This window comes from Cygnus olor, chromosome 1 (genome assembly GCF_009769625.2).
Source record: "Cygnus olor isolate bCygOlo1 chromosome 1, bCygOlo1.pri.v2, whole genome shotgun sequence".
Lineage (NCBI taxonomy): Eukaryota > Metazoa > Chordata > Aves > Anseriformes > Anatidae > Cygnus > Cygnus olor.
The window spans coordinates 205342656-205843669 of NC_049169.1; the positions used below are offsets into that span (position 1 = coordinate 205342656).

Sequence of the window (501014 nt, forward strand, 5' to 3'; positions counted from 1 at the left end):
AGTAGTGCCAAGCGGGTGGCAGGAGAGATGTTAAGAGGTGTCTGGGGACATCGTGGAGGAGCCCAGAGCTGCTGGGAGTGGGGTGGAGGGTTGTTTAAAGGAAGGAGCAGCCTTTACCAAGCACTGGAGGACCATTTGTGAGGGTGCTGTGGGCCAGATGTCCAGGAATAAATAAGAGTTAAGGATCTGCATGTCTGCTGCTGCTAAACTGAGCATCCACAGGCTTTGTGAGGGCTTTTTTTTGAGCTGTAAGTAGGGCTTGCATGGAAGACAGGTTTTCTGCTATCAGCATGGTGCTGAGTGTCATTCAGTTTGGATAAATCCTATGACTCAGGGGACATTGACTCAGCACTTCAATGAAATAGTAGCCACGTGGCCATCACTCTCTCACCCCATCCTGGCTCTTACTGTTCTTCTTTCCTTAATCCGTGGACCTGCTTCCTTTCAGACTCACACCTGTGTTACACCAGAGTCACCCCACAGACTTCAGCACAACTAGATTCGTGCCGTTATTTTTAGGAGGTGAAACAGGCTCACTTCCAGCAGCTGATTCTTAAAAACTATAAACATAGCAGGATCCTTTCCCTACAGTTACACCAAGTCAGAGGTGCTAAATTCAGATCCCATCTTCCTTAAATTTCAGAGCATTTGGGATCTGAGACTACCCTTACTGTTTTATATATGGGTCTATTGGTGTCACGGTGGAAAAAATTGGGGGTTTTACATAACACACCTTTAGCAATAACAATGCTCTCTCTGCTCAAGGGGGAGACTAAATCATGTCCCTCGTGGCCTGTCTCAGCAGATGGGATAAAGATATCTCTCTTGATGCGTTTAATTGAAGATTTCATGCTGTTTTAGGAGGAGATGTGTGGCTGCATCCCGTCTCAGAGCAAACAGGACAACAGCAAAAAAGGAGCAAGGCCCCTGGTACTGAGAGCTTTAGTTCTGGCTCTTGCAAGGAGATGCAGTTTAGATCCAAACCATGCTCTCCTAGCCACTTGGAAAAGCTTTAGCTGGTCTCTGCCAGCCTCCTGCAACGCAGTCCTGAATTTATCCCTTTCCCTTGTTATTTTTCCCCTTCTTTTCCACTTCACAAGTAGCTGATTGATTGCCAAGGTCTTGGAGGGAAAAGGCAAGGCTGCTCCTTCCCCCATGCGTGGATAATCCCAAGAAGGATAGGCTGACACTGGATGGCCAGATGCTTTCTTCCACCATCCTGGGCAAGAAAAGCTTCATGTGGCGACGTCTCCAAAGCCAAGGGCTGGAGAGACTCGGCAATGAGCTCACCTATTTAGGCACTTTACTAAATATTAAACTGTGACAAAAAATCCCCTTTTCAGCCAGCCCTTCCTCACATCAAGTCACTGCCATCACTGTCAGAAGTGAAGTACCAGGACTGAGGACAAAACTGGACAAAGGAGAATGGAAGAGAAGAGGCAAACTTGTTTTTCTGCACAGTGCAGAGCCAGTGGCAGGTTTGGGGTCTTTCCTAAGTTGCAATTCATGAATAGTTTTATGCTATTAGATGGGGTCTGTTGTGCTGTTCCCCAGCTCAGAGTAATCCTGAAGAGGATCGAGAGCTTCTCAACCACCTGCTCCCTCCAATATCTGATCAACCACATCCAGACCCTCTCTGACACTTTTCTCTCACCTGTTCTTAAAAACGTTGGTCAGTGGGGTGTCCAGAGCTCCATCTGTTCCTCTGCTTGGGGCAACCATGGACCTGGAAAATGTTCTCCAGTTTCTGACCTGAATGTCTCCTGTACCCTTTGTCACACCCTCAGTAGACAAGACAAATTAAAAACCTCTTCAGAACAACCATTTTCAGGCTGGCATGTCCCCACTTCTTTGTTTCCTCTCATTTAAAGCAGCTCGTTTCTTTTGGCTTTCCCTCTTAGGTCGTCTTTTCTAACCATGTTTTCCTTAACATATCTTTTATGTTACTTCATCGTTCTGAGGAGTAGTGCCCCGAGCTGTGCTCCATCAGAGGTTCACCGCTGCGTGTTGCAGGAGAATGAGTTCTCCCTGCTCAACCACCATTTGCTTTGCATCCCCAAACGATGTGCTTTCTTGCCCTTCTCTCCTGGGCAGGACATGAAAAAGTCAAATGTTTAGCAGTGATGGCTTTTGCTGATTTTTTTCCTACTGTTTCTCCCTGCCTATTTACATATCCCTTGCCTGGAGGTCCATAGATCTACCTGCTGCTCTCCGTGTCACTCTGCAGTAGTCTCCATCCAAAAGTCCCTTGCCAGTTACCCAAAAGGGTAACTCTTTTGAAATGCCATGAATGGGAGGAACATTTTCTGTTCAGAAGGCCTCCAGGCACTGCTGTCTGCTTCTTCGTTTTATTGAAAAATAAAAAAATAACCCCCCCGGCTAGCTACCTGCTGTGGGACCAGCGTGTGTGTAGTTCATTTCATCTGGGTCCTGGTAGACAGGTGTCCACATCACAGAAACCTTCCCAGATGGTGCTCATGTTGGGTCTTCATTGGAAAAGCCAAGGGCTTGGTAGGGGTGAAAAATGACCTGCTTTTTTTGTGCTTCTAAATCGGTCCTTCCAGATGGTCCTAGGAACAGCAAAAGGTAGAGACGGGGGTCTCAGCTGTGTGCTCAGGGCCCTACATCATGTTCACAAAGGACAGTTTTCTACCTGGTGTGGTCAATCTGGCAAGTCCTTGCTTCTACCTTAACATTAGCTTTTAAAATAGGATAGAAAAAAATGCAGAAGAGCTCGGGACACAACCGTACAAAAAGCTGGTGGTCTTCAGAAACTTCTAGTTCTGCTAGACGGGATGCACAGAGCAGTGCTTTTCCACAGGTCACAGCACAGTGAATGGGAAATAAAAGTTTTTCTGACATAAACAAGAAGCACAGTGCAGGTGATAAGTATCAGAAAGATATTGTTAAAAAACAGGCTAATGCCTATTTAGTCATTTTCTGTTCTTTGCTTCATTTCCGTCCACTAAAAGCCGTAATTTTCTTTTCATAAAGCCAAAAAAAAGTTCAGGTAGTCCTGACAGATAGCGGGGTTTTGTCTGGGAAAAATCTGGTTGAAGACACCAAGACTTGGTCTCTGCTTTGCAGGATGATGAGTGTGTCCCACGCTTCTGTTCGTGCTGTTGATTTCCCTCCATCCTCCTTTCAGGTACGACAGCTTTGGCCGCCTGACCAACGTCACCTTCCCCACTGGCCAAGTGAGCAGCTTCCGCAGCGACACCGACAGCTCCGTGCACGTCCAGGTGGAAACCTCCAGCAAGGACGACGTGACAATAACGACCAATTTGTCGGCGTCGGGAGCCTTCTACACCCTGCTCCAAGGTGAGTCAGGCCCCTCTCCCTCTCCCAAGCTGCACGCATGGGATTATCCATCAGGAAACAGGCACCGTCCTGATAATCCCTGCCACCTGCACCCCCAGCACCCCAGAGCTCCCCATGTGCCGGGGCAGACACACACTCGCACCTACTCAGCCACATTCCCTAGCTCTGGAGTTGCTCTGCAGCTGTTTTCTGCTTCATTCTCAGCCAGTCCCCTTGCCGTGCAGCGTAGTCCTCCGTCATCATTACCATTTTTGTTATAACGAAAAGGGGCGCGTAAATCTCGCCGTGCTTCCATCCGACCCCCTTTGCTTCGTTCTCTTTATGGCTTCCAACTTAGCAGTTCCTCTCCCCCTGGAAAAGGCTTCCAGATGGTTACCAGAGGTTTCTCTAACTCTTTGTTCACTGGCTCTTCAAATAGTTAGAGGGCAGCATCCGAAAAAATGACCGTCCCAGTCCCAAAATGTCTGCATTTGAGCTGAAAGGCTGGGGTGGAGAGGCACGACGGAGGAAGGAGATGTGGGCAGCAAGGGTGGGACTGATTTGCAGCTGTTGGAAATGAGCACGGCTCTGCTGGTGATGGCAAGGTGGGGAAGCGGAGGATTGATGAGGTGGAGGAAAAGGTGATGAAGTGGGAAAGGAAAGAGGAATAAGGAGTGGTGTAGCACAGTGCTGACGTACCGGTAAGGTCAGAAGTTGTAGTGCACAAACCATGCCAACCTGGATCTCCAGGTTCTGAAGGCAGAAGCCTCCCGAGGGTCCCTCGCTCCTGTTCCCTGGGGCCAGGAGCAAGAGAAAGGATTGGCAAACCATTAGCTTTCTTCACTCCCCATTTCTCATTTTTTCTTAGCCTATGCCTAATGGCACCAGGCTGCCAAACATCATTTCCCCTGGTGAAGAACAGTGCTCCAAGTGAGACCAACGTGTTCCAGAGTCCCACTTGTTCCCATGTCTCTAGGACGTGCATTTCCGTCCCCCTCCCTATAATAAAAGCAAGTTTTCGTAATAGAAAGTGCCTACTATGCCTTCACACTGCCTTTCCTGCCTTTGGAGAAGGCAGCTGAGAGGGTGCCAGCCCCTTCAAGCTGTGCTCAGTATCCCTGTAGGGGAGCACAATGACTTTCTTTTTCTTCCACTCAGTCTGCAGAGCAAGATCCAACCTACTCCGCCCCATCCCATCCACTTGCATTAAGATGTCTGGCAACTGCACAGACACGAGGTTGGCTTCACCTCAAGAGCCTAATTAAGCAATAGAGCCCACTGTTGGGGGCCCTTTAGTGAGATAATTGACTGCAATGTGATTTATACATCCAGAGCTGAAGGCACAGTTACATAATGGTGCCACGGTCAATTATCTCATTGTACTGCCCTCCAGCACAGGGCCACTGTTGCCGTTGGGATACACAGTATTACAAACAGCTTAACCATCTTGAGAAGTATAAAATTACAAAATTCATTGGGTCTGAAGAAACGCACTTACCTAAAACTGAAGATCTGGATAATGTCGCAGCAGAGGTGGCCTGTGACCTGCTGAGGGTGGCTTTCCCACGAGCATTATTCCCCAACCAAGGCAGTTGTTTGTTCATGGCATCACTGTAGAAACTAAATCAAGGGCCACTGGAGTTACCCAGGGATGTATTGAGCACAGCTGAAATGTAATTTACCTTCCAAGTGTCTCTCCAGTGGAAGGAGCTGGAGCCATTCGAGGTCTCTGAGCGTCTTGCCCGCTTGGTTGTTCTCAAGGGAAAACACACGTTGCAGATTCCCTTTGCATGAGAGGTGCTTGTGCATTTTCCTTCAGGGCTCACAGCTCTGGCCAGCTTTCTCAAATCCTTTGCAAACCTTTCAGGAAACCTGGATCACACTGAGCAAGCTCTGGCTACAGTCAGTGTGTGATGGAGACATTTTATGGCTCCACGCAGAGACCAGAAACAGACCTCACTAAGGTATTTAAATGCCTAAATTCTGTTGTTCTTGGTCGGAGTTACAGTTCAGGCACTCAGAAATCCTTAGTTATAGGACTCACAACTCTAGACTCTCATCCATAGACCCCCTGTCACCTACTGGGACCCTCTGTCCCAAGGTAAGCAATCCCCCATATCAAGGATGAGATCTGCAACGAGCTGGGGTGTTGCCCAGCCCTCAAACCCCCAGGTCAGAATTAAGCACCATGAAAAGCTTCGAACATCCACCTGCCTTAGCCAAGGTGGATGTCAGGGCTGTCAGAAAAGACCAACATGCACCCAGGTGGATCCATACGGTAGACACCAAAAAGGAACATTGATGAGATCTGAGAAGGCATTTCCAGAAGATTATGTGTTCCTTTAGGATGGGTTTAAGAGCCTGTATAGCCAACAGAAATTCTGTGGGATTTTGCCCTGTACACTGCTGACAAAGGGGGTAGTTTTTCAAGGCCAAAATAGAGTACAAAAATAGAGCCGAATCGCAGAATCACAGAATCATTTAGGTTGGAAGAGACCTCCAAGATCACCAAGTCCAACCTCTGACCTAACACTAACAAGTCCTCCACTAAACCATATCACTAAGCTAAATCACTGTAAAATACATCATCCAATGGCACCTGGATTTCATGCAGCCCTTGAGAAATGCCTTCCAAACCCAAGAAGAGTCTCTTCTTGGGAAAATCCTGAAAGCAGTGGATTTATAGTTCTCACACTGCTGGTGGCAATCCACCATAACCCCTCTGTGGTGGCAGTGTGACACAAAGGGAACACCACACGCCCAGTGAATTCCAGAGAGCGTTTCCCCTGCTTCATGGTGAAGGATGAAGGAAGGAGGGATTTATTGTAGTGCAGAGATATTTCACTTATTTGATTTAAAGTGGATCTCTACTACTTTTTTTCAGAAGACCAAGTATCTAAGAGCAAAAGAGTGAAAGCCAGCAGACTGTCTTCTTTCTCTCTATTTGGAGAATCAAGCTTGGAGTGTTCACAAGTTTAATCCTTCTGGAGTCTGGGTCAAAAGACCATCAAATTAAATAGACAATGGTGTAGCCAAAATGCTTGAATCTGTGCTGTGGATCACTGCTGTACATTTATAGTGGCAAAATCCAGTGCCACAGCAATTTCACACCATCATTAGGTTAACTGTGTACAGTAAGTTGAGTTGTGGTCCTGCTGAGATCAGTGTGGCAAGACTCCAGCTGGCTCCAGCAGCACCAGGATCAGCCTCACAATAAAAGCAACCAGCTGGTGTCAGGTTTCCTTCCCTAATTATACCAAACTCTGTTGTGTTTTTTTTTTTGCTGATCTATTTCAGCTAGACGAGAGATGGTAATTTTGCTGTGACCTCGTTTCCTGCCGAGCTATGACAGAACAACTAGTGAACAAAACCCTACTTGCCTCGGAACGGAAAAACAATTGACATGAATTTTTAATGGGTATTTTTATTCACAATTAGGTATTTATGGCAGCCTGGGAAATAGAAATGGTAATATTTTCCAGCTTTTGAAGAGCTTCAAATAAGTCACTCTGTGTATAACGCACTTTTAAAGCTATTCTGCATTGAGCAAGTCTCATGTTTTCTTACCCTTCATGAGCTCCTCTCTGCAGAGAGAAGTGCCAGCTGGAGTTTCAAAGGACAGGGTTTCAGCCTGCCTAGTTCCTGAAGGATGTGCAAGGGATATTGTTCTTCTCTTCTGCTCCTGAAATCCCAAATCCTGGCCTCCAAATCTGCTGATCTGTCAGGAGCTAGCGGAGAACAGATGTATGGAGATGTGTGGGAGCTTAGTGCCTCTGCTTTCTCTCCAAACATGAGGTCTTCGGTTGCCTCCTGAAAGCTTTCCCAAGCGAGAGTGTTTGGCTGTTGTTTGGGGAACTGGTTAGCGTTAACTTGCCGTGCAATTTCCTGTCCCTTGAGAGATAGGGAGTAAGCTGAGAAAAGGAGGTGGCCCCACTTTTTCATATTTTGTAGTGAAGCTGGGATCTTTGGGATATAAAAATGTGGAAAGTTTTCGGCAGGACTGTGGTTTAAAACAAATATCTCACCACCCAGTGCTTTAGCAAAGGTCTTTATCCTAGCCTAAAGGAAGAAGTTTGAACCTTTGTCCTTGGATAAGGTATTACAGGGCTGTTCCACTGGTGGCTTTTAAACCTGCGTAAGATTTTTCTGCAAGACTTTGAGACCTTGCAGAATCTCATCAGAATGAAAAAATGACTGCTCACCTCAGTTTTCACTGATTTGCTCACTGTGAGCAGGACAGGTGAGCCATAGAGTTGCAACCATCAGAAATAGTGGTGAGGCCTGGATGAGGGAGCAAATGAAATGATCTGCTGTATCACCAAGAAGCCATTTTAAAAGATCTCTTTTCTGTCTTCAGACCAAGTCCGAAACAGCTACTACATCGGTTCCGATGGCTCTCTCAGGCTGATGCTTGCTAATGGCATGGAGGTGGCCCTGCAGACCGAGCCGCATCTGCTGGCTGGCACCGTCAACCCCACGGTGGGCAAGAGGAACGTCACCCTGCCCATCGACAACGGCCTCAACCTCGTGGAGTGGAGGCAGAGGAAGGAGCAAGCGAGAGGGCAGGTCACCGTCTTTGGACGTCGGCTGAGGGTAAGTGAGAGACGTGAGCAGTTTTGGATTCTGCTTCCCATCTCGTCAGTCCCCAGCCTCGTGACAGAAAGGGACAGGGCTGATTTCTACTCTCTGCAACCAGGATGAGGCTGCAGGACAGAGAAAGAGCTGTTCATCCCCCGTGACACAATCTTTATGGCTTGGATGTGTCCTTATGTCTTCTTGTGTGCTGTCATTGTCTCAGCTGTCACAGACAGGACTGCTGATTTCCCTGAGCCCCCTGCATCACTGGGAATGCATCACCTCCTACCAGACACTGCAGCTTTAACCACCAGGCAGTTCAAGCAAGCAAGAGACGATCATAACCACTAAATATTACACCAATTAATAGAAATTAATAGGTATTTTCTACCTGTACTGCTAGTAGACCTGAGCACTGACAGCTTTGTAAGCCTTGTTGTTCACTGTGCAGCCTCAGGAAATTCTCTAGGTTCCTGAAACTTGCTAATCTGTTGAACCTGCTGAAGAGCTGGGCTCGCAGGGCATCGCATGGCAATTGCCTTTGTTCCCTGATGTGAAGAGTTATCAACAGCTTCAGCCTGATGGTGCTCTCTCCCCACTGAGTGCTTAGCTCTTTCTGTGCTTGAGTCTGATGTGGTTTGAAAACATTGTTCCACACCATGCGCCACAGACTCGTCAGGGCTTTTTCAAGTTCTTGCCCAGTAAGCCTATAATTCCTCTGCTAACTGCAGGCAAGGTGGGGAACTTGTAATAACAGTGAGTCCTGCACACTCACCCTACACCTTGCTGCTCTTGGAGTCCTGGGTTTATGGGAAGCTGCCCAGCGCCTGGCAAATTCAGGCTCTCGGAGAAAAAGGCAGTGCTACCACGGCCAAGGGACTGCAGCTATTTATTCACACTCAGGCTTCGCAGTAAATATTAATGCTGTGGTTTCAGAATATGTATTTCCCAGTCCTTGCTCTCCACCTCTCCCTATTCCCCGCTGCGTGACCTCTGCCACCGTGGTGTGATTTTTCACGGCTCTCTTCGCTCACACTTGTGAAGCTTTGCTTCTCACCTTCCCCAGCCCCGCCGCTGCTCTTTTCCCCTTGCATTGATAGCCTCACACGCTCACTCTTTTTCATCATCAGGAGAATAGCTGGGCAAACAGTAGTGAAAGCCGATGCTTCTCCTTCATTGGAAACTGCTGGATGTCTGTAGATCAGTTGGCATCAATCTTCTTGTTTGGTTTGGGTTGTTGTTTTTTTATTATTTTTTTTTTAATAACCAATGAAATGACCAGACAAGTGTGTCTCTGAAAGGAGACAGCCTTCTCAAATCTGCAGCTGTGGCACAGCTATTTGGTGTTCAAAGCAGTTTCCACTCATTTAGCCGCAGCTCAGCTGCCCGTGTCAGTTTTATCTTCCAAAATCTTCACAGCGGATTCAAACACAGAATGTGTCTTTGTTTTATATTGTACTGCATTTGGAAAAGCACTTGCAAAATGAGTTTTCAGGCTGGTAACTCGTGTCCCTATAAATCTGCCAGCATTTATTCACATTTGGAGCCTACTGGGGCCTGTCCCTGCTTCTAGTGAAGCAGAAGAGCATCTTACATCATTGAAGGACTCGGTTACAGCTCTGTTCAGGGGTTCAAAGGAGCTGAGGGTGAACAAGAAGTTTTAAGTTGCCTGTCTGCACCTGCAAGGCAGCATCTGCACCCCTAAGACATAAACCTGCAAGGTGCTAATTGCCTCCCTAGGGACTGCTCGGCATTTAACATATTCTCCGTGTCATGTTCTCCTCTTCCCTCACACCAGTAATTGCTGCTTTCTCTGGCAAGGGAGAAGCTTAGGGAAGTTCAGTTCAACATGTTTTTGTTCGTTTGGGGAAACTTTATCATTTTCTGCCTTGGGTGAGTAAATCACCGCTTTCCCTCTCCCCTCACCCTGCTGCTCCCAGGAGACAGCAGCAAAGGCATGGGGGAAAGGATGCTCTGTAGGGAAAGAGCACACCCAGCAAGGCTGCAGCTCTGCATCTCTCCCTGAGGTCTGTGAGATGGGGAGAACAGCATCTGGCCGCTGTGAAAGAGGGAGTTCCCCTAAAACCAGCATCCTTTCAGCTGCCATCACATGGATTTATATTTTATGAGTCGTGACCCATGTTTGCGGGGTGTTCTTGGGGACTGACGACACATTGCCATGAGCTCAACCAGCTCCGGGCACGATAATGCCAGTTGCTCAGCTGCCTCCTCAACCTTCCCCAGGAAATAAAACAGTGCCTGTGTTTATCGCAGGGATAAGGCACAGGGCAGGGACTTCTTTGTGGATGAAGGCAGAAGGGGCCAGCCCCGATGCCTTTTCCACAGTCCCAGCAATGCTGACCTGATGCTGAGCTTGAGCAGGCAGCACTGAAGCAGCACAAATATGCTAAAGCAGCCTGTTTCCCTTCTCATGTTGCTCACACCCTACGGAAAGAAAGTTGCAATCCTCTGATCCACCCGCCCAGCAGCGAGGTATCTCTGCTAATTGGCTGCAAAATCAACCCCTGACAAGCCAACAGCAACACAGACCCCATCTGCAGTGAGAGCGTTGGCTAAGCTCTGCTCCAAGGAGCAGAGCTCCTTCTTTCCTTTCCTTTTTTTTTTCTTTTTTAAACAAATATGATTTTTTCAATAAAGAAGGATGTAATCTCTGGCAATGGAGCAAATAGGACAGTTGACAGAGCTGCTGGCTCAGCTGCTTTATTTATTTAACCATGAAAACTCGTATTGTAGTTTGGTTCCTTTTCCCCAAGACCAGGTTAACATTGGCACCACGACCAAGCGTCCCAAAGACCCACCAGAGCCAACATGACCAGAGAGGTCCTTTGGGATACGCCAATAATGTTCCTGGTGTGTTTGCTAGTGAGAACAGTCCAGCATCATCTCCAGAACTTCTACAAGGAGCTGAGGCTTGGATAAGGCCACCTCAATAATTTCAACAATTTGCAGGCGAAACTGCTTTGTGGGTACCATTTATCACATGGATGTTGTTGGCTCCTGGAGCCCTCGCTGCAGAAGTATTGTTTGTGCTCTTCTGCTGAAGGTTGCCACAGCCTTTTTATGAGAAATCTACCCTTTTCATGCTCTTACGCTCCCAGGGTGACCAATGCATGCTGGTTAATTATCATTTAAGCTAAAGGAGCTCCACGTGAAGCTTTGGGGAGATCTGAGATGGTAGCATGTTTGTGCTCATGCTTTTCCAGAGCAAACCAAGGGGTTAAATGGAAGTACTGTAGAAGGATGTGAGTTTGGGGGTAAGTTTAGTCTCTTACACACTGTAAAGGGAGGTCAAATATACTGTGAACTGTGCATTGATGTTTACCCTGGCTCAGCCCCGTGCTGATCACAGGCCTTGCCAAACGCCCTGAAGGGCAAAAGCTTTCTGCAGGAGCTTCTCAGAGCCTTTTCCAGGATGAGGACTCTGGGATGGAGGATGGCACCTTGTTTAGCTGCTCACCATAAAACACGCTTGTTGGACTGAAGCCTGCAGCCCTGTCAGTGCTCCTGCAGAAAATTCCCTTCTATTCAAGGCATGTCAATTTCAATCCTTTTCATATTCAAGGATGAAAAGATTTAGCCCCTGTTCAGAGGCTACCCGGCAGTGTCGGGTTGGCTTTGCCTGTCACCTTGCGGGGTGGCTGTTGGCACTGCAGCGCTTCGCGGAGAGGAGAGCAGGAGAAAAGAAATCATAAAAAAAATCATGAAAAGGGAGACTGGTTCCAGCTAGTCCTGCAGAATTCTCTTGCCACAGTGGTGGAATGAGTTAGGGCACCAGTAATGGGATACAGAGGTTTGGAGTGAGCCTAAGAGCTGCCCTGGGACCTGTTATTTGGTCCTTCCAGCACGGTGCATGGCACATGGAGCAGGGAGGCCACTTCCAGCCCAGATCACTGTCCCAGCGCTGGAAGAGCTCTTTCCAGCTCTCTTGGCAGAGACCAGTAGCAGAAAAAGCTGCAGCTGCCGGGCTGAAGCTGCTCTGTGAATAGATGGAAGGCAGAGATATTATTCCTTCCTGCTTTGCTTTTCTTTCCTTTTTTTTCTTTTTGCAAGCAATTGCCACTTCTGTTTCTCTATTTATAGCAGCAAGCACCTATGAGATATCAAATTGCTCCGTTAGTTACATATGTGCATCTGTACTTAGAGTTTTGATACCTTTTTAATTATTTCCCAGCTTGCCTGTTACAATGGGCTTTTGGCTGATTTCCTCTTTTTCCCATTGCCCATTTGCATTCTATTTTAAACTCAGCTACACATTTAATTGGAGCATTATCTACCTTTCCACACTGTTGTGTTTTTTTTTTTTCTCCCCAAGTCATACTTGCCTTTTACACTGTTATTCATAAACTGGAAATCAGTTCTGCGGTTGCCTCCTTTTACATCATTTTTACACTTACATCACAGCACCGATTCCTTCTGCCTGGGCTGGCCACGCACCCCCTCAGCTCAGTTCCACGTTTTCTCAGCCCTGTTTTTGCCTCTTCCGACCTCCTTCTGAGACTCCTTCTTTTGGCTTTGTAATGCCCCCATTCCCCAGGTTCCAGCACTGATGTCTGAAAGCACAGCAGTGGTCCTGCCTTTCCCTCTTCCCCTCCTTCAGGAATCCAGCACACCATTTCTCCATTGCCTCTGCCACGTCCTTTCTATACCTGGTTAGCTCTCAGATACTCCCACATCCCCAAAATACAGTGGGAATTCAATAAACACCCTAAAGAAATGGCCAAGATCAAAGCTGGACCAGGGCTGAGAGCAGTGCTCCCAGAGCAGGATACGGCAGCATTTTTAACTTGCGTTCTCAAAGACCCTGCAGCAGCCTGCAAACCCTTGGTTTATTGACTGCAGCTGAAGGGCTGCAGAGGGAACCGAAAAAGCTCTTTGGAGTTTGAATTTCATCTGAGAAGAATCTGCACCTTCCCAGAAAAGAGGGGTTCACCAGCTGAAAAAGGTTCGAAAGTGGTGGGATGGAGAAGCAGCTGTCTTCCCTGGCAAGCTTTTCCTGGCAATGTGGGGTTTTCATCTTTGCACTGTATTTTACTACTGTGCTGATATGGCTTTATAAATCTTCTTGCACATGCAGCTAAACATGAGTTGTATTAGCCGGCCCTTTTTGTAATGCTGTGTGCTACAATCCCTGAATGAAAATGTATTCCCGCTCCTACCTTTGAAGTAGATACCTTTGATCTTTGGAGATGCGGAGGCAGTGGAGGTAACAGGAGTGTAATTATGCAACACAGAATAACCCCAGGACAATGAAGCTAAAACTCCAGCTCTCACAGGAAAGTCCCTGGTCTATGTAACATCTACAGTGGTCAAAGCCTCCGTATTTCATCCCAGGTGGAAGGCTTCACCTCCAGTGCATGCAGTAAAAACTCAGAGAAAAACTCAACTTTCAACTATGTTGACACAACATTCATCTTCTTTCTCAAAGTATTATTTTTTAATATCCATGAAAGCAACAGGCTTTTATATCCCAGATTTAATAAGCAGAATATCTTGCAAATATTCCTTGCAACAATTTTCCATTACATCTTCTGTAGGGCCATACCACATGTGCTGTAGCAGTCCTAAGTTTGGGATATGGGCAATATTAATTCACCATGGTGATGTTTCAGAAGTAGCCAGTGGTTTTCTGCCTCTGTCCTCACTGAAGCCAAGAAGTAGGGTTAGGCCAACACTTGGTTTTGACAGTCTTACCTAGAGGCAATGAATATCTGGATAGTCTCTGGTTGATGTAAAGAGGTGTTTGGTGAAACAAGGCTAGGCTTTGTCACTAAAACAGTTTCCAGCTTCCTAATTCTCTGTCTCCCTCTTGTAGGTCCACAACAGAAACCTGCTGTCCCTCGACTTCGATCGTGTGACAAGAACAGAGAAGATCTATGACGACCACCGCAAGTTCACGCTCCGCATCCTCTACGACCAGGCGGGGAGGCCCAGCCTCTGGTCGCCCAGCAGCAGACTGAACGGGGTCAACGTCACCTATTCCCCAGGAGGACACATCGCGGGGATCCAGCGGGGCACAATGTCAGAGAGGATGGAGTATGATCAGTCTGGCAGAATTACATCCAGGATCTTTGCTGATGGCAAATCATGGAGCTACACTTACCTGGAGAAGGTGGGAGTCCTCCTACTGACCTCTGACTCATGGTGCGTTTGGAGTCAAAGGGATTTACTCCTTCGACTTCAGTACAGCTGCATTACTTCAGAGCAGCTGATTACTGGTCCTTATACTGCTCTTCTGTGTATTCTGCTTGCACTAAGATTCATATAGGAACTTCGGTGCCACACCACCCAAAAGCAGTTGAAAATAGTATGGAAGGTTCCCCTGAGGGCATTATTCTTTCCCAGTCTCACTGAGAGCATGTCTTTTAATGCTGTAGAGCTCTGGCATTTGAATTTTAAGCACAACATTCCTTTGCTGAGCTAGCTGTAATATAAAATATCTGCAGGTAAAGTCAAGGAGTGAACAGTAGGGACTTCCAGTAGGATTTTCCATGTGAAAACAACCCATACAGTATGACATCCTCCTTTCTTTGAGTAGCCCATTCCTGGTTCATAGGAAATACATGTAATAAAAAGCCAGACTGTTGTAAACACTTTGCACTGTAGTTTTCACTGTGTAGGTTGGCATGGGACTTAACTTCTATTACCATTTGTTGTTACACTAACTCAGTGTCCCAGAGATCCACTTCTTGCATCCCTGGGGCTGATATTTTTATTTATAAGTTTTGTATAGAGCCTATCCCTACAATAGCTTAAGGGAACTGCAGTAAATGGCTTTTAAAAAGCAAAAAGTATTGACTTGCACCTTGCATTAAACAATCTGTGTGGATTGTCAGTTATATGCAAAAAAACACCGACAACGAATACACACGTGGGCAGAAGTTTCTAAGGCAGAAACAGGTGACACATAGACACACCAAGTTAATTGGGCATTGGACAGCTTCAGGAGGCTATTTTTCCAAGAATTGCTTTGGTCTTTCTATCAGCTTTATTTAGTTAGTTTGTAGAAGCTATTGACAAGGAGAATTTGGGTAGAGACAGCTACACGGTATCGATCCGAACAACTGAGCATTCTAAACTTAGACCTTCACTGCGCTAACTGCTTCTTCCTCTGACTTGCTCCTACTTGGGGATGCTTGATGGGCCATGCAGCTGCATGCTGCCATTATTTCATCCTGTGGGTGCAGACTTATGCTCACTTGCTGTATTATTATTTTTTTTTATTGGAGAATTTTGCAGGTTTTTTTTAGAGTTAAGAATGATTTTGCCTGAAAACCAGGATTAAAATGTATTCTTTTCTCCTCCCCACCTAGTCCATGGTGCTGCTCCTTCACAGCCAGAGGCAGTACATCTTTGAGTTTGATAAGAATGACCGGTTGTCGTCTGTGACCATGCCCAACGTTGCCCGGCAGACTTTAGAAACCATCCGTTCCATCGGCTACTACAGGAACATCTACCGGCCCCCAGAAGGCAACGCCTCAGTAATTCAGGATTTCACAGAGGATGAGCAGCTGCTCCACACTTTGTACTTGGGGACAGGGAGACGTGTCATCTACAAGTATGGAAAGTTGTCCAAGTTGGCAGAGATGCTCTATGACACCACAAAGATCAGTTTCACCTATGATGAAACTGCTGGCATGCTGAAGACGATAAACTTGCAGAATGAAGGGTTCACATGTACAATCAGGTACAGACAGATAGGGCCCCTCATTGATCGACAGATTTTCCGCTTCACCGAGGAAGGCATGGTGAATGCACGCTTTGACTATAATTATGACAACAGTTTTCGGGTGACCAGCATGCAAGCAGTCATCAACGAGACACCTTTACCCATCGATCTCTACAGGTACGATGACGTGTCAGGCAAAACTGAGCAATTTGGTAAATTCGGAGTCATTTACTACGACATCAACCAGATTATCACCACCGCTGTCATGACTCACACTAAACATTTCGATGCCTATGGCAGGATGAAGGAGGTCCAGTACGAGATATTTCGGTCGCTCATGTACTGGATGACCGTACAGTATGACAACATGGGGAGAGTTGTTAAGAAAGAGTTGAAGGTTGGCCCTTATGCAAACACAACCAGGTACTCCTATGAGTATGATGCTGACGGTCAGCTGCAGACAGTGTCTATCAATGACAAACCACTCTGGCGTTACAGCTATGACCTAAATGGAAACCTCCATTTGTTGAGTCCGGGGAATAGCGCCCGCCTTACCCCACTCAGGTACGACCTCAGGGATAGAATTACTAGACTGGGGGATGTGCAGTACAAAATGGATGAAGATGGCTTCCTGAAGCAAAGAGGCAATGATATTTTTGAATACAATTCAGCTGGCCTGCTCATCAAAGCCTACAACAAAGCTAGTGGGTGGACTGTGAAATACCGCTACGATGGCCTAGGAAGGAGGGTTTCTAGCAAAACCAGCCATGGCCATCACTTGCAGTTCTTCTACGCAGACCTGACCAACCCAACCAAGGTCACCCATCTGTACAACCACTCGAGCTCAGAGATCACTTCCCTCTATTATGACCTCCAAGGCCACCTCTTTGCAATGGAGCTCAGCAGCGGCGATGAATTCTACATAGCCTGCGATAACATCGGCACTCCTCTGGCTGTCTTCAGTGGGACCGGCTTAATGATTAAGCAGATACTATACACAGCATATGGGGAGATCTATATGGACACCAATCCCAACTTCCAGATCATCATCGGCTACCACGGAGGACTGTACGACCCCCTCACAAAGCTTATCCACATGGGACGGAGAGACTACGATGTGCTAGCAGGTCGATGGACGAGTCCGGACCATGATATGTGGAAACACCTGAGTAGCAATAACATAATGCCTTTCAACCTGTATATGTTCAAAAACAACAACCCCATTAGCAACTCTCAGGATATCAAATGTTATATGACAGGTAAGGCATTTAAATTGGTTATTATGTTCACAGACTGGTGTCTAGCTTGCCATCAGTGAATAGGATCCTCTCAGTACCTTTGTCACCACGGGGGTTTCCAGTGTTCAGTACAATGGACACAAGCTTTTCTTTGCCAGTTGACCCCTATGTCAGAGAGTGGTCGAGGGCATGTTTAATTCATTAGCATAGACTGAGATTCTAATTCCCAAGCTTGTTTCCTTTTCACTTTCTTGGTATTTAAACTCTTTACGTTGCTTCCAGTTGTTTGTTTCCTCTGATATCCCAAGTTTAGCTACCAGTTAATGTCCTGATAACCTTTCTCTTTGTGGTGGGGCAGCTCTGTTTACACAGTTTTGCCCAGAGATTTATTTGCAACTAAACAAATGACATGCAGATTTGTTTTAGCACAATGGCAGCAGCAACTTAAACCTTTTATCATCGTCAGCCATTTCAGAGCACACAACAGTAACGATGTAGTTCAGAGTTAATCTGCCCAACAGAATTAACAGTTTCTATTAAATGTCAATAAAAAGCCAGTGCTTTAGACTTAAAGGCCAGGTTTTAAGGCATACGTCCCCCACATCTTGACATAACCTCTGAACTGCTTCCCCAAAGACTTCATAAAATGGCATTTACATGGTCTCTGTGTATGTTTTTTATACAGAAAATCATTCTGGAGGTTAAATGTCCATCCTATACTCATACTTTGTGCAACACTGGTAGTAACATTTTAGAGTACTGTTCTGTTGGGACTTTTTTCATATAATTATCATTGCAAAACCAGGTGACAGTCACAAATCAAATGTGCATACTTCTTAAAGAGATACAAATAATTTTTAAATCTACTGCATCTATCACAACTTTCCCATATGCAACAACAATATTTGCATTCCCCTAAATCGCAAGAGTGGCTTAATAGCAAAAAAAAAAAAAAAGTTATGAAATAAAAATCCTGTATTGTTTCATTCAGGTTGTTTTTCCAGCCATTAGGGTTCATGCTTTCAGATTCTTCTGCAATAATCATAAGGATTAGGTTGTATTTTTTCAGATGAAAAGCTGTTTTGTCCAGAGCTGGGAAGATGATGCCATGAGGAAAGTAAACTATGCCAAAAGATGCAGACTAAGACTCTGTGTGTTGGCCTGACTCTGATAATTAAAGCTGGCAGGGAATATTTTGAGACAACTTTTCCTATCACAAAATGCTCATTTGTCAAAATGGAATTTGTTTGTGGGAGAGAGAGTGTTGAGCTTGAGAGATTTCTCAGCAGAAATGTTGCAGACAGCTCTCAAAATCATCTAAATGACAAATTCCAAAATAATCTGAAAGAAAAAAACCCTTTTTCAGTTTCAACCTTTTCAAATTAATTATAAACTAGTTATAGAAGACTGGAAAAGAAAAATTAACAAGTCAAAGTCAAAATGAAAGATCTTAATATGAAATTGTTGTCTCGAAGTGGTTTAGTGTTTGAACAGTCACTTCGTGACATATTAACAGATTTTTATTTTTCTGCTCAAGTTCAGACAGGAGAGAATTTCAAATGCTGTCTTGGATCAAGCAAACACTTTCCCACCCAGCTTTGATGATAACATCAAGACGCCCGAATCCGATACTTTTATATTTTATATGCACCAAATAACTTTTTCCATCATCTTAAAAATTCAATTTTTAGTCTTAAAAGAATGCAGAACCCAAGTTCGTGTTTTAAGTTTCTGCTTTCCCACTTCCACCCTGTGCGTGGAAGAAACAAGTCACGATATGGGATAAGTGTCATGATACTTGGCTGTTGCTCTGCCATTCCTTTATGCTGAAGCTTTCAGGCTCTTCATAGACATGGTGGGTGATGAGAGTGTCCTTGTCATCACGACCACATCTGCCCAGATTTTGGCACAGGGAACCACTCTGTCCCTCCCTCCCCACCCCAGCACCCACTGTCCTTAGGGGAGCTCAGCTCCCGAGACACAGGTGAGCAACATTTTGGTCTCCAAATATCAGGTTTCTGAGCTCATGGGTACAAATTGGAGGCACGCAGAGCAGAGATCAGGAGGAGCAGGTATTTATGTTTTGAGAAGCCCATTGTTAAACATGAGTGTTTTTGCGGTTGTACACTTCATGGCACAGAGCTCTGCTGCCAGCTTCAGCAATCCTGATGGATTGAACTGACATTTCCATTACATGTGTCTGCATTAAGCACTCTTTTTCTTTGCCCTCAAATGAATTTACTGTGAAATGTGTTGGCAGGGTTACTGTAGCTGAAAAAAAACTCTGTGATGTGGAATGTACTTTTCTGTCAAAAAAGTTGTCACTGCCTCTTGGCAAATTAATATTTTCCCCTCTGTTTTCTCAGCTCCACACCTTCCTCCTATGGTGGGTTTTGGGGTGTGGGTTTTCTGTTGTTGTTGTGCTGGGTATTCCAACACCTCTTCCCAAAAAGAACAAACTCCTGTTTGCAAATGTTTTGAAAGTCAGTTTTCTGAGAAATACCAAAAAGAAAAACCTGTCTTGAATCTCTCCAGACGTGTTACATATTTTTCTGCTGTTCAGAATCCCTGCTCTGTATCCTTTTTAACATTCGTGAAGTGCTCGGAAAATGATTCCTGCACCAATGCCGACCTTCACAGTTTTACTTTGTTCTCCTGACCACCTGGTCCACAATATGGACATCAAAGGTCCTCGTTTCACATGAGAGGGGTTTGGAAGCAGGCTGGCTTAGCGCTAAGCAAAGAGATAATCAAACAAGAATGAGAAACGATTAATTTCCTTCCCTCCCCCCCCAACCCCTCTGTTTCAAAGACACTCCAAAAACAATCTGTACATTGAGTGAACAGAAGTGTTTTAGTACAGAAACCCTCCTCCTTCCACATGGATTGTTGCAAGGGCTTTTTGGACATCTGCCCAATCTCAACATTTTGGCCTGCAAGAAAACAAGCATCAGATAGTGTGTTTGTTTGGCTCCCGGTCCTCCAGTCATCTGGAAGTGCCTTTCTTGCCATTTGCATCTGTAATTTCTCTTCTGACCAGCTCTTCAGAATGTTCATTCAGGCCCATAGGGGACAAAGAAAAAAATATTCAAAGATGCACATTTGATTCTTTAAATTGATCCTATTTTCGGACTGTTTCAGCAGGGTTTGTTCAGCTTAGCAAAATGAAAAACGAGCCCTTTGCACATCCAGCTTGAAACAGAGCAATCACCAACACCATCCCAGTTATGCACAAAACACATAAGACCCCTGGGAGCTGATATTAGTTAAACTTTACCTTCATATCTTCCTTTTTCTTGCAATTGCTGTTTGTGTGCCAAATGCACACCATATTGCTTGGGGACTGGAGCAGGTGTGTCCTTCTCTAGAGTCCAGCGAAGGCAAACAAGGTGAGATCATCAAATGTTCTGAAGTTAAAGGGGGGAAGCGATGCTGATCCCAAGCAGATCTAGGAGTTAGCCAGCCACATCATTATTTCCTCCAGCAGGAGAACATCTAGCTACTATTCCTAATAGCTCTGCAACTTGCAAATTAGGGAAGATTTTGTAGTCTTATGTCAAAGGAATACAAGAACATTCCCCCAGTTTAATCCTCAACATCCCAAATGCCTTGGTTTTCCATCATGTCCCCTTTAGTGCCAATGATCCCTCTTTTACATAAGACAATGGTTTATGGCTTGTAGCCAGCAGTTTTCTCACGTTCCAAGGATTTCTTCTAAGGGGTTTATGAAAAGTGCCTGAGCAAAGTGGTATTGTATCCCTGTAGGTAGGCTGGCTGGCTGGCTGTTGTGTTATGGGATGGAAAAGAATCCAGCAGTGTGGATGTGGTGTCACAATCTGAGAACAGTTTGTGGCCCCTTTTATTAAGCCCTTTCAAATAACCTGGTCAGGTAGTGGTGTGGTAGCTGATTTCAGGTGTCACTGTACAAGATGCCATGACTTTACACTGGTGTAATACTCAAACTACATGTTCTTAAAAACGACAAGGAAGTGAGGTGGAAATGCCATGGAAAAAGCAAAGGATGCATCCAGAGCCTCTTCCTTGAGCATCTGCACCAGAACTGTGCTGTTCATCCTGGATGTCCTGGTATTCTGGCTCACTGCAAAGCTTTGAGAGGCCTCAGGAAGAGAAGTATTGTGGCTGAGATATTCAGAGCTGACTGCAGGGTTGGAAAACACTTCCAGTTAAGCTGCAGCATCTCAATCTCTCTTAGCATATCTTTGTTCCTGTGCTTTTCGTCTGTCACTTTAGAGCAGTGTCTCGTGGCTGCTGATGTAGAACAGCCATGGAGTTGGCTTTAATTTGAGCCATTTGGTCACTGCCAAAGTTTCAGAGCTGGGAAAATGCAGAATTGGACTGTGCTTGGAGGTGGAAAGTCATTGACTTGCCCAGCCTTGGCACGCAGTTCTTTCAAGGGCCATTAAGATTTGTTCTCTTCACATAGAGTAGAGAGCAATCGTTGTGGCCAGACTGCTAAAGTGCCAGGCACTGTAGGGTCCTCATCTATGCCATTCACCTAGGCAACCCTGCTTGAGAGATCAGATAATCTGATTTATGCTTCTCTTCCTTTCCAGATGTCAACAGTTGGCTGCTCACCTTTGGGTTCCAGCTACACAACGTCATCCCCGGATACCCCAAGCCAGACATGGACGCCATGGAGCCATCCTATGAGCTTATCCACACACAGATGAAAACCCAGGAATGGGACAATAGCAAGGTGATCCATGCAACTACATACCGTATTTCATACCCTTATCAGCAAAGTATTCAGTTGGGATCTTCGTAAAAAACCCTCTATCAGCCTGTTCTTCCAGATGTGCTGGGAGGTTAAGAGCGAGTCGACCCGAGGCAGCTTGTCTCTCCCCATTACAGTAATGAAATCTCACCGAATAATCACATCGTAAATTCTTTACTGCCACTGTGTTTATTCCTGTGATACTTTCTGGTAGTCGCTCAGTGAGATGGAGCATTACTGTTTTTTTGTCAAACAGAAGAGAACTACCACATACTGCAGACAAAGGTCCTGGCCTTTGCACCAAGGATTCTTGGAGGCAAAAGAAAGTAAACCTTGATACAGAATCATTTTCTACAAATTTTTTATTTTTATTTTTTAATTTATTCAGTCTGGTTTAAAATACTTTTTTAAAAAAAATCCCAGCACTTCTTCTGCATTACCATGGGTTTCCCCAGAAAGACGTTTTAGCTGGTAGTTAACTTTCATTTTACCTGAGGGGTTTTAATCCCAAACCACTGTGTCCTGCTTTTAAAAACAGGCCTGCATCAGAAGCCATTTTGACAGATGCTAGCACAAAATTCAATGATAAAATTGGCAAGAAAAAGCTTTTACAGTCCAATCATTTCTCCGTCTCTTCCTGTTGGGAATTATTCAGCTGAAAGGTGGAGGCAGCACTGTTAAAGGTTAGCACACTGGGTCAGGGTCTGAGAGCCCTGGGTTACTCCCAGCCCTACTGCTTATCAGTTGTATGACCTTGAAAACAGACATTTCCCTCTCAGGATACTCTTTCCTCTCCTAGGCTGATTTTATTCTGGGTTTGTTTTATCTCTTCAGTCTGAATCCTCTTTAGGATATAGATTCCTGCTTGCTATTGCTGTGTATTCAAATACTGCGGAGCTGTGAGGCACCAATTTGTTTGGGGAGATCAGGATGTGCTTTTAACACTTCTGCTAATAAAATGATAATGGTAGCAAGTGGAAATGATCCCAGCTGCCTTCCTAGGCCCTTTATCTAAGCCTTTACTGAAATCTCACTGTCCTGCAGTGGATTCTTGAGGTCCTGTACACAAATTATTAAACTAGGAGGTAAAATACAGTGTCACATTTCCCCAGCCCCAAGGTATCACTCAGAGGTATGAACAAGATACTGTGAATTAATTACATAGTCATGTGTCAGCCCTGCCTCGGTACTGAGCCTCGTAGTTGCAGGGAAGACAAGCTAAAATGTACCAGCTTCAACTTCAACAAGAGAGATTTAAATTAAGACATATCACTTTACAATAGAAGCAGATGGAAAGAACGATGCCTTTTGCTACCATGGCTGCGTTGATGCTTGAAAACCATTACGCCACAGTAACTCAGCTGTGTTTTGGAGCTCAGACACTTCTCTTTTGTTTCTCTCTTCCTCAAATTAAACAATAAAATGCTACCAGAGATGATTTCTGTAATGAGAAATAATAGCCTCAGGATTCTTCACCCGCTTTGATGTGACACAGTCTCCCCAGGCAAAGCTGTACAGGAGAAGGCAAACAGGGAAGGCTCATTCAGAGACCGCACAAAGATTGTCTCTAAATTATTATGTACAGTAAATGATAACACTCCGAGAACTGCAACAGAGATTAGTGTTAATAATAATAATAATAATAATAATAATAATAATGTTATTATTACATCATTTCAGTGTTTTTATAAAGCTTATTGAATAGCCAAATAATTTAATTGGCGGCTTGAGATGAAGTCTGACACTTTTTTATACGGGAGCTGGAAATAAAACCAAGGAGCCCTCCCTTCCAGCCACCCATTTTAGGTGAATCTGCCTGAATGAGCAAAGTCTCCTTGTCCCCTTCAGGTTTGTAAACCAAGAAGCTGCAGTGAGGTCTGTGCAGGGACCTGCTTGGTAAATAAGGGCTTTATGCAGCTATCGTGCTTCCAGATGAGTCACTTTACAATCACAATGTTGAAAGTGGAATTTAACCATTGCAGGTTGTTTCATTTTCTTCCCCTGTGTTATGACAGCAACAAAACAGGAGCATTTTTATTTTAGTCTACAGTTGCAGGATCATGCTGTGATAGCAAGTAGCTCTCAAATGCTGTAGAGCAGGGTTCCCTTCCTTTCTGTCACACCCAGAATAATGTAGACATGTATTTGCATAAACTAAATTCATTCGCATTTTATGCCTGAACATACGATCCATTTTCTCCTAAACCTATCCATGCACTGTACACTGATTTTTCACATGCAGTTCTGTTTGTTCCCAGCCCTTCCAGCCACACACACACACTCCCAGCCAGGATTCAGCCCTCTGTCTTACCAGTTCTCCCCATATCTGTTGATGAAGCATGTGGAATAAAACACAAAGTTTTGAAAACCTCCCAAAACAAATGACAAAATTAAACAAAGTTAAATGGAAGATCGGGAAATATTTTTGTTTAATGAGATTGATCAAACTGTGGAGTGCCCTTCCAGAGCATTTGGAAGAAACTGCAGATCTTTTATCATTTAAAAGTAGCCTGGACAAGGCACCAGACAATGCCCATTCTGTTTGAAATCCGGGGATATTCACTGCATGATGTACCACAGCTTTCTCATCTCTGCCTCTTCCGATCCCTGGTTTCTCTGGGTCACATAGCCCCTTGTAATAGACCAAAGGAAATTTGAGTTACTCCACTAGCTCCACTGATCAAAGCCGTGGCCCAGCAGATTGAGTCAGTTCTTTTATCAGAGAGGAATGAATAACAGGAGCACAACGGCAAAGCAACTAACTCCTCGGAAATGGCTGCATCATATCTTTTCGGAGTGCATAACCAGAGGGGCCTGGCATCTCCTTCCAAAACATTGTCGGTACTTGCCTTGCAGGGCTGGAAGACGGGAGAGATAATTCTGGCTGTGGGCATCCACCAGCTCAGAAACAGCCAGCATGTCATAAACTTTGCGCTAACCCCCTGCAGCTCCGGAGTGACATTTAAAATCCAATACTCTGTTGTGTGGCACTTCTCCCCCCCCCTCCCCTGCATCCACGAGGCTGTCACTAAATTGTTTGTTGAACAAGTTCAGTGTTATTGGCCACCAGGGGACTCCGGGTGACCTCTGGCATATTGTGGAGCTGCTGCACCTGAATCCAATTTCTCCTTTTTTTTTTTTTTTATTTTTCCCTTTTTCCCCCTTTCCCCTTTGTCTTACTGAACTGTCAGGTAATTGCCAGAGCCAGAACAACTCTATTTGCAGGAAGGGATGTTTTGGAATCAGTGCTTCTATCGTTAGCTACATCATGTCATTAACTACGTGTCTCTCCGTCCCATGAGAAAATGTCCCAAGGACATCTCTTGCCAATGCTCATCACTCAGGGAGAGCATCCTCACTTTGGGGGTGCTTCATCCCAAGCGTGGGCCATCACGCTGTCCGTGTGCCTGTCCATCAGCCACCAGCTATGTTTTGTGAACCTTTTGGCCAGTTTTCACTTGATCTGATGTGGGAAAGAGCTGAAGTCTCCAAGACACTAAGCTCCTGAAGCATTATGAAAACGGAAGAGCAGGAAAAGGAGGCAAATCCTTTTATTTCCCCACAGATGGAAATCTGCATGATGAGCTCAACCTAGCTATCCCCCCGGAGCTGTGTGCACAGGTGGGATGGAGGAGAGACCTGTCCTCCAAACCCAAGAGTTAGCAAGGTGGGGTGTCCCACCAACCACCCTCCACCGGGTGACCTAGGTCTTGGATAGACCTTGGGAGCTACATCCTGAGGGGTTCACCATGAGAGAGTTAGGGCATCCATAGGAGAGAGTTAACAGTGGAGGATTTTGAAGGCAGGGAAGTCGTAGCTCAGGCCAAGCATTTTGGAAGAAGTGGTTTTCCATGTTGTAACCCATATGGTAGTCGGAGAAACACCTATCTGTGTGTAACGGCAGGGGATGTAGAGAAACTTGGAAACGTACTCACGTATTTCACATCTTGGATCCTTGATGGGAAATTAAAGCTTTCAGTCTCACACTGGAAGGCGGTATTTAAAAACAACAGATGATAGTATCTGGCGATGGTATTTCAAATCCTCGAGAGGTGCAGGCAAAATGCAAGAGGCTATTCAGAGAGCTCTGTAATGTGCCGTTCTCTTGAGCTCTGTGCAGCAGGAAAGAAATGATGAAGGTCGTTCTCTTCTCTCCAATGGGTTGTTACTAGATAAAGTGAAATGTCACCTAAGGACATCTGATTAAAAGAGCCTGTGAGGAAAAACAAACCCAGCCTATTTGTCACTCGCATCTAAGAACAAATATTGAAATAAAATAACTATGAATTCCCTTCTTTCTTCCTTAATACTGGTTTTATAGATACCTTCCTTTACAGTTGCTAAAAGCAGTGGCATTTTTTAGAGAATACTATACACCACTGCAGCCTTGGACGGAAATTTTCTGTTTCTCTTCCTTGCCAGTTCATTAAAATGAGTTCTAAGATGAAACAGAAATGGTCATTGCAAAGTCAGGGATACACTGCCTCTTTGAACTGTGTGTAATGCTTGCCTCCCCCCTGTATATTCACAGCAGAGCATACAAAGCTAGCTGTGCCCCAGTTTGCCTGAATTTGGTGTGTTTTTTTCCTACTGTTGGATGGGTTTGTTTTTCTTTTTTTAAAAAATGCTGTTCCCAAATATCATTTTGTTTTATCAAAGAAATGCACTCAAAAAGTCATTTCAAAGTGATTGCGGGCTCATTTTCAAGATAACAGAGTTATTTGCAGATAACAGAGTTTAGTTATTATAATAGTTAAGAGTTGTTCGGTATTACAGCATTGCATGTCTTCTCCTACTACAAAACAAAAGATGGGGAGATGTTATGATAAAAAAAGGCCTTTATCTAGAAGGCCTGTAACCAGTCCCCAGTGAAAGACCCTTTGGGTGTGATTTTGTTCTAGATGGAGACACCTAAATTTAGGCCTCTGCCTGTGAACTTGGTGTCCAGCAGGGCACAAATCATCCAGAGCTTTTGTTACTCACTGCTCCATGACGAAGCTGCAGGCACTCTGGGGCATCTCAGATCACACTAGACATCAATGTACGGGTTTATGGGCAACTGAATCAGTCCTGAAGCCAACACTGAAGTGTGAGAAGCAGGTGCACAGAAGGCTGGGACATCCATAGATTGACTGGTACTGCCCAATTACTTCACCAGCAAAGGATCAAGCCCCCAGCCTCACAAACCTTCCACCTACAGTGGGCATACAGCTAGAGGTCAAGAAGGTCTATTTCTGTGGCTTTGGTCAGTCATTCCACCTCTGTCATAGCCACCAGGAGTAGTGCCAGTAACAGCCCTACTGTTGTCCATGCAACAAGAGAAATGCTTTCCCTGTACAGAGGAGGAGATGTGTCCTGGATGGAGGCTGAGAGGACCAACAAACCAGTTGGCCTCACGTCCTGTCTGAGTGTCCTTAGGCAGAAAGTGACAGTGCCATTGCTGTTAGCTCATGTGTAATCCATTAAACCTCCAAGTCGTGCCAGTAGAGGGGTGGGTGCTGCTTATTTTCCTTCTAAATGAAATCCAGATGACAGTGGAGCTGTGGAAATTGTATGACTTCATATAATGTCGTGAAGGCAGTATGTTATTAGATAAAGGAAAGGTCATGCATTCTATTATTGGGTAATAAATTGTAAAAAAGACTTTAAATTTTTGGTTTACCTTTTGTAGTGGACAGTTGCTGATCTAAATCCAAATTTATTGGGAATTTGACCATAAAGCTGAAAATCAAAAAAATTGACCTCAGGCCAGAGGGTCCCACCTTGACAGAGCTTGTGGAGCTTGATGAAGGTAGATCATGTCAGAGCTGTTGCCTGTTGTACCTATCACAGCATGTGCCGAACAGGTTACAGTCCTTCCTGAACTAATGGCAAACTCAAGGACATCATCCATTAAACGTCACTTACAGCTGTTGTCAGCAGTAGACTCCCAACCAACATTTTAGAGTAACAACGTAGAATCATAGAATAGAAGCGTAGAATCATTAGGGTTGGAAAAGACGTCCAAGATCATCTGGTCCAACCGTCCCACTACCACCACTGTCACCCACCAAACCATGTCCCTAAGCACCACGTCCAACCTTTCCTTGAACACCCCCAGGGACGGGGACTCCACCACCTCCCTGGGCAACCCGTCCCAATGCCTGACCGCTCTTTCTGAGAAGAAATGTCTCCTCATTTCCAACCTGAACCTCCCCTGGTGCTACTTGAGGCCATTCGGAGAGAGCAGTTGGAGGGGTCTGAAGCCAAACCAGGAGCTGAAAATAAATTTATTTAATTTTAATTTATTAAAATTAACCAGTGTGGATGATAAGAGGTCCAGTGCAAGACCTCACTGCCCAGGCTTCTCTCATTTAGCAGCATAAACACAGTATTATGGACTATGTCCTTCTGGCCCAAACCATGCCTAGCGCTGTCCGACTTATCCAAGGTGATATTGAGTAGCTGCTGCGATTAATTAATTCTAGGGATCCCTGACCACTTAACTTCTGGTAAATATAGCGATGTATATATAGAGATGGTGACAGATAAATGACCACAGGACACAGAAATGTGGTGCAGAAGACCTGATTTACATTCCTGAGTGAAGGATCTTGCACTAAATGGTGATTCAGTGTGTGTAATGAGAAAGAACTTTTCCTGTTGCTTATAAAAGTTACTGAGCAAGATGGAAGAGCAATGTGGCATGCTTGGGTAGTGGGGAAGGACCACCTGGAGTCAGCCTATAGGAGATGCACCTGAGAGGAATGCATCCCCATTTAAACACCTCTTAAGATGAAATACCTAACGAAGAGTGTGTGATACGCACTTATGCAGAACTGTAAGAGTTTCATGGAGTCTAGAAACCTAATTGCTCCCTGTCCATCATCGGTGACATCTTCATTAATTACGTCCATCTTTTCCATAATTAAAGCCCTTGTTCAGCTGGTGGGGGAGCTATCAGACTGTTAATTAGATCGCTCTCTGGGCTGTATGTGAGATCCCCCACAGGCAGCATGGGGAGAACCAGAAAGAGCTCCTATGGCTGCTCCAGCTACTATGCTAGCAACCAAAAGGGGGAGGGAAGGGGGCTTATGCAGCTTTCTTGGCACTTTGAATAAAAGTAAGTCTTGGGTCTTAGGTATTTCAACGTTGATTAAACCCAAAACTTGCCCTTAAACTTGTGTACCTCCATTCTTTTATAGTTTTCTCCTTTATAGAGCAAAACTGCTCATAACCACTGAGCAAGTCACAGTGTAGAATCCTTTATTTTGTTTCTCTAATGGTTTGAAACCCTTCCTTGGAAATGGCTACCAGGGAAGCGAGGGTTCGTTTCCCTTCCCTCACCGTAAGTCGTAGTAAAGAGGTCAATGCTGAAATGTCTGCATTGTCTGAAATGTCTTCTTACAGCCAGGGAAGGATGTGAGCCTTTAGCTTGTGGACTGTTTAAGGCAATCTCCTTCATGGATGTTAAATTTCCTCAAAATAATTGGAGTGCAGCAAACTTTTCTTTGTAGCCTATTTTTAATCCTGGATGTCATTACTTTATTGAACTCAGCCGTTGGCAGTGCCAGGAGAGTTTTGTCATAGCATCCTCTTGCTTTTGTGAAATTTGAGCAAATAATTGTTCGTGAGCAGGGGTTTGTAAGAAGATTGCGCTGCCATGAATTGATGAGAGCATTTCCAAAGACATTTTGCAGTAATGATGAGCTGCTGACTCGCTGCGTGCTTGCTCCATTATACGCTAACAGCAAAAGTGACTTTGTATTATACCTGACTACAAATGATCTAGGCTGTTGTCTCTCTGCAGTTTTTCTTCAATATAAGCTAAAACTCGAACATCAGGTATGGCTGGCCCTAGCTCAGGGAGCCTGGCATGTTGTAGAGGGTCTGCAGGGAATAGGATTTGGATTTAGGGCCCTCCTTTAGTTTTGAACAGCCTGCTTTGGCCAGGCTGAAATGGGATTTAGAGGAGCTGTAGCTACTTCGAGGGTCGTACCTGCGATGCAGGCCTTTTGAAGGTGGCCCAAAGAGTTACAAGGTGAAGTTAAAATAGAGGGAACTGTTACAAATACTTTCATACTTTGTCACAGAAACCTCAAAGCATTTTATAAAGCATAACAGCCACCAGATTCTCTATGAATGATTTCTTATTTTTAGAGAAAAAATACTGAAACACAAAATAACAGCTTGGACAGGTGAGAGAGCCCAAACGAGACCCCCACACTACTAAAGCAAAAACTCCTTTTCTCCCTCTACCTGTTTCTATCTGTAAGTGTAAATACAGTTCTATTTATTGAAACGATGAGTATGAGGGAGAATAACCTGGCATGTGTCTCTTCTACTAAAAAGAATTAAAAATCTGAAGAAACTTGATGAGGGAAAAAAAAAAAAAAAAAAAAACAAACATGGAGCTCCTCATTAGATTGACACTGGTCTCCAGCATGCAAAATAATGCCTTTGGGTCATCAGGCTTCTCTTTCTAACACATCTTCTTCTTCTTTCTCTCCATCCTCAGTCAATTTTGGGGGTCCAATGTGAAGTGCAGAAGCAGCTGAAGGCCTTTGTCACCCTTGAGCGCTTCGAACGGATCTACAGCTCCAGCATCGCCGGGTGCCGGCACGTCAAGAAGAACAAGAACTTTGCCTCCGGAGGCTCCATCTTCGGCAAAGGCGTCAAGTTCGCCATGAAGGACGGGCGCGTGGCCACCGACATTATCAGTGTGGCCAATGAGGATGGGCGGAGGATCGCAGCCATCCTGAACAACGCCCATTACCTGGAGAACTTGCACTTCACCATCGATGGGGTGGACACGCACTATTTCATCAAGCAAGGGCCGTCGGAGGGCGACCTGTCCATCTTGGGCCTCAGCGGCGGGCGGAGGACCCTGGAGAACGGCGTGAACGTCACGGTGTCCCAGATCAACACAGTGCTGAGTGGAAGGACTAGACGTTACACGGACATCCAGCTCCAGTACGGCGCGCTGTGCCTGAACACTCGCTATGGGACCACCTTGGACGAGGAGAAGGCCCGCGTCCTGGAGCTGGCCCGCCAGCGCGCCGTCGCCCAAGCTTGGGCCCGAGAACAGCAGAGACTGCGGGATGGGGAGGAGGGTATTCGCTCGTGGACAGAAGGGGAGAAGCAACAAGTGCTAAACACAGGCCGGGTACAGGGCTACGACGGCTATTTTGTGATCTCAGTGGAGCAGTACCCAGAACTCTCAGACAGCGCCAACAACATCCACTTCATGAGACAGAGCGAGATGGGCAGAAGGTGACAGAGAGGGTCCATACGGTGACTTCTTGCCAAAGACAGCTACTCTTTTGTGGCCACTTACCTGACTGTGTTGTACTCAATCCTTTTTCTAAACTGAACAAGGTGGGGGGGAGGAAAATAGAAAGAGAAGGAATAATACGGTTGCACTGTAACTCATGCAACATACTTTTTTTCCCCTTTAATTTGGCCTTCACACGTTTTTTGCAATGAACAGAAGGTATATTTTGCCGTAGTGTGATCACAGTGACATTTACTGTCTCTTGTCCTTTTTTTTTCCCCCTTTGTGAGGAATTTGAAGTGGGGAGTTGTCAACGTACATCCGTAGGTGTGAAGTGCGAAATGGGTGTCTGTGCTAACTTGTGTCATCCTAACCCTTTCTGGTTTGGGGCAGGGACAGATAGCCTTCCACCCAAAAAATGGGGAGCCCACGGCGTGCCGGAGAGCTCTTCCTGGGAAGAAAGGAAAAGGAAGACGACACTGATTCCTTAACGCCGAAAGCGACCGACCGTCCAAATCATGTGCCTCAAAAGAGACCTTACAAGTAGTTTTCACGTTTCACTTGGGACTTAAAGTGTTTTTTGGGGGCTCCTGCTGAGCAGAAGTAGATTATAGAGGCAAAGGAGCTGATTATATTAACTTGCAAGATGATTCTCTTCCTTCCTGAACTGGAATAAAAAAAGAAAAAAAATCAGTCTTTTTTCATTATGAGAGTAGATACTTTTTGTTTGTTTTTGTGTGTGTGCGCAAATCCTGGTTTTAGTTAAAACCTAGCAAAAGCCAAGAAAGGGACTCCTGCTCTATTGAGAAAAGCTAAATAAATTCTCTCATACGTAGAGCTGTTCTATAGGTGGATTTAATGCACCCATGTTGTACATTTGCTAATGGCATAACTTCATTAAATGTATAGTGTTTCAGTACACGAGGCTACGTGTTTAACAGTCCACTGTGCTGTATCTGATAAAACCAGTTAATTTTTAGGAAGCTGATTTGAATTTAAAAGTAGTTATAGTATCCCAGTGACATACCACTGAAAATTAGAGCAAGCCAAACCCTGCTTTTCCTGATTCTGGAGCTTGTATTTATTGGCTGGGAAACGCAGTTTTGAGTAGCATGCTGGCAAGTCATTTATGACTATGGCAGATAAATGTCTCTAGGGGACTTCGGCAGCAGGGATTTTAAAATGTTTAATAAGTAGCAACAGCTTGTGCGTGGTGGGACAAGAAGGAGAATATTGGAATCAACCCTCTCACTGTTTCTTACACGAGCTTGAATTTAACGGAGAGTCCAGTTGACTGTTAGCAGTGAAGAAAGGGAAGCTTGGCTAGAAATGCCCACTACAGAGGGGACCAAGTGCTTTAATAAGAAACTGCTGACAGAGTTACATGGCATGCTAATGTAATTTGTATTCACATAACCTCTGTGCTCTGGAAGAGTCCTTGAAATTCAAGGGAACAAGGAGATGAGATGAGCATCCTCTTCCCTGCCTGAAGCAGCCCCGTGGTAGCAAGGGGCCGTTCCTGCAGGCAGAGGCATCAACCCGCTGGGGCTCCAGCTGGAGGTGGCCAGCCCTGGTCCCAAACAGACATCTCGATCACACTGACACATGCACGTATCCTGACTCTAAGAGCTCTCATCGTGTCTCTCTGAGAACATCTCAGTCCTGATTTATTTTTTCCCCCCATCCACTTCACTTTATGCTGCCTGGTTCTGCAGAGAGATAACCCGAGACGTGCAAGTCCATGCCAAGGCTGTTTCTTCACTCGGCGCCCTACAACGCACCCATGTCCCCCGAGCCAGCCCACCACCACTGTCATCCTCCAACACATCCCAATATTCCTCTGCGGGCTCCAGCCCCCAAGATAAGGCATGTTGGGCACACGCTCCTCGAGCAGCAAAATTTTGGCAGCCCCGGTGCTATCGCGGTTTCCCCATAGATGCCGGCTGCCAGCTCCGCCTGCCTTGCCTCTCTGTTCCCGGGCGCTTGCCTGGAGGAAGGTATGGGATGGAAATTCCCCCAGCAGACTGCTCCTCCTCCAGTTCCCAATCCTTCGGGCTGCAGGGCCATAATTTCAGCGGCTGCAGAGCCCCAGGGCTGACGACCTTGGGGCCACCCACCGGTACAGCCCTGAATTCCTGGTGGTCCCTCCTGCTTGAGGCAAGGGTGACGTTGCTGCTGCTGTAACCAGCACTGTGCTCCCCACCACCCCTTGCAGCACGCAACCTTTAGTGCTTTGGCAGGCGTGAATCGCAGGCAGCTGGGCTGGAAAGGGCATCGGGCTCCAGCAGAGCCAGCTGAGAGGAGCTGCAGCGCCTGGGCCAGCTCGAGTCCTTGGCAAGGGAGCCTGCCAGGGATGGTGAAAAGGCCGTGGCATCACCGCCTGTGTCGCTGGTATCAAACTCTTGGCAAGCCTTGGTTGTCCTGAGGATGTGCTGGTGGGGACTGGGGGAGCGTTAGCCAAGCCAGCAGCTGCCACCTACTCGGAGGAGGCAGTGTCACCTTTCCAGGGCTACCCAGCTCCCCTCTTCCCCCTCCCTGGGGTACACCAAGAACAGATCCCCCCCTTCCAGTTCCTCGACTTGGCTGAAACAGCACAGGTGGACCAAAAAATAAAAATAAAATACGGGAAGCTGGGAGGAAAGGCGTAAACACTTGTTGAAGACTTGTGGCATAGAGAGAGCTCGGCGTGCATCCCGTCCCGCTGCTCCCGTCCAGGTGGCTCCGGCAAGAAGCAGCACTTCCATCCCCATCCCCATCCGAGTGTCGCACCGCAAGGAGGAGCAGAGCAAGAGCAAACCACGCAGCCACAGAAAGAGATTCAAGCGTGAAACATTCCTGCTGGAACCCTGCCAGCCTGAGATGGCACCTCTACAGCCTTACAGACCCTTCAGGTTATTACACGAGCTGATGACTTGGAGGAGTTCTCCCATTTTTCAAGAGTCTCACGGTCCCTAGAGCTGGGAGCCATCCTGCTCCGCACCACGGTGAAAGCACCACGGGTTGCACCTCTCTGCATCCTCAAGCACCGGCAGGGTGCGATTGCCCACCAGCAACATGAAGGTCTTCTCCTGGACCTGCGCCCTGTGCAGAAACTGTGGACAGTATGTCAAAAATAAAAGGAAAAAAATATATATGTAAGAGTATATACATATATATCTGTAATGCTCTTTTCCTTATCAAAGCCTTTAACCAAAAAAAGGGACGGCCATCCAGCGATGGATACAAACCTGTCTGAAGATGTCTGCTACGTTTTCCAGACGTGGTCCTGTGCACCCTGCTCTGGGTGGCCCTGTTTGAGCAGGGAGGTTGGACCAGATGACCTCCAGAGGTCCCTGCCAACCTCAACCCTTCTGCGATTCTGTGATTCTGTTCCTGAAACTTCAGCCTCTGTGAAACCTTCACCCCTTCCACTTGACTTGGGTGGTGAAACTGGAAGCAAACATTCTCAGCCTTGAACCCCTGCATTTCCCTATCCGTTAATGGAAAGTCCTTTTTCTACGGACCCTGGGTGCTTTCCCATGGAATTTAAGGGAGGAGGCTGAAGGCACAAAGAGCTCTGAGCCATGCCCTGCCAAGCAAGGGGCTGCTCTCAGCTGTCCCCAAGCATTCCCCACGCAACTCCCAGCCCCGTAGCCCTTTCCCAGCCCTTGTGCAACCCTGATTGCCTCCCTGCAGGACCACATCGTGGCTTCCCGAGCCTTCTTGCTTTGCCTGTGGGCAGCGGGACAGCAGATCCTCACTTCTGGAAGGCTGGGAGGTCCTGGGCACCAATCCCACCACGCTAACCCCATTTATCCCATCTCTGGATGTGCTTCTGGAAGCCACTCAAGTGCGCGACCATCGCTACAGAGAGTGCCACCGTGGCCTCGGGCACATTCATGGCTCAACTTCGAGATCTTCTGGATTCCCCAAAGCGGCATCCCTTCAAAATGCAAAGGATCAGATTAAATTGCCTTGAACTCCCGGGCTTGTCTCCAGCTGGAAGAGTTGTGTGAAGGGTTAGGACCAAGACTCATAGCTTAGAGGAGAAACTCCAACATCCCTGACCGCTGGATCTCAGTGTGAGCAGTGGGTGAGGAGACAGCTCCAGCCCTCTGCAGCTGCTGCTGGGACCAAAACTTGCTTCATTTGAAGACACACCAGTGATGGTCTTCATCTGAAGACACCCGGACACAAGCTGGTGCCATGGGGGCTACACATCTCAGGATCATCCTGCGCGCTCAGCCCGAGCGGAGAGGACCAAAACTAATTTGGCACCAAGAGAAATGCCCCAATGTTTGTTTCTTCCGAGCTCTTTGTTATATTTTTTATCCCTTTCTGCTGAAGATTGGAGCTTGGAAAAATCATTGAGCGGCAGTGACCGGAGGGAACCACGCAGCTCATCATATCTGTGTCAGCACGGCTGTTGATCAGAGCCACGACGAATCTGAACGATACCGGGCAAGAGCTGCCGAGACAAAGGTTGTTAAGAGCCCGGTGCCTGGTTCGGGTCTAAAAGCCACAGATGACTGGGAGCCAGCTCCGAGACCCCATCTGGCTGCAAGTTAGAAGCAGTGAGGGATTTCTGTAATATATCTGTAGTTGCTTTATTGAGCGTAGGGAACCGGGTGAGATTCTGCTCAGTCTATTATACAGGGAGTGTAACCAGAATAAATCAAAATTGTTTAAAAAAATAATAAAAAAAAAAATCTAATAAAGTACTTTTTCAGCTGTGACTTGTAAGTGTCACCATGATAGATGGCAGTGCAATCCATTATGCAAAGACAAGGCTCTTAACATGAAATTTTAGAATTCAATTTTATGATTTACAGAGAGGGCCCCCCTCATATTTACAGCGCAGCAGTCTGTTTCGATTCAATCTCTGCGTAATTGAAACCAGGGCCACGGATCTCGGTTACTCACTCAGCCGCTTTTTGAACGGGGAGGAGAAATAAGTGCCCGTGATGTTAATAACGGAGCTAAAAAGATTGTTTTGCTTGTTAAATTCTATTTGCTCTACCTACCCGTGCCGGCGGCGAAGGGCTGTGTGTCACCGCTGCCGGGGCCGGGATTTGCTGGGCTGAACCTGGTGTCCTTCATCCTGCAGCGTCCCCATCCTGTGCTGGATGCTTTTGAGCATCTCTTTTTCTTACAATCCCTCTTTTTATTACAATTACTAAATATGTAGATATGTGAATCCCCCGGTTACACCGAAGAATTTCCCTGAGTTTTGTAACAAGTAAAAGATTTTTTTTTTTAATTTTTTGCCTCATATCTGCAGTACAGTTAAATAAAATTTCTTGCTACTGTTGAGCAAATTTCCAGCAGCCCCCACAAGGACAGGAACCCCCGAGTTGCTCCTGGGCATCGCGTGTCCTGGGGGCTGCTTCCCGCAGTGCTTTTCCACGCCGTGCTACCCAAAATGACCCACCAAAGGGAAACCTTCTGTGTCTCTTGCCTGCTTTCCTTTAATTAACGTAAAACTTCGTGTTCCTGACAGAGTATTACATGGCTCAACTGTTAACTCCCATGCTGAGGGTCAATGCTTTCTGGGCAGGGGAGCATTGAAAACCGCAAGTGAAAATTAACTAAAATATATATATACACACACATATATATTTTTTTTTCTTTCCTCAGAGCTGAAAATGGTTCAAGCAAACAATAGAACTTTCCAAAAAAATGACAACTTTTGGGCAGTTCATGGATGTTGTTGAAATAACCAGTCAAAGAATCACACTTTTCTATTTTAAAAAAATGTTTATTTTGTGTGAGGACTTCTAATGCAGCTGCACCTGAGCAGAGGACTTTGTATTAAAGCTGCATCTACAAGCCTGGCACTGGAGACTCTTGTCATTACCCTGTGTAATAATTTTCCTGAAGTCTGGAACTAATTTTTTGAGAAATTTTTTTTTCTCAACACTTTGTGTTTCTAATACTGTATTCTTGACTGTGTAAATACAACCAGGCTGTAAATAAGTGCAGATGTAGATAACTTCTAGAAAAAAAAAAAAAAAAAAAAAAAAAAAAAGAGCAGACAGAAGTGACCGTGTGTAGCCTTCGGTGACAAATAAAAGAATATTTTGTGTTTAAATAGCTTTTTATTATTATTAATGAAAATGTTGGATTTCTTTGTCTCACCTGCTTGCTCCTGACATGGGGTTGGAGCTGGAAAACCAGCCCCAAGGAGATGGACCTGGCACCAGAGCAGCCCAAATTGTTCCCCAGCTCCTCACCCACCTGGAGCCCTGGCACAGGCTGCCCAGAGAGGGGCTGGGGGCTCCTCCTTGGGGATCTCCAGCAGCCGCCTGGACGTGGGGCTGGGCCCCCTGCTCGGGGTGGCCCTGCTGGAGCAGGGCTGGCACCACAGGGACCCGCAGCTGCCCGACACCACCAGCCACACAGGGGTCCTGTGAATTTACACCCTCGGGAGCATCCCCACCTGTACATGGGTGCAGGGCCGCTGCTGCCCCCAGGGCTTTGCAGATCCATGGGTTAAATCCTGGGATTTTGGGGCATCCGTGTGGCACCAGGAGACGCCCCCATCCTAGCAGAATGCTCTGCTCGCCATTTCAGAAACCAAACCCATAAACACCTCTAAAATGTTTTGCTGTGAATAATTTTCTTCCCGTGGTAGAGATTATTTCTTCTCCCTGTCGATCAGGCATTGCAGGTACCAGCATCAGCCATTTCCCCAGCAGGACCAGGGAGGGTTACAGGTGATCTTCTGTCTCACACGCTATTAATTCACAACATTTGCTGGGTCAAACTTGCAGGAAACCATTGCACAGCTCACAGAGTCTCTACTTCCCATCACCTCTAGACTGTGTGCAAGCATTTTGCATCTGATAACAGAGTGTTTCAGTCTGGGGGAAGCTACATTGTGCACAAGAAAAATCAAATTATCACACCTTCCCCCCTAAAAAAAATCAAGTTATCACTTTCGACATACTAAGAAAATGTCCAGCAGAGACATGCTTATCCAAAGGGAGAAGAAAAGCTACCACAGCACTCACCACATTGACCCATGGAAACCCTCATGCGATGCTGTAAGGTGGCAATACTCGAAACTGCCTGGTCCAGCCCCACCGGTGGCTTCTTCTGATGCTTCAGAGAAAGCTGGGGAATAACCCCAGAAAATATGGCTAAATGCATATGGAGGAAAATATTCTTGCCTTGGGGACAGCCTAATGGGAAGGGGAAGTAGAGCACTGGGTAGCAGTCAGTGGTGCAGGGTGTTCCTCCGTGGTCATCCTGATTCACTGCCTGCTTTTTATGGGAAAACTAACCAGGTTTTTAGGGAAAAAAAAAAAAGAGTCAAACATTGCTGGTAGGCACCAGAAACAGGGAATTAAGTTTCTCCTTTCTCCTTTTGCTCTAAACAGAGCCTGTGGGACCAGTTTAGACTTCTCTGTGCACATTTCTGAAGTTAGGTGAGATGTGTCCAAGTGCTGGCAGATATTGCCTCATAAAAGGTTTCCCAAAGGTTTCTACCCATCTGTGACCATTCCTGCTGGGATGTTATCTTCTCCACCAGAAAAATGTGTTTTGTTTGTTTCTCAGCCTTCATCTTCCAGTGCCAGACCTGGTAAAATTACTCCTGACACTCTACAGAGCAAATGTTCCCCAAAACCAACCCCTTCACTATTCCAAGCATGGTAAACTCCTTCATCACAAGGACTACTTTCCAGCTGTGGGATAATTTATCCACCCTCTGAAGTTTTTGGACACCTTTTCTTAAGCATAAGCACAGGTTTCCCTTACCTTGTGAAGAAAGGCAAGGTCTTGTTCCTCTGCTCATGGGCGTTTTTTATCTCCAAGGCAGGCATTGTCCCTTTCTGTCTTGCCACCGAAAGTGCATGTTGAACCAATTACACAGTGACCTTGAAGCCTTCCTCGAAGCCACAGGTTTCCAAGTGAAGCTGACTATCCCGTGGATCTGATTTGCAGCCTTTGTTCTGAGACAGATGCATTAGTTTGCGTCAGGCTATTATTCACGAGGCTTTTCTAGGGCTGTGCTTAGCCAGGGGGCTCAGCTCACCCTGTGCCATTGACCTGCCCTCACCGGTACCCGCCGTCCATCACTTGGTGCGCCACCTGTGGTTTACCATCAAAAAATACCCTGCTTTAAATCATTGATAACTATATCGAAATGCATGGGAGCATTTAATCCCTGAGGGTATCCAAGGAAACGGCAACATTTTAAGTTGCCGGTGGACCAGGTTTGGCTCTGCTCCGCGTGGTCACACCAGATAAGAACAATGTTTTAATCAAAATATTATGGGTAGTAAATCAAGTGCTTTCATGAGAGCCGCCCTGCCATGCCAGTTCAATAGGCCAGCGTAGACTTATCACGTCATGTTTTAATAGGGGCCGTAGCCAGAGGCCTCTGGCTTATCTTTCAAGAGGCTGCTGGGAAATTCTCCTTGCTTTTGAGCAGGGCCCAAAGAAAAATTTGTCCTCTTCTGCACCCCTCATAGAAAGCAATTAGCCTGGGCGACATCTCACATACAGCCAGAAAGTGCTGAAAATAAAGAATGGTGATTAGGTTCACATGGGAGAAGGAGACACGTGGAGAACACAGGTGAGGTACCTTCAGGTGGGTCGTCCCTACAGGTGTCTGGTCCTGGTGAGCCTGGTGGCCCTTCCTAGGGCCAAAGAGATGACCACTGCCTGGCATAGCACACCACAGAGACCAGCTGAAATGTTGGCCCCCCCCCAGGACTTCTCCAGGCGGCTGCTGGAGATCCCCAAGGAGGAGCCCCCAGCCCCTCTCTGGGCAGCCTGTGCCAGGGCTCCGGCACCCGCCCAGCCCAGCAGTGCTTCCTGAGGGGCAGAGGGCACCTCCTGGGCTCCAGGCTGGGCCCGGGGCCTCTGGGCCTGGCCCTGGGCACCCCTGAGCAGAGCCTGGCTCCGGCCTCTCGGCACCTCCCGGCAGTGCTGGTGGCCATGGCTGGCAGCCCCCGGAGCCTCCTCTGCTCCAGGCCCAGCAGCCCCAGCTCTCGCAGCCTCTCCTCACGGCAGAGGTGCTCCAGGCCCTTCGGCACCTCGGGGGCCCTGCGCTGGGCTCTCGCCAGGGTGCCCAGCTCTGGCTGGTGCTGGGGGGCCCAGCACTCCAGGGGCAGCCTCATCAGTGAGCAGGACATCCAACCCTACAGATTCGCTCCCAATTCCCTCAGCTCTCTCAGAAAGACACAGGTCCAAGACACAGAAAAGCAGGGCTGCAAATGGAGCTGCAGCTGAGAACAGGGATAGAGACTCTTTCACAAAGAGCAACATGCTTAAAAACAATATCTCATTATTAATATGTCCCCTTGAAGCAACTGAGGTTGGTCTTTGCCAAAATATGACAATTTCAGTTTGGAGCAGTCATTTGCAGAGAAATTTCCAGCACCAGGGGAGCTCCCTTGAATGCAGCATGCTAAAACACCAGGGGAATCACATGAATTATTGTGATTTTGGATGTTTTTAAAACTCTGTTTCTCAGGTTCTGACTGGAACACTGCTCCACACACCAGCCCACTACATAAACCACAAGCCCTAGCACCTCCTTCTCCTCCAGCATGCCGGCTGGAAAAACACGAGCTTTGCTAAGCCCTTCCAACACATCCTTGTCAGGATTTACTCCATGAAGGATATCTGGAGCCTGTGCAAAGGGCAGCACGTCCTTTGGGACAGCAGCTCTGTAGCTCCAATTCAGAGACAGGCCAAATGTTCAGACTTACAGATCTGCTTGGTATGCCTGGTTGGATATTTCCAGAAAAGAAAAAAAAAAAAAAGAAAACAAAAACATTTCAGCACATGCAGTTTTTGGCTCCACTTGGTGAGGGAGCTCAGGTGCTCTGCTCATGGTGGAGAACAAGAAAATGGCCATATCAGGTCAGAGGAGACCTTTCCAGCTCTGTGTCCTACCTCCAGATAAATGTAATGGGGAGGAATATATGAGCAGGACAAGAGCTGCATCCTTGCAGTTAACATCACAGCATCCTCAGGCTTCAAGCCAGCTCATCTCCCACTCTTTGAATCGAATGATACAGAACCATGGCCAAAATACAGCTCTGGGTTTGAATGTTGCTCAGCCTGTTCAAATGCCTCCACGTCCACCTCTTGAAGTCACAGTACAGTTTTTAAACTTCAAGTTCAAATGATGTTTTGTTACCTGTGGGGCTTCCTAAATAGGGGAAGTCAGTGACCAGATCATTAGAGCGAGCTTCTTCAGCAGTCAGTCCCGCAGGTGAGGTGCTACAAGCAAGCAGGACCGCACAACACCTTTGATTGCTGCTCAAGGATGAGATAACAGGGCTCTGTTGGCTCATCATTATGCTGCTCTTCTACATCTGAGAGATACTTGCATCCTCCAGGAGTTTTACATAACCAAACCCATCATCCACCATCAGTCCGAGCCCCAAAACCCTCAAGCCCTAAATTTGATGCCGGAGTGTGTGATGCCTGGCAGAAAAGCATCCCTAACAAGCAGGACTGCTCATCAGTAGGATGGAGAAAATCAAGCAGCGGGTTAATAAGCCATGGCAGGTCACTGGTAGGCAGAAGACTATGAAAATACACCCTGAGATCACTTCTAAAATTCTACCTTTGTGTAATCCATGGTACCAGATTTTGATTTAAAAAAAATATATATACTAAAATGTACTTTTGCTTTGGCAGGGGGGTTAGACCCAATGATCTCTTGAGGTCCCTTCCAACCCCTACAATTCTGTGATTCTGTGTGATAAAAGTGGTTGGCAAATGAAACATATAAAGAAAGAAGGGTGTTGCATTCATTTACAATAGCTACACATCATACCTGTGCAGTGTTTCCTATTAGAAATCTCCTTCGAGCTACAGAAAATATTACCTCAATTTTACAAGTGGGACAAGTGAGGCACTGAGGTTAAATGTTTGGCCTGAGATCAGTCAGTCAGGGGATAAATAATGAAAAAGCCGTGACTCAATGGCCCTGTGCCACTTGCTCATTGGCATGACTTCTACTGAGCAGAGTTTCCTGTTCATTGCTCCATTGCATTGTTCATCCTCCTAACTTTGCTATCTGAGTCATGGCATTTTTAATTAGATCTGCTCCCACACCCTCATAATAAAGTAATATTTAAACAGGGATGATTTCAGGCTGCAAAGATCAAAGAGCATTTGGGAACGGTACCAATGGCTATGCACCGTTGTGCTGGCCAGGTCTCTCGTCACCAGAGGTGAGCAAGCTCCTCTCCATGCTGGAACTGGAAGAAAACGCACAAAACCTGGCCAAGGAGCATGGCCCAAGGGTGGCCCATGGGTGCCCCTACCTCAAGAATCTTGACAGCTTGTTGCTGAGATCTTCAGAGCCCAGCGGGTGGGTACAGGATACAGGAGGGTTTTTTCAGCCCTGAGGTTTGATGTTAGCAGTAATGCTTCAGTTTTGTCTAGGGACCTAAAATGGCAGCTGTATGAGGTTGGCACCCTTGGGAGTGCCTTTGTGATCATTCTGGATATGTTCTGCACTAGGGTCCTCTTTTTTTCATAGCCTACGTCCTTCCTTGTGCCTGCTCTGCTTACGGACAAACAGTCAGGGCAAGAGGATAACATACCAGCATCACTCTGCCTCTCCTCCACACCCTCATGCTTTCCCCTAGTGCCTCTGGAAGTCCCACCAGAAAAAGCCACCTCCTGCATTTGGTGGGACAGCACCAAGGAAGGTCACCTGCAGGCCCACAGCTTCGAGAAGCTCAGGGCTTCACACCTGCAAGACACAGAAAGAAATAATATATATATGTGTGTATGTGGGTTTTAGAGGAGCAGCTACAGGATAGATTTTGAGGTATTTATAAGCATTTAGGAAACTCTTCCATTCCTTCGGGCTCTCCACACACATGCAAAGACACACTCACACACCCTGCTCTCCTCCTTGCAGGTGCACTTTGAGCAAACAAAGCACCGTGTGATTGTTTGGTGCCCTACATCCTCAGGTCTCATCATCTGGCAGCTTTTCTAAACACGGCTTTCTTCCTCTCAGCAATTCTGTAGGGACCTTGAGAAACGACAGCAGCAAACATGCCCTGGCACTTCAAAGTTGGAGGGCTGACAACTCTTGAAATGCACTTTTCTTCTCTTTTTTTCCCCTCCCATGTCTAACAATGCCATCTGTGCTGTCTTAAGTTCTTGCTCTGGCCATGAACCTGCATGTAAGAGTGATGCAGGTCCAAGGATGTCCTTAACATTTTCTGTAATGAGGTAGTGGAAAGCAGACTCCTCTATGAAGCCCTTTGGGAAGACATCAAATTCATCCTTGTTTTTACATTTTATAACATAAAATTACTTGGAGGTGGCGAAATTTGTCCTCACTAAATTTAGACTTCTAGCTGAAACATGCAGAGGAAGAGCCCATTCCCACAAACAACCTCTACAACCAAGGGCCAACAAATGATTGAAGACTCAGGGGGCTGCTGGCCACCTCTCTGTCCATGGGACTGTCCTTGGGCAGACACCTCAGGTAAGTGCAGCAACTGACTCTACAATAAAATGAAGTCAACTTGATGGAGAAGACCCAACCCAACCTTTTGAACTTTGCCGTTTCTTTATTTCCCCTCCTGGAATAAGAAATGAAATGCTCACCTGCGTCATAGTGAGAAATGCTCAATGAGGATCTCAGCTCCTAAGCTGGCCAACAGTAAAGATGAATTTGCAAAGCTGAAAACATCTTTTGGGATGTCCTTCATTCAGGAACAGGCTGAAGTATCTGCTTCAGCTGGGACTGCAGCAAGCGTCAGAGCTCCAGTAGTTGCTCAGACACTTTTATCTCACCTCTCTGGGTCTTGTATCTGGTTCTGGCTGCTGTTCCAGTGTTCACGATCTTCCAATGCCCCATTAACATTCATTTTACACCAGCCTGAGGACTTCTTAAAGGCAGGAGCATGTGAGATAGGTCCTAGTCTGTTATACTGGTACCAATGCTGAGCATTGCTGCTCTGCCAGTGCAAAGAGCCCCAGGATACCCCTCTGCCTCTATCCAAACACAAGTTTTGTCCTTGTAAAGGCAGAATTTGATTTATTTGCCCTTGCCCCATCTGGCACTAGATGATTATTAGGAGTTCAGGCAACTGCATTTTGGCCATCTCTCTTCTCCCCAGACTTTGCACTGTAGCACTTGCAGACATGTGGTCACACATTTAAACCTCCTTGATCCCAAAATCAGAGGGATTGAAAAAGCCACCCTATCCACCCCTGTGCTAGGGCAGGATGGACTGCGTCAGCTCTGACAAATGCTGGCTTGGCTTCCTCCTAAACACCTGCCCTAGCAGGGGACCCACGGCCTCTCCATGCAGCATTTTCCTTACAAGACCTTCTTCCTTGTGCTTTCAGACCTCATTCTTGCTTGTTTTGCTGCTTTTCACAGTCTCCAGTGGACTTACATCTTTCTGGGGATGCAGTGTGCTGGAGCCCAGCTGTGACAACAGTGGGCTGCTCAAGCCACGTGGCCTTAAAACCGCCACCAGCACATGAATTAACCACAGCAGCTGCACTCGAAATACCCCAGGAAAGGCTGACTTGCAGTGCAGTCAGCAAAGCTTTTCGACAGCTACTGTGCGAACTGCCATCCAACTCCCTGAACTGATGAAATGTTAATGTTTGGTAATTTCTGAGGCTTAGGGTAGAAGAAAGAGGCTGGCGGAGGTGGCCGTCTGTGTCCACGCTGATGAGCTGAATTTTAGTCCCCCGGTAGCAGACCTTTCCTGGCGTAGTTGTTGAAAAAAGTGGAGGAGAAATGAGGTCAGGTAGGACATGGGGATTTGGACTGCTTTTTGGCCGAATGACAGCAAAAGGCTCCCTCCAAACCTTTAGTCAGGTACAGAACGATGGGTGCCAAATTCCTATTTTAAGTTTTCGCCTTTGACCGTAAGTCAATCTTTGCAACCAACAGGCTGCTGTTGAAGGAGTATTTGTTTAAATATCACTTTATAAAATGCAAAATACTCACCTTCAGCAGTTCATAAAGGAAAAACCTTCGTGTTTTGACATTTCCAAAGGTTTCACTGCGTCTTTTACTGAATCCGCTCAAATGGAACTCAAGTTCACAAATCATTTCCGTTGCCATGAATGCCACTTTGACAACCGTATTCTTCCTCCAAACACTGCATTTTGTTAGCTGTCTGCTAACCTCACCTGCAAAACAAGGCTGGCAGAGTTCACTGCCCGTCCCTGCTCCTGGCCATGGCTTACCATCAAGTGCTCTGAAGCTGGGGCATCTGCGGGGCTATTTCTGATTCCTGTGTCCAGCTCAATGTCTACGCTGTCTTTACGCAGTGACACGTGCATTGAGAGTGCAGAACAAATATTAAACAGCATTGGGCTTCATTGAGCCCAGATCTGAGGGTTTACCTTGATTTTTTTTTTTCTAATATCACTTCTTTGGTTCTCTGTGGCCATGCCCATAGACTCAACAAAAAAAAAAGATGCTAAAAGTGCTAAAAGATGGACAACCACCCATGCCAGGTTGTGCTCCGTGGCAAGATCCACCAGAGGAACCACACTCTCCTGTGCAGCATTCAGCCCTGCAAAACCACCACCAGAGCCTTCAGGTAACACTGAAGACAACAGGAATCGCTCCACCTCAACGGGGAATCTCTCCCCGTCAGCAAATTCCATACAAATCATTTGTGGGAGCATGAAAACTTCCCCCCAATATTTATTTCCAGCATTTGGAAGGGGCATAAAATGTTATCTCTTAAGCAATGATCGCCCCTTTTGTAGCTTCTTCTCTAAAAGAAAATCTGTAAGTATTTGTAAGTCTAACTTTTGATATTTGCTATGCCAGTGGATCAAAGTGCCTTGATAATAAAAAAAGAAATAAAATCAGAATATATGAAGCCTCTGGATAAATCTCCTTTTTGAAAATAATTTAAATGCAAACAATAACATAGCTGAAGCCCATAGAAAACGTCCACTACCTCCAATTATTGGAGATGGATTCTACATAGCCTGTACATTTTTTTTGAATATGAGTCTGTTTTGACATGATCTCTGCATTTTCAGCTGCTGGGAAGGAGAAAAAAAAAAATCCTTCCCAGGGCCATTCAAGATAAGCCACGCTTTCCTATCTCTTTTGACTGAAAATACCAATGAAACCTCTTCCAGTACTATTCCCCATCTTCCTTCAGTCTCTTCCTATTAGCCTTATCATGTTAGCGCCTCCTTTGATATATAATCCCTTTATGTTGTGCAATGATAAATCAAAATAACCACAAAATAATCACCACTGAGTGATTTTATTGTTATTAAAAGGTCAGCTCTAAGGGGGTCGCATCCCACCACGTATCCTGGAGAATTCATGGGAGATGCATAAAAAAAGGAGGCACCGTGCTCCTTGAACGTATTTAAATGCTATGGCAGTCCTTCAGCTGAGCTCTGGGATGGATATTCCAACACAAATCCATGGCATGGTGCAGGTGGGGATGCAAAAGCTGCCAGAAACACATCCCTGTCCTTTGGAGGGGGCTGGCTGCATAGGTAATTCCTTGTTAATGGGAACGCTGAATTAATAACGAGGTCTGCTCACCAGGAAGGTGTTGTCTATCCCAGTCCTTCACAGCACTCAGGGTCCATCCCACAGAAGAGTTTCCATTATCCCCACGAAGCTCCCTGCTGCCCTTTCCCCCTGCTTTGACAGTAAAGGAGCATTGGGGACTGCTCAGCAGGGGTTAATAAAAGCTGCCAGTTGGCTTAGGGGAGGGTGAGGGACAATAAAACCTCTGCAGAAGCCTCCTCGCCATCTCCCTCACATGGCACTGATGTCTGAAATGTGCTCATTTATTAACTACCTGTCAATAAGCTCTTCCTGAAAGCGTTTTTAAGATCCATCACCGTGCCTTTTCCCATCACTTGCATGAGCACAGCAGCCTGATCCTGCAACAGTTTGCTTCATTAGCATGATGCCCATGAGTAGATCCCCCCAGAGATTCAAGATTTTATTCTTCTCTGTGTTACTGTGGTACTACTAATTCAAAGTACTTCCAGGTCAGGGCATTAGGTGGCTAATGAAGACAAAAAAAATAAAAATAAACATAAAATAAAAAGAGAGAGAGAAGATAAGAAAATATAAATCATTGTACATAGCTTCTCATTTTTTCCTCACCCTCTTGCTCGTTTTCAGCAAACTCACCTAAACTGGGAACCTCACAAGAGACAATAGAAGGAATTTGGAAATGTTTCTTAAATACTGAAAGGAATGGGCAAAAAGGGTTGGATTTCTCCCCTTGCATTTGGAACTTGCTCATTTAAAAAAAAATAATAATAATAATCGCAAATAAAAATGAAGATGCCATGAATGCAAATGTTTATTAATTTTTTTTAACCTAGCTCAACTAATTCACCAGGACAGTTTGGGTTGGTTTGGTTTGGTTTGGTTTTGCTTTAAAATAAAAGGAATTATTTCTCTCTGTCTGGATGGAAGAAAGAGCATATCAGAAATAATAGATGACCAGACACAAACACACAGACAGAATTAACCACCACTGCTAACCACCTCTCCAGGTGATGCTCTACCCAATTTTTGGATGCCTAACTAACCAGGTATGTGCAAATCTAGATCTCTTGCCAACCCTACCAGCTCTGCAAAGCCTGGTTGAAGTCTTTCATAATCACAGTTTGGGGGGGGGGGGGGGGGGGAATTCATCCAGGAGGGCATTTATACACATCTCAGCCCTGGTCAGGGCTTGGATCTGCCTCCAGAAATTCCTGATTTTGGACGGTTCTGCCTCATTCTCCCGCCCTCTGCCACCCAAAGTTGTGTGCAGAGCTTCAGGACTTCAGCTTGGTGTGGAGAAGTCCACGCCAGCCCCCAGAGGGCCAGGACAAACTGTGCAAGCAAAGTAAGCATCAGAAGAAGAAATTAGCAGTAAGGTGGCATATGCTGTGTCCCCACCGGTCATGTATCAGCACAGCACATGGGTTGCTTGCACAAAACAAGCACGTCACATGGTGTTTGCTCAAAAATGGCTTGGGCGAGCTATTAACACTTCATTAATACATGATGAAAGGCAAATTTAGAGAGCTCCCCAAAGTGATTGAGAGCTCCGAGGGGCCCATAAATGAAATGATAATGCAGAGTAAATAAGGCTGTGTAATAGAAAGATTGGGAATTAGCCTATGGTCTAATAAAGGCAGCTAGACATTACCAGAAATGCATTCGCCACCTTCCCAAAAGCTTACACAGTTTTGTTCTGTGGCAATATTGCAAGATTAGAAATGGCAAGAATGAAATTTTGCACCTCCAGAAAAAAAAAAAAAAAAGTGTGCATGCATGTATGATGGAACAAATGCACTATTTATAAAAATCCATCAAATACTCCTGCTTTTGACTTTGGTGTTTTTTTCCTTTTTTTTTTTTTTTTTTTTCCATCATTACTTCTGTAAAGAAGAGAAGCTAGTAAATATACTGTTATGCAGGGGACATAGTTCTGGCATTTCAAAAATTGGTTTTGATGTGTTGTTCAGGACTGTTTTGAAACAGTATCAGTCCTTATCACACTAAATATTTTACATCTCTGCCATCTGAAATCCCCAGAGAAGCGCCCATGTTGGCCATTAACTCATTCAGACAGAATTAGCCTAAGCAATATTGCCTGAAATTGTCCAATGACACCAAGCAAATTTTAGGCAGAGAGTGGACTTTGAGGATAGAAGTCCATTAACGATAATATCGTTCCACAGCCACTGAAGAGGCCATTAGTGTTTGTGCTTATTTTTAGTATATTTGAAAACAGACTGAATTAATCCACTATCAGCCCCAGAAGTCGCTCTCTGTCCATTTTCAGGTCTTTACTTTGCATCCGGATTTTGTTGCAGCCTTGAGGTCAGAGTGCCACCAGCCACCCAGGAGCACAGATAATGTTTCACACCTGGTTGAACCCTAAGCTCTCACCCATCCTTTTCAGACCTGTCAGATGTAGGAGGCGTAGGTCCTTATCCAGCCGAGGTGATCAAAGGAAGCATCCATCCTGTCCAGCGTGAGGCTCCTGAAGTATCCCCATCCATTCCACTAATTGCTTTACTGTCCCATTAAGGCCGATCAAGAGAAACTGGGCTGTGATTCGTCTCATCCATAGACAGGGCAGATGCCTCACCCTCTACAAGTGACAAATTTCTCTTCTTTGGCTATAGAGAGAGCCATGAGTGTCACCCTATTCAGTGTCTCCTGGAGATGAACCTTGGCCACGTGCACTTTTCCCACCCAAGCGAACAGACCGGCGCTGTGGCCCTGCGGAAGATATCTGCATGGGAGAAAAAAAAATGGAATTACTCGTCGGTAGTGGATCTATTTCCTAAAAATAGCTTTTAGCAAGTAGCTGGGAGAGATTTTCTTGGGGGCTCTGTGAAGAGTCAAGGAAGCATGGAAACTAATGTCTCTTTGGGGGAAAAAGAAATTCCTGGCTTTCTGAAGGAATATTAATGACTAGCAGATGGTTAAGAGGCCAGGAAAAATAGTTCAAGGATGCCATAAAATGGCAGGGCTCCTACATCAGGCTACTCTTTGAATTAAAATATTAGGTGTTCCTTGCTTGCCCATGGGACTCACCAGCAGTGACCAGTTCAGGCCAAGACTTGCAGGTTTACATCCCTGCCCCTCTCAAACCCCAGGCTATTACTCATGGGAGTCTTTACTGGTCAGGTCAGGGGGCCCATTTCTCCCACCACCACACTCCTGTAGGTGGTTTTTCACAGAAATGCAGTGTGAAGCATATTTTTCATCACTTCTGGCCATTTAAACTCTCACTCCACAGCCCTCTGCATGTTGGCTCACATGAGAACTGGAGAGACTGCATGTATCCAAGCCTGAGATGAAAATCTGGAGATTTTTCCATCTTTCCATGAGGCTGTTTGGTTAGCCCTAAGGTCACTGTTGTTTCATATATCAATGGTTATCACTAACCAAATACATAGCCTTTGCCACGGCTTCTCTGGGCGGGAAGTCCTAGCAACAACAGCCTGCTATTTATTAAGTCAAATGCACTCAGTTTTATTTCAATTGACAGATGTCTGCATATTTGGCACGAAAACACGAATTGTATTCCCATGGATGCACTATTGAGCTGAAATATATGTTAGCTCAAAATCTAGTTGCTTCCACATAGATGCAAATATCTCCTTCTTTCGTGAAGAACAAACAGCAGCTCTTCACATCCTCATCTAAAATAAGCCCATTCATTTCTTAGTCTCTAGGGGGGGGGAAAATGGAATAAAAAAGGTCCAAAATCATGTCCAAAACTTATCAAGGCCAATTGCTGACTAACAAACATCTGTCCCATACTCATGCAAACCCCACCAGGGAAGTGCAGCCTTCCGAAGTTTTGGAAAGGAGGAAGGCAGCTCTGCTGGATCCCCGGCTGGAAGCAGTCCATGCTGTACACATGGCTTGGAAGCAGAGAGCTGCAGGAATGCCACTGCAGTTTAACACCAACTAGCTGCTCGTGTTTTCATCCATTTTCTGCGCACACACTGCAGGGTTTATAAATCTCCCCTTTACATCCAGAATATTCCTGGGAAACAGATTGCTTCTGACAAGGGTTTCTTTTTTATTATTTTATTTTTGAAATATAGATTTTTTTAATGCAACATGCTTCCATTGTATTATATATTGCAGATGACAAACTTCCCAGCTGGTAATTTCCAATCATTTATAACACTGTCGTGAGAGTCCATATTTTTATATCAAACCATATATCTGAAATATGTTGGAAAATATAAAATTATATGAAACCGATAATAAATACATCTCTACAGACAGACACACACATGAGAAAACTTTCAGATTTTCTTCTCTGCCATATTATGCCTTTTATCTATTCTCCACATATCACTCTCTGAGGCTCTTGCTGGGAGTTTGCCACTGGGAAGCCAGGAAAAGTGAGCAGCCTGTGCTGAACAGCCAACGTTAGGTTACAGAAGCTATTCTGCCTTCAGCTCAGAAAACCTCAGGCTTTCATAAAGCAAGTCATAAAAAAAAAACTCTGATCTTCAATTGACATTGTCGAGGAAAGAGCAATATACCGAACGTGCCCTGGTTAGAGGGGCAGCAAGCAAAAGAATCAGAGCAAAAGACGACGCTGGAGCACTCCTAATAGCTGGGGTAAATCTTGTTCTGTAAAAGTGGCATCATTAGATGGCCATATTTACCATCTCTCAAAAAAACATTGCACCCAGGACTGGCTGAACAGCAAGCTGCACCAGTGAGGTGCGTGCTTGCAGACAAGAAAGGGAAGAGCAGCTTGCTTAGAGCTGTTTGTAGCACATATCAGTGCCACGTCATATAGCACCCATCTTTCCTGTGGTCCCCAAGCCCCTCTCAGACACCAAGGACACATCCTCAAGGAAGATGAAGCCTTGTTATTCCCACAGGAAACTGAAATGCTGAAAGATTAAGTGGTTGGACCAAGGTCATATAGAAAATCTGTGTCTGATCATGGCAAGTTCTTGCAGTGCAATCTTACTGCAACTACAGAGCCATCCACCCCTCAAAATAAAGGTAGGGCCAGGTGGGAGACACAGCCCCTCCTGAGCTCCATGCCAGAAGCAGCACAGGCTCCGGAGCTCACTTGCTCTCCAGTCTTGTAAAGGTCACTTTCCCGTGGTTTAATTATAGAAGGGGATGAGTTCACCTACCAGACACACCAAAGTTGCCCTAGATGTCATTTCAGCAGGGTCTTGTCCACTTGTGAATTGGCCGTGGCCAGCTATCTGCAAATGAGCATCACAAAAATGACAGCAAAGCAAATGGACTCAAGCAGCAACTAAAAATCTGAGGTTCCCTCCAGAGCCAGGCAGGATACCTACCACCCAGATGGGAATCATCCCCCACCACAGGTTTAACAGACCAAGCTTAGCCTTTACCCAGGTTGTTCACATTGCAAGAGGCACAGAGACAGCTGGAAACAAAATCTCTGTGAGCCACCGCAGACTTGAGAGGATGCTCCGGGTCAGCGGCATTGCATTCGCAGCAGGGTAAAGCATCATCATCACAGGACACCCACTGCTCCCCAACATCCAGCCCTCATTTCCACCACCTGCTGCCACCCCAGCCATGAAAACATCCTAGATGAGTTTTTTTTTCCCCATGTTTTTCACTTTTTTTTTTTTTTTGGATGCCGCAGAACATTCACAGCAGGAGTCACAAATCTTGGGGTGGAAAATATTTCTAGATGCTCTTGGAAGCACCTTTTATTCACAGCATGCTCCTTGTTACAGTTAAGCAAGGGGAAGAGAAAAGCACCTCCCTTCTACAGGTGTTTTCGTGAAATGGAAAAGCTATTCAGACTCCGGGGTAGGGATAAAGCCTATCAAAGCATCGCAGTTTTCCTGGATTTTACCTCATTCCAGCTGCTCATAGTCCTCTGCCATTAGTTGTTGCTGCCTCTTCCTCTCCTTCTGTGATGGAAAAACAATAGCGTTTAACTCTGGAGTCCCAAAAACTGATCGTTGTGTGCGACTTCTTTTAATTCCCCCAAAAAAGACACAAAAAAGAAAGTGGGCTTTTATATACATTTATTATGCATTTGATGACAAACTTTATTTACAAAGAGAAGCAGGCAGGAAGACCTTCCAGAGTCACTGGACAATTTTAGAGGTCTTCCTATGAGCAACTTGACACGTGCCAATGGAGCAAAGCATAGGCTTTTTGCACCATGAGGACATCGCAAGTTAGGTACCCAAACCAAGAAATACCCAAAATGACTTTGGAAAATCTCAGTTATAGTCATTTCTGGCCCTTTATTTGACTTGACTCAAAAGATGCTTTCAAATCACATAAGTAATCATTTATTGTTAAAGACGTGAGATATTAGGGAAGCAGAAGCCACGTTTGGTGGCTTCTATAACGTAGCCAAATCTTGTTCCCATTGTGTGGAGCTGGCTAAAGGGTTTTCAGTAGCCACCAATATCAGGTAGCAGCAGGAGCGGGAGGTGCCATCGGGTACTGCAGCCCACCCAGGACACCGCACCCCGTTAGCAGGGTGGCTGCTTTAAGCAATAAAAGGCTAAATTTTTCTCCCCAGCAGCCTGGGACTGGAGAGACACTGAGGTTCATAGGTGACAGCATGGTTGCTTATCCTTATTCCCACACCTCAGATGTGTGGAGATTCTCCGCCAGTTCTTGCCTCTGGTGTCACACTGTCAAGTGGGCATTGACACTTGGCAATGTTGGGCGGGGGGAGAAGACTTTCCTAACCTTGAAGAAATAAACACACTCTAAGGGTGTGGGGAAAAGGTTTTACACCCACATGCACACGCAAACCAATAACGCCTGTGATTTCCGAGTCAGCCTGGATGAGTGGAGTTGGCAGGGTCACAGCTGCGTCCATGAAAACCCCGTGCCACAGCTGCTCCTTCCCTAGAAAAAAGGCCTCCTCCTACCCTTCCTCCTTAATGCTTTAACCTCTGAAGCCCAACTACAGTCTTTCCCTGAATAGACGTGTCATGAGCACCCATGGGAATACAGAGGCTGGCTCGTAGCTCCTTTCCGTAAGGCTTAAACCCAGACCACTGGGGCTTTTCCAACGAAATGCCTTCATGAACCATGTGTTTTCTACTGTGATGCGGTTTAGGATGAAAGTCTCTTCCTGTAAGAGCTTATTGCTTGTAAGTAAAGCAGACGTTAGGGTTGCAAGAGTATGTTAATACAAAATAAAGCATATAATATTACTATTGTTTTGTAATGGGAGCATAGAGAGGTCTGGTTGAGGACGAGTGCAGGTGATCACAGCAATGCCAAGACAGATGCAGCCGCTGAGCCATATCCCAGCCTCTGTTGGTAGCCAGCCCAGGAAACTTAATGAATTTTATTAAATTCCTTTATGTAACAGAAAAAAAAATGGCCCACTGAATCTTTTTAAAGTGTATTTGTGTGCATGTGCACATGTACGTCTTAGATGGCTTGATAAATTCACAGCTATCTGGAATTTGGATCTAATCTTACCCTGTGTGTTATCCAACATGCTGGAAAAATTACTTTATGGGCAGCAAGAATAATTCTTATTAGTCATAAATCAGAACTCCTTAGGAGAAAAAGATGCATCATGGATTTTTTTTTAAATTCTTCTTACCAGAAAGTCTTACACGCATGGCCACATTAAAAGAGGTTTTCAAACGAAAACTGAAAATAGTTTGAGAAAATAAAGCAGCACAAAGCACATGGGGCTTGGTTTGATACCAAGGAAATATAGGCTGAAGGAGAATATTACCAGCTGTGATTCATCTGATGCAAGAGACTTTCAAAAATAAGCTCGGTATGGCAGAAGGGTCAAAATTGTACCTGGGATTTAGGATTATGTTATCTGCTGTTCTGCAACATGGTGGCAGAGAGAAAAGTCTCGCTGATGGTGCTGATAGCGGGAATTGGAGACTGAGGATTAAGCAACAGCACAGATAGCAACCAGCTTTCTTCTGTTAGCCTTTCACAGATTGCAAAAAAAAAACAGGGTGCCGGCCCATGTGAAGCAGAAATAAGCTCTCTGCCCTGCTGATGAGGCGCTGGGTAGGAGGCAGATAACTACCAAACAGGTTGCATTATTATTTAAATGGGGGCCAAAGGAATGGCTGAGGGCTTCTAAGAGGGGTGTGGGTTGGAGGAAAGTTTCCAAAGCCCAGGAAACAAAAGCAGGTCTGAAGAAAAGGGTGAGGACGTGGCCGACCCTGTCAGCCTGGGCTGTCCAAGAGGCCTCTCACACCAAAGGGCTTCTTCACCAGGGCTCCTCACAAGATGAGGCCTGCAGTCGTGTTGGAGACCTGATTATGGTGGACATGCCAGAGCTGTTGGTGTTACCTCCTTCATCTGCTCACCTCAGCCTTTCTGCTGGCACAGCAGAGCCATTTGGGGTCCCTCTGCCCGACCAAGGCCTGTTGATGGCCCTGGGTTTCATGGCAAAGCCAGCTGGTGGCAACTGTCCCAGCTCAGAAGGCTTTCAGTCATCTCCGTGCATGCTGTGCCATCTCCCCACACCGATCAGAGCCCTCAGATATAATCCTTGTCCTGCTGAGGATCCACAAGCTTGAAATCTGCTCTGAATCAAACTGTTTTCCAGGCACTTTTCCACGGAGCAGGGGGGTGCGGAGGAAAGGCCCCACTCTGCACTTTGGCACAATTCAGCCCAATCAGCTACTTGAAACTCGGAAGATACACAGACCAGACAGGCAATAGAAGGCATTTTGCAGGGAAACAATACCATAAAAATTCAAAAGCATTTAACCATGCATGCCCAGTAAAGAAACACTGCAAGTTTGCAGCACAGGCAAGCTCTACCCTGCTTTAGGACTACAAGGGAGTGGACAAATGACCTACGAAGGTCGCTTCCAACCTCAGTTACTCTGTGAATTAAGGTTATAATAGTGCATTGGCTGTCCTAAGGTTCCTTTTAGTGATAAACCAGCCTTACACTGCTTTCTAAATGCTAAGCTGTACCACACCTCACAGGATCCAGCACCACCATTTTGGGCATTTTATCAACCACAGAAAGAGCTTAAGGATCCGACGAAGCAACAGATCCAAATCGCACAAGTTAGGGACAATGACTTATCAAAAGAGATTAGCACTTGCAACACCCAGTGCCATGCCAAGACCTCGAACATTATATGCTGCTGCCTCCCCATTTGCAAAGCCAGGCATGACCGTGCACCGAGGACCCATGTGCTCCTTGCTCCCTAAGCCCACTCTCCTTGCAGTCGGTCGAAAACCCCCCGCCAGACCCCTGGAACCATCCGTGATGCGAGACAGATGCAGAGCCACTCCCAACATCCTGCTCTGCCTCACGCGCCGTCTACCCCATCACCACCTAAATTGATTCCAGCATCATCCTCGCTGCTGATGAGGTGCAAAGCAGACGCAAGGCAGCCAAACCTCCCCGTGCCAGCTGGAAGAGGTGAGCTTTGGTAAAGCAACACGCTCAATTCAAGCGGGCTCCATCACTCAAATCGAAAGCCAGAAGTTCAAAATGCCTCTTTACAGCACAGGAATCACTGGGGCCTTGGATTTATCCTCGGTGCTGCATAACATTACCCATTACCTTTACAGCAATAGATAGGAATTTCCAGGTTGAGTGAAAAATTGCTTGAATGAATGCCAACAGACCCCAGAGCAAGTTGGTTAGAAAACCGACCTCTGTCCATCCCACGTGCCACATCTACATTCGTCTGCAGCCTGCCATGCCATGCTGGGGCCAACAGGGAGGTGTGTGCTAGCCATGCAGTGATCCTGGGAAGGTCAACCAGAGATAAAAAATGAATTTGGGGCATGTGTTCAAAAAGCCAAGTGGAGGAAAGAAAGTCATGGGCCCTTCTTCTGAGGCAAGGCAACAGGAGGTGCTTTGGAACCAATATGAGTTGGAGCATGGGGCTGGCACCAGCTCCTGCATCAGCATTGGGATCACAGGGAGGCAACCCATGAAGGACTGCTCCAAGTGAGGATAAGCACGTGCAGGGAGTAGATGGGAAACAGGCACAGGAGACAGCAGGGAACACGGGGGGTGGGTTTTGGCTGCTGGCAATGGGGCTACAATGTAGAGGAGTGGCCGAGACTCTGTGAGCTTTGGTCCCCAAAGGAAATGTTGTTGACAGCCTCCAAAACTAAGCTGCGTGACAGGGTTGAAGGCCTGTTGGGAAGTCACGGGGTTTTCTGATTCTTCTGGCGCTGAGCTGCAGCAGGGGGGAAGCTGAGCTGTAAGAAGACACCGTGGCCCAGTGCCGTGCTCAGCCCCGATGGGAGTCAGAGGGGGTGCGTGCGTTGACGTGACAGCACCCTGCACGTCTAGCCACCAGGCATGGCCCTGTATGGAAGAGCATCTCCTACTCTGAGGTCGGCCAACAGGAATTTGTGTGCCTGGAGAGCAGTCTGCAGAAGGTGCAGTGGCTGCGCTGGGACAGATGTCTGGATGAAGTTGGATGAAGTTCTCCAAGTGGAGGTTGTAGAGCAGTGTAGAGCACACACGATGTGATCTCAGTGCTCTTCATAAGGACTTGGCCTCTGCTGGGGGGCTGAATTTCTGTTCCTGTCCAGGCCCATGTGTCATCTGTCTTCTCCAAACTATTCACCCACACATTATCTGCTCAAGCATCAGCTACAGCTGCTGCACCACTGGATACAGCTGTGCTTGGTGAGAGCTCATATACCTTCCAAAATGGGGCTTGGCTGACCAGGACCACAAAGAGACAGAAAGGGATTTACAATTAGTTAAGCATGCGTCAGTTCTGGGGTGCTCAGGAACACAATGATGGCATCGGTGGCTTTTGGAGCACTGCTGTGACAGCCAGCCCATACCTCTGTACTGATTTTCCTGTGCTGTCTTCATAGCCAGTCATACAGTGCTGCACAGAAAACCATAAAGTGGTACCTCTGGCTTAGCTGGATGTCAACGCAGAACAAAACAAATGCCCACATGCCTACTTATTTATTGTGTTATCTGAATTTCTGCACACACACACACCCCACAAGCAATAATACAAGGTTCAGATTATCTATAATCCACTGACAGCTATTGATCCATGAGGCTATCAACAAACCAGAATGATACATGTGTCTTATTCAATGTGCAAACACATGCCCATGATAGCACTGGCAGCAAGAAGACCCAGATAAATTTTGTGAATAACACAGTACTCTAAATAAGACATCAAGACTGCTCCTATACATCCTTAAACTGAATTACCAAGGAACAAGGTATTTTCTCTGTAAATTATTCGCTGTTATAATTCATGGATAAAGAAAAAAAAAAAAAAAAAAAGAAGAAAGGAAAGAAAAAAAGGTTATTTGAGAGCAATAATGGCCCAATACTTTCCTCTGAGATGTCCCTAGATGGAGTTCTCCAGAGCATCAGGAGAGCTGTTCTGCTGCTAAGCAACTGGCAGACTCCCAGACAGCTGATGATTTTACCAAATATATGAGTGCCAAATGTAAAACATGGCAAAGACAGCAGTAGATTTCTCCCCCCCCCAACTCCCTTTTCTTTTCCCCCAGCAAGTTCATTCAGATTTAATAGTCAGCAGGTGTTTCAAATTTTCATTTACATCCGCATGCAAATGGAAACAGAAATCTAGTGTATTCGTTCCCAGGCCACTAACACCTAGACCTAGGGGAGCTTCTTCACTTGCCAGGTATGAAATGGCTCTTTGTATGCTGAGGTCCAAAATTAGAAGCCAGCCTTGCCATTTTGCTTGGAGCTCCAAGAAAGCTTTTAAATCTTAATGCTGGGCTAGATTTTCCTTCCCCTGCCAGCTCACTTTTCTACACACAGACACCGCCTTGTGCATGAAGGCAGAATGAACTAGAGTGAAACAGCAACAAAACAGTGGCTGCGAGTGTTCGTTCACACATGCCTCTGTGTTTTTCCTCTGCAGTCCTTTCACATGCTGAGGAAGGAGTTAATCCAGGAGGTACAGCATGGCCATAGTCTATATAAATCCCCGTGCACATGGGTTGCATAGCTGGAGTTGCTTGTAGCAACTTTAACCTGGGACTTTTCCCCTCCCAAGTACAGGAGAAATGCAACTTTCCAGAGAGAGCTATAAAATCAGTATTCTTCTAGTGCCGTATCACAGAAAACTCACACTCCATGGATATAGAGTGTCCATAAGTAGTATAAAATGCTCCTTGAGCATAAAACCAGGTACAGGGCTGAGCATCCAGAGCTTCCATCAGTATCGTAGGAAAACGGGATCTTTCCAGCCTCCTTTGGGAAGGGAAGGCTTTGTTTCCTTCCATGCAAGCTTAGGAGACATCTGTTTGTGTAATTGAGAGAAGGGCCAACTCTTTGGGAAATCATTTCCAGTAAATAGGTAATCCGGGGTCTTAAGCTGAAGCTGGTGGTTGTGCTGGGGTTCCTCCACGATGGCACAAGCCACATCTCCCCGCTTCCTCTGCTGCTTGGCTTACAAAGTCACTGCAAATACAGAGCTCCATTTTCTTGAAGTCAGCACATATTTTTTGATCAGCAAGTCCTTTCCTAGTGCAAACTACAGGCCAGAGCTCACAGCCTTGCTCCGTTATACCTGTTGTCCAAGTAGACACTCCAAAAATCAATGTGATTACTGCTATGAGAAATGAGTGCAAAATTCAGCTCGGCTATGAAAACTTTCTGGTCTCTTTCTTTTCTGGTCTCCTTCTAGACACTTTTTTCAAGTTAGACAAATCTCCTTCTGCATGATGGCTTAGACAAATGCTCAAGAGTACCAGTGTGAAATAAATACCAGCAGGATTCTTCACTATCTTGTTGCTCCATGAGTTTGGCTCTACCCTAACTTTGTCTTAACCATGGAAGTGGTACAGATATGTCATTGTTGGACTGTGTGGACACGAGAGGAAAGGTCTAAGGTGCTAAACAAGAATTGGTGTTGAAATAAGAAACCCGTCGGTCCTAGTGCACACTATTTTTTTAGTCCTGTGCTATACACAAGACAGGGTTGAATCACTGACTGCCATCACCTGAGGAGATGGAAATCCCATGTATTTTTGGGAATGTGGCCTCTCTTTGCATATGGCAAAAGCTCATTATCATTCATAAAAGGAAGCATTTTATCGTGAAGTAGAAAGCAGTTTGTCCTGATCTCAGAGCTCCCACATTCAACAAAGAAGCAGAAAATTGTACATTTACTATCCACTTGGAAAGAATTAGAGAGAATAATGCAACCCCCAAACATCTTCTGAACCAGGACAACAGCTATCCCCTAACCCTAACCATAATCCCCTAACCCTGTGAACCATAGGGTTCATCATGCTCCCAACTTTGCATCCCCTTCTTTTGTTAAAAGAGGAAGAGGTGTCAGCTCTCCAGAATGAAGATGCTGTGATAATGCTCCCATCTCAGACTGCAATAATTCATGTTAAAAGCCTAAAGAAACACTTAATGAAATTTTGGCATTCTTGAAGTCAAATCCAGAAGCAACAAGATTTGAATTCTGCCATTTAGAGAGTCTGAGAGGAAGTCCACTAGGTCTTCTGTATTACTCAAGTTTCAGATCCCAAACATCTCAAATCTGTATTGAGCTTCCTGCCTGATAGCATAGGTCTGGAAGAAGTGCCACTTGCTGGTGAAATTTCTGTTGAATTCCGTTTGTTCAAAGCTGTTAGCATGAATGAACAGCAATCCATAGGGTAACTCGGACAGACTGTTGATATCTCTGCTTTCAGCAGCAGTTTTTTCTGCCTCTGAAGGAAATACTGTACCTGATCCCTTCTGCTCAAGACTTCTGGCTAAAAGTAGTTCCTCCACATTTTGTGGGATATTTTCTTCTCATTTAGTCTCTGTTTCACCTACCCCAAAATATTACTGGGCTTTACTAACTAAGAGTTGCAAAACTTCTTCATAAACAGGTTATTTGGATTCTCTCCTCCTGTTCTTTATTTGCTCTAGCTCCTACAGTCTTTATATTTTTATTTTCTTGGAGGTAAGATGGATGTGATCTCTGCTGAGCTTTCGTAGCTTTCCAGAATGTGGCACTGAGTGTCCTGAGACACCCAGAAACACCCTTTTAAGCTCATCATTGCAGAGCTGATTCCTTATAAACAAGTGGGACACAGCAAAACTTCAGCCTGTAAAACCTTGCTGTCCTGAGATGGGATTTTCCCTGAAAGATGAACTCGGTGTTGTTCAATAATGGCTCTCACTGACAACAAATTCATTCTGGAAAATGCCCCTCCATTTCTCTATCTGTAATTGCACGTCCGTAAGAAACCCACAACCTCCCTGCTGCATGAGCATTGCACAGAAAACCAGACGGTGCTGAGCATTTGTCTCCTTAACCACGAGGAATGAGAAGGACAACAGAGCAAGAAGAAGGAAAAGGACCCCCACACCTCCATTCCTCCTGCTGTATCTAAAACAGTCCATTTTTCAGGGCAGAAAACCTCCCCTATCTGTAGTGCTACAGTAAAGAAAGCAACCAAGGTGGTGGCGTGCTGGAACAGAATAGTGTGTAAATATGGGGGGGGAAGAAAAAAAAATGAGAGAGAGGTTTTGCTTTGTAAAGAAATGGTTCCATCTGACCTAGAGAACTGTACATTTGATTCATGACCTTGTCTCAGATGCTCTGTAATTACCCTGGAGGGACAGGGCTTTAGAGAATGACACAAAGCATTCAGAAATTCCTGGCTATCGGTATGATGGAGAGCAAAGGAAATGGGAGTTTATTTTCACTGCAAGAGGCAGTTTAGAGGCAGTGATCTAATTGCCACCTTTGCAAATTATGAAAAGGCTTGAAATTCCTCCTTGCAAACCGCTGCACGCTGGGAAAACACTGCAAGGTAGGAGCGTGTGGTGTGAAGGCTGGTGTTGCTTTCACTTGAAGGGTAATAAACATATGGACCATATTAACGAGGAGATCTAAGTACAGGAAAAAAAAATAAAGGCAGGAATGAGATCAAGAGGCAACAGGTGAAAAAAACCAACCACGTTTGGGACACCAGCGGTTCTCCTTTCTCCAGGGACAGGCCGCACAGTCTTACAAAAACGTTTTGCTCAGCTTTTCAAAGGCATTTCAGAGCTTTCCTGCCAGCTTGAATTTTAAGCACGATTTGCAACAGCGCTTCCCCCACTCACATGTAAGGAGCGGAAAGCTCTTGCCAGTGGATTTTGCATCTAGTGCCAGATGAAAAGAGTGGCTCTTCGCAGTCCGAGGTTGGAGCTACCTTGAAGAAGGTGTGAAGTCCAGGTTGGACCCCGCTGACTCCAACTTAGCATTGAAAATTCAGCTCAAGAGATGAAACGGTAGCCAACTCTTCAGATGTTTGCTTCACGCAGGAAAGCAATATCCAGCACAACAAGACAGATTACAGACGGCTCTCCGGGGAATCGAGCAGCCAAGAATTTGGGAATTTGGACACCTGGGAATTTGGAGAGCAGAGGGTAGCCAGGGAGAAAAGAAGCTGGTGGAGAAACGTCACCCCAGGAGCCTGGATCAACAGTGGAGCCTGGCCAGGAGCTCCCAGGACTCTCTGCTGCACAAACCTAACGTGAGCAGGTTCCTCTGGGAGAAGAAGGTGAGCAGAGCTGGAACCAGCATCAAGGGATATGTACAAAATGCCTCTCTTGAACGGCACCAACACCGGCTGCAGGAGACCAAGCCCCGAGCGCGGCTGTCAGCTGGCTCGTCTCCAGAAGCCGGTTTGCCAATTCAGAGCCTGCTAACAGCCTGCTGACACGGGAGTAAGAAACTAATGAGGCCTTAACTCCTGGCTAACTGCACGCCAGGGCTTGGCTCCCAGCGTAGCTTGGAGCCTGGCCAGGCTACGAGGGAAATCACCGCCCGTGGTTGAAGGGGGATGCTTGTGGCCACGGCACAGCGAGGCTGGTCCATGGAACATCAAAGTCCTCACAGACAGCCTGGGGCATTGGGGTACCAACATCACCCCCTCGAGCATCCCTTTACTGGTGCCTGATTTAAAACCGCAAGCCCAGCAGTGGCATTTCATGTGTTTTCTCTGCATTTCTCTCCATTTCTGTCAATTTGCAGCCTAATTTGCTACTGGCAAGGAATTAACAGGACTCTTTATTTTAAAAGAAGGAAAGGAAGAGCAGTTACTACAGAGAGGCCAGCAAGCCTCCTGCCAAAGTCCCTCTTTTGCACAGAAAGCAAAGCAAAAGGCCTGACTTTGCCCATGAAGCAGCATCGGGCTAGTTCTGCTGAGTGCAAGGAAAGAGACGGTGCGGTGTGACCGTAATCGGCTGTATCTTTACCATCAATCACATTTTAATGAGAGTAAATTGAAATTCCAGGCACACATTAATAATGAATGCATGAATTAACTCTGAGGAACCATCTGATGATGCTTTCACTGGGCTGTGATGGCTACAGGCTAACATCACTTTAAGCTACTTTCTGGACATGTATAGAGAAAACTTTGAACTGAAACCTAGGCTTCAAGACCCAAATTTGCAAAGGAATTTAGGTGTCTACATTTCAGCAGAACTGGAATTTAGGAAGCCACAAAATACAGCAACTCACAAAAACCCCACCTACCTGCCCAGACATCTCAGCATTCACAGGCACTGGCGTCATTGCCATAAATGTTCCTTCAGTTCCTAAATTTTCACCAGGAAGTTTCACCAAAAACATGTTGCCCCTTAGGTCAACACGCTGCTCAGATCCCATCTATTAGAGTTTGCTATTATATCCCAAAACTGGGACTTCTTTTGCCTAGATTTTTGGAAAGTTCCTTTATGGCCAACATGGGAAGACAAGTCCCAATTCAGCAGAAGACTTCCCGAAACAGATCACCCTAGTGCCCACTCAGGTAGCAAGAGAGCTTTATTTTTGAAGGAAGCAGTAATGTAAGGGAGGTAAATGTCTCCTTTATGTCGGTGATGATGCCAGGCTCCAGGCAGTCAGAGCAGACATCAAGAGCTTGGTGTCAGTACAAGCACCAAAAACCACCTCAAAACCATCAGCTGCATTCATTGTAAGTGCAACTCACCACTAATGTGGCTTAAAATCCCAGTTTAACAAACTTTGGCTTCTCACTCTGGAGATTCCCAGCTCATTTCCCACCATGGAAGCCAAAATGGAGATTGCTATAGCTGATAAAACCCATTTGGTTGGCTCTGTGAGTATCACGGTATAGGATGTTTTCTCCATTTGGCCAAGGGGATGCTCATCCATGTGAGGATTTTAGAAACATCCTCCCTTGCAAAGCTCAGGACTTGTTACCTGTTTGATTTAAGCACTGGGATTTTTTGAAGCAGAGAGAGTAGAGAAGGCTGCCATGCAGGAGAAAAAAAAAAAAAAAAAGAAAAAAAAAAAAGACTTTAAATGACTTTAAATCTTGGAAACTGGTGGCTTGGCTTTGGTGGAGTTTGGTCACACTTTATTTCCTGAAGATCTGGTTTGCCAAGGTAATCCCCCAAAACATCTACTACGTACAAATGGTTTACTTGAATCCACCTCTCCCTTCTCCCAAAGCCTGTTGACCACATATCCTTGTAAACAGATAAATTAGTCTTTTGGGGGGCTGGGACAGGAATCATTTCTGATCTTTCTCATACCCGTGTCTCACCTCCACATCTTCACCATCCTGCAGGCACCACCACAATGCAGCCCCTCTCTGCCCGTTTGGCTCACACCCAGCATCACTCCATCAAGCTATGACTTCTCCTCACTTCATTGCAGCAGGGGATTTGTGGAGGTGGTGGAGGACACACTGCACTTTGCCACCACTTCCCAGAACCGTGGACCTTCCCCCTGTACCCTCATGCCTCTCATCCGAAAGACTTCACCACCTTTCAAACATATTTCCAAGTATACAAGCCTCCAAAACTGCACTTCCTCCCCTCGGAGCTGCTCCAAAAAACAAATCTTGTAACACTCCATTTCTTACACCACAGGGCTGATTCTCTTCAACACCTTCCAATTTTAGGGACAAAACCTGCCATATACTGCACTGGCTGATCACTGCTGATTCAGACACGTCGGTCAGAAACAGCTCTTTCTTCTGACTCACAGCCCAGCTGGAACAAGAAGAGGCCAGACTGCTTCTCCCTCTCATTCTCCCTTTATCATAAGCTTGCCTTTTGGGTCCCTCCACCCCCATCCTCATATCCTCATCCCCTTCCTCCCCACCAGCTTTTTTTTATATTTTCCCAGCAGCCTGTCGACATGCCTCTTGAACTTATTTATAGCCTTATTTATAGCGCGGCTTCAGCCACCTCACTTGTTAACCTATTCCATATGTTTACTCCCCTTTGTGCGAAACAGGGCTGTGCCAGCTCTCCTTTATCCCTGGGGGCCTTTTAATTTCAGACGATGGCCCCCACTGCCCTGCCCCTCGTATGAGATCAGCAAGGAAAAAAGCAGCTCAGAAATGGTCCAGGGTGATGAGAGAGATGTGCCAGCACTGTGCCAGCCCCAACAAAGATGAATAGCCAGCAGAAAGCTGGGTCATCCAACCCCCAAGCCATGTAGCAGGTTTTGCTCATAAGAGCATCCTGATAGGATAAAAGTGGACCAAGTTCACCTGTATCCAGAGGGCTATAGAGGAGGAAGGTCTCACTTTATCCTCTGTTTTTTCTTCAGAGTCCTCAGCACTGTTTGCAAACTCTGTTCTTAACTTTTCCTGTTGCCCAAGTCTGTTGGCTAATTCCAGGGATTGCTGCGATCCAACCTCCTAACCCACTCGGAAGCCACCAGTATTTCTGGTATCCCACAACTGACCCATTTTCCCAGCACACCTTCTCCTATCCCAGATCAGATCCCAGAGACCAGCCAAGTCAGATTTGGGTGGCATTTCCTACAGCTGCAGCTGCAAATGCCTGAACCTTCAGGTCCAGGTTGCTCAGGAGCAACCTCCAGACACTGCCACCTGAAGGACCAGCAGCAATTCATGCAACAAGTGGGGACATTATTTCCCAGCTCCCCATTTCACTTGCGAACAGGGGTGGTCGCTAAACCTCTCGTATTTAGAACTGTAGTATATCCAAAGCTGGAAAGGACCCACAAGGAACATTGAGTCTAACTCCTAGATCCACTTAGGACTACCCAAAAATCAGACCCTGTGTCTGAGAGCATTGTCCAAACACTTCTTGAACTCCGACAGGCTCAGTGCTGTGACCTGGGGAGCCTGTCCCAGTGCCCGACCACCCTCTGGGTGCAGAACCTTTCCCTAACACCCAGCCTGACCCTCCCCTGTCCCAGCTCCATGCCGTTCCCTCGGGTCCTGTCGCTGTCCCCAGAGAGCAGAGCTCAGCGCCTGCCCCTCCGCTCCCCTCGTGAGGGAGCTGCAGGCCGCCATGAGGCCTCCCCTCGGCCTGCTCTGCTCTGGGCTGAACAAGCCAAGGGACCTCAGCCGCTCCTCATACATCTTCCCCTCTAGACCCTTCACCATCTTTGTAACCCTCCTTTGGACACTCTCTAATAGTTTTATGTCCTTTTTATACTGTGGCACCCAAAACTGCACCCAGTACATAAGGTGAGGCCGCACCAGCGCAGAGCGGAACAATCCCTTCCCTCGACCAGCTAGCCATGCTGTGCCTGATGCACCCCGGGATGAAGCTGGCCCTTTTGGCTGCCAGGGCACACGACTAACTCATATTCATCTTGCTGTCGACCAGAACCCCACTTCTTCATGGCTGGTGGCTGTGTGGCAGTGTTCATTGGTACACGGTGCCTCATTAAAAGGTCCATACGCAGGCACAGCCACCCTTCCCACCTTGTCCACATGCCCAGGTGCAGCCAGCCAGAGCTCTGGCTCTGTTCAGTATGGGGACAGCTTTAGAGGCAAACAAGCTAACACAGCATTGGATCTGTCTTTATTGACTCCTGCTCAGTCCTCTCCCTGACCAGCAGCAAAAATGCACCGTGGAAAACCCCAGCACGCACTCTGCTTCTTAGCAGCTTTTCCCAGCCCTCTGCATAGGGCCCTTTGTTTTTCCTCCTCCTGATTTGCAAGAAATAGGGCAGTGTGGCTTTTCCTAACATCTCTTTGGCGTTAGCATTCCTCCTGTTCCAAAGCCACCTTTGATGCTGCTATAAAACCCAGTGTCTCACAACATTTCCTTGCTGTTCCAGCAGCTGCTCTCTCTTTTTACCGGGCCAACTTTCATTCCCTTCAATGAGCAACTGCAAACACCCCGCATTTTTCCAGCCTCATGCCTGAGCACCACTTCCCCATTGATCTCAGATGCCTTCAGAGCAGGCTGTGAGCAATCCTCCATTTCTCTTCTCATTTTCTAAAGGTTTTTGCTACTGAAGTCCATAGTTCTGGTGTTTCTTACACAAAACAAACACACAAACAACACCCCCTTGCCTCCCCAAAGAGAATAGCTGACATTAAAGATCTTTTTTGCCCACCAGAAAGCATCGAAAATGTCACGGATTCCTTGTGCTTTCTTCTTCACCTCCCTTTCAGGTCTGCTTTGGACAGGAAAACTTCAGTCTGGGAGTAAAGTGTCTAATGCAATTCAAGAGTCTCCTCTGGGAAGTAGCAGGACACTCATTATTTTATATTCTCCCAGACAGAATACTAAATCTGGGGAAAAGCCAGCCCTGGCCTTAGCAGTAAGAAAGGAAACTTCCCAAATTTCTCTCTGGTGCCCTCGGATTCCTATTTCATTACCTCAATGCAAGCAGTCCCGGGCATCTTTTTTCAATCTCTGTTGATCAACAGGGGCAAGGCCCAGTGTGTCTGTGGCCAAAAGGTTGGTTCAATATTATGAGCAAGCCATAATATGAGCACGGGGAAGGGAGAATACATACTCTGCAAATTCACTTCACCTCTTCTGTTGTAAAACACACTGGATTTTAATGATTTCTATTTACCAGGAACCTTGGATCAGCTTTAAAGCATTTACCAGTAATTTATTTTCTATTTTTCCGCTGTGGGAGAAGGAAAAAAAAAAAAAGGAAAAAAAAGAAAAGAAAAAAAAAAGGAAAAAAAAAAGCACAACCCTGCAGGCTTTAAGTCAGAAAGAAGACAAGAATGCAAGGTCTCATTTTTCTGGAAAACCGCTGTGCAGGCAAGGCTAGAAAGAGATCGTTCAGATACAAAGAGGAAAAAAAAAAATCAGATCCAAATATATCTGCAGATAAATATTTTACTCTCTTTCTGAATTGCTGGGTGGGATCAGGCCAGTCCCTGAGAGCCCTGCGCTGTGCGAGGCTGCCACCTCCTGGGGTGGGCTGCCCCAGCACTAGGCCATAAAGGGAGATTGGGTTAGATTTGATGTTTTTAACCCCAGAAATGATCACCTTTTGGGGAAAGGAAATGGACATCTCCATCTCAAGCTGTTGCAGAGAATAGAGAGGGTTTTTAGGAAGTGAGTTCAGAGTTTAAACATAGGTTTTCCTATTTATTGCAGCTGCTGTTCTTTAATGGAGACGGTGTTTCCCTGTTATGGCTCCACCAGCCCGTTTTCAGCGGTCTGCTCTGTCCCTTCCACCAGAGCCACCACAGAGGCTGACATCAAGGCTACGGCAGATTTTGCTGGATGAGCAGAAGTTTATGTGAGGGAAGAGATGAGAGGTGATGGACCCATTGGAGCGGGCCCGGAGGAGGCTGCGAGGATGCTCAGGGGCTGGAGCAGCTCTGCTGTGGGGCCAGGCTGAGAGAGCTGGGGGTGGTGGGCCTGGGGAAGAGAAGGCCCCGGGGAGAGCTGCCAGCGGCCTGCCAGGGCCTGCAGCAGGGGCAGGAAAGCTGGGGAGGGACTCTTTGTCAGGGCTGGGGGAACAGGATGATTCATTTTAGTGCAGGAGCAGACTCACCCTGCTCTGCACACATAAATATTAAAGGATGAAGATCCTCCCTTGACCTTGAGAGTGGAGGATACCCAAGCCCAAAAACAGGAGAAGAACTGTTTGGTCAAATAGACTCCCCTTCCCTACATCACAGGTGCATCACTTCCCTACACTTTACCTATATTAAGTTGAATGACTTTTATTAAAGTAAGCATTTATTCCTACAGATGGAGGACAGGGTAGATGAAAGTGCTGAAAGCCTGTGTTATAAGGTCAAAACCAACCTGATCCCTTGTCACCAAGGACAGAAAAGCTCATCAGCCCCAAATGTCCTAATAAACTGGGGAAATGTGTGACTTGCTCATGTATAGGGTGTTGGCTGCCACCATTCATTCTTGCACAGCCAAGGAGACAGCCTGGACACAGTGACATGAAATAGCCCCCACGTCCCACTGATAGGTTTCTGCCTCCTTCCAAGGAGCTTTGTTTACTGGGAGCAGACCCTGTAATCACTCAGAGACTGCTAGCAGCTCTCTGGGTTTCAGAGAAAAGAATTAAAAACAAATTAGAGGTAATGAGCTCTTAAATTGCTTCTGAATCCACTATGTGGCTGAGAGTTTTGGTGGATTTGGATAATCAAATCAAGCAGGGCCCATGGCTTATAGAAGAGTTTAAGAACACTTTCAAGCTTCCCATTGAATATTAGCTGCAACACAACTGCCCTTTCTAATTGGAAATAGTAGTAAGAAACTCAAAGCTAAAGAGAAGAACCAGGCTCAGCCTGAAGAAATGTGGTTTCTTCCCATCCAAACTGTGCCAGCACAGCTTTAGTTGACTTCTGTTATTCATTATTTCTTCTATTCTTGCAGAATAGCTATGAATAGTTATTCTTCTATTATTAGTTACTCTGGACCAAAACAGTTGCAAAGGATCTCCAGATCCAGGCAATTGGAACTAAGGGTTAGTTCTCTCCATCCTTCTGTGCATAGTAGTCATATGTTGGTTGTCAAGTGAAAGGACTCTGGGTGAGCCTAGCAAACACATGTTCAGATGTGCCTTTCAGGAGCTCTGCTGTATGGCTTGGACATAAGCTCGCATAGGAGGAAGGTGTTTTGCCCTCCCTGTTGGTTTTGAGCAAATTTCCCTGTGCAATAAGGAATCCTGGAGGATCAGAGGTGCCTTCCCTAGTCATGAAGTTTCTGAAGCCCATTTTGCAAGAGCAGCTGTGTTAATTTGGGGGTTAGCTCATAGTCAGTGGTCTGGGGAACAACAGAAGCAGCAAAGATGCTCCAACGGTGGGATCTTAAGAAAAGTGGTAGGAAAATGTGGAGTCCAAGAGGAGCCACAAAGCTCCTGGAGAAAAGAAGCTGCCTCCTGCCCCTGAGGTCTCCAGGTACATGGCAGAGCTCTGCCTCCTTCCTATTTTTTTTCTTCTGCTTCCGTCACACTAAGGACATGAGACACAGCCACTCCCTGCAAAACAGAGGTCATGAATTCAGGGATCCTGCCCTCTCTGTTCCTGCCGTTAATGACTTTAAAGGCAGTTGGTCTGGAAATTGCTCAGCCACACAGCTAGGTGCCACTACACACCCCCAAGCACCAGAAGGTCTTCTGCAACATAGGTGGGGACCCATCTGCTAGTGGTTTATGAGACTGAGTTACAGGACTCGGGACAGGTTTTCAGAGGGGGGACAAGTGCTACACATGCTCGTACCAGGGATGGGACTCCCAGGGATGGAGCTCTGTTCGATGGTTTGCATTCACGTCAGCATGGACATGCTGTGATTCCCACCCCTGCACCAAAACCACACAAGTTCAGTTCTGAATGTCAAAGGACGAGGTGGTGGGGCACATCTTGCTGTTAGCAGATGGCTAAAGCTTATCTGGATAAATTAACTTACTAATCAAAATCAACAGTTTATGTGTTTTGGAAGGTGAAAACAGCAGAAATCAGTATTTAAAAGCAGGACAGGATGAACCCTAAGCCACTTAGCCCAAACTTGTTTGCAATGCATTACTAATCCCCTCCTATCCTGCCTTCATTAACCTTGTGTACACTGTACCTGTGCAACTGATAACACAGCGGTGTTTGGAAAGCAGATTTTAGATTGCCCCACTTCCCCACCAAGGGAGCCTATCCAACAAGGTTTTAAAGCAGGTTTTGTATCTCATTGGGAGGGTTTTTTTTGCCCAGAACTTTCAGGGCAATAAAGGAAGTCACCCCGCTGGGAAATGCTGCATTTCCCAACGTCCCCATCTGCACATCCTGCTCTCGGTCCTCATGCATGGTGGTCACCCTCATCAGCTTTCCTGATGGCAGCTCTGGATGGACACTTCCACAAGCAGTTTTACCGTGATGAAAAACTAGCAGAAAATGACCCACTTGCTCCATGTGGGGTCAGTTCCCTGCTGTTTTAATTAGTTTGAGCAACCCATGATGCAGTCTCAGGAGCAGAAGACTGAGCACAGGGCTGGGACCAGGCAGGAGATGCCTCACACCAACTTGCAGCACCCAGGGGTGCATGGGGAGTTCAACAATGACCAGACTCCAAGGCTGTACCTTTTTGAAGCCCGAGACAACTTTGAACCGAGATTTGTCATACGCTTATTCATGTCAGACCTATTGTATGTGCAGAATCAGACCTGTGGGTGAACTGTGGGGCAAGCAAAAGGGAATGGTGGCTCCACACTGCTCCTTGCTCATCCAGCTGGGGTGGGACGAGGCAGGTCCTTATCAGTTTGGCCTTGCCGAAAGGAGGGTTGCAGCGTCCTTATCCATTCTTACCAGTCTCCCTCTCTCATTAACAAAATGAATCTCAGTTTTCAGGTTTTCTTTTAAAAGAGAATCGGCCACAGCCATAAAATCATCTCTCTCCCTTTGCAGGCTGAGGAATGGGAAACAACTTGCTGTCCCCCACGCTGCCGTGACTCAAGCCCCTCCAAGCATTCAGAACTGAATCAAAATACCTTATTATAACACAAAAGCAATGTGATTTGGTTACCGCACTCTTTGTCTCCTAGGGTGAAGCCCTGTTGGGCCAAATACTGAGTCAGACCTTGCTCCAGACACAGTTCCTGCAGCCCATGAGCTTTGCATCTCCATCCCAAGGGAATGCTTGCCAGGCTGTCCCAGCAGTGCTGGAAAAGGCGATTACCTTCTGGAATTCACCTTCCTATTTCCCCCTTTCAAACTAATCTTCCCATTCATTGAAACCAGGGCACTGGTGCCTTATGCTCCCTGCAGTCTGGGCAAGGATTTTGTGGACCCAGCCCTTTGGCAGAAGTCCGGCACTTTCCCTGTGTGGGCCAGGATTAATATAAAGCAGTTAACTTAACTAGCAACATATGTCTGCATCTTTTTTCCCACTGCCATTTAATCTCTCTTATCCACTGACCATGCAAGTCTCCTGTAATCACTGCAGAGTAATTATGTGATTATTCCAGCCCTCTAAATTACAGCTGCAGCTTGGACCCTAGCAATTGCAGGTGACACAGCAAGGCTGACTTTCTCAACTGTTAGTTAATTACAATTAGACAGTAGGAAAAAAAAATGCACACACACACACAATAATAATAATAAAATAAAGTGCCAGAAAATGCAACTTCTGTGGAGAATTTTCACCCCAATCTTTCTCATCACAAGGAAGATCAGAGTGGGAGCCATTAATAAGATGGCAATTTACGTTAATTTATCAGCACCTAAGACTGAGAGCCTTAATAAAACTAGCGAAAAGGAAATTAATGATAAACAAAGGCAATTATGGTGTTGCTGTTATTACACTGGCCTTTCAGATCCTGTTGAGCTTGGTATTTTTGTCAAACCAGCTCGGGCAGGGAGGAGGACAGGGCAATGGGAGGTCTTGCAGAAGGTGGAGGGGCAGCCTCAGATGCAGCCTATGGGTCCTCTTCTGACCCTCTCCTGCACACCCAGCAGACCACAAGCCTTAAAAAAGAATGAGATGAGTAGTAATAACGCATTGTCAAGGAAGGGAACAGAGACAGGGGGACTATAACAAGACCAGCTTGCAGCCTTTATAATCTTTTTCCTGAGTATGGCATTCCTCCAGTGTTGGGGTCTTTCTGGTGTCATTTTGCTGGGGCTGAAATCTCCCCTCAGAGGAGGGAGAGGAACAAAGATCTTAAGGCAAAAACCCCAAAACAGTCACAGACACTTTTTTTTTCTCACTTTCCAATGCAAATTAAAAAAAAAAAAAAAAAAAAAAAAAAAAAAAAAAAAAACACTGGTGGAACAAAATGGAAAAAAAGTTAGAAATCTCCAGCCTTTTTTTTTTTTTCTTCTTCTTTCTAATTTCAATGACTGTTCACCAGGTGAGAAATGTATATGAATGTTCTTCCTGAAATATCTCTGGAGATATTCAAGGCCCGTCTGGATGCCTACCTGGGCAGCCTGCTCTAAGGAACCTGCTTTGGCAGGGGGTTTGGACCTGGTGATCTCTCGAGGTCCCTTCCAACCCCTACAATTCTGTGATTCTGTGAAACATAATCTGGACATTTTCAGCCAAATCTGTGGCAGGCTGAAGTGCCCCAGGCTCCCTTCCCCTGCACGTCCCCAGCCTGAGGAAGAGGAGCAGGGCAGAAAGCTGGGAACAACATGCATGAAAAATAAAAGAAGGGAAGATTCCTTTACCAAGGACCACATTAGGAGACTGTAGGTGAGCTCCATCAGAAGCAAGGAGGATGCAGATTTAGTCCCACAATTATCTAAAATCCACTGAAATCAATGAAGAGAGCCCCCAGGACTCCAGGTAACATCTGGACCCTGCAGCAGAAGCGCACGCTCCTCCATACATGTAAATCCTCATCACCTGCAGGATTTGATCCAGTATTTATTTGGTCTCCTCTTTCTTCCTTTCCATTCAAGCTCACCACCCTGTGCAGCAGTATTACGGAGCACAGGTCCTCCATCACACTTAAATTTAGCTACCAGGCACATCGCACCGTCCGGTCGCTCCCGGGTTCCTTAAGGGCTCACAAAGGGGCAATGAACTGGACGCGTGGACCAATCTGTAGGTGTAATGGATGGCATCAGCAAATTCAGCGCCACGTTTGGGACTGAAATACTGTAAGAGGCCATTTTAAGGAAGAAACGGCGTTGAGTCAAATGCTTTATGGTGGTAACGAGCAGAGCCCCGCGAAATAGCAAATACATCTGTATGTACAAATACCTGTGGGTTGCTTAGATTTTCCCCACAGTGGCTCGGAGAGACAACGTTATGGTTTTGCAACGTGACATCACAGGGTGATAAAAATAAAAGGAAAAGCAGAAAATCCGGTGATGAACTGCAAAATAAACTGGCTTTCCAGCAACCCAATAAAGGGAGAAGAATATCCTCCATTTCCAGGGGGAAGATGGAGAGTGGCAAAGATGCGCTTTACAACCCATTCTGCTGGTAGAGACCAGGGGTCTGCTGATGATAATTTTACGCATTCCCTTCTCTTCCCTCAAAAGAAAATCGAGCAAACCACTATGATTTAAGAAATGATAGTTCGATAGTCTTTCACTGCAGGCAACCTTCATCAAACATTAGCCTCTTGGCTGCACTGCCGAGCAGCCAGTTTTCAGTCTGATTTAGAAGATCCTTATTTCATCCCTTGCTGTTTATGATCAGAATATTTCATCTATTTTCACAAAAGCCTTCTGCCAAACTCCCTGTTCAAGTGGAAATAGCAGGAGCCTCCCCGTAATATTTGGGAAATATGCACGAAAGTTCAGAAGAACTTTGCTAGTGGCATCATGTTTTTAAAAGAGATTAGAATCAATTTTGCTAAAACCACATTTCAAAAAAATAAGAGAGGAAAAGCTTCAGCTGCTTCTTTAATCTGGCTTTGTTTGCTCTGTACTAATTTGCAAAGTGTTTCTGTCTGAATTCATGCTAAGGACAAGCAGTTAATAATTTTGTGTATATGGCATGTTTGGGCTATAGAGTTCAAGGACCTGAGGAAACGGAGGAACATCAAAGTGCTCCAGCCAGCCAAATACAACACGACCCACTGGTGCAAACGGGAATGAAAGGCAGGTTTTCTACTTTGCCAAGACTCCTGTGAGCTATTGGCAGCATCTCCACTGGTGATTACAGCCAAAGGAGAGCGCTATGTATTCACAAGGTGACCAAGTATCTCAGAAGTACCCGTGGCTTTGCAATAGAATAAAAAGAGAGCAAGGAAACACCGGAAACCTCCAAGGTTTTACCTACCCCCTGGATACAAACCTTCCCAGGCCAGCTGCCAAGCCCTGCTTGTATTTACAGCCCAGCTGTGCACCTGCAGCCCTTACGCACAGCACAGGATTGCTGGGCAGGATGGCGTGTCCCTCTTAGAGCATAACACAGAGGTGGGACCGTTCGGCCAAGCTGTGGGTAACCCAGCTTCTGCTCTGCCTCAGTCCATATTTAAGTGCCTGGGTGGCTTTTCTAAACACCTGTTTGTAGCTGGAGCTAATCTCATTTTGCCTGACTTCTCCTGGCAAAGAATGACTGAAGAAGATGAAACACAGAAAGCCAGGAGGTAGCAAGAATCCAGAATCACCCTCGAGATGGACGACCAGCTTATGGTCCTCACTGTAAAGACAACAGTACAGGAAAGAGAAATGTTTGTTGAAGCAGAGACCGACTCCTTCCCCCCAGGGAGCTCCTTCAGTGCAGGGCTGCAGACTGCAGACTGATCCACGTTCTTGCTCCACCAGGTGATGTGGTGTCACCAAATGCCATGGGACAACCTCAGGGAGAGGTGCTGAGACCCCAGACACAGGAAACAGCACTGAGTCTAAACACAAAACCCTCTGGAACAAGAACTGAACAGAAGTCTCTCTCTTTCCAGAGGGGTGCCCAAACCTCTGCAGGGTGGAGATGGAGACCCTCTGCTCCTCCAGCCCTGCTTGGTGCAGAGTGAAACAGCACGAGCTGGGCAGACAAGCCCCACATCATCACCCAGCCTCAACTCACAACCACTACCACTAATAATGGGGTACTTAAGAGACAGACTTTGGGTGTTGGAAAGCTTAGGCAGCAAAAAAAAAAAGATGGGCTTGTGAAGAACACAGCCACCTGCAGAGAGAGAAGCAACCAAGTGGGAAAAGAGGAGGATCTCCACTTTGCATCCAGTTGCCTGCAGGGCAATTGTGCCCTTCGGTGAGCATAGCCTGCGGTATTTTAAGCACCTGCAGAAAATGATGCCTCCACCTCAGTGATTCGTTTAATCAGGCCCGAGCACTGCCAGCCCTTGTCCTAAGGGCATGACTGAGGGTGCTGCTGGGGCCTCCATTATCCCTCCCTGCTCAGCTCACACTGTTCTGTTTAAAAGATTAATGAGACATATATTCTCAATCAAGAAGCTATTTCAGAAGCTCTTACTTCCAACCAGTTGTACAGTTCAGTTACTAGCATCATCCGCCCCTATTTTGGTTGGGAGTTTTAGCAAAATGATTTATGGATATTTATTTCCCCAAGTAGCATTTGAACGTTGATGGACTGAATATCGATAGCGCTAAAGCCATATAATCAATGCACGTCTAATGGCGTGTGGAGTGTGTACAACAGTAACCTGGGGAGGGAAGGTGAGGATACCTGGGCTCCTTCCTTGAGCGACGTGTGTGTTTTTGCTGTTGAAGAGCATGTGCATGTTTCCAAGGCACGAAGAGGTGAACAACAGAATCACAGAATCACAGAATTGAAGGGATTGGAAGGGACCTCAAGAGATCATCGGGTCCAACCCCCCTGCCAAAGCAGGTTCCTTAGAGCAGGCTGCCCAGGTAGGCATCCAGACGGGCCTTGAATATCTCCAGAGAAGGACACTGCACAACCTCCCTGGGCAGCCTGTTCCAGTGCTCCGTCACCTTCACCGTGAAGAAGTTCTTTCGCATGTTGGTGCGGAACTTCCTGTGCTCCATCTTGTGGCCATTGCCCCTTGTCCTGTCCCCGCAGACCACTGAAAAGAGGTTGGCCAAATCCCTCTATCTCCCACACTTCAGGTATTTGTAAACATTGATACGATCCCCTCTCAGTCTTCTTTTCTCCAGGCTGAACAGACCCAGGTCTCGCAGCCTTTCCTCATAGGGAAGATGCTCCAGGCCCCCTATCATCTTTGTGGCCCTCCGCTGGACTCTTTCCAGGAGATCCCTGTCTTTTCGGTACCGGGGAGCCCAGAACTGGACACAGTACTCCAGGTGAGGCCTGACCAGGGCAGAGTAGGGGGGGATCACCTCCCTTGACCTGCTGGCCACGCTCCTTTTAATGAACACAACATCTGAGCCTCCCGCTACCTACAGCTGCAGATAAGGGAAGATCCACAGATGGTGGATCTCTGGCTGAGCAAACCCGTCTGGATTGAAGAGGACTTTTTCCACTTGAAAAGGTATTTACGTTATTTCAAGAACTCATAATTTGTCTCTTGTCCATCCTAGTGCTTAGTCCCCCACATTATATCTGGCTCCAGCACAAATCTTCCTGCCCCCAAGCAGCTCAGCATCAAGCCGTGGCACCAAGTTGTGCATGGGGACACCAACGGGGCAGCATATTTTTCCCTGACTGTACAAGGAAGCCAAAACAGCTGGCTCAAATGTAAACACTTCCACTCCAGACACCAAAATTTGGGTTACATGAATTGCAGCCAGAAGAAGGGAAGGCACACACCATGCCCTGCTCTGTCACAGGCCTGGGATGCTCAAAATGAAAGTTTTGGGCAGCAGTTTCTATGGGGGAGGAACCAAAGCACCAAGTAATGGTCCCAATCAGAAAGGCAACACAATGACAGGCTGTCTGTAGAAAAGACAAGCTATGGGTAAAGCATTTACCTGACTCCAGAAACCTCACAGCTGCTTTTTGGCCAGTATCACCTTGTTCCTTGTTCTGGGAACAGTCAATATCCTCATAACACAGCTCTGTTTTTCAACAGCAAATTAGCTCACATTGCAATTTGTATTACAGCACTTAGAAAAAAACACATTCAACTCCACTTTAACTGTTTTAACAGCACTCAGTAAGTCTCCCAGGAGCTCCCAGAAGCACCGTGTGTGCTGGCTGTTCTTCTAAGAGGCCCATCCATCTCAGTCCCTCTGCTCATTCCTTTACTGCTCAGCAACGTTCTCATTTTTTTCCTTTACTTTTAGGGCTATTTCGGCAGGTTTCATAACCCTATTCCTCTTACTCAGAATAGCTTGCAAGTGCACTCTGATTCTTCCACAAATCTTCCTCGGGAGTTTGTATCTCCCTAATCCTCTGCAGTCATCTGAGCCGCTGCAGTACCAACTTGTACTTGAACCCCTAGGTTCCTCTCACCTGATTTTGGGGTCCAAAGTGCCAATCTGCCTTTACAGATGTCCTCCACCAGGCTTTCTGCATGCTTTTGGACAGAGAGGAGCGCTCTGAAGATGCAATACATCGAGGTACCTAAGAAACCGCAGAGGAATCTTTTCTCTTATGGCCTCTGTTGCTCTGCTGGCTGCCACTGAAGCCCGAAGTGGCAACTTGAGATGCCGACATCTCCACCTACATTTCTAAAGTTAGACAAAGGGACACCCAGATAGGCTTCAGAGTATTAGCTGCTCACGTTGGTACAGCAGGTGAGAACAACTTTCGTGCTAGTTTCATCCAAAGTAGCCAGCCGGGTCTTAAACTTTGCCCTAATCAACATTGCTGCTGGTGACAAACTCGATTTTTCCAGAGTTACAGCTTTGGTGTCCACCAGAGCTGGGCATAGTTTCATGTCAGGCTCCTTAGCTCCTTCAGCTGACTTCTCAGCTCATCTTTTCTCTGCCTGCACCACATGACAGTGGGGATATGTGGGACTGCATGTGATGCTCCCAAATCCATGAGATTTCATACATTTTGATGTCCATTTTGCATTTTTTGGCCTGAAAGATCACTTCAGGCTCTTCTTTAGGATCTTCTAAGTACATCCACTTAGCCTTCTTGTATTTTTCTAAGACATTTCAATCACACAAAGATATTGCAATCACACAAAGCTTAGGCTGGAACTGCAAGATGGGCTAGGTGTGTAATTCCTTGACCAGTGCACAATCACAAACTTCATGGCCTTCAGGGATGTCTCATCCCTTGCTGCAGCCTGTGCAAATTTATTCCACATTGTTTTCGAAACTGGATAATTCTTTTTGATCAAATATGCATGTATTGCATGTATCAGTTTCACGTACAGCCTCATCTAATGCTCTCAAGAGCATATCTACTGTCAATAGCTCTTTTCTTGGTTGATTCCCTACTTCAAATCCTACAACTGAAACTGGAAAAGCAATATCTGTATTATGGGATAGATATCAGTCAGTCCTTTTGGTGCTATGGATATAAGGTACTTAGATTTGGGGTTTTGCTACAGCCTGTCACATGTGAATTAATATGTAAAATTTCTTACCTGAAGCCCCAACGCCAGACCCTATTTCTTGCACGGTGGCATTGCCATCCAGTAAGTCCAAATAAATAAGAGGTTTTCACTAAATTCCAATATTCACATTAAAAAAATGCCTTATCAAGGCAGACCTAAGGTCTAGCTGGACAATCTTCTTTTTGTCTCCAAGCTTTTTGGGCCAGAGCTTTGTAGCAAGCACTCAGGAAATTCACCTCCTTGATGTGGAAAGAAACAAAGCCTCGTACACATTTGGAACCTGGCTCCTTCTCATTGCATTTTAAATGGGGAATTTCCATTATTCTGATGTAACAATTCTTGTACTGAAAACCACAATTAGATATTCCCTATTTAGCTTCTCCTTGTCGCTCATGACTTTACAGACTCCCGTCTCCTTCTTAGTTATTCAGTCGTTCGTACAGAAACCATGCCACATCTTTCATTATCCTTGTTGCTCTTCACCTTTTCCACTTCTATTAAATCTCTTTTGGGACGAAGGAAGCACAACAGCACATGGTATTTCTGAGGGTTTTGTTCAACGGCACGATGATATCTCCTGGTTTGATCTGTATTGTTTTGCTAACAATTCCTAAGATTCAATATGCTCTTTTTGGAAAGCTCTTGTGCATTGAGGTGATGCTTTTTCGGGGACTTTTTATTGCCATCTCAGCCCTGAGAGGTGACAGCCAGCTCAGAGCCTATCAGTGCATGTGCACAATTAGGGCTGCTTTTTCTGAGTACATCATGTTACAATTTTCTGCTTCACATTTCTGCAACAGCACTGCTCCATGCAAGCCTGAGAGACCTCCTCGAGACGTGTACAAGACACGGAACAAGAGGGGCCACAAAAGCTCTGCTCTCCAGCCAGCGGGCGGACTTCAGAAGGAGGCTGTGCTGGAGAGCTTTCAGTAGGAAATACCTTTTCTGGGAACACTGGTGTTCAGCTGGATCTGCCAACACTGGGCTAGCGCTCCTGAGCAGTCCCTTGGTTTTACTTTGAAAAACTTTTACTCCTGCAGCATGAAATTAAACTCTTAAAGGTACGTCCTCTGCAGCTGCAGAAGGAGATCTACCCATGGAAGTGTCTCCTGCTGTTTGTGTCTTGTGAAGCAAGTGTCTGCAGAAATGGGAACCAAGCCCTTTCTATCCTCCCACCCCCTCGTCACTGCTCTTCATACTTTAGTCCCTTCTGTAATGCCTCTTTTTCTCTTTGCTGTAACCTATGCTTAATTGCTGATGTTTTCCATCACCCAGCGGCAAATATCTGTTCTTTTTTTTTTTCAACCCATCGTTGCAGTAGGAAAATTGAGCAAAAAAAATAAATAAATAAATTCCAAACATCCATTCATTTATTTTTGAAACAGTCCCCCCGGGATTTCAAATAAATAAACCTGCAACAATACTTACCTTATTGAAACTGATCCCTATCAATTTCTTGTAGTATAAACACTATGCTACTTATCATTATATATCACATAAAAATTTTGATTGAACTATTTGATTCAATTTTTTACTTCCTAATAATGCTAACTACACCCCACACAAATACAATAGTGCTGCATACTAAATTGTATGTCTATATGTTTTCTCATTGTAAATGCTGCTGAAATAGGTAAGGAAATTACAAACTTGAAAATAAAAAGCATCAATATTGCTGACTTCCAAAATACAAAAAAAGGTTACATCCTCTAATGTTGTCATGCAAATGGAGAAGAAAATTATCATCATTCAGGAGGAAAGCTTGGGAAAAAATGACACCATAGATGTTCAGTATAATGTAATTAACAAAGCACTGAAGAATCAGTAGAGAAGTCTAAAACCTGTGGAATCTTTATTATTAATATTGTACATTTTGATATCCACTGACATCATTGGAAATATTTATTAGTAAAAGGTAGAAGTGCGGTAGCAGTAATATCATAATAGTTACTCTAAAAAATTTCAGGTTTCATTCTGAAGGTTATATTTCACATAAAGTGTTTTGTCTCTATTTCCCTAAATTTTCAAGTTTTCTGCATTAGACTCCAGAAGAAAAGGAGTGCAAGAGGAGAAACTACAGAAGTCTGACTTTTTCCAGGCTTTTCCATCTCTCCTGACAATGCAGTACAATGCTGGGAGATCCATCAATTCTCCTTGGCTAATTCAGTCCTGGACAACCTCACTCATAGAGGACTTGTTGCTTTTATGACAGGAACACCCATGCAGCGTTGGACATGCTGAGTTTGTCTTGGTTTTAGCCCTAGATAGACTATCTGTGCTATGGTGCACCCATCGGGCATATCTGTCTAGGCAATGTCAGCCATAAGGAGTATGATTTCACTTATGCAACTTTAACCACCCAAAAATCAGACAGATGGTCATAATTAGCTGCTTGGACATCTCCCATAATGAGCAGAGAAGCATTAGAGGGAGGGATTTGTCCAGTCTTAAATACCGAGAAAGCTCTCTTCTGCCAATGTAGACCATGAGCATCATGGTGAGCCAGTTGAAGACATCTCATATAGCTTCTACCAGAGCAGCAGAGATATCCTTTGAGCACAGAAGCAAACCCAGAAGAGACAAAGTGTGCAGCATTTCAAGACAAGGGAGGAAATGCTATGCAATAACGTCATCTGTGGTCTCACATGGGTTTCACAATGCCCAGAGGTGGTCTACTGAAGACAGAAGCATGCATGGTGAGGAGGTCTAAGGTTGTCTTCATAAAAACTGCCCCATCACTGACAGAGAAAAAGGACTTGCTGACCCAGGATGGTGCCCACCAGCTGAAGCTCTCCCTAATGCTGTGCTGCTCGTGTCTCTGTGCAGCTCCCTTAGTGCAAGGAAAATATATTCAAAGCAGTTTCACTTGTACAGCGCAGTTAATTTATCATCTCGAGCCAGCTACACAAGGTTTCATGGCACAGCCAGTGAATTCAAACTCATTTGAAGTAATTCTTCAGAATAATTTACCAAGTCAGCCATTTTTGACTGGATATCCTTTAGACCTCCGCTATTTTTTTATTAACACCTACAAAATTTCTGAATTTTTGGGTAGACCTGTGTGGTGCCAGGAGTTGGACTCGATGATCCTTATGGGTCCCTTCCAACTCGGGATATTCTATGATTCTATGAAAATTAAATATATAATTAATTACAGATAAAACCATGACTCATTGCAAATGCTTATTGCAAATCAAATTTAAATGTCATACGTTTTAATATGTTTTTTAAAAAAGGACTTGAAAAGCTTTAAATGATATTTATGCTTTCTTAAAGCTCATTAAATAAGCATTCCCTCAGCTCTCCAAGGTGTAACGTCATTACTTGATCTTCTCCTACCAAGATTAAGTCTCTTTCAGGAAAATATGCTTTAGTCAACACCAAGTTTGGGGTTTAAAATGGAATAACTGGGTGGAATTCACTACTCTGTTATACATCCAGCCACATCTAAGGGTCCTTCTGGCCTTGAAATCTACAAATGCATAACTTCCCCTTCTCTTTCCCCTCCCATCTTCAAATCGGTAGCTAAAAGATGGCAATCCACATGACCTAAATCTTGTACATTAATTACTTTTCTTATGTTTACACAGGAACCAAGTAGTTCAATGCCGAATGTGCAGCACTGGAAGTATTTCCAGATGTGTTCAGTGATCCCGCTCTGTTTTTACAGCCTGCAGTTATCATGAGTTTTCTTTTGGCGGCTACATTAGACACGAAAGGTAACAATTTTACTTCAAGTTTTGTTTTTTTGAATAAGAAATATTCCCGGATGTCAGAGCTTTTGTGACCAGTACCTTGATAATGAAGGCTCTGATCCAGCAAAGCACTTCAAGCTGATCTTAGCTTTCAATATCTGAATCCCTCCCTATTGACCGAAATTTCTAAAAAACCATCAAACAGAACAGAGAATTCCGCGGATAATGTGAACCACATTTCCACTAAACTCCGGTAAAGAAAAAGTTCTAATTTTCCTTTTAAAATGTACCGTTTTCCCCTTTTTTCCCTAGCAGACCATATATTAAGATTATTTATCGTGCTTGTGCTTCACACCATGAAGTGAATATTGAGGACTGTTGATTTCCAAACTCGCTTTGCAGATGAAACAGCAATGATGGCATTTTCAGCACGTGAGCAAAATGTTCTTAGCACCAGAAAAAGTGCAAAGTGAAAATCCAATCTCCACCCTGGCAACGCCTGAGTGCTCCTGCCCACCCCAGCAGGAAAATTACCAATTGAGCAAGCGGCAAAGATGATAGAAGAGGTCTCTCATGCAGAGAGATGTGTTGTAAGCAAGGGAGCCTGGCCATAAAATTGTTAGGATGAATAAATTTGTGCATAACGCAAAAAAAAAAAAAAAAAAAACCTACAAACTCCAGAAAGCTTGGCAGCAGCTAACAACTTAACAAACCTTTTCCTATCCCTGATTGGTTTTGATAGGCCCTAATTAAAGCCCTGTCTGGCGACTTTCTGTGAAATCAGAAGAGCTTAAGAGAGCCATCGCTCATGTTTTCAGGCTTCCGAGCCATTCTCCCCCATGCACACCTACCTCCACCCACTCGTGAGATTAAATATAACAGTCCAGACAAGACGAAATGCAGTGCTCCTACAGTTTTATTTGATTTATTAAAAGGAGAGAAGTAACCAAGCGGGAGGAAAATAGGTCAAACATTCTAGATTTTTATGGAAAGCTAAAAGCGCTGCTCCTGATTTTCGATATTCCTTTCAAAATTGGTGCCGTGTGTTTGTTTTCAAGACATTAAGATGCGGAAGGGGGCTGGATCCAAGGGAGGAGCACTTAGGGATGCTGATGAGCAGAGGAGAAAGCAAAAAGATGATTTTTTACTGCAAACTGAATGTCCCACAGGCCAGACACACAGCAAAGGCATGACATGAACATGTCAAGGCATTTCTGACTTTTTCTCCTGGGCGTCAGATGGCACATAGGGAAGTGTTGAAGAAGAAAAGGCTATTTCCTCCTCCCCTTCCTCTCTGGTTTCACCAAGAAACCACTCAGCCCCACCTCTCTGATTTGTCACCACGCCCCTGAATTCCATTTTTCTCCATAAAAACCTCCGGCTGTCTCATAAAGCTCTTTTAGCTCTTGGCTTCCGTGGCCTTATTGGCTCTATTGCTCCACTTATAACCATGTGCTGGTCCCCTAAGGAGTACGTCCTCTTTCTTCCAGGTGTAGACCTTGCTGTAATGAGTCCTGGGATGTCCTGTAGGTAATATTGTCCTCTAATTGATAACCGCTGGAAAATAGCTGGGGACCACGAACAGCTACCGAGTGTGTACTTTGCGATTAGCGTTAGCAGAGTGCCTCTGTTTGACTATTTGTTCAGTTCAGCTTTCGTGCCTGGGAGAAAAGAGCAATGACATCTGGTGGTTAGACGGTGGAGCCATGATAGAAAGAAATTTCAGATGGAAATACAGAGTGATTTCCTAGGGCTTTCCTGGGAAATGACCTACCTACGAATACAGTAGGTTCTCTGCAACTTGGAGTTGATTTGGAGTGTGCTGGTGATGCCGAGAAGGTCACTGAAGGGAAATGCAAGAATGAAATCTTGCAAGTATGATCATAAGTCCCTTCATAGAACCTTTGTTTGGATTAGAGCTGCTCCTCCTGGCTCTGGGTCCTGGGGGCAGATGCTCAGGCACAGCTCTGACATCTCAGCCTTTCCTCCAGGCGTAGCACTCTGCTCTCCAACCCCTCTGAGCCTAATCTGCTCCTAGTTTCACTCCTGAGAGAATACAATTAAAAATAAGCAATATATATATATAAATATAAATTTAAAAAGTAAAAAATCACAAATGAAAATTTTTACCATATTTCTTCACTTTTGGAAAGCGTTACAGGTCTATCATCTTCACAAAATAACTGAAGGCTTAAGATTTGGGCCAGACTTTCATGGCATTTCAGAGGTCAGCCCGCATCTGTGTATTCAGATGAGCCTTCTTGGATGTATTAAAGGATAAACTTCTTTCAGAGCCCTACATCCTCTGCAACCTACTCATGGTAGGTCAACCTACATCCCTTCATCCCATGTAGGCTAGGCATGTCCTCAAATTCATGGCAGCGATTTTCACATTGGGCAAAGTAAGAAAAATAACGTTAGGCCAAATTAGCTCTTTCTGGTGTAAATACAAGCAAAACCCTGTGATGGAAGACAACATAGTATTGCATATCATGTCACCAAAGTACAAATCTGAACTTCCTTTGAGGCATGCAGACTAAACTGATTTCTCAAAATAGTGAGGTTTTCCTCCACATGCAAACAATTTCAATTCAAGAGAGAGCTATTTCACCAAGTCTGTTAAACTGGACTCACAGCTGTGTGGACATGCATCGCCTATAAATTTGATTTTCTTCCATCCATGTACATCCCTACAAAGAGATACCACTCGGTATTGTGCTCATTCATGAGGTCGTTATGGAAATATTATCTTCTCTTCCTTGGGAACAACACAAAGTAAAACTTTTTTCCTTCAAAATTTGGTGCACGAACATAAAGCAAATGATGACTCAGGCTGGCTAAGCCTATAGAATTTTGCCTAAAATCAACAGAAAACACAAATTGCATATTTTACTCCAAAGCTGAGTTTGTAGATGGAAATTACAAAACCGTGTGTAAGTCAACACAGAAAATGGTGTTTGTAATTTGACGCACATCCATGCAGGTTTGTCACATGAATTTCTTTCTAAGAGATGTGCTATAAACCCAAGGAAAAATTGTAAACTTGACACAGACATTAATGGCTGATGATCTTTGCTCTTTTTTTATGCAGAAGGTGGGACTATATAAACGTAGTGGTGTCTTTAAAATCTCTATATAAAGAGCTCCCCTTATGATTAAAGCATCACACACCTCCAGGAGGAAAGGTAGTTATTGTCTTCCCTTTACAGAGTGGGAAATTAGGCACAGCTTTGCACCAGTCATAATTATCTTCTCCACCTATGGGTTCGTAATGGCTCGCTGCGTGGAAAAACTCCGCTGTGCGAGCAATTCGCCAAAATGACCGTGACTCATTTTTTAACCTAACCCCACGACAAAATAGCCCTGAACAGGGCAGTCGCAGATGTGCCCTTTCAGACATCAGCAGGAAGGCTCCAGAGATGGGAATGGAAGGACAGACAGAGCCCCGGGGTGTTTCCAGGGGCTGGGGGCAAGGAGGTAAGTGGTTCTGCTTTGGGTTTTCATCCACATTTGGGATTTAGGAGGTGGAGGAGGCAGGAAGACCCCAAGATGGTTGGGGAGCTCCTGGACCACAACGTTTGCAGGCCTTCAGCCCAAGGCCTGCCAAGAGGAGTGGTTTTAGCATGGGGAGCTGCCTCTCGTCACCGGAGGGAACTGCAGAGGGATTTTGTGCTTCACGCAGCTACTTCTAAAGAGGGGAATGCGAGCTATATAATTTGAATTTTGTATGCCAGGCCTCTGCAGAGACTTTGGATTCTCATCAGAAATGCCTCATAGAAAGAAAGCCTGCAGGGAAGGGCTATTTTGTTTGCTTTTGAATTCTAATAGCAGACTATTTTGTACTGTTACCAAGCGCCTGGAAAGCATCTGGATCCTCTAGGGAAAAAGATCCCTGGGAGATGCATTGCAATTGCTGCCTCTGTAATGCTCTCTGTGGGGATGGCGGTCCATAAATGTCAACGTGTTCTGGTCTAGGAATGAGCAAAAGTTACTGTAGCTGTGTTTGACTTTACCTACAGTAAATTACATTGGTGATTTTAATCCGTTTGTTGTGGGACCGACATCCATAACATTGTTTTCTCATGGCAAAAAGAAGAGTAGGGTTGGTACGGGACAAGAGATCTTGGAAATATCTGGAGTAGAGGCTTGAGTTTCTGAGTTAGGTTTAGGATGGAGAGGACTTGGGTAGGAAGAACAGAAATCTAGGGAGGTACAGTATAAAGTGCTCTGGGCAGGAGGGATTTCTGACCTGGAAATTTCCAAATGGGGGCAAGAACATGTTCCCAGTGAACCCTGCTCTTGCCTCCTTTTGCTATGGGAAATGTGGTGCTCCCCCAGAGTAGATCATTCTTTACTTCCTGGACTGCATCTTCTCCATCGTGGCCATCACAGTGCCATCTCCTCCATGGCCCATGGTGGCTTCTACCCAACCTCCCGGCAGTCTGTCCATACGTGTCACCCATCAGACCCAAATGCACAACCAAGGACTCCTGTCTCCGTGTGTGCCAACAAGTGACAGCTCTCCTGCTGGAACCTGGTCCCAAGGAGCGAGGTGGGCTCCTGAAGTACCATTCCCCTTCCCTACCAACACCCACAAAGCAGCAAAAGGCTGAAAAATAAATACTAAATAGTAGCAGTAGCATTGCGGTCACATTCTGCCCTGCATGACTGACTCCTAGGAACCCAGGCAAGCCTAGCAAAGGGTGAACCTGAGTCTTTAACACTTGCAAAGCTTTTCTGTCTCCAAGGAACATCCTTATCTAATTTATCCTTATCTCCCCAATGGAAGATGGCAAAAACATTATGGACCAGGAAGTGGGGACACAAAAAAATAAGTATAATGCTTGAAGCCACCTGAAAAATTGTGGTCTGCCTCTGGGACGCTTGACTCCAGGCCAGTCCCTAATCCAACCTTGCAGCTGCAAGGCCGTTTGCCTGGTGGCGGAGGAAAAACCACACTGCTTCTGGGCTTATGTGAGTTCTGCTACTAGCTATAGGGCCACAACCTCCAGGGTTGCCTAAGCACCTTTTGCCAAAACTGAATTGTAATGTGGCTTATGCAGTTTTGCTTGATTTACTTTGTTCCTTTGATGTGCAAGGATTTAGTGACATGCTTAGCAATACAGTAGCATGAGAGACATTGCATAAAATCAAATCACTGCTGGGGCAGATGCTTCCAGATTTAAAAGCTCGATTGGTACCACAGACACGTAGCAGCCTAACTGCAGGCTGTTTTGCCTGAGACTCAGGTTGTAAGGGCTTCTCAGGACCTATTTTAGTCCCCAAACTGCAGTAACAAGGCTTAGGAGTCATCCTTTGAACTTCAAGGTGACTGTTTAGATCAGCAGTAGCTGATCTGTGACATTCCGGCTGTGCCGGTGTCTCTAAAGGTCTGCTTTCAGCCCTCATTCATCAGCCAGTGTCACCCTTCTCCCCTCCCTTCACTGCTCTGCCAGCTGTGGACATGGCCAGGGTGACCTAGATGCTTGTCACCGCCAGGCTGGATTTTACCTTCATTCACAGTTTCTAAAATAGGATGTGAAGCAGATGGACAGATCCTAGCTGGTTCTCATACTTCATGGTCTTGGACATGTCCAGGGACGTTGCAGGTCCTCTGCTGGTGATGGGTCAGCTCCCAGACACAACTTCTCCCTATGATCCATCAGCCACCACCTGAGCCACATCTCCTAGGTACAGGGCAGCTCCCAGATTTGAGGATGAAGATTGTGGCATCAGGGAAAAAAGCATAATCAGTGACTTCAGTAGGGATGAGATACCTGTGTGGGTGTTCATGAATATTCCACCTAACTATAGCTTGCTCAATCCGCCAGTCCCACCCGATTCTACCCTAACCTCTCCGTGGGATTCAAAGGGACACACCATGGGCTGCTCAGGGCACACAGCAAAAGGTCTCTGAGCTCTTCCTTCCCAGGGATAGGATTCATCTCATGGGAGTGTCAGGATTTAGTTGAAGTTACACCTCTGTCACTTCACAGGCAGCTGAAACACAAGCTTGGCTTGACTCCCTCTGATTCCTATTTCAGATATTGACCTTGGGATGGACAAAGCCATTCTGGAGAGTCACCTACCCGACTGTTTTGTCATATATGGTTCCTATGCTGCCAGCTTAGCTTGACTGCCTAATATTTAGATGGCAACAATGAACGGAGAGGCATGACTCCCTAGAAACCTCCATCTCCACCAGCAGGGACAGCTAAAGTGTGGCACCAAGAAGCAACGTCATCTTTTCTCCTTCACCCAGCTGTGGGCCGGAGATGGAGTGATCCAAAATGAAAATGCTGGCTGTTTTAGTTTTCCTTCCCAACACACTACAGCTGCTCTTTGGGCCTGTGATCCTGCACGATCCAAGTCGATAGGAGCACAAGGTTGAGGACTGACAGCCTGCACGGGACTGACACGAAGCGCTGCCGGTGTCTGTAGGTTATCACTGCCTTTGAGAGCAAAAAATATACTGCAGGGAAAACAAAGGCAGCAAGCACAATCTCTGTACGAGAAAGAATGTGGAAGCTTCTTCTAGTCACTGACAAGGGGCTTGAAATACGCTTTCTAGTTCTGCAATATCTGAAAGATTCAAACAGTCTCCGTATCTCCTCTGCTCTGGTTTTGACAAGGACAAAATCCTGGACCCTGCCCAAGAGCTGCAGGCACTGAGATTGCTATTGAGGATTTAGGTTGGAGAATTTTGTAATGAAAATCCTCCTTGTGAAATATGGCCCCAGAATCTCCTATGAAACTACGAATAAATCACACCCAATGTTTCCTAAAGTGTCCTGGCCTCTCCTAAGAGCATAGATCATATCCTCCCTGCAGAATACCTTTGTACAGATTGGAGACTCGATCCAGTTAATCATCAGACAAGGTCCATGTGCTCCCACAGAGCTCTTTGCGAGACCGCAGCCTGATTCGGCCCCCTTTATAGCATCCCAGGTACAGAAATCAACCATTTGACTCATGTTCCAGAAACCCTCGCCTTTTCTTCCTTGTTACCTGCACCTGGTAAAGGCATTCCTGATAACAGAAGTATTTATAATTAAATAATCCCTTTTTTAAAATCCCCTGCTCTGCCCCTTATTTATTATCTGGCCTATCAAGAAGAATTACTGTACGCACAAAAATCCATCCATCCACTCTGTCTAAAGTGTTTGTGCCCAATTTTAGGTATCAATTCCCAATTATCACAGAAATCCTCCCAACCCAGGAGCCACCTGTCCCTTGGGAGCTTGGCTGGTATCCCATTGCAGTTTCTGCAGGAGATGGACCAGGCAGGAGGGTGTTCCAGCTTCCAGCTCTGGTTGTCCATACCTGTGAGCGCTCCCATTGAATTAAATGAGAGGGATAGTGTCTATCTTTGGAGGGCACAAGCCTAGTCTAGAGCAAATACATTGAGTAAATATAAGAGAAATTCTTAAAAATATGACGTGGAGAGTGGAAGTGATGAGGCAGGCAAACCAGATTCAGGTAGTGCCGCAAAAAAGTGGTGTTTTTTTTACTTACTTCATATATTTGTATTTAATTTTCCAGACAAACAATGAAAGAAAGAGGTAGAAGTAATCGGGATGAGCCGGGCTGTCCCAGTTGGTAGAGAAGCAGAACCAGCCCCTGGTTCAGAGCAGTCCTCGCTGTGATGTTGTGAGACCTCTGCTGTCACCTAGTGACAAAAGGGAAGAAGTACCCGAAAAAAAATTTTAACAATCTTGCCAAAGAAATGCCAGATGAGACGTTTTTTAGTACATCCACCCCTGCCGTGCAGGATCACTCCGGTTCTTCAAGCATTGCCTATGGCTGGTGTATCTCAGATGGGTGCCTCCCCCCCTGGCCGTGGAGGCTTCTCCATCCAACATCGCCATCGCAGGCATCAGTGAGCGTGCACTTGGGCTATTTTAGCTGCCTGCTTCGGGATGGGATGTCTTGCTCCATAGGGGAACCTATTTGTACCCATCAGCTCTAAAGGCAGTGTGAACATCTCCGATGCAGACACCTGGAGAAGAGGCCAGAATTTCTCCAGACACCTTGTTATAGAATCACAGAATGGCTTGGGTTGGAAGGGACCTCAAAGCCCACCCAGTTCCAACCCCCTGCTATAGGCAGGGATGCCACCCACTAGATCAGGTTGCCCAGGTCTTCATTCAGCCTGGTCCTGGACACCGCCAGGGATGGGGCATCCAAAACCTCACTGGGCAACCTGTTCCGGTGCCTCAGCGCTCTCTGAGTGAAGAACTTCCTCATAAAAATTTAGATTAGAGAAGCTAAACCTCCCCTCTCTTACTTTAAAACCACTGTTTTTGCCGCTGTTTTGTGGGGTGACACATCCCCCTTGGTGACACACTGGGTAAAACAAAAAGTGTTGTTGGCAGCAGCAAGAGGTTGAGGGTGGCAGAAACTATGCGGGCAGGAGGTGGAGGGAAATGAAGCACAAGAAAAACAAGAGCTGATGGTGCGTGCACAGAACGAGCCATCAGGAGGTCGGAGTTCAAATCCCATGCGTGCCCTTGTCCTTTAGGACAAGCTGTTTCACCAGCATAGCCCAGTAGCACGGCAAGATGCTGGTTTCCCATGGGAGGTCTCCAAAGACGTTAAGGTTTGGTAGCATAAAACCCCACCGTGACGCTGGGCACAGTAGAAAATGCTGGGCAGATAATCCAATTTCAAAGAAAATTCGGGTTTGGTTTCAGCCCCACAGTTACTAGCCGGGTCCCTCTCCCTACTCTTTAAGTAGTATGAGTACAGAGTGGTTAGAAAGGGTTGGTTTTCCTCTTCTTAGCAGGGCTGAAGCAACCAAATCTGAATTTTGCCTTTGTTTGCCTGTCCCCCCCAGTGTTCTTGAGCCATGCTGCAGAAGGGGGTATGGAAACGTACCAGCACTGTCCTGTTCTGCTGGTAACAGGCCCTCGGTTCCCTCTGTATCTCTGTGAATCACTTCATTAGGTTCACAGACCTGCCAAAGGATATTTCAGAGACTTTCTTTTAAGGCTTGCAAATAAAATATTAAGTGCAATCAATCATTTCTTGTGACAGCTTCTTTGTCCATAAACAGTTTCTATCCATGAGAAACCGCTTCTTAATCCTCACGCCAAAGCATTTTCTTACCAGTGCCACATATTTGAGGCACGGCCATGCCTTGAATAAAGTAGGAGCATTTTGGATGCTCAACAAGTCCACACCTGGGAGCTTAACCTCCAGGGGTGTGAAGAGCACGAAGCTCCTCAAGACCAGCCAACGCTGGAGGCCAGGTTGGACACCATCAGTGATACAGCTTCATGCTTCCAAGCAAATTCCTCCTGCTACCCTGAAAAGTAGCAGAAAATCAGCTTCCACCTCTGTATCTTCAGGATGAGTAGGATATATCTGAGCAGGATGGAGGGCTCTCATGTCCTGCCAGTAAAAGCAAGCTGAGGTTGAGGGCAGGGCCAGGGTCTAAGCTTGCTTTAGTTGGGCTTCTATGCTCCTCTACAGCAAGAAGCCACAGCATGTCTTGGCCAAGAAGGGTTTTCCTACAGACAAAGGGATGACAAACGCCGAAATCCCTCTGTGAGAGTCCACCGCACGCACATCACCTTGGAAGAGGCTGCAGCACAAAATAGTTGTGCTGCAATCCAAGCAAGACTGAAATTTGGGCGGCTCTTCTACAGGTTGCCCATGCAACCTGGGACATACCACAGTCTTTCAATGCCTTCCCCGCAAACCAGGGGGATTTTCCACCTCCTGTGGGTGGTTAAACCTGTGAACTTCCCTATGTGCTGGCACAGGAGTTGTATTTAGGCTACCACGGGGAACCTCTGTAACCAGAAAGGTTTGGTGTGGACACCCACCATGAGGTTTGGCAGCAGAGCCTGGTGCTGAGGGATGTGGTTTAGTGGGTGACATTGGTGGTAGGGGGACGGTTGGACCAGATGATCTTGGAGGGCTTTTCCAACCTTCATGATTCTATGAAAAGCAGTGGAAGGGCTCTGCGTGTACCACCTTCCCTCTGAAATATGGTCTGGAAGGTCACGGGTGGTCCTGAACATTCTCTATCCCAACATCCTGCTGTGCTGAAGGCTCAGAGCAGCTATGTGCTGCCCATTTAATCTGAATTAACATCAACCTTTCCCAAAACTAACCCCATCTTTTGCAAACTTGGTTTCATTAGGTTTGGAGAGATCACCACCCAGGATGCTGGCTTTGCTCCACCAGCTCACCGGCGTGCAAGCACCTTCCTCCTGGCATTTCTGTCAGGGATTTATGTCTTAATTGGCATCCCCCAAACCACTCCAGAATGAGGGCAGACGACGTGATAAATGCAAGAACCTGCCCTCCCTTCGGTGCTTTCCCATCGTGCTTCCCCTTGCAGGCAGCCTGAGCGGTTTTATCACTTTCTCCAAAGGAACGCGCAGCCGAGTCCCCAAACCTCACAGCAGCAGGGCGCTGGAGATAAGGCAGGGAAAATAATTCACTCGCAAGGCAACTGCGCTCATCTCGCGCTAACATCCCCATCCTCTGGAATCCAAGGCAATAATTACAGCAATTTGTAGATAATTATTTGTTAATTAAAAACAGGCTTGCTGGGTACAGTTACCAATTTCCTCTGCTGGCTGCATAGGGCTGCGCAAGGAGACACTGGGGGATTGATGATTTCGTAAAAGCATTCGCCTGTTCAGTTCGGAAAAAAGGCCCCAGTGGGTCGTCTCCCCCCTCTCCCCACATCCTGGCAGGTCTGATTCATTCTCCTAAGACATCCCGGAGAGATCCATGCCTGGCTTCCCCTTGGAGATTTCCAATCAAGGTGACTGCCACATCTCCCCATAGCAGCCTGCTTTCCCGGTTAATTTAATGACCCAGGCTCACACAGATGTGTTTCCATCCACGTTGGAATTAGTAGCTCCTAAAGGAGTTGTAACCCCAAGCTGAGGTCATGAGCATGCAAGAAGCTCACTTCCATCCCGTATTTATACTAGTAGTAAAAAATGAACAGTGTGTAGATGGAGTCAAAGCTGGGAGGAAACTGAAACCACTGGCTTCAAAAGTGCTGGCGGGGGAATTCTTCTGCCCCAGGCTGGGCAGTCTGTGGGTTTTGGAAGCTGCCCGAGCATAGTTTCCGTGCCAGCTGTGAGCAGAAGCAATGACGGGATTTCAGATGTCCTCCACTAAATTCTGCACGTATATCTTGGGATGGTTCCTCTGGCCACGTGCCAGGATTTGGGATCTTGTGAGTGCCGTCTCTCTTCCTCATGTGGAGCACTCCTTCTCCTGAGCCCACCAACAACAAACTGCTCCAGAGTCCCCCACAGCTCCAGAGCCAGGAGGAATTACTCAGCCCTGGAAGCGAGAAGGTCGCATTGCTCCGGATCTCCTGCTGGCTCTAGGCACCCACGTTGGATGTTCCTTCTTGGGTGGCACTACGGAGACAGCTCCCGTAGATCTGAGGGTTGATTATGTGGGTTGTGCACCAAAATCGTACCAGTAGCACCAGTATAAACCCTCCTGGAACAGCAAGCCCATGGGGAAGAGTGGTAAGAAAGCGAGCAGTGTCCATCTCCTGGTTGTAGCAGAGCTGCTCAGAGCCATGGTGACAAGGACGGGACCAAGGAGTGACACAGCCATTTTGTCACTGTGTCTAGAAAAAGATGCTTCCCATTCCCCTCAGCAAAACAGTGGTAGTGAGAACAAACCAGTGATAAGGGGGCGGGGAGCAAATCAGCTGTCAGTGTCCTCTTCGTGGAAATAATCTCATGGGTTGTTAGTCACACGGAGGTGGCTTCGCCTCTCCAATTTCCTCCTGTACGTGGGCTTTTGTGTTCCTTTCATCACCTGAGCAGCTGAGTGCCTGCACGATGTGCCGAGGAATCACAATTAAGCAAAGCGTCTGGATGTCATGATATACGGGACTACGTCTGTGCTCCAGCAGCACAGAAATCTAGGGAAGAGCTGAGATTAAACACTGGGTTAATTAGTACATCTAATTAGCTCTCGGTTATTAAATCCTTTCAGACCCTTAGATAAATCGCTCAAAGTACAACACATTTCTTAGAAATGCTATTAGTTATTCCCCTCTTCTCTCTCCAGGTGTGTGCAGGGCTGGGAAGCTCAAGCAGGAGCAGAGTCCATCCTCCCAGCCTCACTGGTCTCCCCATGATAATCTCCCTGAGGTTATCCTCGAATTTGCAGATCTGCAAACTCACAGTTCTTCTGAGATGGGAAGAGGCAGCACCCTCCTGTTGTGGGCAACACCAGCAAGAAAGGGAATGGTGTTGGGGAAGAGCAGGGAGCAAGGGTTCCTCTGAATTCTGAGAGAGAAAAACAGACTCACAGAGGTTTGCCGTGGATTTAGGCACCACGCAGTGTGTCTTCTTCCATGTTGTTTCTCTGAGGCTGCAGCAGACAGGCACAGGAGCCCCCTGTGAGTAAAAAAAAAAAAGCAGAAAGAAATGGGTGGAGGAACCTCTCATGAAGGTTTCAGAGAATTGCCTGTTAGTGTGCCAGCCAAATTCAGGGATAGGAAAAGCTCCTGCTAGCGGAGTTTCCAGCATTCACCCCTATGAATGATTTTCCTATGGTTTTCACATTCATCCTCACCATCTGTGGATGTAACTCTGCTCTGATGTCCTGGGGCAGCTGCCAGCCTGCTGCTTCTTCCCATCATCTCCAAGAGCACGGTGGTCCTGTGCTAATCCACCGCAGAGCTGCTGAGAGCCTCGGGGTCACCTGAGCTTCAGAGATCACCACCGCAGCTCCGTCAGAGGGGGTTTATTCCTGGCAGGAGAATCCAGTTTCTGAAATGACCTGCAGGGCCCCAAACAACACAGGTGTAACAGGCTCTGGGCAGGCTGCAAAATGTATTCCCACAGAGACAAATCTGTACACCGTGCTCATTGTAGTTCACTGGGAAACAGATGTTTGGGTCTAAGGAAGGGTGTTTCAGCATTGTCAGCACCAAGTTTTCTCTCCCCTACTTGTTAACAGCTGTGATGATGGGCAGAGAATTCATGTCCTCCTGATGCTGGTGACCTAAACCCGTGGGATGACAATTAATGGGAGCAAAGGGCTTCCTTGGACATGGCTTGCTTAAGGAAATTTGCTTAGGAAAAAAGAACTACATGATTAAGCTGAAGGATACTCCCCATAGCACCACGAAAGACAGCACACAAGGATTCACCCAGCACTTGTTTGTGATTCTAATAATTCTAGATGATTAGAAAGGAGAAAGCAAGGGCTGCGAGAAGATGCTGCCACACAGCAAACCAACAATTTGGGGGCAAGAATGCAGCTTTCTGGAAGATAATGTTCTTTCTTCTTTTTTTTTTCTTCCCTGCAAAGTTTCAGAAAAGAGGTATTCAATCCTTTTATAAATAAGTATGAATGTATTTGTTTCCAGAGTCTACAAAACATGTCTGCAACAAAGCAATGCGGAGACATTTGGGAATGAGGCAGCTAATTTGATAGTCATAAGAAACCATAACCATAGCCTAGGACTGTATCTCAGAGGACAGGGCTGACCTTTCAGCAACTGATGATAGTTCTGAAATGGCTTCTCATCACTGAAAGCCCAATCTAACATCAGTTAAAATAAATTAAAAGCTATCACTGGCTTCTGTGGATATTGGATTAGACCACATAAAACCCACTTGAATGCTGGGAACCCAAGGAAATTATCATGGTAAATCTAACTTTTAGTGAAGTCTTACAGGCTTTAAAACATTTCTCTGCAGCCCCATTAAGAACAGGTTTCTACTTAGCTGATGAATAATTCACCTTTCTTTTCCTTTTGATAGATAATGAGCCCCAACCATGAAGTTCAGCACAAAGCCCAGCAGTCCAGGCACCTTCTTACCCTCAGCAGATCCAGAGTGTATTTCTGTTGGAAGAGTAGTCCAGAGGGTTAAGGCCCAGACTATACATTCACTGTTTTCTCCCCAAATTTTTTCCAGTTTCCTCTTGTCCCAACAGAGCTAGGAGTGACCTTCCCCAAGCTTTTCTGCTCTCTCCATTTTCAGTCTCTTACTCCTGGCCATGGTGACAGGCAGCTTTGCCCATCTCCTTCTGTCCATTTTTAAACCACTTGATCTTGATTTGAGAAGGATAAAACCTTGCTGCAGAACAAACCATCTTGCTGAATTCAGACCTCTCTCCCACCATCCACTGAGCTCCTCTGGTGTCCAGCAGCTGCCAAACAGAGAGGTGGCACAGGGAGTCAAACGTCATCCCAGGCTGGGGAAGCCAAGGTTCCCCGTGCCACTGTCATCTTCTCCTCCCTTCCAAAGGCTTGCCTCTCCTGTACATCACACTCTGAAACCTCCTCTGGTTACAGCTGCAGTATTTCCCCCTTGAAGCCCACAAGTAGCTGAGCCACTGCAGCCTGATCCAATATTCAGCGAGTGCGTGTCCCAGCTCCATGCGGGACACATAGAAACCCACCTCGGTGTTGTAGGAACAGATCTCCCGCTGGTCCCAGATGAACCTGTCCAGGCACCTCACATTCATGTAATGATTCTTCTGTTTTGGCTGCAGCAGGAGATACTCTGGGGGAAGACAGAACAAGGTCAGGATGGATATTTTGCTGCAGCTTTCCCCTACTCCCCAATAAGAATCTCTGCTCACCTGGGGGACCTGTGCAAAGAGCCACACTTCTCCTCAGCACTATCATCACTGCCAGAGCCACAACCCAGGAATCCCCAGGGAGGTCATCATTGCTCAGGTGGGGAAAATAAAACAGTTTTAAGAGAGAGACAGGCTGGTAGCAATTATGTCTCCTGTCAAAGTTCTCAGCAAAGCTGTGAGTGGAAGAACCTGAGGAAGGTGAATGCTGAGGGGATTGGGCAGCCCCATGATTCTATGGTTTCTCAACCAAGAAATCAGAGAGTCCATTAAAGAAATGAAGCATTCCCAAGTTGGAAAGGTCTGGGGAAACTAATACTGCTTATGTACCAGGTGCCATCCAGATCTGGCCAGGGAATGGGACTAATAAGAAAAGCAAGGTATCCACTCAATACCAAAAGTAGGCAGCAACACTGGTAACCAGGCAGGAAAGGGTTTAACTTCTTCCTTTCACTAGAATCTCTTCTGGAGAAAGGCAGAATAAGTGTTTGATCTGCAGACACTAGGAACAAGCACTATCAGAGCAGAACAGTCGAACAAAGCTGCTCAGATAGTGCTGTGCAACTCCCTCGCTCCATCTTTGGGCTGGCTCTAGTCTGGCTCCTTCCTGGGATGCAGCGGTGTTCTCAGAGGACTGTGAATACACCCTGAACCCTGCCCAGGGAACTTAAAGCATCTCTGAGCTTTGCATTTACTCACCCATCAACCTGGGTGGAGGGTGGCACCATGAAGCTGGTCCTGTCTTGAAGCCCAAAGTCAGCCAGGCCAAGTCATGTGTTACCCTTTGACAGAAGAACAGATTCTTCCCTTTTCTTCATCTGCTGAGAAGTGTAAAGAAAGAAATGAAGGACGATGTAAGAGGCAGTTTTTGTGTCTGCTTGTGTTTCTTTTCAATGAAGGGTACAGAAAAAAGAAAATGGGAGCTGAGATTGAAAGAATGAAATGTCTAAACCAGTCATTTGTTTAAGGAAAATCATCTTTTTTTATTGGAAGAAATGTTTTCCATATTGTATCTCATTTCATTTGAAAATTACTGCTGTGAAACAAAGAAATACAAAATCTTTACTTTGCAGTAAAGACAAATGTGCTTCATTTTGGGTTACCAAGATACCACTGAAAAAAAAAAAAGAAAAGAAAAAAAAAAAGAACAGCACTTCCTAATCAGTGTCCCCATTGCTGTATCTGAGACATTGCAGGATGTGGACTATCTTGTGCATCTATGTTTCATGCTAGGACCTTTAGGGGCACCAGAGGGCATCTGCTGATACAGTGAAAAGACCTCATAAAGTGGGGAGTCCGCCAGATTGAAGAACTGCATATTACCCGTGGGTTAACAAGGATATTTATCTGCCTTACTCTTCTTCCTTTTGGGAGGACATGCATATGCCCTGCACGCACAGTCCTTTATCTACTCAGAAGGCCCTATAGCAGGCCTCAGCTGGAAGGGACAAGTTGTCAAAGTGATCCCATGCTTCCTAGGGCTCAGGATCAGAGGTCCACAAACAGTGGACACTGCTGATGATAAAAACCCTCGTTGAAAGAGCCTTCCAAATCAGAAAGAGCTGCTGAGATGCCATCTTCAGGAGTAGAGATGGAAAAGATTTCCACATGGCCAACCCTGAGGGCAGAGTTTTCCTATAACAGTATCTCCAGTTTCTGACTATGTAGAGAAAACAGGTTCATGTTAACAGCTACCAGAGAGGTGAGGGCCTTCTTGTAGGAGGCAGGATTTGATTTCTTGCTTTGTACCACTTCCATCTTCTTCCTTGCTTTTCTCATTAGTCCCATTCCCTGGCCAGATCTGAGTGGCACCTGCTACATGAGCAGTATTAGCTTCCCCAGACCCTTCCTGCTTGGGAATGCTCCATTTCTTTAATGGGCTCTCTGATGTCTTCATTGAGAAATCATAGAATCACAGAATGGTTTGGGTTGGAAGGGACCTTAAAGATCACCTCATTCCACCCCCCCACATCCACATTCCACACGTCCCCCCAGGGCAGGCTGCCCCCAGCCCCACCCAGCCCGGCCTTGGGCACTGCCAGGGCTGGGGCACCCCCAGCTCCTCTGGGCAGCCTGGGCCAGGGCCTCAGCGCCCTCAGAGGGAAGAATTTCTCCCCAACGCCTCCCCTAAGCCTTCCCCCTGCCAGGCTCCAGCCGGTGCCCCTCGCCCTTTCTCATCAGGGCTGCTCTCAATAGATCCTCTTTCCCAGCCACACTTCTTGAGGACTGAAGGAAGACACAAGTCCAGATAATCATTATGTGAATGTGCTAACTACTAGAGAGCCAAAAGCCTCAGAATCAAAGAGAAACAAGGACAGATTCACTTCAAAAGCAGAACTGCGTGGAGCTCTTCCCCCTCGACCCACTAGAAAGGATGAAGTGAAGGAACAGAAAGCTGCACACGGCATGGGTGAGGAGGCTGCATGTGGAGACAGAGTCTGGAGCGAAAGCACCAGGCTGAAACATCCGCAGAGGAGGTCTTTCAGAGCATCTCTCCTGCCAGGTGAAGGCTGAGCATTGCTACGTGGATGGTGCCAAGGAGGCGATGACCTACAAGCACATCACTAAATGCCCACTCCCATCCCAAAACCGTCACTCCGTGTTTGGAAGTTCTTCCCTACCACTTCTCCAAGCTTTCTCTGCAGACCCCATGCCCAGCTGAAAGTATAAGAGGATCATTATTTCTCACCATTCTTTATACTCCTCTCCCTGCAGACACCCTGACAAGTGGCTTTCTGCCTTCCAGCCCAGACTTACATTATTAATCCGATCCACAAATAGCACCAGTGCCCTCTGGAGAGCTTTTAGAAGAGCTCTGTTCTGCAGGGAAAGAAGCAGAACACACATTCAGGCACTGCCGTGTCCTTTTCAGACACCCAGACTGGCTCTAAAACACCCAGTTCAGATATGAGAGGGGAAACAGACACATGAGCTAGCTCTAGCACTGTCTAGACCCAGGCGGATCTTCTGAAACAGCCCGCAGCCTGGGCTCATCACTGGGGCTGTGATTCATGTTATTGACATGGCAAAACTGCTGTCCAGTGAGGAGAGCACCCAGCAGTGACAAGAGGAAGGTCAGCTTTGTTGGGAACAAATTGTTCTTTGTTGGAGAGCCCTGGGAATACATTAACACTTGTCTGTCCCTCTGCCCTTTTTAAAAAACTTGCTGGAAACTGTGCCTGTCAGCACACAAATGCTATCTGCAGTCCAGGAGCCTCGAACAGCTCACAGCAGCATGACCAGGTCCCAGCAGCATTGATTCTGGGTGAGGAACTCAGCAGAAGGAAATATGAAGCATATCGGGGTGTGTGGAGCTGTGGTCAGTGTACAGGGGCAGAAAATCCACGTGGAAAACTGTCAGCCTTGTACTTTGCTGCTAATGCTTCATCCTCGTTTTCTTTCAGGGGCTGATGAATCAGTTTTGCTCTTTCTAGTGATACCCTTTTGTCTTTGGAAGGAAAGTTGTTCAGCTAGATGGCACAAGTTTATGTGTAGCCCTAGAAATTTGAGACCATGTTATCCCCTTCTCAGAAAAGACCCACAGGTGGCCCTGGGGCATAGGGATCTGAAGGAAAGGACCTTACCTCTTATTTGGTCAATTCACCACGAATGATTCTGTCATTGGCATTAGTTCCTAATTATTCCCTAAATTTATTGTTAATCTGGCCTGGTGATCATTTTATGAGTCAAGAAACCCTGAAAAAAAATATTCTAGGACACTACGGGCCAAACATGAGAGGCAAAACCTACAGCTCAGAGCACTAATAAATGCACCATCTGTGACCCAGCAGAGAGAAGACACAACATACACAGAACAGTCGTTACATACTTATTTAATTTGCACATAAAGCCAGCACTTCCCTGAGCGGTAGAGCACTAATTTCCTACCAGTTCACATCCTGGATCTCTGTTTCACACCGCAGCTGTACCAGCTCCTTCCTCCACTGCGATTCTGCAGGAAACCGCATCACAGCGCCGTACCGACAGACAGCAAAGCTCAACGCTGGCCCTTACAGGAGGGGATGGGGATTGGCATTAAAACAAAACTAATTCTGCTCAGTCAGAAGCACCGAGACAGGCATGTCCATGCGTTTCCGAAGCACCGATCCATGCATATCCAGGAGGTCTGCCCCATCCCTTGCAGTGACACCAAGGACGGGTGATACCACCTACCAAGTTCTCCTTGTTGGTTGATGCACATCCAGTCCTTTTCCCACTTACCCTCTCTGCACTCTTTCCTGTGGTCTCCTGTCCTTTCTGTGAATTTCTTTGTTATCCACCCAGTAATGCCTGTGCCCCTGCTCTGCACCTCTAATTCCTCGGGATGGCCTTCCAAAGGGAGCTCAGAGCTCAGGTCTGGGCTGAGAGCCACAGGTGGGGGCATCAGGAAACTGCGAGAAAAGGGAGAGGTGAAGGAAGGCCCCAGCAAGACTTTGAGGGCAAGAAGCTTTTCATTCATAGATAAAAAGCACCACAGGGGAAAGTCAAAACTAAGCATCTACAAAGCTTTCCTCTTCTCTTTCCCATGAGCTCAGCTTGTTTCTTTTAAATGAGATCTCTGGCCAGCAGATTTCTTCTTACCTGAGCCTTTGTAGTGAGACAGGGATTTGTCTTCCTGCAAGCAGTGCTGCTACCAAAGCTGCCTCCCAGAACCTCGTGGCCTGGGGGCAGATGTCGCTGCCACTTGGGAGGAGAAGGAAATTTGGAAAGTAAGGCTGAATGGCAGTGTTTCGCCCACCGTGCTCTGAGGATTGATGCAGGGGGCTGGGACAATGTCTAACCATCCGCATAGGAGACACATTCAGCCGCTGCCTTCCTGCAGAGTGATCGCACAGGAGAGGGATGCTCATGGACCAAGCAAGAGAGCAGAGCGCTGCTGCCTTTTTGACACTCGTCTCCTTGATGGCTGCTTTTCAAACATCACTCAGGGGAGTTACAAGAGGTCAAGAGGGAGAAAAAAAGGAAAAGGAGAAGGAGCTTGACCCCAAACTGTGCTTGCAGGGCTGAACTGAGTCCTGTTTCCAGCTCCTTATCAATTCTGTTAGCATGGCATGTAGGAAGGCAAGGCAGGAACAAAGAGGACACGGGAATGGGTGCCCCAAACCCACTGTAGACACCTGGCTGTGGTGTGCCCTACACCGTCCCCATACTGTACTGCTGCCAAGGGGAGCAGCCTCTCCCTTCAGCCCCTTCCTATCAGAGTCCCCAGGGCCACATGAGGGCCTGCAGCCTGCCCCAAAACTCTTCCAGAGCTGTTTCTTCCCTCAGAGGCCTTAGCCAGCTCCATCCAATCTCATGCAATGGAGGCAGTGGGAGCCTGGCTGGAGCAGTGGAGACAGCAACTGCAGTACCAAGGCCTCGGAAAGCTGCAGGACCCCAAAGGGACTGAGCTGAGCCAGTGGCAATTACATGAAAAGTCACAAGTAGTGAGTGATGTTGGCTGTGCCTCTGTGATGGGTCCTGCTGATAGATGGACGCCGTGGTCCGGACCCATGTTGGGGCAGTTCTTCAAGAGCTGCAGCCTGTGGGCAGCCCCCACAGGCTCAGTTTGGGAAGGACGGCATCCTGTGGGAGGGACCCCACATGGAGCAGGGGCAGAGAGTGACCGTGAAGGAGCGGCGGAGACGAGGCGTCAGGGACTGACTGCAGCCCCCATTCCCCGTTCCCCTACCTCAGGGGTAGGAGGTGGAAGAGGGTGAATGGGGGAAATATGTTTTTAGTTTGTTTTTTAGTTTCACATTGCTCTAGATTGTTAATAACAGGTAATAAATTTTATTAATCTCCCTATACTGAGTCAGTTCCGCCCGTGGTGGTAATCTGTGGATCCTTATCTCAACCCACGAGCTTTTTTCAATATACTGCCTCCCCTGCTCCCTCACGGCCCATAAGCCACAATCGTAAACTACATTTCCCAGCGGCCTTTGCGCCCGCTCGGCGGACCGGGCTGCCGCTCTCCCTTCTGATTGGCGCCCTGCCGCGGCCCTCCGGCGGCCATTGGCTGAGGCGGTCACGTGAGGCGGAGGTCGCTCTGAGGGGACGAGGCCCGCCGGGGGCGGCCATGTTGGGGGCCCGGGGCGGGTGGCGGGCCCTGCGCCGCTGCCCTTCCTCCATCTTCTCCTCTTCCTCCTCCTCCTCGTCCTCCTCCTTGCCCAGGGAGCAGCGGGCACCGGCGGCGCGGCTGCGGGTCCGCCAGGCGCTGGGGGCCCGGGAAGCTGCGGGCGAGGTGCAGGTGCAGGTGTGTGGCGGTACGGAAAGGAGGCGAGCTGGTTTGTTGCTATTTTGTGTGGTGTTTTTTTCTCAAAAAGCGGCTGATTTCCCGTGTGGTCTCTCGCCAGCTCTGCCTGCCCCTGCTCGCTCGGCCGCTGGGATATCAGGTGCTTGAAGTACTCGGGGCAAGGTGCTGAGAGAGGCTCGTCCCATGAGGGGCTGCATCAAAACGTTCTCCAGTCAGTTTGGGTCCGCTCAGGTTGGGACAGGGAACCACAATCTCTGTCCTGCCTTTTTCTTAAGTCTTTTCTTTAGGGCTTGTTCCACGTCTGGGCTTTTAGCAGCATCAGGTAGAGCTGATGATAAATGGATCCCTGACGTTCATGCCCAGCTCCGGCTGTGAACCAAGGTAGACTGAGATAAAGTTTCAGTGTTGAGCTTTTTTAGACCTTGTTCTATCTCCTCAGCAAACAGTTGTCTTCGTTTTCAGGTGTTCCTGACAGAGCCGTGGTTGTAGATGGATGGTTCCCCTTGTAAAGCAATTTAGGTGTTTGAGGATCAGGCTGTAAAGGGCTGGGTGCCGACACAAAAACCTGCACACACCTAGATGTAGCCTAACGGAGTAGGACAAAGCTCAGCCAGCATAGGTACTTTTCTTTTTAAGTTTGGTGAGTAATGCAAGCTGAAATAAACTGGTGCCGAAATTGGCCATATTGCCTTTTTATTTTTTACTTTCTTATTTTTCCCATGTGCTGGCACAAATGTCTTTAGCGTTAAGCTGCGTTGGGGAACTGCCATAGCTTGAAATGAACCTTATTATGGCCAGGTTTTAGTTACTGGAAACTGCAGCCTGGACTGAATTGGGATTGTCACCCCACCCCACGGTGCTTCTGATGGGGTACGAAGTGGTCAGAACACGGCTGCCACAGCCTCTGCGGCTCTGTTACAAGCCTGAGGGTATGCTCATATTTTCCTGTTGCAGGATGCAGGACTCGTTGCTGTGTTTAACAAATCCCAGAGCTGCCTGATGAGGTGGGAAGAAGCTATTAACAATGTTTCTTTGTTCGGGGATTTTGTTTGTTTTCTTACGGAGCACTTGCAAGAGAAGAAACTAAGAAAAATATTTGCCATTATACGGTAAACATGATGCATCGAGTATAATGTTTGGGGATTTACAGAAATACTGAGGATAAGCACAACAGTTTGAGGCATGTTACTGTCTGAAATACCTTTTAAACACCTGTTGCTTTAGCCCTAGGAATATGAGGATGCTGTGCCAGATAGGAGTCCTGAGGTAAAGCCTGGTTGTTTCTCGAATTACTTACTGCTCCGGGTGGAACACCTGCAGCAGACATCCAGGTAAACGCCTGCTGAAATCGTAAGGCTGGAAGAAAGGCTGAAGTTTTGGTGATCATAAGGTTTATGGCCTTAAAGTCTTCGTGGTTCTTGCATGCTGTTGCCTTCCCGGCCCTCCCCAATTAAGTAGGCATTTACTGTGCACGAAGTCGTAAGGTTCTGTGGAAATGCCTAAGGCAGATTTTAAATGTCCTTTGTGTGTCTTTGCTGCTGTGATCTGGATTTGAACGTCTCCAGTGTTTATCTCTCAATGTGGCCCTGCCTTATCTGGGTCAGTAGTCACTCCGTAATTTGAAGAACGCTTTCCTTCTGATGCTGTTTAGTTCTTGCAGTTTGTTCAGTCTAGGCAGTCCACGTGGACGGATTCAAATTGTTTTGTCTATATAAAATCCCCGAAGCACATGCTTAGCCTGAAGTCTTTGAAACTTCTTGGGCCCTTACAGTTAAGGAAAAGACAAAACCGATGGGACAAGTGGGCCCCGTTTGGTTGCTTAAGCGGCCCTGTTCTCGGGTGTTCTCTGTAGCCTTGTCATAAGATGAGCTGGAACCTCCCCGTGGATAGTTTTTCAGCTTTGTCTCAGCTCTCGTGAGCTGGGGAGCTGCTGAGGGGGTTGTATTTGCTGTGACTTCTGCCTGGTGGCTTGGTATTGACTCTAAATTTTAGATTCTTTTTAAAGGAGATGTTATTTCTTAGGATCACAGAGTGGTTTGGGTTGGGAGGGACCTTAAAGCACACCTAATTCCACCCCCTGCCATGCTCAGGGCCCCCTGCCCCCAGCCCAGGCTGCCCCCAGCCCCACCCAGCCTGGCCTTGGGCACTGCTGGGCCTGGGGCACCCCCAGCTCCTCTGGGCAGCCTGGGCCAGGGCCTCAGTGCCCTCGTGGTGAAAAATTTCTTCCTTATCTCTTTGGGCTGGGGGCAGGGGGCCCTGACCATGCGGGGGATTGGAATTAGATGGGCTTTGAGGTCCCTTCCAACCCAAACCATTCCATGATTGCATGTATACAAAAACAGCTTTCAGTTGGAACCTTCCGTGCAACCCATTGGTACTAAAATTGTCAGAATAGCCTCGAGTGTTTTAAGATAAAACTCTGCATTCCTGCACCGTTGCAATAAAAGAGTTCTGAAAGGAGATAACTAATGTACATTGATATGTACATTGCTAAAATGCTTTCCGTCTTCAACGGAAACTTTGTCGGTTTTGGTATTCTCGGCTCCACTGAGATGCGGGTCGATCTTATAAAAAGAAATAAAAAAATATAAATTTCTTTATAAAAAGAAATAAAAAAATATAAATTTCTTTATAAAAAGAAATAACCAACTTCTTTTTCACCTGTAGGGCTGGGTCCGCTCCGTCCGCTCCCAGAAGGAGGTTTTGTTCCTGCATATCAACGATGGGAGCTCTCTGGAAAGCCTCCAGGTGGTTGCTGACCCCAGCATGGAAAGCAGGTTGGTGGGTTTGGGATACCTGGAGAAATATCCGTGGTAGTCGGCGCTCGGAGAGGTCTGCTCAGGCCTCGCGGTGCCAGGGACTCACCAGACTGCTGGAGGAGCAGCTCCCACCTGCCCACAGGAGAGGCACTGCTGCAGTTTGGGGTCTCCGGGGATGTTTTTAGGATGGAGAGGGTCCGGTTACTCCGTCTCTGCTTACCTGAGGCCTTGTAGTTCAGCTGCTTGTCCTGTGAGATTAATTTGGATTAATTTTAATAGCTGTAGTAGCGTGGGCATTCTGAAAAGCTGTTGGACCCTCTTGGGAATCACACAGTGTAGCCAGGGATGGCTGTCCCTCAGCTTTCTGGAGAGTGCCCTTGCTCTTACCATGGTAATCTGAGGGGTGGCTGGGTCAACGTACCTCCTAGGTAGGTGTGCCTATTCTGTTAGCACGAGGTAATATTATTATTATGTAATAGATATTATCACAATATATATTATCACAAGATAATAGAAGAACGCACTTGTTTTCCAGCTTCGTTTTGTTCGTTACTCTCAATTCTTCTTTGGGAGAGGGTTCAGGGTTCCAGGTGATCCAGGAACCTTCTGTTTATCACTTGATTTTTTTTTTTTTTCCTACAAGCCTGACTTGTCCCCCCCAATAACCCCTTCTTATAAAAGCCTTTCTTCCCCTCACTTTTCCAACACTCACGTTTGACTTCATTTGATAACTTTTCATCGGTTACAAGAGGTACCGTAGCCATAGTGCTAAACCTCAGGTGGGCCACCTAATTTAACAGCAGTCTCTGCTGATTGTAGTTGACTTTGTACCAACACCTAGTTCGTTGCTGTTGTTCTTGGTTTCTTAGAGACCTCACTTTTGGAAGCGCGGTGGAAGTACGAGGGAAACTGGTCAAAAGCCCTCACAAGATGCAAAACGTGGAGCTGAAAGCTGAAAGCATTCGTGTGGTGGGACCTTGTGACGCTTTGGTATGTCACCGCAGCAGGCAATCCAGCTGGTAGGGTCGCTTGGGGAATAAACATGAAAAGGCCCCGGTATCCAGCAGAGCGTGCTTCAGACTGGATTTCCTTTAAGTCTGAATGCTCCTGCAGGCTTTGATTTGTCAGCGCTGGACATAAGGTGTATCAAAAGAGAAAAAAAAACCGATAGGAACACTGCAAATGCTCTATTTTGGGGCAGTTCCCACACGGAAACAGGTGCAGATGTTGGAGCTGAGTGCGTGCGCTGCTTCCAGCCTGCAGCAGTTACCTGTGCTAGGTGGTTTGCCTGGTAGGTCTGGCCTGGCCATAAATCTGGGAAGCAGAGGGACTGGTTAAACCCTCCAGATTGTGCGGGCAGGGGAATTTGCCCCAAGCACGTTTGGAAACAGCCCGCTGTTGGAGTAGTGAGATGAACAGCTGGCTTTGAAGGGGGCCCAACATCCAAAAGATGGAGCGTTTCAGAGTGCTACTCTCTTCTCTTCTGTTCAAAAATTGTAAGAATAGAACCTCACAAAATAACTAGAAAAGCCAGAGAGAAGCGTTTATTTCTTTCTGCTTTGTAATGACAACTGAGTTTTACTACTCAGAGAGAGGCACAGCAATAAAACCACATTGATTCCAAGCTCTCATCCTCTTGTTTTTCTTTCCTTGCTGCTTTTAGTCGTTCCCCCTGAAGGCAAAGGAGAGGCACCCGCTGGAGTACCTCCGCCAGTTCCCTCACTTACGATGCAGGAGTAACGCGCTCAGCGCCCTCTTGAGAATCCGCAGCGAAGCCACCGCAGCGATCCACTCCTTCTTCCAGGTAGGTCCCTTCTCTGCTGAGCTTTTTGTGTAAAAACACTCCTGCTTGGGCTTCACAGAGGCACGTTAAGAGGAAGGGAGCGTGATGGGTTGACTGCAGGGAATGGATTTTGGGCGTAGTGGTTTTCTCTTCAGGCCTGGGCCTGGCTGAGACCTTGGCCGGGCTGTTCCTTATGGTGAAGTTAGCACATCTGTGGCCTTGTTACTGTCTTTCCACCCACTTCCTGATATATTTTTTTTATCCCTTTCACTAAGCTGCAATATAATTGTCTGTGAGCGTGTGTGGTCTGCAGAACACACCATAACGCAGAGTCCTTGCACTGGCCCTCAGCGGTGACCTTGGACAGAAGCCGCCTCCCACGTGGAAGTCTGTGTGATGCAGGAAGCCTTCAGACAAACTGACTCAGATCTTCGTGTTACCCCTCTCAGCTCTTACCTTTTCATTACTGTCCTACAAGTCTGCTTGGGTGTTGTTAGCTGAGATTAAGAGGCTCCTGTTTTTTAATGCATTTCAGGCTGGTGGATGGGATGCAGCTGTGTTTATGGACGTGCTGACACCCTGAAGCTGCAGGCAGGCTTTGTACAGGCAGTGGCAGCAGGGGGCAGTGAGTTACTTCTGACTCTAGATGCTGGACAGAGACCATGGGATTCTCTGCATGAGTAGAGAAAATAAGGCAGAAAGTTTTCCAGTACGCCCAAGCCCTTTCTTTTTAAAGCTGTTCATTGAAATAAATATGTTTTACTTGAACTGAACTGGGTTTAGTTGTAGTAGAATCATACGCAGAGCATTCCTGCTACAAAATTAATACGTAGTAATTAATACAGCCCAAAGAACGGGTTGGAATTGTTGAGATTGAATTTCTGATCCTGAATACAGTCATTTTTTGCTTGTAGTAGCAAAGAAAGCTCGCTTGCTCCGAGACTTGTCTGTATAAAATTGTGTGGTATTTAAAAGATTGTGTTCTAAGGGCCTAACAGAAATGCAGCATCAGGTGAAGCCGCTGTTAGTTCCAGCGTTGTGCCAGCTGAAAATACAGAACCTGGCTGCTGGGAGTCTGCTGGTGTCGAGCCACTAGATGGCGATACCTCCAAAAGTTTGTAACTTCAAACTGGGACGAGGAAGCCAGCTGAGATTCGAGAAAACATTGTATTCTGACAGAGGCATTACTTCTCCACGTTGATTCCATCTCAGACTGACATCTTCCTGTTTAAAATGCTCAGGAGAGGAGAACTACTGCAAAATATAAAGCAGCATCATTTTAGCAGCAACAGCAGCAGCTATGGTGAAGTTCTTTTTCAAGAGATAAGGAAGGTTTGGTCCCAGACCTGCTATTCGCTAAATGCTTATGTCACGACTGTTCTAGCACCAGGAATGTCTGGGGCTTGTTTGCTTTCCTTCCATCAGAAATGAGTCTTTTTTCTAAATTGCCACCTACATCATCCCAAAAGTGCTGCAATCTCAAACTTGACGTTGTCAGCGCGTGTGATATCTTAAAAAATATAACCAGAGTTTTCACTGTGCAGAGCTGTAAAGAGCTTAATGGTGAAAGAAAATAAATGTTTTTCTTTTCTTTTTAATTCAAAACTAATCTAAACTGTCTGTAACTTTAAAAGGTTTTTTTTTTTTTAGCCTAATAGTTTACAGCCAGCAGTGAATGACTAATGCTAAATGCCTTTGGTTTGGATGTGGAAGCCTAAAATATCATCTTTAAATCTTCCCCCGAGTCTTGTGGTCCTTGTGGGGTAGGAACATTGTTCATGGGCAGCGTGAAACGGTTCCAGTGTGAATGATAATCTCTGCTTTGCATGTTAACTAATTTCCAGGTTTCTTAGGGCAAATGATGTGATCTGAAGTATTCTAGGAGCTTTAATAAGGGGAATGGTGCAGGAGCTTTTTTTGTGAACTCCCCATCTTAGACAGCAGTTGTCTGACCTGTGCAGCTCACGCAGAAGAACCCTTACCTGCTTTGGAAGGGAATGTGAATCGTGCGTCTTGTGTGCAGTGGTAATGGTTGCTGTAAAAAAATGTGGGCAGTATCCTGGAATCTCGTGTCGGGGTGGTAGGACCTGTGCCCAGCAGGTTTTGGAGCTTGTGTGGGCTGATAGCAGAGAACCTGCGCTTTGCGTTGGGAGGCTAAAGCTACCCTCCCTGAATTTGTATTATTCTGATAAAATCAGAACGTAAGCTTCTAGAAACATTGATTTTTATCTTTCTTTTTGGGTGTTTTTTGTGAGCAGACAATGGGTTATGCTACATAGTTGCCTGTGTCATGGTAATGCTGTCACACCCTGATTTTTAAAGGGGTTCCCTCGTGCTAGACATTAAAGCGATACGAGAGAAACCAAGTTTGTCTGTTCTCAGCCAGAAGCTGTTAGTTCAAGGGTCTTGTCTGCCTTGACATGCACAGGTATGATCTCTGCTTCACTAGAGATCTCATCAGTGAGACTAGTTCTGCTCCCATTTTTGCCTCTTAACTCGCAATATGTGAACGTCTGAGGTCTGCTTGATGTACCCATCCACTGAAAACTGCGTTGCAGCAGTTTTAAAACCCTGTTGCTGCTCTGCAGAGAATCTCAGAGAAGGAGGGGTTCGCTCCTCCTACAGCCTGCCTGCCTTCAGGAGCCTCTGTTGGATCTATAAACCACTTCCTGAATGGGTTATTAGAATCCTAGAATCATTAAGGTTAGAAAAGCCCTCCAGGATCATCTGGTCCAACCGTCCCCCTACCACCAATGTCACCCACCAAGCCATGTCCCCAAGCACCACGTCCAGCCTTTCCTTGAACACCCCCCGGGACGGGGACCCCACCACCTCCCTGGGCAACCCGTCCCAATGCCTGACCGCTCTTGCTGAGAAGAAATGTCTCCTCATTTCCAACCTGACCCTCCCCTGGCGCAACTTGAGGCCATTCCCTCTTGTCTTAAAGAATGTCCTGTTCTCTGGGTACCTAGACGATGATCAAGCCAGGGTATACCTTAAAACCTGTTTAACTTTAGTATCTAAGATAATGTGAGGTATGACTGACATTTTCACAGTGGTTGGGTGTTTGTAGGGTGTCTCTGCCATGCAATATGTGATCTCTGTTACCTAACACACCCAAACATTTCTCTTAGTGGAGAACACAGTGTCTTCTGCTCAACCACCAACTTCCAAAAAGCTGGGAGAAACTGAAGCGTTGAGGCCACGGGGATCAAATTTGATTGAAACCGCTCACACAATAAAATAATACTGGAGGAGGTGAAAAGAAAGGGGAGTGGTGTGGAGATGAACAGCTGCGAAAACACATAATCAGGCACACTTGGATTTGCAAATCCTGCTAGTATTTAGCTAGTCCTCTGTCTTTGTCCATGTAAGGCAGAAGTTGCCTAAAAGGCTGCTTAGGATGTCCTGGTTGGGGGTTAATAGCTGTGTCGTGATGTGTGCTGGTTGATGTCATCCTTGCAGTCGATACTGGATATTTTCAGCTGGTTAACTTTTCGTGTTCTGTCTCTTCCAGGATAATGGCTACGTGCATATCCATACCCCCATAATCACATCGAATGACTGCGAAGGTGCTGGGGAACTCTTTCAGATTGAGGTAGGCTGGGTTGGGTAGAGTTCGTTGTGATTTTTGCTTGCAGAGCAGTTCTGGAGTCATTGAAGGTTGGAGGAAATGTTTGTCTTTATAAAAGCTTCCCTTTATGTACAGCTGTGATTTAGTTTTTTAATATAGCAGTCGTTTGCCTTAACTAATAATTGAGGCGGAGTTAAACAGATGCGTTCCTTTAAGTCCTGTTCAGTGCATTAATCAGCACCTTTTGTACTGACGAGGTTTTTCTCTCCCTGGTGCTGTGGAAAGGCTTACAAAGGGTAGCAGAGGAAGGTGGAACATCTTAGTAAACAAAAGGACGCGATCACAAGAGCCCAAGAGATGGGATGAGACGTTCAGGACAGCCTACTGCAAACAAATACTTCTTAGCTCTGAAATTAAGAATATATTCACCTGAGTTCTTCTTTGTAACCATGAGAACCCCTTAAAAGAAAGTCAGCGGTATCTAAAACTGCTTTTCACACGTGTATATATTCTTCCCCGCAAGCTACTCCTGTTGCATGTTGGAATTCTTCCCCCTGAAATTGCCATGTCTGCCAGTTCTGCCAAGTCTCCCCGTCTGTCCACCGAGCTACCGCCACAGTCTGTCATTTTCTTAAGTACTTGACACCGTGGGTCAAAACGGCCTGTGAAACTTAATTATGACTGTAACCACGAAGCTCTTCCCTGCAGATTTCTCGTGATTCCAAACCCCCACATCCATGAATCATAGGAAATTCCATCTGCTTTCCCCACTTCTATATTTGAAACGTACTCTTCTGTCTCGAACAATTACATCCATTGCCACTTACGCTCGTCGGCTCCAGCCTTGCTGGTGAATCATCTGTAAGCAAAAAGAAAAACTGTTGAGGTAGCAGTTGCTTGCTGCAGGGTCATGTCTTGCACTTTCTCTGCAGCCTCGTGACAAAAAACCTCCGCGTGCTCGTTCTTCAGGATCTCGCTGCCTAACCTGTGCTAGTAGAGGTTCCCTTCCGGACCAGTCCAGAGCAGTACATGTGGCTCAGCTTTCTGCTCGCCGTGACAATAGAGTTGATTAGCTAAACTAAATTGTTCCTGTTTAATTGAGATCCCTTAATGCTACCAGAGGTTCACTCCGGGCTGTTGCATGCAAATTAAGACGTGAAAACAAGCGACACTTGATGATGAGAACATTATCCAGTTTGCAGCTGTACGGTGTATTACGTCTTTGGTACAAATTGTATCCACTTGAAAGCTGTAAAGGATGCAGGACTGCAGCGTAGGTGGCTGCTAGTAACAGAAGCACTGATGCAAATGGAGATTGAGGTGGTAAAGTGCGGGTCTGAAACTTGTATAAAGTGGATCTTAACACAGAGTTCAAGGCAAATCTCCTAGTCTCGCTCCAGTGTGATTGCTTAGGTGGAAGACAATACCTGTCTTGGGGAGACACGGTGACAGCTGGGCTTGGAAGGCGTGGAGTGAGTGCTGTATCCCATTGCAAGTCAGTGAAAGTATTCCATTGGAAGGTCTGTGCCACAGACAAGGGGCTTCAGGGGAGTTCTCCCTGATTTCTCCTTTCTTCTCTGAGCACTGCTTCATCAGCCGCCCTAATTTAGCGAGGGCATGGTTTTCTTTCCTCAAAGCTCTGCTCAGAAATGGTCTTGGCTAGCAGAGATCCAAGACCGCCTCACGCAGTGAGAGTGCTTCTTGGCCATGGAAATCTGGGGGAGATGAATCCTTCCGTGGATGTGGATCCTTGAGACGGACAAAAATGAGGGTGACAGCATTCCTGTGGTACTCACGTCAAAGCTCAGAACCTCTCTGTGCTTCTGATCAAACCAAACGTCGACATGTTCTGTGTCTGCTGTATTCAGTCACTGTAGCCCTTAACGCACTGCTGGCAAATGGTAAGGGAGAGAATAAATTCCTCTTGCTCCTGCAGTTAAGCAGTAACCAAGAACTGTGGGGATGGGAATCAGTGAAAGCAACCTGCAAATGAAATCCAGCATTTTAAAAAAAAAAAAGTGGGTGAATTCTGAACGTAAGGTTTTAACACAGATCCTCAACTGATGTCCTATGGCTCCTGAATTTGTAGTAGTTAAAACGTACCTGCTGCTTACAGCCCGCAAGCAGACAGGGCTGGTTTTTCTGCATTTTTTGTTTTAAATTCCATTGGGTAGCGTATAAAATGGATAGTCTCACCAGCTTAGCTGTGCTCGGGTGGGTGGAATAAGTTGCAAGGTTTGGTTGAGTAGCCTTTAAGGCCGTAGAATACTTCTGCATCCGCTGTAAATAAGTACGTTTAATAGCCATCTTCTGCCGGCCAGCTTTAATCCTCTAACTGACGTCTGGTGGCTGTAATTCTAAAGAATTACACATTCTTTAGAGATGGTGGAAAGTGAAGAGAGGAAGGATCTGTTTTCACATGAGACTTGAAGAGATGGGAAAGCGGTATCCTGAGTTAGAAGGGAAAGGCTTTTTGAAGGCGTGTGATCTTTAATTCCTAGACCTCCTAATCCTGTAGGATTTGTGTTTGTTTATAGATTTGGCTTCCTCATTATCTTTGTTTGGTTTTGAGTGCACTGATTAGTCTGTGCATAGTTCTGGTTGTGATGTTCTCATAGTAGGGCTTGGGATGGGGGGGAATTGCTTTTCCTGTCTGGTGGGCAAATCAATTTAAGAAAATATTTGAAAAATGAAGCACTGGAACAATGAGAAGAGGGTAGTACGCAGACCAGATAAAGTATCAGATAAATAAATCACAAGATGGTGCAGACTTCAGAGAAATCCTTTGTATTGGAGGTTTTTCTACAGCTTTTAAAAAAGAAAGCGTGCGGAGAAACTGCCAGAAGTGTGAAAACAGCCAGGCAAACCCTAACCTGCTTGAGAACATCAGCGACACCAACGTGGAGATTTCTGCGCCTTTTAATAGTATCTTCTGTTGGTGGAACCCTGGACGGGGGAAGCCTCTCGCTTGTGCTGCCTTCTTTAAAACAAACTGACTGAAAAGGCCGGAAGAGCTTTGAATAGTGAAAGCTGGGTTTTAGCAGAACGCAAAGGAGGGCAAGGTAACCCCTGAAACTGGGAGAACTCAGAGCAGCAGGGTGAAATAGGCCTCCTTATGTTATGTTTAATCCGAGAGTAATTCCTCTGTACCAGCTCTCTGAGGACCTCAGGGCAGATCCTTTCCTCAGGTTTTTCTTCTATTTAAGTCTAAAATCCATAGAAGATTTTGTGTATTGAACGAATCTTTATTGAGTCTTCTTTTGGGGCTGCTCCCTACGAAATCTGCCCGCTTTTTGTCTTTGCGACCCGGCTGCGTGTCTGTTCCTGGCTATTTTCGGCAGCCTCCCACTCTGTCTGCAACATCGAAGACTCCCTGCGTTCTGGGTCTCTTTCTCTTGTCTTTTCCACTTGGCTCCCTGGAAAGCTGCCTTGTTTGTTCCCCTCAGCTGCTGCGGGGAAGGTGTAGGTATTACTCTTCTCTAAAATGCATCCAGAGATGATATAAGGCGGTTGGTTTTTCGCTGTTTTGCCACCTGCTTAGAGGAAGGAACGTAAAAGTTTCTAGATCCCTGAGGAGCTCCAAGTTCACGGCTGCACCTCCCGTGGAACCGGAAATGCGTGCCTGCTGCTGAAGGTGCAGAAACTTACCCCTACCATTCGTTCAGTCCTCCTGAAAAATAATCTTGTCAGCACCAAGGAAGGCTGGTATCCGCTGGGGAGAATCCCGGTTAAATGCACCCAGGATTAGTGTCTGTCAGGTGTTTCCCCTTTGGAGATGTGTCACAGGCTGGGAGGCAGCCAGTACCTGGGAGAGCGGGACTTCAAGGGTGCTGCTCAGCAGGGTCGGAGGAAGCTGGAACCGAGCCGAGGGAGGGCTTGCTCTCATCTTTCCTGGCTCTCCCAGCTTCTGCTTTTTTTTTTTTTTTTTCTACCTGGTTCATCTCTGTAGTTCTGTAGCTCCTGTCCACATTAACAAGATGTTTCTCTCAGCAGAACCAGCTGCCGTTGCCCAGCGGGAGTCCAGCTGATCAGAGTCAGGGCTGAAATTGCAAGGAAATTTCTGGGAAGACTGAAAATCCTACAGGTTGTCTAAAAAAAAAGGAAACCCGCTTGTTTATAATGGGACATCGCAGTGGGTAGGTCTGGATTAAAGCTGTGCTACTGTAAAGCTTCAGCAGCGTGGCATTGCGGGCCTGGTCTGGAGCTAAAGCAGCGATTTCCGTGAGCCTTCCAAGTCTTCCCCGAGCCCTTCGTGCATTTGGCTTGCAGCGAGTGAAAGACAGAATCAAACGGTTTATGCTTTCCTGAAGCTAATTGCCTCGAGTGGAAGTTAATACAAAACTGACATCAAAGTGAATGGCTTTAAATTAAATCATTAGACATTGGGAAAGGAAAACAAAACAGGTACTAAATCCAGTTGTTCTCGTATGTAGAATGAGAATAAAAAGCCTTTGATGTCGGTGTCGAATCCCAGTACATTTATAGGGCATTTGCTCTGAAACACCGAGGTGTTGTTTCATCCGGATTGCCCCTCCCTCTCTCCCCACTGTAAGTAGAGGAGATTTCAACGAGGAAGTGGAGAGAACTTGAAAGCAAACACGTTATTTCCCCCCCCCCCCCCCGTCTTTTATCAAGGAGGTTTTCTTTGGTTGGGAAGTGGCAGGCAAGGCCATCTAATTGAAACAAAAGCACCGCGACGCTGGAGCTTCGTCTTGCTCGTCGCGAACGTGAAAAGCGATCGCAGGCTGCGCCGGTGACGGGAGAGCGTCGGTTATTTAGAATAAAGAAGTAGGCTGGAGCTAAAAGGCTGAGCATAAATCTGGGACACGGATACTTGGGAACGTTGTCTGGTCCTTGAACGTGTAGATTAGAGGAACCGCTTCTAGCAAGTTAGTCAGTGTGAAATGGGAAGCTGCTAATTATGGGATGCCTCCTTGCCAAAGATGTCTCTTCTGGAGGAAAAGAGAGGCATCTTCCCAGCGTGGCGAGTGGATTGATTCTCGTTTTCTTTTTCCGGCTCCTAATACCCACCCATCAAGCTTTGTGCCTCAGAGTGAGGGAAAGCGGGCAGCTGTGAAGAGGCAGCAAAAAGGTGAAGGGGAGTAAAACTTGGTTTAAGTTGCTACGTTTGCTCTTCAACTTGTGTAGGAAGCAGTCCAGGAGCTGCTTGAAGCACATACTCGCATCCCAGGACCTGGGTGGCCTCGCAAACTGCCTAGAGGTTTTTCTAAGCCCGGCTGAGCTGTGGTCTCTCTGTTTTCCTACTTAATGTTGTGTCTATTTTCCCCGTGCCTCGCCGAGATTACATCTGATACGGAGAATGAAAAATGACACGAAGTCATCGTAAATAAACCGGGCCCCAGCTCGTGGAGGCAGCTGTATCCTGTTTGTGGCTTCGGGGGAAGCACTGAGATTTCGTGGCTGTCGTCTTCTGTTCTCTTCCTGCTTCCAGCCCGTCTCTTTCTCATTGTTTAGAAGTCGCATCCTACAGGATTAGGTGGGATTTTTCGCTGGTGGGATGAGGAATGTAGCTGAACTAAACTTCCAGGAGGAGAAGCTGGGGTGGTGCGTGGCTCTGCTCTCTAGCGCTCTGGCCGTGGCTCTGGGACTGTGGTATGTGGATGTTTGGATGTTTATTAATATCCTGATTGTTTTTGAACAAATACCTTGGCTTTGTTTGAAGAAAACAATAGGGGCCTGCTTCTGCATCCTCATTTTCTTTTTTAGAACTGCAAAATCTTCTGAAACAAAGGAAGCCGTCCTGGGGTTCCAGCCGCAAATTGTCCTCTTCCCATTGATCTCTGCGAGCAAGGCAGGCTCGCTCTTTTCTTCAGGGTGATGCTGTGAAGAGATAAAACTGCCTTGTGATCTGAGCTCTTCGACAGTCTCTGTTTCATCCCTGTGATGAGCAGCGAAGCTTTTTAAGAACAAAAAGCAACACCTTCCAGCTCGTTGAGTAAAATGGCAGGTTGCAGAATATCAAAGGCTGGCAAACAAGCCCGGGCCTCGCAACCTCCCCATGACAAAGCAAGCGGAGGCGCAGGGTGGCTAGAGGCAGTGGCATGCCTAGCTGAGCTGGCTACGCTTAGCGTAACTCCTAGGAACTGCGCTTTGGAAAGTGGGTATTGCAAATTTATCTCAGAAGGAAGAACTCATTTTGAAGTGAATGTGGATCAGCAAAACCTCAGATTAGCTTCAGAGTTTCTTTCCTCTGAACCTTTGACTCCTCTAAAGCTTGGGGATGATATTGGGATATAGAAGATGCTGAAACAAATTCTCATTTATCTTCGCTTTGTAAAAAACAAATACAATTTGTTTACAGAGTTTAGAGATTATCTAATACAACTCCTGCCACTCAAGCAGGGTCAGCTAGAGCAAGTTGCCCAGGACTGTGTCTGGTTGAGTTTTGAGCATCTCCACAGATGAAGACTCTGGGCAGCCTATTCCACTGTTTGATCACCTTCATTGTGTTGGTGTTTTTTTTTTTAAAGTTTATTTTTGTCTTCAGGTGGAATTTCCCTGGGTGGTCTTTTTCTTTGTTTTAATCTGTGCCCATTGCCTTGTCTTTTGGGCGCCACTGAAAACAACATGGCTTCGTCTTCTTTGCACCTTCCCTTCAGGTATTTATCGATGTGGATGAGATCCCCCTGAGCCTCCTCTCCAGGCTGAACAGTCCCACATCTCTCTCTCTCCTCCTTTGAAAGATGCTCCAGCTTCTTCATCTTTGTGGCCCTTTGCCATGTCCGTGCATTTCTTGTATCAAGCACAGCACCCAGCACTCCAGGTTTGTCACCAGTGGTGAGCAGAGAGGAGAAGTCACCTTCCTGAACTTGCTCGCAGTGCTCTGCCAGTTGCAGCGCAGGCGGCTGGTGGCTTGCTTTGCCACAAGGGCTCAGTGCTGTCTTTTGGTCAGCTCAGTGTCCACCAGGGAAATAGTGAAGCACAGGGCTTAAATGACTTCTAAAAGGCTCATCACAGAGGTCTTTTAATTCCTCTTTCATGCCTGTAAATGAAAACCCCCAAATACACCATCACTTTAATGGGATTTTTTTCAGAGCTCTTTCATAGCCAAATACTGAACTTGCTACATCTTCCGTTACAGGTATTTTTTTATGCTTAAAATATGTGGTGACCTGAAATGTTATGCAGAAGCTGAAACTAAACATTGTTTTTCAGTGCGTACGTAATGTGTAAGTTGTGATATTTCCATCTCCATATTGTGTAAGTTCTACCTTTTTGAAGACGGAAAAACAAGTCTTAAGAGGATATTCCACTGCTTTTTTCTCCCAATTACTGTTGTTCTTTGGTGTTTTGCTTTGTTTGTTTTTCCCAGTGGAAACAAATTCACTTGCTTATGAAGAGGAAAGCCGAGCCAGCCCCGAAAGCCAAGCGTGCCCTGGGCTGCAGCAGCAGTGTGGCAGCAGGGCGAGGGAGGGGATTGTCCCCCGCTTTCTCATTTCTCGGTTGAATTTTGAAGGCGGTGTCGCGTAAAGCTTTGAACTTCCAAATGGTAGAGATCCTTCCCTTCTCAGTCTCCAGTAATCTTGGTAGGGAAGAGTGAAAAATCCATACTTAGATTTGGGGACCGGGTTGATACACAGCCACCTTTCTTTTGTATGTTGCTGGGCAAACTGTTCTTCGGCAGATTTTCCAGTAGGATTTTCATTTTGTGTGCTTTTATTTCCTAGAAACAAGGGATATGATTTGTCCACCTGCTTGCAGATTTCTAGGTGGACAGGGCCTTCAGCTGTATGTTTTATTCTGCGTGGGAGCCAGAACTCAGCGGCTACTCTAGAAAATCTGGGCTTCCACCACCTTTGTTCTCAGACCAGCTTCTTAAATGATGAACATGTCCTTCTTGACATTTTATTTTACATTTTACTATCTCCTTCCTTTCTACAATGCCACTTCTGTTTCAGCTCACCCATGTTTAAACACACAAATTGTTATTTTTATTATTTTTTTTTTTTTACTTTGAGCAAAATTCAGGGCTCCTGACAAAATTCCACATACAAAGGCCAGAGGTGAGTAGGGAAGAGCCATTCTTTTAGCTCTGCGTGAACTCACTGCCCTTCAAAACTTTGGGGCAGATGGTCGAACCCTGTGAAGCTTTGTCATCATAATAGTTCAGCTGCTGGGGAAGTGACTTGTTAAAACTAATTGTTGGACATCTGATTTACAATCCCTGTTAGTTTGAGAGATGTCTGAAAGAACTGTGCGCTCTTCCTCTGTGCCGACACGTCCAAGTTTTCTTGGTGACACCGGCGGTGTGTGCTGCAGCTCACATACTTGTTCTGGAAGTTGTCGTGATGCCTGCAGCCCATGTCCTCCTCATAAATCACTGAAGGTAGAGGTTGGAACTGTGGTGTTACGCCTTAGGGTATGGCTTTTCACTACACAGCCACATTAAGCGATTGAAACCCCGAAAAAGAGAAGTCCTCAGGAGTTTTATCTTGTAGGTTATTTTCATTTTAGTGTGCTCTGCCTGAATTGGTTTTCAAGGCTGTTAGTTGTCTGAGCAGAAATGGGAAACGTTGTGTTACGATGACGTAGCACAGTGTTGGATTCCATCTCAGGAGTGTTCAGGTTGACTCTGATACCATTTCTTAGGAGAAAAAAAGGAATCAGCTGGGAGCTGGGATCTTTACTCAAGCACCTGTAGTCTAATTTGTGCGTTTTTGACTTGCAGACATCAAATGAGACACAGGAATCTGCGGAAAAGAACCATTTCTTCAACGTGCCTGCCTTCCTGACGGTTTCTGGCCAGCTCCATTTGGAAGTGATGGCAGGGTGAGCAAAACGCCAAGTTTCTGGTTTGATCTGTGAGTTTTCAGTTGGCAATTTTGCCCCCGTTGGTACCCAGAAGGTATCTGCCGCGTGTGCCAGAAACCAAGTGAGCAACAGCGGCTGAATGATGGTGCGAGAGGCCAGCCTAGGAGGGTAGAAGCTGGGCTCCTGTTGAATTCTGGTCCGTGAATTAGCTTTAAATGGTAGGGATTTCCCTCTCTCTCCCATGGACTGGGAGTATTGGATGGAGACGTGATCTTCATGGGTGTGAGTATAGGAGTGTTACCAATGACAAAAAGACATTTAAGATATTCCAGTTGTTCTTCACATCTGGTATGTCTCAGCAAAGAAATCTTACAATTTTAATAATCCAATCCTTTCCTCTTTTTCTCCTTTAATCCCAAACTTCCTTCCTCTGTCTCCTTCAGTCTTCCAGTTGTGTTTCTTCCCTCTGCCAATTCTCATTTCTTCTATTTCATGGCTTTCACACTTGATGCTTTGTTCGGTCTAGCCACCAAAGTGATCATAGTTGAACAGTTAATACTGATTTTAATAAAAAAAAAAAAAATTGTCCTCAAGCTTTTAATGTAAATGTTTCACCGAGATTGTTAGGGGTGAAAGTGTCACAGTCTGTCAGAGCCACATTTCCCTTTGATTAGTGGGTCTGATCCTCACCTACACTGAATGTTCCCAATGAATTAACTAAGTTAGCACATCAAACAGATGTAGTTGCATCAGAACAACCCGTTATTTGAAGGCACAGTGTTCTGGGCCCTTAGGATGTGGGTTATCCTCAGATGTGGTACTTCGACCAAGTCACTGTCTGCCTGCTGAATTGCTGGTAAAGCCTAGCAGAGATCAGTCAGGTGGGACTGTGACAGTTTCTGGTTGCCGGGAGGATTCATTGTGCACTGACAGAGAGTACAGACCTCCTTCCAGAGTTATCAGTTACTGTTCAGTGTGAATCTCCTGAAAACGAGAGGAATAAAGCTTTAGAAAAGGTGGTTAGAAGTTGGAAGGCCCCCCCGCGCTTTTGATGTGGACTTTAATGAATATTTCTAGGAGTCGTAGGTTGCTGTCTGTGCCTTGCATCCAGTGCTGAAAACCAAATAATAAATGTTTAGCTGTTTTCTGTTCAGTCGCTGTTGCAGAGTTTAGCTGGCTGCTGGTAAGTAGCTGCAGGGCAGTTGTTCAAGGGGCAAGTTTTGCACGCAGATTTAAAAAAAAAGTATATAGGAATTTCTTCAGAAAGCTGTTTTCTGCCTGGCTTATTCTGTCTGTGAGAAAGCGTCTCTTCTCAGGCTACCTAGACAGATGGGGTCTGCTGAAGCCTCTCAGGCTGGAGGTTCTCAATGGACAGGATGTTTTTGACTTGCTCGCGTGTGGTGCCCTGGCAGCTGCGAGAGAAGCGCAGGTCACTTGGCAGCCAAAGGCTGGTGCGTCATCTCGGCCATTATCTGAGGCAAGATAATGAGGAAGAGGTTTGTTTAACTGCAGGGGTGGTAGGGTTTTTGCATCCCTGAACGAAGACGGGATGACATACGTCTGCGCGCGGGAGACGTAATTGACTTTCATGCCTCGTGACCTTTATTGAAAGACGTAATTCAACAAATCAAATAAGCGCGGAGAAAAAGTATGGATCGTAATGATTAGCTTGAAATACAGCCCCGCTCTCTTACATCACTCTGTTCCCTTTAAGTAGTGCACAGCCTGCTCGGGGACGGAGCCGAAGGCTGACCTGGGCAGACGCAGGGCCTGCCTGCTATGTATTTTTTCCATCGTTGTCACTCGGGTGCACCGTGCTCTGTAAGGATGGGTCAAAAAATCAATGCTCCTCTGAATGCAGGGCGTTGCGTTGCAGCTTCGTGTTCCTGTTTTACAGTAGCACGTTGTTCTTGCAGGCGTTTTAAGTGGATCCAGCGCTGTCTAAATTTAGATAAGCTGTGTTTATTGGTAATGGGGCGTAACTGTTCTGCGAACCTGCTCCTCTTATTTTTATTGGAGCACGGTGAGGTTTTGAGGCCTGGAACTCAAGCGCTATTGAATCCCTTCGGCCGTCAGAAATAGCTCGAGCTCTTCTCGGTGCAGGAGCACGTGTGAGGCATCGCAGCGGAGGGGGGGCATTAACCACCTAGGTGCCGTGATACCCTTCAGATAAAAACAAGTTCTTATTTCTGGTGCAAGTTTTTTACTTCTGGCTTATTTCTAGCAAGTTGGGTGTTAGTCTCTGAGTAGGACTCCCAGGTGAAGAAATAATTGAAGTGCATCGTAGGGATGAAACCTTCTTGACAAATGAACGTGTTCTGGTCATGCGTTCAAAGCAGTAAAAAGCAGGAGTCCTTTTCCCAAAAGATGAAATATTCTGGCCTTCCCAAGAAACAAAGCAGTTAAAACAGTAAAGAATTGTGGGTTTGGGGTTTAATCCAGTGAAATTGACCCTTTCTCTCACTTCTTTAGCCAAGCAGAATTTTTCATACGCAGCAAAGGAACTATTCTTCCAAAATTCCCTTTTGGGAAGTTCTGGCTTGCTGCAGTCCTGCAGCTTTCAGGAACATCTGGTCCCTGGGAGCCTGCGGGAGGAGTCCGAGGTAGGAAGGTCTGGGAGCCCCTTCCCCATCCAGCCCTGGCCCGCGTCCCGCCGTGACTTGCTGCGGGAGGCTTACGAATTTTGAACGAATTTAAGACTTAGGAATTTTGAACCGTTTTCTCCGAAAATAAATGAGAAAAGGGGAGTTCCTGCGTTGACTTATCTGCTCTGCTTGTTATTGAAGGCAAGGTCAGAGCAGTTTGTCTCGTCTCTCGGCGTGACACGAGCGGCCCAGTTGGCACAACTTCTCGTTTCATTCGCGCTGACGGCATCCAGGTCGACCGCTCGGCGTCTGAATCAGCCAGCTGCTGTAAATCTGCGCGCTGCTGGAGGTCTCCAGAAAAGTCTTTATTCAGTAACACAGCTCTCCGCTTCGGTCTTCTGAATCTTAGATGAGTCAGTAAGCGCTCTGTGGGGCAGAGGTTTGTAGGACTGTGTGTGCGTGTGTCCCGATAACCGGTTTCAAATGTCACGGGCTTGCTGCGAAGCCGCTGGTCCTCGTGGTATTTTCTTGACCTGTGATCCTGCCGGAAGGATAAAGGCTCCTTTGGGGACCCGAACCAGACTGGAGGGTCTGTGGCAGCTGATGATTCAGAGGCACCAAAACCAGTCGCTGCCAAGAAGTACAGCTCACTGGTTCTATTTACTCATTCACTTCTCCTTTCACCCGCCTGAACTTCCCACGAGATCTACCTGCTCCTCTCCTTTCTGCCCGTGTTCCTTTAGCTGACATTTTGCACTGATTTTCCTGGCCCTTCGTCCCAGGCACTGTTTGGTCGGCCTGATGTATCGTGAATTGAACTGAAACTGCTTCCTAAAAGCTCTGGGGGCTCTCCCCTGCCGAAATCTCAGAATAAGTTCTCCCTTCTCCTTCCTCATCCTCCCTAGCTCTGTTTCTACTCCCATCAGTCCCTCGGTAGGTTTCTCATCTCTTCTTCACCTCACATTCTTTTCAAATACCCTGCAAATGGATGAAAGGCTCAGGGGGAGCCCAATAGCAGCCTGCCAGGAGGTTATCAGGGAGACAATCCCAGGCTCCTTGCAACGGTGAATGACAGGGCAAGAGAATGGGCATAAATTGAAGCGAGAAAAGTTCCGAGTGGTTATAGAGGGGCGGGAAAAACTCGTTAAGAGGTCAGTCGAGCATTGAAAGATTGCTGAGAGAGGTTGTGCACTTCTCATCCTCAGACGTTTGGAAAACTGAGCTGGGTAAAGCCCTGAGAGGAGCCTGATCTCCTGCTCAGAGCAGGGTCAGCAAGGAAGTTGGACTGGCGAGCTCCCGACGTCCCCGCCAGCTTGAATTACTCTGTCACTAAGTTTATTATCGATTTAATTCCCATTTTGTCCCAAGACCATCTTAGTGAACCGTCCCTTCTAGTTCAGCACCTCTCCCCAGGACCTGCGTTTTTCTGCCCGAACTGAAAACGTCAGCCTTTCCCCTTGACATCAGCCTGTTAATTTCTAATTATCAAACTTGGTTTAGCTGAAAAAAAAATGCTCCTTCCCTCTCCTTAAACACATCTCCGTGGTTTCTAAGCCATCGTGGACTTCGCTGCTACCCTGCCTATTCCAGATATTCTCTGCAGTCCTGCAACTGGCTTCTCTGGTTGCAGAGAGGCTCAGAAAAACCCCGGTCATCCAAACCGTTCTGGCTGTGGCTGCCTGGGCTTGCAGAGAGCTAAAAGCAGTGAGTTTCCTGTTCATTTCAGAAGGGACTAAAATCGCACAGCTTTCCTTTCTAAAGTGCCAGCGTTTCACTGATTTTTTCAAAGCACGGAAGAGAGAGAGAGCTGTCATTTGGGGCTGCTGTTCCGGCAAATGCTGTCGGGCTGCAAAAAGATGCATCTGAGGCCTTCTGCAAGAGGCTTTTCTTTCAGCAGCCTGCCAAATGCAGCCTTCAAATTTGATTCCGAAATGACTTGCTAAGGATGGAAGAGATTGCATTGTCTTCGAGCAAATATTTGCTCTGCATTGTAAGATTTGAAATGCTTTCAAATGCAGCTGCAAGAACGATGTCCAGTTGCACGGCGTCCCTGCTGCAGAGAATTCACAAATGTAGGTGTAATTATTTACATGGGATCCCTGAAAAAATCTGACGTTTCTTGCACAACAGTTGCTCGAGCCTGACTCACGGCACAGACTCTTATAATTAGCACGCTAACTTCCATTAATTAGACTGCCGCTTCATTGGAGCTATAAAAAGCAGCCGTGCCAGGTCTGGTTTTAATCAATTGCCGCATGCTTCGGTCCCTGCCTGCTGCAGGGACTGCTGACGAGTTTGTGTTAGTGGGAAGGCAAACGCAGACCTGGAGGTAGGGCAGCGAGCCGAGGGTCGCTTGGCTGGCGGGGGCTTTACAGCCCGCGTGGACGTGCTGTTGGCTCCTTCTCCTCTCCCCCTTTTTGGGAGGGGAAGCAGTTAATCCTCTTTCCAGAAGCACCGTGAACGTGCTGATGGTAGCCGAGTTTCTGGGATCCACGCACGATCTCTAGCGTCATGGAATCATAGAAACAAAGGGACCTCGCTACAGCCTCCTTTCAGGTAGTGTAGGAAGCGGTATCTTCCTTCAGCCTCCTTTTCTCGGGATTAAACCACCCCGCTTCCCTCAGCCGTTTCTCGTCTGTCTTGTTTTCTGGTCGCTTCGTTTCTCTTCTCTGAACGCACCCCAGCACCTCGGTATCGTTCTTGTAGTGAGGGGCCCCAAACTGAACGCAGTACTTGAGGCGTAGTCACACGGCGCCAAGCACAGAGGGACAGTCACTTCCCTGTCATGCTGGCCACACTGTTTCTGACGTAAGCCAGCATGTTAGCAGCCTTCTTGGCTACCTGGGCACACGGCTGGCTCACGTTCAGCCGGCTGTTGAGCAGCACTCAGGTTCTTTTCTGCTGGGCAGCTTTCCAGCCGCTCTTCCCCAAACCTATACCGCCACGTAGGGTTGTTGAGCCCCAAGTGTGGCACCTGGCACTTCCCCTTGCTGAATGCCGTACGGCCGGGCGCGGACCCTTGATCCAGCCTATCCAGATCCCTCTGCAAAACCTTCCTACCCCAAAGCAGCTCAGGGCTCCTGCCCAACTGGGTATCATCTCTAAATGATGAGGGTGCGCTTTGATCCCCTCATCAAGAGCACTGATAAAAACGTTGAACAAAACTGGCCCCAACGCTGTGCTCTGGGGAGCACCGCGGGTGAGTTACAAGAGGGCTGGTACAACCCTCGGCCGCGTGTGCCGTGGTGTCCCCGCTCCTGGAGGCTTCGCAGACTTGTTCTTGGTGAGCGAGGCAAGCAAGAAGCCTGCAGCTGCTCTCCTTGTAGCCCAGCTGATCATCAGTTGCTGATGACTCCGCGGCAAACGTGATTGCTGATGAGAAGACGAGCAGGCCTCGTGCTCAAGCAGCTCCTGCTTTGCAGGAGGCTCCAGCTCCGGCCCCGTTTGCTCCGCAGCTTTCCTTAAAAGAGACTCACAAATCCAACAAGAGCGTGCACCGAATTTCTTCAAAGCCTTGCCGTCCCCTCACTGAAGGAGGATATGGATCTGTGTAGGTGCGTGTTGCAGTCAGCTGGAGCTTGTTGCATTCAGTATAGCTTTTAATAGTGGCTTTTAGTACAGTTATTTACTTTATTTGCTTACTGTAGACCTCAGAAATTTTTAAATAGCCTCACACAGACTTGGAAGTGGGGCCCAAACCGTGGCACTTCGTGGTCATGCACCCACCGATGCAGTTTCTGGCTGCAGTTCGTATTTGCAGAGCCGGTGTCCATCTGAATAAAAAATGACATTTAATAAAAAAAAATCCTCTTTCAAGCTGTTACAATGCAGTTCGTGGAGACCATGTGTTTTTTCCACTCGGAAAGGAAAAAGATTCAGCACGGTCGCTTTCTTTTTTCTTTTTTTTCCGTGTCGGTAATGTATTTTTATGGCTTAGGCTTGGAGTCCCTGGGATGATGAAGTTCTGGAACAGCCCTTTGCACCCTGTTTCATTTAAATGTTTGAAACATTTTGTAGCGCTTCCTTGCGGAAGATCTTTTTTTTTTTTCTTTAGCCTGGGCATGGGAAACGGTGATTTGAAGAAATGCTTAACTGCTTTGGTGGCTTTCATCAGCCCAGCGTGACTTATTGTTACGAATGGGTTGTTCTGTTGACTTCAATTAAACGTCATAATGTCAAAACTTGGACAAAACAAGCCTCCGCTGAGAAGAAAGCCCTGCAGAGTCTCATAAAAGGGTGGAGGGCCTGAGCTGATGAGATCTCTGCGCCTGGAGCAGGAGAGGCTGCGTGGCTCTGAGTAACTCTGTTTGCTTTGTGTCTCGATTTTTCCCCCGCTCTCCCATCTGTAACCTACCACGATAACGCCTGGGTGTGCTGTGAGACATAACAAACAGAGCGCGGGGTGCTCTGCCAGACAATTAGGGAACGTGGATCACCTCGCTGTTAATTCAAGCGTGCCTGGACCTTGGTCGAGCAGAGGTGGGTGGCCCGGAGGGGACCCGTGTCCCCTCTTCTCCTTTTCTTGCTGCTGGAGCCGGAGCAGGAGGCGGCTGCTGCTGCACGCCCTGGACTCTGCCCTTTGGAAGGCACGGCGAGGGAAACTGCTGCATTGCTTCAGTCTGGCTGGCTGGGGTGGAAGTTTGGCACTTCCCAGTCGCTGTCTGGGAACTTAGCTTTTTTTGTTGTTGTTGTTTTTAATTTCTGTATTTATTTTTGGCTGCCTGCAGAAGGAAGTACGGTCCCATCTTGTCGCAGCATGAATCGAAACCTCAGCACTCAGCACCTCAGCTCTGCTGCCCAGGCCTGAAGCTCACAGACCGCTGTAAGAGCCCGTGTCAGGATGCAGCCCTCCACGTCTGCCCTTCCTCGGAGGGCAGACGGAACTGGCATATTCTGAGGAATCCTTTAAACCTCCTTTTTCTGGATAAAATCCATGCCGGTGTCCTCCCCTCCCCTCCTTGCGTTGCCTTTTCAGCATAAACACGAACAATTCCATTGTGCAAAATCCAAACCACCCAACAACGGTAATGGGACCGTTCCTTTTACACTGAGGTTTATAAAAAAAAAGGGTGTTTCTGTCCGGTAGTGGGGTTTCCTCTTAACGTTTTCTGCCCAGCTCAAGGATGCAAACCCCTGTCCCCCTTCTTTGAACACCTGTACATAGCAGCATCGTAGGAGCCCTGGGCTTCCTCCAAAAACTGGACCCTGGAGGCATCGGGTGGGCTTGTTTGAGTGGCTCTCTGCGTGCGTGTGGTTTCGTGCGTCGGGCCAGAAGATCTTTCAGGCTAGAAATTTCTGCATCCCTGAGCAATCCCGCTTGTGCTCGGGTCAAGTGCTGCAGCCAACTGGCGTCCCCTGGCAGCGGAGCCAAGTCATCCGCTCGTTTCGGGGGAGCAGGCGGGTCTTCCACCACCAAAACGAATCTGGTGGGGCTGGAACAGAGCGGAATTAAATTGACGAGCTTGCTTTATTGACGTCTTCCCTTTCTAAAGGAAAGGACAGGGTGGCTGACGGAGCTAAGCTCCCGACCTTTAGGGTCACCTTGCTTTCCTTTCCTCCTCTGCTGAGGCCACGCTGTTTTGTTCTTGGGTGAGGAGCGGTTGTTTTTAGATTGTCTCGCCGTCCAGATTTTAACGTCTTGGGGGCGGGGATTTGGTGGAAGCCCGAGTGGGAATTGTGTTGAAGGTTCACGTGCTGCATCCGCTTACTGGGGCCAAAGATAAGAACTGCCCCAAGTCGCCCCCCACCCAACCCCTGAGCGCAGACCCTGGTGAGGACGAGGGCGCCGTACCAACAAAAAGCTGCGTGCGCCGGGGTGGTTTGGCGCTCAGCCCCGGGTCACCACAACCGCCTTCTGTCACCGGCGTGACCTTGGCTGCACGGGAATTGCACCTCCTTGATTAACAGCCTCGCTCGGAGTTACGTCCCCTCGCTTCGACAGCACAAATAAGTCTTGATTACCCCGGCAGCAGCGTGGAGTCCTGGCTCAGAAGAGGAGCAGGATCCGTTCCCGGCTCGGGAGCCAGCAGCACCATTAATTACGTCGGGATTGCGGGGTTAAAAAGTGCCGGTAAGGCAGGGACGCCCGGCCCCGCGATCATCGTGGGAGTTTAATTAAAAGGTTCTTTTTAAGCAGCTTTGGGCACGGATACTTTGTGCTCCTCTCGTGGTTTCTATCACTGTCTTGATAATGAATTGGCAGCCGGCTGGAGTAAAACGAGCCCTCGGTCTGCGTGCCGCAAAGCTCTCAGAGCAGAAGGTTGTAGTTCTGGGTAAACTTGGGGTGAAAAGGGGGAAATTTCTCCCCCCTGGACGTTCTTAGGGCCAGGTGACCTCCGGGTGCTCCAGCAGCACATCCCTGTCTGCTTTCCGGGGGGGTGCTCTGCCAGCCTGGATTGGCAGCAGCTGAGCCTTTTGGGTTGGGGCACACGAGCTCAGCGTCGTGCAGGACGGGCCCTGCCTTTTGCTGGGGAATGCTGCGGATGTTCTCTTGGCTTCCACGTCAGCTTCGCAAGATTTCCCAGAGAACCAGGGGCTCGGCACGTCGTCGTGGTTCTCTTCTCGTGCGCCCTCTCGTTGGAGACGAGGAATCGGCACCGCCGAGTTTGGAAAGACTCAGTGCCAAACAGCCCCTCCTGACCTAGGAACGTTTTGGAGACTCAGCCAGAAGCTTCAGGTTATTTTTAAATGCTGGAAGAAGACGCACAGAGGGCACACGGAGGAACGTGAAGGATTCGTCAGCAGCACCATAAAGCACAGGAGTCACAGCCCCAGATGCTGAACGCACACACAACAAAATGACTGCTTTTGCCCTTGGTACCATCAAATCGAAGCGGAGTCAGCCCCAGTCCTTGTTTTCTGATGTATTTATGCATGCTCAGCATGATGCAGCAGCATGTCCAATCCCAGATACGTTTCTTAGTAGCAGCTGAAGCACAAATAAAGGTCAGATCTGCGTAGCGTGCATTTGCTTGATGTCTTGAGTGGCAGGGGACAGTCAGCAGTACGTGAAAGCCTGGCTGAAAAATAATTGTTCGTGCTCGGAGCTGATAACGCGGCCTGCGAGTGTCTTAGCTGTGCTTCTCTGTTACTCCCAGGCTTCTGGTCAGCGCTGCATTCCTGTTGCCAGATGAGAAAGCGTTTATTGTGCTCCTCTGATAGCTCTGCCAGCGTGATGTCTGCCTGGTTTCCCTTTGCCAGCATCCCAGGGTCATGGTGAAGTCCTCGCACCTACTTGGATCCATCCTTTCCCAAAAAGCAGCCTGAGGAATGCACGATTCCTCTCCCCCTCGCAGGTTTGGAGGATGCCTGGAGCTGAGAAAAGCCTGAAACGGGTGCCTGGGGGAGTTCTGCACTCGTCCTCCCCAAATACCTGGCACAGAGAGGCTTCATTCTTGCAGCACAAAATCGATCTGTGGCTGTGAAGGATCTGGCCACAGCTGACACCTTGGAGCAGTAAGTGTTCTCTGTTTCCTTTCAGAAGTTCTGCAGCCGGCGAGCCCCCTGGAAGGTAAATGACTAGAGGTGGTGTTCGGGCTGCTGTTCGGGGGGAAACGAGCCCAGTTCGGAGCGCTCGTGGTCGCTGCGTTGCTGGAGGCTGTAATTTGCTACCTTAGGGGTCTGCTTGTGCCTGGACAGGCGCTGAGAAACCTGTGAGGAAAGGGAGGATGCTTATGCAAAGCTGCTGGCAGGCTTTGAAGCATCGCTTTTTGAGATCTCCATGTCAGGGAGGAGCTGGAGAGCTGCACGCCAAACCGAGCAGTCCTGGGTGCCTCCTTCAGCAGGCGCAAGCTTTTCGAACTGTTTTTGTCTTGCGTCCGTTCCAAACTGGATTTGTGACTAAACTGATGCATTTAGGCAAAACCTTTTAACTGAAGAACCCCAAATTGAAATATTTTAGCAAATGTGGGCACAGGTAGCACACTGCAGGCCGATGTCTGTGTCCCCCACAGCAAGCCAAAGTTTGTGACCGGTTCTGCCTTAACCAGTTTTGTCCGAGTGACTCACTGCTGCGTGTTTGTTGTTCGTATTGCTATAGCAGTTGAGGCTCTTAAGCTTTGGATCCAAGACCTTGTTGTGCCAGGTGCTGTAGGAACATGGAAGGGAAATTAAAAAAAAGCAAGGCGTTGAGGAAGAAACACGCATATCTCTGGAACAGGAGGCAACAGATGGCTCCGGATGGGGGAGCACGAGGAACTGGTGAGGTAATACTGACCTGGGCAGGGAGCAACAGGCTCGTTATAGCACTTAGCTAAACATCACCGAGGTTTTTGTTGAGGCTGCAGCAAAGGGCAGTTCGGAGGAGGATGATCAAGCCAGGGCAGAAGTTTACGGTAACATCCCATCGGGTTGAATATTCCACGGGGAATGGAAAAGGATCCTTCACAAAAGATGTGTGCTGCAAAACGTTGGTACCATAGGTGCTGTGGGCACGCATGAGGGAGCCCAGGACCGGGGCCTCAGGGCTCTGAAAGCGGCGAAGGCATCTTTGTCTGAACAGGGAGAGCAGAGCCAGTGGGGAAGGAAAACCTCCAGGCAGGCCACGTACTTAAAATCTGGACCAGCAGCTGTCTTCTCGCGTGTTTACTACCAACAACCCAAGGAAAACAAAAGTGCTGTTCCTTTTGATCGCAGCCTTTAACCACCACGCGACACGAGGGAACAGATGAGTGCACCAAAACGTGTCCGTGCCTTTGTTTGCCCTGCAGATGCCTCCCTAGAGGGTAAGGGGAAAACGTCGCTCTTCGTAGCCGTGTTTGCTTAAACTCCAGTTCAACAAAATCAGCGTGTGCAGAAACTTCAGCAAACGTCCTCTTTGAGGCAGAAAGCTGAGCAAGACGCAAGCCAAACGCCAACCCCAGCAGCCAGCACACGTCCTTTCACCAGTGGTAAACTCTGCCTCATCTCTGCCGGTCAGGTGCTTTTTCTCCCACGCGCTGTTTACTGCCAAAAATAACGCCAAGTGAGAGGTGTCCGTGCTTGTTGGAAACACCTCTCCCTCTTCCCCAGTCACGGTTTGCCTCCCTTGCATTTTGGGAAGAAAACACAGCCATCACAGCACCCACTCGGGAAGCTCTCCCTGGCTTGAGGATGTCCAGGAGCCCGCGTGCTCGTAGGTGTTGCTTGGGGAGCAGCTTCCCCGCAGTTAAAATTGGACCGGATGATCTTGAAGGTCTTTTCCAACCTTAATGATTCTGTGATTAAACTTGAAAGTTGAACTTGATAATAGGAAATCCATTGGTTACTTCAGCACCAGGTGCTATCCCAGATGTGGTTTCTGCATTAGGGGGTCCCTAATTAGGGGATCCCTTTTAGCTGAACCGTTTTCAGCTGTGGAAGGAGCCCGGTCCCGTATTCCTTTCAGAAATAAACTTTGGTCTTGCCACTAGAGGGGGACTGCAAGCCGTGCAGCATGTATCCAGCCTGCTGGATATACGTAATGTGACAGCACCATACACAGCAGTGCCATTGAACTGGTCAAAGACACAATGGAAGCATGAAAACTTGGAGATCCTGGGAGAAAAGTGAGCTCGTGGATGGGATTTTCAATATAATGCTTGTGCGCCGGGCCTGACCTACCTCGTTCTTGTCCCCTTGCAGGGCCTTTACCCACGTGTTCACCTTTGGGCCGACGTTTCGAGCTGAAAACTCGCAGAGTCGCCGGCACCTGGCAGAGTTCTACATGGTGGAGGCTGAGCTGTCCTTCACTGAGAGCCTCCAGGACATCATGCAGGTGGGCACCTCCAAACGTTTGGGCAGAACCAGCGTCAGAATTTCCTCCTCCTCCCTTAGCTGCGCTCCCTGCTCTCAAGTGATTTTCCAGGACTGAGCACAGGTAGCCACGTGATGGATGCTTACGCATCTTCCTGCTTTCAGCACGAGCCAGCTTACACCCAGTAGGACTTGGGAGTCAATACCCGCACAGGTTGTTGTATGTCAGATGAGCTCCTTGGAAGGCCGTTGGAGAAATATCCTGTAAACAAACAAGTAAATAAAATTAAAAAAAAAATTACTTGGGGCACTGGCCGCACACGTGTGAAGCAACATCCAGGTGGTGATTCCTTCAGTCTGGATCATTTGCAGTCTGCAGAGTCTTGGCTTAGCAGCAAAGCTGTCTCCTGTCTCTTATGTGCTGCTGCTGCTGCGCTTTGGGTGTCTGGCTGGCACTGGGCTCTGCAGACCCACTGGGAATCTCTGTGCTCCATTAATAATAACCCACTCTTCTTTCTTCTTTCCTCCAAAACACCTTTGCATAGTCTAAAGAGCATAACATGCACGTATGCTTCCACCTTGCATCCTGAGCACCTGGTTTCTCTAGGTAATAAGGAGCTGATTGAAATTGTCACTGCTTTTATCAAGTATGAAGCGAGTAATATAACGAGTCTTCTGCTCGGTGGTGTTGAAGCCCCTGAACACAGCATGAACCTGTACTCTTGCACTGAGAACCCTCGTTTCTTGGCTTCTGAAGTATATCAGGTTCTGAAGTATATCCAGTTGAGAGGATTCAGAGAATTAGGTTTGGGAAGCGCTCTGGAACATGTAGGGCCTTCACTCTAGTTGTAGGGAAAGGAGGAAACTCCCCCTTGGCTTGTTTTTTTTTTTTTGTTGGTGCTAAAATCTTGTAAAGTCTCAGCTTGTGCTTTCATTTTCCCCTTCTTTCTCCTGCCCCAGAGTCTCTGACAAGAATCCGTTCTCGTTACAGAAATTCTCCTAGCAGTAATGGTTTTGCATTCCCCGTAGCAAGTCCGCATTGCAAAACGCTTACTTTTGTGATGTTCTCTCTTGCAGAAGTGGAGTTCCTGTTTTGTTTATTTTTAAATTGTTGGGCAATCTCTTTTGGAAAAATAAAAAAAAGAATAAAAAAAAAAAACACACAAAAACACTGACAGCTACTCTAAAGCCTAAGTTAAGTTTCATTTTTCCCCCCATAACTGACGTAAATTCAGTGTTCTCTCTCATATCTGGCCACTGGGCAGCTTGTTGTGTTCTTTGTTTGATGCCAAACGCCCAGCTGAAAGCCTCGGGGGCTATTGGCTAGAGTTAGCATCTGAACTTTGTCCTCAGATAAATAGCTGGATTGTTGCAAAATTATGTTTAAAAGTGGTGTTCAAGATGTGGAATGAATACCTCCAACTTCAGCAAGTTAGTGGGCTGGGAGTGCTCAGCTTCTTCGGGGACATCTTGGAAGTATTTGTTTTTAGATTGTTAAAGGGTACAGAAGAGCCTTGCTACAAAGATATGTGTGTTTACTGTTCTCTAGCGAGATGTTTCTTTAGCCAAAGCTCCAAAAGAAAAGCAGCTTTCTTTACAAAATAAAAGGAAGAGCAAGATTCGAGAGCAAAGGTGCATGCACTCGGGAGCAGAGGTCTGTTTTTCCCCAGTGTAACTGCACGGGGTAATGCTCAGTTATTCCTAAATTAGCAGCCCAGTTCTTGGGAAGTCTTGCGTGTCTCGATCACGCAGTGCAAATTTCTGCTTTGTGCCAGAACGTGTCTTAGTGCTCCGAAGAACCTTAAACTCTCGCAACGCAGGTTTCACAATCCTTTCTGCGGAAAGTCTCGGTGCGTTCGGTGCCGCGCTCCGCGCCGAGTGCCTGCCTGATACTCTTACTGCTTCAGCCTACAGGGAGTACGTGAGTGCTTCTCAGGCCTTTGTGGCCTCTTTCCAAAGGAGTCTAGGCTAGAAGTTCCGTCAGGTTCCCCCAAGGCACTCTTCCTCCAAGGTGAGCGAGAAAGAGTTAGGAGAAAGTCAGGTTAGAAGAGATCCATCTTGTATGGAAGTGTCTGGTCTCATCAGAGTGCTGATTTTCAAGATCTCCATTCCGACCTGTCCTGTGAGATGCCTGCTCCCACCCTTTCCCCCTTTCTCCAGTGCTGTGTTAAGCAGTCGTGTCCGTAGATCATTATTTTCTATTTTAATTTTTGGCTGTCCTGACAGTGAAAAGGATTTTAAAGGGTCCCACTTCACTCGTGACACTAATGGGGCCTCAGAGAGGTAACGTGGTGCCATCATTATCGAATTTCATTAAAGGCGCATACCAAACCATGTTAAAAGAACATTATTTAGGCGGCAAAGTTAGGAAATGCCTAAAGGAAGCTTTTCTGGGAGCAGTTGTTGCATAGCGTTAGTCTTCCGTAATAAAGTCAAATCTTGGCAACACGAACTGCATAAAATGGAGAACAAAATTTAACCCACAGTATTTGAGCTCTGGTCTGAGGGCAGAAATATCATCTGCCTGTGGTTATGTACTTCACCAAAACGAGCTTGCTGTCATTGCAGCCAGGTGACACGGAGTATTGTTACCTCTCTTGTACAGAAGGGAATTCAGGCACAAAGTGAGGTCAATAAATAGCAGCACTGGCACTGGGGTGCCAGTTTTAAGGACCTTAGATCTGATTCCAGAATCTATTGTGCTCTGGGTGCTTTCTGTCTTTAGGCTAAGACAGGTTGGCAAATCTGGCTGCAGTCTCAAGGAACAAACACTGGAAATGACATGGGAAGGTTTTGTTCCAGATGTCTCGTGCAGTGCTCTTTTAGAGACACTGGGGTATCTGCAGGGCTAGTTTCCTTCTCTGAAGTGACATCCAGCTGTCAGAGCTGAACCTCTTTCTGTTCCCTAGCCTCCATCAGCAGTTACTGTTCAGCTTCTGTGGCCAGGGAAGCAGTAGTCTGACAGACAAGAGTCTCTCTCCTTCCTTTCCTAACAACAGCATCTCCCCAGAGGGGGTCCAGTGTAAGAAAAACAGTGGCCACGTAATGAAAACTGTCCCTTGAGCTGGATGCGCAAGAAGGCTCACCTGGGGCCGCGTGTGAGATCTTAAGTGGTGAAATTCCTAACTGAAGTGAGCGATTTTGCATCTCTAATACAATCTTTTTTGGAGAACCCATAGGATTATCAGTGTACCATAGCAGATAAGAAGATGTGAAGAGGAATGTCCCTTGCAAGCATATTGCTCCTGCGGTCCTGGTAACTGCTTCCTTTGCTGTAGAAGTGTTGTGCTCCGCTCTTGTGCAGCCGCTCGCTCACTGTCCCCTGGTGGCCTGGGAGAGAGAATCGGAAAGGTAAAAGTGTGAGAACTCGTGGGTTGAGACAAAGACAGCTTGCTAGGTAAAGCAAAAGCCACACATGCAAGCAAACCAAAGCCAGGAACTCATTTGCTACTTCCCATCGGCAGGCAGGTGTTCAGCCGTTTCCAAGAAAGCGGGGCTCACTCATCACACCTAACAGTTTATTGGGAAGACAAACTCCAAACCTCTCTGCTTTCCTCCTTCTTTACCCCAGCTGTTACTGCTGTATGGTGTGGGACATCCCTCTGGCCAGCCTGGGTCAGCTCCTGGCTGTGTCCCCTCCCAGCTCCTTGTGTACCCCCAGCCTCCTCACCAGCAGGGCAGCACCAGAAGTGGAAATTTCTTGGCTCTCTGTGAGCGCTGCTCTGCAGCATCTGAGACCATCGGTGTGTTATCACCAGTGCTTTCATCAAAAACCCAAAGCACAGCATCGTACCAGCCTCCTCGAAGAAAATTAACTCCATGCCAGCCGAAACCACGACAGTAAGTCGTCCACTGGGTTCCTAAACTTGCTTTCCAAAGGGACGATTTTGCAAGAGCGGGGAAGGCAACAACGCTGCAGTCATGTCCTCCCTTTGCAACAAGGGTACATCACGCACAGGCAGAGCTTTTTTGCTGTGTAGCAGGGAGAGTGGCCTGTAGAAATTCAGCTCTTGAGCTGTTGGTATATAACTGAGAGAGGGGACTTACAACCAAAATCAGGTGTGAGCCTGCCCTGTGTGTGTATGTGCACAGGGTGTGTGTGACACCAAGCATGAAGGCAACAAATAACAGCCCAGTTGGTGGATATTCGGTGTGTACGTTCCCTGCAGCCTGCGCTGTATCAGTATAGGTGGTCTTAGGGAAACGCGTAAGGAAAAATCCTACTGGCGGTTCTTGTGATTTCCTCAAAGTATGCCTGGGTGATATTTTTATGGACAGGTGATGATTGGAACCCCTCTTGTACACAGCAACTTCAGTTGCTGCTGCTGACGTCTGCCACTGGTTTGTTGATGATTTCCTCTGTTTCACCCCCGGTCATAACGTGACTTGGGAAGAGAATAAGTTGCAGTATCAAAAGCTCCAAGTCAAAATTAAACAACACAGTTGAGATCTGCTCCTACTCAAAATCAGAGGTAATTAAATTCCACGGGGACATCAGGGAAGGCCAGAACCGATGCTGCTGAACTTCTTTGGAAGGTGAGAGAATCAAGAGATGAAAGTGGGGAGACGTAGGGGAGAAGGGAAAATGTTGACCTCTGTCCTCCTCACCTGCCTTTCCGCCAGCACAATTCCTGTATTTTCATTACGAAGCAACCAAACTTTCGGACACCGAGAGTCCCACCTCCAAGACAAGCTACCAGCCGTGTTCCGGTGGTGGTTTCCCTAAGTCTCCCACCAAACGTGCCTCTTCCAGGATTCATTCACAGCCAGTCCCTTGGTCCGTCCCTACAGCTCACGTGCTCAGCAAGCCAGTGCCTGTGGTTCTCCACTTACATCTCATCCAGCCTGCTTTCCAGTCCTTCATTACATTAATCTGCTTAAAGCCAGAGCTTCTGAGTCGGAGAGCTTTATTTTTCCTTTATTTTTCGCCCTGCTGTTCGTGCCTGGTACACATTTGGCATAAATAAGAATAAGAGCAGTGAGGAGGCCGACGCATGACCCACGTGTCTTTTTTTTTTTTTTTTTTTTTTTGCCAGGATTAAACCTCAATCTCAACCCTGGAAATATTTCTCAGATTGTTTTTCCCATGCCACCCACATCTTTTTTCCACAAGAGGAAGCTGCTTGTGTTGAATGCTGTGGGAACCTAATTGTTACTTTATCGCACAGCAAGGGGAAAAAAAGTGCTAATTAAACAACGTGCTTTTCTAAAACCAGATGATACTTTCATTTTCTAGAAGGAGGAAGCTTAATGTAAAATCCCTCCGTCTCTGCCTCGCTGAAACCAGATGAATTGCCAAGTTTTCTAATTTCATTTGCATAAGCCTTTTTCTAGCTACTTTGAAGAAGGTTCAAAGCTGACTGTTTGCTTGTTTGCCGCTCAGCAGCAGGAATGCTAGCTTTTCGTTTCCTCTGTGCTTGAGTACCAGCAGGGGTAAAACTGTTCATCTGCATATGATAATGCTGGGCCTCGTTTGGATCTTCCCTTTTTAAACAGAGGGCCCAGATCGATGCAGGACTCTGAAGGCTCCAACGGGATGAAGACAGGGGCTGACTTACCAGCTTCTCCTGGCTGGTGGGATGCGGAGACTGTTCATCAGCACAGAGCAGCAGTTCAGGACAGGTGATGAAGAATGGCCTTCTAAACATGAGAGTTTGAACAAAATGCCTGAAATCTCATCTTAGTTATGTCAGGAGCCCAGCTTCTTCTTTCCCCTGCGTTTTGTTCCTCTTGCCCTGTAAGGTCTGGTTCCTTACTTGCTTCTTCCTCAGATCTGCAGACCAGAAGTCAGGTTCATCTTTTGCTTCTCTCAGCTCTTCGGTTCATGAACCAAGTTGTTAGTTTCACAGAAAACGTGCCAGGACTTTCAGAGGTGCTTTTTGTTGTGAAAAACCTGGTCTCGTCCTAGGCTAAGGTGAAATGCGGTCCAGCTGCTTTGCTCTGCTGCTTACAGAGGAGATGAGAGTAAGGAGAGTGATTTTGCAGAAGAGTTGGAAGCATCAGTACTCAACAGGTATCAAATCCCTGCTTTGTGCAGGCGTGGGATTACGAGGAGATTTGGGAACTCTTACCTGCCAGCATGCCAGCAAGGGTTTGGGATAGTCTGCTTTGCGTAAGCAAACACAAAAACTACTCTTACAACAGGCTGATCGAAATGCACTGGAGTACAATGTGGGGCTTTTTTTGGTTTTGTTTATTTTGTTTTGGTTTTTGTTTGGTTTTGTTTGGAATCCAAAAGGCATTTGTTTAGTTTAATTCTTTATAGGTGAAGCCCATTTTAATAGGTAAATGTACCCAAACTGGATGTGAATGTCACTTAGCTGATCCACATTAGTTTAGGAAAATTAAGCCAGGTCTGTTTTTTTTAGCTTCTCGAACATCCCCGCATTGATGTGTCAGTTTTAGCTCTCTGCTCATCTCTGCGCATGTTCTCTTTGCTTTGCTCTTACTGTGCAGAGTCTCTCTGGACAGAATCTGTCGGGCAGGCTGGCTCTACTCAGCACACATTTATTCCCCTCTACTTTAGTTCTGTCCGTTGTAACAACAAAGCAGAAAAGCAGCATTGCTCATTCCAGGACAGGCATCTTCCTAATGATTCATCTGAGCCCAGTCACCACAAATGGTTGTAATGTGTTCATTTGTGGCTGCTGCTCAAATGTTTCAGGTGTGCTGTTTGCACTGGAGATACTTGACTGAAGATGCCAAGGCCATCAGCAGACGCTGAGACCCTAAACCCGTAGCAGAAAAGCAGGTTCTAATCCTCTTCAGCTGGTGAGCAAGCCTGCTAATTAGGAGCATTAGCAAGCTGGTGCTGTTTTATGCAGTCTGACGATGCAAAAGCACAGAAGCTCCTTTTGTACCCTTTGGCTGACGTGTACTGCGTTTTATTTATAGTCTGGGACATCTAAGCAGTGTTAATTTCTCATGCCCTTCTGTTTTCTCGATTAGGTTATGGAAGATCTTTTCAAGACGGCAACAAGCGCCGTGTTCTCCAGATGTCCTCGTGATGTTGAGCTTTTTCATAAATACGTAGCTCCTGCCCAGAAGGTAATAAATGGGACAGGAAAGAGCTGCGACCCTTCTATGCGTTTTGGGAGCTCTTGGCAATAGGGGGGCTTAATTTTTTTTTAATATGTCCTCCTGTGTTAATGAACTGTGAAGAGCCAGGAGTTGGCCTGAGCTTAAGTTATTTTTCAGGCCAACGCAGAGAGGACGCACAACGTGCTATAGCATTTGTGGCAAAACTGTAGTTGTGTCATCGCCCAACGACCTCTGAATCCTCAGCTCAAAAATTAGGTTCCCTTTTAGCACCGAATGCTTTGGAGTGGATTTTGACCTGTATCTAGAGCACAACGCAGACCTACAAATCAAAACTTAGAGGGGGGTGACTTCTCTGTTTCTTATGGGCCCCTGAACCCCTAGGAGTAGCTTTACTCTTTTGTTTTTCTTGTTTTGACCAAGGGCAGGTTGGAACAAATGCTGAAGAACAAATTTGTAACGTAAGTACTTCAATTTCAAAATGATCTGGAAGAGGGCTTGGGGGGAGGGGGTTCCTATTTTCTAAATCTTCTTTTACTTTCCCAACTCGGTGCCTGCTGGGTTAGCATAATGTCTCCTCAAGAGCATGAACTGAAATTCCTTCTGTTCTGTTTGCCAGTCCTCCTGTCACCTCTGCATGAGACCGGTGCCTGAGTCTGCCGTCCTTTCGCTTTTACTTGCCTAGACGAGATCCTCTTTCTGCCAGGGTGTCCTCCTTTCGGCATGCTCCTGACGAGTGCTTTGCTCACAGTGGTTTGCTCCTTGCTTTCAGCTTTGGTGCTCTGCCATCCTTTGCATTTTCTCTCCAACATATCCCTTTTTCTGCAATTTTTTTTGATGTTGAAAAATGCCAGTTGATTTTCTGTTCCCAATTACTTGTGCAACTCCTTTTTTCAGTTTGCTCTGTGCTAAAGAACTGAAGAATTTTGTTCTCCTTCCTTGCCCCCCCCCCCCCCCCCCCAAAATATCTCCTCTTCTCTACCCTTGCCCATCTCTCCAAATAGTCGTGCTCTGCATTTATCTCACAGAACATTCCAGCAGTGGTTTTCCCGTTAAGCAGCTCAGCTGCAACAAGATCACGATGCTCCCATTGTATCTCATCTGCACAGACCACAGAGGACCTCCGTGAAGGATTTTGATCCTTCTTTCTTTGGACCTAACTGATCTTTCCAAGGAAGCAGAGTTACACTCAGCTTCTGCCGTGGTCCAAGGAAAAAAAAGAGTCGGCCCATCCCTTTCTCCCTTTACGTCTCTTTCTTCAGCTGCTGGCACATCTGGGGCATTCCTGCCTTCCACATCTCGGTTACATGGGCTGAACCTGTGCCAGTAACGTATCCCGCTTGGACTGCGCCTCGCATAAACCAAGCACATGCAGCAATGTATTCCTGATGTATTTCCTCCAGAAGCCTTCCATGTAGCTGGTGCCCATGGAGCTCGTGCCCTTCAGGGAATTTGTTTTGTAATTGCATTTGGCTAACGATACAGAGAGATGAAATTACTGTGAGCGAGTTGCTCTTTCTCTCCACAGCATCTGCTTGGTATGTGGAAAACTTGTCAGCAAAAGCATCTTCCATCGAGTCTTGATTTCCAGTTACCAAGCCTCCAGCATCTTTGGCTGTACTTTTTCTGTTTGCTTTGCCACGATGCTCTTCTTCTGTACTGGTGGAAGGCAGTGGCGAAACCGCTTTCAAAGCTGTCAGAGGAGCAGAGAAATGTTGCTGCAAATAAACCTCATGGTATTTGCAAAATAAAAAAGGTTCGAGGTACGAGTTCTTTGCACTCTGGGCTGTTATTTTTGCCTCCTAATACCGTGCTGAACGATGGAGCCGTGTTGCTGGAACTGTGCCAGTGAGGACACGTTGTTTTCTTTAAAAATATAATCATCAAATTTGTATGAAGAGGTTCTGTGCAAAACTCCTGACCGAAATGCAACGTTGCAATAACGCAGAAGTGGCTTGAGAGCTTAGCACTTCCTGCCCTGCATGTAGCTGAAGCACAGGAAAGCATAGGGCACTTGCCATATAAAATGTAAGCCTTTGGTTTCCATCCAAAGCGTTATTGGGAAGTCTGACATCACAGCACAAGTTGGCATGGCCGTGGGGAAATGCCTCCTTAATTTTCCAGTGCCACGCTTGGCCAGAAAACTTTCTTGTTATTCCTTTCACAGTTATCTCAAAGGTGTTTTTTTTTTTGTCTTGCAGAATTTCCTACAATGAAGCAGTGGAAATTTTGAAGCAAGCTTCTCAAACTTTCGCTTTTAAGCCAGAGGTGGGTGGTTGCCTGGCTGCTTCTCCCTGTGCCTGTTTTTGCACACAGCCAGACTGAACTTTGCAGGTCTCCGGGAAGCCTCCTTTCCCTCTTTCTGTATCCGAGTAGTGCTGAGTGTGTTCTGGTGTCGGCAGCTGTCATCATTCTTCAGTAGTCTTCGAATAAGGGAATGATATTTAGATAGCACCACAAGTTTTACGAGCTTTAATAAGCCAAAGCCGTGTCAAAATATCATATAAGCTACATGGAGGTAAAGGGAACCCCTCGTCTCTCCAAAGGATAATTGTTACCTGGGAAAGAGAATCACACGATTAACCTCAGTATTAGCTTACGGTTTTCAGAAAATTGTGTTTTGCCTAGTTTCAAACATACATACCAGTATGGAGAGCATTCCTGGCTGTGCTCATCTCCTGTATAGAGATTAATCTTAATCTCATTCTGCTATTTTAAGGAAAATGACCCTCTGGCTGAAGGGTTCTTCGTAGCTGGTTGGGTAACCGTCTGGTCTCTGTGTGCAAGTGGGTGTAGAACCTCAAATCTTGTAGGGGAATGTAGCTACAAATCGCTCCAGTAGTGCTGTTGCACAACTCATTGCTGTTTTTCTGTTGCAAAGGAGATTTATCAGATAACTACTTAAGAGCATGGGATTAAAAGGAACCATCTCAGTCAAATCTGTGCTATCTTGGTCTGAGACAGCAAGCTCAGGATGTTTTCAGATGAGAAGAGAATATCCGAATATCAGTTTCCCTCCTTCCTCTGTATTCTTTGCATGTCCTATGTTGGGATGGAGGTTTCTAGTCAAAAGCCACAGAATTTGTAACGTCGCTGGAAGAAAGCAGGAGAAGCAAAGGGCATTGCAAATGGCCAAGTTTTCCGGTAACAAAGAATTGGCTGGTAGGATGCTGGGTTTTCCTGAGTGAGAATTAACTTGGCACGTAACAGGACACAGCAAGGAAGAGAGCGGTCATCGTAGCAGAGCTGCTTTCTGTACGCCAAAGTAAGGCTGGTGTGCTGGGCTGAGTAGAGCAGTTTTGGATAGCTGCCTATTTCCCTGGAGCGATGTGGGGAGAGGGTTTTGTTTGGCGGGGTTTTTGGGGGGTTGGTTTGTTTTTTTTTCTGGTTTGATATCAGATGCAGGGAAATCTGGCCCTGTTCTGGGAAACCTAACTGTTATTTTCATCGCTTTGCTCTGCCTTAAAACCGGTGGAATTCTTTTGTCTTAGCAAATTTTCCCGTCGCCTGTGGGCGCTCAGAGTTACTGCTCGTGGTTTCGTGTTGCTCGAAGCCACGCCTCTCCTCTGCAGGGATTTTGCTGTGTCTCTTACCACAGGCGAGGTGCGCCAAAGCAAGACACCAGGTCCCTTTTCTTGTCTTCACAGTGGGGCTGTGACCTCCAAAGAGAACACGAGAAGTACCTGGTGCAGCACTGCGGTGAGGTGCCCGTGTTTGTCATTAACTACCCATACGATCTCAAACCTTTCTACATGCGGGACAACGAAGATGGACCCCAGCGAACAGTGAGTCCACGGGTCACGCTTCCTCCTCCTTTTCAGCTGAGCGTGTGCCTTAGCCCTTGATGGATGGGGGTAGCCTTCTGCTGGGCCTCCAGTCAAGAAGTCCAAGATGAGACGTGATCCTGTCCGGTCTCTTTTCTGTTATAGAAGAAATCTCCAAAGCAGGAGTACCGGGAGGAAGATTCAGGAGTTGGGCAGCGTTAAGTTTTTGCTTAAGTCCCTTAAGACAGATTTGCCATAGTTTGTTTATTTTCCTGGTAAATTTATTCCTGCTGTTGCTTCGCTTGCTTTAATTCTAGCACCTGTTCGGCTGTGGGCTAAGCAGCCCTACAGAACAAAATTTAGAAGAAAACCGGCCAAAACCTAACGGCATAGGTGATAACGCTGTGATCCTAACGCTTGGATCAGCACATCGGTGCCATTGATCCCTTGGTACCGTTACCACTAGAGCAGTCTGAAGGAGTGGGGCCACGCAGACACATTACAGCACCACTTTATCACCAGAGCTGCATAAACTCTAAGGAAATCAGGTCCTGTGCATGTTTGCCTCCTCGTGAGCTCCCATTTGTGTTTTTTGCACCACGTACAGACTTGGCTGTGTGCACTCCTGTCTCCAGAGTGACCTGATGGCATTCAGTTCACACCACGTGGTTGCAAACGTCCTCAGCCTGGAACGTGACTGCCCTCGTTTAGGTTTTCTGTAGGCCTGACAGTTTCTGCCACTGTAGGCTTCCCTCCCAGCCTTCTCCTGCCCAAAAGAGACTTTTTGAGCGCGTGCAAATACTTACCTAAGAGTCCTGGACTCGACAGGAGAATCATAGTAGCTTTTTACAAACAACTATCCAGTGTCAGCTGTACTTCTGCTGTAGACTGAAGGGCATAACTGACACTATTTGTCTTTCTTTTAAGGTTGCAGCTGTCGATCTCCTCGTACCAGGAATAGGGGAGTTGTGTGGAGGCAGCTTGAGAGAGGAGCGCCTGCCCTTCCTCGAATCACGCCTGCAGAGGTATGTGGGACCTGCAGGTGCCAGGAGGCCCTGCTCTGAAGCACTTTGTCCTTGAACCTTTCCTCCGCAGCTTTGGTGGCTGAGAGCTGATTGTGAAGGTGGAAGTTGTCAAATAGAGCTCGGATATTTTTGTCACTGCGTTGTGCAACTGAGGAACTGCAGTTTTGGTCAGAAGCTCTGCTAGCCGTGATGCAGCTGGCCTCGGTGGCATCGTTTCAGAGAATACTTTTCTTAGCTGACAGTTTGGTGGGAAGCTTCACTGGAAGAGGCTAGGACCTGTTCTGAGTCATGCAGGCTCTTTGACTGTCTCTTTCCCTGCTGCTTAGTTCTGGCTCATGTGACATGGAGTGATTTTAGGCTAAATTCAGTGTCAGAATATCAAAGCCGCTGTTTAGTTAACAGTAACTGACGTTACAGATGGGGTAAATCTCCATGGAAAATTGTTCCCTAGATCCCATCTGAGTTTTCCAGAGAACCTTTCATAACTCACATGAGTCCATTTGTGCCAGTCGTACACTTGTACAAAGCAATTTTGGAGCGGGATTAATCCCAGAGTAACATCATTTGCATGTTGGGACTGAATTTATCACTTAAATCAGCTGCGTGCTCACCTCACAGAAATCTATCTAGTCAGTGGAGAAAAGCAAAACCCATTTCAGCATAATGAAAGCAAAAGACGGGGCAATTAAATCACCGGGATGCTGGTTCCCAGTTTGCAGCGGAGGATGATATTATTCCCTGCAAGGCCTCCCCGTGCTTGTTGTTCCTCTCCCTAGGAACTCTCCAGAAGGAGGCACACTTCATCGGAAGCAAAGTACAGTGTTGCCTGCTGCACTTGACAGTTTTGACAGTGAGATCCCGAGTCCCCAGCCCTCCAGGTGTGCAGGTGGAGGAGGAATCCCTATAAAGGTTAAAGCCAGACTTTTTTGTTTGGCAGGAAAGACACAGGAAGCGTTTCAAGCTACAGATGGTGTATCTACCGTGACCTTAAAGTACAGCTCTGCACTGAAGATGGAAATACATGGAAAAACAATAATACTTATTACATGTTTTTCTCAGTTTTGAGTGCTCAGGATCTGAGGTGCTGAGTCAGAATACTTTGTTAATACCTTTAAATTCTTTAAATTCCTGCAGACCCAGCATAACTAGAGAGATGGCTGGATTCTTGGCTCTTCATGCACACTTCTTACAACAGATCTACAAGTCCTACAGGGGCTGCTGCAGTGCACTGAAGATCAGCGAAATGGGCTCATTTTGCTTACAGATGTTTTTGTTTGTGTTGAGAGAAATGAGGAAAAAAAACATCAACTTTGCTCAGTTTCTGCCAGGACAGGAAAAGGGGGAGGTGGCACTGGTGGCAATTAGGAAAAGCCACGGTTTTATTTAGTAGTTTCACTGAAACTATTTTTATTTAATGGTTTTACACGTTATGAAATCCATGGCATCTTTAGTGGTTTTGTGAACTAAGAAAGGGGAAAATTTGCATCATTCCATAGCCGCACATGTGAAGAGATTTTTACTCATTTATAAGTGAGATTGGCTGCATGGAAATTTAGTATTTAGGCCTGCTCTCTCCAAAAATTCACAAGCAGAGTTTACTGATTTGCCTTAATTTAAGAATGCGCAGAAGTTTTTGCATGAAGTTGGGATCGACCCTGTACGTTTACAAACAAACTTGGCATTTTAAGGAGCATGTTGGGAATCTGTTTGAGATGTCTACCAAGTGCCAGAGCTGACAGCCACCGATCATGCCTTCCCTTAACGTCCTGCCTTTCCTTTTTGGACTGAGTTTAATCATGACAGCCTCCCTTCCCTCGTAGTATTGTCTTCTAGGCAAGCGCTGCTCCTGAAGATCTGTTGTATTCCTTTACTTACAAGGCTTTTTCTTTTTGTTCCACAGATTAGGACTTTCAGATGCCTACCAATGGTAAGACAATATCTTGGTCTGCAAGCTGTATTTCTTCTTCTGAGGGTCTTCAAACAACTGTTTCTTTTTTTCTTTTTTTTTTTTTTGGTTCTGTTCTTGAGGGGGCCATTTCTTGGCCCAGTTGTCCTGCCATCGCTGCCAGCCTAAATGGAACAGGCAGTTCATTTAAACAAACTTAATCTAATGCTACGTAGTTTATCTTCCCAATTTGTCCACGGACAGCACCGGTCATTCCTTTCAGGATGGCATGAAGTGGATTAATTTACAACTCATCAGTGGTATTAAATCATTAAACTGTGTTCCAAGCCGTATAGATTCCGTCCGCCATCACATGAGATAAACAGGATGCAGAACCACAAGCAATTTGTGACCTTTAACAGCTCCATGAATAACTCCTTTTACAATTGACAGGGCAGTTGGGTCGAAAAACCTTCCCTAACAAATCCATTGAAGCAATTAAAACTGTCCTGCTAAGGAGACCGAACAACCTTCGAATTAACAGTGTAGCCTGTTAAAATGACAAGATTTTAGTGCCCCTCTTGACAAGTGTTTCTTGGTATGTACTTGGTCATAGCTCCTGGGAGGATGATACTGCAGAGAATTTTAAATTTAGAAGAGTGTATCCAAATACTCCTCGGTATTTGGAATGCTCGTTAGGGAGACTGCCTTGAAAAAAGCAGCAGTAGTAGATTCTTCCACTCTCCTCCTCCCACAGTAATGAAATCACTTAGGAAGAGCTCAATGCCTGTCAGTCCTTTACATCATCCATTTGCAAACAGGGTGAATGAAATGTCTTCCTTTATTATTTGCATTTATGGGTCAGAATACACCGTATCACCTCATCAAAGCCAGAGCATAGGGTGAAGGTTTCTTTCTGGAATGTCTTTGAGCCCGTAGCTTCTGTTTACGGGAAATATTTTTAGACAGGCGTACGGTTTAACTGTCCGTGTTCTCAGGTGAAATTGCTGGAAGAGAGCTGTTACCATGTCCAGTGTGCCTGTGTACGGCGTAGCAGTCAAGCTGAATCCTTTTAGCATGCTCTGCTTCCTGGTTGCCCCCTTGGAGCTCATATAAAATACTCAGAAGAATCCCAGGACTCTGGGTTGTACTTGGGATGGTTGGTTTTTTCCTAACTCTGAACAGCACCTGATACTCTAGAGGAGCGTGGTCAGCAACTCTAACATATGTAGGTAATTAAATACTGGGTCTGCTGGAGAGGGAAGGATTGTCTTGACCAAGGATCATCAATCAGTTGTGTGGTTAGGTGTTGAGATTCAACCTGAGAAAGCTTGGTGCTGAGGAGCAGGGAGCCTTGCAGCACTGCTAAGACAGCTCAGCCCTGCCTTATGCTGCGTGTGAAGAAAAGACTAAGACATTGCCCATCACCCATTTTCAGTCTCATGTCATACGTAGCAGTGAAATTTTGGAAACTCCTTCCTCCTGCAATCTCATTTTGGACATTCTCTGCTCCCCTTTTCCCTCCACGCCATTGTGGATGATGCAGCTTCCCAGAGAGGATTGAAACTGATTGAAGACCCTGCCTTAGCAGAGTCTGGTGTGCTAGGAAGGTGCAGGAGATGTGCAGTTCCTACTGGCCTCTTGGTCGAGAATCTGCCAGAAAAGAGGTGGGTGGTTTGCCAGCATCCATCTTCTCAATGAAAGTGGCAGGAGAGACTGAAATTAATTTCCTCCATTTCAGTGATTGAATTCGGTCTCCAAAGCTGGCACACAAACTCTTCCGAGAACAGCTGAGTCACTCCTTTTGAAGTATAATACTTGCTAACTTCTGAATGGGCAGCTGTGCAAGATGCAGTCCCTTCTGAAATCCCCTATATAATGCCATATCTCGGTTTCTGCCTGTTTTCGTCTCTGACTAAGCACGAGGATATTTTGGGACACGCTGCTTCCATTCGTGGCTTCAAGACTTCCTTGCTTGTGGGGGAATTATCGGTCAAAGAGGCGACTGATGGCTTGTGGTGCTTCTGCCCATTCCTGTCTTCTAGAAAGCTTTTCAAAAAAGCAGACGAACGAATATAGCCAAACTGCTCTGAATCTTCCTCAGTCAGTACATCCTTCCTGTTGTGCAGGTTTCTTTCCATAAAGAATATGAGCTGGGGAAGTATCTGGCTTGACTTTGCAGTAACTTTATCTTATTTTCACACTCTTTCCTTTGAACTGTAGATAGAAAAGAGCTCCGTGCTGTAGATGCTGATCTTGGCTAGACTGAGAGGTCTGTGAAAGTGAGGTGGGAAAGTCAGGTGGTCAGAGTTTACCCTGGGAAGTCACTTGCTGCCTCTGTGCCTCTTTCCTGCTGTTCTTTGCCAGTTTAGGCTGTTAGCTCCACGGGGCAAAGCCTGAATTCTCTGTGACCGTAGGGCGTTGAGTGCATTGCCTTATAAACAAGACCTGATCCTGCCTGCAGACTCCAAGTGCCAGCTTAGCACGAGCAATAACAAAACTTCACTTCTTTGTGATGAACATGTCCTCATACCCATCGGCTTGAGCAGCATTTCAGGTGGTCTTTCTACATATAAGCACCCATTTCCTTACTCAAATTGTCATCAGGTGCATGAATGGAGAAGATGGCCTCGTACTGAACCCTTCGGAGTCCAGCTGCCTTTCTGATCTTACAGGGTAATGCTGGTGAAAGGACATAGCACCAGGGCAGATGTTATCTGCTGTCTCGGAATGGATATTACTGTGTCATCTTGGCCTTGTTCCTGCCCTAGATGGTGAATATTGAGCTTCAGTCTTCTTGGCCTTTCTTATTTATAATTGTCTTTGATGCTTGAACGATCTTGGAGGTCTTTTCCAACCCTAATGATTCTGTGACTCTAACTTCAGAGCATTCTGTTGGGTTCTTCTGTGGCAAGGTGGAAAGGAGAGGACCTAAGAAACAGCAGGACTGGTGAGCCACTTCAGATCGATGGGCAGTCACAGCATTCGTATCATCCTTGAACCTCCTCCAGAGCCCAGTGAAAGCAGAAAAAACCATCGCTCTCCTTGGAAGAAGCCTGACCCTATTGTTGCCTCTCTGGTGAGAACGCGGAAGTGCTGGAAGATTGCTGGAAGATGCCCAAAAAGTTGTAGCAGAGCAGAAGTTGTACGGAACCAAAGATAGCATTTTACCCATCACCAAAACCTGTTGGTACTTTGCATGCTCATTACCTGAAAGATTTAACCAAACGGTCCTGCAAATGTCATCTCATTTCACTAGCAGTTTTTCATTACCCATATTTTTTCCTCAGTGTATTTTTTCTTCCAGTAGAATATTCCACTTCGTGGACTGCAGTGTCTTTGTTCTTTTGGCTGTACTTTCTTCTAACTGGCTGCGGAGGCTTCAGTATAACAAGACAGTTGTATAAAAGATCAAGATTATATTTGTTTTGAAAGGAGACTGAAAAGAATACATTCTGCTTTATGAATGGTCACTAGGAGAGTGCTGTTCTTCATAGGGCCTTGCTGTGCAGCACAGGATTTCACGATGATGGTAAAAGGATGTAGGTTTTTAAAGGGATAAAAGGGAATGCTTTTCTAACTTGGCACATAACAAGCTCGTGGAATTCACTGCCAGGGGATGTTGTTGCAGCACATATTTTAGTAAGTTTCGAATCTCAGAAGAGCAACCAGTCCTCCAGGTGCTGAACATGAACTCAGGGGCTATCTGGGGTCACATAAACTTATTTCCCCCATAGAATAATGTTGCACGGCCCCCCAGTTGCCAATGAGGGGCTCATCCCTCCTCATAAGTATGAGGCACTGGGAGAAACAGCTAGATTACTTCATGGCTGTTTTTGAGGTGAGAAACATCCAATGTCTGGAGATTATTGAATGAAGGAAACCTCAGGGAACATTTTCCAGCCTAAAGGGATTTTTCTTTTCATCTGCAGGCAGTTACTTTTTCTTTCATCTGGGAAGAATGGAAAATTTCTCAATTCCTTTGCTTCGTCTAAGCACAGTCATCAGGAAGGATTCACAGGCTTGATCCTCAGCACGTTTAATTCAATGGACTTTTTCTATTAACTTTAATGGGTTTTGTTTCGGTCCTTTTGCCAAAATGGCTTCTCAGAGTGCTTTGAGATCTACAGATGAAAGCCCTGGATAAGGAAGGGTAGAATTTATTATTATTGTTCATCTGGAAGAAGCTGAGTTACTTCATCTCTTTATGATGACTTTGTAAACTCTCTTGCCAGCAAAAGGGAAGAAAAGGTGCTAGGCGTAGTCTCAACTCTCTTTGCACGGGCTGAGATATGCTCGTTGATGTCATCAGCAGTGTTTGTGCTGTTGCTTAAATTGCTAGTTGCTGCTGGAGTTGTCACCAGCTGCTTTGCCAGGTCAGCTCAGAACTACGGAGCGGGGACAGATTGATGTGCCATGGGCAGCACTCAAATCCCTCACGTTTAGGAGGCCTTTCATATTTTACAAGTCACCACCCTCAGCATCAGATTTGCCCATCATCTTCCTTGCAAACCCTTGAAAAGTTGCAAAGCAGAGCTCCCTGGAGGCAGATCCTGTTTTATAAGTGGAAACCCAAATTCTTATGACTGCAGTCTGCATGAAGTGGGTTAAGATGGAGACCACCACGTGCAGACAGAAAGCTTGTGGTCCCCAGGGGCCAGACAACAAATATCCCTCTCTTGAGCCTGCTGTTCAGCTTGCAGTGCAGGCACAACTGTTGTGGGTCAGTGCTAGGAAGAGGTAAGAAGTTCTGCTTTTGGTTTTACTGCTTAGGCAGTGGAGCAGAGGAGGAAGAGCCCCGTGGAGAAAAAAAAAAAAAAAAAGATTGCATTGACTGTAATATGTGGCTTCCCAAATTTTGACTACTGTTAATGAACTGCAAGAAAAAATATTTTCGGCTATAAAAGTCTTACTGTCAAACTGAGTCTGCCAGGGCAATGTCTTGCAGGCTTAGCCATTTGTTGGAGAGCGTATTTCTGTTTTGCAAGGAAAGGTGATCAGTGGCGTTACTTTGGCTTCATGCTGTTAACATGTAGGCTGCAAACCACCAAAACCCTGAAAGGCAAGCAAACACACTTAAATATAAATATGTATCTACGTATATAGAAAAATACAAGCAAAATATATAATACATATGTATTTATGGGCACTTATGTATTTATTAGGTGTACTTATGTATTATTACGTTTATTCATGTATTATATAAACGTAATAAATACATACATATATATATATATATATATAGTCAGTTAAACCTGGTAGGCAGCTAAGCCCCACACAGACACTTCTTTGTTCCCCCTAAGTGGGATGGGGAAGAGGATCAGAAAGGCAAAAGTGTGAAAACTGGTGAGCTGGGTCAGCTGTCCTGGCTGTGTCCCCTCCCATCTCCGTGTGCTGCCTCCCCCCAGCCTCCTCACTGGTGGGAGAAACAGAAAGAGACCTTGATGCTGTGTAAGCATTGCTCTGCAATAATTAAAACATCAAGGTGTTACCAACACTGTTTTTATCACAAATCCAGAATGTAGAACCGTACGAGCTACTATGAAGAAAATAATCCCAGCCAAACCCAGTACTATCTATTTTATTAAATATATTTAATATATAATTTAATACATAACATATGAAATTGTAATTACGTAGTATATAATTATATGATACAGTATAGGCATGTATAATTCAAGATGCATGTTTATATGTGTTATTTACGTATTTGTATATTAAATTATTAGTATATAATTATATGCATACTTATATATTTATATTTAAATTTACTTGCATTTTTAAAATGGGATAATGAAATATTCATTCAAGATTAAAAGCACGTAATACATGTGCAGTCACTCAATCCCCTACTAGGGCATTCATATAAAGAATAACATCTTTGTGGCCTCAGCAGGCTCAGAAGTGGCCCCATAAAAGAAGAAACCCACTGAGACGTTGTTCACTCCTATTAAACTAAAACTGTTGGTGATGTTTTATAGGTGCACACCTAGTTCTTGTGTATCACAGCAGGTGAAATCCAGCAGGGCGATGGGGAGCTCTAAAGAAGAACCTTCCCAATGTTGTTGACAGCCATATCTTGTGGGCGCCCCACCCCTGGGGGTGTTCAGGACCAGGTTGGATGGGGTCCTGAGCAACCTGATCTGATGGGTGGCATCCCTGCCCATGGCAGGGGGTTGGAACTGGATGGGCTTGAAGGTCCCTTCCAACCTGAGCCATTCCGTGATTCTGTAATATTTGGAATATCTACTTCCAAACCAGGGAGCTGAGTTTTCTGTTGATGACAGGTACTGTTCTCGAAAATGAAATGTCTTGTTCCAGATCTCATTTTTGGAGAAGATACGTCCAAGATTTTTTGCTGACTTGCTGGGGGAATAAATGAACCAGCCTGTAAAAGTGATTTGGGGGAAGAAAAAAAAAAAAAAAAGCTATCATAATTACCTTAAAAGAAGAGTGAAGGTCTGAAGGAAAATTCAGCAGACAGCAGGACCTGTTTGGGCCAAGAAATAGTCTTCTGAAGAAATTACTGGAAATGAAATGATTTAGGCTACTGAAAAGGTGACTCGACAGAAAATGAAAGAATTTATTGTAGGGCAGGTTTCAAGAGCAGCATGGCACGGGCTAAACAGATGCGAGCAGGCTCCTCCATCTCTGAGGGTGGAACTGTTTTGTGTTGCCAGACCTGGGCTCGTGCCTCTACTCGGGATATTTTAGCTATTAAAACTTACAGAGGTGCTCTCAGCGTGAGCAGAGCTGTGATGTTAAAGCTGTGCTTTGTACCCAAATGAGTTCTTGTTCCTAAACAAAACAGGCTCTAGCATATTGGCAAGGCGTAGCTCTGCTGGTTTAAATGCTTTTGCACTTGGGGTTTCTGCTAATACAGCTCTGCCTGTCAGGGAGCCACACCTCTTCCCACCCCTGGCCTGTCCCGGCTGTGTTGGCAGAACCCCACAGTGGTTAGGGGCAAGGAGAAGTAATTAAGATGGAAAAGAAAAGCCTAGATAAAAAGCTCTCTGTAATTACATCGGCATAAATGCGCTGCAAGCTTAACTGTCTCTTTAAATCGCAGGTATCTAGACCTCCGAAAATTCGGCTCGGTTCCCCACGGAGGCTTCGGGATGGGCTTTGAACGCTACCTGCAGTACATCTTGGGAGTTGACAACATCAAAGACGTTATTCCTTTCCCCAGGTTCCCTCACTCCTGTCTGCTGTAGCTCAGCAGCGGACTCGAGCGGAGCAAACTGCTGGTGTCGCCACGTGTACGTAACGTGGGCATGGGACGGTGCGTTTTAGTGGGAAGTGGAGAGGATTTTTGTATCACAAAGCTCTCCGTGAGCTTAATACTGGCTTACTGAAAATAATACATGTTCTGGTGAGATGATGGAAGCATACCCGCAGTTAATTTGATAGCAGTTCACGTCTTTAGTGATTTCAGGAGTGATAAGAAATAAATAAACCCTTAACTAAAGGGTTAAGGTTCTCCTGAGACTAGCACGAGTGATGGGAGTACTGAATCAGTATTGTTGGGAGGTAGCGGGGGTTTCATGTGAAATATTAATGAGGAGGTGTGACCTGAAAGGGACTGGGAGCCAGGGCTGCTGTGAGGCTTTAATAGGCTTTAATTAAATGCCTGCACAGGGCTTTGAAGATTGAGTATTATAAAATTGCAAAGTATTGTCACGGCTGAGATGCATTTTGCTCTTACGAAATGACAGCTGTACAGCGTGATTCTCCCCACCCCAAGTTAAAAGCAAATACTGTTTACCTTGGAAAAATCAGCCAGACCTAGCAAGGAAAAACGTCGTCCTGGAACTGCCGGAGCGAATTAGATGGCCGATGCTTGATTTTGTGAATCGTCAATAAAGATGTACACTGGGTTGTTCTGTAACTCTGCGTGGTTCCTTATTCTGTCGGAAAGCCGTGGCACTCGGCATCACAGTGTTTCCTCCAGCCTCTTTGGCTGATGTTTCCTTCTGCGTAGACCCGAATCGGTTGCGCAGCTTCTGCAGGAGGTACCTGCTTTGTGCATCCGAGCAAGGACGCCTTCACAGCAGAAGGAAACGTTCAGCTAGATGAGAGCACGCTCATCCCTCTGAAGCCAACTTGCAGTTTTGTGGCGGTTTGTTGTTGTTGCTTTGCTGTTCCGTTGTTGAGAAAGTATCTGATGTGTTCATCTGGCCGAGCAGTTGTGTGTGTATTTTGGAACAACCAACACATGCTGCCAGCCGTTGCATATGTATTAAGTAATTGCTTATCACGGTAGGATCTGAACTCCTTGCAGTCTTTAATGGGTTTATGCTCTCAGCTTCCCTGCCAGGTAAAGAAATATTCACTCCTGTTTTGAAAACAGAATTAAGGGCAGATCAAGTGACTTGCCCAAGGCAACTGGAAACAAGTGGTTTATTTGGGACTTGAACTGAGGGTTTCCAGCATCCTTCTTCCCTTCTAAATTAGCACCATCTAGCAACTGGTCATTTGCATAGTGCTTACTACTGTGGAGCCCAAGACAGCTGCAGTCAAAACAATATATATATAAAGAAGAAAAAGCAAAGTAACAGCCTTACTGCTAATGAACCCCGTGTAAATTGGCACGCGGAACGTGAAGTGGCTGCAGAACAGCCCCGAAGACTTTTCTTCCGAGTAGATGAAAGAGATTGAAAACCAGTTATCAAATAGCGTTGGGCTGGTAGCGTCACGGTCCCAGGTCTCTGCAGTGAGGCTGCGTAGTACTGCACCTGCAGCACCTAAAAATACAGATTTATGTAACGTGGCACCTGCCGTGTTTCAGTTTGGTCCACGGCTGGGCCTCTTATGTATAATGATCGTGCAAACAAGATCACCGCGAGGTCATTGCTTTGGGCTGTTTGTTGCAGTCTCTTGAGGTATCCCTTGCATATCAAGATTTTCTCCTTCGTCTGCTTGATTAGGCAGGTGTTAACCGTGCATTTGCTGGTTTGTGTTTCCTGGTACAGCCCGAGGTGGTAAGTCTGGTTCCATGGAAGGGTTCAAGTACCTTTGAAAACACTGAGAAGTTCCTGCATAAGACACCCGAGTGTCTTTGTGCAGTTGAACTATCTGCCATTTGAAGGAGTCGTCCTGAATGCCACCGCTGGCATTTCTGGTTTGGAATTCTTTCAGCAGAAAGATGTGGAAAAAGTACAGCTGCCAACAGTCCCGTCCGTGCCACGTTCCTAAATAACCTGCAGCTAGCAGGTGTCCTTACTGAGAGCCTCAGCCACTGGTTCTGCTGTAAAGGAGAGTGCTTGAACCGAAAGCCCAGCCCTTGAAAACAGAGCAGATGGATGGCAAAATCTCCCCTGTCCGCTCGGCTCTGATCCCTGCGGCAGCTCTGGGGTGGATGTGTTGGGTTTGGCACCAGCAGATTGTTGTCAGCACCCATGCAGGAGGTTGTTGGCCCCCCTGTGAAAGTGCAGGAGGTTTTGGGCCACCCTGTGAAGGTGCAGGAGATTTTTGGCCGTGCCGTGAAGGTGCAGGAGGTCGTTGGCCGTGCCGTGAGATACCAGATCTGACGGGCCGCGTGGGGCTAAAGAGTGGCAGGTGAAAAACAAGGCGGAGAAGAGAAGACAATGGCAGGTGCCCAAAAGCCGTGGGATGATGTGGGGTGAGTCACAAGTTACCGGGAAGGATGGCAGAAGCGTTTCAAACAGGTTATCGAGGCCTTGCATGAGGTGACAGCTTGCAAGAGCCGAGGGCTGGTGTGATCCGCCCTCCATTCTTCACCTTGATAAGAGATCATTGCAGGAGAGAAGGAAAAGGTTGAACCTTTGAGTAGGTAGGTATATGAAGCAATGTCAGAGGGTTTGTTTTGTTTTCCTGGTTGTATCCATTGTAGGACAGCAGATTTTGAAGCAAGATGTGGCAAGGACACACTTCTTGGCACGTTCCCGACTGCGTGTCCAAGCAGAGCAGCCTCCCTCGTCTTGCGCACGTACTTCTGTTTCGTTCCAAGATGCTGGGTGGGTTGGCAGGGCTGTCCTTAGGGGCATTGCCTAGAGGTGGGAGAGAGGAGAAGGTAGGGGCCGAGACCCCGTGTGCGATGATACTGCTTAGGGTTAATGCCGTGACCGATGGTCTCGTGAGCGGCTCGATTTGCAGGTACCCAGCGAGGTGGGAGCGTTGTTCCCCTCGAGCTGTGTGTATGTAACACCGGCTGGGATTGCCAAGGAACGCAACGTGTTTTCTCTGGGATTTCCATGTGGCATGCCATCTATTTCCTCTGAAGCTCCTGGCCTGGAACGAAAAGGAAGTTAAGGGGGAGGACGGGGGAGGTCGCTCCTCTGGGACGTGTCGGCAGGGAAACGCACCGAGAGTTTCACAGATTGAAGCCGTTTCCTTGCTACTTCTCTGCTTAGAGGCTGCAGTCCGGCAAGAGTCAAAGCCAGGTAAAAACTGACGCTTCTTGAAATAAAAAGCTGTTATTCTTTGCACGCAGGACTCATCCCTTAGCTGAACCCACAGCACAGTAGCTTGCATTGGGGTGTTCTCAGCACTGTAAGCAATCAGCTCTCGAGGCCAGGTAACCAGCACGATCTCTGCTAGCATCCTCTCGGTAAGTAGTTTTTGCAGTTTCAGTTCCTCGGCAGCCGGCGCTGCCTCTTTTCAGGTTTGTCCTCACTTTGAGTTTCAGAGGAAAGAATCGGCGTCATCGATTATTGTGTCTGTGTTGGCAGCGTTGGGGCAGAGGGATGGGAGAGCAACACCTCCGGGAATAAAACAGCAGAGCCGTAAACTTCACACAGCCAAACGCCAGCCTCTCAGTGGAATGTTTGAAGGAAGACTTCTGGTTTTGCTTGCAAGAACCTCAGATAATCCCTTTACTTAAGATTTTTATGTGCAGGATCTAATTAAGAAAATCATACCCACAGAACTGGTATCACGTCTTAGTCTTCCCAGGAGAGCAAACACGTGCTCCTTAGCTAGCAGCAGAGATTGCTGTTCTCCTTAGGATTTATGTTGAGTTACTATGGCAGTGTCTGGATCTTGGGCTGTTGTATTAACTTACACAGTCCCAGGAATAAAGGTCTGTCCCTCAGACAGATCTTAAGAGTCAGCAGACCAGGCTGGCGTAGGGTTTGTAGCTGGCTTAACTCCATTCAAGCCCCCAGACAGGATGGAGAAGCACCGAGGTGCCCAGCTCAGCGGTCCTCTTTCCAGTTTATTTAATAGCAGTTGCAATTTACAGAGCATCACTCGAGGGAGTGCCGAGACTCTGATGGGAAATTTAACGTACAGTTTTGTTTGCTGGACTAATATTGATTGTTTTGGAAATAGCTTATAGGTGTGTTTTTCTTTCAGGGGAGAAAGGGACTAATTTGCCAAGAAACACTTTGGTCATTGTTCCCATTAAATGTGTGTATAGAGATAAATGAGACTTTGCTGCTGCTGAAACCAGTAACACTTGCTATTACTGTTGTTTCAGCCTCTGTCTTACGTTAGGGAGAGCTGGGAGATGGGTCCAAAGGAGAAATAAGAAAGATTTTGTATAAAGATTGTCAAAGTCCTAATTTCCTCAGATCTAACCAAAGCTAGAGAAGCCACGAAAACTGGTCTCGGGGGTGAATTTATTGTTTTATCTTATAGTTTCTTGCTGAGCCGTGACCTTCAGAAGGATTGTAAAGTTTTATTTTATGATCCTGCTGGTAAAGAGACGTATGTAATTTACTGTACGAGTTCTTATAGACTTGGCTAACAAGAAGTTTGACCCAGAGTTCAAAGAAATTACGGCTCCCATTGCTTTATTGCTGCTGTGACATGTATTCTTATCTGTCCTGCAGCTGGGTCTCAATGTCTGCCGCGCAAGGTTAGGCAAAGATGCTGCGAAGGGAGAGCTTTCCCATGAAGGGCAGGAGTGGGGCAAGACTGTGAGACCATTTGAAGGACTTACACCAGCTCCGTCAGAAACTGTAGGCTCGATTCTGGGTGAAATGTGGGTGAAATGACTTCAGGATCCTTGTTGCTCTTATTGCTGACACTTCTACTGCGGGAAATCGAGGCATGGAGCAATTAAGCAGCTTCTTCGAGGTATGTGGCAGAACCATGGAACGGACCCAAATCGACTGAGTCCTTGCTCACTGCCTCCCCACAAGACTCCCCTCCGCCTTTGGGTGCGCTGCCACACCAGAAGCAAGGCAGGATGTTTGCAACCGATCCGATTTCAAACGCATTTTTGGCATTTCTAAGATCCTAGACTGTACTTCAGTGATTTTTATCTATCCCTGTACGTCCCGAGGCCTTTCAGATAGAGCAATACGGATTTCACAGTGCTGCTGTTTATTTTTATTACTCTTACAATTGATTTTTTTTTCTGAATAATTTGAGGGAGCCAACAGAGTACATTTTTAATTTTCTTTGCAAAGCCTGCTCTTGCTTTTTGCTCTTCACCAAGAGCTGTATATCTTTCTTACTGTCTTCAGCAGATTAATGTACTGGTGCTCGTATGCGCTGTAATAACGGAGGCCTAGATTTTCAGAAGTAACGAACCATATGGGTTGCTGGCAAACAAGACACGAATCGCTCCGAGGAACTCTCAGTGTGGTCTGGAAGGTAGCCTTGACAAACCACGTAAACACATTTCTGTATTGGACTCTTCTGTACGATCAGCCGTGAATTCCAAGAGATGCTAGATTTCCAGCCACAGGGGAAAATAATTTCATTTCACAGACACAATGGCAGTGTAATAGTAATTCTATGGTGTCTTTACTTCCAAAGTGATTTTTTTTAGCATTAATTCAGTACTCTTCGTGGCCCTTTGAAGACCCCCCGCTCCAAATGCTTGGCGTTGTAATTAAGCCAGATTAAGCCACGTGAAGCAGGCTTCTGATGCATATTTTTCTGAGACGCAGGTCTCCCATCTTCGGTGTGTCCTTCAGCTTTGCTGCTCTGCTGCTGGAAGAACGGCCACAGACTGCCCACCCCAGCAGGAGACAGCTGAACACCCACCCTAGACAACTCCAAGGCCTCCGTGTCCGTGCTAGCAGGGCTTTCCCTGCAGCCGTGAGAAAAACGATGCTCAAGGTGAGCGCAGGGAAGTCAGGGACAGATGAAGGGGCCTGCCAGAGCCTACGGAGGGAAGCAAAGTCAGAATTAGATTTTGAGGCTCCCCTGCCTGAGTAAAGCAAACATTTCTGCTGATGAGGCCTCGTTCTGTCGGGCTGGAGTCACACGATGCCATCCCCGTGAAGCACTTGAAGTGACCTCTCCAGTTGTTTAACGTAAATAAACCACCACGTGCGTTCGGGCTTGCCCAACAGCATGCGGTGCGTCACAGAAGGGGCTCTGCACAGCAGCGAAGTGCTGGCGAGTGTGTGCCTTGGGTGCCTCTTCGTAAACATGCACGGGTGTGCTTTCCATATAAATAACCCCACGTGTTTGAACTTTGCCACTCACTCAACCCAAAGTACAATGCAAATGAAATCTGAGGGCTTGGCTTATGCAGTGGCTTAAAAACACTTTCATATGCCATTTTTAATGGCGTTAATAAATTATCGTTGTTTATGGCGATTTGGGAAGTATAGGATGCAGGTATCGAATACATTCCGTGAGCATATTTGTTAACGAACTTGACGGGTGATTGCCTGGCAGGATTACATTGCCGCCTCCTTGGAGCACGTGCAGTTTTTAGCACTGTGTTACTCCCATCCCCGCCCGAGATCTGGTGCCATCTGTAACAGTGCTGGTTTGGAAACTGGAAGAAAGTTTGTGCTGAGCCCTCTGAGATACAACGTCACGAAGCGTTCATTTCCCAGATCATTAGAAACTCAGAATAGCCATCTGGCCCAAACCAGAGATGCATATGCCTGCATCTCCAGCCTACCAGCATTCAGCCGTGAGGGTGCCTGCTCCGTAGCATTTGGGACTGGGAGCTGAAGATGTCGCTTTGCCGCTGATCTTGGAGAAGTCTCTTTGCACTTTGGTCTTTTTATGGTTTATCTGCAATTCAAAACTGAGCTGACTTTTAGGAGGCGTCTGTCTGACAATAGGCGTTTTAGCCGGGAACATAATATGTTTCCTATGCCTCCAAATAGCCGACAGTGCTGCGAAACCACAAGGTCCTCTCTCTTCCATGCGCTGTTCCCGTGAATATTTTCACTGTTAAAAAAGTACATTTCAGTCTCCATTTGTCTGGCCTCAGCATCGGTCAGGGGGATATCACCGGGTCTTAAACCTCAGCATCTGAGGGTCCACAGGGTCTTGAATTTGCAAAATTTGTCCTAAAGCATGATGAGAACAGCCTTTCACACGCTGCTTGAGTAAGTTAATACCAGTAGGAGCTGGAAGGTGTGAAAATAAGGGCTTTATGCTGCTGGCTTAGTTACATCTGCCTTTCTCACCTAAGGCTTACTTGCAGTAGATCTATGCATCTGCTGTAGACACAGCATTCTCTTATTCCTTTCTCTTGGCTGGTGATGTATGGCAGAAAATGGGACCTGAGGGGCTTGTTCACTCCTGCTCGTGGTCTGAGTTCCCCTATCTGTACCATAAGGATAATCAGATTTATACACCTCAAAGCTCGTGCGCATCGTAGATCTGTGCTCCAGTATTTTTAGCTCTAAGCTGTGCGTGGTCTACAACTGTAAACAAACAGAGATACATACAGTAGATAATTTACACTTTCTAGGAGAGGCCTGAATGTAATATGACAGCAATGACTTCCTTCTTCTAATAGAATTTTTAGTTCATTACAGTGACTGTGCAGCGCGAGCTCATATCCTGGAGGGGTGCCGCTGGAAGGAGGAGCAGGGGGGAAAGCATCTGTTTTTATTCTGGCTTCTGTTTTGACCAGCAAATATAATGGCACATGACCGTTGAGCCGACAGTAATCCAGTTACAAAAGTCTTCAGAGTTACTGCACCAACCAAATTAAACTTGATTACATCCAATTATGCTGAAAAGCCAGACAACAGCTCTTAGCTTGGGGTGAAGTAACTTCTTGCGATCGCATGCGGGGAGGCCTCGCGGGGTGTCAGGAGGATAATTGCTCGTTTGCTCTACCACAGAGCACCATCTGCTCTTGAAGTAATGCCTAAGGATGTGAGAGGATACCAGGCTCGGGTAAACAGGCAGGGGAGCCGGGCAAAGACTTCTCCCTGCTTGTTTTATTAGGATTTGTTTTATGGTTGCTTGCCCTGGGCCCGGCTGCGGTCAAAGCCCCATTGTGCCAAATCGTGTCCGTAGAGGGAGTCCTTCCCATTGTGGTCACACGAGGAAAAATGAGGATGAAGCAGTCTTTATGCTTAAATCAGAATAGTGTCCATGTCTGCAGCGCTGTCTGGGGCTCCTTCCGCCACGCAGTGCTACGATGGTTTCCTGCCTTGAGAAGGTAACGAAGGAAATGTGAAAATTCCCAGTTTCCTGCTCTGCCCTGGTGGAAACAGCACAAGCGGGGAAAAAGGGGTAAACACCGCTGCCAAAACTGTATCTGGGTCAGGTGTTGGCTTAAAGAGCTCTGATTCATCCCAGAGGGAAGGACCAAGCGTGAAGAACTTCTGTCTGGGCCCAAATTTCGGAAGTATTTCAGTAGCATTTTGTCCCAGCTCAGCTCCCCGCAGAATTATTTTGAACGGTCCGGTTTAGTGTGGGAAGCAGGACTGGGCTTTAGCTTGGGTCGTGGTTCCCGAGCAGGAAAACCCGTGTAATTATCTTCGAGTGCAAGGACTGGAAGCATCCCCTGGCTGCATCCAGACACCGGCTCAGCACCACAGCACCAAGAAGGAGCCCCCAGCCCCTCTCTGGGCGGCCTGTTAATTCCCATCCCGTTGTTTTCCCATCACTGCAGGACCATCAAATCCAAGGGTGCACGTGCATCTCAAGCACTGCTGGCCCCCGAGTCACCTCTTTCCCTTTTTTGAGGCTCTACGAAGGCATCAGAGCTCTGGTGCCCCCGTCTTTGCCAGAACACTGTAGTGAAGATGCTTCAAACTGTCTCGTTATCTGATCAGAGCATCCTGTGCTAATATTCCCCCTGCTCATGGAAAGCAGCCAGAGCTGCTGGAGCTGCTGCCTATCAACAAAGGAAAGGACTGGCTTGGGGTTTGGCTTCAACTGCCGGCTGTTTTGGGGGGCTTGCTGTGCTCTTTTACGCAGGGTCGGAAGCTTGAAAAGGCTCCAGTTCTTCTTGAAAGAGAGGAATTGTTTTTTTTTTTTTCCTAACCTTGAAACATTTGGATGAAATGAAAGGCGCCGCTTCCATCCAGCTCTGCTGCAGGAGCTGTTTTGTGAAGATAAAGTCAGGTCGCATCGTGGAGCTGCATCTCAAGAGACCGAGCGTGCGCTCGGAATCCAAAAGCAGGCGTGTACCACCCGGCAGCGCGGCAGGTTTTCAGAGCCTCTTTCCCCCAGCGTGTTTAGGGTTATTTTAACCCCCGTACAGGGCATTTCCTAGGGATCAGAGCCCGGCTGGGGTAAGTAGCCCAAAGCATTCCGCCAGCCGGGAATGATCCCCAGGAAATGCCCCGTGTCTCCATCCTCCCCGCTTCACCAGCGACCCAATGCAAGGTCGGACGTGCTCTGCCTGCAGCTTGCCCTTCGGCCAGCAGATGGCACAGCTCATTTAAATACATCGGGAGCCGGCAGGAGACGCGGTGGGCACTGCGGTTTGCCAGAAGTTCTGATTTTTCACACGCGTATCTCGGTTTCAGCCGGGAACGAGGAAGCACGGTGAAGGTTGTGATTGAAAACCCCCGGAGGTTTCAGCAGGAGGAAGGGCAGCTCCTTTCCGTGCATCCCAGCACACCAAATGCGGGATTTTTCTTGGAACCCCATCCTTGTGCGAGGAACATGGTTTCTTACACTCCACCTCTTAATTCCTCCCTAGCTATGCCTCCTAATTCTGCTGTCCCCCTCCGGTCGCTCCTGCTGGCAGAGGCGGATTCTCCATCGCTTCGTCTGACTCCCTCGGCGCGTTTTTTCCAACACAGGGCTGTGGTTTTCTCAGCTTTCCGCCAGGCTGCTGGCTGTTAGCTCCGACTCCGGAGATTTAGGCCGTCAGCTGGGGCCAGCCCGAGTTCAGCCTCCCCCCGCCGCCGGCTGGAGGAACAGCTTGAAGTTGGTAAAACTGTTGGGAGCGTGCGAGCGCTGCCAGATCAGAGCCGCGTTCGTGACGTGCATCGTCTTTAACTCCTGGAGGCGTCGGGGGCGATATTTGTATTCCTGGCCAAACGCTTTCAGTGGCACCAGCACTGTAAGGCGCTGTAGCACGACATGCATTGGGTCACGGGTAATCTGGCCGCCTGATGCCAGGATTTACTCGCTGTCCCCACTCTGAGCGCAGCCGTGGCGGGGTTAGGCGTGCACGTTCACGCAGAGCGCCTTTGTTTCGAGCGATTTTCTGCACAGAGCTTCTGCCTCACGTCTGAGCTGGCAGCGTGCTTACAGGTGCAGAAATCACAACCCATTTCCCATCCAAAAGCGCCGGCGAGCTGAGGTGCGTGCGGCAGGCTTTTAGAATAGGCATCAGCAGAGGCGTAAAAAAAAGAATTCCCGGGGATGCTTCGTGTTTTGGACACCGATCAAATATGATCTGGTGATATAACCAAGTCAGTAGCTGGGCTCCAGGACAGGGGATGAGTGGAGAGCAAGGAGAGGACAGGGAGCAGGGTAATAACCCCAAGGCCGTCACGGAGCGTGCAGAATAACTCATTCCAATTCACCCGATACTAATTACGGAGCATCGCTTTAAACAGCCGTGGCCCAAATGAAGTGTTTCGGCTCTGCGTGGGGAAAGTTGTTAACATAAAAATGCAGACGGGGTTCTCCGCAACTGGTTTTAAAATTGATACCACTTTGCATCTGTGTCAGTACGAGCAAATTCCTAGCCCATGAATCATTAACATGCAGCGCAGAGTGGCTTTGCATGATACCTGCGTATTAATCGCGATCTTCTGCTCTCGATCAGGTCTCTGTAAACCCATGGCAGGTCTCCGGCCTCCCTGGAGGAGTGCTGGATTTTGGGAAGGTCTCTCAAGCTGGGATCAGAGCACAGGGTCACCAGGACACCGTTTCCCCCATGGATGTAACACGGGGGCTGTCCCGCAGCGTGCGTTGGTGCAGCTCCAGCACATGGAGTGAGGCATGGCCGGGGTGTGCGGGCTGATCTGACCATAGCTGGCACCTGCAGGAACAGGATCAGGGCAATGAAAAGGTTGAAGCTTCTCTTTTTTCTTTTAACCTGGCCAAAAAAAAAAAAAAAAAAAAAAAAAGCTTTTGAAAAAAAAAAAATACATTCCTCACAAATTATATCCTCGTTCCTCAAGGGGTTATTCCCCTCCATTGTATATTTGCAAAGCTGATAAACAACGTATGGCCTAACTGCTGTGTCCCCACTTGCACAAAGGTGCCATACCTCCCTCCCAGAGGCACTGCAAGCTGTAATTACTGCTTGTGACGCAAGATCCCCGCTCGAGCAGCCTTATATATTGGTTTTTGTCATAGGCAGAGCACCCAGCCAGCGTGGAGCTGTTATTGCACCAGGTACAGCACAAACATGCCAGGAGAGACCGTCCCTGCCCACGGAGGTTGGACAAGCTGACAGAAAGGCAGGGAAATTGAGGCAGGGAGGGATGACTGAATGTGCCCAAGCAGGTTTGGGGCAGAGCTGTCATAGAGAGGCAGGTCTGGGAAATCCATTCCCAGTTTGTATTTCCTTAAAAAAAAAAAAAAACACCACCACAAAACAGGTGCAGTGTGAAGGGGACTCGGGGACTAAACAACTTTTACCGGTGCCATACCCAGGGTTTTGTTTTTAAGGATGGAGCAAAAGGAAGGTTAGAGCCTGATCCTACTCGCAGGGCTGTAGAGGGACATTGTACCTTGGCCAGGGCTTGGGGCACTCCTCCGAACCCGCAGCGTTTCCCGATGTGGAAGACGAGAGCTGATCCCAGCGGGGCACCGCACGGGGCAGCTCCAAACATGGCGGGTCCCCACGAGGGTCTTCCAGTGGCAGGCAGATCCCCTTCCAGCAGGTGCTGCTCCATTACTGACAAATCAATAAGAAAAAAATAAAAATAAAAAATGAGGCTTTTATCGATTCCCCTCAATTACTATTATTATTTTTTTTACCTCAGGGCGGGGGGGATTTTGCTACAACCCGCTGCCGTGGTTTTTTGGTTTGGTTTGGCTTCATGGTTTTTTTGTTGTTGTTGATTTTCGTGTTGGTTTGATGGATTTTTGTTGTTGATTATGTTCTTGTTGTTTTGGGGTTTGGGTTTTTGGTTTGGTTTTGGGTTTTTTGGGGGGCATTTTTTTCCCTTTCGTACCCCTTTGACACCCTCATCTCCCCTGCCAGGCAGGCCCTGAGTGCAGCCAGGCACGTCGTTGATTTTCATGTTGGTTTTATGTTGTTTTGATGTTGTTGATGTTCATGTTGTTTTGGGTTATTTGGTTTGATTTTGGCTTGGGGGGGGGATTTTTGGTCTTTTTTTTTTCTCTTTGCTACCCCACTGGTACCCTCATCTCCTCCACCAGGCCCTGAGCGCAGCCGGGCGCCGCTCTCTGGGCCTCCCCTGGGGGGGCTTTCTGCTTCCAAACCTTGGCAAAACCCTTGTTCAAACCTCCCCGGGGGGGCTTTCTGCTTCCAAACCTTCAAACTAGAGGGGGTTTAGTGCAAAATCAGAGGGGCAAAACTGGGGGGGGGGGGGGGTAGTGCAAAACTGGGGGGGCCGCGGGGCCCTGAAAGTTTCTACCCCGGGCTCCGTGAGGGGAGGGCCGGGCTGAGGCAACCTCTGTGGGGTCGGGGCAACCCCTGTGGGGTCGGGGCGCTGCCGGGGCGATTTTGGGCACCCCCTTGCCTCCGGGGGGGGGTGCGGTTTTTGTTAAAGCCGGCCGGGAGGCGGGGAGAGCCGGGCCGGGAGGCGGTTTCCTGCTTCCCCGCCCGCAGCCGCGGCTGGAAGCTGAGGGAGGGAGAGAGAGAGAGAGAGAGAGAGAAGGGGAGGGGGGGGGGGAGGCGCTCGTTGTGTGTGTGCCCCCCCTTCCCCAGTCCCTCCCTCCTCATCTCCATCCCTCCTCCTCCTCCTCCTCGTCCTCATCCTCCTCCTGCTCGGGGCCGGGAGGCAGCGGCCGGCTCCGTGGCGATGAGCGGGGGCGAGGTGGTGTGCGCCGGCTGGCTCCGCAAGTCGCCGCCGGAGAAGAAGTTGAGGCGATACGTGAGTGTCGTGGGGTCGGGGGGACCCTTTTGGGATGGGGGTGGCCCCTTTGGGACAGCCCCTTTGGGATGGGGGAGGCCCTTTGGGACAAACCCCCCCCCCCCCCTCCCCGCCCGGGTGCACCTGCTGCTGGGGGGCTCGGCTCGGCCCCGCCGTGGGGGGCACCGAGCGGTGTCAGCAACCCCTTTGAAACCCCTAAAGGGAGGTTTTGGGGTGCCTTTGGTCCCGGGGGGAAAGGTAAAGCGCCTGGGGATCCCTCCCCGCACCCCATAACGGCCGCTTCCCCCCCTCCCCGCCCGCCGATCCTATTAATGGGGCAACGTCCAAGTAGCCCCATCGTCACCCCTCGGTGTCCCGAGCGGCGGGGATCAAACACTTGGAAGGAAGTTGTAAAAGAGAAGGGTCCAAACGCCAGCCCCGGCGCCGTCCACCGCCGGCTGAGAGAAAGCCGTTCCTCCTCCCCGCGGGCTCGCCGGGAGCCTGGCCCCAAAGAGCTGCCACCCCATGACTCGGCACATCGCGTCCCACCGGGGTCCTGCTCCGGTGGCTGTCCAGCTGGATGCTCCCCCTTCCTTGGGGGGGGGGGCTCCATCCTAATCATCCTTTCTGATGCTTTTTGGGATCCGTGGGCATCCCTAGTCCCGTTTCATGGACTGGGGTAGGGTCAGAGGGGTGGTTGTGGTTTGGGGTTATGATAACACCCCATCCAAAATGGGGGTGGCCCTATAGGCATCAGGGGTGCCGTCCCCATCGGGTGCCTCCAGCCCTATAGCTGCGTGCCCTTTGAGGGTTAGCGCAAGGCTGTGGGATGGCTAGGGTGTGGAGCTGGGAGGGAATCCGGCCCCAAAATATCCCGAGACAAAGGTAAAACCGTCCGTTTGTAGGGGGGAAACATCCAAACCCTGCTGTGCGGGGCGGCGGACAGGATGACTTTGTGCATGCTGAACTGTGGAGGATGCTTTTAGCTTAATGGAGCAAAGCACCTTCCTCCCGCAGAAATCAGCTAATTGCCGATCCTGAGTCACCAGTGGCCTTAACTCATCAAACATCATTAGCTCCCCGGCATCTGCCCCGTGAAAGGGCGCTCACATCGCCCGCTGAATATCCACCTTGTGCTCCGGCATTCCAGCAGGAGCCGAATAAATCTGCTAAAATGCTGTCCGCCAGGGCGTGACACGCCGCCGGTGAGCGCTAATTACCGACGGGCATAAGACTGCTTTTCATCCGGCTGCATCCCAAAGCGCCTCGCGAGCCACCTATGTTTTCAAAACATCCTTAGCCACCCCCCCTCGGCCGGAGGAAGCGTGGCCGCGATGCTCCCGGCCGTCCCACGCAGCGCCCGCGGGGCAGGAAGCTCGGCAGATGGACCTCGAGGGGATCTCTGCTCCTCGCGGTCAGTGGGACTTCCCCCGAGTCACGCCGCTCGCCCAGCCTTCCTGCGTCAGCACCAGATTTGTAGGTTGGGCCGTATCCCTCCCAATCCCCTTGTTTTTTAATATATTAGTATGAATGTCATTGATAACCGCGGCGCGCGGTGGTCGAATGGTTCCCTTGGTAGTGGTGGGAGTCCGAGGCTGGTGGTGCTGGTCCCGTGCAACCTGCCTTCATCTCCCACGTGCCCGGTGACAGGACGAGGGGGAATGGGCTAAAGTTGCACCGGGGAGGTTTAGGTTGGATATTAGGAAGAACTTCTTTACCGAAAGGGTTGTTAGGCATTGGAATGGGCTGCCCAGGGAAGTGGTTGGGTCACCATCCCTGGAAGTCTTTAAAAGACGTTTAGGTTTAGAGCTTAGTGACATGGTTTAGTGGAGGACTTGGTAGCGTTAGGTCAGAGGTTGGACTCGGTGATCTTGGAGGTCTCTTCCAACCTAGATGATTCTGTGATTCTGTGATCTGCCCCAAAACCACGTGGTCGCACTTGGGTTTCCACCCACAAAAGGCCGCCGCGGCGTTACGCCGGCTTTTGTACGGCTTCAAAAGGAAGGCTTTGCCTCTCGCCTTGTGCCTTTGGTTTATATTCTGCTTGGAGACCTCAAAGGAGGAATCTCAAGCTGCAGGATGCTGCTAATTGGGTTTGAAGTTCCTGCTCCAGCTGTATTGACACAGGGAAGATGATGGATTTATTTTTTTTTTATGTTTTTGACAAGTGCATTTCAGCTGTGCGTGTCCGCGCATGGGTGTGTTGCTGAAACTGCCCTTGGAAGCGCTGTGCTTTTGTAAGCCCGGCTTTGTTTTGGTTTTACTTTTCAAGGAGATCTTTGGCAAGAGGGGAAGGTGCTGGCTTTTCTTTCTCACGTCCACACGGGCTGCTCACCCGCATCCACTGCAGAGCCTGTTCGGCCTGCCCGTGGTGTGTGTGATGCCGCGGGCAATGCTGGGCTCAGGACTTTCTCTCCCGTTGAGTGATGTTCACCCAGGCCAACCATGAGCTCTTCCAGGTTCAGATCATTCCTGCCTCTTTTCTGCCTTGCTATGAATCCAGTCTTGGGACCTAAGGTCTTGGGACCACAGGCGGTTTGGCTCGGATGAGCCCCACAGATGTTACCCCAGTGCTGGCAGGAAAAGCCAACCAGATGTTTGAAGGTCAGAAGCAGTGGAGATACCAAAATACCAACTTCCCTCTTGCATCTGCTCAGGATGCCGTGCTCCGTCGTTGGATAGCTCTATTTTTATTTTTGCTTTTTTCAGGCACTTTTGTACCTTCTCCCCTCCTGACTTCCATGCGTGGTCTCCTCGTGCGCAGCCGCAAAGCCCAGAGCTGCCCTTTAGTTCTCCTGGCTCCTCCTCAAAACACACATGCAAAAAATAATTTTAAAAAATCAGGTCCCTAAACAACCCCCTCGGCTTCGCTTGTGGGACCGATGAGCCGAGACCAGCGCGGGTTGTGCCGCCCTGTGCTCACCCACCATCTCCTGGTGCTCTCCCACTGCATCTGTCTGTCTGTCTGTCTGTCTGTCGGTTCCCCAGGGCTGAGTCCTCTTCGTGCCCGGTACGGTGGGGCTCAGGGTGGGCTGTCTGGTAGAAAAACAATGTAAAAAAATAACTTCTGTGCTCATGGAGGGGCTCGTAACCTCCCGTCATCAAATCACCGCGTTTCGCCTGCATGTTTGCGTATCCCCAAGTCGCCGTGTTTTCTGTCTGGCCAAGATGTGCAGCTGCAATTCTGCCAAAACCAAACCCTTCTTGTCTTGCACTGGTTTTACAATCCCTTAGTGCTTCCCCCCTGCTGGTTTAACTGGGGGGAAGGTTTGGCTGCGCGCGGTCGTCGTTACATCAGGCAGGAGCCGCTTGCTGCAGGGCGGAAGGTTTGCTCCCTCCTTCGGGGTGAGCGGGAGAGGTTAAGGGGGCTGGTCTGCTGAGATCCTGCCGCCCTCTTCCTCGGGTAGCTCCCTGGAGAAGGGCTTCTTCTGGCCCCTGAAGGGTCCTCGATGTCCCTCCCTAGGGCATCCTCGCTGGGTGAGGACGTGGGATGGGGGCAGAAGTGGGATCAGTGGTGTGGGGACGTCCTGGGCTGCCCGAATGCTTGGGGTACGGGGTAATCGGGATGCAGTTTTAGAGCAGGAGGAGAAGGAAGGATGTTCTTTAACTGCGGTGTGATACAAGACATGGCTGTTGAGCAAAGTGAGCTCCTCCTTTTCTTCTCTCTACGAAGCTGTACGGGCAGCTGGTGTGTTCAGCATCCCAACACGGGATGCTCCCCTCTGCCGAGAACAGGGAACGGTTGCAGAGAAAAGCACCAAAACCCGAGCAGAAACCTAGAAAGCGTGGAAAGACGGAAGGAAATGAGGTTGTTGAGTCTAGGGATGAGAGGGCTGAAAGGAGAAGGAGCAGTCCCCGACCATGCCAGAGGTAGCTGCGAAGGGGCAGGGAGCAAACCGCTCTCCGCGGCCGACAAGTGCTGGGCTGGAGCTGCAGCGAGGGAGAGAAGCGTTAGGAAAAGCGGCGAGGGGAGAGGTTTTGAAGCCCTCTGACCCAGCACGGAGCAGCTCTTTGCGGAAAGTTTCGACAGCCCCGAGCTGGGCGGCTTTGCGCCTTGTTCCAGCTGTCAAGCCGCCTTGCTGCGCCCTGCTCCTCCCGCCTCATCCCCGGCCCCGATTCAAAAGGACCGGCGGGCGGCTTTTAGCCCCGTCCCCGTGATTCAGAGGAGGGCTGAGCCTCGCCGTGCCGCAGAAGGGCTCGCAGGTCCGAGGGTTGCCTTTTTTCCCTCGCGAGGGCAGCGGCCGCCGGCGCTCCCGCGACACCACCTCTCTTGTGCAACGCCGCCGCGCAAAGATCGCGCTCCCTCTCCGACTCGTTTCCCGGCTCCGTCGCCGCCGATGGGTCAAAACCCACAGCCTCTTCCCTGCAGCCTTCTCTCGGGGCGGCTGTGCTGGGAGCAGGGACGGTGACACCTGCCGGGGGCGGTCGGATGGGGTTCTCGAGGCCGCGCACGCATCCTGAGCGCTTGCAGCTCCTCGCGGGGCGGCCCGGGGCACGGTGCGGCAGAGCGAGGGGCAACAAGCGCAAAGCAGCGCTGGAGATTCAGGTGGGGGGATTTAGGGGGGGGGGATTCTCCGCTCTGAGGGTCCTGGTGCGGAGGACCAGCTTCTCACAGCACCCGTTTTTGGAGATTTTCAAGAGCTGGCTGGAGAAAATGCCAGCGGTGGGATTACCCGGCGGAGGTGAGGCGCTCCGGTGGCGTGCAGGGAGCGGAAGCGCTGTGTTTGCCTCCTGCTTTGCCCCTGCTAAGGCACCTCCACTGAATCCCCAGCTCTCTGTCGTGACCGTGTCACGACTTCCGAGCCAGCCGATGCTCCTGGCAAAGTCCGAGACCGACGGTGGCAGAAAACGGGTCGGGACTTCAGAAACAAACAGCCCTTGAGGAAAGTGCAGCAGGAAGCTGGCTTCGTTTCTTCTTGGAAGGGAGCAGAAGCGATACTGAAACCTACTGGAACCCTGTCGCGTTATTTTTTGTTGTTTCCTTTTTCTTTTGGAGAGTGTCAGATGCGAGAGGTGATGTAATAGTGTTTACCAGACCGAAGCACATAATTTATAGTAGTGACTCAAAGGCAGAGCGAGCATTATTTCTTTGGATGACAGCAGCAGCTGAGGAAACCAGGGTTTGGACTCGCTGCGCTTGGCGTTGGGCGTTCAGCGAGGCCGCATCTGCCCCGAGGGGTCCGGTCCGGGTGGGGAAACCGAGGCAGGGAGCGAGGCGGTGGTTTGGCCGCGCTCGTGTTCGGGGTCATCCCGCGGCTGGGAACCGGGCTCGGCTTTAGGGCATCTGCCTGAGCCAGGGCTTCCTGAGATCCCGCTGCCCTGTTGCAGTGCCGAGGGGCTGCCTCTGCGGATTTTGTGCGTCCCTGTCTGGGGAGGAGGGAGAGGTGAGGATGAGAGACTTTGATTGACTGCAGGGCGAGCATCAGCAGAGCTGAAACGGGTTTCTGAGCTGCTGTCTCTGCTGTTCCACACGGTCCCTCCTGCCCCTTTTATCCCACCTCCGTGGGACAGCCCCATCCTGCCAGGGATTTGGGCAAAAAGAGGTTACGGCCAGGAGCAGCAGCAGCCTTCTTATCCCACACCGTCCCTCGGCCGGGTGATTTTATGGCATTTTAATTGCGGCACACCTAGACGTGTCGTTTGGCCGAGAGGCCTCGCGGAAACACGGGCTGCCGTGATTTCCTCACCCGGAGCTGCGCTCGGGAAGCCTGCCCCTGCCTCCGCAGCCATCGGGAGCACGGCCGGGCACGTCGTTTGGATCCAGGGAGGCTCCCGAAGCTGCCGAGCATCCCCAAAAAAGCTCCTGGAGCATCCTGGACCTCTGCTGCGGGTCCCCGAGCAGCGCCGATGGTGGCACTCGTCGCCATCAGGCAGCGTGGATGAATGAGCTGGGAGCAGATCTGCAACGTTTTTCTCTGCAGCCTAGCGATGGCTGCCCGTCCTGTAATGCTGCTTAAATAAGAAGAGAAGGAAAAACCTAAGGGGCTTCCTTTAGGGCTTTTTCAGCCCGACTTTGGATAAATCAGACCAGCACCCGGATGCCTCGCTGCCGCCTCTGTGGTCATCCGGGGGAAAACAGCAGCAGGCTGGCAGTGAAGGGGAGAGGCTGCAGGATGCAGTCGGCGTGCTGCGTCCCTTCTCTTATTCCCAATTAGCAACCAAAAAGGCAAAGGTGTGGATCGCAGGGAGAGGCCCGAGAGCTGGAGGAGCACCCAGGCCATGTGCACGCCTCGAGGCAGCCACGCTGGCACCCAAAAGCTCGGCGTTAAACGTCCGAGGAGGAACTCCTCAAGGTCAGCCTGCGGACCTGCGCCGCCCGGTTTGTGCGGTCGTGCCTCCGTCATCCGTCACGTCTGGCCAGGCAGCGACTCAAACGTGCGCCGCGTTGCAAGAAGGCGAGGAGATAAATAAAACAACAAACGCCCCAAAATCAGCCTGGGTCTGAAAAAAGCTCGCAGTCGGCTCCAGGCTGCGAGCTGTGCCTTCAGAGGACGGCGGGGCAATCTGAGTGCTGCGAGCTGCCTGAGACAGCCAGCGGGGCCTGTTCCTCCAATGAATCCGGAATAATTTGGTGCCAGCAACCTGGGGGGGGATTTCGTCTCTGGATTCGTCCTCTCTCGTCTTCAGTTCCCTCCTTGTGAGCTCTCACTGTTTCCCTGGAGGAGGTCGGAAGGAGCTGGGAGCGGTTGCATCAGGCTGCGTTGCGCTCGTACCTCGAAACGAACGTCCCCGTCCAAACGGGAAACTTCTCGCCCAGCCCCGGTGCCTGGTCAGGAGGGGAGGTTCGCTCCTGGGCCAGCACTGGGACGGTTTTTATTTATAGCTCCGGTCTGGCTTCGAATCAGGGCCGGTTGAGAACAGCACTCAGACGTTTCTGCGTTAAGCAGTTGAATCTCTCCTTCCTTTCCATCGCTCGGAAAGCTTTTCCATCTCCGCCTGCTCTGGTCTCTCCTTCTGGCCTCTGAAGGTTCAAATCCTGCGTGCTCGGTCTCTGTTTTTCCTGTAAACCATTCGCACAAATCCCTTCCGCTTGGCCTTTTGGTTTTGCTTTGTTTCCGCTGCTTCCCAGCACCTTTTGGGCACCTGAAATATTTCCACCGCGTCTCCCGGGTAACTCTCGGATGCCGTCCTGACAGCATCTCAGCGCTCGTTGTGCAGCTTATTCCACTTAAACCTGGTATTTTCCAAAGGCGTTTGCTTTGGAAGGCATTTAGACATCTCCTTGGTGGCGTTCCAGCTCCCGCGTCCATATGGCGAGATGGAAATAACATTTGAGGCGAAGATTTGTGCTCTCTGAATCTCGCAGATCCTCGCTGATTACGCTCTGCTGATGCTCCCAGCTGCTGCCTCGCCCGTTCGGGTTCCTCCCTGACTTTCTGAGCGTCCCCGCGGGATTTGGTACCGCTGCCACGGGACGTCGGTTGACTTGCTAAATAAACTCCTCTGCCACTGGAGGTAATACCCGAGCGGGGATTGTCTCCTTCCCAAAACAGCCTGGTAAAGCTGCCTTTCCCTCCTCTTCCCCCGTGGCACGACGACGTTTTCTGACTCTTCATCCCTCGAGAGCTGTATCCCTCGGGTGTTGTAGGTCCAGCGCTGCCTGCTGCTATACCTCTGTTACTTTTGCCTGCGATTTGGGTCCATCCGTCTCTCTTGTACCCTGTGCGTGCGTTATTTAAGTGTCTTTTGGTTGTGTTCTGCTTGGTTGGGTTTGTAGGGGAGATTCCTGGGTCTTGCCTGCTCCCCAGCTGCTCTTGGCTTGCAGATCGCCCCGTGGAGAAGGGAAGGTGGACTCGACGATCCCGTGATCCTCATGTGTCCCTTCCAACTCGGGATATTCCATGAATCTATGATTCTAAGACCTAGTACCTCGCGTAGCTCAGGGCTTCGGTGCTCCATGGTTGCCTCTCCCTTGCCAAGCCTGGCCCAACGGCCCTATATAGGGCACCTCACACCCAAATCTCCTTCCGTGCGGCTTGTGGGCTTGCGAGCCATCCAGCGCGGGAAGGGGCAGACCTAACAAACACCCGTTCCAGCTTACTGATGGCAAAAAATAGCCGCGCAGCTTCATGCCATCCACCCCGCACACAGCTCCTTTGATTCCGGGTCTTGTGCAGCTCTCTGTGTCGCTCCCAAATAACCCCCTCCAGATAGGAAGCTCCCGGGAATAAAAATAAAAAAATAAAAAAAAATAAAAAAAGGCATTTGCTTTGACGGAAGAAGAATCGAGGGCTTGAGGCTTGTGTTCTCCCTTTCCTGCCCCCGTAAACGGCGGAGCGGAGTTTCCACGGGGCGAGGGGGGAATAGAAGGGCTCATTGTTTTGGGGTCAGGGCGCGGGGCTGGGGTGGCAGGAGAGAGGGGAGCGGAGCTGGCAGCCGAGCCCATCCCTACCTCCAGCCCGGCCATATATCATCCGCAGCGGCAGACAGGGAGCGGTCTGTGATTGCTGCTGGCTGCCGGGGGCCGGGGGGGGAGAGAGAGAAAATAAAGAAAATGAAGAAAAAACAAGTAGAAGGGATGTGGGGAGCACCAGGAGCGCGTGGCTTGGGGTCTTACGGCTGCACCAAGCAGGCGGAGGTGCTGTCAAGTGATGCGGGGTGGTCCCGGGAGGAGGCTGGAAATTACGGGGTGAGGTTTGAGCCCGGAAAATGGGAGCTGAGGTTTGAGCCCGTGCGCAGAGCGAGGCAGGCCGGCGCGGGGAACGTTCCTGCCAGCAATCGGGACTTGATCCCGCAGAAATGTGCGTGGGTGGACCCCTGACACCGGAGCCTTCGGAGAAGGGCGACGAGAGCGATGAGGAGCCTGGGAAAGCTGCACGGGACCGGGCTCCGAAACGGCGAGGGACGGCCACCTTCCGAGGGAACCCAACGAGGGGGCGCCCCGATAAGAGTGCGCGGGGCTGCCAAGGGGTCCCAGCATTTCGGCTGGGCTGCTTGGGGGGTTTCCTACGGGAGCACCCCGTGGGTTTCTCCCCTGGACCCAACGCACTTGGCACATCACCAGAACACGTCAGGCTCCGGTCCCAGGGCTGGACACGAGGCGTGCGGTCCCCGATGGTGTGTCCTGGCTGGGAGACGCGATCCTGGATCCACTTCAGAGCCCCTTTGTGCCCAGGGGAGGAGAGCGGGGCATTTCTGCTCCCGTGGCACCGCCTGTAGAAAGGGAGCCGGTCGCAGGCGTCCGGGCTTGCGAGACCTTTTTGTCTCTGCATCCTTCAGCAAGTTGTGCCTCCGCTGCGCGTGTGTGGTGGGGGAGAAACACCTCCTCCTTCCCAGCCTGAATTTACACCTTTTAAAGGAGGGTGAGACGTGAGCGATGCGAGTATCTGCCACGGCAGAAGCTGATGTTGTGAAAAAAAAAACACTGAAAAGGAGCGAATTTGGCGTGCTGAGCTTTCAACCAGTCGAGGCCGGGCCTCTGCTGGCGGTGGAGCTACCTCCACCGGTGTTTTGGAGAGATCCCACCTCGCGTCGATCCAGGACTGGATCCAGCACCGAGTGGCTCCCAGATCTGCCTCGTGAGCTCCTGAATTATCCCCCCCTCCTCAAAACCAAACCCAAGGGAGGGCCTGAAAGCATCGGGCCCTTGTCTTAAACACTCGCAAAACGTGTCGGCTGAGGCTTCGCCTCGAAATCAAGCAATTTGCTCGTTTTAGCAGTAAATCGGCGCAGCGCCACTTGGGGATGAGAAGCTTCACGATTTGCATCTGTAATTGCAATAAAAAAGAACTTTTAAAGCCCATTCTTTGCATTTCTCTGTACCTGAAGCCTCCCACTAACCAGCCGTAGCTGGGGCTGTGATGGGAGGTGAGAAGCCAGCACGACATGTTCGGGGCCGAGCTGTTTGGGGTCACAGCTCCTCTGCTGCGTGCAGGACTGCTAAAGCAGCAGGACTGATTTAGGTTTTGACCTCCCTTTCCAGCATGGAAGGGCCTGGTGAAAACCTTCTGCTGGATTTCTGTCCTTCAAAGCAGGTGAGAGGCTTGACTAATCATCCTTTCGTACCCAAAGGCCATCAGCGTGGGCTAGGCGTGGGTTTATTTCCTTTCCCCGACGTTTCAGCCCTTGCAATTTCAGCTCTCTCACAAATATTTGTCCTTGCCAGCCAGCCACCAGCATCCACCACCATCCTCTGATCCCATCTCCTCCTTGGGTTTTCTACTCGAGGTATTTCTTAGGTTTTTCTTGCCTGGAAGTCACCGGGACGAGGCGAGGAGGGAACTCAGCCTGCTGAACAACTCAGCCCCGCTGCCAGACGAGCGGAAAGTCCATCAGACGTGGGAGAGGAGGGGGAAAGCCGAGCCCTTGCTCTCCCTCTGGGGCTTGGCAGAAGGTTTGTGGCACAAATCAGGGCGTTTTCTCCCGTCTTGGTGCACCCATCTGTGCCGGGAGGTGATCTCGGTTGGGTAGCGAGAGGACGTCTCGCCCTGATTTGGAGTGGCTGGGGCTGAAACGCGGTGTAATAGCCACGCGTGTAATTTTGTCTGGTGAGCTGGTAATTTACTGCGCTGTTTTGGCCATCAGAGCAACAGCTAGAGGCTGTTAAGATAATTTACTGGAGGTTTGTGGTTATAAATACATTTCCATCGTGACTAAGGCTTCTAATAGATATTAAATTCAGCCAAAGGGGGTTTTAGGATTATTTTCTTCATTGCATACTCCCCGGTGTTTCTGTTTTGACGTATTAATCTTAAGGAACGAGCTGAAGGATGGCTATTAAATGTTTTTTAAGTTGTAAAATAGGAGTTGTAAAAAGGGAAAAAAAAGGGATGGTGCAATTAATGTCGTGAAATACAATTTTTCAGCAGCGTGGCTCTGGGATGTCCTACTGCCGTGCTAATACTACGGGCGTGCTGAGCACAATTCTTTGTCATATTCATGTGGGTTTTTTTGATATTTTGGGGGTGGAAAGGACAATAGTCTTCTCCATCCACCTTGGCCTCGTGCAGTGTAAGTCGTGCAGAATTAAGAGCTGCTTTCTGAAATTTGAAGACAAGCGTACCCAAGGGCCAAAGTGCCCACGTCTCTGCTCAGGACCTCACCCACGGGTTTCCAACCCCGTCCCGCGCCCCTGAAAACACCTCCCCGCCAGCACCGAGAAGCCGTCGGTGTGAGAAGCGATGCGGCCTTCTGTGGGAATGCCTCGGCCCTCCCGTTCTTCGTCGGAATAATAACGACGAGAAGTTTGAAGGCTCAGCTTGGAACTGGCCGGCTCTCCAAAATAGGCTCTCCCTGGAGATAGCTCCTACTTCCTGCCGGGCTGGAAATGCCGTGCTGACAGCCTGTGTGCTCGGATCTTCAGGCATCTCTTGGAGCCTAGAGCACAAAGGAATGCAAAGGAACAGAGGAAATCAGTTGGATTTGTCAAATTTCAGAAAAAAAAACAACGTTGGGTCTGAGCTTTGGGAAGCATTCCCTCGCCACCCCTCCCACGTAGAAAGGCACCTGAGCCAAGCCCCAATATTTACAAATATTTTTGAGGTCTTCCAGGTTGTTGAGCTCAGAAGTTTTTGAGATCTTCCAGGCTTGCCCCTCTTCCTGTAAGTAATAATGCTTGGCTTGAACGTCTCGGAGCTCCTGGAAAGCGGGGACCCCAAGCAGGGCTCCCAGCACCCAGAGCTGTGCTCGCTTCAGCTCCATCTTCATACCCTCGGAGGTGGGGGCAGGCGTTGCATTAAAAAAACAAATTTATGTCATTTCTTTAGGTTGGGAGGTGTCTGACAGGGTCGAGGAATAGCTGATCCCATCTGGTAGATCCTACAAGCTTGTCATCAGGAGTTTTACCTCCCCACCTCTTCCCATTTTACTTCGGTCTTCCTTTCTCCTGTTCTTTCGGTCCTTAACATTTAAGGATTGTCAGCAGAAATCTGCTTTTCCCAGCGTGGAACTTGTTGCGTTTGCTTGCTGAGGACCTGGTTTGACAGCACGGAGAGAACTTCTTCTACAAGTCCCTGGCCATCCATCCCCGTGCTGCAGAGTCTCCCAGGAACCCAGCCTGAATCCCTGCCTCGAAGCACAGCTGTGCAGCGAGGAGCAAGCCCTGTTCCAAGCAGGAATCCACAAAAAAACAAGCCCAAGATATAAAAAGCTGCGTTATTAACCTGACTCGACATGCGGCCAGCCTGGGCTCGGCAAGCTGGAAAAATCTACATTTCCAAACGGGTTGATTAGGGATTGAAGTGTGAAGCTTTTTCCTCCGTCCCCCAGCTTTCAGGCTTCCACGGGGATTACTGGCGACGATGCAGACGGCTGGTATTTCACCCACCACCTCCCCAGCCACACCAGCCCCATCTCTAAAACGCGTGTCGGGAACAGAGGTTCAGAAACACGCTCTCAACCTTTCCCATCTTGTTTTTCCCATCTGTTTTTAACAGCGTGTTCTTGCCACTTGGACCTTTCCGCGCTCGATCTTGTGATCCCTGATGCACTATGACATTTCCAGTTTATTAGGAATGCTTTTGTTTATTTGCTGGGTAGTTTTTTCTTTCTTTCTGTCCTTTTTTTTTTTTTTTTTTTTCCCCTAGGTTGTGTGGAGGCTTTCTGGCTCGGCTGCCAACACAAACGGCCCCTCCGTGCCAGGAGGTGCCACCCACACCCGTCCCCATCCCAACAGCAGCGCATCCCCTGAGTGGCTTGGGGGCTTTTTCTTAAACAAAAAAGGTTGATTATTATTTTTCCTGTGCATTTCTACCGTTTTGCAATAAAAGGCCACGTCCTAGGGTGCTGAAGCAAGGGAGCTTTGGAGTTCTCTTTTTTTTTTCCAACTCGCTTAAGGAGCACCAACAAGAATGGACTCGGGGTTTGAGTTTGGAAGTGGTGTTTTTGGCGTACTCAGCCTTTCTACTTTTCTTAGCAGAGTGAGTGTGTTGCCTGCTGCATGCAAGCGAGGGTTTGCTGGAGGTGGCTGGATGTGGGATCGGGGTTTGGCTCTGCCCGGAGTGTCCTTCCCTGAAACCTCCCCTGTTCTCACTCCTCGAAGAAATAAATCAAACAGTGCCTTTCGGAGATGTGGGTTCAGCTCCTGGCTGACACAAATCCCGCTAGAAGTCTTCAACGACGTTTATTTGCTTTAGTTGAGGATCCTTCCATCAAGTAAAGGTGCTGCTGTACAGCAGAGGGGCAAGTTCATACTGCCAAAACTACCCCAAAAAAATTCAGAAAGTCATGGTAAGCTCAGAACTGCTGTGCCTGCATCCTGATTATTTAACCATTGGCCTCCCCAGGAAGGCAGAGCTCCTTCCTGAGACCCCGCGGCTTCCATCGCGTCCAGCCGAGCAGCAGGGCTGGGTTTCTGTGCGGCGTCTGGTTTATGCATCATCTGTCCCGGAGAGCAGCCTTCACCTCGCTCCGTTTTTGCGTCGAAATCACCGCGCTTCCCTCCAGCGCCAGGAGAATGTCATCAGCAGAGGAGTATCAATGTCAGAGCAGTATTATTTTTTTTTTCAATGGCAAAATGACCCCAGAGGGAAGAATTTCTTCCCAACGCCTCTCCTAAGCCTCCCCCCTGCCAGGCTCCAGCCGGTGCCCCTCGTCCTGTCCCCCCAGCCCTGACAAAGAGTCCCTCCCCAGCTTTCCTGCAGCCACCTTTAGGAACTGGTAAGCCTCTGGAAGCTCTCCCCAGGAAAACTGGGAGAAGTGGAGACCGTGCCTCCTCCTGGAGGTTGCACGGGACGTGTTTTGGGCAGCATCTCTCCAGGGATGCTCCCAAACAGCTCCTCCCTTGCAGGGTGAGGTTTGCTGGTACCCAGCATCACACGACATCAAGGTAAACTCATCCTCCCGTTGCATTAAGCAGTCACGTTTAATGGCAGAGGCCGTAGAAATAAAAGGAGACGGCCGTAAAAAGGATTGATTGCAAGTGCAGATGCCTCAGAGAAGGGTCAGGAGGACGAGCCCGTCCTTAACTGCATGACTTGTCCCTGTGTAGGATTGAAGGGTGCAGAGGATAAAGCACCAGACTTGGATGGATTCGTCCAACTTGCTGAGATCCGCTGAGTTCAGCCTCCGTGGGTTTAGTTTTAACGTGGGGGAAGGCCTGCCGCTGCTTTTTTTCACTATTTTTTTTGTTGGACTCTCCACGGGCCCCCACGCCGCGACATTTCTGAGCAAGGTGTTCAATATTTGTAGGCTTAACCGGGTCGTGGAAAAGGGGCTGGTGGTTCCTCCGGGTTGCTCTCAGGTCATTAGCACCACGCCGCTGCGTTCCCTGGCCATCTCTTTATTCTCCTCATCCTTCCCTAAGCCCTGTTTGTTGTTTTCGTCGCTCTGTGTATCCTTTCGGAAAGACTGCTAGCATCTTTATTGGCATTAATTGGCGTACGTGCAACAAATGTCACGCCAGGATCGCAGAAAACGTTGCCTGGGAGAAATCGCTGCCTTCATCCCACGTGGGGAACGGGAGGCGGTGAAGAAACCAGATGGGCATCGCCTGCCGGCGTGCCCCGGCGGGGCTGGCCGTGATTTTGTCCTAAAAAAGAAAAAAAAAAAAAGGCAATTGTTGACAAACTCTTGCTTTTAACTACTCCAAGCCCTGCCCTGGAAACCACGCTCAGCTCTTTATCAACCCCGCAACACGCCGCCCAGCTCTCCGCTCCCTCCCAGTTGGGCCACTGGTATAAAAATAGTCTGGGCCCACTTGGGAGAGGATTGTAAGAATAATTCTCTCGAGGTGTGGTTTCAGAGCTACTTATCGGGGTTCGGCACCGCTGCAGGCAGCAGGACCGGAGCTGGAGCTTTGCAAGGTGGAAGCGGAGCGCAGAGGAAGCCTGAACCCTCTCTGGATTATATTTTTACCCCACTGAGCTGCCTTTCAGCCCCGTCGAGGGACAATAGGCACTTGTTCCCAGCCCGTGTCCCACAGACGGTGCCGGGCAGGGCCCCCCGGCGCAGCCCCCGCCGTGCTGTGCTGGGGGAGTTGGTTTTTCCAGCGCTCCGCAGAAACATTTGGCTCGAGGAGAGATTGTGGAGGAGGCTGAGCTCGAGTGAGCACAAAAACATGTGGCCTCGCAGCGCCTTGCTTGCTGTGTGGTGCTGTGGGGTGTGTTTTGTTGGGGTTTTTTTTTGATTGTTTTTGGTGGGTTTTGTGCCTTTTTTTTTTTTTAGTGGTATTTTTTTAAGCGTATCTGAGAGCTTGGGAAGCACATGAGGAGGGTGGTGGTGATGCCTTTCAGATGGACGCGGGGCTGTGTAAACACGAGGAAGGAAAATCTCCTTGGCCTGATGCAAGTTCATCTTGTTGAGCCTGGTTTTTCATGCTATTTCTCTGGATGAATGAGTATTAGGAGGGCAGAGTTCAAGGATGCCTTTAAAAGCCACCTCTAAACCCTCTCCGTGAAGCTACTCTTGCCCCCAGGGTGCCCACTGACCCTCTCCCACCGATCCCCAGGAGGATAAGCGTAAGGAAACGGGGTGCAGCATCGCACCAAGTCCCCTCTCCTTGTCCCATAACATGATCCCCATGAGAAAAAGAGACAAAATGCAAGAAAAGCTGGCTTCTGGGCTTTAAAACCGTGGAGCAAAGCACCGCCATCGTCCCTCTGTCACCACTTGGTTCTCACACACAACCTCATCCTCCCAGTCTCTTCCCTCCCCTGCCCTCCCTAAACGAAACATGTCGCTTCGTCCAGATACAAGATGCTGAGCAAACAAATCGCAGGGCAAAGTCTCCTGTTCCTTTCCCCAACCTTTCCCAGCCCCACACTTTGGTGCATCGTTCCCTCTGCTTTTTCCGACGCCTTTTTGCAGGGAGCAGGGCAGAGCCCCCCACAGAGGCTCAGTCAAGATTTTCTCGAAGGGGAAATGCTAGTGTGCGTACCGAGACAGCTGGTGAGAAGGAGTTTTGTTAAGAAAAGAGAGAAACACGGGATTTTAGCAATTCAGGTGAGAAAAGCAGAATATCACAGGTGCAGGAGGTTATATTCCAGCTGTATCCATCACCCTGTAACACAGAGACCATTCCCTGACCACACCACCTTGGGAAGTTAAATGCTCTCTGCCTGGTGGGCTCCAACCTCTGTCTCCAGCCAGCAGGATGGATCTGAGTGAAGTAAGCCCGAGGGTGTTGCTCCAAAAGGCAGAGGGGTGGTGGTGCAGAACCGCTGCTGCATCTGCGATTCCTCGACATCCGTGCCGTGTTGGCCAAAAAATCCCTGACCCAGATAAAGGAAATGAGGGTTTCCAAGCTGGTTTACACCACCGAGTTTGAAACGTGTGCCAGAGCCAGCTGAATTCTCCTTGGGCTCTTCCTCTAGACACTTATTTTGTTTTCTGTCCTGGAGCTGATAGCAGGACAGTAAATGAGGATTTAATAGTGAACTGAATCATCGGAGCTGATCTCGTTAGGGGCTGCAAGTCATATTACAAGCTGGGAGGCTCTGCGGCACGCAGGAGGCTGCTGCGATGCCCACGGTGGGCAAGGAGAGCTGCTGCCAGTTCCTGCACGAGCCATGCCCAGGACGGGACCTTCCACGAGCAGGTCTCTGGCTGCTCTGGTTGCTGTCCCGGGGGCTTTGCAGTTTCTCTTGTGCCTGATGTGAGATTGGCATGAGGTCGTGGGCTTACCTTGGGCTAAAAATTGGTGGTCCCGCTCAATTTGGTGGTCCGCAGGAATTCAGGAGATAGGCAGTGAGAGTTAGAGGGGAGAGGAGCAGCTCACTGGCCCCGTGCCTTTCCCACTCGGGTCGGTCAGCTGCTGTTTTGTCCATCAGGGAATAATTTTGCTTCAGCATGCACTTCTCCTGCCATCTGAGTCCCGCAGGATGGGAGAGGATGCTTACAACGATATCACATTTCATCCCAAACTCCACTGGGTCCTAAACACAGCTGTGATACAGAGCGCAGGACCGACACGTGAAAGGATGGGGTTGGGTGGCCTCACCTTGCTCATGACAGGCTCTGCGCCCATCCAAAGTGCCCAGGTGGTCCCTTCAGCTTCGTTTGTCCCCTCCTGGCCATGCTTCTCCGTGGCTCCACGCTGATCTGCTGGGTTCAGGGAAGCACAGGCAAGGGAGCAAAGTATTTTGAAAAATTATCATCCGTCTTTCCAGAATTATTTCTATTTTATTTTAATTTTTCAGCCTCTCCCCTACTTCTGAAAATCTTTCTCTGAAGGCATCGTGGAATGTCAAATTTTGTCTAGGTGGGGTGGGGTTGTTGATTTCCTTGTCTGTTTGCTTGTTTTAAGTATGTTGGGGGAAACTAAGAGAGCAAAGGTGGGACCAGGTTGTCCATCAGCATGAAGATCCAGCAGGACATGACATTGTCCGGTCCAACCTTAGCTGCTCTTGGATTGCAACCTTGCTGTCATCTTGGATTAATAGTGGGTTTAGACCGGTTTTTCAGATGGATCTCTGAAGTCAGGTGGAAGTTCAGCAGAAGATGGCCATCTGGTTCCCTTAAGCTTATGATGAAAGCGATGCAGGAACAATGATTTACCTATGGCAGCTTCCTCTACTTGTGCTTTTCCAGCATTTTGCACCTTCTTACATGCTTGAGGTGACCAAAACTGGATTGTATTAAGTACTATATAGCACCTGTGATACAGGGCAGTGCCGATGAGGTCCTTATCTACTGCTCATCCCTTTGGATCAGCCTCGCCTCCTGCCCCAGCCCTCCAGAGACTGCTGGCACACTGCAGAGAAATGATGAGCATAATGGGGGATTTCCTCCTCTCTTACAGAGCCTGGAAGCTGAGCATGTTTCATGTCAAGCGTTAATGGTGTAAAATCTTCAGTAGGGCTGTCAGAGAGCTGCTGGACTGTCTCAGCAGAGGAGAAGGGGACTTCCACTTCTTGTGTTCCTACCGTGCTGCTTCCAAAGCTTTCCTGCACGGCTCGGTCAAACGAGTCCTTTCCCCAAGTGCACACACAGTGGAAATCTGACAATCCGGCTTCTTCCTGCAGCTTTTGTCAGTTCGTCAGGCCCGAAGTGTTGACTCATTGGTCTCTCTTCACGTGGTTCCCTCGAAATAGCTTCCCCTGGGCAGACAGCGCGAGGACCGGGCAGCCTGGTCGGCACAACTTCTCTTTGCGAAGCTGCCCTCGTGCATCCTGGAGGACGGTCCCTAGAAGTTTTTAACTTTCCCTAAAAGCTGCAAGTATTTTACTGTGCTGTTTTTACCTAAAGGAGGACAACCCTGGTGAGTGGTTTTAAGATATTGTGAGCGGTCTGGTGTACCGCTTGGCATCTGGGTCTCTCTTTTGAGGTCCTGGACTCACTTATTCTAAAACATCCTTACTTCCTCCTGTAGGACCTGGTCACTGGAGAAACTCTGACACTCTACACAAGCTTAAACACCACCTCTTGTGACCCTGTCCAAACCTGTCTGATTTATGATTTTTTTATATACTTCTCTCGTGGTTTTTGGTCTCTTTTTTTGGAGCAAACCCAGTGACCCAGTGGTTTCTTGCACAAGCCCCGCACGGTTATCTAGAGGAGCAGGGAGCAGAGGTGGCTTCTGCTCTTTTATTCAGGAACGACCCCACACCCCATTGCTCGCCGCTGATGTAAGGCAGCTCCTTTCCCAGCACCCCGGCCCCTGGCTGAATGCTTCCACGCCGCCCTGGGTGCCAGCTAGAATCACTGTCTAAGAATGAAAGTGATTTAGTTCCTAAGCAACCTCTCTCCTGGCCTCTTGCTAAAGAGTGACTTAGCATTTTCCAAGGGATAAAAAAAAAAAAAGGAGGAATGGATAGCAATGTGTCGAGGTAGGTTTGTCTGATGTGTTTAACCCTCGGGATGCTGGTTTAATGAGCAACCACCGAGCAGCTGGGTCAGTGCCAAGGGGATCGGGGTGATGCGCTGGGCTGCTGGAGCCAAGTTCAGCCCATCTGGAGGAGCTCAAGCAAGGATTAAAATTTCTGGGATAGCGTTCGTGAGAGGACTGTCATTTTCCTCATTTCTTCCCACTGGTTTCATTGTCCTCCCATCCTCAAGACATTTTACTGTCTGCTGTCAGTTTCTTTCATCTGTCCCTCCCCATTCAAAAACTCAGGAAAGTCAACAAATGTCATTTTGTAGGACGTTTCTGCTGTGCTGACTACAGGTTTTGTTTCAAATCCATCAGCGCCAAGCCTAAAAACTGAATTAGCAGCCCCCATCCCTGTCCTAACCATCTCTGTCCATCCGAGATACTCCTACCGCCTCTGGTAGAGCCCTATCTGAGAGAGTTAAGATCCTCCCTGTATTTATCCTTTCTGGATCCCCATAAGGCAAGGCTTCAGGTTAATCACAGTATGAATGTTTTATTATAGAGAAGCCAAACAATGAGCTGAATGTATACCTTCAGGGTGCCCAGCTCTCCTGTGGGACACGCCGCCTCCTGACCCACAGTTTTCAGTCACTTTGGCATTTCCTGGACTTTTGTGTCCATTGCTCCTTGTCCTGGCACTGGGCATCACTGAGGAGCCTGGCTTGGTCTTAATTTCCCCCATCAGGTGTTTTGGGGCACGGCTGGCAGCCCCCGGAGCCTCCTCTGCTCCAGGCCCAGCAGCCCCAGCTCTCGCAGCCTCTCCTCACGGCAGAGGTGCTCCAGGCCCTTCGGCACCTTCATGGCTGGGCTCACTGCAGTGTCCGTGTCTGTCTTGTACTGGAGAGCCCAGAATCGGAGCCAGCACCTGGATGTGTCCCACCAGTGGTGGAAGGATCTCCGCTCTTGACCTACAGGTTCCACTCTGCCTGATGCGGCCCAGAAGGCTGGTGGCCATCTTTGCCGTGAGGGCACGTTGCTGGTTCATGGTTGACTTGGTGTCCACCAGAAGCCCTCCAGTTTGTCTATAAGGACATTACAGTAGACATTTTGAAAGAAAACATTAGAAAACATTACTAAGGTCATGATAAGCAGCACCCACTGCTCTCCCTGAGACAGGCATCTCCCCGTAGAGGGCTTTCAGGTTGGTGAAGCATGATTTAGTGGTCTTACTACACAGGCATTGGGAATGAGAGGGGATTGCAGAAGGTCGAGGTCACATCGTGATAGCCATGACAAGCAGTTTTTCCAGTTGGGTGAATACAAACAGCATTTTGGAGCACATCAGCCATGATATTCATGCTTTTGGTAACACTGAGCAGCATGGGAGATGTCCCTGGGCGAGCATGGGGCTTCTTTGTGGAGCTCAGCAACCTTTCTTCGTTATTTCCCCCTCCTTGCGTCACTTTGGCTAAGAGAAATAAAAACAGCTCAATATGCTTGTGAAGCAATGTCCAGAAAGGACTTCACATAAGGAGCACTTTTGCTGAGTAAAGCAACACTTCTTATCCCAGCTGATTGAGGCCAAACCTGGCACAGGTATGTGGTTACATTAAACAAGAGCCGCGCCAGCTCTCAAGGGTCAGGGTTGAGCTGCTTTGAACCCAGAAGGAGCTAATGGCAGGTTTGGGAGCAAGCTGATGGTCACTGATGACCCCCTGTAGCTGCAGCGAGTTTCTATATGTACTAGGAAGTAAACACTATTAATTTTTATTCTTCTTCATTTAAGAAAAAAAAAAATAAAATGGCCTGGCAGAAAGTCAACATGCAAGGAATGGGCAGGCACACTGCATCGTTTGTTGGAATGGCCGACAGATTAAATTAAGGTTTAAAAAAAAAATTTGAGGAGGGAGGGAGAGAGAACAAGCGTTTTCTATGGGCAGAGTTCATTCGCAAGTCACTCATTTCTCTTGCTCTTCAGGGAGTGATCTTAGACAATTAGCTAATTGGTTTGGGGAGGTGACCTGTCAGTGACTCAAGGAGGAAATGTCTCCTGTGCAGTTTGACATAAAGAATATATTCTCAGCCCGTTGTGACAGCTGCAAGCACCCCCCATTGAAATGAAGCATGTAATGGCTATAATAACTGCAAGCTTGGAATCCATCGTAGCCAGGGAAAAGCAATGAAAAACCTGATAACACGCACTAAATTGCAGCCGGAGCTAGTATGTTATGTTGTCAGGTTTGAAATATTTCTGAATTATCTCATCATTAGCACTGCGTAAGCATCCAAAGCCTTTCTGAGGTTGAAATCTGTCCCCAGTTACCTTTCTGAGCCCTGCAGTTCAGCTCTTCTGCCTTCAGACCCAGGTACGTGCAAGTACTCGTGATGCAGCTGATGATCGTGTGTGAAGTTGGGAGGACTTAAAATCCAGGATTTTATCCCAAACCTTTGAAAAGAGTTTGCCTGCTTTGCTCTCTAAGAGGATGTGAATTCTGCACATTTTTCTGTAAGTTCCCAGGACCTGGCCTGAGGTATTTGAAATGTCCTCATCACCTGCCCCCTTTATTTTGTGTGTTTTGGCAAAAGCTGGAGGGAAGCTATGAAAATGAAAGAATTTAGCCAAGAATTTGTCCTTATACCCTCAAACCCATGCCTGTGCATGCTCTTGAACACTGATACCACTGATATAGCAAAACCCAAAATACCGAAGCGAGTGTGTTGCAAATAGACAGCAGTCATGCGATAATTAGACAAAGAAAAGCAGGAAGTCTCCTTCAGCTGAAGTGATGTAATTTTCCACAAACAGAACTTCATTCACGTGAATGTTTCAAAAGAAAAAAAAAAAAACAAGTAGGGCAACAACAGTTTACAGCTACTGACTGTCGAAAGGAGGAGCGGGTCCCAAACTGGTGCTAGGAGGGAGCTGGGTTTTGGTATGGAGACTGTTGGTCCTTTTGCAATATCAGGTGCCTGATAAATATTATTAAAGAGTTTTGAAAATATTGGCTAGTTAAAGCATGTCTCCATCCTTTCTCACAGCCCTACTGCTCAATTTTATTTCCACGTGGCACGCTGTGTGTTCATGCAGGACTAGTGCAGTGTTCGTGCACAAGGAGTGGCTTTGCAGGTGTTTGGTGGGTCTGAGATTCCACACAGACAGTGATGAGGGCTGGGGGTGCCCGTTTGTGCAGGGATCAGCATGGGGATGGATGCAGTGGAAACTGGAGATATGGAAGCCCAGCGTGGCTGGTGGTGTCGGGCAGCTGCGGGTCCCGGTGGTGCCAGCCCTGCTCCAGCAGGGCCACCCCGAGCAGGGGACCCAGCCCCACGTCCAGGCGGCTGCTGGAGATCCCCAAGGAGGAGCCCCCAGCCCCTCTGTGGGCAGCCTGTGCCAGGGCTCCGGCACCCGCCCAGCCCAGCAGTGCTTCCTGAGGGGCAGAGGGCACCTCCTGGGCTCCAGGCTGGGCCCGGGGCCTCTGGGCCTGGCCCTGGGCACCCCTGAGCAGAGCCTGGCTCCGGCCTCTCGGCACCTCCCGGCAGTGCTGGTGGCCATGGCTGGCAGCCCCCGGAGCCTCCTCTGCTCCAGGCCCAGCAGCCCCAGCTCTCGCAGCCTCTCCTCACGGCAGAGGTGCTCCAGGCCCTTCGGCACCTCGGGGGCCCTGCGCTGGGCTCTCCCCAGGGTGCCCAGCTCGTGCTGGTGCTGGGGGGCCCAGCGCTGGGCCCAGCGCTCCGGGGGCGGCCTCAGCAGCGCTGAGCAGAGGGGAAGGATCACCTCCCTCGGCCTGCTGGCCCTGCTCTGCCCCAGGCAGCCCAGGAGACCATTAGCCTGTGATTCTGTAAAACTGGAGATACAGTGAATAAGCACATCGTGTCTTGGAGGCCGCTGGCCGCCTGGCACAGAGGAAAACATCCTTCATGTCCTCACCCTCTGCATATCCCCATAGGAAAACACAACGCTGGGTCCCCTGTATGGATGGGCGGGTCTGGGTGGGAGAGCCAGGAGCCCAAGACCTGCTTGCATTGATGTGTTTGGGCAAACAGTGTTTATGCAATAAATGAGAAAGGGTGGTGTTTTTCATCCTGGTGGTGTGTCTGTGTCGGTGTCAGACAGTTTCACCGCTGCACAGACAGGAGACGGCTGCTATTTTAATCGCTGCTGCAGAAGAGTTTCTCATAAAGGTCGTAAAATTAAAATAAAACCCGACGGGCTGACCCATCATTAGTGGTAAAACCAACTATGCACCACTACAAACACATCCCACAGCAGGCTACCAGGGCATAGGAATGAGATACAAAAAAAAAAAAAAAAAAAAAAAAAGGAAAAAGATATTTTCCTAGCCTATTTATTTTTATTTGCATTGCAGCTAACTTCTCAAATACCTACTTTACATCTTTTTGAATGACGTGTCAAAACCATTTATGATGCTAAAGCATTGGAAAGCTCATGTTTCCCCATCCTAACCCCAGCCCCAGGGGCTACAAACCCTGGTGCAGAATGAGTGGCAGAGCCACTGAGCCTGTATCTCATGTATAGGAAAATGGGGGCAAATAAATAACTACAGCTATGTATGGTCTAGAACAGAGGAACAAAAGACATTTTTATCAGCATCCAAAAGGAGTTACTGCTCATTCACCCCTTTATCACTTCGTGCAAGCAGTGTTGGAGGCTGTGGTTTGATGATCAAAAGGGTGAAGCTGTGGTTTTTCTAATAAGCCCATGAAACATTTGGGTAAATAAACTGTTTTTCAGGTAAAATTGAGCTGCTGAGCCATGTTTGTTCAGGAGCTTGAGAGGTGCAGGCTTAGGGTGCAGAGCAGCCAGCCCAGCTCCTGAAGTTACTGAACCTCTAAATTGTAGCCACGCAGGGAAAGCTCGTTCCTGAGCGCCGAATTTCTTTGGGGTTTTTCTCTTTTCCAAATAGCGTTCTCCAGAGCACTTCAGGAAATCTTCAGTGTGTTCTAAAAGAAGAGGGATCAAAGCTCTTGCCAAAGAGCTCTTGCAAACTCTTTGTGCAGTCAAGGGACGTTTCTAGGACCGGCTTGAAAAACTCAGAGTTTCTTCTAAGTTTTATCTTTGACCCCAAAGCCTGGAAGAGAGGCTCACCATGAACCCCACAGAGCTGTGCATCAAGAGCTACACTTTCAATTAGATGAAGAGCTGAGATCTCAACTATTTGGACAGGCCTAGCTGGGGACTTTTTGATAAATCTTTTGGGGCCAAAAAAATTCCCCTTTTTCAAAACCAAAGTCTTTTGCAGAGAAGCTTTGCTTTTGGAAAAGATTTGGAAAGGCTTTTTCTTTCCAAGAGGGAAATGCAGGTGGGAAGGAGGAATGATAAAGTGGGCAGTGGATGCCCATCTCCCTGGATTTCGGGGATCCTGAGAAGCTCAGTCAGATGTGGAGATCTGTTTGTAGGGATTCCCCCATAATTTATTGATCACTGTGGCTACTAGGGAAGCTCCTGCCTGATTTTGGCACATGTCAAATATTAGTTTTAACATTTGTCTTTGGCTGTTTTCCTTGGTCTGGCTCTTTTCAGCTCTGGGGCGCTAGCGTTGATTCAGGCCATTTGCTGGGAGAGGTTTGCCGAAACCTCCGCAGAGGTGCAGCCGCATCGGGAGGTTTCTATACATACCTCGCTCTGGGCTCATTGCAAACATCCTGCCGGGAAGAGGAAACATTTCCTCTGCCCCAGGATAACCTGCTTTCCTATAGAAAGAGAGTTTATGTTTCCGGATGGAGCATATGGACATGGAAGAGGCTGCACCCCGAGGGCCGCTTCCACCGTTGGCCAAAGTCAACGCCGTGGTTTCCTTCGTTGGGTGGCACTTGGGGTAGGACCTGCTCGAGGATGTGCTCCAGGTGCTGGAGGAGCATCACTTGGGGCATTTTATTCCTTCCTTGCAGCAGATATTAACGCAACAGAGGTGTGCAAGGAGAGGGGCTGGAGGCAGAGTGAAAGCTGCTGAGTGACATGCCCTAAAAACGAAACAAAACAAATCAAAACAAAAAATACAGGGAGAATGGGAAGAGAGAATCGAGATGGAGAGGAAGAATCCAGGAAATGAGGTGTTGTTTTGGTTGTCTGCTGCCTTCTTTTTTAACATAATGTCCAAGAAAAGATTTCCTGCTGCATGAAAGGGACAACAGAGGAGGGAAGCTTTTCCTAAAAATAACCAGGGGCTGCCTTGGCCTCTAGGGCCAGCTCCTCTGTGGGGAGCGTCGGGTTTGATGGATCAGACAGCTCCCGAGGGCACGGCCGCTCCAGCCCTCTCCCTCCCATTCGATGGCGATGCATTGATCCAGAGCAGAATCGACTCTTCCTCTCCCCTCCCTCCCCAAAGCTTTTTATCCCCCTCGTGTCAGTTATGTGGACGTCTGTCAGCAGAGGGGATGGGGAGGGAAGAGGCTGGGAGAAATCCTCGGCTGCTCACACGAGCCGGGCGAGGAAATAATGAAAGCAAGATGAGTTGTCTTGCAGAATCTGAAGGTGTTGCATATTAAAGTGTAATTCCACGCATCTCTGGTGCAAGTCCTGACCATACCTGACTGCTTAGCTTCCAAGATCAAACGAGATTGTGCAGTGCCAGCGCGGCATGGCCATAGGTGTTGCTGCCTTGAAGGTGAGCTAAGCAACAGTCCAACACCCCAGGGACTGTAATCGGTAGGTGAAATAGTGTGATAATGGGGTCTTTGGGGGTGTTAATGCACAGTATTGGCAAGTGAGAGTATGTGACAGCGCCTGGCCCCAAAGGCTACCTGCTTATCTTATCCTGTTACTATGAATTGATGAAAAGGGGGACAAGGTGAGATTTGGGTGCAGGAGGCAAGAGGTGAGCTCCTCTCGCTATCCTCATCCGAAAGGGCACTGTCTGTAACCACCTTTATGTCCCCGGAGAGCTGGCAGAAAAACAAAAGGTAAAATAACACCGGTCAAAGAGCTGAGGATGAGTCCCAGCTGCAGCTGGCATTTCTTTAAAAAAAAAAAAAAGGAAAGAAAGAAAAAAAAATCATCATTAAGTTTCCAAAACACTCAACAAAGGAGAAAAACAAGGAGAGAAGAAACGAGCGTGTCAGTCCTTCTTTCTGAGATCTCATGGCACTGGCACCAAAAGGGTCACTGCATATTAAATAAGCTGCTGACAGCTTTTTGGGGGGGGCACAGCTCCATCCCTGCACACCCTGGGTTGGGTTTCCAAAACGCCACTTTGCATTGCCATCTCCTGGTTCAGCCGGCTTCAGGGTTGCTCTGGTTCAATGCAGCAGCCAAAGAAGTTCCCAGAGGGAGCCATGCTTTTATAGAGGAGGAGATTATCAATTTTTTAATGATATTAAAGTATAGAGAAATAGCTTTGGAAGCACTGCTATCTGATCTGCCTCCCTGCACTGTCTGTAGCTGCACTCAGCGGGTCGTTACAACCCATATGCCAAAGATGCTCTCTGCTGCCTAGGTTAGGTGGACGCTTTCCCCCAAAACAGGCAATTTCACTCTTTTGGGGATTCCTCCAGCCACTCTTCGGAGACAAGGTAGACCTGGAAGACCTTTGGCCATAGCCCAGGCTAGCAGATACCAGGTGGCCCTTAGGAGGTTGTGCTGAGCAGTGGGTGTTCAGCATCTCCAAGCCAAGATCTCCCAGGTATGAGCAGGTTTTCAGGTCTTCCTCCAGAAAACCAGGCAGCATTGCTGCTGTCGGGCCATGGCTTCCTTGTAGAAGCACATATTGCCGAGACAAGTGACAGAGAAATGGTCACTGGAAGAGTTTTGGGGGGGCTGCAGCTTTTGATGGCCATGGTGGTCCTTGCAACCTGCCTTTGAGGGAGCTGTAAAACCAGGAGAGAGCTTGAAGCCAGTGGAGCTCATCTGGATTTTAGGCAGAGCACCTGAGATGAGAATCCAGCCATTTATTTCTGTTGCAGCGATGACTTGGGCTGTGCCAGAGCAGCTTTGGATGTTGAAATCACGCCTTGTCCCGTATAAAACTTGCATCTTCTCCTTGGTGCTCCCTGCTGCTGGAGCATCATCCCACAAGGACATTGCTTTCCTGTTCCCTTCCCTTCTCTCATTCCAGGACCCAGAATTCCTTGAAAAGAGTTGCATTTTCCTAGCTTCACTTTTAACTTCTCTAGTGAAGGGTTGGACGTGGTGCTTAGGGACATGGTTTAGTGGGTGACATTGGTGGTAGGGGGATGGTTGGACCAGATGGTATTGGAGGGCTTTTCCAACCCTAATGATTCTATGCTTCTAAATGAGACCTGTTTTGAAAAATGTAAAAACAAAACAAACAAACAAAAACCATTTCCTTGAGTTTTTCCCAAACTGTATAAAGCATTCGGACATGTGAGATGCAAGGACACACATGAAGTAGGTTGCTGGACCCAAACTGAGCTACAGCCCCTTTAGGAGAGTCTTATTCTGAAAATATCCATCAGTTCTTGCTCGTGCATGGCATGATCAGCTTTTGATCCAACCTTGGTCCAAAAGGTTGCAGGGAAAAGACACTTTATTCACCCCGTGAGGCTATAAGTGGGAAATAAAATAAATCCTAAACCAGGTGCGGTTCTCATTGCTCTTCTCGTATAACCATGGATGGTTCCCAGACACTTCACGTGGTGCCCTGTAGTGAAGTAATGCTTGTAGTCATCAGCATTTTCACATTCTCACCCAAATAAACCTCAGGGCTCCCTGGCGGGAGCATGGATTTTACAGTCCCTAATGGGATTTCTGTCCCATCCTAAAACCACTCTGCATTTCTTTGAACCTACAGCTAAGCAATCCCTTCCACACTTCCTATACATGAGAATCGCCTCTGAAGCGATGCCTGTGGGTCCCCAGAGCCACTCGTGCCCGTGGGGACGAGCGCCCCAAAACACACCAGGCTCTAAAGCCCCACGCCAGCTGAGCTTGTCCCCAGCCAGTCGATGCAGATGAGTGACGTTCGTCTTCCCCACCGCTGCTTTGAAACGCACCGGGAATCCACGGGGGTGATTAAATAATGGCAGCGATTTCCTGGAGGTGCATGCCGCGCGACGTCTGCCGGTAAATCTAAAATATCAATAGCGCCGAGCGACCGCAGGTCTCGGAGCCGGTGATGCAGCGTGTGCAGGGAATTTGAATGCCGCAGAGGGGCGGAGGGAGGGAGGCAACGCCGAACGCTGCTGCGCCTTGCTGCCAGTCTCTGGGAGCTAACAGCCAGGTTTGAGCTGCTGGGGTTGCTGAAACTGCCTTTGCTAAGCAAAAATTGACGGTTGAACTCTGCCCTCACCACTGTGTGAGAAAAAACCAGGGAAAGAGGCTTTAATCTCACCTGGGACATCCATATTCGTGCCCATTCCTGTGCTGTTTTCCCCCGTAATTGCCCATTTTTCTCATTCTGCACTGTGCAGACAGCCCTGGCCTGGGATAATTCAGGATCCGCGTGCCCCCGAGGGAGCAAGAGGTCAAGACCTCATGAGTCACGCTGCAACCCACCCCTCCGGGGCAATTTAAAATATTCTGCCTCCCATTATTGGATCATAATAAATCCCCGTGATTTCCAGGTGGTTTTTGCCAGATACGTCTCTCCCTTGTCTCTGTGCAGTGGTACAGAGGCAGAAATGGGTATTTGGGAGTCCCAGGCTGGAAGAGCTTCACATTGTCAGGCGTGCAGGGTGGCACATTGACATACATCATCCCCTTGGGATCGGGTGCAGGAGTGTGCCACCTGTAATAAACATGAGAGCTGCTCCTCCATCCAGAAGACGATTTAGGATGTGGTATTAGGAATCGCATCAACGGCAGGTATTGCCATAACGCCATCGACAGCTAGTGGAGATCCCTAATAATGAAACATTCCCCGTGGTGTTTTATCAGTAATCGCTAATAATGAAATGTTGCTCAGGTTTTTTGTTGCCTTTTTTATTCATTTCTGGCACCTGCTTCTCTTTGGATGAGTCCCTGGGTGAGAAGATGCTGGGCGCCTTCCACCCTTCCTGCCCAGTCATGCCTTAAAGTCAGTTCAGATCCATTCAATGACCGTGGCTTTGCTGAGAAGCTGAATTTAGGATTTCTCCAGAAAAAAAAAAACACCACCTGCGTGCACGTTTTCAGGCTCATTGCTTGGGAGGATGGAGAAACCATCTGCACCATCCCCTCCAGGCATCCCTTAGGAAGCCCAACCTCCTGCCCCACGAGCATCTTGAGGGTGGGCTAGCACGATAATTGAAACCCGTTTAGTTCTTACAGGCAGGATTTAATCGCCTTAAATTATGGTAAATGGATGGGGAGTTATCCTGTGATCTCGACACCGCGCGGGTCACCTTTAATTTCCTTTTCCTTCCATCATTAACACTGGCGGATGGGTGCTTGATTTATTCAGCGCCGAATAATAGCGCTTTCATGTGTATCGCTGTCGGAAAGATAAACAGGCTCCTTTGAAGACAAATTTCTGGTAGATGGATGTGATTTATATATATATATATATATATATATATATATATATATATAAAGCAATTCAGCCCCCCCCCGGTGGTACCCGACCTCTCCGGCCATGCCGATGTCACACGCTCGGAGCGACGATCCGCAACCTGCCCCGCTGGGGGGATGATGAATGGTCGCAAAGTGCTCTGAGAACATCAGATTAGTAGGACAGAGCCTCATTATTCTATTAGCGATCGCTCGTTCCTTGGCCTTTTTCGCTCCGGGTGCACTTAGCGCAGCATCTGAAAGCCAAGCAGTGTTTACAAGCAAAGCTCGGTGCGTTCGGCCGCTTTGGGGAGAGCTTTTTGGGGCTGTTCACGGGTTTATTTTTAATGATGCACCTGTGGTCCAGACTCCACCACCATCCCCGCAAACCGCTGCCCAGCTCTTCATGCAAACACTGCAGATTAAAAATAAAGACCACTGGGCACTCAGCGTTATAACTATAGAAACCAAATATTTGGTTCAAGTATAAAAGGCAGGAGTGTTTATGACCACGAGGCCAAAGGCATTTCCAGCCAAAGTGGAATGTATTTTAGTTCTGCGGGCTATTTATAGAGAGGCAGCCACTCTAAATTTGAATCTTCCCTTCCGTAAGCAATTTTTGGGTGCTTACTGGGCTATGTCCGTCTCATTCGGGGTTTAGCGACGTCACTACAGGGAGTCAGAGCAGTTTGAGTCACCCTCTAAGTGGATGTCATGTTTTAGGGGGTTCTCTGGAAGTTCTGCGAAGCTGGAGGAGGACTTTGCTTGAAAGATGAGTAAATATTTTCCTTGACTGTAAATTAAATATTTGGACTTGGAGCTACTGTTTTAACCCCTCCAATTTGAAAATAAATGTCACTTTGCATTGAAGAAATCCAAACATAGTTATGAAATGCTAAAACGAATTGTTTCTGAGTTTTTTTTTAAAGGGCTGAGTTTTTTTTTTAAAGGATGTTTACTCCAGAAAATAAGTTTGCAGAATTGACACAGATGAACAAAATACTTGTTGCCACATCTGTCCTTCTAAGGTTTCAGCTGAAAACCATCACCTATCTGTTCATGAGACTCAAAGCCGGTGGTGACGGAAAAGAAAAACAGGATGTAGGTGGCAAAATGGACTTGTTGTGAGTAGCCTGAACAGGGCTGGGTGTTGATGGACACCACTTGCCCTTGCCCTGGTGAGCTTAAAATTGCAGCAATATCTAGAAGCCTTCTCTGTATTTGTATCCACAGGGGTGAAACCCAGCATAAAGGCTGTGCACACTTCTCTGAGTCCCAAAATGCCACGATGGGTGCTACAGAGACCTATAGTGAAGCTATAGGATGAGGAAGCTTGTGTAGATTGTACATGGAGAGACCTAAGCCCGGGTCAGCAACTGTCAAGGGTCATGTCTTCACCCCGGTCCTGTTCATCCTACTCCACAAACCCACTTGGTGATTTCCTTCTTGTCCCTGCTGTTTACACCCTTCAAATATTTGCAGACCGTTGAGTTGCCGAGTCCCCACTGAGCTGCCGTTAAGCCAGGCTAAACACATTATCTCAGAAAGTTGGTCTTTCTGATTCCATAATAATATTTTGCTTTGCTCTTCTCTGAATTTCGTCTGGCTTATTGACATTTTCCGGGGATCGTGGCACCTGGCCCTGATGGGGAGAAGGGAGGTGTCGTCTTTGTGGGTAATTGAGTGCTGGGTAGAAAATCCAGGTGCCTGTGGTGGACGAACCAGAACGGGTGCAGGGTTTTGTGGGGTCTGGATGCCTCCTTGATTTGTTTGAGTAAGCGGAGGTGGCCCCACACCTTGGCTGAACGCAGGGATCGGCTAACACAGGACTGCTCCATCAATGCCCCATCTGATGGCCCTTCGCTGGGCTTATCCATCCTGTCTTCTCCTTAGTGAAGATGAAAACTGAGCTTTGCCAGGCTCAAACCTCTCTGGAGCCCTTCAGCGGTGTAGGACTACTCAGTGCTACTCTTCCAATTCATCTGTATGTGTACAGGGTGGTTTCCCCAGGAGAAAAAATCACTAATAGCCCTCTAGGCATAATGATAAAGCTTTGGAAGCCCAGCTTGGTCTTGCTGCCATCTCCCCAACTTTCATTAACCCATGCCGTTGCTGATATTATCTCTTGCCCAATCTTGCTGGCCAACACGAATGACATCCTTGGCTTGATGTAGGACTTCCTTTCTTCTGGTTCCCAAGACACTAAGAGCGGTAGTTCAGGAGCACCTGGGCTACACGTGGAGCCCACCCTCGCCGTTCTCCGGGTGTTTGCTCAGGGTGGGGATCCCAGCAGGGCTTTCATTGTTCATCCTTGCTGGTGGGAGGGCGAGGAGGCCACGTGTAGACAGAGCAGATCCACAACAGGCTTCGCTCCTATTTACTCAGCTGCAGAAACCACTTGAGTGCTTGGTGCTTGCGAAGAGCACCCGCAGAGTCAACACAAGCCTTCTTTTTTCCCCCTCACCTGCCGTGGAGCCAGACAGGGAACGCATGATGGGTTTAGGAGTTCATAGCAAAAACAAAGCCCAGGATCCCCTGTGCATCAGGAGGTAACGTAATAAGGAGCGGCTTCCTCCCAGATTTGCAGAGTATGGTGTATATAAATTCACAAACACCCAGCCAAGGAATATGAGATGCTTTAGCCCAGCACGAACTCCCCATCTTCCCCAAAACCAACAGCCTATGCAAGTTGGGGCAGGAAAGGCATGTATCCAGTGCATCCTCCAGCACGGTCACAAAGTTCCCATCTTTTAGTAAGGTTTGCTTCTAAAGGTGAACTGCCTCTGAAGGAGTTTGCAAATGAGGTCCTGGGAGGGAATACCACAAATCTTTTATCATGGTGCATGTAGGTGCCACCTCTGGTCTCGGTGTGCCTGTGCCTTGCTGTACTCCTTGGTCTCCTGATCGCTGCTGTGAGCGGGAGACATGGGCAAGTGGCATCAGAGAAGAGGAAACAGGAATGCAGAACTGCTGGGAATGAGTTGTAGGGTCACAAAGTGGAGGAGAAAACATCTTTCAGCTTTGCCATGCAGCTCCCAGAGTCACCTGGCCACCAAGCTCAGCCTGCCCCACCGAAGGCTTTGGGACGAGGGCTCCCATTGAGAGCTGGACCTGTTCCTCCTTGGCAGTCCGTGCAGGGCATCCTCAGCCTCAGAGCGAGCCACTTGGAGAAGCTCTCTGCTCCCTTTGGAAGGCATCTGCAGTAGTCCGTGCCCCCAGGTCACTTGAGGAACACCTCCAAAGGCCACGCTTGGCTCACCGGGTCGGGTTCTTCACGCAGGTTAGCCACGATGTTCATTTCCTTCTGGCCTGCCCAGACCAGACACTGTGTTCCCATTCCAGGATTGATCCCAGATGTGAGTTAGCATTACAAATACATCTCAGAACTGTCATTTCCCCCAGCCGTTCTCCTCCCTGCTGCCAAGTCTTCCACCCCCATCCCCGTCCCTCTTCTAGAAGGATGATTAACACATGCTGCAATAAAACTCATCAGTTACTGATCTTTCCACCCCTCTTTGCTGCAGGTTCAGGTTCCCACGCACTGTTTTCTACCTCTCGGTTCACAGAACCATTGCAGGCAGAAAAATTACTCCCCACCCATCATATAACTACACTTTCCACCCCCAAAGTATTTCTGCAGATAGCAGCTCAATTTTTTTTTTTATTTTTTTATTGGTAACATCCATCTGAGATCGGATCATGATTTGGCACTTGGAAAACTGCGGTACAAGGGAGTAAAAACCCCTTTTTCCAAGCCTTTGACAGATAAATGTCAGCTGCAGCATCAGATCTCACCAACTCCTACCTCCCAATCTCAGATATCTGCTGTAGTTTATTCTGTTCAGTTCTGTTCTGTGTATATTATGTCATAAAACAGCCGTAATCTATGAGCTTTATGAAGCTAAAAACAGGCAGGAATTAATGCATTTCATGTCTACCTCCAAGGTCCCCCTCCAGGTCTTCTCCTATGGGGTGAAATTCAGCTTGGTGTTTGTTTAGGTGTCCCCATGAGCCTTTCTTTACATGCACCCTTTGTATCAAGGATAATCAGCAGCGCATTTGCTTGAGGCAAAGCGCATCACATGAGACTGAGGCTCAGTCCAACCATCACAAAGCATTTGGGCTTTAAAACGCTCTCCTTCAAGAAGCTGGTGTTATTATAGGGTAAAGAGCAGGGCATGGGATGGGGTTTCCAGTCCCCTGTGCTATGCAGGCACCTTGCGGCTTCATTTTGTCCCTGGTGCACTCGCCAGACACTTTGGTCGTGATGAAGCAAATCGAGCTTTTGTGTCCTCCCTAATAGCCTGAGAGTCCCGTCGAGTCTGAGCACTTTACAGACCGCCTTTATGGGAGGAGAGCAGCTTCATCTTTATGACACTAATGGAAAAACAAGACCTAATGACAGCTAATCCCATTCATTTCACTTACAGGGGTACTTTTGGTGCCAACCACCGTTTATGCTGTCAATTTGGTGTACCTGGCTCTGCCTCGCAGTGCCAATTTCCTGCTCCTCCACACCCCGTATCTGTTAGTTTGAATTTGGGATTGCTGCAAAGCAAATCCAGTAAACCTCTCGCTGGAGAAACCCGGGAGCTGAGAAGAGGACGGTCCACCTGCAGGTCTGGATGCCTTCAGCCGGAGCTTTTCCATGAGCTCTGTGACTCCTAGGCCAACACATGCAGATGGGCTTGTCCCCTGTTATGATCACATTTTCCATTTGCATTTCAAGACAAGCCAGCGTGGGGAAGGCTTAAGGTTTCTTCCCAAATCCATAGGTTCAGGGAGGGCTCAGTGCTGCGTAGGAGGGAGGACCGGGGAGTCTTGTTTCTCTGGCTGTGTCCGTGCGGCGCATGGGCTGAATGTTTCCTTTGTGGTTTTGTCTGTGAAGGCTTGTGTCTAGCCCTTTGCTCTCGTGCCAGGGAGTCCCGGCACTTCCATCCTGGAGCTGTCTCGCAGGGACAAAGGACATCAGTCTGCGCACAACTTCCCTGGCTCTTGCCTTAGCCCTTCTGACGGTTTTGTGTTTGAGTGGAGCATGGTTAAGTGAGTCAACAAAGAGGTCATTTTTCCAGCTCAGAGTGCCCTAATAAATTAACCAGTGAGGATTTTAATAATACATGAAAGGAGAGAGGTTTGCTGCTTTGGGAAAGGCTTTTCAGTTATCAACGGGGTCACCAGCTGGGGACGGTGGCCACAGGGATTCCAGCAGAGGGAGAGGCGGTGGGCCCCATCCTCCACCGACTGCACATCAGCGCCATTGGGCTGAGCACCATTTAAGCCCATTGATGGAAGTGTTGGTAACAGTTTTCCACACACATTAGCGAGCAGACAGAGGAGCTGCTCTGGTGCTGTGGTGGCACGGAGTTAGCACCTGCCCTCGTACCCACTCCTTTGAGGCCTGAAACGTGGGCTTCAAGCTGGGCTCCTGAGAAGACGAGGCTGTGTGATCAGTCAGGGAGAACAGTAGACTACCACAGTCATGTCTGGGCTTCAGCCACTTTAATGAAGTAATTTAAATTTAAGGCTAATCCGCAGAGGTCCCACTAAATGGTCTCGTTGATCCTGCAGCTCCTCAGCTGTTGTAAAGTGGTTCCCAGCACCTCACCTGATTCATTCCCCCCTTGGCTTCCTTCATTTTATAGAAGTCCTTAAACCAGGCAATCTGTTACCATGTCCTCGGGTTATTTCTCTGCCTCGTTCAGCCAGATTTGTGGCCATCCTTCAGGGCAGACTAGGAATATTTGATGTCAAGAGCCTGTTGTCACTGTGTTGTTGGTTGGCTGGGAAACAGGAATGACTGGAAATCCTGCAGCTTCCCATATCTACTACTGCAGGAGCTTCTGTAGGCCTCACAGCTCTAATTTTGTATCAGGAATAGCGTAACCAACAGGACCAGGGAGGTGATCGTCCCCCTGTGCTCTGCTCTGGTGAGGCCGCACCTCGAGTGCTGGGTTCAGCTTTGGGCCCCTCACCACCAGAAGGACATCGAGGCCCTGGAGCGTGTCCAGAGAAGGGCTCCGAAGCTGGGGAAGGGCCTGGGACACAAGTCCTGTGAGGAGCGGCTGAGGGAACTGGGGGGGTTTGGGCTGGAGAAGAGGAGGCTCAGGGCAGACCTTATTGCTCTCTGCAACTGCCTGAAAGGAAGGGGTGGGGAGCTGGGGGTCGGCCTCTTCGCACAGGTAACCAGTGACAGGACCAGAGGGAATGGCCTCAAGTTGTGCCAGGGGAGGGTCAGGTTGGAAATGAGGAGACATTTCTTCTCAGCAAGAGCGGTCAGGCATTGGGACGGGTTGCCCAGGGAGGTGGTGGGGTCCCCGTCCCTGGGGGTGTTCAAGGCAAGGTTGGATGTGGTGCCTGGGGACATGGTTTGGTGGGTGACAGTGGTGGTAGGGGGATGGTTGGACCAGATGATCTTGGAGGGCTTTTCCAGCCTTAATGATCCTGTGATTCTGTGACATAAGCATTGTTATTAAGAGTAGTTTGGTTTTGGGTAGGCCATCTTCTCATTCATTTGACTGTCTCATCTCTGCTGGCTAAACCATGCTCGTGTTTATCAAGTCACTTCTTATGCACTTGAGTTCCCAAGGCCAAAGAGACTGTCGTGTGCTCAGGAACATGCTTTGTCTGCTGGCAGAAAGCAAGAGGTAGGGCAGCCATTTGATTAATAAAGTGCCCCCTCCTGAGAAAGCCTGCACCAGTGTCTGAGCCTGCGTCTGAGCATCCTTATAGTAAAGAAACTTTTCCTAATTTTTTCCTTAAATTCCTGAAATGTTTCATCTACAAGATTCATCAAGTTCATCTCAAGTTTCATCTGCACGTTTCATCTAGTAAGCGAACCCATCACTGAAGGGCCACGGAGAGATTTGAAGGTCTGGTACTTGAGGAAGAGGTGGGCAGAGCAGTACAAAAAATTCCTGCAGGGAAATTCATGGATTGAGTTTCCCTGCAGCAGTCTTGTTTCCTCTCCACCGAAGTGTGGGAAAAGAACACAAAAGATTTGCAGATACGGGGCAAAAGGGACCAGGTTAACCCAGAATAAGGGAGTTCCTTCCAAACCAGAAGGCAGAAGAAATGTTCAGAAAAGATGCTCCGGGTAGCAAAAGGCCAAGAATAATCCTGGGCCAACCAGTAGAGCCCGCAGCCCTGTTAGTGGCAGGTCAGTTATAGGATAACGAGGGCAGCCCAGACAGCCCTGCACACATGGCAGGTGAATTAAAACCTGGCAGATTCCAGAAAGATGTCGTTCTCTTTTGTGGCTTTTCTTTGTGCTGATTTTCAGGGATTAATGCTAGTTCTCAGCATTTTTATAAGTGAAACGGATCTGATGGCTCCTGCGGGGAGATGCTGCCAGTGGCACAAAGGGTAATGAAGCAGTAAATGTTGAAGACAAATTCGTCAGATGGAGCAGTCTGGATCACTTGGCAAGCAGAGCCGATTTAAACAAAATGTGTTAGAATACAGCCCTGTGCAAAGTTGTACATCAAAGGAGAAGAAATTAAAATTGTTCCTATGGAAAGGTGCAATGAATCACCAAATGCAGGGATTTTCTGGGTTTAGTAGAAAGAAACTGCATGAGCAGCTCCTGACATGAGTGAGGCTGCAGCAGAAACAGCTACTGTGACCTTTGACGTCTAAATAAAGGGGTAAAAGGTGCATTTATTTCTCCTTATGTACAGCAACAGCAAGATGTATTAGACTAGCTGCCTACTAATGTTGATGCCAAAGGGTAAGAAAGGGAACATGAAAGTATTGCAGAAATGGTGTTTAGCACAGAAAATGCCTAGGCTGGCAGCTGGTTAGTTTTCAGAAGAGCTGAGGGGTTGGAGTACACAGGTAAATGTGATATTTTCTCCCAGTGAAGGTGCTAAGGATCCTTCAGTCTGCTGGAGAAAAGCATCGCAAGAGCCTGCTGTGAGATGCCAAAGCCGCAAAGTGATAAATTGGAAGCAACCCTGCTTCTTTCCTTTCCTTTTTTTTTTTTTTTTTCAGAGATGATGACTTAATATAAAGACAAACAAGTGATTACCGGGTTTCATGTGAACATAAAGAGCATCTGATTTCTAGAAGAGATCAGTTTATGGGCATAGCGTCATTGAATAATTCAGGTTGGAAGGGACCTCGGGAGACCTGAGCAGGGTGAGCTGGTTCCCTGGACAAGTTCAACAGGCTTGAAACAAGAAGTCCACTTAGTTTGGCTGTGCAACAAGTGAAATTTGTCCCCTCGTGTTATGCAGGTCTAGGGTTGTCCCCATGTACACCCCAATATGCCTGTGCTGTCTGTGAGCGTCTCCTGGAAAGTGGAAAATCCTTCAGCAGGTTTCAGTGGGGCCTGACAGCAGGATGAGATAATTAGGTATCTACCAGTTTCATCTAAAGGAGAAGAAAAATCCGCTTTTAACCCAGGAAAGGCTTTCTCAAGAGCCTGCACATTATGAAGCACCAGGGAATCCACTCGTTAGGTAGCCCTTTCATACTGCAGGAATAAACCCCACTGCCCCAAACCAGCTTAGCCATGAGAAACCAGCTCATGGGTGAGTGCCATGGAGCTGTCTTTCTCAGGCTTTTGACTCTGTTTCTCTTTTCCCTCCTTCATTTGATGTGTTTGTCCCCACAGTCTCCTGTTTCTATCTTGCCAAAATACCAACCACACCTGCGTTTCCCAGAGCAAATCCAGGGCAGCATGTGAATCATAAAATCACAGAATCAATAAGGTTGGAAAAGCCCTCCAGGATCATCTGGTCCAACCACCCCCCTACCACCAATGTCACCCACCAAACCATGTCCCTAAGCACCACGTCCAGCCTTTCCTTGAACACCTCCAGGGATGGTGACTCCACCACCTCTCTGGGCAACCCGTCCCAATGCCTGACCGCTCTTTCTGAGAAGAAATGTCTCCAAAGTTGCAATGGTTGGGCTCTTCCAGGAGGGCCAAAGTTGACAACGGTGCCTCCCTTGCTCTTTCCAAGCCTGCCATATATGAATATCCTTAGAGGGTCAAACCCAAGTCCATCAATTTTTGGGTGTTGTGCAGTGGTCAGTAAGCAGGTGTCTAGAGAAGACTACATCTTCCACCTCCTCCTCCTCCTCCTCCTCCTCCTCCTCCTCCCCCTCCTCTTCCTCCTCCTCCTCCTCCTATTTTCACTTTTGTCAACCATTTTCAGCACAGGGATCTCCTGTACTACACGTGATGGCACCTAGTAACTTTCAGGTGACTTCCCTTCCACGCTCTTCTTCAGTCTCCACTTGTGGCCAGCTAAACTTGAAGCCTCCAGAAAATCCTGCAGCAAGGAGTCCCACGGATCGTTTCTGCATTGCTCAAATTAAAGTCTCCTTCTGTGTGTCCCGAGCTTGGCTCCCGTTATCTTTGGTGATGTCCTGTCATCCTTGAGTTAGGCAGGAGCGGGCAGGTCATCTCTACCACCTTCTCCCTGCCATTATTGGTTTCCTCAGCCAATTCCTCTGTTTTTCTGTAGTTTACAGACACAATAGGGCTGCTTCTCTTGCCCCTTTACCTGAAATATCCTCAAATGCTTCTTGTGTTTGCATTACTTTTCATCCGGGACAGCTGCAGGAGGAGCACTGAGCCATCTCCTCTGGGTGCGGTTGCTTCACGCACGCTCAGGAGGTGGTTGCTCACTCCTTGGACATTGAGTATTCCTCTTCCCTTCTCTCATCCTCCCCAGAAAAGTTCCCCACACTCTGGTAAAGCCCACTGAAATGTGAGGTCTGGGGCACATCCCAAGAATTCGCTGTTGTCACCATTTCATTTGTGAGAGGCCTGGGTTTGGTTCAGGCTGCAGTGACTTTGGTCCAATTAGAATAATCTTAACCGGTTCATAGAAGACGTCGGTTTAATCAAAGACAATATATATGGGTCATGATGTCTGCCATTTGTCACGGTCAAAGGAGAGCCCCTTGCCCCTGCAGGAGTAGATCAGTACCTTGAAGATGTTGAGCCTTCTCTTTCCTCCTGTATTTAGGGAGCAGAAGGTGTCTTCTGGGTCTGGAGGATATCCCGGTGGTCCAACCCCCTAGTACCCCTAAATGTGCATCCCCACTAGATTCAGAGAACATTTGGGCAGGGATAAATGGCTTTGTTTCCTCTGAAAGGGAGTCAGTTCACACACACTAAAGACTCTTAGACTTGAACCAGCACCCAGAAGCAAGCACATGTTTTTGTGTGTCAAAAAAATGATTATTGCTGTGAGCAAGAGGCTCGGGCAAGCACGTGCACCTTGACCACAGCTAGAAATACACTAGACATGAAAAGGGGTAAATCTCCACAAGGAAAAGGCCACAGAGAAAAAGTTATTGGAGTCAAAGATCAAGGGAGTGTTTTATTGGCCTGAGAGCCAGAAGATAAAGTCCTTTCCTCACTTCTGCTAAAGATTTGGGTAGCCCTGGCTGGGTTAGCGCTCTCCTTTCATTCCTGGTCTGCCTTTTCTCTTCCAGTCTGGCATCTCTGAGCTAATGCTATTTCTCACTGTGCGGAGCCTGGTACAAAGCAGCCCAGATTTTGGATAGTTTCTCATGTTGGGGCTACCATGGTAATGTTTCCTTGACAAAAGAGCTATGACAAGGAAAGGTGAAGGTCCAAATTCTTTTTCAAAGGCATGAGGATGTCCAGTTCCCACGGTATTCCCAGGGGTTGGGGGATATTTTCCAGAGGGTTTGTGGGAATGTATTGGGAGGGGTAAATTTCACCAGAGCAATACTAAGCTCTGCAAAACGTCATGTAACTGGACCTCAGGCTGGATCCTGCATGTCTGGGTGGAACTTTTGGCAGCTGGGAACACCACGCTACCCACCTCACTCCCAACTGACCTCCTGGTGATATGACCATTTTTCTCAAAAAAGGAGTTGGGCACCACGACGCTGTTCTGATAATGTTTAAAAATTGCAGTTTTGTCCCAGCATCTCATTGTTGAAGAGGTTTGTCCAACTGGCAATGGTTACAGACTAGGAGAGCATATAGAAGTGATTCAAAATTAACAAGCTTTGGAGTTCTTCTAAAATTGGAAATCATCCTTGGAAAGGTAAACCCACCCCAAATACCCCATTTTAAGCCAGAGAAACCAGGAGCCAGTCCTTTAGATGATGGGAGAAACTTCCTGACACTTTGCTATCACCTTCAGCCCCACGATACCTCCTGCTGATCATCTCAAACCTAACAGCAGGTACTGATTTTTGCTTCTCATAAGGCTTGTCAAACACTGAAGAGGTTCAGTATCATCACACTGTAAGACCCTTTTCCTGCATTCTTTAAGTGAACGAATTAGTGTGCCAAGGGCAGAGGGAAGGACACGGCTCTTATTCCTCTCTTCCATCTCTATCTCCATCCTCCTTCACCTAAGAGGTGGAGGGCAGAGCAGTTTAATTATAGTATTGACTCCAAAAGCTGACACAGGTGCCTGCCTCCCAGATGATCAAAACTAAGCCTCAAGTTGTCTTTTTCAACTTCTTTTCTCGGTTCAAAAGTATTGCTTTCAATCCGCTTGGCTTTGTAACACGAGCCGTGCTTGGGATTTGAGTGCTAATGGGTAAAAGCATCCCTGCAACATGTTTTGTGTGGGCAGAGACTAGCATATGTTCACCAGACATCGGCATGCCAAGTCTGGGGTAGGCTCTGTGGGGCCAGTGCAATGTGATTTTTTGGGGCAGAACCCTATTTTTGTGGGAGCGATTTGGGGCAGCCCAAAGCTAGGGGCAAGGGAAGGAAGCATCAACAGTGCTGTGGGATTTATTTTGCTCTTGCGAAGGCCTCCTGCTCTCTCTCACACCCTCCAATGCCTGCTTCAGGGAAAAAGAGACAGTGACAGCAGAGGCTGCCCAGAAAGCTAGAAAAACTCGGTCTCGGTTATCAAAGTCATTTGTTTGTGCTGAGTTCCCATGTCCAGCCCTGCTTGTGTAATGGGCCCCCATCTCTGCCAACTGGTTCTCATATCCCGCCGGGAAAGCACTTATCAGAGCCTGATACCAAAGTCTCAGGAGGGGAAAAATCTCCAAGCAGTTTGCTTTTTCTTCCAGAAACCCCAAGTTCAAAAAGCAAAGTAAACTCCTCTCTGGCTGCTCGTGTGCTTGTGCCGTGCGTGTTGACTTCTGTCGGTCTGCCCACGGGCAGCTCTTACTATGGACCATTGACCTGGGGAGGGAGAAGGGAGATGAAATGGATGTCTTAAAGGAAGGCAAGCTGTGGTGGGGAGTCCAGAGACTGCTGTGGGCTCTGGAGCAGCACTGTGTGCTTCCTGAAGAGAAATGGCCCTGGGGGTCCTGGTGGGCACCGGGTGGAACGGGAGGCAGCCACGTGCCCTTGACGCTCAAAGGCCTCGTGGTCTTTTGGGCTGCCTGGGGCAGAGCAGGGCCAGCAGGCCGAGGGAGGTGATCCTTCCCCTCTGCTCAGCGCTGCTGAGGCCGCCCCTGGAGCGCTGGGCCCAGCGCTGGGCCCCCCAGCACCAGCACGAGCTGGGCACCCTGGGGAGAGCCCAGCGCAGGGCCCCCGAGGTGCCGAAGGGCCTGGAGCACCTCTGCCGTGAGGAGAGGCTGCGAGAGCTGGGGCTGCTGGGCCTGGAGCAGAGGAGGCTCCGGGGGCTGCCAGCCATGGCCACCAGCACTGCCGGGAGGTGCCAAGAGGCCGGAGCCAGGCTCTGCTCAGGGGTGCCCAGGGCCAGGCCCAGAGGCCCCGGGCCCAGCCTGGAGCCCAGGAGGTGCCCTCTGCCCCTCAGGAAGCACTGCTGGGCTGGGCGGGTGCCGGAGCCCTGGCACAGGCTGCCCAGAGAGGGGCTGGGGGCTCCTCCTTGGGGATCTCCAGCAGCCGCCTGGACGTGGGGCTGGGCCCCCTGCTCGGGGTGGCCCTGCTGGAGCAGGGCTGGCACCACAGGGACCCGCAGCTGCCCGACACCACCAGCCACACAGGGTCCTGTGAAGACATAATCCTTGTCTTCAATCCATCATAGAAATGTAACTATAGTGTCATAGTAACTGTGTGACAACTATAGTGTCATAATACGACAAATATAATACCACATAATAACCACCTGCAGCATCCTGTTTGGTTTTCTCAGCCCCTTGTCCCTGCCAGCCATGACAGAAGAGGCAGTGAGGTGCAAGCCAGCATCTGCCCTGCTCCAGCACTGGTGATGGTAAGGGCTGAGCTCAATGCAGCTCAGTTCATCACTTGCATTGCTGGTGCCCAGGATTCCATGCCACCACCCTGCCTCTCACCCCAGCATCGAGTCAGGATGCCGCAAGGGAGATGCAGGGGCTGGGAAGCACCCCTGGGACCCACACTGACAAAAACAAAGCACCTTGAGGCCAAACATGAAGAATCCCTTTAGCTGCCCTAGCTTCTGGACCAGACCCAGACTAAACAGTTGGATGGAGACTCAGTGCATGGCCCTTTGGGGCCCTGGTGATATCACCCAGAGCCTTGCTTTTGTAGGACGCGTTCCCTTTCGCTCTTCTGTTTTGCTGCTCTGATCCCCCTAAGAAGGGTGTGCTGTGGTGGGGGGAAGAAATTTCGGCTAGGAATAACAGAGAGAAATACAGAGCAGGGCTGAATAGCAGGAAATACTTCCAGATAACAAAATCTGTGACAGGGCAGCAGGGATACGGTGGAGGCCCCGCACATGAACTATCTGCAGCCAGCCCCAGGGCAGGAGCTGGGCTCCAGTTCTCTCCTCTAAACCTCTCACTTTCCTGGCACCTTATGAAAAAGGAATCACCCAGAAAAGTCTCCTTTACTCAAGGAGAGTTTGAAAATGACTGTGCTGCCCTTTCTCACATGAAATGGACATGTAGCAGGGTGCTGTGCCAGCCCCACATTGGGTTTTAGGGTGTGAGCAGGCTCATCGGGTCTCTGTACAGCAAGTTCAGCATGTATCAGTTCCTCACTGGGAGCTGGATCTAGTTATGGAAAAGTCATTTAGATTCAGAGATAATTTAGGTTGGAAGGGAGCTCAGAGCTCTCTGGCCCAACCTCTCACTCAAAGCAGGGCCAGCTTTGAAGTTAAGGCCAACTCTGAAGGTAAATCATGTTCTCCAGGCCTTGTCCTGGCAGGTTTTGAATGTCTCCAAGGCTGGACATCCCTCACATCTTTTTTGTCCTACCACTCATTGTGAAATATTTTCCTTCCATCTAATGGGAACTTTCCATCACCTCTTGCACTGTCCCCATGCATCTTCCAGCAGAGTTTGCCTCCATCTTCTCTACACTCTGTGGGTAGGAGCACTTCCAGCCCATAATGGGGTTTCCCCAGTGCCCCTCTTTCTCAGACAGTCCCAGCTTGTCTGACAGTGTAAGTAAAACCTCACTATTTGGTATTTTGTTTTTCCACCCCATCCCAAACCAGGCACTCCAGCATCCCAGCAGAAAAGCAGTCGGTTCTCTCACGTCACCCAGGGACATCTTTATTTTCCTAAGATCGACAGCACAGCATTGAACTCTTGAAATCTTTCCAACCAGAGAACTCCCCTAAAGTAAATACCAAGGGAAGTGCTTTCCACATTGTGTCACTGCTTTGTTGCCCTTCGCAGAGCCGAGCACAGCTGTGGGGAGCGAACGTGGATACAATGGCTCTGCAGCTCCCATCTCTGTGGGTAGAAGTCATCTCAAGCCATTTCTTCCCCCGTAACAAAAATTTCTGATGGCAGGAGCTGGGTTTGAAGCTTTTGTATTTTTTAATGATCTTCCAAATAGGTTTTAGTCCTAAAAACCTCCTTAAAATGCAATCCCAGCCAGCTGTAAGAGTCACTCGGTGCAGGAAGCCCTGTGCTGGCCATGCCACCCCAGGGTGGGTTTCGCACGTAGCGATTCGGTGCGTGCTCCAAAGACTAATTACGCCTCTGACGATGGGAGAAACCCCCAGGAGGGAAGGCTTGACAGTCTCAGACACACACAAGGATGAGGTTTTTTTATTTCTATTAATTCCCTGGCTCCCCGGTGAGCCGAGGAGGAGTCGCCGTGCACCCCGGCAAGGCTCCCTGTGCCCTGCAGGCTCTCGCTGCTGCAGCTCGGCGTTATTAACGCTGTCAATCAAAGCCTCCCCCAAAGTGATGCCGCTAACGAACTCGCCGTGAACTCGGCCGCCGCAGACGTGTGATTAGCCGGGATCAGCACGGCGGGGCAGCCCGTCTCGCAGGCGTGCGGCTGGTAGCGGGCTCTGGGACACGGCGGTGCTCAGCCAAGGTCTCCTCCATCCTTTTTTTGGTGGTCCCAGGGCTGGGACCTGCTCACAAAGTTGCGTTGGTGCACTGAAGGGCCCTGTGAGCAGGCAACAGGTGAGGAGAAGGTGCCTGAAGAGTTTGGGGGGGTGGATTTGGAGGGGGGCTCAGGCTCATTTGCTCTCAGGCTTGAGGACGTTAGGGTCAGATGGCCGCGGTGGGGCTCCGAGGTACCTGGCAGGGGCAATTCACAAGCAGCACAATTACTGAGTGGGTTTTCCTCGCTCCTTGCTCCTTCTTGCAAGCCTGTCTTTTTCCAAGATGTATTTATCTCCTTTGAGTTAGCACTAACGCAGGGAGGGGAGAGGCTTTCTTGCATGAATAATAAAACCAGCATCCTCCTGTCCGTCAGATGAGATAACAAGCCTGCAGGGACACGGACAAAGACGACATTATCATACAGGTCACCAGCAGGTTATTCTACAGTTCTCCTCTTCTGAGCTTCGCTCCATGCTGCAGGTAGCACGGCTGCAGTAGGTGACAGTGTCCCTTCTGCAGGGTGGATGGGACAGGGTGGTTGGGAAAGGCTCAGCCCCAGTTGCAACCAGTGCTGTTGTTGCAGGTGACAAAACCAAGAGCACCACCAAGCACACCAAGGCACCCAAAATGACTCAAAAGCCATCTGAGAGTGGCACTGTGCGTGTCCCCATGAAACCCCCATCCCTATCCCCCTTTCCCAGGGATGATCCTGCCAGGATGCTAAAATTGGAGGCAGACAAGGGGGGACAGCTTGGGCTTCCCATGCACACAGTAGCATCCTCACCAGCATCTGGGGGACCGTGGGGCAATAGCTGGAGCTGTTCTGTGCCCGTGGTTCTTCTGGTCTGTGGCAAATCTGGGGCACCAGGACCTGCTTGCCCCTCTGCTGGGTTTGCTGCTCGAATCGCTCAGTCCCTGCTTTTATCTCGGTGTGAAAAATTTGCCCAACATCACAGCTCAGTCGCTTATCCCACATGCCAGCTCAGATTAGGTGCTGTGATTTGTGTCAGATCAGATTTTGGCAGGCTTATTTCACACTGGCAGTGTGCTGCGCTGCCGGGGACAAAGGTGGTGGGGGGGAGGAGGAAGAGCAGGGCAGAGATATTTCTGGGGAAAGATTCCCTTTTCCTTTCCTTTCCTTTCCTTTCCTTTCCTTTCCTTTCCTTTCCTTTCCTTTCCTTTCCTTTCCTTTCCTTTCCTTTCCTTTCCTTTCCTTTCCTTTCCTTTCCTTTCCTTTCCTTTCCTTTCCTTTCCTTTCCTTTCCTTTCCTTTCCTTTCCTTTCCTTTCCTTTCCTTTCCTTTCCTTTCCTTTCCTTTCCTTTCCTTTCCCTTAGCCTTCATACCATTTTCTCTTCCATTTTCTCTTCCAAATATTGTCTGTGCGGGGCTTTCCACTGCTACCAGACAGACCACAGAGAACTAGAGAAGTCGTGGGTCTTGTAACAGAGACAAAAAGGGGAACTGCGGTGGCATCACTGGCCTTGCTTGCAGCATTTCCTCCTATTTTTTCCCTAAAAGCTGTAAATTCTGGATCCTAGTTGCTGTGTTTTGTGTCTTTTCTACTGCAACTTCTCAGCTGCAAAGAAATGGCTTGGTGTTATTAGGAAGAAGCTAACGGGGCATTTTAGAGCTAGAAAAAAAAATGTTCATGGGTTTGTTTCCCAAAGATTTGGCTAATCCATTTTGAGGAGATGGACTAGCAAATTATTGCTGCTGCCTGGGGAAACCCTTTTTCCCCTGAACCGGCCAGACACAGCTCCCTCGTGTGTGTATTTCTTCATCTAGGAGCAGCTGTCTGAAAAGAAGTGGGTGAGCATCTCCCAGACGAAACCAAAACCTGCCAGCCCCGCAAGTCCTCTTGCTAAGCAATTTGCTGCTCCACTGCACTTGGAAGCCTGCACTGAAGCTTTTTTCCCAGCACCGGCAGCCAGATTAGGAATCGGTGCAAAACTAATTAGGTTACACATCTCAAAGACACAAACAAAAGCTATTTTTAAGCCTTTGGGAAGCACGATGCAAATAATCACAAGGGGTTCTTTCCTTTATTTAAACCACCGAGTTCTCCAGAGCTGTAGGATCCTGATGGAGTTGGGTGTCCAAGATCTAGCTCGTGCCCCATCACCTACGGGTGAAGCCTCGTGGGGCTGTTGTCACCTCGTGGGGAGCATCGTGGAGGTCCCAGCACCTCCCTGAGGCTCCTTGCTGCCTCTCTTGGGTTGTCAAAGATGTTTGTGGCTGTCGGTTCTTCCTTCTTAGGGATGTCATGTGCTTTCTCATGCCCTAACCTCGCATCATCATATGAACCCAAAAACTGGTGATTTATGAAAACAATAAAATAACAAACATCCATCGCTGGGGCAGGATGGTGGGGGTGACACCTGCTGCCGTGGTGTCCTTTGGTGCAAAACGAGGTCTGCGTCGAGTAATTCGGGATCACAGGCAATACCCTGCATCGCCCTGCTCATCCACAGGGGCCGTATCCAGCCCGTGTTGGTCAGGCACCTGTTTCCCATGACCCCGTTGAGCTAAATGTTTTTGGTGAGCTTTTGTTGGTGCCCAGCAGTTTTTACAGAATCACAGAATCATCTAGGTTGGAAGAGACCTCCAAGATCACCGAGTCCAACCTCTGACCTAACACTACCAAGTCCTCCACTAAACCATGTCACTAAGCTCAACATCTAAACGTCTTTTAAAGACCTCCAGGGACGGTGACCCAACCACTTCCCTGGGCAGCCCATTCCAATGCCTAACAACCCTTTCGGTAAAGAAGTTCTTCCTAATATCCAACCTAAACCTCCCCTGGCGCAACTTTAGCCCATTCCCCCTCGTCCTGTCACCGGGCACGTGGGAGAATAGACCAATTTAGTAGCAAAGCTGTCATTTTATTCAATAAGAATTTTCATGGACCAGTGCTGCCTCTCTCCATCACCTTCCAAGGAAGCCCTCAATCTCAAAGTAAATTTTTTAGGGACTATGCTTAGTTGGATCATCACGTCCTTACAACATGGGAGCTCAGCCTTCCGCAAGGCAGCGTAGCTCTGCAATGGGGAGCGGCGGGATGGATGGGCTCAGCAGCTCAAAGGGGGGTTCATCCCGCAGGTACTGGGATGCTCATGCAGGTCCCACCCCAAAAAACCCTCCTGTGAAGCTACACCTGCCTGATTCTCCATATAACACGGAACTTGTAGCATTTAGTACTTTATCTTTGTGTCTCCCAACTGTTTTTGAAAAGTTTGGGGCAGTGCAAGGGATCAAGTGCAAGATGACCGTGTGTTCAACTTGCCCGGTCACATATTTAGTCCAAAATGCTCTGACGGGCCTCGAACTTCCGTATTCAACCCCCAGCACCGGGGCTGATGACTGGCATTTCTTTTCCAAGGGCTGCCCTACCTAGACATCGATAATAACCTTTTCTTTGCTAAGGAGCTTCCTATGTACTCGGGAGCAGAAGATGCTGAAAAACAAATGAAGCCTGGATTCTCCCCTGGCATTATTCCTGATATTTAAAAAGCTGAACCGGTTTCCCATTGGTTTTATTAGCCTTTCTGTCCTGGTATTTAAACAGAGATGGGATCAGCGTGCTCGGTATCTGCAGATGCTCCCCTCTTAGGGTTTTTCTGATGGACAGGGTACCAGGGCGCTGCGTCCAAAGCTCCTGGGCTCCTCTAAGCTGCTGAAAGGCATTTTGGCAGTTTGTCATTGAGGAACGAAGGCTATTCGGGTCCTGAGAGTGTGGCTGAGCTGTAGGGTGGGAGCAGGGTTGCTCTAAGCCTCAGGACTAGCACTTCTCAGGGTCATTGAGCCATTAGGATTTGCATACCTAACCAAATAACCAGCGGGATTTGGGTCTCGAAGTCCTGGGTCTGTGCGCTGCTGGTATGGATGCCCAGTCCCAGAGCATCCTGGGGTGGAAAGGGGACATCCACCTGTGTCACCCCACGCACGGCAGTGGTTTTGTGGCCCTCATGGCTTGAGCAGTGGGGTTGATGCTCCCTCTCTGCTTGGTTTCAGGCATGGAAGAAACGCTGGTTTGTCCTGCGCAGCGGTCGGATGAGCGGCGACCCCGACGTCCTGGAGTACTACAAAAATGACCACTCCAAGAAACCTTTACGCGTGATCAACCTCAATTTCTGCGAGCAAGTGGACGCGGGGCTGACCTTCAACAAGAAGGAGCTGCAGGACAGCTACATCTTTGACATCAAGACCAGCGACAGGACCTTCTATCTGGTGGCCGAGACTGAAGACGACATGAACAAGTGGGTTCGCAGCATCTGCCAGATCTGTGGCTTCAACCAGTCCGAGGAGAACACAGGTACCGTGTCCACAGCCAAAATATGTCCTGTCCCGTCCTCCCTACAGGACCTCTTTCAGTCAGACTCATGGGAGAAGGGTGCAGCCCCGTGCAAGGCTGGGGTCTGGCTCATCTCTGGATGAATACACAGGGAACCTCCACGAGGGTGTCCTACCTTTGGCAGCCAAAGCAGAGCAGGCTTTGCCCCTCTAAGCCACCCAATTTATTTTTTTCCCCGTGACTGTAGACTTCTGAGCCTCTGATGAGAAGTTGGTGGGGTTTGGGGTGTCTTTTAGCTGCAGCTTTTGTCCTCATCCATCACCAAAGTCCCCTTAAGAGTCATGGGATTCAGCGGTGAAAATCCCCCTTGTTCAGAAGTTTCAGCCCCTTGGTGGGGCGGGGTGTGGTGAGAAGCTTTAACGGGACCGTGTCCCTCCTCCTGCTGTGGTTGTCCCCAGCACCAACACTGTGTTGTGTGAAGGACACCCGCATCCTCCTCACCTGATTCCCCTTCTCCTGGGACACACTGGGGGAGCCTTGGGTGGGAGGAGGTAAATGTTGGGTGGTTTTGTGCAGCAGCAGGAGCTGTTCCACCACCCAAACCCAGCTTTGCTTTGGCAAGCTGCTGCCTCAAGTGCCACTGAGCCACCTCCACGTCCCCAGCATGGCCTGGGGACCTGCACGCCCACCCCACCGGGGCTGTTCCTCAAAACGGTGCCGCCAGCTGCCATCTCCTGCTCCTCAAGGGCTGCCCAGCTTGCTCAGAGGCACCGTGAGGGCTCACATCCATCCTGAACAGCACGGGATGGGGCTGAGCACCTTGGGTGCAGCCCCGCAGTCCCGCTATGCCTGGTATCAGCTGTGGGCATCTTTGCTTTATCTCATCCATGGCTTTATCTCATCTGTGGCCTTATCTCGTCCACGGCTTTATCTCGTCCATGGCTTTATCTCATCTGTGGCTTTATCTCGTCCGTGGCTTTATCTCGTCCCTTTATCTCGTCCATGGCTTTATCTCGTCCGTGGCTTTATCTCGTCCGGGGCTTTATCTCGTCCGTGGCTTTATCTCATCTGTGGCTTTATCTCGTCCGTGGCTTTATCTTGTCCGTGGCTTTATCTCATCTGGGCTTTCCCCAAGCCTCAAGCCACGCGTTGGAGGAGCTCAGCTGGGCCTGCGAAACCAGCCCAGCGTCTGCTGCCAAAGGAGGTGGCTGCCAGAAGGTGCCAGTGCCATGCTGAGAGCCCTTTCCTCCCAAACACCGCGCCGCGTTCGTCCTCGCAGCATACAGGATAAACCCTCTCCGGGCGTTACTTTTCTCCCGTCTCACCCCGAATAAAAGATCTTCAGATATCAGCCTTGCAAAAAGGGGACCCCAGCCTCGTGCTCCGCCTGCATAACGCTCCCCGTAACGACGTCCAGCCTGCATCTGTTTCAGTCCAGCACGGAGCAGCTGCAATCTGCTGAAACCCTGCCAAGATCCCGTCGGGCAGGACGGCAAACAAAGCATCGCGGTGGCGCGCGGGCGATCTTCCCCCACTGACGCATTAAACGGGACGTCACCTTGGCAATGGGCGTGCGAGCGGCAGAAAGGATCCTCGATAACGCCACGAGCACAATCTCGCAGGGAAAGGTCAGGCTGAATAAATGACATCCCGTTGCGACGCAGTCGTCGGGGTTTGGTGAGATCGTAGGCACCTTTTTAAGAGCTCTGCATTTTCCGTTCTGCCTGCGTTCGGCTTGGGGGGGAAACTTTTTTTTTTTTTCCTTCCCGTTTAGGAAAATGAGCTGCCAGCGCGGGGACAGCGGGATCGATACCGGGCTTCGGTGAAATAGAAACCTGGGCATCAAAAGGGAAAACAATCTCCTGCCTGCAAGTCCATCTGTCCCAAAGGGAACCGAGGAGTTGTTAGACTGCAGGGATCCAAACGCTGTTCCCCGTGGGACCGTGGAGTGACATCAGCAAAAGAGGAACAAAAATCCCTGCTTGTAACAAAATCACAGCTCGCTTAACGCTGGAGGGAAAGTACCCACTTGAAACAGTACCCGGCTGCCAAAGCGCAGTTTTCTGAGTCAGCTGCGAGCGAGCCTGCGGCGGAGAATGCAGCAGATGTGTCCAGATGCTGCAGAAAGAGGGAGCATGAATTATTCAGGGCTGGGGCTTCGCTTTGGTGCTCGCCGAAGCGGTGACCTCTGGAAGGAGCCTTTCCTTTGCCGTTGCTGCTAACCGATGCTGCCCGCACGTCCCGGTGCCCAGGGCTGTCCCTCCCCGGGGGGCAGGACCCCGCACTTCTCCTCGTTGAACCCCACGAGGTTCCTGGCAGCTCACCTGGCCATCCTCTGGTGGCTAATTTGGGAAATCCCTCTGGATTTCCGAAATTAAATCACGTTTGTGCCGGGCTGGGTAACACCCAGGGCTCAAGGCTGAGCTTGCAGGCTCACTGCAGCCTGGTGGTAAGAGTCAGGAACTGGATGCCCCAAAAATGGAAGGAAAAGCTAACCATCAGAGGCAGGGATAGCTCCACGGTAATTATACCCGTAAATTACCTCCACCACCATCCCAGCAGACAGGCGTAATGAGATCAGAAACCACTGGGGAAGCTCCCGTGGGCATCTTGCAGGTTGTTCCCGTTCCCGGGGACACGGCACCCGTGGCTGCAGCACCCTAACCCCAAAGCCTGCCTGGATCTGGCCCTGAAGCTGGGTTCTTCACGTCCTGGCCAGGAGATGTGAAGCTCCATCACCTGCAAACCTTTGCTGAAGCTGTGAACACAGCTGGATTACCTGCTGGGAGGGACACCCCGCATCAGGAGGGACCTCACTTGCTTTTAAGCAGCCCTAAAAGCGGCTGTGATCCCAAAGTGGGACTCACACTGCCCTGCGGGGCTGCAAGTTCCCCTCTGCAGGAAAAAAAAAAAAAAAAAAAAAAAAAAAAAAAAAAAAAAAAAAACACCTTTGCAAGAACCCCCCCCAAAAAAATGGGCAAAGTGCTTTTTGATGCTTCCTTCTGCTGGCAGCGCGACGGGAGGCGGTCGATTTTCTCTCGCTTGGTTTTTACATTAGTCGGTCGTGTCCTGTCTAGACTGGAAGGCTCTGAGGATTAAGACACGGATGGAGTCGAGCACAATTCAACATCGTGCTGCTGCCGCCGGTCGCCAGCTGCGCTACACATCTGGCTCATCAAAAGGGAGCTGGCTGCAGCCTCGGGGACTTAGGTGGAAGCGGAGTCGCGGTCCCGCGGCCGCCCCAGCATCACCGAAGCCTCCTGGAAGGAGCTGCAGAGCAGCGAGATTGCTTTTTCCAGGAGAAGGGAAATGAAATTCACTCCCAGGTGTTCACCCAGCCCCGTGCAGCTCTTTGTTTCTGCTAGCACCTCGCTGCTTTGGTAGCTAATGACCGCTTTCGAACCACACCAGCCTCACAAGGAGGGCAACCCTGACGCTTTCTCCAGCTGGCAGCCAGGGATGTGGCAAAAAAAACCCAAATCCACCAAGATTTTCCTTGCTCTTAGGGTGGGATTCGGGCTGGTTTTGTCCCCTCGCTGGCTTGCATCAGCTTTGCTCTCCGTTGGGTGCCACCGGCGCCCTCGTTTGGGGGGGGTGAATATTTCTTGTTATCCCGTGGCCGCCGGGTTCCCAGGGCCCCTCCGCCGTGGGCTGCGGCAGGCTCCCAAGCTCGTGGGCACCGCGCTGTGTTTCCAGCCATCTGCATTTTCCCTGCCCTAGTGGGCAGGCGGCCAGGTCTCAGCTGCGCACTGTATTTTCTCATGCGCTTTTGTTTGGTGGGGGGAAGAAAGAAGGGGGGGGTGGGGGGGGAAATAAATAAATAAAGGCCGCTAAACATATCTCATCTGCCGTTAACCCTTCCTGGAGCTGCTCTTCCAGGAAGAAACCCCGATGTTTCCTATTTCTGATAGGACTCAGAGCTGCAGCTGTGGCAGCTTATAATTTAATTTCTCCTGGACCAGCGTGCAGTGAGCGTGTCCTCGCAGGGGTCCTGTGCACAGGTCACTTATTTCGGATGGATTAAGAAGTAGGTGCTTTCCTAATTCTGACCCCATTCACCTCCCTGCTCCTTTTCTTTTGCCTCCTCCATGGGGCACAGGCTCTCCCAGGGCTTTGATTCATGGGCACTGATCAAAAACCCGGGGGATTTTAATATTTTATCATGCACTGTGTTACTGCCCTTGTGCTAGAGGTTTTAGCCTGCACTGGAAGGAGAGAGGGGAATAGCTGCAGTGTTTCAGCCCAGTTTGAACGTCTCAGCTCAGCCGTGACGTCTCACCCCGATGGTCAAGGCTTCCCAGCGCTCGTCCTACAGCTTCTCCCTGACGGGCAGCAGCCTGGCCACGGTGAAAAAAATCAGAGCAGAAAGAGCAGCAATGGCTCAGTGGATGAGTGACCGCCCCTGCTGCGAGCTGAAGGCGCTCGGTGAGGCTGAGCGGGGCGTGGGAAAGGGCCGGCGCTCGGCTCCTGCCCCGTGGGCTGCGTTTGGCAGCAGTGGCCTCTCCCTCCCAGCCCGGGCACGCTCGTCCCCAGCCAAAAAGGAGGGTCGTCAAGTGCTTTTTCTTTTCTTTTTTTTTTTGTCATCCGGGAACTTCGTTTCTTTTATCTGTGTTGCCGAGGTGCTCGCAGGGGCCAGCTCCCTCCTTGCTCCACCCGCAAAGCTCGGGGCTGGTGCTGTGCGTCCCGGCTGGGATCAATCCCCAGCGCTCCCCAGGCTTTTACCGGCTCGCCGAGTGCCAGCCAGGGCCGGGCATTAATGTTTAATGGAGAGCTGAGTGTCTCTGCCTGCTAAGTCTGCAGGGCTGATGGTTTCCCAGCTGGGAAGATGGGGACTCGCCTTCCTCCTTCCACTCAGCTTGCTCCCGACCCACAGCATGTGGCTGCTCCTGCTCCCTTCCCTCTTCCCCCCCCCAAAAACATCTCGGTCCCATATCAGGCCAGCGATGCCTCTCGCCCCTCTGGTCCCAGCTTCAATGAGCTCAGGGAGAAAAGCACGGCACTACACAACCCCCGAAGGTTTATTTGGAGGCTGGGAGTTGCCCCAAAGCTCAGCAAGGCACCGGGAGGCCCAAACCAGGGGACAGCCCCAGGGCAGCCCCCGATTCCCGCTGCCTCCACCTCTGCCATGGCCAGGAGGAACGAAACCAGAGGGGAAACCCTAATGACCAGGTACTTCCTTGCTATTGTGCCCGGCACACGCCTGCTTCCTTCCCTGCTCGCACCCTGGATGAGCTGCAAGCCCCGCAGCGGGCCGGGGAGCTCACTGGTGGCCGAGAAATGGGGGCGAGGAGGGAGGTGTGGGGCTGTCCTTGCGTCTCTGAAGGCACCCCAAGCCCCAAGTGCTGTGTTTCGGGATCTGCAGGCAGCACTGCCACCTAAGGGCAGCCAAGCTGGCAGCCAGACTGAGCCCTGCACCCTCAAAATGGGCCAGGACTCGATGTTTCAGCTTCTTTTGACTCGTTTCTTGGCCTTGGCTTTGACTTTGCAGTCTATGGGGCGCTTTGGCAAGCGACGAGCGAGGTTGTGGTTGAGTTGAGCTTGAGCTGTGGTGGGCATGGGGCAGATCTGCTCTGGTTCCTTCCATGTATGTCGTTAACCTACCCAAAGACCTAATTGCCCTGCCCCGTTTGGGACTTGGAGGCGGCCTGCATTGGGATGGCAATTTGGGGGTCCTTGAGCCTCTTCCTCTCACCCTACAGTCCCTATAAATAGATGCAGCCTTTCCCTCGGTGTTCCCATCAGTATTTTCTACGCTCAGCATCACGGAGCTCCTTTTAAGTCACCATATTTCACATCTAGACATCTAGGGGGCATTTGGTCAATCCCACTGTGCATCCCTCCTTCTCCAACGTGTGCTGACTTTGCCTAGCAAGGGAAACAATCGTGGCTGCAGATTCACACGTGGGGATGGCACATCTCAGCCCGTGGCCTGATCCAGCTCGGCTGGAGTGGGGCTGGGGACCCACTGACCCCAACTAACTTTGCACCAGGCTCATTCCTGAACTTCGTTTGCCTGCAGACGCCTGCTTGTCGGAGCCCTAGCCTAGCCCTTAGTCATCCTGCCTCTTTAAATTTGCTCCAAACTTCCCTGACCCTGGTTTTCCTGAGCCACAAACAGCAAGTTATTTTAGGATCTGACACTGTTCAGCTTTTATTTCAGTGTAAACAATACCAGAGATGGAGTGGTCTTGGCACAAAGGAGCAGCTTGAGAGCAGTTAAGTGCCTGCTGACTCCCCCCCCCGCCCTCCCCCCTGCCTTTTTTCCCTCTTTCCCTTTGGAGATGAGCTAGTTCAGGTGCTAATGAGTCTGCTGGAGAGCCGAGAGCCACTGACGACCAGGAATTCGCTCCTGGAAGAAAGAAACAGGCAGAGACCGTTGCGGATTTCTACCAACCCGTCGGGGTCCCCTTGCTGCGATTCCCCTGGCCTTTTGGAGAGGGAGCCGATGCCGTTGGCAGTTGGTTGTAATATGCCCACTTTGGGGGCAAAGGTGGGAAAAGATGTCTGAAATGGGGCGAATCCATTTGCAAAAAAATAATTTTGCACCCTAAAAGTGCCTGTTTCTTTCCCTTGACTCTTCAGAGATTTAGGATCGCTGAGCTCAGGTGGAAACATCCACCTCGTAAACTCCTAAAACCATGTTGAGATGAATCCCATCCATCTCAGGACTGCTCTCTGGGCCTTTGAGATGTTGGAGATGAGGTGGAATCATTTGTCATCGTTTTATTTGCATCAGAGAAGGACCAACCCCTACTATTCTTCCATACCTTTCTTTGCTTGCCATACTCGGCTCTTCATCACGTAGTGTTACCAGAAGTGCTGCAGGACCAGAGCGAAGACCAAGAGCAGATTTCAAGCCCATTCAGGTGCCCAGAAAAAGACCAAAGCAGGGATACAGAGGGCTTTGGAAACCAGAAAGCAAGAGAAAAAGTCTTAAGGTATCTGCATGATTAGGAAGCCTTTGGCTTCAGGGGTTTGATGCCATTGGATACCTGAGGCTTGCAAAGCTGGATCAACGTTTTCTTTAGAATTTGGGAATTTAGGATTTGTTAAACTTTATTTCGGCTCTGGACATTTTGGAGGTCTGGAAAAATCCAGGAGATCTCTTGGCTTTATAATTGCAAAACCATTTTGGGAGAGCCCCCAGCAGAACGGTGCCGGTTGAGCCCCCTGTAAAGACACCCAGCAGCGATGGGAGCTGGCAGAGGACGCAGCTGGGTTTACAGGCAAAGAATCCTCCTCTCCTGCTGCAAGTAATAAAACCATCAACCAGCAGAAAAGAAGATGCATGTCCAGCTTTCAAAAAAGACCGACAACCAAATATTCCAGTCCTTCTTGACTGGTTCCCAGCAGGCGCCCGGTGCGACGCTGTCCAGCCTCTGCTGGAGATAAATATAGAGCTGGAGGGTTGGGACCGTTGGGGAAAATCCTGCCCTTTCCTGGCCAAGGTCCCACTGGGTTCGCTGAGCTAGGGCTGGGATTTGAGCTGGGAGGGGAGGAAGAAATGTCAAGTTCAAGAGTTGTTTTATTTTTTTTAATGTTTTACTAGAGCAGAGCGCATTGCCCAGCCTTCCCAGCAGAGGCTGGCACGCCGTATTCACGCCTCTCAGCCCTGCCCAGGGCTGCCTCCTGGACCAGGTACCCCGAATGAGAAAGCCATTTAAAATAATTCTTCATTTTCTAATTGGCTTTTATCGCTGCAAGCCCTGCACGCATCAGGTCAGCCCCATTAGTTTAATGGGCGCCGAGGAATTTTTAGGCTGACTTAGTGACCGTGGAAAAATGAGCGCGGCAGACGGTATCAGCATCAGATCAGAAAGCAAAACCACGCAAAGCCTTCGAAAAGAAAAACAGCTGATGGGCTTGGAGCAAAGTGACCGGTGAAGGAGCACTGCCTGAGCACAACCAAAGGAGGGAGGGAGGGAAGGAGGGAGGCATTTTGGGCGTCAGCCAGCTGGGAGGAAACTCGCAGTCGGATTTGCCTGTGCTGATATTTCCCAGAAGGGTCCTGGGCTGGGCAGCGTTGGGGTTTGCCCTGCTGCACCCCGTGTCTTCAAAGCCCCAGTTACATGCGTAGGAGATGCAGACGCCCCACACATAGAGCTCAACCCAGGAAAAGTGATTGATGCAGAACCCCAAAACGTGTGCGCGAGCAAGTTGGAGGATGAGGGAGGAAATCAGTGACCTTTGAGTCGGCTCATTTAGGGCTGCTTTTCACATCATGGCTCTTTTTCCCCACAAGCCAACATACCACCCCTTTACTCCCCCCCTATATTTCACGTTGTTTTTTCCCCAACATTCGACGCGGGCCACGTTTTATACCCCTTAAGCTCTGCTTTGTGAAGCGTGCTAAAAGCCAGGACAGATTTAAACTCTCATTTCCCGGCCCCCGATGCCTGTTTGTTTACTGCTTTGCCTTGCTTTATATTTCCAATTAAAACGAAGCCTGAGTGAGGAGAAAGCTTTCTAAAGCCTTGAAAGCCTCCGAGTGAATATGCTCATGAAGCAGGAAGGAGCCGTGAAGCTGTCGATTGCTGTGAACTTTCCATGACACCACTCAGCGTTTGTTTCCAGACTGATTTTTATTTATGAATGCAGTAGCATTTATTACTGATTTTATCTGTAAAGATAACACTTCTTCCCTAGATGGCTTCTGTGCTTTGGTTATAATTGCTGCCTGCTTCTCAAGCATACTGCTGCATTATTTAGTGTGCTACATTGTCAGAGCTCCAACAAAGGTAATTTATTATTTGGACTGGAGGGTTACACCTGATCTGGGGAATACAGGAGCACGTGCAAATGCCCCGTGGGTGCCCTGGCCACATCCTGGCTTCCTACAGGAAGGCTGAGAACATTTTTCAGAGTCCTCGTAGAGGGACTGCACAAGCACCAAACTTCTGCCTTTTGCTGATGGAGGCAGCGTGGTGATCGTACCTGACCCCTCCAAGCTAGAAGTGGTTTTAAAAGGGACACTTGGCCACAGCTCCCGAAAAGAAAATAATAATAATAATAAAGAAAAAACACCTTTTAGTGCGAGGGCACTCAAACACTAGGGGCTGTGGAGTCTATGTCCTTGGAGCTACTCAAAACCCAGCAGGACACAGCCCTGAGCTGCCCCTGCCTGGAGCAGGAGGTTGGACTAGACCATCCCCAGAGGTCCCTCCCCGCCCAAAATCTTCTGTGCTTCTGTGATTTTCATGAAATGACCCTGCGGGGAAATACCAGACCTCAGAGCACGGTGAGGAGCAGAGGCGCCCCGGCAATCCCAGCATGTAAAAGCGGAGCACGAGTTCCCTGGTAGCATCCCCTCCAAGGTGGGAAGGGACACAGCCCCACTGGAGTCCCACCCTTTGTATCTGTTTATTAGGATGGCAAATAACATTTCACCTACAAGGTTTCATCACGCTGCACATGACCAAGTCCTCTCCTGGCCAATGCAGCTGCTGCTTGCCAAATTTTGCTGTGATTGCCTCCCATCACTCCCTGCCAGATACATGAACTGCCCCTGCTCTTGTGTGCCATTGCTTTTGAGAGTAAGCTGGAGTCGAGTGACTCACTGCATTTGCTATTTTTTTTCTGGGGAAACCATTCCCTGAAGCTTGCGTACCCTTCGTGCAGGCTCAACCTTGACAGAAAGCCTTTACGATGGTTAATTATTTTGGCTGGCTGGTCCTAACAGCTCAAATTGCTCTCCAATGAGTCATGATGGAGTCTTTCAAATACCCACTTGAAATCCATAAAATCCATGATGAGCCTTTTTGCTAGTGGATGGTTGCTTTTGGCAATTAGTGGTAGGGTCAAAACCTGGTCACAGGCCACCTTCTTATCTGCCAGGGGATTTGTATCCGAAATTCTTGATAGAGAAGACTTTTTCCTGGAGGGCTCTCTGGTGTATTTTTTAAAGTCGTTACAATTATTTTTTTTTTAATGTCTCAGTCCCAATGTCTGTATTCCCATGGCTTCTCCTCCTTCCCAAACTTCCATTGGCTCAAGGACGCCCATGGTTGTATCAGTGGAGTGAAAATATTTGCTGTAAGAAGTGCTGGAAATGAGGAAGCGAGGCATAAATCAGTTTTTCCTGCTGCTGCAGGAGTGATCCCTGTGAAGTTCCCAGCTTTCTCTGGAGCTTTTGGAAGTGGAAAGCTGGAGCAGGCTGGCTTCTCTGATCTGCTCCTGGTAATTCCTGCATTCCTGTGGCCAGTGCCGTGCTATATTTGCTGCCAAGCCGTATTTCATCTCACGGGTGAAGGACTCTGCAACAGGGATAAGGGGGCACCAGGTACTGGATCTGACCCAGAGCCTCTTCAGCAGCCTTGTTAGGGCATGGTTTACGTAGGTGATTAGAGATTAGAATTTAATTAGAAATTAAAATATGACAAATCCCATTCCTGTAAGGAAGGAGCTCGCAGAAGTCACATACGGAGGCTCAGCTCCGAGCAAGCCGAGCGGGCGGCAAGTGCATCACAAGCTCCGCGGTGGTAAAAATTCAGTGTGCTCTTCTTCCTTGGAATTCATTTCCATCCATCCTCAGCCTCGGTTTTGATTCATACATTTTGATTCCAAGTTGGAATGAATTTCAAAAAAAAAAATCACAGAAGTGCATCCCAATGATTTTCAGCCAAAAACACCATGATCCACCCCCCAAAAAGCGATCCAACGAGAAGGAATCGAACCACCTTGACCTTCTCCCCCTCCACTTAAATTTCCCTTATACCCTCTGAAGGTTTCTCGTAATTTCTGGCTGCGGATGACGCCTTGGCAAGCTCCCGTTTGATCGAGTGGCACGTTGCAGCTGGAGGATGTCAGAAGATTTCTCAGCTGGTGCTAAGCCAAGCGGGAAGCGCCGGGCAGGAGGCTCGGGATTTTGGTCTGGGTGCTGCTACCATCTGTGGTGAGCACGAGGAGACGGGCACAGGCACAAGGGTGCTAATGTAATCTGGCTCTCCTGGGTGTTGGGGATGGGTTCGTGGTGCTTTGCGAGCTGAGTCTGGAGGAGGAAGAGGAAGGAGAAGAGATGCTGCACAGGGAGAGTGCATGGGATCGTTCCCATCCTGTGAGAGAGCACCAGGGGAGAGGGAATTTGCTCCAGTCCGTAGATGCTGTAGGATGTTTTGCTTCTGAGTCAGGGAACGAAGAATGCCAAAGTCCAAAAATATTCCTCACAGGGAGATTGTGACAAATGCTGCTGAGGGCCAAGCTCCTCTCTACACTCTGTTACCCAACTAAACCCAGGCCCGCTGCTGCTCCGCGTTAAAAATAACCCCCAAAGGAGCCCGAGCTTTACTGCACAAGGTTCAAACAGCAGCAGCTGTGCCGGGAGCTGCTCAGTGCTGCAATATCCAGGGGGAAGAGAGCTGCTGCTCCACGGCCAGGTGGGGGGAGTCCACATGCAAACATATCTCCCTAGAAATAGGAACCATGAGAGCGTGACGTGGAGATGAACTGCTGGCAAAGTCCAGGGGGATGTTAAACCCAGCAGGATTCGGGGCTCCAACCAACTTTAAGTCTCCTTTAAGGACCTTCAGCTCCTCCACGGGACGGTCCCAGCAGGGACAGGGATGGGGATGGGGACGGGGATGACCCCAACCCAAAAGCACTCGCAAGGAGAGGCTGCCAGCCCCGTGTTTCTCAGCACGAAGACCGCGCTAATGCATCACTGTGCTGCTTTCAGCCCACGCCAGTCCTTGCCTTTGGCACGAGCCGCGCTCCCCGCTCCCTGCCAAACCAGTACAGATGTTTTAACACCCACCGGAGCCCAGATAATTACTAACAGAGCCCAGAGGCTGGTCGGGGCTGTTTTCTTTTCATTGCGTGAACTTTCAGCCGCTCTCAAGCGAGACACCTCCCACTTGCTGACATTGCTCTCAAAGACGTTTTTGCGGGCCGTGTTGCTGACATTCATTTTATTAGGGGAGCGCTGAGAAGCCCCAACCAGGATGAGGATCGCACCGTGCCCGCTGATGTAATGATGACCAAAGAGTGAAACAAGTGCAGGGAAGACGAGTGGAGTGGCTGGGAAAACATTTTGATGGGAAATGAGAGCTGATTTCTATCCAGCGGCTTCCCAGCCATGGCATGACAAAGCTTAGCTCATCTTCAAATGATTTTAGGAAGCATTTTCCATGGGATGAAACCATGCAATCATCTGGTGGGCACTGGCCAGGGGATGCTGCAGGTTCTCCCCATCCTAGATCCTGGTGGGAGATGGTGCTCATTGAGGGGAGCTTGTGAGCAGAGCAGATGAAGTGAAGAAAGAGAAGCCAGCAGAAAACACCTTTTTCCTGGTCTGTGCTTGTACAGCCCTAAAATAAGGGAGTCTGGCCCATGACCGGGGGCTATGCTGCCCTAGACCATTTACAAATAGTCTGGATGGAATTTAACAGATGAGAATCGTTTTATCATGAACAAAACCAGTTGTCAAATGCATCTCCCCTGAGGCCATTTTGAAACCATCTGTGGGAAGGAGAGCCAAGGAAGCTTCATGGCTACATAAACCTCGTGTCTACTTGCCCCTTCTCCATCGGGATGGCTTGAGGTCCTCCTGGACAAGCAGGTTCATTATCATAGAATCACAGAATCATGAAGGTTGAAAGAGACCTCCAGGATCATCTGGTCCAACCATCCCCCTACCACCAATGTCACCACTAAACCATGTCCCCAAGCACCACGTCCAGCCTTGCCTTGAACACCCCCAGGGACGGGGACTCCACCACCTCCCTGGGCAACCCGTCCCAATGCCTGACCGCTCTTGCTGAGAAGAAATGTCTCCTCATTTCCAACCCGAACCTCCCCTGGTGCAACTTGAGGCCATTCCCTCTGGTCCTGTCACTGGTTACCTGTGAGAAGCTGATAACCAGTTGGGTAGAAGATGGCTGGCACGAGCCCACCAACCATGGCAGGACCGTCTTCATGGGTACAAGCTCCACCGTGAAATTCCTCACTCGCCATGCCCAGCCAGGAAGATTTTCATCCCACATTTTGCTTCCAGTTGCTGTGGAGACCGATTTAAATGAAACTCTGGTACTTGGAAAGGGAATATGATTCTAAGTCATTTGCGATGCAAGGTCCCATGTTAATAGCATTAGCATCTTATTTGATTATGGCGATGTGTGGGGAATAAATTCCAAGTCCTTTTTGCCAATCATTACATCTTAAAAAGAAGAGGGAGGGGGAAACGTGGAGGTTTTAGCTGATACTGAAGCCTTTTCTGCGATTGAACTCGTGATTTCTGCATGCATAGATGTTGGCGGGTCATGGGCATCTTTAACCCGATGGCAAGGAGAGCAGCTCCCAGGAAGGGACCTTTTCTTTCTCTGCCTCCACTGAGCACTGTTAATAGACTGCAAAATGGGCTGGACTCAGGTTTTTAATGATGGATACGGAAATCCAGGATGGCTTTTGTGGCACTTTGCTTTTTTTTTGCTGGAGCATCGGTGTTGCAGAGCTCACATTGTACAAGATGCAGTCCTCCCATTGCTTGCAGAGATTTTGTTCCCTGCATTTTACCCTGAACATCTCAAGTACAGATTCACCTTCAGGATTTCTTTAGATGATCCTGGCAGGTAGACAGGGTATGTCTGTAGCCCCCGCTCTCTTGTTCAGGGACACTGTATTGCAGCCGTGGAGAGAAAAATGGGGCCAAACTCCTGCATTTTGGTCCTATGCATGCATGCAAAAGTCCCAAGGGAAGAGAAGAGGAGAAATTTGGGGATCCCATCCTTTCCCCATCACTTCTTTGCTGGGTGATCGTAAAGCAGCCCTGTAACAGCACTGATGTTTTATTGACTCCCCAAGCAAGCGGGGAGTTATAATGTTTCTCCCCCAATGTAAGGAGAGATGGAAATAAATTACTTCTGTAAAGAGCCGGGGATGGCAGCTCTCCTGTAATACAAAGTGCAAATATTTGGGCCTCCTGTGCTCTCCCTCAAATCGAAATGGCACTAAATCATGCATAAGTAAAGCAGGTTCACATTTTCCTCATATCAAAAGTTTTTTCTCCGCTCTCCTGGAACATTTAAGACCTAAGCTTTCCATAAAAAGGGCTTTAACGTTTCAAACCTGTCCTTCATCCCCAGCTTTAGGTCGCTGTCCCCCAGCAGAGCTCTCTGACAGTGGTGTCCCAGGTGGGATGCTCAAGGTCACACAGACACCGGGGCTGCAGGCACCACGCATCCCTTTGCTTTGCCCTCCAAATACTGACACGAAAGGATTCGCTCTTTAAAGGGTGGCCGCAGGGTGTGTCGATACCATGCAGAGCCAGGTCAGCGCTGCCAAGGGGTGTTCCCGAGGGTTTTGGGGTATTTATTTTTTTTTTGGCTACAGCGACAAACATCGCTCGGCTGTTTTTGTCACTCTCCCTCCTGCCCCTTTGTCCTTCAGAGAATCGATTTCTGTTCAGATAGCTGGGATATATAACGCGTTGAGGTCAGGATGATCTGGCTTGGCTCCTTTCCCTCTCCTCTCTCTCCTCTTCTTCCCAGCACTGGGATTTTTCCCCCTGTTCCCATGCCCCTCCAAGGTGAACGCAGAAGAAATCGCTTGCGTTCACCCTATTTTTTAGTGTTTTTGTGCAAATACAAGCAGGGCTCTGGCACTAATGGGCAGGAACGATGCTATTTATTTCCACTGATCTTTGCCTCGCTGCCTCTCCCGTCACCTCTTTCTAGGGTAATTCTTCCCATCCTGTGTTGGATGTGCAAGTAATTGGGGTTTTTTGCTGTTGGCAGTAGAGAAAACATAAGGGGAGCAGCCTAGGCCAAAGATCATTTGGATGGCTGAAATTGGGAAAGAGAAACCATGCCCTTAGCAGCTGATCCCTGTCTGCAAAGCAGAGATGCTCCTTTCCCATAGCCAGTCGGTGCGGCACGGTTTCTTGAAAGAAAATGGAAATAAGCAGCAGAAATCAGCTGGAAAATAACAGCCGAGAAGCCCAAGAGGACTTCATTTTACTCCTTTGGGCTCTTCTGCAGTGAAGGATGCAGCCCCACTTTGCCCCATCCTTAGTTTTGGAGAGCTCTGCTGCCAAAATTTGGGCAGCAGTGATTATTATAGTCCCTGCATCCTCTTCTGCAGCTCCTCGCAAGGGCAAATCAGACGCCCTTCCCCACCAACCCGCTGGAGAAAACCTTTAGCCGTCGGCTCTGCACATGTCCTCAGCCCGACGATGCCTTTTTTCGAATGCCATCCGCCTCCGAGAGCTGGGGAAATAAACATTCCCCGGGTGCCGCACTCATCCTCGCAGCATCCCAGGGCGTCCTGGCAGTGACTCATCCCCGGGACGTGTTGTTTGCTCTGTCCCTGCCAGGAGAAGCACGCGGAGGGCTTGTTTTGGTAGGGTTGTTTGTCTTCTTCTTTGTTTTTTTTTAATTATTTTTTTTCTAGCAGTGAGCCGGCAGCAGGAGTGGAGGCGCAGGCGGATCCCCATGGGGGTTTTGTCCCCCGTTTTTGTTTTTTTCCTAATGGAGCTGCTCCAAATACTGGGGGAAAGAATAGTGCATGAGGACGCCTCTGCGCTCTCCTAGGGATTATTTCTAGCGGGTTTCTCTATTCCCTCCCAAAATTAAAAATAATCGTCGGCCACGAGTTGTGGCTGGCAAGGAGTCAGCAGCACAGTCCAAAGCTTTGTGGTTTCCCATCACAGAGGGGTGGCACAGCCAAAGCGTGGTCCCCAGCCGAAATGATGGCTCACAGATAGTGACCGATGGAGCACAGCCTCCAGAGTATGGCACAGCATCACCCAGAGAGGCATTTTGGGGTTTTACTTGCAAGGCAGTTTGGGGAAACCTTTATTTGCAAGGGTGCCTGGGGTAGTTCTCCCTGGCCAGAGTGTTGTGTGTATCACAGCCAATTTCAGGAAAAAAAAAAAAAAAAAAAAAAAAAAAAGGAAACCTTGTTCCTTGCTGCAAGCATTGATGGGAGCACAGGAATTTAGCCCCGACTGAAAATCACCACCTCCTTGGCTGCACCTTTCCACCTCTGTGGGTTACAGGGGGTTGTAGCTGCAGCCTCAGCCTTCAGGGGGGAAAGCTAATGTTGCTGCTACAGTGAAAAAAATAAACATAAAAAAGCTGTTCTGAGCAACAATTTCCAAAGGAGACTGAGTAATTATTGCACTCAGATAAGTGCAGGAACATTGTGTAAAGGGATGTGCACATAGCACTAGCCGACTGCTGGAAGCAAGGGACTTCAGAGCTGTCAGCAGTGAGGGAAATACCGCTTTGGGGGATAGAAAACATTCATAAAAAATTCCTGGCTCCCAGCCTAGTCAGGGCCGCTGCCGGCCGTACTTGTAGCTGCGTATTTCTTCTTCGGGGACAAAGTCCCGATGAGGATTTCTTTTCCCCTTGCTGCGACATACGGCCAAAAAGGCACGTCTAAACCCGGACCAGAGAGCACCACGCCTCCAGCTGACCGAAACCCGCCTGGCACCGGGGCATTTTGCTTCTGGTTCTCATCTCAGGGATCAGGACAGCATCTGCAGCACAAGCCCAACGAGATCTTTGCATGCAAGCCGTGCTGTCAACATCGGCTTTTAGGTTGTGAGCGTCCAACGCCGCCTCTTGCAGACCGTGAGAGTCGAATTCCCCAACCTCGGAGGAGCTCCGGCCAGGAAACATGGGGTTAAGATGACACTTCCCATATGGCCCTGCTCCATAACCTTAACTCTGCCCCTCTGGGAACAGCCATAGGAGCTGGAACAAGACCTCATCCCTCCTTGGCTATATTCGATGCATTCCCTCTACATAAACTCAAGATCTCAACGTAAAGCCAAGGGATTTGGGAGGTTTCATCCACGCTGTTAAATAAACGAGGGCCGTGGGCTTATCCTTGGCTGCAAGGCAGATGGTGGTGATGGATGGGGAAACATCATTTTTTGGGGTTCTGCCCAGAGTGAGCTGAGCATCGTTGGTGAGAACAATGCCCAGAGGCATCCAGATGGGACCCCTGAAGGATGTTTGCCAAGTGCCCAGCATGGACCCACCATCGGTGTGTGACCCGGGCATGCAAGATTCCCTTTCTTCTCTAGTAAAAAAAAAAAAAAAAAAAAAGAAAAAAAAAAAACACATAAAAAATAAAATATAAAAAAGCAGTCTCAGCAGTCCCCTTCTGCAGCAGCAGGATTTATCTTCCCAGCCCGTGCAATCCCCTCCCAGGCCCACGAGGCCATCCATCTCTCACCTGCTATTAGGGAGTTCATCTCCCAGCCCTAATGGAGTATGTGAGCCCTGGATTCACTCCCGCTGCTGCTCTCAGGCTTCGGGTCGCTGCGGGAAGCGGGCTGGGAATTCATTTTGAAAATCAATGCAGCTGTCGATCGAGCGGCTTCCCCTGGGGAAGCAGAGGTGCTTTCACTGGGCTTTGCTTTCTTGCTCCTCTTCATCCCCTGCTTCGTTTTACACTGTCAGGCTGATGGAGATAACCACCAACTAATTAATTTTTCTTTCAGTGGCTGCCGTGCTCTCTGGTTTCCCCAAACTGAGCTTAATTTTGGAATATTTCCCTTGGCGGTGCAGGATTCTTGGGGCTCCTCCACGCGTTGCGATTTGGGTTTGCTTTGCCCCAGGGGAATGCCAGGCACTGTCTGCTCTGTGCAACCCCAATTCTCCCCTTAGGATATGTTGGCACAAAGAAATCGGTGCATTTTCCTACTCCTGGGCATATTTTAGCTTGCTGAGGCTATCCCATGCCATGGGAAGAGCAGAGCCTGCAGAGGACTGCTCAGGAAAGAAGGGCCCCAACCTGGCACTGCTCTTGGTTGTCCCTAGCTGGGGACATGGCACCTTCCTCAGAAGAGTCTTGGCCAAAACCCAATGTCATGGGCAATTCTTGACCATGATTCAGGAGGCAGCAGGACTGTGGGGCTGTTCCCAAGAGTCATTGTGGGTGCAGACACCCTATTTTGGAGAGCAACAGGTCTATGGGCTCCACCATGCTTGTGGACCTCTAAGTACTTGATTTAGGGCTAAGACCTGGGACTCCCAGAGCTCTCAGGGCTCCTTTTCCAACGGGGATGTCTCTTCACTGCTATGGGATAAATATTTAATAAGAATAAGGGTCAAGGCAATGTTTTGTCCAAGGACACTGAGATGGCCATTTACGCCCATGAAAAGCACCAAGGGATCTTTAATGCCCATGCAAAGAAGACAGAAATTGAGGTTTTAAGCTTTCATCCCCCACCATTAATGTCAATGTTATGTATCGATCCTCCTCGTGTTTAGCACAAACCGAACAATAGAGCCGAGCCACGCTCTTTGGCTTTTATTAATGTACTTTTTCTGTGTCGGGTGAAGTTTGTAGCATCACTGGAAAAAAAAATGGAGCGGCGGTGAGCGAGCAGCAGACGGATCGATTTGATATCTTGACACAAGTCAGGAGTCAGTGAAAAATCACCCTGTGCACAGTGGCTCCTCATCTGAGCCGCGACGGCCTCTTCGTAGGGAGAAGATCAGGGATTTGAGAGAAGGAATGGAAAAAAAGGGTTTGGAAACCTGGAAAATCCCCCTCATCCTTGTGTTGGTTCCCTTATGGGTTTCTGAAGTTAAATTCGAGGAGCAGCTGGAGATCGTGGTAGGGAAAACCTGGGAGCGGTTCTTAGATCACCGATTGCCAGAAATAATAGATTAATCCAGGGAAAGATGGTCTTTTTTTCAGATTTGGAATTATTTTATTTTGCATTTTGTATCGGCACAAAATAAATGTAAATCGGAGATATAGGAAGGGTGACCTCAGTGCCACACGAGTGTTTTGCACACCAGGAGTGCATGCATGGCAGGGACACCACTGCCTCTCCTGCAGCCGGAGATGGATCAACTTTCCCAAAATATTCCACAGCCTGGGGACTTGGGTGGTTTCATGTTTAATGGGGTTTACAGCTTGGCTGTAAAAAAACATTACTGGTTCAAATTCTGGGAGTTTACCAGGGGGCTGGAGTAGCTGGGCTACTCTACTCTCTACTGTTCCTGACCTCTGGGGTATTCTCGATTGAAACATATTTAATATTTTCAAACGTATTTCTCCGTAATCAAGGCGAGAGGGCACTGGGAGTTGGGTCTGCATCCTTTTTTACTGGCAGAAAATGTCAGAAATTCTTTCAAAGTCACAGAATTAATAGGGAATTTGGGGAACAAGGAAATATTTTCCAACTCTGCTCTCGCTGGGTCCATCCAAATTCCTGCCCCGTGCCTCAGTTTACCAGATTGTAGAAGGATGGCAGTGATGTCCTTACACAGAGGGATGGAGATGACTGGAATCACATCTCTAAAGCCTCTCACAGGAGGTCTCTAAGGAAAAACAGCAGCAGAAACCATGGCACAAAAGCTCTTTCCTTCCTTTTCCTTTTTAACCAGGTTTTAACAACCCACTGTTGCTGGCCTGGCAGCCCCCAGACATCCCTGCAAGCCGTTAAGGATATGATAAAACATGATTAAAAAGATGAAATTTAACAAAATCTAATAAAATATTGATCTACCACCTATAGTTGCTTTTGCTCCAAGTGGAGGATCCTGCTGCTGCATCCCTCAGAGCCATAAAAAAAACCAACATCGACCTCCACAAACACTGGAACATTTGAGCAGGAAACCCACAAGAACTTCATTTGTGGGGTTGCTCACACCGGTGTGCTTCTTTTTTCCCTGCAGATACCCTGAGGAGCATCGCCTCCATAAACCACGCGCCGCGGTCCTCGCCGGCGGAGCTCAGCGGCGCCAACCACCACCTGCTGCGCGAGCGCAAGTCCTCGGCGCCCTCCCACTCCAGCCAGCCCACCCTCTTCACCTTCGACTCGCCCGCCGGCCACCTCCAGAGCACCCTGTCCGCCAGTGCCCCCCAGGACTACCTGTTCCTCCACCAGTGCATGAGCAGAAAGTCGGAAAACGCGAGGTATTGCAGGGAGCAAAACACACGGGGAGCCAAAGTTGGGGTTGGCCAACTCAACCCAACTTGGAGGCGGGCGCCTTGCTCTGGGTGGTCCTGCCTGAGCAGGGGGTGGACCAGATGGCCTCCAGAGGTCCCTTCCGACCTCAACCCATGTCATTTTGTGGGTTTTTTGGCGTGAGGACTTTTGGCTGATGGGAGTGGTGAGGAGGGATGGAGGAGAAGCGGCCGGAGCCCAGCTGGTGGGGTGTGAGCGTAGAGCCTGGCCTGCTGCCTCCGCTGGGCTTTCCTGCCGCAGCTGTCTCTCCCTACCAAAAAAAAACAAAAACACCACCAACAACAAAAAAGAAAGGGTCAGATAATTAACTTCAGATGGCGTTAATGGAGCAGTGTTTAAAAAAAGCCCTCTGATGCTCCAGCTGTGATGATACCTAAAAGCTACCCTCCGAGAGCCTGAGCGTGGTGGGGATGAGGATGACGAGGAAGAAGAGGGGGAGCAAGAAGAAGGAGAAGTTTCTGATGCTTTGGTGGGCAGAGGGAAACTGGCTGGCAGCAGCTTCTGCAACTGGGCCAGAAATAATCACCCCGATCGATGCCCGATCGAGATAATCACCCCCATGCACAGGGCCAGGCTGCAGGACTGCTGGGAATCCCTCCCCAGCCAGCTCCGCAGCTCTTACTTTACTCATCCATAAAATGGGGGTAATAGTAGCTAATTGGCGGGCGATGCTGAATTATTAACCCGTGAGGGACTGCAGATCCTCTGCCGAACGGGCTGAATGTCTCACAGGCAAACCCAACTCCAAACACGGTGGGGATTCATCGGCGTTATCACAGCATGGCATTTTTTCCCAAGTAAGCCCTATTTCTGAGCGCCACCTCGTGCTGGCTCCATGAAACAGAGCCATCAGCCCTGCCCAGCATCAGCCCCACCGGAGCGGTGTAAACCACCATCTCCTGGTTTTTCCCATCGAGCTGATTCTTCCCCAGGGATCTGCAGCTGGAAACCCCCCTGTAACCACTGAATTTTTTTTCCAAGCTCGGTGATAGATCCGTGGCAGGACTCACAACATGGGGAGGTGTTCATATGGGGCTGGTTGAGCTCTTTTTTGGCTGCATGGTCCCCAAAAAGCCTGACCCAGCCCAAGGGCCACTCCCGACTGGTGCGGCTGCATTTGCTCTTCGTTGCAGAAGTCACAGTGGCCAATCTGACCCGAAAACCATCTCATCCGCTGGGGGTTCGGGTGCAGAAAGCCAAGCCAGGGGGAAACGTGGTCTGCAAAAAGTCACGCTGGAGGAAGGCGGCAGCAGCAGGAGGATGAAACAGGAGGCTGAGGATGAAACGCGCTTTGCCAGAGGGCTCAGAGGGGCTCGGCAGTGGAGCAGCAGCTAATGAGCACTCAGCCTCCATCCCTGGGCATGACCACAATGCAAATCAAAATATTGTTAGCTAGGCGGGGAGGTAATGGCCATGCTGCCCGGCTCCCCACCGAGGAACCGAGTGTAAGTCTGAATTCAGCCCTAAGATTTATTCCTCTTCGCTTGCAATCGGGGCTGCAAACCCCAATTCCCAGCTGGAAGCTGCTGGGAGTGTAATTGGCCTCTATGGGGCTTGCAGCACCCCATGTGGGGCTCCAGGATGGGGCTCCAGCATCCCCATCCTGCTATCCACGCGTCCCCATAGCCGCGTGACCGATTAAATAGAGCCACAATGAAAGGAAGAGAAAAACAAAACACATCCCTGCCCATCGCTGGCTTCCTACAGCTCTGAGCGCCGACGGAAGGAAATTGTCTCAGCTTTGGTAACAAACAGCCCCCAGCCCCAGCCCCGAAATAGGAGGTGCACCTCGGGCAGTGTGACGGGTTCCTGTGGATGCCTTGATCCTATAAAGCTGCTTTTAGGGGCTCCCCCCAGCAGGAGCACAGCAAAGGGACCCAGTCAGAGCACTTTTCCCTCCAGCTCTCCCATAAGAGGCTTTCTTCATCCTTCCAAGCAGAGGCTTTATGGCCCTGCAAGAGAGCAAGGTCACGGTGTGGCCTGGCTACTCTGAAAAAATCCCCATGAAGAATTTTTTCAGCATATGTCGAATGAATTTGCACAGTCCTGAAGGTGCGAGTCCTCCCTCCTACATGGCAGATGGGCAGCACGGTGGTGATGGGGTATCTCTTCACAGCCTTGTCTCAGGTTGTTGATGCAAAAATCTCCTCTTTGGAGCAATTTCTGCCTGACTAAGAGGCTCATTCCTGCCCGTAGCCCTGCACACACCTCCCACCCGTGGCTTGGGCTTTGTTGGGAAGAGATTGACTGTATATGAGCATCTTGAAGGTGTCTCAGGACAAAATGGGCTGTTGGGCACATTGGGAGGAGTCGGAGATGTTCTCATCATGTTGGGGTTGGGCAATGTGGCTTGGGAGGGTGGCAAGGACGGAGAGCAGAGCTTGGTGCACCCCGGGAGCATCTCTCCCCCCCATCTCAGCTCCTTTCTCCCCTTCCTCCCCAGGAGCGCCAGCTTTTCCCAGGCCACAAGGTCCTCCTTCTTCATGCGCAGCGACACAGCCGTCCAGAAGCTCTCACAGGGCAATGGGCACTGCGTGAACGGGGTGGGTGCGCAGCTCCACGGCTTCTACAGCCTGCCGAAACCCAGCCGGCACAACTCAGAGTTCAGGGACAGCGCGTACGACCTCCCGCGGGCTTTCGGCTCCTACTCCCACCCCAAGTCGAGCCTCACCAGCTCCGAAACGGATAACGAGGACGTCTACACCTACAAAACCCCCAACAATGCCCTGTGCAAGGAGTTCGGGGAGCTCTCCACGGACTCGTACGACGTCCCTGCCACCCCGCTCTCCGTTTACCAGATCCCCAGGACATTTACACTGGACAAGAACCACAATGCTCTGGCCGTGGCCGCCAGCGATTCGCCCGCCGCACCGCCCCCGCGGCCCCCAAAACCTGGGCAGACAGAGCCACGGTGGGGCAGCCCACCCCAGCGGCCCCAGCCCGGGGAAAGCTTAGGGCTGGCCCCCATGGCAGCCACCATTCCCCGGAGAAACACGCTGCCAGCCGTGGAGAACAGCAGGCTGCACCGAGGTGAATTTGGGGCTTGGGAGCAGCGGGGGGTTTTGTCCTACCTGGCAGCCTTGGGCAGGGAGGTCCAACTGGGTTTTGGCAGAGGCAGGGGAGATGTTGGCAAAAGTTAACATGGGATTGAACACAAGGAAGGTCTTTCCAAGGATCTGGCCCTGCTTTTATTATGCAATGGGCTCATGGCATGGAGAGGTATCCCCAGGGCTCTGCACACCCAAGGGGCTCAGCTGGCTCTTGGCTGTGTTGTGCCTCGACGTAAAACCCCAAACTTGCCCTCCAATGCAGTCCTTCACCAGGGCTTGCCATTTTTACCGTGCTTTTGGTTCAGTTCATAACTAGGGCTGTCAGAACTCACTTCAGCCTGGAGCTGACTCTTGATTTTGCTCACCAGACTGGGAAGTAATTTTGCACATCTCCAAATCCCAACATCCCCTGTAAGGCAGAGACACTTCTCGTTGACCATGGATGGGCCATGGATGAGTTTGCCCTTTCCAAACATTGTTCCTAGTCCTGCAGAGATCACAGGGCTCTTGGAAAGAGCCATTTCTCCCCACATCACCTAATCTAACCCAGTTCATACAATTCTTGTTGTTTTCCCAAGCAGAAGAGGTAGTTCTAATTTAACTTAGAAGGGGCAGTTGGAGAGAAAACAATATAAATGATACACACAACTCCCTGAAAAGACTTTTCCATCTCCGCCTACCTAAATACCAACATTTAGGTTGGAGCTCAGCTACAGACCAACCTAAAAGCTAAGCACCCTGTCTTCATCCCCTCCTCCCCAGACTGGAGGTTGCCAGCCCTTTATCTGCTAAGTGGGCCGTAACGAAGCTCTCCCTTAACCCAGTTTTGTCACCATGATCTACCTTACCTGACATCTTCGCCCTGGCATTCTGCAGCACTTTGACAGAACCAGGTTAGGTCCGGGCTGTACATGCAGTTGCACTGATGCTTTGGAGAGGTATTAACGGGGAGGGAGCATTGTAGGGTGTCAGAGGAGCTGTGATGGGCTTCAAGCCACATCATCCTACCAGCATCATGATCAGCAGGAATAAAAACTGCCTTCCCAGCACCTACGTTTTGCTTATGGGGGCCCCATTTGTTAGTGGATGCTCTGGGACACGTGCTTTTGTGGTTGTGTTGCAGCTTCTTCTTGTGAGACATACGACTACCCCCAGCACGGGGGCAGCAGCACCGTGCAGTCGGTGGAGTCCATGCACGACGGGTACAACTCCTACCTGGTGAGTTGGCCTTACAGGTTCAGAGATGAGCTGGTTCCAGGCAGGACCTCAGGGTCCCGTCCAGCAGAGCCAACTCCAGAAGGGTTGTATCACTGATTTCCTGCAGGACAGAGCTGGAGGGACAAGCACCCAACCCAGCACAACTTTGCTTTGGGTGCTTCCACAGAGTTTCTTGGAGGTTTGACCCTAAAAAAAGGCCCAGGAGGCTTCTTCCTGAAAGCTATCGAGCTGCATTTTGACATGTTGCCAGAACAGCCTCTCTCGTGCACTTTCTAAGACTTCCTGAACTGGAAATGACTTTACAGTGGCCTTTCATATTGTGTTTTAGTGCAATGGCCAGAGCCCAGAGAAAATTGACTTTCCAGGGTAAGCGTGCTTCTGCAGATCACTCTGAGCATGAGAAGAGACGCCCATCTGGGTGACTAAAACCTTTCCCTGAACTCAGGGTCTTGAAAACATGGTATGTAGACCCTCTCGGTGCCAACTGATGGCCGAGCAGGGGACAGAGTGGCCCTTCCATCTGTGCTGAGATGTTAAGGCTGGTTTGGTGACGATGATGAGATGCATGGGGGCTTATTGATAGAATCATAGAATGGCCTGGGTTGAAAAGGACCATAAAGATCATCTAGTTTCAACCCCCCTATTCTGGGCAGGGTTGCCAACCACTAGAGCAGGCTGCCCAGAGCCGCATCCAGCCTGGCGTTGAATGCCTCCAGGGATGGGGCATCCACAACCTCTCTGGGCAACCTGTTCCAGTGCCTCACCACCCTCTGAGTGAAAAACTTTCTCCTAATATCTAACCTAAATCTCCCCTGTCTTAGTTTAAAACCATTCCCCCTTGTCCTATCACTATCAACACATATAAACAGGCATTCCCCCTCCTGTTTATACGCTCCTTTCAAGTACTGGAAGGTCACAATGAGGTCTCCCCAGAGCCTTCTCTCCTCCAAGCTAAACGAGCCCAGTTCCCTCAACCTTTCTTCATAGGAGAGGTGCTCCAGCCCTCTGCTCGTCTTAGTGGCCCTCCTCTGGACCTCTTATTGCAGGCTGGGGCTGAGCAGTGTCTTGACGCTCTCAATGTCCTCCCACTTGTCCCCCAGCAAGCCAAGGCCGTGGTGGCCCGCTCCCACAGCGCCGACTCCGAGGACAACTACGTCCCGATGAACCCCGGTTCCTCACCCCTGATCCACACTGAGAAAGCCAACGACAATGCCCAAAATCTCTACATCCCCATGAGCCCAGGGCCGCATCACTTCGACCTGGTGGGGTTGTCCTCGGCCACCCTTCCCTTGCACAAAGGAGGAGCCATGGCGCAGTGCCACAGGAGGTTGAGTGAAATCCAGCCCCCGCCAGTCAACCGCAACCTCAAACCCGACCGGAAAGGTAAGAACGGGTGTCTGTGGGCAAAGCTTCCCAGGAACCCTTCTATCCTTGTGTTATTTTGGACTATGTCTGTCTTCTTATGCTACCAGCAGCGCGGTCAGCCCCTCAAATCTTCCTCTTCCCTGTACCCTTCGTCTTTCAGGAGGACTGTGGTGATCCCATCATTAGTATGTCAGCATCTAACCTGATCAGTGCACCAGATGAGGGCTGGGGCTGCAGCACAGCTTTCTTCTCTTCCACCTAATGAGCTACCCAGGATGAGAAGAGCTTTTATGTTACCCTACAAATTTCCTTTTCAAATCCCTCTGGGCAAGTGCTCTGGCCAGAGGTTGCTCAGTGCTGCCTAAGCCTTGGTCAGCTCTGCCTGGCCGTGGACTTTTCCCCATGCAACAAAGCATCAGGGCTCCCTAATGAGGCACGTTCCCCTTTTGGGGCCATCCATCTAAATTTGGGGCTGTGGGTCAGAAAAAAAAAATCACTTTTTTCCCCAGTCCCAGTGAAAATGATTGCAGGGGTTTGGGCTGGGGGTATTTGTCATCAGCAAGGAGGGCTGTAGGGCTAGTGGGAGAAATGGGAAGCAACAAATAATTTGTAGCAGACTGTCCCCTCTCATGCCTGTTGAGATCCGAATAAATAATTCCCTTCCACAGCAAAGCCATCACCACTGGACCTGAGGAACAACACCGTCATCGATGAGCTTCCCTTCAAATCGCCAGTCACAAAATCCTGGTCCAGGCCAAGGTGAGTAATGGCATGAAGCATAACAAATTTCCCTAAAAGCTGGGTGACCCCTTCCGCCCTGTTTTTTTTTCGTTGTTGTTTTGTTTTGTTTTTTCTTTGTTGATGTTAGAAGCAGGAGCTGCAGAGCTGGGTCATGTCTTGAAAATATACAAACATAGGAGCAGCTCTGTTGAGCTAAAAGTCCGCCTTACCCTACGTCCTCATCCATCAGGGCCCAGCAGGAGCTACCTGGGAAGAGGATGAGAATTGGGCATTTATGGAGTGATTCTTTCCTAAAATATCCTGCCACACCATGGTGGTTTGGGACTCGGGGATTTCATTGGACACATCATGGCTAGACTTTGGGGTCAGACGCTGTTGAAGAGGAGCTTGATGGAGCTTGCGAGCTCCATCAAGCGTTGTGAGAGCCAGAGTCATGTTCCCCACATCACAGCCAGTGGCAGGAAGATAAATTGGTTTAGGTTAGGCTTTCACATGAAAGCCCAGCATGTGGCCGAGCAGCTAATTAAGATCCCTCGGAGACGTTTCCTATTTCTGGGATCTGACACCGCCCACGAAGCTGTGGCTCCGATGCAGGACCTGCGGTCCGCCGCAACTTGTGACACGGCTGAGTGACCCCAAACCAAGCCACACTCGGGGCATGGTACCAATTTCACATCCAGTTTGTCCCCAAAAACCCTGCTTCAGCCTACAAACACAGGGTTTGACCGAGTTGTGTTTGGATTGCCTTGAAAGCAAAGCCTAGCCTGGAGGAAGCCTGCAAAATGAAACCAAAGCACTTCACAGCGAAGTCTGCCAGCCAAAAATAACAGGATTCACACAGTTCCAGTCCTGCTGCTAATTCGCGGGCTGATGTTGTCCAATGAAAGGAAGAAGCCAGGCTTGGCTGTTATGACTCTTCTCATAAATTGGATTGTGTGGAGACTGACTGCAGGGCATGAGCGCTGTGTGCTGAAAACACTGCACCAGGAAACAGTGAGCGGGTTTGGATTGACAAGATGTCTGAGCCCGGGGAAGCTAATGGGTTTTTTTCCCCTTATCAGCTAATCATATGACCCTGCCTTTACTGCAAGGCAACAAATAGCTTTTTAAGACATGGGCTTTAATGCCAGACGCTGATTGCATTAGGTTATTCTCCGTAATTAGATCTGGCCAATTGAAAACAAGGCGACGCCTCGGAGATTTTAGTTTCCAGAAAAAAAAAATCCAGATAGGGCCCTGCATGGTAAGCAAAGCCTCAAGCTGCGGCGAGGCCGGAGGTGAGAAGCCTGCTGTGGACCTCCACGGAGGCTTGCTCTGCGTCCTCCTCAGTGAAATACTTCCTGTGAGATAAAAGTGTTTATGGGGCCAGATTTATGTAGCTGATAGCAGGAGAGTTACGGGTTTATAGCAAGCAAGGTGTTATTAAAAAAGTCCTAGAAAGAAAAAACAAAACAAAGAGACCAACTGAGTGATTTGTTGACCCATGGGAAGGTCAACCTCAATGCCACCACCCACCATGAGTGTGGTGATGTTTGGGGCATCGGGTGCTGCCCTCTCCCATCTCTTCCCATCCACGGATGACGAGCCCCTGCAGCCGTCCCTAAATCCTTGCCCCTTGTCCTTACAGTCAGACCTTCAATGCTGGCTCGCTGCAGTACTGTCGCCCTGTCTCCTCCCAGAGCATCACCAGCACTGACTCAGGAGACAGCGAGGAGAACTACGTGGCGATGGTAAGGGCTAAGATATAGGGCTAAGATGGTGAGAAGCTAAGATATATGGTCCCGACGGGACGTATACATCCCCCAGTGCTGCAAACACATTCCTAACTCGTGACATGGGAGCACCGCAGGGATTCTGGTAGCACCAGGAGGGATGTAGTGTGCATCCCTTTGTCCAGCTATGCTCAAAACTGTGGCTTTTGTTCCTAAAATTGTACATCCTATTGGGGTTTTAACTCGATATGTGAGCAGAAACATATATTACCCTCTTTACAAGGAATTAAGAGGGGATAAATATGCCCATGGGCTGTCAGGATAAATTTTCCTAATTTAAGTTGATTTTTTTCATTTTTTTTTAATCCTCCTAACAGCTGCTGACATCATGTTTGTGTGGAGGGCAGGGGCTATTGGAGCAGCAGCAGGGAGTGGCCCTGCTCGCAGGGAGGGGATTTTGTCTCTCTGTGCAAAGCTGCTGACTTGAAGCATATTTTGAAGGCTGTGTAACAGAGGGGGCCAAGCAGATCTGTAGTGTGGCTGTGATTAGCAAAGATCCCAGCACTGGCCTGGCCTCACGGAGGTGTGGCTCCCAGGAAATGCTGGAGCTTACGTCCGATGTCAGGCATGTGAATAAAATGAGCACAAAGGCAGCAGAAATGCTGTGATACATTAAATCACAAGTATGCATTTATATTTATTAGTCCAACGCACAACGCAGCAGTGCTGCACACCCTGGTCCCTGCGAGAAAGGTGAGAGCATCTCCAGGCTGGGACCTCTTTTGAAAGTGCCACTGAAGCTTTTCTTTGACAGATTTGTGTTAATTCCTTTTTTTTTTTCCTTCTTCCCATGTTAATGCTCATTATCTCTCCTGTCTCTTCCCTGCATTAGCAAAACCCCATTTCTGCTTCTCCTGTTCCTAGTGGCACCAACAGCCCAGCGCCTAAAAAGAGTTCTGGGAGTGTGGATTATCTGGCCCTGGACTTCCAGCCGAGCTCACCAGGGCCACACAGAAAGGTACTGGAGATTTTCTAAACTTCTGATCAAGAGCAAGTCATTTTTTAAGGGTTTTTGTGCAGGGCAGGGTTAGTAACCTCAGAAGCATGATGTTTTTCCTGCAGATCTGCTGTTGTATTTATTCTAGGTCACGTTTTGTCTCTGTTGTATCTGCAGCTTTGCTGGAGGTGTCACCAGAAGTATGGGTGTTGAGGGGTTCGGGGATACTGATGAGACCAGAAATTCTGCTAGAGCTTGTAGATTTGGTGCCATAGTCAGAAGCTGTCAGGAGGTCTCCCAAGAAGCAGCAGCAGAACGTTTTGCTCCTTCGGAGCAACAGGCCCTCCAAAACCAGACATCATCCACGTGAGATGCCTTCAGGAGCTCACGCAGAAAGTGCTGGCTATCTGTCTCCCGCTGACATTTGGATACTTCTACCAAATGTCAAGTGGAAATGTGGAAGGGGAAGCTTCCAAAGACCCAGACGCTGGTGACTTTTCTCTAGGTTCAACCATGGGACAAACAGACTTAAAGTGAATCACAGGAAAATAGAGCAAGGGAGAGCCTCAGGAGAACCTTTGTGGGAGCCACCTCTGCATTGGCCTCAGCTTTCTCAAACACCACCTCATTTCTAGGGAAAGCATCCCACTGCTTAGCTCTTCATATTATTTAAAAGTTGTCCCTTGATGGCTTCTTTCTGCCCAGCAGTATTTCTGCAGCTATTACCAATTTAAATAATAAACCACACGGGTTTGGGACCATCCAAACCATCACCTAGCTCCAGCTGCAGCAGCTGAAATACCCGTAGAGGCAGAATAGCTTCCAGGGCCCGAGAAACTATAGAAAAAGCCATCTTCTTTTAACCCAACAGGTCTCCCCTGTTGCTTAGGGGTTTAAAATAATCTAGAGCCATAAGGGTGTAGAGTAAGAGGGGTGGAGCTGGGATTTTTTTGTGTATCTATAATTATTCTTGAGTTCTTTACAAGAAAATGGTGCAATGCTGAATTTGCAATATCAGCAGGTAGGTAACACAATTCCAACCAAACATTCAGGAGGTTAGAAGGAGGGTGATGAGCTATGGATTACAGAGGAAGGCCAGGGAGGATCTGGTGGCCTCTGGAGCTGATGGGTGGCCACGGGTGGCCATGTTTCTCCTCCCTGCAGCCCTCCACCTCGTCGGTGGCCTCGGATGAGAAGGTTGACTACGTGCAAGTGGACAAGGAGAAGACGCAGGCGCTGCAGAGCACCATGCAGGAGTGGACTGACGTGCGGCAGTCCTCGGAGCCCACCAAGAGCACCAAGCAGTAGCACCTGGGGCAGGCAGCTCAGCAGGCAAATATCCCCATGGTTTTCCCAGGCCGGGGCTCCCAGCTCCACTTGGGCTGGATTCCTGAGACTGTTGTCTGCCGAGGGGAGGGGGTCTTCATGACTTTTTTCTTTTAAGACAAAAAGAAACTTAATTTCAGGGGAAGACTTGGCGGATACTGTTTGCCAATGATAAAGAGCAACCATGTTTGGTGGCTAGGTTTGTGCTTTAGCTGCTGGATGCGCCATCCAGGAACTTCAACGTAGCAATACCAGGTTTCACCCTACACGTCTGTTGCTTACAGCTATTAAAGCCACCTTGTACGTGCTAACATCATCTCTCCCCGTCTTCTTCCATACCATACCCCCCAACCATGCCATACACATCTGACAGCATCTCTCACAGGACCTCATTCCCCAGCTCCAATTCCCCATCTCCTCATGGTCACCCTCTTCTCTGCCTCCTCCCAAATCCCAAAACTGAGTAAGGACCATTCCTGTCTGACTTTACTTTCATCCCATCTCTTGTAAATAATGACATGTTCAAATCCTCTGACAGTTGTTCCCCTGGTGGGACAGCCCCTGTGTTTTCTGGTTGTGGCTGTTAACCCTCAGGAGCTTGAAGAGCATCCAGACTGTCCCGTTGAGTCCAGAACTTGCCCCACCATACACGTATATGCCAGCATGTGCTCACACATGCATGCATGCATGAAACAGCCAGGTTAGTTGGGGTGTCTTCTGCTGTTGATTCTCTCCTGCATCTCTCAAAGCCAGTGGTTTGGAGAGAGAGGCTTTGGATGGCAGAATTTAAGCCTATCTGAAGTCAATTGATCGTGAATCTGGCCCTAAGAACCCAAATCTGTCTTTTGTGGCACTAAAGGAAGTCCATAGAGGAAGGGTCCTACATCCCTGGCCATCGTGAGAAGCTCTGTGGCTGAGTACGAGGAGCGTAGAGAGGCTCTGGAGACCCTGGGTGTCCGGCCCAGCACGAGGACGAGTGGGAAGGAGGGAGCAGGAGGCTGTTGTGGGGACCAGGAGAAGGAAGGTGCTGTACCTTAGAGGTTGGATTGGGGTGAAGAGGGTCTGGCGAGATGCATCTCAGAGACAAAAGGAGTGGAGTAACTGAAATGTTGGTCGGTGGTGAGGCCTTGGGCTTTCGGAAGAGGTTGGTGAGAAGAGGACAGGGTGTCTCAAAGTGTGTTAGCTTTAATGTAGCATAAAAGTCAGTTCCTACTGGGCACAAAGGGCTGGACTTAGTATTTTTCCCCATCTTCAGTGATGTTTATTCAACACAAATAAGACTTTTTGACGATTGTGGATGGGAATCTTCTGTGGCCCCCACCTGCATCCTTGACACATCTAGGCTTTGGGATTGCTCCACGAGCAGCTGGAGTGGAAGAAGGAAGAAGAAGGAAGAGGCAGCTCGCTGCAGAGATAAGAATTTGGGATCTCACGAAAACAGGAAGGCCTAATGATCGCCGTGGAGCAGCCTGGCTGCCAAACAGCGAGCGCTGACACAGGCCAACTGCGAGCTGGGAGCTAAACGAAGGAGACTTTAGATCAGGTAGCAATGTTTGTTAAAGAGCTTGAGTTACCCTTCCTTCAAGCTGAACCCTGCCCCACACCAGGGGCTCTGCCTCCCACCACCACCACCACGAAAAACAAATGTTTGTGTTGATTCTTGATGCTCAAGTGTTAGCACGTTTGCTTAATCTTGGCCTGAGTTTGGAAGGGGCCGGAGATGGCCCACGCAGGTATGGGATCTGGTCCCTTAAGGGCTGGGTGCTGCCTTGTAAAATAAGTCTCCAATTTCCATCCCCAGTTTTGGTTTTCTTCTCTTTTTCCATGAAAGGGGAGGATATTAATGGAAAAAGCTCTGATGACCCCTGTAAGACATTGCAGCATTGGCCATGTAAAAGGAATAAAGGAGCAAATATCCTAATGCTTTTGGTAAAAATAATCATCATCTAGGGGGGAAAAAAAGACCCATAGGGGAAAATTTAGCACAGCCAGATGCTCTATGAAGGCCGGGGAGTGTTACAGCCTGCAAGGGCCTTTGCCTCTCATTGAGGGCTTGCACGGTGAGATAATGAAATGAAGAGCAGAGAGCAGGGCTTTGGCTTTCTGTAGCCCCTTTCATCACCACATCTCAGGGGAGAGGGAACATTGTCCTGGTGCAGAGCCCGCTGAAGTCACTGCAAGAATCTTTGCACGGGAATCTCCGTGAAGCACAGTGAGCTCATCAAGAGGACGTGGACAGATCCTGTGGTCTTGGCATCCCGTGAGGGAAAAGCCAAGCCCAGGGACCTGCTGGGTGTTGGCCTGGCTGGGAGCGAGCTCTGCACCGTCCCTGCTGAAAAGTAAACGCAATTCAAGCAGGAACTTGTTTTTCCTATTTCATCCTGTAACCTGCTGTACACAGAAGAAGATCAGGGGTCAAGAAGACAAGGGTCCCAAAAGCACCCTGAAAGCAGGGAGGCGAGGGGGAGACAGCAGCAACCCTCCTTTCTGAGAGCGCAGTGGCTTGAAAGCCAAAACAGGTGGGTTTTGTGTTTCCAGTTTCCCAGAAACAAATATATTCCTCGTTTTTGTTTGTTTGTTTGTTTGTTTGTTTTCCCCTGCTGAGCATCAAGCAAACGGCCCTCCATACCAAGCAGCAACTCGCCGACTCCACCCCTGCCTTGCCATGCGGACATGACTGTATCAGCCCCTCCTGAAAGAAATTGATGGCTGCAGTGGAAATAGTCATTCCTGCCAGTTGCCGAGCTGATTAGAGCAGTCCCCAATGATTAATGTTCGTGCAGTATTTAGTCTTAAACTGTATTGAAAAGCAGCTGGTTTAATTACACGGCCTGCCAAGAACTTTGTCCTGAAGGCATTGAGTTTATCACATCCACTTTATACTTGGATGCTCAAGTATGACTGGCTCTTTTGTTAGGAATAGGTATTTTAGGAAGCCGAGAGCATTGCTAATGATTCATTTTAATTGCAAGCAAAAGACCTGGCTCGAATCCTTAAGTCAGATCCTGTGCTTCAGCCTTACACTCCCATTTAAGAGAAGGGCTGTGCTTTTGTGTGTGTGTGCTCATGGAGAAGGGTCGACTGCGGGACGAGCACTACAACCTCAGTAGTTCATTTTAGGAAGCATCAGGGCCATATCAGAAAGCTCTCCCCGAGCTTTAGAACTGCTAGGTTGGTGGGTTTAGAGGCAGAAACGTGCAAAAATACGTATCCCTTGTTGTGAGTCTGCAGCAGTGACTCGTGAAACGTGTGAGTTGCCTTGGAACTGATTTGCTCTGAATTGGCATTCGAGTGTTCAGGGGGAAATAAATTGCTGGCTCTAAAAGGATACAGGGATGAGGTTTAGTCTCAAATAGGAGAAAGAAAATAAGTGTGTGTGCAGATTGTGCTGGGGCAGACTGGCAGATGGGGCTAGCACCTAAAGGTGGCTATGGCTTGGGTTGGCTGGAGGATAACTGGGATGGGTTTGGAGCCACCCAGGCACTGACGAGGGTTGTATATGGGTTGGGAGGAGAGAAGGCAGGCATGTTTGCCAGTGAGAATTGAGTCTTGGTCTTCCAAACCTCCTTTGGCATGTCTCAAGGCAGATCTGCAGAGCGGGTTTGTGGAGGGAAGGGTTTTGCTCAGTGAGGGCCTTGTGCTGGTAGGAGGGCAGCACCCACTGCTCTCAGGACTTACCCAGAGAACTTCACCCCTTGAGGGGTTCATCCTGCCCAGTGTGCAGGAGAAACCCTACCAGGGAGGTGGTGGAGACCCGGCCGTGATGGGGAACACATTGTTTTGGGGCTTTCTTGGGCTGGTCATTGGGAAGCGGTGCTGTGGCTTCACAGGGTGTCCTGTGAGGCTCTGCTGTCTCCGTCCTTGGAGGTATGTAAGACCTGACTGGATCAAGGCCTGAGCAAGCGGGTCATCCCCTACTGCTGACCCTGCTTAGGGCAGAGAGTGGGACTAGAAACATCCTTTCCCCTTGAATTCCCTTGAGACCCTGCTGCTGGGGCTGAGTGGGGCCTCCTCCGTGTGAGGGAAGAGGCAAAAGGCAGTGCCTGGATACCTATAGTGTCCTAAAATCTTCTCTGGCCTTGAAGTGACAAGGCACAGCTCAACACCTGATGTCATACACCCCGATAAGGAGGACTAATCCCCACTGGGGCCACCCCTTGCACCTGGCAGAGGGCTGGCTGGACCAGGCCAAGTCATCCAGGACATGGACACGCAGTCTGAGCCACTGAGGTACAGCCTGAACCTGTAAATTTATTAGGATAGACATTGACCCAGGGCTCTCTGGGTCCCCCCCCGAGCCCTGACACCCCAGGGTCCCACTCCCGGGAGTGTACCAGGAGGATTTGGTTCCTTTTGGCCACCCATTGAGCACGGCTCATGGGCTGGGATAGCATTAATTTTATTTGTAGTAGCTTTTTATGGTGCTATGTTCCGGGTTTGTGATGAGAACAGTGTTGATAACACACCAGTATTGTAGCTGTTGCTGAGCAGTGCTCGCACAGAGCCAAGGCCGTTCAGCTCCTGGTGCTGCCCCACCAGCGAGGTACCTGGGGGTACACCAGGAGCTGGGACACAGCCTGGAGCTGACCCAGGCTGGCCAAAGGGATGTCCCATGCCATACAGCACCATGCTCAGCAATAAAACTCGTGGGGAAATTTGCCAGGGCTGCCATTGCTCAGGGACTGGCCAGGCCTTGGTCAGCTGGTGGTGAGCAAATGCATTGTGCATCACTTGCTTTTCTTATTTTTTCTTTTTTTTTTTTTTTTTTTTTTCCAACTTATTAAACTGTCTTTATCTCACCCCACAAGTTTCTAACTTCTGCCCTTTCAGTTCTCTTCCCCCCTCCCACTGCAGGGGGAGAGAGAGTGAGTGGCTGTGTGGTGCTAGCTGGTTAAACCACCCCGTGAGCTTTGATAGGAAAATGTTTAAAGAAACTGAGCTCTGGCACAGGCTGCCCAGAGAGGGGCTGGGGGCTCCTCCTTGGGGATCTCCAGCAGCCGCCTGGACGTGGGGCTGGGCCCCTTGCTCGGGGTGGCCCTGCTGGAGCAAGGCTGGCACCTCAGGGACCCGTCACCACCAGGCACTTGTTGAGAGCCTTGGTGCCATGATTTCTCCATGGCCTGAAGCAGTCCATCCCCCCATCTGCTTGTCCTTTGTGTCTCATCCTTGTAGTTGTGATTTTATCTCCTTCATTTCGCAGCTTCAAGAGATGTGCTATTAACCAGGTTCCTGCCTCAGTGCTTGCTCTGAGAAGAGCTGATGTGTAGCAAGGTGTCACCCAACCAGCCCACAACCTACGTGGGAGAGGTTATCCGCAAAACCATAATAATAAATAAATAAATAAATAAAGCATCATTTTTAGTGTTGTCCTTTGGGTGACACCACACTTCAGATGGGACAAGGGAGTGTACCTGAACTCTCTGTATCCTGCTTTCTCTCCAGCCTGTAAAATGAAGATTTTTAGTGCTCATTTCCCCACCTCACAGTGAGGTTTAAGTAGTTGACAACTACATTGTCACGTTGTCCCTGAAAATACCGCGTTTTATCTGAGAGCCCTTTGGACACGTGGAGCATTGTGGAGAGGGAAGGGAGCAGGACCCTGCAGAGCCCTCTGATGAATCCCATAGGGTTAGGACCAAACCTTTAGTGTAGCCACGTCCTGCCCAACGCAGCCCTTGGCAAAGACCCCATTGACTTTGGGCATCGTTGTGTGGGAAGGGACCCAGCCAAATTAGGGTAGTTTTCACCATCCCTTTCTTAACTTGCTGCGAGGAAAGGTCGGAGCCCCGGCTTTGAAGCCGTCGCATCGGCAGCCCATTCGCAGGGATATTTTGTGTGTTTCGAAGCCTATGACTGTTCTTAAAGAGGAGTATTATTTTTTTTTTCCATTTGTAGAAGGAAGGACAACAGTAATCTGTGGCAAACTGTACAGTACGTGTCTTCTTGTGGTGTCACTGTTTGAATGGTTATTAAGTTTTCAAATCACTGTGGACAGCTAATCACTTAAGTTATTAATTTATTCTTCGGGGTTTTGTTGTTTGTTTGGTTTTTTTTAAGTAATTTGAAACAATTATTTATCCTGTAAATCGGTCTTGAGTGAAACCTAGGTAATACTTTTTTTGCTGTTAATAAACATGGTACATGCCTGATGTGAAGGTGATCTCATTTTTAAGTACTGTATATGCAGCGGAAAAGCAATGGGAAAATAAAAGAATGAAAACAAAAATGGATCTCTCACTGCTGACTCCCTGCATGGATTCAGAGCCGGGAGGGAGAAAGGGGGAATTAATGGTTGGGTCAAGCTGAATTAAGCAGCACTTTGAAGCTTTCAGAGCATTCTTCAGGTCACGTCACCAAGTTTCTCCTACAGCTTCAGGTGTCCCCTCTCTGCAGCAATGGCCTCAAGGATGCACCTAGGGCTCTTCTTGATGACAGAACCCAAACCAGATGTTTTGGGGCTGATAAAGTGAATTTAATACTATGTCTATATCTGTTCTTGGGACACACTTGGGTACATGCAAGGCAACGGCAATCACTACCTTCCTCACCCGTCAGCAGCGCAGACCCAGCTCAGGGCACCAAATCCCCCATAAAACCTAAGCAGAAGAACAAATCTTTCTTGCCCAGAGTTAAAAGTAAGCCACCTCCCTACAGCACTGCCCCCCAAAACCCCCTTTTCTAGACAAGAGCAGTATCACAGCACATCTCCGGCACATCTGAGATCCCAAATGTGGAGCTGAGAACCAGGCTGGAGGCTCTTATTGGGCAGAGGTGGATGTGAAACTACAGCCCACACGATATCAATATGACATATACAAATATTCCTGCTATTAATAACACTAATAGTAGCATAGTAGATACTATAATTGGTATAGCATACATGGCAACAGGCTATACTACTGTCAGTAGTGCATTGTTAATAGTCATAGTGTAGCATATACATAGTATAAGTACACTATATAAGTGTATAAGTACACTATAGTGTACTTATAATAATATATGGTATTATAATAATGTAACATATTAATAGTAATCATGGTATTAATAATTGATGGCCCAGGCTGCCATCCATGCTGAGCACTGTGTGCTCTTTGCCCCTGCTCATCTCAGCAAATTGTAGGGTAAAAAAAAAATAAAGATATATTCAGGGAAGAGCATAGCTATGGAACAACCTCTCCAGCTTCCCGCGTTGCGTTCATTATTTAAATTAGGGTCTCATCAAGGCAGAGACTCTCTCTTGCTAAAGTACCATCCAGCAGGTGGCCCAGAGCTCAGGAAATGCCTCCAGGTGACACTCCAACACAGAGCAGGGAGCCAGCGTGGCAGCAAGAGGAAGGTTTTGGAATGCTCCTCTCCCATCATCTTTTTGACCCCATCCACCCCGTGAGTACTGCTGTAAGACACGAAGTTTCTCTGTTGAATTAATTCATTTCCTTTATTTATATGTAGGAAAGACAATAAAAGAATATATATGATAGTATATGCCAGAGATTCGATCCCGTGCCAGAAAATGTCCTCTCTAGCAGACTTTCTGCTTGCATCCCCCATAGCAATGTCTGTGCTTTGTCTTGTCCTCCACAGCAAAAAAAATGCTTCCCCCAAAACCCCCGTCAGGATTAGGCCCCACACCCAGGACCTAAGGCACAAGTCTGCCACTGGAGCTAGAGCAAATCTACTACAGGCGCAAGTAAGGAGCAGGTTGGGACGATGGGTGGGGAGCAGCCGGGGAGGGAGCCACAATCCTATAGATGCACTGCCCAAGGCTTGGGCTGGCTCCTGCCACCAAAATCAGTCCCTGTCCCATTATTGATTTATATAAAGCATTGGTTTACATACTAGGTATTTATGCTAGGTGCATATAGCGTATTTGGTTGGGTTGCTCTCCTTGTAAATCAGGACTTTGAAGAAACAGCTAGTGGTTGCAGGGGTCTCTGTCTTTCAGTTCAAGGTGTCTCAAAGGAAAGCCCAGTTTTCAAGCCATGAAATGCCAGGTTAACCGAGCCTAAAGACACATCTGGACAAGCAGCTGCGTGCCTTGGGCTGCCATGTACACTAACAGCATCCAGAGCTCACCAGTAATGCAAGAGGGGCTTGACAGAGCCCCAAAAAACAACCACACACAGTCAGTCTCTCTTGGCTGGAGGGGTTTGTGCCCCTCGGCCTCTTTTGGGTGCTTTGCAATGCTGCACCAAACCCTTCTGGTGAACCTGCTGATGCTCACTGCCCCCAGGGAAGCTTACAGGCTCCCCCCCCGGCATAGCAGCATCACAATGTTGGCTGCGAGGCCTCTTTGGGCCTTTTTTCAGCCTTTTTCCACCTCTAGAGGTTTGTTCAGGTGATCTTTCACAACCACATTAATAAAAACAACTGTGAAGAGGTCCCCCAAAACTCAGTGCTGCGTGAAGGGCTGCAGGTGGGATGTGCACGAGCAGCCTTCATCCCCAGACCATTGCTGGGTCCTTCCCCAACCCCATCCCCACCCCGTGTCCTCCCCAGGCTGGTGGCAGCAGGCAAGACATGGCCACGCTGAAGCACAAGGGCACTTCTCCAAGCTGTCTGCAGGCGCTGAGCTGCAAGGGTTAGTTTAAGGCGTTTAAGACCGAGTGCATAGGAAGCAGGACGACCCTCCAGGTGCCAACAACGCAGCCTCCAAACCAGCCCGAGTCCTTTTCCATCGTGACGTTCCCCAAATCCTCTTCTTGAGATGCTCGCTGTCAGCGGGGCGAGGAAGAGGAGCCTCTGGCTTTGGGTTGGCCCCGTGGATGTTTGATGTTCTGGTTTAACCCAGCTGCTAGAAGACAAGTCCGTGAAAGGAGCCGGATCCACCTCCGCCCGCTGCAGGGCTGCATCCCCCCGAGGAGCTGTCATCGTCCTTGTCCCTGTCAAAGTCCCTCCACCACAGCGGGGATTTCGGCAAGGCGGAAATGTAGGCGGCTCGGTTCCTCGCCTCTTTTTCCTGCTCCTGGGAGAAGGAGGAGAAATAACACAAGGATATCGCCATTATCTGCAGCTGAAGGGCTCCCACCTTCCCTGAGGAGTTAGTTGGCAGTGTGGTTTGGGTGCTCCTGGGAGCCTCCTCCGAATTAAGCTGGGGTTACCAGGCCACGTCATCTCTAGAACTTGGCAGGGGAGATGCATCAAGGTGTCGTGTCCCTCCAGCCATATGGGTGAGCAGAAAACAGCCCTTCAACGGGCACCTCACGAGGGGAGAGGGCCCTCAAATTTCCCTGGGACTCCCAAATTTCACCTCAAATTCCTACAGGACACCGCTGTTTGCAAAGCTCTGAATGAATAAAATCTGCTCTGGGGATAAATCTGGTGCAGATTTATCCTTAGGACTTGACCCTGCTGCTGCCCAGAGGCTGGAAATTTGCCCCACAAGCTGGACAGCCACGGGATCAGACCCTGCAGCAAACGGCAAAGGAACTTACCTGCAGGTAGAGGATGTTATCTTTGGAGATGGCTTCCATCAAGTCCTTATTGAGCGAGGGTTCACCATGCAGGTGGCTGGCCTCTGCCGCAGCCTCGTGCAGCGGGCAGCTCTGCCTGCCCGGCCGCTGCCTGTAGAAGAGCACGTAGGCAGTGTCCTTGGGGAAGAAAGAGGTCACGTTGCTGACCGATTCGAAGGAGGAGAAGGAAACCCTGGTGTCGTTGAAGAGGTACCACTGGATTTCAAAGTCCAACTGCTTGTCAGAAGCCGGTTTCGGCGCCCCATCCCGCGGCTGCCCGTGGGGAACGGTGTCAGTGCACTCTCTGGAGTAGCAGTAGTAGTGTCCGCTCTCGGAGGAGATGCCCGAGTGCACCACCACGCTGCAGAGGTCGTACACGACAGACACAAAACTGCTGCCCGGGCCAGCTCTGCCCTTCCTGTGTCGCCAAACATCCTCATTTTCCTCCGAGGAGACGAGGACAGGTAGCTTGAGCACCACAGGGATAGAGACGTTGTCCAGGATCTTCTTCCTCTTCATGGTCCGTGGGTCGAAGGAGAACCTCAGCAGCGTGAGAATGAGGTAGTGCGGCCCCTCTGTCAGCTCCGCCACCTTCTCGGCGTCCTGCAAGGAAGCACATTTCTCACAGTGATATTTGTTCTCCGCTGTCAGTCTCTCCGGGGACAGGAAATAGTTGATTAAATCCGGGACGGATCTGGAGTCCTTGGGAGCAGACGCCTGCTCCCCAAAAGCCAATGTTGGGTCTTTGGTTGATTCTGCTCCAACAGCATCACTGCTTAAGGGATTTGATGGTTCTCCAGCCTCCCGAAAACCCAGCGTTTCCACTGGCACCGGCTGAGCTGGGAGGTCTCCAGACATGGGGGGCTTCCTTCGGACCCAAGGAGACCCCATTACCTGGTTTGGCTTTTCAGGAGGCTCAATAAACTGTGGGCCAATTTCTTCCACGGGTAGAACAGAGGCACTCCCTGGCCCATGTATGTGCCTGTCTGGCGGGGGGAAAGCCAACGACAGGTCTGTGAAGGCTTCTTCTCGGGAGGACACATTCAGACACTTCAAGCAGCGGATCTTTGTCATCATTTTACCCCCAAACATCTTCTCAATCAATGTCTTGTTTAAGTAATGATGCTCCACAGCCTGAGACATCAAGCTGGACTCCTTGAGTTTCTGGTAGATCCTTTTCCCAGTTTTTTCTTCTTCGTGTAATCTTTGGCAGGGGAAAAAAAAGTCTGCATTATACACCAGTACAACGCCAAGAACTAGTTTCTAAAGTATGGTTTCTGTTCTTCAGTCGTAGGGGTTAATCTGGGTTAGCCTGCCTGTGCACAGGGGTCTGCTGCAGGAGGAAGGTGGGGATGGTCAATGGGCCATTGACCCCACTCCTAGGGGAATCATCAGGACACCAGGATTTGGGCATCACCAGAACACCAGGATTTGGGATTTCTAGGTGAGAGAAAGGCAAAATCAACATTTTAAAGAGGAGGCTTGTCAGGCAAACAGCTTTCCTCTCAACGTGGTGCAATTCCCGAAATTTTCAAGCTGAACTCATTGCTGACCTCACCACCAGGATGGCACAAGCAAGACACCCCAGACTGGTCTCACCATCCTTCACCCCAAGCCTTTACTCTTTGAGTTCCTCCAGCTCTCAGCCACTCGCCCTGCATCCCCGTTGGTCAGCATTAAATATCACGCTGGGTCTAGGGGAGCCTGTTGTTGCTGGGCTCCAAAATCAGGGCGCTTGCCACGTACCGATCCAGCAGGTACTTGAGATACTCCGAGCAGTCCTGCTGAGCACCAGGGGTAAACCAGGGTGGCCAGGAGGCGGAGAGGAAGCTCTCAGGTGAGATGGCAGGTCGCTGGCACCAAGAGGGAAAAACACATTTAAGCCATGGGGTTTGGATTCCCACTTCACAGAGGGGAAGACTTGCATGGTTTGCTGCAAACCAAGACTGGAAGGATTAATATCAGCCCTACTGAACCTCCCTTTGCTCTGCTGTTATGAGAACAGGAGCTTCTGTACGCTCGCTTTTACCAGTATATATTTTATATATATTTCTATGAAATATCCACGCATTTACTTCATTCAATTTTAAAATGGTTTGTTTTCCTGACCCAGAGACTTCTACTTAATTCAGCCTGAATTTAATTTGATGATCAACTTAATTTGATCACGATCTCTCTCACTGAATCCCTTCCTTAAAAAGAAAAAAATCCACTAAACTTCCACCCGTCATTCTGATCACTGCAGGCAGGTAATCTGCATAATCAGTGATAATGTAATTGCCACCGCTAGGAAGCTGCTGCCTAATTAACATGGGGAAAGACTCATCACTGGCAAAGAAGTGACTATAAGTACTGCCCAAAAGAGAAAAATAACTAGAATGATGACAGGAAATTACTAGGAAACTATTATCTACAAGCAGATATGTTACTGTATTTACACATCACAGGCACCCTAACCTGCCCTGAAAAAAACAGGCCCTTCTTTGGCCAAATATTCAATTTAACAGGTTCTCCATATTTTTCCCCCAAAGTGATCTGTAATGGCATAATACCACAGTACAACAAGCCAACTCAAGGCTTGGAAACTGAAGAGGCCCAAATGAATGGGTTCACAGCAAGGGAAAAATTAAAAACTGTGTCTTTTTAGGGATAGGAAGATGTATTTTCAAGAGAGGACCTAGATGAGACCTATCTGGAGTCACCCATGTTAAATTTCAGATTTGTCAAGAAAGCATTCATAATTAGTTTATGGGTTATAACTTTTTAATTTCCCTCAAATACAGAAGATTCAAAACATCTGGAATCCACAGGTTTGTTGTTGTTGCTGGTATTGTGGTTTTTTTTTTTCTGACCACACTGTTTTTAAGGCAATGTCTATTGATTGACTGCACTTTGCTGTGAAGCAAGGGGACAAGCAAACTGCTCCAGTCTGTTTCTTGCTGTGCAGCAAAGAAGAAACTGCTGCTTTATACCAACAGACTTTTCAGCTGGCCACATATGTAAGCTATTACCAAAAGGATTTCATTGTCAAAACTATTAGTGATTGCATCAGTCAAACCCAGAAAGGCCAGAGGCTGAAGAAAGGCAGCCTGGTGTGAACACAGCTCACTTTCATGGGTGATAGGAGCTTGAGACTTGCTTGCCTCCTCCACCCCCAGAATTAGCCTCTTTCACGTAAACAAAATTCGTCCCGATATAAAAATCCACCAAGATCCACAATTCCTTATCAGCACATTGGAGTCGGCAGGAAGCAACTTGGAGACGAGCCTTTCCGCAGCCGACAGTCCAAACAAATAACTAGAACATGAAATAATTACCTGACTGTGCTCCAAAAACGCAAAGAGCCACTGGAGTTTTGTCATCAGGGGCTGGGAGTTGCCCTCGGTTAAATTCAACACCGAATGCCGAAAGCTGCAAAAGAAAACCAGAGAGGCAAAACAAGATGTAAAATTAGTGTAGAAGGCATAACGCCTGTGTGATGAGCAACCCCAGAGCAGTCTTGAATGGGAGCAAGGGAGCAAAAACTCACTCTGAAGCCATGAAAAGAGACTGTATGATGCTATTCATGTAGCAGGTGTTTCCCAAGTTAATTAAGCCAATCTTTCCCGTCTCTGATTTGGATGCCAGGCGTGGGTAGAAGCAGGCTAGCTCGTTCTTCTGGGAGGTCCAAGCATTCTGTCCCAAGAGATGTTTAATCCGGTCTTCGTTTGGAATTGGAAGAGCCTTGGAAAGAGAGAAGGGTGCCATGAATACTTGTCTTTCTACACGACAAATTACTAGAGGGCAACTGCAAAACTCCTCTGCTGGAGGTCTCCATGGCACAACTCATTTCCCTGCTCTTCACATGAACACGCATCCATGCAAGGAACTGTTTAGCTGCTAGTATTAGTACTTTAGAGGCACTCAAGTCTAAACCTATAGCTAAAACCCACAGTCATGGCAAGGACTTCTGCAGATCCACCATAAGAGAAGTCTCTACTCCCAAAACACAGCCAGCTTGCCTACATAGTGTTCAAACTCAGAATTCTAAGCTGTTTCGTCTGCCACAACTGGAGGTGTTGAGGTTTGGGCATCCCTACCAGTAGGACAGTCCCTCGGCACTACACTGCAAACTGAGATGTCAAGTCCATCTGCAATACAGAAAAAAATGGCCACAAAGTACATATCTTACTTTAATCGCTTCCAAGACTGGTTCGTACAGATCTGGAAATCCTGAGAAGCGGAAGAACATGCAGTGGATGAGCTCGGCCAGCTGCTCCAGAGAGCTGGTGGCAGAGTTGGAGTCTTCCTTCTTCAGAGAGGCCACCAGCCTGGGGATGTGAGGGAGCAGCTGGAAAAGAAAAGAAAAAAAGAAAAAAAAAATTTTGCCATGCTGTATTTTCCATTCTTAGTGCAGATCAGCACCTTCTAAAACACGAACCCACAGTGGAAAGGAATGCTATATGTTAAGCACCAAGTGCAGGGATTCAAACCTATAAAATAGGTGAATTAACCTACAAGAGGTGTTACCTCATGTGCTATATTTTATTTCATACTGTTTAAACTGAATTGGAATCAGTATGGTCGGATGGGTAGCAACAGGCACGTAAAGAGTACGTTTGTTATTTTGCTTTAATCTAGAAAATTTTACAGTGAGCACACAGACCCAACCATAAAGATACATTGCTCACGGGCACCCTCTGCTGACCCCACAGCTGCACAGAGCCTTGCTAACCTGTTCTCAGCCCTGCAGATGTGCTAGTCAGGCAACGTTTTCCATATTTCTATTTTACGTGATTTTAACCAGAACAATCCTGGTTTAACAGCTCAAAATCTGCAGTTCATCCTTTACTTGGTCGTCCCTTCCTCACTCTTCTTCCTCTCTTTCTTTCTTTCTCCTCAAAATGTTGGGGATTTAAACTACTTCCTTTCAACCAGAAAGCTTTGGTGGGGGAAACAAATGAATCCCAGAACCATCTTACGCACCGATACTTTGCCAAGCTGTGATCAGAACAATTCTAAAAACTCTTCCAAAGTGCCAGGGCAAACAGAAAGAGATAAGAAGCATGACTGGTTTATGCCTTGTTGTTTTGTTGGGTTTGGTGTTTTGCTTTTTGTTTTGTTTTTAAATAGGGGAGGAAATTTGTGCTCGCTGGGCTGCAGATGGAAACTTCAGGCCAAGAGCAACTGATGGCTTTTGGAGTCTTTCAAATTTTGGACGCCCAATCAAAGACAACCCGTCGGAACGTCTATTTTTAGAAACTGAGGAGTTTCTCAAGAAATCAGGCTCATTTAAAGCGGCTGCAGCTGAGGAACAAAAAAAAACATCAGTTGAAAATGTTGGCTGGCTTTGCTTTTTTCCAACCTTATCTGTTTATTCTGTGAACTTTAGGTGAAAAGCCAAAAGTAAAGGCTTTAATGCAAAAGTATGAAATCAAGCATTAATAGCAGTAAATTTCCATTAGCTCTTTTATCAGTTCAATCACTGCAAGCATGCCTTTGCTCTCAGACCTACTTTTTAACTACAGCATTCTGGAGGCAAAGCTGGTGGGAAGCAGAGCTGTGCCTTAGTGTCAACAGTAAAAAAGCATCACCCTGGAAATGAAAAGAGCTTCCTAAAAGTGGTTGTTGGGGTTTCTTTTTTCCTTTAAATGAGGAGAATTCATGATGGGAAGTGTTCTGACCCAGTCTTCAAGTCTTGCTGCGCTGATGTTGAGTGACACTTGGGAAGATGCCCCCATGGCCTCAAGAAATAAGGGGTAGCACATACTGGTGTCACTTTGACATCACATGTGTGATGGGGTCCACGGGGTTCAAGGGCTAGTCAGATGCTTTCTTAAGAAACAGCAAGGGCTGTTTGGGATTATATTTGCTGCTACTTGAGCTTTCCAAGATTCTGTCAATCCAAAGTCTTCTCCTAATGCATCCCAAAGTCAGAGTGGCAACATCTGCAGCACCTCAGTTGAAAGGATGGGTTCAAACATGGGGCCCTATCTTCTAAACCTGCCCATGAAATCCCATCCTGGGTCAGCATAGCCCTACCCACTTTCCTCCCCAGGCCACCCCTCCCTGCCCCCTTTCCTTCTCCAATGTAATAGTGCAGTTTGGTGGTGATCCAGACCCAGACCAAGCTGGGCAATACTGACCATCAGGACTTTATTATATATATTACTATAGTACTTGTTCACCAGAGGGTGAGCAACCTCCAGCAGGGCCAGGCTGCAAGTTGACAGGGGCTGGGTTTACATCACAAGGCAAAAGCTAGCAGACGAGGGGAATATTCAGCCCCTTGGGCTCCCTCCCAGCTGTGGTGATGCACTCATCCAAGGGCTAGACACATCCTTACCAAGTGAAACGCTTCGTGGGAGTGCTGGAAGCTCAGCAGCATGTACTGCAGGACGGACAAAGCTCCCTCTCTCACGATGGGGTACAGCAACTTGGAGAAGACCTGGTGGGGAGAAAAAAGTGAATGAGAAGGTAGGCTGGCATCACAACACGTGTGAGAAGGGCCCGGCAGGAAAGGGAGGCACTGGGCATCTACCACACCTCCAGAGTCATCTCCTGTCCACTGTGTGTCCTCAGAGCACCCTAAAAATGCCATCTGGGTTATCATCACTCTTTCAGGCCTGTGCAGTGCCTGGCACACCAAGGTGCAGAGCTCTGGGTGATCCTGATAGCCGTAACATACCTCCAGACCTCCTGATAGATGAGGCCACCTGAGCACAGAGGGATGCTAAATTTTCTAAAACGTGCCTCTCCTGTTTTATGGTTGTATTTGGAACCTTATCACCTACCTTTCAGGCAAAGAGATAGAAAGCAGAGGCCTTTCAGAGCCTTTCAACACTTTCAAAGGCTAAGCAATGATATTTGTCTTATTCTACAGAAAATGGCAATGGTCTCTACCCCTTTCAGACCATACTTCTGAGAGTTTTCCAAGAATCACACAGTGTTTTAAGGGCAGTGTCCCTTTTCTATGCATTATCTTTTTTTTTTTTTTTTCCCACTGTTAAAGAAATGTTGGAGATACTCAGCTACCTTGCCACTGCTTGATGCACATGGGGGATCACAGGGACAAATGCAGTTACTAATAATGTTCTGATGTAGATAATTATGGTATTGGTAACTTCGGTGGTGACTTCCACTGGAGACGCAGCCAGTTATTATCTCCATCTTACAAAGGAGGACATAGTGGGACCACAGCATGGAAAATGTTGGAAGATGGCAACGGGAATAGGGCTGTACCTGTGCTGGTAAATCAAATAAGGCCAGGACACAGGTTTAAAACTGACCTGTGACTATGTGGCCTGCTAACCTACTCACTGGTGTGATGGACCAGCACTGATCCAAGCACCGCTGAAGGACAGCATTTCATGTTCCCAAGGACAAGCTGTAGAAGAGCTTCATGTTTTGGGAAGTTAAGTGTTTGGCTGGCTTTAAAGTCCTTGGTTTGTTATATTTCATAACCTTTAAGATATCAGTACCTCTGCAAACCAGGTCCTAAAGAACTTCAGGTAGGGCTTGCAGTTGCCACCACACCCAAAATCCTTTGGCAAGGCACTCAGGCAAGAACCACGCTGAATCCCAGTGCCCACCTCCCTGTAGCAAGGAGCTAGGCACACAAAGCTAAAATAGGTATTTCTGGAGAACGTTATTCCTAGCTGCCCACCACCCCATGCACAGTAATGCAGCATCTGCAGAACATGCGGTGGGCTCTGTGCTCCCTCCAAACCCCTTGGTACAGCATAATCTTTTCTATACATCTTAAGTTATATCTCATTTTTATTCAGTCAAAAGGCAAGATCTCCCAGATGCAAGGAAATGTTTTTCAAAATGCCCACTGACCTTTTCAATTTTTGAAAGAGTAACCTCAATCAAGATGCTGAACTTCTTCACCGCAGCCAAACCCTTCAGCAGAGCAATAATCCACTTGTCTATGTTCTTTCCCAGGGGCCAGGACACCCAGTCGATCATCCTGAAATGAAATCCAAACTCTTAAAGTAAACAACAGATATATTGTGAAAGCCCAGCTCCACTACGGGTTAAATCTCTTCCAAGTTCCTGTCCATTCAATGGGTTGGCCAAGTAAGAGAGAGGTTCCACATAAGACATTTAGAATCACGTAATAGTTTGAGCGGGAAGGGATCTTACAGACCATCCAGTTCCAAATCCCTGCCACAGAGGATTCATCAGGGCATCCATAACATTATTCAAAGCACAACAGAGCCTGAAGCGGAATTACAGCAATGGCATCAGCATCCTGTGGCTCATCAGAGGACCTGACCCAAGCCCATAGAAGAAAGTGGGGATTTCTACCATTAACTTAAATCAACTCGAGTTCAAGTTTCTAACACCAGTCTGGTGCCCTATAGACCACAGCATTGTTTTGTGGATTCTCAAATATCATCCTTCAGAGGAGGCCCTAGAAGGACAGCCTCTGTTTTTAAAGTGGTGGATATCTGTGTGAGGTCTTCATTGATGTCTTGGCGTTGCTGCTGTCAGAGAACTAACGATACTTGTATGATCTCTGCATTGCTACTGGTAAGGAAAAATACCCAGATTTGGATCTTTATCTTCTCTGAATAGTAAACGTTCATTCCCCAAATCACAATAAAGGAAGAAAATACTGGTAACCTTAATTGAAGCCAGGTATTCCTGAAGGTCATAGCTAGCAAATTTCTTCTATAGCCACTCTGCCAACAAGATGCCATGCTTCTGCAACTAACACTTCACAGGAGAGTCACTCGTAAGAAAATAACCTCAGACTGAGTGATGACAGGTTGTTTAAATAATTACTTAAATTAAGCCTTTCTAAAAAAACACGTTTAAATTAAATGTTAAACAGAACTGCAAGGCAGCCAAGGCTTAGGATCTCCAAAGGTCAAACTTTGCTAATCACTTCAGGACCGTTGATTTCAAGATATCCCAGGTCTTCACAATCTCCCACCTCAGTCCAGCTTTCTTACCCAATCAGCCCCTTTTGTTTATAAGCCTACGTCTTGTGCAAGATATATAAAAGCAACTGTGGATAACTAACCACATAAGGCAAAGAGCAACTCCACAAGGAACTGGGAGGAAAAAAAAAAAAAAAAAGAACAGCTTGAAGAGCAGAATATGTTGGGATGTTGAGAAATAACAAAAATCAAGCCAAGTTGGATAATAAAACAAATACCAGAAAAGCTTCAGCAGACGTTTGCATCAGAGTAGAATAAGGAAAGACACGCAATCGCTGTATACGGAGGATGTGATGGTGATTAAAGATATGATACAGCCTCCAGATTTGACTTCCAAACTAAACACATCCTCTGCCTCTGTTTTGACCGAGAGGAAGGAATTGATCAGGGTGACAAAGAGGAGGCAGATAAAAGATATGAGAATGGAAACAGGAGCAATGACAGCTGATATAAAAGAGAAACAAAGAGCTCATACACTCCAAGGGGAGGCAGTGATGTTCATCAAGTAAAATTGAACTCTGGTGAGTTTTAATGACCCTATTAACACTGGCACGGTGCTTTCTGTGGGAAGAATAGGAGGAGAGTTCCTATAATGAAGACAGGCAATAAGGGGATGACTAAAAAGAAGGGGCAGCAAGCCACGGTGGTTTATCATAGATGACAAAGTAAGATTTGTCATGATATCTGATTTTCTAGTCAAAGGACACAAGTAGATCATATCTGTCTGGGTATCTGAGCGGATACAGGACCTAACGGTGTTGGCACAAACATCCTGAACACAGCTGTGAAACTTGTGATGATGCAAAGCTGGGAGGCATCATCAAAACAAAAGGAGGATCGAGGTATCCTCAGGATGATCCTGATGATTAGAGATGCAGAACCAGGAGGAAATATCTTCATTCAAAACACATGCAAAGCACGTGGGGAGCAAATAACAAGAAATGGCTACTACGTGATGAGAATTGATATGCTTGAAGAAGAGCAGTAAGGAATCAGGTGACTGTGAGTTCCCAATGTAACAGTAGCCATGGAAAAGGCCAGCATCGTGCTGCAGCGCAGGAGAAAAATACATTTTCCAAAGCAGAACCATCACCTCCTAAGCCATCATTTAAGGCCATGATGAATCTCATTGGGAACACAGCACACAAACCTCTCCATCCATGTCCAAGACCGATGAACTGAAGTGGAAGCAGGTGCTGAAAAAGCCTGTTAAGATGGTCAGGAAAATGAAGAACCTTTCCTGCAAGAAAAACTTGAAATAACCTGGCTTGTTCAGTATAGCCACTGGAAAGCAAAGAGGGGATGGGGCTGCTGTCTGTGCATACATTGACGGAATAAACACCAGGGAGGGAAAAGAGGTATTGCAGCTATTTATGCTGGCATAAAATCAAAAGGACTATAAGAAAGCAGGAAATAAATATAGGCTGGCTATTAGAAGAGAGCTCTGAACCATTAACGCAATCAAATGGTGGGGCAGCTATGAAAGAAAGCAGTGGGAGCAAAAGCCCTTCCTGCTTTGAAGACTGTGGCTGGACGTTCATGAAAGGGATCTGTAGCATCAATGCCTATAAAGCAGGGAGATGGATTCAGGGATCCAAAGGCCTCCCTTCACCTATCTTCTTTTACACTGGAATAAAACAACCTTGTCTGCAATAAGCTTTTTTTTACCAACATTAATGGCCAAGTTATAATCCTGCCCCACCTGCTGCCTGTATTGCTGCAGTAGGAACAAATTCCATTTTAAATTCACACTGCAGTTTCCACATTGCAAGATGTACAAACATTTTGCAAGCTGGGCCCCTAATTTGCCAAAGCAGCCATTGATGTGGCATGCCCAGCTTTGAAAAGCTCAAATCCTGATTTCCAGAGATAACAAGTGCTTGCATCTCTATGTGACAGCAGGCACCCTCTCCGCAGCCGGAGCTGGGCTCTTTGAAACAGATACACCCTAAGAAAAAAAAAATAAAAAGAAAGTAAAAATCAGTACTTCTGAAGTTGTGGATGCACATCAATAGAGTTTATCTGAAAAGAGACAAACTCTGAAAGAGAAACTAAGAGATTGTGGTGTACACTTGCACCAGCAGGTGCCAGGCTTGCTGTTTTTACTGCTCTTTTCTCTTTAAATGCTTGATCAAAAGCTCTACTGCACATACAGTTTATTCCCCTGTCATGAACTCCCAAACCCAAGCTTTGGAGGAAGACCACTTTGCGAGGGATCCCAAGCTGAAAGACCCTTTTGACTTGTACATTTTTCTTCGGTTTTCTAAGCATGCAGCACGCTCATCAAAAGGCCAACAGTCACGCAGTTTTCTGGGGCATTCGTCTGCTATAAACACACCGCCAAAACTTCTGCATTTCTCCTAAGTGAGCTTAATTACATTTTGCAGGCCCTGCTTAATGTTTGGCTCAGTCTGAGTAACCATTTACTCACCCTTCTGCGTGACACAGAATTTTTTAAGGAATGATGCAATTGATTTTGCAACTGCTATATTTAGGCACTGGCGTTCGTGGAGGATTTATCGCCTGGAGCTCACAGCAGCGTCTGGGAATAGGATCCCAGAAGGAGAAAAAGATGGAGAAGAGGGTTAAGAACTGAACTGGTAATTTATTTATTTTTTTGTCTTGGGTTTTTCTGGCCCCTGGGAATAGTATGACCCTCCCCAGCAAGTCAAAGTGAAGGGATCTCTTTCTTCAGGCATAAAGTTCTCATCAGGAATAATGTGGGTTTCTGTTGTGTAACTTACCTGGGGGAGGGGGGGAAAATCCTTTAAGAGAGAGGGGAAAAAAAGAGATTTTTCCAGTGCGATCAAGTCACCCCAGCTCCCTTGGGCTAAGTGTGTGTGCTCCTGCATGTGAACATCACCCACTTAAATGAAGACCTCTGAGGAAGGCATGGGTTAGAGAGGCTCCTAGGCAAGGCAGGAGCAAGGTATGGGGGCATAGAGGAGCTGTAGGACTTGGACACGGCTGTGCAAGGAAGACCTGGTGATGCCAGGGAGGATCCTGGCTCTGCAAGGACCAAGTCTGGCACGTCAGGCAGTATTTCACCCGCTACTGCTTCATCATGCCTTGATGTCTCTCCGTGGGCTCTGCCTGCACTGACGTCAGGGATAAACATGGCACAGCACCAAGATCCAGACCAGCAGCACTGTAGTCATCTGGTGAAGGTCGAGGTGGGCTTGTTGAAACAGCTGGACATTAAAAAATACCTGCGAGGCTTTTAGCTGTGTCTGGTGATTTAGGGTGATGTCCTTCTGAAGGGATACAGGGATCAACATGAAATTCTTTAAAGGAGATTTTGGGAAGAAATGGCCCTTTACATCTTCTGGAAAAAAAAAAATCAATTCTTTTCAAGATACCTTATGCTGGATATCCCAGAACGCTGCTTATTTCTGAGAAAAAATAAATCAAATCAAACCAGACAAATACAATAATAATTATAATAATCAGTCTTTATCATAATATAATAATAAAAAAAACAGTCTTTATTCTAGTTCTTTAGGCCCTTGGAGCTGGAAGGAAGGATTGAGAAATTTCCCTTTTCCCCACACCTCACAAGACACCAGCCAAAATGGCCTTTGCTACAGTCCTGGGATCAACCCCCACAGAGAAAGCGAGTGCAGCTTTGGGACAGTTTTGTTTCTCCAGACCGAGAACAACATTCACTAATGCATTCACTAATTCTCCTACCTGCCAATGGCCATCATCATTTGCACGTCGCTGATGCTGTCGTCATTGGTGAGGTTCCTTATGACCCCATCCATCAGCTCCAGAGGCACAAACTGGACCACGCTGGCCAAGGCGTTGGACGGCGCTTCCTGCTCCTCTGCAAGACACGGATGAGCACCAGCAGGGAAGATGTTAGTCCCCGGGGAAACCAGGCACATGAGGCCAGTTCTCAGCTCTAAAAGCCAGATAATTCCTGCCTACGTAAATGCAGCTGGCATAAACAGGCCATGAGGAGTCCACGCGTAGCTGTGCTAGGAAGGCATTCCCCCAAACCCCAAAATATTGAGGTTGGGTCGCAGCAGACGGGCTGTTGCGTGCAGTCATACACAGCCCAAAGGGATCACAGACACTAGAACATTATTGCCTGGGTCCCAAATTCCCTCTGTGTGCTCTCTTTATGTTAATTACTGCAAATAATCACACTGGGATATGACTGCAGGTTTGCCAGCCTGGAGCACGTTCCAAAAGATGAGGTGTTCATATAGGGAAAACTGAAATGTCCATCCCCTTATGGGCTCAAGAATAGCTGGGACAGGAGCTCACCTGCCTACACACAGTCTGACCTTTCATGGCACTGGGATCTCCAAAAATCTGCTGAGCCTCTCTGTAATGATCTAAAGGCCTCAGAAGATGGATCAGTATCTTCTGTCCTACCTTAAGACATAAGCACCGTCCAGAGAGACAGCAGGGCTTCCTACCTCTAGGTTGGTGAGGAGTAAGTCCTTAGCTTTGCTCTTACTTTCTGCTAAGGAGCAGGCTGAGGGCGTCTATCGATTCATCGACTGAGAGTGACATTTCTGAGAGCTTTCAGGTCCAGCTCTGACCTGCCGCAGATAAGATGCTTTCCATCAAGCCCAGCTGATGCTGAAAAGTACTGAACACACAAACCTGTGCTGCATGTATTTCAGCCCAGTCAACAATTCCTGTGTACAGACTCCGTGTGGTTTCAGGGGATATTATTTTCTCAGTCTAAGGTCCTAGGTAATAGTTGGAGACACTTGTTTATTATATTTCAGTTGTGGTTGCATTTCTGGAGTGAATGAGAACCAAGAAAACCATCAGGTGCTTTTGTTCCTCATCAAAGCCAATCCCTACATTTGCACCCCTTTTTTTTTTTTTTAATCATTACCTGTTGAAGAAATGATAGTGAACAGCTCCTTCAACGAGGGCAGGATGGCTGAGGTCTGAGTCCTCCAGATCCTCTGCAGTAGACCGCTCACCTTGTTCACATGCTCCAAAAACTCCATGATGTCCTCTTCCCCCTCGGAGACGCACTGGAACTGCCCGATGCACCGGATCAGCTGCTGACAAAACAAGACCTGGTGCTTGCCTGTGGGAATGCACTGAGGATGTTGGGTTAAGAGTTTGCTGATCTTGGCGCACTGCTTGGGGCCAGGCCTCTCGCAGACTTTCCGGAGCACCTCGATCCTCAACAAGCTGAAAATGCTGTTTGCTGATGGGCTTTCCAAGACGAACTGCAGCCCTAACTGGATATAATCGAGGACGTAATGGCTTCTCTTCCCCAGAGGCCCGTAGCCCTCCTGGAGGAGACTCAGTAGGAAGCGGACATTGAAGAACTCCTCAAATTCCTCCGGGTGGTAGTGGCCATAGACCTCCAAAACCTCCTTCCCGATCTCTCTTTTATACTTGGTGTCCCCCACGAGATAAAGCTTGGTACACAGCTCCAGCATGGACCAGCACTGCTCACTGTCCATGGGCTGCTTCGACGCCTCGATGACGCGCCTCACAAGGCCTTGCTTCACGTTGTTGGGGTAGGAGGACATCACCACAGCTTCCAGTATCTTATCCATCCCTGCTCCCAGCTGCTGGAAGAAGGAACAGAGCATCAGGTTAGTTCAGGGAAGATTCATTGAGCTTTCAGGACCAGAAACAGAGCTTGGAAGCCATCTGGGACACTATAAAGATGATAATCCTTGTGACTTTTTCATGGTGGTATTCTGAGAGATGCGGAAAAGCTTCCACTCTGGTGATGCTTGATTGAAACTGAAGTCCCAAAACTGGAATAAATACACAAAACCACAGAACTTCTTCAGACTAGTCACATACTTGAGCATTTTTGTCTTGTAAATAACCAACTACAACCTCACACTTGACCCTAGGAAAGGATGAGCTCCCCCTCCTCGAGGGGTGCAGCAGCTCAGGATGGTGCCCCACGTTTTCCCAAATCCACTCGGCTCCGAGCAGAGGGAGTGGTGCAGCCCTGGCTGCCCCCCAGGACCTGCCGCATTTGTTTGCTGGACCAAACTGAGAGGGGAGAGAAACTGCAGAGTCAGGCAAAGCTTCCCATTCGTCACAGCCCAAATTCACCAGCCATAAAATATTAGAGAGTGCTGAAAAAGCCCCCAGGGGTTTCCCTGGAAGAGCTCAGACCATTTCCAGCCAGGTGATGGATGCACTGCTGCGCAAGAAACCCCATCAGACAGCAAGGATTTCTTGAAACCTATTACAGGGACCCAAAGCAGGTTCCCCCTGGTGCTACGTGCTGCCCAAATACACAGTGGGAGATTGTTGCTGCCTATAGCCTGAAATAATCCATGGGAGAGGTAAAAAGAAGGCGTGTATCACCTTTGTTACCTAAATGGGATCAGGCCAGTGCCATCCATGCTCATGTGTGTATGACCATAAGAAAAACCACTTTTCTGTTTCCTCAGTTGTCTGAGCCTTCACTTGCAAAGTGTTTGAAGGTCCTCAGGTGGGTGGTGGTCCACTAATGAAAAATATGCATGCAGATGGCGTACGCCCCAGCTCCCCTGGTATACAGCTCCTTGCTGCTGGGGAAACAAACACACCAGGTACAACCTCAAGCTCTGGCTTCAACCTCAAGCCTTCCCACTCGACCAAACATCACCTCTCCCCATCGCTGGTGCTCTTCCAGGATGAAAAAACCATGATGTATGCATATCCCTCCCCAGCAATGATGGTGTGAGGCTCTCTAGGCACCATCCTGGCCTTTCTGTCCCCTGTCTGTTCACTGTTCACAAGCTGACCTTGCGGTGGAGGGTCCATCACCAGCGAAGGATTTCACAATACAGGGTTGGGCTTCAGGTCCCACAACCAACCTACACCTCTCTAACCACCCTGGTGTCAGCGGGGGGGGACAAACAACCCCACATTTCCGTTGTGTACCAGGTTACACCAAGCTGCTCCCGGAGCATGAGCCAGAAAAAGCCAGGATGGAGATGCCAGCCAGGCAGCCCTTAAAAAGGAGACATTTACCATGCACATTGCAATATTAAAACTGTATTAAAGCTACCTTCCAGATGCATTGTACTATATAATAACAAACACTACAGTCTTCAAACTACACTAAGACAGCATTCAAGTGGCAAAGTTTAGGAGGTAGGATGGCTAATTCAGCCCCAGCACAGCTCCAGATGCTTTCAGAGATATTATTTAAAGGATCTCGTATTAACTTTATTTATTTTCCAGGGCCTTCTTGGAGAATGAATCAGGGTTTGCAGTGAAGGAGCCTGTTGCCTGTAAGAGCACTGCCTCATTTGTTGCAGAAATTGGAAACGTGTCATAAACAACCCAGGGAACTGCAGGAGAGGGAGGGAGAGCTTCATTGCTGGGCAGCCGAATGCTGCCCTGGAGATCTGGTACCTGGACCTCTTCTGTTAAATACTAAAAAAAAAAAAAAAAAAAAAAAAAAAAAAGAGAGAATAAATATCCAAAGAATCAGGAATCTGTCATAAGAAGTGGGAGAACTTTAACATTTCAGCACTTCATATTCCAGGCAATAATAACTCACAGAAAAGTTGGGAGGATTGGCTCATTCCTGCTTGTATACGAGAACTGAGTTCCTGGAGCACATGAAGATGCTGGAGAAGGTCAAAGTGTTAATTATTAATCTGAAGAGCTGCTCTGAGGTTCCATCTGTTGTGTAGCTCACATAAAACAGAAAGTACACAGCTTTGCAGTGAAAAAGGAAAAATTCCCCTGAAACGGTGAAACTGTTCTGCTCCCGTTGTGAACAATTGGCAGGAGAAACATGGGTAAAATCAAAGGATCAGGAGGGAGGTTTGTGGTCCAACCACTGCACAAAGCTGAGATTAAACCAAGTTGCCCAGGGCTTTCTCCATCCAGGTCTTGAAAACATCCTAGGATGGAGATCACACAACCACCCTGAGCAACTTGCCCCAGTATTTAACTAGCTCTTAGTGGGAAGATTTTCCTTATTTCCAGTTGGAACCTCTTGTTTTGATTTATGCCTGCTTTTTCTCTCATTCTCCTGCCGTGCACTGCTGCAAAGAGCCTGGCTCCATCTCCCAGATAACCTCCTGGTAGGCACCGGGCAGCTGCTATCAGCCAGTCCCCAGCCTTCACCAGGGGGTTGGTACAGCACAGCTGAGTCCATGCTGGATGAGTCCATCCAGAGACAAGTCCGTACCAAGTGCAGAACTTTGCTTTTGTCGTTGTTGAATTCCACGAGGTTCTTGTGAGCCCTGGCCTGCCCTGGTCCCCCTGTATGGCAGCCCTGACATCAAGCAAACCTTCTTCATGTGCCAGACACAGCTGTCAAAAGGATGTGCCCAATGATTTTCCCAAAGACAGGCTGACAAAGCTAGTTTCTGAGATCTTCCTTCTTGATTTTTGAAGATGTGCTAGAGAGGGAGCTGTGCTTTGGAAGAGGGAGGAATGGCCTCCCCTCTCATCTTTTTCACGCAGATGTTCAGACCTAGGAAACTGTCCTGAAGACACTCTCCCTTCTGCCTGGCAGATCAATGAGCATGGATGGTATTTGGTAGCACACGCTGCATTCATAAATACGTCAGTGCTTTCTTCCCATACCTCCTCAAAATTAAAAAAAAAAAAAGAAAATAAATAATTAAAAAATAAATTTTTTTTTTAAAAAAAGGATGCTGTAAAGGACTACAGCCCTGGCTCCAGACTTAAATTCCACCTAAAGCCACAAAGAAAATGAAGTATTTCAATGTTTGCAACAGGCTTTGTTTGCTGCAAGATGTGTCCCTGCAAGGACAGCTAGCCAACCATGCTTTAGAAAGCAGAGAGTGAAATGGACTATAAGCAAAGAGCATCATCGACCAGCTTAGTTTCACTCTCTCAACTGAGTAAACTGCAAATAAAAATAATAAAAAACCTGAGCTCAGGATGAAAAGTCACCTTGGGCTTTACTTGGGTCTAATTTTCATATTCTGTAATGCTCAGAGGTGTCCTTTTAATATATTTCTCTCCTGACTGTTTTTTTTCTTTAATTAGGACTCATTTCACTTGAAGTCTATCCAATTACTTCTAAATCAATTCATTCCCCTATCTCTGCCAGCAGCAGATTTCCAGTAATGGCTCCTCAGTACTTTTTGCAGAATGCACTATTAGTTTCTGCACCCACACCATAAAAAGCTGCGAAAAGATGGATCTGAGATTTACCTTACCTTCAGGAAATCTTGGTAATAAATTCAGCACATTTCCTACAGTGGCATCCGGATTGTTTTGTGCTACATAGATTGATAAATACTACTAGAGGAGGGGTAAAATCCCACCATTCAAATGTAGGCTGATAAATAATGTGACTTCTTACTTAAAAAGAAGACAAAATCATGATCTACTTCCCTAAAATGCTCTGGAGGTCTGGAAGTATAGAAACAAGAGTCACCTTTTATTGTCCTTAACTCCTGCTCAAGTGGTTCCTTTTATGTCAGCCAAGACATTACTGTTATTCTTCCTTCATCCTCCAGGCAGCCAGGCAATTAGGGCTCAATCCTGCAGGATGCTGAGCTGCTGCAGGATGGAGGTGAGTGCAGACAGCACCTTCCTAGAGCACAACATACTGCACAACAGTATTCTCTGAAATTTCTATAAAATTTGCTGTGACTTATAGTGCAAACTTGTCCAAAGAAGCAGCCCTTGTTGCCACACACCTCTCTAGGTCTGTTTTACAGGAACATCGAAGGAATTTGCAGTCCTAATATTTTTATTTATTTATTTATTCATTTATAGGGAACAAATATGTCCTTAATTCATAAGCAATGGGGATATTTTTGGTCCAAAGTACCTGTCCATCCATCCTGCTGAGGAGGGCAAACAGCCTGCAACACATCAGTACCACATCCATTAGATGTAGCCTCACCAGCAGGTATCAAGCAAGCACAAGCAGTCATTATCTCTTCCCTATGACTTTTTTTTTCCTAAAACGCTAAAAAAACTGCTGTAAATAACCATAAAAAAATTGCAATTGACCTACAGAGTTGTAAATCATCAAATAAAGGCTGTCATCACTGCTGCCACATCCCCTACTCTTTTCTCCCTGTGATCTATTATAGTTTACACAATCAGTTACACTCTTAATTTAGCTGGGATCTAGCTGTTTTGGCTAAATCACCTGAATTAATTGAAGTGATGTGATGCCAGCTCTGTGATCTTCCGTGCATGCCTCGAGCACTCACAATGACTTAATGCTGCGGTTTCTTTCTCAAGTCCTCTCAGTGACACAAGTGCTGCTTCCCTCTTTATTTCTTTCTTAATTATTTGACATCCTGCTGTTCATTAATATCTAAAGCCTCCGACTGCCTTATTTATTATTTGCACTGTAATAATGTCTGGAAGCTTCAACTGAAGTAGTGCCCGCTGTTCTACAAACTGTGTGTATCTATAGGAATATGCACAGAGGAACATGCACAGAGGAACATACATCGCGTTTGTGAGACAAGGCAGATAGCACTGACGCTGTCGCAGCAATACAACAGAAACTCAGAGCTAATAACTTCCCCCAAAAATGCAGCTAAATAGCCCTTTAGAAACCAAAGTGAGACTCTACCCATCTGCGGTCGTAGCAGGGAAATATTGCCAGCACGGAAGCCTGGACAAAATTTTCACATGTAATTACAATCTGCCTTTTCTAATCCACCTTCTCTTTTCAAGGAGATAACATATTCCTCACTTCCTGTCCCAAACTGCTTTCCAGTGACAGATTGCACTTGTGTTGCGTGTCTCCTACTCACTACAGCTAATTAATTTGGGCTCGTAAGGCTCTTCCACGCTTTCCTGCCCTCTGATGTACTCCATGAGAAGCACCCTGAGTGCTTGCGGGGCTCCTCATCCCGCTGCTGGTGGAGCCATGGGCAGGTCTGGACCAGAAGGTTGTCCCCATGCTCTGCAGGACCTCCTGCCCTGCCCAGCACCTTCCTGTCCTCTCCAGAAACTAAAGATTCATCCGAGTATCATCGCCCAGCTGGACCAGCAGCATTTTGTGGGGCTTTGCTGTACAGCAGGAGCTCCGCCTTGGGATCAGCAGGCTTCTTGTGCCCACACATTTCTCTGAGGGGTCCCAAAAAAGTAACCAGCCAAAGTGCATGTGTGCAGTCAGCCTAAATTTACCAGATAGTAGTCCATATCTTTACTAAATTCTGTTAACGTTTCTAAAATCTGTTGGTTTTTCTCCTATGAAGCCAGAGCTGGGGGTGGTGGGCCTGGGGAAGAGAAGGCCCCGGGGAGAGCTGCCAGCGGCCTGCCAGGGCCTGCAGGGGGGGCAGGAAAGCTGGGGAGGGACTCTTGGTCAGGGCTGGGGGGACAGGACGAGGGGCACCGGCTGGAGCCTGGCAGGGGGGAGGCTTCGGGGAGGCATTGGGAAGAAATTCTTCCCTCTGAGGGTGCTGAGGCCCTGGCCCAGGCTGCCCAGAGGAGCTGAAGGCAGCTGCCTCAGCTACCCTGCTCTCTGATCTCCAGTGCTGCTCCTTGGATCCCTTTGGTGCACACAAACCCCAAAGCCTCTTCTCTTGCTTTATGTTTCTCTCTGTTAGGCACTCAGTCATTAGACAAAAAAAAAAAAAAGGCTTTGGCTAGATGTCAAAGCAATGAGTGCAGTAATGCCAAATAAAGCCTAAGGCCCTGACATTTTATCCTCTCTGTCTCCAGACTCCTCCCAGCTCCATTCCTCCCCTCCAGACAACAGATACACGCACAGCTCTAATACATGTCAGCATCCTTTTCTAATAAAGCATCTCAAAAGCATTGCTAGCATGTTATCAGCCATCATCTCCAGCTGTGGCTGCAGAAACTGAGGCACAAGGAATTACATTTCCCTATCCCATTGCCCCCGAATTCAGTAGGAAAGGCACAGGAACCAGGACTTAGACCACCACTGACAAACCGCTGGCTTTATGGCTAAACCCAGCACCAACCACAGACAAAATTTCCTCCTCCCAAAGCCTTCTGCTTTCCTCCCTAGCCAGAGCTCCCAGCCAGGGCTGCGTTTCTCTGCTGCCCCTGTGTGATACCAGGAGTGCCCGGCTCCTGCCCTGACCTTCAGACCAGCGTCCTTTCTCTTATCATCCCCAGGGACTGTAAACACATCTACTCCAGAAGGCTTTTTTTGAGGTATTTATAGAGTAAACATCACTCTCCTTCCTTCACATTTCTGTCTGCTTTTATCTGTGTATAGAAATAAAAGCCCTGGAGATTGCCCAAGCGAAAACCACGTCCCCTTCACCAAAGCACACCGGACTGAGCGCTGGCTGGGATTCATCAGACCCTGCCTGGGATTCATCAGACCCTGCCTAACTGCTTGGAGATACAGAGACCTCCAGTTTTCAGGAAATATGGGATATGTCCCTCATTTTAAACCTCGGTTTCCCTGCAACCCCCAAATATTCGGCTGTGCCTCAGCCAATCCAGGAACCAGGAAGGCCAACAGAGATCGTGGCAAACTGAGACCATGGCAAATTTTACTGACCCTGTCACAAAATGTGCTCTGAATCTTTCAGGGCCTTTTGGCTCCCTATGGGATGGGAACATCCCTGGATGTTCCTCTCCCCAGGTCAGGTTCCCTGGGTGAAAACCTGAACACAATCTTAAGCAGCTCCTCGGGGCAAGCTGCTGCCTTGCAAAGGAAGGTTTGCAGAGCTCTGCAGGCACCAGGGGAATGCACACACACCCACTCACCCAGCATCGCTCTGGGGTTCCTCACCTGCATCCTGAGCACCCCCCTTGCATCCCAACCTTTAGTCCAGCCATCTCTTCTGTATACCTGCCTCCACGCCTTCTCCTGTATCCCGATCCCCAAGCATTTTCCTTCCCTGTGATGCACCCCTCCTGCATCACAACCCCCCTTCTCCGCCCATTCCCCCAAACATCCCTCCCTCTGGGCATGCCTCCCTTTGAGCATCCCAGCTCCTGAGCACCCCTCCTGCAGCCAGACCCCCCCCCCAAGCACCCCAACCTCCCTCCTGCATCCTGAACCCTGAACACTCCTCCTGCACCCTGAACCCCAAGCCCCCATTAATCCCAGTCCCCTCCCCCATCCCAATCCCTGAGCATCCCATTCTCTGAGCATCCTGGCCTCCAAACATCCCTCTGAGAATCCTTGCTTTATCCTGAAGCCCCAAGCAACCCTCCCTCTAAGCATCCTGACCCTTGAACATCCCTACTTCAAGTATCTTTCCTGGACCCTGAAGCCCCGAGCATCCCAACCCCTGAGCATCCTTCCCTCTGAGCATCGCAAGCCCTGAACATCCCTCTCTGTGAGCACCCTGAGCCCCAAACACCTCTCCTGCATCCCTCCCTCTGAACATCCCTCCTGCATCCCTTCCCCGGAGCATCCTGAGCATCTCGCCAACTCCCAAATAACAGTCTTGCATCCCGACCCCCGAACACCCCTCCTTTGAGAATCCATCCTATATCCTGAAGCCCTGAGCATCCCAACCTCCGAGCATCCTCTGAGCAGCCCGATCCCCCAGTACCAATCCTGCACCCCGACCCCTGAGCATCCCTCCTGCATCCTGACCCCCAGCATCCCTCTCTCGAGCATCCCTCCTGTATCCTGAAGCCCCAAACATCCCAAACCCCGAGCATCCCTTCCTCTGAGCATCCCTCCTGCATCCCTTCCCCGGAGCATCCCAAACGCCCCTCTCTGAGCATCCCCCCCCCTCGGAGCATCCCTTCCCAGGAGCATCCCTCCTGCATCCCTCACCCAGAGCATCCTTCCTGCCTCCCTCCACCCTTTTACACCCCAAACCACCCCCCAGCACCCCGACCCCTAACCTCCCCCCCTCCTCCTGCCCCCCGTTACCTCCCCCCCGGAGCCGTGCCGAGCCGTGCCAGGCTGCTTCGCTCCTCGCTACGGCAGAAGAGCCGCAGCCCTGCGGGCAGCTCCGGGGGCAGGGCGAAGGGAAGGCGACGAACTACAAATCCCAGCTCTGGCCGCACCGGGAGAGCCGGGCTCGCCGCCCCCTTGCTTCCTCCTCCTCCTCCTCCTCCTCCTGCGGCGCCCGGGCGGGGACGGGGCTCGGCGGGGCCGCAGGTGGGTGCGGGGCCAGCGGGCGCTTGAGGGGAGCCACCCCAATAGGGGGGGGAGTGGGATGGGTTGGGGTCACCCCCTTCCCATCCCACCCCGAGCTGGGGAAACTGAGGCACGGGTGGGATTTTTTTTGGGGGGGGGAGCTGCCTGCTGGGCCAGAGAGGCCAGAGGGAGAAGGGCTTTGGGATGCGGGGAGGGTTTATTGGATTTATTCCCATTATTACTACCACCGTTGTTATAATTACTGTTAGGATGATTTTAGCATTTTATTCTGCTTTGGTGAATTCCCGGCTGTGCAGGGAGGAGCCATCCCCACGGTGCCTCTCAGCATGGCGCAGCAGCACCCGGCAAACTTTGTCCCCCCGCCCCCCCCCCCCCCCCCCCCCCCCCCCCGCTTTCCCCAATCCGATTTTTCTGCATTTCACGGATTTTCAGCACTTTGGGGAACGCAGAGCGAGCCCTGCATGCCCACAGCTGGCTCTGCGGGCGGCCGGGTCGGATCCTGGCTGGCCCCTACTTCATTCGTGCGATTTCTGAGCACTTTTTGGGTCGTGGGTTGGCGATCGCTCAGCAGGACACAGGTGGTCGCCTTCCACGTGTGTAGGATCAGCAAAGAAATGAGTTTCTGGAAGGTACTCCAGCGGTGCAGACGCTTGGCCATGAGAAACCAGGGCAAACCTTTACCGGGGCTAGCATTACAGTGGCACAGGCTCCCTCCCTGCCCTCCCGGCGATCTGTTTTGCCAGCACGGCCTGCAGATTTCGGAGGTCACAGCCAGGAGGGTGCTGAGAGCCCCCATACCCTGGCTTTTATTCCCTGAGCATCCCTGCAGCCGCATCTCTCTGGCTCTGCGCTCCCCGTCCCCCTCCATCTTGTCTTGTACGTTCTCCTTCAGCAGCTGTCACCTTCATTTCTTTTCCCTTCTCCCCACCGCGTGCTGACACTCTCATTCCTCGTATCTCAGTATGAACCTGACCTTTGTTTTATATTTTCTTCCCCTTACTGTGCACCAGCCATATTTTCCTTCCCCCATCTCCCACCCCCCCTTCTCTTTGCCCAGAGCTGCACGTTGCTTAAATTCAGCATCTGCAGGTGCAGCCTTCTGCGGTCGCCTCCATCCCTCAGCAAGCAGCAGCAGCCTGGACCTCCTGCCAGGAGATGCTCCAGACCCCAGGGAAGGAGGGTCCTGGCCTTGGAAGGGATGGAGGAGCAGCACCGCCCCGCCAGCGAGCCGGGGATGTTAGGAAAGTCGGGTTCATGCTTCCCTGTCGTCTCATCAGCAAAGGGGTATTCCTGTGTTTAATGCAGTGTGATTAGAAAATAAAACTCAAGCCACTGGTGAGCTTTTCCCCGGTATTGCAGCAGGCAGCAGACGGCCAGGGATGTTTCCTCGAGGCTATAGGGGAAGGGTGAGGTGGCGTTTCCTGCACGGTGCCTGCCGGGAGCTGGAGTCCCTTCCCGCAGCTCTCCGCGTATTGCAGAGGCTGGCAGAGCTCCTCGTGCTCGGCCCGGTGGCCAGACCGAGGCGGGATTGGTTTCCATCCTGCAGCGACGGAAAAACGTGGGCTTTCCTCTGTAGGATTACTGTAAATAAGCACGTAGTGTGTAGAAGGCGTGTTGCAAATATTTAACCTGCCGGAGCTGAGCATCAGCTGAGATCAGTAAGTGCATCAGTGGTACCCCAGGGGAGGATTAAGCCCCTCCTTATAACACATTTTATCCCAAATCCTTCCTTAAACCCAGCTCTCACGTGATGCCTGCTGGGTGCTGGGGGCTGCCTCTCACTAAGGAAGCCGTGAGCTGAGTTTTATTTTTCTTTTCTAAATCCTTCTTATTTTATTTCCACTTTCCATTTGTCATTCTTCATTATGATTTTTCTCCAAGCTATCACTGCAGGGTGACTCCTGGATGTCAAAGTGCTTTCTCTGAAGTCCCCATAACACAAATTCCTAGCTGAGGGTCTTGCTTTCCCCTACAAAATCACCCCCTAGAAAAGGGACGAGGTGACCGCAGGGCTGGTGTCTCCACCTAAACCCAGATTTCGCAGCCTTACGAATGTTTTTCCGCAGGACTCGGATGTTTCGTAGAAAGTGGGATTTTCACCCCAAACTGACGTGCTCTGTTGTAGTCAGACATGCTGGTGCAAAGCGTGGGGAATTGGGAACAGAGCCCAAACCCGATCAGCCTTTGGCTGCTTATTTATTTGACATTAATGCACTCTAACGAAGCAGACTGGAGCCCAGTGCTGGGAACAACCATCTCCTCCTGCCGAACCGTGTCTGAAGTCTCCGGCTGCTTGGATATTTATTTTTTTTTCATCCCTCCTTTTTACCCCAAATCAATCTGGCCCCTCCCGGCACAGAGCTGCTTCCTGCAGTGCATTACCTGGCCGGCCTCGCGCGGCGTTTCTGCAGCCGCCACGGCTCTCACCGGCTCTCTTGGGCAATACTCAAAAGCCAGGGAGGTTTTTTAGTCTGGCTCTTCCTCCTGGTGCTTAGCAGAAACGGTCCCCGTCTTGCTTTCATTTTATTGCCACTTAGGCTTTCATCGTTGCGCCCACCTAAATAATTCATCTCTTATTTTTGCTGCGTGTGTGCTTCGCTGCTTGTTGTTACTCTGCAGCTCTTTCTTAACTAAGCTGCATGTTTCACTGTCTTAAACACAGGTTTCCAAAGTTTCAGCTGTGGAGGGATGTTTTATGGGTTGGGAATCGAAGGGTACACTGTAAAATTAATCAGCGGGGCAGTGGCATCTATATAAAATTAAAATTAAAATGCACTCCTCCCACATCACAGACCTCGCCCTTTGCTGCTCCGCGTTTAATTCATTTCACTAACGAGATCCTCTGGATGATGCTCTGAGCAGCCTGTTAACCCCGTCTTACGTGCTGCCTCCCCAAAATCCCCCAAAATGGATTCATTTTTTTTCCCTGCCACTTGTAAAGGGAAACCTGTGTCTGTAACCAATTGCTGCTGCTTTTGTTTTCTCACTCCCAGCAAATGCTTGGGTTTACTTATTAGGGAAACCAAGCCATTGCTACACCTTTTCCCAAATAAAAACTTCATTTTGTTTTCTCATCTGCTTAGTATCTTTTGTATCTTTTCTCTGCCCTGCCAGTATTTCTAGCTTTTGCCAAGCTAGTATTATCTTTATTTTGTTAATGCAGAGACAGTTTTCTCCAAACATTTAATGAGATTGTGAAACAGAACCAGACATTTAATCCCTCATGTTTCATCAACTCGCTGTTTCGGGGTAGTTTTTTTTTTAACTGGAATGACCAATTTTTATCCCAATAAGCAACCAGAAAACTCATATTAAAAATGGCTTTTCCTGTGCTTTATATATATATGCAAATGTATATATTCCTTAAGGAAAGGTCCCTGTTGTTTTTCGTTTTTTGAAAATGTTATAAACATAACTTTAAAGTTTACAGCAACCTGCATGTTCTGGCTAAAAAGGGTAAACTGCAGCTTTGCTCATTTTTCAGAGAGGTTAAATACTTAGCAATAGTTGTGCCATTTGCACCATTTTTACTTAAGGAGAAACATCATGAATGATGCATTTTTGGATGACTGCTTGTACACGTGTGTTTTGTTTTTTTCCAAGTTGGGTGAAACTGGCACTCCATTAAATTATACATGCAGAATTTTATTTATTATCTAATTAAAGCACTCTTAAATGCGATGAATAAATAAGAGGGGAAATAAGCTTGTCCAAAGCTGTTTTGCATTTAAAATTGTTAAAGGAAGCATTGCAGATAATGAAGGAACTGAGCTGGTGGTTATAAATATGTGAAGATGTCAGTAAGTGAAAATGGGTAGATTTTGTCATTTCCCACACCGTTTCCTTGCTTCCTGCTGTGTCAGCCCCACGACTCTCTCAGGTTCAGACCAATTATTTGCTGAGCTAAACTTCTGGAATAGAAGGTCCTTATAGAAGTGGTTGCTTTGCATCTGCTGAGGATGCTCCTGCCAGTAAAACCCAACTTAAAATTTACAAACCCTGGTCTGCTGAAATGCTCAGATGCTCAAGCAGCAGCTTTGACTCAGAAGTTGGACTTCTCAATAAAAAATCATCATGAAGCAACGCTAGTTTCTCTCAATTTACATTATCTGAAAAGATTATGTCTTTAAATAACTGTAGGTTTTTATTTATTTATTTCCATAACACTAAATTACATCCGGTTTTTTGAAAGAAAAATGTATTTAAACACAAATCACTCTAAAAGCACATAATAATACTGTGCTCTTTGGTGAAATCCACATCATCAGCTCTCAAATTAGATCTCTAGGTGATCTAATCTGACTGAATTTTAAGTACTGCTTTGGGAGCAGCTACACAAAAGGCTTTACTGTAATTCTCCGCTTCCAAGAACTATAACCCAGTTCGTACTTGTCCTTGGGGACTGCAGGTTATAGCCACCCACGTCCAACTCATATGCTCTCCTGGAACCTCATCTTCGTGCAAATGCCACCAAACAGCAGTGAACTCTGTGCTGCATTCTTGGAGAGCCTTTATCTTAGGTTAGCAAAGAAGCCAGGTCTGATAAACCAGGGCACTGCCATGCTGGTTGGGCGAGCAAAGAGAGAACTCACAACCTGTTTCATCTGCTTTACTTCATATTTAGGGGTTTGTAAGGGAAAAGCAGCAGAGATTGATCTTTGACCACACCACCTGGAGCGCTGGGCCCAGCGCTGGGCCCCCCAGCACCAGCCAGAGCTGGGCACCCTGGGGAGAGCCCAGCGCAGGGCCCCCGAGGTGCCGAAGGGCCTGGAGCACCTCTGCCGTGAGGAGAGGCTGCGAGAGCTGGGGCTGCTGGGCCTGGAGCAGAGGAGGCTCCGGGGGCTGCCAGCCATGGCCACCAGCACTGCTGGGAGGTGCCGAGAGGCTGGAGCCAGGCCCTTTTTTTTTAATGTTATCCATTCAGATCAGACTAAGATGTCTGCCTCTCATTAATATGTGTATAACCAGCCAGGTTTGGGATCAGAATGAACTTAGGGTGGATGTTGAGTTTGAAATGAACACTGTCTTATCTTCTCAGTGAAGATTTGGGCCATCTGGTGGTCTTTAGGTTCTTGATGAGGGAATGTGCCAAGAGAAGGCTGTGACAGACCCACGGAGGGGGACATCTTGATGCAGCTGCCACAGGCTGGCAGACAGCATGAGAAAACTCCTCCCGTGGTACAAATAAGCAGGCGTGGGCTCAAAAATCTGCAAACATGACCTATAAAGAAAGAACAGAAAAATTTGGGTTGTTTAGTCTAAAACAGCCCAAGTGCTGGCAGAGGAGGGAAGCAGTGAACAGGCCTGTGGGGCCACTGTCAGTCCAGCCTCTGCAGTCTGCGTTATTTGCAGGGAGATGTTGGGAACACTTCTGTTCTTGGATGAAACTTGAAAAAATATGCATTTGGGGCTGGTTTTGTGAATGTCAGATTGTGTTTGTACCAACACTTTTACAGGCATATTGCAAGCCCTTAGGGGAAAAAATACACGGCAGCCACTCGTACAACAGAATTAGACCAGTTGGAGCCTATATATGATGGGTTTAAACAGCTCTTGACTCTAATTTGGGTTGAAGCCTTCAAGAGTGGGAAGTATGCTGAGACTACAGTGCTGAGGGGAGGTTAACACTGAAACAAATAGCTTTTTTTTCAGGGTGCTTTTGACTGAAGTTAGTAACAAGGACGGTCTTTGGTCATGGGGGTGGAGTGGGTGTTGTGTTGCTTTACACATGCGTCTTTATTTTCCAGTTTTATTGGATACTGGGTGCTAAGGCTTACACAAGCAAAGCCCTCAGTGGATTTACAGATCTGATTATTTCCCCTAATTATTGTGCAGTGACATATACGCTGTGTGCTAAGGGCCAACATGGGCTAAAGGGCTACGGGAACGTTATACTTGAAGTGAAATGCAGATTCTCCTTCGATCTGTTCATTCGCTACTTTAGTGTGGGTGAGTTTTTCACAGGAAAATATGCTTGCTGCCTAGAGGTGTAGTCATTTTAGGGTGCTATTACCAACATTATTCGGGTTTGAGCAGCCATAAAATCGGTATTACAGCACACGATGAAGTTCTTCCAACCTGTATTTTGCTGTGACTGCAGAGCTGATAGCAATGTTATCCTGTCTATGATTATTCCATGACTATTTAGGCTTAATAAACTTAATTTTAAGGCAGCTGTTTGGCTGCTTTCTGTTGGATGACCATAGCTACTACAGCAAGAGCTACCTCATATCTCTGCAGCAAATACTGATGGGTTCCCTGCTGTTTTTTAAATAGTCAAAGTAAAGCTGGGAATTAACTTGTTGATGGATTTGGATCCAGCAAACAAGGAAAAACAGATGTGCAATGGAGCAGCCAGATTTGCAGATCCTCATCTGGTTCCAAGGTGTAGCAGAAACATATCCTGAATAGAAAATGATGGACTTGCTCTCTAAATAGGCTTAGCGTGGGGTCAGAAAAAGTGCTAGAGCTGGTGTAAGGAGTAAGGAAAGTATGGTAGCAGGTGAAGGGAGGTATGTACCCTCCAGAGGCAATGATGCTTAACTGCATCATAAAATCACATCCTGTTTGTCTCAGCTGATTGCAGAGGAGCTGCACAGAAGCTACGTCAACTGAGGATATGGCCCCAATTAATTAGGAAATGTTCTCTAAGGCATGGTATGTTGGAATGAGAAAGTCTGATTTATTTTTTTTATTTATTTTTTTTTTTCTGAATGGAAGCGCTTATGGCAGCACAGTTCGCTGGCTCCCTGGTAGGACGACTGCACACAAATGTGTGCTAGGGGGATTCTGCCACCACAGCTTTGTAGCTTTAATTACATCTTGATATGCAATGGAAGATATTGGGAATGTGTCCGGTTCTTGTCCTGCCTTTCTGTTTCCTCTAAATCCTGTGGTCATGAGGGAGATGAGATCAGGTGAGCCTAGGATATAACTCTTGAAGTCGGCAGTCGTTCTGCTGTAGGCACCTGTGGGAGAGATTTCACATTTAACATGACTGTAAAGCTTTGGAAGACCCATGATTTCTGGCACTAAATTAAATTAAACAAAGCCCTATTAAAGACCCTTAGGAGAAAAAACATCCTTAAGTTTCTTCTCAGGATACATCCTCCAACAGTATTTCCCAAGTTCCAATTCCTATGATGAATTATTGCCATGTAGTTACCCAGATATATTTAGTACTCTTTTTTTCCCTGTTCCTTTTGAGCAGGTTAATGCAGCTGAATGTGTGGTGTTGGATTTTTTTTTTTATTTGCTTTATTTTTTAGAATTAGTCCCAGCACCGTGACTTTTCCATCATGTCAGAACCCATCACGCTCAATGTTGGAGGAAAACTCTATACCACCTCTCTGTCCACCCTGACTAGCTTTCCAGACTCCATGCTGGGGGCCATGTTTAGTGGGAAGATGCCAACCAAGAAGGACAGCCAAGGCAACTGCTTTATCGATAGAGATGGCAAAATCTTCCGCTATATCCTCAACTTCTTAAGAACTTCTCACTTGGACCTCCCTGAAGACTTTCAGGAAATGGGCTTGCTTCGACGGGAGGTAGATTTTTATCAAATTCAGCCTCTGATTGAGGCCTTGCAGGAGAAGGAGGTGGAGCTTTCCAAAGCGGAGAAAAACGCCATGCTCAACATCACCCTCGATCAGAAGACGCAGACCGTTCACTTCACCGTTCGAGAAGCGCCCCAGATCTACAGCCTGTCCTCCTCCAACATGGAAGTGTTCAGCGCTAATATCTTCTCCACATCGTGTCTGTTCCTGAAGCTTCTCGGTTCCAAACTTTACTACTGCTTCAACGGAAACCTCTCTTCCATATCCAGCTACCTGCAGGACCCCAACCATTTGACCTTAGATTGGGTTGCAAGCGTGGAAGGCCTTCCCGAAGAGGAGTACACGCGGCAGAACTTAAAGAGACTCTGGGTGGTGCCTGATAATAAGCAAATCAATAGTTTCCAGGTGTTTGTGGAAGAAGTGCTCAAAATAGCCCTGAGTGATGGCTTCTGCATAGATTCTTCTCATCCACACACTTCGGATTTCATGAATAATAAGATTATTCGCCTAATTCGATACAAGTAGGAATGGCTGTTTATGGTGGTGCCAGCATGGAGATAACACAGGTTAAGTGTTTCCCTTTAAAACACACTTACGGCCTAATTCAGAATCGTGCTTACCTGGATTAAGAGTCACTAACAGGGAGATGATTTTCCTTTAATGTATTTACCGATGCGATCTTCCAGAATATGTCCATATTCTAAACAGAAGGAATAGAAGCGCCTGAATTAAGGATTGGTTCTGTCTCTGCCTCCACCTCTAACCTGCTGTACAACTGTGGGGAAAATCATGTAACTTCTACCCTTACTACATTTTCCAGTTGGAAAATGGGATGGTCCTTAACCTATCCTGCAAGGGTGATGAGAATGTTCAGTAATCAAGATCTGGAAAGCAGCTGGAGATCTGATGCGGTGAAAGAAGCCATGGAGCTACAATCCAGTGGCCAGCCCAGGGGGGCACATTTTCCTTGTCTTACCATGTCGCCTGCATGGAGCACGCAAGAAACTTGTTGGTTCCACAGAGAAGAAGCCTCGCCACATGGACACATCCTATATAGCTGTAAAGGACGGTGCAAACTGCAAACGAGTAGGGGATCCTGTCCTGTCGCCGTCCGAAGGTGACTCGTTTGTTTTTTTTTCCTGAACCCTGGGAGGAAGCCCCTGCTCTGTTCTGCTTTCAGGGAAGCCGTGTTTGAATGATGTGACTGATGCTGGGAATGACCAAGAAAGTCATAACAGAGAGAATGATGTTCTTACAAATTGAGAAGATTGTGTCTGTTGGGGAACTTTGCTTTGGATGCTCTTAAACCTTTACATTCCAAAGTCATCCAAGACCACTGGTCCTTTTCTTTCCCTTACAACACTATTATTTGTCCCGAGGATGCTCCCAAAAACTCTCAGAGGTGAAGATGTCAAGAGGGCAGAGGCCCCCAAATAGATTTTGAATGGTTGAACCTCTTCTGCCTGGACACGGCCTTCTTTTGTCTCCCTTGAGCAGTGCCAGGAGCGTATGGGATGGTCTCGAGGTAGGATGGATTCCATCTGAAAGGACTATTTTTCCGTCATTACCCCTAGTATTTTTAATTATAAAACCAGGGGCTCAGTTTTCCTACCCCTGCACATTGAGCCATTTCTTACGTCCTTGTGAAGCGGTCAGACTGCTAAGGCAGCATTTTGCCTTCTTGCTTGGATTTACTGTCCAGTTGTCAGGGAGGTAAGGCAGGAGGAAAACAGAGGTGATGACAATGATCAAGCCCTTTCCTAAAAGCCTGGCCTGTGCTATAATGATCAAAATGATGATTAGCTCTAGGCATCATTTGTGCCACGTTCAAGGTGGTTCATTCTCAGCTAATTATGTTTGAAAGTATCCTCGGTGTCCCTAACCAGATTGCTACCAGTGTGCATGAGAGACCCTCCAGAACATTTCCCATAACCTCTAATGAGATAGAAGGGAAAATGCAATAACCAATTTTTGCATTTGCAATTTTATTGCTTCCAAAAGTTCTTGGTAGGGGGCTGCAAAGCTCAGTATCGCTCATGTTCTTGTTTCCCAAAGCAGCTAGTCTGTTGCTGTGTTAAGCTGACCCATAAGCAGCATAAAGAAGTGTTTTGTACTGTTGTAAAAAACAGCGAGAGAAATATATTTCTACTGTCCCAAGCTGTAATTGCATGAACAACACAAATCAGGATGCTGATGGTAAAAATCCACGTTCTGTAGTTATTAACAACCTACTATAAACTTCTTGCCCTGTCTGCCTTGGTGCAAGACCCACCAGCATGATGATGGAAGTGGGACCATGTTGTTAGGAAGCGCTGACTGGCATTGAAAACCTCGGAACCATTAAACCTGGCCATTTTTGCGAGCCTTGAGGGTTGTAACCAGTATGTTGTGGCCAAATTCCAGCTTGTGGCACCATTCTTCTGGGTTTAGCTGCATTAGGAAGAACTTTCTTTTCCCCGCTCCTGCCCTGAACTGTGAAGCAGGAGTCATCTGGTCTAGGAGTTGCCGCATGCCACTGACAAAGCAAAGCAAGGCCAATGTGAATCTTATTTCTGCCACGAGTTTGCCAGTCAATTGGACATTCATAGTGATGATCTATGCATGTGATATTATTATGAGCTATAAAATACCATACCCGAACCCTCTTTCGTCAAATCTATGCCTTCAAATAGGTATGCCCTTGCTGAATTTATGATAACAGTTTTTGGGGGATGTCAACCGTGTATTTTTTAAACTCAAGCCCTTGAGAGTAGATTTTAAATGATTCGTAACAGGAATTCTTGTATGTCAGGACTAAGAGTACTAATCTGTAATTAGTTTCCTTTCAGCTTGAGTTCATCAAGGGGCAAGAGCAGTGTGCTTAAATCTCATTTGAAAGGGGGGGGAAGGTCTGACCTACGCCCCTTAGAGCTCTGGATTGGTACTACCCCATTCTGTTTCAGAAAAAAAAAAAAAAAGAGAGAGATTTGTATCATTCATTTTCTGGTGAAAAGCATGTAAGAGTCACCAAAAGCACTATGCATAGCTTTATAGAGAGCTTTAATCCTCCATTTTGCCCCCACCCCTTTTTCTTTTCTTCAGACAGTAGCAGAACCCACACTAAAAGCAGTCATATAGTTCCTTAAAAATCTGGGCAAGAAATGAAGAGTGCCCCAACGTGGCCCTAGTAACTGGGGCAATCTGCTGAGATGGAAATACGGGTTTGAATCTCCACAGACCAAGGAGAGAACTGATCCAGGTCTTCATCTGGAGTGCCTGAACCCATCAGGCTGTTATGCAAAAGATGGACCACTTGAATCGACATTTTTCTGTGCTCAGGTAACTAAATCAGGCGAAGGTAGGGTTGACCACAAATCTCTGTTATTTATTAATATGCAGAGAGATGCAAAATTTCCTACCAGTGTAAAGACAGGAATGAAAACAGGCTTTGGGAGGAACACAAAAGCTTGAAATACCTCTAAATTGTTAGACAGAATAAACACCTTTGAGAATGAGGTATTATTTATAGTACCACAGCAGTTCTGCGTGCTACCAAGTATGTGAAAGAAGTGCTAAGCAAATCATCTGGGATTGCAATCAAACATGTTATACAAACGTAGTTGCTATTTCAACGTACATGCTAAGCTAAATTTATAGCTGCTCCCTAATTTTGCACTCTGCGAGTTATGTTGTAATGACTGTTTGTAGGCACATTCTCTCTCTGAAGCATTTGTTCCCTTGTTATCTTGATAGCTGGCTTTTGCTTGCCTTCTTTTTCTGAGCCCTAGGGGTGTAACTTGCTTTTCTTTCACCAGTCAGTAGCACTGGTGATTCTTGTTCTCTGCAGTTCTCCTGAGTTAAAGAAAAGTGAACATGCACAAAGCCATATCAAGTGCTTAGGATACAGCACAACCTCATCTCTAGTCATGGAAAGCACTTGACATTTATTAGCAGTAACATCTAAAAATTATTTCACTGTTGGAGTGGAATATTTCCTCTGAGAACAAACTTATTTTTTTCATTAAAACAAGGAAAGAATCTTTCTTTCCCTTAAAGTGAAGGATGGTTTCTTCCACACCTCAGAGCTTATCTCCTGTTCTGATTCTGCCATCAGCCTGTCCCCTTCACCACCTCCATCTATAAAATGAGGCTGACATGCACTTTATTTTTTTTTTTAATGGCCTAAATGCTGAGAGAGTCGCTGGGTAGAGAGATCAATAGTTTTAGAGCAGAAAAACATCAGAGTTAGGGCAGATGATAAATAAGTTATTAGCTGTACCATAATGGCATTTTCAGACATGTGCATGTCCATGGCACAGTGGGATTTCTTATAAGACAGAAAGATTATTATAAAGCATCTTAGTGGAGTCCAGAAAGAATCAGTCATGGATTTATCTTACGTGTTTTTTGGCTTGGTATCTCTTAATTGTCTAATAATGTCCAGTTATGATAAAAGGACTGAAACCATACCTAAATACTAAGATGTCTTTGGGTCATGCTGCTGTTGTTCAGAGTCATTAGGAGACAGTGAGAGGAGTGTTTGTTTCTGCAGGTGGTGGTAGGGAAATAAAAGGTGTAAAATGTTAGACCTGGAAGAATTCTTAAGTTAACAAGAATGTGAAGGGAGAGAATAAAGAATCTAGGCGTGTTCAGGAAAAGAAAACAGCAAGGTAAACAATGGAGACAAAGATTTTGTAGTGGAAGAAGGCTGTGATTAAAATGACTCACTGGTCCTCTCCAGTTTTAATCTCCTATCAAGCAACTTAAATATTGTCCATGCCAACAGTTATGCTAGTACCCTGTCAGATGCAGACAGCTTTGCTTAAATTTGCACGTGCTTTAAATCGCCAAACATACGCACTGCTGTAGTTACCCATATTTTAACTTGGATGCTGAATATAAATTGCTACTTGAGTTTACTGGCAGTAAGTATCTGCAATCAATCAGATTTATTCCCACTCTGGAGAAGGCTGGTGGAGTCTGTACATAAAGTTCAAAGGGTTGATAAATACTGCCTTCATCCCATGCCATGGACTGTGTAAAATAAATCTATGATCTTCTGATACTTCACAGATAAATGGAGGAGTTATGAAGAAGACTTCTTTTGGAAGCTTCGTTTTCACCCCATCCCTTTTAACTTGGTGTCACTGCTCAGAATTTCCATGTCTTTGGGAATATGAAACTGTCCTTGTGGCATGAGCAAAATTCTTTAATATCTCCTTTACCCACACACTGCTGGTCACAAACGTGCAGGGTACAAGCAGTGCTAATTAATATGTGATGCTCCCAGTAAAAGTCTCGTACATGAATTAGTACAGTCAGACATGTAGGTATTCTATGTGAGACAGGCTGGATCAGACATAAGTATGCAGATCATGCTGTCAGATTCACTCAGGAATAATAGGAGCAATGGTTTTCCTATGGATTCAGAAAATTAAAAATAAAAAAAAAGGAGCTACAGGGGAGGGCTCCATGGAGTAACTAATATATTTTCTCTTCCTCCTCTTTCCATTCTCCTCCCTCTTATTTTCTTGTTCCTAACCCCAATTTGGGATTTTTCAGGATTTTTCTGTTGATCAGAACTTGGTCCCTGATTCACTAAGAGCTATACTTTTGAATGAATGCTTTTTGGAAAGTGTCAAAAGATGGTTTTACTTTCTTACCACTTTTATAGAGATCCTGTAGGGTATCACACTTGAAAATCTGGTTGCATTTATCTGCCTGTAAGTCTTCTGTGAACTGTTACTAATATGTATTTTAGAAGACAGTAAATAAAATGTGAATGAAGCAGTAGATGCTCTGCCTGACATACATTTCCATGCAGTGATCTCTGCTGAATCTATAGCTTTTCCTCTTAGGATTCTACACAGTGTGTCATTGCAATGCTTCCCAAGAAGTCTCCACAACTGAGAATTATAGGAAGCTCACAAAAAAATAGTGTCATTTTAGAAAATATGCTTTTCTAAATAATCCAAGCCATTTAAAATGTTGTAGCTCATTCACGTTTCAAACGTGTAATACAGAGTATTCATTTTTGAACAAACCTTAATGTATTGCTGATGTACAGGAAAAAATAAGTTTAACATATTATTAACATGATTTCAAGCTGCCCCTATGAGTACTATTCCTAGAAGGACAAAGGTTTGCTGTAAGCAACCAAAAAAAGCATCTTCTTTGCACGTATCTGCCCTCTAGGCTGGCAGAACTATCAAATGGAGTGTGTTCCTCTAGAAGAGCACGTTGCACCTGGAAGGTGACACCACCCCCAGTGACATTGTTTGGAGATGGCACCTGCCTGGAAGAGGGCTAAGCTGGTACATTTTGAAGTGGCTTCTGCGCGATTCAAGGGAACTGTTGGCATGAGAGCTGCTACACGCTTTCTTCCTGCCTTAATGCACCCACAAACACCGTGCTTCTGGCGCCGTGGGGGAACCTTTCACAAATCAGACCAACAGGGTTAAACCTGTGCTGATGCGTAGATTGGCATGGGGGACTACCCAGCACACTGCCCGTTGCCGCAGAGGAGATGCAAAGGAATGACAAGAGAGATCCTAAAAGATCACCCAGATCCAGAGTGAGCCAGATCCTCCCGTCTCTTTGACCATATCCCAGGGCTGTCCTGGAAGAAGCAGCAGCTGATGTTGAACCCTGTAGGAATAGCATTTCTCAGCTGTAGTAAGAATGGAGAAAGAGCATGAAGGGAGGGCGATGGGGCAAAACCAACCCTGCACGAGACCAGTAATGATAGACGCGTAACTGGCACCACAGACTGTCCCCTCCTCATGGAGGTGCTGGCCACCAGCAGCAGCTCAAGCCCTGGTAGCAAATACAGCCTCAGAGTGGCTCCACACCAACCAACCCCACATCCCCCAGGTCCAACACAACCCAACTCCATATGCAGTTCCACAGCCACCCAAACTCACTGCTGGTCCCACACCCCTGAACCCCACATCACCCAAGCCTACCACCACCCAATACCACTGGTGGGCCCACAAGAGCCAACCCTACTCCTGGTCCCACAGCACTCAACCCCATGCTTTCTCCTGCGCCATGCCTGACCCCATAACACCCCAGCACCAATCCTGACCCCAGGACACCCAATGTCACTCCCAAACTCAAGGGGAAGGCGTATGGGGGGTGGCTGAGGACATTTGGTGTGTTCAGCCCAGAGAAGAGGAGACTGAGGGAAGGCCTCATGGTGGCCTGCAGCTTCCTCATGAGAGGAGCGGAGGGGCAGGCGCTGAGCTCTGCTCTCTGGGGACAACGACAGGACCTGAGGGAACAGCACGGAGCCACGACAGGAAGGGTCAGGCTGAGTGTTAGGGCAAATTCAGGGTGGTTGTGCACTGGGACAGCCTCCCCAGGTCAGTGCTCACAGCACCGAGCCCGCAGGACTTCAAGAAGCATTTGGACGCCGCTCTCAAACACAGAATTGTACTTTTATGTGGTGCAGCGTGGAACCAAGAGCTGCACTCCCAACCCCTCTCTGTCCCCTCCAAGCACCGCCATTACCCCCCCGCGCCTCCCCTCACGCACCGCTCCGGCGCATGCGTGGGGGGGGTGGGGGGGGGAGTGGACGCGTAATGGCGGCGGGCCCATAATGGCGGCGAGCGGGAGGAGCTGGTTCGGCGCCCTGGCGCTCGGCGTTTCCTTGCTCAAGTGCCTCCTCATCCCCACGTAGTAAGGAGGGGACAGGGATGGGGGCTGCTGGCTCTGCCCCTTCTTGGTGCAGGGGACGGGGCATTCGGTGTGGGGACGGCCCCGAGGGGGTTTGTTTCCCTCAGGTATTGCTGTCCCTGGGGTGTCGCCACCTCATCCTCTGGGCGGTGTAAAAGGGGATTAAGTTTGGGCTTGAAGGTGCTTACAGCCAACGTGGCTGTTGTTCGGGGGCTTTAATGTGTTGAAACAGGCACGCTTTCTAATTAATAGGGAAAATTAATAGGGAAAAAAATGCAGTTTTTCCGTCAGAAACTTTAAATTGCTATTTATAGGTCAGTAACTCCAGGAATTTTTGCATTAATTGTAAGAAAAGGCTGAGCTATAAGTCGTTCTTGACCCATAATATAAATATATTATACCTATAACATACCTTGTCCTATATCCATCTGTGTCCTGGATACAAAGCTTGTGCAGCATCTCTGTTACTGCCCAAATTATTTGATCACAGTCTGGGAGCTGGGTGATGTAGGCCCCCTATTTATCTGCCTCTGGTCTTGTACTCAGTTATGTTTCTCCTTCAGGTGCGTGCGTGTGACTTAACCTAAACCTTCTGTAGTCATTCCACAGATTTTGAAGTGCACAGGAATTGGCTTGCCATCACGCACAATTTACCTCTCTCTCAGTGGTACTATGAAGTAAGTTTCTTTATGGGGCAAGGGTTTAATGTTCTTTTATTAGTTGTGTACAAGTTATAGATGTATTGGTTATGCCAGCCTCTCTGAATGCTAGAGGAAAAAGAACTTTATTTGCAGGACATACATGCCAGGGATACTGATGGCTGGCAGCTGGATAGCAGCGCTACAGAAGCGTATCGATCCCAATTCATTGGCCTTATATAACGCTTAAAAAAAATATTTGTTTGGGACAGCTGCTAGCATTTATGAAGGCAAACTGGGAAAGACAATTAATGCACGTGGTTTATTAAAAAGGCTGCCTAACAGGAGCAAGCTGTGTGGTAGTCTTGCATTGTTGCTGTCTTTGCTGTTGTCATTAATAATTCATAGTTATTGCAATAAAGAATGAATCTCATAAACAGGTCTGTGCATTATGAAGTTAATTAGGATGTTAAAGTTGTGGTCCTCTGCTGGCATCCTACTAGCATGCATTGATTTTAACCTAGATGGATCACCTTCAACTTGATAATAGGTTAAAACCCAGTTGTGTAGGCCACTATCTCAAAATATTTCTTGGCGTTCTGGGATAAAGATCAGTCTCTAGGACTCCATGTAAGCATTTGGGAACTGTGTATCCAGGGATAAATGATGTGTGTGTGTCAGAAGTTTCCAACAGGCTGATCTAACAGTGTAAAAAAGTTAATCATTGGTTAGGGCATAACAACCGTCCTTTTAAGAAAAGATTAAATAATACTGTTGAATCCAAATAATTCCAAATAAATAATACTATTGAATCCAAATCCAAAAATTTTGGTGAAAAAGGGGTTATTAAAAGTAACGTGTAAAAAGTAATTTTGAGACCAAGAAGATTGATTGTGCTGGTGAATTCTTTCATGCAGACAAAACATAAGATTGAGATAAAATGTCAACTGATCTGATGTCATGAACTGGATATGAAGAACTGTGAACAGCACGGGTTGTGTTAAATTATTTATTCTCATTTTATCTTTAGGCAACTTCAGAATGGACCCTGGATTATCCACCTTTTTTTGCTTGGTTTGAGTATGCGCTATCACATATTGCCAAGTACTTCGACCCCAAGATGTTGGTCATTGAAAATCTAAATTACAGCAGTCATGCAACCATCTTCTTCCAAAGATTTTCAGTCATCTTTACGGATATCCTTTTCATCTATGCAGTTCGTGAGTAAGTCTTAATGTCCTGATTGCAGGGACAGTGGGTTCAGTATTCTAACTTCTAGAGTAACAACAAAAATATTTGTACAAACTTTGTAGGAGCTGTGGGTCAGCTTGGGTGAGCCCGACTGTTTTTTCCTATTTTCTTATCACTCTGTTCTTTTAAAATAGAAGTGTATAAGAAACCTGTGATGAAATGTCAGTATGATCACAGATACGCTAAGTCACTCCAGTGTTTTTGATGTTCTTGATGATAAACTGATTATTCCAAGTCTAACTTAGCAGTACTAAGATTCTGTGCTTTTAGGGTGCCCTGGCTTTCTGAGGGAGAAGAATGATGCTACTAGTAGCAATAAAACACATCACCCACAAATTTTTAATCTGATCTTCAACATGTGAACCAAATGGCTTCATACTGAAGTTAGAAGATGTTCTTAGCCAGTAAGCGTGTAGCTCACAGTACCAGGGGAAAGCCACCTTAATGTCCTGACTGGGGACTTTAAATACAACCCAGTACATTGTCTCCAGATACAGCAATACTCTCTTCTTTGATAAGAAGCTGACAGGAAAAAGCTGTAGTGTTATAATTGAAGATGAGGTGTGACCGAGACCAAGTTACTTAACAAACCTTAACATCTGGAAAATGTTACAGCTACTGGTATTTTAAATCCTTTTTTCCTAGTAAACTTTATCAGTTATGTTCTATTCTCTTGATGAGTTTAGCAAGAACTCTGTCATTGCCTTCCAGCCATATGATATCCTCAGGTTAAGTGCATGTCTCAACTTTTAAAAGCAACGTGGTTTCGTTAGTTCTTTCAATTAAGACTTAACGCTTCTTCTGCTGTTGTTCAGATGCTGCCGATATGTAAATGGGAAGCGAGCTGCAAAGGATATTTTGGAAAAACCAACGTTTATTCTTGCTGTTCTGCTCTTGTGGAACTTCGGGCTGTTAATTGTGGATCGTATCCTTTCAAATCAGGTTGTTTGTGGGGTTAACCTTTTACAGCATGTGGTACAAACCCATGGGTATTTTTACTGTCGCAGCAAGTAGTACTACTGTTCGTGTTCTGGGGTTAGTTGAATAACTTCATGTTTTCTTTGCAATTATCTGTCAAAATGGAAAACGTTCAGGTTTTGGTCTGATTTGCCAGAGCTGCTGAAGGACCAGTCTGGCAGCAACGTGCCTGTTCCGGCTGGCTGCTCCCCCTCCGCCTTCCTACAGAAGTCTTAGCAGAGAGCTTCTTTTTCCTGGGTGTAGTTCTAGGTTTGTCCCGTGTAAAGGAAAACCTTACAAGTGCTTTGTGTCTAGGATGTGTTTAAATGGTAATGCTGTATGATAAATAGCAAATTTTCTTTAAAGAGGATATAAAAATAATGCTGGGAGGTCCAATTATTGTCAGTCATTTTTGACATAATGTGTGTTGACGTTGTTGAAGAGGGAACAGAAGGGAAAACAGCAGTCCTTAACAGGAAGGACTCACTCTGTGCTTCCCTGTTTTTGTCCAAAGTTGTATGCTGATAGGTGATAAGTGAGGACTGCTGTCTCCATCGATAAACCAATGTTAGGCAGAAACCGGTATATAAAAATTCAAAAAGTGGACAATTAACCTTTTATTATTTTGTCATGTAGCTTCTGGATAGATACGTAGTCAGATTGCTAAGCTTCATTTCATCACGATAATACTCTGGGGTTAGTAGTCTGTGTGTCTGTACTTAACGTGCTTACAGGTAAGATTAATGACTTTGAGTCAAGTGAATTTAAGGTTAATTTCTTGACTTAAGTTCTATTTTAATTTGATTATGTCTTTAAGCCTCCAAAACTCTAATAGAGAATGCTTACTTTATTCCGTTCTTGACTCAAATTCAGATATTCACTTTCAGTACAATGGCTTTCTATTTGGCCTGATGCTTCTCTCTGTTGCTCGACTATGTCAGGTAAATTTAAGTGGCTCTTTTCTCTTTATTTGCATATACATTTTAGGTACGTCAATTCACTTCCTTGGGCTGCTACTATTGAAGCTAATGGGAGTGGCTCCAAGTTGGTGTGCCCTAAATCTGGGTGTCGAGTTATTTGTTGAGTCTGGGGGGAAGAAGAGAACCTGAATGTAACCACAGTTGCTTATTGATGCTGCAGCGTTTCAGTTCCCTGTGAGAAAGCTAAATCCTGTGTTACACCTGAGCAAAGCGACATGGTTTGCTGCCATCTTGCCTCCTTCCAAGTCACCAGTCCTTAAAAAATGTACCTCAGAAGCTGCAGGCAGGGGGGTCCTTTCCCAGTTTTCAAAGCAACATCTGACAATGCAGCTTCCTTCTCTATTTATTCATGACTATATTGTTTGTAATTTGAAGTAAATGCTTAATTTGTTTTTATGCTTATGATAATTGTCCTGTCACCCTGGGATCAGACCAGAGGGCTTTTTCAAAGTTTATACAAAGGAAGACCAAGTAGAAAATCTTGGATTTTTTTGGACTTTTTTATTCTTTTTTTTTTTTCTTTACTTTAGAAAAGGTATTTGGAGGGCGCTCTTCTTTTTGCTATTCTTCTGCATTTCAAACACATCTACGTGTATGTGGCCCCAGCATACGGCATTTATTTGCTGCGATCCTATTGTTTTACTGCAAATAATGCAGGTAAGATGGAGTTTTCCTCACTTGATTTTGAGGAATTGTGTTTAATGGTGCATGGGGAAGACAGAAGACACGCAGGTACCATTGGATCAGAATGGCTGTTGGTCAGGTGGGAATTCATCTTGGGGAGCAGAGTTGGAAAGATCTTCAGAGATATTTTAAATATATTTGAGTGTCAAAAATTCCTGTTTCTAGGTAGTTCTCTATTAAGAAAATGCAATGTGAACAAACTGCAGATGGCAGTTTGAAGCTATAAGAATTATTCTGAGTAAGAAATAATTAGATGGCTATTCCAACATCCATCTTTCAGGCTTCTGTCCACTTTTTAGCACGGAAAAATGTGTTTATTTCTCACATGAGCAAAGAGATTATTTCTCTTTAAAGGAGAAAAATCAAAAGATTGTATAATGCAGGAGCTGCCATGTAGAAAAAGTAAATGGGCATAGGCAAATGAAGAGCACAAACTTTACTTAACTCAAAAGAAGTGGGGCAAACTCAAGTTGTACTTTCCCTCAGTAATTAAATTCAGAATAAAATAAATACCCCTAGACTTGCTCTTCTCTTGCCTGTGTGTATATATAGTGTACATACTACACTGATAGGAAATTTTTCATTTCTATTTGGGTCAGCCTTACTTCCAGTTTTGCCAAGATGGGCAGGAGTATTTAGATGTTTAATGGGCAAAATTGGCTTTGCTTACCTTAAGTTACCTAAAAACTACCTGCTAAAGGAAGTAATTGAATATATTGATACGAAGGACTAGGTGCTTCTTCTAGATAAGTGCTAGCATTCCACGCTACCAGTGGATTGCTTTGCCTCTCCACTTGCCACAGTAAGTGCACTGATAATCTGTTTTCTTCTTACAGATGGATCCCTGAAGTGGAGGAGTTTCAGCTTTCTTCACGTAACTCTTCTGGCATTGATTGTTTGTCTTGTTTCAGCTCTTTCGTTGGGCCCCTTCATAGTGTTGGTAATAACCCCTTTTTCACTTGTTATTCACCTGAACAGTTAGAAAGCTTTATTGTGAAACTATAAACCATATCTCATCTAAAGAGACCTTTTTTTTTCATTCTTCTTCTTTCCTGTAGGGCCAGCTGCCTCAAGTCATTTCACGGCTCTTCCCTTTCAAGCGAGGCCTCTGCCATGCTTACTGGGCCCCAAACTTCTGGGCTTTGTACAGTGCCGTGGATAAAGTGCTCACAGTTGTTGGTACAGTATGCACATCTTGCGGTTTGGTGCTTACTTGCAGATAGAGCTCTCTGGATTTTAGGCTTCCTTCCCCATTTGAAATGCAGGTAGCAAATTATACTTTCAGATTGCCTTAAATCGATCAATTATCTACATAATTCAGTGTGTGACAAGCTTCCAGTGGTAGGTCAGCAATCAATCTTGCCTGTTGTATTTTAAAACAGAAAAATCTCAACCATATACTTAGTTCAGTTCTGTTCTACAGACCAGTTTGACAGCTAGTATATTTTCTTTATTAATATTTAACAGTTTGTACTTTTTTTTTATCTTATTTTTTTCAGGCTTAAAGTATAACTTCCTTGATCCCACAAAAATTCCTAAAGCCTCAATGACAGGAGGGCTGATCCAAGAATTTCAGCACACTGTCCTTCCTTCTGTGACTCCGCTGGCAACGTTGGTCTGTACTTTCATATCTATCTTGGTAAGAACAAATCGTGGTTTGGGAAACTTTTGTTTTGTCCCTAGCAGTTTTTAATCTGATTAGCATGTCCCTCGTACAAATTTTAATTCCAGGTCAAAAGATAACTTTTCTTTAAAAATAAATTATTACAATAAATATGGGGTTAATCTTTTTGGATATATTTATTTTTATTTAATATATATTTGGAGCACAGTTTTTTAACATTGGAAAGCTCTTTGGACAATGGCTTGCATTCAGGATTGCAAAACTTGACTGAAGTCCTGTTTTTTGCCTGTTGTTTCTAGCCCTCTGTTTTCTGTCTTTGGTTTAAACCTCAAGGGCCCAGAGGCTTCCTTCGGTGCCTTGTTCTTTGTGCATTGAGCTCCTTCATGTTTGGTTGGCACGTGCATGAAAAAGCAATACTCCTCGCTATTCTGCCTTTAAGGTAAGTGACTCCCGCATGTGGTAGTTGGCCAAACTGAACCTGCAGCTGCTTGTTGAAGTATCCTCAAAAGAGGATCACTTGGTTTTCAGTATACTGCATAAAATAAACACGCTTGTAGAATGCCTTAAGCTGTAAAGTTTTAATGTGTTTCAAGTGCATTAATTTCAGACACAATAAAATGTGTCTTCCAGTGCTGAGTGCTATTACGATGTGTAGTGTAACAGGAGATCTGAGCGTTTGGATTCAGACACGTGATTTTTGTTAAGATAATGAGGAAAAAAAAAAAAGCTCATAAAGGGTTCAGACTTCAGGCTGTGGGTACCCCAGAGCTCTTAAAAGAATTCATTTAGCCTCCCCTTAAAACCTCTTTTCTGTACTGACAACTTGAGAGCAAGCTTGATAAAATCATAGAATCAGAATGGTTTGGGCTGGAAGGGACCTTAAAAACCATGTAATTCAACCCCTGCCCTGGTCAGGGCCCCCTGCCCCCAGCCCAGGCTGCCCCCAGTGCTCAAGTTTGGCAAACCGGGTCTGAATTTAGTGACTAAAATCCTAACCCAGGACTTGTTCTCATGATACGTGAACGTGGCTACAATTGGAAAATAACACTGATCATGTGCTGCATCACTTGTAATTGTACGCAATCGCTTTGTGGTACTGGTGATAGAGAAGAATGGATGCTCGGACACGTGGCAAGGAAGCCTAAATGATACTTGTGAATATGATTAGAAGCAAGATTACTACCACTTAGCTTATTCTCACAGTTTCAGATAGCTCCTGCATGTGAACTAGTGAATAGGGCTACTGCAACCACTGACATAAAACCCCAGACTGGGGTGGCAGTAGGGGGAGGGAATTAACACTGGAAGAACAAAAGGAAGGAGAAGGAAGCAGGGATGACAGTGTTGCCAGGCAGATGGCAAAGGAAAAAGACCATTTGTAGGGGAAAGAAGTAGTACTTTTAGAAAACTTCAGGACTTCTTGATACTTGTGTTCAGTGAGTGTGCGGTTTCCTGGGAGAGGGTTTCTTGGCTGATTTTTCTCCTGCGCTTTTAAGAAGTCAGGTGGCTTGGTAGCAGGAGATTCCATCACAGGTCCAGGATTTGGAAGGACTGGGGTCCTACGTAACTCCATATGACCTGTTCTTCGTTCTCTTTTGTGACTTGCATAGCGTTTTTGCTGAAATGAAGTTTCTTTGCTAAAAGAAAACTGGTTAACGTAAGTTCTTGTCGTTTTTAGCTTGTTGTCTGTTCAGAGAGCAAAGGATGCTGGCATCTACTTGATCCTGACAACCACAGGGCATTTCTCCCTTTTCCCGTTGCTGTTCACAGCACCAGGTAAAGTGTCTTCTTTCTGTGCTCTCATGTCTTTACTTGTTAGTGTAGAGTGGATAATGGCTTTGGATTGTTTCGTGTAATTAGTCGGAAGCTGTGAGATGCTATATGTGAGCCTGGTTTTGTAAATAATGAGCTTCCAACTAGTGAAAAGAAATCTTGGTTTAAAAACACAGTGGAAAAATCATAGAATTCGAATTGAAATAGAGATGGGGAATTGTGATAGTCAATATTTGTTATCCCTCACTCTGCCACGGTTCTAGAAACTTTCCTCTGCCTAACACTACCATGTGAAGGAAGAGGATAAAGTCAACTTGAGACTACAGATCTGTCAGGCTGTTTTCCAGACAACGTTTCCAGCTGACTACTGTTCAGTGCTATCAAATAAATTAAAATTCTTGCAGTAGCATCAATTATGCGTAGGGATAGATTTTCTGTGTGTGTGTGTGAATGAATGCTGTTCCTTCCTCCTGCCTCTGATTAATCAAAGGTCTGATGTGTTAAGGTTTAAATAAAATAAACAGATAACCATTGTGTAATGATTGGCATACTTCTGGTAGAATTCAAATCCAGATGCTCTCCTTCTGGTCAAATAACGCCATTTATTTGCAATAGAGGAGCTGCTGCCTTTAGACTCTAGAGACTTCCTTTACGTTCTCTGTTCACTAACTCCTGTATAGTTTGTAGCTTTGAACTAGATTTCCCTGTCGTTCATAATGTTCTGAGTTTCCTAGTAATTTCTAATCACTTTTGAATAGGAAAATCTTAATTGCAGTGCTGTCATATATTGTAATTATAATTGTGTTCACTATATATCCGGTGTGTGTTGGAGAGCTTGGCATTTTGTTTAGTAAATATATATACGCTAATTCTTTTGTGCCCAAAATAAGTCTTTTGTGTCCTAAATATATATATAATATATATTCTATGCATAAATACAAGTCCTGTAAATAATTTTGTTTGGTTTGGAGAAAATAATTAAATTGGACAATACAAGCTTGAATACTAGCACTTAAGGTTGCTGTAACTTAAATGGTAGATGCTTGTTGTAACTGATTTTAAATGTATATTGTGTTCCTTACATTTCAGAACTTCCAATCAAAATACTGCTTATGCTGCTGTTCACAGTTTATAGCTTCTCTTCGCTGAAATCTCTATTCAGGTAGTGAAACAAATTTGTTCCTGAAGTCAAGAATGAAACCACCTCTGTCACTGGGAACTGTGTTGTCATAAGAGACAAACAGCACTTCAGTTTCATGTTTTAGTGTCAGTTTTCTGTGTTAAAATGATGATGCCTCTGTTCTCTTCCCAAGAAGGAGGGCTTAAGATAAGAGTTTTATAGGACATCCTTGTTCTGTTTGAGCTGTGACAACTGTCCAGTTAGTCTCAGAAGGGTGTAAACCCAGTGTATTTTTAAGGCCGTGGATCCCCTACCCACTCAACCAAAGACAACGCTTATTATAAATCCTGTAGTCTCCACTGTCCTATTTCCCAAACTTCTTATGGCAAAGCCAAGTTGTAATGAAGGATCTCTTGGAAATGCTATGAACCTGTATTTATTACATCAGTCACCTGTTTTTTATAGGTCATCCTCTTTCAGCCAGACTGCTTTGTCCCCCGTAGTGTTCTGGACTCAGGTCATTCCTTCTCAAGTGCCTTACCTCCTCTGTAGATGCTTAGCTTGTGTAGAGCTCAAGCTTTTGCAAATTCTTGTTCATAACTCTGCTAAAATCAGAATATGAATGTAGCCTGTTGACTACTTGCAGTCCAAACCCTACTAGCAGTGTCCATTCCGAGAGTTGAACTTAGATTTCCTACCGAAAGCTTGTGGGGAGGGGGCGGTGGTTAGGATAAACCTGACATTTCTAGTCCTTGGGTGCAGAAGAACTTGCATGGAACAAACCCATGGATGAAGTACAGGAGATCTGTTTAATTGTTCTTTGGTATGATGTGAAAAGAAGCAGAGCAGCTGCTGAGATTTCCACATAGATTCATTTCTACTCAGCAAAGGCCTGTTGGAACTCGGTGTAAAAACCACACGATTAAGGGAGTTAGCTGTACTGTGTGTTACCGTGTGTTTTCCTACTGAAACCTCTGGAAGTTCTAATTGTTATTTAAAGCCTTGTTGTGAACTAGTGGGTGATACTCTCTGCACTGTTTATGTGTCACCAGTAGTAGCTGAAAAAAATAGTTACTTTTAGTAACAACATGTATTTTAACATCTTTTTCTTGAATTTTCTCTGACAGGAGAGAGAGGCCTCTCCTTAACTGGCTTGAAATAATCTACCTCGTCCAGCTGGTGCCTTTGGAAATCTTCTGTGAAATTGTATTTCCTCTGACCTCCTGGAAGCTGCAGTTTCCTTTTATCCCTCTGTTGCTGACCTCTGTTTACTGTGCTCTGGGTGTCACGCACGCTTGGCTGAAACTGTACATCTGTGTCTTGACTGAGCACGTTTTTGTGAGGCAGAAGGCTGAGTAAAGCTGTGTTGGTGGGACCCATTCCAGGTTACCCCTTTGAGAGGATTATCCGGCACGGTGAGGCATTGTTGTAAGGACATACGCTGCCTCACAGCCAGCTGTGTGTGTACCATCTCCGTGAGGAGAGTTTGTCTTTTCGCTTCTGTACTGTCCAACTGCTATACCTCTGATCAGAAACACTCGTCACAATAACGTGGTCCACTGAGACGACACTTTGCCATGAATAAACTGTGAAGCTTAACGAAAAAGGATTTTGTATTCATATTGACTATGTAAGAGGTTCAGACTTCTGTCCTGAGGAAAACCTGCCTGGCTTTCCCGTTACTGTCTGTATTTTAATAAAAAGGGAACCAGAAATTACAAGAGGTCATTGCTGTGTAGAGAGAGCATTGTAACCGCATACTGTGGAATATGAAAATAAACGGAACTTTGGTCTCTTTGTTTTCAGCCTTTCTTGCCATTTTTTCAGCACCTGTCCAAGCCCTACTGTCCGTGGAGAAACTCTCCTGGGGTGCTCTGTTGAGCTTCTGAACAACTGAAGCTGCAGCTTTGCATTTTTGCTTAATATGGCCATGTCCGTTTGATCTTTCTGTTTCACGGAGTCTTTTCAAGGAGGTTTTAATGTATTCTAATCATACTTATTTTGAAGACAAGGTTTTTGAAAACCTACATAACTGTCCCTCAGAGATTTTGCTTTAGGAATAGGATTGTTTTGGGGCCCAGCAATGTCACCCACAACTGTGGGGGAGTGCAGAGGGGATGAATCTTTTGAGCAGTTTCTGGACTTCATCACTGTCCGAGAATGTGGTTCCCTTTAGCGGGGATACTTGACTAAATGGTTACACTCTGTTCTTTGAATATTTTGAATGTTAAAGTAGTGTGTGGCTCTGGTAGGAAAGCAGGTAGCAGTCAGAGTGGTTGCTGTGGCAACAGGGCTGCTCTGAATAGGATTTTAGACCATCTATGTAAACACAAGGTACTGATAAAACTTTTCACAGATAATAAGCTCATTTGCAGCTTTCTTCAGTTGTCATTACTTTCTCATAATTTCTACTATTTCTATTTCGTGAAGTGCTTTGCCATACCCCTAGGAGGGGAGAAGATGGGGGCTACTTCCATTTGTATTCCATGCTGTTTTAGCCTCAAACCTGTGCAGTGTAAGGCACTCGCAACGCTTCCATCTGTAAATCCCAGGGAGGGGAGCTGTTCCCCCCTGGATGCTGCCTCCCGGCTTCACCAGCAGAGCCCCCCAGGAGGTCTTGGTGTGAGCGTGAAATCCCCGTTCTTCACCTCGATGGTAACACCTGAAGCTGGTGGTGATTCAGAGAACATTAAGGTTAGAAAAGCCCTCCAAGATCATCTGGTCCAACCAACCCCTACCACCAATGTCACCCACTAAACCATGTCCCCAGTCACCACGTCCAGCCTTGCCTTGAACACCCCCAGGGACGGGGACCCCACCACCTCCCTGGGCAACCCGTCCCAATGCTTGAGCGCTCTTTCTGAGGAGAAATGTCTCCTCATTTCCAACCTGACCCTCCCCTGGCACAACTTGAGGCCATTCCCTCTGGTCCTGTCACTGGTTACCTGTGAGAGGAGGCCGACCCCCAGCTCCCTGCTTTGAGGGAGCTCCTGCGTCACCTCCAGCACCATGCCATGGGACACCAATACCCAAACATCCTCCTTGCAGAGAGAGGCTAAGTAATAAATAGGGTTAGATGGGGAAGCGATTTAGGAGTTGTGATGTGTTTGGCTATTTTTTTATGGTTATGTTGTTGTATGGTTATTGCTCTCGCAAGTGGCTTAAGGTAATTTCAGGTTCATCAAAAATCAATCTGGGTCACTCTGTTGTATTAGTCTTTAATCGTTTTGCAGGAATATTAGGAAGAACTTCTTTACTGAACGGGTTGTTAGGCATTGGAATGGGCTGCCCAGGGAAGTGGTTGAGTCACCATCCCTGGAGGTCTTTAAAAGACGTTTAGATGTAGAGCTTAGTGACATGGTTTAGTGGAGGACTTGGTAGCGTTAGGTCAGAGGTTGGACTCGGTGATCTTGGAGGTCTCTTCCAACCTAGATGATTCTGTGATTCTGTGAAAACGCATGGGGTTTGATTCAGTTTAACCAAAACGTACGCCCCCGAAAGCTGACACCGGAGCAAAAGCCTCACAGGCCGCCGCGACCCCTGCTCGACCAACACGAGAGGGCTCACCCCCATTAACGCCGCCCGCTCTGGGGTGGGGGCGAGGGGTATTTGGGGGGCCGTTGCGTTAAAAATCAACAATAAAACCGAGGAAGGAAGGCGGCGGAACCCGCGTCAGGCGGCCGGCGCGCGCGGCGGAGGGCGGGCAGCGCCGCACGGCGGCGGGCGGTCACCTTGGGCGGGCCGGGCGCCATGGCGTTCCTCCCTGAGGAGGCGCGGGAGCTGCCGCCGCCGCCGCTGGTGAACAAGATGTCGGCGTGGCTGGGCGCGGCCGGCTGGGCGGCGGCACTGCTGGGCAACGGCTTCAGCCAGCGGCCCGTCCTCACCGCCGGTGGGTGCAGGGGGTAGGGGCAGGGTGAGGGGCTGGGGGGTGGGGGGTGGGGGTGGGGGGTGTGAGGGGGTTGGGGAGCTGAGGAACTGGGGGGGGAGAGGCTTGGGTTGAGGGGTTGGGGAGGGGTTGGGGGGGGCTCTGAGGGGTAATGGGGAGGATCTAGGGGGGATTCTGAGGGGTTGGGCAGGGATTTGGGGGGTCCGAGGGGTAATGGGGAGGATCTAGGGGGGACTCTGAGGGGTTGGGCAGGGATTTGGGGGGTCTGAGGGGTAATGGGGAGGATCTAGGGGGGACTCTGAGGGGTTGGGCAGGGATTTGGGGGGTCTGAGGGGTAATGGGGAGGATCTAGGGGGGACTCTGAGGGGTTGGGCAGGGATTTGGGGGGTCCGAGGGGTAATGGGGAGGATCTAGGGGGGACTCTGAGGGGTTGGGCAGGGATTTGGGGGGTCTGAGGGGTAATGGGGAGGGATTTGGGGGATTCTGAGTGGCAGTGGGGAGGATTTGGGGGGTCTGAGGAGTAATGGGGAGGATCTAGGGGGGACTCTGAGGGGTTGGGCAGGGATTTGGGGGGTCTGAGGGGTAATGGGGAGGATCTAGGGGGGACTCTGAGGGGTTGGGCAGGGATTTGGGGGGTCCGAGGGGTAATGGGGAGGATCTAGGGGGGACTCTGAGGGGTTGGGCAGGGATTTGGGGGGTCCGAGGGGTAATGGGGAGGATCTAGGGGGGACTCTGAGGGGTTGGGCAGGGATTTGGGGGGTCCGAGGGGTAATGGGGAGGATCTAGGGGGGACTCTGAGGGGTTGGGCAGGGATTTGGGGGGTCTGAGGGGTAATGGGGAGGATTTGGGGGATTCTGAAGGGCAGTGGGGAGGATTTGAGGGGGGTCTGAGGGGTAATGGGGGGATCTAAGGGGGACATTCAGGGGTTGGGGAGGGATTTGGGGGGATTCCCTGGGGTAATAGGGAGGGATGTGGGAGGACTGAGGGGTAATGGGGAGGATCTAGGGGGGACTTAGAGGGGTTGGGAGGGGTTTGGGGGGACTCTGAGGGGTGATGGGGAGGGATTTGGGGAGTCTAAGGGGATGTGGTGAGGAGTTTAGGAGGACTGAGGGGTGATGGGGAGGATTTGAGGGGGGTCTGAGGGATAATGGGGAAGGATTTGGGGGGATTCTGAGGGGTAATGGGGAGGATCTAAGGGGGATTCTGAGAGGCAGTGGGGAGGGATTTGGGGGGGTACTGAGGGGTAATCTCTGGGGGTTCTGAGGGGTTGGGGAGGAATGTGGGGGACTGAGGGGCAATAGGGAGGGATTTGGGATATTCTGAGAGGTTGAGTGGTTTGGCGGGGATTCTGAAGGGTGCTGGGGGGGGATTTGGGATTCTGAGGGGTAGGGCAGGATTTGGGGAGATTGAGGGGATGTGGAGAGGGATTTAGGAGGACCCTGAGGTATAATGGGGAAGATTTGAGGGGACTCTGAGGGATATGGGGAGAGATTTGGGGAGATTCTGAGGGGTAATGGGGAGGATCTGAGGGGATTCTGAGGGATGTTGGGGGGGAGCCCTGGGGTGAGTGACTGGAGAGGGATGGGATGTGGGGAGGGGTGTAGGAGGACTCTGAGGGATAATGGGGAGGATTTGAGCGGGTTCTGAGATATATGGGGGGATATGGGGGAACTGTAAGAGCTGTGGGGGGGAAGCTTTGAAGTGAGGGGCTGGATAGGGTTGTTAGCGGACTTTGAGGAGTATGGGGGTCGAGGGGATTTAGGGGCATGGGGAGGGGAATCCCTGAGGTGAGGGATGTTGAGGGGGATTTGGGATATTCTGAGGTATAAGGGGTTTGGGGGAATTCAGGGATATGGGGGGAACCCTCAGGTGACAGGCTGGGGGAGGATTTGGGGTGACTAAGGGATTTTGGAGGGGGATTTGGGGAGAACCTGAGGGATATTGTGTGGGGATTTGTGGGGACTCTTGAGGGATATGGGGCAGGAGGGGATGGAAGGGGTTTGCTTGGTTTTGCTTGGAAGTTTGCAGGGCAGCTGGGGAAGGCAGGGAGGAGGATTTGGGGGGGCCTGCACGAGGGAGAAAATGGAGGGAGCCCTGAGGTGAGGGATCTGGGGGGACAGCATGCCTCGCAAGGGGCTCGGGGTGTGAAGTGGGGAGTGTTGGTGCATGAGGGGAACAGGGCGGCCGTCCTGCTCGTGTCAGCCCTGCAAGGCGAAGGCTGCCTCAGGCACTGCTGGCACAGGTCAGGGGGCGGCCTCCTGTCACTGCTGTCACCACCAGTGCATGGCGTCGTGAGCTGTGTGAATGTTAAGCAATAATTACTAGGTTAGATAACCCAAAAGGGCGCTTTCCATTGTGTTGGGATGTCCTTTGTGCCACGCGGGGGGAATCGGTGTGCTTTGTGCTGCCGGATGCAAAAAAAAAAAATCACACAGCCAGAGAGTCACTGAGCTGAATTCAGAGCAGGTTTAAAAAGGAGAGGGAGCATCCCCAAGGATTCACCCGGGAGGTTTCTGATGTTGTTAAGGGGTTTGGGGCCTGTTTTAGGGGCTATTTGTGTCTTGCTCGATGTCAAATCATCACTTTGGTGTTTCTTTTTCACCTTGCAGGTGTTCACCGCCAGATTCTGTTCGCTACCGTGGGCTGGTTCGTTGGCTACTTCCTTGCTAAACGCACTGAGTACATTCACGCTAAGCAGGACCGAGAAATGTTTGAGTATATCAGGCACCATCCGGAAGACTTTAAGACAGCAGGTTGGTATTTTAAGAAGGACCTCAGCCTGCCGTAGCATGCGGGTTAATAAGCAGCAATATATATAAAGATGTTGATATCCTGCTTGCAGAATCTGCTCTTTTTTGACAAGTCATGCTGAGTCGTTGATGCTTTTTCACGATATAAATTGTAACAGTAGTCAGGAGTCAGCGTCTGAAAGCAGATGTTCTTACCAAGCTGATCAGCTTGATGACCAACTCTTCCTCTTAATAACTTATTTCAATATAAAAATGGCAGAGCCAAAACTAAAGAAGGAAAGCCCCAGAAAGCAATGAAAATCAGAAATCACAATCTTTGTTGTTTTTATTGTAAAATTGAGATGCCCTGGTGGAGATGAGGATAATTTGGTTGGCGTTCCAGGCATTGTACAACTTAGAGCCAGAACAGGTCCTTGTCCGTGCAGGTTTTCCTTTAGCAGTGACAGGTCACGCGTGGGAACGTTGCTCCCTGTTATGTGCTGACTGAGCACCGTCCCTAAGCAGTGCCCTGAGCTGCCCGAGGTTGCGGTGCATTTTGATTCCAAAACGCTGTGATGAGCCTTCAGAAAATAAGTAGAGCAGGGGGGAAAAGGAATAAATAGAAACGTCAGCCCGAAATGCAGTTGGCTGCCTGACGGGCGTTGTTTAAAAAAGCCTCAGTAAATAAATGTTGCGCTAAACGTACTCAGCTGAACCCAGCAATGCAACGGCACGGCTAAGGGCAGAATCGTTTGTTTTCTAATAAAACACAGCCAGGTGGCTGCCTGTTGGATAACAACCGCATCATGCTGTGTCAGCGGGCATCTGCAGACGTAAAGAAGCGTTGCAGTAGCGAGATCCCTTTTCAGGGATCTGCAGTTCTGCCCCATGGAAGAGAAATTGCGTGCTTGGTTTGTGCAGCAAGCTAGCTGGTAGCAAGAGACGGGTTTTCTGTAGCGTGTTAACCTTCTGAACAGAAAAATAGTGATGGTTTGAGCATTTCAATCTTTAAAATTGATCTCAAATGTTGAGTAGGGGTTTTCCTAAACCGACTCATTGCCCCTTGCAGGAAAGAAAAGAATAGGAGAGCTTCTGGAGGACTTCATTCCGAATCGCTGAGGGTTTCTCCGGCAGCTACAAGCCTGTGTCTCACAAAGCATCCGCTGAACAAATTCCATCCTGAGAACTCCTGCAGGCTGCCTGCAGCCGGTCATGGCTTGGGAAAAGAACTATCGTTCATTTTCACTGAATAAAAGTTAAGATTAAATACAGAGTATTCAGTTTTTTATTCTTCCGTTACATTATATCAATATGTTTTGCGTTCTTACCTTGCTTTTTTCTTTGCTGGCGATCAGGATTCAATCTTTCTGCCCTGGTTTGTGGATCCTCAGTAAGCACGTTGACCCCGAATGTTTTCCAGACATGCTGAGAATCCGCAGCTCTCCCGAATTTCACTGCAGGCTGCTCAGCACGTCTGGAGGCAGAAGTACTTCCAGTTGTATTTAAACGTTCAGGTCTGGAAACACAAAAAGGTGAGAGAAAATATTGCAGGTGTGGCCTTGGCAAGGTCACCAGTGGTTTGAGGGCCTCAGGGAAATGTCCAAAAATGGTGTTTAAACCCCAGCATGGTGTGCAGCCAGCCTTTGGCGTGACTTTTTGCTACCCAGCACCTGTAATTCTCACCTCTTTTCTCGGGGAAGCTCCGGCTGAGCTCTGTGTGCCTTCAGCTTGTCCCAGCGGGTGAGCTTCCAGGCATTGCACGCAGCCGGGTTTCTTTCCTTCTCCCATAACCAGCACCTGAGTGCTCCCAGCGATGTTTCAGCACAGCTTCCCGGCTCTTTGGAGCTCTGAATTCCCTCAGCATCCCTTGGGAGCAGCCAGGGTGCTGCGGGGAGCTGGGGAGAGCTTCGATGCATGGCAGTGACAGCCTGGGGCGCGTGCGGAGGAGGCCGTGCCCAGGGAGGGTGTTGGAGCAGAGCAGAGCCCGGCGTCCCCTGCCGTGGTGGAGGGGGCCTGATCCGCCATGGGGTGCTGCCAGGGACCTTTGGAGCTCGTGGCAGGTCACAGAGCCTTTCTGGAACATCTTGGGGCTCTTATCAGTCGCGTTGATCAGCACCGGGCTGTTCCTCCCCAGGTGCAGGGCTTCGTGCTTCTCACTGAACTGCAGGAGACGTTTCTCAGCCCACCTCGCCCGCCTGTCCAGGTCCCTCTGCATGGCAGCACGGCCCCCTGCTGGATCCCCCACTCCCCATGGGACTTTCCTCCAAAAATCTGAAACTTCTCCCCAGCTGCAGGTCACGTTGCAACAGGACAGCCTCAGTGCCTCCCAGCATCACCATCGATGCTCCAGCAGTTGGGGATCAGACAGAAGACCACAACTGTGCCGGGAACAAGGGGACACATGGGACACGGATCTCTCCTGAGTCTGGGGCGTTTCTCCGTGGTGGTGCCACGCAGACACCTCCTTGCTTACCTGCAAGGACCGGAGGTGACCCCGCTTAATCCCCATTCTGCTGCTTTTGTGACCCCCTCCCTGCCCCATCACCACACGCCCCTTGTTCACAGCCCCGTGCATGGCTCGTGTACAGGGCTGCTGCCTGCCCTCTCCCTCCCAGCTCCTGCCGGGTTTCCGTCCTCCTTATGGGCTCAGCCATCCCTGTGGGCTCAGCCCTCCTCACGGGGTCACCTCCTCTTGACAAAACCGTCTTTGCCCCGCTTGGAGAGGTGGCTCCTGCCTCTCCCCAGCACACGCTGAGCCTCACGCAGGGTCCCACGGCCCCACAACCCAAACCGTCCCTCTCCCAGCTCCCCGTGTCCCCTCTCCTGGGCCACCTGTCCCAGCTGGAGGTGGCAGCGCACCCCCAGTGCCCCCCTCCCGCCCCGTGCCGGGGGTGCAGACAGAACCCGGTGTGGGGTTGGGGCCCTGTTTGTCCCCGTGTAGGGGCGCTGGGTGCTGGGCCCTTCCCGTGTCCCACAACGACAGAACCACACGGCCGCTTCAGAGGGGTCCTTTTATTAGCAAAGAGAGGGGAAAAGTCCCGCGCGTGTCCAGGTACCAGCTGGAGACGGCTCCGGCGTTCACCGGGGCTCCGCAGAGCTCAGTGCAAGAGAGCGAGGCCGCCGCCTGCCGCCGCCGCCGCCGCCGCTGCTGCTGCTCTTTGAAAATAAAGAGGAGGGCACGAGGCGGGCAGCTCCGCTGGTGGCCCCAGGAGGGAACCGATGGCTCTTCCTATGAGGATACGGCCCCATCGCGTTCCCCGCGGGTCCCAGCTGCGGCTGGCGGGCAGTCCTGGCGCTGGAGGTCAGCTGCCGCGGTGCGAGGAGGCCGAGCGGGGCTGGGGGAAGAGGCAGAGATGCTGCGTGATGACCAGCACCTCTCCTGCGTGCCCAGCACCCGGCCCTGGGCTCCGGGAGCACCTCCGCGGGGCCCCCCCCGGGCTCTGTCCCCCAGCGCTCGCTCACCTGGAGGCCGCGGCAGGTTCACCAGCTGGGCTGCCCGTCGCCGGGGCTGATCTGCTCCAGGATCTGGCTGTACCTGCGCGTGAGGGCGTTGGTGTCCCTGGTGAGGTGGGTGAGGACCTGCTGCAAGCCGGCCAGGTGGTGGGACAGGCGCTCCTCCAGGCGAGCGTCCACGGCGGCGTCATCTGCGTCGGCGTCGCCGTCGGTGTCCCCGCTGGGGCTCGGGTCGGTGACGGAGGCCAGGCCTCGCTCCACCACGGGCTTGATGGCCTTGAGGAGCTGGTAGCGCTCGTACAGGTCCGCGGGGCCGCCCTCGTGCGGGGCCGCCCCGTCCTGGTCCTGCTGCGGGAAGACCCCTCGCAGCAGGCTGGGGAACATCACCTCCTGCTCCATCTTCTGGGTGGCCGAGAAGTACTGCTCCATGGCCCTGAGCGCCTCTGCCACTGCTCCCCGGGTGTCCTGCCGCTGCCCGGCCCCGCAGAGGCTTTTTATGGGGCCGGGCACGGCCCCGCTCTGCTCTGCTCGCCTCCCCTCTGCTTCCTCCTACCCTGGCCGGGCTGGGCACCACGGGGCCGGGCTTGGCTCCAGCTCCATGTCCCTGGCTCTGCCCGCGCGTGGCCTTGGCCCCAGCTGGCCCCCGGTGACGCCGAGTCCCCGGGGGTGCAGGGAGCCAGACAGAGAGGAGGGGAGGTGCTGTGTGGCCTCTGTCCGAAGATTTCCTGTCCCCCAAGCTGCGCCCGCTCCCTCCCGTCCCGTCCCTGGGTACCCCTGGGAAGAGCCGGGCTCCATCCGCCCACCTCTCCCCCGCCAGCTCTTTGGTGCCTCCATGGACGCCCCTGAGCCTCCTCTCGTCCGGGCTGAGCAGAGGCCTCCCCCTCAGCCTCACCGTGCCTGGAGGCTGCTCCGGTCCCTTCACCTCCTCCGGGGCCCTCGGCTGGACTCACGGCCACGTTCGTCCTGCACTGGGGAGCCCTGGACGGGGGCCAGCCGCAGGATGTGTCCCACCGGGAGCAGGGATCCCCTCCCTCGCCCTGCTGGTGCGGCTCCTCCGAAGGCAGCCCGGGCGGCTGGAGGCTGTCTGCTGGTGGGGTGGCTTCGGCTGGGACTTGGTGGCCGCGCCGTGTCCCTGGCTCTGCTCCCCCAGCCCCAATGGTGGTGCTGCCCGGGGGGACGTCACCTCCGTCCCCGTGCCTGTCCCCTGCCGCCCCGTCAGTGCTGCGGGTGTTGAGCAAGGCCCTGACGCAGCCACCGGCACAGAGGTGACGGCAGACGCCAGAGGCCTCGGCGTCGCACGCAAAATGCCCCCGGGGGTCCCAGGGACGTGGTGCCAGCCGGCAGCCAGGCACCAGGGGAGCCCAGAAATGTCCTCTCGCACGGGGCTGTCCCACAGCGAGCTGGGACGGGGATGGGGACCTGGCCTCCTGGCCACTGGCCTCTCCCAAATCCGGGCTGGGTTTGGGCATGGAGGGGACGTTGCTGGTCGTTCCCAGCCTGCCCGAGGGACCCAGAGCATCCCTGAGGTGAATGGGGTGCTGCCACCCCATGCACGGGCCTCTGGGCCACCACGGAGCTGCTGGGACAGGCAGGGCATTGCCGGGCTCCTGGGGCAGAGGGACACACGGCAGGACACTGCCTCCTGCTCCCCACTTCTGGGCTGAGCGTTGTCCTCCTGGGCTGCTGCGGAGCTGGGGGCGGCGGATGGGGGCAGCGGGGGCTCAGCAGCCCAAGGGTGGGCCCCAGCACCACATCGTGTCCCCACGTGGTGGTGGTGCTGCTCACAGGGCACACTGAGGGGGCACAGACAGCTCAGAGCTCAAACCAGGGCTGAAGTTCTGCTGAAATCCCACCGGGAGCGCGACCAGCAGCGTTGCCTGGCGCTTGCAAAAGGGCCAAAGGACAGGCTGCCAGGGAGTGTGGCAACCGGCTCCTATTTTGGGATCGGCCGCAGGGTCCTTTGGCCCTTTTGCAACCCTCGCTGGTGGCAGCTCTCCCCCGCATGCACACCGCGGGACACTCAGCCCCACGGACAACACATGCCAGGGACCCATGGCTGCCCCCACCTCTTCCCATCGTGCCACTAAACAACCAGGGGCTGGAGACCCCAAGGCACAGGACCCCGTGTGGCTGGTGGTGTCGGGCAGCTGCGGGTCCCTGTGGTGCCAGCCCTGCTCCAGCAGGGCCACCCCGAGCAGGTGGCCCAGCCCCACGTCCAGGCGGCTGCTGGAGATCCCCACACCAGACTTTCACCACTGGCTGCTACCCGGCGTGCTGGTGCCTGTACACTAACACAGACAGGATGAGGAATCCACAAAATGAGTTAGAAATGTGTTTCAGCTGTAGTGCTACGGTCTTATTTGTATGACAGAGGCACAGCGGGATGGCTCCCATGACTGCAGCAATGCCTGTGTTCTGAAGTAGGCTCTTTGGGAAGGGTAGGCTCGGGAGACAAGAAGAGGAGATAATGAGGAGAAATGCTCTGCTGGACTTCATTCTCACCAACGATGAGGGATTTGTTGGGAATGGGAAGGTCAAAGGCAGCCTTGGCTGCAGTGACCATGAGGTGGTGAAGTTCAGGATCCTCAGGGCAGTGAGCAGGGTGCCCAGCAAGCTCACCACCTGGACTGCAGGAGAGCTGGCTTTGACGTCCTCAAAGATCTGCTTGGTGGACTCCCATAGCATAAGGCCCTGGAGGGAAGAGGGGGCCAAAAAAGCTGGTTAATATTCAAGGATCACCTTCTCCCAGCTCAGGAGTGATTCATCCCAACACAGAGGAAATGAGGCAAAAAGGTCGAAATGTCTGCATGGATGAACAAGAAGTTCCTGGACAAACTCAAACACAAAAAGGAGGCCTACAGAGGGTGGAAGCAAGGATGGGTAGCCTGGGAGGAGCACAAAGACATTGTCCAAGCATCCAGGGATGTGTTTAGGAGAGCTAAAGCCCAAATGGAATTGAACCTGGCCAGGGATGTCAAGACAAGAAGGGCTTCTATAAGTACACTGGTGACAAAAGGAAGACTGGGGAAAATTTGTGCCCACTGTTGAACAAAAAGGGGGATCTGGTTACACATGGCAGTGAAAAGGCCGAGGTCCCGAATGCCTTCTTTGCCTCAGTCAGGAAAGCCTGACCTTAAGGAATCCCAGCTCTCAGAAACCAAGGGGAAAAAACAGAGCGAGGAAGATGTACCCTTGGTGGAAATGGACCGAGTCACAAAATATTTGAGCAGACTGGACACAAACGAGTCCATGGGCCCTCATAGGATGCACCCATGGGTGCTGATGGAGCTGGCAGGTGTCACTGTGAGGCCACTCCTGATAATTTTTGATCAGTCATGGAGAGTAGGAGCAGTGACCAAAGACTGGAGGAATGCAAATGTCACTCCTAGCTTCAAGAAGGCAAAGAAGGAGGACCTGGGGAATTAGAGGCTGACCATCTTCACCTCAGTCCCTGGAAGGTGATGGAACAGCTCATCCTGGAAACCATTTCCAGGCACACGAAGGAGAAGAAAATGCTTAGGAGCAGCCAGCGTGGATAGAACAAGGGGAAGTCATGCCTGACCTACCTGAGAAGCTGCAAAAAGGAAAACACGAGCTTGATGGGTGAGGGGGGAGCAGTGGATTTTGTCTTCTTGGATTTCAGTAAGGCTTTGACACTGTCCCCCATAACATCCTCATGGAGAAGCTGCTGAAGCAGGGGAAGGGTGAGAGGACAGCGAGGTGTTTCGAAAACTGGCTGAATGGCTCGATCCAGAGAGAGTGGTCAGTGGTGCAAAGTCTAGCTGGAGGCTAGACACACGTGGAGCAGCTGGTGGTCAGTACAGGATCCAGCCTTGTTTGACAACTTCATTAATGATCTGGGCGATTCAGCAGATTGCATCCTCAGCAAGTCTGCAGATGACACGAAACTGGGAGGAGGGGCAGATCGGACAGAGGGCCATAGAGCCATCCAGAAGGACTTGGACAGGCTGGCGAGGTGGGCTGAGAAACGTCTCCTGCAGTTCAGTGAGGAGAAGCACGAAGTCCTGCACCTGGGGAGGAAAAGCCCCAGGCACCAGGACGTGCTGGGGACCCCAGCTGGGCAGAAATGGCCCTGGGGGTCTTGGTGGGCACCGGGTGGAACGGGAGGCAGCCACGTGCCCTTGACACTCAAAGGCCTCGTGGTCTTTTGGGCTGCCTGGGGCAGAGCAGGGCCAGCAGGCCGAGGGAGGTGATCCTTCCCCTCTGCTCAGCGCTGCTGAGGCCGCCCCTGGAGCGCTGGGCCCAGCGCTGGGCCCCCCAGCACCACGGGGACCCGCAGCTGCCCGACACCAGCAGCCACTCGGGTGCTGCAGGGGGACGTCCCTCCGGTCATTTACCCGGCAGGAGCAGGAGGACGGGACCTGTATGAGGGGGAGGAGCTGGCGGGCACAGCGAGGAAGGCTGCTCTCACCTCAGGCGTTGCTTCTGGCTCGGGCGCTGCGCTTGGCAGCTGGAGAGGCTCATGGAGCAGCAGGGTGGGAAGTGGACAAATGCAACTCCAACATGCACGATGGGAAGAGGTGGGGGCAGCCATGGGTCCCCGGCGTGTGTGTGTCTGGGGCTGTGTCCCGCGGTGTGCATGCGGGGGAGAGCTGCCACCAGCGAGGGTTGCAAAAGGGCCAAAGGACCCTGCGGCCGATCCCAAAATAGGAGCCGGTTGCCACACTCCCTGGCAGCCTGTCCTTTGGCCCTTTTGCAAGCGCCAGGCAACGCTGCTGGTCGCGCTCCCGGTGGGATTTCAGCAGAACTTCAGCCCTGGTTTGAGCTCTGAGCTGTCTGTGCCCCCTCAGTGTGCCCTGTGAGCAGCACCACCACCACGTGGGGACACGATGTGGTGCTGGGGCCCACCCTTGGGCTGCTGAGCCCCCGCTGCCCCCATCCGCCGCCCCCAGCTCCGCAGCAGCCCAGGAGGACAACGCTCAGCCCAGAAGTGGGGAGCAGGAGGCAGTGTCCTGCCGTGTGTCCCTCTGCCCCAGGAGCCCGGCAATGCCCTGCCTGTCCCAGCAGCTCCGTGGTGGCCCAGAGGCCCGTGCATGGGGTGGCAGCACCCCATTCACCTCAGGGATGCTCTGGGTCCCTCGGGCAGGCTGGGAACGACCAGCAACGTCCCCTCCATGCCCAAACCCAGCCCGGATTTGGGAGAGGCCAGTGGCCAGGAGGCCAGGTCCCCATCCCCGTCCCAGCTCGCTGTGGGACAGACCCGTGGCGCGAGAGGACATTTCTGGGCTCCCCTGGTGCCTGGCTGCCGGCTGGCACCACGTCCCTGGGACCCCCGGGGGCATTTTGCGTGCGACGCCGAGGCCTCTGGCGTCTGCCGTCACCTCTGTGCCGGTGGCTGCGTCAGGGCCTTGCTCAACACCCGCAGCACTGACGGGGCGGCGGGGGACAGGCACGGGGACGGAGGTGACGTCCCCCCGGGCAGCACCACCATTGGGGCTGGGGGAGCAGAGCCAGGGACACGGCGCGGCCACCAAGTCCCAGCCGAAGCCACCCCACCAGCAGACAGCCTCCAGCCGCCCGGGCTGCCTTCGGAGGAGCCGCACCAGCAGGGCGAGGGAGGGGATCCCTGCTCCCGGTGGGACACATCCTGCGGCTGGCCCCCGTCCAGGGCTCCCCAGTGCAGGACGAACGTGGCCGTGAGTCCAGCCGAGGGCCCCGGAGGAGGTGAAGGGACCGGAGCAGCCTCCAGGCACGGTGAGGCTGAGGGGGAGGCCTCTGCTCAGCCCGGACGAGAGGAGGCTCAGGGGCGTCCATGGAGGCACCAAAGAGCTGGCGGGGGAGAGGTGGGCGGATGGAGCCCGGCTCTTCCCAGGGGTACCCAGGGACGGGACGGGAGGGAGCGGGCGCAGCTTGGGGGACAGGAAATCTTCGGACAGAGGCCACACAGCACCTCCCCTCCTCTCTGTCTGGCTCCCTGCACCCCCGGGGACTCGGCGTCACCGGGGGCCAGCTGGGGCCAAGGCCACGCGCGGGCAGAGCCAGGGACATGGAGCTGGAGCCAAGCCCGGCCCCGTGGTGCCCAGCCCGGCCAGGGTAGGAGGAAGCAGAGGGGAGGCGAGCAGAGCAGAGCGGGGCCGTGCCCGGCCCCATAAAAAGCCTCTGCGGGGCCGGGCAGCGGCAGGACACCCGGGGAGCAGTGGCAGAGGCGCTCAGGGCCATGGAGCAGTACTTCTCGGCCACCCAGAAGATGGAGCAGGAGGTGATGTTCCCCAGCCTGCTGCGAGGGGTCTTCCCGCAGCAGGACCAGGACGGGGCGGCCCCGCACGAGGGCGGCCCCGCGGACCTGTACGAGCGCTACCAGCTCCTCAAGGCCATCAAGCCCGTGGTGGAGCGAGGCCTGGCCTCCGTCACCGACCCGAGCCCCAGCGGGGACACCGACGGCGACGCCGACGCAGATGACGCCGCCGTGGACGCTCGCCTGGAGGAGCGCCTGTCCCACCACCTGGCCGGCTTGCAGCAGGTCCTCACCCACCTCACCAGGGACACCAACGCCCTCACGCGCAGGTACAGCCAGATCCTGGAGCAGATCAGCCCCGGCGACGGGCAGCCCAGCTGGTGAACCTGCCGCGGCCTCCAGGTGAGCGAGCGCTGGGGGACAGAGCCCGGGGGGGCCCCGCGGAGGTGCTCCCGGAGCCCAGGGCCGGGTGCTGGGCACGCAGGAGAGGTGCTGGTCATCACGCAGCATCTCTGCCTCTTCCCCCAGCCCCGCTCGGCCTCCTCGCACCGCGGCAGCTGACCTCCAGCGCCAGGACTGCCCGCCAGCCGCAGCCGGGACCCGCGGGGAACGCGATGGGGCCGTATCCTCATAGGAAGAGCCATCGGTTCCCTCCTGGGGCCACCAGCGGAGCTGCCCGCCTCGTGCCCTCCTCTTTATTTTCAAAGAGCAGCAGCAGCGGCGGCGGCGGCGGCGGCAGGCGGCGGCCTCGCTCTCTTGCGCTGAGCTCTGCGGAGCCCCGGTGAACGCCGGAGCCGTCTCCAGCTGGTACCTGGACACGCGCGGGACTTTTCCCCTCTCTTTGCTAATAAAAGGACCCCTCTGAAGCGGCCGTGTGGTTCTGTCGTTGTGGGACACGGGAAGGGCCCAGCACCCAGCGCCCCTACACGGGGACAAACAGGGCCCCAACCCCACACCGGGTTCTGTCTGCACCCCCGGCACGGGGCAGGAGGGGGGCACTGGGGGTGCGCTGCCACCTCCAGCTGGGACAGGTGGCCCAGGAGAGGGGACACGGGGAGCTGGGAGAGGGACGGTTTGGGTTGTGGGGCCGTGGGACCCTGCGTGAGGCTCAGCGTGTGCTGGGGAGAGGCAGGAGCCACCTCTCCAAGCGGGGCAAAGACGGTTTTGTCAAGAGGAGGTGACCCCGTGAGGAGGGCTGAGCCCACAGGGATGGCTGAGCCCATAAGGAGGACGGAAACCCGGCAGGAGCTGGGAGGGAGAGGGCAGGCAGCAGCCCTGTACACGAGCCATGCACGGGGCTGTGAACAAGGGGCGTGTGGTGATGGGGCAGGGAGGGGGTCACAAAAGCAGCAGAATGGGGATTAAGCGGGGTCACCTCCGGTCCTTGCAGGTAAGCAAGGAGGTGTCTGCGTGGCACCACCACGGAGAAACGCCCCAGACTCAGGAGAGATCCGTGTCCCATGTGTCCCCTTGTTCCCGGCACAGTTGTGGTCTTCTGTCCGATCCCCAACCGCTGGAGCATCGATGGTGATGCTGGGAGGCACTGAGGCTGTCCTGTTGCAACGTGACCTGCAGCTGGGGAGAAGTTTCAGATTTTTGGAGGAAAGTCCCATGGGGAGTGGGGGATCCAGCAGGGGGCCGTGCTGCCATGCAGAGGGACCTGGACAGGCTGGCGAGGTGGGCTGAGAAACGTCTCCTGCAGTTCAGTGAGGAGAAGCACGAAGCCCTGCACCCGGGGAAAAAGAGCCCCAGGCACCAGGACGTGCTGGGGACCCCAGCTGGGCAGAAATGGCCCTGGGGTTCCTGGTGGGCACCGGGTGGAACGGGAGGCAGCCACGTGCCCTTGGTGCTCAGAGGCCTCGTGGTCTCCTGGGATGCCGGGGGCAGAGCAGGGCCAGCAGGCCGAGGGAGGTGATCCTTCCCCTCCGCTCAGCGCTGCTGAGGCCGCCTCTGGAGCGCTGGGCCCAGCGCTGGGCCCCCCAGCACCACGGGGACCCGCAGCTGCCCGACACCAGCAGCCACTCGGGTGCTGCAGGGGGACGTCCCTCCGGTCATTTACCCGGCAGGAGCAGGAGGACGGGACCTGTATGAGGGGGAGGAGCTGGCGGGCACAGCGAGGAAGGCTGCGCTCATCTCAGGCGTTGCTTCTGGCTCAGGATCTTTGCTTGGCAGCTGGAGAGGCTCATGGTGCCCTGGGAAGTGTCCTATCAGGACATCCGGAGAAGTGCTCTACACCGCTGATGAACGTGACTGATAAGAGCCCCAAGATGTTCCAGAAAGGCTCTGTGACCTGCCACGAGCTCCAAAGGTCCCTGGCAGCACCCCATGGCGGATCAGGCCCTCTCCACCACGGCAGGGGACGCCGGGCTCTGCTCTGCTCCAAAACCCTCCCTGGGCACAGCCTCCTCCACACGCACCCCAGGCTGTCACTGCCTGGGAATGGAGAACCCAAACCAGTCATGGTCACGGATGGTCCTTGTCCTCGCAGAGCCAGCACAGGCTGGAGGAGAAGGGTCTGGTCTCAGACCTCTGTGCAGACAGAGGGGCAATGCAGGATTCGGTGCGGCTCTGCAAGGGCTCGGGGCGCAGTCGCTGTTGCCAGCTGCCACGAGGAAAAATTCTGCCACCACTCACAGCTTTACCTTGGCTCTCTGCTTGGGGTTCTCCGCTTCACAACAGGAACTGATCCCAAAATCAGTGAGCTGAGCATACAGCCAGTAGCAGGAACACAGGGATAAACCACAATGCTGGACTGAAGGTGTCCAGCACCCACAAACTGCCCAATGCCCTCCCACCACCAGTGCCACCAAGTCCCAACCAAACTCACCCCACCAGGCAGCATGAGCTGCCCGTGAGCCTCCTCGCCTTCCAGCTCCCTGGGCACCCAGGGACACGGCGGCACCGGGGGCCAGCTGGGACCAAGGCCACGCGTGGGCAGAGCCAGGGACACAGCGCAGCTGAGCCCCAGCGGGGTTGGAGCTGGAGCCAAGCCCGGCCCCGTGGTGCCCAGCCCGGCCAGGGTAGGAGGAAGCAGAGGGGAGGAGAGGAGAGCAGAGCGGGGCCGTGCCCGGCCCCATAAAAAGCCTCTGCGGGGCCGGGCAGCGGCAGGACACCCGGGGAGCAGTGGCAGAGGCGCTCAGGGCCATGGAGCAGTACTTCTCGGCCACCCAGAAGATGGAGCAGGAGGTGATGTTCCCCAGCCTGCTGCGAGGGGTCTTCCCGCAGCAGGACCAGGACGGGGCGGCCCCGCACGAGGGCGGCCCCGCGGACCTGTACGAGCGCTACCAGCTCCTCAAGGCCATCAAGCCCGTGGTGGAGCGAGGCCTGGCCTCCGTCACCGACCCGAGCCCCAGCGGGGACACCGACGGCGATGCCGACGCGGCCCCAGATGACGGAGCGGACGCCAGTCTGGAGGAGCGCCTGTCCCACCACGTGAACGGCTTGCAGCAGGTTCTTACCGACCTCACCAAAAACACCAAAGCCCTGACCCGGAGGTACAGCCAGATCCTGGAGCAGATCAACCTCAGTGACGATCAGTCCAGCTCATGAGCCTGCACCCCCAGCCTCTGAGGTAAGAGTTTGAGGAGATGCAGAGCCGAGGAGGAGCTGGTCAAGGGGTAACACGTGTTGTCTTCTTGCCCCATCAGCTGGGCGTCTTTCCAGTGTTTGCATCACTCCCCGAAACCCCGGGAGTTTTGAGCCCCGGTCCTCTGCACTTCATTGCTCAACAGATCCTACAGTGTTTGTTCCTCTCAGTTGCCAACTGGCACAGGCTGTGCCGCTGAACAAAGGTCACTCAGTGAGCTCCAGGTTGTCCCCAAGGGTCCCCAGCTTGCAGCATAGGCAATGTCTGGCTCCTGCTGGGCGGACTCAAAATATCCCAAAGCATCTTCAGGGAGGAAAGGGACGGGTGCTTGGGAGACCCTGAGTTTTGGGAGACTCTGAGTTTTGAACTGCAGAAGCTGCCAGACACCAGTGCTCCAGCTGCTTCTCTTTCCTCTCCGAGGAAAACCACAGAATTAATTTTTCAGGGTGTAAATTGGCCCTTTTTGGTCTCCAAATGTCTAAATGTGATGTGGCATCTGCCAACAGCTCAGCTACCTCAATCCTCCCCTAGCCTGGAAAACAAACCCAGGCTCTGGGCTGGTGGAACTTCAATCCCTCAGTCCCTTTGGCCCCTGTACCCAACGCCAGCCATGGGCTCAGGACCAAACAGAGCTCTGACAGTGAAACAGAGTATAGTAAGGATGCCCTACACAGCAATGTCAACCCTAATTTTGGACGAAACACAACCAAGGACGAGGACTTTCCAGCCAAACCGTGTCCGTTCTCCCCGCAGGGTGATCTGTCGTCCACAGCCCAGTGGCAGCTTTTCTCCTGCGCCAAGTCCCACCGAGGAACGTCCTTTGTGACCAGCACAGAGCTTGGCCGCCTGCCCGCCGGGCGCTGCCTGTACCATCCAAGTTGCCCCGCGGCCAATCCCGCTGGCTTGGTCTCACCTCCGTCCCCTGGAAGTGAAATTTCCCTGCAGCAGGGCAGAAGCAAGTGTTCCGTGTTATTGCTTTGCAGAAGGTATCCATAACTTTGAAGCAATGCTTTTTTTTTTTTTTTTTTCTTCTGCGTGTGTCTAAACCACCTCCCACCGGTCTCTGATGATGTAACTGCTTCCCAAGGGTGGTCTGAAATAAAATGCAAAGCCTCAAGCAAATGTGCATGTGTGTTTTCTACAAGCTGGTGTGTCTATATAGCTACCGTCCCCAAGCCCACGATGACAAGGATGTCTTGGTCACCGAGGTCAAGCTCCAGTGCAGGGAGGTTTCTCCCTTGGGGAGTGGGAGTTGGGTTTGTGCTGGTATGGCTGTTCCTGTGCCAGGTGCTGGGAGCCTGATCTGTCCCCCAGCATCCTTCCCTTCCCTTCCCTTCCCTTCCCTTCCCTTCCCTTCCCTTCCCTTCCCTTCCCTTCCCTTCCCTTCCCTTCCCTTCCCTTCCCTTCCCTTCCCTTCCCTTCCCTTCCCTTCCCTTCCCTTCCCTTCCCTTCCCTTCCCTTCCCTTCCCTTCCCTTCCCTTCCCTTTCCTCTGAACTGAGCACTAGAGGGAGGTGTCCCCTTGCCTCTTCAGGCCTCTGAAACAAACACAACTGCTGTAACACCAATACTTTGGATGAACAAATCCCGGCGCTCCACCAGGCTTCAGTTTTGATTAAAGAAACCAGAGATCTCAGAGCATCTGTGCCTCTTTCCAATATCAGCTCCGTGCCGTGGCCGTGTGCTCGTGTCCACGTTAACCCCCAGAGTGGGACCCTGGTGGCTCAGTAGCACTTCAAGGAAACACAAGAGCAGGAACTTCATTGCTGGCTTGTATTTCAGTGAAACTCTAATAGCACAGAAGACAGAAAACTCATTTCACGATTTATCGCTGCGGCTTCAAAGCATCCCCCACCCTCCCGCCCCCTGCCTTAACATCTTCAGCAATGGTAAAGGCTATCCTGAAATCAGCCCCACTGAAATCTCTGCACAGTCTCAAAAAACACCGTGGAAAGACTGATGTCCTCCTGTCCTTGCTCAGGAGGAACCCAGCAGCCGATAGCTGATGTCCCACATCGCTTCTCAGGGGAATAAATTATTTTTGCTCACCCCGTATCCAGGCAGAGCTTTGCCAGCTATTAAAATGAAACGTGACCTCTTTTATTCTGCTCTCATAGATTAAAACAGGTGAGGAACCGGGCTGCATTAATTGAAACCAGGCAATTAATCGTGTGCTGCCACGTGCGCCACAAGACTGTGCCGTGTACGCCGATGCCATTCATCCACCGTGGGTCAACGGAGGTGCTTTGCTGCCTTGGCTTTTGATGGAGTCCTGGGGACTTTCCAAAGCCAGCTCAGACACCTCCTGAGCCGCCAGCCACACATTCCCCAGGCACGCAAAGGTGGGTGGAGGAGCTAAAGGGCTGGAAGTGCTGTCGGCGTTTGCGCAGCGCATGGCTGTTTGACTTAGGAGTGGCTCCTGGAGCGCAGAGCCACCTGCCCAGCGGCACCGGTGCAATTTCTCAGCAGACCCGGAGCAAACTGCTGCTGGTTTTGCTTTTCGGCCATGCCATGCCTCGTCCCGCTAGGCTGGAGGTGTCCCCAGTCCTGTGTCCCCAGTGCGGGACTAGGAGCAAATCCCCGGGATGTGGCCACGCGGCGATGTCCACGAGAGCTGGTGTGGATCAGCTCGTGGATCCCAAGGGAGATGTGGTGGGATAATAGCAAGTAAAGTCCAAATAAGTGTTCAGAATAGCTGTGCGAAGTGTGTTGCCTCTCCTCGTTGCCAGCCCATCCACTGCTGTTTGCTATTACCTGGCTCTTCCCCAGCCTTCTGTGGGAATCTCCTTCCCTGAGATGCCCTGGAGCAGGTGGGTCCTGGGAACCGGGCTCTTCAGGTGCCCTTTGCACCAGTTGATCCTCACTCCCAGCAGTGCTAACACCGGTTATAAGCAATACGACTGCAATATGACTCTAAAATGACATGAAGGGTGGAGATCAGCTATGGATCACCTCCTACACGCTCCAGGCAAACGGAGCAAAGTGGCTTTATCTCCTTAAGTAACTTCTACACTAGGCAAAAGGGGGATAAAAGGCAAACAGGAGCCGCTCAGTGCTGCTTCCAAGCTGCTTCCCCACATCCAAGCTTCTCATTTCCCTTTCTGCTTTCACAGCTGCTTTCTGTAATCGTCCAATTATTTTTTCCCCTCGGATTTAGTGTATTTACTTGTAGAGGGGTATAAAACCCAGATATGAATGTCGTTGACCTAATTCTCTTTAACAGAAGTTGCCAACTGAATGTGTTAAGGAAATAAATCTGTTATAAATACTTGTATGGGCAACACTGTTTTCCAATCGGATGTACGTATGAGCAAAGAGTTGTTCCAGTTCATTGTTACGTACGTATTTACACAATTTTCAGAAACACATATTTATTCCCCACAAAGCCATTGTCAAGTTATCCATTCCTCAGCAGACACCGAGTTATTTATTGTGATTATTTTTGTGACTCGCATTGTGGTTGCTTGTATACAGCCCAGGCATGGGGTAATCCTTTTAGGCAATGAAAGGACGGTCCCTTAGAGTCTTGGAGAGGTTCTTCCATTCAAAAGCTGGGGACAGTGGGAGATCTACTTCTGAAGTGTCTACAGAAGGAAGAAATGTCAGGGCAATCAGCCACCCCAAGAATAGGCAAGAGGCCCAAAGCATTGGTGTGCATGAGGAGCCAGAAGAGGAGTGGAGAACATCTAAATGGCTCTTGTCGGGTGTCCTCCTCGTGGCTCCATGACCCTTTTTGGCATCTGGCCTCTCTGACAGGTGTTGGCAACCTTCCCTTTGAGAACAGGAAGGGATCTATGACACTCTGAGCTTCTCACTAACCTCTCCTCAGTGGCAGGGTGCCCCCAAATCCATCAAACCTCCAGGTTTTCTCTTTCCAGCTCAGTGCAACCATCGGAAAAGCAGCAGAAGCAAAGCCACCTGTGCCCTACAAGAAAGGGTGGCCATGCCCGAATGGCTCGTAAACCCCGGTGGAAGCTCAGCAACACGGGGTGTTCAGCACGAGCCGAAACCAACATGGTCAGCAGGGCAAACAGTGTCACAAAAGGAACCAGCAAGGACACTGCTGAAGGCACAGAGAAGGTCGTGTTTTTCCCAGAAGAAAGGCAACGGCAGCTCTAGCAAAGAAGCACTGGGACCTTTCCCCAGCACCCCATCTTGTTTCCACCGTGGCTATTCCCCAAGCACCCTCAGAGCTCTCCTCTTCCGCCCAGCAGCAAGCAGGTGGGTCCCCAAAAGACCATCAGATGCAGCTTTAAGAGGCTAAATTGGTGCAGGATTTCAGGGATGCAGGCCAAGCGGTAACAAACATAAAGCCCAACAGAGATCTTGGGTAGAAATTCCAGCTTAATCCAAAGCGAATTCCATCCCTCAAAGGAAAAAAAAACAGCTAACCCCACTAAAACAGCACGGTGGTGGCCAGAGCCTCCCAGGGGGTGTGGAGCAGCAGCTACAATGGGGCTGCTGGTTGTGGGAATCCCAAGACCCTGGTCGCCCAAGGCTACGGAGACATTCATGCTCTTGGCTTTTTACTTCTTTCCCAAGGGAAGGATGAAATTCAAACCAGCCTGGGTTGGCTGTTACCAGCAGCGTGGAGTGCTGGGAGCACTCCTCCGATACCCTGATCCCATTTCTGCCTTTCAGTGGTTGCTCCCCACCCACCGCTTTCCCCAGCATTGCTGTGACTGTGGGGTAAAAGGAGGGACACGAGCGCCTGTTTCCACTTAGTGCAGGCTCAGAGGGCTTTGATGCAGTCAGATGCTGCCCTGCAAAACCTTCCTCGACTGGGACAGCAAACATATTTTATGTGTGGTCCCAGTAATCCACGGTGGATTTGGTGTGACCGCCAAAAAAAGGCACCAAATCCCTGTGGGTAAGTAGCGATATGCCAATGGTTTGGGCTGCGAGAAAGTTTTTCCTTAAGGACCCTTTTTAGATCGGATGACTTTGGCAGTTTAAAGTGAATCCTCACCAAAAAGGAGAAAAAAAATATATCCAACTGGGAGTAATTTGCATAGCAGGACTGAAAAATGCCATCTTCAAGCAAGTCAGGCGGCTGGTGGGATTAAAAAGTCCCGGAAGAAGCACGAATAAAAACAATCAGATTTTCCACATACATGGTGACCTCCAGCCAAATATCTCAAAATGCTGATTCTTTGTCCCATAAAGTGCCAGCAAAAGTGTCCAGGATGTTAAAAAAGGAGTGAGAGAGTGGAGAAAGCAGACCAGGATGTTCTTCAGGCCGAAGGACCAGCTGTGGTGGCCCTCGTAGCAAAAAAGCACTGTGTATGTCAACTAATTCCTGTTGCTGAATTGGCAACGATCAGCGTTGTGGCACTGAAAGTTTGTTCTCTCTTGTTGCCTCTCATCAGCCACCCTCGATTCTGGCACGAGGAAATCTTCTAGGCAAGGTGTTGCACGAAGCACCCTCTTCTACTGCTCTTCACCCCTCCATTGAGTGAGCAGAGAGGCGATGGCCCACCCATCTATCCCGTTCTGCAGCCGCAGAAGGAAAGGTTATCACCTCGAGCATTGAAGACGTGCTGTGTCGAGGGAGTATGGACTCCACCTCTGTCAGGATATTTTCTGATGAGCCAGCCCATAGAACGAAAAAAAATAGAAATTAGAAATCTGCAGGAATCAAAGACTCAGAACGTTCAGATCTCTAGCTCTCCCTCCTTTCCAATAAGCACTGATTTTTAAAAATTAATTACAGGTCACAATTAGACTTCGTTTTTAACCGTATCCAGCACTATTAATTCTCCAGGTCTGGCAAGGGGGAAATGCCAGCCCTTCTATTCAAGGCAGGAGGGATAACTCAGACATTATTATTTCTGAGGATCCCTCATTATGCTTCAGAGCAGCAGAAGCAAAATATATGTTGGGTTCGGTGAGAGGTTCACCCACACGCACAAAGCCTTCAAAAGAATCTGGGTCCAGCTTTGATGGAGCCGTGAGTGAGGATTGGATTTGTTTTAAAGGTGAGTGGATCAGTGCAAATTATAACACTTTTTTGCCCCATGCCTCGAGCTTCTGTTCAGACCTGTGCTGTGTTCTGGGTGGATATAAATCCAGCAAAATCCTGGGAGGACGCAAAACCAGCAAAGCTGGTTGTGACAAACACAATGCCGACTTTGTGCATACCGTTTCCTTACATACCATGCTGTCATTTTTCATCATTAAAATCTCACCCAGGGAGATTTTTAGGAAGCGCTGTATTTGTCTGAGATTCTCCTTTTGGTTGCTGGAATCAGAAAGGAGCTTGAAATGAAAGACAGTGAGGCAAGGTGGGTAGAGAAGATAAAGCCTTTTATTAGACTTACGGACAAAGCCGGAAGAAAAGAGGCAAGCTGAAACAGAAGCTGACAGACCTGAGGAAGCCTCGTGTGCCCCAAAGCCTGCATGCTTTTATCCACCTCCAGCAGCTGATCTAATAAAAGACGTTGCCTCTCTTTACAAAGTTCGCTTTGGACAACCACGTCCAATTTGGCCAGTACAATGAAATGAAGACACGGAAGCGATGAGTAGCCTTAAGACAAATCTGTAAGCAACAGGGCACTCAGGAACACTCTGCATTAAAAAAAAAAAAAAAAAAAAAAAAAGAAAGAAAAGGAATGAACACAGATTTCCTTGTGGGTGTTTCAGTGCTGCGAGAAACCGCCCCACTGCCACGCAGTCTGTGGTGTTTCCCACTTCTGATCTTTGCTGAACACGGGATATCTGAAACCAACGTGTCATGCAAAAAGATACTAACCAAATATTTCCGGCCGATTGAAAAGAATGGTTCAGGCTCCAGCAGAGATTCAGGTTTGGTTCTGTTTACCCTGCACAAATTACTCAGCACCCAGGGATTGTATTGGCAACAAGGAAAATAACACCGCCTTGGCCAGATGGTAGGCACCCTGAGCCGACGGCGTCAGACACGATAGCGGGATCGGTGAGATGGTTTGGGGCAATCGTATCGTTAAAAAAGCAGCACGCAGGGGCCAAAAAGTGGTAAAAATATTTATTTGGTTTCAATCCAGCCCAGGCACGGGTTGTGGGGCTCCCCAGAGGCGCTCTGGGTGCGGGGCCTTCTTTGGAAAGGATCATTTTGCTCTTAGTCACCGCGCAGGTAGTGTTACAGGAGGTGTGCGCTGGCAGCCAGCCCGAGTCCACCCCGCTCCTCGCTGATTGCCAGAAAGCTAACGAGCAAATACTTCCGCTTTCACGCTGTTCCCTCCCCTCCGGCTGGACCTGCAACCTGTCCCAAGGCTGTGTTAGGGCCAAAGTGGAGCTTCCGGGGAAGCAGCTTGGGTAAAAAGAGTGACCCAGAGAAGTAAAACCGAGTGAAGGAGGGCTGGAGAGGCCATCCTGTGTGCGGGGCAGGAGCTGGGCAGAAAGTATCGGGTTTTGTCGTGTGGACGAGCCACTGCCTGCCTTCTTCCCACCGTGGGTCTCGGGGAGATGAGCATTTCGTCGGAGCACAAGCCCCTCGGGAAGCAGGTCACTGGCAGCCTGCACACGGTGAGTAAGGTACGGGCTCGGGGGCACAGCTCCCTTCTTTGGGATCACGGCATCCCCTCTGGGCTTCATTATAGGCTTTCTTGTCCCCCATCTGCTACTTTGAAGACACCAGGGCTTGCCAGATGTGTGGTCACAAAGAGGATTCTACTTTGGTTACAGAAGGGCCACGTCCCTCGCAGGCATACAAGGCAGCAGCAAACAACCTAGGTGGTTATTTTTCTCTTTTGGCAAGCGGTGGAATTAATTTGAAATTTGTTGTTAACTTCGATTTGCTGGATCCCTAATGTAAAAGCATGCTGTGGGGGTTGTTAGTCAGGCTACTATATTAACAAATAATACGTTTTCCATTATTATTAGTGATAAACATTATGAAACTCTCAACCAGCCATCTGAAAAAGGAGCAAAGGCTCGAAAGCATGAGACCCTCCTGATAAATGATCCCTGCTGGGGAAAGCTGTTGTTATCATTTGGAGTAATGGCAAATTTCCTACCTAAGAGGCTTTACTGTAGAAACAGCTTTGGGGCATGCTCTTTAGTGGGTAGAAATCACTAGACACTCTCAGAGTATCATTTTCTCTTCTCTTGGCCCTGTCGCAGATGCTTGCCCTTGAGATGAAGCCACCTACGCTGGGGCAAAGCAATATTCCAGCTGGGTCTTTGGCCAGCATCTCTTGTCATCTCCCTGGCTTGCCTAAGCTGTGAGCTCATTTCTGCTGGACCTCGTAGCTTGCTGCTGTTTAAAAGATGAGGTCTCCCTCTGCTAAGAGTTGTCTGTTCCTATCCCCTCTTTTTGCCAGCTCTGGTGCTTGTTAAATCCTCTGTGAGCTGCTTCAGCTCACTAAAAGGAAGGAGAAGCAGAGCTGGCAGCAGAGCTGGCACAAGGTGAGAAGCATGTAGATAGGTACAGGGATGGAGAGGGGAAAAGGCCCCCCCCGTTTTTCTTGGTATGAGCACTGAGATCAGCTCACGTCACCTATCTCGTGGGTATGCACCCATCCAGGTTGGATCCAGCTAAGCACTAACGCACACACTTCACTTCCAGCATGTGACTAGAAGCACTGGAGCAGATCCTTGCATGATCGGATCCAAGAAAGAGCAGGTGAGCTCCTGAAAAAGAGGGCTGGTGGTTATTGACTCACTCCTTCCCAATGGCAGGCGTGGTCCTGGGCATGTGATTTGTCACAGGAGTGACGGTGTGAGGGGAAATAAGTGCCTCATATCTTCCTCTTCTTGCTCTACTGAGCACTAAAAAACCCAAAGGGAGGCTGCTAAAATTCTTCAGCAAGGTCAGAAGTGACGCCAGGTCCAGCTGTCTGGGTAGGCCTCACCCAACGTTTCAGATAGTAGTGGCATTAACTCACAGTGAACTAAAATAAATACAAATAAAAATCCAAACTATGTGTTCTTCCTTCTTCAATCCACATCAGCTGCACAAATTATTTTCTTGACTTCCTATCTAATGCTGTCTTACGTAGATACTGAGGTAAAAAGATTCTGTGCTCCACCTCAGACATTCTGGATTTTAGTGTCTTAGGTCAGGGTTTATAACCTATCCCCCATGACAGCTGAAAGCCAATCCCACCACATCTAATGTTTCAAAGAGCTTTAATTTTGCTTTTGAAGAGAAATCTTTAACTCAGGTGAGAGGAACAGAGCTGCACAGCTTTGAGCTCTGTCCTTGTCCCTCTGCACTGCAGCGACAGGAGGGTGAAGGCACTGATTGCTCTGTCTGAAAGCAGGGATAATGCTTGTGTGGGACTTAGGAGATTGACATCAAACCCCAAAACCACTGACAGCTTCCCCAGGACTCTTCTTGTCTGTCTTTCCTCCTGGTAAAATGACTCTGCTATGTCCCAGAGATGTGGTGAGGACTAATCCATTTAGAAATGTCCAAGTCTCTGCTGCTCTGGTTGTGAGGACCAAGTATAAATATCCTACATCTGCTTTTAGAAATAAATGATGAGGACATTCCCATCTTGGGACAAGGGTTCATCCCGCTCTTTACACTGCCGTTCCAATTTCCAGCCGCAATTGTATTTTTTTCCCCTTTTCCCTGACAATTCTATGCTGAGAGCCACCGATGGGTAATGCGTGTGGGTTTTTGTTCCCTTGTGCTACTTGCAGCTGTCACCAATCGTGGAGCTGAACGTCGGTGGGGAGATGTACACGACAACACTGAGCACCTTAAAGAAACACCCTGGCTCCAAGCTGGCAGAGATGTTCACCGGCCAGCCCAAACTCAGGAGAGACTCAGAAGGCAGGTTCTTCATCGACAGGCCGGGGACCTATTTCAAATACATCTTGGAGTACCTGCGCAGCAACCAAGTGCCCACCCAGTGCATCCAGGACGTCTACAAGGAGGCCTTGTTCTACGACATCGAGCCTCTAATCAAGCAGCTGGAGGACTCCCCGCAGATCTTTGGGGAACTCGTGGCAAGGAAGCAGTTCCTGGCCCGCGTGCCCAACTACAGCGAGAACATCGAACTGATGATCCGCATCGCGAGGGCAGAGGCGGTCGCGTCCCGCTGCTCCGGCGTCATCGTGTGCGTTGTCAGAACGGAGGAGGACGCAGCCAGGTGTCAGGATGCCTTGAACAGTTTGGACACGGACAAAAAATCCGTGGTGAAATTCGGCCCCTGGAAAGCAGCACCGAGCATTTCTGATTTGCTGGACTGCATTCAAATGGATGTTGAAGCAAAAGGGTACAAAATATCCTTTCAGCCCCACGTTGCTGAAAAAGGTTTTCGCTTCAAATCGCACGACTTCTTCTACAAGTTCCTGTTCACCTGGTGGTAGCAAAGTGCCACCACTGATGGAGAGCAAAAGAAAGCTACTATTTAAACAAGTTAACTTAGGCTGTGGAGACTGTGGGCCCACGAAAGACTCTCTGGTTGTTTGCCAAATTAAAGAGCATGTAAGAGCCACTGTTTTGTTGGGCTTTAGGGGATAACTGTACAATTTAAAAGGTGTGTGTGTCTTGAAATGCAGTATGATATTTTCCAAAATGTTTATTCCTTTTGTGTCCACTAGTACTGACTATATTGAGAAGTAAAGGCACTGCAGAGCCAGCCGAGGTACCAGGAAAAGAAGGAAATTTAATCTTTGTTGCCAACAATTAGATTAATTGAGGGAGCCAGATTTTAGAGTTGAGCCAATCTCACTCAACCTAAGGGAAATAAATAATCCCAAATATCTCTTGTGGACATGCATCATTAGTCTCTTAGTACAAACAGGAACACATTGCTGCCTTAGGGTCCAAACTTGTTACTAGGGTTAAGAGCAGCACATGGACTTGTCCCCTGTACTCAGCTTTATTTTGATTCATAAATACAAAGATCTAGAGTCTCTTCACATAAACCTGCTGACCTCAGAGCCTTCTCCTTGCTTTGAACACCCATATGTTAGGATCTGCTGTACCAGAAGCTGCACAGAGTGTAGCAGCCACAATTTTATTCCTAATAAACACAGACAGTATTGACTATAAAGGACACAGACCAACCTCTAAATACTAGCTCACATTTGCAGTGTTGAAAAAAAAATCAATTTTGTAAAGCAAGAGATCAAATTTGGAAGCAGTTTTGAGAGAGAAGACAGGAGTACATAAAATCTTTCCTCTAATTAATATTTCACTGTTTCTCATGAATAATAATCATAATTATAATCAGACATAATCTGAACTATGAAAAAAAAAACACATACACGTGCAATTCCAAGTGGAATCACTGAAAGCTGTGTAAATACTTACTCAACTTGAATTTGGATCTTTAACGAGAAAGCTAAAGCTCTGTCTCTCACCGTTTTCCATACCAGAACCTACGTTAAAAAGAATTTCAGTGTCCCATTCTCTCCTCTTGTTCCTTTCTAGCCTGCTCTCCAGACAATGTATTTATTACTGCTATTTATTATTTATTTGGAAGGAAAGATAGCTTTCCTTTTAGCTATGGTCCAGGATCAACAAAAAATAAAAACACCATCACTGATCTGAGGACACGCACTCCTCTCTCCTGTCACACTACTTCAATTTTTTTATTGTGGCATTCATTATTATTACAGCACTATATCTAATTTTATAAGCTTCTGGAAGAATAGGGAACCCCCCTGTGATTTGACTGGAAGGAAGTGCCACTGAAGCTAAAGCCTGGGGCCTTAGTGGTTATTCTGCTTTACAGCACGTGTGTTGGGTCCTAAATCAGGTTTAAAAAACATCTCAATATTCCAAATGTTTTCTGTTGTTTTGTTTTTGTTGGTGTTGGTGTTTTTTTTTTTTTAATTATTATCATTATATATATTTTTTGGTTTTGTTTTTACTGGAGATGGCTTTTAGGTTGGTTTTAATAATTGGGGATATCTGAAAATCATGATAGCTATTTTGGTTATGGCTATATTTCTTTTACTTCTAAGAACTCTAAGAACTCCTCCCTGTTAAGGGCAATAATCTCTGGGGTGATAAACAAATATATTTTGACAGTTCTTTGAATGATACAGAAGTGCTATATTTACCGACATCCTCCAAGAAAAATCCCTGAATTCAAAAGTTTTATCTTCATGCTAATGGATTTGAACCATTTCTAATTGCTTGATTTCAGATGTGCTCGTCCTGACACAAATATTCTAGCAGTAAAAGTTGGGAGCCACACCACTGACCTCCATGCAGTTCAGCCATAGGTGTGAGGGGACGCGTTGAGACTTCTCACATTTATAACCTTGTTAAGAACTGGCAGAATCAAGGTCTGAAAAGGCAAAAAGATTTAGAAAATAGGATCTGTGATCATAACCAAGTGGTTGGTGGCACTTAGCCTGGAAGATAGATGGACAAGGCCTTCACATATACAAAAGCCTGCTATAAGGAGAGGGAGATCAGTTATTTTTGATATATACTAAGGGTGGAAGAAGGGGTAATTGGCTTAAGACACAACAAAGATTAGCTAGGAAACTTCAAGCCGCATTTGTATTTCAGTTTTTACAAGATCTAGCATCACATACATCAAATATTTCCTCAAATACTTAAAACAGTCAGAGATAACCAGATTAAAACAGAATGAGGTGACACCTAGCCTTGAAAGAGACTCAAGATGTGCACTTTTTGAATAAACCAGTTTTAGTATTTTAGTATTTTCCAACATTTTTCAACCAACTGGCTGCAGTGAGAGCAACATGGGCCATTTACATCAGTTCTGTGGGCCAAAACTCACTGAAGAGCCTGAGAGTTTCTCCAGTTGACACAAAACTAGACAGCTCTTTCTTGTGTTTCAGTATTTTCAGAATAAACCTGTTGAGAGAGGTTGATGAGGACATGATGCAGTTTTATCACGACTGAGAGGAGGAATGTCTCTTCTTTCTGCATCTACACGTGAGAAACACTCTGTAACCAATAACATAGGCTCAGGCGAGGACCTCAGTGAAGTAGCATTTTTATTCGCAATTGCAATGGCGGGCATCCCACAAGCAGGAGCGCACCTACTAGTCACATAGTACAGTTTATATACTTAATTTCTCCACGACTGGGACCCTCCCCTGTTTCCCCATTGACTGGGTAGTCCAGGTTCACAACCTATCATATATATGATGCTTCACAGATAATACATGACTTTCAGTTGCCAGCCTGTTATTATTCAGATTTCTTTTGACTTTCTTACTCTTTGAGGTGGTAATGTTTCTTCACTTATCTGACTTGACTTGATACCGTCAATTTCACCTAATTTGCACTAAGGAGTCTGATCGTCTGCATTTTACAAGGTTGTCTGTCAAGCTTTCTTATCACTGCAAGCATATCTCAATACCACATTCCTTCCCTCTAAACAATGTAACTTGTCTAAACAACATTTTTGTTCCCACGATACATGGGTTCGCAGCATCTTTCACCACACTCAGGGAAACACCTGAGGGAAGCTGGGGGAACCACCACCACCACTTCTCACAAAAATAATAATAAATAATAAAACCACAGTGGAGCAAACCCACTGGGGCAAGGGTGGTGGGCATCAGTCTTTGGAAATGCTGCCACTTGGCTCCATGTGGAGGGTATTTCTGAGGAAAAATGAGCCCCTGTGGGGTGCACAGTTGCTCCTGGGGAGGTTCAGGTTGGAAATGAGGAGACATTTCTTCTCAGAAAGAGCGGTCAGGCATTGGGACGGGTTGCCCAGGGAGGTGGTGGAGTCCCCGTCCCTGGGGGTGTTCAAGGAAAGGTTGGACGTGGTGCTTAGGGACATGGTTTAGTGGGTGACATTGACGGTAGGAGCTCTTTCCCAACGCTGATTCTGTGATTCTATGCGTCCCCCCCACCCACAGGCGGCGCAGGCCGCGCGGCCGCCATCTTGTGGCGGCTCTCCCCGCCCCGCCGTTCCCATGGGAACAGGAGGCCGCCCCTCCCTCTCCGGACCGCCCGACCATAGAGGCGGACCTCCAGCTGGGATAGAGAGGCCGGCACTCTATGGTGCGGCGGCGGAGGGAGGGGCCAGTACGGTGGCGGCGGCGACGACAAGATGGCGGCGCACCTGAAGAAGCGGGTGTACGAGGAGTTCACCAAGGTGGTCCAGGTAAAGAGGACCGGGGGCGTCTGGGAGGGCTTGGGGGGAGTCCAGGAGTCTCCCGTGAGGGGTATGGGGGGGTGAGTTCCGGGGGGAGGCGGCTGCCGCCTCTGGGGAAGGGGGTGGGGGGGGCCGCTTGGGGTTTTCGCGGGGGGGGGGGGGGGGGGGGGGGCTTCTGTGAGGGGTTGTTTAGGGGTGTGGAGGGGTCTGGGGGTGTTTTTTTCGGGGTTGGGAGGCTGGAGGGTCACTGGTGCTGGGGAAGGGGGGAATTGTGGTGGTGCTAGCCCGGGGAGGAGGAGGGCAAGGGGTTTTCTTAGGGCTGGAGGAGCTGCTCCGGAGGGGGAGGCGAGGGAGGAGCGGCTGTTTGGGGTTGGAAGGGGCAGGGTTTGTCACAGATAATGTTTATCCGCGGGTGGAAGCTGCCCCAGAGGGCTGGGGGGTGTTCCAGGGTAAAGAGAACCGCCAGTGACTGCCATAGGAGCTTCCTCAGGGAAATATTCACCCAGTGTTTCTGCCCCGTGCCCCGCAGCAGCAGCACGAGGACCTGTCAGCTAAGAAGCTGCGCCTGACCAAGCCCAGCAAGTCCGCAGCGCTCCACGTCGACCTGTGCAAAGCCACCTCGCCTGCGGATGCCTTGCAGTACCTGCTGCAGTTTGCCAGGAAGCCCGTGGAAGTGGAGAGCGTGGAAGGCGTTGTCAGGATCCTGCTGGAGCATTATTATAAGGTAGCGAAGCGGGGAGCCAAGCACGCTTTCAGAATTCCCCTTCTGACCTTGTTATCTTGGGATGGGGTTGGATGTGGAATAGAAATTCTCCGGCTCCTGTGTTGCTGTCTCAGTTGCTTTGCATGAGGAGAGTGAGTCCTTTACATCCACGGCTACAGCTCATGCCACCTTGTCCCTTTGCTGAGGGTTTCAGGAGTCAGTGGCAGGGATGTGAACTACGTTATCTCTGCAGATGATCGGTGTGATTAGTTTTAAATTAACTTCACAGGCATCAGAAGACATGGCGAGAAGTTTTCCAAGGAACCAGGTTGTCCAAAGCTGGCTTAACTTTATTTAAATATTTCCTAGTTTTTCTAGGAGTGGAGAAACATTTTAACTGATCCGTACATTATGGACAGACCACCTTTAAGATGTCATTTATGAAAAACTCTTAAAGGAAAAACTTTTCAACAAAAAAATCGTAGCAGCAAGACAGCAAATAAATAACGCTTCACGCTATCTGGTTATTGATCCTTAATTTGATAAATCAAACGTTATTGTAGCTAACAAAGCTGCACTGTAAGCCGAAACATTTCTCATAAATGTCCTTGTTCTGTTTGTTCTTTGCTTTATAATTGAGTCTACTCTGCTTTGAATTCACACTAAAGCTCTAAGCTGTGTTTTATCAGGTTCTGTACTTAATTGTGTCTTGAAACTGTTTTACCTTTACGTTAAAGGAATTTACTTTCATTTTTGGACTATTCCACGCTCAAAAGAGCTAACAACTTAAGGAACCTAACTTCATAGTTTTCTATGAAGAAAAACCATGGTTCCTGATTAAATAATGCGATTGCAATTTGTGTTGTAGTCTATATCAGAAAAGAGACTCTTAAAGCTGCGGCTGCGGTCGGATTTTCAAGTGCCCAGCCAGTTACAGAAAGCAGCTTTTGAAGAGCATTGCGGTCCTGCAGCTGACCTTACGGTACTTGAGGTCAGCGTTTTCTGAAGAACTGGTTTCTGAGAATCTCCAGGAAACCTTCAGCTGAACTGGTCTTTCAGAAACTTAGCCCTGAAAGTGGGAACTGCGGTGGAGGTGGTTGTGTGATGATAAAGTTTGTAGCATCCTTGTTTTATTTAAGGTCGTGCTGCATCCTCGTACTCCTTTATAACGCGATAGGCCGGTAGGACTTCTGTGAACTGTTCCCTGCAATGGGTCAGGAAAACAACCTGCCTTTTTTTTTCCCCTCCATTTTCACCTCACGGTTCCTGTGGCCATGCTGACGGTTGAATCAACGTAGCTGAGCAGGTGGCGTGCTGCGATGGTGGCGCGCAGAATAAGCTGGCCTTGCTGTCAGTGATGGCGTGCCATTAAATAGTGCCCGAGGAGATCCCAGAAGTCTCTTCCTGACTCTTGAGCGTGGCTGGGATGAGGGGTTAGAGGCACAGTAACCTACTGGTGTTCTGCTCGTTGAGATGGTGATCAGACCTTTAATATAAAGGAAAAGTTTCTCGTTCCCTGCTCGCAAACCGTTAGAAAGAAGGAGAAAAGAGCTGCTGGGCTGGGAGGCTGCTTATGTCCTGGGGATGATAACGTTGCAGAGATGCACAAGGCATTTAAGAGTGCCTTTATAAGGTCCTTCTGAAATTGTTGATTTCAGCTGTGTTTGCGGAGAGGATTGTCCTTTTATTAGACGTGGGTGTAAATGTCGGATGGGTTACACCGCAGAAATCTGTGCATCCTAACACTAATGGGCGTAGTCCAGCGAGAGGAACTGCTGTCCAAGCCCAAGTTTCCAGTTCTAAAGAGAGAAAATGCTTCTGGGCTCAGTTTAGAAAGAGGTCGCTCCCGCAGGCATAGCATTTGTCAAGGGAGCATGGCACCGAAGTCTCTCCTGAACACTGCTGGAAGATGTAACAGTAACTGTAATATTACTTCACCTGTCGGAAGATATAATAGTCCTGCCTGTAACGGTGCTGCACCGCTGTGTTCAGCATTGTACACTTGCTTGGTTTAAGATCCAAACTTATTTCTGTCTTTGTATTCTGCGTTGGTTCACGCTGACAGTGTGAATGTCCTTCCTCTTAGGACTAGAGGTGTTGGGTGCGCAAGTCTGTAGAATGCTCAGATTAATGACTCTTGGAAATACGTGAACTTTTAAAAAGAACTTTAATAATTTGTGAAGCTTATGTAATCGTCACCTGTGACAGCTTTTGCTGTTGCTTAAATGAACAAATGTATGCAGCTAACATGATGCTTTTGTTTTATTATTTTACCTTGCTGTGTTTTCTTACTTGTCAGATTGTCGTGATCCCTCCCCACTGTTAAGAGGAACACTACTTTCCACAAGCCCACAGACCGTGATGCTTAGCAGAGGTCAAGAGAGCACCAGGATCAGTTCATCTTCTAAAATTCTCATGTTTATTTATTAAAAACTTAAAAGATATGAACATTATCTACAATGAATTTTCCAGGATCTTGAAAACCTAATTATTTAAACTTTAAATTTTCAAACAGTTGTTAAGGCAATTTTGAGGAATTATAAATAAAAGGATTATTTTGAAATGTCCTGGAAGCTGCCACAGAAACATTCCAGTGTGGTTAATTTCCTGTGAGGGGTGCTGTAAAAGCAGACGGGAGGAAGTAGGCTGACATTAAAATTCAGTCCCGTGTGCTGAATTGTAAATGGGTCCTGCCTCTGTGTAGTGTTTTTTTTTTTTGCTCTCCAAACTGAAAAAATAATAAGGGTGTCTGTCGTTCCTTTCAGGAGAACGATGCCTCTGTGAGACTGAAGATTGCTTCCTTGCTGGGTTTGTTATCGAAGACTGCAGGATTCTCCCCGGACTGCATTGTGGATGATGCCATTAACACACTTCAAAATGAGAGTAAGTCACAATTTGCAGATGGTGCTTGAGGTCAGGGCAGAATCGTGTGGCATTTAAGTGTTTAGGCCAGTGTCAAGTCCCTTGCACACACACGTGCATCTGAAATCTATGATTAGTAATTATTGCTCGGAGTATTTATTTTCTGAAGTGGCACACTGCTCACTGGTCTGAGGGTAAGAAAACATTTCCTCACAAGTGTCTGCCCTATTTTTTATTTTTATTTTTATTTTTATTATTTTTACATTTGCTGTTTATATGCACGTTACTCGATGCAGTTTAATTTAATTTTAATGTCATTTAGTGGCAGTCCGGGTGCACAGTAGGCTCAGCTGTTGAGTGAGCAGTGAAGGTTCACAGGATGTAGCCAGGAGGTCGAGGGAAGAGAGTATTACCCTTTACTCAGCACTAGTTGGATTTTGCCTGAAATACTCCAACTTTTGGGCTCCTGGTGCCAGATAAATGCTGGTAAGTTTGGTTGAGGTTCAGCAGAGGGTGACCAGGGTGACTGGAGGTTGTTTTACACGGTGTGTGAGGAGGAGCCAAGGCAACTGGGCTTATTTTTGGCCCTAAAAGGAGAAGGCTTTGGGAGGACCTTCAGACCTGAGTGATTCTGTGGTTCTGGGGCTGGTGAGGAGCTCAGCAGAGAGGCAGGTAACTTTTCACTCTTTTCTTTTGCAGAGTCTCATCAGGTCCTTGCTCAGCTGCTGGACACCCTGCTGGTGATCGGCACAAAGCTCACAGAGAACCCATCTGTCAGGATGAGGCTGGTAGAGGTAGCCTGTAAGGTAAGGCAGCTGCCCTGAGGACACAGCTCCGTAGCAAAGCTCTGCTCTTGCATATTCATTTTGGGATTCAATCTGTTTTGGGAGAGAGCTTGAAGTATTACAATTTAAATCAGTGACTTGAAACTGAACGTGGTGTGAGCACACCACTGACTCAAGGTAGCAAGTCTGTAAATGGCACTGGTGTTTGTGAGGCACCTTTGCAGCTTTTTAAGATATTTTTCTTATGTTTTATAAGCAAGTCGGTGTTTTGTAGGTGATATTTAGAAACTCAACTAAGAATATTGCCTGATAAATAGCTTAATTTATTAATAGAAAGGATTAAAAAGCATAAAATATTTAAGCAAATGCGTTTATAATCTTCTTAAATTTTCATCACTGCCAGGGGAAAAAATATGTCCTCACTGCTTAGCTTATTTTATTTTTTTCATCAAACTGCTAAAATACTAAAATTTCTTCACTGCTAGAAATCCTACTATGAGTAGTTCTTTTGAAGGGATAAAAGAACGATGCAAATCCAATTATATCTATTCTCTTGTATTTTGTAGCATCTGACAGATTCTTCCCATGGTGTAAGAAATAAGTGTCTTCAGTTAATTGGCTGTCTTGGACCGGTGGAGAAAGGTGTTGCAAAAGAACCTGAAAGCCAGGCTGCCAAAGATGTCCAGAAGATAATAGGAGATCATTTTAACGACCAGGACCCTCGCGTTAGGACAGCAGCTATAAAAGCCATGGTATGTATTGCTAATACAGTGGAAGAAATCATTTGGGGTTCCATAAGGGAGATCTTTCAGAATTTTTTAGCAGCAGAAATACAAGCAATGACCGCGCACTGGAGAATTTTGGTTGATGTGAGTTGCTTGTGAGTATATGGGTATAGAGAACTTTCTCTGTTACCCTTAAAGTTTATAACAATATCCCATCTAACCTGATGGTGAACAAGGGCATTTTAATTATTATTATTAAACTCTGAAGAAAGAAGCAAGATCCATTTGAGGGGTCACACTTCACTTGCATCTGTCCAGGATCTCCCTCTGCTGGAGGTTGCGCTCGTCCTTCATTTTCATTCGATTTTGACTTTTTTCATACGACTTTTTAAACCTGTTTAGTGACTTCTCTAATGACATTTGAAACAAATCTATATTAAAATGTATGGCCTTGATTTTAATTTAAGTCAGCTCTTTTGCTTTAGTTTGAAGCTCCTGAATGGATTCAGGGTCACTAACCTTTCCTAGGGTTTTTGATCATGTTTTTTGTTCCTACTGTGTTTTTTGTTGTTTTTTTTATTTATTTTACACAATGTCACCAGCATGTCGTAGTTTGAAGAAACAAATACAGAAAAGCAACTGTTTCCTTTGTTTTTGACTGTATTCAAGTAGATATTGCTGCTTTTCTTGTTTGCCAGATTCATTATGTTACTTTATTTACAAAACAAGGTTTAGTACCATAGTTTTCAGTAACCCTATCAGAGGAACAGCGAAGAAGATTTACAGGTCATGAAAATTCACTACTTTTGGGTCCGTGTTTCAGGTAGTGGATGAAACTGGCTAACACTAAACAGTTGTTTGAAGGTTGGGAGAGTGGACAGACAGTGTATTTATATAAATGGTATTTATATAAATGGTATTTTAGCAATCAGGGTATAAATGGTGGTGACATTTAATAAGTTTATACTGAAGTCAAGATTTATATTTAAAATAATTGCCAGGGCCAAGATCATGAAATAGCATAATCTTAGTGGCAAACAACAAATGCAAGCAACTAATTTTACTCAAAGCAGGAGAAGTGATGAAAAATGACACTAAATCTGTAGTTATGTTTCCTTTTTTTTTCTTTCCCCTGTAGCTGCAGCTTCATGAAAGAGGATTAAAATTACAGCAGGCTATTTACGGTCAGGTAAAACCTCGTATTCATTTGTATTTATTTTATAGTTGTTTGTCCGTCTTGCTTTTTTAGATTCTATGACAGCGTGCTTTGAGAGGTGAAAGTCAATGAACAGAGGCGAGGTATTTCACATGCAGGTTGCCTGTATTCTTTGTTGCCCTATGGCAGTGGAAATAAACTGTTTTGCATCTTTTTGATCTCGAATGCACTAAATTATGTGCTTTGATTGGAATATATTGTTTACTGGGGGGAGATAACCATAGGAAGAGCAAGGTATTGCTTAATTTTTACTGTCACCTTGCAATCTCAACGTGTTAAACCCTTGCATATTGGAGAATACATGTAATGCCTGGGTTTGTTACAGAACCACAGAGTGGTTTGGGGTGGAAGGGACTTTAAAGCCCACCCAGTTCCACTCCCCATGCCATGGGCAGGGACACCTCCCACCAGACCAGGTTGCTCAAAGCCTCATCCAACCTGGCCTGGAACACCTCCAGGGCTGGGGCATCCGCAGCTTCTCTGGGCAGCCTGTGTCAGTGCCTCACCACCCTCTGAGGGAAGAATTTCTCCCTTACATCTAATCTAAATTGATGCTCTTTTAGTTTAAAGCCCTTACTCCTTGTCCTGTCCCTACACACCCTTGTAAAATGTCTCTCCCCGTTTTTTTTTTATAAGCCCCTTTAAGCGTTGAGTGGCTGCAATAAGCTCTCCCCAGAGCCTTCTCTTCTCCAGGCTAAACAACCCCAGCTCTTTCAGCCATTTTTTTTTTATTTTTATTTTTTTTGCTCCAGCTCTCTGATCATCTTTGTGACCTCCTGTGGGCCTGCTCATGTTATTTCAGTAGGGTTGCAGAGCTAAGTCCTAGGAAAGACTCATGCTGTGTGCTTCCCACACAGTGCAGGCATGTCTGGAGCACACTGCGTGTGCCTAACAGACTTTATTAGGACTTCCCTACCTGATCAAACTTGGAAATATGGGGGATTAGAAGAGAAGACTGATTTTATCCTCATTTATAATCTGTCTGAACTGATTTATGGTGAGGGTCATAAATCTGTGGGAAATGGTATATTGGGTTGCCCATCTTCTTTCAGGCCTGCAAGCTGTTGGCAGACGATTATGAGCAAGTGCGCAGTGCTGCAGTTCAGCTAATTTGGGTCCTCAGTCAACTTTATCCCGAAAGGTACGTGCTGTGTACGAAGTGACTCAAAATGCAGGCACGGTAATATCCTAATCTTGGCAGTTTTGTGCCAGGAAGTCTCAGGAGCAGCTGTTAAAAATTGATGTGTTCAAAATGCTGACACCTGATGAGAAGGCACTGATCCAGATGACGTTTTGCTTCCTGATATTTATTGTACGTCCACGGGAATTCAGTTCGGTTGTTTTTTGTTTTATGTCACGCTGCATGACATCGGATCAGCAAGCTGAGTTACGTTTCTCTATTCTAGCATTGTCCCGATTCCTTCGTCTAACGAAGAAATTCGGTTGGTTGATGATGCATTTGGAAAAATCTGTCATATGGTTAGCGATGGCTCCTGGGTTGTTAGAGTGCAAGCTGCGAAATTACTGGTAAGGCGCATTCTTTTCTTCTCTATGCGAAAGTGGATCTTGTTATCTTTTCTTTTCCCATCTACTTGAAAAGAAATGGGAGGAAATTCGATAACTGCTTAGATAAATTCATACCAAAATTCTGAGAAGGAAAAAAGAGAGGCTGAGTGCTTGGTGTTGAGTTTGTTTGTTTTTTCTCAGCTGAGCTCTGCAATGATTCTTTCCTTGAGGTTAGACAGTTGCGTATCCAATAAAAGAGCAAGTACTTGGAATAATTTCCCCTTCTACTTCCCCAGCACATGTAAACAACTGAACTCAAGAAAGACCAGATTAAATTCAGTGGGAAAATAAGCTGTTCTACTCGTGTTAAGCAAACTCTTCTGGACTCTGACATGCAGCAGTGTCAAGCCCTGTATAAAACCGTTAAAAAGAAAAGAAACAATTTGACCCTGTGTTGGGATGTATCAGGAAATTGTATGGTGAAATTGAGAAGAACCCTCTTACTCCCTTTTGATATATTTTTTTTCCCTGTCCTTTAGGGTTCCATGCAACAAGTTAGCTCCCATTTCTTGGAGCAGACCCTTGACAAGAAGCTCATGTCGGATTTGAGGGTATGTAAATGCTTGTGTGTGTGTTTTTTTTCACTGTGCACTAAAATGGCACAACACCTGTTAATGTTGAGCGTGTTTGTTTTGCGTGTCCTTGCCTCAGGGCCGCTGAGAGTTAATTGATGATGGCAGGTTTTCTTTTAGATTAAAGTCAGCGAAGCAATTGCCAGTTTTAGATTTCATTAGCTGAGCCGTGTAATAAACAGCTCTAGGCTATTCAGGTTTCACAGATGAGAGGTAAACGCTTGTGTTCTTCTGACAGTTGTTTGGCTAAAAGCTCTGTTTTGTACGGAAAGATTGCATCCTGATTTTGGGAGCAGGCTTATGGCAGCATCCTGCAAGATCTGACTGGTAGTCAGAGACATTTCAAGGGCGATGAGCATCTGGAGACTGGAACCTTTGAGCCCTATGAGCAAAAAAAAAAAACACTTTTGAGTAAAATTTCTTCCTTAAGTAACTTGCTCAAGGTATTATGTTCCGTTTCTCTTGCTTACAAGACAATAATGAATCCAGAGCTGTGGTATCATCTGTTTTTGTAGGTTGGATATTGGATACTTGACTAGACGGGCCTTTGCTCTAACACAGTTTGGTGAAGACAAGTATTTAAGAATGTGTTAATTAGCATATATTAATTATTATCCTTTCCCAACATCAGAAGTACAAAGAATTACTGGCAATTAGAAATATTTGTAGAGGAGAAGGTATTAATAACTTTTCTCAGCATTTGCATGACTATGTCAGTGTCTAAACCCTAAGATACATCCATTTTTGAATTAAAAAATAATAATATTTTGTTGAGTCATCGTTAAAGTTTACCGTGGGTGTAACTGAAAAACTTGTTTGGACAGAGGAAGCGCACTGCGCATGAACGAGCCAAAGAACTTTACAGCTCCGGGGAGTTCTCAAGTGGCAGAAAATGGGGAGATGATGCTCCCAAAGAGGAAATCGATACAGGTGCTGTAAACTTGATTGAATCAGGAGCTTGTGGAGCCTTTGTTCATGGCCTGGAAGATGAGATGTATGGTAAGTGTCAGCTTACGCAGTGACCAAGTCGCATAGGACATACAGGCTAATAATTCTAATGTATTTCTTTATGAACAAAAAGATCACCTGGCTGGCATGTGTCTCTGTGTGTGAGGTTTTTTGTTTAGTTTTTTTAAACTAATTGCAGACTTCAAGGTGTTGGATTTTTATTCCATTGGGATCCAGCAGTTGTTTCAAAGATATTAGTGGTGCGCAGTATTTGGGGTAGAAATATCGAACTGAGTAGCCAAAAACAGACAGTTCCCTATAAACAGTAAAGTTCTAGTAAAATATCTGGGAAGAAGTGGTTGCTTATGCTATTCAGAAACCCACTTTTTTTTTTTTTGACTTAAATTTAACAGCTGAATGTGTTCTAAACTGGCAACATAAGTTTATGTTGTTTGAAATTAGTGTTTTTCTCTGGAAGAAGGAAAATCAGATTTGCTGAGAGGCTTATAGAACTTGGTATTTAAATCAAGGCACTGCAAGAAACCTCGTCCAGGGAGTCCAGTAAGAATTCCTTGTCAACATTGCAGCTTCCATCCTCGCAAAGGTCAGAACTAGCGGAGACAAACCCTCATATTCCTCGAAATATTTCAGAATCCTGCAGTTCCAGTGAACAGAAGTTCTCTTCTAATTTCTAACTGAAGTTTATCCACGGCCAACTTATGCTTTGTTCTTAGGCAGTGGTAGGTTCTGGATTAAATTGTAGCTGCTTCTCTCAGGGACTGGCTTTCCTAATGAATTAATCGACAAATTTAATTTTGCAAGGGGCTAAGCCAGGCTAAGTTCCTTCTGGTCAACACCGGTGTAAAAGCTTTCCTCTTGGCCAGTTAAAATGAATATTCTTGAAAGTTGATGACTGGTTCTTGATGTTTTTGGGTACGAGGATTTCAGGTGAGGTCTTGCTTATATCTTTAGCAATGTTATTTATAATTCTTTAATGGAAATACCTACGTTTTAAGATCATATTGATGTGTTCTAACATACCAGGGTCTCCCAGCCTTGCTGTGATGAACTTGGAGGCCTTCATCTGCTTTACAGCAGATTATATTTGGTCTGTTCTTTTAAAAAGGATAAATGATGAGTATCAAATTGGAACACGGGCATTCTTGAGCTTTTAAACTTGGCTGTAGCATTGACTGTGCTGATGGCCTCAGGAAAGTCTGTGTGTTTTAGCCTTTCTAGCCCGACTTTCCTGGGGATGAAGTGGAGATTTGTATTTCAAAAGGCTGTTGAGAACGGCTGGTATTTGTACAAAACCATGAAAATGCTCAGCTCTGAACGTTATTCTGATTTTGATTCTAACACTGCTGCAAGGATGAAACTAAATCAGGAAGTAGAAAAGCTCTAACAAAAATATCTCTAGTTTATTAATCCACGACTCCCGCAAATAAAAGCGTGCTTCCCTAATAGCTAAACTCTCCCTGAAGCTCAAAAATGCAACTTTTTTTCCGACTAACGATACAAATTTTCCACTGGCTCAATCCATTGGTCTGTGAAACTCGTTCTCCAGTTTGCTGAATATTGGGATTGCTGGTAAAACAGAGAGGTGTGGACTATGCACAGGTCTCTGAGTAGTGTGCGTGTCTTCTTCCACCGCAGCATTTTTAAATCCTGCTGAGCTATCTTCTTCCTGGCTCCCAGCGCTGCTTAATTTCTTGAATTCCATCTTTAACTTGAATCTAAATCGATGTGTCAGTTTATGAATGCAGTATTGGCAAATGCGTGGTGGTGGTGGTGGTGGTTTTCCTTCCAATACCTGGGCCTTAATGACCACGGAGACTGGTGGCTGTGACAAAGGCTTTGTCTTGCTGCGTTTGCATTTTTCTGCTCAGTCAGAATAATCGGGAGTCAAGTACATGCTTTAAGAACAATAGGCCTGAGAGCTACACGCAAGTTTAAGTAAATGCTTTCAAGATGAGCTAATTTGAATGAAAAATAGAAGTGTGCTTAAAACAATAATGTTTGCAAGACATCAGATTAATCTTCATTTTTATGATGCCAGCACATAAATGTTATGGAAGTTAGCAAGAATGGCTGTAGGGAAGAGAAGCTCATCTCCACATAAGCTTGTTATGTTTGGTTACCCTTAAAATTTTCTGTTCTGCAGCATAAATATATTCTGAATACTCGCGGTTTTTTTTTCTTCTGCTTAAATTGAGTCATTTTAATAATTAGGTGGCATTTTTTTTTCCTTTCTTTTGAGGAAGTCGTGAAGCAGAGGAATTTCGTTCTGTTTACTGCTGAGACGCTGATCCTCTTGAGCTTTTCAGCAATTCGCAACGTGCTACATGGCAAGCTAAAAGCACAGTGAATGCTCTGAGCAATTAAAACGTCTGGAAGAATAAAGCAGGCGGAGTTTAATTATCTAAATTAGCTTGCTTAAGATACCAGGGTTATAGCTACACTTGCAAAACGTGCCATGAAATATTAATAGCTGGGCAGGAGACCTTCTTTCACCTGCAAGTCCCTATGCAGGCACTTAAAGCAGCAGCACGAGCTGTAGTGGAGGTGAGGCTTTTGATTTGAAGGCTTTCCTGTGAAAAGGTCCCCAGTGTCATGGGTCCCTGCTCAGTCTCTGTCATCCTCAGTGTTTCCTTAGCAACTCCTGTCCTTAGCCCAGTCCTTGAACAATCCGAGGCCTGGCTGTTGCTTGGCGTATCCTTTTAAACAGCTCTAAGGATCGAATCCTTCCCTTTCTTTTAACAGAGGTTCGCATTGCTGCGGTCGAGGCCCTCTGTATGCTGGCTCAGTCCTCGCCTTCTTTTGCGGAGAAATGTCTCGATTTTTTGGTTGACATGTTTAACGATGAGATCGAGGAGGTGAGGTTGCAGTCGATACACACGATGAGAAAAATCTCCAACAACATCACGCTCCGGGAAGACCAGCTGGATACTGTGTTAGCTGTTTTGGAGGTAAGAGCTTCTTAAGGAGGGGAAAAAACTGCTTTTCAGCTTTCTTTCAGGAGTTACAATAGTTACATAATGCTGATCAACCCCTTCTGAGCTGAAACTGTACACTTCTTTTGTTTCCCCTCACCGCCTTTAAACGCTCCAAAGACTCCTGCTGTCTAGTAAAGACTCCTACTGTCTAGTAGCTTGTGATCTCCAGTACAACAGAATATATATTTTTTTAGTAGGTGATACTCAGATAGAAGCTCTCTGCCATTGATAACCGTGCTGCTGCATCATGTGGGTTCCCTTCTGCCTCGTGTTCTGGACCAGCACTTCACAGCACTTTGTAGAATACAGCTTAATCTTTGCATTTCTTTCGTTCAGCCACTTTCCCTACACCTTTGCTCACCAAACAGAGCCAGGGCACCCCCCTGAGATCTTTCTCTACTCTGGCAGCTGACTGTTAGCATGCTTTGTGGATTAGTTTTGGCTTTTCCCAACCAGTGCTGTCCCAGTCAGTGCCCAGCTGCGCGTGGTAGGCAGGTTTCTGCTTCTTTGGGGCAGTCTCCCAGCCTTGGGTGAGGATGAAAAGCCTTCATCTCTGTCTCTTTACCTGCTCTTCACTTGACCCTGTGCAACAGTGGCTGCCTTCAGTACTTTATCTTCAGTATCCGCCTGGATAAAGTACCAAAATAAAGGTTTTGGAAAAAACAGCATTAAGTTTGTTGCCTGAATTGTAGGGGCAGGGGTAACTTCCATTTTCCTTCAGCTGCTTTTACTTGATCTGAGTAACTCTCAGCTGCTCCTTGCTTTTCTCATCAGACTTCGCATTCTGATTTTCATGGCGTTCTTGGTCTTATTTTCAGAGCTGTGTTCCTCTCTGTCTCTTTGTAGTCTTCTGCCTTGCTCGTCTCCACCCTGCTCTCCAAGTGGTCCATGCAGCTCACCTGGCGTGTTTTATTTCCATGGTTATTTCATTACAGCCTTTAGAGTACATCATCTCTTCTAGTCATATCCTGCACCAAAATAAGGACCAGCTGAGCACCCCCCCGAGCTTTCCTCCTTTGGTCATTTGTGTGTGTTAGCTGTCATTTAAGAGCCTTTACAAGAGGACTGCTCTTCCTTCTTTTGTGTAAGACAGTGATGAATGTGCTGTTGATATTTAGCAAACCATAATTTAAGAAAAAAGAAAAGGGAAAAAAAGAATCCACCACTGAAATGCAGCCAGCTCTTGTATCCTGTCAAATTTGCACGTTCTGTCCACCAGTGCCACACAAATGCTGACAGCAAGGAAGTAGAATGTATTACGGAGCTGCAAGGTGTTTTTTGGCAGAAGGCGTGCAATTAATTATGCTGGAGTCCAGCCACGCTATTTCTAAAAATACTACTTGAGGATTGCATGAGCTCCTCTCTACGATACCGCCTGAAACCCTCTGAAGGCTGGTGTCTGGGGTAAAGGCTTGTGGAATCGGCCTTCAGCTGTTGCTAGGCTTCTCTGAAGAAGGTAAAACAATTTCCTGAGGTAGGTGACCAACAAAAATCTTCAAGTTCCCCAGCACGTTGAGTTTCTGTTAGTGACGTAGTGCCCTTAAGCACAGACACTTAAACCAAACGGTGGTTTCTGTTCTGTTTTGAGGTCAGTGGTGAAAAAGATTAAATTCGTTCCATTAAATGAAACACAAGTGTAGATGAGACCAGCAGCAGACTGCAGCAGTCGCCTGGTCTGTCAGTTCATCTCTGTTTTAGCTATATTAATTAAAAACATGCTGTTTTGCAGATGCCCCTAGTGCTAAGGAACAGTTCCAAGGACCAGGAACTGCTAAATTTAAACTAAGTATATACACAGGTATGCCCCTCAATGAGCACTCAGAGGTGGTGACGTTTGTTGTTGTGTTTTAGGATTTTTGTTTAGGAGGTTGTTTTAGGATTCTTGTTTTTTGTTTTAGGATTCTTCAAGGGACATCCGGGAAGCTCTGCACGAGCTGTTGTGTTGCACCAATGTCTCGACTAAAGAAGGCATCCATCTTGCACTGGTGGAACTTCTGAAAAACCTGACGAAGTATCCCACAGACAGAGAATCCATATGGAAGTGAGTGCGTTCAGCGTCCTCGTGTGTCTCCTTAGTTTCCTACTTTCTTAAAAATTGAGGCATTAGGCAAACGTTGAACTAGCTAAGAAGGTAACAGATCTAAAATCCTGTTACTGGGTAAATCCTTGGAATGGCAGCTGTGCATACGTTGTATGTATTCACGACTGACATAGAGACACCACGTTTTTCTTGCTTTTCAATGCTTCTGGTGGGAATCCAGAAGTGATGACCATGCTGGGGAAAAAAAACCCTTTATTACAAGCAGTCACAGCATTCCCAGGGTTTCCAGAAAAGGTGTTCTCACCCTCCAGTTTAAAAGTTACCTCCTCTATGCAATTAATGTTCTGTGCTACGTTGAATAGCAATATTCTCCAGCAGCTGACTAGATCAGCCGTGACAAGTGGATGGGCTGTATGGCATTGTGCTGGTGGAGGGATTTCTTTCTGTCGGAGGAAAAATAATGAACACGTGTGGGTTTTTTTGGTTGCTTAATGGAAGTGACAAAGGAAGTGATGCTTCAGCACACGTAGCCTGGGATGGAATTCTTGGTTATTATTGGAAAAACTGTTTTTTAGTCTGCTTTTTCTTCTAGTGTACTCGTATATTGCTTTTGGAGTTTAGTAGGGTTTGGTTTTGTTGGTTTTTTTTGGTTGTTTGTTTTGTTTTGTTTGCTTAGTCTTTTACTTCTTCACTCTTCTAGCTTTTTTGAAGAAAAAACACTTACTATTTATTATTTTGTTATCATTTAATATGAAAGCTTTTCTTAGGTTGTATAGCTCCAGCTGTTAACTATCTCTTGGACAGTTTAAACTATTTTTATTTCTGCTTGTTTTTCCAAGCTGTCTTCTCGGTTTTCTTGGATTCTCTCAAACTCTAATGCAAATCCTTAGCCTTGAAGAGACAATGGCGCCGTGAGTTTGCACATAGCCTTGAACAGGAGGATTTTTCTGGCTGCCTGACACCTCAAAGTGCCCCTACAATATAATAATAATGTTTTAAAATGCTGCACTTTGCAACGTACGTGTTTCCTAAGAAATATTTTAATCTGTTCACAGATGCTTGAAGTTCTTGGGCAGCCGGCATCCCACTTTGGTGCTTCCATTAGTCCCCGAGCTGCTGAGCACGCATCCATTCTTTGACACTCCAGAACCGGACATGGATGACCCAGCCTGTATCTTTTTAACGAAACCAGATGATTTGTTTCACTGTAAAAGACTTCTTTGTGTTTTCCTGATGCTTGCATTTATTAAACCATTTCAGACTAGCAGACAATCCCGTGGCTATTTCTGAAGCCCTTTGTCACTTTTATTACTGAATTTTATTACTCGGCAAGTGGTGGAATAACTTATCTGTAACCATCTTCATGAACACCAGTGTGGTATAATTAGCCTTTTTTAATGCTGTGATGAGTGATCTGGTTATCAAACAATTTGTCAAGGTTTAGACTTTGTAGATGAGTCCTTTGATGTGAAAATATATGTTTAGCTTGCATTAATTTGGCAAATGCTTTAGCTGAGTGGTTTTCCATGCGTTTCCATGCGACAAGTTGCCCCAGTCTGTGAAGCTAGTCCTTATTTTTCTCACAATTCAGAGGCCATTAGCTAGCAGATTAAATACCTTGTGAGGATTGAAAAAGGGCAGGGATCAGGTAGAGAAAAAGTTAAATCCTTAATCAGACAGTTAAGTAATAATTCGAGTCAATTTGTCGTAGGAGTTGAGGTTCCAAGGAACTTTGAGGGGTGAAAAGCCCTTACTTGTCTCCGTGCACCTTCCTGCTCTGAATCAAGGGCTGTTAATTGAGAGAATGTTCCGGACGTAAATTGCCACCGAATTTTATGGAGAAATGTTCTGTGAAGAAAGACTTGGGAGCCAGAAACAACAAGGTAGACCTGGATGGTACTGGTCCAGTGAGTAAACTGTTAGTTAAAAACAAAGGGTGTTTTCATTCGAAGTGCGTAGCAGATCTGAATGAAGGTGGCTCAATAGCTTCAGCTGAAAACTTGGAAAGGATTTGGGGCAAAGAGGAGGAACTGGTTCATCAGGTTGAAGCCTTTACGCTTGGCAGCTCACAGATACAGAAGGTTTTCAGGAGTCGAGAAACGGGTTCAGGTCCCTTTTGTGAACTCCCCCTTACCGAGCCTGTTCTGCATTTCTGATCCCTGGCTGCTATCCTTCGAGCTGCCTCGGAGCCATCCCTCGCTGGCAGTAACATCCTTTCTCCGATGTGCCCCATCCCGTAGTGTTTGCTCTTCGTACTTCATTTCTCTCTGCTCCGACAGCTGCCTCTTTGGGTTTTGCTCAGCATTCTTTGCCTGTAAAGAACTTCCTAAACAGTCTCCAGCAAAGAAAGGGCTGTTGAGTTGTTTTTAACTTGCCGTCCCCAAAGAGCTCTTCTGGTTGTTGTTTATTTTTCTTTAACAATCCATTTCAATAGACATTGCTGTTCTGGTTCTGATTTTCAATGCTGCTAAGAGTTGCCCAACAATGCCAGCGCTGTTTTCGGATCATACATTCAGACACTATGCCTATCTTCGGGACAGTCTCTCTCATCTGGTCCCTCCGTTAAGAGTAAGTTGAATCACCAAGGTTTGTACTTCACCGCTTTGTTTTGAATGCTGTTGCTCTCTTCCATGTCTGCCAGCCTGTAATACTTTGATTCTGAAATATTTTTTTTCCCCACAATGCCAAGCAAGTGAATATTGAAATATATGTTAAGAGAGCCAAATACTGAATTGCTACAATATGGATTTTGTAATATTTTGGGGGAGAATAAAGTTATTGCTCTCAAGTGAGGATAGCACGTGCTCTGCTGGTTAGAAAAGAATGCTAGGAGGCAGGATCCCAGGAGCTTTCTGTGAAGCCTCCCCTATGGGGAAGGGAAGCTCAGCCTTTGTAGGTCTTGCAACATTTGGCTTATATCCTACCTAAACAGTTTGCTCAGGGATGAGGTGAGTTCCTTGCTACTTTGAAGCAAGCTTTTCCTGCATGGAAGTACAGGTGGGATTGAAGCTGGTCCGAAATCTTGTTACAGTTCATAAACTGGATTGCAGGTTGTGTGGTCTTGGACTTCCCCTGACTTCACTGCTTCATAGTTAACAGAGGAGGAAGACGTTTCCCTCAAAGGCATGTCGATGTTTAATCTGAAGATCCCGAGCTGCAAACGGATTATAAAACAGAGTGTTAACTAACAATTTACAGACTCGAAAGCCTTGGTATAAATTTTGAATCAGAGAAATGAATTGGAGCTCGCAGTTGGTAGCTGTTAAATAACGCAGCAGCATTTTGCAGTGCTGTTACTGGTGTTGGACTTCTCTTTATATGCACGTGTTTCTTTGTGCTTAGTTGCCAGGTAGAAAGCTGGTGTCCTCCCCTGTCTCTCCCAGCATTACGCCACACGAAGATCCTTCCCAGCAGTTCTTGCACCAGAGCCTGGAGAGGGTTTACAACCTCCAGCACCTCGACCCGCAGGGCATACAGGAGCTGCTGGAATTTACCATTCGGTAAGGCTGCAAGCTGTCCTGCTCATCAGAAGATGAGTTAGAATCAGCAGCTTCTCTGAAGTAGCTGCTTTGTTTCTGAATGTCAACGTTTTACTTTGCCCTTTGGTATTTAGCCTGAGCCTCCTTCCCGAGAGCACTTTGGCCAAACAGAATTCATGGGATGTTTAAAATAAAACTGACGATCGTGGCTCTGCTGCACTGAATAATGAGTGGGAGTTTTAGGTGGACATCTTTTCAGGGTATGGTAAGAGTTGGATAAGGGTACTACATCTTGGACTGTTCATTTATGATAACTTTATCTTTTCATTTTTATTTTATACTTTGTTTTTATGGATGACAGCCTCGCGTGTCGTTCTTAGTTCTCCGTCCCTGTATGTGTGCCTCATTTTAATCAGATTATTTGTGATGTATGTGCACAGCGTGTTTTTTTTCGTTTGTTTGTGGGGTTTTTCCCTTCGGTCTTCCAATTTCTAGTTCTGTGGGAGAGGACCTGCTTCTGTTGCTCTGTTGGGATCTTATCACCGGTCCCACTTATAAAGGACCTTGTCATTCTTCATCAGTTTGAAATTCAGAGCGATTTTTTTCTGGAAGAGACAATGTTATTGCATGCTGCTCTCTGTCCGTATAGATACGGTTACAGTGTGGCTTCTGAACGTGGGTTTTATGCTGCCTTTCCCATTTCATCTCGGGACTGATTTGCACAAACAAAGCACTTGAAAAGGATCCTTTCAGTGTGATTTGTCTGCTTGGAAAGAGGACAAGAGTCTTATTTTTGAGAGTTAGAAAAACAGTCTAACGTGCTCTGTTTGGATTACGGAATTCCAAAAAGCTTTTTTTCCCCAAAAAATATCTGCCTTTTCTGTATGTGTAGTTGTAAATTGCTTTCACACCCACCTGCAGTGGAGAATAAACAGCGTGCTCCTCGCTGAAAACCTGACTGTGCAAGCTACGTGGCTTCTCCTCAGCTGTTCGGAAGCTGCAACGCGCAGCCTAAAACGCAGTCGCGGAGCATTTAGTGCAGTAAATGCTTTGAGCAGGTTATCTCTTGGCAAAGCATCCGAAATCTCAGCGGCACAATGAAACGCTGGGAGCCTCAGAGGCTGTGAATGGTTTCCATTTTGAGTCTTAACAGTTGTGTCTGAGATGGCTGCACGCGTAGCTGATGTGCAGCAAAGGACAGCAATGTTTGGGAGCTGGTGGAAATCATTTGCTTGGCTTTTTTTCTACAGGGATCGCCACCCAGGAGCTGCGCTAAACCGACTAGTTTGTTTTTTTTCCACCCTTAAGAGAAGGGAGGATTTGAGACGAAAACAAAAGGGTGCTGAAGGTCATTTTGCAGAGGGGAAGATTTTTTGCTGCACTGACGATTTTGTTGCTGGGAAGAGGGGGATAGGAGAAATAGACAGCAGTGATCCTGTGGTGGAACACGGCTCCCTCCTCATTGTCATCGGGGGAAGTAATGCAGGCCTCACGGAGCTGGTGGCTGCTGGTGACTTGCATTTCTAACCACGCTCAAGCCTGACACTCTACCCCCAGGCTTTGCAGCTGAAACTGCGCAGGCTTGTTAGTAATTTGGTCTTTGTGGTTTAGTTTCCCCGTCTGTACAATGGGATTTTTTTGTCTCGTAGGGACGTTGAAATCTGTTTAAGATCTGTAAGAAAATAGAATTGGTGGTGGTGGGAACCACACAAGACTGGAAAACGGAGTCTCTGAGTAGCTTGTAGCTGAAGGATGCCATCCTGCTCCGTGTTAGTTCTCTCTTATCCCCTGGGAAAGGTGGAATCGAGTCGCTGTGTGGGGCTGTCCCTGCGTTTAGGGAAGGCACAACCCCTCTGCTTAGGAAAGGTTTTCTTTTGGTGGCAAATCCAGAGAATCTCATGGATGTGGGGTGGTGGTGGGGATGTGGTGTCAGATGACACGCTTCAGGCGTAGCAGAGCTGAAATTTCAGAATTGCATCGCAGGTACAAAGATAAATATACACCGAAAGAAAAGGGTTACATGAAGGGGAAAAAAAACACATTTTTTGGTAATACAGTAAAAAATACGAAAGCAGAGCGACAATTTTAGCACGCCTTTGGATCAAAGCAAAATGCAGAGAACAAAGATGTTAAATCCACGTTATCCAACTTATTTTTGGTTCTGTAACGAAAAATTAGTTTTGTTTTCTTAATGCATGTTTTAAAACATCCCTAAGAGTGGAGAACTGAAGCCTTTTCATGTTCCATTAACCATCTATTTTTTTTCCTGTCAGGATAAAAGTTACTTATAGAGCTGTTTGATTTACAAGAAATAATTGTACCAGACCGCACGCAACAGCCAGTTGGGCAAATATCAGTACATCAGATTTGAGTTTGTTTTAAAAAGGCAGCTATATTTCGGAGATGCCTGGTTACACGAGCCCAACGTGTTCCAAACAACCTTTCCCAGCCAACAGGAGTAGTTAGATTTCCCAGCGGCGTAACGCAAATGGGTCATTAGCTGCTGTAGAAAGCTGGAGCGTTGGAAGTTAAATCTGGAACTGCTCTGCCGTGTGGTTCCCATCGGGCTGCGGAGTAATGCGGGCTGACAGACTTACTGCTGCCACTGTCAGCCTCCAGGAAAAACGGAGATGCCTAGTCCCAAGGTGCAAACTGGTTTGTAGTGCGTGTTTTTCTGCTGCCCGTTCTCAGGGTAAGAAAAAACAGGATGCAGGAATAGCTGGCTGCTGCATTCCGTGTGCATTTAGATTAGCCTCCTGCTGTCTCAACGCTTTTTCTTTTTCTCTTGCTTCAGTGATCTTCAGAGGCTTGGGGAGCTGCAGTCCGAACTGGCAGGGATGGCAGATTTCACCGCGACTTACCTTCAGTGTCAGCTGCTCCTCATCAAGGTTTGACTTCAGCTGGCTTTCTCGGGCTCTTCTTCAAAATGCCCCCAATTTACGGCAGTGGTGAACTTCATGAATTTCGATTTTAGCGCTGAAAACTGATCTATGATGAAAACTCATACTCAGTGGATTTCTGATATCCCTGCTTCCCTTCTGTGGCAAATAATTCATGTGGTAACTCTGCAAATGACACACCATTGCAGCTCTCTGCTGTTGCACGTACAACTTTTGTTGGTTCGTATGCATTTTGCCAGCGAAGAGCTTGTTTTCTAACAGAAATCACAGTGGGCACAACCACTCTGCAGCCTTTTACGTTAAGAGAGTTAGCTTTTCTCTGCTAGTGACCACTGGAATGCTTTTTGCTAAACTGCTGCTGAAAGTGGAGTTTTTCTAGAGTCTTTTGTAGACAGCTTTTTTGGCGCCAATGCCAAAGGAATTCTTGAGGCTTGAATGAGCAAAATATCAGTCGTGCTTGGCCGTGCTGAAATGATCTATCCATTTGGTATGGGCAGATGAAGTGGTTATTTTGACACCACGGCAGCAACCCTTTTTGAAGTCAGCTTGCTATAAACAGGAACTCCGTTTTTGGCTTTGCTTCTCAAGCTTCAAGCTGACAACAGTGTGTGTGAGTTCCTTTAAGCCTTCAGACATAACCTGTACGGATGGAAAGACCGCAAACAAGTTTCCAGAAGGGATGCAGTAAGAGCTTTGTTATGTAAAACCAAGAAGGAATTTCAATGTCGTCTCTAAATACGTAGCTGCTGCTTGGAATATAGCAGCCCTCAGCTCCTTGGAATAAGTTTATAACCCAAAGAAGACGTTGTAGATGAGTGGTGTTACAATTCCCTTCATAGCTAATCAAGGCCAGGCCGGTTGGGGCTCTGGGCAGGCTGATCTTGTGCCCTAGCCCATGGCAGGGGGTTGGAACTAGGTGACCTTTGAGGTCACTTCCAAACCAAACCATTCCACAATTCTGTGAAATTCAGAGCTTCTCCCAAAGCAGAACGTGCAGAGGACCTGCATTTGAAAGTGGCCTTGGTGCCTCTCTCCAGGGGCTGACTGGAGTGAGCCAACCTGCAGCGCTCTGTCTGGAAGAAGCAGGTAAACACTGCCCAAGCCATTCTTTGCTTGAGCTGTAGAGCAGTCAGTGCCTCAGTGATGGAGAGGAGTAAGCAATGTGGCTGAAACTAAAACTAACTTGTAATATCATGCAATTAGGCATTTTGATGTGTCAGAGAGAACCCTAATGTCAGAGCAGCCCTTTTCAGTAGGTTTCTTTCCAATTGTGTCTTTCGCCACCAGAACAGAAACTGCTGGAGGGGGAAAAAAGCATTTTCATTTCCCAGCCCCTCAAATGCCCCAAACTCCCAGACTCTGAAAGGCTCTACGTGCCCTGCCCTTTGAGGGAATCCCATTTTTAAATGGGTTTCTGGGGCCAGCCTAGGTGAAAGATACAGTGTGTAGGTTCTTGAGCTTTGGCTACAGCCACTTTTATGTGTACTTGTATCTGAGGTCAGGCAGCTTTTAAAAAAAAAAAAAAAAAAGGCAGAGATATAAATCATCCACTAAAACCTCCTTAACTGTTTTTAACATAAACCAAAAAGCAAATAGGGTTTCTACAGTGCCAATACCAGTAGCTGTGTTACGCTCAGTAACTCCGGGATCTTTTTGGGCAAATGGGGGGTGGAAACTGTCAACAGTAAGGCTCAGAAATATGACTGCGTGGGCGTGTTTCTGGGGACAGTTATTGTTTCCACTTTTTGCCTGCAATCTGAGAATGCCCAGCTCTTAGTCTCAAGGAGGTGATAATGCAGTGGGTTATTGTTTCTCTAATAAGCGGCTGCATTCTGCATAAAGTTCTCCTTAAAAAGTTCTGAAGAGCTTGCAGCTTAGCCAGCCTCTCCTTCACAGCATTGTTAATGTTATTCTCAACTCCAGTTTCTTATTTTATAGCTATGTAGGTGTCTGGGTGTGCTTACATAGAAGTACATGTTTTGGAGGCTTCAGTTCCCTGTATTGTGCTTAAAAGCGAAAAGAAACCTTTGCCCTGCTCTTTCAAACAACCTGTTGGTGTATAGCCAAGAAACAGGGCACGTTCCCTGTTCCCAAGCCCGTTTCATCTAGCACAGGGTTGTAATGCTGAGCCTAAACTGGGTATTTATTTATGATCACTTTTCGCGGTTTCCTTCTGCAGGCCTTGCAGGAGAAGCTGTGGAACGTGGCAGCTCCTCTGTACCTGAAGCAGAACGCGTTAGCATCTGCTGCAGCCAAACAGGTGAGGTTGAAGCAGCTGGGGCTGTCCTCAGATCCAGGGATCCAGATCTGGAGGCAAGTCCTCAGATCCAGGCTTCCTTGGCCATGCAACAATAACGCGTTTCTGACCTTGTGCCATAGTCTGTGCAAGTAAATCTTAGCTCCCCGAAGCAGAGCAGTTTTTGTCATCTTCAAAAGATCAAATCGGGTGGCGATTGAGGGAGATTTATGACCACTGGAGAAAGGCAAACATCACACACGTCTTCCTGAATAGTAAGAAAGACTGGAGAACCGTGGGCTGCTCGGTCTCTGGGGAAGGCTATGGTGCAGGTCCTCTTAGAAGCCATTTCTGAACAAATGAATGTAATTGGGAACAGCCAGAATGCATTTCCCGAGGGCGGACTATGCCTGACCAACTTTATTGCCCTCTCTATGATGAGGGCACTGGTGCTGTGGACGTGGGGAGAACAGCGGATGCTGTACAGCCTGACTTCGCCAAACCCTTTGACAGAGCCTCCCTCGTTTCCTTTTCATCAAAACGGCAAAATTCTGGCTGATAAATGGGTGATACTGTGGATGGAAAATTGGCTGGACCGCCTGGCTCGAACTGGAGAGATGGGATGAGAGGAACTTCGTTCTGTTCAGCACAGGAATCCTGGTGTGTAACAAGCTGAATTAAGGAAGGGCAATTGCGTCCTGAGCATGAGGGTAGCCAGCAGGTCTGGGAAGCGATCCTCCTCTGCTTGGTGTGGAGGGGTGTTGTGCTTCGGGCTCCTCACTGCAAGGAAGGCGCTGACGAGGTGGAGTGAGGGGAGCAGAGGGCCACCGAGGTGGTGAGGGGCTGGAGCACGTTCCTTGCGAGGAGAGGCTGAGGGAATTGGGCTCGGTCAGCGGGAAGAACAAAAGGCTTCAAGATTGACTGACTGCTGACCACTGCCTCATCCAAGGGCATGGATCAGGCAGAGACAGGCTCTTCTGAGATGTGCTGCTCCAGGACAAGAAATATTGGGCTGGAGTTGGCATGTGAGAAGTTGTAAGGTAGAAAACATTGCCATGAGTGTGGTTTAATACTAGAACAAGTTTCCCAGAGAGGTAAGGGGGAATCTCCGTCTCTGGAAGTGTTCACAGAACACATGGCCCTGAGTAATTGGATCTAATTAGATGCACTCTGAGCAGGGGACTGGGCTCTGTGACCTCCAGGGGTCCCACCCAACCTAAATTATTCTTATTTTGTGACGTTTGACGATCCGATCCTGGAAAAAAAAAAATAAAAAAATAAAAAAAATAAAGCTAAGTTCTTCTATTTTAAGGGACAAAATAAGCTATTAAATAATCCGGAAACAAATCTAAGGTAAAAGCAAGTTCATGGATCTGCTGGGAAGTTAGGCTGACATTTTGAGTCTCCAGTTAATTAAAATGTATTAAGAGGCAGCTACTGCTGTGCCTCAAAACCTCCTGTGCTGTTGACAGTCGTCCCCAGGGACGAGTAGAAACAGAAGCCGATCAGCTTCTTAAATCTTCTCTAATTGAACTGTCGTTCTTGGGCGCCCTTCTTAGTAGCGTGTGGACCCCCAGGGAAGTTTTTCCTATTGTGATTGTGAATGTAGATCACTTCCCGTCAGTGCAAGGTGAGGGAATCTTATTAAATAACTTGTAAGTTGTTGCTTCTGTACAGTTTTACTGAGCTCAGCGGTATTAATTTCAGCACTTCTCTTGTCTACTTAAGCCCATCTATTCAGCAGATACAGTACTGTAATAAGTAAAACTCTGCGATGTGCTAAGCTTTTAACTGTGTCTAAAATAACCCAGAAGGACACTTATTTTGGATTCATATGTTGCTGAGCATGAGGGAGAAGTACCAGAATTTTGGGATCATGCCTGGGCAACAAAAATTTAACGGTCTGATGGCTTGTTACCCCCCTGGTGTCTGTCTGACAGATCTTGGAAGAAACTTACAAGATGGAGTTCATGTACAGCGGTGTGGAAAATAAGCAAGTGGTCATTATTCACCACATGAGACTGCAGGCGAAGGCGTTACAGCTCATAGTGACTGCGCGCACCGCTAGAGGGTAAGGACGGTGAAAAGACCTTCTTAGGGTTACCTGGAAGCGTTGTATCCTCAAACTTTGTTTCGCAGAGTGCCAAGGCTAAGTTACACACACAAAACATCGTGGCTTACCAATAACCAGTTGCAGAATGAAGAACCTTGTGTCTTTGGTGTAGCTATATAACGACACGGTACTAAATCAGGTGACAGAATTATTAGGAAGACATGTTTTGAAAGATGAGCTCTCTGTTACAAACACAAAGGAACATAACTAGGTTAAAAAACATTACATAGGTTAAAAACATTGTCAAGAGTGTCTTAGAATTGAAACTTGGGGCATATTTAAATGAGGAAAAATCACATATTGAAGAATGCAATAGCCACACTGCTTTGCTTTGAGCTTAAATCATCATAAAAGAATTGTCTTTTTGACTGATTTACAGCCAACATTTGTGGGACAGACCAAATTCATAGCTTAGATAACAGAAGAGGCTCTACGCGGTTCATTTTGGCTGCCCACGTGAAAAAAGTTACGTTTGGGTTTAAATGGCTCTAGAATTAGAACTTCATCTGGTAGAATTAGAGGAAGATGGTTTAAATCCTTTTTTTCCTTATTTTGTTTTGAATCTGTTGCTATCAATTTACTGTGTTGCCGTAGAGGTCCGTGATATATTTGCCTCTTAACCTCTTTTATAGGTGGAAAGTTAATATTTTCTAGCCATGGCTTTGGGAACTTAGTGTCTCATGCAAACACAAAGGATTTTTTGTGGAGGGGGCTGTGGATGTGGGCAGGAAAATGGCAGCTGATGTTTTTTTTCTTTCTCCTGTGAATAATATGTTTCTGGCCTCAGAATTGTCTTTATCTTACAGTTTTAAGGGACTTGTACTGGATTTCAAAACACCTAAATGCTTATGACCATAGAACCGGTTTTCTTTATTCAAAAATAAAGTGAGGAATGTTATCTTCGTTACAGAGTGGAACCCCTTTTTGGGATGTGTGAGAAGTTCCTACAGGAAGTAGATTCCTTTCAGAGGTGAGAAACTCCATTGCTTCTTCACTTTGTATTTTAAAACTGGAGTCGATGTAAAATGTTCTTAAGGCTGGTGACAATTCTTCCGTATGTAACTTGGTCTAGAATGTGCCAAACTTGTCTTTCGTATGTAAAACTAAAATAAAATGAAATAAATTCATAGGCATATAACGGGGAAATTCTGCCCTGAATATAGGATACTTGTTTACCCTTTTGCTCACTGAAACTGCGTGTCAGGCTTTGAAAGAGGCTGTGTTACAAAATCTCCACCTCTTCAGCAGGATGCTAGGACTAGCAGTTCTGTACTGAAGGCCCTTTCAGATCTCATTGTTCGGAGTTCGTGTGGGATTTTTCTGTAGCTGGAGCAGTTTTCACATCTTTGCAAAGCGTTTGGAGGTGCTTTGTGATCCCTCCTTCACTTCACAGCTTTTGCATTTGCTTGATGATTGCCATCAAATTACCTGGAACCACTGAAGCTCATTGTCATTGGGGAATATTCCGTTCATTTTTGATCTCTTCGCATCTCCCTTCCCCTGCTGCTCTCCTACGTGAGGGCCTGCTGTCATGAGATAATGATAAAGCAAGAAGTAAACTCCATTCTAAACATCGAATCAGGAGTATGACGAAAGGGGAATTTCTCTTTTCCTCATACCAAATTTCCAGCTGGTAAGTTACGAAGTGAACAATCTACGTGCTCAACATGGGGATCATCTTGCCCAGGTGTAGACATTTGCATTGTGGACCACTGCTTATGCTCTTTTTTGCACTGTAAAGATTGGTGCTTATTCATCTTACCCTCGTTTGGAGGTCTAAAATGGGTCAGATTAGTGATGCACGGGTTTTTCCTTGGAGTCAGAAGGGAATTAGCTAGACCAGAGACAGGTATCCAGTGTTGACCAAGCAGAATTCCATCTCTAGTTCTTAATTAAATTCCTGTTTACTCATTGTTTATGTTTGACAATTGTCTGACAGAAGGGAATTGGACCTGTTCCATCATGATTAGCTTATTTGGTAGCCAGTATACACAACTCTTCACTTCCTTCCTATCGTTTCCTCACGCTAGATCTTGGGATCGGCAAAACTGAATCACTTTTTCTTAGGAATGCAACTCCTACAGGCAGTGACGAATTCCACAAAAGGCAATCTGAATAGTAACAGATCTTGTCAGTTAGCTGTAAGGTCACCTAGAAAATGCCTGTACTCAAAGAAAAAACAAAAAAACAACAACAACAACAAAAAAAAACTGTGTCTAGGTTGTGCAGCCTCAGCCTGCCAGATTTGAGCTGCATCACATGACAGAGTAGGTGAAATTTGCTGTCTGGGTAGTGGTAATCATAGGAGAGAGCGCACATTCCTGCTTAGCTCTCTTTGCATGTACAAAGGAGAGTGTGATTTTTTTTTTTTTTTCTCCATCCTTGCCAAGCCATGAGCTGGTGATAGAGGCTTCCGTTTAGGGATTTTGAACTCCTGTCGAGCATCACCAGGATCTTGAAGAAGATCTCACTTCCAGGGCTTTAGGGCCTGAAGCTGATCTTTGTACAAGTCCAGAATTCCTGTCCAGGTTTAACTGTAGGTGAAAATACAGCCCAACGCTGGACTTGAAAAGCAGGGAGGAGAGCCCCTTGATCAAGAGGCTGTTCACCTACAGAAACAGTGCCTTTTATTTTATATTTTCACCAAATTGCACAAAGCATTTACTAGGCTTACAAAATAATCGTGCTAAATGTGGCAGGAATGTTGCTGACAGTAACAAATAAGCCCCCAGGGAGTCAGTTTAACAAAGCCTTTTCTGCATGTGGGGATGTATGGTGGTAGATCAATTTTGCTTCTATGTGAAGAACAAGAAATACCAAATTCTCTTCTTGTGAGTGGCTCTTGTCCCAAGTTACGGAATGAATTCTCTTCTCTGTTCTTGACCTCTAAACTAGCATATTTTTTCCTACCGATTCTAGCTTACTATTAAAATTTTACTACACAGATATAACAATTAATACTCTTACTGGTAGACCAAAGCCATTTTGGAAACTTTGCTGCAGCAGAAGGTCAGACAATTCATGTGTTGGGTGTGTGGTTATGTTAGATCCTCTAATGAGTCAACTATTTAGTGAGCCACATGAAAGTGCACAGCATAATGAGGCACACGCACGTCTTCCCCGAGATGTACCAACCTCCAAAGTTTACAAAGCAACTGTAAGAGGAGTGGCACTTCCATCCAACTGGGTTTCTTTCTCAAGACACTGAGATTGAACGCGGAGTGCTGGAATTGCCTGTAATTTCATTTAATTAGCACTCTTACTGTCAAAATAGCATTAGAGCGGCACGTGCAGACTTGCGTGGACACATCCTTACAGCAGCTGGTTCTCATGACTATGCTGTTGACGGGCACTTCAACATTTCTAGCTCCTTCTGTGCAAATCTAGATTCAAATTCAGATTCCTTTGCCTGCTAGGCTCTGTACTGATGAAGGACTTAAGAAATGAGTGCTGCGTAAACATTGATGTTATCAACTTGAACACAAGGTATGGTCCCAACAGAAGTAGCCAAAATTGTTTTATGTATGAGATGTGCATCAGAAGTAGAATCTCAGTATCTCATTCTGTCATTGTAACTAAATATAAAGATTAACCAGCTTGTCTGAAGATAACAACACCATTAAGTGTTGAAATAAGCTCTGTTTTTTTAATCAATCTTAATACAGATGTTTCATCTCTGAGCTCCCGCGTATGCCAGGCAGTTTTGTAGATAAATTGCTGGACTTAATGCCCAGACTTGTGACATCCAAGCCGTCAGAAGTGGTCAAGATTCTTCAAACAACGCTGCGACAAAGTACCTTCCTCCACCTTCCTCTTCCAGAGCGGGTCAGTTTAATGCGGGGAATTAAAATGCCAATAGCCTTGCAGGCTGTCTTTAGCTTCCAGATAGTTCCTAATAGACCATGAAGCTTTTATCACAGAATCACAGTATATTCCAAGTTGGAAGGGAGCCACAAAGAGCATTTAGTCCAACTCCTTTATTATTGGAGTGTTATTTCATATTAGAGGTGTTATTTCATCACTTTCTTCTCCTTAACTAGCATCTCTGAGACTATTGCTAAAAGTCGAGAAGATTTAATAATTCCTGGCAGTATCGAAAATAAAATGATCCCAAGTTCACGCACAATTTCTCTGTTAAGAACAGTAATGATGATCGCTTTCCTTTTTTTTTTCCCCCCTCCCTTATTTTTGGCAACCATTTGGCCTCTTACAGCTCTACAGAGCTAGTGCGAATATCATTGAGCCGACCGGTGAATCCGATAACCCTCTGCGGTTTACATCAGGGTTGGTAGTGGCACTGGACGTCGACGCAACTCTGGAGCACGTGCAGGATCCCCAAGGAACCGTTAAAGTTCAGGTAAGCAGTCGCTTGACACAACTGCAAACAAGACTGTGTCTTAGGGGTAGTTTGCATAAGGATGCCAATACTTCTACATTGCAAATAATTGTGTGCTTTTTTAGTAACAGTGTTGGATTTCTGTGTTTTAACCACACTTTAAAAAAGTGGCCTGTATATAGTGCACTGTGTTGACTTCTGTAGTTCCTGAGAGTTCACTTTGAGCGCTTTGAAGCCATTTTGTGCTCCACACATGCTGCCCTCCGCTTTCAAATGCGCTGGGCACGTTATGTACTCGAGCCCAGACAAACGCTGATGAACATCCATGTTGTGTAATAGGAGAATGAGGAGCCAGAGAGGGTGCTCTGAACTGTACAGAGCTACGTGCAGGCTCCTGGCTCAGCATATTTAAATCTTAGCTTTCTTCCTGCTGTTGAATCATTGGTTTCAAATGCAGCTAAGAAGGTGGCTGTGGTACGATGGCAAGTACAACATGCAAGTTCGCTGCCTAGCAGAGAAACTAAGAACTGCTTACAATGCAGAGGAAGAAGCTGATGGCAGTGTGCCTTTTCCCGTATGCTATGGGCGTGGATGGACAAGTGGGCTTTAAATCTAAAGCAGCAGATCTCCTGGCTACGAGAAGCACAGCTTCCTACCTGCTGAACTTGAAAGCACCAAACTAATGCATCTTGTACAAATCTAGTTGTCATTCAGTTTGGTTTTCTACCTTTTTTTTTTTTTCCCTATAGGTACTGTATCCGGATGGACAAGCGCAGTTAATCCATCCTAAACCCGCTGACTTTCGAAATCCTGGTCCTGGAAGGCACAGACTGATAACTCAGGTTTACCTCTCACACACAGCATGGACAGGTAACGTTACCAGTACAAGTTCACGTGGTTGTATTGCTGCATGTTTCTGAGATGGGAGTCTCTCTTGCTCGCTCCTAGTCTCCTGCACATCCACAGTCTTGGCGCTCTGAGGATCGTGGAGTCTACAGGCGTCACTGGTGCTACCCTTAGCATCGCTCAGGTTTCTGTTCTTACAGCCTCTGAGCAGCTGCATCTCCCTGGTTGACAGGGCGTTGATCTCTGGAGATAACTGGAGTCTGCGCATGCAGTCTGCCAGCACTGGGAGCCTTTAAATGGAGCTCGTGTTCAACACAAGGTCACCCATTTCTGTGCAGAGCAAGATTTAGTTGTAGGAGTCAGGCCTGCATCCTCGTTTAAAGGTGGTAAACTGATTGACTGTGAGTCGTCGTTTTAGATCTGACAGGTATTTGAGCATGGCAGAGAACCTTTGGATCTGTGTGTACTTAACAATATAATTTCACTGCTAATTAAACTTTTACCCTTTTAATGCCCTAAAAAAAAAAAGCTCACACACTCTACTCTGAAATATGCAACCCTGACGTTCATATTCAGTCATAGTTGGCATTCATACTTCCCTGTGAAAGTGCTTCAGTAATTGGCTTGTGGGATTCAAGCAACAAAAGCAAAGAATATTTTTTGGCAGCTCCCTTTCTCCTGTTTCCTTTTAAACCCTTCACATTTATCCAAATGTGGGATTTTTTTTCTGAACAGTTTATTTTCTGTTAATAGGATTTGGTGATCTGTGTTTTTTTAACGAAGGGATTTTTTTTTCTTTTTAGTGTTCTCTTCCGCTTACTCCATTTTATATAGCACCTCCACGGTGTATTTGTTTATTCTGCTTATCTTTGTTTTGATTTGGAGAAGAAAAAATGGTACTGTTCCTGCAGCTGGAAGTATCTGGATTTAAAGGTTGATCCTGTACCAGAAGGAGCTGAGTTGGGTCCTTACTTCTGCTTTTGCAGTGTTTTCTGGAAGAGCATTTCATCCCCGAGGGATTCTGCTCTGGTGTCTCCCCTAGCCAGTATTTTAGTTAATATCATTGACATTGGCACTTAGGCATATAAAATGTGGAGTGGACATCCAGCTGGGGCGGATTGAGAGAACAGGATCAGAATTCAAAGCAATTGACAAAATTACCTTAATTTATGAAAAATAAATTCATTAAGACCAGTAAAAAATGTATGCTCAGGAAGGAGGATGTCCAAATACAAAACGGGGTTTAAGTCTTGTATATTAGAAGCAATAGCAGTGGCTGCGAGCTACAAGTTGAAGAGGAGCTGACAGCGTGACAAAACGATGGATCTTAGGGTGGTGTTAGCTGAATTGTGGTATAACTGTGGAAAAAAGGTTATTTTTTGTGCTCCATCTGGTGCTGATGAGGTCTCAGCTAGAGTGCCACTGTAGTGCTGGGCCTCTCATCTCTAAATTACATAGTTGTCCGTAGGTTTCGGTAATGTGCTCGGTAAGAAAAACCTACAAGAATAATGTTTCTCAGCCTAGAAGGGAAAATTTTTGACATTTAGCCCAGCATGCTATGCTGCTCGGTTGTACTGTGTAGGCTAAAAGCCTGCTTTCATTATGACCACTGGGAGAAGAACAAAGTGAGATCACCTTATGGGCAGTATCAGGAATATTTGTCTAACTGCTGAGCTGGAAAAACAGGGAAAAAGGCTGTCTTCCAGGGTCAGGACCTCCAGCTGAAGAGAATCTTCGAGTAATGTGTGCTGCGGGGCTTCTCAGACATCATCTGGATTTTACTTGATCCTGCCATGAATATAGAGAGGAAGGCCTGCGAGTTCTCTGCTTTTTAATGAATTTATCATTATTTGGTTGGAATAACTTTTAACAGTTATATTTTTGAATTTAGTTATAGGATTCTCTTTTTAAGCTAGGGCAAAGAGGCAGAAGGGAACAAAGCAGTGCTTAGTTCTGCTGTGCTGCCTGCAATGACGAGGTTGTATTTCCAAACACCAGGCTGGATTCTGAGCGGTCATCCTAGAATTAGAATACATAAGATAAAATTTCATTCAGCATTGCCTGTTCACTCTGAGGGACTCACGTTTGGCTTGTTCTGTTTTTTTTTCTCCTCAGAGCCGTGTCAGATTGAAGTGCGGCTGCTGCTGGCCTACAATTCCAACAGGAGCAAGGCGACTGCTAAGGTTCCCAAATCTACCTGGAACGAGAGCATTGAGGCTCTCCCGCAGCCTGAAAATGGCATAGAGGGGACCATACCTTTCAGCAAACCCGTCAAAGTTTATATAATGCCCAAACCTGCCAGACGGTGAAGTCTGTCGCTAAGAGAAATGTATTTAGGGGATTGTTGGGTTAAAAACGAAACCCATGTGCTGCGTTCCAAGACACCAAACCAGAACAGTGTTACGCTTCTGCTTTTACAAAACGTGTCAGCCAGGAAAGTAAAGCTGCTGAAGAACATTGGTCACTGTTAAGAAGCAGATAGACCGATACGGGAGTTATTCAGATAGTTAAGGAGTTTCGAGGAAATGTTATTTCTGTATTGAATCAACAAAATCAAGGCAATTCGCATTCAGCATTCCAGAAATAATGGCGTTGGCCCAAAACTCCTCAAGGCCTCTAGGTTTTCTGCTGAAGCTATTTACTATGTAAATGCTCAGGCACATAAATCTCTGCTTTTTTATTTTAACAATACTCTGAAATGAAACCAAGGAGGGGTGTTTTTTTGTTTGGTTTTGTCTAAAATTCGTATCTTTGCATTGGTATCTAAATTCTTAGCCAAAAAAAAAAACAATTCTGAAGTGCTATTGTCCTTGTGTAGGAAGGGCATCTCGAAGTGGAATTGCTGATTGCTGGAGGCTAAACCCTATTCTCCCTCCTGGCCAGCTGTGCTGAAGTTGGTGCAGTTCTGGGGAGGGCACAGGGTGGTGGTGGGGGTGAGGAGGAACCTGTTGGTGCAAGCAGCAGAACTTGGGTTAGGACATGGACTTTGAGTGATAGCAACACAGCAGGGTGTTACCTCTTTTGTTTACATGAAACGGGGTTGTATATACATCTGTAGCTCTGAACTGTAATCCCACTCTCCTGTTGCACACTTGTATGCCTTTAGAAACAATGCGATTAAATAGCAGGGGTTGAAAAACGATGTAATCCGATGCCACTAAGTCGTACAGAATCTGTTTCTGAGTCCTGGTCTTGGCCTGAACTGGTACTGCGATGGGAAAGCCTGTTTAGTTTTTCAATTCAGCAGCACTTCTGGCAGTTAAAGCCTGTCTGAGGTGCTGCAGTAGCTGAACACGCTCCCAATTAGGCAAGAGTTGGGCAGCTTGTCAGCGTTCCCTTAAGCAGCTGCGCTGAGTGCCAGGGAGCCTCTTACCAACGGGACTGGAATTGGAGCTTGTGGTCAGGGACCCAAATGCTCGGTCCTGTAGTCTGCAGCCCCTTTTTTTGTGACCCTCTGTTCACAGAGGGCCTCAAACCTAAATTTGATATTCCAATTTTAGCAATTTGTAGCAATCTTTGGTGGGATTTTCTAGGAGCACTTAATGTGTGAAACTTTGTAGTGCAACTGCCCGATGTTACCTGTGTTCATAAATCAGTTGTTTTTTAAAAAAAGGGGGTGGTAGTGGTGGGGAAGGCTTAGTGCCTAAATGAAGCAGTGAAGAAATTTTCCACTTGTACAGAGATCAAAACCCCTCATGTGCTTTCCTACAATAAAATTGGAAAACCGATTCTAATTTGTTTCTCTTTATTACAAGAGTGAACCTGCGTGGTGTAGCCTAATAAGAGATTACTGGGAGGCTTTCACGATTTTTTTAAATTATTATTTTGTTTAGGACTGATATGTTGTGGTCTGAAGACTCCTAACCATAAAACTATTCAGCTGCTGTAGGAATTCTGAAGTTAAACGGGCTTTCTTCATGTAACTGCTCTTACAACCTGTTTTTTGTACCTCACCATCAGGGCACTGGTTTGAAAACCTCCTGCACGTGTAAAACAGCTGAGTTGCTACCAGCTGACTTCTCTCTGGCATCCCCAGCTCCGTTCCAGTGGGCTGGGGTTGATGTCCCTCTTATTACGAAGCTGTGTCCCGGGCAGACACTTGATGAGTCGGGCTAGCTCGTTACAGACTCTTTTCTCCCTCACTTTTACACTTCACCAGTATTTGTGCCGTTTGTCATCCCAATAAAGACTTCTAATTACGATCGCGTCCATACGCTCCGAGCCACGACTGATGCTTTGGGAGGCCGAGCAGGGAGCAGGAGCCGAGGGAGCACCTGCTCAGCCCCGCGTGCTGCCTTGTGTCCGGGCAGTGTGACGCTGACGGGCAACACTGCGAAACTTTCCTGCTCCACCTGGGGCTGCAGATAAACCCCGGGGGTGCCGGTGTTCACCAGCTGTCCGGTAGAAACTCGGCCTTTCCTCCTGCTCTGTGGTTATCGGGGAGTTACGTTTATCCTGTGCTCCCAGGCCACAGATGATCAGTCGGTTACTCCATTCTGGACATTTTTTCATTGGCAATATCAAAATCTTGGCATCTTTCTCGTGAGCACTGGGCCTGTTTCTGCTATCTTTCTCCCAGATGCTGTGCTTGAACTCCTTTCATTTAACACAGGAGGCAAAGTTCACACTCATTCTGCATTGCCACCGAGAATCAAGCACTGAAAGGCTTTGGAAAAGTTCCACATCTGTAATTTCAGGTGACTGAAATCACTTGAAAATTTAAGACCACTCGAATGTTTCCAACCTCCTACTAAGAGCTTTCTGTAGTTGGCTTCTCTTCTCGATACCATCCCAGAGTTCTCTTTCTCTGGCTTCTGCTTTGAATTGGAAGAAAGCAGAGGTCCTCCTTCCCTTCGCAGGTTTCATCTCTTCAAGCAGATGACTGATTCATCACCATTTTAGCTGAACTGAAAATTGTTCTGATCATTATGATCTTAAAATTCAATGCCAAGTGCTGTTTTCTTAATGTTGCGATCCTTCCAGGATTCAAGTGTACCTTTGATTTCCCTGTACGCAGCCTCATAAACATCCCCTATATATACATGATATATATGCAGCTCTGTCTTGTTCACTTCGGACTAAGGTTTTACACTGTATCATCACTCTTGCTGCTGCTTTCTACCTTTTCCCTTTCTATTGAAAATGTCCTTTTGTCTTAAAACTGTTTACCTTGATCTTCCTTTTATTTTTTTTTTAAGTTTACTAATGGCGTTTTTCACACCTTATCCTAACATGTAGGGAATGTGAAAGGAAATTTGGCTAAAATGTAAGCATTCCAAGGTTTCGTTGTAGATTAAATCTAGATGTTGCCTTTTTCCTCCTCCCTCCAGCTTGAGACATTCGGGCTTTTCTGCTCTCAGAAATGTTGGACCTGTGCTTGCTGTGGAGCTCTAGGCGTGTCATCTCAGAAGCACCTCTAGCACCAACGTTCACCGGCTGTCCTTTCGTTTTGGATAGTGTTGGAGTTCCGCACTGCGCTAGCCTAAAAGATAATCGGTCTTAGAATGAAAAGAAAAACGAAGGGCTGCGAAGGTAACTCGCATCATTTGTCTCGGTTGAAGAGGGAGCTCAGGACTTCAGATCACGCGCCCCAGTAAGGAGATTCTGTTCTCTGAGGTGTTAGCAAGTGTAGGCGCATGGTGCTGTTACACAGCTGTAGCAACAGAGAGATTGAGAAATAGTGAAGAGGGGGCAAATAATTTACTAAAATCTAACAGTGTTCAAACCCCTCACCTCCGCCCTGTGCGTTTTGCCTCGTAGTTAAACAAGGGAAGAGGGTCAAGAAGCTGGCAAAGGCTGACCAACCATGTAAGGGTGGTTTGAAAAACGTGTCAGCGTGTTCACCTTTAACTTTTCAGATTTAATTACACACTGTATTCAAGCCTAGTTTTGCGTGCTTTTAATAGGAAATTCATAATCGGGTCACTTAAGAGCCTTGAAATTAATCGGGCTAATTCTTAGGCCTTTGAAACTGAACGCTGCAATTACCAAGTCAGGAACGCTTAAAACAATGCACAGATTTATTCAGAACAAAGTCGATGATTATGAGATGCTAACTCCAACCTGGTGTGGCTTTCATATCTTTGTTTTTATGTGCTTTTAAAAGTAAGCAGGCAGGTACAGTCGCTGCCAGAAGTGCAAAGAAAGACCTCTGAAAGAAGAACGAACAGGGACTACGTTTAAATTGGGACCATACGATATCACCGTGGGTTCCAGCTCATGGACAGGGATTTCCTCTGCATTCCTGTGCTGCTTGCCCAAGTTCTCAGATCTTTGGACAAAGTCAGAGCTAGAAGCGCTGGTTTTATCTTACTTCACTCGCCTGTGCCAGTTTATTCTGAGGAAGTGGAGCCGTAAACGCTGCCCGCTGTCCCTTAAAAATGCTGCTCGTGGCGCGTTCGGTGCGTATCGGAGCTTTTTTACGGCCTGCTCCTCCTCGCTGCCAGCTCGCGCGTGCTGCTCCCCGCAGATAAGGGCCGGGGAGCGAAGGGCTCCGCGGCCGAACAGCTGGGCTGGGAGCTGCTGGCCGCCGGCCCAGCCGCGGCTCCGCTTCAACCAGGGCAGGAGCTGGCTGCCTCCTGCGGGCTCCTCGTCCTGGTGGGAGGCAGAGAGGCCGCACACACGAGACATCCCGCCCTGTAAAGTGCGTTCCCGTCATCGGGGCTGCGAGGCGGAGATGTTAACTAATTATTTATGGCTCTAGCTGAAAGCAGCCGAGAGACCATTTTGAGCTGCGCTTGGATTTCGATGAATCAGTCCCGGCTGTTTACACCACAGCAACTTCAGGCACCCAGAAGGAAATTGGGCTTTCGGTGGCTGGAGCAGCCCAAGCGGAGCAGAGTTTTGTGGGAACAGCTGAGACGGGAGCGGTGACAGGAGGCAGAGCTGCAAGAGACTTGCAGCAGATCATCTCCTTGTCGGCACCGAATTTTTGTGCTGCTGGGAGCAAGACGTAGCAGTTTACCTTTAAAGACAGAAACCCGTTGGCCTGCCCGCCGCAGCACCCTGCTCGAGAGGTGGAATCTCCTGTATCCTGCCGGCTGCCAAACGAAAGGAACAATCAGGAGGCCAAATGAAAGGAACAATTAAGAGGCCGTGGCACAAAGGGGGCAGGGCACACCTCTGTGTCACTTGGCACCGTGCTGCTGCTCCTGCCTGCGGGAAGGACAAAACAAAACCGGGGTGCCCACCGTATTTATCTCAAATACAGGCTCCGGGTCAAGGAGTTCTGTCGAATGTGGCTTCATCCAAAAAATTACTTCGGTGCCATATGAAAATAAAAAACAAGCCAACAAACAAGAGCAGTAGGTGAGAGAGAAAGTGTTTGCCTAACTTCTAGCAGCATAACGGTATTTAATCAACTGGAATCGTCCCCTTTGTAAAAGCCTCTTCCTAATCAAGGCCTTTTTAAGGCCCACAGGATCATGAAATAACACAAATATATCACCGCTCAAGAGGCAGCCCCCTGCTATTAGTTAACATAACGCAAATTACATCTTTTACTCTGTGCAGATCGGTAGGAAGTGGCTCCGCTGGCGTTCCCCTGGGATGACTGCAGCCTTCTGGGTCAGTCGTTCGTCTTCTGCTTCGCACAGCAAAAGTTATTCCGAAAAATGTTACGGCGCTGCAGCGGCTGAAAAGGGGTTCTTGCTGGTTTAGGTAAGATTTTTACCTCAAATGTAGCTACACGAAAATATCGCTGTAATTAGGAGATTGCAAGATAAAACGTACAAGTACTCGCTTTTCCTTCGCTTTTATGCCACGTTGTATTTTATCAGATGAAAGGTTTTAAACGGTTAGGAGCGCAAATAAACAGAAAGAGACCACGGTATTTTGTAAAGGGCTATTCTTGGGTCTTGGGAAAGTCACCCAGTTCTCGTTACCAGACTGAGCTTCTCTGCTGCTCCTTGGATAGCTCCAAGTCCCTCAGAGTTTTATTGTTCTTCTGGCAATGTGCACAGACTTAATCTGCCCAGATGAAGACTAAGTGAGCCTAGTGGAAAAACGTAACCTACAATGGGTAACGTGTAACTGGTAACGTTAATAGAAGCCCACCAAAGAAAAGAAACAGTGGAACAGCAACTAAAAGAACTTTTAATCCTTTCACTGTAACAGTGCTTGTTGTCGTGATGTGCAAATAGGAGACACGATGCTCAGTAAGAACCCTAACTTCCACCCCATGCTTGCTGGCAACACCTGCTGACAGCAATTTAGATTGAATTCCTACAGACCCACTTTTTCTGCTGCAAGCTAGCTCTGAGACAGAGTTTTTGGATCATTTTAAGCAAGTAGGGACTTCTTTAATGCTTGCAAGATCAATATTTCACTGCTCAGTACGCACAATGCTGGTAATGGGAAAATTCTTTAAGGCACAGACTTTACGCTTAGCCCCTGTAGACTACTTTTTTTACTAGGTTCTAAGTAAAATTTAAAAATACAGCTATACAGTCTTCATTCATCACAGCTCTGCGTGACCAATACCCTGACTGAAGTCACCAGCAGGAGGCAGAGTTGTACTGGGGTCACCTCTTTTATTTTTGTTTATTTTATCTTATTCATAAAGTGATCCTCTATCACCACTTGATTGTGCTCATCAGGTATTTTATGACTATGTTGCAGTAGCTAATCATGTAATCCTGGGCCATTTCCTAATAAAAGTATTCACAACTTAATAATTTAGCCCAAAGGTGAAAAGTGACCAGAATACGGTCAGTCTTCAAAAGATTAGGTCAATCTCCAGAACGTATTCAAACAGTTCTGTAATTAAATGAATTCAGTAACAACCCCCCTTTGTGAGCACTCAGTTTGTTTAAATCCTGAGCTCATAAACTCTCCTTGCACTCCAGATTTCCAGCGTACATTAATGCTTTGGCATGTAAATCCCCACTGCTGGCTGTAACCTGACGCAGCCGGGAGGCCTGCCCGTGACTTGGCAGAGGTCAGGGCAGGCTCTGAGCCCGCGGTGCTTCAGCACGTCGAATGGAAGACGCCCCCCACCTTAACACCCCGAGCAGCCAGGGCGTTGTATTCTTCCACAGCCTTCTCTGTTTGCAAGACCACCACCTCAATCCCGTTCTTCTGAAGATAGTCCACGGTAGATGATGGAACCTCAGAAGGTGAAAGGAAAAAGCAAGGATTAGATACTTCCCTCTTCAAGGCTTGAAGAAAAACTGATGACATTTGTTAGCAGATGCAGTAAAGCACTACTGGTAGTAGCCAAACTGATAACGTGCTCAGATACTTCTAAGCTTGAAACCATTTTTTCTCTTTGATAAAGTTACGTGTACGTACACACCTCCCCTCTCTCCTTACCGCAGTTTAAAGTGCAGCCTCTTCTTACAAAAGGGAGTAGAAGTTGAGCTAAAGGTAATTAATGTAAGCAAGGTGTTATTCAGCTCTCCAAAAAGAATTCCTTCTCACGAAGCTCGGCACTTCTGAGCTTTGTGTAGCTAGTTTACCTGCTGCAATGACGCCGCCAGCGCTGGTAATAAGAAGGCCTCATTATCTGAGTCTATACAGCAGGCTCGTAGCCTAGTCTAAGAGCGGGGGACTAATGACATTGTAAAAAATCCTCCTTGTTTAAATTGCTTCTGTAGCAGAACGTAAGCCTTTTTACTGTTTGACATTGACACTAACACAGAGGAGCTCAGATGATGCTTCTTTCGGGAAGAGGGTGACTCCCGGCAGGAGTTCAGTCGTGCTAAGTCAGCATCCTGATTTTTTTTCCCCTCTTGGTAAATCACTGTGGATTTTTTCCCCTAATCAGAAGGGGAGAGAAAACAAAGCCGTCTCGTTTCTGTTTAGCACGGAAGGAAAACCTACCTGCAGAGCCTCGCTCATGCCACGGCCGATCACGACGGTTTGCACACCCTTCTTGACAACTTCTTCAAGGTCAGCCGGCTGCACTCCCGGAGAATGCTGAGCGTCAGAGGAAAAAAATAATAGCCTGAGTACTGACAGCATCAACCAGGAGGGCTTCAGCTACGGGTTCTGAACCTGTTCCTCGATAAGCGGTGTAAAGTACCCCACCAAAATGTAACACAACCCCTGCACGCACGCAGTAGATAACAGTGGTAATTTTAGAAGGTATTTTATATGCAGGTGAAGGATGATGGTTAATCAATCGATGGCAATATTGACAGTCTTTACTAACCAGTTAAAAATGAATGATGCATTATACGTCCCTAAAACATTTATGACTAACAGCATTTTGTAAATATTAAAAGTGAAATCAATAAATTGCAATACGTTGCTTTTTGTTTTCAAGCGAACGAAACCTTTTTCTAATAAAGATTGCAGCGAGCTCAAGTTTACTCGCTTTAATTATAAGAAAGCTCCTCAAATAATTAAAATGATTAAATCCTTTGCCAAAGAGGACTGAAACATATTAGTTAGTGTCATTTCAGGTAGTGGTTTCAATTTCTGCTCTGTTCTTAATTTTGAGAAAGGAATATTTGAAACCCAACTCCTTTTAAAGGAAAAAGAAGAGCAATAAGAGCACGTTGATTGTGTTTTTAAAGAAGTACACTCGCTTACTGCTAGTACCCTTTAAACATACGGATTTGTGCCGTGTAATACACGAAGATAAACCATTATTATATTACACTGCTTCTCCCCCAGTTCCATGGCTCTCTGTACGGCTAAAAGTGAGACGTACGACTTGTGGCTGTACAACCTGTTGGCCACTCCTTGGCGTGCATTATTTTTTTTAACCCACTAATACTTTTCTCCTCTCCCTGCTCCTTTTTTGCAGAGGGTAGGACTCGTAAAGAGGACTGGGACCAGCTCCTCACATGAAGCAGGTAACGCCCTGGTGGACTTCTGGAGAATGTTATTTTTCTGGAGATGCCCATAAATCTTTATCCCCTCTACTTCTTGCTCTTCCCCAAAAGCTCACATTCTTTCAGTGAGTTAAGGTCAAAGAGCCAGCTTCTGTTATTTCGTTTGCGAGCTTTGTTCCATTAGGTTGCGAGCTTTTCTCTTTGACATCCTTGTGTCCTCGCCTGTTTTTTTTCTCTCCTGCCCAGGTTGCCAGCGCTGGTCCTGTAGCCTCCCACAAGGTGTCAGAATTGTTGCCAGCCCTGCCCTGTTCATCATCAACTTGCTGAACGCAGCAAGAACTTTCCAGCGGAAACCAACGCTCCCGAAATTCCAGGTGAGGGAAACCCTCCGTATTAGGGTGCCAGTTCTAGCAGGTGGATTAAATTTATCCCACCACGGAGTATTAGGGTTGGATGGGATCTGGGATTTCAGCAGCAGAGAGAGTTCACCTTTACGGTTGCATTCCCCTTAGGTACATTTACAGTTAAAATCCCCACCTCGAACACACAGGTCGCTTCGTTATGCGGAGCTTTCTCAGGCCAAACCGTTGCGAGTACGTGTTTATGATAAAATAGGTGATGCTTTTCCTTTGGGGGTTTTTAAGGTAGGCTCAAGGCTTGGACAAAAAGAACAGGTATGGTTTACTGCAATTACGTTAATTAGCTTGCTGGGGGAAGGTTTGCTGTCATATGATAAGTACCGCTGAGACATTAATGCCGCGGAACAAAAGGATTTGCTGCGGTTACACAAGACGCCCAGATCAGGGGGCTTCCACCTGCTTTGTAGGAAAACAGTATCATCAGAGGAAATATGTAACGCGGAGGAATAACTGTATCATCGCGGTTAATAACGTGGCAGCAGGAGGGAAGGAGGACGGGCAGCAGCATTTCTTGCCCGTGTTGTTGCCTGGTCTTCTCCGCGGGACCCCTTTTTTCCCACTAGCAGGTGGCACGGACGTGCTGCCAGCCAGGGAGGCTGCCTTTTATCCCCCAGGGTTAAGGTCAGGAGCAACGGTAGTGCTTAGTTACGGGACCTTGCAGAGCCAGTTGTACAATTTTTCCCCGATGAAAGGGTGGCGTGCCAGGCATCGGTTTGAAAGCAGAAGAGGAAAGGAAGGGATTTGTTTCCAACTGGAGCGCGGGGCACGAGGGGCACTGCTTTATTGCTCAGTCTTAGGGAGTAGCTCCCCCTAGCCCCAGGTAAAACACGCTCAAAGCAAGCACGCTGCAGTCTACGACGAGGAAACGTGCAGAAAATGAGTGAATCCTATCGTTTCCAGTGCTAATTGAATAAACTCCTTTACAATCCTTCTAGAGTAGGAGATGCAGTCTATAAAAGGCTCATTTTAGTCCTGTATTTGTTACTTGCCATTCAGTTTTAAAGACCACCCAACTCCCCCGTGGCTGCCGTAGCAGGAGGAGGGATGGGACTGACCTCCAGCAGGAGCTTTAAAAGGATCCTATATAGGAAAACCTAAATAGGTTATTTTTTTCCTGCTTACTGATGACGTAGAAAGGATGCCAGAAAACCTGCCTCTCTGAATAACCCAACTCTTTTTTTCTCCCCTGATTTTCATTTAAAAGACTCGCCTTTCTTGTTTCAACTGCGGGATTCCTCTGAGGACTTTTATGGACTTAAAGCTTTCGTCTGTCACCCGAAGACATCCCCTGGCTGAAGCTTTAAAAGGAAGGCACGTCCTCCTAAATGCTGTAACCCGAAACAAAGCTTTGAAATGGAAGAATGAAATCAAAATGGGATCTGGAAACTATTGGGGAACGTTTCATACTGCATGTGTTCTGCTTCTCCACTCGTGTGTGCACATAAACTGAGAAAGCGTTACTGCGAAAGCTTGGATTTCTCTTGACAAGCAAAAAAGCGACATCCGCTCGCACCCCATGCCCTCCAAACGACAAAAAATTCACTTTTCTTAATCAGGCCACAAATAAAGTACTGTTAAAAGGGCTACATGCACAGCTATGCTTTCCTCTGCAAACCACAAAGGTCTTTGTACAGCAGCACCACCTCTTGCTTTGCGCTGTACGCTCTTTACAGACTGAAATCTGACGGCTTAAGAAATTCTGCTCCCCAGAAGATGACACAGGAAGCTCCAAACCCAAAGTTCTGCCTCTCGGTTGTGTCAAAATGAACACAGCAGCAACCTGGGAGGGCCCACATGGATACAGTGGGGTCGACGACCCAGTGTGTAGGTCTTTTTAGCTTTGTTTCTTGCTTAGAATATGTGGATTATTGGTTTTTTTTAGTCAATACAGCTATCTTAGTGCAAGCCCTATTATAGGGCAAATTATCAACTTAGGTTCCCAATGTAATAGGTATAATGCTGCTTCTGAATTTGAAACACCAATACTACTCCATGTACTTTTATAGGATTCTGATAGCAATTACAGATAAAGTTTGAGGGATACAAAATTGTGCAGGGAACCATTTAGTACACGGCTACAAAGCCAGGTCACTGGTTGGCAGCCTGTGAGCTTTTCGTGGAGAAATCGTTGCAACTGATGCTGTATCTGCATACTTCTCCTCAGAAGTAAGTAGGAGGAACCCCAGGGAAAGGGACATAAACTAACCGCCTGCATTGTTCTCTGCCAAACATGTACGGTCAGTTGCTGAGGATTTCTTTTGACTTCCCATAGATTCTTTTCTATCCTACTCAAGACAACTGTTGTTTATGTGGTCTGAAAAAAGGTTGCTACCAGCCTCTTATGAAAACTGTATTCTTAATCAAGTCCTGTTCAAAACGCAGGATGGAAAGTAAAAGGCAAACTCACGTTCGTCCCCGTTTCTCGCCAGTCCCAGGTCCGACTTCCTCCCGGCCATACTTTGCAGTCCTTGTAGGTCGTGGAGCAGCCCTTCACCTTCATCTGACCCCAAGAAAGGGAAGCGATTTCAGGGGAAGACATCGCTACGCTGAACCGAAGTCTGGAAAAAAGGATATTTAATGCTTACCATCAGGCTAACATATGCAGCACATTAATAAAAAAACAAAATTGTGTCCTTGCCCCAAGGAGCTGGGAAGAAAACTCTGTCACAGGCTCGATCCGTGTGATTTTGTGACAACAGAATTGAACAAAGGACCAACAGATTTGTTGAATTACCCGTCCTCTTGGGGCTCTTGTAGGATTCGGAGCAAATCATTTTATATACTACATCTGTTAAAGTATCAGGTACTCAACTTTTAAAACAATCACCAGGGGTCAGTTCCCTGAGTATCTTTCCAAATCTGTTTGTTAATCTTTTCACTAAACATATAATGAAGCAGATCAAATTTTCCTAAAATATTTGTGGGATGCACTGTTTCTTTGGCCCTCTAAACCACGCCAGTATGTTCACGTTTATTAGTTTGAGATAGTAAATGAGATAAAAACAAACAAGCATGGTGCTGCCTTATTAGCTTTAAGGAAAGGAGAAGACAAATGTTGAACGCGGGCTTTAAACTAATGGACTTTCAGAGACCTAAAGGGCTCGAGCCTTTTTCCCAGAGTCACTCCTCAGAGACACCAAATCTCCCAGTGTAATTTCTCAGGACTGTTAAGAACCCAAATAACATCGTTTTTAATGTCTAACCTCAATCTTTACTGCTTCAGTTTAATGATAAATAAATTTTAGTTCCCTTTGGCCTTCCCCTCGGTCATGCTCTCTAAATCTCCGCTTATTTTCTCATTTTTCCCCGACAGCCAACAACGACAGCCGGGCGTCAGCAGGCAGGGGCGATGCCTTGGGAAGCACCGCTTTGAAAGTTTCCGCCCTCGTCACAGTCCTTCAAGTAACTGCAACCTGATCGCCGCCGTGATTCTGGCACTCGACGGCAAGAGACCAGTCCCAGGGCTGCCTTGGAAATGCTTTAGATTTGCTCGACAGCCAAGATACGCGACTCAGGAGTGACCTTTCTGCTTTCTGCCCTTCCAGTTCAGGGCGAAGAGGATGGTCTGAAGCCTGCACTGCAAAGACAGATGCTGGTTTCTGCAGCAAAAAGAACTCTGCTCCTGGCTGACCCAGAAAACCTCTGGCAGATGCTTCCAGATATCCAAATTATCATCCTTTTCCTTTTTTTGATAATCCAAATTCACCAGGAAAATCGATTGTAGGAACCCTGGTGGTGCTGATTAAGAAAGGAGCCCTCGCAAAACAGAAGTCTTTGGATTACCAAGCTTCCAGCCCTCCTGGCAGCCTCCCTTCCCATCTTGCACATGACCAGACAGGACATGAATCTCAGTGCCCTGCTTCAAACGTCGTGTGAAGTAGAAACAGCCTTACTTTGGATTCAGCACAGGACTGAGGCTGCCAGAACTGCTGCTTCCACAGAAGAACAGGGCAATTATTTCTTTCCTGCTCCTTTGTGAAGCTGGTGGCACATGCACCCTGCCAAAGAGGATGCCAGGCAAGCAGCTACGGGGGAGTGAAATTTGCCTGGATTCATATGCTCTGGATTCTCTCCTCACATACCTACAAAGCAATGGATTGACACACAAAGGGTCATCAGACTGTTATTCCAAAAGTCTGGTGAAGCAAGATTACGGCAGAAGAAATAGCTATCACTAGTCCCAGCGGAGTAAAATCAACCAAAGAGTAAAGGCAGAATCCACTACCCAGAATCTGGCTCCAAAGAATTCAAATAAATTTTCCCTGGGCTAGTTTTGAGTAGAGACTGCAGTGAGGTGAATGGCAGTGAGGTAAATGTACAATAACAAAATTAGGAATATCATTCTCCCAATCAAAATGGTATTTGCAAGGCTGGGTTAATGCAATCGAACAAGCACAAACTGCAAATAGGATGGCGAATGCATGGCTTAGCTCCATAGCGTCCAACTTCCGTCATATCTTCTTCCAACAGCACAAAAATAAGTGGCAGGAACTAAGAGACATAAACTCAAAAGCCATAAATGATGATTAGTGGTCTGAAAGCGTTTCCCATAATACTGCCAGAGAATACCAGAAACGTGAGGTTATTTGAATTAGTGAAGGTATCTTAAATTGAAGTGAATAAGAATGATTTTTTTTTTTTTAACATGGACTTTGGACATTCTTCATACAGGGCACGGTCCAATCACTAATCAGCACGGATTGGGAAAATATTTTCCCGACTAATGAGTTGCTTTTTAATTATTCACTATGATATCCGCTGAAATAGAGTGCAAAGTAAGATCAAATGAACTGTATACCACAAACTGTAAACTGGAGTCCAAACGTGCCAGGGAGGTCCAAGAGACAAGGAGCAGAGATGGCTGAGAAATCTGTAAGCAAAGTTACAGAAAACATAGGAAATAAAGGAAGCAGAAAAGCTTAAGAGGCAAAATACCAACTTATGCAAGGAGATCGGGCTGAAAGAAAAAAAATGAATTAACGATTAGGATGGTGGAGGAAAAAATAACTGATTAACCTAAAGAAACTTAACATAGAAGTATAGCTGGGCAAGCAGGTGGATTTAGAAACTGGCAATGTTGCTGTCTTCTGTGAAGTTAAACATTTCTGCAAAGTAGCACCTGTCAGAAACAGCTGGAATAAAAAAGGGGACCGAGATAAACACTGTATTGAGAGCTTGCTAAAGGAAATGTTTCATAAAAGCGAAGACATGCCTTGAGGTCAAGGAGGGCAAAAGAGCAAATCAAGGTATCAAAATAAGTATCAAAGTATCAAAATGAGTAAGTAAGGTATCAAAAGGTGATGTAGTCCTCCAAAACTAACAGTGAGCAAGATAAGTAGGTAAAAAGTAAGAAACTCCCTTGCATCAAAGCAACTTCACGAGGGGTACAGCAGGTACAAAAGCAGGCGAAGACTTAAAAACCGACAGCAGAAGCGCAAGGGGGAAGGATATGCGAGGTTTAAGAAGTGGGTCAGTCAGGGACTGAGGTAAAGTTGAAAAAAAAAAAAAAACAGAAAAAAAAAAAACCATATATTTTGCTGAGGAGCCGCAGGACGGCGCGCAAGGGGAGGTGAGAGCGGGCGGCCAGCTTGTGACAGGAGGGAAGGCAGGGTGCAAGGACACGAGAGAAGCAAGGCTCAAAGCTGCCGGGGGCCAGGCTGGCACCTGGAAATTTATTCCTATTTCTCCACAGCCCCCGACCCCCCAGCCCACCTCAGCGCTCCCCTCCCGCCCGTTCCCGCCTCTTCCCCTCACGGCCGGGGCGGCCGTTAACGGCCGGCACGCGCCCGCAACTCACTCACCGCGCGCGACCCCCGCCCGGCAGGAGCAACGAACCCCTCCCTCCCATTGGCCAGCGCCGCCTGCCGGCACCTCACCTCCACCCTTCCATTGGCCGACCCGCCCGTCCGTCCCCACCCCTGTCCCCGCCCCCTCTATAAATACCCCCGCCCCGCCTTGTTTTCATTCCCGTGCCGCACGCGGCGGCGAGGAGCCGCCCGGCGACGCTCTCTCCCCCCCCCCGCCCCCCCCTCCCCCGCCGCGGTGCACTGTGGGATCGTGGCGGCGCGCGGCTCGGCAGCGCCCCCTCCCTCCCCGCCCCCTCCCCTGCTCCTTCTCCATCCCCGGCCCCAAGATGGCGGCGGCGGCTCCTCCGCCTCCATCGCCGCCTCCCCCTCCCGCCGCCGGCCCGGGCTGCCCGGGTTCCTGGCCTAACTTCGCCGTCGTCTGCTCTTTCCTCGAACGCTACGGGGCTCTGCTGGACCTCCCCGAGCTGCCTTTCCCCGAGCTGGAGCGCGTCCTGCAGGAGCCCGGCGAGCAGGGTGAGCGCCCCCCCCCACCCCCCCCGCTCCCCTCAGCCTTCTCCCCCCTCTCCGTTTTCCTTTCCTTCCCTCCGCCGGCTCTGAGGAGGGACGGGGGGCCGATGGGGGGGGAGGTTTGTGAGGGGTTTTGAAGTGGGGGGGAACCGGGGCTGGTCCCCCCCCGCCTCCTCCCAGCCCCGGGGGTGGAGCGCGCTGAGGGAGAGGAGGGGCCTGGGATTCCCGGCGTGAAGCCCCGGGGGGGCAGCCAGCCTCCTGCTGTGGCCTTTCCCCTTTCCCCCCTCTCCTCAACGTGGCCTTTTCGGGGTGAGCACTTGGTTGGGGAGGGGGGAAGATTCCTCCTTTCCCCCCCCAATAGAAGGTGGGGGCTCCCCCTCCTCTCCCCCCCCCCAGTATCGGCTGTGACCCCCCCCACACCCCCTCCTTCAGCACCACTGGGTTTGACTCGTGCAGGGAGATCAGCTTAAATAACTTATTTTTTTTTTTGATCAGCCTAACACTGGCAGCGGGTCTTCTCCTGTCCTTAGCTGGGGGGTTGCTTCAGTGCCCCCCACCCCCCCCCCACCCGTCAGTGTGTGTGTCCCTTTCTACTTCTCCCCTAAAAGAAGAATAGTGGGGGGGACACCCAAGGCAATGCCCTCAGCCTCTTTATCTTCCCCCCTCCTTTCTCCCCTGCCTATGTGGGGCGAGGAATGGGGAAGAAGGAGGGGGGGCACTAGAAGAGCCCTGAGCCCTCCCCAGTGCTGCTATTGTAGGAAATCTCCTCCCCACACACACAGCCAGCCATTGTGCTTGCTCTCCATCCCTCTCCCCTCCTCCCTTCTCTCCCAGCTGGGCAGGGGGCTAAAAGCTTGGCCCTTCTCGCCCCCCTCCGGCCCCCCACCACCTGAGCTGGGCGAGGCTGAGGGTGGCTCGGCCACTCCGCCGTTTCCTTGCCAGCTGCTCCTCCTCTCCTCTCCTCTCCTCTCCTTTTCCTCTCCTCTCCCTTCAGCAGCAGCAGCAGCGAAGGTTTGCTTGCCAGACTCTCCAATTCCTGTGCGATGGCTGTGGGAGGGCCCCGGGCAGCGGAGCAGCCAGGGGGAGGGCTGCGAGGAGGCGGCAGCAGCAGCCGGGGATCCAGAGGGGAAGGTGCTTGTTGCTCTCGGTCTCTGTCTCGATTATTGCTTTGGTTGTTGCCTCTGCACTCTTGCCACATAGGGAGACCGCCGGGCTCACGGCGCATGCTCGCCAGGCCCCATAGAAACTTCCTGCTGCTGGAGAATCCCAGCCCAGGGCTGTTTTTGCTCCCGAAAACCCTCCTTCCTCCCCTTTTTTCCCCCTCCAAATCGACTCCCTCCTCATCAAACCCACCCCGCGGCGTAGGGATTTGGGGGTGAAATCGGCGTGGGGGTGCTTCCTCGCCTCAAGGAAGCCGTCCTTCGCAGGGCGCACGCGTCCTGCCTGAGTTCTCGCCAGCTGAAATGTAATGAGAAAAGCCTCGCGTGCCGCCTCCTCCGGCTCCTAATTCACGTGCAAAGGAAAAGCGAGCCCCACTAACTCCTAAAAGCTGGGCTACCTGCCTGGAATATCTATCAGTTCCCCCCCCACCACGTTCCTGTACCTGGGATGTTACGTAAAAGGATTCGTTTGCCAAAGTCCTGTTGTGTCAAAGTTGTGCAAAACTTCTGAATAAAAGCCGCCGCTGCGCTGAAGTTTGAATTTGTGATGAAAACACCCCTTTTGAAGTAATGTCTGTAAAGAAAACTAACGCTTTTACCGTGTGACAAAATGTAAACGAGCATGTAAGAGTGATTTTTTTTTTGTGTGTGTGTGGACTGCAGAATAAATTAAAATTCAAGGCTGAGCTAGTGACCTGTGTTTTTAAGTATACGCATTTGATTAAAATCTGAATTTTCTGTTAACTTTAATTGCGGGGGGTGGATATCAACAGGACGACAACTACAGCACAACTCGTCCCCAAAAAGCTTTTGCGTGACTTGTGCGTTGTGATGTTTGTGTTATGGGCTATTTAGTTACACTCTTCACGTTTCTCTTCCCATTTGGGGGGCAGGACAGGTTGTTCTCACTGCTGTACAGCGGCCCCCACAAATGGGGACGCTTTTACCTTCGGATAATGCTCTCTCTGACCTGCTTGATTTTTGCTTGTGTCTGGTGTAGAGAATATTTCCCTGCATTTGCTTATCTTTAAGGAAAGAATGAGAGTGGAAGCGTGGAAAACCAAATTTAGGTGGCCCTTGAAGCTTGATGTGATGATTTGCGTGACGGGGATTTGTGTTTTATTGATCGAGCCAACTCGCTGAGCTCGGTTCGTGGTGCCAGTAGCTGTTAGTGTATTTATGCTTTCGGAAAAACAAATGCAAAGACTAGATTTCTTTTTTTTTACATATATTGGTTCCTGACATGGTGTCTGTAAGGGTATAAACCAGAAAGTTGCTAAGCAGTGTTTGAAAACCGAAGAGCAAGTCCTTTTATCTCTGAGCATCCCTTATTTACCAACTGTTTGTACCTTTTCCTTGGAGAGCCAGAAAGGTTTGGATTTAAGTTGTACACAGTTTCGCTTTTGATACCAGTGGACTTAGACAGAAATGTATAAAACCACCCGAGCTGAAGGTGTTTTTTTCTGAACCTCTTGGAATCTAGACCAAGTTTTAAACCTAAACTGCCAGGTAACAGCTCTGCGGAGCTTCTCTCCGTGCTCATTTTGCAATCAAGGAAGGAAATCGATAGCTTGGGGGTCGTGTCGATTAGCTTTAACCTGTTTTGATGGTCAGCTGCTTCGCAGGTCGGTTTGTTTTTTAAGCACGGGCTCTCTTGTCTGAAGAGTTAATCGTGGAAGATGCCAGTAAAACAGTTTTCTTTGTACTAGGTGTCTCAAGGAGCAGTGGGAGCTCGAGGTTGAATGTTGCTCACTTGTATAACAGTCTTATTTTCTCCTGGTAATTATTCGAACAAAGAGCTCGTTCATTATTAAGTAAACAAAGTATAACCTTCTCGTGGAGGAAGGGGTGCTGCTACCTGGGAATTTCAAGAGACGGCAGCGACAGCAGTGCTCGAGTGCAGAGATTTCTTTCTCGTCCAACGCATTTAGGTATGGAATTAACCAGTTTCGGCAGCACGTTAGGTATTTTAAATGCCTGTGCAGAGGTATGGTCTTGCCAAAATGCACAAACCGAGGTAAAAGATGTGCTTTGGGATCTGGCAGATAACTTAAACTGCGTGTGAGTAGTCAAATGGCAAAGCGGTGATCCTGCCGGTCGTTATTTGGTGGTCTGAAAGAGAGGAGTGGGGTAAGCGTGGACCCGTGGGGGCACAGCTCATCCTGCTGGTGGCTCGCTCGAAAGCTGTAACTAGTCGAAGTCGCGAGACCTGGGGTCATTTGGTGAACGCTTTGCTTTATGAAGAATGATTATTTTGAGTAATGAATAATTGAATAATCTTGAGCCTTGTTCCGTATCGTGACTTGGGTTGGATTGACGAGAGTCTTAAGCTTGTTCCGCCAGGAAGAGATCTGGGTGCTGATTTGGGTGGTGAGAGCCCTACCTTACAACCATGGCTAGTTGCCGTGCCTCAAAGGAAATTGCTTCTCTTAGGATTTATTAAGAAGTGGTGGAATAGATGGTTTTACCTGGGGCTTTTAATGAGGACTGGGAGACGTGGTTACCCTCCGTGTTACTGTACTCGGAGGTGGCAAACCAATACACGTCGTCCTGCTGCATCTCCTTCCTTACGAAGGCAGAATGGTGCAAACTGAGCGAGTAATCCCAGGAAAACGATGCTTGTTCTCCTTGTTCTAACGCACCTACCTTGCCTGTTTTCCCAAGTTTCTCTTGTAACAGCACAGCAGTGGAAAATTTAAGATTTCAACACGTGATGGAGGGGAGCAAGAACTCTGCCTGCGCTGAGGGCTGTGTTTAAGGAACCATGATATCACGTCGCCTCCTTTGTGTTGGTAAATAGCTCGAGAATTGGTATAAATGTTAATTAAGCACTCGGTCTCTTGTGAATGGAAATATTAGTAGAACGTTCGCTTGCACGACAGAGATCTAATTTTACACATGACTACGCAAAACACTCGCTAGTTTGCCAGGTTCCCCGGTGTGTGAATGGGAGAACCTCTCGCCGAGGTGGATCCTGTTCTCGGAAGCGTTCGGCTCCGCTAGCTCATCCCTTTTTGCAGGCTTTTCGGAGCAGTATGGGGCTTGTTTTGTTCCTGATTGAAATTTTAACAAGTAGGCATGCTTTGCATACTGCAGCCAAACAGCGATCTTGCATCGAAGTCTTCCTGGTGATGCTAAAGTTGGGCTTGAAAGCAGCAAGTAGGTTTTGGTGGGTACATCTCCGGGCTGAGGGAGTCTGCTGCCTTCTCCCCAGGAGCTTCGGGATCTCCTTTGACTCTTGCTGACAGATTGAGCCGGCCTAGAAGTCCATCTCTTAATTACCACGTGGATGCGTTGGGTTTGGAGTTTGGTAGTAAAACTCTCTTTCCATGCTGGCTCAGGTTTAAGTGGCGTAAAGAAAGGCGATGTGAGGTGCAGGTGCCTGGGTGTAGGTCCGTTTTTGTAAGTCTTTTCTCCCCTTCCCCCTTTTTCTCTTTACAACAGGTTAGGGGCAGGTAGACTGTGGGAAATCCCGTGGAAGTTACTTATGGTTCCTTTAGTATCAAGTACTCTTAAAAGTTACATTGTACAACTGAAAAAAGTATATATTCTTTGGATCTACCAGGCTTCAGACCTTTTATAAGCTCCTTTATTTTTCTAAATCTTCTGGACACCTCACTTCTTTTTCCTTTCCAAAGGAGAGCCATTTGTTTCAGTGGGTTATGTCAGTTCCCTTACTGTCATTCCGATACCTTTGGAAAGCTTTACAGCATTAAGCTTAAGGGTTCTTACCATTCTCTGAAGAAATTAACAATTAACGATGATTTAAAGCGCTGTTCAATACTTGGCTGCCATCAGCGTACCTGGAGCTCTGTGGCTGTTTAATGCAGCAAACAAAAGCCGACGAGATCTGATGACGAGGGGCGAGACTTTCAAGCTCAAGATGAGGAACGCTCCTACTGAAGAGGGGAATAAAGTAGATTGCTCTGTTGATGTGATTGATTTTCTGGTGTTTAACAAGATCCAGCCTGTTTGTGTACCGCTGGTCCAAAGTTACAGGGTTCGATGCGACTTTTAGGCAAAAGTCCGGATACGTTGCAGTACTTTGCGGTTTGGTCAGTGTTAGAATAGAAAATAAATGGGATATGGAAGTGATCAAAAGCTGTTAATTACTAAATTTTAACTGAAATGGTGTGCTTGTGATTTATCGTCTGGTTTTGGTGTGGAAAGGGCAGTTTAATGTGCTGTCCTCGCGTAAATGAACACTTCTGAGATCCAGTATTGGGGGGGGGTGTTTTGTTGGCTGGGTGGGGATTATTCACACAAAGTGCTGCTGGATCTTCTTCATCAAACATTAAGGGTGGGTATCTCAATATTATAAGCTTCCTGCAGCTGTAAAGATCTATCAACTAGGCTAAAGTAACTCTTTTATAGTTTTGGGAGCCTCTGCTTGTATCTCATCACGCCCTTTCCTGTACGAGTAAGAAAAGTAACTGCTGCTTTGAGTGAGGCAGTCATCCCCTACATGCAATTCAAGCTCACCTGCATTTATAAACAGAATACAGGTGGATCGCTGCTGTACCTAGGGACTGAACCAAAATCATAAATACTTGTCAAAGCCATTAATCCACCTGGTAGGAAACCTGTTAGGGTAATGCAGTGTGCTTAGCTTAATAAAGTATTAAGAAATAAAAGTGTTTATATTAAAGTTTCTCTGTGGACTTGCAAATAAGGGCGTACCTAGTAAACTTCCGAATATATTACTTCTGTTCTTGTTGCTTCACTTTTGAGTATATCGGGGTTCTGCGCCTCTGGTTTGTTTAAAGTTCTGCAGCTCCCCGTTTCCAGTCGTCAGGCGAACTGCTTTTGTGAAGGTGCACTTCGCTGCGTGTAGCTGGAACTGTCAGAGTTTAACGGGCTTAAACTTGGAGCAAGCACGCAGCACGAGTAATTGGTCTTGTACTGACTTTGTGGCAAACGAGGTTAATGCAGACTAAACTCCTCTGGTCTACATTGCAGTCCTCCTAGGTTAGGACTAGGCCAACGTGCCTGTCCACGTGCACTTTTCTTCATTTAAGAAGTGAATGAAGTTTGTCTTGGAATTAATTACTTCATAATAGAGTATGGATGCATCTCTCTGATCTAACTAACCCTGTTCTGTTAGTTTTTCCGTGGCAAGACTTGAGGTATTTATTGAAGACTGAGCCGGCACGTCATCCCGAGTGTGCCCTGGGATTTAGGCTGGGAACGCCATTCCGAGCCCTAGCGAGACTCCCCATCGTCCAAACCTACATTGGAGATGGGCAAACACAGTGCTTCTGGGTAAACGAGCAGTTCCAGTTTCGTGTCAGTAGCACCGCTCTTCTGAAAAAGATCACAAAATGCCACACTGCATGAAGGAAAGGAACTCGGGGTGCAGGTTTCTGGGTGCAAATGAGCTGTGGGGAACACCGCAGGCCCCCTGCTAAAACTCAGCCCCACTGGGGTTTATGCAGGTTTTGTTGGACCTCGCACCCCATTGAGGAAGGGCATTATGTGCCTGGTCGGTGGCTTCGTTGAATTCTCTTCGCATAGCACAGAAGTGGAGAAAAACTTTTCTGGAAAGCTGATATTACTCCCAAGTAATTATGGCTTATTTCTTGACAAGTGTAAGAGTCAGGAATGCACGTGGAAGTTCTTCTGGCCAGCACGAGATGTTTACCGAAAGAAGCCCCATAACCCTATTGTGGTATATCTGCAGGAGGGACCTTCACAACCGTCAAAGTGAGCGGTGTGTGACACCATCACGTGTAAGCTAGGAGCTATGTTTCGTCTAGCCCTTGTTGGTTTTTTTGGGCATGTTCGAAATAGCATCCCCGCTGGAAAACTTCAGCTTCAGCGAGGTTCTTCCCTGCCTGAAGGACTAAACCGTCCAAGCTGTTAAAGCAGTCTAAGCTGCACTTCATCCTAACCTTCAGGATTCCAGAATTTGGGATGTCTAAAACATGTGCCAGTACCCGATATAGTGCTGGAGAGATGGGGGCTGCTTCTCCCAGCTGGCTCTGTCGGTGGGAATCCAGGAAAGGAGCTGCAGGACGTGCTTTGCTGGCACTAGAAAGACTGCTCCAGATCAAGGCAGCCATCCGTCGGCATCTTGTCCTCGGCACTGGTCAGCTGCAGGGGTCTACAGGAGCTGTGAGTTTCTTAGGATATTCTCCCTGCTTCCAATAGTTTGTAGCCCAGGGGCTTCCTGGTCTGTTTTTTCTTTTTACATCTTTGAAGGGAGCTTTTTCCTCTTGTTTGAGATGACTTCAAGATAATGCTGTCTAGTGTAAGAACAGGTAGCAAACGTGTGTGCCCCCACCTGGTACCCACACTTCGGAGCCCGTCCTGAAGCTGACGTTTAAGTTGGCTTCTTTGTGGCCTGGGCTAAACTGAGAAGCCCATGGGAGCTTCTGGAAAACTCAGAGCATTGGTGATAGGAAGATTAAAGCAGAATAACTATTTGTGGCGTTTCCGAGCTCTGCAGTAGCTGATGGATGGCATCCCTCAGGCAGAAATAACGTCTGCATACCTGGCAGGGTTTGGCATTAGTGACTTGGTAATAGGATCCTGCTGGCGGCAGAGGACAGGGATGGCAGAAATTCCTTTGTGTGGTGCGAAGGAGGGGACAGGAGCTACTGAAGGAGCTGGCGAGGGGGGACGGATGACAGGACAAACATCCAGCTGAAGAGTATCGTGGCTGTGCGCTCACCGGTGCCCTGCAGATCACTGGAAGCCTCCATTTCCACTTCCAAACCTCTTTCTGGGCCACGCGACGCCTGCGAGCAGTACAGCTGCCTTCCTCCAGATTTACAGCGGCGGGTTAACAGAGATATTCAACGCTCCACGTGTGACCGCCGTGGCTGGGCCAAGCTGCCGGTGCTGTTCGTGGTTCTCCTGGTGGGACAGAGCAACGCATCCATGGCTTTGGAGTTTAATAAATGATCCGTTTGGCTCCACGTGTTAAAATCGCACTGAGAAATAAATAATCAAGCTTGTACAAAGGCGTGTGTTTTTTCCTTCCTCCAAGCCTTGCAATAACAGCGTTGTTTTTTTTTTTTTTTTCCAGCTGTAGAGTACAGCGAGGTCTGCGGCTGTTCATAACGCCAAGATGTTCTTTCCACCCTGCTTCATTCCTCTCCCTGCTTCTTCCCAAATCAATGAACTCTCCCTTGCTTCAGTTGTTCTACAAAGCCTGACAACCATTTTGGCCTTAACAAGTATTTCGGTAGCCTCTAGCGCTTGTCAGTCCCGCACGCGCTTTGCCGTCAGCCTGATGCAGCTATTTCTCTTCCCCAGGAGTGAAACAAAGCTCTTAAAGCTGGAGTGGCGGAGGATTTCTCGGAACTCCAGGAGAAATCGTGGCCCTCGAACAGTCTGGGGAAAAACAAACAATTCCTCAAAGCGAGGCGAGGCGTGCTTGTGAAGGCGCCGGTGCTTCGGCAGCTGCGCTTTAGCGTCAGGTTTCTCTTCCTCTGCGATCAGGTAGCTCTTGTAGTACCCCAGAGAAAAGTTCTGCTTACCCTTGGACTCACAGGCTGGATTGATGGTTGGAGAAGGAACACCAAGCGAGTCGTGCCTCGCCAGCCTCAGCCTCTTTGTTGTTTCTTTCCAGGAAAACGGCGCTCATCGGATTGCGGCTTTCGGGTATCCACCACAAAGCTTCACCTCCGTGGAGGAGGAGCAGCGGTGCTCGAAAGGGAGATAATTTAAGCTGTCCTGAAGTGGCAAGGTTGGATGCATTAAAACATAACCCTTAGAAGAGGTTTCCCTGAAAAGATGGGAGAGCAGAAGAACCAGCCCTAAGCCAAGGGGTAAAAATGCTGCGGCACGCTCGCCAAGCTAGTAGGGGGCTCTCGATGCGTTTGCCTGACAAATGATTGTAGGGTGGAGAAGATAAGCGTAAGGGCTGAGCGTCCAAGTTGTTCTGCCAAGCAGAAGTCGTGTGAGAGGTGGAAATCCAACCCTGGCGAAGCCCGGGAGAACGTGCTGAGAGCTGGCGGTGGAAGGAAGGGAGCTGCGGAGTCTGGGGTGGCTTTGGAGGGACGAGAGTCCCACATAAAAAGAAAAGAAAGCCTGGGAAATGGGTGTCTAAAATCATTAGCTGCAATAACTAGCACAAGGACACTGCTGAGAACTTAAGTAACTCATTTGCATAAGTCGTTATTAGGCTAATTTGTGATATCCTCCCTGTTCTGCCGCCTTTCTGGCAACGAAGGTGAAATATGATAAAAGTGACGTGTTAGGAAATGATGTCCTGGAACACCCGAATAATACGAAAGCGCGCTGCGTTGCCAGGCTCACGCACTGCCTGGGCTTTCTGGAAGAGTTCGGGAATACAGCTGGTAAAAATATACAAACTGGAGCTCGGAGGACAGGAGTGGAAAACGGGCGGACTGGCACATTTTAACGAGTCTAGCAAAGATGCAGGGAATCAAACGCAAGTAGCTCTTACATCTGGTTTTGATAAACGGTAGGAAATTGTAGTTTCATACTTTTGCTAGTTACGTTGTCCTCCAAAGTAAAAATACTCTGCTCTTTTCTCTGGCTTCTTTTGAAGCAGGGATGCAGGGCTGGTGCTGGGCAGAATACTGCGGCGTGCGTGCAGAAAGTCTTTTAAGGTGGTCACGGGCTGAAATGGTTGACTTGTCTTCCGCAGCACCTTTCCTGATAGGACCAAAATAGAAGCTGTCACGCCCAGCCCTTTCTTTGACGTGATCCTTTGCGGCAGGAGGAATCAGGTGAGCCGGGGAGCTCACAGCCCAACGTGTTAACGCAAGCTGCTGTTGCCAGAGGTCTGTGTTTGTACTGCGGAGTGTGGATTCGGACGTGCTGAGGAGGGGATTTGCCTTCTCCACTCCCCTGATTCGCATCCTCTGTGGCAGCGGGCTGGAGGGACGTGGAGGAGTGCATCGCTCAACCTCTTGGGAGTCGACAGCCCAAGTGGTAATCGCTTCCGAGGGAAAGCGTCGTCCTAAACCTTAAACTGATTAACCGACGGGAAGCGGGTCAGAAGAAAGTGAATTCTCGTCATCGTGGAATGAGTAAAGTGGAATTCCTTTTTTTTTTTTTTTAATGCCATGGGCAGTTAATCTTACTCGCTAGGGAAACAGGAAGGAGATGAGTCCTTAAGAAAACAGATCAAATTGTAAAATGGCTGGTCCAGACCAAGGGGAAACAGCGCTGTGGATAAAACAGTGGTGCGAGCGGACAGCGAAACTGCAAGCGAAACAGTTGTAAGTTTGCATTAGAAGGGGAAATGCTTATGGTGAATACGTCACAGGATTTAAAATGAGCTGCTGAGAAAAGATTCTAGGCACTGGTGTGATGGGTCAGAGGAAAGCACCTGTGTCAGCGTGGAGCTGGAGTTAAAAAATAAAAAAAAAAAACAACTAACAGAATACCAGACAGCATGAAGAGGAGGCAGCGAATCCTACATTAAATTTGGGGACATTTTATTTTGGGTATGTGTATCTCCGTCCCATCTTGTCTGTCCTTGCTGGCCTTCAGCTTGATTTTAGTGCTCGGCGGTGGCTGCTTCACCTGGCAGGGTAATGGGGACAGGTCAGTAGGGTAAGCAGAACAGTACAGAAGTTTCTACAAAAAAAAATAAAGTTTAAAAAAATGGATGCTGTTAACTTCAGAGATTTTTGAGTGTGTGCAAGACAAGGCTTCTGGAGGTTTGCGTTCCCTTCGTATTGTAGAAGCAGCAAAATGGCCTATTAAAATAATTTTAAAAATTAAAATATAAATGCCTTTCACGTGTTGCATAATTACAGCCGATTGCTGCAGGTTGTTGCTGAGGCCAGAGCTCAACAAGGCGTAGATAGCAAATGCTGAGTTGCAGTAAAATACTTAAAAATAAAACTAAGAACGCGAAGTTTCTTGCTTCTAAGTTAAACCAGGCTGTGACGACAAAGAGGATTTAAGCTAACGTGGGGGTGGGCAATTGCAGACGCGTGCTGTGGGGTTTCTGTGCCCACGTTCTGACGCAGCAGATGGTGGTCACCGTCAAACCCAAGTCCTGGATTATCGGCGCCGTGGCTCTGATGCGTTTCGTCGTCTTCTGCTCCAAGTGCTTGGCATAAACACGTTTTCTGCATAGACACAAACTGCGCCGTGGCTTTGGGGTGGTAGGTAGTGCCGACCCCACAACTGGCAGTCCCGGCTACCCGCGTGAAGCTGCAACAGCCCCAGAGTTATAACCGTTCCTTGCAATTAAAAGGATTACGTTAACGGGGGTAGACATTTTAATGTTGTTAGCAGGTCAAAACATGAGTTTGCTTGGAGGATTTTTACTTCGGAGCTACATGTTTCAAGGAACGAAGCTTCTTCGAATCCCTGCGCTGTCTGCGATTCAATTACCAGCTCACGTAAGGACATACGCAGTTTGCTCGTCTCATGTCTGCATCATGTCTTTATTTGAGACCTAAGGTTAAGGAAATTGGTCAGAAACCACACCTGGTTTTTATTTGCTACTAACACTTCGTCAGACAATTGTCTCGGGCAGTTTTACTTCTCAAATTTCTATTCTCGCTCGCTCCCTGGTTTTCCTAAAAATAACACTGGGGAACTGTTTTTGAACAGCCTCCAATCCCGCGTTAATTGGATCAGACTTGCAAACTTTGTGCTTGTGAGTTCGTCTGTAGAATTACTTCATCCAGCTTTATGACAGTCAGAGGCATCCTCATCAGCCTCTGAAATGTGGAGTCTCTTTCTGAATCTCAGGTATTTCTTTAAACTATTTTAAATCTTCACTCGAACTGCTGTTAAGGTATGATGATGAACTGACATTACCTTGGAGCAGACCAAATGTGCAGGTCCTTGCTGAGAGGGAAGTGCGCTCCGTGCTGCAGAATGAGTTGTGTTGGCTTCATCTTCAAACTTTGCTCATGCTGATTCTTAAATCTTGGGCTCACACAATGCTCCGATTTGTAAAGAACCAAATGCTTACTGAGTAACGCTCAAGTTTCCTACGCAAATTCATCAAAATCTTTTGCAAAGCATCGAATGTACATCTTCATCGCATGGTTATATTCCTGTACTTCTTTAGGGTCCAGTAAACTAAAAACATTTCTTGTATTACAGGACCTAAGTTCGCAAGACTGAGTTTTCTAGAAGTGGTTATCTGCAATATTTGACAGTTATAGAGAAACAGCCAAGAAACAATTCACCTGTTAGCATCGCTCCGTAAAGTTACTGTTAAATGAAATGGGGCAAGGTTTCTAGCTAGCTGCTAGGCTTGATAGCAAATTCGATGCAGGAAAATGAAGCCTAAAGGTGTTTAAATGGGACTTGGGTGAAGTCTCCGCACAACGACTGGAGAAAAAACCATGCTCTCTGAAAAGTCGAACCCCAAAAAGGGCAGAAATGTCTTCCTGGTAGAGTTCGTCTGATATATGAAAATGAAAATAAAACTCAAAAAAAAAAGATTAAAAACCCACAATACTTTGTTGTATATTTTTTCCATTGAAGGCGGAGGACTGATAACCTAACCTGGGTAATGAAACTTGTTGCAGAGAAGGGATTTTATTTATCCTGCTCTGACCATCTTAATATTGCCTTTTTATTCAAGTGAGAGATGTAGGAGAAAGTGGTTTTAGAGGATCATCAACATCCTTCTTCTGTCAATGCTGAAGAAAACTCTCAGCTCGGCACCTGAGAAATTCAGCAAAACCAACACCAGAGCGATGTTTCGAGTAACTAAACAAAGTGAGGAGTTAAAAAGCATTTAAATTTGTCCTTGTTTTCATATAATGGACTGAAAAATGACTTGCATTCAGCTTATCCTCCAACAGAGCACTGTTAAAGAAGCTCATTTCATTTGTTACGTGAATAAAGAGGACTCTAAATGAAGCTGAAGCCTTCTTAACTCCTGAATGTGCAGTTCTCTGTTGTGTTTAATCTTGATCTTCGCTTGTTTCGCTGCACTGAGGCTACTGATTTAGTTTTAGTATAAGAGGGTATGTGCTCTTTCTCTCTAAATTAAACGCTGCCATGCTCAAAGAATTGATTTTGTCTGCCAGAAATGTCTGTGCATGGACAAACCTTGTGAACCAAGGCTGGGTTTGCAATGCTAATTCTGTGTCTGAAGGGCAGTGTAAGAGTTTAGGGGGCTGTTTAAGGATGAGATGTAACCCGCAGGAGCTGCTAACACCCCTGTGTCCATCCCCAAGACCTTACATACCTTGGTTTTCACTGAAAAGCTTGCCAGGAACTCCACAGCAGAATTAATCTGACTGTATTTATTGACCACGGTCACTCCGACCTCTTTCAGACGTGTGCTTTAGGATGAGCTGCCTCTAGAAGCGTGTTTCTGGCCAGGGGCTCTCGATGGATTATCTGCAACTCGCTCAGGTGTAAATATCTGCCTTTGCTTGGATGAGTCCTGCTGCTGTGCTGCTCCCCTTTCCTAGTTTTTAATGGCAAATACCTAAGAAATTCTGGGAGCTATGAGTAGGATCTAAAACTCAGGCTCCTTTTTCACTCAAACGAGAGTCATGTTTCCTTTTCTTGTCCTTTCTTTGGCCCCTGGATCTTGCGTTTCTTTGCTTGCTCTTTGCTTTGTGGCTGGGACACCACCCTCTGAGGAGCGAGTGGTAATTTTTAACCTTCTGAAAGAAGGCATTGAATTCAACTTCACCATTTCTTGAATGCTTATGGAACTACTTAGTGCTGGTGCAAGAGGCAAATGTTGCCATCCTCACTTGTTTCGCTTGCTTCCTTTTTGGTGTTTGATTCCTTTTTGGCGAGTGCTTCTTCCATTACTGTAACAGCCAGCAGATGCCTCATCCCACCCGAGATCTCCATTTTGCTGCTCACCTCTCCAGAGCCGGGTCCTGTTTCCAGCTGCCTGCCTCTTCAGCATCTCCTGTTGTACAGCTCAAGAATCCCGGCTCACCAACCCGCTGTGAAGTTCTCTGCTGCTTCCTAACTCCGTAAGACACACAGGTGCCTAACAGAGGCACGACAACGGGTGTCTGTGGCTGGTTCCGTGTGGTTCATGGGCACAGCACGCACACTGTGCCCGTTTGCCTCTCACCTTCATCACAGATGCTCTGTATTTGAGAGGTATTGAGCGCTAAAGAGGGAAATGAGGAGGCTTTCCTGCTCGCAGTCTAAAAGTCTTGGATAGTTATCACTCGTGTCTTAGAGACTCAGCAAGGAAGAGACTCCCAGAGTCATCCCTGAGGATCTCGGTTGCTGATTTTTCCCCGCCAGAATGAAAGCTGCTGGGTCTTCACGGTTATAGGCTGTGGGCCCAGCGGCTTCGGAGAGTCAAGTGCTTGCCTCTGACTTGCTGCTAGTTAATCAGCAAGTCAAGTGGTCTTGATTTGAAATAGTTGAAGTGCGTGATGTGGTCATTGGGAGTGATTTACCGTGGAACAGCAGCAATCTGTGACAATTTCACGTGGCTTTCCGGTCCTGTTTTTGAGTGCCCTCTGCTTGTTTGCACATTGCTGCTCTGCTCTGATTTTTCTCGTTCTCTCTTCGTGTATCTGGAGTTTGTGGATTTGGGCCCGTTTCTTATTCAGTACATTTTTGAGGCAGTAAACGGGGCTTTTATTTGCTGTCTTTTTTTTTCCCTGGGCTATTTCCAGTTTCTAAAATAGACCATGTGCTATTTTTTTCCTGCATTGTTTTCGAAGTCATTTCTCTTTTTTTTCCTACCTCCATTTCATTTTCCTCGCCTAGTGCAATATGCTTTTCTTTCTAACTCTTACATTTCAGTCTGTCTGTCTTGATTTTCTTACATTTTTTTCTCTTTCCTGCTGTTGCTTAATGCATTAGATTTAAAAAAAAATCATCGCCGGGGGCTTGGTAGCCAGAGAAAGAAACAGAGGGGACTGGTTCAGGTGAAAAACTAAACCAGCCTCTAGCTGCTAAAGGGCTGCTGAAAAAGCTGAAGTTCCTTGCAGGGATTTTGTTTGGATTGGTACAGTCTCTGGTGGTTCCAGCTGTGTGGTGAGCACCGAGTCCTCTTCTGCACCTCCAGCTTCCAGAGCCACGCTGATGACGAAGCAAACGGGGATTTTTGGTGTACGGAGAGGAGTTGACGGGTAGCAGCGCGGGCATTAGGAGCACAGGCATGATCACAGGATGGATTTGCAGGCAGTAAGGGAGGGGAGGGGAAAAAAAAAAACAACACATGGGAGGGAAGGGAGCCTAGTAACAAATCGGAGAAATGGGTCGTAAATTCCAAATGTTTGAAAATCTCACAGCTAAAAGTCAAGGTGAATTTGAAGGTCACGTCCTGGTTGCAGCTAGGACAGCGAGGTCCTTTAGGCTGGTGACACAACTCAGTAAAAGAAGCAGGGGGAAAGGCTTTTGTGGTCCAAAGCAGGGCCCCCTTGGTCACGATTCACCTGCGAGCAGCACTGGAAGAGGCTGGGATCTGTGTTTGGGATGGACGGGGGCTCTGAACGGCCCAGGAAAGCAGGCTTCTTGGGAGGTGTTTGTACAGATAAGAGGTGGAGAGGTGCTTGATATTTATATCAAAGCGATCGAGCTGCTGAGCATCCAGATCTCAGAGCCCTTCGCTAGGCTAACGAAGTCATTTAAACGGGAGCGCGGTTTGTTTGTTTTTCGTGCCTGCCAAAATCTTTCTAGGAACAGGATATAAAAAAGCTACTTGGTGACTCGCTCTGTCTGGTTGCGTTTTCAGTTTAATTACAGCTTCTTTGATTGCTCTTTTGCTTCTGCTCGGGAGGCAGAGCGGTTGCGTTTCCCCCCCTTTCCTCTGTGTCGTTTTTATGGGCAGGCAGCTTGGAGGTAGGCTGGATATACTCATCAAGTGAATCAGCTGGAAGATATTTAGGTTGTCCTTCGGAACAGAAACTACTGCTTTTTGCGTTAGGAAACAGCATAGACATCAAATACATACCTTTATGCCAAGCCTGAATGTGAAGGGAGCCCAATATTCTGCTCGAATCTCCTTATCGTGGTTATTTTTCAGGGGTCTGCTGTAACTTCTTGCCTGGTTCACAGCAGAGGCTGTGTTCTTCCAGTTCTTTAGCGTGCCACGTTCATACCAACACCACCGTTTTCCCCTCTGGTCCGTGAACTTGGTACTAACGCATCCCAACTGTAGGGATCTCCCATTTTTCTTCGAAGGGTTGAGGTGAGAGACAAGTTAAGCAGTTCCCAACTTTCCCAACTGAGAAGTTTCCCAAACTCCTCAACGTTTACCTTGGCATGAACTGCTGCAGAAGATCCTCACCTCTTTCTCTTCCTAAATATTTCGCTAGCCATTTAATGAGGTTACCTGTGGGTGAAACCAGTCTGGAAGACAAGTTGTTTGCTGCCTCAAACTGCCCACAGACCTTCAGTTTGGTACACAACAAAAAGAGAAGAACGAAGAAGATAAAAACGTGGTCGCTTGTCCTGTGGGCACTCCAGTGCTGATCCCTCCAGCAGAGGAAGGGGAGGCTGAAGGTGGTGGAAGCTGTCTGGCATTTCCTTGCCGTGAAACTCCTACCACGGGGTGCTGGTAGCCAGGTTTGTAGGGTGGTACACGGTGAGTGGATGAGAAGGGGAGGTGGGATGTCCCTAAAGATCCCCTTGATCTCCACCATCCACCTGCGTAGCGTGGCTTGCTTTGATGGTGAAGCCACCAAGCGGAGGTCACTACGGTCAAGGGAGAAAGACAAAAAGAGCCAGCAGTTAATGGAAGTACTTGCCCTGTATTATCTTCAGAGGCACATTTTTTTTTTCCTTCCGCTTGCCAAAGCAAGTTAGCACGGAAAAAAGGTTTTACTGGTATAACTGGGAGGACCTGTTTGTGTTCGCAGAGCATGCAAGCTGCCGGCACTCTTTGCATCCCAAAATGTTACTCCCCGCAGTGCAAGGGCTTCAGCGTGCTTCTCCCTTCCTCCTCATCTTCCTCTTCATGCCCTAGATCTCTGACACTTTTATTTGTAATAGTTTTCATGATAACAAATTCCATCGTCCCTCCACACCCAGGGCTTTTTTTTTCCAGTTTCCTCCTTTCTTTCCTCTGCTGTTGTTTGGGAGCGTGTTGAGCTGGGAGCGTGTTCGTTTTGGCAGGGAGAAGAAGTTGAGGTCAACTGAGTTTACGGTTACATGGGAAGGTGTTAATGGGTAGCCACAACCAGGGCTTTGATCCGTGGCTGTGCAGGTACTGGAAATTAAGGCTTTTCTAACCACGGGATGGGATTTCCACGTGTTCCTACTTCTTCTCTTCCATTTCCGTTTTTTGTCTTTTCCGAATTTACTAGGAACGTGGGACTGATGTATGGGACATTCCCTGAAATGCTGGAGTAGATAGAAAAGTATTCAAAGGATATTACTGCCCGATGCCCAGACAAGGGCTTGCCCTCCAGGAAGACTCAGGACTTAACGAAATCCCCTAAAGTGCACCCGAAGCCCTGTAATTCCGTTTGCTGTGACTCGTTCGTCCTGACTCACGGCTCCTTCCCATCAAAAGTCTGTGTTTCTGAGTATCTAGCAGATGGCCACGGCTTGATTTTTACTAGTTTCCTAAAAATAAGCTGTTTTCGTTTTAAAATAGCACCGTTTCCATTTTTTATTGGCCCGAAGTCTTCTCCACCATCTAAGTGTATTCTGTGAAAGTGGGCCTCGTGGTTCGAGAGTGGTACAATGGATTACTTGCCAGAGAAATCAAAGCTTCATAAAAGTTTGGCAACGTTCATTATTTTAGATATCAGCAGGTTCATTGTGTTTCTGAGATGACCGAAACATTCATCTCGTTTTCTGATGCCCTTCTTCCCCTTGTCAGCGAGGTGTTCCAGCAAGGGACGGATTTTCCACCGCTCTTCGGCCTTCCTTCCACCTCCTCGCTGAGCTGTTATCTGTCTGCGAGCCAGGGGTATGCTGCAGTGTGGGATCTGTACGGTATTTACAGTTTCTGCCTACAAACTGGACCTTGGTTTTCTTCTCCCAAGCTCCCACCTCGTTCCTCTGCTCCTGTGTAACACAGTTCCTTGTAGGGCTCACCAGGGAGCTGGCAAAAAGCTAGCCGAGATACCTGGTCGTGTGAAGAACGTTTTGAAAGGGTAATAAATAAATGAAAAAGGATCAGGAATGTTTGCGAAGTTTCTTTGTGAAAATAACCGTGTCAGTACGTCACCAAGATCCCAGAAATGCAAGACCTGAAATGCTGAAGCCTCAGAAAACAAGTGGGGTTTCAGAGGCTGCCAACACATCCCTGTGAGTGCTGACCAAGGGTGGGTGTGCAAAATTGCTTCCCAGTGTTTGGATTTTTAACATTCTCCGTTTCTTCGAAGAGCAGCGCTCCAGCAAAGATAGCTTGGTGCCTGGGAATTTGGTGGTTTGGAACAAATTGTCCGTGCGTCTTCAAACCGTGATTCCAATCAGTATGTACTTATAAAAAAAAGATTTAAAAAAAAAAAAAAAAAAAGGAAAATGCAGAACAAAAGCTTTGATCCAGCGAGGTTTTGAATACTCTGGCTCAGCTCCACATTACACAAACACAAGCTGAGGTTAAATTGTGTGAGCTGGCTTTGATAGAACTGCTCATGTGTATAAAGCGCTCTGGGCTTCATTTTGGCGGTGCCAAGTGCTCGGCACCTAGCAGGGCTGAGACCTTTGCTCTCGTTCCTTGTGGTGGGTTGGAGTTGTGAAATGCATCCATTTTCAGGAGAGCCGAGGAGGAGACGTGTGAGGTTTCTTCAGCACGCAACGGTAATGGAAAAAACGTGAATAAAAGAGAAAAAGTGAGGGCTGGTTCAGTCGCTAGAGAATTATCTGCATTTAAAGGTCTCTTTTTGGCTACCAGGCTGGTGCATTCTGGGTTTAATGAGGGACTGTGGCTGTGCATTAACTTGCTGGCTGCAAACCAGGAGCTGTGGTCGTCTTCTGAAACAATGCAAGCATCTTCATCAGACCGGCATTTTACCAACTCGTGTGCACCTGGAAATAGAGGCATCGGATTGAAGGACAAGCATCAGGAGAGCGAAATCAAGTTAAATATTGAAAAGATTCACAAAGAGACTCGAACACTTTATAGACCAGTAAAAGAAATCCTATCTAGTAACGCCTCGTCCAGAACAAATGCATTTTGTGTCCCAGCTGTTTATCATGTGCCAAGATCAGCAGAAAAAACATAATAATAAATTATGATTGTGAGAGTTCTTGTTTTTAACTTTGTGTGTGTGTAGAGGAATGAAAATGCTTTCAAAAAATAAAGTTGTATGCAAGCAGCATGTAAGCAAAAATACTAAAAAAAGTTCTTTAATATTTTTCAATAAAATATAAATGAGACAGCTCATTTCATTAGTTGTGTGTAGTTGCGTTAATAATTACCATTTAATTAGTTTTAAAAGGCGATGATACTCTTGCCTCTAAAACTGACGTTCTGCAAATTTGCCACTTGGTGGTGCCAGCTTGATTTATAAATCCCAGCTGGGAGCTGAGAGGAGATGCTGAAGTCGCACCCGAGGTGTGTGCAGGGAGCTCTGAGCGTGCCAAGTTGGGACCATCGATGCCACGAGAGTGCAAGAGAATGAGTAGGCAGCGAGGCTGCATCCGCGAGGACCACGCTTCTAGAACATCTCCCATGCCGTGCAGCCAGCCAAAAATAGTTTGGATTCGGTGGTATTCCAGGCACGGTGCAGAAGGCACCTTTTGGAGTCGTGGAGGCTGCCGCAGGTGTGCTGCTCGCAGTAACAAAGTGTTATTTCTGCAGGGCTGTGACTGGCGTAGTTCCTGTGCGGTTTCTATTTTAATGCTGCCGAGTTTTTAAGTATTTATCATCGAGGTGTGCTTCCTCGAGTTCAAGCGAGGGCACAGGAAGGGCAATGGTCATCATAAATGTAAATTAAGCAAAAGACCCATGCAATTAATTTAATCTTGCTCTGGTTTTTTTTTAGTTGCCGGGCTGCTCTTACTCAGACTCCAAGTTACTATGTTCTATTAAAATTTCTCAATTTATCACAGTTTTTCAGTGTTTAGCGTTGAAGTTTTATTTGCACCAGTCTTCATAACATCTTTTTTTTTTTTTTCTCTCTCTCTCAATGCTGCAGTTCCAAAAGAATTGGTGGAGCTTCACTTGAAACTGATGAGAAAGATTGGGAAGTCTGTCACAGCAGACAGATGGGAAAAATATTTGATCAAGGTACAATATGCACGTTGTCTTCTTCTGCGCTGCTGCAACATGGTTACGATGAGCTGTTGTGTCAGCAAGCCCTGGTATGAATTACAGCGAGCCTTGGGCTGCCTTGTGGCCAACATCGACGTGCGTGCCCAGACTTCGGTTGCGTAAGATCCCAGCTTAACTTTCAGTCTGCCTGGGCTTGTACAAAAAGCTCTGAAAATAGACATTATCTTCTGGGTGTAAAAGAGATTCAGTAGCCTGCAACCAGGCTAACTTGAGCAGAAGGTTAATGTAGTAACTCTTCGTTTTAACATCGGTTGGTTGGTGACGATTGAATTAGCGTGGTTTGGTTGGTAGTCATACAGGGCCAACTCTATGGAGCTCTTGTACCATGTGCTAATAAATGAAAATATTGCAGTGGTTTATGTCAGCACGCTCGGAATGGTAGAGCTAAGATGAAAACGTAGTTATGCCATAGTAAAAATGGAGCATCCTGTTGTTTTACTCAATTTTATACAGGAATATTGATTGTGGCTGTGCCTCTGTTGTTGGCACCTTTCATGCAAATAGTTCTTAGTTTAAAGAATTTAAACTGCTTCAGAAAATAAAAATATACAAATACTCAAATAGATTGGCATTTCCCCTCTAGAGACCTTGCTCCATGAGGCTTTCAATTCACAGAAACGTAGGCTTGGTGTTGTCTGCACAGCCAGGACTGCATCTTACTTAGAAATACAGTATTAGGGTAATAGCAGCAAAACAAATAAAGGCACTTAGCAGCTCCAGTTACGGTTTGCCCCGCTAAGTGCTATCTGCCAGCTTTAGAGAGGCAGGAATTTGCCCCCAGGTTTGTGTAGTCTTCAGATGATGATGTATATAGGACTGGGAGCGTGTCAGGAAACAGCCTGCCGAAGGGCCCGAGGCTAAATCTAACCTCTTCACCAGTTGTAAAGTGTTTATGCTGATGTTTTTGCAATAATAACGTAACTTATGCAACTGTCGTGTATTCGTGTATTACCAAGCACCATGGTTACTGAATTGTATGAAATTCATTAATATACCCAAAGGCCGTGGCAGCGAGCTGAGAAAACCTCATTCTGACTAGAGAACGGGTAAATCCCACTGAGGCAGTTGTGTGGCAAGCAGAAAGAGGGAAAAAAACGAGTTTATTAGGGAATAGTCTGGAAAATCTTCCCTCAGCAAGGATGGGAGAGTGATAAGGAAACCGTCCCACCTACCCCTGTTAAGGCCAGTAATCAGTAATAACTTCGACTTCGTTTAGCAGTCTCCACAGCTAACTTGATATTTATTCTAGCCAGCGGTTCAAGGAAGTCTCGAGAACAAAGGAATTTGAATATAACTAATTAGAGAGGTGTGCTAATACTGTCCCCATTCTAAAAGGTATAATTAGGTTAGAGAAACAACCAACAACACTGGGAAATGCCACAAAAAACAGGAAAAATGGAAAAAGTGTAGAACCACTGAGAGCATTCTTCATATAGAAGTCTGCAGCGTTGTTTGACTTCTTTGACTTGCTTTAAAAGGCACCGTTGACCTGTTTTTTTCCTCTTTAGACACTACTAATAGCATTGCTTTGCTAAAGCAAAGTTCAGATGACACATTCTGGTCGTGGCCATTTTCTTTTCCTATTCAGGAGGAAATTTTTAAGTGGAGGAAGTTCAAATTTGGGTGAACCACCCAAGCTGGCTCCCCAGCGTACACACCAGTCTTTTGGGGAGAAAATGGCCGTAGGGCTCCAGGAATCTAAATTTCTCCTGCACAAAGAACGTGCGTGGTCGTGTACGACTCAGGTGAAGAAATGGCTTGCCCTACACATTTTAGCAACTAAGAGGAACTGTCCAGCTTTTGAGAAACATGTAGTTGACTTAATTCAGACTGCACTGCCTCCTGACCAGATGCTCGACTTGACTATTGTCAGACGTATTTTGCATTTTTATACAGATAAGATTTCTCTGGACCGGTCCGTCCGCAACCTTCAGCCCCGAAATGGGCGCGTATCTGAGCACCCTGTCCTTTGTGCCCCGCTTGTTAGAATTCAGGTGTCTGTAGTCCCACCCAAGCAGACCCCTCTGCTGTGTCTTTCACCTTCCTGTTTTCGTTGTTTAAAGGGAACGTGTGGAGCATGGTAATAGTAAGTGTCGGGTGCCATCGTAGCTGCTTGGGAAATATTTGAGAGAGATGTGTTTCAACGCCTCTTTTACAGGGTGGGAAGGTACCGGCCTGTCTGTAGCCTGCCGAAAGCAGCCGTTCCCGCAAGCAGCAGGAGTTTGATCGGTGCGAAATGTCTCCTCTGTGAAGGCAGAGACCAACGTTGCAGCGGAGTCTGAATCCATGAGATCAATAGTTCAGGGCTGTGACAGCACTTGTCAGGAGAAAGCATGATCATCTGCTTTTTAATTGTCAAGACGTAGTCGTTTCAGTCTGAGCAGATGCCTCATCGGCCCTTATGTCTCTTGAGTTGTCGCTTTCACAGTCATTCGCTTCCGAAGCACATGAAACTTCTCATTATTGCTTTCATACTTAATGAGCAAGCAATGAACAGTGACTGGCACGTGCCCTTAGCAAGGGGGTTGATGTACAATTTCCCAGCGTTCTTCACGTTACAGTATAGAAAATGAGAGAAAGCAGAGGAACCTCATTTTGTGACTGTCAGCTCTGTGCCAGAGAGGTACCTGCGTAACGTCCCCTTAGCCTCAGAGCAGGGAAAACTGCTCCTCAGCAGAATTACCATCATCAGAGCACCGTCTTCACCATTCCCTGTAGGTTGCAGAGTCAGAGGATGCTTTATGGTGTGGCTGAGCCAATCTAATTGCAAGCTGATGCCCCAAATCTTCCTTTCCTGGGCAGTCCTGAACCTTACCTCCGCTGACCCCAGAGTGAGCCGGTTTAGGCACCACAGCCAGCAGAAAAGCAACTCTCCAAATTAAAAAGGAGAAAGAGTTTTCTGCTGTTTTGTCTGCCTTAACTAGCTTACGCTTGGGTCACTTAACAACCGGTGTCAGTGGTAGGGACAGGAGGCACACCACCACCTTGCTTGGTTGTATCCCACGTTTACAGCACTTGTGGTGGGTGAAATTTAGGGTTATTTTTGCTGCTGTTTTTCTTTGGGGATGTTCATCAGGGCTGTGGTTCCTCGCAGACTGGAGTGCAGAAGTACCTCGTGTACTAATGTGGACAGTCGGCATACAGCAGGGGCCCTGCGAAACCTTCTCACCTGGAGACGTAGCCGTGGTTAGCTCTCGCCTCCTTCTGATGGATATTCCCACCAGAGCAGCCTCGCCGGCTGGAGATCCCCTTGCTGTGTCTTCGACTGATAGCAGCTGCTGGATTTTTGCTTGTGACTCCTCTCTTTCCACGAGAGTTGTCTTAAGCATGCCTGACTTGTTCAGGGAGGAGAAGGAATTCCTTCTGCACTGTTATTATTGGAACATCCCCCTGATTCAGTCTGTTTGTCCTCTCCTGCTGCTTTTTTCACATTCTGGGCTTTGTCCACATTGGTGGCACTGAATTTATTTGCTTTTTAGTAAATTGAGGTTGGCTATACTTACAGTATTTTAAAATATTTGTTAAATGGCTTGAAGCTCAAGATACTTACGCCCAATAATTGCACAACGTGGAGTGAATATCAGTTCCATTTATAATCTGCAGTGCAGTTGTAGGATACGTAGGTCCCAAGAGAGCCTGGCAGCTTATGTGGTAAGTGCTGTAAAGACGTACTAAGAAACCATGTCCACTCAGGAGAATTTATATTCTAAATAGACAAGTCAGAGAAAAATGGAAGATTTTGCATGGCAAAGATGAGAATAACTTCCCAGTTCAGGGCTGTGCTGCCTAATTTAAGAGGTTTAGAGAAATTAGTAGTGGTCAGGGCCATAATGATATGTTTTTCCACGGAGATTTGTCAGTGCCTGCTGACCTATCCCAGTTTTATTTTTATTTTTGTGCCGGGTTTTTTGACTTGCAGTCCTGAAGAGATCACGCGTAATTTTTTTTGTATTATTATTATTAAAGTTTAAAGGTTACTTTTATCCGCTAACCCTCCCAATCTTAATATTTCGTTTGTGACAGATATGCCAAGAATTCAACAGCACTTGGGCTTGGGAGATGGAAAAAAAAGGATACCTAGAAATGAGTGTGGAATGCAAGCTGGGGATTCTGAAGGTACGCGTTCCACTAAGTTTCTAAATGTCTTTTTTCCTCACTTGCTTGAATATCCTGGAGATTTGGCTTTCTCAACTCACTGAAGCACCTTGCAAATTTAGCTTGATGGAACCTTGACCGGATATATTGAACGTGGAGCTGATCTTGTAGCAGGCAAGCTGTTCGTTGTAGTGGGACAAGCCCAAACAGAAATGCTTTGCTTGCATATCTCTCATACTCAGACTTTCATACATTATTTCTCTTCATATTTTGATGTTTTAACAGTCTTTCTACTTTCTCATGTTTCCAGTATCTCTGTGAATGTCAGTTTGATGACAATCTAAAGTTTAAAAATATAATTAACGAGGAGGATGCTGATGCCATGCGTCTTCAGCCCATTGGTCGAGACAAGGATGGACTGATGTATTGGTATCAGCTAGATCAAGAGCATAATGTCAGGATGTACATAGAAGAACAGGATGACCAGGATGGATCCACATGGAAGTGCATTGTTAGGTATTCCTTTTTTTCTCCCCCTTTTTTTTCCCCATATTTCGTTGTTGTTGACTGGGTTTGGAAATTTATTTCAATAACTCTCCATTTCTCACGGAGTAGACTCATAACAGCCAGATTTTCTGCCTTCATGTACTAAATCATGTATGATTCATGTATGATTTAGTACAAAAATGTGTACAGAAATGGCTCGCTGATCTGTGGGTAATAGCTAATGAGTTTTACGCTCAATCAAGCTATAGAGGATGTACGGAAGAGGAACCAAGCAAAGGCTGCCTTGAGGACAGTAGCTCCATATTGCTTCCTGGCATGCTGAGGGCCTTAGGAGATGGAGGGGGCACTATTGCTTCTTTAACTTCTGCCCTATTAAGTCAATTACAGGTGGACAGTTTTGTTCTAATGAAAATTACGCTGCAATTTTAACTTCATGAAGCTAAAAGCATTGTTGGCAATCCAGATAGGTACTAAACCCTTCCTGGAGTAGAATTCAGCTCATAGATCACTGAAGATGAGGTATGTGATGAAGATGCAGGCTGACATGTAAATGACTCAGTGCCCCTGGGTCTCAGCTGCTGCAAATTGGTCTGATAATATTTTAGTCATCTTCCTTTGTGATTCGTGTTACATACTTTTTTCTTTCACTTTCCTACTCGATGCAAAGTATATACGGGGTCTTTCTTAATGAAAAAATAATTAATTTTACTTGTGTGTGTTTTTTCATATCTACCAGTTATCCATTTTTACTTTATCTCCGTGCAAACTTACTTTTTTTCAGCTGATTAGTTCCAAGTGGATTTAAAACTGGGCTCAACAGAATCAACTCTGACTAAAAAGTACATAGAGATGCAGAAATAGATCTTAAAAATAATATATGTTATTTAACTTTTTATTTTTCTGTTTGTAAATTTTCACTTTTATATCCATAGCTTGTTCACGTATCCATAACCTTAGTAACCTTAGTAACCAGGGCAGTCACACAGAATGGTTTAAATCACTGTCAGTGTGGGCCATAAAGTGATAAGCCTCACCACCAATGAAATTTGGACAGCTGTTGTGGGTGAACACAGTAAAGTACCTAAACAAGCCAGCCAAGAGCTGAGCAGAGTTTATCTTCTTCCCACATTAAGGACTCCGGAGGTCAATGCCAAAAGCAGAGGAAATCAGGCGTCTGCTGGGAAAGTTCTGACACACTTAGAGCAGAAAAACACAGAAATGCATTATGAAACCTGAAATGCTTCTAAACCTGTGAGATTCTACGTGTCAGGCTTGTTGCACTTCCAGTCTTCCTTTTATTAGTGTAATTAACTAGTTGTTGAATGTTGATTTTGAAAAAGAAAATGAGTCTTATTATTCTAGTCTGTTATGAAAACAATGAATGTGTTTAATGATCACTCAAATTCATTATCTGTTAAGGCTTTGTTTTTTCTAGTTAGATGGTCAGTTTAAATAAGGAGTTAAAGTTCACTGAGATTCACACACACTCAGATACACAAGTATTTTCTCACTGTCATAGTAGCTGGAGTTTGTAGACATCTTTGTATTGTTTCCCGAGAGTATCTAGGATGGGCTATTTTAAAAAGTATCTAAATTATTTAATGGCTTTGAAAATTTCACTTGAATGATGTGGTTGCCCTTCTGCTGCACAGGCAGAAAGCTTACAGCTTCCTCTCTGCTGAGTTAAAGAAGAAATGGCAAAGAAAAACCAGTGAGGATCGTAAGAGGAGGATGAATGAAAGAATAACAAATAGTAGCGGCTTGGATCCGGGCCAACAGGACTTGAGTTGGGACAGATAAAGTCCTTCCAAAAAAAAAAAAAAAAGTAGTTTTATTTTGGTATGGATAAATTGGAAAGTTTCCGAATGCAAAATTGCAGTCGCTGGTAGGACAGGCATTTCACTGTGCTTGTGTGGAAGGTTTTCAGGGCAGCGTTCGTTTAAGCAGATGGTGTTTGTTTATTTTTAATGAATCCCTTTGGGGTGAGTGAGTAAGTGGCTTATCAGACAATATGTTTTTTCTTCCGTCATCTAGAAACCGAAATGAGCTTGCAGAGACCCTTGAGCTCTTGAAAGCACAAATTGATCCTGCCCTCTTGAAAAACAACAATTCTCAGCAGGAGAATTCGTCACGTGAAAGCCCAAGCATAGAAGATGAAGACACCAAAAAGGGTGAAGAAGCAGCTACACAAGGTTTTCTGCCTTTTCTCAAATTTTAAATGCTGTGCTGTGGCAGTGTCAGAATTTTCAACTTGCTGAAAAGTTACTGTTTTAGATTAGGACCTTTTTTAAAAAAATGTTTCTGTTCATAGTAAATCAAGTAAATATTGAATACTTTGATAAATATTACTGAACTTTTTTAGTGCGTATTTAGGCTCAAGAGTTAATTATAAAACAAGAGATGTGTATAAATTGTTTTCCAAGTAATTTTATTTATGCTGTACATTTTGTATAGTGTTGTAAATACTTGTCATTGTATGCTTTTGTGGAGCATCAAACTGTTGCCCAGCTTTTCCTGTTCTAATTCCATTAAAATTGCAAAAAGAAAAAAATCTGTTTGTGCAATGCCATGATTGAAGTCAGTACAGTATTGTGTATGTTGTTTATTTTTACTTTTAAGTTTGAATCAAAAAAAAAGGCTTTTTCCTCAATTATTTCACAATCTACACGATTTTTCAAGAAGATATGAGCTTAACTTGAATCAATTTGAAATACTAAAATATTTCTACATGAAGTGGTCTTTAGCTGTCTCCACCACATCGTTTTTACCAGCAAATAACCTTTTTTTCTTCCTTATTATCATGTCATTGCACATATTAAATATCTTGCTTGACTTGGTGGTTTGTGCATTGGTTTTACTAACGATCAGTTAGCCTGAAATATTTTGTTACAAAAATCTGATCTTTTAAAGGTTATGAAAAACTAAAAGCTTGTTATCCCAAGTAATTTTACACCAGTTACTACTTGGTGTTAACGTTTTGTTAAACTACAGGAAAAGATTTGCTCAATCAGAAACAAGATTTAAGGATTCCAGCGTGTTAGTATGTTTCTTCAAATCTGTTTAATGTAATTAGATATACAGAATTGGCAAAGTCCTGTCTTTGTTCTGAGTACCAAAGATGAACACTTGCTATCTCATTCCCATTCTTTGCAAATACTGTAGAACAGAAGAAATAAATGCAACATTTAGATAAATATTTGGTTTTGTTTTGAAAATATTTAAAGGCTAGGGTAGAAATTGCAGTAAACTGGGACAAACTCCAGGAGAATTGTGTCTCTAAAACGTTTCCAGTATCTACCTTTGCATATAAGTGACAGCACAATCTGTATAGTTACTGTTACTGCAGAATTAATTCTGCAAAGTACTGATCTTGTCTTTGTCTCACTAAAAATCAGTCAAGCCAACTTAAATCGTTTAATTGAGATCTCTACTTCAAATATGATTTTACTTTAAATTGAATTCCAGAGAAGCCATTTGAAAGCATTTAAATAAATGACCCCGCTTTGGGATAAGTCCCAAAGTCCTACTGCACACTCAGCCATCCAGCGTCACCTGGGTCACTACTTACACTAATTAGCCTGCAAAATCACTCCTAGGCACTAGACCCATATATGTAATCAATAATGAAATTATTTACATGTGCTGCGATGTAAGTGCAGTGTGTATTCATTTTTGAGCTTTGATCATTTCACTTGAGAAGCTTTAGTAATTTTTCCTATTAGTCTGTACTCAAATTCTAGGAAAATATTAAAGCCCTTCACAAGTACTATGAAAAATTATCCAAAGGACTCATGCCCATTTGCTTTGGCAGCTTTCCAAATAGCATTAAATTAGATTATTCAAAAATAAAGTGAACTGAACCAGTGCTTAACTTTATTTATTTTTTTACTAGCCTGTTTGACTCAAATATCGTTAAGAGAACTTGCGCATCTACTGAGTCATTTTGTGCATACAAAATGCCTTACGAGCAGTCTAGGGAGTTAAAAAAAAAAAAAAAAACACAAGATCTTAAAACAACCATTGCTTTTCAGTGTAGAGAGGTTTGGGGGTTCTGGAGATTCTTGATGTTAGGAGTTTGGGAGAAAGTAGTAGGTGACGGGAAGAAATGGTTGAACAAAGTTTATCCAGAGAGAAGTGAAGAGAGGACAGAAGAATACAGACAGAAAATGTGCTGCTCACTCTGTTGCAGACAAACGTCTTCAGAGAGGCAGCTTTTATTTTTATGTTACAAGAGCTCAGAGTGGTGATCACCTCTAGGAGGGGGGAAAAAACAGTCTTGAGCCTTCAGACTATTTCTGCTTCTGGTGTGCTGAGATGCATCTCTCACTCCTTTGCTAACTGCTGAGACTTATTTGGATACAGTGCTTTGTATTTGAAAACATGATAAAATGTACGAATTCCTCCTCACCACTCTTTTCTTTTGTAAAATGCTTGTTTTCTTTAAATGTAATTAATTCACCCATCACATACTTCGCGTATTTCTAACCACTTTGGGAAGCTCTCATCTTGGAGAAAAATTACACTAGCGTGGAGGGAGAGGGGTGAGGTAGACGAAAGGAAAAACATCCTTTTGTTTGGAGTTATGACATGTTTGCAATAACATCTTCCAGGTGGTAGAAGATAATGTTACAGTGTACGCAGTGCTATCATGTTTGCTTTTTCTAATTAGTTCTATCTCTAGCTGACTCAAAAAGCACGGCAAAATAAAAACCCCAAGATATTAAGTGGCTTTAGTAGTGATAAGTAATAGGCTGAAATACAGAGCAACACAATAAACGTATGGTTTATCTGAATGCTGGAAGTGTACTTTAAGCCCTAATGATCCAAAATTGCCTAAGCAAAGCAGGCATGTTCTAATTCTTTAAGCTCTGCAGGATTTTCTGGTATATGCTACTACTTGCTGTGCATGTCTGAGAAATGGCAAATGAAGTGAATGTAGAATATTACCTGTCACGTGCATTTTGACAGTACGTAGGAGATGTATTCATTGCCTAGGAATGGAGAATCCAGGTGAATTTTGCCATCAGCCCCAGTGTTCAATATTTTCCATTTTCTTTGAAATGTTAAAAACAGTTGTTTCTTGTTAAAAATAGTTAGATGTTTCTTGAAATAAAAATCTGTACAGACAGGGAACTGAATTGAACATGGAATTTCACGTGAAGAACATGGAAGCTCACACCATGTTCTGGTTTGTGAAAAAAATCAGAAACTCAAACGAGACTTTTCTAAGCTGATGCTTCACATGCTCTCTGCTGAGGATTTATGTGTCTGTTCTCTGAAGGTCTTGTGATACTACTGAAGGAGTTGAGATGTTCATATAAATGAGGATAAGAGCAGAATTCTGCTGATAGCTTCTGAAATTTAGGTTAATCTTTGTATATAATTAAACTGAACTGTGATTCTGTAGCTAAAATTTGGCAGCCTCCTTGTTTAATGACAACATTAGACAAACCAGCCTCCTAATCATTCCAGGAGAGAAGATTCCTTTGTGGGGCACTTGGATTGTTGTTTTTTTTAGATACGCCTTCATTTTGATGGATGCTATTTGTAATCCTGTAGATCCCCTGGTTTTGTTTCATAGTTGTTTTTCTCTGTCAACAGAAAATCAATTAAAAATCAAAGAAGAAAAAGAGGAGATGGAGGAACAGCCCAAGGAACTGGAAAGTCTTCCTCTTCCTGTGGTCAAAGAAGATGAAAACACAATGAAAAATGAGAAGGTGGAAGAAAAAGAAATTATAAAATTGCCAGTAATAGTAAAATTAGAGAAACCTACAGAATACAATGAAGAAAAGCAAACTGTCAAAGAAGAAAGCGATTCCTTTAAAGAAAATGTCAAGCCTGTTAAAGTAGAAGTGAAGGAAAACAAAATAGAACCAAAAGACTTAAAAGACGTAAAAAGTTGTACTGACAAAATAGCTGTTCACGAGCCGGAGAGGTTAGAATTTTGTGTTAATGTCAAAACTCCCCAGGAAATTGTGGAGAAGTCTGTGGAAGAAAGCGAGAAACTTAAAAATGACCAGCAGGCAAAAATACCCCTTAAAAAGCGAGAGATCAAGCTGACGGATGACTATGACAGTCCAATAAAGGGCTCCCTGTGTAAGTGCGTTACTCCAACGAAGGACGTCTTGAAGGAAGAAGGGAAACCAGAAGAAGAAACTTTTAAGAGAGTCCCTACAATTACTGCTTTGTGTCCTGATGGGAAAATACTGGTAAACGGAGAGGTTAGCAGTGAAAAAATAACCCCAAGTGTCATACAAAACAATAAGTCAGAGCACTCGGTTAGTACAAAGGAAGACAGCAACTCGTTAAAAGAGAAAAATGGTAATAAGAGTGGTGAAAAGATCTCGGACTCCCTAAATTCTGTTAGTAGAATTATAAAAGCATGTGAAGTTGAGAAAAACGCAGTAACTGTGGTGAAAGAGGTAGGGGGTGTGGTCTCTGAGCTTTCTAATCAGAAAGTGCCTTTCAAGGAGGAATCTAGTCCTGTGGAAAAAGAGTCCCTCGACAATGCAGCTGCTGAAACGGTAGTGGAAGAATCTTCAAACTCTGAAGACTGTGCCAAAAATACTGAAGAGAAGCTAGCCGTGATAATCAAAAAGGACAGACTACCGCCACCCAAAGAGTGTTTAGAGAAGCTAGAAAGGTCCACAAACGCATCTGCTCCTGCAGAACTGCCCAAGCCTGCGCTGCCTGATGAGGAGGCTTTGAAAAGCAGAAGCGAGCCTGAGGAGAAGCCTGATTCTCTGAAAGCTGCTGAGACGCCTCCTTCATCTACTTCGCCTGTTACTTTAGAGAAGTCTGGTTTAGAAACAGAGGGCTCCAATACTAAACCTGCTCCCCCTGAGGAGAGCAAGGTAGAAGAAAAAGCCAGCCCTGAAAAGCAAGAGGGAGAGCCTGAAGCTGCCAAGGCAGAGCCGGATGGATTAGATGATGCCCACGCTTCTAATCTGGAGGACTCCTCAGAGAGTAAAAAGGAATCTCCTGTACCTAAAAGCAAATTTAAATATAAACTAGTTTCTGAAGAGGAAAGCTGTACAACAGATAATAAGGAAATAACTTCTGAAAGACAGAAAGAAGGAATTAAATTAACAATTAGGATCTCAAGTAGGAAGAGAAAGGCAGAAACGCCACCAGAAGAGGTCAGCATTGGCCGCACGTTACGGCGATCTCCGAGAATATCCAAGCCTACCCCAAAAGTTGTGGAGACTCGGGATCAGAAATCTGAGAAAAAACGGCCTGAAGAGGATGAGGAGAAACCTGCGGCAGCACAAAAGCAGGAACGAAAAGAAGATGCAAAAAAACAGGAGAAGGAGTCAAATTCTAAAGTTAACAAGGTAACACAGTTTTACTTCTTGGGAATAGAGATTATCATGGTCTTATCTGTAAGGAGAATATGAGTTTACATAAAATATGAAGGGTTACATTCCATTGGTCAACTTCTGTGAGGAAATAGCTTTGCAATCCAGTTAGTGGACTCAACCGATCTAAAAACATCCCTTAAGAGAGCACTAATAAAATCTCTTGACTTAGCAGCTTATAAAATCATCCATTTAAGCTAAGCAAAGTAGACCAAGCCAGTGGAAGTGAATTCTCCTAACAAACAACACGATCAGACCCAAGTCAGTCTGACTGAGTGGCTGCATGGGGACTTGTAGCTCCTGTGGATTTTCTAGATGGATACTTGGTCAGTATGAGGATGATCATAAGCAAAAAATAAAGCAAAAATGGTGAAGAATAACGTGTTAGGACTTATGTTTCTAGGTGAAGCTAAAGTTATTGTTGTGGTGGCTTCATGATATAATTAGCTCTTCTTATACATGGGATAGACAATTTATACTATGGATGGAGGTGTCTTTTTTCATTATGAACTTGTCATTGTGGGGCATAGATCTTAAAAGTATGTCAGGTAAATATAAGGAGTTAAATGTATGTATGTATAGTGCTTCTAAATCTATGTAATTTTAATCAACTTTTATTCATTTATTTTCCTTATGTTTCTGGATATGGAGTGCAAAAGAGTAAAAGGGAATAAAGAGGCTGTAATTTTAAGTACACTCTTTCATATAAACTTGAAATCCTATTAATTTTTCACTACTACACATTTCCTTACTGATTTTGTAGTTCTACCAACACATTCACATATTTAGAAAATTCTTTTACATACTGCAGTGCTGGAAAACCTTCCTAAAAAGAACAGCTCATTTTACTGTGAATAATAACATTTATACTGAAAAATTCTGTCATATATCCAAAATAATTAAATGAAATAATGGAGGTAAAATAAAATGGTAGTAGCGATTCTACGTTTTACAAGTAGTTTAAATTTTGAAATACTGTTGCTATAATTTGATCTTTTTTTTTTCAAGATACAGAGATCTAAACATGCTTAATTTTCTAGACAGTTTTAAAAAATTATGACAGAGGAAGAAGTTTGATAATATTACGCCTCTGTCATTTTATCAAAATGCCCTAATCTTTAATAGGATATTTTGTGTTCCTTTTCTTCCTAAAAAGGATCTTTAAAAAGAGATTTGAAATGATGGTGACCTGTGAGGAAGCCTAATATTAAATTAATACTCTCATGAATTGAGAGCAAAATTTGCCACTAAGCTTTAATGAACAGTAAAATAGCTTAAGAGCAGGAAATTAACATTAAGAACCCAAAATGAAACTTTACCAATGTGACAAGTACTGCTGTGTAATGAGTGCATCCTGCAGGAGAATTAGAATATTTTGTACGTTTCAGTTTAGCTGGTTCAGATCAATGAGTAGTTCAGTCAAAGCTGAAAAATGGTTTGAGCTGAAAAACTTAGAAAAGTTATTTTCCTTTTTCAGTGTCCTTTTCAATGTCAGGTAAAGTGTATTTGTGAGAGCATGACGTTTATGAGAAGCAAGACAGTTAATTGCAAGAAAAGTTTCTTTTTTTTCTTACGTTGTTTTAAAGTTAAAATATCCAGGTTGTAGAATGTAGTTTTAACTAATACGAAATACGTACTTGTATGGTGCACTGATTTTATTTCAGAAAATTGTGCTTTTCTTAGAAAAACGCATGAAAAGCAATTAAATTGATATACTTTTTAGAGTGCAAACATGTTTCCTAAAGCAAAATGAAAGATATAAACTACATCAAGAAAAAATAAATGACCAAGTATTCTGTTTGGGTTGAGGAAGACTAAGAAACTTTAAATGTGGAATTTAGCTCGTGCACAAACAAGGTTGCTTTTCCAAAGTGGGGGAAAAGAGGCTGAGTAACCAGTCTGTCTTCCTATTTTTAAACCTCATTTGCAAATTTCTTTCTGCAGGTAGATAGTGTTTTTCTCCCTTTGCTATCCTGTTGAACTTTAAGGCTCTTTGAATGGTAATCTATTCATTGAAATGCTCTGTTGTGAATTTAAAACTCTTGTGATTGAGATGAATCACTTCACTATTGAGCCTAATATTTTTTTAGGATCTGGGAAGAAACTGTAAGTTTCCTTTGTGTTTTCTCTTTGAAATGGTGTCGCTCCTAGAGAAGCAAAGTTCGGTGGACGGGTACACGGACACGTGGCAGGTGGAAATACTCAAGTAACGAGGAAAGTGAGGGCTCAGAGAGTGAAAAAAACTCTGATGAGGAGGAGGAAGAGGAAGAAGAGGAGGAAGAAGAAGCCGCACCTGCTGATGATGATGAGCCGTGCAAGAAGTGTGGCCTTCCCAACCACCCGGAGCTGGTAGGCTTTGGGGGAAAGCTTCTCTTGAGTGTTTTTGGTAGATTAGAAGAGTATCTGAAGGCACATCATTCTTTGGGGTGGCTGTATGTGGAGTACCCTCTAGGTTTTAGGTAAAGAAGCCACGATGAAAGATGAGTTAACCTTTAACAAGGAGAGAAGGACATTACTTCTTTTGTTTACGTCCTTTGAAATGTCTTTTACGAGGTATAACACAACTTAAGACACTGAGAATTAAGCTGGGTGGGGCTTCAAGGTTGCTCCCGCAACTTCAGTGAATACAGAAGAGACAATATAAAAAAAAAGCTGTGCAATGTATGCACTCCAGTGTCTTGTGACAGGGTTGGAGCTACGTAGTTGCTCCAGCTGGATAAAGCTGCACATCATCCTGAGGACTGAATCCAGCAAAATCACATGAAGAAAGAGCACAACCAGCTTTCAGTGTTTCTAATGTTTGTGGTTCTGGTTCATTGGTAGTAGATACCATCATGAATTCCTCTGTTTATCTGGGAAATCATAATGTGCGGTTTTGCTATGACTCCACAAAATAAGCATATTCTCAGGTGCGTGACAGATTCCTCGTATAGCTGAGACAAAGTTAGAATATTAGGATGTTAGAGGTAAATATTGCAATGGATACTCACATAGTTTATGTCAGTTTTAATGGAATGGGATCTCCAGAGATTTTTTTACCCAGCTAAACAGCAATCCTAATAGCTGCCTAGTTCTGTATAACCCTGCGAGCCTGCGAGGCTTTATCTCGAGCTTTATCTCTACCATCCCTGGACATAAAATCATCCTGACTGAGGAAATTGCCTCAGATTGCTCAGGCTCCCTCCACATGGCCAGGTTTCCCTCGTGTAGACGTGAGCGCACAGGGAAAGCAGCTCACACCACATCTTGTCCAGATGTAGTTTTCCACTTAGGCCGGGGTCTGGAAAGCATTACCAGATTCCACAGTACGGGCACACGCTCTGCGTAGGTCAGTAGTGCTAAGAGCCTGAGAACACAACACGAGACAAAATCTGGTGTTAAAGTGGAAAACTGTGATACATAAACTTACCCATAAAAACCACCCCTGGCCCTGGAAATGGCTAGTAATAAGCGATACAGGATTTTTGGGGGTTTTGACACAGCCCAAAGCTTTTATGAAGCGCTTCTGTGTTGGCAGGGAAAACAGTTCTGGAGCTCGTTACATGTTGTGAATGCCAAAAGATCCTCACGATTTGTTTTGTTTCAACAGATTTTGTTATGTGACTCCTGTGACAGCGGATACCACACAGCCTGCCTTCGCCCTCCTTTGATGATAATTCCCGACGGAGAATGGTTCTGCCCACCTTGCCAGCACGTATGGACCCTCTTCGACTTCCCTTTCAGCTTTGCACTTGTGGAGGGTTGTTGGGAGTTTAACAAGTTCTTCCCTTCTTTCATCTTCTTTCTGTTTTAAAGTAGACCATGATGGAGTGATGATCTTCCCTCTTAGCCATTAGTAAAACTGAGTTTTGTGAGGTCTTTTCCCTTTCCCTTTCTTCTGTTAGTGATGAATGTTGATGATACATGTTGCTGGTGTGTACTCCAGCCACACTTTTTTCCTATATTTTGTTAAATAACAAAATAATATTAAAAATATAATATCTTATTTTTTTCCCAAATGAAACGTGATGTTGGCATCTGGGAGGGGGAGCAGTAAGCAGCAAGGAATATCTATATAAAATACAGTGACCAAAGCGAGCAGCTGTTTTTGGTGTGCTGTTCCTTTTCCAGAGACGTTTGCTCAAAAGCTGGTAGAGAAAGCTGCTTTTTCGGATGGGTTTCACAGTCTAGTTAGCTTCTGCTGAGAAAGGCCGTGTCGTCCCTGGCAAGTAATGGCCACTTTTTTGAAGGTTAGAAACTCCTTCTGAAGAAAAAAAGAAAAAGAAAGAAAAAAAGTAGTGCACATGCCCAGTTTCTAAAATAAAAGGGCATCTAAAATAAAAGCAAGATTTGCAGTGATGATACTTGGAAGGATAAGCCAAAGAATGTGTGATGCTGTTCTTGTTAAATCAATGGGGAACCATCCTGTGCGCATTTTCAGCATAATCTGCCCATCTGCAGAGGAAAAATCCTTTGCCAGAAGCGCTGTTGCTCTGCAAAAAGCTAGCCATACCAACCATGGCATGTTATGGCTGTATCACGCATCGGTTTTTCAGTTCTCTTCTGAGAAGTGTTTTTGTTTGAGTAATCATGATCTTGAATAGTAAGAAAGTTTTCCTTACACAATTTCATATTGCAGCTTGCAGTTAAAACATCTCCTTGCTTTGTTGCTGTTTGGTATTTTTTAATATGAAAAATATAGCGCAATAAGGCCATGATCATGAAGCAAGGCACAATTTGTCCATAAAAAGTCATTTTTACATATGGCTCCTTGCACATTACATGGCAATATGGAATATTTGGTGAGAAAGTGTTGCTGAAATGTGCCCCTACTTTTTTTTTCCTGTAGACTTTTTTTTTCCTGTAGCCCCTACTTTTTTTTTCCATAGACTTGTGTGCTGTCCAGAGATTAAGTGGCAAACAGAATCACTGTTTGCACACACAGCTTCACGTGTGTATATTATGTATGCCTGTGAAATCTTTAAGTTTCTCTGAGGCTAAGTTATAAATACCAACAAAAATGTGATACTAATATGGAAGTATGTTTATGGTAGACATCTTTAGTACTTGCTTTAGGTGCATTGCTTCCTGCAGTAAATTCCAGTTACTGGCAGGATGCTTCTCTAAAGACATTCATGCCCAAGCACACACATGCTTTACGAGGACAGTCTTTGCTTCAAGCCTTGCTCATCAAAGATCCTCCAGTGTAGAAGCGTTCACCCTTCCTCCAGATATCAGTTTGACAAACAGAGAAATAGTGAATGAAGTGTCTGAACAGTAGACCAAAATGGTTTAGGAAAGAAACTAACGCTGTGTTTCATTCCCTTAGAAATTACTCTGTGAGAAATTAGAAGAACAATTGCAAGATCTGGATGTTGTCTTGAAAAAGAAGGAGCGTGCAGAACGCAGGTACTACTCTTTGAACGTGCATTAATGAACCCGGGACTGGGGAGGAAGGGATAAAAGGAACTGGAAACTGGTGAGACCAGTTTTGTCTTCCCACTGGTTACAGAGGTTTTGGTGGTGCAGTGCTGGGAGAGCTTGCAAGAAGGGAGAAGTCCAGTAATTAGCCAGGGTGTCTGAGGACAATTATGGCTTGCCATAGCCGTAGTTAAATGGTTTTCAGCATGGGTTCAGCTGCATGTGTTAGCAATGCTGTCAGCCCCATGTAAATTTCCTGTGGTAAACAAGGTGAAGTCCTGATTTTGTTACCAAGGTAATCCAGATTAATGTGTTTTTTGGGTCTTGTAACTTTAGATTCTGTTGGATTTTGCTTGTTCTACAGGGTTATGCAGTTACTGTAACGCAGCTGAATCACAATTGGGAGTGAAATTTTGGGTTCACCTCAGCTGTTATCAAAGGCTAAATGCAAACCAGTTTGCTGTGCTTAGGGACAACATCCTTACTCTGGAACATCCTGTCTGCAGTTCTCAGACCTGAAAATGAGGGACATGAAACACAGTCTGCCTAACAGACTGCTTTGGGGCATACATTGAGTACTCTGCAACGTTTAATACCATCTGCATGCATTATTAAACACAACTTTGCATGAACTGTACATTGAAAGGCAAAATTCACCTGAAGGTGAGACCCCTGTAAAGGCAGTAGTGGAGCAGGCTCGTATTTCTAGCACACGCAGTAACACCACACGGGGTGTAGTGATTTGGTGCTCAGGAGTGGAGCACAATCCCTGTCTGCCTTCAGCTTCCTTCAGATCCGTTTGTTAGCGCTGCTGCAGCAGCAACGAGAGTGACAGATCAGGTACCGCCTGTTCCTCGCTTCTGCTCAGAGTGGATTTAGATCCCGCTGTGGTAAAATTCACCTCGGCTTGCCAATTCTAGTGAATTTGTAGCTTTGGGAATGAAACTATTAGCTATTTTTACGAGTGAGCTCAGCTTACTCCATCTGTGCAGGAGTATGGGCCACAGGAACTGTGTCTGCTGCTCTGGTTTGTGGTGGGAAGCCTCGTTGCTGGTGAACAGTATTTTTGGACCTACTTTGGTAAATATTCTGCTGGCAACCATTACTTGGAATGCCAGGTTTTTTTCCAGTCTGTCTTGCTTCCTTGTAATCACTGGTGTTGCATGAGAGTACGGCCTTCTAACTGTTACAGGAGAGCGTACAATCGATATCGTAGCAAGTTTTCAGGGGCTGAAACAGGTGTTCAACAGCCCTTTTGCAATCTGATCCTCATACCTCATCGAATTAACCTAATGCTTTCTGTTGTACACCATAAGAGGCTTTCTTTTTTTTTCTTAAGTCTCTTAAAGAGAGAAATGAATTTGGGCTATAAAGGATTTCATGATACAGTAGTTGAATATTGAAGTCCTTCAACTTAGTGGTGGTATATTTTAGGAAATTCTAAGATAAAAAGGCTGAAAAGAACGAGAATTATAATGCCAGAAGAAACGTTGGCCTTTTTTATTACAGCTTGATGTATAAATTCAAGTAGGTTGTTTAGAGCACAGAAATATTTTAACGTAATATTTCTATGAAATCACGGTATTTCTTCTGCCTTTTTGGGAAAGAGAAGACAAACAATTATCTCATCATGGGCACACACACTCCAAAGACTCTGTGAACCAGTGTTGTTACCGTGCTGTTTGAACTAGTGACACCCGTTGTGCTTTGGTTATTCTCTGCTTCTCAAGAATCTGCTTGAAACAGACTCAGCTGTTCAGCTGTATCCTCACACATCCCCCAAGTGCCACATCATGGATTTTTTATGAAAACTTTCAGTTTCACGATGACTCTGACAAATGTGTAGATCAAAGTCATACCTTTGTTTTCCTTCTGTTTGTGAATTCAAGATGCTACCACAACAGCCCGGCTGAATTTCAGGTGTCTCATGCACACTTCGATAATCGTGTCCTATCACAAGCTGGAAGGAGCGGATGTTCAAGCTGCTATGGATGCCCCTTTTACTTCATGTTAGAGACTCCCAGACTTGATAGAAAATTCCTCTGGGGACTACTTCTCTACTTTTTTCACTCAAATCAGGTGGAGCACTTCCTTTCCTGCCCTTTTTTTTTTTTACTTCTCTTTAGCAACTTTTGCTGCTGTTTACATGAGAGATGTTTTCTGGGTTCTTCTGGGAAGTGTTTGTAACCAGTCAGTGCTTACCTGCACCCACAGCGCCAAACCTGTTGGTTAAAATGTTTAAACCACTGGTTAAAATGTTGAGCTTCCGGGTGCTGCATCCTAATAACGAAAGCTTTGATACTTCATGGTGCGATTTGTTTTAAGACCTTTCCCTTGGCAGAACTGGCTGGTTTTATTTGCTGATTTCTTAAACAGTGTGTACCTAAGCCAGAGGGAGGTAAAGCAGATCCCCAAAACATTTAAAACCAGTTGAATTTTTCTCATCTCTCCCATCTCTTGATGTTTTGCACTGCAAAAAATGAGAAACGGAGACTATAAAAGACATTTTCTGATTTTAGGAGTTGCATTCCTTGCCTTAAGATGCTATTTAAACTCATTTGCAAGAGCACAGTGACTTTGCACAGTGTATGAGAAAATTCCTCTCGTCCAACCGATCTCATGGTGCTCGGGTGGACGAAGATAATTTCTTTGGAGCTCTCACTTTGGGAAGCTGATAGTAGGAGACACAATTACTTTAATACAAAGCCAGACTTTTCAATTTAGGTCTAATGATACAGAGTTGTCAAAGCTCATGGTCTTTTTGCCTGTAAAACATTCTGAAATCCATTTCCACGTTCTGTCAGTATTACTTTAGGAACTATACCAGTTTGTGTCATTTAAAAAATATTCTGCTAAATTCTTTCAGCAGACAGTTCTTCAGAAGGTTATTTGGATAAAAATGCAGGAGGCTGGTCAGAAGGCTATTGTAAAATTTACTTAGATTCTTTATAAACTAATCAAAGTTTTAGAAACCAAATTTTTACACATAGAAGCCTGTAAGTATGTGCATAAAATAATGAAGTAAAGGCACCTCAAGTGAAGATGCACCTTAGACCTTTGTGTCCTTGTGCACCTGATGCATCCTGTTGTGACTCCAGGACGTGGGCTCAGTACAGCTGCTCCGTGCAACTGCACAGGTCTGATTCTGGCTGACTGACTGGGAATCTTCATCTCAGAAATTTAGAAGGTAGCATTGGTTCCTGCACGATTTTCTTTCAACTGGAATGGAGCTTCACTGGGCCTTGAAAGCTGGAGGTCTGCCGCCAGATGTCTAGCTCGTCCTTGTCCCTGTGCAAGATCGTTCTGTAACGTGTATGTTCAAAACTACTGTTAGTCAAATAATTTTAAATTCTGTAGGGATGTGGCTTGCTTTTAGAGTCCTTGCAGGATCCAGTAAATGCCACCAGCTTTCTTTGCTGTCTTCATTTATCCAAACTATCCCTTGTTTTCATAGAAGAAGGCCAGGCACTGCTCTTTGATAGCTGGGTTCGGCAGCCCAGAGGTCAGCACCTTGTGCTCTCGGCGAGGTGCTGGGATATCAGAGGCACCTCCTGGTGGGGCTGGAGCAGCAAGCAGAGGCCAGGCACCAGGCTTGTGCCCACAGCAATTCAGATGATAACTGAATGCTCAGAGACAAGCTAAGCTTGCTGCTGCTGCTGCTCCCTAAACTCCATTTTACTCACTTTGATTTAATCCTGTTACCTACTGGTGTCCAGAAGGACAGCCGACTTCTCCTTCCAGTCGTTTTTCCTATATTTGAGCACTGTTCTCTCTCCTGCCTTTGAGCTTGCGTTCCTTAGACCAGTTGTCCCTGCTCCTTCAGCCTTTCTCAGCAGGGCACATCTGCTGTACTCCAGTAATTCCTACTGGCCGGCTCACGTCTTTCTTGAAGTATTTGTGGTGCCCAGATGGCACCGAGTACTCCAGCGTGCTGTGGATGGTGCTGAGTGCTGCGGAAGGCTTTCTTCAGTTGTCCTGTAGGCTGTTCTCCCATTCGTGTGGCCTTGTGTAATGTCATTTCTGCAGCAGCTTGACTCCAGCGATCTTTGTTCAGGCTGTCCTCCTCTCGCAAAGGCTTGCTACGCAGCCGCTTGCTTGGTCCCTGCCGTTTCTGGAGCTGATTGTTCCTGCCCACATCTGAAATCTGGCACTTGTCCTGTTTGAATTGCACCCCGTCTTCATCTCATTTTTCCAGTTCAGTGTGATTTTAAATTCCCATTTTATCTTCCAGTGCCTCCAAGGTTGGTGGTGATTATAGGTTTGGTAGAGTTCTCTTTATCACAGCATTAGGGATTTTCAGTTGGCTTTTTAATTGCTTTTTGTATCCGAATTCAGTCATTTCTGCGGTGCTTGCAATCTTCGAATGTTGTTTGTGAGAACTCTTTGGAAATCACTTACATTATGCACACAGGAAAATGTAATCACATGAGATCTAGTGTCTAATTCCAACTAAAATAACAGTTTTCAGTTGGAACACCTTCTCTGGATGCTTCTGTAAGTGATAGTAAGAGCTTCAAATGGTGCTAATTGCAGCATTATTTTAGATATCTGCAGTCTTTCTGTAAACTTGTGTTCTTTTTTTCTCTCCTAAAGGAAAGAGCGGTTGGTGTACGTGGGCATCAGTATTGAGAACATCATTCCACCTCAGGTAAGTCACTGCATCTATGTTGTATTCTTTATTCTTTCTCAGTGGTGTGTTCAGAGAGCTAGTAGCATCTTGGAAAGAAGAATCAACGTATGTTCGGGACAGAAATAATTCTGTGGCCTCCATTTTAGACTGAACTTGAATTTGAAGCCAAGGGAGCTTTCTCTTGGTTATTAGAGCCACCTGGTGCTCCACACAGTCCTCTGTCAGTGAAGATCGCAGGATTGCCTTCCCCCAGTTACACTTGGGTGTTGAGTAGAGCGCTGTGCCGTTCTGTCAGTTGTAAGGGTGCGATTCTGTGCAATTAACTCTGCTGGCTGCTGTACAGTCATCTCTGAGCTAATTGTTATAGCCTTTAGAGCTGATGGAGAGAAATCAGTGTTTCTGGCCTATGGGGGGTGAGGTTATGCGGTTCCTTTGCCTACAACAAGTTCATATTGAAGTTTGGTGAAAAGCTATAAGCATTTAGTGTTCTATTAACAGAGTTTGTGCATGGTTTCCCTTTGCAGAATAGGAAAAATATTTTTACTTATGTGGTGATTGCCCTTTTTTCACTTCTTGAATGCATTTAAAAGTGAATTCCTTCATGTCATAGCCAAATGCCTTTATCCAGAGTTATATAATCTGTTCCTTACTTGCAAGTTTAAAATGAAACTTCAGTTTGTTTTAAATACAAACTTTCCATTCTGGCTGGAGTAAAGCTAATTTTCTCCCTCTGTCTGTGGATATCAGATACTTGATAACAGATTTTACAAACCTGCAAAAGACTCTCTGGCTGAGAGCAAATATTTTAAAAATATTTTTAAAAATAACTGCCCAGGGACAGATTTTATTTGTTTGTTTAACTTAATAACTTGGAAACAATGTCTTAAATTTAAACTGCGTGGAATTTCATTGGAATTTCATTGAAACTGCACCAAGGAAAGGCGTTTGTGATGGCTTAGACCAAGGAGAGCCCCTGAGCAAACCACCTGTGCCGTTGGCTGTATGGAGGCAGAGACCAGTGGGGGGGCGCAGATGCAGAGTCTCTGTGCTTAGTAGGTAGAGATTTATGTGAGCAACAACGTGTTCAGCTGCTGCTTACAAGTCCTGGGAGGATCACCTGAGTGTTGCAGTGTAAACAGCGATGCAATAACCTGAACCCTCAAACTATGTGTTTGTGGAATTAGGCTGTCAGTAAGGGCACTGTCAGCAAGTGTCCCCATGAAATCTGCGCTGTAACGAGTCGTTGCACTGGAAATCAAAACGTGTTGTGTTGGACACACAAACTTTCTATCTTACATAAAAATCTGCACGGTAGGAGTTCAGTCATAATAAGTCTGGAGCGAGGGAGGGAAGAGAAAACGTTTTGACCCTCTGTCTTATGTGAACAGGAGCCAGAAATACCTGAAGGTCAGGAAGAAAAAAAGAAAGATTCCAAAAAGCCCAAATCAAAGCTACTTGAAAGGAGGTCTACCAGAACCCGGAAATGCATAAGCTACAGGTAGGCAGCTTGTTTAAATAGCTTCTAAAACAACATAAAAAGTCATTGTCATTTTCTTTCTCAAGCAACCCACAGCTTCTCAAGCAGGCATTTATATTTAAAAGAGCAACCAAATTAAAGTGTCTTTGTTCTTTCCTCTGAATACTGCTTATGCTTGATGTTTCTAAAATGGAGGTGCATATTAGATAGCATAGTGAAGGGCAGGTGCATAAAAAATATAAAATGCACACGGTACTTTCTTTGTTCAGGAATATTGGAGGAGATTTTGGTGTTACTGCAGTTTCTGCAGCCAGTTAAAGCAGGCCAGTTATGCCCCTCCTTTCTCTTGAAAGAGAAACTTACATTTCTGTGTGAAGGCCTGAAATTCCTCTCCCTCATTTTTCCCCTTTACTGCTACTTTACACAAAAGGGGCATGAAACTTAATATGCAATTAGAAGAGAACAACTCTGCAGAGTAATTGTGATGATAAAAATGCAATTAGTAAATGAAAAATCCAAGGCATTTAGACTCTGCATTCTGAAAGTAAAAGTAGAACGAGCCACTAAGGTTTCCAAAATTCAGCACAATCTTCATGTTATCTTTTGTTCTCCATGTATTATCAGAGTGTTCTATAAACTATTTTCTAAACAATGCCCTGAGATATGCCCAGTATCCTCCCCAGGCCAGCAGGGGATTAGAAAAGGACGTGGTTGGTTGCCTGAGAGCTCGTGCTTTTTGTCCCAGCTGGGTTAAGAATATAAAAAAAATAAAATCTTGCCTTTCCCACAGTACTTGTTCTGTGTAGACCTTTATCATAAAAATTTAGAACATTACAACTTCCAAAACCTTCCAGCAGTAACCCTGATTAAACTCAGTCTGGTTGATGAGAGGCATAGCCTTTGTGTCTGGTGAGTTTTCCAGCCTGTTCAGAAAACTCAGCCTGACCTCACTTAGCTGTTGATTTTCGGTAACTTTTAAAATCAACAGCAGAAGCCACACTAAGGAAAATGTCATTGCTGGTTTGCAAAATCAGGTATTTCTGTAAGGAACATTATGCCACGGGCACGATTACGTAGATTTGCTGCTGTGTGTGTGACAGGTCAGGCAGCAGCTGACCAGGAGAAAAAAAAACATTGCCTGTAGGATATCTGGCATGACTTCAGCAGGGCACACATGGTACAAAGACAGTAATTTTTATCTGAAATAATGTTTAATATAACGTTGCTCTTGAAAATCAATCTTCTGATACAAAATGACAGTCTTTCCTACGGACTCCATCGTACACATAGGTTTGAGCTGGTGGAAATATTACACGCGTCAGGGTGTCACTTCAGATTGATGCGTCTGCAGTGAAGTCCGACTGGTGTCAGTGAGAATTGTTTATGCTTTCCTTCAGAGTGGGAAAATAAATGCTAAACGTCTCATTCCGCTCACAGACAAATCTGTATCGTGTAGCATTCTGCTTCTCCAAAGACAGGTTAATTCCTTTGTGCCATGAGTCATCTGTGTCTTCCTCTCCCGAGCAGGTTAGCGAATGTCTGCCTTACAAATAAAGTAGCAGCAGAAGGAATAATGTTCCATTACACCTAACGGACAAGCAGTTATCAGCTCATGTTTGATATCAGGTTATTTGTTAGCAGTGTTTTGAAAGCATTAAGTGATTTCTCACATTTTAAAGAGGGTGTTTTTAGTGCTGCAGAGGGAAATAGCGTTTGAGTAATGTGGGATAAATCTTATTGATGGAATAATTTCAGAGTTAGTTTCTTACTGTGTAAAGCTGCCTTAAACATGACATACAGTTGTTCTTAGATGTACAGAGAGACCAGAAATCAATCATGTTATTTTTAAAGAAGAGTTTTATGGTTACTATTGGAACACAGGGTAATTGCCAGATTTATTTTCATCTTGTTCTGATGGAGTTCTCGGTGGAGGACTGAGATAAACATAGCTGTATCTTTAGTGACTGGCAAGTCGAATATTTAATGAAAGTATTGTCCGATCACTAGTCATTTGTATTAAAAAATGGGCAAATGATTAGAAGAAAAAAATAATCTAAACAAAACGTTTTTCCTGTGTAATTAATAAAATTTCTACTTTTTGCATGTAATATCTCAAGGCATCGTTTTGGTAATGCAGGTAACAGTCTTGTTGCAAGATTTGAGTTCAAAACTGAAGAAAAAGAGCAACGAAGTCATCTTCCATGTAAAAGGGCTGGATCCTTTCTCCTCCATTTGCTGTTCCCTTTCAATGAGTTACGCAGTGTGCAGGGATTTGTGCAGTTTTACAAAAGCATACTCCAGTATTTTGCTTTTGTTTTTCCTATTTTTTTATCTAGCATTACATTGTGTCTGTTTGTATATAATTATGAAGTCTGTATGGTATATTTTATCTGTTCGGCTTACAATGTTGCAGATCCATAAGATGTAATTACTGTGAGCTTTAAAGAGGAGAAATGAAGCTATGTGAAATAAGTTTTCAAGGAAAAATTAGGGTGAATAATTATACTTTTCAGGTGCTTTTCAGAAAATCTGTTTTGCCAGTTTTCAGTGGATATGTCATCCAGATAAAAGGTGTGAAAAACTGGTCTTCTGTTTGAAAAATGCCACTGATACCATTTAAAATAATTTTGGAATTATATATTGCTGAATCCTGTCATGTAAAAACGAAGGTGGTTTTCTATTCATATAAATCAATAGTAATACAGCCTGGCAATGACAAATACTCTGCTAGCACGTCAAAATAATAAACACACCTTTTAAAAATTTGCTATTTTATCACATATCTGGCCCATTGTCTGTTGTTTTGTCATATATCCAGCCCATTTCCTATGCACTGTATTTTCTTAAGGCAATTTTAGATTTTCAGGTATGTTTTCATGATATCAAATAAAGTCATAAATGAAAGATGTTACTTTTAGGTTTGATGAATTTGATGAGGCAATTGATGAGGCAATTGAAGATGATATCAAGGAAGCTGATGGAGGAGGTATGTTTCTGACTTTGTTTTTCGTTGCAGCGGGGTAAGATGAGTAAGACCAAATTTCTTTTGATATGGCAGGCAACAAATATAATCCTCTCCCTTAAAACAACATAGTTTACAGTTTTTACTACTGTACTTTAGAGTCAGTTAACTTCCCTTGGAAACGGCCATTCCAGGCTGCCAAAAGATGGCAAAAAGTATTTGGTCTTGATAGTTAAATTCGGTGTGTACACATTTTGATATATGAATACAGTGAAAAGCTTTTAAAATTCATTTAAAAAAAATAATTCATTTAAAATTCATTAATTAAAAATTTTAAAGAAAGCTTTTAAAATTCATTTGCTAAGTTTTGAGTTTCCGAATGGAGTGGCAGCTAGTGGAATTGGCATTTGACACCTGTAAAAATTGGGTTCACGAAGTGGTCCACAGTTGGACACTCTGAAGACTGGGTGTACAACTACATTTGTTGTCTTGAAATTATTAATCGAGATCTGCAAGCATTTCTCAGTTATAATGGATAAAGTGAAGTTACATTCTTTGTTGCTTGTTAAGACACCACAGGGGACAAAAAGAGAGATCTTCTAAAGTATCCGAGATAGATGGATTTGTGCTTCTACATCACCTTAACTTGTGTGGAGAGAACTGCTGTGAAACTTGTACAGCTTCTGGCATCTCCATAAAGACAGCGGTTCTCAGAAGGCCAGTGGCTGTATAGAGATGATCTGAAAATCAGGTGTCTGTGGTGTGTTACACAAGATTTAATAAATGTAACTAAGTCTCTCAACAGTAAAATCAGCTTGTCTGAAACTCTACTCACTGGCCAAACAGCAACTTAAACACCACATCTCCCAGGAAGGGTATTAAGCATTATGAAGATGTATTTTTTTTTTTATATCTGCCCTACTCAAAAAGCACTCATATTGGGAATAATGTGGATTGTGGCTAAGTATCAGAATGCTGACATTTAGCTGCTGCCTTCTACATTGACTTCAGTATTTCCAAGTGACCACAGCTGGGGCTGTGTGTGTCAGGAACAAGACCCCAGGCAGTGTCTTGCATGAAAAAATTATTCTGTGTTACAGAAAATAAACTGAAGCTAGAGACGTGGAAGAAAGATGTGTGTAAAGTTCAATTAAAATAAACTTGTTCTTATTTTCCCCTTTCTCTCACTGAATTCAGGCATTGGCAGAGGCAAAGACATGTCTAATATCACAGGTCACCGTGGGAAAGACATTTCCACAATCCTAGAGGAAGAAAGGAAAGAAAACAAGCGACCACAACGGGCTGCTGCAGCACGGCGCAAGAAACGACGGCGACTAAACGACCTGGATAGTGACAGTAACCTGGATGAAGAAGAGAGCGAGGATGAATTTAAGATCAGCGATGGGTAGGTCTGCAGTTTAGCTTCCACTCCCTGGCTGCTACAGGTTTCTGTGACTCTGCAGTGCCCCTAAAACGGTGATTAGGGGTGTGTGTCCTGTTCTGGAACACCACCGCACAGTGCCAGCAAAAGTACTCCTGGCCTAGTGGAACATAATTGTCCAAATTCCAACAAAATCATCCAACCTGCTTTTTAAGCAGAACGTATCCTTAACAAAGACATGACTGAAATGACGCAGGCTCTTTCCTTTTGAAAATGTCATGTTTTGTGGGATTTTTATTTGGCGTGATTGCCATTTAGAAATCAGAAGAGTGAAATTCTCCACCCTGACACGTGGGTTCCGAAATCAATTCTTGATTTTTGCTTTCTAAAAGGTAGAGTTTGAACACAGTCAAGAGGTTTATACTGTAGAAAACAGTTATGTGAAGGTTTAGGCACTAAACGAATATTGCTTTAACTGACTGAAGTTCTTTTTCCCTGGCATTTCTCATCTTTCAGACTGGGCAATTCCTAAAGTTAAACGATTAATAATAATTTTAGATTTTCTTTATGCCTCAATGAAGAAACATAATGGAGGTTTAGTCTCTTTACCATCAACTTTTTAAGTTTTACACCAGTCATATGGTCAGTTTACTAAGTTTATGGATAACCTACACAACACAAATGCAAATATTTCTTGAGCTTTTTCTTCACATGTGACTTTGCCAAGGAATTTTCAGTGGCACCCTGAACAGTTAAGCAAAATGTGCTGGAAATTTCCAATCAATCAATGTAGCGTTTGGAAATCTCACGGAATTAATAGCGCATCGGTCCGTTAAAGTGTGCTCATGCATTTTCAAATCAGTTCTCTGCTGAACGCCTTCTGAATGTTGTACTGGAATTTACATTCAGCTGGCGGCCAAATGCAGTCTCAGTTTGATGTAGCATTCATAGTCACCTGCTGTTCTGATCTGCGGCGTAATGTCACGCCCTGTAAAGCTATCTCCCCAGTATACGACTGAAACTTAATGCCAGCAACAGCAGTTTGCTCTCTGGATCTTTAGTACACATTATTTCTATAAAATTTGTGCATGTTTGTTAAAGACAATGCTTTGCATTTATTACTTGCTCATAAAATGGAGGTCACGTTTTGATCCTTTGTTTCAGATATCTCTGTTGTCTGTGGTCTCTCTGAACAGATCTCAGGACGAGTTTGTTATATCGGAGGAAAATCTGGATGAAAGTGAAGACGACCCGCCGTCAAACGAGGACAGTGATTCCGAGTTCTGTGCCCGCATATCCCGGCGACACCTCTCCAGGCCCATGAGGCAAAGCCGGCGGTTACGAAGGAAAACAGTCAAGAAAAAATACTCTGAAGATGATGAAGATGAAGATTCTGAAGACAATTCTAGCAGAGAATCTGGTGAGTATAAGTAGTCCTCTAAAAGCATTTAATACTTTGTACTGGAGAGAGGAGGAATGAAGTCTCAGTTTCCTGTCATGACTTTGACATTAATGGTTTTGGTTGCTGTGATCAAGTCATATGTCATCTTTGCTTCCTGTCTGTAAAGCAGCTTGCTGCTTGTTCTGCTGTGAGTATTCTGAAGGAAACTACTCCAGAGTACTGGCTTCTTGGCATTTTAAATAAATATATATTTAAATGTATGCTTCTGTTATGGTTTGTCCTTTGTGGACAGCTTCAGCTACCCCGTACCTTCCTGTTTGGATCGTGATTGCAGGGAAAACAAAGGACAGAGACAAAAATATACTTCTTTACATCTGTCTGAAGACCTTCTGTATAAACTGAAAAAGCTTCTTCTGAAAGAAACATTTTCCCTCGCTTTGTATGGACAAATAATTCCTTCAGCTGCAGTGAGCCGTTGTATGGCATGCTGTGTTCTCCGGCAGGCATCAAAGCAGACCGTAACACCTTGAATCTGTCTCTTCTGCATTTATCCTTTCTCATCTGTAGTAACTAAAGACTTTGTCGCACCTAGTAATTCACTTCATTCTGCTTGTCCTTCAGGCAGTTCAGCTTCTGTTTGCACAATTTAAAGCGTGTGAATAATATCTATACAACATGCACACCTTTTGGCGATTTGCGTCGTTCTCTCAAGACCGTCCTCTGTGTTTCTGCGTCATTGGAGATTCAGTACTAAAAAGTGCCAGATATATAATCACCCTTACTTATTTTATTGTGAATTTAAGCTAGTAAGTACTCTGGGGTGTTAACTTGTCATACAGAGAGTGTTACCTTTCCAGTGGTTTATCTGGCTCTCTCAAATACAGACAAGTGTGTTGGAGTAGGTGGCTTTGAGGTGCTGGTATCCAAAAGGAGGGTTAATGCATGGGCAGATTAAGACAGCTGCATCCACTTGCTGTCTCCCTGTCCCAAATGCATCAGTGCCCTAAACGTAAGCTGTTATTAATGAAGATATTTGCAGAAGCTAGAGGGGAGCTAAAGAGATTGATCATCTACTCTATAATGCCTGTGAGCAAATCTATTCGTTCGCTGGTGGACGCTGGTGGACATGGTGGACATCTGTGAGAAAATCAGCACCCCGTACTGTACCATCCAAAGCACCCTATTTAAAAAAGAGCAGAAAGAGGAGACACTGAACACAAATATAATTTTCTTCCTTTTCTGGCAAAATGCTGTAGGTAGAGCCTTGCCTCACTGATTCCAATGTTGTTCCTTATACATCTAACTGTGTTTTTCTTTACCCCGTTATAGTCCCTCAGGATCCTGCCTTAACCCTGTCTTGATCTAAAGAAATAACGTGCCCTGTGAGTGGCTGTTTTCAGTCTCCAGAGATGGAGTTTTTTTCTGAAGGTGGTTGTTTGTGCCGACTTGCTCTGATCCTTTCTCTAACATTGTAGGAGGTAAAGAGGGTTGCTACTTTGACCTGTGACTGATGTTAGTCAGCAACTTAGGAACATTTTGTGACCCACACAGAAATGTACTGTGACCTCAGGATAATTATTCTGTGACAGCTCAGTGAAAAAGCAGCAAAAGTTGCTGTAAAAACTGTTGTCAAGTACTGAAAATTTAAATAAATTTAATTCTTAGAGACAGTAGGTGCAGTAGTCTGGGGCAGGAAGAACTGGGAATTGCTGTAAAATTCTTCTCCACAGCTTCTGTTGTAAGCAAACTTTTAAGCTTGACTTTTGTTAATGATTTAATATTTCAAAGTCAAATTTTACCTGGATTCTCACTGTGTCATTGTTTTTTCTTTTTTTCATCTACTTATTTTGAAAATTATTTGAGTAGAGTACACTGAATGTAAATGTACAAACCAGGAAGGACTTCCCAGTGGAAGCAGTGATGTGTGTGTCGTCACTCGGAATCAGTCAGGTTGTTTCAGCCATCAGGAATTGCAGAGGAGGCAGCTTTGGCACCAGTAGAGGGAACAAAAGCACAGGAAGCAGACCTGTTCTGGAGGAGTTTGGTGGAGAAAGGTTTGCAAGGAGATTTTAAAATTAAGCAATTCTGCACTGACAGTGAGAGGGGGAACTGATGCGTGAGCCTGGAACAGGTCAGGGTAATGAGGCATGCTGGCTGAGACTCTCCCGTGCTGGAACAGTGCGTGATTTTATTAATGTTGCTCTAAAGCTTATCTAAATAGTTGAGTTTTGCTTTAATGGAGTAACAGACCTGGCTGTTTCCTTCTGCACAGAGAGCGGCGATTACACAGATTACAGCGATGACGATTACCTGGAAACCAGGAGGAGAAGATCAAGACGGAATCAGAAGAGACAAGTTAACTACAAGGAAGATTCAGAAAGCGATGGCTCCCAGAAAAGTGTCCGATACGGAAAGGAGTTGAGAAGAGTTCATAAACGCAGGCTCTCCACTTCGGACAGCGAAGGTAAAATGAGCAGTCCGTGATTGCAGGAGCTGGTGTAATTCAGAGGTGCCCAGTGAATTTTCTTGCTAGAGTTCCTTGATGTTTCTCAGAAACTGTTTCCTTCTGAAACAGCCCACTATGACACGCTGTTACAGTTACTTCTCAAAGCCATTGCTGCCCCACTCGTGCCTTCCAGGTGGGATTTTCTGTGTCTGGCAAGGACTGCTGGGATTCCCACACTATCATTAATGTAACTATTTGGCCACTTTTCCCTTAAGAGGCCACAAAACGTCCTCCCCTGAGTCTTTAAAGATTCTCTTTTGTAAGAGAAAGGCTGTTACTGCTTGTATCTGTGCCACCCTACCTTTCTCCTTGGCAGCTCAGCCTTTTTCAGTCCCTACTCAATGTCCTGTTCGAAGGTGCTGTGCTAAGTGCGGGTATATCGCCAGGTGCTGTTACAGAGGAAGCCTGCTCCCACTAATGCCCATCACCCCGTGAGCACCCGGTGTGTATTTAGCTGCCCTATTCTCTCTTACTAAAACAACCACTGGCTTTGGGTCCTTTGCATTCTGGACACCCCGCTCACGAGACACCTTCTGTCCGGCGCTCAGAGACGCCGAGCCCTGCGGGTTGCGGTGGATGCCAGGGCTCCTCAGAAAACCCGCCGCACTCGGCAGGCTGAGCGCCTCTGACTTGTAGGTAAGTTCGGGAAGTGCTGGCCCGAGTTTACGGCGTGGTACAGGATCCTCTTCCCTGAAGGGAAACAAGGACGTAATGCCTTGAAAACTCAATCCTCGATACGCAGTCTGTCCTCAGAAATAAGCTGTGCAGGCTGCCTGCTAAAAATCTGTCAGCTCCGTGGCGGCTGAGTGTTTTGCTGCCTGCATCGTGACTTCAAACAGTGCCTGACCGATGGGGTCTGTCCTACACGAAAGCCCCTTTCCTTGGGTACTTTTGGTACTGGCTTTCGGCATATTCAACCCAATGCTACTTAACACTGCTCCAGTAGTTTCCCACAGTTCTAATGTGTCATGAGGTATGTAACAGCTCCTGGAAATGTAATGACGTTGAACGTACTGGAACTCAGATGGAGTCTCCAGCAACTTGAACCTACTCTGAATAACACCTTTAAAAACAACAATCCACATACATTTCTCATGACAATAGGAAGGAGAAAGCCAATGGTATTTTTCAGTCTGTCTTTTCTCACCTAAGCCACCAAGGGTCAGCGTAAAGGCTGTCAGCGTGCAGGCAATATTCCAGTTTGCAAAAAAAAAAAAAAAAAAAAAAGGCCTTCTATTAAAGGGCAGCAACCTTCTGGGGGCGTTTAAGCGGTGTTCATATACTTGGAAAGAAGTTGTGTATGGGGATAGTATAGCTGTATGCACGTGTATATATATTTATAGATATTTTGAAGATAGTGCAGCCATTATTTGGGCCCTCAGTTTCTGGAAGGGTGTAAAATAGGTGTCGTGAGATAGGGACGCAGCTGTGTGTCATTGTTGACATGCAGTTACCACTTGGGGGTGTTTGCACCGGCCTCCAGAGCCTCTGGTACTTCTCAGACCCAAAACAGAGCAGCAACAGCTTGTTGGGCTTTGCTATTTGGGCAGTCTCTTTGAAATTTAAAAGCAAGCAAGCATTTTGCTGTGTTAGGGGACTGAGGAAGGAGACTGAATGTGTATGGTGAGAGAGGGATGGCTTTTCGTTGAGGGTGAAAGATGAAAGAATAAGAACTTGCGTGGCTGTTGTGCGTGCACCCGTTTGCTAACGGCTTTAAGTCTGCTGCTCGTTGCAGAGAGCTACACATCCAAGAACTCGGAAGATGACGATTCCACAAAGGAGTCAAAGCGCTTGATTCGAAAGCGTCGGCGAAGCACAGACGACTACTCCGAGGAGGAAGGAGAGGACGAGGAAGACGAAGAGAGGCCTGTCCGCAAACGGCTGAACCGGATCGAAACAGACGACGAAGACAACTGCGAGAACGCAAACGACGACGCAGAGAACCCCGCTCCTGCAAACAAGCTGCCGGCACCCCAGGCTCCTCAAGACAACGCCAAGAAGCACTGCTACCGGATAGAAAGCGACGAAGAGGATGACTTTGATAACGTAGGGAAAGTAGAGAGCCCTTTGGACTACAGCCTGGTGGACTTGCCTTCCACCAACGGACAGAGCCCAGGTAAAACCATTGAGAACTTGATTGGCAAACCCAGTGAGAAGACCCAGGCCCCCAAGGACAGCACAGCCAGCGCCAGCCTGGCGCCCAACGGGACGGGGAGCGGGCAGGAAGCGGTAGGGCCGGAGGAAGACGAAGACGAACTTTTGAGAGTGACTGACCTTGTTGATTACGTCTGTAACAGTGAACAGTTATAAGACTTCCATTTTTGTGCTAATTTATTCCACGGTAGCTCATACCAGCGGGCCAGTTATTAAAAGCTGTTTTATTTTTCCTAGAAAATTCTCCACTACAGTATCACTTTTTAGAAGCAAGAATTTCACCAGTCCTGCAGTCTTTCTGTGAAGTGACCAGTTTTGAACTTTGAAGAAGAATTGCTGTAAATTCCCTCTTCCCCCCCTTCTCCTTCCAAGTCCATGGTCCTGGGTAATTTCACTCACAAAAACCTTATAACAACAAGAGATTTGTATATTTTTGACTTTATATTTCCTGAGTGCATACAAATTTGTGGAAATGGGTGGCCTAAGAAAGCATTCCAAATCGGTCAGGGCCCAAACCGGAACTGGGGTGGGTTTGGCTCACGGGGTGGGGGGATGCAGAAGCACTTGTGCTTTAGCTTTTTCATATGAGATATATATTATATTTAAATGTTCACAACTTAGATTACAACTTAACAGACAGTCTCAAAATTAATGTCTGTACTGTCGCATTTTGTGAGTTGTAGGTTAACATACCATAGCTCATTTTAGTAATCACCTTCATGGAAGCAGTTTGATTTTAATACTGGAGGCAAACAGAATTACTAGAGGCCAAGAAGGTACCATAAACAAGAACTCTGCTATCCATTATGACTTGCAGACTTTCCTAATAAACATCCTTTAAAGTGTTTGTACAGTAAAGTGTACTGTAATGAAGTTTTTGACAGTCGAAACATGCTAGCGATGCATTTATGAGGCGATCTCACGCATAGGCCGTCAGACGATCTTCGATGCACAGTGTCTAGAGGGAGGACGCGTTGATACGAAGTTAGTCTGTAAGTTGGAAGGCATCTTGACGTGCTGCAAACGTTGACAGACAAAAGAACCCTGCAGTAGCTGCCTGGCCACTTGAGTTTCACCTTCTGTCGGAGTATTCTGAACGAAATGTGTTTGTACAAACTGCGTTGACCACAGAATTACAGCGCATCAAAGGATTGAGGGATTTTCAAATAAACCGTGACTGGTCCATTCATGTCCTTAATATCTACTTCAAATTGAAGTAAACAAATGGAACAGTTTTCCTTTTGGAGGTTTTCTGTTTGGGGTTTGTGTGTGTTTTTGTTTTGATTTTACTTATCTGCCTGGATGTATTAGCAGGTTTTGAATGTAGTGTTGGCCTTTGGCCATTAGAATTTTCTTAAAATACATTTTAATAATTGCCATGTGACCAACTGATTTCAAGAAGGCAGTGTTTCTGAGAGAAAACGCTTGACTCCAAGACATCTCATCACCTTTTGAGTGGGCATGAAGTGATATGTGCTTTTATTCACAAAAAAAAGAAAAAAAATGGATACTACACAAGGAAAAAAATATCATGGGGCACATAAGAAAGAGCAGAGCTGAAATTTGTTTTGGGTAGCATTGAGTTTTCTCTTCGTTCTGAATTAAGATGCAGGCTGTAGCATTTGTACGTGTTGTAGCACACAGACAGCTCAGACAGATCTGCCAAGCGTTGAAATCCAAAAAGGTCACATCTATTAATCCTTTCGCTCTGAGATTTGGATTTTTGACTGGTGTTTATGTCCGTTGCCGGCAATGGATGCACCAAAACTGCTGCTGCCACTGAGGAGTGAGTTCTCCTTTCCTGCCCCACCTGATTCCCTTCCATTGTATTGTATTTACTAGTCAGTCATTGAGCACTTCTGTTTTCTTGTGATGGAACCGGCATTAGGCCTTTACTAAATACCTCTCTAGAAAACCTAGGTCCCAAACACCTGCCTTCTGGCCTTGGGAGTCTTCTTTCTGTTACCCACCTCCCTCTCCACGAGTTCGGCCAGAGAAATCACTCTAAATGAATTCAGTGCCATTAAGATGAAATATTTTTCCACCTTATCAACTCTTCACAGTTTTCATGAGCAGACATTAAAACAGGGTAGTGAAAAGCCACAGAAGTTCAGAACGTTCTTAAAAGCGTTTGTAGCATTTGGGCTCCCAGAGCGTTTGTCTTTGCCTAGGCGATGCCTAAAGGTGGTGCTTCTGCATTTCTAATATACTCGTGTTTTAAAACAAGCAAGAACAGATGGCTTCCACTTTTTAATGTTAATAATTGCTAAGGGGTTTTAATGGTTGCAGTGCAAACTGTCTGATTCCCATGCAGCAACCAGCGATTTCTCATTTCTTTTGGCAGTGCCGTAATCTGTTCTGCTGCCAGATGGAGCCTTTCAGTGTCCGACCGGTGCTGTAGCGAACATTCTGGCTTGTAGAGGCAGCCCAAACGTTAAATGATTAGTGAGCAAGTAATTGTGCATGTGGGAAAACACCAAGGAGTTAAAACACCAAATTTAGAAACCGGGAAAAAATGGAGCGCTGCGTTAGGGAGCGGTGTAAAAGCAGGAGAGGCCAGGAAGCAGAAGTGGAGCATTGAAGCTTACATCGGGAGCACCGAGTTTTATAAATGTGGGAAGACACCTTGTCACGAGGTTTTACTGTCTGTAGGTCGCTAGGAAAGCCAAATCTTCGGTCTTCTCAGAAGCCACCTTTGAAACCTGAGAGAGCTTCGTCCCCCGGGATCCAGAGTTCTCCCTTAGGCTAGTTTGTGCGAGTGAGATCTGCCAAAATGTCCTAGAAAGGCTAACATTTTAAAACTTCCCTTTTCTCTCCTTTCTGAGGCTTGCTGCTTGCTGGGAAATGTGCGATCTGTTTGGGAAGTTGTCGTTTTCAGGCCTGAGGCCAGCTGGCTGCCGCGCAGGGTTCGTGCCGTTGCGTTACGTGTGTGGGGTCGTCCTCCGGGTGTTTCGGTGTCTGCACCTTGTGCTCTTCTGTCCTCGTCCTGCGATCAGAAGTTAAATGTCTGAAATTTGAGTCTCAAGTAGCACTGGAGAGGGGAAGGAACTGTAAATGCGTGGGGAGCGGGCGTCGTCGTGTGCCACAAAGCGGCGCGATGGCGGGTTGTCATCCCGCACACAGCTCATGGAGTTGAGACAGAAAGCGCGTGGCGCGGCCGCCCTGCAGTAAGGAATGCGGGGCGGTAACTGAGCCAGAAGGGTGCCAGAATTAAGAGCTCAAAACTTCACCGCCGTTGCTGTCTTTAGTTATCAAATCTCCTAAACCTGAGCATATTTTTGATTTAAAAATGGAAAACAACATCACCAAGCTACCAAAACCCCTTGGTGTTGAAATCCTGTAGGAAGATCGGTGCTGAACAACCAGCTCTGAACTCTGATAGTTTGCCTTTGTACATATTAATTCCGTTATAGAATTAACAGCATCTTCCTGATTTTTTAATGAAAGGATTGCTCTGTTCTACCAGCACTTGAGAGAAACAGATGCTTTTTTTTTTTTTTTTCCTAAATTGATCACCTTCAAGATTGCTTTGGATTACAATGTCTCAGTCACTCTTCGTACAGTGGGAGCTAAAGGCCTGGGGGGGACTCGTTGGCTGCTCGCTCTTGATTTCTAATCGCTGTCTGAACGCTTTGTGAGAGAACTTACTCAAAGAACCTCAAGGCAAAAATGTATGTTCCCGAAAGAAAACTGTATGTTAGCGGTGCACTTGTTCTGATTTATCTGAATATTCATCGTTTGAACTCTGTGGGTCTCTGGATGCTGCAATCATTCAATGATTTTAATAGTTCTCTGCCAGGGTGTCCCTTACTTACCTCTCTTTTCAGGCGCTTACAGCTTGGTGTTCGATGCTCTTCAGTAAGAAGGCCTGGTCTCAACTTCCAAGTAATTGTTTCAAGTTACATATTTTCACAAACTTCTTTTATGAAAAGTAAGTTAGGATTTTTATTTTTTTATTTTTTGTGGCACCTGCTTTTTTAATTCACTTTGTACACAGTAATCTGAATAAATGATGGCAGTAATCCTAGTCCCCAGACCCGATCTGAGCAAGAGATTTGTGTCATCTAGGTCAAAACGGCGCTAGGTAGGCTCTGAGGGTTGGTTTGGTAGATGTGCAGTGACTACTACTCACAGGCTCGTGTTGTGGGTGTGCACCCTTGGTACCTATTTGCATTTGAAGTATGCTTCCAATTCACTGGGCATATAAAATCCTTTAACGTATAAATATAGAGAGAAAATAGCAAATACCTTAATACAGTAACTTTCTGGAAAACGAAACGTGTTGAACATGGTGGGGGAAACTCCAGCAATTCATGTGAGAAGAGCACAATTCTGCAATTCCTAGAGCATTTAAAACCTCTGTAGGAGCATTTAGGACTGTGGTCTGAAACAAGGACGTGCAGGATCAAGCCCACGTCTCCCGGTTGTCTTATTTTTCTTCCTCCCCTTCTGTAACAGGTGGGGCAGGGACTAGATCGCTTCGAATGCTGTAAGACAGGAAATAAAAAATACATCAGAACCAGTACTTTTTTTTTTTACCAGCATATACCGATGTAAGAAAAAATTCTAAATGACTGATTTTTGATGCTTTATCGAGTTGGGTGCCCAATCTGAGCCCTCACGGAAAGCTCTGGCTTCAGAAACGTTTCTGAGTTGAAAACGATCTCTGAAGCTGGACACCCGGCAATTGGGGTGTTGAAGATTGCTTGTCATTTCTGAAAACGTGCATCACTTATTGAGCTCTTATTTTAGATTAGGTGTAACTAAATGAGATAGTTCCAAACGGCAAAAAACGTGTGCTTGGGAATTGATTGTCCCAATGCTTCAGAGTAATTTAACTTATTTTGTATATTGCAAAAGATGTATATTGCTTAGTATGACACTTAAAAAAAAAAAAAAAGATTGTGTACAGCTTCTGGAGGAAAGAATAGAACACTCTAAAGTAGATAAGAAGTTTTTATAATTGAGTTATGCGGTGTAAAGGCTCCAGATGTAACTGCAATTAAAAGTAAGTCCTACCACTTGGGTTTTTGACTATCATTTTGTAAATGCTGGCACCCCGCCCCTGAGCTTATGAGCAGGAGAGGGGACAATACAGCAGTTAGAGAGGACACATGCTTAACGAAGGCAGGTGTGTCTGCAAATATATCTCCTATTGCTACGTATAACCCCAAAGGTTACTAACGAAAACTGAAGGGCGGAGCTGCTCTGGTCCTTCGGTTGGTTTACTCGTGCACTTTGCAGCACTTTGTGTATAGTCAGTCTCACTGGTTCCCCAGGTGCAGACCGAGTCGGTTTCTCCTGCTGTCGGAGCGCTCTTCCAGCGGCAGCAGGAGGTGGGGAATGGGTGGAGGGAAGCGGAGCGGAAAAACGTGGATGCAAACCCCCGCAATTTGCAAGACGGGTCTTGGACAGGCCCCAAATCTGCTTCTGACTTGCCCTTTAAAGACTGTATTTCAAAAGGAACGTCTCCGTTTGAGAGACTCATCCCGACGCCCTCCTCTTCTCACCCTGACCTTCAAAGCAACAGGAAAAAATCTACTCACGGCCTCTTCCCTTGAGGGAACCGTTCCGCCAGCGCAGCGTGGATGCGGAGGAAATTAGGATCGGTCCGCAGAGAATCGTGGTGGCGGCTGCCTTTGGGGACGCTGGTCGGAGGCTGCGCAGTTTGCTTTGTTGTTCGCTCCTCTTCTCGTGTCCCGCACAGCTAAACTGATCAGTGATGCTTAGGTTAGTCTGTCAGAACCTGACTTCAATGATTCCAAGGGGATAAAGTCCTACTAAAACACGATAGGCCTAGTTACCAGTGCACCATTTGTTAGTTAGAGCAAATAAAAGTCCTTAATAGATACTAATCCGCTACTCGAGTTAGTGGTAGAGAAGGAGATCAAGTCATAACTCTACGCCTCGTTTAGTTTTCCATGTCATGCTCATTATATGGACTCTAAAATCTTGTACAGAATCTTATGCTATACTCATTAAAATGGTACTCCCCCCTTAATTGCATTGAAGTGATTCGGTTTTAATGCCAGTCGGGCTGCTAGGTTCTCCCTGTGTTGCACAGCCCTCCCTAAAAGACCCGCAGCAGATCCGAGGTGGTGTTCGACAAGCAGAACGTCGCTGTTCTCAGCGTGCACGATGGGTCTCAAATAGCGCAGAGGTTTAGGCAGCTGCTGGACAAACGCTGGGTGTGTTCACTGCCCCTGATAGTACAGATGGGGTTACTTGCTTGTAGGATGATCCTCCAACCTCCTGTGAGAATTAGATCCAAACTGCCAGATAGGTCTCTTAAAAAATAAGGTTATAAAGAAATTTAAGAGATACTTACACGAGATACGGTTTTTGTCTTACTCCTGCGTGCTGTTTGCATGGTCTCAAGGAAAACCTTGGGTTCCTTAAAAATGGTCTCGTTCACAGTTGGCCTCGTTTTTGTTTCCTTTCTCTAGAGAGTTGACACGGTAAAGTCCCACAAGCTGAGCTCTTCGCAGAGTTTAACCCGTGCGTTTCGCGAGTCCCGAACCTCGCTGTTAAATCCCTTCGGTCGTGGCTTGCCACAGCAGCAAAGGGAAAGGACCGAGGGGACGCACGCTGCGTGTGCGGGAGGTGGGGGGAGATGAGCTGAAAAAAAAAAAAAAAACTGGAAGCGTTCTTCTCGTTGCACATAAATTGGGTGGTGCTTTCACTGTCTTCCCCCCTCCTCCCACCGCTAACACCGCACGCACACGAAACACAGAATTAAAACTTTTCAAAATGGAAGTCACGGTGGTCTCAGTGCTCAAAGGGTTAACTGCAGTTTAATAACAGCTAATGTTTTTAGATTTGCAGTACACAACTGTTTAAATACTGTATTCCTTGTAAATGAAGTAAAAAAAAAAAAATGTTAAGGCTGGTGCCAATATTTTTGTTAATGAATTGTTCAGCGTTGTCTCACTACAGTCTTCTGGTCAGAACTCTTTGTGTATAAGCTGGGCCTGAAGCCATTTTATAGCTTGTAGGCCTAATTGTGTAACTTTTCTTTCATAATGTTTTTGTTATAATATCTACTGTCATTTCTTTCATATAAATATGACATGTAAATTGTCATAATAAAAACAAAAATTGAAATAACTCGACGTACAAAGTATAATGTGTGTTGAAGCTGCTGCCTATCCTTGCCACGGGAACGGAGAATTCGCGTTTTATCTCAATTTTGTTAAAATTGAGTTTTCCTTTCTCTGACCTGACGACGGGGAAGATCTGATGGACTTGTTTGTGCAGTGGTGAAGATTTTCCGTGTGTGTGCTCTCTGCTCCGTGGTTTTTACATCCAGCTTCAATGATGTTGCAGGCAGCTGACAACGAACGGCAGCACGGACGGAGTTTGGCGTTTGCCTCACGCTACAACACTCGTTTTGTTTGCTGTGGAGCAACATAAACACTGCAGTGGGGAATTCTTACGAGCTGGGCTCGTTTATTTAGGCCGAGACGTGTAAAACCACTACATGCCTGCCTGCAGAGAAGCACTAAAAACGTAAATGTTCTGACACATGGCTATGGCAGCGAACACTGATAACACGAAAAAATCAGGGAGATAGGCATGAATTGGGAAAAGGATGACTCCTCTCCGTGCTAATCACTGAAGCCCGTCAATCTTATATTTTTTTCCAGTGTCTGGTTATAGGTAACCTACTGTATGTCCCTGTAGCGATGAGAAATTGCTGCGAACCGAATCCTCTTGCTGGAAATGAAATGCCAAAATTTTACATTTGCATTTTTAACAGCCTCTGAGCCTGATTCCGATCGTCTTGCAGTAAATGCTGAAGTCTGAACCGGCCACCCCGCAGCAGGCAGTGCCGTGTAGTCAGTTAGGGAAGAGAAACGGGCTCTATCAGGTGGCGAGTCCCGCGGGGTGTCCTAAGACATCCTGAACCACCCCAGGCTGGTACCTGCCTCTCTGCTGGCCCTAAACACAGCCCCGGGCTGCCTGACCCACTCCTGGACATCCAGTGCTCAGATATCAGCATGGAAGAGGATCCCAAGGTGCTTTTTTAAGCTCTTACAGCTGAGGAAAAGAACTTTTGAGTGGCGCCATTCTGGTTCGTTTGTGAACGTAAGGAACGTCTGCCTACTCACCCCAAACTTCAAGACTTGGCACTGGGGTATAAAGTATCTGGATCTTGTGAATTAGGAGAACGTGGCTTTCTGCTCCTGCTGAAGCCCTAGCCTCAAAAGCAGCTTCCCGACCTGGGCTTAAACCATGCTTTGTCCTGTCTTCCTCTGGAGGAGTGGTCTGCAACACGAGAGAAACTCATGTTGGTGTGCTGGAGGAGAAACGAAATCTGTATTGCTCCATTGCGGTGCCTTAATTCAACCTGAACCATTCAGAAAAATTAACCTAGAGCCATCTGAAGGAGTTGTCACATGATTTCCAGCTGGCTGGAGGAGAGCTGAGGACTCTGTGACTGATATAGGCAGGAATCAGCAGATGCACGAGCAGAAATGTTCATTTGTAACTGCCAAGTGCGGTGAATGGGTGTTTTCACGCATTCCATCTCACCCTACCACCTGCTGCAGTCTGGTCTGTGTTTGTGGACAAGTTGTAGGATTTCGTTTCCAGATGAGCACTTTGGTAATTTCTTGGCATGACGAACTTGAAGATGGTTTCCTCATCTACTGCCACTGGCATTTTATTCAATCTATTCTAGCGATGTTTAAATTTCACCTCATTGTGGAATTTTCTTTGATTTCTGTCAAGGTGATTGTTTGTATGAATAACAACTATCTGCATAATCAGAGTCCAAAATGGGTAGGAGTGGTTGAGGAGCTTTCCAAAGCACTCAAAAGGCTCAGTGTAGAAGAGCTGCGTATGTTCTCATTCCCGCTGGCTTCTTCACACATTTTCTTTTTCCAGAATGTGCCGCTTCGCCTCTTTGCTGTCCAAGATTAGGACTAGAAAAGTCCAGAGAAGGAAAAATGTTCAATGATTTGAAGGAAAAGTTTTTCAGTGTTCAAGAGGATTTGGATAACTTTTAGTTAGCCCTGAAGTGGTCAGGCAGTTGGACTTGATCTTTGAAGGTCTCTTCCAACTGAACTATCCTATCCTATCCTATCCTATCCTATCCTATCCTATCCTATCCTATCCTATCCTATCCTATCCTATCCTATCCTATCCTATCCTATCCTATCCTATCCTAAAGCTGAAGACCTAATTCTGTTAATAATCTCTGTGTTTGTGAGATGCCGGCTTTGTACATGTGAGTAATTAACTCCTTAAAGTGATGAAAGTGAAGGCTACAAACCATGGTAGCAGGCTGACAGTTGCAGGGGGTCTTCCTGAACATGTTGCCCTGCTGCAGCTGATGGATTTGCCAACCTGAAGAGCTTTGTCTGCTGAGGATGAAGAGAGCTTCACAGCGGTTCTGTCTCAGTGACAGTTTTCAAGAGATGGAGACAGCTCCATTGCTGTGGATTGAAGGCGGTGATCATAGAACCACAGAATCATTAAGGTTGGAAAAGCCCTCCAAGATCATCTGGTCCAACCATCCCCCTACCACCAATGTCACCCACCAAACCATGTCCCTAAGCACCACATCCAACCTTGCCTTGAACACCCCCAGGGACGGGGACTCCACCACCTCCCTGGGCAACCCGTCCCAATGCCTGACCGCTCTTGCTGAGAAGAAATGTCTCCTCATTTCCAACCTGAACCTCCCCTGGCACAACTTGAGGCCGTTCCCTCTGGTCCTATCACTGGTTACCTGTGAGAAGAGGCCAACCCCCAGTTCCCCACACCTCCCTTTCAGGCAGTTGCAGAGAGCAATAAGGTCTGTCCTGAGCCTCCTCTTCCCCATCCCAAACCCCCCCCAGTTCCCTCAGCCGCTCCTCACAGGACTTGTGTCCCAGGCCCTTCCCCAGCTTCGGAGCCCTTCTCTGGACATGCTCCAGGGCCTCGATGTCCTTCTGGTGGTGAGGGGCCCAAAGCTGAACCCAGCACTCGAGGTGCGGCCTCACCAGAGCAGAGCACAGGGGGACGATCACCTCCCTGGCCCTGCTGGCTGCACTACTCCTGATACAACCAGGATGCCATTGGCCTTCTTGGCCACCTGGGCACACTGCCGGCTCATGTTCAGGTGAGCGTCCATCAGCACCCCCAGATCCTTTGCACGGCTTTCCAGCCACTCTGCTTATTTACTCACCCTGCCCTGGTGTGAGCCCTGCTTTTTGCTGCAATAGCAAAAGCCATAAAGGCAGCTTTCTGCAGAAGCAGCGTGAATCCAGGGGAAGAAGCAGGGGGAACGGCCCTGAACACCCCAGGCACCCCAGAAAACACACTGCCAAGGGCTGTGGCCCTGTGGTGGCTCCTGAGCACAGCCCTGCACCCACACCACAACCCAGCTGAGGGAAGGTTGGTGTGACACCATTCCTGCAGCTCAGGTACTTGGCCCTTTCATTTTCTTCTTCATGTGCCTCTCTCAGACACTGCAGTGCCAGCCACGCTCCGAAATTCCCCTTAGAGCATGCGGGGATGGCTGCTGAGAAGCAGCTCTGTTGATTTATTTTTGCCTTTGTTAGCGGCCCAACAGAGGCCCATGGCCCAAATCATTCCCGACGTGAATTGGAGACCACCTCAGCGCCATGTTGGGGTGCCATGATGACACAGTTCTACAGTGACATGGTGACTGAGATGGTGACATGGTGACCGACACAGTGACACGGTGACATGGTGACACGGTGCCATGGTGCCATGGTGGCTGACACGGTGACATGGTGATTGACATGGTGACATGATGACTGAGATGGTGCCATGGTGACTGACATGGTGACATGGTGGTTGACACGGTGACACAGTGACACGGTGATTGACATGCTGACACTGTGACATGGTGCCATGGTGGCTGACACGGTGCCATGGTGCGATGGTGGCTGACATGGTGACACGTTGACATGGTGACACAGTGATTGACACGGTGACATGGTGACTGAGATGGTACCATGGTGCCATGGTGGCTGACACGGTGACACGGTGATTGACGTGGTGCCATGGTGCCATGGTGGCTGACATGGTGACACGGTGACATGGTGATTGACACAGTGACACGGTGACTGAGATGGTGCCATAGTGACTGAGACGGTGCCACGGTGACACAGTGCCATGGTGGCTGACATGGTGACATGGTGACATGGTGATTGACACGGTGCCATGATGACCGACATGGTGCCATGATGACTAACATGGTGACATGGTGACTGACATGGTACCATGGTGCCATGGTGATTGCCATGGTGCCTGGCACGGTCCCACACCGCTTCGCCCCCACGCGGGCGCTGAGGGGCGGCCCCGCTCCCCTCAGGGAAGGCGGGACCGGCTCCAAGATGGCGGCGGCGCCGCTCCCTCCCGCACCATCGAGTCGCGCCCAGAGGGGCCCGGCAGCGCCCGGCAGCGCCGCGCCTTCCGCTTCCGCAGGCGGCTGAGGGAGGAGGCGGCGGCGGCGCCATGGCGCTCCTCAAGCGGCTCCCGCCGCCCGCTCAGGGCGTCCGGCACCGGCAGCCCGACACCGAGGCGCTGCTGGCGGGGCGCTCCCTGGGAGCCGGCACCCTGTACATCGCCGAGAGGTGCGCGGGGACCTTGGGGGGGGGGTATTTGCGTGTTGGTACGGGGCACGCGTTATTTAACCTGCTGCGAAACGTGATCCCTGGGACACGAGTCCTGTGAGGAGCGGCTGAGGGAACTGGGGGGGTTTGGGCTGGGGAAGAGGAGGCTCAGGGCAGACCTTATTGCTCTCTGCAACTGCCTGAAAGGAAGGGGTGGGGAGCTGGGGGTCGGCCTCTTCTCACAGGTAACCAGTGATAGGACCAGAGGGAACGGCCTCAAGTTGTGCCAGGGGAGGTTCAGGTTGGAAATGAGGAGACATTTCTTCTCAGCAAGAGCGGTCAGGCATTGGGACGGGTTGCCCAGGGAGGTGGTGGAGTCCCCGTCCCTGGGGGTGTTCAAGACAAGGTTGGACGTGGTGCTTGGGGACATGGTTTGGTGGGTGACATTGGTGGTAGGGGGATGGTTGGACCAGATGATCCTGGAGGGCTTTTCCAACCTTAATGATTCCATGTTCTCTAACCTCTTTATAATTATTATTAAACTCCCCCTGATTCATACATTTCAAGAAGCCAGCTGTTGTTAACGAATTTTCGGGTTTCCTGTGCTTGTTGAAAAGCACTCTCAATACACGATATTCCTGCAGCAGGAAAGTGGCGTTAGAACAAAGTTGTGACCTAGAACTCGCACCAAGCAGTGAGCTGCCTGCTGACTTTGACTCCGAACCACCCCTGCTGGAAGGGCTCTGAAGCCACCAGCACTTGGTGCCGTTGCATTCCTCCAGGAGAGGAACCTCCCCGGAATTCCAGTTACTGCTGTGCTCAGCTGCTTGGCCGCAGACAGAAGGCCTTCCGTTCGCACAGCAGTTGCCCTCAGCGCTTATAACACCGAGTTTCCTCCGAACTGGATCTCAAAACGTTGTGTGAGGCGCCTGCGAGTCCCCCAGCCAGCTCCCATGTCTGGGGCACAGCGCGAAGCTTTCACCAGCGTCCTAAAATGCCAGCACTTGCAGGAGCGCCACGCAGGGGCAGAACCAGAGCCCGGAGCACAGAGCCTTTGGGTGCGCGTGCTGCCTTGTCAGAGCGTGGAAAGCTGCCCCATCGAGGTGTGTGGGGGAATTCCTTGCCCCCACTTTACCAGCTCTTGCTTTCCGCCTGGTTTCCTGACACCAGGAGCCTTCTGTGGCCTTCTCATTGGTTTTATTGCCTCACTTTCTGCTGCTCCGTACTTCTGTTCGCTCTCACGCTATCCTAAAATCCCTGAGGCGGAAGAGGCCCACGGGGACCACTGAGTCAGCTCCTGGCTCCACAAAAGGAGTGTTCTCTACCCCAAAAAAAACCAAAGCGTTTCATACCTTGAGCAGCCCGTTACGCTGTGGGATCTCTCAATTACTTTGGTGTCACTTTGCTTCTCTGCAGGCATGACTCAGGTACCTTTGATTCCTCTATCGCTTTCTAACTTCCTTTTTTTTTTTTTTTTTTCCCCTTTTTCAGCCGTCTGTCTTGGGTGGAAAACTCCGGCGTCGGGTTCTCCTTGGACTACCCCAACATAAGCCTGCACGCCATCTCCAGGGACCTGAGCGCCTTCCCGTGGGAGCACTTGTACGTCATGGTCAACGCCAGCTTTGAAGGTGCGCCCAACGCAGGGTTCCTGCCCGCTCTGAACGGTGCCATCCCATCCTCCAGAAGGGAGACATCCGGGTTTTAAAACAAATTTAATTTATTTTTGCTTCATTCAAGTGGTATTTTCTATTTTCCTTTTTGTTTCCCTAAAGGATAATTGTTTTAAAGGAAAGTTTTCTCATTGCGTACAATCAGTTTATATTCTTCTGTATCTCGGCATGTGGCCACTGCAGCCTGGTTCTCTGCTCTCTCACACTTATTTTAAACAATTTTGTTTGGCTGCTGTCTCACTGTGATTCCAGTGCTTACACATCATTTTTGCCTTAGTGAATTTCTGCCACCGTTGCTTCCCTCTCCGGGTTTCATGAATTCCTGCTGCTTCCCATCAGCCTGGAAGCTTTCATCCTGATTTGCCCTTAAAAAACAAAAAGACCATAGCTCGTGTTACTGAGCTTGATGGATCTTTGTACATTTCCAAAAAAATGAACCTTTTGGCCAATCGTGCTCTTTACCTGTAGAAAACAAGCTTTTGATTTCTTTGTGTGCTTGAGGGTATTCTCTATTTTTGATATTTCAAATCTTTTATTCTGGTGGACACTTTAATGTCTTTATTAAGTGCATCATAAACTCCACCACGTCAGTTGGAAGGTAACAAGCATTCAGTCTTCAGCAGGCCTCCTTTTACAACTGGCTGTTGTAGTTAAAGGTTAGAAGCAGGCCTTTAATTTTTTTTTAACTAATCCATATGCTGGAAGTACTGTCAGGAATCTCAGGAGCCAGAACTGTTTTTACGCTATTAATACTTCTTATTTCCTTCTGTCGTGCTGCTAATGTTCTCTGACAGTCTATTATTCCAAAGATTACAACTAATATTCTTCTTCCTCTCTTCTAATTGTATGGGTACTCTGAAGTGAACTGTGCCTAGTGTGAAGAAAGATGTCACTTCCAACTTTTAATTCACTTAGATAAGCATTTGAAAATTTGAAACTTCTCCTGTGATAGTTCTTGTCTATAAATCCTTACTAGATTGATTTTTTTTCATTATTAATATATATATATTTTTTTCTTATTTTTTTAACTGTGTGAATTCTGGCTACAGTAAGTCTCCATCTAGGAGAAACCCAAACATTTAGTTTTCAAATCTCTCCCTGCCCTGTAATTTTTAGCTGCTGAGTTAAATCCAAACCTCTCCACTTCGTTAGCTGCAGGAGTCTCGATTTCGTAGCTGGGCAGGGTACATTTTGTTCTTCCTCTGAAAGTTTTTGCTGTGCCCTGTGTTTATATGTCTTGTCCTCATGCTGTTTGTAGAAAAAGGCAGTCGGGGGTTGGCTTCCCTGAAAACAAAGCGCTGGACGGAGCAGCAGCGAGCTGAGCCTGTGGATGTCAGTTGGACGAGGACTGGGGAGCTTCCCTGGGTGCTTTATTTTTGGGGTACAGGCTGGCAGCTTCTTGGCTTCTCAATGTGCTTGGCATTGCCAATTTTGTGTGTGAGAAAAGCCACTCTTTGTGGAACAGCCTCACTGTATTCTCCTTTTTCTGGAGAAAGCAGTTTTGAAGCTGTCATTCAGTGACCCCAGCCACGAAGCGATGAACTGTAGCCATCCTCTGCGTGGATTTTATACGTACAGAAATCAGAACACCACCTTGTTGCTTAATTATTCAAGTACTTGGGGCACAGAGGTCAGGAAGCGAGGTTTTACTTGCAGTTGACTGTATGCTCTGAGCATATTTTTTACTCACCACCTCGCTGGCTTGCTAAGAACACGAGAAGTTGGGTGCTTCTGGAAATGTCAGACCCTGGGAGGGGCCAAACTGGAAGCTTTAAGGATTATTATCCATAAAAGGATTATTATCCATAAGGATTATTATCCATAAAATTCATCTGTGATTTAAAAAAAATATATATAACCTGTATCTTAAAGATATCTAGATACAGGTATATAAAGATTTGTTTAGATATAGCTAGATAGCTTTGCACAGGTAAGTGATAATGATTGTGAATTGTGGTTTTGAGTAGAGCTGCTTTAGCAGTGATCAGGTATGCGTTCAGGTACTTCAGGAGAACTCAAGAGAGGGAAATCTAGAATCCTGGAACCATAAATCAAGTCTGTGTGTGCACTGTGAATGCTGTCGAGGTGCTGTGAGAGGACCTTGGGTGTCTGCAGTGCGGGTGGGAGTGTGTTTTTTGTGCCTTTCGTGGGTTGTGTCCAGGTTTCCGGTTTTATTCTTTATAAAGAATAAACCCGACTCTTCTGGACAACATAAACATGCTTCTCTAACATCTGACTTCCTCTAAAGACGAGGAGACGAAAGAGGCTCCCATGGCCGAAGGAGAGGAGGAAGACAGCGACGATGATGTTGAACCAATTGCGGAATTCAGATTTGTACCGAGCGACAAATCGGCCTGTAAGTGAAGAGGGAAATCGTGTGTTAACTTTGAGGCCCGATTGCTGGGCTGAAGCTGTAGTGCTGGCTGTAAGTGAAAGATGTCGAGGTACAGAGAGATAAATGATGTGGTTCTGCAGCGTCCTGGTCTAATTGCTCCATTTCTGTCTGCTGAGAGGAGCAAAGCAAAGTGTTTTAACTTGCTCGAAGCTGGAGTATTTTGAGCAGCAGGGAGAATTCCAGTGCTTCATAACTGAGACTGTTGAGTATAAACATGACACAAAGAATCTTACCGGTTCTCTGCAGCCGTGTACGTATTTGTTTTGTGCAGAGCTTGCCGTTGTATCCAAGCTTTAAGAACCTTAGGGTTCCTTGCAGGATCTAGTACATGAGGTGGTAACCACAGATGGGGTTGTCCAGAGATAAGCCTCTCTCTAACCTTTATCATCAGTGAAATAAAGGAGGAGCGCTGTTCAGAGGATAAAGCACTTGGCTGGGTCCAGGAAATCTGATTTCTTCCTAGCCTGGCTGCTTGTTGGATGATATTAAGTACGAACTCAGTGGGTTTTGGTAAAGGAATACTCTCAGTCCCTCTGATCCCTCAGTCCAGGACTACTTGCTTCTTTTGGGGTCTGGGTGGAGAAACAAAGGAGGTTTTTTTTCACGGCAGCCAACTGGAGGGGAACTGTCAGCATCCTTCGTTCGGCCACGTGCCCACAGGGCAGTTCTTTTCTCTTTCCCCAGTGGAAGCCATGTTCTCAGCGATGTGCGAATGCCAGGCTCTGCACCCCGACCCAGAAGATGAGGATTCGGACAACGATTACGAAGGGGAGGAGTACGACGTTGAGGCACACGGTTCGTAAGAGTTGTTCCTCTCGGAATACCTGGGACATGTGGAACTTCTCGTGGTATTTGTTGTGAGAATGTTTTGATCTCTTGATGTTTTCCTTCTTTATTGCTCAACTCGCCTAAACAATCTTTCTGCCACAGGCACAATGTAAAAATTCGGAAATCTACAGAAAAATCTCTAATATAGCTGTGGCAAATCACTGGAATTCAGCAAAAATGATGTTCTCATTTTCATAAGCCCATATATAGGTAGCAGCCTTTCAAGTTCCCAGGGAAGGTACCAGCAGCAGTTCAGTGCCCGTGCCGCGGCCAGCTCGTGTCACCGAATATCTTCTGCTACTGGTGTGAGCAGCTTTGCTCAGACTCACAGATGAACTCCTGGCCTAGCTGTTGTCCTGCTTGACCCAGGCTTGGTTCTGATAAAGGTAACGGTGTCTTGCAGAGCTGGAGCAAGGCGACATCCCGACCTTCTACACGTACGAAGAAGGGCTGTCGCATTTAACCGCAGAGGGCCAGGCCACCCTGGAGAGGCTGGAGGGCATGCTGGCCCAGTCTGTCAGCAGCCAGTACAACATGGCTGGGGTGAGGACGGAGGACTCGATACGGGAGTTTGAAGGTAAGACGCTCTTTGCTCTTCCTCTGAATGCAGTGGCTCTGCAGCCTGCCTTGTCCCTAAACACCAGGGCTGAGCAGTACCGCACACTGCAGGCTAATAATTCGGTTTGCAGGGTTCAGTATGGATTTGGGATCTTGGGAATACAGTGCAACAGATTTAAAACAAACAAAAAAACCAACACCCTACCTGCTTTTCTAAGTCAGCTTTTTGAAGGATGCTATTTCTGAATGCTGCTAATTGTTTAAGTGTGTATTTAAGGAGTAATATTTCTTTTTGATGGAAAGGTTTCTAAATTTTCCCTTATTTCATGCTGCTTTCACCTGAGTAATGAAGTTTTAAATTTATTTTATATAAATCTCAGTGTTTTAGAATGGCCTGAAATCTTTTAAAGGATTCTTTTTTGAAAATGATATAGCTCATGTGGATTTCTAGCTATCCCCTTGCCTAAAATAGCTAAAAGAACAATAATATTTTTTTCTGATTCGTGTGGATGATTTTTTTAAATCTTATTTCCTTTGTCAGTCATTTGTAGGTTCTTTTTGCTCCACGACTTTGTGACTAAATTTTATATAAAGATAACTTTAGGTGGTATGCTTGTGTTTGTGCAGTGCCCTTCATTAGAAAATTATCTGGTTTCTGAACCCCAACATCTTGAAAATTGGAAAAAATGGGACAGCAAGTATGTCAAATGTCTCAGAGCCATCTTCATCAGCTTTATTAGCCATCCTGATCTTATTTGCTCTGGTACGGCTCCTTGGTTTCCTGCCCTTATTGAAGTCCCCAGGGCTGCTCAGTTTCAGAGTTGCTGCTCTTTGACGTTGCAGCGCGGGGCAGCTGCTCCCTTCCTCAACTTGATTGCTGAGAGCTGTTTGAGAACAGGATCTGGCTTCTTTCCATTTGAGCCTAACTAAAGCTATTAAAAGGAATCACCATTTGTTACACCAAAACTTCATAAAAAAAAAAAAAAAAGAGAGTATTTAAAATCTGGTATTTAAGTCCTTTAATAAGACAGAGTGAGATGTGGGGATGTCTTTCAGGGACCGGCTGATGCAGCTGGAAAAAAAACACAGAATTATGAGCACGTCAGTGTTTCTTAGAAGTTCAGCCAAGGCGTTTTCTGCTCTGGTGATCTCTTGTCAGCAGAGGGCACTCGCTCTCTTTCGTAGGGTAACGTCCCCTTGCAAGCCTGCAGCGTTGAGTGGCACTGACTTGTTTTTTGCAGATGGGATGGAGGTGGACATAGCACCAGTAGTCGCGGGGCAGTTTGAAGATGCAGAAGTTGATCACTGAGGAGGACGCGTGCTGCTGTAAGTTCTCGTGTCTTCTGAGACCTTCCACCTCTAACGTGTGTAATGCAAACGGTCGCAGAGCTCCTACGGGAAATGTTTTGTGGTATCAGAATGACGGCAGTTGAGAGAAGGAAAAGATAGCTGTGGTTGTTGAAAGTGTGGGAAGTTTTCAGTTATCTGTCTTGGAGGTGTCCAAAAGTGCCCCACATCACCCCACGTGGGTACGTCTGCCTGCAGGATGGGTCGGCCCGTGCCAGCGTGCCCACTCGCCGACCACCCTGCACTGCTTCGCTGCCATCATTGCCACCCCAAGATGTCAGCATTTCCTTGCCGGCTGGGTGGGAGAGGACAAGGTTTATCCTGGGCCTGTGTCCGTGGAGCTGCACAGCGCCGCCACGGCTGCGCTTCTTCCACTTTTCAGCAGTGCCTGCCTCGCTCAGAAGTCAGACTGCCAGCTCCTGGGTTGAAGCGAGCACAGAACTGCTCCACTTGAATGCCAGAGAACGAAGTTGTGGGGCAGACAGCCAAAAGCTGGGGCGGGGAGGAAGGAAAGGGCATAAATAAGAAGAAAGATGAACAAAAAGAGTGAAAATGGGTCAGAAGTAGTCAGAGGGAGATTATAGCGTCGCTGAGGAAGGGGCTGTGGTCCCTGAGAAAGGCTGTGGTGGAAAGATGGCGTGTATCTGCTCTCCTTCCCCACTGCTTCTTTTCATTTGTTCCTGAACTCCTGCAGTTCTGAAATTCTCCGAGTACGTGCTTACCGATCCCAGCCACTGCCGTTGGTCCTGAATTAGTGTTTGTTCTGTGCTGTCAGAGCCCTTGCAAATAAAGTCGAGGTACTGGTGGCCCTGTACACATTTTAAAACGAAGGAAACTCTTCAGCTCTAGATGCGGTGACTCTCGGATACTGAATGGAAAGCTTAACTCTGATGGCTTTGTCTCCAAGATTTCTGCCCATGGTTTTATGAAGATAAAAGTAAAGCAGCCATTTTTAACAGCCAGCTGTTAAAAATTCAAATTTGAGGGCTTGTTGTCCTGGTTTGAACTTAGCAGGATTCAGGAGAGTTGCTGGCTGGTAGCAGCTCTGTAAGGAACCTGAAATGCTGGTGGAAGTGGCGTTGGTTGATCTTCTGGCAAAGCGAATAACACGTTCTGTCACAAAAAGCTTTGGTTGGTGGGATTCTTCCTGCACCTTGCTCTGTGCAAAGCCGGTGATTGCGCAGGGCATTCTTTTGCTTGCTGCTAAGCTGGTGCTGGTCACAGCTAACGAGCTGATCCTCATTAGGGTGGATCAGGTGATCTGCAGGTGTCACGGCAAGTGTTGCACCGAGGCTGCTGCAGGTCAGGAGCTGATGGGTTTGGTAAAAGTAACTACTGGCCTTGCGCTGTTGGTGTAATTTAAGGAATCTCGAAAAACCCACAGCAAGAACTAAAAGTGTGATGTTGTAAGAACGGCTCGTGGAGGTCGGTGTTCATCGCCCCGCTAACAAGCGTGAGCACAAAGACAGCTTGGTTCTGCACCATCAAAGGCTCTGCGCCATCAAAATACGGGCAAGGAGGGAGCTGGCTGTTATCCTCTCAGAGCAGCTCAGTCCTTTCGGCTTTCTGAACAGCAAAAACAATCGATGCTTAGAGAGCACTGCGCTCCCTGCCTCTGAAGCAGTGCCCTTGTGGGCTGCTCGTGTCGCACGTCACTGCTCGTTACCCAAATGCGATGTGGCAGCTTCCCACTGAAGCTCCTGGAAGACTCGCTGGTGGTTGGGGTGGGACGTTTCCACTGGTCTCGTGACGCGTGGCGTTTTGTCCCTCGCATCGCGGGGCTGCAATGTTCTGACCCAAGTGGTGTGTGGCGGTGTGACGTGGTGCCCTGGCACAGGGATGCAGCTGCCTGTCCGTGCGTGCTGCCCTTAGCTGGCCTGAGTTTGGGTCTGTCACGGGCAAAGGTGCTCAATCCTCCTGAAAATTAGCGCGTCTGAAATAAAGCGCTGTCCTCTGGGTAGCTACTATAAAGATTAAGAATCGTTTCTTGTAATGCTGCTGATGTAAACGTGGTGTCTTGTATCTTTCAGATTCTTCTTGTGGCACTTCCAGAATAAGCTGTAAAACTGAAGGCATTGCAGTGACTGTCGGGAGTTAACCTTTCTTTTAATGACCTATGCTTAGACATCTCGGTCTATAAATGCTTTTATAGATGTTTAAAAAAAAAAAAGGGGTTGACATTTGTGACCACTATGGGGTTATTTAAAAAAAAACCACACAAGTAAAAAAACCTCTCCCGTCTAACATAAATGGGGCTTGTCGGGGGTGATTTCAAAGAAGCCTTTGTAGGAGTTCTAGGACTGCAGAAATACAACTGTAAGTAGAACAGAGTTTTAGATTGTCCTAGAACTTCCCATATTTTTGTACCTGTTCATTGAGTAGTGGAGCGGAATGGAAATGTTACAGAGCTCAGCTGAAAGAAAATTAAGGTCAGACATGGATGAAAAGCAGAGCTCAACTTAATGCCCCTCAAGTAACTGGTATCAGTTCACTGTTGTCCCTTCCATTTGTCTGGGAGCAAAGTTTGGGTGGTAGAGATGGAATACAATCTGTAAAGTCCTGAAAATGAGAACTGGTTTGTGTCTTTGTATTAAATGTTAACAGCACTGTTAAATAAACTAAGATTTTTGTATCTCACAGCCAACTGTGTGTTGCAGTTCTCGGTCCTTTACCTCGACAAACTGCTGGGAGCTCTGAACCAACATCCCTCGAGTTTTGAGCACTATTATAATAATAAAAGTGAAGCTATTTTCATCGTTTACCTACAGGTGAGAATGAAAGGCCAGAATATTTGCAAAGTGCCTCTGTAGGACAGGAGTCCTCTGTGACACAGCCCAGATTTAGGAACCTAAATTTAGATCACTAAGAATTGGTCCTGCTGGCCCTTCTACTGCTTTGTGATGTTTTTGCCACGGGGCAACGCTAGCAAACTTGAATTATTTTTATTCCCAATACTCAAACAGAAGTCTGTTACTAAACTTTCTCCACTTTGATTTGAAGCTGACATTTGAGATTTTGCAATGTGATTAACTTGGTGTATAAACACTTTTCTTTACCAGTCCTGCACTCCTGGAGTAGTACCGAGTGGTCCCATCCTGCCTAGCCTGTTGGGATGTGGTTTGGTTTCAAGGCATGTGAAAATTATAACCGCTCTTTGTGGAACGTTTGTTAGAAATGTCAGTCAAATTAGCCATGATTTAGCAGTATAGTGAGCTGTTGACATTGCTGAATTATTTAGCATGTTATGCAGGAATTCTTTAAGAAACTCTGTAGTCAGCTTTGAAATTCAGAGCACATCTTTATCCACAGTAACAATATGCAAAAGAATATAATTTAATACTTTGAATTATGAATATTCTTACATTCCTGTATTGCACAGCCTGCATGCAGACCAGCAGAACATGGATGTTGTCAGATTTCTGTTTAACAATATAAATTTCGGCAGGCTTTTTGCAGTTACTCCTAGTCTTTTATATGAAAAAAAAAAAGTTGTGTAGATTTTAATAACCTAGTAGTGTGTTACAACAGTGAACTAATAAAATACCTTGAACTGCTGTCAGTGAGCAGTTCAGCGCTATAGACTACAAGGTCCAAGAAAGAAATGTTGGCTGAGGAAAAAGTCAACAGTGGTGCTCTGGTAGCAGTGCTCTAAAGCCATCAGCATTTACTGACTGTTCCACGCAACGTGCTGTACTCTGTCCTTTTGGCTACAGAGGCACACGGGGGCAGCAGCAGCAGCAGGAATGCCAGCTACCAACCGCTATTTCGCTTTGACCTGAAAGGAGAATTCAAGTTCTGTGATGTTAACACTTAGGTTTCTGTTTGTTGCTGAGCCTCCCAAAGCTGAGCTAAGAGGATTAAAGCAATGAAGCCAAACAGCTGATTGAGCTGCAGAGAAGAAAAAGCGTTGACTGTGACCTACCAACATTAATTTAGCTCTTGAATTAAGTCTTTCTGTGGTGGAGGTAAAAAGGTAGCAGCAGGTAGGCCTTGCATTTTCCTAATCATACTGCTTTACTAGTTCCTTCATAGAAACCAAAGAAGGAGCGCTCATAAAATCTCAAATTACCATTTGTGCCTAAAAGAGACTGATTTTTGTTATTGTTAGTATTTGTTTTGGTGTAACTCTTAATTGCTGAAGTGTGCTCTTTCTATTGTTTTTCACACCAAACTGCAGACTACCTGTTAGCTATCACAGCAGACAAGCAGCGTTAACTTGCAGGGTGGCCGCAGCGTTGTGCTCAGCACTGCCTCATGTCCGAGCACTAGGAAGCTCTAGAAGTGAAAATTTGTGTTGATGCAGGGCTCCAAGATCAGCTACTTTACAGTGCTTCTAGTCAAGCGATGGAGCAAGATCAACTTTGGTCAGGTGGAAGCAAATCTGGATGAGCCCTAAGTAACATTAAGCGCTGTCCAGTGTGGACTTGCAAGTTTTATCCTTAATGAAAGTTTGCATTCAAGCTATTTGTAAGTGTTCTGGGAAACCTTTCATAAACATTAATTACTTTGAACGTAAAAATATTTTGTCTGTACTACTAAAAAAAAAAGTTAAAGTTTTCAATTCCTATTCTTTATCCTTTTTTCTTTGCTTTTGTTTTCCCTTAAGGGAATTTAAGGCTTGTTTGTTTTTTAGCAGTGACTTAAAAAAAATCCAGTGACTAGAAATTGAGTGACAGCTTATTAATTACCCAGTTACATAGCAAATGTAACTTTTAAGGTGTATGCTATGCCAAAATAAATAACATAGATACAGAAATCAGAGCTGGTCTCTGTGCTTTATGGACTTTGATTGCAGTCCTTCAAAAATGATGTGGAAGTAGGGTCTCTAACCTAACAACACTGGGCTTCCCGTAGGTGTTTCTCTGCTTTCTCTTTTCCCTTTTATCTTTATTCTTTCTGAGGTTTGAGACCTTTACCCTCGGGGCCTTACAGGCTCAGAGGAGACCGTGCAGATTAATTCATTAGGTAAGGTTCATTTCCATAAGAAATGAGGCTAAAAACTGGGCATGAGTATACCAGGAAACGCAAGCCCCGGGGGAAAAAAACAAAACCAAACCACACACAATGTATGGATCACCTTAAAATGGATAAAAGGGATAAAAAGCAGTAAAGCAAGGAAGTGACAGGTAGCAGCTTCCCGACAAGTCTCCTTTAGAAGCAGTACACGTACAAGTATGTGGTGTTCACAGGCACGCATCGGCTTTGTTCCTTGTTACAGCCGCCCTCCGCGGCCGAGTTCTAAATAAACGGCTGAATACCCAAATGGCTGAAGGATCACACTTTACCTGGCACACAGCGTGGTGGGGCGTAGCCCCTGCCTTGAAGCTTCTTACCACGCTACGTTTCCTTCAGCAAGCCTACTCGCACCGGGATCAGAGTGCTGCTGAATGATGATAACCCAGCAGTTCTAGTTCTCTTTGGTGTATTAGCAGGTTTTTTGTTTTACTGCCTGAACACACTTACGTATTAAGACCTTTATACGGAAAGCATGTGCAAACAGTGATTTCATTTCGCAATAAAATCTACACATACCTTAGAAAATTAAAATGAGAAAAAAAGTTATCGCAAGAAGTAGGAAATGAAACTATTTCCCGAAGTCTTGCAAAAAGGACAGTGACAACAGCAGCTATCACAATTTTAGCGTGCAAAAAGCTTGTTTGACTCTTCCTATTCCTCTTTGAAGGTCAGCAATGGGAATAAAGTTTAAACAAACGAAAAAACAATGAGTAGAGGGGCCTAGTACTGGAATATTTATATAACTTGTTAACCATTTTGCCTTTCAAATCTAGTAGCTATAAAGTGAAAAACTGAATTTAATCATAAATTTGAAAAATATATTCTGGTATTCTGTCACATAAAAATTAAGCATCCAGAAGAAGAAACCTCATGCCAGTGGGGAACTTGAGAGGACTGGTACCTCCAGGTGCTTTTCACTTCACCCAAGGCTATAATGGGTATATTTTTGCCCATTTGGATAGGTTGCTTTCCTATGTTTTTCTCTCTTTTATCTTATTACATTGCAAATCCGTTTATTTCAAGAAAAATATCTGATAGGATAAAAAAATAAAATCACAGAATCAACTATGCATCACATTCCCACGTGACTCATCCATCCCTATGTAGTGTGTCTGTTTTACTGTGTGCAAAAGACAGCAAGCTGGGATGAAGTTGTTGTTTTTTTCCCCCTCTATAATCACTTTTACCTGCGTGTCTACAGAATTGTAACAGTACTTCGTTAACGCTCTTCTCAACCAAGATAAACATTCAATAAACTACACGGAGAGGACGGGGCAAAGCCTTCCTGAAAGAAAGAGAGGGGTTACTTACCTGCGCTTGGGTATTAGTAAAACACTGCTGGTCCTACAGATTTTTACTTTTGGTGTAGGTTACCTCTAGAATAAAGCTGTGGTGATTCTTCTAGGGAGTAGAAAAGAAAGCAGCCAGCCTCTCTTCCTCTCAGAGGTACACGTATGGCAAGTAGGAGTATTCTGAGATCAATGTAAGAATGAAATCTTCAGCTTCATTTTCATTAGGAGCCGTCTACGGGAAGAATCCAGTAAAATCTAACCCTGAAAGGACTGGGTGTTTATCTAAACTTAGTTTTATATGCCATGGTAATTAAGGTCAGCAAACGGCACTTACGGCTAAAGTGGCAAAGTTTCAGTGTTCTAACAGTCCTTCACATTCATATGGCTTAACAGAAACTGTTGGCAGGTATTCTCAGCATCCTGTTACGCTATTACAAAGTAAGTTTTTGAATACAAAGCTTTAAGTGAAATATTCCAAAACATGAAATCTGAAAATACAATTGAAAGGTGGTGTGTAAGCTGATGTCAGCATCTTTCTGGAAGCTTCAGTTCTGCAGGTGGCTGTAATTTAACTTTCTTGAAAATGTTTTTTAACGTAGTACTGCTAAAATTCGGAAGTTGGCGTCTCAGGGTATCCGAGGAAGGATTTCCATACAAAAGCCACAAGTATTGTACCTGAAAAGACAAAATAAAAAAAAAACAACAAACATTTATTTAAATGTATCTTGAGAAGGACACAATTCTCCATCATCAGTTGAAAATAAATGTTACGTTGAAGTATTTGTAAAGTAACATCAGCGGGATTTGCTGCAGCATGGAATTTCCTGATGAAAGGGCAGAGACAGCTGGTATTTTCTGGAAACACGACCTTTTGCACAAAGAAATCTTCAGTGGACCGTACAAGTAATCCTTACGAGCTGATAACGTAGTGTTTCTTTGGATACTGAAGGTTTTATTTCTGACGCGTATAAGCCAAAGACAGAGCAGTTTGGCCAGCTGAAGCCGATGTGTGCACCTTCCTGTTTCCCTATCAGGAAGGGCATACAGGTGATGGTGACCAAACCTTAATTCCTCAGTAGGTGGGATAAGGCTGAGTTGGCTAGCAGTGTCTCAGTTGGTATTAGGCATTACAAATGGCTTTAGGATAGTGGGTTTCTGTTTTGTTTTTTAAGGTCATTATAATATTAGAGGTTATTCTAAAGCAAAAAAATGGTAGTTAGAGATTGTAGGTTCTTGACAAGAAGGGCACCTAAATACAGAAAAAGTAGATCAAGACATTTTTTCCTCCTCTTGAAAAAAACCATGGAATATTCTGTTTCAGAAAGGAAGATACTCTTGCTCTCTTGCTATTTACTGCCTCCTTTCCAAAACTTTACTGTTTTACACGCAGGTATGGGAGCAAGCTTTGCTTGGGAAGAATGAGGAAAAAAAAAGACATTGAGCCTTTTTCGTGCCATCCATCACTACATTTTCTCAGGGAGAGGCTTTCTGTCAAAATTCCCAGTCTAACTGCACGACAGATTGTTCCTGCACGTCAGAATGTTGCTGAGCTCGCAGCAATCTTTTGGGAAAAATCATCTTTTCACAGGATATTTCTCCCTTTGGGGCAGCTTCCCAGGGAATTCTACCTACTCATTCCCTAACTAAGCAGAACTTTGGTCTGAAGTCCAAAGTCCAAACAGCTCTGCTGTTTACCCTTCTAAGTCTTCCACTGAACTACTGTAAGGACTACAGCCCAAGAGGCCACACTCACCACCGGTTCTTCCCTGTTTGGGAGCAGGACCACTCATTGGCCTGTTAGTATTTGCATTAGAGAGTTTTCTAGGAACTTCCTGGATTGCATTTGCTCAAAGCATGAGAGTTTTGCTCTCTAAGGTGATGTCTGAATAGGTGAAAAGCCCTCGGAGGACAAGAGTCTGGGAGCAGGACATTTGCTCAATGTTTGTTGAAACCCTCCTTTGCCACCTCCTCTTGGCCAGGAGGTCTGCAACATCCCTCCATTAAAACACCCCAATGTTATTTCCCCTCCCAAGATCTAGCGACTCTTCAACAGGCGTATCACCGTTTTTTTACTGAGTTCTCCAAGGCCAAGGAACTCCTTAGCACGGAGCACAGCTCCCCCTCTTTCCCTGTCCAGGAATGCGCTCTGCTTGTGCACGCTATCCCACCAGGTCTTCGTAGTCCCTGAGATGCTGATCACTTCACTGCAAATGGACTTGCAATTCTTGTTTCTTTACTAAGCTCCATGCTTAAGTGTACTGAACCTGAATATCCTCTCCTCTGAGCAGAAAGGTGACAGTTTCACCTGTAGCCTTGTTCCTTGCTCACCTCCTCCATTTACATCTGCTGCTTTCGTGGCATTTACTTTCTAACCTGATGGTGAAAAAAACATTTTCTTTTAAGGAACAGTAGTAATCTTTCTGGCAACACCGATCCAAACAAACGGTCATTGAGTCTCCTTTCATAGCGTCAGTAACTTGGCAGGATAAGCTGGCACCTGTCCAGCTAAGAGAGACTCGTTTTACTGCTCCCACATCCAGTATATTGCCACCAACTCTTCCACTCGTAGCTGCCATCTCCCTGGTATTGAAAGAGAAGCATTAGCTCCGTCACAGTCATTACTAATGGTGTGATCGTGCCTGGACAAGTGACATGAATTCCTTTGGCAGTGAAACAGAAACTGTCTTTGTTCCACCTGTACTCACTGCCTGTGTTCACAAGAATTTAGGCCTGCCTAAGCTAAGCCATAAACACTCGCTGACACTTCTATTCACTTCAGGAATCAGCTGTTTTAATGTTACTAATGTTAATGCACCGAAACTTCAGAGAAAACATTCTGAAAAGTGAGTTCTTCACTACAGTTCCAAGATTACATTACAAGAGGCTGTAAGACACTAGCAGACTTGCTTATCCTAATAGAAAACTTCCGCGTCCTCCTCCTCTTGTGAAGATGATAATCAATCTTCCTCTTGTTCCCAGAGTACTTTCTAAAACTGTTAAAGTGATGGTTAAGAACTGGCTTACAGCTAGATCAGGGAATCCATTAAAACTGAATGGCCTCAGTCTCCCAGTCCTCACGGTATTTGCTGTGGCCATAAATGAGATCGTATTATACGTGGCACAGGCAATTTGAAGTTTCATGGTATGCTAGTCCACGCTTCTGCACATGGTAGTTATTACACCACATCACAAAAAAACCCTAAGTAATAGTCCTAAAAGAATTTCCCTAAACAAGAACAAAGTAATTTAACCATGCTGATGCTGGGAAAATGAGACGTAAATTAGCGTATCACTATGATTCTGTGGGTTTCTAGGAAGTCTGGAAGTATTTCTACTGCCACATGGCTTCTGAAACCAGTCTTTACAACTACATTTAAAATATCCCTTCCCTCATCATCTGCTTATATATTAGAGGTTCTTTTCACAAGAATTTTCTTATCATCACAGCAGGTCATTTTCTTAGACGTCTCATAATTTAGTCCACTTTTGGAAGAATTTATATTATTATTTGCAAAATGTGCCAGAAAAAATGTCATTTCATGTTAGATTAAATTTCTCATGTCTAACATTACATGTTAGACTTGCAGATCTCCACTCACATGTTCATCAATTCTATTTTCAGATAGCCTCAGCTCCTCTATACGTCCACCTCAGGCACCTTAAAATTCTTGGTTTATAATAAAACAAGGTCTATGTATTCATGAAGTTCCCTTGTTTTATGAGATATTCATGTTACCAATAGACTACTCTGCCCTTCAGGTGATCCACAGACCTGACATCTGTAATGAAATGTTTGGCTACAGTAATGCCACTGCACAAAAAGTGATCTGTCTCCAGTACTCACATTTTCACAACTACTTGGTCTGAAGTTCCTTCCTCTGGTAAAATATAAACAGTGTTTGATCTATTCTATATGTATTGTCTATATGTTGACTAGTGATAAACTGCTGTTTATGAATCTTCATAGAAATTTAACATTATTCCCCGACCACATCCTAAATTCTTCAACGCACGGTTCCATTTGAATTAGCATCTGTTGATTTTCTTACTCAGGCTGAAATCACCTGAATGCTTTCTGCAGAGCAATTCTGGAGGATGCATCTTGCTAATTAAGTAGAACGCGGTGTTTCCGAATTCAGAATGCCAAGTACTGAGAACCCAGACAATCTCAAGATGGATATCAAACTGAAATAAGGTAAAGTAACAGAAAGCTAAACGTGAATTATGAGGAATATTGTACATTTGATTAGGAACCAGGTGATGCCCATCAGCTTTACCTAAGACATTTCATTAGCTGTTAATTGAAACAGCGCACATGCTTTTGTCAAGCTTACTCTATTTAGTCATCCTGTTTGGATGTGTAATTTAACAAAACTTACAAACTTTAACAAAAAAAAAGATTAACAAAATAAGAATTTTTAGTTTTAACTGAAATTCATTTTCCATTTTTGACTGACCGAAAGTCACTTCAAATAGAAAATGCACAAAGAAGGAAAAAAAAAAGTTATTTGCTATAACCGAAGAGCTGTTTCCTGTACATGTTTCACATACTCACCTTGTTTCCAATACCACTGTTGTGGATTAAGTCATGAAAGAACTTGGGATTAGCTGACTGCCTCTTTATATGTAACAGAAGGCTAAGGATTTGGTGGGAGTAACTGTAAACAATCAAGGGCATGAAGTGTTTTCATTTGTACTAGATGAACCAGAATTTAAATCAGAAAAATTCCAGTTACTCACATGTGTGTTCCTTATTCTTAAACTAAGGACAGATTGTTTCCAACAGTGACTGGGGGAAAAACATAGAATGGGAACTGCAAAGTTTGGACACTATGGAGATGAAAAAGATGTGATATTATAATAGTAATAATTGAGCATATTTTTCTAATACCTGATTATTATTATTTATATATATATACACACACATTTAATTTAATCATCCCCATATTCTTGTATACTGTCACAAAGCAAGACAGAAACTGCATGCTACACAATTTGTTTCTCTTTGAACTTTATCAGGCTAATGTTTACTTTCAGGTAGCCTCTTCTCCTTTTTAACACTCTGCTGTAATCTACAAGTGGGCCCTTGGTCAGTGTAAGGACATGCAGCACATCTCAAGGTGGATTTTAATACCGAGGCATAAAATCTGAAACAGCAGGCAGCCCCAAAAGGATCATGTTCCAGAGTAAACAACTGTTGGTTCATAACTAACTAGTTAACCCTCCCTATTTTCCATTTAGAATTGTGCTGTCCTGTCTCTTGCTGCATTATAGCACTCAAAGCATCCCAGAAGTACTTAGACTTTGACCATGACACATAAACTAAACAGTTAAATCCTAACGTGGTTGTTTCTTTAAACTGATCAAAACAGTATATATTATTTTGAGAATAAAACTGGTGTTTAAAACTCAGTGTTAAATGCTCGGTTCACAAAACAGACTGTTACAGGTGCTCGACATAAAGCATTAACTAAGTTTAAAATACACAGCTTGCATTTCCAGAAGGAAACCCTGACTCTGAATGATTTCTACACATTTAATTAATTATCTTCTGGATTTTATTTAAACCAGAAGACAAGTAGACTATCAAATAAAGAATATCTGCTTCTTGATTTTTGAACCATGTACTAAGTAACATTTTCTTAAATATATAAAGTATTAAGAACTTACCTAAGGATGGTGCTATCCAATAGACTAGTGAATAAATCAAAAAATTGTCATAGAAACATTTTGGATGTAATGAAAAAGCCAACGCTGGGTTAAATATTGCTCCTGTGAGATTTCCACCTGAAACAAAACGTAAACAGTATGAAATTAAACCATCTTGCTTAATACCTACTTTAAATGCAATACTGAAACACACCTACACACCACTGCAGGAAACACATACCCTGCAATAAAATGCATCAGCAGAAACCATTTGGACAGATGAACAGTTCTGCACAGCTTTTTTCTTTTTTAAACAGATGACATGTTTAACTTATCAACAGTTTTCTAAAATATATTTTAAAATACCCGAAGTATAGGCTACAGCTTCCTTTATCTCTGTATCACAGATATTGTGTAAAGACACGGGTTTGGCTCATGTTAAATGTTTCTGCTGACAAAACTATAATCTGTCTTGCATCATGGTTTTAGGGCAGAAATTACACAAACGTTAGCAAACAAATACCGAGCTTTTATTACATCCCCTTGTCTCACGTAACACGTATGCAAGATAATCAAGAAAACTGCCAAGTGCTGTTCTTGCTAAGCTGACTTGTGTGTTTTTGAACAGAACACTAACGTTATCACACTGATTTATTGAACGCTAGGGTTATCTCAGGACAACAACTGGGGAAAAGCCTTCACATTCATTCTATGTTATTTGAAGAAAATAAAAGCAAACCCCTCTCATTCTCTTAAAAGAAGTTTAAAGAAGCTGAACATCTTCCCTTCCCTCCGGCTTTAGGTGTAAATGAACTTGCCTCAACATTCCCTAAATGAGATCCAAACATATTACATTGTGGGGACTAAGTTATCATTACCCTGCAGATGAACTGGGAGGTAAGCATTTTTAGATCTGATGTGATTTGGTCCCCTCGTTGCAATCCTTCTGAAGAAGCACTGCTCATTAAAAAGTTCTCTATTTGGTACTATTATTTACTAACTGCCCCGTATTTGTTCTATCTATTAATTTATTCCCGTATCACGGTATGTAACTGTATCTATTTAGTTTCTTAAAACTTATTCGTGATTTTCCTAGGCCAAGTAAGCCGGCATGAGCTTTGACCTTGCCCTTTGTACAAACACCATGCTGCTGTTAATCCTCGTTTGTCATGAAAGCAATCATTTACCAGAAGTTTTAGTAAGGTCTTTCTCCTTCTCCTCTGTATTTCTCTCTCTATATATACTCCTCCTCATTTCTTTTACCGCTATTACAGCTTGGAAAGGTTTTAATCTTTGCTGACCTATTCAGTTTACTCTAAGTAGGAGTTGCTGTTGTCAAATCACTGTGAAGTCTTACTTTGCACATTAACACACGAACAAGTTCCACTGTGGCCGGGAAGGCCATCTAACATAATTTACTTTGCTTTAATCTGTTTACAGATTCACAGCTCCTGCTTTTGTATCCACAAACACACATTGAAGAGCAGAATTTCACTCTCAGGAGGCAGATGCTGTTTCTGAACAGATATTAAACATAAGATATAGTTTTAACTGCTACTTCTTCAGTACTAGGAACTGCTGGAATATAAACCACAGGGGACAAGGGCACTCGTACTATCTTATTTAAAAATATTTGTTAGATTAAGATGTCCTTCGGTAGCATACTACATTTAAAACGTGAAAGAATGGTAGAGCGTGATAGGAAACACAAAGCTGCACCTCAGAGAGTCTGTGTACTAGAAAGAATAAAACAGTTGACGGCAAAAAGAAGTGTAGTATCTTTGCTACTACACGCATGAAAACCTAAAAATGCGAAGTAGTGAGTGCTCTGCACAACGACTGAGAAAGTAATTTTAACTTCTAAGATTACTAAAAGAAAAAAATAGGGAGAAATGTAGAATTAAAAATATGAATGTCATTTTTACCTCCATATGTTAAGCTCAGAAAGAGCTTGCCAATTTTATACAATTCACTGTAATATTGCCTGTAAATAAAAAGCTCTCAAAAAGTGGATTTTTTTCTTCCCCTTATAAATATTTTCTCAAAGGAAGTATCTGAATGTTCTTTACCAACATATGTATGGTCTGCATCCTTAGCTTCTGAATCATTCCTTTAATATTTATAGACATAACCTTCTCTTTCTCATTTTTAGTGGAAAAAACAAAATGAATGCAGTACTGGAGGTTTTGTTTCTTTCTCTTTTGTACAGTATCTGCTATTATAAAAATTTGGCCAGTGTAAGACAGAATTAAAAAAAAAATCTGAATATTTTAACCTAAAAAAGTAAAAGAAATGCTAAAGGAACAGCCTGTAATTTTGAAAAGACTTACTACATAACCTGATGTTATTTGTTGGAGTAAGTTGCATGCTTTACCTAAATAACTTTCATGGGCACACACAGTGACCTACCAACACCTACTTTTTTTCCCATCAAGCTAACTCAGTCAACAGTAAAAAGGAAAAAAAAAAAAAAAAACATTTTAATGTTTTCTAGCCCTGCATGTGCATCAATAAATTTAGATGGGTATAAGACACAGAGATACGGCTAAACTTTAACATTCTATCCAAACCAAATTTAATACGAGTATGAGATACTCCTTAGAGTCCCTTTTTAGGGATCATTTAGGATCATTCCTCTGGTGGGATATAGCTTTTAAACATACAGTAGAAGCTAACTGATGGGCTGAAATGTGATATACTGCGTTTGAGATGTATTTTCTAACATTTCTGATTCATTCACGACTGTAACAAACTCAGGTTCTGGAGGCACCATCAGTGTGCAAAGAAACCATTAGCAGGGACTTTATTTTCTAACCGAATGCACCTTTCAGAGCTTCTAGCCAAAACGCAATCTTTCAAACTAAAGATTGAAACAGCGACATTCACACAATATTCTAAACTGTTTGATATTTTTGCAGGATAAAGTAGGGGTGTTACCAGTTCCCCTAAATCTGGTGCTGGCTTCCTAGCCCTTCGGTGCTGGCTGAGCAAGAAAGATCCATCCCTTTTAAAGAAGCGCTCAAGTTCTTCATAAAGAGTTAACGAAGAGGCGCGGAGGATTTCCTGAGAATGACTGGCCCAGCTACGCTAAGCATCTGCCTGTCTTCAAACCCTGTACACCAGCTACCCTAATGACCAGTTTGGAAGGTGTTCACTTTTCCTTCTGCGTGCTCAAAGCACTCTTCTCCAAGCGGGAAAAGGCAACACTTCTCCCAGCACAGGCAGGGAACGCGTCTGGGGTGAATGCGTCATTCCACGATGGTAAGGATCTGTTCCACGCCTCTCACCTCACCACAGGAAGGTGCTCACAGCAGCAGCCTGCTCCCACATGTGGTGGGATACCTCAGGGGCAGGAATCTTGGCTCTTACGCCCTCTGCTACTTAAAGAGGCTTCGACCTCCACAGTAACTATCAGGCTTGTGCCTGCTGCAGGGGCAGCATGGCATTCTCACCCTTCCCTTGCGACCCGAGCGTACGCCACGGAGTGCAAACCCTAGGAAGTGTGGAGCAGGGCGAACAAGAAAGAATTAGTACATCTTCCACTGAGGAGAGGATACAACTAGGTTCCAGATCTGCTCCCTGGAATGCTTTTTTTTTTTTTTTTTTTTTTTAATAGCCTTGATTTTAGATTCAGATACAGTGGAAAGAAAAACATCCAGGTTGCACAGGGCGTTCTGCACACGATACAGCACAAACTGCCTGGGAAATAGGCCTGGGCACTGCAGGTTTGGTATTTCCTAGAAATATACGCAGACTGACTGCTCTGGATTGTCACAACAAGTCCAAGTCTACGCCAAGAAGCCGACTTGGTAGGCAGCCTTCCCCTGCTAGAAAGAGATGGCCTGGCCAGAAGCACCGGGCACGAATTCCCTGCATGAACTAGCTAAGGGAAAGGCAGCGTGACACGTATTATTTTACAGGAATATTTGCTAAGCAGCAAGGGAATGCTAAGAATCAGCAATCCAGGTTTCCTGGCTTGTAGGAGAGGTACCGTGATCTTTGGCTACACTTTCACCAACCCGTTCACAAATACACCTAAGTGTGCTAAAACGCAGTGACACCTCGCCTCTGCCTTCAAAGCTTAATTTTAGAAAGTGGTTCAAATTGCTAATTACTGAAATTATCTGTGGAGTAAAATCTTTCAGCTATTATAATTTCAGCTAAATGTAATGAGTGAGGCTTTTTTCATTAACGCATCGGAAAATTTGGCAGTATTTTCATCCTGCTGTGTTAGGGAGCATAATACAGCTCAGCCTTTTGGACAGGAGCTCAGTACCGCTGCGGATACCTGCAGGTACAACAGCGATCTCCTCTCAGAAATCGTTCCCTGGATGACTTCCTCCGTGGTGGAAGCCGCAGCATGAGCTGGGGCAAGGAGCTCCGTGACCACCTCTCCCCCAACTCCCTGCACCCCAAAGTCCAGAGGCTCCTTCCCAGGACAAGCCGCTCCCTGTTAAGCAGCCCCCAAGTGACACAACTCTGGCACCTCGCTGGGGAGCACAAGGAGCACCAGGAGCCAGCACAAATGTTCACGCTGCCTCTCTGCAGCTCTTCCTTCCCAGCCACCCAGGAAGGCTGTGCAGGTGACTGTCCCAGCTCTGGGAGGCCAGAGGTGACCCAGAGGCAAAAGCAAGGACAGGTCAACAGGGAGGGATTAAAGAGACAAGGAGATCTGGAGATGCCCTGATATAAAAAACACCTTTTTTTTTTTTTTTTAAACCATGTGGTTTCACAAGTACTTCGAGTCATGCGACACTATTTGATCATCCTGCATGCATTCCACAAATATCCCTTCCTGCTTCTGACGTGCAGAATTAACAGTTAACCAGAATAAACTGCACTGATATGCATTATGCATTTAAATGCAGAACATCCATCCCGCAGGTCTGCACGATCAGGGTTTCTTCCTGATGCAGGCAGTCGTGCTGTCTCGCAACGCCTCTCGGAAATCAGAGCACTTTGTGGCACACACTGCATGAAATCTCTCACTCTGTATCAAACTGCATTATGAAACAATCCTTCACTGAGATATTTTCAGAGCATTCCGGTGTCTCTTAACCATATTCATTTGTAGATTTAACATTGTTTTGAATGCACAGCTCACTTCATTCTTAACCCCACACCTGCAATAGAATCTAACCAGGCAAACTTTATATAAACTCCAAATGAACTCTGCATTTGTAGGACCAAATACTTTTCTACGAGACTTTTTAAAGAAAAATATTTTTGCTTCTCACAATTTTTAAGTTACAACTCAATTGCAGTAACGGAGAAAAAAGGACTAACCTGCATAAACGAGCATGGTGATGAGAAGAGCAATCAAATGGACTCGGTAGCTGGGCTTAACAGTTTCCACTTGTAGGATGGTCAGCTGGAAAACGACCGAGAAGAGCAGTTCTACGCAGAAAGCCTGCACCTCCGTAGTCTGCATGGGGTTGCCGCAGCCCTGCGAGAGCGCTCCAGGATGTGCCTCTGCAATCCCCAGCCTCCAGACGAAGTGCATAAAAACTCTGGCGAGCACGGCGGCCACAAACTGAGCCCCGATCTTCAGCCCACCCGCCTTGAGCGAGGTCCCACCGCCCCACAGGGGCTGCAAGACGCCGCAGGGATTGCACGTGCTGCCGGTCAGCGTCGAGCCGTGCAGGACGGTGAAACCATAGGTGAGCGTGAGCGCCGTGTGAGGCTTGGGCTCCACATTGCCGAGCAGGCAGAGCTCGTTAGTGCACGCACACACCTGGAAGGTGCTGAAAGCCTCCAGGAGGAAGGAGCAGAGGCGTGGGTAGGCGTGCAGGCGGCGGCGAACCAGGCTCCTGCACAATCCCACCGCCGCCACGATGCCTGCCATCAGCAGCAGCGACGGCCAGATGCCACCGATGGCCATGGCGAGACGGAGAGGAGAGTTTCACAGGGCGGCAGGACTCGGAAGGGAAGCGCTGGCTCCGCTCCAGCCCCACCACCACCACCACCACCACCTACGAGGAGAAAAGAAAGAGGGAAAGGGAGGGAAGATGGAAGCACTCAGCCCCTGAGGGAGGAGGAGGCTGCTTCTTTTCCAACCTGCCCACAGTCTGCCAGGTGGCAGGTTCCCCCTCGGCCTGAAATGAGGCTGGGCAAAGGGGTGCAGGCTGAGGGTGGGGGTTCTGGCCCTGGACACCCCTCAGCCGCTAAGGCACGAGCCCCCCTTGGGCCTGCGGGGCCCCCTCAGGCGAGGCGGGACAGGGGGACAACGAGGACAAGCAGGGGCAAACCCCTCTCTACCGCCCCCGAGGAAAAAATTATCGAGCCCATTACCCCCTCGCAGCCCTCACGCGGTTTAGGGAGAGTGCGGAGAGGCGAAAAGCGGTTAAAAAAATATAAATAAATAAATTAAAAAAAAACCCTTCTCCACACGGCGCGGCGAGGAGCGGCGGCGCCCGCTGCCTTCGCCCCACAGCCGAGCGCTGCGCGGCCAGCGGCGGCACCGCGCATGCGCGGCAAGTCCGGCTGCGCGGGGTGGGGGGGGAGGGCAAAATGGGAGGGGGGCGCGTGCGGGGCGCGTTCCCGCGCGCGGGCTGCGCCTGTGGACGCTGAGGGGGCTATGGACTCGGTCGAGCTCCTGGTCGCTTCTCCCTCTTGTATAAGTTTTCCTGACCAGGCTTGGCCCCCTCGGTGTTTGTAATAAAGGAAAAATAAAAATGCAAATGTGTCCGGTGGTCGTTGGGGAGGGAGGGGGAGGGTTGAGGGAGGCGTGTTGAGGGCTGGTGGTGGTCTCTGGCAGGGTTGGGGGGTGGTTAATGTGGTTCCATATATCCTTGGGAGCTGTGTGTGAGCCACAGGTGTGTGTGTGGCAGGTGTGTTAGAATAAGAGTCATTAAGGTTGGAAAAGCCCTCCAGGATCATCTGGTCCAACCATCCCACTACCACCAATGTCACCCACCAAACCATGTCCCCAAGCACCACATCCAACCTTGCCTTGAACACCCCCAGGGACGGGGACTCCACCACCTCCCTGGGCAACCCGTCCCAATGCCTGACCGCTCTTGCTGAGAAGAAATGTCTCCTCATTTCCAGCCTGAACCTCCCCTGGCACAACTTGAGGCCATTCCCTCTGGTCCTATCACTGGTTACCTGTGAGAAGAGGTCGACCCCCAGCTCCCCACCCCTTCCTTTCAGGCAGTTGCAGAGAGCAATAAGGTCTGTCCTGAGCCTCCTCTTCCCCATCCCAAACACCCCCAGTTCCCACAGCAGCTCCTCATTAAGGTTGGAAAAGCCCTCCAAGATCATCTGGTCCAACCGTCCCCCTACCACCACTATCACCCACTAAACCATGTCCCTAAGCACCAAGTCCAACAAAGAATCATGAAGGCTGGAAAAGACCAACCTTAATGGTTGGGTTAACGCAGTCTCCTCCTTCTCTGCTGCTTGCTGGGAAAAGAACCTTTGACAGGGTGCCAGAAGGAGACTGGAGGCAATACGTGGGCGTCTCCAGTAGAAGTAAAGCTAAAAATAGGTGTCGTCCTCATGCTGCAGGAGGTGCCAAGGTTGACTTTCAGGGCAGGCCTTGAATGGCCTCACATGGCCCGGAGAAACTGAGATTTCCTCCATTACAATATGTTTTTGTTTCTAGTGACTGAGAAGGAAGAGCCCACTGTGAGGTAATTGGCATAAGTGCATCCTGTTGCTCTGAGGCTAGGGCTGAGCTTTCCTTCAATCTCTACCCGTGGTGATAATTTACAGTTGTGTGGCTGGGAGTGGTTGTTCCCCTTTCTGTGAACGTTTTGCAGTGGAGAGCGAGAAATATCTGGGGGGGCTCCAAGCGCACAAATGGTTGTACCATGTGTCCTTTAACATACAACTTCAATTTTCGCCACGTGGAAGAATAAAAGTGCATTTTTCTCCTTTTCCACCTCTCTGTCACTGGTGTTGCAATTCTAGGAGTGGCGAAATCTTGCTTTTGTGAACTGTAAAACTGAAGCAGTCCTGACAGCGATTGCCTCTGCCTACTGCAGTTAAGCACACCTGCCAAAAGAGGCAAGTGTAAAGTATTTCTAGGATCCAGTATTCGTACCACGAGGTGGCACCAAAGATGATAACTTATCAGACCTTGTAGCAATGACTTTTGACCGATCAAGATCTGCACGATTGCATTTCTTGCAAGAAAATAATACACAAATATATTGCTTCCAAGCAACAAAAGTGAACCCTTACTTTTAGTTGAAGGTCAGTCTGCCGTAGAAATCGAAGTTGCAAAATACAGAATCATTTCTCTTAGAGGGCATGACATGATGAACTAACTCTTCCTTGTTTTCAGAAATGTAGGACCATTGAGACATCTGATCTTACAACGTTTGGGGATAGAGGAGCATTTAGGAGGCTCAGCTTCCAAGGGGATCATTTGGCTGTGAGAAATAGGGATGTTTTTAACAGTAGGGAAACAAAACAAAACCCAACAGTTGAACAGTGATAACGTAAAGAAAGGAAATGAATAAATGGTGGAGTAGTTAATATTTGGCCTTTATTGTTTTTACAAGATCAGATGTCAAGAAATGTGAGACAAGGCAGGAGATGTAATGACTGCAATAACCTTACATAAGTCCTGAAACAACTTCATGGAAAAGCAGTTGATTTTCTCAGTAGCAGCCTTCAGTATCCTAAAACTGTAACATAGAAGAAAACAAACAAACAAACAAACAAACAAAAAAAACAGTTATATCCTTTATGGGTAGATTTTGGAAGAAATTAAGGCATGTCCTGCTGGAAGTAAGGATCAAAATAATGAAGTAGCCATTTTGTAGGTGGGAGCTCCTGCTTTAGGCAACAGGGCTCACTGCTAAGAGGTAATGGTTGAAGGAACATTTGTTAATTCTCAAGGCCTGAAAAGTGATTGTGCTAAAAATACTGAGTAATATCAACATCTGAAAATCACGTACTGCCCCAGCCTGTATCGAAACTTCCCCCTGCAGCTTTGAAGTGCCACTTTCCTTATGCTCCTGATACACAATTGTGGAGAACACGTTCAGTGCAGAGCTGGATTAGCGAAGCTTGTTTTTCTCTAACTTTATGTCCTACACCTGTAACCGCTGTATTAATTCCGGCTTCTGTTTGTTAGGGATGCCACCATCACGATAACCTCTGTTCTCTGTTGTCACTATCCTATAACCTCCTACTTCAGTAATCTGGGGTCTAATAGCTTTACATTTTATTTGGGAATAATCTGAGGATTTAGTATTGTGCTACTTCCTCTACTTGCATAGTGAAGCCTGTGCATTGTGCCTACTCTTGCAGGTTGCCAGAGAACATCCAAATTATTGCCGGACTGCTTCGGAGCCTCAGACAGTTGCTTGAATAAGGGGTCAAACAAGCCACAGTTACCTGCTGGACCAACTCCAAGCAGTTGTACCCTCCTGGTGTACTAAAAGGGTGTTTTTCTATGACCACCAGATGGCAGTGTCATTCCAAGCAACAGCTTTGGTGTGCACCTACAGCAGTTCTATTTCGTGTCCTTGCCACCGGTAGGTGAGAATAAGGATCTTCTAGATCCAGGTGCAAGCCCTTAAGTTTGTCATTTGTAAAAGTGCATGCTCATATCTGGAATATCTTTTAAAATTCGTTTTAAAATTTATCACTCGGTTTCTGTAAACTGAACGAGTTTGGCTCATCTGTTTCTTCTTCCCTGTGGCATGGCTGGCTCCGTATCTGATTCCAGGTCCTCTTTGTGTCTTCTCTGTCCTCTCCTCCACGTACCAGATTTCCCTTCTGCTCCTGCCTGCTCTGTATCAGGATGTTTGTAGCTTCCCTTTTCTCTTATACGCTGTTTTCTCTCCATTTCAGAGTCACTCCACATCCTTTTCTCCCCTTTTCCTTTCCATGCATAACAATACTTCAATTTTCTTATTTGTGTGTCTTCTTATGTTCCTTCTCAAGCCCCATATTTTCTGCTATTTCTGTAGATGTTATGTGGTTAACTGTTCTTAGCTCTGTATATGGTCTATTCCATTCCTTCCTAAAATTCCCTGATGTGCTTCCTTTTCCTATGGGAGACTGAGTCACTCGGGGTATGAACAAGTCACGAATTCTTGGATGGATTTTGCAGGGCTGAAATCAGGCATTGTTATTCAGGAAGATGTTGGCAGGCGCTTCCAACCACTTTAATGTCAATAAACAAGTTCAGCTAACTATATAGCAGGGAATTCACGTGCCCCTGTGTTCTCTGTTGTGGTTCGGTTGGTTTCTCCCCAAATCAGTAACTTTCCCTCGACATTTAAAACCTCCCTGGAAACTGATAGAGCAGCTAGAAGTAGTCAGAGTGCCTCCAAACAACACCAAAAAAACCTTGAGCAGAGGCCCTGGCAAACCTGAGCATAGCTTTGCCACAGCTTTTCTTATAAAACAGTTATAGGTTTGGGACATGACCCCTTTCCAGTTGCTTTTCACAAGCAGCTGAAGACCCAGGCTGCTACAGCGATGGTAGGCGGTGGGAAAGAGCCAGCGATGATGACATCGGGGGAGTTGTTTGGTGACTGTGAGCTTTGAGCAATCTCCAAGAGTTATTGGGGCAAGAAATGCCATGGCATATGCCTGTGCTGGCTGACTGTAGGGACCCAGCGAGGCTATTGGCACAATTCAAAGTGTGAAAAACGTATGGGTACTTTAAAGCTCTGCCAAAACCAGCTTCGCGGATGTTCCTGAGCACCACAGTTTGAGCCTGGGCCAAAGAGCAGTTCCAAAAATGCTCTGGGGCATGGTTTGGGAGATCAGATGGGCCATCCCCACTAGGCAGGTTGTGTGCTTTCACTGTCTTTGGGAAGCTTTAATAAAATGGACACTGGAGGTCCTGGCCTCAGGGGCAGAGACACGTCCCAGGCTCATTTAATTCACTGATGTGGGTGTAATCACAGTGAGTAGGCCCAGCCACTGGATTGAAAGTTTGGATGAGTACTACTACTTTTTGTTTTCTCATCATGCTATCCCTTCTCTGGAGATATTCAAGGCCCGTCTGGATGCCTACCTGGGCAACCTGCTCTAAGGAACCTGCTTTGGCAGGGGGGTTGGACCCAATGATCTTTCGAGGTCCCTTCCAACCCCTTCCATTCTGTGATTCTGTGATTCTGTGATTTGTTGGGAAGCCCTTTTTCCCTGAAAATACAACAAGCAATGTTATTTGACTGATTAGGTGAGAAAAGAAGTCTTCAAGCCCACCCTCACTTTGTCTTCATTATCTCTTGATGCAACAAGATATATACAAGCTCATATACCTAAAATCACTATTCTGTAATAGACATAATTTTTGACATTATATAAAAATAGATATTTTGCTGTAGAAATACACCTGTATTACTGCAGTACTGCATATGGATTTGCGATTTTAAAAGAAAATTGTGAATAGGGCTGGAGCAAAAATGGATTATTTGTAGTTAAATGAGGACATGAAGGCAGGCACTGATGGCAAAAGACCTTTAAATTCACTGATGCTGCCAGGGCTTATGACTTTCTTACAGGTACTACAATATTTCTCCTTTTCACCTAAGACCCAGACCCTGAGTTCAAGTGATTACGTCTTTCAGGTTTCATTTTGAAATAGAAGGATCTAACTTTCCTGCTTTTGAAGTCAAGCTAGTGAGCATAATCCAAAAGGCTAAAAACTAAAATTAACGAGAAGATAAATGCAGAGAAAAAAAGCTCCACATTTTTTAAAGACTCTTGTTTTTTTAAGCCCATTGCTGTTTCTTTATTTTTTTCCCTAGATCCTCACGCTTAAGTGTGGATATTCGGATGAAATACCTAGTGACTAGAGCTAGTGAGGATGTCACGACTTCTTGCAAGGTTGGATTTTTCTGGAATGCAATGAGACCAAATCCTCTTCTAGTTGAATGCTGCATTCTTAAGCAGTGCATAAAATTTCCTTTTTAGTTATATTTAGGATGTCTGTCACATCAGTGCCTGTGCTTATATGGAAACTTCTGTTAAACTAATCTGCATTTCAGGGAGTTGCTGCTGACCATTTCTCAAGAGGGGTGTGTGTTATTTTGCGTGATAATCTGCATTTAAAATGAGAGGGAACAAATACTTACTATGGAAATTGAAAATTATTACCTCTGTCTGCATCTCACTTTGAGGGATTTCACCTAAAATTGTCACAAATGGTTTAGGGGTGGGAAAAAGCAATCAGCATTTTCATAGATGTTCTGAAATATGCCTTCGTACAGCGGCTGAATTTAGCTTTGCTAAAGTGTATGCAGAGCAAGGATGCCTCATCATAAATGTGTATTTGTGGTGGAAGGTTAATACGTAGATCTGAAATCGGTAACACAACATTATTTTCCAAGAGGAATGCAATCTTCTCTTGAAGTAACGTTGATTACTTATTAATTATATTAATCTCAGCATGGCTATAAAAGGTTCAGAGATCCTTTTACTTTCACAGCAATGTGTTTTTATTTCGCTTAGGTTTTATTTCAGGTGTGAGCCAAATGAAAGGCACGCCTTCTTAGCGACAGTTCCTAGCCGTCTGTGGATAACATGGGAACATACAGGTTGGGACCCATCGATCCTGTTTCAGACAACATCACTTTATTGGCATCCAGCTATATGGCATGTCCACACAATTGACATACTTGCAAACGATTCTGTCCTGTGGATTTTCATTTCTAAATAGCTGTGGAAATTCCATTTAAAGTTGAATTCTGTTTAAAGCAGAGGTTTCCTTGGGAACTCTCTTATTTGAAATCTCACCTGTCTGAAGTTTGAGAAGTGTGGCAGCTATATGTGAGTGACTTCTAGGTTATGTGGTACAAAACCACCCTAAGCTTTGCTTTCTTCAGCATTGGTGTTAGCCCTGTCCGTGATAGTGAAGTGATAAACAAAATCAAAACCCAAAATTTGCCTACAAAAATTGCACACCGTGCACTCGTTCATCTTTTGTTTGCCTTGTCTTGCTTTCCACTGGTTTGAATCTTTTGCCAGAGTCCAACTAGTTGCATTAAAGTATAGTCCTATATTGAACAGGGATGAAACGACATGGTACAGCTGAATGCTTATTATCTTATGATGTGTGTTGCACCCGATTGAAAACTTTCAAACTGTTTTTCCAAACTGCAGGTCTGCAGAAACAAGCCAAGCCTTAGGGTTACATGTCTCCTCACTGGTAATTACCTAATTACCTCCTAAAGCCCAAGCACTTTCTCCAGAATCACTTGCTCTCACAGTCACTAGTTTGCACCTGGTTTAGGCCACAGATGCATATAAATGTAGGTAGCATGCCTACTCACATAGCATCAGAAGTCTGTTTGCTAATGATATTTTTTTTCAGTTGTGTTTGTGGTAATCCTACAGTGCTCTTTGTATCCCTTTTTCTGCTTCTTCTCAAGTAGCTTGCTACTCCTGCAAGGGTGGCATCAGTTTGAACTAATAGTTTAATATTAAAAAAATAAAGTTGTGCCTGAGAGAAATGTATAGATGTCCTGAAGGACATCACTGTGTGTTTTTTTCAGTTGCTCATATACAATCATACTTTACTTAATAATGTAAGATAACATAGAAACATATTTCTAAGAATTGTAAATGCTGAGAAAATGGTAAAAGACCCTGAGGTAAGACGATTAGATTTCAAGTGTATTTGAAAAAACAGTCTCCAAAATAACATTTGGACTGAATTTGCTGCTTCTGTTTATTATGCACAGTGCCACAGACCAACAAAAACAATCATTTTTGTGTTATAATTTTTACCTGTGGGTGCTTCTGGGAAAAATAATCATCTAAAAATAAAATGCAGCATTCTGCTGAACTTGGAAAGATACGATGCTGAATTCCAGTTGCTATCACTGCTGATTCTCCTTCTCTGACTGTAAAGTGCCATGGAACAAAACCAGCAAATAAATTGGCACTGGGATTTAGAGAGGCTCAAGTTAGTATTTTTGTACAAATCTGGTTTCAAGGCTGGAAAGAAAGTGAAAAGGGTCTGTATTGTCTCACGTAACACGGAAATATATTTAAATATGCATTTGTATTTTGCTGGGCTTAGTTAAAACTTGGAGCCCAGCAGTGTTTTAGCACTGTCTTGCTTTTAGCAGAACACTTAAACCCTGTGAAAACTTTTTCAGCCTGGCTCATGCCCAGTTTTGATTTTGTTCTTCATGGAGCTGGGTTATGGGCAGGAGGGCTCACACTACTCATTGCTTTTGTACTCGGTACCAAAGCAGTGTTTTGGCCTAGCCAAAGCAGTTCATGCATTAGGGTTTAATTGTAGGTAAGCTGTATATTTGAGTATAAATCACCTCACCAATATACACATATACTTGCCAAGTGGCCTTCTCAACCTGCTGTCAGACATGTTCACTTGACAAATACAAAAAAAATTATCTAAGAAGTAAACCAAGTCTGCCAGAAACTTCTGTGTGGGAAACAAGTGAGCTCTTTTGTTCTTCCTCTCTCAATTTTTAGTGATGGTGACTCATTTGTTGCTTGTAGCCTCAAAAATACAATAGCAGTGGTTCAGAAAGCTGACGAGAGCTCTGCTTTTCTTTATGAACAGCTGATGAAAGATTTTAAGAGAAAAAACAGGCAACACATCTCAGAAGGATTTGAATCAGACAGCTATAGCAGCAAGCTTGACCAAAGGTGAGTGAAGAAACACATACAAAGGGAATGATCACAACTTCTAGCTGGTTCTCACATTGTCTTCTGATATGAAAGGCAAGATTTGGGAAAAGGAACCTGACTTATTTATGCCTGGTTTATGTTTGCAAAGTTAGATCTGTGTGGCTATTGAGCATAGGACCAAGGAGGTGATCGTCCCTCTGCTCTGGTGAGGCCGCACCTCGGGTGCTGGGTTCAGCTTTGGGCCCCTCACCACCAGAAGGACATCGAGGCCCTGGAGCGTGTCCAGAGAAGGGCCCTGAAGCTGGTGAGGGGCCTGGGGCACAAGTCCTGTGAGGAGCGGCTGAGGGAACTGGGGGGGTTTGGGCTGGGGAAGAGGAGGCTCAGGGCAGACCTTATTGCTCTCTGCAACTGCCTGAAAGGAAGGGGTGGGGAGCTGGGGGTCGACCTCTTCGCACAGGTAACCAGTGATAGGACCAGAGGGAATGGCCTCAAGTTGTGCCAGGGGAGGTTCAGGTTGGAAATGAGGAGACATTTCTTCTCAGCAAGAGCGGTCAGGCATTGGGATGGGTTGTCCAGGGAGGTGGTGGAGTCCCCGTCCCTGGGGGTGTTCAAGGCAAGGTTGGACGTGGTGCTTAGGGACATGGTTTGGTGGGTGACATTGGTGGTAGTGGGATGGTTGGACCAGATGACCTTGGAGGGCTTTTCCAACCTTAATGATTCTGTGATTCTATGATCATGTTCTGTTTGAGCTGCACCATGCCAGCGTTCTCTGCGATTTCCTTCAGAGAGAGTCCCTCTGGATAAGGCACATTTTTTTGGCTGTTTCTGATGCCATGAAGCTGAAGCAAAAGGAAAACTTTGTCATTAGACAGGAGGATCAATTTGAGTAAATAGCTCCCTGTGGTAGAAGTTAACGTTAGTGTAGTTGCTGTTCCTAGCACTGAGATGTCCCATGCCTGTTTATCATTCCATTCACACAATTGCTTTGAAAGTTTAATAAGATTAAAGCTTTATTAATACAACTGTTTTTCTTTATTTTCACTCAGATATGATATTTTTTCTATGGGGGATTGCTACATCTTTTGTTTGCTTATGTTTTATACTTTAATATCTATTTTTTTCAAGCATTAGAAGAGGTGTTGAGTGGAGTGCCTTCTATATAGAAGTCATAATTTAGTTGTGACACGTGAGGTAAATGGGTAGCAAAAGCACTGGTGTGTAAGTCAAGAGAGATGCAGTCCAGTCCTTTTTGCATGATTTCTTGTGTTGTGGTCTTCCCTGAGCCCTTCTCTGCTTGCCTGCATTCTTCTGCCTGCATATTCACCCTGTAAACTTTTAGCTGTATGGGTCATCATTGCAATGTGATTATGACATGCAACTCAGATATCAAATGTGATTGCTAACCCTGCTGTAATAAAAAGAATTATTAACAACAGCAATCATGGAACATTACACTAACAGTAGAAGTATGTTTCACAGCACTGTTATGAGCTGCAGTAGAAAATTACTCATTTTAATAGTTATTAAATCAACAGATAGTTTAATGCCTTGTGCAAGATGACAGAAAGGCAGATATCAGAAAGCATAACCCAGCTCATGTATGGAGAGCACAATCTGTACTCAGACTGGGTATGATTTTATTTATTTATTTTTATTTTTATTTTTACTTTTATTTTTACTTTTATTCTTACTTTTATTTTTATTTTTATTTTTATTTTTATTTTTATTTTTATTTTTATTTTTTTTACCTTCAGCTGCTGCTGCATGGGTATTCTTGGCCTTAAAAGTGAGCAACAGCTTTGCTATTTGCTCTGGACATGCTGGACCCAAGCTCCAGCTGAATCAACTGGAGCTTTAAAAGTTTTCATAAGGGTAAGATGAGGGCACTGACTATCAAGAGACTTTCTTTCCTCATGATGCTAGGCGTCATCCTTCAAGACAGATAATAAGAGGTAACTTGAAGGACAATATCAAGACACCAGATCTTTGAGAAGTGGCAGGCTTGACACAGAAAGCTGTTTCAATTATTCTCTTTCTACTTTCTTTTGAGTTTTAGCATGTTGAGAGGTGCCATGTTAAAGTCTCTGAAACTTAAACTTCCATGTCGCCTTTAAATGAAGGTTGTTTTGGGGTGAGATTCAACCAGCGCATAACTACAGACAATAGCTAATTTTCTGTAATGACAGTTTCCCCAGAACTGAAGCTTTTGTTATAAACTCCCATTTCTCCCACCTTCTCTGATTTCTAGCCTTCAGGATTTCAAAAAAACAATTCAGTATGGGACTGAATTAAGTTTTCATAAATCTTGGTAAAATAGTTCTGAGAAACATTAACGGATGCCTTTCTTCTCAGTGGGTAGTATTTTTCAGCTTAACAAATAAGGTCACTTCATTTTAGTTGGAATATCATTGACAAGTTAGACTACAATGCCATTACAATTTCCCAGTCTGCCTAGTGTCAAAGGAACTCTGAACAACGACAGTTTTAACGTTGGTAGAAAATCTTTGATGGAAAAATTGACAGGAGCAGTTCCAACTGCGCTACTTAGATAAACATATTTTTTTTTATTGATTACAGGTTTATGTGGTCATAGGCTTGTCAAGCATTTGCAACAAAGCTAGAGAGTAGTAATACGATAGGAAATATATAATAAAAAACAATAATTACTATTACATAATAATGTATATATATATTAATTATGTATAATAATATATAATAACAATGGATAATATTTTCAGGGCTAATAGATCTAAAACTTGAGCAAGACAGTATTTGCTAATAATTAAATTGGAAAGCAATATTGAAACAAAGGAAGACTGGAAAATTGTTTAGGAAGCACAGCATAACCTTGAGTAATAGAAAATGAGTGATGTTTGATAGTACGCATTGCAAAGTCATATACTGGGGACTAAGAAAAAGGTTTTACAGAAAGAGAGGAGGTAAAGCATCTGGATATGGTTGCCAACTGATACTGTACTGCGGACCAGCAGTAAAACATGTCCCATATGAAGGCAAATGAAATCTTATATCTCCAGTTGCTGTTTCAAAGGACGTGGAGCAAGCTAATGGTCAGCAGAAGGATGTAAGCATGTACATCAAACGATGTAAAAGAAAACGATGCTGCAAGAGCAAATGGAAAGACATGAGTGTAAAACGCAAGTAGAAGATCACCAAGCAAAAACCAAGCATGTTTATTTTAAGCTTATATTCCCTTGCTTCTAGTAGCAGAGAACACGAACGCATGATTCAAGGCTTCCTTTCCAGTCATATTATCAGTTATGTTCCCAGAATCACAGTTAAAATATTTCCACGCTCATTTACTGACGGTTATGCTTTTCCCTGCTAAAATGTAACAACGTGGGAAGCAATGTTAAAGAAAAACTGAAGTTACCAATTATATCAGGGTTCTCAAGGTTGTGCCAGTAAAAAACTGACCCTGCATGATTTCTCTAAGCAAAAACTATAAATGGGAAGACTGAGTTTTAATTAAGCTGGTATGGATGATTTCAGGCAGAGGATCTCCAAAACGCAATGTCTCTGCTCGTCTGCTTTGGGCAGAGTTTTCAGCCCAAGTGCCCAAAAGTAAAATGAGACTGAGCTAGGATACGGGAAAACTGGCTTGCGTGTTGGAGCAAAACTGAAATTGAAGCTCAGCAAAGGGAGAAATTTTTATGTTTTCCTTCATAAGTTTAGCATACCTTAATGAGACAGAATCTGAGCCTTTTTATGAGCGAGGGCTTCAAAAAAAGGTCTTGGTGGCGTAGGATTCTGCGTCAGTGTTTGCGAAAGTGCTCACTCCAGTCCAATTCCACAATCTCAAACCGGTAAACCACCAGTAACAGGGATAATACATACTTAAAATTCCAAGACCCAGACTTAAAACGAACGAGGAAAATAGACTTGGTAATGCTACGTGGAAAATAACTGCTGCAGGTTCTGTTAAAAAGAGAGTGTGGAAAAAAAATGGTTAGCCTTTGGATGTTAAAGGATGCAATGCATGCAAAACATATTTATTAGGTGCATGAATCCCCTTGGGTGAGGTATTCAGCAAGTGCATGTAAAAAGGTAGTTCCATCTCTTTGTGTTTACAATCTAAGATGACTCCAGGGAACTTATGTAAAGAGTCAGTGGACCATAATTTGCAAATATTTACACAAATGTCTGAAATCTTACCAAGGTTATCATCACAGCTCATACAAAGACCATGAAAAAGCATCATTTGCAATAAAAATAATTATTTTCCCTTAACCCATTGTAATCTGGACTCTGTTTGAGGCTATTTATTTAGTTTTACTTAATTCTAGTGTTTTTCAGCCAAAGGTCTGTCTTTGGCTGCCCCTTTCCTCTCCACTTTCCCCTGAAATTTCAAACAGAGCTGTTCGGTTGTTTTCTAGTATGAAAAGAGGAGAATAGGTTGTTTTTCAGTTTTAAAATATTGGCAGTAACTTATCTGAGAAGCTCAGATGCTTTTGTGCTTTTTCAGTTTGGCAAAAGGATGCGTCAGGAATGTGCCTCTTGTGCCTGTGAAAATTGACCTACATTTGGCCAAGTCACAAGCCTTTGAAAAAGAATCAGAGAATCATAGAATATCCTGAGATGGAAGGGACCCACAAGGATCATCGAGTCCAACTCCTGGCTTCACACAGGACCACCCAAAAAATCAGCCCGTAAGGATCTTCTCGTGTTCTGGGGAGACATTCTCAGCTTCTGCTGTAAAATAATTCCCATCGGTGATTGGGAGGATGACAGAGACTGAAGGAGAAGATGGTGGAGAGACGGGACATGAACAGGAAACTAGGACTGGCCCTATAAAGGTGTTGGGACTGACTGTGAGGGAGAAGAGACAGATTTACCTAAACAGGTAAATGTGTGCGTGTGGAGATAAATATATCGGACACACAAAACTGGGATGACAGGGTGAGAAACTGAGACTGAGCAAGAGCTGTTCCCTGCAGGACTGGATATTTTACTTCTCCTGCCTCTAGGCTGTTACAGTAAATTAAGAAAGAAATGCTGAAGTTCTGTTATGATAAAAATAATAGAAAATTGTAGAATAATATTTTCTTTCTTCAGGTTTGGCCACCTTACAGTGAGTAATGAATTGGAACATCCATGAAAAAAGGAGAAAAAAAGAATGTAAGCTGCTGTTTTAAGAGGTGGATTGCTGCTGCATCCCGGAGATATCCGAATTATGGTTTTGTGCATTCACCATGGTAAGATACGTATTTCAAAAGGAGTTTCAGCTTACTGAAGATTCAGATTACCTAGATTTGGGGCATAAAGACAAATGACACCAATCTCCCCTTGAATGAGTGCTGTTGTTCTGTGAACCAAATGAGGAAGCAATCAGCACCAACTCAGATAATTAAAATCTGTTATAAGGTGTGTATGCAAAGAGCGTTAATTAAGGTGGTGCAGCTGACATTCACTCAAGTATTTCCTGGATTTTGAATACTCAGATTTGCAAATTCATTAGCGTTCTTTTAGCATCCTTTTTGTGCATCAAATTAATGTTGTATATTGTGTGTACAGTGGTAAAATCTGGAACCTCTGGGCACGTATTGTAAGGCTTTGCAGCCACAACACTGAATAGTGGTCAGAAGCCCAAGTTTTTCAGTTACTACTGACTTGGGCCAAATTTGAGCAATTAAAAAAACCCTGAGATGTACGAACATTGGTTTAGGAACACACACAGCAGTGCGTAGCCCCTGACTTGTCTGTTTAGCCCGTGTGCTTTTCAGAACAGGAGACGTGCTATCTCTGTACGACTTCCACTCTGCTGCATTACCACCTTAGGATTCTCAATTCGGGAGTGATAATTAGTAAAAATTAGTAATAGAAAACCTTTTAAAATCCTTAAGTGCCACTGGTGCATGTCAGAACTCCCCAGTTGGATGGTGCAGGCTGTGTTGTTAACGGACAATGGAGATTGTCCTTTAAATGCTCGTGGTTTTGGAGACCTCCGTTCTTCTTCTTCCCACCGAGTGATTTGGGCATGCAGTAGTGACCGTGAAAAATTCTGGCTTCTCTGCGTTTCTTACAGTATTAGATAAGCTGCTTGGTTTAGTAACATTAAACAGCTAAAATCATCTCTGGAAACGCTTGAGTGACCATCGCTCATCTCCCCAGGCAGCTGGGCAGTCAAGGACAGTCTGGCTGTCTTGTTCTTCATCCTGCAGTCCCATCTGATCGAGCCGGGAGAAGAGGGCGTTCTCAGGTCAGGAAGCTTGTCTGAGGAGCTCACTCCCTGTGGATGCCTGCCATCGATCTTCTGTAGCTGTCTTCAGGTCTCCGGGTGCAGCTCGTCAAAGTCAGTAAGTTTTTGGCAGCTCTGGCTCCCCCTTTTCCTTTAAACTTATTTGGGATTTTTAGCACAGGGAGGTCATCGTGTCCTCTTAATTTTGTACTATATCCTAAAAGCGTTAGGAGAGAGTTAGGTAAAAGAAAAATAATGGTCGATTTGTTGTGATCTCCTTGCATGGAAGCCTGTAGAATTACACCTGGTCAACTATGTATGGCAAACCTGTGACTGACAGGAGAATTTGGCTCAGTTTGCAGGTGTGTGCACGAACTGCGGGATCAAAACTTTCCACCCCAATTGAAACAGCAAGACAAGTTGTCTCACGCGCTCAGACAAACTTCGGTTTCAACAGCAGCTTGCTTTCGATCTCCAGTAAGTACCAGTGATCACACTCTAAATGATTACTTTGTTATATAAGGGGAAAGTGCTAGTTTTTAGATCTGCAATGACTTCTCCTTGTCCCAGAAGGTGACACCACAGCAAACAAAAATAGTGGGCATAGCTAGCAAAAATGTTATCTTGCCATCAAAGTGTAAATAACACTTTGGGATTGTGATTTCACTGCTATATAATGCTGGTTTTGGGGCCACACTGCGAGCAAAAAGGCAGATTACTTTAAAGAAAACCTGAATCTCTGTGGCTTGGAGGTCTCAGCCGTGCTAGATCTTTGCTGGATGTTCTGCAGAGCAAACTGCAACGTAGCCACTGAGCCTCTCAGGCCCCCTCATCTGACCTGGATGGACGTGGAGGCTTTATGACAAATCTGGGGGATTTAGAGTCAAGTGGAGATCAGGTAAAAGTAAAGGGAGTTGACCTAAATAGGTAGCATCAGAACAAGGGAATATGCTTATTTTTTTAAATAACTGGCTTTTGATGAGAAGAATGGGATCTCTGAGGACTTCAGTGGAGTAGTTGGTATGCTGCCACAAAGAAAACTGAGTCAGACAGCTGAAAGTGAGGATTATAGCAAGAATGATAACATAAGCAGACAAGTTCTGAACTCCCTACTTACTTGGGATTTTTACATAAATAGACGAGTTCTAAACTCCCTGCTTATTTGGGATTTTTACATAAAAAGGCAAGTTCTAAACTCCCTGCTTATTTGGGATTTTTCACGATTGTGTCCCGTGAGCCCGCTGAACTGCTTGCTTCGTTCCACATGTTATCTAGGTCAAACTAACAGCTTGCGAAGGAAAGACTCCTTGGGTGAAGGCTAGGATGGGTAGGCTGGGACAGGCAAAAGGGAAGGGTTCAGTACAGAAAGAGAACATTCTGGCAGCAGTCCAGCAAAGTTTGTCAGACAAAACCGCAGTCTTCCCTTTGACAGTGACGGGAGGCTTGTTCTGGGGCTGTAATCTGCTAGAAGCATTCCTCGCCCTGTGCAGAGCAGCAATTTCGGCTGCACGTCTGCTCACCCTGAACACCTGCAAAATTCCAGTTAAAAAGCACTGGAAGGCCGAAAGAGGGGGGGAACACTTTGAAACGGAGAGCTTCCTGTGCACTTTCTGAGGACCGGGGATGCTTTCTGACCTGATTTATTTTTAAGTTACTTAGGTTTATGCTTTTAAATTTATTTTCTTTAGTAAGTGGGCCTTGCAGCCCACTTAGTAATCACACTGTGATTGTGATCTTATTAGTAACCAGATTATTTTACAGGGTTTGGGGAAGAAAAAAAGGAAAGTGTATAGCCACTGGTGATCTCTGATCCAAGTTTGTTTAATAATAGCATCCTCTTTACTTCTTTTTCGTGTTTCCCCCCAAATATTCTGCTCTGCATCTCTTTATTATGTATGAGAACTGTCTGCTGAAGGAAATTTACCTCCTGTAGTAGGAATGAACCTCACACAGTTTTTATAAAGGCTAGCAAAATCTTAAGTGGTCTTACTGGTGGTGTGAATGTAGTGGCATATACTCTGATGATGATGACATTTTTTGTTTGTTTGTTTTTAATAGCTCTAAAATGTACATGTACAGATGGTGCAGAACAAACCAGAGGTTAAAAAAAAAGAGGTGATGAACTCTCGGTATCCTAATTCTTATCGTAAGTGAGTATGGAGGGCACTGGGTAGAGGAGAATCAGGCCCACTTGCTTGTTAGCTCTCTTTCCTACTTTTTTAGGTCTTTTTTTTCTACTTTTCCTACTTTTTCCCACTTCCTCGTTAGGTATATTTGTGATGTCTGTTTCTTGCAGAGATTAGTTGTGTAACTCCTACTCTCTTCAGTACCAGCGGGCACTTGGGTCCTGCAGGAGCTGTGAGTTCAGCTTGGCAAACTATTATTACTCTTAATTAATGTTATAGCAGTGTCCGCCAGCTATGGCCTTGCCATTCTGGGGACTGATACAAACGTCAGATGGAAGCCTTGGGCTTGGTCTGGGCTTCAGGTCTGTCTTTCATATGTGTACGATTAAGAGAATTTTAATTACTGTATTGCCTAGCTTAGGTGCGTGTTTTGTCTGCTTCGTTCTTAGGTCTTAAACACATCAGCCAGAGATTGTGGCATCCTCGTGACAATGCAGAGCGCACCCAGTATAACAGCAGAAAGGCTGACTACCGTCTCCTTCTGTTCACAAAGAGAGACAACACAGTGAAAAATGATTATAAAAAATAAAATAAGCATATTTCCAGTGTACCAACTGCTTCTTCATGGCTCGTGGTACAAAGGCATCATCCTCAGCCTAAATTTTATTGTGGTGAGAAGGAGGCTGCAGGGGTATTCCTATGGATGTTGTTAAGTTCTTCCTGTTGAAGAACAGCAGGGGAGAAAAACGTTGTTCGAGGGAGTTCCAGCCTGGTGAGCAGGAAACCGTGACACCTGGCAGACTGCTTTCCCCTGTAGCTGTGCCATTATGCCCTGCCCAAGGGCATTCAGCGAAGGTGGAGACGCTGCAACTCCTGGAGAGCGATTTCCTTGATGCTCTTCAGCAAGAAAATGCGATCGCCAGTTCACAGAGATCCTAGCTGTGACTACAGCTTACGCTATTTGTTTCAGTGTTCTCCGGCAGGAATATCTACGGATCAAATTATTAACTTTGGAGCGTTATCCTGTTGGAATTTCGGTCTGTAAGTTCACAGACATGGTTCTCCACAATCACCAGCCAAAGTGATTTCTTTCTGGCTGCCAGCGCTTCTTGAGCTTTGAATTTTCCTTCTGCACATCAGGCTGGATGCTGTTGTAGCAAGTGCAAGCAGCTCAGCTCCCGTATCACCCTTAACCCTACCCAGGATACTCGGAGCAGGCGTTCCTTTGTCTGCATCCCCTCAGGGCTGCGGGCTGGCAGCTGTGCTCCAAGCACACCTGCCTTACAGGCGATGGCGTTGGCTTGAACACACCTCACAGCCAGCAGTCTCACATCAGGAAACAAGTAAATAACCAAGGGTGGAGCAACCTTGCAGTTCAGCACACCAGAAAGCTGAGACCAAAACTACACAGCTGCCTTTCCCCTGGGGTGTGCTCTAACCCTTAGGCTACATCGTCTCAGGCTCCTTTTTGGCCTAATAGTTCCTAAATTCTTTGTTACACGCGGCAGTAATTCAGTCGCCCGTTTTGTTACCCTAATTTTCTCGGGCACTTTCATGCTTATTCACAATTCTCCTTTTGTCTCAGCTTAAGGCATTGATCGCTGCGGTGAGCAGTTTTAAGACTTCTCTGCTTGTGCTGCCTCTCTGATGTGGGTTACTGCCTCACAGAAGAGCTGTCAGAACAAATGTACGGTGGGGCTCCTACCCGACAACAAAGCCGAGCTCCCAGATGGCTGATAAAGATGCATCTGAGCCAAGACACTGGATTTTGAAGAGGAGCAGCCAAAATGTAGGGACACATTTCCTTCTGCTGACTTTGCTCGAGGGATGGGAGCTCCAGCCCTAGGTGACAGCTAACAGCTGCAGAATGATAACATCTCAAGCTGATGCAGCTGTTGCTAAGTGACTGAGCTAAATTTAGCATTTTAATTTGGCAAATTTAACAAATTAATTTGGTGTGCACGTGTTAATTTGTTACCTTAACTATAAATATATTTATTTTTGTCCTTTTTGCGTTTGAGACTGCCTGGCAATCGTGGGAGAAAATCAATTTGAATCCCTAGCCCTGTCTGGTTTCACCGTTCTTTCCTAGCTGATCCTGGGATATGATTGATGTCTTGCCATCTGATTCCTTAATGGCACTTTGCAGTGATGAAGAAAACCGTATAATACTTGAATTGCAAGCCAGTCTCTGTCGAAGCAGATGAAATAATTATTTGGAAAACCAATCAGGAAGCATTCAAGTCTTCCTCGGTGACGTGACTCCTTTAGCTGTGTGGCTCGCTTCCTTCGAGATCGCAAACATCAGTGTTAAGATTAGCCTGGCATTGTGAAAGTGCTTACTCGGCGTTTCATCACCAGAATGAGTGCTGCTGGGTTTCGTGCTGCTGCTCCTCTGCCAATGTCAAACAGATTTAGGCAGAGCGAGCCTCGCATGCTGAAACCTGGTCAGTCCTGAAACAGCATGTTAAAACAAGAGCTTGCAGTTGGATGCACTTTGCTGCGGGGATCGGCTGAGAATTCAGACTGATACAGATACCTTGCAACTGGATACCCATGAGAATGAAAGAGCTGAGCTGAAAGAGATTAAGCAGCTCTTTGTACATTCTTCCCTGTGAAGTGCAAAGAACTGAGGGCTTCATTGTTTTGTAACCACTTAAAAATTAAAGGGGAAAAACAATTGCTTTAGCACGGTCCTCTTGAGTAGGGTTTTATTAAATGTGCACTTTCCAGAAGTCTAGGCATAAGTGCAAAAAACAAAAAGTCCTCCACACAGAGATTGCACAACAAAACACTGTCTACCGTGTAACTTAAATGTACCCAGCCCCGGTTCCCCGTGAGCAAGCAACTTTCCCACACTTTCAAACACAGTCCACATACATCAGCAGTTGGCTCGCTTTCTGCATTGTGCTTTGAAAATTATTTACCTTTCGCCTCTGGGCCTTTTCTCTCTGTACAGCCATTTACGTCGTCCCTCCTGGCTGGAATAAAAGCCACTGTCAACAGGGTAAGTTTCAGTATCGTGTCTTCCTGTGAGACTACAAACACCAAACCTTCGCACAAAGGCTGCCAATCTGGTGCAAACAGCAAAATGAAACGTTTCTGGTTTTAGCCTCCCCTATAGTTCACCTGCCTGCTGAAGGTCAGATCTCTGTGTGCCTGTACTGAGTCAGGTCTGTTCTACCAGGCTTATTTTTGCTAGGAGTGTAAGCATTCAGATGCAGTTTAAAGGATTGATCTCATCTGAGAACAGGGCTGGGAGACAGGAACTCCTGAATTCACGAAGCATAATTGCAGTAGTTTTGCTGCATGGCCAGCTCTTATCTCATTTTCCCCATCTGTAATACTGCTCAAAGGGTGCTTTGGTGATTAATTTATGCTGATGAAGTTAATTATTTGGTAAGAGTTGGATAATTCGATAAGAATCTCGATATATCCCAGCAAATGTGGCAAAAGGAAAAAGAAAATAGCCAACCCTAAAAGTGTTAATTAACAAAGCCAGGCGAGATGGTGAGACTCAGGACAAAAACCTCATCATAGAAATTACTGCAGTTACAATGGTGCTTTTTATCTAAGCTGGAGATCCTAGATGAAGTTATACTTCTACAGCTAGCACAGCTTGATGTTTGATTCCAGAGGCAGCTTGGAAGGAATGTAAAGGTAGAAGGTGGCATGTTCCTGACATCTCAGCTGTATCTTGGCGGTTTTGGGAGATCTACGTTGTACACGATGGTGCCCAGTGAAAGGGTTCATGTGCTAGTATGATGTTATTTTGTAGTTCCTGTAGGTAGGAATTGGAAATGATATGTGAAGACAGAGAAAACTTGTACTTCCCTCACTTAACACAATGTACCTAGCTCCATATATGTTCTATTTTACAACATTTTGCAAAAAAAAAAAAAAAAAATCAATTTATTAAGTTTTCCTGAGTCCTGCAGAGTGATCTGCAACTCATCAGTGATTTGGAGAGCGCTGAGATGTGCATCATATCAAAAGAATTCTGCAGGGCCAGCTCTCTTGGCAGGCTGAAAATGATCCGCATCTCCAGCACCAGCTGGTCACACTAAAACCAATCAAACCAATTTAACCAGCGTCACTCCACCCAGCAAAATGCCCCTGAGCTTTTCTAGCTCCCTCTACTGGATTGACTGTGGAGGCTGCTCTTTGCTTGGCAAAATGGGACCTCCAGCTCAACATTTCTTGGTGAGATAATATTGCATGCATTTGAGTTATCTTGTTGTTTATGATACTACACATGCCTCACGTCAGTGAGTTGTTGAAGACCTTTACACTTGAACAGAACTGCACTGATGCTCAAAGCTGGTAGGAAATAAATCAAAATTCAGCGTAGTTTTTCCTTTGTGTTACGATTCGCTTAATTCACCTTGGACACAAAGCAAATAGGTAGGAATGAAGGATGTTGGCTTCATATTTTCACACTTTGCTTGTGAAGCATCAGTACAAACCACCCAGAGACCCCACGTCTGTCAGTGCCTTGCAGTTTTTGGTTGCTATTCGTGCAACCCAGTGAGGCAGGATCTCAGAGGTAAGGAAAAGAATGGGGGAAGATTTCTCCCTGCAGTTCTTTCTCTGTTTTTTTTTTTCATCCCACTTTTAAATGGCTCAAGCAACCGAAGTGGTTCAGGCTATGACATTTTGGCAGGGTGTGAAACAAACTCTGGCAGAGGTGTTATGACTGAAGGGCTGGTTTTCTTTCTGAAATGGGTGGCAAATGCCTCTCTAGCTCCAGCCAGAACAGGATCCTCAGGGTCCTCAGAGTCCCGCAGTCTGAATGAGCTCAGCAAAACCAGCAAAAGAATCTAAATCTGTCGCACCATTACATTGTTACAAACTCTTTTGGGCTCGCTGTTCTCTGCTTACAGTGTCCTCCAAAGCAGCCAAGAGTTTCTGGGTAGAAAAATGAGCTGTTTTCATTAGGTTTTGAGTAATAAAGTAGCCCTAGATTAGTACTCCCTGTCTGGTGTCTTCTTCGGACTGCCTCTTGCATTAGGTAGCAGTTTTGTGTTTGTTTTTTTTTTTTTTTAAACCTTGTACTGGAAGTGGAACCTCTCCAGAGGCATACTTAAAAAAAAAATCAATGGAGAAGAAAAGCTAATTGATTTTTTTATTATTATTATTTTTATTATTATTTTCCTTATAAGATAGCCCATTAAACTTGGGCAGTCCCTACTGAAAGGCAAGTTTACTGCAGTCTTTTACCATGTTATTTCAGAGTTGTCTCCCTTATTGCCTTGATATTATAGCTTTCTTGTTTTATTTCTCTCAACTTACAGGTAAAAAGACATTTTTAAAAATAATATATCTGGATAATTTGTACTAATTTCACTTTTAGCAGTGTCATTCTGGATTTCTTACTGGTTCAACAGGAGTTGTTGATTTCAAATTACCTGTAAATCTGTGTTTTTTCCAGATTGTCACAGACAAGTATTTATTGAATCATTGGACTATAAGAAAATAGAATAAAAGGAATAGAAAATTATAGAAAAGTGATTCCAAGTGTGTGTTACAAAAACATCAGAGCTCCATAAGCTGACTCCTGGAAAGAAATAGCACGCTCTGTGATTTCTGCAGGTATTTCACCCGTCTGGAGACACGCTCTCATGTGCTAGGGATGTTTGTCTGCTTCTACCGTGCTACTTTCCATGCTTCCTGCACTGTCAGCAAGTTCCTTCATGCTCCAAAGACCCAAGTGAATGAGCAGGACGTACGAGCTTCCCCTGTTGCTGTCACCTCACTTCTGCCAGCCTCCCAGCGGAGCCCCTTCTGGCTCTCCGTGAGTACCTCGTTCCTCGTCTGAAGTGCTGCTGGGATGAATGTGTTTCACAAATCAGAGTTGCTCTCGTGATTTCTAGTCCAGATGGAGTCCACTGATCACTAAGGGAGAGTTTAGACTTAGCATATGCTCACCTTAGGTTGGCTGGGTGGGATCAGGAAAGAAAAGGACTTTTGAACATGAGGTGGATGACAGGCTGATGCTGTTTTTAATATCTGAAAGCAGATTTTCTTATTCTAGCGTTCATTTGTCTCTACAGCTCCTCGCCCGCTGTGGGATCAAATTGTAAATGGTCAGCTCCTGGTGTGAATTAGCATAGCTCCAGTGGCTGACCCAATGTGTCCAAAACTTACAGGGGGGTAGGGGGAAAAAGCTTAGGCATTTGAATATGTTTTCTGTGTAAGGTTACCAATAGCTAGAGATAACTTTTCAAGAAACAAAACTCTTAAAATCACCAAGAAAACACACAAAGTCTAAGTGAGGAACATGTACAGCTCCACAGAAACTTACAGTGCAGGGCAAAACTCCCCCCAGTCTCTTTAAGCTTGAATTAGCAGCACGCCTCAAAACAGTGATATATGTGCTTAGATTCCGCTGTTAGCTAATGAATCAAAGCCTGACCTCATTGTTAAGCCATTACCCATCTGTATTTTATGACTTCCAGAGATACATAAGGCTTCCAGAATCAACTAGTCACTTGTGGCTGCCCTAGTATTCATCCTGACTTGCTGACTGCTCACCAAAGCACTGAGTGCTCTTAGCTGTCACTGTGCAATTTCCTGGCTAAAGGAGATCTGGAATGTAGAAGTATTCATCACCAGAGGTTTTGCTGGATTCCAGGCCTTCAATGAAGCAGTAAGAGATGATTTAAAGTTGGAATGGCATAAAGATGCCTCTGAGTTTTCAACCAGCTATAGGGGAACTCAACCAAGAAAGGAAAACCTGAATGGTTTGGGATTTAAGTGTTAAAGACTGTTCTGGGTTGTAATTTATGTTATATCTGTACCACACAGATCCTGAGTCTTTACTGTAAGCCACCTGATACAGGAATGAAGGACCAAGTGCCATTTGGGAACCTCTCTGGTGTGATGCTCTAACCATGTATGCAGAATGAAACAACTGGATGTAGCCAAATAGAAATGGTATTGCAGAAACAGTAAGTGCACAAGATGGATTTTTGATTTCAATTGGTAAAACCGCAGACCGTGATAAGGTCCAACAAATGTAATTCAGAGCCAGGTTTGCTGAAATGGCTGCCCTGGTTTTTAGCCCTGTGTTTGATCTCATTCTAGGCTGGGAAATGTAAGCAAATCAGAGTTTGGGGTGGATCCCTTGACATAAGCTGGCCAAGGTTTAAGCTGTTTCTCCAGGATGGTAAGAAATGTGTTTCCATGTTAAATAAGCACTAAATGTAACATGCTGCTTTCATCCATTTCAGAGCTGCTGCTGGTTTTCTTTGTGATGGCTGTTGCACACCATCTACCATCAGGATAGGTAAGGTAGGAACCAGGTGTTGCTGCTCTCTACCAGTCAAGTGGTCCAACCCTTTTGTTACTCTGCTACTTGGCTTTTCTGGCATTGGCACACTCTAAAATTTATGGAGGAAAGGAAAGATTGCTGTTGCTGTGCATGCTGACATGCTTTTGGGCATTCATTTAGAAAAAACACTTGGTCTTGTTATCATAGGTTTGCATCCAGAAACACATTTTCCACCGCTTTAGTCCATCGCGTTATCTGGACAAAGCAGAATGAAAAGGAAATGGTTCTGATTTTGAAGTGTTTTGCAGAGCTGGACAAGCTTAAACGATATGTAAGGCAGTGATGAATCATAGTCTGTCTTCTTCATCACTTCACAGCGCTATAACAACATTATTTTGCTGGATTTCCTTCTAATTTACTGGGTGAGAAACCTCCAGGTGACAGGTAGTATGCTGACCCACTGTCACCTCCAGTTTTGCTTGCCATTACTTGCTGCTTCTCCATCTTGGTGGTGGGCAGTTTGGCTGAGGAACTTTGTTTGTGTGTGGTTATAGGACTGCTTGTTTCTTTTTTTTTCTTCTTTTTCTGATCCTTGTCTGACTACAAAGCCTTAGAAGTTTTCTTTAGATAATTTTGATAATTCTTCAAGGCTTTCATGAACTCTGGCTGCTTGCTTGTAGGCTGAGGCCAACTTGTCCATAATTGCTCGAGTAGGTTAAAGAAGTAGACAGATGATGGCAAGTGACTAAATTGGTACATCCTAACAAGCTGCTGTTCATCAGCTGTGCTTCAGCTTCTGTGATTTCACATGCCCCTATGTTCCCTGTGCATCATTTCAGTCAAGACTTGGGGATTTGATCTGGATGAAAAACATCCAGTAAAAATCGGAGGTGGCCAAGTGCCCCGAGCCCTCCCAGGTGCACAATTAGCTGTGCTGGCACAAGGCAGGGAGTCGCTTAGGAGCAGAGATGCACAGCAGAGTAAGAACTATCAGTGCTGGTATTGCTGACAAGGAATAAATCGTCAGGCTATGAGCTCCAGAAGCCAGGCTGCTCGCTCTGCTGTACATCAAAAGGGGAGGGAAATGCAGTTCTGATATGAACTGTAAAATCGATTGTTTAACAGAGTTGGTCTTTGTGGCTGGGGCCTGGTGCCAAGGTTCTTCCCGCAGAACACCAGAGACCCTTTCGAGGTGTAAGAAAACCCCTTTCCCCCTCATATCGAAAATGGGCTGTCTGAATTTATCCTGAGTACAAGGCAAGATGAATCATTTCCCCAACACCCCCCCCCCCCCGAGCATTTTCTCTGCCCTGAGTACTCAGAACACAAATAAAAGAATCTGCATTTCACTCATTCCTGTCTCAAGTACCAAATTATGGTTTGCAGCAGTAGCTCTAAACCCCATTCTGATATTGTGCACGGAAATCCCAAGCACCCCTCCTTCAGTATGTTTGGGAATCCTCTCTGAAATATCCAGCAATAGTTTCAGACAACGGAGTTTTGAAATTTGGGTAAATTCAGAAAGGTATATCCCAGGATACACCTTCAAGACAACTTTTTAGGATTCTACATTACTATAGTGTAGGATAATAAAATGTAAGAATACAGTCCTGAGTGTTTTGGTGAAACCCCTTGGCAGTGAATATGGAAAGGTTTAATTGAAATGATTTCTGAATGGAGTTAACCTGTGTATAGATAAAGCCTTTTCTCAGCTCTAAGTGGCTTTAAAACACCTATAATTAAAGTACAACATCCTCCTGGTTATTTCATGCTGCTGTAAGTACCTTTATACAGATATTGAAACAGCCATAGCAGGGTTTATACAGATATAATAAACCAGCTGTACGTGGGCCAGCCCTGAAGTCAACCACTGCAATTAACCTTACGCCACCACTCTCCATTTTATTGTTAAGCAGTTGACTAAATCTATTTGGTAAAATGTCTTGCAAAGAAATCATGTTTATGAGTACTTTGGGCCAATCTCTTGCCTGGTTTCAAAAATTATTTATTTTTAATTATCAGGCCGCATCCCTGTTCCTTAGGAGGCTTCGTGATTTAGAGTACGGTACAGGAGGAAGTTGCTCGTCAGGTCTCGACACAGGACAGAAAGGTAATTGTGTTCAGTTTTAACTCCAGCTCTGAAGAGGGTTTCTTGATAAGGCTGATTGTGGCTGCCCGTGAAGCGAGGGCACCGACACGCTGCCCTGTGATGATTAAACACCTTTGCCTCGCGTCCAGCTGACAGCCTACGTACAGACCCTGCTTCAGGTGGGTTCATGCAGTCAGTCTGAGTGGTATTGAATCAAGTTTTAAATTTACCCAGCAGAGGAAGTAATTCCGAGCGTGCCGTCCCACGACAGGTTAAGCTCATTGAAAATAGCTCTGCTGCAGCCCAACCTTTCCTGCCAGCCCTGGCCTCGCGTTCTCACTTCCTCTATTTATTTATTTATTTATTTTTGTGGGATTCATTTTCTGCTGCTTTAGTTCCTGGACAAACTTATCGAGGGAACTGATAAGTGTTGGTATGAGGGGGAAGGGCAAGACCGTGGCAGCGCTGTCGTATAGGTGCAAAGGCAGGGCAGACGTGGTGACCTGTGTTATTTGCCTCCCTTTTGCCCGTATCTACCTGCTCCACTTAACATTTTATGTCTGTACGTCTAGACAGCGTGTTCTGAGCAGGCAGCCTCACCGTGCCCGTGAACGTCCATGCCATCAAATCCCTCCTCTTTGTCACGAGCACTGAGCAGAAAACTCCTCTGTTAAGTAGGGTGACAAGTTTCCAGCGAGCCTGGGATCGCGGGGAGAGCGGACACCGATATCCCCGCGGTATAAGGCACGCACGTCTCGCCTCGTGCAGCCCAGGAGCAGGGCAGAGCCCATTTTTCCTTCTCTCCTTTTTTGGATCTGCAGGCACACACGCTCCCTCGCACGACGGAGCCGGCACGGCGATAGTACGGTGCGATATGAACCGCAGGAATTGAGTCAGCGCAGCGCTGCGTGGTGATCTGCTCTCCCTGCCGGGCTGCCACGCTGCTGGGGTGACCGGGAACGATTTATTATGGCCTGGGCCAACCCCGCTCTCCCTCCTTGCACCCCATAAAGCCGCCGGGCCAGGGGCTGGGCACCCAGCTTTGCGCCAAGGCTGGATTACAGCTCCAAAGATTTTTTTGCAGGGGTGAAGCTATGCTGGGAACGTGTCCCCCTTCCC

The 501014-nt window shown here is 46.9% G+C and overlaps 15 protein-coding genes and 3 long non-coding RNA genes across 52 annotated transcripts in view; 13 read left to right on the top strand and 5 right to left on the bottom strand.

Annotated features, from left to right (window-relative positions):
- Positions 1 to 36858, top strand: part of TENM4 (teneurin transmembrane protein 4) — an 879437-nt gene extending 842579 nt beyond the window's left edge. For all 12 annotated transcript variants that reach the window (XM_040544436.1, XM_040544433.1, XM_040544442.1 and 9 more), the window contains 6 exons: positions 3149 to 3321; positions 7658 to 7893; positions 13709 to 14005; positions 15207 to 16821; positions 21375 to 21517; positions 30033 to 36858. In XM_040544436.1, coding sequence (XP_040400370.1) covers positions 3149 to 3321; positions 7658 to 7893; positions 13709 to 14005; positions 15207 to 16821; positions 21375 to 21517; positions 30033 to 30791 — 3223 coding nt within the window. In that variant the 3' untranslated portion in view covers positions 30792 to 36858. The remainder of the gene's footprint in view (positions 1 to 3148; positions 3322 to 7657; positions 7894 to 13708; positions 14006 to 15206; positions 16822 to 21374; positions 21518 to 30032) is intronic.
- A 65716-nt stretch (positions 36859 to 102574) lies between these two features.
- On the top strand, positions 102575 to 153603 carry NARS2 (asparaginyl-tRNA synthetase 2, mitochondrial). 4 transcript variants are annotated; one of them, XM_040544449.1, is made up of 14 exons: positions 102575 to 102824; positions 105492 to 105601; positions 106453 to 106573; positions 107247 to 107387; positions 110884 to 110964; positions 119630 to 119730; positions 131898 to 132030; positions 138957 to 139055; positions 139464 to 139507; positions 141248 to 141314; positions 142694 to 142831; positions 143738 to 143835; positions 145736 to 145762; positions 152790 to 153603. In XM_040544449.1, exons 1-14 carry the CDS (start codon positions 102648 to 102650, stop codon positions 152932 to 152934), a joined length of 1482 nt encoding a protein of 493 aa, XP_040400383.1. In that variant the 5' UTR covers positions 102575 to 102647; the 3' UTR covers positions 152935 to 153603. The 4 variants fall into 4 exon arrangements, with proteins under 4 accessions (XP_040400383.1, XP_040400384.1, XP_040400385.1 ...); XM_040544450.1 differs by having other exon boundaries at positions 102605 to 102824; positions 139470 to 139507; XM_040544451.1 differs by lacking the exon at positions 152790 to 153603 and adding an exon at positions 149653 to 150519 and having other exon boundaries at positions 102605 to 102824.
- Positions 153604 to 155077: 1474 nt separating this feature from the next.
- GAB2 (GRB2 associated binding protein 2) lies at positions 155078 to 251043 on the top strand. Of its 4 annotated transcripts, XM_040544448.1 has the most exons (11): positions 155078 to 155148; positions 155209 to 156290; positions 214197 to 214497; positions 234114 to 234354; positions 236850 to 237436; positions 238580 to 238674; positions 239775 to 240057; positions 240708 to 240798; positions 242408 to 242510; positions 243385 to 243510; positions 244654 to 251043. In XM_040544448.1, exons 3-11 carry the CDS (start codon positions 214236 to 214238, stop codon positions 244795 to 244797), a joined length of 1932 nt encoding a protein of 643 aa, XP_040400382.1. In that variant the 5' UTR covers positions 155078 to 155148; positions 155209 to 156290; positions 214197 to 214235; the 3' UTR covers positions 244798 to 251043. The 4 variants fall into 4 exon arrangements, 3 of the variants coding, with proteins under 3 accessions (XP_040400382.1, XP_040400381.1, XP_040400380.1); XM_040544447.1 differs by lacking the exons at positions 155078 to 155148; positions 155209 to 156290 and adding an exon at positions 165511 to 165879 and having other exon boundaries at positions 239778 to 240057; XM_040544446.1 differs by lacking the exons at positions 155078 to 155148; positions 155209 to 156290 and adding an exon at positions 165513 to 165879.
- A 1123-nt stretch (positions 251044 to 252166) lies between these two features.
- Positions 252167 to 277125, bottom strand: USP35 (ubiquitin specific peptidase 35). 3 transcript variants are annotated; one of them, XM_040544456.1, is made up of 11 exons: positions 276969 to 277125; positions 268053 to 268746; positions 266885 to 267020; positions 262086 to 262215; positions 260590 to 260691; positions 258436 to 258594; positions 257794 to 257987; positions 257582 to 257675; positions 256011 to 256117; positions 254247 to 255468; positions 252167 to 253777 (listed from the first exon to the last, which is right to left on the bottom strand). In XM_040544456.1, exons 2-11 carry the CDS (start codon positions 268732 to 268734, stop codon positions 253607 to 253609), a joined length of 2997 nt encoding a protein of 998 aa, XP_040400390.1. In that variant the 5' UTR covers positions 268735 to 268746; positions 276969 to 277125; the 3' UTR covers positions 252167 to 253606. The 3 variants fall into 3 exon arrangements, with proteins under 3 accessions (XP_040400390.1, XP_040400388.1, XP_040400387.1); XM_040544454.1 differs by having other exon boundaries at positions 268053 to 268749; XM_040544453.1 differs by lacking the exon at positions 276969 to 277125 and having other exon boundaries at positions 268053 to 268964.
- An 18-nt stretch (positions 277126 to 277143) lies between these two features.
- KCTD21 (potassium channel tetramerization domain containing 21) lies at positions 277144 to 290527 on the top strand. 2 transcript variants are annotated; one of them, XR_005816163.1, is made up of 3 exons: positions 277150 to 277199; positions 284468 to 286280; positions 287837 to 290527. XR_005816163.1 is itself a non-coding variant. In XM_040544458.1 (2 exons), exon 2 carries the CDS (start codon positions 284498 to 284500, stop codon positions 285278 to 285280), a length of 783 nt encoding a protein of 260 aa, XP_040400392.1. In that variant the 5' UTR covers positions 277144 to 277199; positions 284468 to 284497; the 3' UTR covers positions 285281 to 290527. The 2 variants fall into 2 exon arrangements, 1 of the variants encoding a protein (XP_040400392.1); XM_040544458.1 differs by having other exon boundaries at positions 277144 to 277199; positions 284468 to 290527.
- Positions 290528 to 292258: 1731 nt separating this feature from the next.
- Positions 292259 to 303243, top strand: ALG8 (ALG8 alpha-1,3-glucosyltransferase). Its single transcript, XM_040544457.1, has 13 exons — positions 292259 to 292414; positions 293010 to 293088; positions 294080 to 294273; positions 295116 to 295225; positions 296131 to 296198; positions 296768 to 296894; positions 297758 to 297861; positions 297980 to 298100; positions 298421 to 298560; positions 298845 to 298984; positions 300224 to 300321; positions 301408 to 301480; positions 302566 to 303243. The coding sequence occupies exons 1-13, from the start codon at positions 292335 to 292337 to the stop codon at positions 302795 to 302797; spliced, it is 1566 nt and encodes a 521-aa protein (XP_040400391.1). The 5' UTR covers positions 292259 to 292334; the 3' UTR covers positions 302798 to 303243.
- A 1869-nt stretch (positions 303244 to 305112) lies between these two features.
- Positions 305113 to 309315, top strand: NDUFC2 (NADH:ubiquinone oxidoreductase subunit C2). The gene is made up of 3 exons (XM_040544459.1): positions 305113 to 305327; positions 307934 to 308077; positions 309123 to 309315. Exons 1-3 carry the CDS (start codon positions 305189 to 305191, stop codon positions 309170 to 309172), a joined length of 333 nt encoding a protein of 110 aa, XP_040400393.1. The 5' UTR covers positions 305113 to 305188; the 3' UTR covers positions 309173 to 309315.
- A 1730-nt stretch (positions 309316 to 311045) lies between these two features.
- On the bottom strand, positions 311046 to 312691 carry LOC121063719 (thyroid hormone-inducible hepatic protein-like). Its single transcript, XM_040544460.1, has 2 exons — positions 311516 to 312691; positions 311046 to 311388 (listed from the first exon to the last, which is right to left on the bottom strand). Exon 1 carries the CDS (start codon positions 311933 to 311935, stop codon positions 311534 to 311536), a length of 402 nt encoding a protein of 133 aa, XP_040400394.1. The 5' UTR covers positions 311936 to 312691; the 3' UTR covers positions 311046 to 311388; positions 311516 to 311533.
- Positions 312692 to 316928: 4237 nt separating this feature from the next.
- Positions 316929 to 318565, top strand: LOC121063720 (thyroid hormone-inducible hepatic protein-like). The gene is made up of 2 exons (XM_040544461.1): positions 316929 to 318104; positions 318231 to 318565. The coding sequence occupies exon 1, from the start codon at positions 317685 to 317687 to the stop codon at positions 318084 to 318086; it is 402 nt and encodes a 133-aa protein (XP_040400395.1). The 5' UTR covers positions 316929 to 317684; the 3' UTR covers positions 318087 to 318104; positions 318231 to 318565.
- Positions 318566 to 327619: 9054 nt separating this feature from the next.
- On the top strand, positions 327620 to 333098 carry KCTD14 (potassium channel tetramerization domain containing 14). 6 transcript variants are annotated; one of them, XM_040544467.1, is made up of 4 exons: positions 327622 to 328789; positions 328895 to 328996; positions 329832 to 329888; positions 330914 to 333098. In XM_040544467.1, the coding sequence occupies exons 3-4, from the start codon at positions 329865 to 329867 to the stop codon at positions 331583 to 331585; spliced, it is 696 nt and encodes a 231-aa protein (XP_040400401.1). In that variant the 5' UTR covers positions 327622 to 328789; positions 328895 to 328996; positions 329832 to 329864; the 3' UTR covers positions 331586 to 333098. The 6 variants fall into 6 exon arrangements, with proteins under 6 accessions (XP_040400397.1, XP_040400398.1, XP_040400399.1 ...); XM_040544463.1 differs by lacking the exon at positions 328895 to 328996 and having other exon boundaries at positions 327620 to 328798; XM_040544464.1 differs by lacking the exon at positions 328895 to 328996 and having other exon boundaries at positions 327621 to 328789.
- A 2092-nt stretch (positions 333099 to 335190) lies between these two features.
- Positions 335191 to 369368, top strand: INTS4 (integrator complex subunit 4). The gene is made up of 23 exons (XM_040544470.1): positions 335191 to 335325; positions 335846 to 336040; positions 338785 to 338902; positions 339581 to 339687; positions 340233 to 340418; positions 341530 to 341580; positions 342660 to 342748; positions 343014 to 343134; positions 343653 to 343724; positions 344570 to 344744; positions 347457 to 347662; positions 349588 to 349730; positions 350786 to 350901; positions 352165 to 352298; positions 353073 to 353230; positions 356004 to 356097; positions 358289 to 358369; positions 360286 to 360416; positions 361369 to 361428; positions 364124 to 364283; positions 364672 to 364815; positions 365544 to 365664; positions 367756 to 369368. The coding sequence occupies exons 1-23, from the start codon at positions 335272 to 335274 to the stop codon at positions 367947 to 367949; spliced, it is 2910 nt and encodes a 969-aa protein (XP_040400404.1). The 5' UTR covers positions 335191 to 335271; the 3' UTR covers positions 367950 to 369368.
- A 4783-nt stretch (positions 369369 to 374151) lies between these two features.
- Positions 374152 to 384929, bottom strand: AAMDC (adipogenesis associated Mth938 domain containing). Of its 4 annotated transcripts, none has more exons than XM_040544473.1 (4): positions 384044 to 384929; positions 379248 to 379398; positions 375463 to 375558; positions 374152 to 374748 (listed from the first exon to the last, which is right to left on the bottom strand). In XM_040544473.1, exons 2-4 carry the CDS (start codon positions 379377 to 379379, stop codon positions 374608 to 374610), a joined length of 369 nt encoding a protein of 122 aa, XP_040400407.1. In that variant the 5' UTR covers positions 379380 to 379398; positions 384044 to 384929; the 3' UTR covers positions 374152 to 374607. The 4 variants fall into 4 exon arrangements, with proteins under 4 accessions (XP_040400407.1, XP_040400406.1, XP_040400408.1 ...); XM_040544472.1 differs by lacking the exon at positions 384044 to 384929 and adding an exon at positions 382642 to 382725; XM_040544474.1 differs by lacking the exon at positions 384044 to 384929 and adding an exon at positions 381639 to 381710.
- RSF1 (remodeling and spacing factor 1) lies at positions 382809 to 444173 on the top strand. The gene is made up of 16 exons (XM_040544469.1): positions 382809 to 383160; positions 403301 to 403392; positions 407461 to 407553; positions 407843 to 408048; positions 410074 to 410231; positions 413641 to 415373; positions 417549 to 417746; positions 418987 to 419091; positions 420706 to 420785; positions 425391 to 425445; positions 426816 to 426925; positions 429823 to 429890; positions 431064 to 431271; positions 432444 to 432667; positions 434922 to 435113; positions 436891 to 444173. Exons 1-16 carry the CDS (start codon positions 382974 to 382976, stop codon positions 437463 to 437465), a joined length of 4284 nt encoding a protein of 1427 aa, XP_040400403.1. The 5' UTR covers positions 382809 to 382973; the 3' UTR covers positions 437466 to 444173.
- Positions 399232 to 401021, top strand: LOC121063725. The gene is made up of 3 exons (XR_005816164.1): positions 399232 to 399396; positions 399524 to 399773; positions 400514 to 401021. It is a non-coding gene; the product is annotated as an uncharacterized LOC121063725 (long non-coding RNA).
- Positions 444174 to 448711: 4538 nt separating the features above from the next.
- On the top strand, positions 448712 to 458316 carry CLNS1A (chloride nucleotide-sensitive channel 1A). Its single transcript, XM_040544480.1, has 7 exons — positions 448712 to 448900; positions 450371 to 450507; positions 452798 to 452905; positions 453629 to 453739; positions 454176 to 454349; positions 455572 to 455656; positions 457708 to 458316. The coding sequence occupies exons 1-6, from the start codon at positions 448782 to 448784 to the stop codon at positions 455637 to 455639; spliced, it is 717 nt and encodes a 238-aa protein (XP_040400414.1). The 5' UTR covers positions 448712 to 448781; the 3' UTR covers positions 455640 to 455656; positions 457708 to 458316.
- Positions 457885 to 474094, bottom strand: AQP11 (aquaporin 11). 5 transcript variants are annotated; one of them, XR_005816166.1, is made up of 4 exons: positions 472921 to 474091; positions 467656 to 467772; positions 462320 to 462660; positions 457885 to 462217 (listed from the first exon to the last, which is right to left on the bottom strand). XR_005816166.1 is itself a non-coding variant. In XM_040544476.1 (3 exons), the coding sequence occupies exons 1-3, from the start codon at positions 473513 to 473515 to the stop codon at positions 462590 to 462592; spliced, it is 783 nt and encodes a 260-aa protein (XP_040400410.1). In that variant the 5' UTR covers positions 473516 to 474091; the 3' UTR covers positions 457885 to 462589. The 5 variants fall into 5 exon arrangements, 3 of the variants coding, with proteins under 3 accessions (XP_040400410.1, XP_040400412.1, XP_040400411.1); XR_005816165.1 differs by having other exon boundaries at positions 457885 to 459701; positions 462005 to 462660; XM_040544476.1 differs by having other exon boundaries at positions 457885 to 462660.
- Positions 474095 to 486667: 12573 nt separating this feature from the next.
- On the top strand, positions 486668 to 492522 carry LOC121063728. 2 transcript variants are annotated; one of them, XR_005816168.1, is made up of 5 exons: positions 486668 to 486923; positions 487285 to 487424; positions 488391 to 488525; positions 488763 to 488884; positions 490983 to 492522. It is a non-coding gene; the product is annotated as an uncharacterized LOC121063728 (long non-coding RNA). The 2 variants fall into 2 exon arrangements; XR_005816167.1 differs by having other exon boundaries at positions 487285 to 488525.
- Positions 492523 to 492537: 15 nt separating this feature from the next.
- LOC121063729 lies at positions 492538 to 494573 on the bottom strand. Of its 2 annotated transcripts, XR_005816170.1 has the most exons (3): positions 493663 to 494573; positions 493461 to 493586; positions 492538 to 492987 (listed from the first exon to the last, which is right to left on the bottom strand). It is a non-coding gene; the product is annotated as an uncharacterized LOC121063729 (long non-coding RNA). The 2 variants fall into 2 exon arrangements; XR_005816169.1 differs by having other exon boundaries at positions 492538 to 493586.
- Positions 494574 to 501014: the final 6441 nt, after the last annotated feature.

Coding starts and splice junctions, on each gene's coding strand:
- NARS2 (XM_040544449.1), top strand. CDS start 102,648: ATGTTGGGGGCCCGGGGCGGGTGGCGGGCCCTGCGCCGCTGCCCTTCC. Junction 102,825..105,491: donor CGGGCGAGGTGCAGGTGCAG/GTGTGTGGCGGT, acceptor TTTCACCTGTAG/GGCTGGGTCCGCTCCGTCCG. Junction 143,836..145,735: donor CTCGAATCACGCCTGCAGAG/GTATGTGGGACC, acceptor TTTGTTCCACAG/ATTAGGACTTTCAGATGCCT.
- GAB2 (XM_040544446.1), top strand. CDS start 165,808: ATGAGCGGGGGCGAGGTGGTGTGCGCCGGCTGGCTCCGCAAGTCGCCG. Junction 165,880..214,196: donor AGAAGAAGTTGAGGCGATAC/GTGAGTGTCGTG, acceptor GCTTGGTTTCAG/GCATGGAAGAAACGCTGGTT. Junction 214,498..234,113: donor CCAGTCCGAGGAGAACACAG/GTACCGTGTCCA, acceptor TTTTCCCTGCAG/ATACCCTGAGGAGCATCGCC.
- USP35 (XM_040544453.1), bottom strand. CDS start 268,770: ATGCTCTGTTCCTTCTTCCAGCAGCTGGGAGCAGGGATGGATAAGATA. Junction 258,595..260,589: donor CCCACGAAGCGTTTCACTTG/GTAAGGATGTGT, acceptor TTTCTTTTCCAG/CTGCTCCCTCACATCCCCAG. Junction 253,778..254,246: donor ATAACATCCTCTACCTGCAG/GTAAGTTCCTTT, acceptor TCCTTCTCCCAG/GAGCAGGAAAAAGAGGCGAG.
- KCTD21 (XM_040544458.1), top strand. CDS start 284,498: ATGTCAGAACCCATCACGCTCAATGTTGGAGGAAAACTCTATACCACC.
- ALG8 (XM_040544457.1), top strand. CDS start 292,335: ATGGCGGCGAGCGGGAGGAGCTGGTTCGGCGCCCTGGCGCTCGGCGTT. Junction 293,089..294,079: donor TCTCTCAGTGGTACTATGAA/GTAAGTTTCTTT, acceptor TTTTATCTTTAG/GCAACTTCAGAATGGACCCT. Junction 298,561..298,844: donor GTACTTTCATATCTATCTTG/GTAAGAACAAAT, acceptor TGTTGTTTCTAG/CCCTCTGTTTTCTGTCTTTG.
- NDUFC2 (XM_040544459.1), top strand. CDS start 305,189: ATGGCGTTCCTCCCTGAGGAGGCGCGGGAGCTGCCGCCGCCGCCGCTG. Junction 305,328..307,933: donor GCGGCCCGTCCTCACCGCCG/GTGGGTGCAGGG, acceptor TTCACCTTGCAG/GTGTTCACCGCCAGATTCTG. Junction 308,078..309,122: donor GGAAGACTTTAAGACAGCAG/GTTGGTATTTTA, acceptor TGCCCCTTGCAG/GAAAGAAAAGAATAGGAGAG.
- LOC121063719 (XM_040544460.1), bottom strand. CDS start 311,935: ATGGAGCAGTACTTCTCGGCCACCCAGAAGATGGAGCAGGAGGTGATG.
- LOC121063720 (XM_040544461.1), top strand. CDS start 317,685: ATGGAGCAGTACTTCTCGGCCACCCAGAAGATGGAGCAGGAGGTGATG.
- KCTD14 (XM_040544463.1), top strand. CDS start 328,730: ATGAGCATTTCGTCGGAGCACAAGCCCCTCGGGAAGCAGGTCACTGGC. Junction 328,799..329,831: donor GCCTGCACACGGTGAGTAAG/GTACGGGCTCGG, acceptor CTTCACTTCCAG/CATGTGACTAGAAGCACTGG. Junction 329,889..330,913: donor TCGGATCCAAGAAAGAGCAG/GTGAGCTCCTGA, acceptor TGCTACTTGCAG/CTGTCACCAATCGTGGAGCT.
- INTS4 (XM_040544470.1), top strand. CDS start 335,272: ATGGCGGCGCACCTGAAGAAGCGGGTGTACGAGGAGTTCACCAAGGTG. Junction 340,419..341,529: donor CAGCAGCTATAAAAGCCATG/GTATGTATTGCT, acceptor TTTCCCCTGTAG/CTGCAGCTTCATGAAAGAGG. Junction 358,370..360,285: donor CATCTGCTGCAGCCAAACAG/GTGAGGTTGAAG, acceptor TCTGTCTGACAG/ATCTTGGAAGAAACTTACAA.
- AAMDC (XM_040544472.1), bottom strand. CDS start 382,688: ATGGGAGGGAGGGGTTCGTTGCTCCTGCCGGGCGGGGGTCGCGCGCG. Junction 375,559..379,247: donor GGCGAGAAACGGGGACGAAC/GTGAGTTTGCCT, acceptor TCTGACGCTCAG/CATTCTCCGGGAGTGCAGCC. Junction 374,749..375,462: donor GCATGAGCGAGGCTCTGCAG/GTAGGTTTTCCT, acceptor TCACCTTCTGAG/GTTCCATCATCTACCGTGGA.
- RSF1 (XM_040544469.1), top strand. CDS start 382,974: ATGGCGGCGGCGGCTCCTCCGCCTCCATCGCCGCCTCCCCCTCCCGCC. Junction 408,049..410,073: donor ACATGGAAGTGCATTGTTAG/GTATTCCTTTTT, acceptor TCCGTCATCTAG/AAACCGAAATGAGCTTGCAG. Junction 431,272..432,443: donor GAATTTAAGATCAGCGATGG/GTAGGTCTGCAG, acceptor CTCTCTGAACAG/ATCTCAGGACGAGTTTGTTA.
- CLNS1A (XM_040544480.1), top strand. CDS start 448,782: ATGGCGCTCCTCAAGCGGCTCCCGCCGCCCGCTCAGGGCGTCCGGCAC. Junction 448,901..450,370: donor ACCCTGTACATCGCCGAGAG/GTGCGCGGGGAC, acceptor CCCCTTTTTCAG/CCGTCTGTCTTGGGTGGAAA. Junction 453,740..454,175: donor GTACGACGTTGAGGCACACG/GTTCGTAAGAGT, acceptor GGTGTCTTGCAG/AGCTGGAGCAAGGCGACATC.
- AQP11 (XM_040544476.1), bottom strand. CDS start 473,515: ATGGCCATCGGTGGCATCTGGCCGTCGCTGCTGCTGATGGCAGGCATC. Junction 467,773..472,920: donor CACCATGCTCGTTTATGCAG/GTTAGTCCTTTT, acceptor GTTTTGTTTCAG/GTGGAAATCTCACAGGAGCA. Junction 462,661..467,655: donor TTGGATAGCACCATCCTTAG/GTAAGTTCTTAA, acceptor TTGTCTTTTCAG/GTACAATACTTGTGGCTTTT.